The sequence below is a fragment of the Amblyomma americanum genome, chromosome 8, assembly GCF_052857255.1.
Source record: "Amblyomma americanum isolate KBUSLIRL-KWMA chromosome 8, ASM5285725v1, whole genome shotgun sequence".
NCBI lineage: Eukaryota > Metazoa > Arthropoda > Arachnida > Ixodida > Ixodidae > Amblyomma > Amblyomma americanum.
Window position 1 is genome coordinate 65782336 of NC_135504.1, and position 576716 is coordinate 66359051.

A 576716-nucleotide genomic window follows, 5' to 3' on the forward strand; every position below is an offset into this window, starting at 1 on the left:
GAGGAGGGCCGCCGAAGGGGAGCAGGGGAACGCGCTGACAAAAGGGAGAAGCTCTCAGGGCGGCGTCGCGCGCGAGTTTCGGGAGCCTCGGCCTAAACGAGGAGGAATGGCCTGATCAGACGCATGTGTCGTAAAGGGCTTCCCTCCGCTCGTTGTGGAATGTTTCTAGTTAGTCACGGCAGCTTGCTCGATGGGCCAGCGCCGGAGGCGAGCGGGCATCCGGACACCTAGGCAAGAGCGGCTAACAGGACGCATGTGTCGTAAATGGTTTCTCCCCCCTCGTTGTGGCATGTTTCTAGTTAGCCACGGCAGCTTGCTCGATGGACCAGCGCCGGAGGCGAGCGGGCATCCGGGCACCCTAGGCCAGAGCGGCTAACAGGACGCATGTGTCGTAAATGGTTTCTCCCCCCTCGTTGTGGCATGTTTCTAGTTAGCCACGGCAGCTTGCTCGATGGGCCAGCGCCGGAGGCGAGCGGGCATCCGGGCACCCTAGGCAAGAGCGGCTAACAGGACGCATGTGTCGTAAATGGTTTCTTCCCCTCGTTGTGGCATGTTTCTAGTTAGCCACGGCAGCTTGCTCGATGGGCCAGCGCCGGAGGCGAGCGGGCATCCGGGCACCCTAGGCCAGAACGGCTAACAGGACGCATATGTCGTAAATGGTTTCTCCCCCCTCGTTGTGGCATGTTTCTAGTTAGCCACGGCAGCTTGCTCGATGGGCCAGCGCCGGAGGCGAGCGGGCATCCGGGCACCCTAGGCAAGAGCGGCTAACAGGACGCATGTGTCGTAAATGGTTTCTTACCCTCGTTGTGGCATGTTTCTAGTTAGCCACGGCAGCTTGCTCGATGGGCCAGCGCCGGAGGCGAGCGGGCATCCGGGCACCCTAGGCCAGAACGGCTAACAGGACGCATATGTCGTAAATGGTTTCTCCCCCCTCGTTGTGGCATGTTTCTAGTTAGCCACGGCAGCTTGCTCGTTGCGCCAGCGCCGGAGGCGAGCGGGCATCCGGACACCCTAGGCAAGAGCGGCTAACAGGACGCATGTGTCGTAAATGGTTTCTCCGCCCTCGTTGTGGCATATTTCTAGTTAGCCACGGCAGCTTGCACGATGGGCCAGCGCCGGAGGCAAGCGGGCATCCCGGCACCCTAGAACAGAGCGGCTAACAGGACGCATATGTCGTAAATGGTTTCTCCCCCCTCGTTGTGGCATGTTTCTAGTTAGCCACGGCAGCTTGCTCGATGCACCAGCGCCGGAGGCGAGCGGGCATCCGGACAACCTAGGCAAGAGCGGCTAACAGGACGCATGTGTCGTAAATGGTTTCTCCCCCCTCGTTGTGGTATGTTTCTAGTTAGCCACGGCAGCTTGCTCGATGGGCCAGCGCCGGAGGCGAGCGGGCATCCGGACACCCTAGGCAAGAGCGGCTAGCAGGACGCATGTGTCGTAAATGGTTTCTCCCCCCTCGTTGTGGCATGTTTCTAGTTTCTAGTTAGCCACGGCAGCTTGCTCGATGGGCCAGCGCCGGAGGCGAGCGGGCATCCGGGCACCCTAGTCCAGAGCGGCTAACAGGACGCATGTGTCGTAAATGGTTTCTCCCCCCTCGTTGTGGCATGTCTCTAGTTAGCCACGGCAGCTTGCTCGATTGGCCAGCGCCGGAGGCGAGCGGGCATCCGGACACCCTAGTCCAGAGCGGCTAACAGGACGCATGTGTCGTAAATGGTTTCTCCCCCCTCGTTGTGGCATGTTTCTAGTTAGCCACGGCAGCTTGCTCGATGGGCCAGCGCCGGAGGCGAGCGGGCATCCGGGCACCCTGGGCCAGAGCGGCTAACAGGACGCATGTGTCGTAAATGGTTTCTCCCCCCTCGTTGTGGCATGTTTCTAGTTAGCCACGGCAGCTTGCTCGATGGGCCAGCGCCGGAGGCGAGCGGGCATCCGGGCACCCTAGGCCAGAGCGGCTAACAGGACGCATGTGTCGTAAATGGTTTCTCCCCCCTCGTTGTGGCATGTTTCTAGTTAGCCACGGCAACTTTCTCGATGGGCCAGCGCCGGAGGCGAGCGGGCATCCGGACACCCTAGGCCAGAGCGGCTAACAGGACGCATGTGTCGTAAATGGTTTCTCCCCCCTCGTTGTGGCATGTTTCTAGTTAGCCACGGCAACTTTCTCGATGGGCCAGCGCCGGAGGCGAGCGGGCATCCGGGCACCCTAGGCCAGAGCGGCTAACAGGACGCATGTGTCGTAAATGGTTTCTCCCCCCTCGTTGTGGCATGTTTCTAGTTAGCCACGGCAACTTTCTCGATGGGCCAGCGCCGGAGGCGAGCGGGCATCCGGACACCCTAGGCCAGAGCGGCTAACAGGACGCATGTGTCGTAAATGGTTTCTCCCCCCTCGTTGTGGCATGTTTCTAGTTAGCCACGGCAACTTTCTCGATGGGCCAGCGCCGGAGGCGAGCGGGCATCCGGACACCCTAGGCCAGAGCGGCTAACAGGACGCATGTGTCGTAAATGGTTTCTCCCCCCTCGTTGTGGCATGTTTCTAGTTAGCCACGGCAACTTTCTCGATGGGCCAGCGCCGGAGGCGAGCGGGCATCCGGGCACCCTAGGCCAGAGCGGCTAACAGGACGCATGTGTCGTAAATGGTTTCTCCCCCCTCGTTGTGGCATGTTTCTAGTTAGCCACGGCAGCTTGCTCGATGGGCCAGCGCCGGAGGCGAGCGGGCATCCGGGCACCCTAGGCCAGAGCGGCTAACAGGACGCATGTGTAGTAAATGGTTTCTCCCCCCTCGTTGTGGCATGTTTCTAGTTAGCCACGGCAACTTTCTCGATGGGCCAGCGCCGGAGGCGAGCGGGCATCCGGACACCCTAGGCCAGAGCGGCTAACAGGACGCATGTGTCGTAAATGGTTTCTCCCCCCCTCGTTGTGGCATGTTTCTAGTTAGCCACGGCAGCTTGCTCGATGGGCCAGCGCCGGAGGCGAGCGGGCATCCGGGCACCCTAGGCCAGAGCGGCTAACAGGACGCATGTGTCGTAAATGGTTTCTCCCCCCTCGTTGTGGCATGTTTCTAGTTAGCCACGGCAGCTTGCTCGATGGGCCAGCGCCGGAGGCGAGCGGGCATCCGGGCACCCTGGGCCAGAGCGGCTAACAGGACGCATGTGTCGTAAATGGTTTCTCCCCCCTCGTTGTGGCATGTTTCTAGTTAGCCACGGCAGCTTGCTCGATGGGCCAGCGCCGGAGGCGAGCGGGCATCCGGGCACCCTAGGCCAGAGCGGCTAACAGGACGCATGTGTCGTAAATGGTTTCTCCCCCCTCGTTGTGGCATGTTTCTAGTTAGCCACGGCAGCTTGCTCGATGGGCCAGCGCCGGAGGCGAGCGGGCATCCGGGCACCCTAGGCCAGAGCGGCTAACAGGACGCATGTGTCGTAAATGGTTTCTCCCCCCTCGTTGTGGCATGTTTCTAGTTAGCCACGGCAGCTTGCTCGATGGGCCAGCGCCGAGGCGAGCGGGCATCCGGGCACCCTGGGCCAGAGCGGCTAACAGGACGAATGTGTCGTAAATGGTTTCTCCCCCCTCGTTGTGGCATGTTTCTAGTTAGCCACGGCAGCTTGCTCGATGGGCAGCGCCGGAGGCGAGCGGGCATCCGGGCACCCTAGGCCAGAGCGGCTAACAGGACGCATGTGTCGTAAATGGTTTCTCCCCCCCTCGTTGTGGCATGTTTCTAGTTAGCCACGGCAGCTTGCTCGATGGGCCAGCGCCGGAGGCGAGCGGGCATCCGGGCACCCTAGGCCAGAGCGGCTAACAGGACGCATGTGTCGTAAATGGTTTCTCCCCCCTCGTTGTGGCATGTTTCTAGTTAGCCACGGCAACTTTCTCGATGGGCCAGCGCCGGAGGCGAGCGGGCATCCGGACACCCTAGGCCAGAGCGGCTAACAGGACGCATGTGTCGTAAATGGTTTCTTACCCTCGTTGTGGCATGTTTCTAGTTAGCCACGGCAGCTTGCTCGATGCACCAGCGCCGGAGGCGAGCGGGCATCCGGACAACCTAGGCAAGAGCGGCTAACAGGACGCATGTGTCGTAAATGGTTTCTCCCCCCTCGTTGTGGTATGTTTCTAGTTAGCCACGGCAGCTTGCTCGATGGGCCAGCGCCGGAGGCGAGCGGGCATCCGGACACCCTAGGCAAGAGCGGCTAGCAGGACGCATGTGTCGTAAATGGTTTCTCCCCCCTCGTTGTGGCATGTTTCTAGTTTCTAGTTAGCCACGGCAGCTTGCTCGATGGGCCAGCGCCGGAGGCGAGCGGGCATCCGGGCACCCTAGTCCAGAGCGGCTAACAGGACGCATGTGTCGTAAATGGTTTCTCCCCCCTCGTTGTGGCATGTCTCTAGTTAGCCACGGCAGCTTGCTCGATTGGCCAGCGCCGGAGGCGAGCGGGCATCCGGACACCCTAGTCCAGAGCGGCTAACAGGACGCATGTGTCGTAAATGGTTTCTCCCCCCTCGTTGTGGCATGTTTCTAGTTAGCCACGGCAGCTTGCTCGATGGGCCAGCGCCGGAGGCGAGCGGGCATCCGGGCACCCTGGGCCAGAGCGGCTAACAGGACGCATGTGTCGTAAATGGTTTCTCCCCCCTCGTTGTGGCATGTTTCTAGTTAGCCACGGCAGCTTGCTCGATGGGCCAGCGCCGGAGGCGAGCGGGCATCCGGGCACCCTAGGCCAGAGCGGCTAACAGGACGCATGTGTCGTAAATGGTTTCTCCCCCCTCGTTGTGGCATGTTTCTAGTTAGCCACGGCAACTTTCTCGATGGGCCAGCGCCGGAGGCGAGCGGGCATCCGGACACCCTAGGCCAGAGCGGCTAACAGGACGCATGTGTCGTAAATGGTTTCTCCCCCCTCGTTGTGGCATGTTTCTAGTTAGCCACGGCAACTTTCTCGATGGGCCAGCGCCGGAGGCGAGCGGGCATCCGGGCACCCTAGGCCAGAGCGGCTAACAGGACGCATGTGTCGTAAATGGTTTCTCCCCCCTCGTTGTGGCATGTTTCTAGTTAGCCACGGCAACTTTCTCGATGGGCCAGCGCCGGAGGCGAGCGGGCATCCGGACACCCTAGGCCAGAGCGGCTAACAGGACGCATGTGTCGTAAATGGTTTCTCCCCCCTCGTTGTGGCATGTTTCTAGTTAGCCACGGCAACTTTCTCGATGGGCCAGCGCCGGAGGCGAGCGGGCATCCGGACACCCTAGGCCAGAGCGGCTAACAGGACGCATGTGTCGTAAATGGTTTCTCCCCCCTCGTTGTGGCATGTTTCTAGTTAGCCACGGCAACTTTCTCGATGGGCCAGCGCCGGAGGCGAGCGGGCATCCGGGCACCCTAGGCCAGAGCGGCTAACAGGACGCATGTGTCGTAAATGGTTTCTCCCCCCTCGTTGTGGCATGTTTCTAGTTAGCCACGGCAGCTTGCTCGATGGGCCAGCGCCGGAGGCGAGCGGGCATCCGGGCACCCTAGGCCAGAGCGGCTAACAGGACGCATGTGTAGTAAATGGTTTCTCCCCCCTCGTTGTGGCATGTTTCTAGTTAGCCACGGCAACTTTCTCGATGGGCCAGCGCCGGAGGCGAGCGGGCATCCGGACACCCTAGGCCAGAGCGGCTAACAGGACGCATGTGTCGTAAATGGTTTCTCCCCCCTCGTTGTGGCATGTTTCTAGTTAGCCACGGCAGCTTGCTCGATGGGCCAGCGCCGGAGGCGAGCGGGCATCCGGGCACCCTAGGCCAGAGCGGCTAACAGGACGCATGTGTCGTAAATGGTTTCTCCCCCCTCGTTGTGGCATGTTTCTAGTTAGCCACGGCAGCTTGCTCGATGGGCCAGCGCCGGAGGCGAGCGGGCATCCGGGCACCCTGGGCCAGAGCGGCTAACAGGACGCATGTGTCGTAAATGGTTTCTCCCCCCTCGTTGTGGCATGTTTCTAGTTAGCCACGGCAGCTTGCTCGATGGGCCAGCGCCGGAGGCGAGCGGGCATCCGGGCACCCTAGGCCAGAGCGGCTAACAGGACGCATGTGTCGTAAATGGTTTCTCCCCCCTCGTTGTGGCATGTTTCTAGTTAGCCACGGCAGCTTGCTCGATGGGCCAGCGCCGGAGGCGAGCGGGCATCCGGGCACCCTAGGCCAGAGCGGCTAACAGGACGCATGTGTCGTAAATGGTTTCTCCCCCCTCGTTGTGGCATGTTTCTAGTTAGCCACGGCAGCTTGCTCGATGGGCCAGCGCCGGAGGCGAGCGGGCATCCGGGCACCCTGGGCCAGAGCGGCTAACAGGACGAATGTGTCGTAAATGGTTTCTCCCCCCTCGTTGTGGCATGTTTCTAGTTAGCCACGGCAGCTTGCTCGATGGGCCAGCGCCGGAGGCGAGCGGGCATCCGGGCACCCTAGGCCAGAGCGGCTAACAGGACGCATGTGTCGTAAATGGTTTCTCCCCCCTCGTTGTGGCATGTTTCTAGTTAGCCACGGCAGCTTGCTCGATGGGCCAGCGCCGGAGGCGAGCGGGCATCCGGGCACCCTAGGCCAGAGCGGCTAACAGGACGCATGTGTCGTAAATGGTTTCTCCCCCCTCGTTGTGGCATGTTTCTAGTTAGCCACGGCAACTTTCTCGATGGGCCAGCGCCGGAGGCGAGCGGGCATCCGGACACCCTAGGCCAGAGCGGCTAACAGGACGCATGTGTCGTAAATGGTTTCTCCCCCCTCGTTGTGGCATGTTTCTAGTTAGCCACGGCAACTTTCTCGATGGGCCAGCGCCGGAGGCGAGCGGGCATCCGGACACCCTAGGCCAGAGCGGCTAACAGGACGCATGTGTCGTAAATGGTTTCTCCCCCCTCGTTGTGGCATGTTTCTAGTTAGCCACGGCAACTTTCTCGATGGGCCAGCGCCGGAGGCGAGCGGGCATCCGGGCACCCTAGGCCAGAGCGGCTAACAGGACGCATGTGTCGTAAATGGTTTCTCCCCCCTCGTTGTGCCATGTTTCTAGTTAGCCACGGCAACTTTCTCGATGGGCCAGCGCCGGAGGCGAGCGGGCATCCGGACACCCTAGGCCAGAGCGGCTAACAGGACGCATGTGTCGTAAATGGTTTCTCCCCCCTCGTTGTGGCATGTTTCTAGTTAGCCACGGCAACTTTCTCGATGGGCCAGCGCCGGAGGCGAGCGGGCATCCGGGCACCCTAGGCCAGAGCGGCTAACAGGACGCATGTGTCGTAAATGGTTTCTCCCCCCTCGTTGTGGCATTTTTCTAGTTAGCCACGGCAGCTTGCTCGATGGGCCAGCGCCGGAGGCGAGCGGGCATCCGGGCACCCTAGGCCAGAGCGGCTAACAGGACGCATGTGTCGTAAATGGTTTCTCCCCCCTCGTTGTGGCATGTTTCTAGTTAGCGACGGCAGCTTGCTCGATGGGCCAGCGCCGGAGGCGAGCGGGCATCCGGACACCCTAGGCAAGAGCGGCTAACAGGATGCATGTGTCGTAAATGGTTTCTCCCCCCTCGTTGTGGCATTTTTCTAGTTAGCCACGGCAGCTTGCTCGATGGGCCAGCGCCGGAGGCGAGCGGGCATCCGGGCACCCTAGGCCAGAGCGGCTAACAGGACGCATGTGTCGTAAATGGTTTCTCCCCCCTCGTTGTGGCATGTTTCTAGTTAGCCACGGCAACTTTCTCGATGGGCCAGCGCCGGAGGCGAGCGGGCATCCGGACACCCTAGGCAAGAGCGGCTAACAGGACGCATGTGTCGTAAATGGTTTCTCCCCCCTCGTTGTGGCATTTTTCTAGTTAGCCACGGCAGCTTGCTCGATGGGCCAGCGCCGGAGGCGAGCGGGCATCCGGGCACCCTAGGCCAGAGCGGCTAACAGGACGCATGTGTCGTAAATGGTTTCTCCCCCCTCGTTGTGGCATGTTTCTAGTTAGCGACGGCAGCTTGCTCGATGGGCCAGCGCCGGAGGCGAGCGGGCATCCGGACACCCTAGGCAAGAGCGGCTAACAGGACGCATGTGTCGTAAATGGTTTCTCCCCCCTCGTTGTGGCATTTTTCTAGTTAGCCACGGCAGCTTGCTCGATGGGCCAGCGCCGGAGGCGAGTGGGCATCCGGGCACCCTAGGCCAGAGCGGCTAACAGGACGCATGTGTCGTAAATGGTTTCTCCCCCCTCGTTGTGGCATTTTTCTAGTTAGCCACGGCAGCTTGCTCGATGGGCCAGCGCCGGAGGCGAGCGGGCATCCGGGCACCCTAGGCCAGAGCGGCTAACAGGACGCATGTGTCGTAAATGGTTTCTCCCCCCTCGTTGTGGCATTTTTCTAGTTAGCCACGGCAGCTTGCTCGATGGGCCAGCGCCGGAGGCGAGCGGGCATCCGGGCACCCTAGGCCAGAGCGGCTAACAGGACGCATGTGTCGTAAATGGTTTCTCCCCCCTCGTTGTGGCATTTTTCTAGTTAGCCACGGCAGCTTGCTCGATGGGCCAGCGCCGGAGGCGAGCGGGCATCCGGGCACCCTAGGCCAGAGCGGCTAACAGGACGCATGTGTCGTAAATGGTTTCTCCCCCCTCGTTGTGGCATTTTTCTAGTTAGCCACGGCAGCTTGCTCGATGGGCCAGCGCCGGAGGCGAGCGGGCATCCGGGCACCCTAGGCCAGAGCGGCTAACAGGACGCATGTGTCGTAAATGGTTTCTCCCCCCTCGTTGTGGCATGTTTCTAGTTAGCGACGGCAGCTTGCTCGATGGGCCAGCGCCGGAGGCGAGCGGGCATCCGGACACCCTAGGCAAGAGCGGCTAACAGGACGCATGTGTCGTAAATGGTTTCTCCCCCCTCGTTGTGGCATTTTTCTAGTTAGCCACTAGCCACAGCAGCTTGCTCGATGGGCCAGCGCCGGAGGCGAGCGGGCATCCGGGCACCCTAGGCCAGGGCGGCTAACAGGACGCATGTGTCGTAAATGGTTTCTTCCCCCTCTCGTTGTGGCATGTTTCTAGTTAGCCACGGCAGCTTGAAGCGAGCCGCGTGTTCGATATTTTGTGCTTTTCTTTTGTGTTGCAAGGCGTGTGTTTTATATTGTGTGCTTTTTTGTGTTGTGATATGTCGCGTCCGAAATGTGGCGGAAAAGTCGCCTATTGGCTGAGGGTGTAGTTTTGGCGGGAGGACATGGAAATGGGTGCGCGCTACGGATTGCGCGGGAGGTTGGTTGGTGGCAGCCGGACAGATCGGTCGTGTGCGGCCGGTGGTGGTCCCGGGGTCGCGGAGTTGGAGACGCGAGTTCCGTGAGCGGCAGCCGAGCGGGTTGGCCGTGTGGTAGCCGACGGTGGTCCGGAGTCGCGAGAGTTTGGAGTTTTGTCTTTTTTCGTTAAAGCGGAGAGGGCGAAGTCTTTCGGCAGATGTAAATCAGTTTTGTAAATATTGTAATAAATAACTTTTTGAGGAAAGCCTTTCCCAGTGTCAACGTCAGAAGACCTGCACGCCAGTCTCAAACTGACCAGTCGCGAAGAACATCCCCCGGGTAACTCACGAGACCCGCCCTCTACCACTCCACGTCAACATCTGGATGCAACAACGTCAACAACAAGAGAGAGAGAGAGGGAAAAAATATCGTGACTCCAGGATATTGCTCTAACACCAAAGGCCAAAAGAAACGGTGTCGTAGCAGAAACAGGGAATGATGTTATCTTACAGCCAGCGCTAATTTCCCTAGGTCGCGTTATTCGCACTGTGTAATTTCATCATGGAACGAAAGCGAACTTATTGCCAGTGGCTTGTCCAGCATTGAAAATCTTATCGACCTCTTAGAAAGGCTTGCTGGAGCTGAGGCTGTGAAAGCTCTCTAGGACTTATTACAGCGAAATCTTTACTAGGCTATGTCGGCGGTTTCGTGTTATCAAAGCGTGTCCGCAGCCTTTGTGGCGAACTAGAACGAGAGAACGTCTAAAAAGTGGTTATACTCGAAGGGTGATGATGTGAGCATGCGGCGCAAAAGATTTGGTGACGATCGGATGAACAGTTAATTAATTAGAGCCAAAAATGTGCAAAACGTGGCCGTGGCAAGAGCTAAAGTGGCGCCAAATTTAAACACTGAAAATGTGCGTACCACATGACCAGAAGTATGGGTGGAGCCAACGCGCGGCGTTAAATTTGAAAGTTTGGAACGAAACCTGGCGGGAATTAGACGAATTGCACAAATTCTCAGGCAAATAGGGGTAATAGATGCAAAAAGGAGCAAATAGAGGCGACGAGTGCTGAGGAGGCGTCAATGCTTCCGCATTACTCCAATGCGGGTTACCGCAGTGATCTCGAATTTATTTCAGGAAGATGAACTGTGCAGTTACAATACATTAAACTCGGCAGCAATAAAGTAATTTGTATAAGCGTGTGTCAAGCAGAATAAATGAGGTTACGTTGGGCATGCACTGAAAGTCGTTGCCATTCTAGCCCAGCAGCAAGTTGCGGTTACGCATTACCTCAGTCGGCTCCCCTTGGCTGCGACGACCCTGGTGAACGTCTCGACGGCGGCCGACACGGGCCAGCATATGGAGAACCTGGCGGATGCGTCCGACTCGCGAAGCCTGCGGAAGAGCGCGTCGAAGCCCGTGTCCTCAAGGCGTCCGCAGTGGTCGCCCTCCAGCAGGTAGAAGTCGACCAGGTCCGCCGGCTGTGGCGGGGTTGCGGACAGGGCGACCACCAAGAGGACGTTGTTGAGCGCGGCCAGCTCGCGAAGGTGCCGCACAATCGTTCCCAGAGCGGCGTCATTTCCGGGCCGGCTGCACAGGTGAGAGTCGAACCCTCGCCAGTCCAGGTGAACGCCTGAGAAGCCGTGCTCCAGCGCCCACTCCAGCAGGTTTGCCGCGAAGTACCTGGACCACGCAAGTCCAGCACAGCACGTGCAGCATTATCCACTTCTACAAGGTGAACAAGTATGCTCCATGTGTCGGACTTTCGAACTAACCAGAGGAATGTTCCCGCGCTTTTTTCGCGCGCAATGAGGTGCTCATAACGCATGCATTCTGCGAAGCTCTGGTTTGACTTTTATCAGGCCGACCATCCTCGCATAGTCCTTGGCCAGTGATATACGTAGCTGCAAAGCGTGTATTCCTCGCTTTGCCGTCTATTTTGATGGTACGCTCGGTAACGTACTCAATATAGTCAATCTCCTTCGGATTACGAAACCGACCAGTGATGCAACCTTACCCTGAAACGCACACAGGTCCCATACAAGCAAAATAAAAAATGGAGCGGATTTAAAGAAACACTGGAATGGACCATTAGGTGTATACACTGGGGGCTGTATGGACCGCGCAAGATAATGTGTGCAAAGTTTACTTCTGTGCGTGCGAGGACTTTATATCTGTTAGGGGCACTTAATATCCCACTAGATCCATGGCAGTGTGACGCGAAATCTCGCTTCACGCTATTTCTGACGTCATCGTCCCTACGGACGTCAAGCGGCAGAATCACTAGGCACTAGTTTTGCCACTGTAAGAATGCCCGCTTTAAGCATCGCACACTTCGTAGCGTCCGTGTGAGGAACTCAAGAGTGGAGGGCTTGTAAGCGAACTGAGGCAGCTGCGTGTGCAGGTGTTGCCCATACAGAGAAATTTTCGACAATTGTCCAGAATTGCATTCATAAACAATTTCGCCTTGAAACAACGCACTTCAGCGCTTTTTCAACAGGAAGTTTTTTATGAACTCAAGTTTTTCGCATATGGTAAGATTGCACCATAATTAACAATCATATTCGCAGATCCCTCCTCGGGATAGGCATGTAGTTTTCTCCTTCTTAGTGTCAAAAATGAACCCCATTGTGTTTCTATGGCAGTGTTAGCTATTCGGTGCTATCAAGCGAGATTTTTCTATGCATGAGAAGGTGAGACCAGTCCCGTCAAATGTTCGTGACAGTATCTTGCAATATTCCACAGTTGTCTTACGATTAAGACAGGCTTCAAAGAGACCTGGCCTCGATCTGTCTTGAATACTGCGCAGCAACTCGAGAATCAGAGGAGTGGAAACACACACCGTTCCTTTTTGTGCATATGTTCCTTGAATATGATGCCCATGATGTGGTGAAAACACAGAGCAATAATGAAATCAGTGCACATTTCAGCAATGCCGCAACAACGATGCGCCATAGTTGCCGTTATCACGCAAGTTGCAATTTCTGCAAATTCTCAATGATTATTTTTGTGCGTGCTTAAAATGGAAGCGTCACGTGACTCGTGGCCCATCACCTGACGTTCCCCGCCGATTGGCGGAGGTCCGTGAACTCGCCGCGGCCGCTGACGGAGACCAGAAGGGACGACGACGCGTTCTTGCCACCGGAACCGGATGTGACGGCCGACCTGAGTTGTTCGATCAGGATGACATCGCGAGCCGTGGTCTTTATACTGGCGGTCCAGCCGTCCAGCCTCATCGGTCCGTAGATGACGTAGCGGCAGAAGGAGAACGGCACAGACGCCACGCCGAACCTGGAATCATACGAGTGTACCAAAGACTAGTCGTTAGCCGCTTCACTCACCTATAAAATTGGTTTTGGGGAAAGAAAAATGGCACAGTAACTGCCTTACTTCTAGATGGACACCTCAACCGCGCCGTGAGAGTGACTTGAGCGGGACGCTGAACATGAAAACGCTGAACGATTCACGTGACATCGGAGCTACTGAAGCCAGGAGCTTGGTTTCAACTGAAACTACCCTTTGGATGTAACACATACCAGTAGTAATAGTGTTACTCGTTGTTGAACACCTACCATTAAAACCAGCAAATGATAATAACCGTACCGCAGGTAACAATTATTAATTTTCGTGGAACAAAAGGGGCGGAATTTTCCTTTGTTACAGAACACACGCCATTCACTCGCTCACGACGGTCGGTGTGATGGCCGTACATCAGCTAAAGAAGAGGTCAGCTAGCTAGTTACCTATAGACTGTTCTCTTGTCTATAGAGAGTCTAGACTTCATAGACAGAAGTCTATGGACAGTCTATATATAGACTGTGTAAAGAAATTTTTGTTAGGGTTTTTCGGCATGTCAAGGAAGCATTGCACCAGCGTAAAAGATGAAACGTGAAGTACAGGGAAAATGCTGGCCTATTGTCGCTTTATGCCACTCCATACAATGGTACAACGGTACACTGGTACAATGTTCTATAGGCTGAGCCGACTACCGTTCAGTTCGCTTCAAGGCATAGCTTCCCACCGTGCACGTACCACGACTGGCCTCCCTGTAGCCAGGTGACGCGACTCTTGTTGTAGTAGCAGAACACTTGAAGAGCCTTTTTCGAGCCCGGCACCGCAGGTGCGGCTTCAAGGCCAGCGAGTTTAGGGGCGTACTGCTTGGCAAGGTCGAAGGTCAGGTTAGTCGGCTCCTCGGGCAGCAGGCAGCGCGGCGGAGCCCGAACCGCAGTCCGCTCGGGTGCCACGTATTGGTCGCGGAAAGGCAGAACCGCGACCATGGCGCCGCCTGAGTGCGGGCCCTCGTCGGCGCGAAGACTGCGCACCAGGAGCAGACCTCCCGGAACGACCAGTATGGCGAAGGTCGCAGAGCACACGGACCAGCAAACGAAGAACTCGCTGTGCACGGGAGGCGCGACTCGGCGGACATCGTCGCTGAATAGGTCCGAATGCGAGTCGGCCATCTTCCTCTTCTTGTTTACGCATATGGCCAGTCCCCGTTGTGGGTATGCGGCGTGTATTTTTCCATTCCGTCAACAATACAGCCTACCAGCTCCTGGTCTTGTCTCCTGGCAGGTGTGAAATCTTTTTGAGCGGCGATTTTTGTTCCAAGCTCATCACAATAGAACCTATATACAAGGTAACACACAACGCGACGGAAAATAGCAAATTATTTGCGGGGGGCGCTAATTACTTGTTCTAATAAAGGAAAGGGCCAGCAAAAGTGCTTTGAACTGAGTGGCTTAAAGAGCTATTTCCGCTCGCATTTCAGAGTGCGACCTAAAAGCCAACAGACAACCCGAGGGTAAAATGACAAATGATTTGTGTGGTGTGAGTACTGAAAAAGAAGAAAGAAACCATTAAAGGTAATTTCGAGTAAAAATAGGATACGAAGTCTAATCCATTGCGCCACAGAAGCAACAATGATGTGCGGTGTTAACTGTCCACTTAACCTTTCTCATAAATATTCTATACTCCGCTAGGTGGCGCAGCTAAGTTGGTGCGATTAGAGTTCCTGTATATGCTCCCGGAGAGAGCATGTACATGATCCATGCGGGAGCATATACAGGTACCCTAGGTGCGCGTAGGGTGCCTCGATGCACTACATCGAATCACGCCAGATGCGATGTACCGTTGACGGTTCGGAAACACGTTTGTACGCGCCATTTGTATGAGGCCAACGGCAACAACTTTTCCTCTCTTTTTTGCCAGCCAGTGTCAAGTAGGGTTTGCGGATACGTTCACGACTACATTATTGCAACTGGACGATTAACATGTTAATTGTATTCGAAATTATTCCGCATGACTAAAAATATGTACTTTTTTTCCTGTTTTAATTTAATTGATTTATTTTTAATCAATTATATATTATTATTTTTTCAATTTAAGTTTCAGTCATTTCTCTATTCTGCTCCTCCGCCTCATGCCTTTCTTTTCCTTGCAATTACCCATGCGATTCTTCTTGGCATACACCACCATAACCTTGGCCAATCCCCCCGCGTGGGTCTGTGCCATATTTACCTGAGGTCAACAGCCACCACATTCTGCTGGTCGGCCGAGCGCAGGGCATCGCAGCCAGCGCTGGGCTTGTGACCAACCACGATGACGGAACTGCATTAATAATTCCTCTCTCCTGGATTTCTGGTGAATTTTTCTCCTAGAGTGAAATGACTAGGACAGTAAGGATCGATTCAAGGGCATTTGGCGGGCACTCTCAGTGGCGAACAGCACGTTCTTGGACCCGATCTGCAAGTGATCGGACCAAGGCGCGCCGCGATTGTTAACTCCCTGGTATCGAGGCCCGACGCCTATCTCGACCCGCCGCTGTCGGTTCATGTAAACGAGGCGAGGGACTCCCACAACGCGTCTACATTTAAAAGAAACTTTCTTTTCTCACAGCGCGGCCTAGCTAGTTGCCACTCCGAGTGAGACAGCAATGGTCGAGGTCATCACGTGGGGCCGACTTTGGAGTGCCCGAATAGAGAAAGCAGAAGAGACGGCTTCAAGAGGCCTTAGCTCCCGGAAGCCAGAAACATGACTTATAACGCTACCTCCTGAGCGAGTTTTTTTTTTTTTCCTCCATGCTCTCTTATTCCAACTTCGTCTTTCAGCCCCATAACGACTGTCTGTAGAAAACTTGTACTACTCAAATGCCAATGCGATTGCTCCAGTCTTCAATTTGAAGACCACTATAGAAAAAACTTTTTTTTCCTGGGGGGGGGGGGGGGGGTGAGGGGGGGTGCCTGGATGTAACTTGCCAGGCATGTGAGAGATAAAAGTACATATACTAAAATTCTGCGCCAGGAATCTGGAGTTCGCGCTTACGCGCTGCCTCTATGCCACACATTTGACAGGAGCAGGGTAGATGAATCTTTTTTTTTTCTGTTGAAGGGAGCTAGAAAAAAAAAAGAAGCTCCGCGGGCAACGTGACCGCAACCCCCGCCACTGTTGCGGCCACACCTAGGTTGGTTTGTTTTTCTTTTCTCACAAGGTTGGACAGCCGGAAAAACCGGACTTGCCCAGGACCGCCGAGATGCTCTGAATCGGTTCGTCCGTTTAACGAAGCGATTGCTCAGAGCAGTGTTCACGCTGGTTACAGCGTACGAGCTTTGCAGTCTGAGTGCACGCCTTTGCAGGCTGAGTGTTCGACGTTGGGTTTGCCCCCGAGGGGGCGCAGCGGGGTTTGCGAAGCCTCCTCCAAGCGCACACATCGAAGGGCCGGGCGCCGGGCCGGGTGGTGGCTTGTACCCATTTTTAACCGGTGGGTGGCCGGCGGTGGGATTCGAACCAACCACCTCCCGCAGCCGAGGCGGACGCCCAGACCACTACTCCACGACTGCGGTGAATGCCGAGGCGGTTTCCATGAAGCTGGGTTATTGTTAATGAGGCGTCTGCGTCAGCTGCACACGCGTTTCACGTTGCACTTTCTCACCAATTGCCGCATGAGTTTTCACTCCTCGTTTCACGCGTCGCTTCGTGTCACGTATCCACCTAGACAGCTCCCGCGGGCTCGAGGTATCCGCGGAAGTAGTTTTCTGTCGCGTCACTAGATGGCAGCACCCGTCCAAACAAATATTGCAACTTCGTTTGGTTTGCTCGCTCGCCGTAGTGGTTACTTCCAATCGCAGAGTTGGAGCACTTCTGGAGCAACGTTTCCTGCTCTTTTCGGAGCAACTGTATTCCAAACGCAGACCTGAGGCGCGGATCGAGTCTTCCAATCGTAGACAGGGAGCGGTTGCCGAGCCGTGATTGCTCCGTGGAGCAGTCTGGACTGCTCCGCCGAAATCGGCGGATCGGACCGGAAGTTCGCATGACGTTCTTATTCAGCGGCGATAGCGGCGCCCTACATGCTCTGGCCTGCATGCTCTGGCCAGAGCAAGTGTACTCCAATCGCAATTTCAGGTCGTGCGCTCTGCGCCGGATTCAGTCGCTCTGTTACAGAGCGTGCAGACCGCTCCGGGCCTGCGATTGGAATTGACCATAGAGTATCCTACTAGTGTGTCGAGCGGAGCGCTCTCCCAATGAGAGAGGGTGGCAGTGCGCTCGATGCCTGCCAACTTTGGCCGCGAGGGGCACTGCTCGTCGTAAAGGTGCCGTCGCTACCGGACATGCCGCAGTCGCTGCAGTTGCGTTGGTCGTGCGCGGTGTGGATTATAACATTTTGGTCGCATCTGCGCTTTTTTCTGTTGTTTTGTCCGTGCTGTTCCATGGGAGGGAAAACCACAGCGAATAATTATGGTAAAATCGAAGCATCAAGGCCGGGAAAAAACATGTTTCGTGCCGCTCCGTCGGAGTGGCTACCGGTCGAATCCGAGCAAGGCTTCCATGTTCTGTGTGTCCTCGGACCCAACACGGCTTGCGGAGTGGGAGCGGCTGATCAAAAGACAGGACCGCAACTTGACTCCAGCGTGTGTTTTCTGCGAGAAACATTTTGGAGACTGCTACATCTAGAGACGGTGAACGGTGTCGTCAACGGGCTCGCCAGATAGACCGTCTCACGCCCGATGTCATGCCAGCAGTATTCGACAGCTATCCGAAATACCTTCTGCCTAAGAAGACATCGAAAAGAAAAGTGAGGAACCTGTGTGACCAACCTGTCACTAAACGGCAAATGCGCAGTGCCGGTGGACGACCGCCAAGCACGCTCGACGATGTTTCCGACGGGCCGGCAGCAACAGAGCAGCCCAGTGATGCCCGCAGCAGCAGATGGGTTGTATTGCTATTGAAGATCAGCATCCGTTGGACTCAATTTGTATTCCTGCAACCTGGACCAAAATATCTGTAGCACCTGCTGGTTCTGTAGCCTACGCACGTTATGGAGCGGAAAAAAAAAACTTTGCCGCTTTGTATATAGAAAGAATGGTAACATTTGGAAGCTTGATGCCAGAACGCAGCCTTGTGGTCGCTACAGTGTATTTTCTCGGAAAAGAACAAAGCAAGCGCGTGCTTACAACAAGTTCTGTTTTTTATCTGTTTTACTGTATTCCAGATTTGTAAGTAAGAATCAATGGTACAATTACCATTTTCTTTTGTTCCATTACAAAGGGAAGCTCAAGCTCATACACACCTGCATTAGTTGTATGAAGCAAGCTGTGATTTGCAAATAAAACACATCAGTAGTGAGACCTATTCCAACTGCTTGTGTTGATCGTCGCATGCGATCTTTGAAGACGGACCCCGTGGTGGGAAAGAGCGAGAGTGCCCTGCTTTTCTTTTACCTATATGCGACGCCATTCCGGGTTTGATGTTCTGCTCGCCATTGAGAATTAATGGGGGCCACGACTCGGTCTTTCCACCTGGACAGAGCTAGCCGAGCGCTCACTCCGCATGAAGGTGTATACGATATCCTTCGCCCGCGATGCGTGGATCGCAACTACTTGTGTTCCCCCCATTTGCCTAGGCCCGCACGTCATTCCAGTCAGCGAATCATCATTGTTTTTAGCAGAAGAATTAGAACGCCATTTAAAATTTCGTTCTCATATTTCTGGCATTAAATGGAAGATAGCATATGGCTTAAGAATTCTCATCAGAACTCGTCCTTACTTTAATCAGTCTGTACTTTTAACCTTGTATAACTCATTCATACATTCCCATCTCTCTTATTGTATAACATGCTGGGGTGACACCTACAATACTCATTTGACATCGTTACAAGTAGTTCAAAATCAAGCAGTCCGAATACTAACACACAACCCCTTCGATTTTAATGCTCAATCTTTACTCAATTCACTGCGAATTCTCTCCGTACCTCAACCTGTCCAACTTAACCTTGGTATCTTCATATACAAAGTAATTAATGAACATATTTCATTTCAATCCATCCCAAGGCCAGAGCTCACCAACACCACGAGATTTGCGATTAAGAGGAACCTAATTCTGCCTCAAATACGCACCAATTATGGGAAGCAAAAAGTTTATTTTTCATCATTCTCCTTATGGAATACCTACCGGTGGAATTAAAAAACACTAAACCTGTATGTAAATTTAAAAATGAACTAAAAGCCCCGCCGCGGTGGCTCAGTGGTTAGGGCGCTCGACTACTGATCCGGAGTTCTCGGGTTCGAACCCGACCGCGGCGGCTGCGTTTTTATGGAGGCAAACGCTAAGGCGCCTGTGGGGTGTGCGATGTCAGTGCACGTTAAAGATCCCCAAGTGGTCGAAATTATCCCGGAGCCCTCCACCATGGCACCTCTTCTTCCTTTCTTCTTTCACTCCCTCCTTTATCCCTTCCCTTACGGCGCGGTTCAGGTGTCCAACGAATATATGAGACAGATATTGCGCCATTTCCTTTCCCCCAAAAAACAATTATTATTATTAACTAAAAGCGTTAATAGTTCACAATAGCTGTTAGACAAGCTACCACATTTTAGAATTATAAGGTGTTACATCAGATGTACACCACATGCTTTTAATATGTGCACTATTTTTCCTATCGCCAATTTGCTGTTCAGTTTTTCGCTTTTTTAGTAATATTGTAATTTATAAGTAGTACTGAATAACTGTATAACTATAAACACTGTATAACTTCTATTTTCATTATTCTGCTTGGTTGTTCTATATGCCTACTCACCGCTGTATGTGTGTCGCCGCGGAAATATGTAACGGCAAGATTGTTTCATCAGCTTCTTATTACTACTGCTATGTTTGCATTTATTTTAGCATTTTGATAAGCAATATAGGAGGTCCCAGTACTGTCGCTGACTACGGGACCTCCTTCTGTATACATTTATCCAGGCTGTATTTCCTTCTTGTATAAATAAACATGATTCTGATTCTGAACGGCCCCTAGTCGAATAAAATATTTATCGGAAGTTTCCATGTAGCAATAATGAGTCCGGACCATACTCGATCGTTCAATCACAACAACGTAATGCGGCCAACGCATCACCTTTCGTTGCTTATTTCAAGTTGGGTACCTCGCTGAACATTAGGCAGTCAATATGACTTCTGCTTAAGTCCTTCCGCGGCTCACAACAAAGAATAAACGAATAAAAATTTAGCAAACTGGACCTGGTGGTACGTGTCAAGCGCTTCGGCGAGCGCTGTTTCAGTCCAGGACTTTCTCCTGGTAATGCCAGGCCGATAAGATTATCTGCAGCCATTAGTGTTTTTATGCCAAAAGTGCTCTCAAAGCGTTCAGAGACAGGCTTTCGTAGTGAAAAGCGCAGCGCACCAACGCCAGACTTGCCGCACCTACGCTGCCTCGGCAGCAAACGCGGCGTGGTGGCACCTTAGCGACTGGCAGCGCCACCACGCGGTGGCTGCAGGAAGGCATCACCGCAGCGACCACGCGAGCGCGCACCCTCGGCACACTAGCAAGTGTATTCTAGGCACTATAGCACTGGTGTGAGGAAATTGCTGCGCCATTTAGTTCCCTCAAAAACCAACAGTTAAAAATTCCTTAGGAAGTCGTCATATCCCGGCTGGTTCCCGGAACCCGGCGGTCGTTACACGGCCGTCCGTCGCTCCAGAGCACAGACCACAGCCCGATTGGATGACACGATGGCAAGACGGACGAGTTGGTGATACATACTTAAGCGTAAATAGCGCAAAAGCCGAGGACAAGGACAGAAATCTATAGAACATTTTTGGCTGCATTGTCACCGATTCAACTCTCTGAGAAAAAGGTTGCTGGAGGAGCCCTTGCAGCATCTTGGCCTTAGTTTGAGCAGCCCGCTCTTGCTATCATTTGGCGCCACCACATTTGGGTTCAGCCACAGGTCTGTTTGTACCGCTGTTCTAAATTACCTGATAGAATCTCACCGACTGCCTTGTTGAGCGTGCCAAACTTTTCATTTCTATCAATTATTACACTTTGACTTAATCATTATTATTTAATCCCTCTCTTTATTATTATTCTTATAATTTTGAAGTCGAAAGTCTCATCCCTTTTTTGTTCATGAGGAAGAATCCACCGGTGTTGCGCTCCCACGTGCTTTTCCTTTTTATTAACTGCGTTCAGGTGAATAGCCACCCGATTCTTGGCCGATCCCCCAGTGTGGGTATGTGCCATCTTTTGATACGCTAACAACAACAACAACAACAACAGAACCAGCGCTAACTCACAACTGAAGGTTTATTAACAGGAAGCAAGGAATATAAAGAGCGTAAACAAAGAAGATAACAAAGCAAACAAACGTGTAGCCACGTGGAAACGAACTTCACTGTCATGCCGGCAAACCGACGGTCTAGTAACGCGCAATCTAGTTTTTTTTTTCTTTATGTTAATTGAAAACCTCCCTAGTTAACTGCGTGGGGTGACTGTACAATACATGACTGTGATGAAAAGTAGGGATGCAAGATTTGCAGTCTCTAACATAATCGACTAGATTAGTAAGTTTATTAGCCTCGAAGGCATTAGCATGCTCAGATAGGCGCGTGTTAATACAACGACCCGTCTGGCCAATGTAGACTTCTCCGCAGGAAAAAGGAATTTTATAAACAACTCCTTCAGAGCATGGAACATACTTAGTTTTATGTTTAATTCCACAGGTATTTTGGGATTCATTTTGTTTTTCAGCCTGTCTTTCCACCATAGCCCACAACCTTTTAAGTTTTTAGGAGCTTAAAAGACAGCCCGTACCTGTTCGCCACTTTTTTCAGGTTATGCGAAAAGTGGTGCACATACGGGAGAACTGCAACCTTATTCCTTTCCTTCACTCTGTCTGACCCAGGCACAGCAGACGAAGTCTTCGGTTTTTTCGCTATCTTGCTGCAGCCCAGCATGATGGCATCATTCGGGTAACCTGCATCTCTCAATCTTTTAGCCTGTTCGTTGAAGCTCTTATTAATCAAATGGTGACAAGATTTGGACAAGGCAGAAAACAACGATGAGACAACAATTCCGGTTTTAACTGTTTTAGATTGATGTGACTTGTGGTTCAACAACGGCATGCCGGCCCTTGGCAAGTATTCCCAACAAATATGTCCCCTCTGAACTTCCAGGCTCAAATCTAAAAAATGCAGCTTGTTATCGGCCGTGACCTCTGTGCTGAATTGCACACCTCGAGCATTTCCTTTAAGCACTTTCAGAACATCAGTAATATGTCCAGAAAAGTTAGTTTTATCAACAAAGATTAAGAAGTTGTCAACGTAACGGAAAATCCGCGACACTATCACGGCCAAGTTTGCTTGAATACCCCGATCTAAAAAGATGTCACTTAAAACCGGTGCCACCCTGGAACCAATGCAAACACCCACTTATTGCGTGATAAGTTTACCTTCCCATTCAATAAATGTAGCCTTTACATAAAATGACAGTAATTCAAGGAAGCTAGCTACTGATAGGCCACAAGCCCTTATAAATTCTTCATCGTTGTCTGCTGTGGTACATTTTCTCACCGCACTCATCATTTCATTGGGAGGGAGAGAGTAAAATAAATCAACCACGTCGACACTAAACACATTACAGGACCCTGCATTATCATGCTGAAGAAATTTTACGATGCTCTCAGAGTTCCCGACTTTAAAACGATCATAATAGCCAGGGAAGCCAAATGCTTGTGTAGGTACCCGGAGACTTCATATTGCCGAGTACCCTACTCCGTCACAATCGCACGAAATGGCAGGTCTACTTTATGTGTCTTGACAGGAAAAAAGACTCTTAAACAAAGGCGTTTCGCTTTCTTCACTCCTGCTCGGAGTCGGTCGAGGTTCAGTTCTGCAATTAACGCAGGGCTGCGGTTTTTACTTGCTCCGGTTTATTCCGGATTGCAACAAAGTGCTTCTGGACAGCTAGTATCGCCTTAGCCGAGAACATTGCTTCAGGCAGGACCAAGAAACAGCCCTCCTTATCTGCTGCCAGTAGTCTCGACTGGTTCGATACTAGAAACTTAACCAACGAGTCGTACCCCTGCCTATATTTGTAATCACTTCTCCTGGTCAAAATAGCAGCACAATCATCTATACACTTCGGTCGGTAGTCATCATGCACAAGATGCGAAATTGACCGGGCGGGTGTCACCTTTTCCTCCTTAGGCAGGTGCTGCTCGACTGAGAACTTTGGACCCATTCGTAGAAGGTCCACGTGCTTCTTCGGAATTTGCGTATCCCCTAGGATGATTACTTTCCCGCTGGGCGACTATGTCTTCTTTCGTTTTGGTAGTTGGGGTCGTAAATTTCTCCACAGAAACTCCTTGTACTTATCAATCGTTGCGCTCCAGTCCCGGAAGACACGTTGGTGCCGTGGGTAGTCACCAGAAAACTCACAAGCCACCCGAAGGCGGTCTTTGAAGAATCGCCCTTGGTGCCACCATTCCGACGCAAGGATTTTGCACATACGACGGGCGTGTCCCTTGGATGGCTGTAGAAACCCGCACATCAACTGAAGAACTGGCGGACACAGGCCTACCCTCGCGTACCACGAAGCCACACGAGCATTGCACACACCCAGAGCTATTAATGAATCCAGCAGGGCCTTGTCATCCACATAGGGTTGAGGAAAAGTGAAAGTGCCCGAAGCAGAAGAAATGCAGTTCAGCACGATGGCAAGACGGGCGAGTTGGTGATACATACTTAAGCGAAAATAGCGCAAAAGACGATAGGCCAAGGAAACAAAACAAAAGAACCAGCGCTAACTCACAACTGAAGGTTTATTCACAGGAAGCAAGGAACATAAAGAGCGCAAAAACAAACAAGATAACAAAGCAGACAAACGTGTAGCTACCTGGAATTGAGGAAACGAAGTTCACTGTCATGCAGGCAAATCGACGGGCTGGGAGCGCACAATCTAGTTTTTTTCTTTATGTAGCGAGTGGTTATGGCGCTCGGCTGCCGGCCCGAAAGACGCGGGTTCGATCCCGGCCGCGGCGGGCGAATTTCGATGTAGTAGGCGAAATTCTAGAGGCCCGTGTACTGTGCGATGTCAGTGCACGTTAAAGAAACCCAGGTGGTCGAAATTTCCGGAGCCCTTCACTACGGCGTCTCTCATAGCCTGAGTTGCTTTGGGACGTTAAATCCTTATAGACTAACTAATTTCGAGAATAAGGGGGCGCTGCCCACTGTAGAAAAAACTTTTTTTTGGGGGGGCGTTTCTCGGAGCGCCTTGATGTGACTTGCCAGGAAAGTGAGATATCAAAGTATATATACTGATGTTCTGCGCTACGAAGCTAGAGTTCGCGCTGACGGGCCGTCTCTATGCCTTATATTTGACAAGAGTGGAATAGATGTTTTTTTGCCTGTTGAAAGGAGCTAAAAAAAAAAGAAGCTCCGCGGGCAACGTGACCGCAACTCCCGCCACTGTTACGGCCACAGCCAGGTTAGTTTTTCTTTTCTCACAAGGTTGGACAGCCGGAAAAACCGGACTTGCCCAGGACCACCGTGATGCTCTGAATCGGTTCGTCCGTTTAACGAAGCGATCGCTCAGAGCAGTGTTGACGCTGGTTAGAGCGTACGAGCTTTGCATGTTCAGTGCACACCTTTGCAGGCTGAGTGTTCGACGTGGGTTTGCCCCCGAAGGGGCTGCAGCGGGGTTTGCGGAGCCTCCTCCAAGCACACACATCGAAAGGCCGGGCGCCGGGCCGGGTGGTGGCTTGTACCCATTTTTAACCGGTGGGTGACCGGCGGTGGGATTCGAACCGACCACCTCCCGCAGCCGAGGCGGACGCTCAGACCACTAGGCCACGACTGCGGTAAATGACCAAGCGCTTTCCGTGGTTATTTAACTGCAATGAAGCAAGGTTATTGTTCATGACGCGTTCTGCAGCAATTGCAGACGTGTTCCACTTTCGCACAGATCACCGCATGCGTTTTCATTCGCCCATTCACACGTTCCTTCATGTCACGTAACCACCAAGACAACCCCCGCGGGCTCAAGGTATCCGCGTAGGTAGTTTTCTGTCCAGTGACTAGATGGCAGCACTTGTCCTAACAAAATTGCAAAATACCTTTGGAACCCGACCGCGGCGGCTGCGTTTTTATGGAGGAAAAACGCTAAGGCGCCCGTGTGCTGTGCGATGTCAGTGCACGTTAAAGATCCCCAGGTGGTCGAAATTAATCCGGAGTCCTCCACTACGGCACCTATTTCTTCCTTTCTTCTTTCACTCCCTCCCTTATCCCTTCCCATACGGCGCGGTTCAGGTGTCCAACGATATATGAGACAGATACTGCGCCATTTCCTTTCCCCCAAAAAACCAATTAATATTATTATTATTATTATTATTATGGTAAGGTGGCTAGAGAGGACAGGTGTGAAAACCGACCGGGGAAGCATGGGCCCGCAGCGAGCCGATGCCGTGTGGCGGCGCTGACGGCAGAGGCGTGGTAAGGCGCGCTGCCGAAATGAGCTCATCGCGTAGGCTAAATTTTTACCACTGAAGAAAAAATGAGCCCGTTTCGCTTACCGCGAGATTTCTGCGAGTGTCAAAGAATGAATCTTTACTATAAAATAAAGTTTCGTGAACTGCATTAAGGACAGTTGCCGGGCCAGTTGGTACATGATCTCACCGAAAAACAGCGCGCTTACACGGGACACGAGAAAGGAGACACGCACACACACAGCGCTGACTTACAACTGCAGGTTTTATTGCATCGCTCACAATAAATACTAGAAAGGAAAAAACAGTGGAAGGCGAGGAAGAATTCCTTCTGTCGCATCATGTCGTCATAGTTATTCAAGATATTGAATCTCTTTTCTTGTCAATGCCATCGATGGTGTGCTAACGCATGACGCGGCTTTCCTATCTATGATGAAAGCTTCATACAGCTCGCGCTTGTACTGGTGATTATATCGCCTCAAAATCTGGCTTCGTCCAACGTTAGGTGTGCAGTGACAGCCAGACACGTGTTTTGCCAGCGTGCTGCCGTATCCCGTGCAGATGTTAGTGGCGTGCTCTCGTAAACGGTCGTTTATGCAACGTCCACTTTGACCCACATAAGATGCACCGCATGACAACGGGATCTCGTAAATTACCTCCGTGTCACAGGTGGTGAACATTTGTTCATGCTTCTTACTGCACCGCGCTGGTTTTGGGGCATCTTCGTTCACCAATCTGCAAAGCAAATTGGGCTTTCTGGGTGCAGTTAGAATCAGATCGACTCCAGCTCGCCCTACTATCTTCTTCAACGAGTGGCTGATCCCGTGTAGATACGGCATAACAGCCCTCTTCTCTTTTTCATTCCCTGGCTTCTTCGGGTGGCCAGATTGGCGTAGATCTTTCAGGAGCTTGAATCCGATCCCTGAAATGAGGGCATCCGGGAAGCCCGCTTCGCGTAGAACTCGCATCATTATTTCCGTGAAATATATGCTGCTTCACAAGCGCAGTTTGCATTGCGCCGCTGGACTGAGGCGCGTATTGTGCGTGCTCATTTCGAGACGATGCCCAGGATGTGAGTGACGCCGTAGTGGAAAGTTTCGGAATGATTTAAACCACCTGGGTTTCTTTAACGTGCACTGACTCTGTGCGTTGCGCCGCTATCGAAACGCAGCCACTACGGCGAGAAGAGCACGTTGTAACACGCGCCGTAGGACCTCGCAACTGCAGTCGCATTGGCTGAAAGCGCCCCAATAATAATAATAATAATAATAATAATAATAATAATAATAATAATAATAATAATAATAATAATAATAATAATAATAATAATAATAATAATAATAATAATGCGGGGGGGAAATGGCGCAGCATCTGTCTCATATATCGTTGTACACCTGAATCGCGCCGTAAGGGAAGGGATAAAGGAGGGAGTGAAAGAAGAAAGGAAGAAAGCGGTGCCATAGTGGAGGGCTCCGCAATAATTTCGACCACCTGGGGATCTTAAACGTGCATTGACATCGCACAGCACACGGGCGCCTTAGCGTTTTGCCTCCAGTCTAGCCACCCTACCTTTGGTAGGCTCGCTCGCTGTGCCCTGGCGGCCGACTGTCACTCACCTCTTCTTGGTTGGATGTCACATTTGTATGTCTTAAAGAAAATGTCAATGATGCAACAAGGTCAATGCATCGTGTATATTGACTGTATCCGCTTAAAGCGCGCATATAAAGACATGCAGCTAACTTTTTATAACTACGTTGTAGCCCACTAGTGCTATTTATAATTAAACTTGTGTTGTGTTATGTGACCTAAAAAATCACCGCATGTTCAGCTGGAAAGTTTTTCTCTTGCAGGACTAGACCAAAATGGTCGGTAATGTCATGAAATGAGATCAAGCCGTCTCTAGAAAAATTTGAAGCAGGCGAGCCCATTGCCCGGTCGACGAAACCTCGGTCTACGTTGTGATCTGCCTCGTTCCCCGGACTATATATCCGAGTGAGTCGGGGCCCAACTATACATTCTCTCTCTCTCTCTCTCTCGCTCTCTCTCTCTCTCTCTCTCTCTCTCTCTCTCTATATATATATATATATATATATATATATATATATATATATATATATATATATATATATATATATATATATATATAGAATCACCAAAAATTGAAGAAACATAACAGGATTTAATTCACGACGTTTCGGCTGGATTTAATTCACGACGTTTCGGCTGGAGGACTGGTCCTCCAGCCGAAACGTCGTGAATTAAATCCCGTTATGTTTCTTCAATTTTCGGTGATTTTATATTATATTGACCAAATCAGCTGCCAGAAATCACTTTTGGTATATATATATATATATATATATATATATATATATATATATATATATATATATATATATATATATATATATATATATATATATATATATATATATATATATATATATATATATATAAGGGGATGGTTTGCATTCTTAATGATGCGGAGCGATGTGGCTGAAATACTACTCCTCGTAAAATTGCGAACGGCCGCTGAATGTAACTTCAGTGGGGGTACTGGCTATATCTAAAGTTATTGCCGCCTCCTCCGCAGTCTCGGAGGAAGCTGTCTCGATAGACGCGGCTGCCTACAGGTTTGGTTTGAATAACGCGCTACACACTAACAAAACGACAACTGGAACGGGGTACACAGGACAAGCTAGCGTTAGTGTGTAGCGCGTTATTGAAACCAAATGTACAACCAACTAGCCCACATTGCTGCCTTTGCTTATGCCTACAGGTTGCCGGACCCGTTCACCGCCGCGAGTGCAAACATTCGTCTGTGCTGAATTGTGCTCAGCCACGTCCACGTACACCGCATTGGTGTATTGGCCGCACTTGGCGTAAAGGGCGCGATCGAGCCCTTGCCTGGCGACGGCCTTCGTGGTGACAGGGTGCATATTCTTTAAAAAAGGGGTTTTATGAAAACAGCCGCTTTTAATATGAAAAGAGCCGGGGAGCCCTCCACTACAGCACCTAGCTAATTTCTTCCTTTCTTCTCTTATATATTCACTCCTTTGTCCCTTCCCTTACGGCGCGGTTCAGGTGTCCGCCGATGTGTGAGACAGATACTGCGCCATTTGCTTTCCCCAACAGCCAATTCAATGAAAAGAACTCGGCTACTGATCTGAAGTTCCCGTGCTCGAGCCCGACCGCGGCGGCCGCGTTTCGATGGAGGCGAAACGCAAAGGCGCGCCCGTGTGCTGTGCGACGTCAGTGCACGTTAAAGATCCCCAGGTGGTCGAAATTATTCCGGAGCCCCCCATTAAGAAGTCGAGCTCCTTCTACGGGCCGAGGAGCGCCTGCTCTCCATCCGTGATATTCTCTCGTACTACCGGAAACAACGAAGGGTGTACGCACCCTCAGCCCTATCCCTCGACACCATGGCGCAGGCCGCACACTGGCGACTACAAACTCGGACTTCTCCATACCCCATACTACTACATGCCCGATACCCAGACCATTGCCCCCCCCCCCCCCTCATGCAAACCTTTCGGCAAACCAGGAGACTTTCTACACACATGCCCCACCTTCCCTCATCCCCCATACCGACCGTGGCGGAGTCTTACTAGGATACAATTCTGACCGAAACTTCTCCCCAAGATCAGCGCCGGCTCATCTCCAGCGCCCTGAGAAGGATTGCTCTCCAGGGGATATCGATCCTTTGCTTTGTAGGTGCCTCCTCACAGTGAGGGATCATCCAAGTGCAGTGTAGGGGGGGGGGGGGGGCTTCGCTTTCACTATTTACATCATTGGCAATAAAAGTTTCCACCACCACCATCACTACGGCACCTATTTCTTCCTTTCTTCTTTCACTCCCACCTTCATCCCTTCCCTTAACGAGCGTTCAGGTGTCACCACCACCACCATGTGTCGGAAGATATGTGAGACAGATACTGCGCCAATTCCTTTCCCGAAAAACCAATTCTTCAATGAAAATTTGAGCCGCCCTAGTGTGCTTGGGAAGTTGCGTCTTCGGCTTGGAGTTCACATCTTTAATCGGAAGAGGATAGATATGAGAGGCACACCTCGTGACACAGATGAGAAGACTCGCTCGTACTACTGCGCATCCCATCGTGAGGGAAGGGAAGAAGGTGGGAGTGATAGAGGGAAAGAGGTGCCGTAGTGGAGGGTACCGGAATAATTTTGAACACATGGGGACTTTTAACGTGCACATTTAACGCGCATAGAAGCAAAGTGCAATTAGATCCAAATAGTCTCTGGAATTGCAACGTGGGCAGACGACTCTTGTGAGTTCTTTATATACTTTTATGATTTTTTCTGCTACTTGCCTCGTTACCCTGCCACATTCAACCGCCTACAGTCACCCGCTTAACAAGTGCAACTGAAGGCAGCTCGTATGCGAGCCTCCGAAGATCGAAGGCTTCAAGCCAGTACAGGTTCTTGGCAACAAAGCTGTCCCACAGGTGTATGTTGTTTGTGTCACTCATCAAGCGTCTTCTGGCAGTCTGGTGCAGTTCGCTCAACTGAGGTTTCTAAAAGCTACAGTGATCGGCTTTTATGTCAGCTTCCTTCTTTTTCTTGATGCAGTCAGCTTTTGACAGCATACACCCTGGATCTCACAACTTTACGACACTCTAAACAGAAAGGAGTAAAAAAGGAGTATGCTGTCCTAAAGTACACACCCTTCCATGAAAGCCGTGAAAGGGAGTGTGATGGAGGGTAGCTTACTCTCATATAGGCGTATTCGTGCTTAGAGTATATACTGGTTTCTGGAGAAAATTTAACCAGGCGGAATCCTAGTACACCGTCCTGTGGACTAAACAGATCACCCTGCGGAGGCCGCTTTTCGCACCTTACAGTTGTTGCTTCTCAAGCGCCTTCTTCTTTGCCTCATTATGGATGTGAGTACAAGCAAAAGTATTCATTATCTATACAATAGACCTGCAAAAGGCAGACATTGGGAAGCTAAATCACCTTGTAAAACAGCATATATACGTGAACAAGAACCTATGAGAAGTCTTTTCGGTGCAGAAATTTGGGCACTTTTGGATGTAAATTATACCAATACATTCTTGTTCTGAGTATATTTTCCCAAAGTTTCCAAAATTGCAAGAAGAAATTTGCTTTTTTTTTAAGCATTCAAAGTTTCCTGAAATTTTACATCTCTACCAGTGGCAGTAGCCAACTTCGACAGAAAATGGCTGGTGATTGGATTTATTGAATAGGTTGGACAGGGTAATGCTGCTATGGAGCCCGTGCAAATCAGCCAATGGTTCAACACAGAATATAAAAGACAGCTTCTTAGATGCCGTGAAGTTCTGCTATGATGGAGGGTGTCTTCCGCTGCAAACGATATAGGAAAGCATTTGGCTTGTTGAGAGCACATAAAAGGCCGCAGGAGGAGCTAGGTCTTATGAGAAGTTGAGCAGTCTGTGAAGATGTGGATGTCCTGAAAATACTTCTCAGCTAAGTATGTCATAGCAGCATGCAGCACCCACTACTAGCTAACCCACCTACTTCCACCCTCCATAAATTCTCCACCCACTTGAGGCTCACACAGCAGAAATCGAATTCTAAAAGGAAGAGGGAAAGCAAGCTGCTCTCCCAGGAGCCCCAACCACTCACCAGCCCAAAAGGCAGACCAAAGAAAAAAACATGAAAGAAAACGAATGCAATACGAGGAATGAGGCCTCAGTATGCGTACCCAAGAATTATGGATAAAATCACCTTAACGCTTCAGCGTTAAAGGCACTGTTGTCCAGAAAATCCGGTGTTGGTGTTGTGGCGAAAAATCACGAGCATGACTCTCGCAGGTGATGCCCAGAGAGCAACCTAGGAAAGAGGTGGGCCACCTAGGTCACATCATTTTGCAGTGTCATCACAATCTGCCAACCGGATAGTGAGCACATTGCCCACCATGGCAGTTAAATTAATGACTGATCGCTCGGGAAGAGCAACCCAAGCCACACAGGGCACACCACTAGGAGCACTTGCCATCGCTGGTGAGACACGCATCGCTTAATCGCTGCACTACTGTGCCAGGAGGGGTATGAGGACTACTGGGGATCTATGAATGTAGAAAATGACCTTCTGCATATATGGGAACTAACCCATTAAGCTATCATGTCATAGCCTTAAGCAGAGCTTAAGTGTCCCCTCTAATTTGTGGAACGGCAAACAGTTTTTGAAAGCAATTTTTTCACATATTGTAAGATTTCACTATAACAATCAATATATCCGCAGATCTCCCGTGAGCTGGATTTCATTTTTTTGCTACTAGTTTTTGAGATCGTCAAAAGCATTCCCCATTGGTTTTCTATGGTAATCATACGAGCGATGTAAAAACGAAAAGATTTTGCTATGAATAGGAGGAATAGACCATTACCTTCAATATTTTCATAACAGTACCTTACAATTTTCCAATATTCAAATTTTTCTCCAAGAATATTGGACATTAATTTTCATAGCCTAGATGAGGCGCTTCAATTTATCCAACAATATCCAACAAGACGTCGCTGCAGAGGACTGCTTCTCGGGTTACACAACCGAAAAAGGAAACATTAGGTGCTATTATGCTTTTCATTTGAATTCAATTGGAATCAATGGACTCAACAGGACAGCCAAATGGATCCATGAATCCAATTGGACAGTCCAGTTGGTTTCCCTTCCCATTGGGAAGTCCGACTGGTTTCCCTACTTCCAATTAGGCAGTCAATTTGGATCATTCAACTGGTTCCTAAGGCTCTCGTTGGATCCATTTGGAACCCTATGGGTCGTCTATTTGGTTTTCTAGGTAGAAGCCCATTATTGTAATTGTTGCATAAGTGTTATAAACATGCCCATCCAGGCTGAAAAAACAATTGGGCATTCTGAATGAATCTAATTGGAATCAAAAGACCTAATAAATCAGCCAGTTGGACTCATGAATCCAAGTGGGTAGCCGTTTCGATTGGAGTGCAGAATTTGACAATCCAATTAGGACTTCCAATACAATGATTTTCATGACTCAGATCTGCATATTGCTCTACATAAACAGTGAAATCATGAGTTTCTTGGAAAAAGTATATCAGCAACGTAATCCACCATCCCTGCAGTTGTGATTACGTACAATTTCACTCAATGAACCAGCGTCACTGGCTTCAGGAGGAGGCTACCAAGAATGGTGTATATAAGCTTGGAGAAAAAAAAAAAAGGTTATTTCAGCGTTATTTATACTGAACACTGTCACCTCTCCAGGTTTTCATAGTGTTCCTATGGTTTATGTGTTATGCATGCTTGCCTGTGGCCCACTTCGATGCTACTACAGTCGGGAGCTAGCAGTTGACTTCTTATAGGCTCCAATTGTTTCGAATTGTGTATTTGGGACCAGTTGGATCATTGGACCAGGAAAGGATGAGAGATAGGCTTTTGTCCATTGCCCTTGGCAGTGAGCTGTTCATTGTATGGGAACCCATATGCAGGCACACCCGCTTTCCCACTTGCAGGAGAGGGGCAATGTTCACACACAAATTAAGGCACACAGCATAACATTGTGCAACAAAAGCTCACATTTTATTAATGGCACCTGAATTGATCTGAAACACTGCAAACATACAGCTAGTGCAAACCCCTGTAATAATCTTTTTTTCTTAAAAATGCCCAGGCAGTGTGACCGGTTGAGCCACTTTCTGCACTAACAACACTAAAACTTGACACACACAAATAAATATATTAAAAGTACAGGATGCCAAGAGTATGCAGGTGCATGCAAAAGTAGGCAAAGTTTTACTTTGCATGCTTGCATGCACCTGAGACAGATGTAAATAAGATATATTCCTTTGATTACACAAACCACTGTAAAACATACAGCAAACTGTCTTTCCAATGACTAGCAACATGTGTGGCTGAACCACACAATGCACAAAAATAGAACAGCTAAATGTGCTTTGCAAGGTTTCCTTTGGCAGCTAGCTTACAAGATAATGGCACGACTGCAAGTTTTGGCAAGCCAATTACCGGACCAAGAAAGACAACAGAGCAGCTCCTAACACCTTGCAAACGCAAAGTTAATTCAGCTTTCTTCCTGTGCTAGTCATCGGAAGGAGAAGGAATGACAAAAAAAGCAAGTCAAATGCATCATGTGTGGTTCCGTACCCTGTCATATTTTAGCATGCACATCATGGACAAACATGACATTCATGTCCATGTTATGTCAAAAAGCTGTCAGAAATGCAGTCATGCCTAAATATAGCAGATCCGTAATAATGATTTTCGAGCAATGTGGTTTTGACCACTAACATGAGAGAAGATAAGCATTAGAGGGCACTTCTAGTCTGGGATATTTAAGAGAATGATGAATTAATGAGCAATGTGGAATTGCAACACAAAACCCAGTGACCAAGATGTGCATTTAAAACATGTTTGCGTAAGAGAGCACTGTGAATTAAAAAGAACTGTGCTGCCTAAACTCATTGACAGCAAATTGTTCCCTTAAATGAATACTACGTACAGCACCACAGTACAATGGACACAAACGTAGGAACCCAAGCAGGCTTTCAGCTCAAAATCCATGCTAAAAGGGACCCCGAAATGATGCTGATGGTCATATTCTAATGCAACGAATTTGTGAACATGATCTTTGTCAGTAATTTAAGTTTTGTGCGGACCGTTGTCATTTACAGATAGTTTTTAAAAATTACTGCTCGCAACCAATTAGAGAGACACCTCACTGCGTGCTCTTACCTACCCCTACCCCTTACACAGAGAGCAGGGAATCTGGGCGAGCCTGCTCATTGGGCTTTGCCCGAGTGACTTGGGTGGGATGGGGTGCAGTCTCAACCTGTTTCCTTTTTTTTTTTTCCTGACTCGTCGGCGCATATGAATTGAGAGAAGGAGCATCACTTCTAATCACCGATTTCTTCGGTGCTAATGAAGGCAGCTTAAAAATATTTCTGGTACAGTGATAGGCGATGGAATACTCATCGCTAGTGGATTTTTCCTAACCTCAGTAAATAGTATCATTTCATGGTCCCTTCAAACGAGACTGGACACAGCCGTGTGCTAGCAATGGATGTACAGCTGATGCATAATCTGCCACGATGATGCAGGTCCTGACCACGATACAGATCATCACACAGAGAGAGCAGACAAGTTAAAAGTTCCAATCTGCAACAGGAGCACTCGAAAAGGCTTGAAGGAAGCACATGGTTTCTGGGCATGTGTTTTTTTTTATGTACAAATGCACAGATGTACACGAAACACTGCAGTGGGCCTCGCAGCATTGTTTCCCCGCAACAACAGTGCTGCGGCGCCCACTGCAGTGTTTCCGCCCACAGCCTACAAGGTGAGACTAGTCCGGTTTATCAAACAGTTGAGCCTGCGCACCTATATGTACCACTCGAGCTATATAAGAATCCCCTCCCTAAAAATGTGCTTACAGAGATGGCTTGCTTAAGCAAGTACACACTACAACTGCAGCATGAGACATTCACACGTCACGGATGGGCTCCTGTTCATAACAAGATGACAAAACTCATTTATACCTATTCTGGCCTCGCCATAGAGAAAAAAAAAACTGGGCAAGAGGGTTGCTAACAATTAAATTCTCAACCTGGTTCTGCTTGTGTTGAGGCTTCTGTGTACCTTGGCATATAAAACAACAGTGCACTTTACGCTGCCTCAATTGTGTATTTCATGAATCACTTTTGCATATGTGAAAACATGCCAGCACAAAGTGCTCTTGTGAGAAGCAAACGCTACCAAAGACCTGTTCTGCATTCTACGAGAGGGTATATGGCACGATATCGAAAACAATTTTTTGTATCTGTCACCTATTTGAGATGTTATGAATTCGCACACAGTTTCAACACTTTCCTGCGCGCAGCAAACATGTCTGAACCAATGGTATGTCTCTGACATACGCTCCGCAAGCTGCGCAATGCTCTGAAAAAAAATGATCCCAATGTGCACGGTAGTCAGCTATGCTTTCACCTTGAGCTGCAAATGAGCTCCAATCGAAGTGAAAAACCTTTTCCCGTGATTTGAAAACTAGCATTGTGTACAATAGAGAAATGCTGGTCTTATGCCCTGCCTAGAATTCTGTCATAAAAAAAGCAGATGCTGCAAGGCCGCAATATGTTTATCTTCGTATCCACACAACCGTGCACCCCCCAAAACCCCCTCCCTATAAGAGCGCAGCGCTTTTTCAAGCTGCCTGGAGACAAGACTCGACGAGATAAGATGCATCTGCTGCAAACATATTGCACTTTTAGATGTACAATCCACCCATGATTTTTGTCATGGATCTTTATATTATATTTACCATTTTACCTTACTATATTTACAGTCACACATCTTTCATCACCTAATCTGCTATAAAGGCTTCCATATGGCCTGTGCTTTCAGCAATGTGTCCTGGGTACTATTTTGATTCTTCATGACAGTGGGAACACATCTTTCGGCGGCTGTGCTTTGGGCTTTCCTTGCATTCGGGTGCTGCACGAAAGCCCTAATCGCCGACGTTGTTGTTGTGGCTGGCGTGGTTGTTCTGCTGACTCAGCAGCCACGCATCATAGATGGCCATCTCCTTCCGCTCCTTCTCGTAGTTCCGTGTCTCGTACAGCAACCGGTTGCGTATGATCCGTTGAACGAGGTCGTGCGTTGTCAGCTTGTTCTTGCTGTCCAGGGTCTTGAACTTGCCGACACGCTTGGGCTCCTGCCGACAGAGAAGGGTGTTATGCAAGAAGTGCAAGCTCCGTGTCTGTTGGCATTTGTCTATTGACAAAAAGCTGCCCCTAGTTTTTAAAGCAAAAGCTTTATTAGCCTAGCAGCGCCGATTACGCTGTGTCTGCATGAATGACCTTGAACGGTGCAGATATGACCTTGAAGTGGCCTCAATAAAAAAAACAAGAAAATTGTGCTATAGGTGCGAATTGAACCCGGGCCTCTGGCATGCGAGACGGGGACTCCTCCACTCCACCACAACTGCTAGACTCTTCGAAGTGAACGAAGGCGAGTCTAGTGAATGTTCAGAAGTCCAAGAAATGTATCTTCGAGATCTGTACTATGGCATGCATGAATAATTTAATTAAGAGCATGAAAATTATAGATATCCCAATTAAGCGAGTAGCGAAGTATGTTTCCGGTGAATTTCTTATGTGCATGGCATGCAGTCGTAGCACCATCATGCGGCACCCCCTGAAACCCCAACAAGCAATGTATGGCGATGGTCAGCAGATGGCGCACGTCTAGTGAACGAACAGATGTCTTAGAAGCGTATATTCGAGTTATGTACTGAGGTGTTCACGAACGGGAGACATGGACGGGAATGAAGACGCAGGCGCTTTTACAAGCTTCAGTGCTGGCAGTTGTCCGGAACGCACTCAATGTTACAGGCGCTAAGCCGCTTCTAGTTGCCCAATACAGCACAGCTTTCGCTCTCTAACCAGGCTCAACAGTAGTTAAACCATGGCAAATGTTTTTCCCCCATTTAAAACCTTGCCCACAATTTTAGATTGCAGTATAATTAGGTGGCTAAATATACTCTTTCTTACAAATTTTCTGTTTCTGACAGACGACTATTTCCTAGTTGTACATCTAAGCATCCAAACAGGACAACTCTGCAAAAATGTGCTAGCTTTAAAAAACATTTCCAATGTGCACAAAAGTAGAAGGTTAACTGGAATCAGTCTCCTTTTCAGCCATAAGAACCAAAGGCATGCATGCCAAAGAAATAATTTGTTTATGTAAGTAGATCCTTCGAGAATCACAGTCTTAAAAGGAAAGAATTTTACAACAATTTTGTTGCTAATACATGCCTTGTAGTCATGTATTATTGACCACCACAGCAGGCCTAGTTTTAGTATGCTTAAGAGCACCCTTGTGCAACACATTTTCAGTTTCCCAAGCTCACAATAATGACACCCAATATATATGCACGCAGAATGATTGCACTTTTGCAGAACATGGAGGCATTGCTGTGATGTTTGGAAACACTAATGAGAGTTATACTATAGCTGCTATCGAGAACAGCCAGGATTTCTGCAGGCTGATTTCCAACTTGTTATGGCGCGCCAATGACGCACCATTTCCGGAAATTTCAACCACCCAGAATTCTTTAATGTGCACTGACATCACACAGTACATGGGCCTCTAGAATTCCGGCTCCATCAAATTCAACCGCCGCGGCGGGGATTGAACCCGCGTTTCTCGGTATAATTATTTCTAAATTTTAGGGTCCACGTAGGGCTTTCAATTTTGACTCTAATATCCGCAAAGACCACCTCTACAGATCTGCTACACAAGGATATGCCCACCGAAATATTTTAAGGGTCCCTCTAATCGCACCAGAACTTACAGCATAGGGGTCACTCCCATCCACATCTTGCATAATTGGTGTCTTTCCATGGCACACCACATGAACCTGAAAAACAAAAATTCACTCAAACTATTTCCAAGGGTGTTGGCACAATAGACTCTACAGTCAAATGCAGCTGCAGTTCTATAAACACAGTCGGAATGCGTGCAGTCAGGATCGCCTTATGCTTTGAGTGTCATAAGAATGTGACGCATTCAAGTCGAAGGAAATATCTTGGGAACGTCACTACCTTCTTGCATTGCAAAAACACTAAGTCTAAAGCTAGCACCGAAATTGAGACATGAATACGTATACACCTAAATGAACTCTTCATCCACCGTCCATGTATCCCATTTCTTAAAAAAAAACTGAACTTTTAACGATGTGAGCAAACATACACATCTGAAACAAACAGTATCAAATTAAGGTTTACCATCCCTTGCGACTTACCCGAAAATGTTCCATGAGGTCCTTTGTGACTGAATAGGGAGCTCCTATGACAACTTCATTGACGTACTGTGAAAGCAGACAAAAGACCGTGTCTTTTAATGCCAATGTTAGCCTCAACGTCAGCACTTCGCAAATTCTCAAATATACTACTAACCAAGACATTGATTTAACGCTTCTGCATGTTGAATAGTGTGCTTCCCCACATGATTTAACGCTTCTGCATGTTGAATAGTGTGCTTCCCCAGCTCGTGGCAACTGTTCTTGTTATTATAAGGTTCATGTGTGTGCACATACGACAGCCTTAATGGTAAAGCTACGGATTTGAAAAATCCAAGGATTAACTAACCTTACTAACCGAACGGGACTAGCAATCCAAAATCAGTTTGAACGCTAACTAGGCTCTCATCACTAAACTGCAACTATCAATTCTATCGCTTAATGACTAGCCAATCAATGCAGGGTTATAATTTCTTCAGAATGAACAAAATATACTGTAGCCTATCCAGTACGTGACAAGAAACAAGAAATAAACAAGGAATGGGTAGAAATGCAGTGAATGGCACACTCAATGCCTGCTCATCGCTGTCATCACAGCAATTCTCACACCATAGAAGTCCGTACATTTTCTTCGTCTACCAACGTGCACTGCATAATCTGCCCGTGGTATCAGTCCATCACAAGCTCGGACTGATGGGCTTATTGCTTAGTCACAAAATAAATACATAAAAATAAAAAGTGTTAACCTCTGACGAGGTCAACTGTCCAACTGCACAGTCAGAAAAAAGTGCATGGCTTTGCTTCATTTCCCAATGAGCTGTACTAAAGTATTGGTGCTGATATGTGGGGTTTAACATCCCACTGCTGCACATGAAATATGCCATAGTAGAGGGCTCCAGATTAATTTAAACCACCTGGGGTATTTTAACGTGCGGCGATTCCACATAGCCCGAGGGCTGTTCTGCATTTTGTCGTCACTGAAATGCATCTGTTGCGGCCAAGATTCAATCCCGTGTCCTTCCCCTAAGCAGCCAAAGACCATAGCCACTAAGCCATCTTAACAGTTTGCAATAAAAAGCGTTTTGACAAGACTGACAGAACAGCAAGCCTCTGCGACAGCTCAGACGAAATCTGTGAACAAGCCAAATGGCGCCTACATATTCATAAAGAAATCTTTGAATTAAAAAACAAAGAAACACAGAGATGAAGCTTTTGCATGCTTGCTCAGTAATGACCACTTGCTCTGACAACACGATGCAGTTTAAGATATCACAGAATTCACCTACCTTGCATGCCAAGACACTCAGGACACGCTCGTGGAGGTTCATGATGGGGTAATTGTACCCTTTGTACCTGTTCACCACCTGCGACAAAAAAAAAATTAAATGGAAGAATCAGTGTTAATTTACACTACAAGCATTAATTTCAACGTGTTATGTTAAAGTGAACAGTCCAGCCAATGAAAGATCATGGCCAAATGACTAATAATGTTTGAAAAATATACACCAATGCTTTTTTTTTAATGGAAACTCACACGGGAGCTGCAAGTAGCTGCCTTCTATTGCAGCACATTGTCTCACCATAAGGAGGAACGAATCAATTGAGGAAATAAAGAGCCTACGCATGCAGGTCTCTCAAGAAACTACTAATGATTGACATTATTGGTTTCGCAAACTCCCTTGCTGAAAGAAAAGAAGGACTTCATGAGCAAAGGAAAAAGGAGAGGAAAGGGCATGTAGACCTGCAGAATGAAAATTTAAGTCAGCTAAAACTACTCTGCTCGCTTTTACATGATGCAGAAGCTTGCCACATGCCCCAGTATTGTTTAAAATGGGACCACATGCACTGTATTTCTGGCACTTGGTGTTTACGCGGTGAAGACATGCTGAGCTTTAATTTGTTGAAAACAAGAGTGCTTGGCCAGCAGCAACTGTAGCTAGTATACTGGCATTGCTGGCAAGGTTACATGCATGCAGAAGCTGAGTGAAGAACAGTGCTTGCACATGTCTGATACAGTAGTCAATGCAGCATTACAAAGCAAACAGTCCCGACGTACCCCTGCACTACACGGTAAACGTCATCAGTCTAAGTCAGTATACATTCACCGCAAAACAACGGCCCCAATTGCGATTTTCATTCCCTGCTGTCTTGCATTAGCCACAGCCCCCTTGTTCGCACAAACTTCCTATCCCTACCTCCCTAACTGCACCACCACGTTTCCCTTTGCTTTTCGTACTTCAAGAAACTCAATTCTCTGTTCCGCTAAATGTCCTGTCTGGGTCAATTTCCACCTCTTTGGAAATGACGCTATAGGCCAATTTCACTCCTGATGCACACTGCTTTCTCTCTGTCGCTTAATGTTCAGCCATCGTTTTTCTTCCCAACATTCTCTGTGCTGTCCAGAGTCTCGTTTAAAGCTGCTTCATCACGTTCAAAGTTTCAGCCCCAAGGACGATCACCTTTCCCTTGGCTGCAAGTGTTGCTAACTGTTCATCAACACATCCAATATCTTAGAGCTCTGTGCCTCCACAAAAACCCATAGAATTAGATAATTAAAGCAGAATGCGAATGAACCATCCTGTCCAAGAAAATGCTGGGTTGGCAGAGAAAGGTTAAGTTACGCTCCTCTGTGTGCACCACAACAATGGCAACTGCACTGAGTGCAGTAAAGCATGCATATATTCTGTCAGGTATCAAAATATAAAAAGAAAAAGAGGCTCCAAGGTGTGGTACTCACGGGATCTGTGTGGAGTCCCACTATGAGATAGTCTCCTTCGGCCTTGGCTTTCTCCAAGAAGTCTAAGTAGCCCACGTCTTAGCCAAGGTCAAGGCTGCCAACGATTAGCTTGAAGCAGTAAGATTACACTGACCAAATCTATAGCTGAAACTTAATGCATGAAGGCAGCTAGCTATAGCAACTGAAACTGCGTGCCTTTGACAGCGCTACCTGAAGAGAGTGCCGACATGGCAAAATTTAAAGATTTCCAGTCCTGCTTTCTAGTCACACTCACCAATGTGACTTGAACTGAAGACACAAATGACTGACTTATATTCCAAAAGGAGACTGTGCGCTGTTTTCGATAAAATTGCCTACGCTGTACAAGTGACTGTTGTACGGACGGCTGGAGCCACAGCAAGGTGCCAACAAAGGAGCTTTTTTCTCCGAATGACAGAAACTATGCAAATCAGAACTCATTGCAAGGCTCAAACGCACTTAACAGTTAATAAGCCCAGGGTGCTTTGTGACAGTTCTGTTCCCTTAGTAACAGATCACTTCAAAGATAGAGGCACTGGAAACGCAGAAAGGATACGAAAAAGGTCGAAGGCTCCCGCAACGTAAACAATGCGGTCTGTGCTCTGCAAAAGAAGAGGCAAGAAAAGCAGTCCTGAGAACCATTTGCACAAAGGTATCAAACACAGTGAATTGAGCAAAATTTTAGCAATCAATGTAGCTATTTCCTATTTCGAGGTTTTGGTATTGCAAGGTCTAGCTATTTAGAGTAGCATTACAAGGTGCAATCTACAGCATGAACCGAGGTAGACCAACCGATTGACCACCAGGCGTGGAGAGGAGGAAAGCCTCAGCGGTACAGCTAACTATCGCCATTGGAGTCAGCATCGCCCGCAGCGGAAGAATGGAGCATTGTCAATGCGGCCGAGTGGCTACTCTGGCAATAGAGGGTTCCCCCTCAAGGGTGGAGCATGGTGCTGCGGAGCCAATCCGCGGTGCAGAAAAGTAGGGCGCTCGTATAGCTCAGGAAAGAGAAAGCCGGTGGCAGAGCGCCACTGGTTGCCTCACAGTCTCGTTTCGGACACGTCGTGGCGAGGAAAATTCGACGAAAACTTTTCATGCAGCTGTTGGCCTGCATTTGTACCGTATGTGTTGTAGCGGTCGATCTGCCAGTATCTAACAATCTGTTTGCTATGCATTCTATACAGGATAGTGAAAGTGTGGCACTGCCGCGACAACACCATCTAAGCCTGGAGTCCGTAAAATGGCCGGAAACAGGACCGAACCAGAGACCGCAAGCGGAAGAACGCAGAATATGCACGTGAGCGCAGAGATGTCTAAACGGGTCTGCGAGACACCCAACTGAGCAGTCACCTGTGAAACACCAAAACAGGCTAGCCATTAATGACAATCAGCTTTTGCTGTACTTCACTTTTTTTTTTTACCAGCAAGGGCTCCAAGTTGGGGGGTCGACTTCTACGCGGCAGCATACGTTAATTGTAGGGAACATTTTCTCAGCTAAAGTACAAAAGTGGGTAGGTCTGCCATGAATGTGAAAACACAGATATTGATGGCAATCCAGCCAGCAGAATATCTGTGCTCAATTAAAAATTTTAAAAAGCATATGTAAATGTGATTTGCTTCACACACTCCTTCAGCCTTACACAAGTGGTGATGTTTTTAGATGTAAAAGAGTTCCAGAGAAAGCTGTGCTTACCTTTGGTTCCTTGCCCTCTGCAAATTGTATGATCTTCTGTGTTGTTGGCAGAAATTGAGAGATTCCAGTCCAGGGGCTGTGCGTTGTGGAGTCCTAACAGGAGTATGAAAAAAAAAAACACAAAAGGACACCGGTCGAGACATGGACCAAACACGACAGACAACTCACAACAGCCACAGGTGAACATTGACAGGACAACCCACGCTGCTAGTGATTGAATGTTCCTTAGCACTTGAGCGCGTCACTCAGCCCTGCCCGAAATAACTGCCACCCTAAAAGTATGCACTAATCTGAACTACATGGCTTAGTTTATTGTCATGGCACCTGCAAAGCACTGACAAGCACGGCAAGATGTACATTGCCCTACTAGTTGTAGTTTCTATTTCCACTCTAAAAGGCAAGCTGCGGTCATGCGTTTCAGGATCAGTTGTAAATGCGAAATGCACAGGGCTTACTAATGTATACAACGAACTTTCATGCTCCGAAACAGCACACTTAAATATTACTGAAGTACAAAACCGGCAAAAGATCCAATAATGTCCAACACTCCTCATGTTCGCCTCCTGTGCATGTCTTCGGTTAACTACGCTTTGCTGGCTCCTTGCTCATTAGCTGTCAGCAGCATGCCTCCACGTGGCCATGTGCACCTAAGAGCAGCTGCTTCATGACTTCGTTTTCCCGCAGCTCCAAAAATACAAGCACGTGCAAAGTACACACCATCTTTCTGAAGCCAGATCATATTTCAGATCATATTTATTTTTTCTTTCCAGCAACAAGACGAACCTTCCTATAGAGGCTCCATCCGTCCGTTCAAAATGGTTAAGCTTTATCAACTAGAGCAATACTAATCGCATTATTTTTTCAAATGTTTGTTTTCTCGCAAGAGAAGCAGTGGTGGAAGCGCGGCAGCAAGTCGCTTGTGCTGTCGCAGCATTGACTTACGCTATTTCCATTGACGCAGGTCGCGGTTAGACCATCAAAACCAGAGAACTGCAGAAGTTTACGGGAGGGAGAGGCGCACGAGGGAAGCACGGTCAGGGAAACAGGGAAGAGGAAGGAGACGACGGGACACACATGCAGGGACGTGAAAGAGAAAACAAAAAGAGACAGCGACAATACAAGAAATAAGGGGAGCAATTAACTTCTGGGAAGAGGAGATCTCAGTACTGCACTTCACAAAAATCATCCACAATTTCTTTTACGCCCCCTGGGGAGTGACTGGGTACGATCTCTGCACAAGTTCACCGAGTACAGCCGCCCAATGCAGCACATGCCACGTGCACTGAACTCGATACGGAGTTACAATGGATTTGGACAAGAGTTACTCGAGACAACATGCGAGGACAACAAAATAAATGACCGAAATTAAATCAAAAGAAAGTCACGGTCATGCGGAATGAAGGAAAATCAACTGGGGAATCACGGGCGCATTTACTCCCATGTTCAAAAGAGCCATTCCCCAAATGCGTGCCCTGCTTGGGAAGAATTTTAAGAACTACAGACTTCCAATCCCAGCACATTTTAGAGAGGCTCGCTTGTCAAATGAAAACGCACCACTAAGGGGTCGTCATTTCAGCATTTTAAAATTGATACACTTCATTTGTGAAAAATATAGTCGGGGCAGTTCAGAAAGACAAAAAAATTACAGGACTGCTCTTCAGCCTGCTTAAGAGCGGAAATACAAAAGCTCGTCCTTTTCCTCTTTCTCTCTTCATTTTTCATTCTTTTCATTTGAAATTTTGCTACGATTTTATTTTCATTTCTTTTTATTGAATTATTGGTTTATTTTCTCATTTTTTAATGCTTAGTAAGCCTTCTCACGCATTTACATCGTTTTTCATTGAATCATTTACACAAAATTCACTTCACACACAGCAATTATATAAATTATTCTAATTAGGTAATTACAATTTGTCAACCAAAATTCTCCCATTTCAAGATTACTGACACACAACCTTACACAAACTTTTTCGCATCTATATAGGACGACAGGATCATGCGGACAAGACTTGTGGACACATTTTGCGGATGGCAATTAGTTATGTAAATAATTTTAATTAATTCACTAATGAAAATTCGTCAACCAAACTTTTCCCATTTCAAGATGTACTCACACACTACCTAACACAAATAAACTTTTTCACATCTATCTATATCGGACGACAGGATCGCACGAACAAAATTTGTGGACAGCAAATAATTATATAAATAATTTTAATTAATTCACTAATTAAAATTCGTCAACCAAATTTCTCCCATTTCAAGATGTATTCACACACTACCTAACACAAACTTTTTCACATCTATACAGGATGACAGGATCAGCGGAAAAAATTTGCGGCCCCTTTTATGCTAACCCAACATAACCATATAATGCTTTCGCATTAATAACGTGTCAGCCTTTGCCACTGGCGTACGTCACTTATTCACAAATAGCATGCATTGGTTCCTTCTAGAGTGAATAACAACAGCTATAAGATGGCTTTCCCATAAATAAACTGCTCCTATAGACAAGCGCCATGTTTGTAAACAAAGGTGCCACTGCGGTCGGCAACGACGAGGGGTGTAGGCAGAATGCAACACTCCTACACTGCGCCAAGCGACACTGCCTTCAAAACCCACTTGTGTATGCGAATATTTCAAAGCATGCACGTCACTTGTGGTTATAAACATTTTTGTTGATGCTCGAAGAGTAGTTGTGCACTTTTTCAGCCTGTTCGCCAGAAGAAATTAGTAGGCAGAGCTCTGCATCGGGTGCCTCTCCGCTCCTAGTTGGCGACAAGTAAAAGCGCAGCGCTACATCGGGTGAAAGCGCGAGGTATGGGGAGCAACTAATCGTCCACGACGAGAATCAGTTTTCTCCCATGACGAACCTTGTAATGTGCTCCCTGTTTTCACTGAGACGCTTCTCTCCGGAGACCTTGGAAAATAATGAACACTATAACTGCTTTGAATAAGGCAAATGCGATCCGAGAGCTCCACGAGCGCACGCATAGATGGTTTCCTCGAGCTCCAAACGAAATTTACGCTCACTCCGCAAAGCTATAAAATTTTGCTTCTTATTCTCGAATTTATTCATGTGTGCGCATTCTGCTTGATCGGAGTGGCTTCTGGCTTGGAATTTGCAGTGTTCGCTAGGTTCTGATCGACCGACAATGTGAAAATTCAAATAATTTAGGAAATAACACTGCGCGACTTTGTTGAAATCCTAGCGTCACTGGACAAAACGACACACTTGTTGAAATTCGCAAAAAATAAAACAGAAAAAATTGCCGTGCGTGCTACTACCCGAGTCCGGTGCTTCTTCAAGCGTGGCATGCTGTGAATGCTGAAGGCCACTGGTGGCAGCTTTTTGTCTTTTTTGTTTTGCGTGAAGCGATGCTCGGGACGTTGTCCAGCTGATAAGCATCTCAAAATGGCCCCCTGCGTTCAACTTACGCTCCCAAGCACACGGAATAACGCGCCTAAACTTACGGTGAGAGCTCGGCAGAATGAGAACGAGTTGCATGCGTTACTTGATTTTTGCACAGTTTACCACGCGACCTAAAAGCAACGATGCGCAATCAGACACAAACCAACTTATTAGATTTTAATGCAGAAACAAAATATAATAAACCAAGGGGCGAAACGAGCTCGGCATAATGACCCATGAGCTCGGCGGTAATAAGTAGCCGCGAACCCGATCCGTCGCCGAGCTTGTGTTGCGACTCAGCCCCTGACCGTAGCTTTCGCGCCTATCTGACTGCAATAAACTTGTGGAAACATATGCCGCTTTTTTTTGTTCTCCATTTCGGCTCAACCATCCGCACCACAATTTGTCGGCACCCCATGAATTGTGCCCAAAAACACGCAAGCGTGGCGCACCCAATGTGGAAGGTTCCGCTTTTTGCCTACACAACGAAAGTCACTGCTGACACCAGCGCCGCCGCATCTCTTTGACGTCACGGCCTGACGCTTGTCTATAGGAACTCAGGAAGAGAACCATGCATTGTAGGTCACAAAACTGAGGCTGTCTCTTGCATACCTTGCTGATGTTGCCTGCATGTTCCTTGTCCACGCCGTACTCTTTGGCGCCTCGATGGTGGTGCTGCTTGGTCATTAGAAGCATGCTGCACAGGCACACATCGAAGCACTCATAATTAACGAAAGCTAACATAACCACTGTAGCTAACTACCTAATGAAACTAGCTAGTTAATGTACCTAATAAAAGGGCGAGGCATGGTTTAGGACACATTCAGGGTGATACCGCATGATGGGGACAATTACAGCAAAGCAATGGGGGAAAACATCTGGTGAACATAATTGAAATAATCCTCAAACCTGTGAGAGCATCAGCAAGGCATGTCCTTTCTTACTGCTTTGCACCACTAACTACTTCACGTGGAACTAAAGCAGAGATACAAAGAGGCAAGTGAATTTGTGTATTTATCACTGGATAAACTAACCTCAACATTATGGAAAACAGCACAGCTAAATTTCGTAGTGCTTTAATACTATGACACATGACAGAGTGTGACTGCACTGGACAGTGCAAGACATGTTGCACATGCTCCCCCCCTGGGAAGCAAAATGAACAGCGCGAGATCAAAATTCTGGGAGGAAAAACGCAAGAGGATGCTTACCGGCCAACGAGATCTGTGGTTGAAATGCCTGCTGTCCGTTGACATTCCCTGGGAGGTTTGCGAGGCACGCCATTTTTGTAATGACAAAGCAGCACCCATTTATGGCCCCAAGCAACAACTACCTGTACAGCCATAGTCAAACATCTCTGACTAACTATGGTGCCACATGGCACAGGCTAAATACAATAAAATGTAACCAAACTCCATTTAAATGCAACCAAATGCATTGGACATCGCTAACGTATACAAAAAGAGATACAACAGCCTACATACTGAACTACCAGTACCACTATCCCGGAAGTTTATAACTACAGCAGATTATCCTTAATTCAAGCTTCAATGGGTCAGTGATAGTTGTTTGAATTACCAGAAGTTTGAATTATCAGTAGTGCACCTTAATATGATCCAAAACTAAATGCGATTTGCTTATATAAGTGTACAAATAGTATTCTGGGTCTATTTCTTTATGCAAATGCATCTAAAAGCTTTAGCACCACAGTGACATGTTTATTCAAGTCTGGCTGAAAAAAGTTATCAATAGGGACACCGCAGTGAACGGCTCCGGAAATTTCGACCACCTGTTGTTCTTTAACGCGCACAGACATTGCACATTACACACGCCTCTAGAATTTCGCCTTCAACAAAATTCAACCGCCGCGGCCAGAGATCGAACCCGTGTCTTTCGGGTCAGCAGCCAAGCAGCACCGCAGTGGCGCATGGAATTATAAAACGGAGCATTTAAAGCAACACTACGTCTACAGTGCAACAATGCATACTGTGGGGACCTGCCCTGCAGCCCCGTGTTTGCTTTCCCGCGAGGCACCGTGCAGCAGCAGCCTCACCTCGAGGAGGAACGCATTCCCTTGTCAGTTACATTAACTGGCAAGAGAGGGCGCCAGCGTTGCTGCGCGGGAGACTGCTGAAGCCCAGGCGCGGGAGAGGGGGCATGAGGCTCCTCAGGGGGGGATCGTCGGCGCGAGCGGACATGTCGCTCGTGGCTCCGCTCTTAGCCGGCGGGACGAGGAAGTTACGGGGAGACCCGCTCCCGTACTCGTCCCGTCCGGCCTTCGGAGTATCCTTTGCCCTAGCATGGGCGAACATTCGCTTGGAACGTTGCTGGTGAATGGGACGACCTTGATTCATTAGCGTGCCTTGTTGCTAGCTGGCGTTTTTGTTGCTGTAGCAATAAATGCCTGTTTGTGTCAGCCAATGTGTCGTTCCTTTATTCTCTCAGAGCAAGGCCCGCCGTGGTTGGCGTGCGCTCTGTAGTGTACGCGATCACAGGGTGGGGTCCGGGCGGCTTTGAAGCATGTCAGCCGCGATTGAGTGGGGAGAACGTGTTTATCTCCCCAAATTCAACCCCACAATACGCAGGCCGACTAATGAAGATGGCTGCAGTTAGCTCTATGAATCTCTTAGTTTTCGCATACATAGCCACTTACTTGTAACGACCACTCTCCTTGACGTAGCGATAGGTGTCTTCCCCAGAGGCGTCAAGTGTGATGTCATCTGAAATAAAATGCTTCTTGGTTCAAAGGTGAACAAAGATATGCTGGAGGTGTGCTGCTAGTGCACAAAAGGAAACATGAATTCCCTAGAAGGATCGCTTTGCAAGAAAATTACTCAAATATAGCTGAGCAATTTGACACCACTGCCCATCCGCAGGGTTGCCGTTGTAATGTCAGTTTAATTAGTTACTTTTTAACTGGAGATTACACCCGTTTTAAGGGATCGTCGAATGCAGCTTCTTTACTCTTGGCACCACAAGCTCAGCTTTGTAGCGCCCCCACTCTGGCATTCCTATACCTTTTAAGATGGGCAACACTTTTATGGAATTTCCAGCACTCTTCCAGCCCCACCACGTCCCTTATTCTTACCTCCATGAACACAAAAGTTGCACTTGTATTTGTCCAAGGTTTCTATCGTGGTGATGTAGGGAGCGCCTTCGACGACCTTCAAACAGAGGACAAACAAGGCAGAGAGAAATGTCGTTACAGCCAGAAACACATATGCAAAAAAAAAAAGAAAAACAAACACAGATGCTGTGCACCAAGAAGCAGTTTCGCGACAAGATCAATTTATCATGACAGAAATTTGGTCTACACGAAGCTGCAGTCCCATGATGCTCAACAAAGCTCATTGAGAACTACACAGAAATACTCTTGAGTGTTTCAATAAAGAAATAAACGAAGCCACTACACACCTCGTCGACCCATTTGATAGCGCGCACCATCTTGTACCGCTCCTGCTCGGTGAACACAGGTGGCCCCTTGTGTTTTTTGATCTCCTCTGAATGCGGAAAAGAGAGAACATATTCACCGATGCATCACACACAACTACTGCACCAGCAAAGCAATATGCTCACCAGCGCAGCATGCAAGATCATTTGACATGCGGTGGAGGTTTTTACCAGAAGAAAGCAATATAGGCAGTGCTTGGCAAGATTCTCTCTGTACTAGCCTTACGACCGGTTTGTCATGCTGACCCCAGCAAGCACAAAAGGGTGTTAAACAACGCCAGCTGTAGGCGGGGAAATTAAAATTCAATAAAAAGGTGCCCAGAATAAAAAGTGAAGGAAGGAGAATGATGAAAGGTGAGAAATAAAAAAATAAAACAAGATCAAGACTAATGTCCTTGTTTCATTGCACTGCCATTATTATTCTTCTACCTGCTTTTTTTTTATTCAGACAAACGTCAACACCAACATTGAAGATCATCGTCAGCCTAATAAGGTCCACTTCAAGAAAAACGCCACAAATTACTCCTGTCCTGTGCCAGCTATGGCCATCTCATCACAGCAAGCTTCCCAACCTCATCTGCCCACCTGACACTTTTCCACTCCCTGCCATGCTTGCCCTCTCCCAGAATTCAAGCAGTTACTCTGAGAGAGAGTTACCTTCCTGTAAACATCAATGTACCCTGTCAATGTCCATTTCTCATGAATTTCAGCTAGGATATCATTCATTTGCGTTTGTTCCCTGACCCGCTCTGCTCTCTTTTCATAATTCACTGCAGTGTCTCCAATTTCATTAGCCTACAAGTTTCAGCCACATAGGCATCATCAGCTACCAAACAAGTGACCCATAAGCACGACTATTCTTGAGCAGAGCACTTATATAAGTTATGGGTACCGAAAGCACACAGAAAATTAACGGCCTAGGAGGTGAACCATTACACATTAACCCCATTTTAGTGATGGCACAGTACTGCAAGCAATCAAAAACCAAACTGACTGCAGAGCTATGCAAACACGTATGCACAGCTGGTACCAGCTGGCCGAATACAACATCACAGCCTAAAAACTTTATTTGCCGACATATTTAAAAGAAAACGTATACTTTTAAACCCATTTAAAAATTTCAGTTTGCGCTGAATGCTGATAATTTTGGAGATGACAAAGCAAAAGCAGAACTGGAATATAACAGCTGTGGAAGGCATTTTGAAGCCAGTTATCAGTTGACAAGCAGGCACACTTAGATCAGGTTGCATCAACATGTCTGTATTATTTTAGTTGAAAGGCAAAGACATCCTGGACAGTAATCTCGAACATCGATAGATGTTGCACATCCATTATCACAACTGCGTCAGAATGCTCTAGACACGCACACAAGCATGTTGCGCAAATGATAACACTGGTACATTCCTCGTGCAAGTCAACGACCTTGCAGGAAATGAGCAAGAAGTGATGTAAAGGGAAGGTGATGCACAGTTTTAGGTAGACAGTTTAATAAAATTAGTGTCGCAGCAATAAATCTGACGTGCATTCAGAGAATTATTCCTACTCAACCCAAAGGCAAGGCTGTTGGGCTTTTCTTTTGACAGCCCACTGCTTACACGTTTAAGGAATATGAAAACAATGCAATATTTGCCTGTCTATTTTCATGAAATTGAATCCAGGGTCTTTGGACTACATTCACTTTGTTTCAAACGAGAAAAGTGCTAGAAAACAGGGCCATTTCTATTCCCAACACTTCCCTACCCAGTCAAAAAAAAAAAAAAAAACCATTGGGTCCAATTGAAGTTTCCAATGGGACCCATTGGACCCAAATGGTCAGCCAGTGGGACCCATTGGTCAGCCAATGGGACCCATTGGACCCATTGGGAGCCAACTGGTCAGCCAACTGGACCCATTGGGAGCCAACTGGTCAGCCAGTTGGACTGATGAATCCAACTGGACAGCCCAATTGGTTTCTTTAGTTCCGAGTGGACCATCCACTTGGTTGTGTACTTCCAGTTGGGTCCAACTGAACTTTCCAATTGGACTTATATTCCAACTGGTCAGCTCAATTGTTTTTCCTTGTTCCAACTGGACTACCAAATTGATTCCCTGCTCCCAAATGGACTGGTCCAACAGATGTCACGTTGTGATGACGGCAGTCCAGCGGGTCGGAAAGATAGCGAAAATAGCTTCCGAACGAAACTCTTTCGGCTGACTTGTGCCCACAATGAACTGATCGAATTACTTGGCGGCGACGAAAGCAACAAGTATGCTCGGCGGTCGCCGAAAAGAGTGCCCACTGTTCTCGGCCGTGCCCAATTTAAAGCTGATAGCGAACTTCTGAGATACGGCGTGCAAAGTTACCATAAGTCTGGAACAACGCAGAAAAGGCTCCGCCTCGGTGCGATCAACTGAGATAAATTTGTGTGCCAGCAGCTTTCATGAATGAAAGAACAAACATTCAGTACAAAGATTTGCGGCAATATTGAGTTTAAATTGTGAATGAACTCGGCACTGGCGAGACATAAGCATTTTCACCTGTTCTTACTAATATACAAACAGTCAATATTTCAGAAACTGGCAGCTCCATCATAGCCTCACTCCAGAGACCGCCTTATTGCAGTTCAAGCTGATCCAGTCAGCTAGTGAGCGATGTTATCCACATTTTCACATAATGCAGAGTACTGTACAAAATAGTCAAATATTAACAATTTATAAACAAAATCGCAATACTTAATTTTAAAAATGTATTAAAAATTTTGTTGCTGTTAATCACTTTCAAAAGTTTTACTCTCGGAAAATAAAATGATTCCTCAGTTTCGTATCACCACAACTGTGTTTGTGTCATGGCGCGCGCAGTCAGCGTGGTGGCGTGGTTCTTGCGCTGCAGTACAGTGCTCTAGGTGTAGTACTAGGATACCTGTGTGCGCGATGTCTTCGGGTGCGCCTGATTTTGCGTACGTCAGGTATAAAGACAATATAAGATGTGCGGTGGTGCCCGTCACGGATGTGAAGGACTTTGCACCTGAAAATGCCCAAGACTTTTGATTCGCGAATCTATCATCAGGTGAAGTGGACAGATGCCGAAGGAGAAGTAGACTTTTATCCGGCCCGCATTCTCATGCTTGGAGGTAATTACCTGCACTTTTCACTGTTAACTTTGTGTGATATGTGTGTGCCTGATGCAAATGTTAAGCATTAATTGTGAAGCTGTTATAGAGCCTACGTCCGCGATCTATGCTTGGAAGCAGAGCACGTGGTCACATCTTTGTGTGCAAAACAATTAATGAACGAACGTAGTTTGATAATGGGAATAGGTCAAATGATTGAATCTTTTTTCTGCTCGTGGAGGATGGCTGCAGCTTAGGCACTTTTTCAGCATTGATGATGTGGATAATACAAATCTTCAGGAGTATACATTTATAAAAGTGCTGTATTTGCAGCGCAGGACATTACTCCTGGAATGCAGTATATTGCATTTTGCTATTAATTTGATCGCATTGCGTAATTACGAAATAAAACATAGCAAGTTCCTGTGGTGCTTTATGAATCGCCAACAACAGAATAAAAACAAGCATTCCCATGTTGCAGTTTTCATGACGCACAAATTATTGTTTCTGTTGTGACTGCTTGTATCAAAACTCGCGCAGTTACTGCATTGAATGCTAATCCATAACTTGATTCCACAAAGAGCATCTTAGTGTGCAGCTTGATGGATTTCGTTTGTTTGTTCACACATTAAATCTTATTCCTTGTTATTTGCTTTTCGGTCTTTAGATTCTCTGCAGTAATGCATTCTGTCATGCTTCTGTTTGATTGCAGGGAGCTCGCGAAAGAAATGGAGCCTTAATTTTAGGACCTGCACTAGGACCTGCAAGAAGATTTGTGTCACGACTATTTATTTATTCATTCTTATACTTTAATAAAATGCTACAGATAATGCACTGCTTGCCTCCTGACTGTTTAATAGCCATCTGGTGCCCGATAATCGGAGCAGCCCAGTCGGTATCGGCCATAGAGTGGACCAGTTGGAGTCTACCAATTGGAAATTACCAATTGGAAATTTCCAAATGTGTTTTCGACACCATTGGAAAATTCCAATTGGAATAGTCCAATTGATTTCGGCCAATTGGTTTCGGCCAATTGGAATAGTCCAATTGGAATTTTCCAATGGTGTCGAAAACACATTTGGAAATTTCCAATTGGTAATTTCCAATGGTTTTTTTTGACTGGGTAGGCCAGTGGCATCATCAATGCCGCTATAAAAACCTTGTGAACACTTTTTTCACTAGCATTTGTTGCGGGAAAAAAAAAAGCCATTTGCTTAGCTTGACTTCTTCATAAACTGTCTTCACTAATGGAACGCAAAAATGAAAACACCATACAAGCTGTTAACGCATCACAAGCAGTCCACACAAGCATTGAATGTGTCGCCAGGTACCTAGATTTCTGTGCATCATAAACGAACGAAGCATCCAGACCACAGACAAATGGCCTAACACTGTCTTTTAGAATCTATTTTGCAGTTACAATCAACATTAACCTGTGCTAGCCACAGTTGGCAAAGCCACTATAAAGGTAAAAAAATGCACCAAAATCAGGTTGCTGAACTAAAGCGAGTCACCTAGTGCAAGAACTTTCAAGTACCTTCACTCCAATGAACAAATTTCCTGTAATTTCAAGTCCTTTTCATTCAGTGACCTGCAGTCATCATGAATTCTAGAAATTTTTGGCCCTGGTGTAATTAGCAACATTAACCAGGTTTTGCTGGTAATCTGCAAGATATCAGTTTTCGAAATGTGCGCTGAAAAGTTGCGCACAGAGTTCATTTAAAAAAGTGCACCATTTATTAATTTACTCACAAAGTGCTCTACTTTTTAATAAAATTACTTGTTGCCCCCATATCCAAAGTGACACTTAGAACGGCAATGCTGAACACAATTTGCTACGAACTATCTTTTAGCGTAGATCACCTGCAACCAGGAAAGGTGGTTCACAGGGTGAGCTAGGTACCGAAAATGTGCATGGTGCAGGTGCAATTTTTCTGGCTGGTGATTATGGCAGCACTCTTTACCCATTCTTCTAACTTCTTTGGCCTTTTTTACACGGCAGTAGCCAATTTATGTTCACGACTAAATAAAAACCTTAAAATCGAAAATTAGAGCCATTAAATGCCGAGTGCCAATCTAACCGAGCTTCGCTCACAGTCACACTTTAGAAGGTTTCAGAAGCCACTGCTGGCAAACCACTGTTGACAGAAATGTGCAAAGCTTGCATCAAAAAGATAGTACTCATGCAGCTGAAACCACTTTAATCAGAATGTGATAAAGAGAAGCCCTGCTTCTGGCATCCACTATGCTTGTAAGGATCACAAGTGACTTCACTGCAGCCCGATCCAAGAACTGCCACTTCAAAACAGACTAGATTATGCCAGCAATACCTCCTCGTAATAAATGGCAAGCATCTAACTAGCTTAAACTTCTCACCTTTCAAAGTGTCAATTAATTCTCAAAAAAGAAAAGAAAGGAAAAGACGCTATTAAGGCACCTCTAGTACTGAGCATGGAGTCGCAACCGAAAGGTCCCACAATGATCCAAGCCAGGTTTGCAAACAAGTCTGCAAGCTTAGCTGAGCTGCCTATAATACACAACCTATATTAAGCTGCACCATGAGTCGACAGAATTCCTGGCTCGCATCATCTGGCCTCTGCAAGACTTGCGTCAGACTTCAGTCCAAGAGCCTAATCAATGCTCTTGAGCGTGGCGCGCCAACAGGGTATTTTTCTCGGACGGTCAACGTCCAAAGTACAGCACGCGTAAGCGATCCTTATCTCCTAGACAACAAAGACGGTCTTGCCATAAGCACGCGTAAGCATGTACCATTGGAAGCGAGCCATGATAATGTGATAAGGCCATCCACAAAGATAAATAAATGGAGAATGATTCTCAATAATCATGCCTCATGTTGTGGAAATAAAAAGAAGAAACAGTTCAATGTGCTGGCAGCTAAGAAGTATGTGGAAGTAAAAGTTATGTATCAGATGGTGAGAACTCATACGCAGCATGGTTCCCTCACAAGCCAATGGAGCACTGAAACGAAAAGCAAGAAGACATCCAAACCAAAGAAGTGTGCCACGGACATGCCATAACTATATGTCCTGAGCCTGCTCAAAAGCTTCATGCCACCAGCAAGGTCAAAACTCCAACTGTACCTGTAGGATTAAAACCATGGTTACAAAAAAAAACAGGCATAAGCATAAAAAGAGCTGTATAGTTAACGCCATCCACAATGCTTAGCTCAGATCTAAACCAATATAAGAGGCCACATTTAGTTTTTCCTTGCATCAGTTGCAAGTTTGTCTATTGCATTGGGCCAAGAATTAGAAAGTGCATTTCTATATACAGATATCCTATTATTACCTCATACAGGAGACTCGCAATAATTCAAGCTCGAATAATTCATGCTTTCGATTAATTCAAACAACTTTCAAAATTTTGGTTGGGCGGGTAAAATTTGAACACATTTCAAAGCCGCTTTTTGTCTTACTCCAACGTGCCCGGCATGCGAAAGAGTGGCGGCCGAGGTCGGATAAGTCAGGTATGCGATGCTGCGAAAGCTGATAATTCACCGCCCCACTGCCCGCTCTCCCCCTAACCAGTTAACTCTGATATAGCCGGAAGGGGGGCCCTGTTGAGGTCCGATCGGCACCTCGGCACTCCAAGCGATTGGAGGAGTCTCATCGTCATGTAGTTTCGTTCTCTGAGTGTAGCGCAGCTATCGGCCACGCACCAGTGAGCAAAGTCCAGCCGCACCATTTCCGATACCAACTGGCGCATCGCTGGTCTTTTTAACGCGCTATCATTTGGTAGTGCCACTTTTCCAAATCCTGGCATCGGTGTTTGAAGTCTCCGAAAAAGTGGAGATGATGGAGGAAAGTGGAAGGATGAAAGCGCAGCACCCAATCAGAGTGGAGTGGAGGAGTGTGGAAGAATACTACACATCAAGCACAGCACTAACTCCTTCACACACCTATGTTGCTGCTTCACGCCAAACAGCAATGCATTTGAGTTCAAAAAATGTTTTCTTATAGCAACTGCCATTTAAAGAAATTAAGGCTAGGAAATCTCCAAACACATGCTGGCACCAATTATCAGTTGAAGCGAAAAATTCCACAATAAAGCGCAGAGAAAGTGGCCTGCATCTACTAATTATCACTAAGGTCTCAAGTTGCACAGATCCCAACTTTTATCTTTATTGCCTATGGGACGCGGTCCAAAAGCGTCAATCAGGACTCAAAATATCTGAGAACTGACATAACAGCATTTCGCAAGAGTGTGCTTGTGAAAGCGTAAGGTTCCAGCCACGATTGAAGAAGTGAAACCCAGCCAAATCGTGTCTTCCTTATCGCAAACCTTACAGCCACTGCTATCAAAGTGCACGTGCCCACAGAAATTTTTCCACTAAAAGCCCCCAAACAAGCAACATTCAGCCAGGGGTGTCCATCTTTCCTTGAATTCACAATGTACAATTTAAATATCAATGGCCTAGTTTTTCAATCTAGACAAGCTTGCCTTTTGACAAGTGTGGAGTCTCATACCAGGGCTACGTTAAAAAGAAAGCTCAATGCACTGTACTATTTCTGAATGTTCAGTGATCAAGCATATGCCGGCATCATTAATGTAAGTAATCTGAAAACCAGTCATTTTTCAACTTAACGAACTTGCCAGCATGCATACTGCTTAGCGGCACTTTATCTAGCACTCATATCTTAGATATAGCTGTGTGTTTAACCTCAGAGCGAGCACTTTATGCCATGTAAGAACAACAATTGAAAAAATAATTTCTTTGAGGGCCAGTTTATAACCCCTGTCCTGTATCCCACTGGCCTTAGTCGCGTCCCAGCATTCTCAATTATGGTTAGCGCTTGTACTGCAAGCATGAAAGAACAATGTCTTGGAAAGCCAGCAAGCACAACCAATGCGTCACAATCCAAAACTAGCAGAGTCTGGTAGCGTCAGAGACACATATTTGTCCTAAACAAGGAAAAGCGCCTGGCTGCATTGTCAGTATTAGGTTTGTTACTAGCTGCAACCCTGACCAATTTAGCTCTCTATTTAGACAATTCCGAACCATATGCCCTGCTTTTAAGCATGCAAGCGCTGTGACTCTTCAACATGTTGACCACCATGCCTCACACTACAGCTGTTACCGTAACGTTATTTAAAAGCAAAACAACACGTACTGGTACAGTGAGCAACAACGCGACACATAGATCTACAACACACATGCGGTTTTTTTTTTAAGCAAAGCACGAAAGCAGGGGGGGGGGGGGGGGTACTTTAAACAAGAACAAAAGGAAAAGAACAGTAATGTTGAATATTGCTGCACCACACTCACCATCAGTGTGCACTCCCACCACAAGGTAATCACCCATTGCCTTCGCCTGCAAGAAAGGAAAGGCAAACATCACGAGCTCTGATAACCCGTGAAGGCACCAAGTCCACAAGTCACACCACGTCAACTCAATGCTATCTTGATCGTCCCGAACCCAAAAGTAGCCCCTCTCTGACCCCTCGCAGAGCTGAGCAAGGCTGCCACGCCTCCCGCCTCCATGACAGTTTCACCAAAAAATAAGCTTTGCTCACGCTTTTCAGGCAAAATGGATGTGCTTTCTTTCCCTGCTCATAAACTGCTGTTGCTTCTTCAAAAACCAATTAACAGTCTTAATCTTTACACTTGTCATAATCAGCCGCCGCGGTGGCTGAGTGGTTATGGCATTCAGCTGCTGGCCCGAAAGATGTGGGTTCGACCTCGGTCACGGCGGTCGCATTGCGATGTAGGTGAAATGCTAGAGGCCCGTGTACTGTGCGATGTCAGAGCACATTAAAGAACCCCAGGTGGCCGAAATTTACGGAGCCCTTCACTACGGCGTTCCCCATAGCCTGAGTCGCTTTGGGATGTTAAACTCTCACAAACCACTCACCATAATCACAATCTTTCTATACGAGCTGGGATGGCTTGTGCAAGGGGAGAAATTGATAGGTGCCTGTGTGCCCAGATTTCACAACATGTTAAAGAACCTCAAGCTATTGAGAGTGATTCGGAACCCCCCACAAGGATGTCCCTCATAATCTAGAATTAGGCAACGAGACGTGAAACAACACAACTATTTTGAACAGCCAGTACAGCTGGCACAATTCAGCTAGAGTATATAATGCATTATTCACATTTGGCAAGTTCTGGAAGGCGGTGAATTTATGCACCGATGGTATCAAAAGCTGTATACTGGATATATGTTAAAACACTGGTGTTACATATATCATGTTACACCAAGAGAGATGCTGTAATTGCAGACCACTGTGCATATACAGCACTGACAAAGCACACAAAAAGAACATCCAATAAGCTCAATGTCATTGTATCATCATCATCAAAGCTGCTAGACCAAAGTAGTAGGAGTACTAGGCGGTTAATGCAGCGGTGACCAAGACGATAGTGTGCCAAATGTGTCGCAATTATCGTAATTAATTGTTGAGGACAGTCGCGTCGAGTGATGAAACATAACGCATGACAGTATGAAACGACAGACGTGGCATTGAACCTTTCCCTGTGCCCCTAAACCAATCACGAAGAGGTGTATAAATCTTTTTCATCAGCAGATTCTTTCGCAGCTGCAGTTTTGTTTGGGAAGGTGCGAGCATTTCAGAATAAAAGGGAACTGAAAATCAACAGGTCGTAAGGAGCTACGAGATATTATGTGCACACAGCATAGAAAAAAATATACAAAAAACATTTTGCAATGATTGCTGCAGCCTCAATATAAGAGGACATACTGTCACTTGCGAGAACATAGCATACATATGTTGGAGCAGTACACTTAAGTGAAGAGGATAACAAACAGGATGCTTCTGCATTTTAAAAGTTCTCTCCAGGCTCGCCTAAGAGCTTACATGCAGCAATTATGTTTGTGCACCACTTCCAGTTAACTATGCTCGCTATTTTTCAAACAGTTTATTTAATCTCATTAAAGCAAGCTCTTCTGGCAATCGTAAACTGAAGCATCACTGCATGTGTCTGAGAGCTTCCCAAACGATATACAGTGGACATAGCAACCACGTCAGTCATTTCATCCACAGCTTAGGGATATATCGGCATTTACTCCATGTCTCAATAAACGCACTGTACTTAGAAGCTAAAACAATCTGAAACAGAAGCAACACAGTCCATGAATGCACACACCAGCTGAAAAAGCTAGTGCAACAGGCAGACTGGCCAAGGTCGCATTAGGTTGCATAAAGCTCACTTCTCTTCGTTAGAAGGGCACAAATAGACAATGCTAACAAGCCCAACCGTTGCCATGGAATTGGCAACAAATCAAGGAATGTTTATTTCTTTTTGCTTAGAAACAAGGTTACAGCCTAGTCAGAGCACAGGAAGCAAAATGTGCAATAGTGAGCACGAAATGGAAGGGGAAAAAAATAGATAAGCAGTTCCACTTTGGTCAAAAAGCACTGCTCTTCTTCGTATCTTTACCAAGCTTACCAACATCAAGCTTCAAAAGCATCATCAACAATGTGATGAATGCACCTTAAATCTACTTCCTTCGAATCAGCCATGGGTAATCATGCATTTGTCGAAATTAGTGCCGATTTTAGAGCCTCCTGGCTGTTTATGAATGTAAAAGAAGTAGAACAAACATAAGAGCCAATGGAGTGGTTTATTACCACATGCACACACTATTTTAAAAAGCTAGTGCAATAGGCAAATTGCCCAAGGTTGCAATACGTTGAACAAACCTCACTCAGAACAATAAAAAGAAATCTATCCAACAGGTGTTCTGCAAAAACAAACAATGTCTGTTCAAAGCGGATTCACATATTCAGAGGCACAAATAACGAAGCAGGCATTTTTTGACAGCTACAAATACTGGTCAAGAAAGGATTTATTTAATGCAGTTGTCAATACGGACATAATTATTAGTAATTACGTAATTAATAAGCTATCCACAGACATGAGTTCTAATGCAAAATTTATTACTCATGACAGTTTTATTGAAGTACTCAATAATGCCAGCACCAAAATAAAATCCCTTCTGTTCAGTAGAGAAAAATGGTGTCATTTAACAGCTAAAAGCATAATGCAACAAGTATGGAAAAAGCATGAACACAGCACAGTGTCCACAAAATTTACCCTGCTGTATGCTCAGGATTGCATCCTGCACAGTTTAGATATACTTGTAGTCTTAATACAGCCAAAAAATGGTAGGCCCGAAATAACTACACTACAACCCAGACTAAAAAAGGCCACAAGCTACAAAAACCAAGGCGAGAATTATACAGCTCATTTTCCAAACGTTTGTAAAAACTAATTGGCTAATATTTCAACACACTAAAAATACTGAAAAAGCCAGTTTTTTCACTAGTTTCAATCAAACTTTGGTTGCACTCAGGGTGAAAATCAAGGTCACACAAATACAAAAGAGCACTAAAGTGTAATCTGCAGAGCAAGCAGAGATGAAACTGCTGTGTCTAGCTCATAAAAGTAAATTTTTTTCTATACTCTAGGCCCCTTTGTCTTTGCAGAACAAAAGACATATCTGAACCTCCCATACATAGAGAAGCCCCACGTAGACGGCGATAAGCCTCACTTCGAAACAACTTGCACGCCTCATTGCACCGACAAATGAGGAAAGCCCTGACCACACGCATATTGTCCTCTCCAGAGAGGTGCTGGAAAGAGAACTGAATATCTGGCCAAAAACCCAGCAACAGCAGCACACTCTACATTAGACTTTTTTTCGTTAGCTGTCACAACTCTGCTTGCATTCACAAAAATTCTCCTGTTTGTTTAACTTCGTGTTACCAGCCAAGCGCACGAGCTGAACGATCGTTTTGAACAAGCTAGCACACACCGCTGAAGCATAAACGGCTCACCTGTCGGAGTTGATTGGCATGCCCAAAATGCACCATGTCATAACTGGGAAGATAAAAGGCAAAAAAGTAAATGCCAACAATAAGCAGCTGTTCATGAATCGCCAGCACATAAGGAATAAAGTACAAGAGTAAATGTGTGCCACATAACATGCCTATTGTTCTTTCTCATAGGCTGTAAGCACTACCTAATGCAGCTTCTACAGAGGCGTTTAATGTGATCCCTTCTAATAATAATCTGTTCATTGTAAATCCTGCCGTTAATCACAGCACAGGTTTTAGGTGAGACAGAGTGCAGCAAAGCCTGCGGTTGCGAGCAAGTCAATGCCGAAACACACTTGTTCGTGGTAATGCAGTTGACTGCCAAATTGTACAATCATGTACAACCATGTAAATGTTTGGTATACGAGAGGTTACATTAGTAGTGAGATGCCGAAAAGAAAAATGAAAGGAGAAGACGGCCAAGATTTTTTAATTCTTTTGCGCGCCATGTAAAGGTATACAGAGCATAAGTTTCTAATCTGGACATGGCTATACGTCAGGAGTACATGGGTGTGATGGCTGTGACCAACTGGGACTGAAATTTTATCAGCAGCAGCCTTGAGTTATGATAGCTTTATCGAAAAACTAGCGTATCAACCCATACGCGCGATACGCATACATCAATGAACTTCACGGATATTGCACAATCCCAAGCGTCGGGTATCGACACCCTTATTCATATGGAGTCCGAAAGCGCTTACTTACACGCCTCGATCAGCCCCCCAGGTTACGGCATCGGCAAGCAATATGCCCCCCCACCCGTCTCGAATATCTTAACGCGCGCACGTAGTAAGGCACCAGAAATGACACGATGGACAAGTCAGCACCAGAAGTGCTAGGCTCTCCCCAATTTTATCAGCGCGATACCGCGGGGTACACGCGAACGTTTTTCTCGCTTTCTAGCGCGAGTAGACTCATGCGCATTTTTCTCTGCATCACCGCTGCCGCGTGGAAAAACACAGTCGGCCTCAACCTCAACATTCGAGGCGCACACCATACCTTCCGAGCTTGTTAAAATCTTCAACACAGCGTTCTACTATTTAAGACCGCTCAATCACTGTGGTCTATGCGAAGCAAGAACTCCAAACAAGATACTGTTCGCTTTAATCAAATAAGCGAGCCCGTTCGACCCGGGTGCGCGGAGAAGAGCAACCACGCCTCCGTCATTTTTAGAGCGCGTGCGTACTACTTACGACAGAGGATTATTTTTCGGTCCCTTTCTTTTTTTTACTCCCCCTAGTCATCCGATAGCGCGAAACCAAGCGCGCGAGACACTCACCAGCCGTCGCACCAGACTCGTACGAGGCCGTCGTTCGCCGGTTCTCCGCTCATCGTGGACGCCTCGCGCGGTTTCCCCTCGTCGCTCCTTCAGGTCGCCTCCAGTGCCGGTCAAACCTTTATAAACGCGACCTCGCCAACGACGTCGTCGTGCGGGCGAGCGCTGCCTATGCGGGCAGCGGCTGATTCCACGCCAGCGGCCCAGCGGCGGCCTTGAGACTTATCGGTGTTTACGGCAGAGGTCACGTGGGCTCAGCGGGCCAATCGCTGACCTTGGTCCAGTTTCGCACTTTTTCGCGCCACCACGGCCGGTCTTCTTTCCCATTCGCCGTCTTCGGGCTGAGAAGAGATGAAATGCGAACAAACTCGACGTAAAAAAAAAAATCTAAGTCACGTAGTCAAGCAGTCAAGTCACGACTTTTTTCGTTCGCTTCTGGGCAATCATAAAGCAGCGCTCTGGACAGTCATGCGTTATCAGCGTTTTTTTTTTTTTTTCCAGTCAGCAACAATTACCAGACACGCGTGGTCACTGCATTTATTGAAGGTTGTTTCGGCCCTTGCATTTCATTTTCAATGTTCTCGCAGGCCGATGTCACTTTTTATAGTTTTTCAACGTTAAGAAGTTGTCAACCTGCCACCAATAGAGACGGCGCCACCAGTGCGTTCCGGTAGCCAAGATGGCAGCCAACATCATGCTGGTGGCGTGAAGTTCGGCCGCAACGTGCTTCTGGGGGGAATTTTTCGGCCCTAAAGTCGGTGTAGACGCTAGCCTTCCTCTGGCTGTCAACGCTGCGCCATTCGGGCCAAGGACACCGCCCTGAGCAGTGTGACGGAACGCCGCCATCATGGGTATCCTCGAGAAAATCAGCGAAATCGAGAGAGAAATCTCTCGGACACAGAAAAACAAGGGTGCGTTTGCCACGCAGTTGCTCATCTTTGCTTGATACCGTTCTAGAGGACGTCACCTGACACTCTAGCTTGAAAGCTTGTGCGGTAAAATAAAGCGCGCTCGCGTATGTCGCCGAAGTGATGACAGCGTTTCCCTGCCAGCTGCGGTCCTAGTCGGGCAAAGAATTTCATGACTTCGATGTTAAAAACAACGACACTGTTTTGTGCGAATGGTTGAAGCCCTTTGCGTCGTCATTCATTCTGTTTCTTCGTTTCAAAAAAGCCGTTGATGTGTAGACGTACTGCCTCTCGCAAAAAAATGATTAAAAAATGTTTAGGGGCCGCATTCTTCGCTGAGAATTCTTCCCTGGTGGGTTTGGCTGACAAAGCTAGGTGTTTAACCCAAGCCCTCACCCTTCTGGGTGTTTAGATCGCTGCCTACCAGGAGTGTCAAACGTGAAAGCGTTTTGGCTTCGTCCAAAGAATTGAAGGAAGGCTTTAGCTGCTTGCGAACTTATATCTCCGAGCGCAACCGTTTTGCAGCTTTGTTATTAATTATTGTCGGTTGTCAATGCCATAAGTGGCTGTACCGACAAAAGGTTGCTGTCATTGCACGTGCACACTCTTCTCAGCATCTCTGCTATTAACAGTGCTGATAATTATGTCTCTCTTTTCGTAGCTACTGAATATCACTTGGGCTTGCTCAAGGCTAAGCTAGCAAAGTACAGAACTCAACTCTTGGAGCCCCAGGGCAAATCGAAGGAGAAGGTAAGGTAACAATCACTATCTGTAGTGAGCACTTCACCATTCGTGGCAGCATTCGCATGTTGCTGGTGTTGTCGCTGAAAATAAGCTGCCATCTTTGACCATATGAAAGGAGAGTTGTTCACTAGCACACCGGAAAAAAAAAAATACAGAAGGCATTGTTTATGTGGGATAGGTGGAGAATCTGACGCAAGGCATGCGCTGCACCACTAGTTTGATGCTGCTACCAATGCCGAAGGGAGAAAAAATGTGCTCAAAGGCAAAGCAATGCTAGCTCTGAAGGTAGGTAGTATTATTTGGTCCCCTTAGAATTGTGGGTCAAATGGGTTCCTTGGCATAGTAAAATGAAAAGCATGGTGAAGTTGTTCATTTCATTTTTATTGAAGAAATCATCGCACTTAGATGGTTAGAGGCATAATATACACAGTCGCTGAAGCCAAAACAAACCTTTGACAAAGAAGTCACAATTTAAAGAAAACACTGGACAATAGCTTTGAACATCGAATGAAAGGCTTGACATTTTGTCTTTCGTATGCACTATAATGCTTCCTGAAACTATGAACCATTTAGCCCATCTGTAAGTTTCGTTAGTGGCGTAACAGAAAAAGAAAAACAGGATAATTTTTACAACAGAAAGTTTTGAATTTCAGGGTTAAAATTAATTCTTTTGTAACATGTAGGGAGAGGTACAACTAAATGAGATGTCATTATGCACTCATTATGACAATAGAAAGCTTTAAAGCATCGCAGATCAGGTGGAACGAAACACAGGCAGGCACTGCCTTGTTCTGTGTCTTCCCTCATCTAGATGGTTTTTCCTTCCTGCTGTTGATTCCCTTCATAACCTTCGTTGGTGGTGGCTCAAATGTGCGAAATTCAGCTGAGCTGATTGTACTCTTGATGTGAAGGTGCAGCTCATTTCGCGCAGTTGCAGGTGAAGTCGTTTGAAACAGGGGCTTTACTACTTTACTTCAACCAGGCAGTTTTCAAGAGGCATTCCTTTTCATGCCTCGCGTATAAGCTCTGGAGAAAAAAAAGGTTAGTACTGCGTGAATGAGACACGACAGAACAGGAACAAACACAACAACACAGGCGCAGTTTGTTCCTGTTCTCCTGTCGTGTCTCATTCGCGAAATACTAACCTTTTTTTTCTGCAATGAACCAACTAGCCCACAAGAACGTTCTACTTCGTCAGATAAGCTCTGGGCGCAGAACTGTACACCTGCTTTCGTGGGCAGGTACAGCAGATTATCGGTGAACATAAGTGCATGGCCTCAGCCACCTTTTGTAGAAAGGGCAGCCTTTCATTTCTTTCTAAATGATGTCAATCAGTTGAGCTTTATGAATCGCGTCTCTTTTTCTTTCCAGGGTGAAGGCTTTGATGTTATGAAATCAGGCGATGCACGTGTCGCTCTCATTGGCTTTCCATCGGTTGGCAAGGTAGCGTGCGATTTACTTCATACCCACTAGAACATGGGATATGGTCCAAAACAACGCTGAAATGATGTGGGGAGTCAGCAGACTTCTTTCTTAGTGCCCTCATTTGTCGCAGTCAGTATGTCAGGGGCATGCAATATGGCCTAGTGCTGGTACTGTGCTGAAATTATGTCTTCGCCAAAAGGAGCTTTATTCAGTATTGTGCAGTAACACAGGACTGTGCTGCTGGGGCACATGCAGGCATGCAGATGTAAGATTAATTTCTGCTTTGGCTGAAAAATTGCTCTTTACACTTTATATAAATTCTACCCAGAAAAAAATTGCTCAGTTAGTTTCTTTTTGAAGTGGAGTTTTACTAGATTTGGTTCTTTTCACTGAGGAGGAAAACTGAACTGTTTACAGACTAGATGGCTATACAATGTTTTTATTTGTGCGTTAACTGTCTGCTGCTCAAATTCAGGAAGCATCTTTCTCACTAGTTGGAACAAGAGGCATGAGATGGACACAGAACGGACACAAAAGTGCCCTGTCCGTATTCATTTCCTTCTTCTAGTTCCATGAAAATGTCCTGATAACTAAAAGAAAGTGATCAGAAAGCAAAAGTTCGAATTTTTTGTTTTCTACTGTTTGTTTCTGGCTGTTCTTCCCCATGCAAGAGTACAGTTATCAGTATTATGCAAGCAAGCCGCCACAGTGGCTCAGTGGTTGTGGTGCTTCGCTGTTGACCCGAAAGATGCGGGTTCGATCCCAGCCACAGCAGTCACATTTCACTGGTAGCGAAATGCTAGACACCCGTGTACTGTGCGATGTCGGTGCTCGTTACAGAACCCCAGATGTTCGAAATTATCCGCAGCACTCCACCACGGCGTCCCTCATAGCCTGAGTTGCTTTAGGATGTTGAACCCCATAAACCAAGCCAGTCATATGCAAGCAGGCAGAGCAAAATGCTTTCTTGTGCATGACACTGAATGTAAGTCTTTGCTTTGTGGCCTGATGTGCTAATGTCTTTCTGTTTTTATTGTCCTCAGTCAACACTGCTCAACATTATGACCGACACTCACAGCGAGTCGGCATCATACGAGTTTACGACGCTCACTTGTATCCCTGGTGTCATTGAGGTGAGATTTCAAGGTTCTGAGACACGAGTGAGCTTTTTCTGTAGGCCTTCTTTTTATGTTGACATGCTTTCGTATTTCAAATGATGTGTTCATTAATATACATGGATCGCCGCGTAATATTCGCCTACGGCAGTTAAATAGTTTATAATTCAATTCCTTCTTGGCTCCATTTTGGTTTCAGTTTTACCAACCAAACAATGGCTGTGACGTGTAGTTGACCTTTAGGTAATGTGAGACAGGAAAAAGAACAGCAATATAACTGCGGATACGTCGTTTGTTGTCATTCCAGCACTTGAAGCAGGATGAGTTAAGCGTTGTAGTGAATTAAAACTATGTATCAGCGTTTATATTTCAGTTCTTTTGGGGCCTCGTGGGGCCTAAAAGTCAAATGCCTGTCACAGCTATCGTTCATTCAATGAAACCAAACAGCGTGAGAGAAGAAATTCAGTTATTAGTTATTTAGCGGTGCTTGGTGAACGTCACGTGGTGATCCACGAATATAGTAATGTCTAACGCATCGTTTGAGAGAAGAAAACATGCGACTAAAATTATGTGTCTATGATCTTTTAAGGCGCATGGGGAAAAGGCCCATTGGAACCTTGCCTGTGACCTGCTGTGATGCAGTGCTTTACGGGCAGCACTGAAACATTGCAGAATGAAACACTGAGTTTGTTCTCTAAGAAGAATGGCATAAATGTGGGATGTGACAGCCGGATGGGAGCAACATTTAACTCACCCTTTTGGCTCAATAACTGTTGCAGCAGCATCCAGCCTAGGTGCTTTGTACTGCTGGAAGTTTGTGCTTGACCTGCTTACACATAACCATATCTTTGTGGCGTTTTTTTTTTTGCAGTACAAAGGGGCTAACATACAGCTTCTTGACTTGCCCGGTATCATTGAAGGTGCTTCGCAAGGTGCGTATGTGTGTTTCTGTGTACAGTTTTCAATTGTTCTGTGTCGCAAATGTCAAGGATATGGCGAGGTGACTGGAGTACTTCGTGGCATAAGTGCTTCGTGGAATTTCTCCAGCGCGGAGTTTCTCCGGCGCGGACTTTCTCCAGCACGGAGTTTCTCTAACAGCACATACCTGTAGCAGAGAGGCATAGTGAGGGTGGGCATAATGACCGGGTTCCACTTTTGCAATGAAATACATTCCATGCGCAAAAAAGTGAAATGGCATGGATCTGCTTGTTGTTTTGTTCGGGTAAATAACAGAAAAAGATAGCTAGTGTGCACAGTGCTGAGCTGAAGAGGAAGAGATCAGATCAGCTAATCTGATTAGTCAGGAGAGATCACATTAGCTAATCTGATCTCTTCCTTTTCAGCAGAGCACTGTGCACACTAGCTATCTTTTTCTGTTATTTTTATTTGCTGTAACAAAACAGCAAGCAGATATTATTGTTTGCGTTGTCACCTTTTTTTTGTGCCTTTTTTTTCAGCGTCATTTTCTCACAGTTAGGCTCACAGCTGGGTTATTATAGCCAGGTTTTTGTCAGTTTTAGAAATTGCTAACAATGTCTTCCCCTCTTCTTCGCTGTCAGCTAAGCACTAACTTAAATTGTCCGCAATGTGGTGTCCTGGCTTCCATTGAAGCAAGTGGCTGGGCACAACCAGAGCTGAGCAGTCTTTTTGCACCGTGTAACTTGAAGAGGATTGCAAAATAGTTCAGAATATCAATAATTTGATATGTAATAAGGGCAAAATGATAAGATTATCTGTAACCTAGCAGAAAGAATGCACTGCACCCGTACTAGTGCCGCGCTGCTTAAAATGACGTGCCGCTCGCCCCCGTGCTGGCAGCGCACTGCTTGGCAGACCTTGCTAGGCCTAACCAGCTTCGCATCGAAGCCGCAGCCGGCAGCATTGGAGCTAGCTTCTGCCTATGGTAAGATTTCACTAGGAACGGAAGAATCGCTCATTACAGTTGAGGTACAGTTAGTTCTTGCAGCACCTTTGGCAGCGAAGATTGGCTTTAGTTGGATTGGTTTCATCACATGGTAGTGATGTGAAGTTGAAAATGAGTACAATATGGATCGAAGGCCACCCCCAAGCATACCCCACATTAGCACCGTCACACGGTTTCCCAACCCTAGCCCTGCCAGCGGGACATGCAGTTGATATGTTTTGGTGCGCGAAAACTGATCAGAGAGCGCAATTAGGAAAAGCGTCACTTGCAGGGGTGCAGCAGGTCATTCAATGTATCGAATGATAAGCGAAATTGGAGTTCGATGTAAAAGATATCTGTCCCATACCTTTACACAGGATTTTCAAGGAGCTAATCTGTGAGTTCGATTTAGCCAATAATTGGAAATATCAAAGTTTGACTGTAGCTGCGTGGCATGCCCATTACACTCCTGCTTTGAGCGCCAGTGTTGATCAGCTGTTTTCTTTTTTTTGGTATTGCGGGCTCCCTCCAGGCAAGGGTCGTGGCCGCCAGGTGATTGCCGTGGCCCGCACTGCTGACCTTGTTGTCATGATGCTCGATGCTGGCAAGAGTGAGGTGCACAGGTAAAGAACAGCCCCCCTCCTCTTGTGTAATTAGAGCTCGTTTTCTGACATCTTTTTTCTTAGTTTTGTTTAAGTATTTAAAATAACATTTGGCCTCTTGCGTGGCATTGTATTGAAGGAAGGGTTTCTATGCTTGCCACCTTAATCTGCATAGTGATGGTAGCAAGAAAGATTTCAAGTGGTCAGAGTTGATCCAGGCCTGTTTGCGGTGAAATCCCTTTGTAGATTTTTCCTTTTCCCTTTTGAAGTTTAGCAAAGAGACTAAAAATCCATTGTAAAGTACGCTGAAACTACCTCTGTGCTGAAACTACCTCATATATTAAGAAAAGTAACAAAAATTAATGCAGATATTTCACCTTTGTACTTCATTTGCTGTCTCGTGAGTGCCACCTTTTCATGGCGTGTTTTAGATTCTTTTGGGGATGCATGTAGTGGTGCAATTTGATTTACTGGAATTAAGTGTTTGCTGTTCGTCACCTTCATCATCATGACCATCAGCCTGACTACGCCCACTGCAGGGCAAAGGCCTCTCCCATGTCTCTCCAGTTAACCCTGTCCTTTGCAGCTGTGGCCACCCTATGCCTGCAAACTTCCTAATCTCATCCGCCCACCTAACCATCTGCTGCTCCCTGCTACGCTTGCCTTTTCTTGGAATCCACTCCGTTACTCTTTAAGGACCAGCGCTTATCTTGCCATCGCATTACATGCCCTGCCCAAGCCCATTTCTTCCTCTTGGTTTCGACTGGGATGTCATTAACACGCGTTTGTTCCCTCACCCATTCTGCCCGCTTCCGGTCTCTTAACGTTCACCTTGCAATGGTTCAATTTCCTCTGGTTTCCAGGAAGCTCTTGGAGCAGGAGTTGGAAGCTGTTGGCATCAGGCTAAACAAGCTGCCACCAAACATTTACTTCAAGGTGAGCCACATGTGTTCTGGAACGTTATAGTAAAACCTGCTATAACATTCCAATGGGCCGTCCCACCCATCAAGTTCACAGCAAAATCTGGATCGGGAATTCTTGCATAGCACCCCAAATCTTCAAATTAACGGGGCTGGGGTAGGCTGGCAGCTCGAATTATCTAATAAATTATACGTTTGAAATGATGGGACTGCAGAAATTCTTCAAATTATCTGGGATTTTGGATTTTACTGTATGCGAGGCAAAATTAAGGTTTCCTGCTCCTTAGCTGTGGTCAGGGGATGCCTTGAATTTCGGGTATTGAAAGCACAGGACCTTTCACAGTTTATCCTGCACCACATAAAATGATGTCAAAGCTATTAATGTAGTCCTCCAAAATAGTCAACAGTTCGTGTTTTTAGCCTGCCACTGTTGTTGTTGTTTTTTTACCAGCATTTCTATTCTTTGCTGTGTTCTGCTCTATTTACAATGCTTGTATGTTCAGCCATGCATTTATGTATCACATGCAGTCTCCCGATTGAAAGTTGGAAGTGTAACCAAATTATATGGCTGGTCAACTTATTGGCTGAAATGAAAAAGCTGTGACCATTAGGAAGCTGAAGTGTTTCTTTTTTATCATTATTATAATTATTATTATTATTCCCCTGTATCTGAGGCAACATTACAAGAAATCACTTAGTGCGACCCGCAAAACTATGCCGTACCACTCGTTTATGGCATTGTTGTACTGTGCAACCAGCCGGTCACTTGAATTTGCTGTTCTAGGCAGAGAGGAACAGGCATCACAGGTGCTATGCCGTGCACAGGTGTGGCTTGTGCCTTCGCTGCTGTCCTTCTTGGAAGGTTTCTTGGACATCTGCATTTGAGGTTGATGTAAATTATTAGTTCTGGGCCCTCCTTACCTTGTTTTTTCAATTTCACTTCGATCACAGTAGTCCTGTTCCCGCTGTGTCTTGTTTGCAGGAGAAGAAGGCAGGAGGCCTGAGCTTCAACTCGACCTGCAACCTGACCAAGTGTGATGAGAAGCTTGTCCAGATGGTTCTCCACGAGTACAGTGAGTAACTTGACAAACTGCTTGGCTCCTGTGTCATTGCTTTTGCTGTTAAGAACAGCAGGGAAGGAGCAAGATAGTGGTGGACTCCCGTTAATTCGAATGTGCTTAATTCGAACGACCGATTTATTTGAACTGTCATTTTGGTCCAGTCGGCATCAAAAGTATTAAAAGGGCTCTGCATATTTCGGATTGGTTTTCGATTGCCTTCATATCATTGTTGTTTTGCTAGGTGGCGTAGCAGTGTCAGGGACAAAGGCAGTAGCCTCAACACAGCTGCAGAGTTTAGTAGAAAAGAAAATTGGTTTTGAGGAAAGGAAATGACGCAGTAAATGTCACCCATATCTTGGGTGGATACGTGAACCACACCCCGTAAGGGAAGGGACAAAGGAGGGGGTGAAAGAAAGAGGTAGCAAAGCCAGTGTTTGCTACTCAGCACTGTGTTGCGTGCTGTATGTCCTGCTCACCTTCTGCCTCTCTTTTGGCTATTCCCACATGGTTCAGATGTGTGGCTGGAAGGGCTGAAGGATATGTGTTAACCCTTTCACTGCCTCTCCCTAGATAACTCGGGCGACCACATATATGCACTGCCTGCTTCTCACGAGTATACTCGTTTTGGCTTTTTAACTCTCTCCCTGCCGCTCCCGATAATACTCGCGCAAAACATAATAATGCAAGCATGTAGCGCCATCTATGGAGAGGCCTCATAAATAACACAGAACTTGTAGGATGACTTTCCAATAGGTGGAGCGCATGTTCCTTCACCCGCATCGCTTTGTAATCGCCTCGGCAGAATAGCCATGGCAAGGCAGCGTACGTCGTGCGTCCGCGGTTTGACGGACGAAGAAATTCAAAAACTGCTCATGAATTCGGACTCCGATGACAGTGACAGTGACGAAGCAGCCCGTCTAAGTGCCTTGTCGAGTGATGACAGCGATGAAGAGCCCCTTCCACAAAGAAATCCGCGTAAGAGGAGGAAATGCAACGAGCGGGATTTCTCCTGGAAGAAGAAGGAGTTCAAGCTTCAGGACCATGCTTTCGACCTATCTTCTTCAGGAATCTGCAATGACATCACAGCAGCGTCCAGTGAGCTCGAGATTTTTTAAAGCTTGTTTACGCCGGACATTGTGGAAGGGATTGTGGATCAAACTAAAATTTTCCAACGCCAAGTACATGGCGCACTCGCACCGACGGCCGGATCCCGCATACACCAGTGGAAAGATATGACTTCGTGTGAGTTTTGTGTATTTCTTGCTGTCTTAATGCTCATGGCTCATTCAAGAAAAGGTACTATTGCCCAGTATTGGTCCACGGATCCCCTCTTGAGCACACCTGCACTCTCGAAGTTGATGAGTCGCAACCGCTACTTGCTCATATTGAGGTTTCTTCATTTTTCCAATAATGAAGATCAGATCCATCGTGGCAGGCTGCACAAAGTGCGCTCTGTTCTCCTGACGCTTCGGAAAAACTTTCAAGGGGTGCTATCACCATATCAAGGTCTTTGTATTGACAAAAGCCTGCTCCTTTTCAAAGGCCGATTGGCGTTCAAACAATATATCCCATCCAAACGAAGCAGGTTAGGCCTGAAATCATTCGTGCTCTGTGATGTGAAAGCAGGCTTAGTGCTAGACATTGTGTTGTACACTGGATCCTCTACTGAGATCCACGACTCTGAGATGGGATATGGAGCATCAGTTGTCCTCACGTTACTGGACAAGTACCTGGGCAAGGGTCACGTTCTCTGGGTGGACAACTGGTACACCAGTCCCGCCCTCTTCACCTACCTTCTTGAAAAAAAGACTAATGCTTGCGGTACAGTCCGGAGGAACAGGAAGGGTATCCCACGTGAGGAGAAAAGACCAGAAGAAGGGGAAGCCAGCGAGATGTGCTACGATCAGCTTCTCTTCGTTTGCTGGAAAAGACGAACGTGAGGTGCTCATGCTGACAACGAAGCATAAGGGTGGCATGGTAGAGTCCGGGAAAGTGGACAAGAAAACGGGCGAGAGCAGAAAGATTCCCCTGTGCGTGTCCAAGTACGACTTATGCATGGGTGCTGTGGACAAGGTCGATATGGTTGTGACCGTGACCGGTACTGTCACAAGGAAGTCCATGAAGTGGTACAAGAAGTACTTCTTTCACCTCTTGAACATTACCATTCTAAACAGCCATTTACTCCAAATCACAGCATCTGGTAAAAAAAGAAGCATGGCAGACTTTCGACTTGAACTTGTCCGCCAGCTAATCGAGAAGTACCATGAGGGACACTCGAAGCCAAAGGGAGGACGCCCTTCGAAGGGTGAAGATCCAACACGGTTGATAGCGCGCCACTTCCTATCTCTAATACCCCCGACTACCGCGAAGCAGAACCCAACACGAGCCTGCCGCGTCTGTGCTAACACGCAGCATCATCCAAAGCAGCGAAGAGAGTCTCGCTATCTGTGTTCCAGCTGCGAGGTGCCGCTTTGTGTGGTACCTTGTTTTGAAGAATATCACACCAAAAAAGTTTTCTAAACACATGGACATCCTAATTAGCAGATACTCATTTTGCTAATTAGTCAAGTGTCAATTTTTTTTATTCAGTACAACTGATATCTATATGTTAATCATGAATAAAATGTTTACATGACCTTCAGAGCATCTTAATGCCTTGCTAGCATAAAATTTCCATGAAAGAAGTATGCAAAAAAAAAAAACAGCAGGGAGTATGCAGTGGTAAGAAAAAAACCCGGCAGCGAAAGGGTTAAAATGCTTCACTTTACCTCAGCACCTGTATTTTATGGAGAGACGCATTGCAACTACATGACTGTGAGTGCCATACGGTGCAGAGATCTTCAACGCGGAGGTCCTCTTCCGCGAGGACTGCACGCCAGAGGAGCTGATAGACGTGATCCTGCGCAACCGGGTATACCTGCCCTGCCTCTACGTCTACAACAAAATCGACCAGGTCTCCATTGAGGAGGTGGACCGGCTTGCCCGCCAGCCGCACAGTGTCGTCGTCAGGTGAGCCTTGTGACTTGGACTTGGTTTGGAATTAGTTCACTTAAGTGGAAGAGAGTGTTATGGTTTAGTTTTGTCTATGCAGTTAGGTCGTGACAGTTTCCTGCATTTTTTAACTTCTGCAGAAATGCACCAGTGAGTTGTAGCCCTCAACCCTGAAACAACTCGGAGCTGTGTAACTGTGAACAAAGCTGTGCTGTTCGCACATTTACAACTGTTTAAACACTATAGTGGTTAAATGTCTGCTAGCAATCTACAGTTTCTGATTTCTCACTTCCCTGACAATTCACGGTATATCCACTGCCCTAATACAACTGCACGTTCAACACATTCTCTGGACTTGCAGAATATTTGGATACAGCAGAACCAATGTTTAGACCTATGCCTGGGGACTTGCAACCACATTGCTGTGCAAGGAACATTCCCTGTAGGAATAGCTGCAGCCGGGCAGTAGTAACAGAGGAACTTAATAAACTTTGTGTGCAATCTCTGTAAGGCTTCAGGTGTGGAGCTGAGGCCCCATTAGCAAGAGTTGTTGTCGGGCTAGTTGGTTATCGTCTTGTAAAGCCATAAAGAATTGCACTCGTCCTGTCTGTGCGTCTTTCTTACTGAGCCTCCGGCACTAGGATTTTGGATTCTTCTTTGAAGTGGTGTTTCTGGCATTGCTTGTAAAATTCTGTGGCTTAGTTTTGCAGTAAAGCACTCAGTAACGCAGGCACGAGAACAGTGAAGTAAGGTACAAGACTATGACAGGGTCCAGCACGTGTGCTGCTAGCAGAATGCGCGAGAGATTGGAAATTGTTCTTTCGTTCGCTTCATCTGTTCCTTTCCTGTCCTGTCCTCGATCCGCACAGTTGCAACATGAAGCTGAACCTGGATTACTTCCTAGAAAGGCTGTGGGAGTACCTGGCTTTGATTCGGGTCTACACCAAGAAGCGTGGCTGTGAGTGTTTGTCATCATATAATAGCCCCCTTTTTTTTTAATTCATTGACACTTTCAACACAACTCAAGTACTGTAGAAAATGTGGCGGTTTGACTCCTGTTTTTTGCATTTTTTTTTCTCTAGGTCCTCCTGACTTTGACGGTGGCCTTATTCTTAGGAGGAATGCTACAGTTGAACACGTGGTAAGCGTCTTGGATGTTGCACACTGTTTCTTAACTGGACTGCTGGTCGTAGAAACAAATAACAAGGTCTGTTGGCAACAAAAGGGCTCCATTATGTTTCCTCGTATGATTCTTGCAAATGATTAGTTTGAATTTAGTGTTATTCTTTGCAAACGAAGCCTAGTAAATGAGCTCATGTTTTGTTCCTGTCTAATTCATGCCCTGTAGAGGGGCTAGTCGGGTCGCATCCGCTTGGTGCATTTTTTTCAAAATCAGTTCTGCAGCTGCGTTGCAAGTTGTTCCATTGTGCATGAAAAGCTGCATGGGTGTTGCCCACTCTATGAGGGTGGAGGTGTTCTGCGCCATTTTTTGATAATCTATCCTCTTGGTGGTGGCAGCAGGTCTGAAATATTTGGGTCTTCCTTCTCACCTCTTTTGCAGTGCCATGCAATCCACCGTAGCATTGTCCATGTCTTCAAGTATGCACTCGTCTGGGTGAGTCCCTGGCTTTGAATTTCATGACTAGCCCAGTTTTCTTTTTCTTTATTTATTTCTCTTGCTTTCTCATAGTTTCTTCTTTCTCTCATCCCTTCTTTTTTTTGTCACCTTGGTATGGTGTGACATTCTTCTGGCTCCACTGTAGCTTCTTTCAGGCTGAAGCGCATTTTCAAACACACCGTGCAAGTGAATCATTACAATTTGAAATCATTTGATTGCATCATCATTGTGCCTATTTAATGACATATTGCATAGTGCATCAGTACTCTCAGCACTTGTGTTAATGGCAGTGCACCTTGTCAAAATGCTTGAAAAGTTGATCTACCGTGGTAACTTGGTGCACCTTACTATATAAATCAAGCTAGACATTATGCGAGATTGAAGTGAAAGTAGTCTGTAGCCTCATGGGGTGCAAATGGTGTGAGCCTGCTGTAAAGTATTTAGTAGGCCTTCTAGTTTGTTCCATATACAAACTTGTCCACGATTGCATAGTTGGTGAATATTTTTTAAAGGTCGTCCGCAGATAAACTACCCCTCCCACACCCCCACTTCTGGAAGCATCCAAATTCATCCCTCCCGTATGTGTATGACTCCCAATACCAACGTAAAATCAATCAATGGTAGCCGAGTTACTGTGAGCACCTCGGCACAGATGGGAGGCAGGACAGAGAACGTCACAACATCGAACACACAAGCACCCACTTGAATGCTTACAGGGCTGTCATCATTGTGCTAAAAAAAAAAACCAACTCTCCCATTTCCTGCCCACCCGTGCACTCCTTCCCCCACCTTCCTCCAAGCTAAACTCCGCTTTCTGAGATCCCTCCCTTCTCCTGACCCGCCGCAGTGGCTCAGTGGTTAGGGCATCTCAACTACTGATCCAGAGTTCCCTGGTTCGAACCCGACGGCAGCTGCGTTTTTATGGAAGAAAAACACTAAGGCGCCCGTGTGCTGTGCGGTGTTAAAGATCCCCAGGTGGTGGAATAATATTCCGGAGCCCTCCACTACGGCACCTCTTTATTCTTTCACTCCCTCCTTTATCCCTTCCCTTCCCGCGCGGCTCAGGTGTCCAAGGATATACGAGACAGATAATGCGCATTTGCTTTCCCCAAAAACCAATTATTATTCTTGTAAACCAGCGCAACTGCTCGAAGCCAAACAGAAAGGGACAAAACGTTAAATCGTCAACAACGTTACAAGACGTCAACAATGTTAAATCCGCCTCGTGTGGTAGAAGCCCATTTGTGGCCCTTTTTTTTTTTTATAACCGGGTGATCACCGGATGCCCTGCAGATGTACCACAGGGATATGTAGGTGCGAGGCCAGAGGCCATCACACCATCACTTGGATAAGTAGGTGTGAAGCCGGAGCCATGACACCATCACTGGGATTAATGCACTAGGACCGAGCCGAGGTTAGCGAGCTTCCCCCAAGCGTGGCTCCCACCCCGAGGTGCCGAGGCTCCAACGGGGGAACACTTGTACCCTTGGGTGACCGGTGGCTGTCCGGCGGAAAGGAGTCGAACCCCCGTCCTCCCGCAGCTGTTTGGCTTCGCCCACCAGTTCATGTTGTACAATTATTATTATTATTATCCCCTGAGCCAGCTAATGCTGAGCATGCGCGTTACAAACTCGGAACAGTCCTGCAAGTTCTTTTTTTTTTTAACTGCTTTTTCAGGGGACCAGCACCAAGTACAGTCCACAGAGGGTTGGCCTACAGCACGTGGTTCATCACGAAGATGTCGTGCAGATTGTCAAAAAATGATGGAACCTCTGCTCCCTAGGAACTTTTGATGTCTGCTTGTCGATGCAATTTCACCTCAGGATTTTTCTTTCTTGTCTTTACGGCTGCATTTGTATTGTCGAGGAAGGAACACTAAAGCAGACAAGCCCAGTGCTTCCGTCTGATGGCAGTCACCAGAGGCGTTGGCCGCTGTTACAGCTTGCATGTAGCATGTGGGGGGAAGGGGGGGGGGGGGGGGGTGTACATGTCACCAGAAATCGGCCACAGCATCAATAGGGCAAGCATATGTGCAGTTGGTGACTGCGGTTTAGAAATTCATGAACATTATTTGAGGCTACCGACCAGACCAAGTACCAAGGATTTTCGATTCGGGCAAATTGCTTGCACATAGCAATGTTTATATCATACTGCAGTGGGCTAAGTATGAACAGTTTGTGCCTCACACAATGAGAGAATGTAATGTTAAGCTGAATATCTTGCAATTCTTTGCAGATAGTGATAGTAGACACAAATTGTACAGCCGTCCTTGCATATGTGATACACTGTGTGGGGAGGGAAAGGTGGAGGGAAGAGGCCTTGGCAAGGGATATCTTTGAAGCAGCAGTATGAAGGCAGATTAAGAAGATCTTTGTTATAAATAAAATATTGCAATAAAATTTGTCAATAACAGCGTGGGTCCCACATTTTTAAGCTCTTCTATGCAAATTTGGCGGTGTGGAAGAGCTTGCATTATACCAAAATGTACTGAAAAACAAATGTGTACAAATTATTGCAAGCTGTAGTACTTGAATAAAAGTAGGCAGTAGGAAAATAACCTGTTCTGCTAAAATGCCATGTAAACTGACCTTTAATTCTCCCTCTGTTGAGTTATTGCTGCCTGTGACACTAGCCTTGCTTAGGTCACTAGCTCGCACAACTGCATGAGGTTGGTGAGAGTGCCCTGACCTCCTTGGGCACACAGGGTGAAAAATTAAAAGCATGCTATAAACTGCAGGAACTAGGAACAGTTTTGCCCTGCCAAATGGGCCAAGGCAGTCCCTGTAATAGCAAGCATGAAGAAAGTGAGTAGTCATGCCTATTTTGCATACTACTTGCATTCATTTTGGGACTCTAGTCTGCTGTTGCTTGTCACTCATCAGGCATGTTCAGTATCCAATGAGAACAAAGAAGCACTGAATATATTTTCCACTATCTGTCCTGAATGGAACATGCAAAAATGAAAACTTGAAATTTAGTGAGTATGTTGTAGTAGAACACCACCTCCAGACCCTTGTGCAGTTTCAAGTGCTTTAATTGAGAAAGAATGCCAACCAAAATAAGATAACACCATTTCACAACCTACTCGCTTATTTCATAAAGTGTGACTGCAGGAGAGTTTGCGTTCAGTGACTGAACGGTTGACTGTATGAGGGCTGAAAAAGCCAAGCTGCAACTTGCCCGCAGTGGCATGTTTTCCTTTGAGTTTGTGGTGCGTTCATTGTTAGTTCAAGCCTTTCTTTGCCCTCTGCTGTGCAGTGCAGGTCACTGGAAAGCATTCTTTCCAAACGTGGTCATGCACCATTCAAAGAGAACAGAGCGAGAAATTCATAGAAGGACTGTTTTTTTTTTTTTGTCAGCAGAATGCTCACCAGTGATAAAATTGCCGTGGAAAGCTGCATGCTTTGGGAAATAATTATAGAATATAGTTTATAGTAGTGGGCCTTTGTTTTTTGGGTTTTATTTCTTGTGGAACTTGGGGGGGGGGGATAGATATCGGGGTACTGTTTTCCGGAGTTCAAATTAGTGTTGAAATTAGGTTATCCAGCAAAATATTTTCACAATTTAGGTGTCTTTGGGCTATTTTTTAAATCAGTTTTAAGTAACTATTAGCTCTCATTGTTGCTCGATACATTAAAATGTAGATTTGCTCTCATTACTTCCACAAGCACTAGGCGAAATTCTAGAGGCCCGTGTACTGTGCCATGTCGGGGCACGAACCCCAGGTGGTCGAAATTTCTGGAGCCCTTCACTACGGTGTCCCTCAAAGCTCAAGTTGCTTTGGGACGTTAAACCCCCATAAACCATAAACTCCACAAATGGCAGTCTGCACTAAAAGAGCTGAGATATTTTTTTTATTATTAGTTATTTTGTCACACATTGCCATCCTCACGTGCACAGCTTCTGTGCCTCTGTTAGACCTTCCTGCCTTTGTATATTCATTGCAAAAACTTTCAACACCACAGCAGGCGTTTGAAATGCGCAACAGCCTTGGATCAGGATGTTGTTAGCACGAATAGCACTTGATGCAGCAAACAAAGCATCCTGTTGGTGCCTGCGTTCTGGATTCTGACATCAAAGGCCTGTACTTTTCGAACTCACCCAAAAATTGAACCATGACGTGGACAAGCATTAAATGAGGTTTAAAATTACCAGCTAACTGCGGACAACGCAGTACAGAAAAGATGCAGGACGTCTTTTAGAATGCATTTTCTGGTAGAAATCTGGCTTAACCTTGGATCTAAAAATTCGACTTGGGGACCTACCAGGTGAAAATTTGTTAATGGGATTCTGCTGGTTTCTAAGTTTCATCTGGTCCCAGAAGGAAGCCTGTTGATTGAAATGGTTTCTGTAGGGCACCAACTGGTTCTTTTCTTGGATTTACTGGTGCTAGAAGGAAAGCCTTCTGGTTTTGTGCTCGGGTCTACTGGTCCCAGAAGGAAGTCTTCTGGTTTGCTGCTGGTTGAAATGGTCCCTGTAAGGAGCCTCTTCTGGTCCCTGGTCCCCTTCTGGTTCTGAAGTGGGATCTACTAGCTGGCTCCTACAGAGAGCTTTTGGTTGTTCGATTGACAACTTTTTTCTGTTGTATGTTGTAATGGTACTCCAAGTAACAAAATTTTTCACCTAAATCTGTTTGAGTTTTTCTGCTATAAATCGCAAAAATAGTGCTGAAATTTAACGAGAAAACTATGTTTATTAACTGTAACAGTTTGTATTAACGTGAATGTATGTTTCTCATTTAAGTTATATGCATTGCAGAGCTTTGTTGTTGGGCTTGTTGGCGCTTGCTACGATTAAAGCTGTGTGTTCTCACTATATAGGCAGATCTGCGTGGTTCGTTCTGCAAGGTGACACATTTTAGTGTAGGTTGCTTCTATTTTCCTGAATTTTTGCAGTGTGCTTATTGTCCTTAAGCAACTCTTTACAACATTTTGTAGCTTGCCAGAAAGGTTAGAAATACAAGGACATATTACACTGATGCTTTATCCAAATAAATTTGTTCCTGTTATATCAGCATGCAGTTACTGGTTCCAGCGGTTACTGGTCCACTGGCTACTGGTCCCAGTAGCTGATGGTCCCAGCAGCTACAGGGAATGGGCCAATAAACCAATGAACTGGGACCATAAAGAATACCATTTGGGCATTTTCACCTCGGAATTTGGTATCGCGTTTTTCCTGAAAATAGCCACCCTACTGAAGATGTACTAATTAAGCGCCGTCTCATGAAACCATTAACGGCAGGCTTGTTTCGTAACGTCGGATATTCGCATCTGCTACAAAAACAAGCCAAGAAATGTACAATATCTTTCACGGGATTACTGAGTCGTTTTAAATGACCAAAAGGACTTTGCACCCAAATTATAACAAACTGCACATCTCCAACCAAAAATGTTAACTTTAACCCAATTCGAACCTCCTTCATCAGGGGTGATTGAGGGCAGTAGCTAGCCTCTTTTAAGTATGGAGGGGAGGGGTTTTAGGCTGTTAGTCACGCTGGCGCACTGCAGGGAGGTGCTGAATGGCGACTTTTTTTCGTTGCGTTGAAGATCGAAGTTCCTGGGCATATACTGGGGGCAGGTTTCCTTTTGTGCGGTTGATATTGTTCCGGGTGGTTTGGATATGCCAGGATTCCAGAAGGAGCCTCTTGTGGTAATTTGTTTCGGTTCCGAGGATGCGGGTTCCTTCAAAGTTGATTCTATGGTCGGAGTCCTCGGAATGTTAGGCTACTAGATTGCGCTCTCTTGCGAATTTGCGGACGTCGTTCTTATGTTGCCGAATTCTTTCTTTGAAATTTTTGGTTTCGCCGATGTAGCTTGCGTCGCAGTCGGCGCATGGAATTTGGTAGACAATGCCTTGGGCTCTTAATTTCTCTCGGCGGCCGGTCTTTGGGAACAGGTAGGCAAAGCGCAACAGTGTTTGTGGGCTTGTGCGCGACCTGGAGACCCGATTTTTTCATGATTCGGGCGATGGTTTCGCTGATACCTCCGACATAAGGTAAAGTGACGTATTTTGGTGGTGGCGTTGGTCTTTGTGCGTTGATTTCTTGACGAATGTTGTGTAATAAACTGTGCAATCCTTCTTGAATCCTGGCATATCCAAACCACCCCGAACAATATCAACCGCACAAAAGGAAACCTGCCCCAGTATATGCCCAGGGACTTCGCTCTTCAACGCAACGAAAAAAAGTCGCCATTCAGCACCTCCCTGCAGTGCGCCAACGTGACTAACAGCCTAGAACCCCTCCCCCTCCCCCGCGCCTTGCGCGACTCAGCCAGTGCTGTGGCATGTTGCAAGTTGCGCGTCCGCGCCATAAGTGTCGCCACGGTCGGAACGATTGCAGCGATCCTGGTATCTGGCAGCAAACGCGGCTGGAGTCAATGACACAACGCCAAGGGTGTGACATTCCCGTAGAGCCAATGGGGACGATTTTGAAATGCGACGGTGGCGGTGCCTGGGAGTTGGCGGTAAAAACATAAATTGCTCAAAACTTTGCTCGCTATGCTTGCGCCGGTCGCTGTCGTCTGCTGCCACTGCGCTGCAGCGTTGCCCGCGGCGGCACTGGCGGCGCAGACGCGTTGTCAGCTGTCGTTCTTTTCACCTCCCCCACCCATACTTAAAAGAGGCTAGCTACTGCCCTCAGTCACCCCTGATGAAGGAGCCGAGTCGGTTTCGAAACGTTGGGTTAAAGTTAACATTTTTGGTTGGAGATGTGCAGTTTATTATAAGTCTTCAAACCCAAACAGACAGGTAAATCTGTCAAAATGTTTAGTTTTCGCCCAAATTATGCACCTTGCGCGCAGTAGCATATCGAGCTCTGCCCCGTCCCGAGCCATCACGAGAGCGTGAATATAGGGTGTATTCTATGTAACCGTACCATAACGTGGCGCCGGGGACAATTATTTTGGCGCACAATTAGATAAAGGTTGAATGCGAAAAAAAGCGCGCGCCGGAGGGTGCCATAACGAAACCAACTGACCACTATACCGCCTACCGCATCGATAGATGCAGTTTCTATTTTTTTGAGTTTTAAGTCCGTAACTAAGTGGTAGTTTCGAGTTTATTGCACAGTGTGCGCACAGAATGCGTTCTTGAGTCGGACGCCAGCTATGTTATATAATCCGCACGTTCACATGCTGACATCATGCAACATGGACATGCAAGAACCAACTTGAGAAAGCCGCATTGTGGCATGCATCAACAGACGTAAACATTGAACGCTTGAACTTCAAAAAAGTTTGCTGCGTTGTGTTCACAGCCAGCGCATGCCAGCGCTTCCAGTCACAGCAAGCAACCTAATCTAAAAACGTTGACAGCAAGGTAGCTTCCAACTTTGCATGCTTATGCTTGACTTGTTCGCTCCTGTGTTGTATCTAATGCGAAGCTTTGCAGAATAAAACATGCATGCATGCGTATTGTACTCTGCAAGTTTGGCTCTCAGCGTTCTGAAAGCGTTCTGCGCGTTTGTGTGCGCTTGTCGAGACTATTGTCGGTTTCAGACTGAACGACTGCTGAGCGGCGCACAGTTCTAGCTACAATTTACGACTAATTTTGCGCGGCCAGCGCTTGCACGGTGGGCAAGCAACAGACCGTTAACTTTTAACTGCAGTGACGCATAACCAGTGAAACTGAAAAAGCTTTCTGTGCACAGAGGTGAGCACACTTGTCAAAAGTGCTCGAGCGGTAGTCTTCAGAGCACGGAAAGCTCAATTTACCGTTTAAAGCGGTTTGTCCATGGTTGCATAAGTACACTGCTAACTCGCCGTTCTTTGCCAGTGTGCTATAGCTAGAGCTAATACCCATGCCACACACGCACAAGAAATAGCATTAATTGTTTAAGGCCTTATAAGTTTGTTAATGTTATTTTCTGAGTTGGTGATACACACCCACATTTAATGTCGCAACACGAAGGTCAGGTGACGATAACACCTGCAGCGCACTAAAAAATTTCGCCTAGATATAAATTGCTAACGAGCTCAATAACATCTGAGCATATTCATTTAAATGTAATGTCAGAATTATTGTGCAGAAAATGCTGCTGTGCTTGCTTGACAAGTCGAAAAAGTAGCCGTAAACCCGCATGTCAACACACAAGCCAAAAGTATCTGCCAAAGTGCTGGTAAAAATGGGGCCCTTCGCATCAGAAATGCTGTAGCGATGCCTCATCTAACTGAAAGTTATGAATTATGAGAGGATGCTTTGCTCGTGCGAATGAGTTGTGGAAAACTCAGTAGGTAATGAATGGTAGAAAAGCTAATGCCATTAAATTTATGCCTGTGGCACCACATTAATGCCATTAAAACATAAGGCAGTAAGCACTTAATGGCACTAAATTTGAGTGACACAGGTGGAATCATTCACCGCAGCAAAAAAATATTTCGCAAAGCAGTGAGCTTGATAGCTTGTCTTCTACCACTTTCTTGTAACAGATTTTGTGACCAGTACTGATGCCTATTTTTTCTTGATTTCTTGCATCATGTGCATCTTTTAAATACAGTATGATTCCATGATCCCTAGGGTATTGATTTAATAAATTCCTGTGTTTTGGTGTTAATTTTCAGCTATTTGACAGTTTGTCTGGTACTGTGCCACCAGACTTTCTTGAGTAGCATTTTGACGATTACGGTTAACTTCGAACAAAGTGAAGTATATAACTGTGAATTGCCCATCTAATGTTTTCCTGGTGCTTGGGCTATTTTGTTCTGTTTGATTTCGTAGGCATTGGATCCAGCATTTGCGGGATAGTAAGCTCAAAAGCTCAAGTTGCTGCAGGAAGAGCATTCTAGAGCAGCTGCTACCATCCTACATGGATGCTCGTATCCTGATTTCTGGAGTGTCTGATGATTGTGTGCCGAGTTAGGTGCATGAGAAGCCGTCTTGTTCCGTCAAGAATTGAGCCTTCTTAGATGATGAGGATTGTTTCTGTGTGTGGCAGCAGCAGACTCAGAAATTTGCTGAGAGCTGTGCTTTTTTACATTGATAGCTGTTAAGTGCTCGTTCCTGGTTTCAGCACCGTAGTGTTAGTATGTCGTAGTCGTCGGCGTAACCTATGGGTGCATTGCCATGGAAACCACTCGGATGGGTGGTTACCGTGCAAGGGGGAAGGTATGACTCAAGCGGAGAAATGTGTAATCAGTTGTGGTTACCACGCGAACTATCCGAAGTTTTAGTTGCTCTTGAGCGATGCTTGTGGTTCTTGTGTGTATTGTGTTGGATTTTCTCATTGACATATTCCATGTTAACTTTGCTGGTTGTATTAACACCTCATTTTGGGCTAGTTGGTGCATACTTGAATTAGAGAAAACCTAGCGCAAAAACATGCAACCACAAAGACAGAACAGACGAGACACAAGCGCTAGCTCACAACTGGCTTTTTATTGAAGCAGGATGCAGTTTATATACGGTGAAGCTTCAAGGGGAGAGAAGGGTGACAAGGAGGAGAAGGTGAACAAAGGGAACATCGCTTCGCAAAAAACAGGCAGGCAGCCAAAAAATCATACAAGAAAAAGAAAAGTTACATGATAACTGAATCTAAAAATTGATACTCTGAATCAAAAAGAGATAAAGAAGGGGTACTGATGCACCTACTGCCATATTTCTTGATGTAGAAAGCCTCCAGACTAACACGCGCCGTCTTATCAGTGCTCTTGCCAAGAATCGTCTCATTCAAAATCGCCTCGCACCCGTTGCAGCTCATTACGTGCGCAACCAAATGTGCGTACTTGTCTTTTAAGTCTGACAAATTTCAGGCATGGTCCCCCAAGCGCTCATTGATGCAGCGGCCAGTTTGACCAACATAAAACTTCCCACATGTTAAGGGGATAGCGTAGACCACTCCTACGGAGCACTTGATAAACGGAGTGTCGTGCTTTATCTGGCAACCCCGCTTCCTAGAGCTGGCGATTCGGGGGCACAACTTTTCCAGCTTGTTGGGAGCCAAAAAAACGACACTCACGCCATACCTGTTGGCCACTTTCCTCAAGTTGTGCGAGGTCTTGTGTAAATAAGGCACAACTAGTGGCTTTTGTGTCCTGGCACAATCTTCTCCGGACTTTCTTTGGGTTCCGTGTTTTAGTTTTTGGAGGTGGGTCTCGCAAACAGCAACCAACACAGAGCAGGGGAACCCAGTCGCCGAAAGTCGGCCCATCTGATTGTGAAAGCTGTCTTGCAACTGATGCGGGCACGATTTCTTGAGAGAAGACTCCAGGCAATGCGACGCTATAGCCCTTTTAACAATCTTGGAGTGCCTAGAGTCATAAGGCAAAAGATTTTTTTTTGCACGCGGGTAATAGCCCCAGCAAACGTGTCCTTCAAGGAATGTTAGTTTCAAATCTAAAAACTGTAAAACATTAGTGTCGGGTAGTTCATGCGTAAAAGTTAACCCAAGTTCATGTTTGTCAAAAGCATCTAAAACTTCACCTACTGTAGAGAGGTAGGTGAAGGGCGTCTGCTTTTTTAAAAGTACTAAAAAATCATCAACATATCTAAAAACCTTTAAAACCACCCCTCCCGTATAAAAAAGTTTATCTAAAGATTGATCTACCTTTGCTAAAATATATCTCAAAGGATAGGGGCCATGCAGGACCCTATGCACACACCGTTGCGCTGCAAAAAAGGCAGGTTGTCAAAATGTATATAAGTAGCACTTAGGTAAAACTGCAAAAGAGCAATAAAATTATCAACTGACAGTCCTGAAGAATTCTGGAAAGACACGTCGCCGTTTGCTTCTATGCATTCCCTTACAGCCAACAAAATCTGGTCTTGAGGTACAGAATAAAACAAATCTTGCACGTCTACTGAAAACCCAAAGCCGATGTCATCGGAAACCCGTAGGTACTCAGCGACAACTGTGGAATTTTTTGTGAGAAAGGGGTCGTCCAATTCAAGTAACTTAAGATGTTTTTGCAAAAAGCTGCTGACATTTTTTTGCCAAGAACCTTCTTCGCTGACTATAGTTCTGAAAGGGGTTTCTGGCTTGTGGGTCTTGGCTGTAAAGACTGTATTTAGGCTATTACCTTTGCTGTTTTTTATATCCTTGGCAAGAGTTTGAAGATTTAACTCTTTACAAAAGTTAATGAATTTTGTCTTAATTCTAACAGCACTTTTCTTCACCTGTACAAAGTTCTTATTGACTGCCGCACGCGCTTTCTGATTGTACATTTCGTCAGGCAAAACAACAAACCCAGTCTCTTTGTCAGCTTGAAGAAGCTTAAGGCTGTTCTGCCTAAAGAAGGAAACAACACCATTCAACAATCTCTGGCTCTGCACACATACGCGGCTTGGTGAACAGTTCCTCAAACAGTCCACGCCCTCTAGGAGGCACCGGTCTTGGTTCTCTCCATCTCTTACTTTTTGGGCCAATTTCCTGTTCGCAGCGATGAGCTCGTGTGGCTGTACACCAGGCTCCAAACTGTACTTCGGTCCTTTTTGAAGAATTCGCATTACGTTGTCAGGCACAGAGGCGTCGCCCAGGACTGTAACATTACTCTTTTTGTCATGTGCAGTCTTCCTCCCCAGGCACAACAGCAGCAGTCTCGTCTGTTCTGTCTTTGTGGTTGCATGTTTTTGCGCTAGGTTTTCTCTAATTCAAGTTTGCTGGTTGTAATTCAATTTAAATGTCCCGTGTTAATGATTGTGTTCGTGTCAGCACTGGCACTGCTTTTAATATCTGATTGTTTGATAATCTGTAGATGTTGCTTGCGCCCTGATGTTTTCTACTGTAGATTGCAGTGGACGAGATTTTTATGTTTATTGCAAATTAATGTCATCCTTCCTTCATTATCTTTGTCAGAATGACACCTCATGTAAAGGTTAAAAATGAAGTACTCATTGCAAATCATGATGCTAGTACTAACTCTGAGCTTCGAGTCAGGCAGTATTGTTCGGTTTCATGTGATTATGCATGAAAACAATACCTTCCACGAGGTTTCTCTGGAGCTACTGTAAAGGTACTTACTTTGTTGATGCAATCTGTTGCTGTTCTGGACAACCCGATACTTAAACCCTAATATGTTTTACTGAAGACATAATGCAATGCACAAAAGCAGATGCTGCTCTGGTAACTTCATTAGCACCAGTCTTGTCAGCATTACAGGGCTACTTAGATATAAACATTTATGTTACATTTGCGGTATAAGTGTAGTTTGGTTTGTGAATAAATTAGTCCTTCTGCAGCTTCTCCCAGGAGTGATCCTCAGAAAATTTTCTTCTGGACACTGAAGCACCACTTGTGCATTTAATGACAGCATGCTGTGTCGCAAGTCGTATTTACTGTCATTGTTTCTTCCCATTGTGATTGCAAACTCATTAAGGCAATCGTTGCTATCTAATCCATGTCAATGGTCAGTTTGGCTAGAGTGCCTCTGTATTTGCATGCTGTTTGCTGCATTCTGCTGGATTAAATATGATCAAATGCCCTAGCCTTCTAACGGCATCAGCACTATTCACTCCGTAATAATGCCGATCCCTACACAAGTGTGTAGGTGCGCAGCAAAAGTATTTTGCACTCTTAAGCAAAAATGTATGCAAAAATGTTGCGCTAGTCCACCTCCACTCATTTCGGAGGGTTGAGAAATAAGCCTGTCTTGTTAGTTTGGTAAAGCACCCCAAAAAGGGGCCTTTCATCGTTTCATCAAAAGAGCATACATTTTAACACTCCCAGGGTGGCGTTCAGGGTCCCCTGAATACTGCAGGAAGTGGGACGTTTACTTGTGTTTGACCATCTGAAGAAAAATGCGTGACATTTTTTTATACTAAATTTGAAGTTCCCTGTTACTTGATGTAGATAGCATCTTTAATCTGTGCTTTGGTGACATTTCATGAACCCACACGTGTCCTTGGGTTCATTCTCGCAATTAAGAATTTAAGTTTTTGGCGTTCCGATGTTAAATGTGCCGGACGACCTTAAAGAGCACTAATTGCACCAAGAAATTAAAGCTTCCGAGTTAGTGTGTTCATGGGCCAGAAAGGGATAAGAGGTGCTGTGCAGCCATCAGTTTAAAAAGGTGGGGAGTTGTTTTTATGGCTTTTTTGACTGTTTGGCTTTAAAGAGTTGCTCACAGATGTTAACTGCTAGAAACAACCAGCACTCGATAACTAATGTGTTCAGAAAAGCCCAGTTACACAGTTTAAATAAATGGTTTAAAATTGATACGTGTGCTCATAATGGTTCTGACATGTCGGCACGTCACTTATGTTCATATGTGCATGCATTAAGCCACTCCACATTTGCCAACTCCAGAGTGTGGAGGAAGGCTATTGCAGGGCAACACTTGAGAGAACGGTTTGCTTCCTAAGAAAGGGTCAAAAATGGCATATACAGTCATCCACACACTTCTAGAGTGCTCGAACAGTGCGCTCTATTGTGGATTTATAACAATTGCTGGTGCCTTGCGGGCCTGATATAGATTTTAAAGATGAGGAATTAAATGCAATCCATGGGAATGTGCATTCACGATAAGTTCTTGTTTTAGGCCTTAAGCCACTCGTGAATGATGCAAGTGAGCTTCCTCCGGTGCATTGTTCAAGCGTTCTACACAGGTTTTTAGACATCTGTACAACCTGCATCCTTCCTATTCGATTTGTGGGCAGCAGTCATCGCTCTTAAAATATGCACCATGAACCTGTCATTTTCTCTGAAAAGCTGCGAGTACAGCCACTGCAGCCAACTTGCTACTGAACTGTTTTGCTATGAGACCATTCCTCTCTCTTACCTAGTGAATTTTCGCAGTATAGTAACCATTACAGTTGCACAAAAAAACTCTTTATAACCCCTTTATGTTGCTCTTATCTGCCTACGAAGTCTGCATAAGGTGGCCAAGTTATGATCATTTAATGCACTAAGCATACAAGCACTACTGTTTATAGCATTGCAGTGTTTCTTGTGCTTATGCTGTCTTGCTCCGATTCTCTCCACAGGAAACTGAGCAAGCAAAGCCAACGAGAACAAGCTGCTCCAGAAAAAAAATTATTCAAAACAACTGCTGCCAGCCTTCACGTATCTCGAGCGCTGTGATATTGGTAGCCCCTAATATTGCTTATCTAGTAATCTCGACATCTGATATGTCTGCATGCACAAAGTGTCGTGCGTATTGTTGCACCGTGAGCACTGCCAGATCGCTGAAACATGAATGACGGGTATTGCGACATGTTCCTTGTTTACAGTCGCGTGGAGGAAAAATGAGCTGGTGTCAGTTCCCTAGCTGTTTCATCGTGGCGGCATTGGCTTTCAGGTGCCGCATTTATTTGTGTTGACACCGAGAAACGTGCAGCCACAATGTTGCCGTCACTGTCGACGTCTACAGATGTGTATCTCTTTTATCTGCACCTTAGAGCTCGGCTATAGTGAAGTTGCCGCACACACAGTCAAGCATACGGGAGGTGTGGCAGCTCATCTCTCTAGAAATTTTTTGGGTGGAGTCGCGAAATTAGTCATTAGAAAGCATGCGAAATGACCTTTTGAGCAGTATGTGTTGATTTCTCATACACTACAAATTCGGCATGCTGCTTTGTCTAAATCTGCATTTATTATGTCCTGGTGTTACACTTTGCATACAGAACACATCGGGCACAAAGCGCGAAATGCATCCTGCATTAAAAGTGCATCTATGGAAATGGTAGGAGCGGGAAATTAGTGCCTGTGCTTCTACTGCATCATCCTTGATATTCGTGATGTACCTCCTTGTGTTTTTCTGATGTGCTGCCTTGATGGTTGATAGTTGTTACACCAACTGTAATTGAATCCCATTTACTCACTGTTTTGATTCTATTTCTTTCTTTATACTTGCACTTGAATGTTGCTCATGAAAGCAGTTTTGGAAAAGCAGTAGCAATAATTTTTGTGCAGAATGCTATTAGGTACATGGAGGAGGATTTTAAACCTGCAACTTTTTAATTGCTGCCCTCCGAAACTTGTAGTCTGTGTTTTACCACAATCGCTGACAGGAAATGCCATGTGCACTGTGGGTTGTCTTTGGGCATAAAATACCTGAGTTTATGTTCAATTGTGTGTAGCATTAATGAGAATGCATGAATGGTATATGTTGCTGTGTTTATCTAGCTTGCGCTCTGATATCTTCTGTTCCTCTTTTAAGTTCCTGATAGCTGCTGGTGGCATTCTCCTATACGGAGTAAAGAAGCACTATCTTTGCATTTACACTTTTCTGTTTCTCCCAAAACATTCAAAGCTCTTGGAAATGTGTGTCCACTATCTTGTATTCACTGCAGTCAATGAGCATAACATCAACCGCTACCCAACTTCGAGTTAGGGACTGTTTCGTTTTATATGAAGATGTTTGATTAAAACCCCTTGTTCCTGTATGGCTGCCTGCTCTGTTCTTCATGACAGCTATCTTCATGACAGGAGCTAGTGTCATGCTAATGACTTGCTTAATTCTAGTTTTGAAGACTGAGTAGGTGTAACTCGAATAGCTATGTGGGCTATGTTTATAGGCTGCTGTGAATTGAGTGGCGAAGAATTTGGTCTTCCTGTGTTTATTTCCTGCAGCTATTCTTAAATGTTATATTCCAATGTGCACCATACAGGAGCTTCGCTAGACAGGAATGCAGTTAATAGTATCATAGCCATTGAAAATTATAGCTCACTACCCCTCATTTGTTCTCAAAAGGCTTTTTCTTTTGGCTCGTCAAACTTCAAAGGCCTGTGTCAAGAAGCCATTGAGGCAGCAAGAGCTTATGTCAAAGTTGGTGTTGTCACTACTACCTTTTTGTACAATATCTTACCATTTGTCTTGGTAATCATGCGTTATCTGCAGCTGAAAGGTCACTTTTATGTGCATAGAGGCTTTGAAATAGGAAAAATATTTTTTTCTAATGAGGCTCACTTTGTGGTCGACCTTTCGAATCCAACATTATTTGCCTTCCTTGTTGGCTATCTTTAAGCTTTAGCACCGAGTGAGTGGTTACTCATGGGTTCCGCCATTTTACGGAAATTTCCGTGACACATGGTGTCTGCTCTTTTACGGAAATCGCTCCGCATTTCATATTGCAGGCTCGGTCACCACACATTATGAGCATGGTACTTCTCCTGGACAGAATTTGCATGCTGGAAGCCACCACGGGACAACTCTTGGTACCATCAATAAAGAAGACCGAGTAGTGAAGGCAGAGGCAAGAAGTCACACGTGTGCAACCAGTGCAACAGGAGCTTCATGTTCAGAAGTGTACTTGGCAGGCACTTCCAAATCCACACTGACAACCGTCCATACCATTGTGACTACTGCAACAGGAGTTTTGTATGAATGGGCCACTTGGTGGAGCACATCCGTGTGCACACAGGCGAAAGGCAGTTCCAGTGCGAGCTCTGCCCCATGACTTTTGCACAACATGGAAACCTTGTGAAGCATGTGCATGTACACAGGAGTGAAAAGCCACACCAGTGTGACTTGTGCCCAAGAGGATTATTATGCACCTAAGACTTAAAGTGCTACAAAAAAGGCAAAGCACGAAGGGTGTACTGCTACATGAAATTCTAGTACCCTTTGCCAGTAAGTGTTTGTCTGTCCCTTAGCTGCCAGCTAGCTAGCTGATAAAATGTGTCCAGCTATCCTGGGCCAGGGTTTATGCATGCAGATTTTCCCGATATTAGCAAGTGCCTTATCTAAAGATGTTCACATGTTGCGAAGGTACTGTCGTGTTTAGCTGATCTTTAGCTACTTTTCATTCATTCAAAGCGTGGGCCTACTATGCTCCTAAATGTGTGAATGGGAATAAAATTATGGCACGTGTTGACACCATCACTTCCCACTTCAACAAGGCTTGCTTCCATCAGTGATGCTTAAAATTATTATAAATTCATGTGTACCACGAGTAAATCTTGGCTTTCTGCCAGCAAGTGTACTGGGGGAATAAAAGGCTGGCTTGTTCATTGAGCCAGTACATTTGAGGTGCATTTGTTTCTGTTGCACAGTTTATGAATGCTTCATGGATTAATATCTGTGCAGGTCTCTCTTTTTTTGCATAGCACCCAAGCAGAAACCCTCATGTAACATGTTAGTGTTGTGGCAGTTTTGGTGGTCGTTTCGAAAGGAGACGACAAAGTCCATCTTTGATATGACATGACATGCTTTGTTTGCAGCCTTTAATAGTTTTTCTCTTGATATCTGCAAGAAGTGTTGATAAAGACTTGCCTACACCGGTTTCTGTGTTACCATTTTTTTCTTTGTGTTATGTATAAACGACAGATATATATCTTTGTTGTGAGGTGGTGCCTCAGTATTTTCTATATTTTCTAAGGCACTGTTGTATAAATGACCCATTTTCATATTATGATTGAAGTGTTCTTTAAACAAGCCTTTCCACATTTCTCCGTGATCACAGAACTTTCCGCGATGGCCAATGTTCAGTTTGTGGCCACTGAGATAAAGATTAATGTAGTCGCTGTAATTGGTTGCAGGCTATGCCATTGCAGATGTGCTTGCAGGAACACTTACTTTAATGCATTGAAAAAATAATCAGTTTATTGTGAAGTTTTATTTTATGTCTGTATTGTGTGATGTTGGTTACATGTCAGGAGTATTAAATTTGCTGCTGGGCAGTGTTCTAATATTTTGTCTGTGATACTAGCTGTCATAGTAGCTTACAATCTGAGTTAGAATTTGAAAGCTGTGCTGTTCCTTGGCTAACCTGGTTTAGTGAACGGCTGAGATGTCTGTTGCGGATAGCTTGATGCCTTTCATCCAGAAAAAAAACGTTACGTGTCTTGTTTTAGTTGTGTGCGATAGCATTTTCTCGTGCAGCAACAGCGTGTAGGGAGTTTTCCGAGCTCAATCAATCAATCAGTTTTATTTTCATCACAAAATGATGAGGGTTGGTTCTGGCAAAAAGTGGAAACAACTTGCACTTGAAACAGCCTGATCCCCCTGTGTACATGGCTTGCAGCATGGGGGGACACGTGCACAAAAAAAAAAAAAACACTGCTAAGATTTGCGTGCGAAATAAAGTGCAAACCATTTGGCATTTAAGATGTACATTAAGCAAGGCGGTCACTAGTTCCTCATTAATGCGGAACCTCATTGCAAAACCTCATTAATGTGTTTATTAAAAAGTGTGGGAAAAACAACATATCCAGGAAAATGTACGATTCCAACCTTGCTATTTTGAATAATGTAACTTTTGAATGAGATGTAAAGGCATTTATAGGTGTTCTTACTCTATGGAAGTCCCGATCAGCATTCCTAGGCGAAAGTTCTGAGCAGTTCCTTTTATATTGCTCACTGAATTCAGTCTGCACTTGTTTTGTTCTTGGACCTTGCACAGACTTAGAGCTCAACAGGTGCTATAACTACTGCACTACATGGCTAAGAAATAAGCCCTGTTGCCTGGTTAGTTTTGGTGAAGGCTACCTCTCATTGATGTTACAAGAACACCTGGCAAAATGTTTAACTGGCATGATTTTTGCATCCCTAATTGCTCCTTGTAAAAGGCTTCTCTCGGCTGAACCGCTGGCATATTCATGCTATATTTTGAAGTGTGTGGCGGCATTTGGTGGTCCATGTTTTTTTTTTTTTTCATTTTATGCTTGAGTGCAGTGTTATGCTGAGTGTTATGCTTGAGTGGAGTACTTGCCTAATTGGATCAAAATTGTTTGAAATCTGCATCGTCTGCAGCTACAAAAGGCCAAAACTAGCTGCACATGCAGCAATGGCTCTGGTTGATCTCGCTTCCTCCTCCGGGTAAACTGCCTTTCGTCCCATGCTAAATAAGTCGTTTACCCTTCTAGAATAAGCGCGATTGCTTCAGTAGAACCATTGCTGCATATCCACCTTGTTTTGGCTAATCGCAGCCGCACGCGATGAACGTTACTAATAATTTTGATCCCATCGGGTAATTACTCCATTCAAGCATAAATAAAAAAAATTGAACACCAAATGCCACCACACGCGTCAAATTACAACATGAATATGCCAGCACTTTATCATAGAGAACCTTTTCACAAGGTGTAATTAAGGATGCAAAAATCATGTCAGTTAAAGATTTGCCCGGCTTTACATAGGTTAATGCTGGTGTGTTGTGCTAGCATTTTTTTTAAATACCTTGCCATCTCTCTTCGTAACTATGAGTTATCCGCAAAGTGAAATGTCACTTTCAAGTCCATGGAGACCTCAAATGCGGAAATTTGTTTAAAATAGGAGTTATCTTGATCTGCTGTGTCCAGCATTATTTATGCTGCATTCGCTACCTTTAGGCCATAGCACCGAGTGAGCTGTGACACACGAGATCCGCCGTTTTATGGAAGTTGTCCTGTATTTTGCATTTCAGGCCCGGTAGCCACACATTTTGAGCGTGGTACGCCTCCTGAAGGAAGCCAGCATGGGAGCCACCGCGTGACAACTCTTGGTGCCGTCACAAAGGAAGACCAAAGTGGAGGCACAGCCAAGAACTCGCATGTGTGCAGCTACTGCGGCAAGGGCTTCATGTTCAGGAGCCTACTGGTCAGGCACCTCCCCAGCCACACCGGCAACCGTCCATACTGCTGTAATTACTGCAGCAAGAGCTTTATGCAGAAGGTTCATCTTGTGCAGCACATCCGTGTGCACATAGATGACAGGCCGTTCCGGTGCCACCTTTGCCCCATGACTTTTAAGCGACATGGAACCCTCGTGAAGCATATATGTATACACTGTGGAGAAAAACGATTTCAGTGTGACCTATGCCAAAAAAAATTCATAGATGTGTACAACTTGGAGCGCCACAAAATGGCAAGGCACAAAAGGGATCCCGCTCCATGAAATTCTGGTAGCCTTTGCCAGAACGTCCTCAGGTGCCAGATAGGAGCGTTCCACCTAGCTTTATTTTGCTAGTTTTGCTGTCTAGGCTGTGTCGGAGGCTACACATACAGGATTCCCTGCAGATGTTAACAAGTTCCTTACTTTGATGACTTTTACATTTGATGAAGGTACTCCAGTGCATAGTTGTTCATATTAGGTATTATTCTTTTCATACAAAGCACAGGCCTGCTAAACTCTCAAACGTGTGAATGAAAATTAAATTATGGCACTTTAAAGGGGCTTTGAAACACCTTCTAATGAGAGCACATAGACTCGCTCACTCGCTGCATTCTCTCGTCAACATCTGAGCCAAATAACACACTTCTACTCATAGCATAGAGCCCACAATCTTGCATGAAAATTGGCATGTCCTTTCTGGTTACGTACATGCTCGCACACTCCTGTGTCGCATGCTCTTGCATAATTCTGTTCAGAGGTAAGCATAAGTTAGATTCTTTCAAGTGTTGCACAGCTTCCGTGGCCATGGCCTGTCAGCAGCGCTGCTCCGTTCACCAGAGAATTCCCGCACGTGGAGTGCCGGCCATTGAGCGTGCAAAAAGCGTCTAGAGAAGTGGGAAAGGCACAAAGACGCTGAAATTCAAATTTTGACTTCGGATAACTCAGCATCTTCAGAACACATTAAGAAGATCCCTGCTGGAGGATGTTCGTGGAGCGGTGTCCTTTAACATCTCAGGAATTCCGTACCTATATTGAGAGCCCCTTTCAGTGCCGCTTAAAGAATGCACTGTTTCTATTGCACTGTATATGAATTCGAAGATTAATATAACTGCAGCTCTAGCCGCCGCAGTGGCTGAGTGGTTATGGCGCTCGGCTGCCGGCCCAAAAGATGCGGGTTCGATCCCGGCCGCGGCGGTCGAATTTCGATGGAGGCAAAATTCTAGAGACCCGTGTACTGTGCGATGTCAGTGCACGTTAAAGAATCCGAGGTGGTCAAAATTTCCGGAGCCCTTCACTACAGCATCTCTCATAGCCTGAGTTGCTTTGGGACGTTAAACCCCTATAAACCAAACCATAACTGCAGCGCTGTTTGTTTTCTACTTAGCACAAAGGTAAAAAACTTGCTTCTGTAACATTTTCATGTCGGTGTTGTCGCAATTTTAGTGGTCATTTCGAAAAGAGCAGCAACAGTAGGAAAAGCCATAAAATTGAGTAAAAGTGACAAACATAGATGCCAGTCTCTTGTGAACTCTACTAACTGCACCGAATTAGGTGTCAAGTAAATTCTGTGCCAGCCACAATTGGTTCATCATTGGTCGGATGCTGCCGCAGTTGACATATGAAAAGAAAGGTCAGTGAGTCATGGTTCCATAAAAAGGGATGAGAATGCCAGTTTCTCGTTTGTTTTTTAACATTAGTCAGTTGTTTTTGCCATAGAAACTGTGAATTCAGGGAAGCATATTGTCACAAAGAGTTGGAAATGTCTAGAAGTGAGAAAATGTCTCATGTTGAACGCAGTTTCATTTTTCCATTTGGCGCATCAAATTTGCAACTGACTGGCAGTGACTGGTTTGCTGTGTAGTTTGCGCACAGTAAAAGTGTTGTCGCACTGCCTGCCAGCTAGGCTATGTAGTTGGCGCATTCAGTTTGTTTCTCTTCGTATGTAAGAACAGTGGCATAACAAAGCAAGCGCTTGGTGAAAGGAGAAAAGCTGGAATCTTATGGTGCCTGGGCGATGTGTGTGGACTTTGGATGGCAGACTGCATGTGCGCCAAGCTAGTTCTCATCATTACAAATGTAAGCTTGACATCTTTTTGTTTGAGTTGGTAAACCATCTTGTAAAGCATCTGTGTTCTGTTTTTTTTTTTTGGCCGCCGCAATAATTCCTTTGAAAGCTAAACCATCAAGTAAACCATCTTGGCTTTGTTGTTTTGCTGGCTGCCATGGTAATTGCTTTGAATGCTAGTAGTAGCAGTGAGCCTCAGGAGGATGTCAGGTAGCCTGGCTTTATTTTTGTTGACGTATACTTCAAGAAACCAGTCCAAAACATCAATTTGTGTCCACCGGGGGGCACAGTTTATCTTCGACCGGTGAACAAATTATTGTGGTGGGCAGAAAAAAAAACAACTGAACACAGATGTTTTACAAGATGATTTACTAAGTCATTAAAGCTGAAAGTTTCACTTCTTTCCTGTCATCTCTACCTTTTTTCCTGTGAATGTTACTTTTTTAGTGCACAACCTATCAAAAATGAACATGTACCAACAGCCCGTCAGAAAGCCTTACTAAATTTCTTTTTGCCACCCATGATGTAGTAGGGGTGTTTGCAATACTATACCCGCTGTTTGCTATATGTCCACATTATGTTGCCAAAATTTGGTTGAGGCATCTCTACAGATGCAGCTGTTCTGCCTGAAAAAAGTACCTGTCCTCTGCATGGCTCCATGCATTGAAGCATGCTTTGAAGAGTGATCTCAATGCCTGATGTGTCAGCACGTAAAGTGCGGTTCGTCAGAACCTGTCCTTTTGTGCGATCAGCCCTGCCAGCTTTGTGAAACATGAGTGATGGTTGTTCTGAAAGCTTCCTTGTCTGCAGTTGTGTGCAAGTTTACAGAGAACAGCACGCGTGTGCAGAAACCTTCGCGATCATTTGCCAGAGAAAAATGTGAGTTGGTGTCAGTTGCCACATAGAAGGGCGGTGGTTCGGCTAGTGGATAAATGACGCGAGGTTCCACAGGACTCGTGTTTTGTCCCTTCTTTGTCTTGCTTTGTGGAACGTCATGTCAGTTCCCTCCTTTGTCATGAAACCATCAACTTTCTGGTGTCGTATTTATTTGTGTTGACAAGCAGTATGGAAAGCTGAGCAAGTTAGTTACTAGTTTGGCGGGACTATTATGGTTGACAAGCACGTAACCACACCCATAGAAATGTGCCTCTTTTACCTCTACTTTAAAGCTCAGCTCTAATGAAGGCACCACAAACCCAGTCAAACATACGGGAGGTGTGGCAGGTCATCTCTCCCAAGATTTTTTGAGTGGAGTCACGAAAGTAACCATTACATGCGACAAGACATTCTGAGCAGTATGCTCTGCCTTCTCATACATAAGGAATGCAGCACAGCGCTTTGTGTAGCGCTGCATTAATTATGTTATAGTGTTACACTTAGCAAACAGAACACAAAGGTGTGGGTTATGAGGCATAAAATGCATCCTGCATTAAAAGTGCACAAACGGTATAGGTAGGAGCAGGGAATTAGTGCCTGTGGTTTCGCTGCATCATCATCCTTGATATTTCTGATGTATTGCCTTGATAGTTTCGTTGTTGTTACACCAAGTTTAATTGAGTCCATTTACTCACTGTTTTGATTCTATTTCTTTCTTTATACTTGCACTTGAAGGTTGCTCATCAAAGCAGTTGCAAGAAAGCTATAGCAATAATTTTTATGCAAAATGCTGTCAAGCACTTGGAGATAGATTTCAAACCCATATGTTTTTCAGTGGCGTCCTCCGAAACTTGTAGTTCGTATTTTATCACACTTGCTGGTAGGAAATACAATGTGTACTGTAGGTTATCTTTCGGCATAAATTACTGAAGTTGATGTTGAACAGCATAACTGACATTGCATGAATGGTATATGTCGCATTGTGTGCCTATTTTGGTTTGCACACTGGTATCTTCTGTTCCTCTTTTAGGTTCCTGTTGATAACTGGTGACATTCTTTTATAGGGAGTGAAGAAGCGCTATCTTTGAGTTCACATTTTTCTGTTTGTCTCAAAACATTGAAATCTCTTGTGTATGTCTGTATATTATCTTGTTATCACAGCAATGCATGAATGTAGCATCAACTGTTACCCAACTTCGAATTATGGCCTATTTTGTTCTGCTGCAAAGCTGTTCAAAGAAAGCAGTTTCCTCAAGGTTACCTTAGGGCTGCTTGCTGAGGATGGGAACAGATGCTATTCTAATGACTCGCTTAATTGTGGTCTTTAAGACAGTACGGTAAACTCAAATATGCCATTTTGACTATGTTTATAGGCTGCTTTAGTTTCGTTTGTGAAGGATTTGGTCTTCCTGCGTTTTTTTTCCAGCAGCTGTTCTCCAAACGTTATATTTCAATGTGCGCCATACTGGAGCTTCACTAGACAGGAACGAGTTAATAGCATCTCAGCTAGCCCATTGAAAAGCATGGCTTACATGGGTTTAGAGCTTAAGGGCTGTCATAAGTGCCCTGCTACACGGCTACAAAGCAAAACCCATTGATCATTTGCTTTTGGCAAAGACTGTACATAGTTCAAAGCTCGTGTTGTCGCTATTACCTTTTTTTACAATATTTTTCCATTTCTCTTGGTAACCGTGTTATCTGCAAGCTGAAATGTCACTCTGAAGTGTATGGAGACATTGAAATAAGAAAAATTTTGGTAACAATGTTCACTTTCTGGTCAACTTTTTGAGTCAAACATTATTTATGCTGGCACAGCTATTATATAAGATTGCCTTCATTGAGCAATCTTTAGGCCATAGCAATGAGTGAGCTGTGGCAGATGGGCTGCCCCGTTTTCCGAAAATTGTTCTGCTTTCACATTGCAGGCCTGGTCACCACACATTACGAGCATGGTGCACCTCCAGGACAAAATTTTAGTGGTGGAAGCCTTCATGCGAGTCGCCACGTGACAACTGTTGGTACCATCGAGGAAAAAGGCCATGGCACAGGCAACAAGTCGCACGTGTCCATTCATTGCGACAGGGGCTTCATGGGGAGAAGCCTACTGAACAGGTATCTCCACAGCCACAGCAGGAACCGTCTGTACCATTGCGACTACTGCAGCAAGAGCTTTGTACGAAAGGACTATCTGGTGGAGCACACCACCGTGCACACAGGCGATAGGCCGTTCCAGTGCCAGCTCTGCCCCATGACTTTTACGCGACACGGAAACCTTGCAAGGCATGTGCATCTACACAAGGGTGGAAAACCATTCCAGTGTGACTTGTGCCCAAAATCATTCAGCCAAAAGCATGGTTTAAAACGCCATAAAGAGGGGATGCATAAAGGGAACACCGCTACATGAAGTGGTGGTACCCTTTGCCGAAATGTGTTTGCTAGCTAACCTGTCCTTAAGTGCTACTTGGCAGCATGCTAGCTAGGTGACTTATAAAAAAAACTCGAGGGGACACTCGAGCTCCGTCTGAAGGGTATTATGCAGCAGCGCTAATTGGTTAATACCCATATATGTGAAAGAATGTCCGCATATGTGTGGAAGGTACCCTAGTTCTTAGCTGTTCTTTAGGCACTTTTTAGCATGCAAAGCACAGGCCTACTAAGCTCCTAAATGTGTGAATGGGAATAAAATTATGCCATGTGTAGACGGCATCACTTTCCGCTTTTGCTAGGCTTTTATCAGTGATGCTTAAAATTATTATAAATTCAGTGTGTACCACTAGTAGAACCAACAAAGGAGTAAGCCGGGCTAGTTGGTACATTCTTTTCATGGAAACAGCGCAGCAGACGGGACCAAGAAAGGAAGACACACACACGGGTGCTGGAAATTTATTGCAGCATCGTTAATATCTAAAACCCATACACATGATAAAAGCATGAAACTAGGTCACAAGATTCTTCTAATCAGCCATCGAGAAATCTGATTTCTTTTCTTTTCAGGTTAACAGAAGGAGTGCTGACGCACTTCTCCCCTCGTTGATGTATAGCATACGCCTCAAAAAGTTCGCGGTCAAGCTGGTTCTTGTAGCGTTTAAGAACCTTGGTCCTGTCCAAAGTGGCAGTGCACTTGCATGAGGTCATGTGTTCAGGCAAGTTCTTTCTTGCGCTGTCTTTTATATCTTTATTATGCTCTCTGAGCCTGTCATTCAAACAGCGCCCAGTTTGTCCTATGTATGCTATGTAGTAGAAGTCCTTGGCTTCCCGCCAACAACAGAACTGGGGGAATAAAATGCAGACTTGCTGTTCATTCAGTCAACACATTCCAAATGCACTTGTGTTTGCAACATGGTTTATAATTTTTTTTATTAATATCACTGCAGCTCTCTCTGTTTTCTTGCATAGTGCCCAAGCAAAAACCTGCTCCTCTAATATTTCCATGTTGGTGTTGTAGCAGCTTTAGTGGTCGGTTCGAAAGGAGACGATAGAAAGTCCACCCTTGATAGGACGTGGCATGTTTTTGTTTGCAACCTTTAAGATTTTGTCTCTTGATGTCTGTAAAAAGTGTTGGTAAAGACTTGCCTACACCTTTCTGTGTTGCCATTTTTTCCCTCTCTCTGTTACATGTAAGCTGCATATGTAAACTGCAAAATGTTCCCCAGTATTTGCTATCTTTTATTAAGGCACAGTTGTTTAGCTGGCACAGTTTCATATTATTACTCTAAGAACAGCAGTTGGTATTTTGGCACTGCACATTATGCTAGCCTCTCTGTGCAATTCAAATGCTATTGAAACAAGCCTTCCTGCATTTAGGTCAAGTGTTTGTCAGCAATCCGCCTTTTTCATTTTCCTGTGCTGCCACCTCGCGTACAACGCTGGAAGCTCACTGGTAGGGTACTGCGCGCCCAACCCAGCCGGACTGAGTGCCGCTGCGGAGCACGTTTTGTTGGAATCTGTCAACGATGGCGTGTCCTGGGCAGCACCTGGTACCTGGAGGATTTCTAGGGTTGACTGATGGCTTGGTGCGAAGTCCGAGGCAGGCTGTAGTGCCCACCGAAGAGCAAATTCTTCAGTATCTCCGATCATCCGGCATGCGATGCGAACACCAGCTAGCAAGGGCCGCCGCTTCAGAGATGAAGGCTACATTCGGAACATAATGTTCAATCAAATATACCCGATTAGTGAGGTTGGAGTTTTCCGCTGTATATGCCTGCCATTCATGAAAGGTGGATACTACATCGTGCACGCCGTAGTACAGAAAACGACTGGGGACAACAGTTTTCACAAGGAATCGTTGTGCTCAAGCGCTGCAGAATAGCTACACGAGCTATAAAAGCACAAGCGTACTCGTAACAAAGCAGCTCTGCTAGCATTTCACTGTATTTTCCCACAACACACCGCTGCATAGGTTAAACAAGCATGCGCATCCATAAAGACGAGCGCGAGAGGCGCACATTAATCCATTCCGGTGATACCACGCAGAGCTCTTCATCATGGATATGATTCGAACACACGCATAACGCACTTTCTTCTTCTGCCTCTTAATACATGGCACATACACACACGGGGGGATTGGCCAGGGTGTAGTGGCATAAACAAGGAAATTTCCATAGGAGATTATGACAAAATTTTAGCACCATGCGTGAATGCTCTCGTAGCTTCTTTTTGTTGCCCGCTCCATCGCGCGTTGAAAGCGGCTCACAGCACTTGCCCATTTGGCCTTCTTGCTTGAGAAAGCAAAAAGCGTCGGAACGAAGTCTGGGTGCCGCAATGACATTCGAGGTTTTCCTGCCCATGAATAAAACACTTCGTGATAGACTGCACACGCATTTAAACACAGTACCTCGTCCGTACCTGTCACAAAGTGATTCCCGCACAGTCTTGACGTGCTTGAAGGTGCCCAAGGGCGGCCATGATCGTCGAGCCGGCAAACTGCTTTTATCCACGCTTCGCGTCGAAGGCTGTCCTCTGAGTTTACTTCCCTTTACATATTGGGCATTGCTGCCGTACGCAACACATTTCGTGGGTATCGCCAAATGCGTCGCGCTGAACGCCCGACGGCTGCAGCAACACACCCCGCATAGGAAGCCGGTTTGTTTACACTTCCACGGCCGGTCTCGAGTGGAGCGAGCGACCCTTCCAATATGTTTCGCGACACCGCCGCCAGGGGATGGGCGCATGCGCAGTCGTGTCGTGAAAAAGGCGGATTGCAGAGCTTTTCATGATACCAGAGGTGTTCAGTTTGTGGCCAGCGAGATAAAGGTTGCTTTAGTTGCAGCGAGAAATAAGGCAATGTGTTGTGAGGTTTCATTTGACGCCTGTGTCATGTGTGACGCTGGTTACATGTCACGAGTATTGTATTGCACTTGCTGTTAGAAAATGCTCCGATATTTTGTCTGCGATACTTCAGTAGCTTACAATCAGTGTTAGAATTTAAAGCTGCAGTGCGCTGTCTTTGTGTAACCTGGTTCAGTGAACGGCTAAGGTCTGTCTCATTATCCTGTGTACTGTTCCTTATTCTTGCTATGTCTTCTTCACAAAACTTGACCCTAGTGGTTCAAATTACTGAGGCCTTGGTACAGACTACTTTTGACAGCGACAGGTTAAGGTGATAAGACCTTTATCATGAATAAACCGCAATAAAATTTGTCATTCACAAAATAATGGCCACATATTTTTAGTCGACTCCAAATCCGCTATGTTTCGTACAACCTTCATAGCATGGTACAAAAATGTGCATGGATCATTGTAAGTATTATTTGTGCGTGAGGCGATGGTTGGAGAAGACAGAAAATGGAGTAAAAGTGAAAGACGTGTAGGCATGCCGTCCCTTGAGAATTCCAGTAATTGCGCTCTGTCATGTGAGTCAAGTAAATTCTTCGCCAGCCCCCTAGTGTTCATATTTACGAAGCCCTTCACTATGGCGTCTCGCATAGCCTGAGTCGCCTTGGGACGTTAAACCCCCATAAACCAAACCAAGAATATGGCTCATGAGTGACTAAGATACCAACAGCCGAAGTACGAGAAGAAAGGTCAGAGAGGTCAGTGAGACACTGTTGCATAAATGCGATCAAGAATGCCAGTGTCTTGATTTTTTTACATTAGTTGCACACTTGTACCATTAAATCTATTAATCTAGGAAGATTACTATCTCAACAGGGTCTTGTAAATGCTTTTAAATAAGAAAATAAAACTCTTGGAACACTGTTTAATTTTTTTGCATTTTGCGCGTCAAATTTGCAACTGACTGGCAGTGACTGGTTTGCTGTGTAGTTTGCGCACAGTAAAAGTGTTGTTGTTGCACTGCATGCCAGCTAGGCTGTATAGTTTGCACATTCAGTTTGTTTCTCATTGTATGCAAGAACAGTGGCATAACAAAGCAAGCGCTTTGTGGAAGGAACCGAGCTGGAATCTTATGGTGCCTGGGCGATGCGATGCCATCTGCTTATATAGTGTAGCCAAGATTTAGTTGGGGCATCTCTACAGATCCAGCTAGATCTGCACAAGACATTTTACTTCCCTTCTGTGCTTGTTCTATGTCTGTACGTCTTGAAACACTGAGGAGCTTTTGGTTAGTGAAGGTTTTCTTTTGTTGCTGAAAGCATCATCGGGGGAAACGCTATTTTTTGATGCGTAATCTTTAGTCACTTTAATCTGGAATATTTTTGTGCACAAGATACATATTTTCATTGTATAGTTTCATTGTTGTTGCACCAAGTGTAATTGAATCCCATTTACTCAATGTTTTGATTCTATTTATTTATACTTGCACTTAAGGTTGCTCATGAAAGCAGTTGCAAGAAAGCTATAGCAATAATTTTTGTGCAAAATGCTGTCAAGCACTTGGAGATGGATTTCAAACCCATATGTTTTTCAGTGGCGTCCTCTGAAACTTGTAGTTCGTATTTTATCACACTCGCTGGTAGGAAATGCAATGTGTACTGTAGGTTATCTTTCAGCATAAATTACTGAAGTTGATGTTGAACAGCATAACTGACATTGCATGAATGGTATATGTCGCATTGTGTGCCTATTTTGGTTTGCACACTGGTATCTTCTGTTCCTCTTTTAGGTTCCTGTTGATAACTGGTGACATTCTTTTATAGGGAGTGAAGAAGCGCTATCTTTGAGTTCACATTTTTCTGTTTGTCTCAGAACATTGAAGCCTCTTGTGTATGTCTGTATATTATCTTGTTATCACAGCAATGCATGAATGTAGCATCAACTGTTACCCAACTTCGAATTAGGGCCTGTTTTGTTCTGCTGCAAAGCTGTTCAAAGAAAGCAGTTTCCTCAAGGTTACCTTAGGGCTGCTTGCTGAGGATGGGAACAGATGCTATTCTAATGACTCGCTTAATTGTGGTCTTTAAGACAGTAGCGTAAACTCAAATATACCATTTTGACTACATTTATAGGCTGCTTTAGTTTCGTTTGTGAAGGATTTGATCTTCCTGCATTTTTTTCCAGCAGCTGCTGCTGTGTGCACCTACGAGAGCTTCTCTAAACAGGAACACAGCGAAAAGCATTATAGCCCATTCAAAATCACAACTCGCTGCCACTCATTTGCTTTCAAAACGCTTTTCTTTGGCTCGGCAAACATTGAAGGACTCTGTCATGAAGTCATTGATGCAACAAGTACATAGGTCATGTCACTACTGCATTTTTTTACAATATCTTGCCATTTCTCTTGCTAGTCACGTGTTATCCGCAAGCTTAAGTGTAACCTTTAGGTGTATGGAGATATAACGATGTTCACCTCGTGGTTGACCTTTTGAATGAAACATTATTTGTGCTGGCATAATAGTTATATATAGGACTGCCTTCCCTGTTCGCTATCTTCAGGCCAAAGCACCGAGCGAGTTGTTACACATGTGGTCCGCTGTTTTACAGAAATTCCTCCACATTTCATATTGCAGGCCTGGTCGCCACACATTACGAGCATGGTGCACCTCCCGGACAAAATTTTCATGCTGGAAGCCAGGATGTGAGCTGCCACGTGACAACTCTTGGTGTCACCATCAAGAAAAAAGACCAGAGTGAAGACAACGTGTGCACCCATTGCAACAAGGGCTGCAAGTCCAGAAACCTGCTATTCAGGCATGTCCTCGCCTGCAGCCATTCACACTGTTGCGACTACTGCAACAGGAGTTTTGTGCGAAAGGACCACCTGGTGGAGCATATGCTTGTGCACAAAGATGAGAGGCCATTCGAGTGCCAGCTTTGCCCCATGACTTTTAAGCGACATGGAAACTTCACAAGGCATGTGCGTCTGCACAAGGGTGGAAAACCATTCCAGTGTGACTTGTGCCCAAAAGCATTCAGCCAAAAGCATAATTTAAAACGCCACAAAGAGGGGATGCATAAAGAGAATACCGCTACAAGAACTGATGGTGCCCTTTGAATAAATGTGTTTGCTAGATGCTGCTTCACAAGTATCCTCCAGCAAAAATTTTTTTAATGCGTTTTGCGGAAGCTGTATTGGCTGTGTGTGTCTATATATATATATATCTATTGCTAACGATGGACACTGCGGCTGCGACTGGGCAGAGAGGCGCATTTTGTGCAGCTCTTCTTTGACGATAGATCGAACCAGCTCCCGAAGGGTGTCAGCGGAGTCGCTGGAGGCTGGCGCAAAGTCGGCAGTTGATACGGTGTTCACGGCGCAATTGTAATACCGGGCGCGTTGTTGCAGGGTCTTTTCGACGGTAGTGGCCTCCGATAGAAACTCCGAAGTGGTGTTAGGTGGGTTTCGCACAAGCCCAGCAAACAGTTCTTTTATCCCGCGCATCAGGTGGCGCACTTTCTTGTCCTCGGCCATGTTTGGATCCGCCCTTCTGAACAGTCGTGTCATGTCCTCATAATACATTGCGACGCTCTCATTGGGTCGCTGGTTCCTTGACTGCAGCGCCGACTCAGCTCGTTCCCGACGGTCGGTGTTGACGTAGGTCGCCAGCAACTGGCTACGGAACCGTTCCCAAGAAGGAAACGTCTCGTGGTTCTCGTACCACGTCCGCGCCGAGTCGTCAAGAGCGAAGTAAACATTGTGCAGCTTCCGCTCCGCATCCCAGCCGTTGTACCTGGCAACGCGCTCGAACTGGTCAAGCCAGTCCTCCGCGTCCTCAAACACTTCGCCATGGAAGGTCGGCGGCGTTCGCGGCTGGAGGACCAGGAAATGAGCAGCTGAGTTCCCGTTGTCAGCCACAGCTGCCGCGTCTCCGTTGCTAGCCATAGGTGCCGCGTCAGTCCTGCGCGTCGCAGCTGGAGCCCTAATCCTAGGGGATAACGGACCGTACTCTGGTGACTGACCTTGGATTCGGCGGCTCGTACTGCGATGAATCGGAGTCAAATCCGTGTTCATAGAGAGCCTTCGGGGCACGTAGATGTTGGAAAGTACCCCGCACCTCCACCAAAAATGTAACGAAGACAGGACCGGCACAGATCACAGTCCCAGCGAAGTCCAGCGCACAGCAGGGAACTCACAAGATGGCTGTCCGAACCACACACACACTTCGTCTTTGTCCACCGGCACACGCACACTTCGTCTTCATCGTCGGCGCGCTCCCATGAGCACGCGCCAATATATAGCTTCCAACACGTAGGAGTGGCCGTGGTAGCTGTGCGACTGCTGAGAGAATTGGCACGGTGAAGCAATGATAGCCTTCCGCTACTGACGTAACGAGTGCTACATGATGCATTGCATGCAGATTCGGGCGAAAGCCCGGCACTGCAATTCGCAATGAGGTGTGGAAGCGGGAATTTTTAAAAACATTTTAAATTATCGGCTCGCTTTTGAGGTCCTCTACGCGGTGTGAACACTCAGTCGCCTGTACTTTACAAAATGCGAGCATCTGATAGCTTACCTGAAGCACCTTTTCCAGGGACCCTATAAGCTCTGCCTCAAGTGTATGATATAGTAGCGTTAATAGGTTAATGCCCATATATGTGGATATATGTGCCTATCATATCACATAATAGGCGGGTGCTCATGGTAGAGCACCCGCCTCGGCTACGGGAGGTTGTGGGTTCGACTCCCACTGCCGTCGGGTGCCTGCCGGTTTCTCCATATGGGTACAAGCCATTCTCCGGCCTGGTGCTCGGCTTATCAGGGTGCATGGCTTGGAAAAGGAGCCCACACCTTCAGATCTCAACACTGTGTGAGCCTAGAGCAGACACTTGTGCGGAAGGCTTCGTCTTCGTCACACCATGCGGAAGATAGTCTAGTGCTTAGCTGTTATTTAGGCATTTTAAAGTGAAAGCTTTACTACTCCCCTCCGTAGCTTCTTTGCCGTGTGTGCAAGTTTGATCTTGAACTATGCGACAGCTATGATGTCACTCGGCCGCCACCAAAGCCGAGCACTCGCCGCTGTATAGGCCATCGGCGTTCATTGTGTTCATTATGTTGGCAACGTTCTAGGCTCCGATAATTTTGAGAACAGGAAGGGTGCATAACTGGCTCCCTGGGTCAGTGGGCACCTCAGTCGTCCTTTGAGTGAGCAAGGATGTGGGCTGCATGCATTAGCACTGACAACATTGTGGTAGACACGCGGCACTGCAGCAATAGGCCGCAGTGTTCATTGGGTGACCAATCTCTCACGATCAACCATTAATTTAAATGCCACCTGCCAGGGTGGGCGCGCTGCCTATCCAGTGTGCGAAACGCACTCAACGTTACAGGCTCCAAGCCCAGTCTACTTGCCCAATACACCACAGCTTTCGCTCTCTGACCAGGTTCAGCAGTAGTTAAACGCAGCAATTTTTTTTTTTTTTCATGCAAAGCACATGTAGACCTACTGAGCTGAGAAAAACGTGGTCAAGCTCAGTGCTAGGTTGTTTAGAACATGACTATTTACTTGAGCGATGAATTTACATGGAAAATATGTTGTGCAACTGCTGCATTAACGTAGCTGATAACGTTCTCACATTTACACTGCAGTTAGCTGTAGTTTAAGGTGAGCTGGTATTTCATCTTGTAGCATGCAGTGCAAAAAACAGAACAGGCATAGGAAGATATGTGCACAGTGTGGCACTTTATCTTGCTCTGTGTGGTCCACAAAGCTTGCCCTTAGCGGTCCTGATGCATTGGCACAGGGTTGTGAACTGACAATGCCAGATTAAGGTGACAAGACCTTTGTCACAAACAAAATTCAATAAAATTTGTCATTTATAAAATAATGGCCACATTCTTTTAGTACACTCTAAATCTTGCAGTGTGGGACAGCCTTTATTTCAAGGGATTGTAGAGAGAGAGGTTCCTTGATTGAAAAAAACAAAGAATTCAACCTGCATTTAAATTTGCTGACTTGCTACTCTGCGCGGGGAAGGGATTCAGGGAGAGAAAGATGAAATGAGAGAGGTGCAGGAAATGGGATGACAGAAGGTCTCTGATTTGGCTGCACTCACTGCAGTAGTTCCGTGAAGTTCTGCGGCGGTGCCGCCAGCGTGCAGTGTCAGTTCAAGTGCAGCTTGGCAGTGGCTGCTTCCAAAACGAATGGTCAGTCGAGTGCAGGCCTGGTCGTCTGCTAGCCTTGGCGTCGCTACCAAATTAGAGCCAAATGCGTGCCGCCGACATCAACGGGTGCCAAAATCCCAGACTACGTTAAGTATTTTTCAAGCAAAGAAATCCCAAGGAAGTGTCGCCATGAACCAGCCCAGGAAATAGTCGTTTCGTAGAAAAAAAAGTGTCGTTGCATGTATACATGCAGACGATTTACGAATATACACTGAAATGCCGCCCTTGAGGCTCGACTTGGCCGCTTAGGTTTAAAATTGTGGCGCCATGAACACTCCTTCACCTCCTCCTTTCAAGAAAGAACTGACATAGTTGAATTTAGCTGCACTTCAGCTGCACTTCCACAGCTGCACTTCCACTTGGGAGAGTGCAAGTCAGCCAAGAACCCGTGCTGCATTAGTCTGGCACTTTTGCAAAACGAGGACGCAAGTGCCGCGGGCGTGTGCTGCTCTGGCAAAACGAATGCGAAATTGCTGCACCCTTTGAATTGGTGCAGAAAGTGCAGCCAAATCGAAGAGACCTAGAGTTCACTGCGTAGAGAGTGAGATTGCTCAACGGAGGGAGTATATCTTGTCTAAGAGACAATTTATATATTTAAATATATTAAATATATTTAAATAAAAAAATTGATAGTGCTTGTCTGCTGCCTATGGCAAGCTAAAGGTCCTAATACACGGTCGAGTGTTGGCCACTTGAGTGACAGATTCCATAAGATATCCATAATGTGCACGCTCCCCGGCGTGCGCATTTTGCCACTGCATGCCAGCTAAACTATATGATTTGCACATCCAATTTGTTTCTCATTATACATGAGTTCTGTGGTGTGCATCAGCGACGGGTGGAGACTTCAAGGAGGGGACTGTTTGTGGCAGGATAGTTTTCAGCGTTGGAAACCCATGCTTGTCATCTTCACTTTGTGTTAGTGTGCCTAAAGCATGGGAGCATCACTCGATGGAAGGAGTGCATTTAATAGAAGTGTGATGCATCCCAAGTCGGTAACTTATCAGTCATGAGCTCTTGAAAACCAGTCTTGGCATTGGCATACTTACAAGGGCGGGGCTTATGGTGTATGTCTCCGAGGCCTCTGTTGTGATGTCGTTGAAACTGCAAGCTCATCGATTGCAGTATCTAGCATATAACAGCGGCTTAAGCTCTTTGCTACTTCCAGAGAACCAGCAGTCTTTGGTCCTCTAGGCTTGAGCTGAACAATGAAGCCTCCCACTGCTCAAGTTTTGTGTTTGGGATTTTTGGGGCTGCCTGCATGCTTTGGCAAGCACATGTAGTGTGATACAGTGTGGGGCGTAACCCCCCTCCCCCACAGAAATGCACTTATAGCAACGTGCCCATTGTTGAGCTGGGAGTGCACGGCTCTCAACGAGTCGTTAGACCTAGCCAGCTTCTGTAGAAACCGTAACGGACTACTCTTGGAATAAGCCACTTCCAATGACAAGAAGTCTAATACTGTTATTATCAGTACAATATAAATAAAATAGTCTCCAATTAAAATTAAGGTACAGTTAGTTTTCAAAATGCCTTTGGCAGCGGCGTGAGTGCAGCACACCTGGCGAGGGCTGCTGCTAGGTTTCTGTCAAGCTGTCATCGCTGCATGACAAGCTAAGCCCTGAAAGCTGCCTTTTCCGCTTTTCCGCATGCCAGCAGTGGCGTGGCGAAAATGGATACGAGAGCGATGTTCTCTTCGTCACGCAACCAGTCTTCGCGCAGAAAGTGATCACGGGAATGGCATTATGTGCCACTTGCAGGGGTGCGACGCTGTTCAATATATCAAACATTCCAGTGAACAGGAGTTCAGTAAATTTGAACAGTGCTACACTTTTGAAAGGAGTTTGAAAAGGTGTCAAATAAAATTAAAGCACAGGAAACGTGCAGGAAAATAAATCAACTGACATTTCTGTACAAGAGCTTGACAGAAAAATATAGACAAACTTTCACACTGCATTGAACCTCGTCAAGTAAGAACAACTGAACGTTCACACACTCACTAGTCCCAATCTCAGCTTGAAGCAGTCCAAAATCGCTCCGCACGTTTTATTCTTGGTGACTATGGTCGTCTATCAAGCGTCACACTCATGAAAGAAACTATCAATAGCACCCTTGTCGATGCGCAGAAAAATTTTGCCGTCTGTGCCTTTTCTTTAAAATTTACCACACCAATCCTATTCTAAAAAATGAACTGATCATGTCAACCACATATGTATTGTCGCGCGTCGATAATCCGTGCAAAGTAGGCATATCCCACTTCTGCACTACGTCCTATCAATACTCGTTCATTCCTAAAACAGCAACAGAGTGGGATCGTCTGCCTGCCACGCTGGTGCTTAATAACAATATTGAAGTGTTCAGGAAAAACCTATGCTTGCATTATAACGCGTAGAAGTTTTGAAGAGCGGTTTATTGTAGAGCCGAAAGGGCTGGCGGCGCAGCCATTGCACAAATTGACCCAGCAGCAGCGGCACTAGAACAGACTTCCAGAGCGAGCTCTCCCACGCGCGCGGCAGCCGGTCGGATCTCTTCATCGTCGTCGATGGTGGCGCACTGTCGTCTTCTTCATTGCAGTTTCTTCTAACTCTTTAGTTTCAGAGTTTTCAGTTATATTGTTGTGTGTTCTATGTGGTTTCATGTTGTGTTCTACTCTCTTCGTTTTTAACGACAAACATTAACGAGTGTTGCCACTTATTAGCCATGTTTTCATGCGATGTTAGTACCTTTTGTTACCCCGCGTTACCGTGTGCTTTTAAGACGAGAACAATCCCCAGTTCACTGCTGTTCCTTTCTTCTTTATTTGTACTGTATCACTCCCCTCTATAATGCCCTCTGGGCCAAGAGGGTAACTGAAATAAATAACAAATCCTTTTAATTAGTTTATTTCCCTATAACTGTTGAAGACTGCAATTCCTTGCTGACATGTGTATTTCGTTCAGAAGATTTCATTGGTGTACTGGAACACCTTTTTACAAACTAAATCGTATGAATTTGTGTGTTGTATTTCGTACGTTTTATAAGCTGTTCAACACTGTACGTTTTTCATTCTTTTAACTGTATGTAGAAAGTATTTCACTCCTGCTTGGGCCAAGCCAGCAGTATATTTTAAGCAAATAGATAATATCCGGGTTGAATATATCCAGGATCGATTGTAGATCCTTGTGAGAGGTGAGGAATGGAAGCCGACACTATCCAGTCTTCAAGCCCTTCATGTTTATTATTGAAAATTTTTCCAACTCCAAGAGGTGGTGCCACTGGCTCCCATTCACATCTGCAGACCACTAAGGGTTCGATAGAGCTGGAATCAACAAAAGGGAAAAACAAAATCGTGACAGTAGCCCGAGCCTTCCTTCACAAGCTAATAGCAGAAATCTTAAAAAAAATCAATACAGGACAGTTGAAGCTGTACGACAGGCATTCACTTCTGACTAGGCATACTCGGTTCAGGAATCACCGCATGCCCTGATTTGTCCTCTATTCACATTTTCCACTGTGATTTCCTCTTGATGATGGTTTACTTATGGCCAAGTTATTTATGTACTTAAACTTATTGGAAAACTATTGACACTTCTTATTGACAATGCAAAATTTTTAACCCCTATGAACTTGTAAGCTTACAAAGTATCATGCTCCAAAAGGTTAAAGGGAGGTAAAACATGTTTGTTGCCTTACTACGGTGCCAGCCGCGAAAAAAAAAGCATGGCACCAACTCTCGGAAGCAACAATCGCATCAGCAGTCATCCCTGACGCATCACCTAAACGGCAAGTCGCCAGTGAGGCACACTGAACGAATGATTTTCCACGAACGTAACTCCAAGCACGCATGTGACAGTGCCTGAATGACTTTATCGTGGGCACTGGTGCTAACTGCTTGCTCCTTCCAATACTCCTGCGTGGTGCGTGAGCAGCCCCATCAAAAGCACGTGAAAAAAAAATTTTTGGTAATCGTCATCACCACCAGCTCAACTGTGTCCACTGCAAGACAAAGACCTCTAGACTCCAAATTATCCTGTCCAACGCCACCTGCAGACTTTTTTCTGCAAACGTCCTTACCCGACTCTCAGCCTCTCCCCTGCTGCTACATTTTTCTCCACCCTGCTCCCCAAGGGTCAATTCGTTACATTCCCTTCGCATTACATGCCATGCCCAGTGCACATTTCTTCTCGATTTCGACTAGGATATTGTGTTTGTTCCTGTAGTCGGAAAGCAGGGAGTGGTAGATGAAATGAGATAATCCCTTTCCTCTATGGTCGGGGATAGACCCCTGTGGCGCCGCTCCCTGCATTGTCACACTAGCAGGGCCATGAGAATCGGGCGTCGCCACTGGCTGGAAGGGGGTCCTTTGACAGGGAAAAGCCGATGTGTTCTTGAGTTGTATATTACTATAGTAGGATTAAAAAGTAAAGCAGGAAAAATCTATGCTGCTCTCACAACAAACCTCTCCGCACAGGTACCACTTATCTGACCACTTGCAAGGCAGACTTAAAAAAGGTATTCACAGTCCATTGGAGAACTGTAATGTCTTGAATGTGAGGTAAGCAGCTTAAGGTCAGTCAGTCGAGTGTTTTTTTTTTGCACAGCCATAAAAGCAGGCTGCAGTGCTGCAAACATGTGCAATAGGCTTCACCACTACATATGTAATGGTGGCAAGCATACCACTTTCTCTTGAAAAAAAAAAAGGGGGGGGGGGGGGGGAGAGAGAGAAAGAAGACGGTTCCTACACCAAGTGGCTTGCACTAGGCTCTTAAACAAGATGGTGAACCAGCTCGGAGTCTTGAACTGAACTTGCCCGGCTTACCTCCTCAAACTTGTGGTACTGGCGGATGTAGAAGTCACCATAGCGCCTAGCCACCTTGGTGTCTGCTATATGAATCATGTCCTGCATTTGGAGGACAGAGCCAACAGAAGTGTGTGAACCACAACTCCTTGATAAAGGAAGAAAACAAAAAACTACCGGTCTCTCATGCACGCAAGGGGATGAAAGAGGGGTTGCTTCATTACGTCGCCAGTGATGGACAAAACGTGGTGCCAATTCCTTGAAGCAACCTCTGCATCGACAGTCCTCACTGCTGCATCGCCAAAACGACGAGTCGCTGATGTGCGACGTAGTGAATGCATATATTTTCCATGAGTGTAACTCCAAGTGGGCATGTTGCAACACCTGGATGACTTACGTAATCATGGCCAACTCTGCCGCATGTACAAATTGCATAAAAAGTGCATGGAGCACGGAATGTGCGATCTAAAAACAAGGGAGCCAAGTTACGGGAATGTCATCATTGCAGTCGACTCGTGCACAAGTATGGCTATGGCCCCTAGTTCCTGCAATTCCGCAAAAAATCGCGAATATAAGTATATATTGCGCGGAATTTTATGTTAGTGGCCTTATTCTTTCGTAATGCTATTGTTACAGACATCAGTAGGAATGAGTACAATGGAAAAATGACTAGTTTGAGATGCAGACAATCACAAAATAAACATTATTACGATAACAATGTGATCTCGAACTCTTCAGGCCAACCACAGCCGGGGGGCCAAAACACCTCTCGGACGGCACACGTAGCCGGGAGGTGAGATCCCGAAGACATGCCGCGGGTCCAGCATACGTAGCATGCGCTTCAGACGCTGGCCACAAACGTGCCCGATAACATCCGCAGAACTGTGCCCACATATCCGATAGCCAGAATGGGACAGCGCTTACGCCAGCCAGCATACTGTGGGGCTGTAATATGAGTACTGCCTGTCTGAAGTTTGCTACTGCCAAATGCTAATGTTCAAAAAAAAAAAAAATTACTGTCAGTGAAAGACAAACAAGCTGTAGTTCTTTATTTTCGTTTCAAGAAATCACCATTACTTTTGTTCCATTTTGTTTAATTATAAGTTTTTTTTTTTTTTCCCCCCCTGCATAAGGGCTCCACAAACACTTTGCTGTAACAAGGCCCAAGATATGTTCACTTACTGGAGACATTTTGAGGTCTTTAAGTAAGTCGATAATAAATATTATAGCTGCGACGTTTTCCTCAATCATCACACAGCGTGCGCAAACAAAAACTTCAAAGGGCACATTTTGAAGCGAAATATTTGTAAAGACGAGTTTCATGAGAAAACATTAAGGACAACTCCACTCAATAATTGCTGTAAAATGATACTCTGCCACTTTCTGGGTAATAAAATTGAATAACAAAATTTTCCTGACATTTAGTTCCAACTTGTGATGTCGGCACCAAAAACAACGGGTTCCCAGGGCTTTGAAATGATTGGCGGTATAGCCTCTAGGATTCGTGCGAAAAATCGATGTCTGTGCAGAGTTTAATCGCAAACATATATATATATATATATTACTTCTCACATTACCTATCACTATCTTTTGCGCAAGTGTCTTTCTTTAAAAATATGTTCTTCCAGAATATGGCAACTTAGGTGTTGACACACCAAAAAAGTGCCAATATATATAGCGGGAAAAAAAAAAAAAAGCTTTAATATTAAAGCGCTCTCTTGCACTCACTCACCCTGTCAATGAAAAAGTCCACGTCTGAGCCGGACTGGAATTCGCCATCCAGGCTGCTGGAACCCTTGGTCCAGACGACATTCTTCATCTTGTGCTGTGTGCGATGATCGAGACCATGGAGCAACAAACACGAGATCGTAGCAGTGACCGGGAAGCGGAAACATGGGTGCAGAAAATGGACCGTGTCATTAGCACAGGCCTCACAACAAGACGACAATTGCTCTACTCTGCCAGGCGCGAATAGGACTGCTCATAACTGATCCACCTGCTACTTCCCCTAGTTCAAACTGTCCAGCGAGTAGCGCTGAAAATTAATAGTCGAATTACTGACCGTATTTTTTCCAGCATATAAAAAAACCAATGGGCTTGGTAAAACGACAGAAAAAGAGAAGCAACTGATTTTATGACAGTCTACTGTCCGACAAAATGATAGACTTGGAGCAACTGATCGATGTTTCCTCAGTCAACTTACTCAAGGTATGCAAAGGACAGGCTGCATGTAATTTAACACACCAGCAATCCCTTATCCCAGATGAAACTGTGAGACAACAGCAAAAGGAGGCCCTGTTCTGGCCTCACTTGCCATCATTACCCTCTCCATCAAAAAAGGTGACATGGCGATGCTGCCTCTTGTGCGTGCATTATACTGGGTTGGCCACATGTGCAGGCCACCCAGGCGCAGAGGCATGTAGTTCGAATTATGAATGGCAGAACCAATTCTCATTTGAATTAGACTAACGGGTTGTGTTTCACATAGACTCCAATAAAGTATGGATGGACCAAGTCACACAGTGTGTGAATTATCCATAAATAAGAATGAATGAAGCTTGAATTAATGAGCTTTCACTGTACGTCATCCTGCCAGACATCGCCTTAGGACCCATGTAAAAGGTTCAATGGACTGCTGTCCCACTCTACATGGTAGTCACAGCAACATCTGCTCTTGAAAGTCCCCCAACCAGGCATGACCGAATTCACACTACTTCAAAACATGTGGCTGCTTTGAGCCCTGATGCTCAAACAACAAAAGCAAGGGGCTCTGTTAGAAAGCAAAAAGCCCCATAAGGGACCCTAAGAATGCCCTCAGGGACTGCAAGCTGCCAGTAGGCCCATAACCGAGAGCCACCCCCTTGCACAGCTCAAGGGGCCCGTCACAGAGTAAACGAGGGCCACAGGCAATTTTTGAGCAGTACTACTTCTTGGATGCTGTCACTCACCTTGAAGCTTAGGAGGTGGCAGTGGAAGTTCCTCGTCTTCACCTGGGCACACACACAATGAATGAGACGGGGTGAACTTGTGGTGGTAAGATGTGACCAAACAAGAACAGACAGGCAGCATAATGGTGTTAAAAAAACTCTGCCAACAAAGATTGAAATGAAAAATCCTACAACGATGCAGCCATAAAGATCAAAACTCAGAAGAATTGTGACGGCTAAGTAGTACCAGAGCTCAAATCTGAAGACCCGTCAGCTTGCACTAATTTTGTGTCACAGGAGATACCGTATTTACTCGAATGTAACAGGACTGCGAATGTAACGTGAGGCTTAGGGACGCAAAACAAAATATGTTTAATAGACATTGTGGCGAACATGTTTACTCATCTTCCTCGCTTTCGAAGGCCGAGCTCTCGGAAACGGAGTCCTCCTTTTCGCTATCGAAGACTCCCGGTAACATCTGCCGCATCAATGTTGTTCGCTGCAGAGGGAATTCGTTCCTCTTCACGAACATTTGGGACCACCCACGAGACGCTCTGAACTTCCCATCTCCCGAGTAACGTCTCTAACTTTCCAACAGATTAGCTCGACACTGAACCCCACGAGACGGTTGCGCTGCTTGATAACAAAGTCCGCCACTTTTTTCTCCAGCTGGACGTGATGTCCGTGGCGAGGCTCACGAAATCCTTTGCAGTCGAGCTAACATTTAAAAAGCCCCTCCCGCTGCAGCCGCCATCCGCGGATGGTTGACTCGTTGAGGTCAAGTCTTCAGGCTGCCACAGAATTCTCGACCTCTTCAGCAAACAGGATCGCTTTTCTCTTAAAACGAGCATCGCACTGAGCACGACGCGCGCCACAAGAACACAATGCGACGATGCGTTGGGCACGAGGTCTCAACACAAAAAAAATTAGAGAGAACAATGCTTTGACTTTAGATGGATGAGGATTTGGCTTCCGTGGCACCCATGTTGCCAGCATAAGATTGCAAAACTGCAGAAACCGAAACCAAGCTGATTGCTTTGAAATGGCTGCACCGCAACACTGCTTTAGGCCAATCGCAAGTGCGGTATTCGATTATAACGTGAGGGAAGACTTTAAGGGGAAAAAATCCGGGAAAAAACTCGCGTTACATTAGAGTAAATACGGTAACATGCACTTCCTTATCAACTCATCACACTTTGTTTCAATGAGCTAGCTCTCTTTAACACGCGCACACTACATCACACGCACTGCTCTGTGTCCAACCACAACTGTTGGATGGATTTATTTCAATGATTTCCAAATATCATTCATTCTTTTCTAGGAGCAAAATGTGAGTGCCACCACCGAGCAGCCAGTCAGCAGCGAAACTGATGCCGTTATTTCATGTCCCTTCCATGCTGAGGAAGCTGGCACATGAAATGTAAACGTGCTGGCTCTGGCGACCTTGACAGCTGCTCTGGAATTGGCGCCTTCACAGTACAATGCATTTACCAATGCCAAATCAACAGGGGAAGAACGAAATGAAGAGACTCCACCAACAGCTGTGTGGAGCGCACTAAGTCAGCTCCTCGTTGCCAGTGACATCACCGTCATGCAACCACGAGATGATCACAAGATGTGTTACACTAATGATGGCATTCACACTACAAGGAAGCCACTAACAGCTTCGTAGTAAAAAAGAAAAAAAAAAGCCTGAGGGAGAGAGAGGCCCAGTTCCACTCACATCGCTATCCTCGAGGAAGCTTGCCAACTTGGAGACAGGCATGGTGGTGTAGAGCTTCAGGAAGCTGAGAGAAACGAAGAAAAGGTGGTTGTTGAACAATGATTCCGGATGACGAAGGACTTGAAAACTGAGCAAGACCAGGCACCGGTGCAGGCGTGAACTGCCGTAACATTATTCACAGCACGTCTGTCCCTGCGCACACTTCTAAATAACCACAGAAGGCTTGCCTCAATTTGCGACAAATAACACTTTTGGGCACTGCACCTCTTCACACATTGACGCAAAGCTTTGAAATGTTTGTTTCCTTATGCTCAAAGCCACCAGCACACGGCTTGGTCACTTTGTGTGACGCACGATGAGACCAGATTTATCTGGAATGATCACTACCACGCATGTGCAGCAACTAGTTCTACGTTGTATGAGATTATGATTCATAGATATTACTCGTGCCTTGTCTCAAAAGTTCTTTGCCAGCTTTAAACTGAGCAGGGTCAAGAACAGCAGTGACTGTGTTATTTGACAACCGCTGAGAAAGTTTGTTGCTATCACTGCCATCGAGCTGATTATGTCTTGGCGGACACAAATCAGCCAATAAAGAGTTCGTTTCAGTGCCATGTTAGTCTTCTCGTGTGTTGTTTATAACGTTGACAACACAACATGAAAATATTCTAGAAATTAACAAGGCGACTGCTCAAGGAAAGTAATCCTTTTCTTACTTTTATAGATGGTTAGTTGGTGCCCTTTTTAGTTATCCTTGTACACATAACCAGCATAACTGAGACATAACACATGGCACGTAGCTACCAGTGCCTACACTACACCCAACTAACTATAGGCCTCGCAGTTTTCAGCAACATCAGAAAGAGGCAGTGCAGATCCCTGGGCAGCCAAATGCGTTCTGTCACTTTGCTTGAAGGAACAGAAAAGAGTGCCTGAGTGCAGGGACCAGAATGCAAAGCAAAGGCATAAAAGCCCCCAGAGCTTCATCTTGTTCAACGAAGAAGGCCACTGGCTCACCTCCTGATGGTCGGTATCATAAGCTGCCCCTCAACTTCACTTAGAAAGACGTTGAGCTGCTGCTGAAGCGGCTCCTGAAATGAAACCGTAGGAATGGGAATCAGTACCTGTGTTGGTGCCAGGTGATGTGCTAATGCAAGCTAGATGTTTTACAGCTTTCAAAATCACAGATCAGGGTGCCGATCACTCCAGCCAAAGCTGTGCTTCCCACTGACTACATGACCAAGCACGGCACGTCAGCATCACCTTTGCCGTTTTGGTCACCAGCAATGGTTGAAGTTCAAAGTAATGAACACAGGCACTACATCTGATTGACCATATTGACCTCTTCCTGTTATCTTTAACAAACACATGCGATTTCTAATCTATATATCAAATGTGGCTGGTCATGAAAAATTTGAAAATGAAAATTGGTTTTTGGGGAAAGGAAATGGTGCAGTGTCTCACATCACAGTAGACACCTGAAGCCCACCCTAAGGGAAGGGATAAAGGAGGAACTGAGAGAAGAAAGGAAGAAAGAGGTGCTGTAGTGGAGGGCTCCGGAATAATTTCCACCACCTGGGGATCTCACAAGCACTGACATCTCGCAGTACACTGACACCTTTGCCGCAGCAGTCGGGTTGGAACCCTTCAAACCCGGGTACTCCAGATCACTAGCCGAGCACCCTGACCACTGAGCCACCGTGGTGCGTTGGGTCATGAAACAGACATATCGAACTCTGCAGCGCCAGGCGCTGCCCACTCGTATGTCAGGAGGCAGGCTTCACTGCGCTACACAAGGTTGGTGTGGCACGTGTCGGCGTTATCTCGCACTCTCAAACAGTGCCACAAAAGATACAGCAGCGTCGAGAGTTGGTACCTTGAGGCCAGCATGCGTTCATCCCTCTCACACCCGTCGACAGTGCCCCGAAAGCATCAACTTGGACTGTCATAACTTTGTAACTTTCGCTCTGACGTACCATTTTCCAAGTGACATGCCTGTGAAGTGGGGCAGCCACCTTAGCTGGCGATTGGCTTGCCACCGTTGCGCGCTGGCGACAAGCCTAATGTGCTTGGTTTTCTGCAGCCTCACGAATCGCAACAAGCGCCTTCGAAATGGTGCTCAAAATTCAGAAGAGATCTCCCCATTTCTCTAGTAAGCATCGCCTGAATTTCCGTCCCTTCACCGAGTAAACTGCACTGCTCTTGTGTGCGTTTTGGCGAAATTTTATATTATGAATTTCGTCTACCCTGTTCACTATAATGAGGTTCGACTGTACCACTTAGAGTACAGGCACAACTAAAAAGCATACACTGCTACCTTCGCTCAAGGCTTCATTTCAGAGCAGAGTACTTTCGTAGTAGTGCCAATGAGATAAAGGCAGAGGTGTAGCACCAAGTTGCACTGGTCCAACACCCGTCCTACTAGGCATACCACATGATACCACATTAACTTGCTTAACTGTCTATGCTCGGTGAGCAGTTAGGCAATATAAAAAGGCTACACTGCAACATTGATGCATGAAGCTTGATTTCCATGCCAGTGGTCTGTGCAGAGCTGATGGAAGGAATTAATGTGCCACAAAATGTCGCCACACTGGCACACCCCCACACACCTTAGAATGTTGGCATGCACACCCACTCGCTCACTCAAAACATCTTTATTATCTCCCCCAATGCACGTACGCACGCAGCTCACCTTGGCAAAGTTCCTCGTCTCTTTCACCTTCTCATCAAGCGTGGTGGGATCAAGAGGCGGTGGCACTGGGTTCAAGAACTTGGGGCACGCCAAGCTGAAGATCTCCGCAAAGACGCTCTTGTCCCTGCATTAGAGTTATGGACAGAGCCAATGGTAAGCCACATCCCAAAGCACAGCACAGGTGCCAGGGCTTGCATAAATGAAGTGCCACGACTGATCCCGAGTAAGCGGGGGTTATTGTGTCACCAGTTCCAGACAATGATGACAAGCTGCTTTTGCAATGAGTGCAGCCTCCTTAAGGTGGGGAGCCTGGTCTTGAAAACAAAATTTTATTAATGTCGTCATAGTTATGAAATCTTCAGGAAACATGTATTTTTGCACGCTGGTTCTAAATATGTCATTTAATTTCATGTAAAACAATTCCTTGAGCACGTATGTAAATTTTGTGCATGTATCTTGTGAAGAGCTTTGAAAAACATTTGCTGCTGGAAGCTTGCTGATATGTATGCCATTGGGTTCTCTTGATACCAAGGAATGCAATAAGGGTAAAATTGTCTTCCTGCCTATCATAGAACTTAAGTTATAGTGTTTTGAAGTTGTCGCTCCAGAAATGCGAAGAAAAGTGTGTATTTCCGCTTCTGATGTGGCAGCTTCAATACTGTATAACTCAAGTTCTATGATAGCCAGGATGATAATTTTACCCTTATTGCATTTCTGGGTATCAAGAGAACCCAATGGCATACATTTCAGCGAGTTTCCCACAGCAAATTATCTTCAAAGCTCTTCGTAAAATACTTGCATAAAAATTACGCAAGTGCCCAAGAAATTGTTTTACGCGAAATTAAATGACATATTTAGGATCAGCATGCAAAAATACATGTTTCCTGAAGATTTCATAATTATGACTACATAATAAATTTTTGTTTTCATGACCAGGCTCCCCCCTTAATCGTCTGAGGATTAAGTGTTCTACTGATCTGCATAAAGAGCCTTGAAGGAACCCCAAACTTTCTTCAGTCAAAGCTGCCATTTCTTCCTCAAGGATTCCCTAATCTCAGCATTGCCAGCAAAGGTAGGGGAGCCTTGGGCACGGTCCAGTATATGCTTGACACTTTCGATGCTGTGCCAACCATATGCTTCCATGCTGTCTCTTAATTCCTATTTTTTGGCGAGGAAAGAGAAAGAAATGATTTTAAAAGCTTATGAAATCCTGAAACGCAATATGGTGCCTCTTCTCGACTGCTGTAACAAGAACTGGGAGAAACAGGACTAGACTAGAAGGGGGTTTCAGGGCCCCTTTTCAGGATGCAAGCATGACTCTGCATTACAGCTATCAGCCACAGTCGGCAAACGATGCCCTGCTGTTGTTTCAACACTTTATCCCCTGAAGTGCCAAGTAATTTTCCAACCCGTGCTCATGCCATGCCATATTTTTTATGCCCATGTTTAGTGAGCATTTTACGCTGTGCAACAGATTCGCAACTCTCACTCACATTGGTCAGAATCTGGCAGAGGTCCCTCAACTTTAATGTCTCTGATAAAAGGTTCCTCAACTTCTATGTCTCTGAAAAAAATGCGCTAACCAACTGCACTGACTTGCTGCAGTGGCACCAACGAATCAAAGTGACGAAATGCATGGCATTCACCCGCTGTGCTGTCATGGCTACTTGGCTGTGTGTCTGTGACAAAGTACGTACCATATTTGCTAAACGTAATTTGCACACTTTTTTTCTCCAAATTAAGGCTTTAAAAAAGGGGTGTGCAGTGCACATTACACTAGTAAATATGCTATGTGTGTTCCATTTCCGCCAATAAACAGTTGTAGGTGGCATTTGTGTTTGTTGTCGGTACTGTGTGTTGTCTTCGTTGCACCATGTTTTAACCCAGAAAGCTGAAAGTGGATACATATGCTCCAGCTGTAGACATAATCACAACGAACCAGAGAGCTATGAGTGCTAGAATCAACCTCTCTGTAGAGATGGCGCGATATTTTCTAAACACAAGTTAACACAAGACTGGCAGGGGCGAGCTTTAAGTGCACAGTGAGGCGGATATGTTCCTCACCCGCGCTGCATCTTGTTCATCTGGTCGCCGTGCTTGTCCTTGAGGTGAGAGAGGATGCTCTCGTCAATGCGTTGCGGGTGCAGTGTCAGGCAGATGGCCAGCAGGGCATACATCTTGTCTGTCTGCCTGTTGATCTGCACCGAGGAGGCACAGTTAATTAAGGTGCAGAAAACCACTTCCCCAACTGCCGAATGCTACACACTGTGGTTTGCAGTGACCTTGAGAGAAGCTTTGCATTTTACCAGCGCATACTATACTGTCTATGCTACCATACAAAGGAACCAAAGCGGTGTAACGATATTGGCCTAACAGCAACCAGTCCGTTCAGCTACCCTGCTGAATGCCACCATTTATTTAGCTGGCTGCCATCGTAACACTAACTACGCCACCCATTTTGCTAGCCTGGGGGCCCTTAAAACTCGGTTCCACGGAACCTTTGGGGTGCTTTTCTGCTTCTCCAAGTGCCTGAATCCATGCAGGCCACAACTCACGCCTTGCATTTACCCAGTTCTTAGAACGGATCTCAGTGCAATTCCTCATTGCAGGCTGTTTCACCCTGCAGCCAGTACGGTCATTTTTAACTGAATTTGGGAATTTTTTGAGGGTCTGCGCATTGCATACTCCTTTCTGCCTCCATGTCGGGCAGGAAGACACAAAAGTCGTGACATGCACGGTTCCTCAGCACATTTTGAAAGCCGCTGGCGTTCCCTGAGGATAACAAAATTGAGAACACCTAAGCTAATCAAATCACTTGACACTGGAACTTTGCATCAGTTTCCATTCGACGCCAACTGACTAGTACAATCACTGGTATGTCCTCTATAACCTTCGGTGTGATTTTAAACCCTTGGTGAAATAAGCCTCTCCCCAGTCCATCAAGAACGAGCCTGTTGTGAAAGGTTTCCAGTAGCATATCCCGTGAGTCGGAGCCAATGGGATTCTGCAATGCCAGCTCAGACCAGCCACACTGAAAGAATTGAGATAAAAAACCGACCTGGTCGACCTGGTAGGTGCGTTGCTGGAAGAGGTGCTTGGTGCGCTGGATGTAGACCAGGATATTGGAGAAGGTGCGGATGGCATCTGCGTAGCGCCGCATCATCAGGTACGCAAAGCCCACATAGTAGTAGGTCGTGATCTGGCACGCCGGCACCCGCGAGTACAGGCTCTGCGACAGAGGTGGCAAACACGCAGTCGCTACTGTATATTCTGAGCTTGCTCCAAAGTCCACACGGGACACTGGGGCTATATGCACCATGAAACACGCGATGCAGCGTGCGCAACTCTCGCTCGCCATTTCAATGACAGCAGGAAATTCAGTAACTTGAGGGCTTCAGTGCTGCGAACGTGAAGCCATTTAATACTAAATTCCTGCAAAAATAACGACCGAGCCGATGTAATGTCCATTCCGCGTGATTTTCTAAACTCCTCCTTGGGCTGATCTCACAATGGCATTCTATACATGGGCCAGGTTACCAATCAGACTGCTATCATCAGGCCACAGAAAGATGGCTCGGAAGATGAGAATTCTAAACCGATCTTTCAAGCAGCTACAATTCTCTGTTTGCAGGATTACGATTCAACTAACACGAAAACCACCATATGGTCATTTTGTCTGTGCCCACCGTTAAGTGACCAAAGGGTTTCTCTCTGGTGTGAGTACAAACTCCATCGCTGTTGCCAACAGCTCTGTCGTAACTCAGTGCCGCTGCTTGCTCTGTTGACACGACCAACAGTAGAGGTGTAGTTCACGTTTCTGAAGGCGAACACAAGAAACAACAATTCTGGCCTAGGATGCCCAGTGACAAGGGCCTCAGCGTACCTTCTTGTTGAGTTCCAAGTTCTCAAGGACCTTGACGGCCTGGTAGTAGTCACCGAGCAGCGAGTGCAGGCGCAGGAGCTCCACCAGGCTGAAGTAGCCCAGCATCTTGTACAGAGGGTGCTGGCCAAACTCACCAGCCACGCTGTCCGGGTCACCTGCACACAGTGTGCCAGGAGTTGCAGTGCCAGTCCCCGTTTACACTGCATCACCGGGAGGACAGTTGTTGATGCCACCTCTCTATATGTCAATCTTGGCAACTGTGATCTGTTCACAGCGGTGATCCAGCAACAGAGAGGCTGTGTTGCCTTTCCACAACAGCGCTCCACTGGCACGTAATGATTTCCATAGGGAGAAAATAAAAAAAAATTTAAAGAAAGGACGTAGCTAAGCCTAACCGTATCCACAGACTGTTCTGCAATCAAACTTGCGCCGTAGAACGCTTCTCTCAGCTAAACTCAAACTCAAAATTTCTAACAGAAATTGTATTTGGTCGGCAGAATTGTTTTATGCTACATTCGTTTCGGGTGTGTGCCTGAATCGATAAAAAAGTTGGCTATTTGCATGTCTGCAGCGACGATGAAACAAAACAAGCCATTCTTTCAGCGACTGCCCCGGCGGCGCCATCTTGTTTGTCGGCCAGGGAGCTTTGGCAAAGGAGGGAGGGTGGGGGGTGTTTCGTGGAAGGTTTGAAGCGTTTTCGTCCACTTTATCAATGATCACAAAAAACTTAGTTTGGCCAAAACTCCACTAAACTGCAAGTCTTTCATGAAGAAGCATCTTCAAACCTCGTGGAAAACACCCCGTCCTTTGCAGACTCTCCACAGCTGACAAACGAGATGGCGCCACCGGTGCAATCGCTGAGATAACTGCTTGCTTTTTTTCGTCATCGCCGCTGCCGGTGCGAATATCCTACTTTTTTTTCCTGATCGATTCAGGCAAGTATCCCAAACAAATGTAGCATAAAACAATTCTGCCGACCAAATCCCACTTCTGTGTAAAATCTGAGCTGGAACAACTCGCCAGTTTAGCTAAAAGACGCATTCTACAGCGCGCATTTAAGTGTGGAACAGTCAATAGACTTGCCAGTGAACCTGCTCACCTCCCTGGGTGTACACTTCGAGTTGGAGGTTGATGTTCGACTTGTCGACAAGCGAGTGCAGCACGTTGAGGACACTGTGGACGTTCCAGATCTGCGGTAAATAAAACGATGGGGGGAAAAAAATGAGGATATGAAGAGCTTTTTAAGTGCACTTTGTATAGACCACTCCTCATGGATTAGAAAGCAGCAGGCACCTCTAGCGAGCCGCCGCGGTGGCTGAGTGGTTATGGCGCTCGGCTGCCGGCCCGAAACACGCGGGTTCGATCCCGGCCGCGGCGGTCAAATTTCGATGGAGGCGAAATTCTAGAGGCCCGTGTGCTGTGCGATGTCAGTGCACGTAAAAGAACCCCAGGTAGTCGAAATTTCCGGAGCCCTTCACAATCCGCCTTTTTCATTTTCCTGTGCTGCCACCTCGCGTACAACGATCGAAGCTCACTGGTAGGGTACTGCGCGCCCAGCCCGGCCGGACTGAGTGCCGCTCCGGAGCACGTTGTGTTGGAATCTCTCGACGATGGCGTGTCCTGGGCAGCACCTGGTACCTGGAGGACTTCTAGGATTGACTGATGGCTGGGTGCGAAGTCCGAGGCAGGCTGCAGTGCCCACTGAAGAGCAAATTCTTCAGTATCTCCGATCATCCGGCATGCGATGCGAACACCAGCTGAGCAAGGGCCGCCGCTTCAGAGATGAAGGCAACATTCGGAACATAATGTTCAATGCAATATCCCCGATCAGTAAGGTTGGCGTTTTCCGCTGTATATGCCTGCCATTCATGAAAGGTGGATACTACATTGTGCGCGCCGTAGTACAGAAAACGACTGGGGACAACAGTTTTCACAAGCAATCGTTGTGTTGAAGCGCTGCAGAATAGATACACGAGCTATAAAAGCACAAGCGTACTGGCAACAAAGCAGCTCTGCTAGCATTTCACTGTATTTTCCCAGAGCACACCGCTGCATAGGTTAAACAAGCATGCGCGTCCATAAAGACGAGCGCGAGAGGCGCACATTGATCCATTCCGGAGATGCCACGCAGATGTCTTCATCATGGATATGATTCGAACATACGCATAACGCACGTTCTTCTTCTTCTGCCTCTTAATACATGGCACATACTCACACGGGGGGATTGGCCAGGGTGTAGTGGCATAAACAAGGAAATTTCCGTAGGAGATAATGACAAAATTTTAGCACCATGCGTGAATGCTCTCGTAGCTACTTTTTCGTTGCCCGCTCCATCGCGCGTTGAAAGCGGCTCACAGCACTTGCCTATTCGGCCTTCTTGCTTGAGAAAGCAAAAAGCGTCGGAACGAAGTCTAAATGCCGCGGTGACATTCGAGGCCTTCCTGGCCATGAATAAAACCTTTTGTGATAGACTGCACACGCATTTAACCGCAGTGCCTCGTCCGTACCTGTCACAAAGTGATTCCCGCACACTCTTGACGTGCTTGACGGTGCTCAAGGGCGGCCACGATCGTCGAGCCGGCGAACTGCTTTTATCCACGCTTTGCGTCGAAGGCTGTCCCGGGAAGCGCTCGGAAAGCGGAAAAATCCGAGTTTGTTTCCCTTTACATATTGGGCATTGCAGCCGTATGCAACACATTTCGTAGGTATCGCGAAATGCGTCGCGCTGAACGCCCGACGGCTGCAGCGACGCACCCTGCGTAGGAAGCCGGTGTGTTTACACTTCCACGGCCGGTCTCGAGGAGAGCGCGCGACCCTTCCAATATGTTTCGCGACACCGCCGCCAGGGGATGGGCGCATGCGCAGTCGCGTCGTGAAAAAGGCGGATTGCCTCCCTCATAGCCTGAGTCGCTTTGGAACGTTAAAACCCCCATAAAACTAAAGGCACCTCTAATGAAGGCATGCATTAAACTTTTTTTTTCACGCACAAATAATAAAAATTACTGGCAACAAATACAGCCCAACAATGAAGAATCAGAACCCCATTCATGTATGAGAAAATCCTCCTAAAAGGAACATTTTCAGCAGCTTTGATCTATCTTCTATGTTTTTCCTGTTTTTTTTTTTTTGCGAAAAGTATTTGCCAATTAAAGGTGTCGACTGTGTCACTCTCAAACAGATAAAAGTTCTGCCAGGCAAAACCTCACCTTGGGGTTTGAGTTGAGAAGTGTGATCTCCTCCGGTGTCTTCTTGCTCAGGTTGCTGCGGTATTGGCTGAAGGACTGGAACTGTGTATGCAAAGATGCCAGACGTTAAAACCCATCAGAGCTGGAACCCACCCGAGTGTCTCGTTAAATGTGCCGCCTCACCTGGTAAATGAACTCGTCAATCAGTTCCCACAGCCACTGGTTTGGGAGGACCAATGCAACGGGTCCGTCAGTGCCTGTAAAACGCAACAGAAGCACAAGGTGTCAAGGCTAGCGAGTGGTCCTGGATACAGAAATGACAAGATAACGCTTAGGCCGGGGGTCCTCAAACTAGATACCTTGGAACCCTTGAGTTCATTGGAGTGCCCTTAGGGTTCCCCAAGCACTTAAGCTTCACCTTTCCTTTTATCCCACTTATGTTTGGAGACTGCACGGCAAAGTGTTTCACTACACAGCTGGTCATTATTTATTGACTCCGGACGTCCAATTTTTGGAGAAGCCACATATATGAGCTTCCTATTTTGAGTGCACATTACACAGGAAGAAATGGAAGCTAAGGCAAACAGGATTCTTTCAGCAACACTTGAAAGCTGCTGTATTCCCTGATGATAAAAGGACTGAGAACGGTTTGACTACAAGGCAGCATTTCTTCAGCGTAGTGTGAGCGCCCCGGCTACTCACGTTGCCGGAGGTGACATTCCAGTGCTTAGAGCGAGGCGACGTAAGGAGACGCAGATATCTGGTGAGGCCAGATATCAGTGTCGGCGGCGGCAATACTTCGAAGGTAAGGATTGCTGGGGTCCAATGATTAGCCACGCATTGGCCGCGACTTCTGGATTAATCCACGCCACTGCTGTACCCGCCATAGGCATGGCCCATTTCTGCAAAAGCAGCAGCGCCCCTTCTGCTCCTGTGCTATTGTCGCCATCGCACCCTCAGTAGGTTCTCATTGCCGCTCAATACGATAATTAGCTATGGACAGAGGATAATTTGGGGAGCTTTATCCACAATCTCTCCACAGCCTCGTCTAGAGACAGCAGTTTACATGCAAATCATGTGTTTGGCAGCCCTTTCCTGCGGGCACCGAGCGGCAACGGCAGTAGACAAGACGCTGACACGATGCCAAAGAAACGCTGCCTTGTGTCTGGGCCTTTAAGAACACACACAAAAAAAAGCATCCTCAATGTCGGCCACCGGGCTCGGGCAGTGGACAGTGGAACTGCCGGGCAGTGGAACTGCCAACTCGCAGCAGTGATCAGCGAGGCAGTGCGCACCACAGGTTTCTTTCCCACAAGCAGAACACCAGGCACCTACTGCAACGAGATGCCTAGAGGACTTGAATTGTGGGGTTCACTCTCCTCCAGTCTACAAGTGCAGTGTCTCACTCAAGATGGTCGCTCTCTTCCCTTGGTTTCAGCGTTCCCCTTGTCATCCTATGACTCCACAACCTAGTGATGATGATAGCTAGCACATAGGGTGCCATCTCTATGAGCAGCTCAATACACTCATGAAGTGGTGCTTTAGCACTAAAAATTCCCAGCCAACCTTGAGGCCTGACACACTGCCCCTATCACACAAGCTTTCATGGATAAACAATGTGAATGGGAAGTTTTTGGTCACAGCATAGGATATGAGTGCGGATTCTTTTAAACGGACACAGAGGAGAAATTTAGGTGTCGACAGACCATTGTGTTCGAACCACACATGCTACTTTCACTGAAAAACAGCTTTTATATGCCAGAAAAGGCCCAATAAAAGGAAACACAGGTGTTACAGCCACCGGCCCGATTTTGCAAACCAAGTTCAGTGCACAGGCGCAGCCTTGTGGGTGTGGATCTGAAAGGCTAGGCTACAGCACGAATTGATTCGAAACAGTGATCCCGAGGTCCTTTTCGGTGTAGGCGCCACAAATTTAGATCGAGCGGTGAGAAAAATTTGGAATGCAATTATTTCAGCAGTAAATTTGTATTTTTCAGCTGGATAAAGGTCAACAATAACCAGAAAGAACCACAGAATTGATTTTTGCCGAGAACAAAAATCGAACGAGTCTTCCTCGCATCATCTTCAACCCTAGAGACCCAAAGATATCTATAGCTATGCAGATTACTTACATCGGAAAGGCCAGATTAGCCTGCAAGGGGAAAAAAAACAAGAAATAAAGACAGAGACTGAAACCACTCACTCAAGATGTAGTTGAACAGGGCACAGTAGTTGTAGTACGACTCGAACCTCTCGTCAATCTTGGGAGATCCCTGCGGGCGGTGATCAGAACGGGGGGGGTCACAATACATGCCAAGCTGTTTTCAAGGTCTCAGAAGGATCACTGCTCTCGTACAACGCTGGTCAGTAAATGACACCACAGATTATAAATTAAGGGTAAAACATGCAGCAGCAGCAAAGCCCGCTGAGCAATACTTTGTCGAAGTAAGCGATTCGATAAACCAAGATGCCATGAGGGGTGTATGGCAATCTGCGAGAGATCACTGTTAAGGGGGGAAGCTGGTCTTAGAAAAAAAAATTTTATTAATGAAGCCACAATTATGAAATCTTCATGGAACATGCATTTTTGCATGCTGATTCAAAATCTGGAATTCAATTTAATGTACAACAAGTCCTCGTGCACTTATTGTAATATGTTATGTAACTTTTTGTGGAGAGCTTTAACGAAATTCTGCTGCAGGGAACTTGCTAGAACGTATGCCATCCGCTTGTCTTGACAACAAGCTATGCAATAAGGGTAAAATTATTTTCCTGCCTATCATAGAAGTTGAGTTACAGGGTTTTGAACCTGGTGCTTCACAAACGGGAATAAAAATTTGTATTCCTGTTTCTGAAGTGACAAATTCAAAATCCTGTAACTCGACTTCTATGATAGGCACGATGATAATTTTACCATTATTGCATAGCTTAATGTCAAGAGAACCCAATGGCATGCACTCTAGCATGCTCCCTGCAGCAGAATTTCTTGAAAGCTCTCCACAATAAGTTACATAACATATTGCATAAGTGCTCAAGGAATTGTTGCACATGAAATTAACTGACATATTTTGAATCAGCATGCAAAAATAAATGTTCCCTGAAGATTTCATAACTGTGACTTCATTAACAAATATTTTTTTCTAAGACCCTCTTCCCCCCTTAAAATACTATAAAAAAAACCTGATAAATTTTGTTAAAACACTGCTTTTTTTTTTTTTACTGTAAATAATGCAGTCAGCTGCATGGTTACCGCACTCATGTGTGCATTAATTTGACCACCTGTCAATCCTTTTCTTCTCCACCATATTATCCATAACCAAGCGTGTCAACCTATTATATACTGACAACTAACAAACAAGACTTCAATGAGTCATGATGAGAAGAATGTCTACCACCGGCCATTGCCTAACGCAGACTGGCTGCGCCCCACTAAACCAAATTCTGATAGTGGCCCTGATCAGGCCAGTACAGAGGCGATGAGAGGACATCCGCCCTAAATATTTCCCTTGTGCAAGTAGAAACCAAACGTCTGTCACCTTGACTAGGGGCACACTCCAATTTTATTTCTGCTTTACGATCAGATATGCTAACAAGTGAGAGGTTGAGCAATATTCTAGGCTGGCCAAAGTAAAAAAAGATACAATGATAAGGTTTTCGTGCCTTCCTGCAGAAGATAGTGTGCACACAAGCAGAAGACGACACAGAAGTGGCAAAAATTTTTGTCACATTGGAGAAAAAGCTGTCGCACTCAAATGTGGCACCCATCCAGTGAGCTTCACTATATTGCGTTTCACACATCAAGTGCAATGCCATCAATGCTCTTGTTTACGCTCCCTCCATCCACGATCAAAAAATAGTGCATTCGTTGTTGTGAGCGAAAACTAGTAAATGCTTTGCCAGCAGGCTTATTACATAATGCAGGCGGACTATACTTCTGTACCTTTCACAACATTGAACATGATGTATGCAACGGGCGTACAGACATGGCTAATTTCATTTCTTGTGTGTCAAATGCACAGCCCACGGGGTTTACACATTCCATTTTAGATTTTATTTTTTTAAAAATGCATTTTATTCCTAAGATTTTATGCTAGGAACTCATCTTCCTGAAATAATTTTAAGCCCAGTGTTCAACCCTAGATCCAGACTTTTAACGGTCTGTAATTTTTTGCGACTAGTTCTGCGGTAGAGTGGAGTTTGAAGAAAGGCATGCGCCACTCAGATTTACTATGATGATCTATGATGATTCCACACTTAAAGCGTAAAATTATGCGACTACTTTGCCACGCCCACTCAGAGCTGTGCTTCCAAAGCCCGGCTCAGGCCATGCCTTCAGACTCACCCGAGCATAGATCTGGCGGTAGTAGAGTTCCTTGTACAGAATCATGAAGATGTGATCTGCCCATTGCAAGGTGAAAAGAAAAGAAGAATTATTCAGTTTTGGTGTTGCACATGCGCGCTCTGTAGCTCAAATGCACCCGGTCTGTTATATATTTTGTGTTTCAATCAAAGTAGCTGAATATTAGTCAAAGGAACAAGAAAAAAAAAAAACAGTTCAACAGAAGATGGCTGTACACTAAACAAATGGTGAATTCCAATCACAGGCCCGGAGCGGTCTGCACGTTCTGTGACAGAGCGCATGAATCCGGCGCAGAGCGCGCGGCCTGAAATTGCGATTGGAGTACACTTGCTCTGGCCAGAGCATGCAGGCCAGAGCATGCAGGCCAGAGCATGTAGAGCGCCGCTAGCGCCGCTGAATTAGAAAGTCACGCAAACTTCCGATCGGATCCGCCGATTTCGGCGGAGCAGTCCCGACTGCTCCACGGAGCAATCTCGGCTCGGCAACCGCTCCCTATCTACGAATGGAAGACGTGATCCGTGCCTCAGATCTGCGTTTGGAATACAGTTGCTCTGAAAAGAGCAGGAAATGTTGCTCCAGAAGTGCTCCAACTCTGCGATTGGAAGTCACCAGAAGGCCACAAAGATAACTCATATGCTAGTCACTAACAAAGGTGCTGATTACAGCAGTGCATAACACAACAGGAGCGTCAGAAACAGTCAACTAAGTGCACAAGTACGAAGGGCAACACTAGGACGAAAAAAATTACCTTTTAAACGGAAAAAGACAGAGCACCGAATGAAAGCAAAGTTCTGGAACTTTGCTCAACTTGTACAATAAACAGGTATAACAAGCATATTTTTGCAAAAGTACTTCAGTAGCCTCCGACAAAGCATTATTTCTCAGGCGACTACATATCAGGGTGGTTTTCCCCAAGAGGTATGAATGGGATCAACTAGACACGTACTGGAATCACAGCTAACATTTTGCTGACATAACGGGCACACAATGTTTCACTTGCTCCAAAAAAGCTCCTTGAGACTCCCAGCAGGCAGCGTAATGTAAACTGTGCACATCCTACAGTCTGTCTCAGATGGCGAGGCCTCACAGAGTGCTGGAAATGCTCACTATGTTAACGTGCATAAAGAATACAGGAGCGAAGGAGGGGTGGAGGGAAGAGCGATATCCTCACCATCCAGGATGTGGGCCATCTCTTTGGAGTTTGGCGGTGGCATCACCTTGCTATGCTGCTCCATCAGCTTGGCAAGGCTGCAATGCGACATTTTCATCAGTCAAGAGACTGTGACACTGACCTTGGCCTCTAAGCAACGACCACCAAGCACATCTGCTACATGCAGAAAGCCCATGATGTCCAAATTAAAAAAAAAAAAAAAATCTCCAGCCTGATATCATCACTTTTAACACGTTCACTGCATCATGGGTCACCGGCAGGTTACGTCATGTATTCCTGTTGTGTGGCATGAGTACTCAATGGCGCTATGAAGCCGGGGGACAGCTCAGGTTTTTCAAACATCTGGCCAGAAACACACTTTCTAGGTTGCTACTGCCATTTGTTGTCGGCGGTTTTAAGTCGGCCTTGCCGGAGGTTCACTGCAAGGTGCGCCGCACCAAAGAAAATCAAAGGGTAGCCCACTGCTGGCCCATGATGCGAAGGGTTAGGGCGCCAAAAATCGCTGCCACAGCGAACGTGCTAATACAAGCTGAATGATTCTGAGGAAAAAACATCAGACGACTAGGCGAACATATTGCTTGCACTCTTATGCTGCTCCCGAAGAAAAAAAAAAACAGAAGGGTGCAGACTAGCAGAACCTGGCTTCACGATGAAGAACTAACATCAGTCACATCTTGCATGTCTTTTCCATTACCTTCATGAGTGAGAATGTTGGAGACAACTTGCATAAAGCTCTCCTCTTGTATGACCTTCACTTATTGCACCTTTTTAAAAGGAATGAATTAACTACTGACTGACTACTAAGCTGCAGCTACCAGTGTGCGATGCCGGCAACAAAGTTTAGGTGGACAACTCGAGCAAACCAGTTGGCAACAAGGCGGGTAAGTGAGAGAACAGTGTACCTGGAACATCGGGGCAAGTGAAATAGGAATGCAGTGACATGAAAAGAAGAGAAATCCCCCCTCAGCTGGATACTTACTTGTTCTCATAGATGCTCTGAATCTCGTACAGGTTACCCTCCTGAATTGCCTTCTTGAGGAACACGAGCGTGCTTTGCATCGCTTCTGTGAGCTTGTAGCCCGTGTTGTAACCTGTAGCACGCACATGTGGCAAGACAACAGTGAAAAAGACACAATTCAAGGGAGCGAGTGCAGCCGCAGTGTAAAGCCCGTTTCACATGCAAGCGAAAATGCCAGCGAATCCTGTCGCAGCGACGGAAAAACCTGTTTCGACCCGTCGCGGCGGCTCGACGGGGTTCCAACAAGTTGGAAATTTTCGCAGCGACAGAGCGATAGCTCCGCCCTCTGACCAATGACTGCATGGCGGAAAAGCCACGTGACAAGAAGAGGATCCGTGCGGGAAAGACGACAATGTTTGTTTGCTACACGTGCTTCCAACACCATGACAACATGTCGCGTGGACTGTTCAATGAGGTGCTGATCATCCAAGTATCCAAGCGCCCACTTCTATGGGATGTTAAAGATAACTTCTGCAATAAGTCGACCAAGGAGTCCCTTTGGGAAGAAGTGAGGGACGCAATTCGAGCAATTGACGACACCGGTAAGTGAAAGCACGCTTTGTGGCGAGCTCGAAGATTATCAGCCATATTTTTTCATTGTGCAGCCAACAAATTTTCCTCGTCACACTGGCAGGATTCTGCAGCGTGTCAAAAACTGTCTTATGTCCCCGCGCATTCCTGCGTACTGCTCGGTGTTTTTTTTTTTCGGTGCGCCGGCTATTGTGCGTAGATGAGCTGTATGAAAATTGTCGGAATCACGCAGCCGTGAGCAAATGTTTTTGGATCTTAAGACACGCTAGCTGCATCATTTTGTACCCTTCACTTCAATCGTGAAATGCACGACGTGCACGTTTTCATGTTCTCAGCTACGTTTGTAAATGCGTGAGGCGATGTTTCTCAGGCGTGAAGTTAATCCGGGCGCTGAGAGCCTAGTAAAATCGTCTCTTGCGTGTATGTAGAGAGAGCGCTCCGTCCCGCGGCACTGCCCGCTCATCATAGTCTTGTACGTAGCATTAATCTGCGGCTTCTGAACCGCACAAAATCAACTCGTGCGTGTCCGCAAAATAAATCATTCATCATGTGTGTGCCTCAGTTCAGTCATGCATGCATGCATAATCAGTAAAACTGCCTTTTAGAAGAAAAAAAAACTCGTGCTTGCGTACTGAATCGTGTGTTGTAAACATTTTCTGCAATATTCTTGTGTGCTAACAGATGAGAATTTGTACATGTTCATGCTAAACTTTGGGCCACATGTCTGCCATTCTTTCCTAATTTGCTTGTTTAACATTATGCTCTATACTGCTCCATATTTCAGTAACAGTTGAAGAGAATTGCTCGGTGGAAAAATCTAAAAGATACGTACAGGCGAAAAATTAAAGACGAAAAAGATGGGAAGAAGAGTGGGTCAGGAGCCACTGCAAAGACGGCCTGGCCACATTTAAAGCAGATGGAGTTCCTGATGGACTCCATGGAAACGAGACGGTAAGCAATGACTGATACTAATGATGAATTGAATGTGTAAGTGACAGCAATTAACAGCCTGTACATTCTACTCAGGAGCTTCTGCAACCTCGACGCAGTGAGCCACGTGCAGGTGGCCAGCGCAGCCGCCGAGACGAGCCATGCCAGCTGCAGCCCAGCATCGCCAGGCTCGAAAGAAGTAGAAGCAACGCCAAATGAATTTGAATGCATGTATAGTGTCCCAGGCCTTCCTGATGAACCAGGACCATCCTGTATGGCAGCAACTTCACCAGAGGTTCTCCCACATAGGGGAAACAAGCGACAGAAGAAAAGGCGGCAGGAAGTGGAGGCTGCTGACAGGGACATTCAGGCCGTGCGAAGTGCAATTGCAGCGCACAGGCCAATGGTTACACCGCACGTACGGACTTAAAAAATGATGTTATTACCATCAAGATAAGAAGTAGCTGATATTTAAAAAAGAAGAGTTCTTTATTTCTTAAAAAAATTTGAGTAATCGTGGCAAAATAATGCATAAACATTGTCCATGTTGATGTTTGCAAACCACCGAAACCAACTGCGAGCTCGTATTCTTTGCCAGCAACACTGAGATTCGCAGCGGCAGTAAACGCTGTGGAGCGACGCATGTGAAACGGAACCCTGCGAAAAGCATCGCTGCGCCGTGCCGCTGAGTTCGCTCAATCGCTTGCATGTGAACCGCCCTTAAGGATGAGCAGACATTCAGAAATGACAGCTGCTGAGCCATCAAAGACGGTAAAAAGGGTTGACCAAAACTGCGTACTTCACATATCAAGTTGTGGCATCACTGAGAGAGTAAAATGCCTACCATATGAAAAGAACTAGAAGGAATTTCATCTTCAAAACTGACAATAATGCTCTGCTTGTAAAACAGCCACTTTTGAACTGGCTTAACACCAGACATATTGTTTCACTCACTTCAAGAGAAACAGATGAATAGCATAACTGAGGCATTACGGACACCATCACAGAACTGGTAAAACTGGATAACTGTGTTTAAACTTTCTGCTCATGCAAGTTCTACGGAGTGTCAACTGGACTGTTGTTAAGAGAACTATGTGTGCTATGTCAGAACTTCCACTGATCTGGTGTGAGAGCGTTATTACTAAGCAGCAACAAAGATTCACGCTCTGCCACTGCTGCAGATATGCACGCAAAGTTCAGTCAATTTAGAGTGGATCTTACCAACCTCTCGCTGCAATAACACAAAAAGTATGACACATTAGCAAGGAATCACAGAGACGCAAATATGCAAGACGCCAGGCATGCTTCATGAAGAACCTCCCGCTAGTGACACGCAATTAAGTCGATACAGCAACGACAGTAGGCAGCTTACCGTGAAGATCGGCTTCATGGATCGGGTAGCCGTAGCTGTCGACGTACTGCGTCCATGAGTGAGTATGGGAAACGAAAGCCAATATTTTAGACAAAACGTCAAAAATCTCAGCCCGGTACATTCACAATGACTAGCTCATCAAACGGTATCCATGCCTCAACACGTCAAGCAGTGAATTCTAACACACGAAACATTTCTAACTTCTCGACAGCTTAGCCGGTTTGATTAATACACATCTCAGACAGCCCGAGTTTAACGAACATGTGTCCGGCTCACGAGTTGACGTGCATATACATATCTTGGACGGGAGCACGGCATATTGCTGTTTGGATGGAGTACTCATTGAGCTTACCTCGACGTCATATTCCTCTTGGTCACCCATCATTTTGAACGCGTTTGTGTGAAATCTAAATGGATGATTATGGGCTCAATTGGAAGCGAAGAAGATCACGTTCCCGAAGCTAATTGCATGAGGCGGACAAGCAACACACGACCACAGGCCTTGCGGCAAAACGCCGGAGAGGGCCGATTGAGCAGTGTTTCGTACCGAGCTCCTGAACAGGGCCAAGTGTCGGCTTAGTTCTTATTTCATAGTGCATATAAAACAATTAAATTTTATATAAATAAAAATTTTTCTAGCAATTGTTAATTTTTTATTTATGTCTGGTAGGAATTTTGCGACAATTGCCTACTACTTTAACGCCATTGTTGACGCAAACGGCGCTGCGGTAGTTTTGGCTGCCTGACGGTGTCTGCTGACCAACTGGTGCTGACGGCTTGACTATAAAGGCTGGCGGAACGGTTCGACGTATTGGCGATTTTCGTTGTGCGCGTAGAAGGAGATGTGTGCGTAACCGATTTGCCTAGTGCGGGTCAACGGCTTTTTCCGGTACGCGCACCTTCGTTCTGCCCTCCTGCAACGCTGGTTCGACGTTTGTTTCCTCGTAGAAAAATAGTGTCGAGGAGGGCACGAGCGTTAGGCTTAGCCGGACGCCGTCGTCTTCCTGTGCGTGGACCAGCGATTGCCGTAGCTGACGGCATCATGCGTTGAAAAGGCCTGCGACGGTGAGTGCTGAATTTTCGTGTTTCATTCACTCGACGAGAATTCAACTTTGTTGCCCTGCTGGTTATTTTCCTGGGACTTTTGCGATACCCGCTGTGATTTTTTGCGGCCAACTCCGCGCGACTGCTTAGGCCTAGTTGTTTGGAAGTGCGCGATAGTTGCACAAACTTGGATGCATTTTTCTCGTCTTTTGTCCGTTTACTAGACACATTCGTCTTGCTATGCTCGTAGTTAATGGGCGGTCCACTGCTGTGAACAGTTTTTGTCGGTGGCACGTTCAAAAAAAAAGACGGTAGTTTTCTCTGTCTTCCCTACGCCGCCTCCGATTTTTTTTTTTTTTGAATTGCATGGGCATTGAAGGTTCTCGCAACCTCTTGCAAAGTGCGGCCCCTTTTAGGGCGCGCCAGGGTATTTTGGGCGTGCATTCGAGGGAAAACATCGTGGGACTTTCCCAGGCCGTATTTTTTCGCCTTCCGAGATAGTCTCGCCCCCTCCTTTCGAGGATGTTTTCATAACCTTCGATTTAAAATTGTATTTTTTCGTGGGAGCAGTTCATTTCTCTCTAGCGGTTTGCTCGGAAGCTCTAATACTGCGCATCCAGTGCTAATATTGACGGATAGGCTTTCAATTTGGCCACACTTTGGGGCTGTGTTGTATATAGCAAGAAATACAGTTAACGCAACTTGAGTATAAAGTGAAGTATGGTTTTTACAGGCATATTGTTAGCGCAAAGTAAAATCCGAACACCAACTAGCCCAACAACTCACCCTGTTGAAGTATGGTTGCATGCAAATTTTAGGGATAATAATATATAATCCATCGCTCAGGCCTCTCCTCACTCTATATGTACTAGGGATCAGCAGTGCTGAATTGCTTCTGCAAGTACAGCTATAAACAATATGAAAAATAGTGCATATCGTACGTTAACAAAATAATTGACTGAAACAAGTTTTTATTCAGAGGACTGAATTAATGTCAATTTTATTGCGAACCTCTTGGAAGCTGTTGCTCTGGCTCCCGGCAGCGGCCTTACTGTGAAGTCATTTCCACACGCCGCCGCGTTAGCCATTTTGTTTGTTTACATTTATGGGATGACGGTGTGTGCGCACCACGTCGTGATCTTGAAGCGGAAAAGGTATGCACACGACGCGACCTTAGGAGGCCCGGGATACATGCGACGTTTTTTCCGACGATGTTCGCGCCGCAGAAAACGTCGTGGCGGCGCCCGGCCGGAGATGCATGGAGCGAAAAAGCGGCAGCCCGCCGCCGCGTATCTCTCAGCGCGAAAGCAATGTGACCAACAAGTGGCAAATACCATTGAGCGGAAAGCCCTTTGAGAGCAGCGACGCTGACTCCTCTGTCAGAATAACGAAATTGTTCATTTAGACACCACTGTACTGATTGCAGCAGGCGTGCATAGATATCTACAAGGTTTTGCCTGCTCGAATGCATGCGGTCGCGTACCTTTCGATCCCGCTCAGCCGTGGCTACCATCGGCTGCGATTTTCTTCGGCACCTTCGCTTCAGGGAGGAAAAGTGGTCATTTCGATCCAAGATTCTGTCGCGTTCTCCAAAAAAAGTGGCATTACATGTCTCGTGAAGCGTTTATTTTCACGATAACATTTCCGTGCAATAGACACAGCAGTGTTCGTCGGCCATGTTGGCGGCGGCGCAGGCGTCCAAAACGGAAGAGCGGGTTTTCTCCGCTGCTATTCGCTTGCTGTCGCTTCCGGTCTCGCCGGACGCCGTGCGTCAATATCTGGCGGGGCCAGATGGGCGGCGGCGGGCGTTTTTTTCGAGCCCGGGCGTCAAAAGCGCGCCGTCGGGCGAAAATCGCCCAGAAAACGCTCCATGTATCCTATGTTGAATTCCAATGGCAGATCCGGATCAAGTTTTCCTGCTCGGTTGGGAGCAATCGTATTCTAATGGCAAAATGGGAGTGCGAGTTGTCTGTTCCAATGGCAGATCGGGATCAGACGTCGATCCCGGATCGCTCCGTGGAGCAGCTATATTTGCTCCGCCGAAATCCGCAGATTTGACCGGAACCCCGCGCGACGTTTTACTTTCCCGCGGTCAATTCTTTGTGACCGCTTTTTAGACCAAAATCGTTGCCTTGTTTGAACCTCCCGCGCTTTCTGACGTCAGACGACGCGTACTCTCTAAGCCTAGCAGCTCTGTAAATAAGGAAGCAATCTGAAAATTTGGCGCGTTTCATCACTGGAATTTTGTGGTGCGGGCATCATCACACAAACCGAAAGCTTCGTGCGCCTTTTGTTTGCCGTGAACGCGAGAGACAGAGTGGCGGCAGGAACGAATCGCTGGTGAAGCGAGAGGCCGCGCTTCGAAGGGCGCCGCCATGTTGCCTGAACTTGGAGCTATTCTTGCGCTGAAGTGCCCCCGCGGGAGCGCATGCATTCCATCGGCAAAATGGGAGCGAGTGATCTCCGCCTGAACTACGCCCTCCGTTTGTGATCCGGCGGAGCACTCTCGATCTGCCATTGGAATTCAACACTAGTGTTCCTGTATATGCTCCCGCAGGGAGCAGAGTTGCGCGACTGCTTTCCTCGCGCCGCTCTTGACGCCATTCGCCAAACGGCCGTCACGTGATTCCGCAGACGTTTGTTCCATTTTTAAGTGGAAGAGCAGACTTTCCAGGCGCAACGCCGGTTCCTCGCCAGCACCAGTACCCTCTCGGCTGCCATTGTGATCGGACGCGTCCGGTGCGGTGTGTTTCCGCCTTTTCCGTGCGCTCCAGTTGTATATATTTTGATAGTGTGCAGTGCCAGCAGCCTCCAACTATGACGGGGTGCAGTGCGCCAAACTGCAAGAACCGTACCGAAAGCGGCAAAGCTTTTTACGCAGTACCGTCCGGACGGTCAGTCAGCGATTGCGCTGGCTTTTGCGTATGGGATGCGTGAAAGCAGCTCAGAAAGGAACTCGAATATGCGAGATAAGAGAATAAAAGGCACAACTTTACCGTATTTGCATGACTCGCTTAGCCACATAACCTCCATTGTCTCATACCTCCCTCCGGCGTTGCAACAATCATTTGGCTATGTGCTAGTCTGATAAAAATTACAGTTCAATATAAGTTATAAATTGTTCAGCAGGCACGCTCAAACTCCAAGCGGCAACTCATGTTTGCCATCAACAAATTATCTTCTTTTTTCCTGCAACGCTAAAAGTTCCAAATGAAAATGTGAACAAAGGTTCTGTTCCTAACCTGGCTGCACGTGACAGAGCATTTCTTATGTGCAGCCGCTGCCAGCCCGTCTGCTTATTCTGCTGCCACCTCCAACATTTTGCAGAAATGGTTTGTTTTGTGACATAAGCAATGTTTGACAAGCAATTAAACTATATGTGAAATTTTGTTCAAGTCCTAGTTTACTACACAGAAGTGGGAGGCCAGTCTCTCAGCATGACAACATGCTTTGCTTAGACTTTTTAACTATTTTATTTGTTAAGAATACCCCTAAGGTTCCACTGACAAGGATGCTAACACTGGAGGAGAGGGGAACAAAAATAGCATGAAATACTTGAAAAAGCAAAATTGGATATTCAGATAATTATTTTTCCTTGAGTGAATGCATAGAGCAGTCCAAAACAAAGATATTTCAGAATGCAGTGAAGGTACATATAATTCAAGTAGGTCAAGAGAAAACGCAATAGCGCTTAGGGAAAAACAAGCAATTAAATAACAGCACCAGCACGAGATCGCTTTTCGAGATCGTTGGAAGCTCGTATACCACAATTAAGCTGCAGTGACCTAAGGCAGGCCTCTCTAACTTTTGAAAAATAAAGAAGTACGGCACGTGATCTGTTTGGCTTGAAAAGATGACCATGGCATAAGAAAAATGCAATGGAGGGCTCGAAGTCAGAGCGACAAATGATACGTATATTTTGTGAAAGTTAAGCGCGCAAGTTTGCGATATCTGTGCCTTCGGTGGGTTAGATTTACTTGCGTGCAAAATGCATAGCTTTAGACTGCCCGCATTCGCATCTTATGCAGCGTGGTTTCACAAGCTTCGTACCACATCGGCGGTCGCAACCCTATATAATAATGTATTTCAATGTGGTTCTGCAGGGACATGCATTACCGCACTTCTCTTCATCGCACAACTCGTGCAGGTTTTTCATTTCCAAGCATTTCTGCGCCATTATTGTCCGTACTGCGATGTATCGCTGTCATTCTGCGATCTTTCTGTCATGCTGTATGATATTTTCGGAAAATCAGATTATTTTCCGATGTTTTTTTTCAACTAAGTATGATGGGCTTAGCATCGATCCCTGAGCACTGAGACAGTAAAAGTAAAAAAGGATGCCCGCAATCGAGCGCCGTTTGTAAGCATTTCAAAAAAAAAAAGCGAACTGCTCTGCAACGCCAGCCCCATCGTAATCCCAGCGCCTGTGCGCTCAAGGAGCTGCTTTCCCGCACAGCTTGGAACAAAATGGCGGACCTTCGCGCAACTCTGCTCCCTGCGGGAGCATATACGGAACACTAATGTATCCCGGCCCTTACCGCCCTCAGCGGCGGCGCGCGCTCGAAGAATGTTTGGTTGACATCCCTTTACTGTTGAATGTTTGGCTCGGCCGCTGCAACACCGTGGTCGTGCCGTATTGCTCAAAATCAGAACTGCCACGCCTTACAACAGCAATATACCCCGATCCTAATCGTCGTCGGGCTGACTCTCACGCGGAACTCGATCTAAGGTTGATGCTCCTTATCACATTTAACTGCAGTCAGACTGTACGACAGCAGCTTATAACTGTTTTTCTAGCAGTGCTACATTCTGTTTGGCGAAGTGGCTGCCTGCCTGGAATCGTGGCGCCATGTGAAGTACTGCTACTGAAGTTTTGAAGACTGTCACGGAAGCGGGCGAGCATCACGGCGCTGACCGCACCCGCTATCGATCAGTATATATTGCCAGCATGGGCAGCGGTAGCGGCACACAACGCCGCGCCGTCTGGCCGCCAATTTGAGTAACGTGACTACGACGAGAAAGCTGTCTCCGCGACCGTCTGCGAGCCATGTTTGGCGTCTGAGCACGCGCCGCCACCGCCGCTGAGGGCGCTAAGGTCGCGTCGTGCGCGTACCTTTTCCGGTTCAAGATCACGACATCGTGCGCACAGACAGTGTTACGGGATTTGTGGTTGACATTGTACTTTGCTTTGCTTTTGACGGCTAAAGTGCTGCAGTATGGCCAGAAGTAGTTAGGCTTATAATGCACAGAAATGTTCTCGCCAGCTTTTGAAACACTACGTAGCAATTTCAAACATAATTTATGCGTGCTGATTTCTTTAAATTGTACTGATCGTCACTGCCATCATTTTCGAATGACATTATTTTTTTCCGTGCAGCACCGGAAGAGACCGAATGGCATTCAATACACCGAATGACATTAAATGCCTGGGAAGTAAATATATGCTTCTCATTCTTGTGTGGGGAGTAATTAACTGTACATGAAGATTTGCTTATTTTATTACTAAGACCGGTACGCTCGTCCCTCGGGCAATTCCTACACGCGCAGGCAGTGAGGCCGGTGTAGGAGCTCCGACCTTTCAGCATGCATAAAGTGACTACAGGAGAGGGAAAATAGTAAAGATCCTGAATTTCAGTTTGGCTATAGATAACTAGGCTGCTACATAGTCAGCCTGACTACGCCCACTGCAGAGCAAAGGCCTCTTCCACGTCTCTCTAACCGTTCTTAATCTCATCCGCCCACCTAACCTTCTGCCACACCCTGTTATGTTTGCCTTCTCTTGGAATCCAACTCTGTCACCCTTAAGGAGCAGCGGTTATCTTGCCTCCACAGTAATGCCCTGCCCAAGCCCATTTCTTCCTCTATTTCGTCTAGGATGTCATTAACCCGCGTTTGTTCCCTTAGACTCTGCCCGCTTCTGGTCTTTTCTGGAAACGCATGTAAAATTTTTGCTGGAGGATATTCATGAAGTGGTGCACTTTAACATCCCACGCATACCCCAACTTTTTGAGAGCCCCTTGGATACTGTAAATGACATGTCAATGACATGTTAGTCAGTAGCCATTAGACATGCCACATGACAGAGCAAATGTAATGACGTGCATTGATGCAGCACTGCCTATTTTCATGCATAACGAACTTGAAGCACAGCAGAGACTGTGCTGATAAGTTAACAGTATGCCATGAATTATGAAATGTCTGAGTGTGCATGAATTCTGCCGGGCCGCATTGATTTGTATCAAATAAATGCTGAAGATTGGAACGACGTGCTCTATTTCAGTCTTTTTTTCTTGTCTCCACAGGACCAGTTTTCTTTTTCAGTTTGTATGTTTCGCAAAAAAAATTAATTTTATTACTCCACTAATAAAAGCAAGACTGTGAGGTCTATGGGGCTGTAAAAACTAAATGCTGCCAGAAAAAGCTAGCAAGTGCAAAATAGATAAAGGATTTGCACAGAGTGGATTTGTAAGAAATAGTTTGCACAAGTTTTGAAAGGCGGTAAGTGGATGTACTCGGAGGAAAATCTAGGAACGGACAACACCAGTACTGATCAGCGTCTGTGTTCGTGTTTGCATCTTTCTCCTCGTCTCTCTGCTTTTTCCATCGCTGTGCAGTTACTTCGTACCATTTCTAGTGCTGGCTTTGATGTAGAATGGTGGGGATCTCTCAAATACTCCACTTGTATACGTCTGCAAATTGCAGTGAGAAGTCCAAAAAGTTGTGGCCATATCTGAGGGTCCGATTGCCATTAATTATGTGATCAATGTGCAGCCTCTGTTAATGCTGGGAGTAAAGTTGGTTCCTAAGTGCTCATAAGCAATTCTGGTTTCTGAAACATTTCAAGCAGCATTGTATTAGTATGAAACATTGCCTTAGTTTGAATTGAATGTTCAAAATGTGACATTAGTTTTAAGTCATTTTTTGTTTGGGAAGGCTTTGTAAATCGTATGATGCTTCCGTGAGTTTTACAGGCTTTGGAAAAGTTGCATCCGTTTGAAGGAATGAAACGGCTTTATAGCAGACATGCAATCAAGGCTTCTTGAGTTTACAGTAATATAGTACAATGCAATTACTGAACTTGGCAAGTGCTAGGCTTCTTCCCATCTCTGTTGATAAATTTAGAGCACCCTTTTATGTTGCCTACCATTGCAAGTTATTTTTCTGCGAAGGAGTAGAGTAGACCTACTGCACATTGATGGGCTAGCGAAGTTACGTTTGGCTCCGGGTGCTACGTTTTTGCTTTGCTCGTCTACTGGTGGTTGATTAGTTTTTGCTATGGGCTGTGTTTGCTAAGAGTCTGATTTCAGCCATGGAGACCAAGACAAATCAAACTGTGCATTAACATTTTGGCACTCGCTAAACAATTTTGGGTTGTCAACATCAATCCAGGAATTTATATCAGTGCTGGATAACTTGCGTTGCCGGTTTGCCATGTAGCAATATATCTAACAGCGCAATTTTTCTTGGCCAGTAATTGCATAGAATTGGGGACCTTGTGTGGTCACTGTGGTGCTGCGCTGGTCTCGAATATTGTGTTCGGAGCACTTGCTTGCTAGCTCCTATTTGCCTAAATGAAGTTTAGGGAATCTTTCATTTTGTAGAAACGAACAGAAGTGGGAAAAGGTTGTCCTCTGGGTAGCCTCTGAAAAAGATCAGCCACATTGGACCAAGTGAGCAGTTGCCTTGTTCCTTGGCACAAAAGAGCAACTGGGGGAAGTAGTGGGAAAATGGTGATAAGAGATAGTGTGGGGTTCTGGTGGAGTGTGGTTGATTGTTGCTTAACTCGGCATCGGTCCGACATTTCCACTCTGGTTGTGAAAAGCGCGGGTGATAAAATGGCCGTGTAGTCGTGGAGTTCCTCCTTCCGTGAAAACGACATGCGTAAGACGTAAGCTAACACGGTGCACCCACGTCACATTAGTGGCCAATCCTGTTCCGGGACAGTTATAGGGTTCAGAGAGTGGCTATCAAATGTGTGCATTATGTAGAGTAAATGCCACTCAGTGCACATGCCACATAGAAGTCCTCGGAAGTGAGCCGATAATTTACAGATAATCTTCAAAAACTCCTGCTTTCGTGCCTCACAACGACCTGCCGTGCCAGGCTTTCACGAGAGACCTCTCGCAATGTCGTGCTGTGTACATGATGTCTGACTTCAGGAGTAAAGGTCTGTCATGGACTTGCCAAAAACTGCAGCAAATTGCGGTGCACAGCCAGTGAGAGACCGTGATGCCTCCCCCTTTCCACACTCCTGCATTATCTAGCTATGGTGGGAGGTGAGGGACATGGATTGGCAAGGTCACATTTGTGGGTGGGTGCGGTGCTGGTCTGTACTTTTAATCTGAAAGCATTATTGGCTTATTTTGGTAAAACGTGTCTGCAAAATTTGTCTGCACGAAAACAGCACCTCATATAGATGAACGTGGAAGTTTAATGGTGTCGGGTAATACATTAATGACTGTAATTTGCAGTGGTGAGATAGTTTAATGGTGTTGGGTAATACATTAATAACTGTAATTTGCAGTGGTGAGATTGACCAATTGAATTTTTTGAAATTAAAATAATTTAGTGCTTTAAATGTTTCCATTCAAAAGTAGCCGCTGTGGTGCCTCGGTGGTTATGGCGCTCGGCTGCTGACCCGAAAGACGCGGGTTCGATCCTGTCCGCGGCGGTCGAATTTCAATGGAGGCGAAATTCTAAGAGGCTCGTGTGCTGTGAGATGTCCGTGCAATTTAAAGAACCCCACGTTGTCGAAATTTCCTGAACCCTTCACTACGTCGTCTCTTATAGCCTGAGCTGCTTTAGGACGTTAAACCCCATAAACCGTGAACAGTTTCCGTTCAATACGTCGTTCTGTTAATGGGTTGGTGAAAAAAATACTTAGTGCGTGGTTAAATTGACGACAGACAGTAATTAATTGAATCACTTGCTATTGACATGATCATGGATAGACAAGTTGCAGTGTGAGAGATAACAAAAAACAATGATTTTGCATGACAGTGATAGATCATGCGATATGTCAGTATTCCGGCTTTTTTTTTTCCTCAGTGGACATTGTTTCAGTGCCCCTTGAAGGTAGTTATAGATTGGCTTCGTCGGGTATGAAACCTTAGTCTTGGGCATACAAATGCAGCTGAAATCAACTCGATAGAGCTCCATTGAACTTTAAATCTTATTAATATTTCATACATTAGCTTCTTGTGACCCTGGTTGAGGTTTCTTGACAGCAAGACTTATTTATGGCTGCGAAGTTTTGTTGTTGCAATTTTTTTTTTTTTGCCGTTTCTAGACGACTCGATTTGCTATCTGTGTGGATTGCATGATCGTTGGTAGTGGCTGCTGGCAGATTGTGTGGAGATCCACCAGGAAAGGTGCACTCAAGATTGCTGCTGTTAGTGAGAATGGTTTATGGCTTTCTTCCATTCTTTGGCCGCCTCTACATTTTAATGTCATGATTTTAGTAAAGATAACCTGTTTGTCATTGGGACATTGTAGAAAGTTTAAACCCACATCGCAGTATGTTTGCCGTGCCCTTAATTCTGGCAGTGTTGCTAATCGAACCACTTTATGCACGACCATGTGGAATTTTCACTTGTTTCTCTTGCAGGCAGGCGTTCTGCTGTGCTGTTGACAGCAACTCTTCCTTTCCGGTGGCTTAGAGGACAGCGGCAACAATGTCTGTACACTACAAGTTCAAAAGCAGCCTGGACTTTGACACGGTGACCTTCGATGGCCTCCACATCTCTGTGGGGGAGCTCAAGAAGAACATCCTGCAGCAGAAGAAGATTGGCAAGGCGGCCGACTTTGACCTGCAGATCACCAATGCCCAGACGAAAGAAGGTGGGCTGTCCCTTTGCGATATAGTTCGGTCCTTTTGAAATATGGGTACATCAAGCTTGGTCTTTCTTTTTGTACGTAATGGAGTGAGAGAGAATCAACTTCATTGCAAATTGAGTGAGTTCTCCCAGGCGAAGTCCTCAATCCGAGACGGTAGCGAGGATGAAGCCCCTCCGACACTATCTTCCATGCTTGCTAAACATGTGATGAGCCTCACTTTGTGTGTGGTCTGCAGTACCTCCTTTCCTGTTTGCCTTAATGCTGGCAGTCTGGTGATGAATGCGCATTTATAAAGTGGTTTCGTTTTCCAGTGTACACGACCGATGACTTCCTGATCCCCAAGAACACATCGGTCATTGTTGCCCGTGTCCCCGTCACCACAACGGGCAGGAAGAACTGGTGAGTTTGGCACCCTACCCCTCTGTGCCTGCATGGGATGTGACTGGGCAAAAGATTGATCATTAAGTGAGCAAAGTATCAATGCTCTGCTTCTCGAGTCTGCCACAAGTGCAGGATGTTCAGTGCATCCTTGAGTCTGTACATTGAAGGGAAAGCTTCCTGAAATGGTCCCTTTTGTAGTACTGTGAAAAATAAGTAATTTTTTTTTCTTGTTGCCTCAGCGATTTGAACGCAGGCCTTTTTAGAGAGCTGGTTTTAAAGCCATGGACAGACAGCAGTTTCGTGAAGCCAGGCTCAAGTTCAGTGACTAGCAGTTGGGGGCTCAGTGTCCGATGTCGGCCAGTCTGGAGCCAGAGATTTTTGGTCACAGGTGTGACTGACGCCTTGGTCAGTTGCTGCCCAGCCTCTGGGGACTTAGGGCCGAGGGTTATTTGGTCTAGTGATAAAGGCGAAGTACTGCACCAGGGTGTCCAAATCCTGCTCTTGTGAGGGAGTGCGTTGTCGGTTCTGGTTACTAAGGTCGGCCGCAGTGGTCTTGGTCCTGCAGTGGGTGCAGTCAGGCTGATGATGTGATGTCTAGAGGTTGGAGGGGCATGAGTGATGGCCAATTTAACTCGTTAAAATGCTAGTGGTCCTTCCCCGATATCATTAAAAGGGGGAGGGGTAGGCATTTCCACCAGTGGTGCTTTGCAGTCTTTCTCAAAGATGAGTTTCCTAATGTTAATAGCATTGGATTTAGGCAAATGAACTGTTTCTCTGACTTGCACATTCAACCAGCAGATAAATGGCCATAATGTAGCAAGCAATGTAGTTTCTATCTGCGTTTGGTGCATGATGCTGTGAATGGCTTGCGCAGAGTGCAAGCATCTGTTCTCTGGTTGCCATGGCATTTTACAATTTCACTCTCTTGGGACACGCGTCGGGTGACGTCCTCTCTATGGCCATAAAGTAGGGTCTTATGCTCAGAGGTCCCGACAACTGGATGTTCTCCAGTGTGTATCTCTGACTGACTGTGCTTTCTTTGTTCTTTTTTCTACCTCGCCACCCTTCCATCTGGGCAAACACATTGCTGTCTCGGCGTGATTCACCTGTGGCCGCGGTGACCCCTTCCTCTCTGTCCGGCCCCCTCCAGCAGCAGGGAGCGCAACCGTGACGGCGACCACACAGTCCCGGACGTATGTAGCCCACTCAGGGGGAAACATGAAAAAACCCCTCTACTACTACTACTCTCCAGATGATTTGTGTCCTCTCTCCTCCCTGTGTTTCTGTGTTGCGATGATGCCTAGCCTCTGCCACCGCCATCTTTGTTGCACGGGGCAAGTGCAGCAAGAGGGAGGCCCCCATGTCGACCGCCACGGAGCATTGTTTTATGCGAAGCGCCACATCCTCCTGCCTTGCTTGCAGAGGCAGTCTTGCGCACTAGGAGCAAGCAGGTTGCATTTTTTTTAGTTAGGTGACGGACAGGATGAATTGCAAGGTTTCTACATGTGCTGGCAATTTTTTGTGGCTTTGTGTGCGCCTAATGTGCACGATGGAATGATTACCTCTTACAGCGTCTTAAGGGTGCGGTGGCAGTTTCATTGCTTTGCAGACCCGCATATGCCTTAAGGATCTGATGTCTCCAACTATGACGCGTTGTAACTGAATGTCTTCGCATTGAGGAGAGCTGTGGTTCTCTGAGGCGTCGGGCGTTCCTTCAACTGCTGTTACTAAGCGGGTCTGTAGGACTGTATGGTTTCTAGTACTTTGTTTTGCAAAGTGGGTGACTTGGTTCGGTTCCTGCCTCTGACTGTATCTCCTGTGGCCAGCACTTGTACTATCGCCTTTTGGTTTTAAACCATGTTGCATTTTGGTTTTGAACCATGTTGCAGTGAGACCTGCAGGCTGTGCTGGTTGTGGCATTCTTGCTGCTTTCACGGTTAATTTTAAGTCTGGCTCATATTTGTAAGCGAAGGTGTGTATGAAACTGTTGAGCTCTATATGCATAAAATGTAATGAAACATGGTTTACATATACAGTAGAATCTCTGTGATACAAATCTCGGGGTCTCGAAAAAATTCCTATAGTCCGAAATTGTGTGTCATCAAAACGAACAAGATTCGTATGTGGAAGCATGAAAAATGCATTGACACAAATCTGTTCAAGTCTAACGGGATTTATTCACTGCTGTACAGCCACTTACCATGCATAATGCGCGATTGGCGACCACAACGTCGGCGATGTGCGGGCAGCGCCTAGTGCTCGAGGGTGCGGTCGCAGCTCGCACATTCGTTCATACTTAGAGGCGAGGGAGAGAGTTCGGAACATCCAAAATTCCGCACATCTTGGAAAATGCACTCTGGCCGGGGAATTTCGCGAATTTGTATCATCGCGAAATTCGTATCAATCGGGTTCATATCGCAGAGGTTCTACTGTACAATTGTGCTGGCGTCAGAATAAGGGTCTGTCGGTTTGTTTGAAACCCTGGTTACTTGGAAGATTTTCGCAGTGGAGTGCGTGCTGAAGGTACTGTACTGTCGGCTGTAATGAACGCCACACATTGTGTGGAACGCTGCCTAAGCTAACACGAGGTAGCCGCTCACAACAGTGTTGCACCTCGCGGCATTCCTGGGGTGTATGTGCTGGCCTTTTGTTGCACTCACTCATTACCTCTCTGAGAGTCTGTTGTAGTCAGATGGCCAAATTGGTTGGGAGGACCCCTCAAGGTAGTGATTACAGTGTAGCTGTTTCAAACATGCCTGTGAGTGTATCGCATGAGGCGTAGATATGTTCTGCAGTAGAGCACCTGTGCCTATCGCGAAAGTGATCTCGACATCCCAAACCACATTGACGGTGTATCAGTTTATCAACAGCAATTTCTTTGAAGTGTGGGGTTCTTTGGTACTGCTGGACACGCTTGTGTATTGAAAGACAGTGGCACTCCGGAAATGTTCCTGCCTCTGTGTTCCTTGTGGTTGCATTTGGTTTGCTAAATTCTTATCATCAACATGCTGCCTTTCATTCCTGGTATGGTTTAGAACTTTTTGTTGGGCTAGATGGTACATACTGTAACAAAAGAACTGTAGCGCGACCAAGACGAACACAAGAATAGAGGCACACAGGACTCGCGCTAAACTTCATCTAACTTTATTCACCGGTAGTGCAGCAAATATAAGGAAAAAACCCCGATCACGTGCAGACACCAGATCACATACACCACTATCAACAGAACCGTTCAAGATATGCCATCTCCACAGACCTATCGCTAACACAATATACGCCTCTCTTCCTTATATGAAATGCCTCCAGTAGTTCCCTTGCCCTAGTATCTTTGCTTTTGCCCAAAATTTGCGGCGGTGGCATGTTCATCAGTTTCGTCAGCGTTACAGCTCCAGAATATCCCTTGCCCAGCTGACGCATTGCGTTGACAAGACGCAGGTTGTTCTCAATAGCACTTCCAACCTTTTTCGACGATTGAAATGAATACGCATATGCGCAAGCATCACAAAGAACAGCATATGCACATGATATTCCAGGCTGCGAGCATTCTTCCGATCTGAGCTACGTCTTCTTGCATTCCGGGCAGGCCAGTTTTGCAAAAACAGATAGGATCTCCATATCAATAATCCTATTACCTTGCAGTAGAGATTCTTGCTGCGGCACTTTAATCTTTTACATATCAGACTAAAACATATAGTTTCAATAAACGCAGTTGTTTATCCCTGAGTTATCAGTTTCTGTTACCAAAACACATCAGTTTCGGTTTCGGAACTGTTCACCACCTGTTCGAAGTTAGTTATGCCTTTTAAACTAAATAAGATACGAACATGATTCTTGCTGCAAAATATTTTTGAATGTTTGGGGACTCTCTAAATCTAAAAAAGAAAAAAATGTCATTTTTACAAAAAAGAACGCCTTTTCAAAGGTGGTGACATACCTTAAGGGGAGATGCTACCCGAAGACACTTTTTTAAAATACATAAGCTAGAGCAATGAAACTCTGGCTCCTTATAGAGTTTTTTATGCTGGTTTCAAATATATACAGTCGAACCTCGTTATAACGAAGTAGCATCGGGACCGTAAATCAGTTCGTTATATCCGATATTCGTTGTAACAGTAGACATAAATATCGGCTGTGACAAATTCGTAATTTGGCTCGCGCAAATATTCTAGACACTAAAATGCATTATATACTTGGCTTTGAACCCACTACAAACGTGGTAATCCTTACCTGTCTCCTTGTGGCATTCAATCAAAATAGGCCGGAATATGGGAAGGTTGACACGACTGTTCTTGCGTCGCCGCGCACGTGAAAGTGCGTGGCGCGAAACGACTGCACCATGTGTCTGCGCATAGGCGACTTGGTGTAGAGAGAGGAACTCGAGTGAGACACAGCGGGAACCATCGCGCCTGCGTGCTCTGCCGAAGTGCGATTGGTGGCCCCGAGAGGGACCGTTGAAAAAAAAAAGCTGCCAAAGCAGCTTTGAGAGAAGACGAAGAGGAGGAGAGGGGGCGTTGGGCGAGGAGACATATGCAACGCCAGCCCGGGATCAGCCAAACAGGTTTGCATTCTTTCATTTGAAGAAAGATGTTATCTTCGTCTGGTGGCTTTTCACAGCGCTGCGCAGAATGAAGTTTTCTACATTGTCCATGCTCAAGAGGGCCTTTTCTACGTCAGCAGTTTTCGTCGTCGGGAGTTATTCCAAATATCCTTTCAGCCTCCTGGCCATGTCCGCGGCATCTGCACTGCTCATCGTTGGTTCATCCCGTTCACTCTCACCGCTGTCGCTGCTGCTGTCATCCTCGGGCAACAAAACGCGATCCACAATTTCTTGATCCGTCAGCTCGGGCGCCACGGCCAAGTTCTCATCGGCCGAAACGAAATCGTCGAATTCGACGCCTGGGACTGCCAGCCGATCCCAAGTTCTGTCCAGCTCTGCCTCGTCTTCGGGCTGCACTTCTTCTTCGTCGGCAGGCAGAACAAAACCGGCATCCGCGAAACAGTTCCTTATTGTCGACTGCCTCACCTCATTCCACGACCCGTACAACATTTCGAGTGTTGTCTTGATGTTTATTGTTGTCGATCTATGTCGATCGATGTCAAACACCAGTTGAGTCACCAAACGCTTCCTATAATTGCACTTAAGCGAACGAATAATGCCTTTGTCTAAAGGCTGCAAAGCAGAAGTTGCGTTCGGTGGCAAAAACTGCAAGCGAACTGCCTTCAGCACGATCGAAACTTTATGCGCCGAACAGTGGTCCAAAAGCAACAGGACCTTCCTGTGCTGCCTCTCCATGTCCTGGTCGAACGCTCTCAGCCAGTCCTCGAAAAGCTTGGTCGTCATCCACGCTTTTTTGTTCGACGTGTATTGAACCTGCAAATTCCGGACGCCTTTCAGGCACCTCGGATGTGCCGACTTGCCGATGACGGTGAGCAGTCTTTTGTCGGAGCCGTCCATGTTCACGGCAACGACGACAGTCACCTGGTCTTTGTTTTTCTTGCCCCCATGGCAGGTCTCGTTCTTCATCGCCAGTGACCGCTCTGGCAACAACTTGAAAAACACGCCGGTTTCGTCGACGTTGTATACGTCGCACTCGTCGTACTCCTGGAGCAGAGGACGAAAATTCTCCAGCCACGTTTGACATGTCTCCATGTCGACAGCGGACCCTTCGCCAGACAAAGTGTGGCACGCGATCTCGTGCCTATCTTTGAAACGTTGCAGCCAACCGCTGCTTGCCAACCGCTGTCATGCCCCAGTACGCAGGCCAGGCTGTGGGCCTTCCGTTGAAGAAGTGCTCCCGACACCGGCAAATTTCGCGCCCTCACATCTTTAAACCAAGAAAGCAAAGCCGCTTCCACGTCCGGGTGATGGCAAGGCCTAACTCGTTTACGGTCGGCTTTTATGGCGTCCTCGGTGTTGCCCTCAATCTTCTTTCTAGTGGCCAAAATGGTGGATAACGTACTTGGAGGAACGCCGAATTCCGAAGCAATATCCTTTTTCTTGCGGCCACTGTCCACAGCTCTCAGTATCTGCAGCTTTGTCTGGAGCGAGATCGCTTTCCTCTTCGATGCCATTTCGAGCGCTGCAACAACAAGACTGGCCGCTGTGCTGATGTCAGAACGCCGGCCTCAAAGTTGCCAATGTTGCTGCGCTTGCCTTTCTTTACCGCTGGACAAGTGGCGCCGCCTTTCGGCCCTCTGTCATGTCATGAGCTTTCAGAGTTTTCGCGCTCTGTTCACAGGTGGCGCGACCATCCAAACGCGATTTTTGTGCCAGACGGCAAAACTTTTTCAAACGATAAAAAAAAAAATTCAGCTGTGTATCGGCCTTCGATTTTCATTTTGGTTTTTGTTTTTTTTTATGCTACTTTCAAGTTCTGAGCCTCGTGTAAACCAAATATTTCTTCGTTACAGCCGATATCGCGGCGGATCTCGCGTTTTCGGTTTCGTTATAAAAGAATAAATGTCACTGAAATGAAGCATGACCAACCAAAATTCGTAATTAGTTCGCTATAACCGATAATTCGCTATATCAGTGTTCGTTATAACGAGGTTCGACTGTATTTAGTTTTATTGCAAGTTTCATAGTTTTTGTTCTGTGATATGACAGAGTGCAAAATATACGCCTTTTTGCCCCCCCCTCTTTCCATCATTAAACTTTCATAATTATGAACCACCCATGGTTCATATTCTTCCACATGCACTATAGAATGCCAAAAACTAAGTAAGAAGAGCACATAATATATCATATCCACATGAAAAATTTGTACTTGGGAAGTCTCCAGTAACCCCAACCCCTATATCTGTTTACTTGAAATATGTGACATATATATAAATAATATTGACATTTAAATAAGATAACGGTATTCCTCACACCTTAGAGAAAATGTGGGTAAAATTTCATCCAGATCCGAGCACTAGAAGTACCAAAATCAAGGTGGGCAAAGTCAAAAACGTGCCAGAAATTGCATTTTGAGAAACGAATTTGAAAGTTAGAATTAGAGTTTATTTACAAAAGGAGGCCTGAAATGTGATTAAAATTGCACAAGAAAAGAGTCAAACTGTTCCTTCAGCAGCCACTGCCACTAAAATGAGCCAGCACCATAGGTTTCTCCCTCACGGCGCTTGCACGCAGAGTCGTCGGCACGAGACTTATTTCTCAGCATGCACCGACGCGCTCTCGACTCTGCTGTCTGTTTGGCAGACATCTTTTTCTGGCGCATGCTGTCTCTTGATGAGCCTAGTCCAACTAAATCTTGAGGTGGAAGCACGCCCAGCTCTTCCAGTACACGCTCAAAACTAGAATGCCCTCTGTTGAACCAGAGAACTGCCAAAGCAGTGGCCATCTCCACCACAAACCTCGAAGCAAACCGTGTTTTAGGACAGAGAAGCCATATTTTGCTATTTAGTGACTCCGCTGCATTCTGAGTTTTGCCCTGAACACAGCGGGCCAGCAGCTTCTCATCGGTAAGCCTCTTATATATGGGAAGTATAGCTTTCCCCTGGGCTTTTGTGAGCAGGGGTGTGTGGGCTGGTGCAGCTTCACCTAAGGCTTCGGCACGCCTATGCTTGCACCAGGATGCTGGTCCATCTGGGCAATATTTATGGCTGCTCGCACCATCTGATGAGCAAGAATGAAAGTAGGAAGCCCAAATCGCCTGCTGCATTCCTTTCACACTGCCCCTGTTGCTTGTGATAGCCACCTGATAATAAGTAGTCAACCTCTGAATGGCAGGTTCCTTCAGCTTCTCCCCTCTTGGGAGTGGCTCTTTCAGCTTGCGAAGAGCAGTCCCAAGGCGCTTCGCCACATGATTGGTGCAGTCCTCTTTCTCAATGGCACCACCATAAACATTTGCTTCGACAACAGCAGCGTAGGCTTTCGAGTCACCATCACTCAGGAATTTTTTAAACTGCAATGGTGTGTCGCAGGATTGGCTCCTTCGCCATATCCGCACTGCAGCTTCAGCTTCCATCGCATGGGATGAACAATCAACATTTCGTTCGCATACAGGGCCATGAAAAGCTTGCCAAATGTCTTCATTTGGCAGGGCCTTGTGTCTGCTGCACGCTAGGCAGAAGTTGGACAGGACTTCAAAGTCCAAACAAAGTCCAGTGTCAAGGGACACAACAGTTCCAATTCCATTGTGGCTTTTATGGCCTCGTTTGTGCCATGTGCAGAAAATCGAACTAACTGCTCGTAGCCCAGCCCCACCGAGCGCGCTGCCACAACATCGACATCGACATTCACAATGACAGCGAAGGCATCGCGCGAGCTCCCGCTGTCATAGGCTCTGCTTGCCCTCGGTCCGTCGCCTGCCACACTCGAGCTGGCCTTCCCGCCTGAAGAAACTCGCCGCGATGTGTACGTCGCCGAGAGAACACTTTCGGGGCACGCACTGTTCTCGCAGCGTAGCTCAAGGTACGACGCAAGTCCTTTGCGTTTGCGGCCGATTCGCAGACGCGCATTTCCGAACGTCGGCACGTCGGACAAACCGCACCGCGCGCAAGAAGGCTCAGTGCCGTCAGGTCCGTGATAACAGACGACTCCTCATCTTGCACTCTTTCTTTGTCGTCAAAGAGTCCAATCTTCTTTTGCGATGCACTGACGTACTCCAACGCCGCGTCGAACTCGCCGGATGAAGGGGAGATGCTACTCAAAGACACTTTTTCATTAATATTTGACTTAGAGCTATGAAATTCTGGCTTTTAACTTAGTTTTTTATGCTGGTTTCAAATCTGCAACTAGTTTTATTGTAAGTTGCATAGTTTTTTTTTTATTCAGTAACAATGTGCAAAATGTATACTTTTATGCCCCCTGTTTTTGTCATACTAAACTTCCATGCTCACAGACAATCGATAGCTCATTTTGATCCATATAAACTGTAGAGTGCCAAAAACTAATTACAAAGTGCATATAGAATGTGCGAATGAAGTGAAAAATTTTCAACCTGGTAGTGTACATTTTCACGACATCACCATGTGGAAAGTAATTTTTTTTTGTAAATATGTGGTCAGTATTTACATTTGACTGAGATAACGGCACTCCTCACATCTCACAGAAAATGTGTGCAAAATTTCATTCTGATACGATCACCAGAAGTACCAAAAACAAGAAGGGCAAACTCAAAAAATTGCCCAAAATTGCATTTTGAGAAAAATGGATTTGAAGTTAAAATTACATGTTTATTTAGAAAAGAGAGCTTCAATTTCAATCAAACTTTGGCACAAAGGAAGCAAGTTGTCCCTAAAGCAGCCACTGCCACTAGAAACATCCTGCAGCATACGTCTCCCCCTCGCGGCCCTTGCGAGTGGACTCCTCGACATGCGCTTTTTTTTTTTCAGGGTGCGGCGATTTGCTCTCGCTTCCGCAGTCAGCTTCAGGGACATTTTTTCCTGCCTTGTCGTGTCTCTGGATGTGCCAAGCTCCACCAGGCCTACAGGTGGAAGCACGCCCAGTTCTTCGAGGACACGGTCAAAGCTGGTGTGCCCCCTGTTGAACCAGAGTACCGCCAAGGCAGTGGCCGTTTCCACTACATACCGAGAGGCAAATCTTGTTTTAGGGCAGAGAAGCCATATCTTGCTGTTCAAGGACTCGGAAGCATTTTGGGTCTTGCCTTGGATGCACCTGGCCAGCAACTTCTCGTCGGTTAGCCTCTTGTAGATGGGCAAGATCGCCTTTCCCTGGGCCTTGGTCAGTAGCGGTGTGTGGGCTGGTGCACGCTCACCCATCGCTTCGGCTCGCCGGTGCTTGCACCAGCATGCTGCTCCCTCAGGACAGAACTTATGGCTACTAGCCCCATCGGACGAGCATGAGTGGAAATATGAGGCCCAAATTGCTCTGTACATTCCCTGGACGCTGCCCCTGTTGCTAGTAATAGCAACCTGATAGTAGGTCTGCAGCTTCAGGATTGCAGGCTCCTTTAGTTTTTCCCCTCTTGGCAGGGGTTCCTTTAGCTTGCGGAGAGCAGTTCCGAGGCGCTTTGCCACATGGTTGGTACAATCTTCTTTTTCAATAGGGACACCACTGTAGGCATTGGCCTCTACAACTGCCGCATAGGCTTTCGAATCCCCGTCGCTTAGGCACTTCCTGAAATGCAGTGGCGTGTCGTAAGAGCGGCTTCTCTGCCATATACGCACTGCAGCTTCAGTCTCCATAGCGTTGGACGAGCAGTCAACATTCTTCTCACACACAGGGCCATGAAAAGCCTGCCAGACTTCTTCCTCTTCATCTGGCAGGACCCTGTGCCGGCTGCATGCAAGGCAGTAATTTGAAAGGACCTCGAAGTCCAAGCAAAGGCCAGTATCCAGGGAAATAACTGTCCCAATGCCATTGTGGCTTTTATGGCCGCGTTTCTGCCATGTGCCATCAAACATCACGGCAATATTATCCCCGCCGACGTCGCTCTTTGTAATGGCCCGCGATTTTTCGAGGTTCTCTGAGACTGCACTCATCGCAGCATCGTATACTTTCCTGTTGATTGCAGCGAAAGATTTATGATGCATTGGCTTATGGAGTCCAATAATTGCGGTAAAGCGTACCAGCTGGTCATATCCCATTCCTATTGAACGGGCCGCCACAGCAGCTTTGACATTGACGGCTCGCTTTCACGCGAGCTCCCGCCGTCATAGTCCCGGCTTGCGTTGTTGGAGGCGTCGCTGCACGTCACAACTCGCCGCGATGTATAGGTTGCGGAAAGAACACTTTGTGGGCACGCACAGTTCTCACAGAGTACTTCAAGGAATGAAGCGAGTCCTTTGCGCTTCGCGGCCGGCTCCCGGACTCGAAGTCCCGAACGCTGGCATGTTGGGCAAATCGCGCCGCTCACGAGAATGTTCAGCGCTGTCAAATCAATAAGGACAGATGACGCCTCATCACAGGCTCTTTCCTCACCTTGGAAATATCCAATCTTCTTTTCTGAAGCACTCACATATTCTATTGCTGCTTCGAATTCCCCGGAGGCATCTGAAACACTAGGATGATTGGCGTCGGGTCCGACGCCGCTAGGCCTAATCGCCGCGGATCGAGTTGTCGCTGGACGAGCCTTCACCTTCGACTTTCGCAGTCGTCCTCGATATTTGTGAATAGAACGGTGTTTCACAGCACGATGACTTCGCTTGCTCGATCCTGCTTCATCCATGACCGAAGATTGAGTTGGCTCACGATCGTCACACTGAAGCGTCCCTCGACGGAGCATGGACCCAGCAAGGAGGCTTCGCCACATGTACGCGCACGGCGGCCAATGGCGGGCCCCGAATCGTACCACGTGATTTAAAAACCCAGTCGCAGCGCTCGAGAAACGCGGCAAAGGCATGCTTTTTTTTATTATTTCTTGCACTGCCGAAACCCGGCAACTGTGGTGATCGGGAGAATGCGGCTTGGCTGATCTCCTCACGCGATCCGCAGCGGCGAGCAACCATGCTGTGCCGCCCGCGAGACGCTCAAAAATAGCGTACTTTCGGTCTTTTAACATCCACCTTGTGCTCTTTAATCGCAATTTTAGCCCATTTCCCGTTCAAATTCAGCTTTGATATTTATTTTCATAAAAATAGAGATACTAAATTTGACAAAACAAGCAAAAACAAAAAATCAATAATTTTCGTAAAAACCCGCGTTTTTCGACCCGCATCTCCCCTGAAACGGCGTCGCTGTCGCTAGGCCTCGCGGCCGCGGGTTCACTTGCCGTTGGGCGTCTTCACCGTCGATTTTCGTCGCCGTCCTCTAAATTTATGCTTGGATGCATGCTTCACTGGCCGGTGACTACGCCTGCTACTGCCGCCTTCATCCATAACGAATATAAATTTGGAAAATGAACGTCGTTTGGCTACGCAGCTCGGAGAGAGAATGGACCCAGCAAGTAGGCTTCGCCACACGCAAGTGCGCAGCGGCCAATGGCGATCCCTGATCCGCACCACGTGATTTAAAAACCAGTCACAGCTCTCGAAAAACTCGGCACGCGCATGCCTTTTATTATTATTTCTTGCACTCTAGCAGCGCGGGCAACCATGGTTATTGGAAGGAGGCTTGGCTGAGCTCCGCATGCGATTGCCAGTGGCGAGCGGCCGCGAGTTGTCGGCCACGAGAAAACGGCGCACTTTCGGACTTTTAACAGCCACCCTGTGCTCTTTAAACGCAATTTTGACCCAGTTAGAGTTCTAATTCAGCCTTAATTTTTATTTTCATAATAGTAGAGACAATAAACTTGACAAAACACGCGAAAACAAAAAATCGATTCTTTTCGCAAAAAACCGCGTTTTCGACCTCCATCTCCCCTTAAGGGGGGAGGCTCCTCTTAAAGAAAAAATTTTGTTTCTGCACCAAATTTAATCAAATTGCACACCCATGACTAGTTTTTCATGCTGATTCCAAAAATGTCATTGGTTTCATGATAGGATCAGTAGTTATTGAGATACACTTAATTACACCCTTCTCACTAATAAGAACAATTAAGAGAAAAAACACATTAGAAAGTTTATAAATTGCACTTGGTTGGGTTCTAGAAACAGAAATGAATACAATGTTGGAAACAGTTTTTTAATTTTACTATCATAAGTAGTTTTTAAAGACATTGAAACTCAAGGAACAAATAGTGCGTAACTTGCAATCAGAAGCTAGAGCAAATTAAAAAATTTCTGAACCTTAATTACAAATTCTACTCCCAACATTGTGTAGACTACATATATGGCTACTTGCTAAAAAAAAGAATTATGGTTCTATCTGCCATAGCTGCTGATATATGCTAGTTTGGGACATGCTACGAGTCCAAAATTTCCATTTTGAGAAAAACAGCAAAAACAAACGAAGTGGTGTTTATGGCAAAGTACTTCAAATTTATTTATATACTGGCATCAGCAGACACTTAATAACCTCCTGGAAGGTAGTCTGTCTGACCAGAGTTATTAAAATGGCGCTTTTTGAGTGAGCGCTGAAGATTTTCTCGTTCACCAAGCGCAAGCTGACGATGGAGAAGGTGTCGCCGGGTGGGGCAGTTGCGGCGTCTCCCATTGCACCGAAGAAATGCTGCCTTTCGCCCTGTTGCTGCCGCTGATGCCATCTCATGAAGTTTCTCCTGGGCTTTTTTGTCCCTTTCTTCTATCTCGGAAGGTTGCAGCATTCTGGTATCGCGACGAACACGGCCGCTGCCCGATGAGGCTTCCGCGACCGGCGGCGCCGTTAGGCCTAGCTCGGTCGGCACCTCCCGATCCGCTGGCGGAGGCATACCCACGGTGCCTGTGGTGTCCGCGGTGCTCGAGGTGACCGTGGCGCTCTTCTTGAGGTTGTTAATGAGCGAATTTTTCCTCTTTTTTTCATATCTGTTAGTCGTGCAGAACTTTGCCGCCGGCGTTGACATCGTCGCGAGATGCACCAGCGAACACACCTTGACCAAATGGCTACCGCTTGGGCTCAACAGACGCTTCCAGCAGACGACACGAGGCCCTTCAGCCAATCAGATAGCAGCTTTCAGTCACGTGCACCGACTAGCGAATAGCATCGCCCGTTGCGACTGCTTTTTGGCGGCATTTTCTCCCTCATCCAATAAGCATAAAGGAGCAGGAACTGCGCGAAATTTAAAACGAAAAGCAGCTCTTCCAAACGAGACCAAGATGGCCGCGATCGCTGCAGTGAAACGATAATAGCATGTCTCGGAAAAAGCCCCGTTATTGCGCGAAAATTTGCCAAGAGCGAGCTCGGATCGAAGTTTTATACTCCTTTTACAGCCCAAATATTGGCTCTAGAGATTAGAAAATTCACAGGGTGGTAGAGAAACAGCTGCAGATTTCGAAAATTACATTTTTGAAAAATCGGTTTTTTCGCAATTTTTTTCGCCTCTAAGGGGGGACAGGGGTCTTGAAACTTTTTTCTTTATTTTTAGACTAAATGCAATGAAAATTTGCAGTATTAATCAGTTTTTATGCTGATTTCAAATATGTAATTATTTTTCCAATATGTCAATTAGTTTTCAAGATATTATACATTTTCACTCCTTAATTTGCGAGAACAATACAAAAAAAAACCACTCATCAGAAAACAGTTTTTAGTGTGTGGCTAGATAGTGTACAGTACAAGCAATACAATATAGGAAGTACTTTTTTGATTAATCCAGTATTAGCTGTTTTAGAGCCTGCTGAAGTTCAGTGTAGGGAAGACTGCTTGACGACCAGTTTTAATTTGTGTGCACAATAAAATTAGTGAGCAGAAATTGAGAAATCTGTTCCCAACGTTGTATACTTTAATCATTCAGAAGCATGCTGCAGTAAAACTTATTGCTGTATCTGCTCTAGAAGCCAAGATATCCTCCTTGTAAACTTTGCAAACAGTAAAAAATTGTGTTTTGAGAAAACAAGGAAAAACAAACAGATGAAATTTATTGAAAAATACTGAAAAATATGTACATATTTACACTGTAAATGGACTAGTATGCTCCAGGCATGTAATCTGTCTGGCTGTTAGCTCCCAAGTGCCGTTTTTTGCAGGCCTGCTGCACATTTTCTGCGCATGCACGCTTGTTCACAGATGCAGTTCGTCGGCACCGGTCTTTCTCTGCCATGCGCTGCATATTGCACGTGCTAGGTGCTACTTTGAGCTCTCTCAGAATGCTTGCTGAGGCTCTCTCATTTCCAGCGTTAAATTTCGGTACAGCTTCAGCTACAGCTGCCTCAATGCTGAACAAAGAACCGTGGTGCTCCTTGGGGGCCAGTGCCCAGATCATTGCGTGCAGACTTTCGTTACTGTTCTGCGTCTTTCCTCTCTGGCACCTCTGAAGGAGCTTCCTGTCCGACAAGCGCTGGTAGATGGGAAGAAGAGCCTTGCTGACGTGGGGTGGAAGATTGTAGTGGTGTTTGGGTGAAGGCAGGCCTTTGGCCTCTGCTGCATTATGGCGACACCAGGAGTCTGGGCCTGTTGGGCAAAGGCTATGGTTTGATGCAAGGTCTGTTGATGTCACGTGATGATATGTCGCCATCACAGCCTTGTGCATAGCCTCTACGTCCCCTGAATGTGATTTTACTGCCCAGCCATAATATGAGGTCAGCTTTGTTATTAGATCACCAGTCAACCTGCCCTTACCACTGATTCTGTCAGGACTGTCTCTGTGTTTGGCAACCAGGTTGCGTAAAGCTGTGCCCATGCGCTTCTGCACATGGTTTACGCACTCTTCCTTGTTGATAGGAATGAAGCCATACACCTTAGCTTCTTGCAGAGCTAAGAATGTACGGCTGTCACCATCTGACAGAACAGTGGTATAGCGCAGGTTGTTTTGCTGGAGTGACCTCTGGAACAATATGAGGCCAGCCTCCACCTCCATCTCTCCAGCTTTCTTTTCTGAATTTTTTTGGCAGACATGATTTTCTTTCCATGTCAAGTAGTTCGGGTCATCCTCTTTTGGCCCTCGCTCACAAGCGGCACAGAAATTCGAAAGCACGACAAAGTCTAATACAAGGCCCGAAAAAAGTTTAATCACGGTGCCTACACAAATATGAGAAGAATGACAGCGCGTCATCCATGTCCCGTCGTACGAGACCGCGATATTGTCCGGATTTCCCAAGTTCAACTCCGCGTACAAGTCCCGAACGGAGCTCGCACACTCGGCAGTCACTTTGTTCGCAGCACGCACCGCCGATGGCGTCAGCTTCGTTTTTAAGTACTGCTGCCATGTCTTCGTGTGAAGGCCGCGATGGGATATATTCATGGCTGAGAATATATCATTGAGCGCTGTCTGCCGATTGCCGGTACTCTGCATAGCACGCGAAGCAAGAATGTTCACTGAACGGATTCACGTTTTGATCGCCGCTCACGCGCGGCGAGCTCCACACCGACGCTACGTCGCCGCACATCGCGCACACAAGAACAAGACTCGCAGCGAGTCCATATTCACGCGCGGATTTTTCAACCGCTACATCAGCACCGCATGCCTTGCACTTGACATGGTGCAGAAGCGCGTTCACCGATTCCAGGCTCACGATCACGAACCTCGTATCGTTGGATGGGGCAGCTGCGTCGTCACTCGCATGTTCGAGAAAACCAGCTTTCCGGTCCGTAGCACATACATATTTGATCTCGCATAGCTTAGCGTCGGCCTTGGTCTTTATCTCTTCGAGATCTGCGGGTGTCAGCATAGCCGTGTCGCGGCGAACGCGCCCGCTGTTCCGAACATCGGGCGGCGCATCCGGGACCAGTAGGCTTAGCTCGTTCTCGGCTGCCGCTGCCGCGGCACGGGTCGTAGCAGCAGGCACGTCGTCGCTGCTTTCTGGCACTGCAGAACGCTTCTTGCAGTTGTCCGCGATTGACTTTTTTCTTTTCTTGCCGAACTTGTGGCGCGTACAAAATTTGGCCCGTGGCTGCGACATCGTCTAGAAATTTTCGGTACGAAGTCCAACACTGATCTGACAAAATGGCGCCTCGCTTGCGCTCTGGTGCGCCTAGCAGACGAGACGGGCCGAGATCCACCAATCAGAGGAGCTGATTTTAGTCACGTGGGCTCAGCAACGAATGGAAGCGCGCGCTGTGACTCGTTTGGCGCCCCGTTTCTCGTCAACCAATGCGCAAAAAGCAGGCAACACGGCGGGAAATTGAAAACGAGAAATCGCTCTTTCAAATGAGACCAAGATGGAGTCTCTCATGGCCGCGAAACGGACGCTGCGCTTTTTTCAAAAACACCGTTTTTGCGCAACTTGATGCATGAATTCAGCTCGTTTGCTCCTTGTAAAGTGGAATTACAGAAAAAATACTGACTCAGGCAACGAATAAATTCGTAGATATGTAGAAGACGGACTGTAGATTTCGAAAATGTCATTTTCAAAAAAATTTTTTTCGCAATTTTCGTGCCCTGAAGACCCGTGTCCCCCCTTAAGTACAAGAGAACTTGGCTCTGATCGGCAAAGGCGGCATTTTCTAGCCTCACCTCGCACGTATGTGGCCCTGTAACACACCTGTGATCATTCATAAACTTGTAGGCAAGCCAGCCAGCAAAATAGACAATGTTGTTCTCTAGTATTGGAGACTGATAATCATATGGCAAAACTTCTACTGCAACTGGCAAAGATGTGGCAGCTGTACAGAGAGAAGGAGCAGACTTAGATAAACAAACTGGGAGAGTGGCTAGAAGGCTAGACATGTCTTCAGCACAGTTGCTGCTTTCCGACAGTTTGAAAAGGTTGCTAACTAAAAGGTTGCTAACTATTTCGCAAACATTGTCGGCGGCTTAGGAAGGTTTAGCATAGCACAGAGTATATTTCCTGCAGCCATTCCCTTACCAATGGACCTCAAGGCATACACTAACCTGAGGTTGGCTTCATAGAGGCCAGAAGTAGTTTTCTTCGACGTCTCAAATCATTGTGCGGCACTACACACTTCACAGTTCAAACTGTAAACGCTTGCAACACCTACCCGTTTTGTCACAATTTCGATGAGCTCAACACTTCCACCGTACTCTCTGCACACACAAATCTGTGTAATTGCGGCACAAATGCCGTCCATGTCCATTAAGGCATATTGGCTGCTGCTCTATAGCACATCCTCTTCCTGGAAGCACAGAGAAAATCTTGAAAGCTTCGATGTCGAGGAGCTGGCGCGTTCGGCGTTCGGGATCTCATTCGGTCGTGGACATCCTTTTGCTTTTTCACGATGAGCGTAGCGGTTGCCGTGAAATTGACGCCTGACGAAGGCCTTCTTTGCCCTGGGCATCTCAACTTATCAGCAACAACCAACACCGGCACAATTTACAATACTGATCGAAAGGGATAGCACTCGGACGCAGCTGCATGAAGGTTGCAGAAACGTGGAAAAAACGTGCAAAGCGTCTCAGGATTGTCTTGGCTAAAAAAGAGGAGCTGTACAATAGTTGCCAGACAATTTTTTATATGTAGCAAGTTTTGAAATCAGGTGGTGGACTTTTTGGTTCAAAAAATTGACCTTAATCCTGAAAGGGGGCGTGGCCGCTCACTACTTGGTTTCGGAAAAAGCGTTTTTCAGCCGTAAATATGGCTTTCTGAGGAAAGTGCGATCATGGAACATGTGTAGAAAGAATTGAACTTCTAAAATTACAAAAGAAAAAAAAACGATTTTTTTCTATTTTTACCTTACCCTGTGCCCTTAAGAACAATTTTAACGGCGAGCCCATATTCTCGCTCACCTTTTTCGACGCTGATATCACCGCCCCACGTTCTGCACTTAGCGAGCCTCAGCAGATAGTTTAGCGACGCCAGGCTAACGATCGTGAAGCACGCCTCATCAAGCGGTCCGTCAGCAGTGCTGCTGGCATCTCGCAAATAGCAGACTTCCGCTTCGTTGCTGGAGTTTGACGCGAGTTCTTGGAGTTTTTACTCGGTTCTGATGACCATGTTCAGCCGTCAAAGAACCACATAATCGTCCTCCGTCGGACGATAAGTCCGATTTCTGTCGCGCAATAAAGCGTAACAGTCTTAATCGGGCGCGTTTCCTGCCCCTACAAGTTTCCTTCAGCATTATACATGGGTACTTGCGAGTGCTCACAAGAACTCCCTAGTGCCGGGTTGACGAGGGAAGGGACGAGGCGCCTGGCTTGGCGGGGACCGTAAGTAGGAAAGACGACACCATCCGATGATGGCACCACGGTGCTGGTCGGTAGGGGGTAGGATCAGCCGTTGTGGTTGAGGAGGTGGAGGCCGATGCAGCGGTGGAGTTGTGGGGGGCTGTTGGTGCCGGCGGCGTGGGCGCGCCAGCGAAACCGAGCTGCAACAGCTGTCGGCATGCGCCGTGCCAAGTGAGAGGGAGGGGAGGGGGGCGGAGCGGAGAGAGTGAATCCACGTGCAGGAACCAAGATGAACGGCGTGGGCGCGCCAGCGAAACCGAGCTGCAACAGCTGTCGGCATGCGCCGTGCCAAGTGAGGGGGAGGGGAGGGGGGCGGAGCGGAGAGAGTGAATCCGCGTGCAGGAACCAAGATGAAGAACGGCGTGGGCGCGCCAGCGAAACCGAGCTGCAACAGCTGTCGGCATGCGCCGTGCCAAGTGAGGGGGAGGGGAGGGGGGCGGAGCGGAGAGAGTGAATCCGCGTGCAGGAACCAAGATGAAGAACGGCGTGGGCGCGCCAGCGAAACCGAGCTGCAACAGCTGTCGGCATGCGCCGTGAGAGGGAGGGGAGGGGGGGCGGAGCGGAGAGAGTGAATCCACGTGCAGGAACCAAGATGAACGGCGTGGGCGCGCCAGCGAAACCGAGCTGCAACAGCTGTCGGCATGCGCCGTGCCAAGTGAGGGGGAGGGGAGGGGGGCGGAGCGGAGAGAGTGAATCCGCGTGCAGGAACCAAGATGAACGGCGTGGGCGCGCCAGCGAAACCGAGCTGCAACAGCTGTCGGCATGCGCCGTGCCAAGTGAGGGGGAGGGGAGGGGAAGGGGGCGGAGCGGAGAGAGTGAATCCGCGTGCAGGAACCAGGATGAACGGCGTGGGCGCGCCAGCGAAACCGAGCTGCAACAGCTGTCGGCATGCGCCGTGCCAAGTGAGGGGGAGGGGAGGGGGGCGGAGCGGAGAGAGTGAATCCGCGTGCAGGAACCAAGATGAACGGCGTGGGCGCGCCAGCGAAACCGAGCTGCAACAGCTGTCGGCATGCGCCGTGCCAAGTGAGGGGGAGGGGAGGGGGGCGGAGCGGAGAGTGTGAATCCACGTGCAGGAACCAAGATGAAGAAGGCACGCCCTGCGAAAAGCAGCAGCGAAAGACTGACTGCAATTCGACAGAGCTAGTTCCACTCGGCCAGATCTTTCTCTCGCGTCACTCCAGGTTTTATCAAAGCGAAACCACAGCCAATTTCTTTTCACCCACTCTCGCTTTCGGCGGTGTGTCCGCGGCAGTGACGCGGGTCACATCCCGCGCCTTTTTCCTCCTTGGGCCGATTTATCGCGCAATAACATGAGTAAAAGTTTTAATCGTGCGCGTGCCTTTCACGCGGCCTTGCGGTTGTTTCGTGAAAACAAAGCGATTGTTACCGTATATACAGTAACGACGTCTTTCTGGTTCCCAATTTTTTGCTGAAAATATTTCCTTCTAGAAATAACCATGTTCTGCCGTCAAAGAACCACATAATCGTCCTCCGTCGCACGATAAGTCCGATATGAGGGCTTCTAGTCCAAGTGTTTCTACCACGGCACGCTTTCGCTGCTTTCTGTTGCGCAATAACGCGTAACAGTTATAATCGGGCACGTTTCCTGCCCCTACAAGTTTCCTTCAGCATTATACACGGGTACTTGCGTGTGGCAATGCAAAAGAAATTACCTGAGTGCACAGTGGCGATGGTGAACTCTATATTAACTCTTTCGGGACCGCCCAAAAAGAAGGCAATTCTGATACAAATTCGAAAATATTTTTTTATTCAATGACTTTTTCTGCTAGCTTGTTGTAACATATATTGTTATGCAGCTAAATGAACGCACTTTCACGACAAAAAAATTTAGATGCCTTAAAAATATACATGATATCACGAAAAAATCTCAAAATACAACTTTTCTCCATAAAAAAGAAGGAAATTCTTGAATACGGAAATAAAAAAGAGTAATAAAAATATTTCAGAATATTCAAAATGTGATACAATGCCTCTTTTCTAACTTCGAGACAAAAAAAAAGTGGGAGGCTTATGTACATTTTTTTTTTGGTGCTTTCTTGCACCACTGCTCACCGCTCAGTTCTGAGCACGGTCCCTATGCCACTCAAGAAAACAGTTGCGGGCCGCATTGAAGCACAGATGTACGCTGCATTTACTGCAGAAAACCGTAGTTTTCACCTCGGTCTTGGTCTTTTCGTAGCATAGTTTGCAATTTTTTCTCTTCTCCACTTTTTGCGGCTCGTGGAGCGGGTGTTCTGCAGAAGGCGGTGGAGGAGCACGAGCTGCCTTGGCATCTTCAAGATGGAGAAGCTGCTGCACCAGCTCTTCTCTAAAAGCTAAATGGTCAAATGAGGAGTTTCTTGTCAGCTCAGGGATTTCTGGTTGAAGTTTGCGGTATGCTTGGAACAAAAAAAAGCTGTTGACACATGCGATGTCAATGCAGTGGAAGAACAGGGTCTTCCACCAGCGGACGCTACGCATCAGAACATTATAATATCCAATCATTTGATCCGATTTGTCCACTCCCAGCATTCCGGCATTATAATCATGAATAAGCATTGGTTTTGGTACAGATATTTGGGTCCATGTACTTCCGCTTCTCTCCCTCCTTTTTGCGGCGACGCTTTTGTTGGCAGTGTGTATGGTGCTCATCATATTCACAACGCGCCGGTCTTTCCACTGAAGGTATAAAATGCTTCGGTCACGCATCCATTGAATGTCGACACGACGAGCTTTTTTTTCCCATCGTGCGTCTTTTAGCTCTGCAGGGAATCCTCGGCGATCTTTTATTGTTGTCCCACAAGCCAATGTTCGTCGGTCGAGGAGGTGAGCGAACAGGTGTGTAGAAGTATAGAAATTATCCATAAAAATTTTGTAGCCCTGATCCAAATATTTGGCACATAGCTGACAAACTACGTCGAAAGCTAACCCGTGGGGCCCTGGGTGCTCACGCTTGCCTGTGTAAACTGCAAACTGCACAGTATACCCGGTGTCGGGGTCAGCGAGGACCCACAGCTTGTAGCCCCACTTCGTTACTTTATCTTTCATATATTGCCGTATTCCCGAGCGTCCTTTCAATTTTACCATGCGCTCATCCACAGAGAGGTCTCGATGCGGCTGGAAAAGCTTCGCCGACACTTGTTTACGTGATGAATCAGCCAATAGACGAACCGAAGCTTTCCTTTTGAGAGCTGACTGACGTCGTCCAAGTCTGCGACATGCAGCATCGCAAGCAGTGCGATAAAGCGGCGCCGTGGCATAATCCGTGGCGGAAGAAGACCGCTGTACATGTTTCCCACGTTCCAGTAAAGCTTCAGCCGCGGCACTTTCACGATTCCCATGTAGATAACGAGGCCAATAAACTTGAGCATCTCACTTGGAGCCACTTCTTCCCAAGAGCCGTCGGGACGGGCATGCGTCGGCTTCTCCAAAATCTTTGTCCAGGCATATTTATTAGTATTGTCACAAATAGTCTGAATGACCTCGGCCGAGAAAAAAAGTTCAAGGCAGTAAGAAATTTTTTTTGTGCGCTTCTGAGTGCCATGCCCACATCTTCAGTCAAGTACACACCGGGTTTTCTCCTGGGCGAAAACTCGATACGTTTCTGCGCCGGCGGTAGAAGACCATTCCCGTAAGTTGTGGAAACCCTACAAAACAGAGATAAAATAGTGAGAACATGTAGCGATCACGCACACCTACTCAACAGCAAGTGGAAAGCAAAACTATGCTCACCTTCGGCTACTAGTTGACGGTCCAGGTTGTTGTGACCCAGAGTCTCTCTGAGCTGAAATCAGCTTGAAAAGTCGTCTTCTGACTCTTCGCTGCTTGATTCCTCAAAGAAATCCGTAGTAGAAGCGGCTGAATCGCGCGACTGACGTTTTTTCTTTGCGCGGCCTGATGCGAGGTTGACGCCATGGTTCTCAATCTGCGCCTCCGCCACGCCCAAGATTAAAATCTCTCCCGCGTCGCCGCCTGCCGAGAAAAAGGCAAACTACGCCAAAACCGAAAGTTTAGATACCAGACTACTCACTAGATGGCGAGATGTGTTCCAGTGAGCGGATATTTGAGCTTGAGAGCGCGCGCGATTTGATCGTGCATTTTTACACGATGGCCTATGGCGCGGTCCCGAAAGAGTTAAAAAACGAGCAGTTCAAGCACTGGTTCCTGCACATAGCACACTCGGTTTAGAGAGGGGGATTCGGGAGAGAGACAGTGGCACGCATCGTGCTAGCTCTGCCAAGGCTCGTTTTTTGGCCCCCGGAGGGACCGTGAAAAGAAAAAAAGCTGGCAAAGCAGCTTTGAGACCCGGAGTGCCTCGTGCAGTGCAGAGAGAGAGATGACGGGGGTCCTCTTCACATCGAGTAGTGCTTGGCGATGGCCTCCATCAGCCGAAGGAAAGGGTCATGGCAGCGCTGCCTCCCGTTAATGGACTGCCACCAAAGCCAGCCCAGGTAGGTCTCCGTCAGCTGCGGTGTAAGCTTTCGGCCGCTTCTGATGAGCCGGGCCTTGGCCTTCTACCATGAGCTCTCGATGCTTTGTGTGTGAGTGCCGGTAACAGGGTCAACGAAAAACTGCGAATGGTTGACTGACTTGTGAGTCAAGTTCATGTTGACTCCGTTGCTGTCGAGCAGCCCCGGAACACACTGGTTCGCCGCCCACTAGTTGCTGACGATGGTGGTCCCTGGCTAAACGTTGGCGGCGATGATGGCTCCGAGAGTCGCCGCGTTGCGCCGGTCGACCTTGAAGAGGCGCAACTCCTTGGTGGCCTCCCAAATCATTCCAAACACCCACGGTCCACCACGCCGCCGTAATTATTCTGGCGGTGTGGTGGCACGTTGTCGCCTGCCAAAAGCCGGCCGCGGTTGGCTTTGCGCTTGCCCCTCATAAGGCACTCGTCCACTTGCACCACATCGCCAGGTCCACCCATGGGGTGGCTGCTCTGACAGCTCAGCACAGCAGACCTCGCGGACGTAGATTGTCCAGTCGGTGCAGGCCTGCTTAAATATCGCTCTTTTGCATCTCTCTGGCGACCGTCATCGATATTTCCTTCGACATGCAGAAGGTGAGGTACAGCACAGCTGACCTCGGCAGCTTCACGTTTGGGCGGCCTAGGCAGTCCTTGCGGGCAAAAAAGCTCGCTGAAGCGCCTCCACTTGCTCGCAGAGCAGCACCTCCTCGTAACGCAGTGGTGCCGTGCAGTTGAGACAGTTGTTTGCGGCATCTGTTGCACCGGAACTGCGCCCGCTTCCCCTTAGATGAGACGCGGTAGAAGGTTACAACTTCCCCCACGCAGTCCGTCTTGTTGTCATTAAAACTGCCGAATGTGTTAGGCCTACTTCGACCTCTGTACTGTCGACTCGATCGTTCGGCACAGAACTTTCGTCGTTCTCGGTGCAGACAACTGGAGCAGGGGGTCTCTTGAGGTTATTAATCAAGGACGTTTTTCTCTTCTTGCCGAACTTCTGCCGCGAATGAAACTTGCACGCTGGACCAGGCATCGCTGTGCGTTCTCGCCTCGGATCAACACAAAGAAAGCGCCGCGTCTCCCCACGGCTTGACCACCAATCGGAAGGCGACCTGCTGTCATAAGCGCCCAAGCAGCCAATAGGCTCGTGAAAGGCACCTTTCTTTTTGTTATTTGCTAGGCAACCAATGGATGAAAGGAAGCAGCAGTGGCAGGAAATTGAAGACGAAAGACAGCCTTCATTTCAAACGAGACCAAGATGGCTGCGGTGCCGCGCATGATACGGGAGCTATGCGGCGCGGAACACAGCCGTTTCGGAGCCGATTTCAGCGCAAATTCGGGCGACGTAGATTATGTAAATTTACATTATGAATAAAATACTGATCTAAGAGGTGAGAAACTTGGCAGATAGGTAGATAGATGGCCGCTGATTTCGAAAATACCGAGAAAAAGACCCGTGTCCCCCCTTAATGCCGTTTGGCGATTGCCAGTGGCCAGCATCACACATGCGGCGAGGACGTTCAGTTTTGAAAGGATTCACTTTTTCAGTACCTTCGATGCGTGGTGAACTCCATGTCAACGTTGACGTTGCACACAATCTGCAGCTTGACAGCAAGGCCATATTCACATTCATCTTATTATTTTCACAACTCCAGAGCAGGGTCTGCACTTCACGAGCTCGAGCAGAGCGTTCACTGAATTCAAACACTCGCACTGCACTATGGGACTTCGTTCATGGTTAACTGCGGCGTCGTTGCTGTCAGCAAAAAGCTCCTTCAGATTTTTGCTGCCGTTGCCGAAAGCTTCTCTACCATGTCGGCTGTTAGGTCTGACTTGGATCCTGCGGTGAGGCGGTGCGCGGTTTGAAGTTTTCGTTCAACGAACTCTTCACCTTCTTGCCAAACTGATGTCGGGTGCAAAATCTTACCAACAGGTGATACTTCGCGTACTGCGCCGGTGTCAACACGATAGCGTGCATAGAATAGGAGCTGCGCGCTGCGGAAAAAGTGCTGTTTTGATGTCAATTTCTAATCAAATTCAGTCGTCATGGACGGTATAAATTGGTACTGTGTGAAAACTGATCTTAGAAGCTTGAAACTCTGCAGACTGGTTAAGAATAGGCAGCAGATTTCGAAAAAATTTTCAAAAAATGATTTTCTTGCCATTTTTTTGTTTACCTCTGAGACCAGTGTCCCCCCTTGAACCACTTGAAACTGTTGGCATTGTTGCAGATCGGAGCCATTTTAAAGCGCGTGATACGTCGAACCGCACCATTGCGCGTCATCGGTCTGGTGCAGATCAGTAGGCCTATGATTTTTTTTCTTAAGGCCCTTTGCCACTTCACATTCCTAACATAGAGAAAGGCTAACATAGAGAAAGGTATTATTAAAGAGCAGATGCTCCCTTGACTAGCTTGCCAAGCAGATGGAAGAGAAACTGGGGACAGCTTTTGATTCAAGTTTCAGGCGCTCACAACTTGTATGCTAGCATGCACTGCACCCTGCAGCAGCCTTAATGGCGCGATTTCTGTTCTGTACGGTCTCTTATCTTTGTTTCTTTTTCTGTCTAGGAGAATTAAAATATTTTGAATCAGAGTGCTCTTGACTCGTCATCAACGCAGCTGCGCCACAGCCTTTGTCACAACAGTGGCATTCCATAAGGCACCAGGTGCTCTGTGTAATGAACATTTATTTTGCTCCATATAAACACAAACAAGCCGATACAGTTGGCGTTGCTATTTAACACAACATTAAGGATGGACACTAGTCTTACACCATTGTTTTTTTGACAGATTTTAATGAAAATGAATACTTAATTTTTTTATGCTGATTTCAAATATGCACTACTAATTAGCAACCAATGTCCATTGTTTGAGGCCCAGATGGCAAAATAATAACTGTCAAAAATTAATTGCAAGGCATGGTTGGATAGCCAGAAGAGTAAATTATGAAATGTTGAGAGCAGATTTTTGATATGTGAATTATTAATCTTTTTACAGCCTTCTGAACTTCAGCATACAAGATGTGTGTAACCAAGTAACAGCAAATTAATCAAAACAAAGGTAAAATGAAAACTGCTCCCAACATTTCGTACTGCAAAAGTTTCAGCTCTGTTACTTGGTGGCCGAGATGTCGAGGCAGCAAGACTGCTAGTAGTCGACAATGTGAATTTTGAGAAAAGTGCAAAAAACGAGCAAGGGGAAGTTTAGTAAATACCGTATTTACTCGCGTAATCGTCGCACTTTTTTCCCTGTAAATCAACGCGATGTTTGGGGGTGCGATAGCTATGCGAGGAAAATTTTCAAGCAAATGTTTCGGAGTGTTAAATGCAAAGATGAATGGGTGCAAGATCAGGATTGTCAGGTCCGCAATTGTAAATATAACGAAAACATTACTTTCAAGCGTAACTTACCTTCGTTATGAAAGTACAGGGTGAACGTAAGCTCAAGCTGCTAAAGCACCTTATTTGCCGCGTGCAACCTCCCCGTCACTACTCGCGTTGCGTACGTCCTGCAGGCAATTCTACTCTTCATCAGAGTCCTTGTCGACACTGGAATCGATGGTTTCTTTATCTTCCGATGCTTCTTCGCCGTCCCACACCAGGTGGTCCTCGGTGGCATCCAGGGTGTTCGAAATTCCTGTTTTCTTGAAGCTTCTGGCCACCGTGTTCACATCAATCATCCCCCATGCCTCTGATACCGAGCTGCACAGCAGCTCCACGGACGGTCTTTTGATCTTGCCGCCCGGCATCTGAGCATGTTCACCTTCGGCCATCCATTCTGCGTACAGCCTCCGGACGTTATCTTTAAATGGCTTGTTCAAAGATACGTCAAGACGCTGTAGCATTGATGTGAGGCCGCCGGGTATAACAGCCAGGTCCGTGCTCGGGTCCTTGAACTTCGCCCGAACCGACTCTTGAAGATGGCCCCGAAAGCTATCAAGCACGAGGAGCGACGGAAAGAGAAGCGCTCCCCGGTTGCCGCCCCCACACAGTCTTCACCCAGTCCACCATAAGGTCCGCGGTCATCCACCCCTTTTCTTGGACGCGCACGTGTATACCAGGGGGGAGCTTTCCTTTCGGGAGGGTCTTCCGCTTGAAAATGACGTACGGTGGGAGCTTCCGCCGTCACGCCTAGCATGACCGTGCACCTCTGTTTTTCGGCACCTGTATTCCTGACGTGCACAGTCCGAGCGCCTGTCTGTTCGACTGTCCTGCTGCTGGGCATATCGAAATTCAGCGGTGTTGGTCTGCGTTCCCTATCTGGGAGAGCAAGAAGTTATTCTCCTGCCGGATCCTGACGTTAGTCTCGAAGTGCTTGCATGCAATGATCAAACTGTCCAACCGACTACGGCACAGTTCCCTGATGCGGCTCAAAACATAAGAGCTGTCGTTCACGCTCGGACACTCTTCGGGAGATGTGCACTTTACTGAAATGGAAATTGCAGCGCCAATATACCGTTCCAGATTACCGACGCTGTCGTCGTTTCTGTTCAGGATGCGATGAGCGTTCACCAAGCTCAGCTCCACGTCACTACAACCCATCATCACGAGAGTAGCCTCTTCTTCCCCTATCACTTGCTCAATTGTAGGCAGTCCTTTCAAGCCATTTGTATAGACAAACACTCGAGTCTTGACGTATCTTTCGCGGGTGATTGGGTATGTTCCAACTTCAGACACAAGGTACTCCACTTGATCTTTCACTCGTTCGTCCTTTTTCAAAGCGATGATTTCCACTGAAAAGATTCGCCTCACGTCCGCGTCGGCACCGCTTCCAGACAGAGTACTGCATCGCGCTACGCCAGTGCCGAGGCTTGGTGTAGTCACAGCTTAGTGGCATGCAAGGGCTAATGTCGGCGTACAAATTCCCCAACTTTGCAGCTAGTATGCTTGCAAGTTCAGCCTCGCTGGTGTCGTTGGCAATGTTCATGTCTAGACGGTCGGACTGCGTGACGCGCTTGGTGTTCTTATTGATACAGTTCATGGCTTTAAGCACTGATCTCACACACCGGCGACGAACGCGAGTCAGAACGGCCACAAACTGAGCCACACACGAAACGTACAGTTCCTTTGCACGACCGAGCTTGTCGTAGGAAATCAGTCCAGAGAGCATTTCCGTGCTCATGTCCTTCAGTAGCATTAAAGTCTCATCGGCCGGCGAGTGCTCGTGGCGAAAGTTCACGTGATTTGCAATGAAATCGCTCACCTCACCAAACAGCTTCTCGAACCTGCAGTTGAACATACACAGGGGCACATCCACCATTTCGAAGTAGTCGATTGTCAGACTGTGGCACATGTTAACTATCCTCTTCAGTCCTGAGACAACAATTCGTGAACGATTTTTGTAAAACTTGTTTATTGGACACAAATTAGTGCAAAACGAAGCAAAAAATTGTTGCGCGTTAAAAATACAAACGGAAGGTAGTTAGTTTGCTGGTACCCAAGTGGGTACTCTGGGACTTAGGGCGTATGAAACTCAAGAAAACAGTTTCTGTTTAGAAGGCAAAGAAACACATCGCATTTTCTGCACTTTACTCGCGATTTGCCACTGCAATGCGGATTCCGACACTTCATCTGGAACTTCATCTTAGTATGTTCAGGGAAGTGTCCAGTATGGTCGTAGCGCACCTCATCTGGGGGTATGGGAATCACCTTGGCTCTCTTTGGTGCAGTCGCTTCTTCACCCCTTTCTGCATTTGGATGAGACCCCCGTGAATCAGACAGGTCTGCTTTTATAGTACATTAGCTATGTTAATTTTGAAGTTCAGCAAATCTAGCCGATCCTTTTTGGGAACCATAGCATTTTCGCAGTCCCTCATGTACTGCACCCAACTATTGCAGCAAGCCAAGTCTAAGAAATGAGTGAAAACGCGCACAGTCCACTTCTTGCTGCGCACCTGGATTCGGTAGTAAGCCACATAGCGGTCCATCAGGTCGACACCGCCCATGTGTTGATTGTACTTGGCAACAATGTCAGGTTGTGCAACGTCGATTCTCTTCTTTCCTTCTTTCGACCACCTTCGACATTTTCCTTCTGGCTCAGTCCCGTAGGCAGATGACAACAAAATGACTGATTTGTTGTCCTTCCATTTGACAACACAAAGCTTGTCGTCACTGCATACTCTACAGCAGGAATCTCCACGTTTCATAGACCGGTCATTTGGCATTCGTGCTGCCTGGCCATTGGTGCGGTTAGCCATGACTGTGCCCGTGAGAAAAATGTTCTCCTTGAGCAAAACGTCAGCGAGTTTAATTGCTGTAAAGTACCTATCGGTGAAGAGAAATGTAACGTCGTTTCGATTCACGGTGTTAGTCAGTTGCTTCACAACTGCTCCTCCAAGGCCCAGTTCTTTCAAGTCTTCAACTGGAACAGTTCCTTTCCCGACATAAATTGTAAAGTCCAAAACCAAGCCATCAGTCGCTGCCAACACAAAATTCTTCAACCCAACAGGGTTTGGTTTGCTAGGGACACACTGTCGCATTGGACACCTGCCAGTAAACGGGATCATTTGCTCGTCCACGCAGAGCTCTGCAGAACGGTGAAGCTGTAGACATGCTTTTCTGAAGAACTCTATAATTGGCTTCACCAGGAAAAGCCTGTTTTCTGCTTTTTCTTTGTCTGTTACAGACAGTCTATCAGAAAAGTGTAGGTGGCTTCGAAGCTCAAAGAACCTATCACGCTGCATCGCATTCGTGATCACCTCGACACTCAGCAGTCGGGACCAGTACATGCGTACTCTTGGAATCTTCAAGACACCCATTAAAATGTGAATGCCTGCAAAGGTCTGGAGCTCCTTTGCATTTGTCTTTACGGAACAACCTCCCCTTTCTTGAACAGAATAGAGATTAGTCTGAACCGCACATTCATTCCAAAAGTCCTCTGGGAAGTACGCAGAAAAATAACTGTAAGGCGATTTTAATTCCTGTTCACCGATGTCTTCTGCTACTCCATCGAAGTTCACACTGGTGAACCTGGACAAAATAAACGGGAACAAATTTCGATCAAAATATTTTTCAATTTTATATAAATTAAGGATGCTATCTGTGGTGAATTGAATATGCCTGTTCAAAAAGTAATAAAGAAATAAATACTCTTACGTTTTAGTTTTCCACAAGCAATGTGTAGTTGATGGCTGGTCGACTTCGTCATCACTGTCGTCAGAGCTGCTGCTGCTTTTGGCGTCGGATTCGTCTGAGCCTTCTGCGGAGTTGTCGATCCACTCCGGATCATCAGTCTGACAAATCAGCATCACTCTGCTCTAAAAGAGCCTGGATTTCTTCGTCTGTAAGGTACTTGCCTGCAAATTACAATAAAGCGGCTAAGTCCCCAAGTACCAAATTGGGTACCCACATCTTAAAGTAGACGTAGCAACAATGTTTGCTGCGAAACTTGTACTAAACATGTCACAGCAAAACCCCTAGTGTGCGGTCACAGTTTTCACAGCTACAGAGTTTAAAAAGAGCGTTGCAGATCGAAGCAAGAAAACTTTACTTACCACGAGGACGAAAACGTGCGTGCGGGCTGGAGGAAGCCATCTTTGACTGCATATGGGGCAGCCTCATTCAGACACACAGCGCCATCTCTTGAACAGATTGGAAAATGCAAGGTACCCAAACGGGTAAAACGGGTCTGAACGCTAGTATTTCATTTTGGACTGCTTTGCAAGTTTGGTAACAGAGGTACCCATTTGGGTACTCATGGAATGAGGAGGCTATAGCACCTATAGTAACTGCCGAATTGGCAATCACCAGAGACTTCAGACGACGAAACTGCAGTTTCTCAGTCGCTTCAAACTTCAGCATAGTCACGTCCCGTACCTCGATAGACTTGACACTTACGCATTGACAAGCTGCCTTGAGCACGGTCATAAGATCAGTCACATCACTCTCATCCGCTTTTGTCGATAGCCACTGAGCTCTCTTCTGAGACGCCACTCCCATGCCTTTGCGCGCACTCACAGCAACGTGAGCGATGTTTGTCTTGCGAATTAGTCGGCAATCCTTCATGGACCATCTCACATCCAACAACTTTTCGTGAATCTTGGGGTCATTAATGAAGTTGGGATCGGAAACCAAGCGTTTGGCCATGTCCTGCAAGTCCTCGAGGGGGGAACACTCGCACGGAATGTCAGTGTCGTCGCACTCATCTTCCAAATCCTCCGGGTTCGTGAGCTCGTGTCGAACCTCCATCTCCGCCTTGCAAAACGCGTCGTCTAGCTCGTACAGCTCACGCACCGGTTCAACTATCATGTTGGTGCGCAACACGTGCTTCCTGACCGTGTCGTAGAACTCGTCACACTGCTCCGCGGTGCTCCTTTCATTCACTTCTTTAATGAGACTGGTTGATCTAGTCGAATCGAACAGTGCCTGCTTCACGATGTCGCTGTACCAGCGATGTCCGCAGTATGTGCTGACAATAAAGTCCCGCACACTTGCCCCGAAGCGCTTCTCTCCATCACTATCATAGATGTAGCAGGGGTTGTTCCCGATGAACACTATCTTTATCGGCTTCAGAATCTTTGTTAGACGCTCAAAGGATACCACAGGTGTAGCGACGTTGTTGGTGCTGCCGGAGCTCCTCAGTTCCAACACGTTACCCTCGGAGGTCATTTTCAAATCGTAGGAGTACATAAACATACGCATGTCTTGCACGATGTAGCATTTCTGCAACGAAAGAAAGACGGAGAGAAAACATGACTCGATACAAGATCGTCATAGGAATGCATGCAGTACCCATATTAATAATCACCATTCTCGTGCTCGCGATATGTTTTTCGGCACTGAGACCCGTACACACGCGTATCTCGTGCGATGATCGCTCGCTCACTCTCTCTCGATTACAAAGACAGTACGATTACCGGCGCGATGCTATACGCTACGTGCATGCTACTGCCGATCCTTACATTGGGCTGGATAGAATGGAAATCGCACCGTGCTTCTTCGAGTGAGGAGTGTGATGGGAAACTCACGTTATGCTTCAAGAAATCCGTACCCTCCATAGTTCGCAAGTTACACGTCTATCTGTTGTGTTTCGTAGTTGGAGCACTAGTCACTATATTTGTGACGGACGCGATGAAGTACAGCGTGGGTAGACCCAGACCACACTTTCTCTCGTTGTGCGCACCCGATGCATGTCAACGCGGCAATGAAACGGTATACACGCAGTCTCTGCACTGCACGACCGAACTTTCCAGACACTTGCTGCGCAATTTAAGACTATCGTTTCCATCGGGACACTCCTCCCTTTCTGCTTACGCCGCCGCGTTCATGATTCTCTACTTGCAAGAACGAGGACATGCGGCGTTACAATCGTTGCGGAAACTGCATAGTGGTGCGCTCGAGCATTCATTATGGCATTTGCAGACATGTGACCCGTAAAGTAACGAGTAGCTTGCAAAATGTTCATGCCCAAATTAGTCACGCTGATTGTAGACAATGTCTCCTTGGAGGAGATGTTTCCGAAGTACGTTTCAGACAAAAAGTCTATGCTCAGCGAGTCGCTGGCGATCATGTCCCCGCAGCGGCGACGAATCGTGTTCACGATGTAGTGGACAGATGTAGTCTGGGTATTTCTGCTCGTGCACCACCACGTCTCCGATGCCGTCTGCGACGAGCGGATTCTGAACAGCCTCTTGAGAAGTGTAATATTCGTTGCTGTACACTCGGCGAGACTTTGTTCTGTCTTCAAATAGTTCGCGAGTCGGGCTAGTTGGCGGTGTCTTGGCCATCCTGTGTGGAGGACTCATCTTCACAAACGACACGCACCGTCTTCCCGGCGTTCGCTGCTTCACGCTGATCTGGGGCAACACGACAAGCGGTGGGCGATCGCCGGAAGAGCTCGCACAAAACAAAATGTGCAGAGTGTTAAATTCCATCTTGCAACCGACGTTGGAGTCTGAGAACACCAGTTCCACCTTGTCCGTCTTCTCCATAAACATATGAAGAAACACATTGTTGGCGAACACATTCTTGTATTTCCTATTTACCTCGCCCTGTCCGGCGTGCAGTCGAAGCACCACGTGCAACGCCCAGTACAGTCTTTCCAGCAACATCAGTGCACACTCGTCGTCGCCGTTACACCAAAACACTAGCACGCACGTGCGTTGCTTACTGGGCACGGCGGCGTCCTTCAGTCGACCGCCGCCGTTACTGCAACTCTCTTTCTGGTCTCCTCTGCCACCCCTGTAATCCTTCACCACTACCATGGGGTCTTTCATCTGTTGCCTGCTTTCGAGCTGCGTTTGCTGATGAGCGTACATGGCGCGAAAGCTCATGTAATACGCTATGATAGAAATCCAAAAGTGTGTTACGCCATGGGTGATGGCGCGCCAGGAATATAGGGGCAGTTCAGCATCCAACATTGTAGTGAACATGTCGGGGTTGATCTCTGTAACCGAGTCGAGGTCGCGCTGGTGCGGAAATAGAGCCTGAAACTGCTCATACATCCAAGTCTCGGACTCGTCCGGTTGCTCGTACACCACCGATTCACTGCCCCCGACGGGCGACGGAAGTGTGTACGCGTCCGAGTTGCCTCCCAACAGCATGGAACCGAAATTGGCCATGTCTTGCAGTTCCACCTGAGCATTCAGTATACGATGACACAAGTACGATATGTAGGTGTTCACGCGCTTCAACAACGGTGCAAACTGCTTGGTCACGGCTTCCCAGTGCTTGCGACGAATGAGCGGGTTCGTCATGTGTTGCTTGGATAGCAAGGTCTCTTTACAAGCGTCGTAGCTGTCGGCACCGTGCACGGCAATCGCAGCAAACGTGCAACCCACTTGCTTGGTAGTCATGTTGGCGATGATCTTTTCCGTTGTAGTAGAGGGAGCGACCACGGCCGACTGCTGCTGGTCCATCATCTTGCTCGCTCGCTCGATGCTAGCGTTCACCGACGGAGCCATCCAGTTCCAGAACATGTGCATGTAAGACCTGTTATCGGCAGCAAACACACACATCTTCCGATACAGTGCCTTGAAGGTACTCGCGTACCCTTCGTCTGGCAGCATCTCCAGCAGCGGGTTCAGCCAGTGCTCTTCGCTAGAAAACGGCCCGTTGAACATGACGTGCACTGTAGCATACGTGAACTCGAACCGGCCGTTCAGTTGGTACACGTAGTGAATGTCACCCACGTTGGGATTCGCACAGTGAGCCCTGCGAGAGCGTTCGACCCGCCGACACGAGCCCTTGCGTCCGACCGGCGTGAAACAGACCACGTTGCCGGAGTCGGGATCAATACAGTGCGCAAGCACTGCCCGGTCCAGGGTCACGTACGTCGGATCGTTGACGCGTCTGTTTGGCTCGGTCGGCGAGCATTCGCACTCGATCCTCTCGCTCGCGCTTGTTGCGGGCGGCCAAGTCTCGAGCCACTTGCTGTCGTCGCTGCAGTCTCTTCAGCTGCTTCTTGTTAGAAATCCACTGCAAGCGCCGACGCTCCTTCTTGTTCATGTAGCTGAAATCGTCACGCCGAGCTCCATAACAGTCGTCGTCGTCGTCTTCTTCCTCAGAAGCACTGGCATTGCTAAAATCACCCCCAAAGTCGTCGTCTTTGTTATCCTTATTCTTCTTGCACTTGTCCTTCAGCTTGCGACGTTCTCGTTCCTTCACACGCAACTCGCTCTTCCTCTCCAACGGACTTTGCTCGTACAGACCTTGCACCAGAATTACATGCGCCAGAGTCACTCTTAGCGAGGCGGGAATGGAAGCGATACCTTCCTGAACGGCTTTGGGAATTCCTCCGGAAACAGCGTGAGGCACCACTTGATACAGACTGATGTCGCACCGTTTCGTCGCTGCTGATATCACTCGAAAGTGAAGCGCGTCGTTCATCGGTAGTGGAGGCAAGTCACCCGAGTCGTCTTCGCGACAGTACTTCTCAAACTTTCTAAACAGGCCGTCCGCTCTCTGGTGCATGGGTTCGGGAATCTTGGAGATGAAAACATTGTACTCTTGTATCAACGTGTTGTCATCAGAAAAGTTCAATTTTGAACGCCTCATCTCCATCTGCTGACGCCTGGACATGGGCTCCTTGTTGGCTGCAGTGTCGGGACGCCAACGTTTCGTTACGCGTTTCCTAATCCACTCGCCATTTTCTGCCTTGCGCTTCCTGCGCTGTTTCTTGGGCTGGGGAGCCATTGCCGACGGTTGAGGATCGCCATCGGACTGCTTATATACACAGTCCCAGTTGCATTTTACGACGTCGGTTTCCACGTCGGCCTTTTCCGGCAACGGGGCCGGCGCTGCAATCGGGACCGATGATGCATCATTGGCTTTCGACGTCGACCGTTCAGGTGCTCGCCCGAAACATTTGTAGACACCTGTGGTTTCGGAAAAAGCGTTTTTCAGCCGTAAATATGGCTTTCTGAGGAAAGTGCGATCATGGAACATGTGTAGAAAGAATTGAACTTCTAAAATTCCAAAAGAAAAAAAAACGATTTTTTTTTCTATTTTTACCTTACCCTGTGCCCTTAAGAACAATTTTAACGGCGAGCCCATATTCTCGCTCACCTTTTTCGACGCTGATATCACCGCCCCACGTTCTGCACTTAGCGAGCCTCAGCAGATAGTTTAGCGACGCCAGGCTAACGATCGTGAAGCACGCCTCATCAAGCGGTCCGTCAGCAGTGCTGCTGGCATCTCGCAAATAGCAGACTTCCGCTTCGTTGCTGGAGTTTGACGCGAGTTCTTGGAGTTTTTACTCGGTTCTGATGACGTTCTGATGACCATGTTCAGCCGTCAAAGAACCACATAATCGTCCTCCGTCGGACGATAAGTCCGATTTCTGTCGCGCAATAAAGCGTAAGTCTTAATCGCGCGCGTTTCCTGCCCCTACAAGTTTCCTTCAGCATTATACATGGGTACTTGCGAGTGCTCACAAGAACTCCCTAGTGCCGGGTTGACGAGGGAAGGGACGAGGCGCCCGGCTTGGCGGACCGTAAGTAGGAAAGACGACACCATCCGATGATGGCACCACGGTGATGGTCGGTAGGGGGTAGGATCAGCCGTTGTGGTTGAGGAGGTGGAGGCCGATGCAGCGGTGGAGTTGTGGGGGGCTGTTGGTGCCGGCGGCGTGGGCGCGCCAGCGAAACCGAGCTGCAACAGCTGTCGGCATGCGCCGTGCCAAGTGAGGGGGAGGGGAGGGGGGCGGAGCGGAGAGAGTGAATCTGCGTGCAGGAACCAAGATGAAGAACGGCGTGGGCGCGCCAGCGAAACCGAGCTGCAACAGCTGTTGGCATGCGCCGTGCCAAGTGAGGGGGAGGGGAGGGGGGCGGAGCGGAGAGTGTGAATCCACGTGCAGGAACCAAGATGAAGAAGGCACGCCCTGCGAAAAGCAGCAGCGAAAGACTGACCGCAATTCGACAGAGCTAGTTCCTGCTTATATACACAGTCCCAGTTGCATTTTACGACGTCGGTTTCCACGTCGGCCTTTTCCGGCAACGGGGCCGGCGCTGCAATCGGGACCGATGATGCATCATTGGCTTTCGACGTCGACCGTTCAGGTGCTCGCCCGAAACATTTGTAGACACCTGTGGTTTCGGCGGCGATGCAATCGGGGTCGGTGATGCAACAATGAGGAAAACCTCGACAGCACAATGGAAAATTTCATGGCTCGCATAATGGAGCAACTGAACCAAATGAAAAACGACATTCAACAAACTCAACAAAAGTTTGCCATACAGGAGCAAAGCTTTAAGAATTACGTAAAACATCAAAGCACCCAAAAAGTCATTGACGCTATAGACAAGCTATTTAACGGTCGAATGTTTGACACTGAAACCCAGAATACATCCAACTGTGACTAATCATGGTAAATGAGCGCTCCTAAAAAGGCGGAACACTCGCAGACTGCAAACACAAACATCCGAGTGCGGAGCAATGGGAGAGCCGTCTCACCAGCAGCGAGCAGAAGACAAGACGACGGGGCCTTTCAATCTACAAATTTTTTTGGAAATCAATAATTGTTTTCACTCACTCGAGCCTTTCATTCCCCAGGCGAGCGAGCCACCCGCCGCTGCCTACTAAATTTCTTCGTGCCATCACTATCATGTTTAATATCTCAAGATCTAATTATCCACATGACTGTAACTTGCATTTTTGGAATCGGTATCGAGAGTAGAACATCTTAGACACTGAGTTGGCCTCTGGGCCAAAACTTGGAAGTCCTGTGACCTTTATTACTTAATAACTGTTTACCTAATTAAGTTATGAGCAATCACATTACATTTTTTTGAACTCAGCGCAAAATGCTCAACAAGGTAGACCCTGCTTTTACACACATTAGCTAATGTATACATGCATTCTGTCATAATGGCATGCGTCTTTTATTCAGTTAGTTATATTGGACATGCGCTTGAACATCGGCACCAAGACGTGTTTGATTGTGAAGTGAACACAGCCATTTATTCATTCGCATTTACAACACCAAGAGGGGGCAACTTCAGGGATGAGTAAGGCACATCAGTTACTGCTTTACACACATTAGCTAATGTTATACAATCCATGTATTCTGTCATCGTGATGTACATGGCATCCCTTATTTGGTTATACGTGCCAAATAAGCATGTATCCACACAATATGCAGCCACGGCCCTCTTCCACCTCGCAATGTACGAACGTATCAGTCGGTACATGCATCTATCCTCCGTGACAATTCCCGGGTGCACGCACGTGCCATGGACAAAATCACATCTTTCTGTGTGAGACAACTCCCTAAACAGTCTACTATCCACTCTACTCAGAGCATTGGTCACAATGTAGGATTTGCTATCCTCCATAGTTTTAAGCGCAGCCTCCTGTTTCTGAGAAGCTAAAAATGCAATAATATCTGGATGCAATTTAATGTATCCATTTATATTATACCCTTTACTCGCACCACATAATGCTGCTCATACATGTACAAATGAACAAAATCATCTATAGGCACAATCTTGTTGTGCAGCAGTGCAATGGCTGTTGTGTATATCTGTCTATGAGAGTCATAAGACATCGTTCCATTCCTGACTAGTAACACACCTGTGTGCTCCAAATGGGGTGACAGCAAACTTGTCATTGTCATCTGTGTCGCCATCCACAAATTGCGAGTTTTCAACATTCATTGCGAGCATCTCGTGCCAGTAGCGCAGGGAAAACATTTGGGGGAAGCACCGCCTATGTCAGCAGGGCAGTTGTGCATCTCGAGGATGTCTGTCAGGTCGTCGAACATGTCTGGTGGTACGTGCCTCCACGCCGTGTCGGTCATGAACAGGGTCCTCAGTCGGTGGTTCTTGAGCAGCTGCAGGCACAGCTGTAAATATAATAACCGCACATTAGCTCACAAAATACAAACATCTGCAACTATACAAACCTGGTGGATGCTTTCCTCTCGCACGTGAGAGGTGACCTCGGTGATGTTCAGGTTCTCGGCACCATCAATGAGAGGCAACAGATGTATGACATCTTTGTGTTCTAGGGCACCAACCAGTTCCAGCGATTTTGTCTGCATGTTGTAGACGTTGACCGTTTGCAGGAATGCCCTCAAAAATGATTGCAGATACAATCCAGTCTCAACATCTCGCACAACTGGCACTATCTTGACTTGCACGGAAAACGTGCAGTAGGGCATCATCTCTATGTGCTCAATTCTGACATGTTGTATCTCTTCAACAAACATGGGCGGTGTTACCTTGGCCGAAGGGTCGTTCACCAGTGCGCTGTCCTCATTCAGCCCATGTGTCCTGGTCTCTGCACATATTGCCGTCGCCCACCCATGGATGTCCAATTCCATGCAGCTCGTCTTAAACATAGTAGCATACTGCGAATGTCTGAGGGCAGTCTCGCGTGTGAGATTTCTCGCATTAGTTGCGATCTCCTCTCGAAGTTGAGCGAACTCTGCTTCAAATGCCGCAATCTCTTGACCGTGCTGTTCCTGTGTGCACCCATGATATGTTCTTCGTCGTTAAGAAATCATTTTATCATGTCCAAAGTTGGTGCCATTGCTATGTACACACTGTGATAACGATGTTGTGATAACAGGTTGTTAAGGTTCGGGAGTTTTGCAGCATCAAGCAATTCCTTAGAGAAAAGCATTTTTACCGGTTAGCCGAGCCTGGCGAGAGGAGACGAGCCGATGAAATGGTCGGCACGGGGGGCGCCTATTTATACCCACTCTGCGCTATCACGTGCTTTCGCGGAAAGCGTCGCGCCATGTGGGCGTGTTGGAGAGATGGGAACTCTCCTCCTCCTCCGTGAAAGTGATAAGAGCGACAGCGCGCTAATGAAACATGTCACACATACAGAATGGGTGGAAATTTTTCATTTATTTATTGCATTTTATGCGATTGTAATGAGCAGCCTTACCTATTCTATGTAATAATTCATCATTATCTTCAATGTCGGTGTCTTTGTGATCTTCCGGCGTTTTGGATGACGCCTTCTTGTGTCAATTGCTTTGGATATTACTGTGTGCGTTAATACCCGTTTCTCCACTGGTGGCCTGGGTATTGTTTGGGTAGAAGCTGTCGCTGCTGCGTTTGGATCAGGGGTCATCGGTGGCTCGATTTCTACTAAATTTAAACCTTCCTTATTAAAATCGGCCAAAAACACCGAATGTGGCGTTTCTCTTATATTCTCCGCTTTCAACATCGCTTCTTGTCGTATTACAGCATCTGCGCTGGATAATGATTTCGAATTCATAAAGGACATGCACGCATAAACAAAATCGTAAACACGCTCGTTCGGAGTGCTGTCAAAGTCAATGGGCATGTAGTCGTTACTCACACTTATACAACGGGCAGGATCTCCTCTGTCCCATTCGGGTGGGACCCAAGCACCCGAATCATCGTTTTGGGCGGTCAGAGGTACTTTATAATCGTCCGAACTACCGTCCGAATATTTCATGAGTTGGGGATCCACATTACCAGCCTTTCCGTACATTTGAACGCTCGTCGTTATAAATCCGCGAGGATTTGGGATTTCGTAATCGAGGCACCCTAACAATCGAGCGTAGTTTCCTTCCGATTTCCGATACCCACCGGCAACCGCAAATACGTACGTGGCAATTCCCGTAACGATGTCTTTTATGTCGTACGCAGTCAAACTGCGGAGTTTGTACACGTCATATAAACTAGGACAGGGTCTCTTCAGTTTAAAAACTGAATACTTTTCGTCCTTCATTTTGCTGGTTTCTGTGAAAATGATCCGGCGATCTTCTATGTTATTAGTATTTGCCATAATCTTTGAATATAAACTGTAACCGGTACGTATGAGTTCGGAATCATGAGTACCGACAATATACCGCCATGTTAAATATATTAAATATCGTGTGGTAACGTATGGAAATTTCATGGTTACTTTGTTTGGTATAATATTTATCGACAAATTATTCATTTCAATGCATAATTGGTCAAATCCCTTCAAGCTCCACCCAACCAAACCTACAATCGGATTACCGTGATACATACCACGTATGTTTTCGCGTGTTTTAAATTTCAATTCGGCATCGCCTCCATGCCTGCAACCAGCATATTCGCATATCGTATTGCTCACCTTTTGTCCTTCTAATAAAGATTGATAAAATTCCTCAACAACCGGCAATGCCACGTGCTCCAACCATTCGGTAGTAACGCCTATATATCCACTTAGAATTGGGTGAGAATGTGGCAAATATGAACATCCAATAATTAACATCTCTTCTTTAACTATTTTGAGCAGTTAAAAAGTTTCCGAAAATAGCTTTTTCGGAAACCACGCTTTGTTTTTCTTGATTATTGGATTGGAGAATATCCCATATGCCTTTAGGAGCAATAGTTTCATCAACATATGACGTTGGTGGCGATGTACACACGTCTGCTTTGGTTGGATCGATGCCATGGCCAAATGGTTTATATAAATGTGCCAATGGTGTGTCATATACGACCCCGGTCAACCAATGTGTTCTTTTAACGTGTACGATGCCATTATTATCAAGGCCTATCAATACATTTCGATAAAGCGTCTCATCTGACGTCAATGCCCGAAAACCAATTTTCGATATGCTTAATGCATTGGGTGTGAACCACATTAAAGGATCCATTTTCTCTGCGATTCCTATATTATCTATAATACCCGTAAGTGCTTGTTTCGTGTTTGTGGACATAATCACACATCGACGCTTACATGTGTATGTATAGTGTTCATTTACGTTTTCATCTGTTAAAAAACTGAGATTTTTTGTATTGCGTTTGCATTAGTTTTGCAAATTCCGGAGTATCTATAGACATTCTAGCAATATTCAGATGTGAGTTGCATGATATTTTCTTTAGCACTTCCAACGCATATGCCGCAAACAAATCTTCGGGATCTGTAAAAGCATTCGCTGCTAACTTGCTACCTTGGGTACTCTTTATTGCGCTCAGTGCAAGCGTGGTAAAGTACATGTGTTCCACGCCAATGTACATGTGTTCCACGAGGGGTTGCTGGTTGACATAATTTCACCCGCCTTGGTATGATCCACCCACACTGATTGTGGTGAGGGTACTGGTTCGATTAATTCAGAATTTCCTCTGTTAGTGTATATTGAATTGAACGCGATGTATTCCGCTGTATTTGTGGCATGTGCATCAACCAATTGTTTCAGAGCGGGACCATGTTCAATGCTGATTAAAAACCACACGATATCAAGTAATGCTCGCGACCACTTAGTGTCCACGTTTCGTAAAATTTTATATATTAAGACCATTTCACTCGGATGCCCCTCTAATAAATTTGGAATTTGATTGCTCGTGGTTTATTGTAAAATTATATCAGATACAGATCCTAAATTTGTAGGTGCTTGGTCTGCTGCTTTAAATGCTCTTGAGGTATAATCGCCACCCGCGCCTTTCTTTGTAGCACCCCCAACTCCTGCTGCTCCTTGATGACAGAAATACATCGCCAATAACCGCTCCGAAAATGTAGCAACACCCGGAATATTTGATCTTTTCTAGCCTGATCGCTGGTTTTTAAATCGGCGAAGCCAACTATACCCACGGGTGTAATACCATTGTTCCATAATTGTAGATTGAATGCTATTGTATATTTTTCTTTTAATAGTTCGGTATACAATTGTTGACCTGTTGTTACACCGGTAATTTTTGTGTGATCTACCAGTAACGATTTCGGGTGATTCCATGTGAGAGTTGGGGTTGAGTATAATGTTTTAAAAGCTTCTTGTATCGCCGCCTGTATATTGGCGTGATTTCTAGTGATATATTGTGATTTGGTATTAATTATATCATTTGTCATTCGGTGCCTGTGCAAATGTACTCAAATGACGCGTTAAGGGCACAGGGTAAGCCCTATACTTCCCATGCATTTTAGGCCATGTTGAGGTACATGTTTCTCACTAACTAATAACAGTAGCCTAATAATACATATATCATTGTTTGCCAAATTTTGTGCTCTTTTTACTGAACTAGAATATTTGAAATGTGTTGAAAATTCGATTTTTAATAAAATTTTTTCCAGTAGTACACAAATCTGGCCTTCCTTTGCGCATTTCAAAATTCATAACAGAATAACTGCTCAGTGAAATTGCTTAATTCTAGTTCAGTAGTTGGCAACACTTATGTAGATGATTGCAAAAAAAAATCAGCCGTCTGTCTTGAAAGGCATTGGAAATAATGGTACCTTTGTAAGGGCGAGTCGGCAGGGCGAATCGGCCCTGCTTCGGTCCACTGAAACCCTTTTGTCTAGCCTTGCTGGCGAAAATCTTTTCCTTCTGCTTGCGCCAGTCCCGCACGCATTTTTCTGGAACTCCGAATGCGCGTGATGCGGCCCGATTTCTGTCCGTGTCTGCACGCATGATGACTTTCCTTTTAAATGCGGCATCATGAACTCGACGTATCTTCGCTGTCGGCACGTCCATGCTGGTAGATCAAACGCAGAAAACGGGTAGACTAAGCACGAGGAGGACGCTACTGCAGCTAGGCTGGCTAGGCATAGACAGCTAGGCTCAAAGTGCGTACGAGGCGGCCATTTTGAAATGCCGATAGCGATACATCGGAGATTTAGTGTCGTACTCGATTCTAACGCGCACCCAATTTTTGGACCCGATATATCGGAAAAAAGGTGCGCGTTAGATTCGAGTAAATACGGTAGTTGTGAAAGTAATGTCCACTTGCATGAATGTTAGCCCAAAGAAACAAACTTCCAACTGAAAAACGATCCCCACAGCATTGTTGGCGTCTGTTTTAGTCTGAAAATTTTAACTTTGGACTCCGCAGTCTGAAATGTTGGTTGTTAAGATGTGCGCGTTCCTGTGAGGTGTGCGTGTGATTGTTCCTCGGGGAAGTCTGAATTGTTGGAATTCGGAAAATCTGTCTGCTACTGTATTTGTCACTGCTTACGTTGAAAGATTTTTTGCTATGAAATTCGGTTTGTATCAGTATCGAGGCACTGAAAACTGGGACAGAGTCCTTTCCAGTGCTCTTTGTAGCTTTCTACTCAATGTGATGCAGGTGCTGGTTTCCTTGACACCAGTGACATATGCTGGTGAGCGCTGCCTTTGCTGGCCGCTTCGAAGATAACGGCTGGGACAGGCTTCATTTCCCTGGGCAGTATTGGGGGTCACTGTCTCCTTTGCATTGTTAGTGCAGTTGCACGCTGTTTGCTAGCTGTTTCTCGTGGGGCTCCTTCGATTGTAATTGAGGCACTCGGTCCACGTTATGGAGTTTTTAGGAAAGTAGAACTTGATTATAGCTTAATCTTTTACATTGCACAATGTCTGCACGCTGAATATTTGGGCACCTTGTGTCTTGAAACTTGAGATCTTTTTATTTTCACTGTTCCTCCTGGTCGAGGTGGCTTTCACCAGCTGGTATCTGCTTACTTCACCTAGTGTATCTTTTTGAGGAGCCAATGAAGTTCTATCATAGCTTATATGCACACACAAACAGCGATGTATGTACAACCAATTCAGTAGTCTTGCTTTGATATGGGGTCGTCTCACCGCTGCAACTTATGAACTTCAGATGCCTTCGTCCCTCATTTCTGACACACTTCCAATTTTGATGTAAAACTTCAGACTTTCGATTGAAAATAGGTCTGTTTGTGCCAAGCAGATTCCAAGATGGCATGTCCCAGCAGAAAAAAAAATGCCAATTTTTACTGGTGGCTTGTGGCTGATCAAAATTTCTTCCCCATTCGGCATGGCAAGATTTATGCTAGTTTCCAGTGAATACTAATAATTATCTGCTATGCAGGGTTTTGAATGCTACTACGTTTGACATTTCAAGAGAAACTGGATGCTTATTCTCAGTCCCAGTTTAGAATAACTTAGACGAAACGCTCATTTTACACCATTGAAGGCGACGGTTATTTCTTGAAATTTATATTAAATCAGGAATGTGTCGCTAAAGTTATTGGTTGTGTAGGCATTCTGATTTGACCTCTGGTCTTATCCTTGGTGGTGGTGGTGGTGGATAGCTGCAGTAGTAGTAGTAATACTGTAAGGTATTAGTAATGGTTTCTAAATGAGCAAGCAAAAAGCTGTATAAATTCAGCGCACTACTGTTGTTTCAAAACCTCTCAAAATGGGCGTGGCATGTTTGAAATCAAGCATCTGAACGCTGATCTGGAAAGGGTGGTGAGAGGAAGAGAGTAGAACACACCGCATTGTCTTTGTGTTCCATACAAATGCGGTACTGAGTTGGCACTCCTGTCTGTCTTGATGTGCAGCCTCTATGCAGCTACTCGATGTGATGGGCAGCACTTGCCGATGGAATCCTTTCTTTGCTTTTGCTGTGTCTAATCTGCAGGCATCGAAGGCTAACCAGAACCCTTTGGTGCTGCTGCGTTTAGAGTGATCGCTGAAAGAACTCTGCTTCAGACTGCATGATTTTCGGAACATTAGTCATGGCAGCATTTCTTGAGAAGTCTTTGAAATTTATGTCAGACTATTGACAAAAGCAATACTGGGAGCTTTCTTTACATATGCAGTGGCAGGGTTTTTCTTTCCCCTCTTGTCCCCTTGCATGTTGGTAGCATTTTGTTTGGTTATTTTGTGTTTTTACTGTAGCAGACATTTAACAGTTAAAACTGAAGGCCTTCTAAACACATTAAGAAAGTTGTTCATGCTGTATATGGGCTGGTGCCCATCAGCTTTGCGATATTGTTGCATATTGCACATATGCACTTTTTTCTCGTATACTTGTGGAAGTGTATTGTTGCTCTCAATTGCTGCCCACGGTGTTGCTGCCACGGTTTTTACTCCAATAAAGAACTGGCGTTTGCTGAACTGGTGGCCGCCTGTCACTTTTTATTCTTCTGGGGTGCTTGGCTTGGGGTACACTTGGCTGGATACGAGAAAGCAGAGGCACCAACATGTAAGAGGTTATGCCATCCTGAACCAATGCTCTGGACAAAGGGTCGATAGGGGGTTTTCATGTTGGCCCATTGTAGATGTGCATGAAAACGAGTTCAATACCCCTAGTACCTCGTTATGCTTTATCAGCTTGATTTCGCAATTGTGACTCTGTTCGTGGGGCTAGCACTGCTGGCACCCTTGCTTGGTCGTTAGATTAAACAGGGAGGACGTGACATCACGGGTATCAAACCCAAGGAGGGTACAGAGCATAAGGAGAGTTCCCATAGTTTGTACTCGCTTTAGGCCTCGTTACAGTGGTAGGCTAACAGTCTCATCTCCAAGACTGCAAGCAACTCTCAAGTTATCCATGCGGAAGCATGCAGTAACAGATGTCATGTCAAAAGTTGAGCGGGAACAATGCGTGGCTAACTGCGCCACGGGCTTGTCATACTCCGAGGCTTGTCTGGTTGTGCAAGGGTCCAAGTTCTTTGTTCAGTCACGACTTGTCCCAAGTTTAATTTGATGCTTTGCTATGAGAAAACTCGTTCGCTACGTAAAAGCTGGGCGCTCTGCTAGCACTGGTAGCACACCAGCATGTGGTGAAAGTGGATACCTTAGACGTGTAAAAACCAACAGAAAATGTCCTATAATCACGGACTCTCAGTGCTGTAATGGACATGCATGAAACTGTTTCATACAAAAATTTCATGATCGGTCAGCTTGACTTATAAGAGCTTAATCTAAGCATAACTGTCCTTTGTGTTCCTTGGCATGTTGGGGTAAAAGAAAATGGGCGGTTTGATAGTGCAGCACGTAAAGCCATGGAATACGTCATTGCAATAGGGCAGGTTCCTGTGCAGGACGAAATAGTTCGTATTAAAAGAACCCTCGGGTTATTGATGTGCTTCTGGTACTCTTTATACAATTAGCCAATATGTGTTTTAGACTTTAATGTTAGCAGCCATTACTAATTAATACCACCATGTTTGTTGCAGAATTTTGTTGGTAGAATTGCTGCTGCAAAATTAACCCGAAGCTACTACTGCAATCTTAAATGTAAATAATAGCAGTAATAACTTTTTCTTCCACTAATTAAAGCAGTACACATGTTCAGGCCTGCCATCAGCTTGTGTAATGAAATATCTTCCCACATCTAAGGGCAACTCTAGGGATTTCTTGGGGCTTTTGCATTCATGAGCAGTTTGTATTCTTAAAACAGTTTCTTCATTGTCACAGTGGTACTTGAGATAGAGTAAAGCAGTTTTTTAAAAAGCAAGAGTGGAGGCAGACTCAGCCTTGTATAATGTAGGGATGACATCAAAAACTTCATAGACCAGATTCTACTGCATGCTTTGAATGGCTAGACTAGCGGGTGTAAGCAGTTTGCTCTTGAAAATTTCTGAAATGACCAAGAACAAGCCTCGCATTTTTTCTTTGGCAGGTATGGAAGTGGGCTCCATTTATGACAGGACAGACACGTTGCAATTTTCATTTTGTGCAGGTAATGTTCAGAATTTCGATGCCATTCAGTTATGCTGAACGGAATTCGACCGAATAACTGGTCTTCTGCTGCGGTGCGCTGCGGTGCAATGTTTATAATAGCTTCCAGTTCAAATGTCATTCAGAGTCTCCAGAACAGTTGGGGAATGCACTCAATGGCTTAGGTGCTTTCGAAGCGGAGGCATGTGTGCCATCGTGCACAGTGTCTTCACGCAGTCATGAGCAAATATGTAATAAGAAATTTAAACATACATTTTATTTCCTGTGCTTTATGTAGCTGCTGACATAGTGCCTCCGGTGGTCACCTTAAATTCGTTTGCTTCAATTTTTGCCATTGACAGCTGTCAATGACAAGAACTCTTTTGATGTCGTTCATAATCTTCATAACACAAGATGTGACAAACAAGCGAACTGAATTTAAAGACAAAAATCAAATATGGGTGCAACAATGCCACTGCTATATAGTGATTGTTGGAAATTACAAGCAACTTGGAGCACTACAGAAATTCATAGAAGCCGAATGCCATTCGGAGTTTCGAATGTCATTCAACTTGAATGCCTTTCAACATGCCTGTAAAACATGGGCATTAGGTGACAGTTTTATGGCTGTGTTAACCTTTAATTTTGACGGTGCACCAGTGATTGCAATACACTAATAGTACACACACTTCCTGTAGCGCTAGGTTTTGAAAAAGCTGCTTGCTAGTGGCATTTGTTCCGGATGGCATGACAGGGTTGTACAAGGGTACACAAGTTGGGGGTGCAACAGGTTGGAGCGGTCCAATCTGTTCCTGTTGCAGAACAGAGCTGCAGGGTCTTGTTTTGGGATCCCTGTGGCCTGGCATGTGGTCTTTTGAGAGCCACGAATTTCTGTCTGAAAAAAGTCATTTATTTTCAGTGTGCTGTCAGATGCAGTGTTTAGTGCTATTTTCTTTTGGTGCCTGCATAATCGCTTGGGTGTGGGGATAATGTGGATAATACAACTACAGCCATTATGCCTAATTTGGTGACTTGGTCAAGAAGTTTCTTTCAACAAACATGTGCACTGTTGCTTTGTGTGTTATTTTTTTGTTTACTTCACTTTTAAAAGCACAGGATTTTGAGCGATAAAAAAGTAATTGTTCACTTTCGCGATGGTCTACTGTACTGTGATAAACAAGACAAGAGTGTTAATAAAGGTCAATTTTGCCACTAGTTAAACATTTCAGCACTCTTTTAAGCAGTATTATTTTTCTGCCTTTTTTCACCGACTGTTTTATACTGTTAAGTGAAATTTTTAATCTTTTGTCAGTGCTTCTTGGTTGCTTTTCTTTTGGTAGAAAAAAACTAATGCCCAGGTTTTTACTAACTGATAGAAAAAGCTTAATCCATGCAACCTGGCATGTGGTCTGGCGTTAAAATGTTGCTGAGTTTGAGACTGGTTGCAAGACATCAGTGCTCTTGTGGTCACAGCTGCTGACCTTGTATTGAAGTTAATTTTGTGGGCTGGGAGTATAATTGACTAGTTGCTGTTTATGACATTACTTATTCAGGCATGGGCGAGCGACCTTTACGTCTTCATTGTTATTATGCATTTTTAATACTCCAGCACGTATACTTATTTTGGCTTCTGTTTTTCTGTGATTATTTTTGTTCTCGATGCCATCACTTTTTTTTTTTTTGTGGTGGTAATAGCATATTTGTCTTAAGAAGTGCATAACTGCTTCCATACATTTGTTTTTGCTTACTGTATTAAGGCGTGTACTGTTCTTCAGTATGTGTAAATGTATTCACTCGTGGCTGGTGTACACTTCTTTGCATTTTTCTTGAGGTTTTGGTATGTGCTGTATTCCTTGTAAAGTTGTTTGGTTTGAAAACCTCTCTTAGTGATGCTATGCTGTCCGAGTAAACAGAGTAGCTGTTTTAATCTGTCGACAAGATTGCTGCAACATAAATGCATGTTGTGCATTTTCTTCCACTGTGTTTTGTTGTGAATGTTGATCTGCCTTTATCTTGCATCATGAGCTCTCTGATCTAGGTTTTCATGTTCTTTGCACTGCTTGGAAGTGTCTGCTTGTAGATGTCTCGGATGTCCGCAACAATGTACCGCTTACTTGCCCGCCTCTGTTCAAGACAAGCCTGCTAACAGTCCCGAAGCTCTCCGAGCTCTTTGAAAATATCAACATGTTGCTCAAGGCATGAAATGACCCCACCGAAATGTCACATCTTCGACCAACTGCGTGTGCCGTTGCGAGAGACTGTGCAAGATCGGCGACAAGTTCCAAGAAAGCCATGGTGCCAGTGTAGGAAGTCTGTGCGCGTGTGTCTTGGGGACCCTTTGGACTGCAAGGGACCGGTGTTGTGTGAAGTTTAGAATCGAATGTTCAGTGTTGATGAACGATGACTGCTCGTTCTGATGTGGTAGTTCTCGGTGTGTTGCAGCGTAAAATGCATTTGTTGTTGTGCACAGTCATTCTCCAGTTTGTGTGCCCCGACTTGCACAAACCCTGGCGCAGGAATATTTTCTAGAGGTGTCTGTTGTGCTTTGTTTTTGAAAGATTCTTGAAGCAAAGCTGAGAATTTGACAGGGAAAAGTATATGGTGCGTAGTGAAACGTTAATTTTCGAAACAAGTGGCATTGGATATCTACTGTTGTGGATTGTTGCACGTGCTAAGATGCAACCAGTTTTGGTCAGTCTCAGTCAAACCATATTTCGTTGATCTGGCATGGCCTCATTTGTGGGGTGTCTGTATCTCTGTTGATATTGCAATAGGTAATGAGGGTGAACTGAACTTTTAAGAAAACGTAGCCCACTTGTGTTCCTGCACATAGCCGAACAGAATTTGCAGGCTATTTTAATCTCTGCTGGTTGGTATGCAGAGTTATGATGTTTGTAGCGTTCCTCATTTTTGCCTATTTTCCTGAATCTCAGTGTGATGTCAACTGTGCAGCAATTGCACTTTGCTGTCCACCCTGTGATGAGTGCTGTGGTGTTTTGAAACACTGGGCGGATTTCGTAACGCATCTCCCCCAAGGGGGAGCTGTACTTTTCCGTACTGTGGTGTGCAAATAAACTCAGTTTTGTGACTTAAGTTTGCATGCAAAGGCAACCAGTGTGCTTCTTGTGACCCTGCTACACAAGCGCATCGCTTCTCGTCTTTCAACATTATCTTCTTTCATTTTCCTCCTGCATTTGCCGGCAGCTTGTTTTCACAAACAGGACTGGGCAATTATCTTCATTTTGTCAGTCAGTGTGATGAGGTGGAGCCAAGTATAGTATGTTGTAATTGGAAACTCTCACGTTTGGCATGTAGACAGATAGAGGGTCATGAACTGCGCGCTGTCAAATCTCAGTCCATGGGGGCCAAAGGGTGCTTGCAACCATGGACATGGGTCACAGTGGTGCTCGCATTACTTCACTGCAGGCTGGGTGGGAGGTGGTGGGGAGGGAATATGGTCGTTTAAATTTCTGAAGTTTTACCTTAGTGTGGACACTGATTGATGCTAGCCAGTCTATTCCACAACAGCATTTTTTTTTTTTTTCATATTCATACTGCTCCATTCACTGTCAGCCACACTGCATCAAGGGCAAAGTTATGAGCTAGTGACACATGTTGCAACACAGAAGAGGACAATGCTTTGTCCCTTCATTTCTAGGTAAAAGCTAGGGCCCTTGACTTCTAGGTAAAATCCAATTTTTCTTGAATGCTGCACCTTGAGCGACGCGTAAAAAAATTGGTTTCACCAATTTTTTTACCCACAGACTATCATCTGCAGGAGCATAGTGCCCCTTCAAAAGTTTGAATATGAATTCAATGGAGAGTGCAGCAGCTGAAAACTCATTTCAGGGGTGTTTACTGCATTGGTAATTTAACCTGTGTTACAAACCTAGTTTAGATATTCCCTTTTCTGGCTACGAAGGATCTACTTGCAGATGAAGCAACCAGGTATGAGCTGTTGAAAGCACGTTCTCGGAACGCATGTTGGGATCAATGCATTAAGCAATACCCTCACCAGCCTTTAGTGAGCTTAAGTTGGGCCTTGAAAAGTGCCGTTAAAAGAATACATAGCATGTACTACCTTAACGGACAGTGATGAGTACAGCTTGTCTGTGTGTTGTGCCACTCTGTGTCTGTTTTACAGCGATAGGGCTCGTCCAACGTAGTTTTTGTTCAGCCACCAGGTGGTGGTAAGAGTACTGCTCCACCATTTTGGTGCAGATCCACCTTTACACAGTCGCTTTGTGCATGTACACTTTTCCTTCTGGAGCTCCACAGGTTGTAAACTGTCAGCTGCTACTGCTGATGTCATGGGCGAAACTGTCCACTTTAGCTTCTGAGCTGGTTTTGCTTGGGACGAGCACTCCCCCATTGCCTTTCTTCTCCCAGTTAGACTCCCCACAGCTTTTATGCTCCAGATTATAGCCTCCTCGGTATGCGGCATGTTTTCTCCATCGGACCAGGAACGCATGCTCAAATGGCGTAGGCCAGGAGAGGTCTATTTGCAGTAACAGGATGTGCCTCGCGGAACTGGATTGCCCCTGCTTGTCTTACATGCTTTTGTGTTCAATACATTTTTGCCCACTCCCTGGAGGGCGCCACATCTTGTGAAAAAGGTGGAACTCGTCCACTGGAAGTCGGTGTCCATTAGGTGGTCAAACAGCTGTTCCAGAAATTTTTTTATTTTGAGGTGGCAGTCTCATATTTATTGAATGTTCTTGTCGTAGCTGCACTGAGTATCCCTTCAAAAAAATTTGTGCTGGTTTAGCTCTGGTTAAACCTGGAGTGACGTGATAGCTACAGCTGGCCAAGTGGAACTCTGTCACGTGACGAACCACGTAATCGGCCACGGTGCGGCGCCGCTGGCAGCTGCTCTGCACCACGAGACCAACCGCGTTACAGCATGGCGGCGCAGCCACAGGGTGGCACGCCGCCACGCTGAAGGCTCGAAATGCTACCGTAATGTAGCTATCGCTACAGTAATAAACAAGAATTAAAGCTGTAAAAATTGGGACGCTGAAGCTTTGTTTCACCTAACTGACCTCACTGCTGCTGTTAAAGGGGCTCTGAAAGGGGCTATAATAAAGTTGTGGTATGAATGGGATGTTAAGGCACCCCGCTTCAGGAATATTCTCCAGCATGATGTTTTTTTCATGTGCTTTGTAGAAGCCGAGTTATGTGTAGCCAAAATTTGAATTTCAGAGTCTTCGCGCCTTTCCCCGTTCTCTGATCACTTTTTGCACACTGGAAGGTTGGCACTTCTCCGTCTGCCCCACCTCCGGCGGCAGAGCTTCCCGACCTGCTGGAGCTACGTGGCTTATTGGCCACGGCCATCGTAGCTGCCTGTCATCTGAAAGAATCTAGCCAATAGTCGCCGGAAAGGGCTCGCCAACTTTCGCACGTGATTGTGGGTTCTCTGCTGCGTGTAGAAGATTATTATTTGGCTCGGGTGTTCTTGACAACTCAATGCAGTGATTGAGAGTTGATGTGCTCTCCTTGGAAGGTGTTTCAGAGCCCCTTAACTTCTTGCCATGCATGTCAATCAGCTAAAGTGCGAGCTGCAAGCTCGAACAGATGATTATTTGCCTGAAATGACCACCAAAAAAGCAGCTGGAGATTTTTTTCCTTCGGCAAACGGAGCGAATGCGGTTGAAAGTGACCATCCGACCTTCGTGCATGATTTGTTCAACCTTCGCAACTGTCTTATCTGATTTTCAGTGCCCCTCCCCGTTATTCATTGTGAATTTCAGTGTGACGAGCTGTAAACTCCTTACATCACTTGTGGAGGACTTTCACATCTATGCACAGCTCTCCTTACTCTTGCATCGGTTGACAATGAATGTCGATAGGTTGAGCAACTTGTGTGTTCAGAAAGAGATTAACTGCGTGAACTTCGCACCTGGCAGTAGGAGCAAGGGGGGAGCTCATTACAATCGCCGAGCCAAGGCTGTGTCGCAGCGGACTAAGTGATGACTTATTTGGGAGATGAGGAAGCAGTTTTGGCCCCATTGGTGCTTTGGAGACCTTACCTTTTGGATTACCCTCGTACAGCAATAGCATTCTTGATTCTTTTGAGTGTAACAATAGCCTAAAATCGAATGCTCTATGAAATTTTTTGGAAAAACAATTAGTGGCTACTTTTGGATTTTAAAAATGGCACCTGATATTTACCTCGATAACTTTTGATAAATTTGAAGCCCTGAATCGAAGGACCTCATTTATAACATTGAAATTATTTCTTGGTGAGGACATTCATATAAGGAATAGCTGTAGGGAAGTATGCTATGTTGCACTTAAATCTTAACAGCTTTTAGGCACATAGTGTGCACATAAATTTGCTCTTGATTTATTTATGGTTTTGAGAATTTTTTTGCACATTTTACTTGCCCAGTCCTGTCTTGTGCCTCAGCCGCACACAACATGCATGTATGTAAATTTCACTTGGATTCCTGACACTACCTTATTTTTGAGTCTGAGTGAAATTTGGAGAGCCAGTTAAGTGCTTGGTGGCTCCTTAACCCTTTCAGGCACCATTTTTTTGTTTTGATCGAAACCTAAATAGTATATTCAGGCTTCAAGGAAGAGAATTTGTTTTCCAGCATGAAAGACCGGCGGGTAAATTTTTACAGCAATGTTCAAAATTCTTGTCAAAGTGTCAGGTTTGTTAGGAATGGCAATTCTGATTTGTCAGATGGCACCCTAGGGATCGTTGAATCACTATATGGATAGAAATGGAGGACAACATGCTACATGGCTCACTGTTTTGCGAAATATTTACTGCATTCGCTATAATACGAAAAACCAACTTATTTGCGACAAGAAAGATTCTAAATTCAACTGAAAGAAGGATGAAAGGTGCTCTTGGAAAATGCTGAGAGTTTGCTGTGCACGCGATTGTGTACAAAGCACCTGAAAGGGTTAACCTTGCTGTCAGCAGTAGGCAGTGCAAAACATGCCAAGCTTTGAATTCTCAGAATTGTGTTGTTTGGGGCAAGATTATGGAAAACAAAAGGCTAAGTGGGTTTCTTCGAGTACATATCTTGTTGGAAAATAGCTCCATTGGGGCTAATTGGATGCTCTTATTTTCTCTAGTGCTAAGGGGACAGGGATAGAAAGCATATTGCAGACCTTCTGAAGCCTTTTTTCTAGTGAGCAGTGTGTCATCTCTTTATTCATTGTTTATTTTGCAGGAGTACAGATGTACTAGAATTTTTAAGTTTATATGATTTTGATGATGTGACAGGCACAATTGGCTGTACATTTTGAACATTTTTTTTATTCTCTAATATTGTGCATGGCGGAAACAAAAAAAAAAAGGTGCTTTAGCATTCTTGCTGGTGGTAGTGTGGGATGGCTGTGTCCTGGGGCCCAGAGGTAGCTCTGCATGTGGAATTTATGCCTGCCATGGGCATTTGTTCTGGCTGCTGTGGAGGAAATGAAATCCACACATCGTCAGCAGACCTGGAATGTAGAAACATCTTTTTCATCTGCATGATAAAATTATGAATCTGTAGTCAATTTGGCCCTTTAGCTTGCAGTGGTTTTGTAACATTCATGTAAAGTTTGGCCGTACAGTTTGCCATGGGGAGTAGGCATACTGTCTCTGAAATTTGTCCGAATTGGCAAAAAATTGCAGGACACTGCAGTGCTCGTAGTTCTTGCATTGTTGACCCACTGGAAGTTAAGGGGCTCCAGGAAGTGGTAGTCTCACTCAAAACACTGGAAACTATTTGAAATTGGCATTTTAACAGCATTATCAAATTGTTTAGTGTCAGTGTGGCACTGCAGATTGTTAACGTCCTGCTGTGTCCTTTGGCCTTTCTGGATAGGAACCAATTTGAACTTGCTCATACTGCTAACAGTTGTTGCATGCAACAGTAGTGGTGACCCACATATGTGCTCACAATTTTGAACTAGACACCCCTACGGGTCTGTGATCAGCCCAGTACTGTTTAGTGTTTTAATTCCTGTAGTTAGACTCAAAAAGCAGCTGTGCCTCACGCATTCTCGGAGACTTGCCTGTCTCAATGGCTGGTAAGGTGTGCAGAGGATGGAAGACAGTCTGCAGTGCCTGCACCCATTGTTTTGTTGCCTTCCTGGATGAGGTAGCCATGTTGTCAGCCAGTGCTGTGAGTGTGGTCTAACCCATGCCATCTTTTTGCCCCCCTCTCTCAAAGCAGACTAGTTCTCCTGGTCGTAATTTTGAGAAACTAACCAAGGTGAGTAACCGCGCTGCCGGGTGTCTTGCATGTCTTTTCTTTTTAGACCAAGAAGTGTTCGGTTGAAGTGGTATTTTGCTGCTTTTATGTTGGTAAGCCACAGTTTATGCACAGGTAGGCCCAATATGAGGGGGGATAATGAGCTCGCTCACAGAAATGAATTCAGCTGTTACTTCACTGAAGTTGAAAATTTCTCATGGGCATCTGTGTAGAGGGAACCATTTGTAAAATGGGGAAAAAAAAGTTTTCCAGTCATATTTATGGGGTAATCATTAGTTGAACGCAGATGTGTTCCCTTTGAATTTGAAGCAATGTGTACAAAACTGGAAAACTATGAAAAAAGCATTTCGCTTTTTTAGTTACCTTACCACCCTAGGTCGTTCTCTTATGAAAAATGTGTCTGGTGTCTTCCTGAAGGAAGCAAGGAAGTTTTTACAATAAGCTTCAACTTTGAAAGAGATGTTTTTACCCTAGTGTTTGGCGCATGATTGCCTTAGCCACGTATTGTACCACAGAACACTAGCACATTTCTTCTAGGCTAATTTCTTGCAGCTGGGTGCCTCCAGAATGCATGTGCCTGTCCGGTAAGCAGCCGTGGAGTGTGTGCAGGCTTCTGTAGCCTGTTTACTAAGGTTGGGGAGTGTAACAAGGCCTGCCTCTCTCCCATTGTCAAATACGCTGTAGCGCTTGGCATGACCAAATTTTTGCTGGCTGATGAATTTTCCATCTCTTGCCGACAGATGACCTTAGGCCACTCAAGCCTTCACATGCTGCTAGACTGCCCATCTTTGTGAAAAATAGTTGCAGACCTCAAATAATGGTTGCACTGTTTGTGGCACAGATATAACGTTGGTACTGAAATGTAGGGGTGTATCAAGACCCTTGAGTGTGATCAGAGGCTCATGATCGTGACGGTGTTCCGAGTGCTTGAGAATACCTGTTCTAGTTCCAGGCTATTCAGACTTAACCTTTTACGTCTGTGGTACTTTACATTCAATGTTAAGAAGGTAGTCTTCCGTGGTTAGTATGTTGGGAATGGTTTTCGTTCGCGTCTTAGGATGCCTCTTAGGTTTTTAAATGAGCATAAGCCTGCGTGTGTTGTCCTTGTGAGCAAGTCTAGCTGTGGCATGTGGTGTGTCAGATCTGAGCCAAGCTCCTCTATGGGCTGGTTGTGTACGGCTGCTGTTTCTGCTTTGATTTTTTTTCCGTGCTTCTTTACAGTGCGTTTTGTTCAGTATTGCCCCTGTATTGGCAGTCTTCTTCTTTAGCTTGAATTCTGATAATGGTGCAAGGGATAGAATGCAGTAGAATCTTGTTGCTCACTCTAGCTTAGGCCCTGGCATAAGATATACAGCAGTGCTTAGCTCAGGCAACTGAAGGTGCATCTTCTGGCTGACAGATAACCGGCCGTACCGCGACTGTGCGTACGACATCTACTCCACTTTTGCTTCCTGTTCCTTGTTTTGTATTCGTGGCTGAGCAGGTCCTTTCCATTTCACATCCTCCCGCCAGTTGTCGTATTCTTATGCCAGTTGGCACTTCGTTGGTGTGCTCCGTGCCGCTGACGTTAGAGAGTGCGTACAGAATGGTGAAGGTAAAGCGCTGTTCTTAGAAAAAAAAAGTGTAGCTGGCTCAGTGCATGATCTTGCGTGTTTTCCACTGTCGAAAAGGAAATCAGAAAGAAGCAAAGACTTTGCTGGTTAGCACTCTTCTGACTTAGACTGCTTGTGGGCCTCAACACGGTAATTTGGATTGCTGTTTCAAGTGTCAAAATGTGGGAGTTGCAACAAAAAGCCTTTCTTTTTCCACTGTTTTGTGCAGAGTGCACTGCTTTATACTCCCGCTTCATGCTTTGTCATCTTGATTTGAGCGCCTAATTCTTCTGTCTTCAGTGTTCAGAGTTGCAGCTGTGGTAATCACTTAGTTATGGGGCCTTGCTTGCAGGTAAGTTTACTATGAAAAGTGACCGTTAAAGTTAAAGTGTAAATGCTGGCTCAGTGCGTCGTCTTGCGTGTTTTCCGCTGTCGAAAAGGAAAACAGAAAGAAGTAAGACTATTCTAGTTAGCACTCTTCTGGCTTGGACTGCATAGACAGCCCGCCCAAAGTGCAGAGAAAATCGAATGAGCGATGATAACTTTGTATGTGGCAGAAAAAAAGTTGTAACGAGTCTAGAGGCAGTCTTTGGAAGGTTGTTCCCCACCCTGGGTTGTTCTTAGGAGAAAAGGCAGTTGTACATTTGTGATATGTTTGTTTGCAGGGTGCAGAGCAAGATTCCCTTTGTATTATTGCAAAGCGGCACTTTTTTTGTGTACCACTTCCGTCTTCGTTGGTTCTGTGCTATTAGGTATCCATTCGCGATCAGTTCCAACTTGCCCACCCCTGCACCCTGCTAGCTTAGGGGGAGGTGATTGTCTGGTTCCCTCGTTGGAAGTGGCTTTCCATGTACGGCAGTTTTTCAATAGGCAACGATTTGAGCTCATGATGTCTGTGAAATAGTGCAGTCTTTTATTGTGGGACAGTATTTCAGCAGGCAGTGATGTGCTAACGACATCGAGGACGTTGCATGGTAGGATAAAAGTCGAATGCAGCGGCTAATGCTCCACAAAGGAGGCCCTCTAGACAATACTGCCAACTGGTACCCATGACATTGTGGTTGCAATGCAAAAGAGCCTAGGCTTTAAGTGAAGGAGGCGGTCCGTTGTCACTTTGCCGTGGTGCATGGGGCCTCCTCAGCACTAGCGACTGTGCACCCTCTTCTCTAGCATCCCCCCTTCACCTTTCCACAGCCCAGCCCGAACAGTGAACAACCTGCCTAGTCTCTGCTTCATTGAAACCGTGGCATCATGGGAACCGGTTGATGGCTTTGGTTGTTTTAGGCATTCTAGACTGTATGCGGCTGTAGTGTGCTAGGTCTACAAGCTTTTACAGTGTCATGCTAGTGCTGTGCATGCACTTCAGCAAGGGTTGCATCATTCTGATTGAGCACCCTGTTGGCGGAGACTGCCATCCACGCGGGCCTTCATTCCTTTCTTTCTGCTTGCTGGCACACCAGTACGTAAATTGAGGCATGTGCTATCTCTTGCTTGTTTTTAAATTTATTGTTCTGGATGGTTTGAGGTTGGAAGCGTGCATAGTTTTCTATTTCTATCTGCCTTTGTGGGATGCACCTGTCATAATGTGTGAGCGTTGTTATAGTCAGACTGTGTTGGTGGGCTTTATGTTGGCTCAACTTGTGACTGATGACCCAAGGGTACAGAGTTATGACAGCATTGATCTCGCAAATGAGCAGTGCAGAACGGTGGAAACTTGGGCAAGTTGGTACGGAACTGATATGTTGCAGCTCATGGTGCAACGTAAGAGATTAGTGATTAATACCAAGAATGCAATGTGAATACCCCTGCTACTCAATTCCAGCTTATTTGCGAACATTCATTTAAGCATGCACTTATCGGTATTATTCATGTCAGGCTGACAGATGGGAAGTAGTGAGGGACAGGATGGTTCTAGCTTTAGTTTGTACAGATACTCACTTGATTTATGTCTGTGAGATGCAGTAGAGCGCATTTTACTGGTGGTGTGGCAGTGGTGCCTATGTGCATGTATCAAGTCGTGTACTCTGTTAATTTTATGCCAGATCTTCATTGACCTGGATCCTACACTCCCGAGGCAGTGACAAGAGATGCGAGTTAGACACATGCACTACCAGTTTTAATTCGCCATGATTAGTCACTTTTTGCTCACCTCATTGCTCCTTCCTTCTTTTTTTCTTTTTTGTGTGACTGACTGCAGACTGCAGACTTGGCCAATTCGACAGCCAGCGAGGATGACAAGATCAAGGCCATGATGTTAATGTCCTCCCAGGAGTACGACCCTTCCAAGTATGCAGTCGTCCTTGAGATATTTCCCTCTTTCCATCTTACGCAAAGTTTGGTGGCTCCTTTGCCTGCATCTGGCTTCAATTTCATGCAGGGTGCCTGTGTGCTAAGTATGTATTGTGGGAGCCATTCCGTGCTCAAGGCGCCTCAGTGTCGGGATCACTGTTGGTATAGGACTGGTAGAGAAGTTGGCCAGAGTTGGTGCAAGCCAGTAAGACTGGAACTGTCATCACAGTACAAATTCTCACTCTGTAAACCAGCCATAGTTGGTGCTGCATTACAAGGCTTTTCTTCTGTGCAATTGAAGCAAGTTGTGCGGACAAAAGCACCAGTTCTGGAGCGGAGAGCAACTTTGAAGGGAGAGAAATGTGGTTGTTGTCGATGCTTGATTGTTGTGGCTCTGTTTTGTATAGTTCTCTGGCATCTTGAAGGCTCTGATCCACTGCTGCCATTTTGTTGGGTGCAGGTACGTAAAGAGCCGTAGCATGACGGGTCCCCTGCCGCCCAACTACACCTGCTTCCGGTGTGGCAAGAGCGGCCACTGGATCAAGAACTGCCCCACCAACAATGTGAGCAGCAGCAATTGCTAGCTTTTTGCAACTGTATTGAAGTCCATGAAGTGAATTTAAACTTGTTGACATGGGGGGGTGTATTTTTCTTTTTTTTGTGGCACGAGCAGGCTCAGTTAATCATGATGCTCTGTCGAGCCATGATGTATGCGCAACTGCAGCGGATTCACGGTGTCTGAATGCAACTGTGATTTTGCTTAGTTTATGTTTAAGCATTGTGACTTGTTGGCAATAGTAATAGCATGAGAGCTTTCACTAACTCTGTGGTTATGTAGTTTAACCATGATGTCAGCAAACCGGGCGCTAGTGACCACTGTGTGAATTTCCTTTTCTGAGCATCTCTATGGAAACCTGTTGGCTTTTTCCGCAAGGCTGCATTCTGCGCTATGGTACTCCTGTGGAGCTATTGCGGTGCTGATCAGGGTGTCTCGAGAGCCACTTTGTCCTCCATCATGGGGCAGGAGACTAAAGCGCTGCATCATTGCTGCTGCATCCATTTTTGCTTGACCGTGTTGCTATTTTTCAGATTGAGGTGAAGCGGAGCACCGGCATCCCACGCAGCTTCATGGTGACTGTGGATGGTCCCGACCACAAGGGTGCACTCCTCACCAGCACGGGCGAGTTCGCCGTGCCGCTCATCGACCAGTAAGTTCAATTTTTATCAGCGGCAGTTTCCAGTCATGCAGTGCCTTCTATTTTTGGATAGTCTTTTTACTACTCGAATGTGGACTTGTCTTTCAAAGTTCGCTTCAGGCAGTTGATGCAAATTTTAAAAAATTGTATGATAATTTAGACTTGTTGGTACTGCAACTTCAAGTAAGCACTTCGCACGAAGACATGGAGAGAAAATACCCGATGAACGTAGTCCGGTGTTAATCTGGTCTTCTTTTTGTTGTTGCCATTGTGTGTACTGTTTACTTGAAAAGCCTGACGCCCAGTTGTGCAATCTGTAATCTGGTACGTTCCTAGTGGCTCGGCTTGTTGACAAGGGTAGCCAGGCTGGAGGTGGAGTAAGAGACCTAACTTTGTCGAAACTGCAGTGATGAGTTTGCGCCATCAATGGCATCCTTTTCACTAGTGTTGCACCTTCTCTGCCAGTCCAGAAGAACTGATGTGCGTTCGTGTGTGTATCTGCAGTGAGGCCTACAAGGAGGTAAAGAAGGAGAAGCCACCCTTTGTGCGGGAGCCCACACCAGAGCCTGTGCAGGAGCCTCAGTTGCCAGATGAGCTGCTCTGCATGATCTGCCACGACTTGCTACAAGATGCGGTGCTTATTCCTTGCTGTGGCAACAGCTTCTGCGACGACTGTGAGTGAAGAAGACTCATATTGAGATTTTTCTTAAATGTAACATATTGATGAGAATAATTTGAAGAAGCTGTAATGACTCTTAAACTTAATTTAAAAAAAAAGGCATTTCATGGCAAACAGTATTCCTCTCCGTTGTAGGTCGGTTGTATGGAAAATGTGCAATTGTAGATTTGTATGTCTCCTTATGTTGCCAAAAGAAGGAAACGATTTAAGTAAGTGTTACTTCGAAAAACTTTAATACAGCACACAGGAAAAAAATGAAAATTGGTTATTGGGGAAAGGAAATGGCGCAGTATCTGTCTTGCATCTCGCGGACACCTGAACCATGCCGTAAGGGAAGGGATAAAGGAGGGAGTGAAAGAGGTGCCATAGTGGAGGGCTTCGGAATGATTTGTAACACCTGGGGATCTTTAACGTGCACTGACATCGCACAGCACGTGGGTGCCTTTGCGTTTAGCCTCCATCAAAACGCAGCCGCCGCGGTCGGGTTTGAACCCGGGAACTCCGGATCAGTAGCCGAGTGCCCTAACCACTGGGCCACCGCGGCAGGTCACAAGAGCAACACACAGGCCCAGTATTGAATCCCAGCATTTGACAGATAGTAGGCTTTGCCTATTTGTGCCATAACACCCAACACCCAGTTAGTACCTTTTAATCCTTCAATTTCCAAATGCAGATTATAAAGACATTGAATGCAAGTGAATATTTACAAAAAGGACGTACCAGCTGGTTTGAAATCTTGTCAGGTGTACCTAGTTGTGCTTTGGTGCTAAGCTCTTCTGAAAGGGCTTTTCAGAATTTTTTTTGTTGTGCCCCGAGGCTCATTGCTTGTTCCGTTGCTGTTATGGCAGTTATCACTTCGCCAATCTTTCATCCCTTCAGGTGTGCGCCAGGCCCTGCTGGACTCTGAGCAGCACGAGTGCCCAGTGTGCCACGAGACTGACATTTCACCCAACAACCTCATCCCCAACCGCTTCCTGCGCACCGCGGTGCTCAACTTCAAGAACGAGACTGGATACACGCGTGTCCGACGTGGGCAGGTGCCGTCCTCCGCCGCTGTTGCACCACCCGCAGCCGCGACATCTTCCCCGCGAATCGGGGGTGCAGCGGAAGGATCTCCTACTCCTCCCCCAGTGGCACGACCTGAAGAACGGGATGCAGAGAAGCAATCACCTGCAAAGGGTGTCCCCGCGAGTGGTGACGCCGGAGATGTGGTCGACACGGCGTCGTCATTGGATGCCGTGGCAGCACCAGTGGGGTCGGATGATGCCAGCCGCAGCCCACCTGCTGTTGGGTGAGTGACTGCCTTGCCTTTGCTTCCAACTTTCAGACTGGCGTGATATTGAACTCTCTCTGCATTTCATTATCATCTTTAGATGAAAAGCATCTCTTCTGTAGTTTTTTTTTATTCTTCACTTCACCTGCTACCCTAAAGAAAGATGGGAGGGTATTTTATTAGGGGTGTGCTACTTAAAAATGTGGAAAAAATAATTACGGAATCTTTTTTAAACATGTTTTGCACATACAGCAAAGAAAATTTTGATTCTGGTCAAGCATGCATTGTGCAGTTGGAAGCGATTCTTCCACTTGGTTTTGCCATTTGCCCTGTTAAAGCTAAACCTTGATGTAATGAACCTCCATGTAACGGATTCCTCAATATTACAAAACTTCTCAATTCCCCAATGCCACCATCATTGAAGCGCATATGTTTGTGAACTCGTTTAATGAAGGCCTTGCAACATGCACAGCACTCTAATAGCAATGTGAGTGCCTTTGATCACACAAGTGTTGGCACTTTAGATGAGAGTGTGGCTTTGGGCTCATGGGGTAAACTTAACTCATTTTACAGTCGAGCCCACATATAACGGCCCCGCTTAAGACGAACTTCCGCTTATAACGAGACCTGCACTACCGCTAAAACATACATTGTTTTAGTGCCACAAAATCACGCGTATAACGAACGTCATTAAGCCCTGCTGATAGGTTACAGCAAACGGACGGTGTAAACTCTGCGCCGCACCGCGAGATAACCTGCCTCCAACCCTTTTGTGCGCCCGGCCCGCGGCATGTTTTCCCAGAGACTCATCGCAGGCCAACTGCCCGCCCCGTTTCGCGTTGCTCCCGAGCAAGCTACCCTTCTCCGCCGACGCGCCTTCCAACATCGCCCTCCTGCCCCTCCTCGTAACTCCGCGCCCCTCTCCTTACTCTCTTGCAAATCCACGCATGGCCTCCGCGATCAACCACGCCGCCGCTGGTGCCGATCGTGGAGGCCACGCTCCGTGAAGCAGGCCTTCCTTGGGAACCAATTGGTGGCTGCACTGACGCTCACGGACACCCCTCATTGGTCTCTCCGCTGGCGCTGTGCGTCTGTATCTTTAGCTTGATTGGCTTGATTGCCGCCTGTGCACGTTGCACGTCTACCCTATCGCGAGCTTTTGTCACTCTTGTTGCGGTATGGATGTCTCGATGGCTTCGTTCAAATCTTTGGCCCTGGTTGTAATTCGGGATGGCGGACGGGAACACCATGCCTATTTTCATTGTATTCAGCGGTAGAGATGATGAAAGTGGCTGGGCGGAGGTGACGGCCACTGGCGAGCGGAGCTGCTTCCGCAAGGCCGGCATCGTCGACACAATGTCTGATGCCGAGCCTGATGCTTCGAAAGATGACCAGCGCGGCGGCGATTTGTGGCAGCGCGTCGCAGACTCCAACATGGGGGGTCATGGCATTGGTTGGAATGATTTCATTTCTGTCGATGACGGCGCCGACACTGTGGAACCGTGCGTGGACGAGGGCATTGTTTCTGAAGTGCGGGATGAGGGTGAAACTTCGGAGCCAGCACCCATAAGCGTGCCTGTAGCAATAGGCTACATAGAGAGCCTCAGAAAACTTGTCTATGCCAAGGGCCTCGGCGAAGAGCACGCTTCTGCTTTAAATAAACTGGAAACCTGCCTCATTGGATCTGCGCTGCAAAAACACGTCTGTTACGGACTTTTTCGTAAAGAAAATATTTACTGTTTTGACAAGCAACTGTCTTTAAAGCTGTGGTCCACTTAGTACGAACTTCGGGATATAACGAATGGACGCCGCGTGACGCTCATGTTTGTTATAAGCGGGCTCGACTGTGTTATAGTACCCCAGTTCCTGTTATTCAAAAGCATTTTGTGCCGATGGGCATAACACTAGTAGTCATGGGTGTGGGAAAAGGTGATGTGTAGTCTTTATCTCTAGTGCTGTCACTGGGTAGGCTTGAATCAGTAGTTGGGAAGCGTCTAGCTTCTAGCTAGAGAAAAAGACATGAAGTTGCAAAAAAATTAAAATCTTTTGGCATGTACGCACAGCGCAGCTTTTGCTGATGTTAGTGCATTGCACAACATTGTGGAAATGTGTGACTGTTCAATATTTGACCACACTCCACAGCTCATCCCCTGTGAGAAAGCTTCTTGGCTCATCATGTGCATCGTCCTTGCTTTGCAGCACTCCTGGCGAAAACCCTCCGGGGACACCGCTTGCGGACGAGCACCCTGACGAGCCCGCCGCACCAAGCCTGGATGAGGCGCTGACCATGTCACCCCAGCACCGGTCAAATGACGAACACTCGCCCTTGCGGGGGCCCAATGCGGGCGGCAGCCCATCATCATTCGGCAACGGCGAGGAGAGCGTGTGCACCATCTCAACCATCACGACACGTGTGCCCTCATACGCGGGACCCATCGCGGTGAGCAGCATCTGCGGTTCGCACTCATCCAGTTTGCATGATCTTCGGCAGAACGCAGAGATGGTCATGGCTGGATTTGGTTGAATTTGTTCAGTGGCACTGTATCCAGCAGAGCTGGCATTTCTGGCTTGGAATTTTATGTGGCAGACCAGTCCTGCTTGAATAACAGGATATGTTACAATCAAACTTGTGAGCTGTGTTGCCATGACATGCGGTAGCTGCACTTGCTACAAAAAACTGATGTTCCCGTTCCCGGAAGTTTTACGACACCATCCATTGCTGTCAGTGGCTGCTGGTAACTGTAGTCACTAGCAGATTGTGTGGCTGGAAGCACCTAAATTGCTTGGTTGCACGGTTTCTACTGTTTCTGTGACCATGCCGTGTCAGTCTGCATTCATGAAGAGAAACATTTGTAGAAAATGCCCGTAAAGCCGACTAGCCAACAAGCTTAGCTGAAGTCTTTTCTTTGCTTCAAGGCGGCAGTCAGGCCATTCAGACTATGGCCATTGCAGCTTCTCCTGAAGCAACGCAGGCATGTCTAGTTGCTGTGGGTTGAAATAGAGGCGAAATACAGTAGCCCACTGAATTTTCGCACTCAAATATTTTGGACTTGCACAATATTTCAGACTTTATTGAGGAACTGTCACGCACTTTATAGGAGCCTTTATGCATTCATAACCAGTATTTCGGACTCAGTGCAGTCCAGAAGCTCGTATTTTTCAACCTAGCTGAGACACGAGCGAGCATTATTGCCACAACCAGCCGATTCTTCACCGCGATGAAAGACATAACTGAAATGGATACAGTTGTACAGGTTGGCTTCAGTAAGCTTGATGGTGACGGTGGTGATGATGATGATTTTTGGCTATGCTTTTGATATGGGCAGTCAGTGATAGTCAGTTGTTTCTGTTCCTCACTGTTGCCACTTGAGTTAATGCCATACTCATTTGAGGTGGCCAGCAAAGAAGGGCTCGTGAGCCTGCGTATACAGTCGTGTTGATGGCGGGATAGCTGCAGCATCTACTGTCCCTCGGGCGGGTGCCTCGACCAAAGGGGAGGCTAAATTTGTTTGCGGCATTGCCTGTGGCTGAATCACACACTTTGATGCCAGTTATGTGATTCTTTTTACACGATTTTTCAAGTCCCTGGCGTCCGAAAAATTGGTTGGCAGCTGTATTCATTTACTTCTGAGGGAACAGTGCTTATGTAGAAGCGGGCAAAAGGGTTCGCACAAACAAGAGCCGCAGTGGCCCTGCCGAGTGAATGTTAAAGTGGCACTTGACTTAACCTCTCGTCTCTTTTGCTCTTTACCTGTGCAGCTACCGGGACGCTCTAACCGTGACTCTCCTCTGGATCCTTCCAGGGGGCCTCCTGGACGAGGTGAGCAAACTTCCTCAGCTGCTGTGTATCTGCTGGGTGTGTTTGGCCGGTTTTCCTTAGCAGCTGTGCTGCACAAGCAACTTGTGCGGTTATTTCTCAAAGTAGTGCGTTCACCAAAGCACTGCTTGTGAAGAAAGCGGGTTGTTTTAAACCTGGACGCCACATGAGACGAACAATTGGCATGCTGGCCAAAAGGATAGTAAAACCTCGTTTATTCGACCCCCGTTAATTGCAAAATTCGGTTAATACGGACTGACGCCGGAATCCGAGCAAAGGCCCAAGCTACGGGGGTTTTATAGGTAAGCTACTGGGGTTTTATAGGGGAGGTAAATACGTTCTCCCCGCTAAAGGGGGGACACACAGCTCATTCAGGCTGAAAATTCGCAAAAAAAATCGTCACTTTTGTCATACAGTCGCCGGACTCTAAGGGCCCGAAAAATGGTCCAAATAATCGAACAGTCCGAAAAATCCGTGAAGTACAAAAAAAAATCACTTTATTGAGATGAAATTGGCTTAAAAATGTCACTAATTTTACCTCGCGTAAAATTTCTCTTGCTGGCGAAGATTTGCGCCTGTATTTGCGCCAAAGTTGTGCTTTCACTGTACACGCTAGGACAGCAAGGTCACCGCATTTAGTTGGAATACTTCCCACGCTTCTTTGACGGACCCGGCGGGTCCATGTTGTCCACAACCCGAGTATGCACCACACCGCTCGTCAAACACACACAAAGATAAGGCACTTTTCGCTCAAAGCGGCGGAACCGCCGGACGCAATCGCAAAACGGCGAACGGATGGAACTTTGTGAAACTGAGCGCCACTCGGTCGACACGGTCAGAGAAACCCAAGTGACGAAATGGCGAACGTATGAGACTTATGAGACCCGCCGCGGTGGCTCAGTGGTTAGGGCGCTCGGCTACTGATCCAGAGCACCCAGGTTGGAACACGAGCGTGGTGGGCGCGTTTCGATGGAGGCGAAATGCAAAGGTGCCCGTGTGCTGTGCGATGTCAGTGCACGTTAAAGATCCCCAGGTGGTCGAAATTATTCCGGAGCCCTCCTCTTTCTTCCTTTCTTCTCTCAGTCCCTTCTTTATCCCTTCCCGCTGAGATGTGAGATAGCTCCTGCACAATTTCCTTCCCCCAAGCATCAGTTTTCAACGTATACGGGACAAGTGATAACTGCCTGCGACAACGTCGGCAACAAAAGCAAGTTGACGGCGATGACAATCGGGCTGCCACCTCGAAGTGTAGAGATCGCAGAGACCTCTACTGGCAACATTGAGGTACCGAAAGTATGTCAAGCCAATCAAACTGCAGCGTAAATCCACCTCAATCCAAGATGGCGCCTTTTGCGCCACTGGGAAAGAATGCATGGGAATGAATGCAAGTACGTCTATGTTTTCATTCCTCTTTCCGCAAGCATTTATGTGCTACTTTGTTGTTGTAGCCCGTGACCTTCGGCCATTTGGGAGACAGTTCAGTGTACAGCCTTTTAATAAATTTCTCATAGGCAACTTAGGTTTTGTCATCGTTGCTGCTGCTGCTGCCCTATGGGCTACTTCAACCACTATCCAAATTGATCATAGTAAGCATAGCTACTCGATCTGACGACACCCTGTCAATATAGTAACGGAAACAAACCATGAGGATTATCCAGTGGCGTTTGAAACTGTACTAAAAAAACAGCGGACTTGGCTTGGCCAGCCCTGAAGTGGTGGCATCGCATCGTTAGAAGTTTCAGCGAAACTTGCTTCTGCTCAACAAATGATTATGAACTCCTGAAGATCAGTTCTTTGCACTGAGAACTGTCAAGAGTACAACTGTTGCTCATTCCTAGTCAAGGGCTTGGTAGCAGGAATCCAGCATGAATCAGCAATTTAGCATGGAATTTCTTGCCCAACACAGTGGATTGTGTGTGATATGCAGTGCACAGAGTGGATGGCTTCCTTAGTCTGCAGATCGCAGAGGAACTTCGGCTTCTGCAAGGCATCGTAACTGTGCTTTTTTTTTTGGAAGCCTGAAAGAAGCAGGAGGCCGAAGGAGCAAAGAAGCAGATGCATAAAGAGCATTGTCTTGGTTCAGGAATTCAATGTTTGACTACCAAAAAAAAAAAAGTTGGAAGCAGCAGTTCTGTGTTGGATAGCTCAACGGCTTCACTAGTAAACTGGAGGCTACTAACGACCTGACATGGGTGATAAAGACCAACAGTTTTGGGGAACGCCGTTAAAGGGAAAGCTACAGCTGAAAATCAATTTAGCTTGTGTGGTTCTGTTGGTAGAAGTTTCTTGTGCGATGAGAGGAACATTTGTGATATGTAGCAAATATTTTCATAAGCCAATATGTTCCTCCTTGAAAAAGATATTGGTGAGACCTTGAAAGTCCTTGAATATTTCGGCTCAAAGCAAGCATGACCCCTGAATGTCCATTGCCCAGGTTTTCACCAATATAGTTGTACTTTCACGCAAACGGTTCTTGGCAGTGTTTGGATCGTTTGTTTTGTTGTTGTTGTTTTCTTTTTCTTTTTTTTCATTTATGTCTGAATCTGCAAGGTATTGGCTGCAATATGATAGGGCATATAGGGCAGAGGTCCCCAGCGGCTGCAGAGCAACTGACCACGGCGGCGGTCAGACCTGTGACGCAGCGGAGGGTGCTAAGAATCTCTGGCTCCTGACAGGCCGCCATTGGAATCTGAACCTGGCAACGTTTAACGCTAGAACTTTAGCTAGTGAGGCTAGCTTAGCAGTGCTGTTTGAGGAACTAGCGGGAATTAAATGGGATGTGATAGGGCTTAGCGAAGTTAGGAGGACAGGTGAGGCGTATACAGTGCTAAAGGACGGACACATACTGTGCTATCGCGGGTTAGAGGATAGACGAGAACTATGTGTGGGATTCCTCATTAAAAAGGATATAGCTGGCAACGTAGAGGAGTTCTACAGTATTAACGAGAGGGTAGCAGCTATAGTAATTAGCCTGAATAGGAGGTACAAGCTGAAAGTGGTGCAGGCCTACGCACCCACATCCAGCCATGATGACCAGACCGTTGAAAGTTTCTATGAGGACGTAGAATCGGCAACGAATAAAGTAAAATCGCAGTACACAGTACTGATGGGCGACTTCAATGCGAAGGTGGGCAAGAAGCAGGCTGACGACCACGCGGTAGGTGACTATGGGATAGGCTCTAGAAATAGCAGGGGAGAGTTATTAGTCGAATTCGCGGATAGAAATAATTTACGGATCATGAATACCTTCTTCCGTAAACGAGGAAAACAGGAAGTGGATCTGGAAGAGCCCCAATGGTGAGATTGAAAATGAAATCGACTTCATACTATGCGCTAAACCTGGCATCATTCAGGATGTGGCCGTCCTCGGAAAGGTGCGTTGTAGCGACCACAGAATGGTAAGGTCTAGAATTAGCTTAGACTTGAAGAGGGAACGGAAGAAGCTGGTGAAGAAGAAGACCATTAACGAGTTAGCCGTAAGAGGGAAAGCACAGGAGTTTAGGATAGCGCTGCAAAACAGATATTCGGCTTTAACTGAGGAAGATGATCTTGATGTTCCATTCAATGCACGATAATCTGACATCAATAATTACGGAGTGCGCAGTAGAAGTTGGCGGTAGGACAGTTCGAAAAGATACCAGGAAGTTAATTCAGATGACGAAAGATCTGATTAAGAAGCGCCAAAACATGACGGCATCTAACCCTACCGATAGAATAGAACTAACGGAGCTATCAAAGTTAATAAATAAGCGCAAGGTAGCCGACATAAGGAAGTTTAACATGGAGAGAATCGAGCATGCTCTAAAGAACGGAGGTAGCTTAAAAGCAGTGAAGAGGAAACTAGGCATAGGTAAAAACCAGATGTATGCATTAAGAGACAAGCAGGGCAATGTCATTAGCAATATGGATAAGATAGTTACCGTAGCCGAAGAGTTCTACACAGACCTGTACAGTAGCCAATGTAATCAGAGCGTTAATGAGAAAGACAGCAGTGCACAGGAATGTGTCATCCCGCCAGTAACGAAAGATGAAGTAAAGAAAGCCTTAGAAGCAATGAAAAGGGGAAAAGCAGCTGGGGAGGATCAGGTAACAGCAGATCTGTTGAAGGATGGAGGGGACATCGTGCTAGAAAAACTAGCCACCCTGTATACGCAATGCCTTATGACCTCGACTGTACCAGAAGCTTGGAAGAATGCAAATATTATCTTAATTCATAAGAAGGGAGACGCCAAGGACTTGAAAAATTACAGGCCGATCAGCTTACTATCCGTTGCCTACAAAGTATTTACTAAGGTAATCGCTAATAGAGTCAGGGCAACACTAGACTTTAATCAACCAAATGATCAGGCAGGCTTTCGTCAAGGATATTCCACAATAGATCATATTCACACTATCAATCAGGTGATAGAGAAATGCGCAGAATATAACCAACCTCTATATATAGCTTTCATTGATTACGAGAAAGCATTCGACTCAGTGGAAACCTCAGCAGTCATACAGGCATTGCGTAATCAGGGGGTAGAAGAGCCTTATGTCAAAATACTGGAAGATATATATAGCAACTGCACAGCTACTATAGTCCTCCATAAAGTCAGCAATAAAATTCCAATAAGGAAGGGCGTCAGGCAAGGAGACACAATCTCGCCAATGCTGTTCACCGCATGTTTACAGGAGGTATTTCGAGGCCTGAATTGGGAACAGTTGGGAATAAGAATAAATGGAGAATACCTAAATAATCTGCGATTTTCTGATGACATTGCCTTGCTGAGTCACTCAGGAGGTGAACTGCGAATCATGATCATTGAGTTATACAGGCAGAGCAGATCGATGGGTCTAAAAATTAACATGCAGAAAACCAAGGTAATGTTCAACAGCCTAGCAAGGGAACAACAGCTCACAATTGGCGGCGAGAGCCTAGAAGTTGTTACGGAATACGTCTACTTAGGGCAGGTAGTGACAACTGATCCGGATCATGAGAGGGAGATAACTAGAAGGATAAGAATGGGGTGGAGCGCATATGGCAAATTCTCGCAGATCATGAGTGGCAGTTTGCCAATTTGTACAACAGCATAATCTTACCGGTACTCACCTACGGGGCAGAAACGTGGAAACTAACGGAAAGAGTTCAGCTTAAGTTAAGGACAACGCAGCGAGCCATGGAAAGAAAAATGATAGGTGTAACGTTAAGAGATCGGAAGCGGGCAGAGTGGGTGAGGGAACAAACACGGGTTAATGACATCCTAGTCGAAATCAAGAGAAAGAAATGGGCTTTGGCAGGGCATGTGATGCGAAGGCAAGATAACCGCTGGTCTTTAAGGGTAACGGAGTGGATTCCAAGAGAAGGCAAGCGGAGCAGGGGGCGGCAGAAGGTTAGGTGGGCGGATGAGATTAAGAAGTTTGCAGGCAAAGGGTGGATGCAGCTGGCAAAGGATAGGGTTAATTGGAGAGACATGGGAGAGGCCTTTGCCCTGCAGTGGGTGTAGTAAGGCTGATGATGATGATGATAGGGCAGAGGTGGAACGCCATGACATGGTGGGGGGGGGGGGGGGGGGGGGGGGGATATGTAGGATTTAGATCATTGTCATTGTGTTACAGAATAAACCTGAGCTCAGGCAGACTGGTTTTTAAAGCGAAAGCTTTACTAGGCTATGTCGGCGGGGATCGTGTCTGCAAAATGTCTGCAGCTGTTGTGGGTAGCTCAGAAGAGGCAGCGTTAAACGAGTTGTTGTAATCGGAAGAGGATGATGTGAGGTTGCTGCCCGAAAAAAAATTTGCGAAATGAGATGAATAGGTAATTAGGGTGTTCAAAAAGTGTGCGGGACCAGAGCAAAAGTGTCGCGAAATTTGAAAATGCTGGAAGTAGGCGGAGCTACAGCGTAGCGCCAAATTTGAGAAACCGGATGTGTCGACAGAGCCAAGGTGTGGTGACAAGTGTTGAAAACTCGAAATGGGCAGTCACGTGACCAGTGATAAGTGATTGATACATAACCAGGAGATGGAAAAAATGATAAATTACAGGCAGTTGAGTAATTAATGAGAAGCAAAAGGTAATGGACGCATAAATAGACTGTACGGGAATATAGGGAGTGGGCGGGAACGAAGCTTGGCGGAAAATTTGAAAACTCGAAATGGTTGCCGGGATGAAACGAGGGTATAATCAGAGTTATTCGCTAACCAGTCAATCAAGTGAACGAGAAAACAACCATGGCACCAAATATGAAAGGCGACTAGTGTCGAGGAGGTGTCAACGCTTTCGCATTCCAATGTGGGTGGCCGCAGTGATCTCTAATTTTTTGCTTTGAGGATACTGACCTTAGTCACCTTAGCAGGGACCCTGGAACGGTGGGGGAAGGATGTCGACCCAGTCTCCTATAGCTGGCACTTGGATCAGATTTCTGACAATTCACACACTTCAGTCCTAGGACTCTTTTAATGCAAAGCACAGTGGGGTTGAGCTACTTGGCTTCATAGCCAGATGTAATGCATTTCACATATTAGTAACCTAAACCAGTCATGTCCCAACAGAAGTCGACTGTCTGACCCGTGTACATGATCATGATTAGCAGAATTTAAACAAACTGTGCACAAACTTTTCTATTGCAACTGATCACTCCTCGTGCCTGAAGCTTCCCATCTACAAAGCTTCCCATATCAATTCGTTTTATATTGCCGTGAATATTTGCACCCTTTTTTCGTTCGAAATCAAAACCGCAAATGCTTCCACATTTTTCCAGATTGTTGGAGTTGCTTTTGGTTCCTTATCTCGAAGGTACCTTGCCAGCTTTAAATTGAGCGCGGCCAAGTACTGCAGCCATTCAGTCCAACAACCGCGGAGCAAGCTTGTGGCTATCGCCGCCGCCAAGTCATTCAATTCTTAGTGGGCGCGAATCAGCCCCTTAAATAGTTTCTTTTTGGAAGTTTTGTAGCAAGAGCTACATTGGCCACGAGCTCGCAGTTCGTGGCATAGCCGAGCTAAGCCACTGCCACTTTTTTTCGTTGTCTTCCTGACTGCTGGAGCGTCGTCACCACAACGTGACAATTTGCATCAACCTTTGAACTTTGAAAAATAAAATATAATAAAATATAAAATTTATTGTGTAAATGAGCATTAAAAATAAAATAAGCTCGAAGCCTTGCCCCCTTACTCAAAAAAAAAGTTCTGGGGTCGCTGCACCTTAGTGCCCATTTAGGGGGATCTTAGAACTATTTTTCTTATTTTTTGATACATGTCACCTGTGGGCATCTTGCCGATACCCACAGATGACTCGCTTCTTGGTGGAGCCGCGGAAACACGAAAGGCACGTAGTCACTGGCGTCAATTCAAAACGAAATATCACTCGTTCACAGGCATTAGCTTCTATCGCATCACTATCGGTGATCATTTCTGTGTGGATGCCTACGCGTTTGGCGTCAGCTCGAACTGCGCGTTCGTTGTTTTTGCCCCGGAATAGGAGCCAGCGACGGCACTGGCGATGTGTCGTTCACGCCGCCTGTGTCGGACGGTGGCAGCGCACCAACCGTACTTTGACCTTCGCCCTGCGGAGGATGCGTCAATTCCAGCGTCGACTCGAAGTTCGCTTTCGTTGTTTATGCTCGGGAGCAGGGCCGGCGACGGCAGTGGCGATGTGTCGTCGTTCACGGCGCGGGGGACCGCGACGCGCTTAACGTTTGTTGACGATGCGGTCGGCAACGCGGACAACCTTGACTTAGGAGGCTGCGCTGAACCAGGCTTGCGGACGGCTTCCAGTTTCCGCTACTTCGTCCCATGCTTCGAAGACTTTCTCAAAATGGCACCGCGCTTCTGGAACGGACAAGCCTAACCAATCAGAGCGCCGTTTTGATCACGTGGTTTTTTTTGTAGCCAATGAAAACGCGGTGCGCATTCTCTCTAGTTCGTTGTGGTCGTCATGGGGGAAGAAAAAAACATCTTTTTCTCCATGGTGGTTGATGTGTCCGCGAACGGAAGAACCGCCATGTTGCTTACCGGTTTAAAAGATAAGCTGGAGGCGCGAACTTTGGAAGGAGAGCAAAAAAGCGCCGGGGGAGCACGTAGTTACCGAGCGACGGCGTGGGATGATTTGACCTCGATTTCAAAGGCAACTCGTGTGCCTTCGGAAATTTAACTGGCTATTACGAAGCAGATACTGGTTATTTCTTTCAGAAAATTCGATGTCACGTGCAAAATGAGCTCGTGAATCCGAATATGACGAAATTGACAAAGCGATTTTTTTTGCGAATTTTTGGGCCGAAAGAGGGTGGCCTTAACTGCCACACCATACTGTGGCATGTTTAATTGTGGGCATTTGCCTCTGCGGTGTTGGGTGAACGTGATTTCAAAAGTCTGTTGTAGTAGTTTCAAGAACATTGTCTGCGTCCTTTACTGCAGCATTTAGAAATTAACATGATAGCTGAATAAGTATGTGAATTTGCTTTTCTTTGTTTTGTGAAATGCGTTGCATTAATATTTTGTCATGCTCACCTGTGGGCATTCTAATGATATGTATCCTTCGTGCTTTTTTTTTTTCTTGTTTTTAACTGGCTAACCAAGGTTTCTGTGTCATCGAAGATGGTTTTATCCACGCTGCCTACCACTAGCCCCACCAGCTAGTTTCTGTAAATCTCTCGTGTCCTTTTGTTTTTCATTTTGCAGTGTAATTGTGATTCAGCTGTTTGATGGTTTTTCTAGTCACTGATTGATGGCACAGCAATAACCTCATGACAGTGTTTCTCAGTCTACCAGGAAGCCTTTGGCTACCGGCAGAGGTTCCTGAGTAGTCCAAGGGGGCCGGGTTAGCAAACAGTTACAGCAAATGTGCCGATTGTGTTGTTAGTTTTGGTCTGGTGTTTGGCCTGATTACAGGTTTACTCAAAACAACGAGCGAAGATACATTGCACCAAATATCTCCAGTGGTACACATCCACCCCATGGACTTGCGTCAGAGCTCAGGAATTACGAACATTTGCTCTGAGGGTAACTCTCTGGGTCATAACTAATTTCTCAGGAATTGGGCCAAGTGCTCAGCCAAAAATGGGTGGTTGGAAAGAGCTTTGGGGCCAATGGAAATATCCGAAGTGGTTCTGAAATGCCCATGTGGCATGCAATGTCGGGGAACGTTTTAAGAACCCCAGGTGGTTGAAATTAATCTGGAGCTGTCCATTGCAGCGTCTCTCACGGCCCATTTGTAGCTTTGGGACATGAAACCCTGCAATTTTTTTTTTAAATGCTTGGTGGGCTCTCATTTGATGCGACCTGCAGACCTGTGGGAAATTCAGCAGCACTGATTCATTTTTGAGTTAAGGGGGGAAGCTGGTCTTTATTGATAATTTTTATTAATGAAGTCACAATTATGAACTTTTCAGGCAACATGTATTTTCACGTGCTGATTCCAAATATGGAATTTAATTTAATGTACAACAAGTCATTGTGGACTTGATGCAATACGTTATGTAACTTTTTGTGGAGAGCTTTAATGAAATTCTGCTGCCGGGAACTTGCTAGAATGTATGCCGTCCACTTGTCTTGACAACAAGCTATGCAATAAAAGTAAAATTATTATCCTGCCTGTCACAGAAGTTGAGTTACAGGGTTTTGAACTTCGTACTTCACAAAGGGGAAGAAAAATTTGTCTTCCTGTTTCTGAAGTGACAACTTCAATATTCTGTAACTCAACTTCTATGACAGGTAGGATGATAATTTTAGCTTTATGCATACCTTGATGTCAAGAAAAACCAATGGCATGCATTTTAGCAAGTTCCCGGCAGCAGAATTTCTTAAGGCTCTCCACAAAATGTTACATAACGTATTGCATCAAGTCCACAATGACTTGTTGTACATTAAATTAAATTCCATATTTGGAATCAGCACGTGAAAATACATGTTCCCCGAAGATTTCATAACTGTGACTTCATTAATAAAAAAATTTTTTCTAAGACCCTCTTCCCCCCTTAAGGGGGGACACTGGTCTTAAAGCTATTTTTGTTATTTTTTGACCAATCTTAATAAAAATGCATAGACTTATTCAAATTTTTATGCTGATTTCAAATATGCATTTATTTTAAGTGTAGGCCAATTATTTTTCAAGATAATTAACAATTAATGCCCATTGTTTGAGGCCCAAATAGCAAAATAATGATTTCATCTAAAATTAATTTTAAGGCATGGTTAGATAGCCAGAATAGTGAGTTATGAAATGTTGCGAGCAGATTTTTGATATGTCAATTATTACTCATTTTACAACCTTCTGAATTTCAGTATAAAAAATGTGTGTACCAAGTAATGGTAAATTAACGAAAATAATTATTTTTCTAAGGTAAAATGAAAAAATCTGCTTCCAACATTTCACACAGCATACATTAGGCTTTCCATTGCAACCGAAATTTCAGCTCTATGTGACTTGGTTGCTGAGATATCAGGGCCTCAAGACTGCTAGCAGTCAACCATATGCATTTTGAGAAAAGCCCCAAAAACAAGCAGGGGACAGTTTAATAAATATTTACAAGTGCAGTAATATATTTACAATAGGAAATGGCTAGTAGCCACCAGGAATGTAGTCCTTTTGATTGCCAGTAGTATCCAGGTGCCGCTTCTTGAGCACTCCTTGAATATTTTCCGCAATGGAATGCTTTCGAGCGCACTTTTGCTCTCGGCGCTCATCCTTCTCTCGCATTCTTTTTGCACTCATAGCATTCGTATTGAGGCCCAGTTCCTGTAATATTGCTGCAGAAGTTCTTTTGCTGCCTGCGTTGAACCGCATTACTGCCTCAGCCACGGCAGCCTCAACAGTAAACTATGATGCGTGGCGCTCTTTCGGTGCCAAGGCCCATATCAAAGAGTGTAGGCTTTCATTACTGTTTTGGGTTTTACCCCTATGGCACCGCTCTAAGAGCTTCCTATCCGACAGCCGCTCATAGACAGGGAGCAATGCTTTAGCAACATGGGGTGGAATGTTGTACCGATGCTTTGGAGCAGATTCGCCTCGGGCTGCTGCCGCATTTTGCTGGCACCAAGAGTCCAGTCCCGATGGGCAGAAGCTATGGTTTGATGCCTCATCAGTAGAGGTAATGTAGTGGTAGGTGGCCATCACAGCCTTCTGCGTAGCCTCTACATCCCCATTATGGGATTTTAAAGCCCAGGCATAATAGGAGCTTAACTTTGTTATGAGGCTGCCTGTCAGTTTGCCTTTTCCTCCAAGGTTTTCGGCACCTTTGTGTTTGGACAACGAAGTCCGCAACGCTGTTCCCATACGTTTCTGCACGTGGTTTATGCACTCTTCTTTTTTTACTTTGATGTATCCATACACATCTGCCTCTTGCACAGCTAGAAAAGCCCGACTATCACCATCCGAAAGCATTGTGGTATAGCGAAGGCCACACTTCTTCAACGACCTTTCAACAAGAATAAGGGCTGCCTCAACTACCATCTCTCCAGCCTTTTTTTCTGAGTTTTTTTGGCATAGGTGCCCAGCCCTCCAGGACTGGTATGATGGGTCACCTTCTTTTGGTCCTCGCTCGCAGCCGGCACAGAAGTTGCACAATACAACATAGTCCAGCACAAGGCCGGTAAACAGTTTGATGACGGTTCCCACACCAATGTGGGATGTGTGGCCGCGTGTCATCCAAGTGCCGTCGTATGATACTGCAATATTGCCGGGGTTCCCAAGGTCCAATTCATTATAAAGTTCTCGAACCGACCGCGCACACTCTTGTGTAACTTCTTCGGCTGCACGAGCTGCTGCAGGTGTCAACTTTTTTTTCACATAGGCTTGCCACGTTTTATTGTGGGAGACCGCGGTGCGAAACGTTCAGCGATGAAAAAATGTCATTTAGAGCTGTCTGCTGGTTGCCAGTGCTCTGCATTGCACGAGCAGCGAGCACATTCACCACAAAAGGGTTGATCTTCTGATCGCCACGTACCCGCGGCGAACTCCATGCAGACGATGCGTCTCCACAGGTCGCACATTGAAGAGAAAGTTTAACAGCAAGGCCGTATTCTCGCTCATCTTTTACGAAGCTCAAGTCATTGCCGCCACACGTTTTACACTTCACAAGTTTCAACAAACTGTTGAGCGATTCCAAACAAACGATCGTGAAGCTTGCCTCGTCGAGCAGACAGTCCGACGCGCTGCCGTCACGTAAACAACGAGACTTCCGCTCCGTTGCTGGAGTTGAGGCGAGTTCTCGCAGTTTTTGTTCAGTCTTCGTCTTATTTTGGAGCACATCTGAGGGCTCCAGCATCACTGTATCACGGCGGATGCGGGCGCTGCCGCTTACAGCTTCACGTGCTGCGGAGCGCGTTAGGCCTACCTGCGCGGCCTCGCTGACACGATCGTTCAGCGCAGGAGTTTCATCATTGTCGGGGCGCACAGCAGGGCGTCTCTTGAGGTTATCGACCAGCGACTTCTTCCTTTTCTTGCCGAATTTATGCCTTGAGTGCACCTTGCGCGCTGAACCAGGCATCGCTGCGCGTTTCTTGCACTGCACGGTCCGGCACAAAGAGTCGCGTCTCCCCGCGGCTCGGGCGCGTCAAGCAGACGCTGCCAGCCAGCTCCACCAATCGGATGACGACCTGCTGTCACGTGATCCGCGGCAGCCAATAGGATTTTGAATACTACCTTTTCTTTTTTGCTATTTTCTCGGCAACCAATGGGCGAACGGAATCCGTAGTGGCGGGAAATTGAAGGCGAAAGGCGGCTTTTTCAAATGAGACCAAGATGGCTGCGGTGCCGCGCATGAAACGGGAGCTACGCTTTGCGAAATACTGCTGTTTCGGCACCGATTTCAGCTCAAATTCGGGCGACATGGATTATATAAATTGGTATTGTGAGTAAAATACTGACCTTAGAGGCGAGAAATTTAACAGAGAGGTAGATAAATGGCTGCTGATTTCGAAAATAACATTTTCTAAAAACTGATTTTTTCGAGATTTTTCGGCCCGAAAGACCCGTGTCCCCCCTTAACTGCACGTGAGTGACATTGTGAAACACCGCCAGTGTGCTCCGCCAGTGTGGATTGCTTGCAGTAGACGAAATCAAAATTGATTTTTATCGATGGAGTTGACTCTCTCTAGCTCAGAGGGCGGTTGTAGACTTTGCTTAAAGAGCTGTTGTTGCCACGTTTGATTTGTGAATCCTGCCACAGGTGTAGGGTGGTGTGAGAGGAAGCGGTTTGCAGTCACCAGATCAGTTCAGCTTTTGGGCGCTGAGCGCATGGTCATGAGGTGGAGCCCCTGCCACAGCAAAGCCATTTTGGTAGATGTGGAAAGAAAAATACCCATGTGCTCTGTTGATGGTGGTGCATGTTGAAGAGCCCCAAGTGATTTGAAATGATCCTGGGCATTCTTCTTCGCCTCATCTACCAGAGTGCAGCTTCGGCACGTGAGAATCCAGATGTTTTTATAGAGGTCGAGTTAGCTTAGTCATCACACTTCTTAACGTATCTCCAGTGTCATTTGCTTTGCTAGCACCGAATTGTGAATTTGCCATTCAGCACTGCAGGTTCGTTTTGGCTTAAGCTGTTTAATTCCTTGAATGGATGAGCCCATCTTGAAAGCACGAGGTGGTTAGTTCAGAAACGTTGCACATTGCTTTGTCAGCTGCACTGGTGTTTTGCACTTTGGCTGACGGGACAAGTGTGCTGCTGCTGCTGGCTGGCTGGTTGCAACAGGCTCCTTGTGTCACTTGTGTCACATGAAGCTTGAGCAGTGGTGCCGTCCCTGCGTGCCTAGTTCTACCTCATGAACGTGCCATATCGCCTGTTGCTTGCTTCCAGGCTCACTCCATCGTTCCAGCCGGCACGGGGACTATGGCCATCACCGATCGCGTCACGACTACGGCCCAGGTGGCAGGTGAGGAGGCACGACTTAACCTTCGTGCTATGTAGCAGTTGGGGGAGAAAAAAATGATTGAAAAAGATGATGCCAAAAGTTTCACTTGTGTTCACCTTTGGGCATGACATGTTTTGCGTAGTTTATCAGTCTTAACTTGATGTGCGAGAGTGGTGTAGTAGCAACAGAGCCAGCACTGGGCATAGTCACCTGTTGTTATGCCTGCCCCACATGTATTTTTTTTTCGTCTTTTAAGAATGCAGAGTTTGTCTCTTGAGGCCAAGCCATGCAGCTGCGGTGCTGGTTTTGGTTTAGGCCTGGTAATCTGTGTGGTACATTGTTCATCTCTGCTGTCAGAAAAAGTGTGGACATAACTGTTTGCCACAACATGTTGTTGTGGGGCTAAAGTGAACCATTTGTTTTGCCTGTATTCATCAATCTTTTTAGGCCTTGAGCAGACTTCCACTGCACCATACTTTGTTGGGTGAAGACTAAAGCTGAGAAGGGCTTTGGTTTGCTTTTTCTGAGAAGTAGCAACCATTGCTGCTATGACAGGACTGGACACTGACACTGCGCGCCATACTCGTTTGTCATTCACTGCTCTGGCATGGGTTTGCTTTTAGTGGGTGAGCAAGGAGCGCTTTGTTGAAAGGTGGTGAAATTGAGTCTGATCGGACCGTGGTGCCCTCCAAGGATTGTTCCTTAATTTCACAATGTGGTAATCCTACTGTGCTGTGAGCCTAAACTGAAATGTGAGCAGGTAGATGTGGACATTGCCTCCTGTGCATATTTACTTGGGGATCACGGTGTTGTATCATTATGCAGCCAGCCAGCTTCTTGAGAGGGTTAAGTCCCAAAGCTTGGTGTCTCAGCCAGAGAATGTGGCACCATTCTGCATCAGCAGCGCATGGAAATACAAGGATGTGCTCTCATTAGTTTTAAGGTGCTTTCATCTCTGTTGAAACTGACCTTGGTGTCTGCCTGTTTCTTTGTTGATTGGCAGCCTCCGTTCGGCCGGTGACTACCGCTCGGGTGGCTACCCGCCGTACAGTGGCAGTGGTGCAGGGATGGGTGGGGGTGGAGCTGGGGGCAGCTACCCTCCTCCCCCCTTGCACCTGCCCCCACCGCCCCAGGGTCACCATTTGCCTCCGCCAAACCTGCCACCACCACCTTTCCCTGGCCAGGCACCACCCCCGGGTGAGTGGCTCGCATACGTTCGGGGTAAGCTTTGCTTTAAAACTTCTTAGTTCATTCACTCGATGCTTGTCTGTAATGAAATATTGCAGGGAATTAAGCAATTGGCTTCCAGTCTTCTACACTAGCATTTTGCTTCTTCTAAATTCGCTCAGTTTTCCTTTGAATCCTTTGATTTTTTCATGAAGCACTTGATACATTGTTCAGTTTCTGGCCAAGTGTGGATGCTGGCTGGTATCAATTTCACGGCTGCTACCTGTAGAATGGGGCTGTGCCCTGTCACTGTGACTTGTTTGATTATAAATCAATGTCACTGTTGAACCTATGTTTTGGCTCGTCTGGTGGTTAGCTCTGGGCACCCATTGCAATCATCGGGGGGACCTTGTGTCATTTGGAGAGAGTCTTAAGCAGCCTATCCTATCCTTCCTTCCTTCATTGCAGGTCTGGCAGGGATGAATGTAGTTCCACCGCATTTCTCCATACCCGCTGGGGCAGGCTACATTCCTCCAGCTAAGCCCTTTGGTCCTGCTGACGACTACCATGGCAGGAGGAGGTTGGTGGATCTGTCTCATCTCCGTGGTGTCGCACGGAAACATTTCCTAAATGTTTCCCGACTGACCGCTCACCGCTTTCAAAGCTTTATATCCAATACAGTCAAAACTCTATTTAACGAAACCCAATTTAACGAAGGTATCCTAATTCCCCCTCAGACGCCCATAGGGTTCAATGCTTTGACTAACCCGAAATAACGAAACCGATTCCATGATCTGTCCCAATTTAACGAACCTTTTTTCGAGAAATAAAGGTGAAAAAGTGTTAATTTTTGGTCTATTTTGTAGACAGCACCCCAAAATTTATTGATTGCGAGTCAGCGGTAACAGCGCGGAGCATCTTCATCCCGTCGCTTTTTTCAAACTGCGCGGCGCAAAACGAGTTTTAATTTTGAGTCGAGCTCACGAGATGGCGCCAGCAGTAAAAAAGTTTCGTGCCACATTTCATAGATGGCGCTGTTGCAGTTCGCGTTTTTTGTGTGTGTGTTTGTGTGTTGTGCTCTGTGTCCGCTCTTGTGCGGATTTCCCCGTGCCTTTGAACGCACGTCTTTGTCAAGCTCAGCTTGTTAGGCCTCCATCAGTCTAGCCTTGCTATCGTGAACGCGGACGTGGTGTGTGCGAGCAAGCGCGCCGCTAACCCTCCTGACTAGCAGATGGAGCACTGCAAGAAACGAAAAAGGCTTACCCTGGACGAGAGAGCGGACATAATTCGTGCTGTGACAAGTGGACAGAAGAAATGTGACGTGGCTGCATCACATGGCATTCCAGCGAGTACTCTCTCCACAATATTGAAAGGGAAAGATGACATCCTCCGCGTCACTTCGTCGGGGAATCTCTCGCGCAAAAAAACGCTGAAGACCACTCCTCAAAGCAAAATGGAAGAGGCCCTCTTCGCCTGGTTTATGGATTTGCGGGCGAAGAATAGTATTCCCGTGAGTGGAGACCTGCTCCAACAAAAAGCTCGCTCTTTCGCGTGCTTGCTGGGCGACAACGAGTTCAAGGCAAGTCCCGGCTGGCTGTCGCGCTTCAAAGAACGACACGGCATCGTCGGGAAAGTGCTTAGCGGTGAAGCGAGCAGCGTAAGCATGGCTGTAGTCGGCGTCTGGCAGTCTGAAAACGTGCCCGACATTCTGGGAAAATATGCCCCCAGCGACGTCTACAACGCCGACGAGAGCGGTCTATTCTACCAAATGCTGCCTAAAAAAACACTCGCCCTGAAGGGGCAGGCGTGCCACGGCGGCAAACACAGCAAACAAAGGCTGACTCTTTTGCTGTGCGTCAACATGGACGGCACCGACAAACGAGACCCGCTTGTCATCGGAAAGAGTGCGAGGCCGCGCTGTTTTAAAGGCACCAAAAAGCTTCCTGTGAAGTACGTTGCCAATTCAAAGGCGTGGATGTCGCGTGCCATTTTCGCTACATGGCTGAAGGAATTTGACAGCGACATGTGTCGCCAGAAAAGGAAAGTGTTGCTGTTGCTGGATAACTGCACGGCCCACTACGTTGCAGAGGTCGAGCTGACCAGCGTGGAGCTCCGCTACTTCCCCCCAAGCGCAACGTCCGTGGTTCAGCCCTTGGATCAAGGGATAATTAATAGCGTGAAGTGCGCATACAAGCGTCGAGTCGTCGACAGAGTTCTCCTCAACCTGGAGCTGAAGCGTGAGACGAAAATAGATATTTTTATGGCGGTTGAGATGGTGGCGGCGGCTTGGAGAGCATTGAGGCCGTCGATAATTGTCAACTGCTTCAGGACTGCCGGTTTCGGTACATTAGGCCCTGAAACTGCCGAAGCTGGTCCGGACTGCGCGAGCGCCGTGCACGAGGATGAAGATGCCTGGGAACACCTTCGCTCAGTGGATGAAGTGCCCACAGGCATAAGTTTCTCAGACTACGTGAACGCCGACGCAAACGCAGTCACAACGGAAGTTTTGACTGATGCTGATATGTTGCGGCTTGTAGGAAGCGTGGAGGGAGTGACGGCTGAAGACGCTGCCAACGACCCTGCAGGTGCCGAAGCTCTTGTGCCGACACCAGGTCAGGTGATGGATGCTCTCGATCTGCTGCGACATTTTGCCGGCGCACACGAGGGGACGGAAGACGCGCTGGACGCACTTCAGACCTACGAGAAATCGGTGCGGCCGTTGCTCACAAAGCGCACGCAGGCAAAGATCACCGACTTCTTTGGCGGAAAATAAATTTGTAGTCCCCTCGGGCCTTTCTTGTCGAGTAAGAATTTTTGTTGTTTCTTTTCATACGCGCTAGCGGCGCCGGTCCTGGTGTTGGCGCTACCCACTCGAAAGGAAGGTAGCGCGGGGGGTCATGACGATGACCATACGGACCCCCAAAGATTGCGCTAGTTGTATGATTACCAACTTTGGCGCCAATTTGTCATTAGCTGTGTGGCTTGCCGTCCCGTCGGCGGTATTTAGGGAAAACGCCGAACCGTCCTTTGGGTCGGTGCTACCGGCGTGAATTCGTCACGCGCGAGTGCGACGAAAAGTGAAAATGGTACGTGCTAACCGATACGACCGCGATAAGCTGGTACGGTTTATGCGGATGCAAAATGCATTATGTTCAATGGGTGCTCAGTCGGGGACTTGACTTTACTACTTTTAAAACGAAAGTACTGTTTAAGCGGGTACGTTTTAACGAGGTTTTACTGTAATCGAATGTACTGAATTATGTGCCCAAGAAATGCCTCATTCAATTTAACGAAGTTCTCGATTTAACGAAATAATTCACGGCTCCCCTCAACTTCGTTAAATCGAGTTTTAACTGTACTCACTGGGGTGTAAGTGTGGCTGTTTAAGTGTACAGATAAAAATTCTGCTTCTTGTGATCCATGAAGCCTCCACTAGGGTAGGAATTGTTCATCTGAAAAGCCAAGCCATACATGCTATCACACGTGTTCGTCTTGTTTTTTTGCTTGTTTTGTTTTTGTTTTTGCACCAGTAAGAGTTGGATTTTGATGTGAACAGCATGAAAGAGACGGTGGGTGAAAAAGACAAGGGCTTGTCCAAGGTTTTTGATTTGTGTCTGCTGTCTCTTTTGCACTGCTCTGTTCACACCTGTATGCCGTGCGATGTGAGCACATATTTAAGAACATCCAGTGGTTAAAACTTACCCAGTGCCCTCCTCTACAGCACCGCTCTTAGCCCCGAGTGCAGCTTCGAGACATAAATATCTCCTTCTTTTTTCCTACTTGCTTTTGTGCTGAGGGAGCCTTGCACCGTAATGGCACCCTGGCATGCAGTCGAGCCCACATATAATGGGCGCACTTAATACAAACTTTCGCCTATAACGAACGAGACCTGCGCGACCATCAAAATATACATTGTTTCAATGGCAAGAAATCACACGTATAACGAACGTCATTAAGTCCTGCTGATCAGTTACTAAGGACGGACGGCGTAAACCCGGCGCCGCGATGCGAGATAACCTGTCTCCGGCCCCATTGTGCGCCCGGCACGCGGTATGTTTTCGGGCCGAGCCTTATCCCAAGTGAAATGCCCGCCCTGTTTCGTGCCACTCCAAAGTGAGCTATCCTTTCGCCGCTAACGCACCTTTAAAAGATTGCCCTCTCGCACCTCCTCGCAACTCCGCTTCCCTCTCCTCACTCTTGCAAATCCGCGCGTGGCCTCCGCGATCAACCGCGCCGCCGCCGGTGCCGATCGCGGGCGGAGGCCATGCTCCGTGAAGCAGGCCTTGCGTGGGAGCCAGGAGGTGGCTGCACTGACGCTCACGGACGCCCCTCATTGGTCTCTCCGCTGGCGCTGTGCATCTGTATCTTTGGCTTGATTGCCGCCTGTGCTCGTTGCACGTCTACCCCATCGCGTGCTTTTGCCACTCTTGTCATGTCGATGTCGCGATGGCTTCGTTCAAATCGCGGGCCCTGGTTGTAATTCGGGGTGGCGGACGGGAACACCCTGCCCATTTCTATTGTACAGTAGAATCTCGTTACAACGAACTTCACGAGACCGCCGAATTTAATTCGTTATTTTGAAATATCGTAGTACTGAACAACCTTTATTTTCATGTCAGTAATGCACCACAAGAACTAAAATTACGTACCTTTGCAGCAGATTTATGTATTGGTAAGTAAATAATAAACGATAACGCTGGGCACAGTTTAACTACAATTTATTGCTTGAAGAAGTCTGTTATCTTCTTCTGGCGAGTAGACAAGCGCTGCAGGACGAACGCCTCCACATCCTCGACCTTCCTGTGCACGTCATCGGGGACATCTTTTCAGCGCCCGAGGAATGATTGGGTCTTTTCTAGAAAGACTAGGACATTCGAGCCGGAAACAATCTCTTCCTCTTCGTGCGCTGATCCAGTGTCGGCATCGTCTACATTCTTCTTGCTCATGCACTTGATTCACGATGTCTTCGGTGGTGAGCTCCGCGGATGTAGCCGCCACACTGTCGCTGTCCACATAATTCGAAAGTCGCTGTCCACGGTAGTTGCCCAGCCGCAGACGTTTTCTTGAGGGAGCGACTCTCGATGTAGTTTTATGATCTTGTCCCGATCTTTGAGCATCGTTGTATTTGTTGACTGTGTGATGTCAAGCTCCCTGCACAAGTCCACTTGCTTTTTTCCAGCATTCAGCTGCAACTGAATGTCCGCTTTTTCTTTAAGCGAAAACTGGCATCGCTTCTTTTTAACGCGGGAGCCAGGAGAACTCATTGTCAGCAAAGCTAATGCACAACACAATCACAGCGCCGATAACTTTGCAGATCCTACCGTTCGCTGTCGACGTGGTGACACTGCACTGAATAGGCTTAAGACTACGGCGCAGTATGCGACCACACGCTGGATGGATGATAATGGCCTTACCCTTTGTATCGGGCGGCAGCTTGCGCCGCCTAGTCTATATTCATTCAACGCGACACTAGCGTTGATCCCGATGCCGCTGGGGCTGTATCCGTTGCAACGGGTTCCCCAGTGCATAGCTGCTGCTTCGGATGATGATGATAAGCGTCAGCTTCAGGGATTTGGTACGAAACTTTGACGGAACTTCGCAATAACGAAGCGTCTTGCGATGATTGCAAGATTAAATTACATACGTTATTCTGAAATATTCGGTAGTTTGAAATTCGTAGTAGTGAAAGTTTTTTTACATTTAAAATATAGCATTTTGGTGGGGATTTTAAAAAAATTCGTAAATCTGAAAATTTCGTTAATCTGAGGTTCGTAGTAACGAGGTTTTACTGTATTCAGTGGTAGAGATGATGAAAGTGGCCTGGGCAGAGGTGACGGCCACTGGCGAGCGGAACTGCTTCCGCAAGGCCGGCTTCGTCGACGCAGTGTCTGATGCCAAGTCCGATGCTTCGAAAGAGGACCAGCCCGGCGGCGATTTGTGGCAGCGCGTCGTCGGCTCCGGCATGGGGGGTCATGACTGGTTGGAATGATTTTATTTCCGTCGATGACGACGCCGACACCGCGGAAGCGTGCACGGACGAGGGCATCGTTTCTGAACTGTGGGACGAGAGTGACGCGGAGGAATCAGATGAGGATGAAACTTCGGAGCCAGCACCCATAAGCGCGCCTCAGACAGCTTGGCTATGCCAAGGGCCTTGGCGATAGCACGCTTCTGCTTTAAATAAACTGGAAACCTCCCTCATTGGATCTGCGCTGCAAAAACACGTCCATCACGAACTTTTTCGCAAAGAAAAATTTTGTGTTTTGACAAGCAACTCTCTTAAACCTGTGGTCCACTTACTATGAACTTCAGGATATAACGAACAGACGCCGCGTGACGCTCATGTTCGTCATAAGCGGGCGTGACTGTATTTGCAGTTTTATGTCTGTCTTGCTCACCAAAACCAGCGCCCATATTTGGTTACAGTTGTTTTCAAATTTATTCTTTTGACTCCTACCATCGGTAATTGCTCCCTGTGACATCGTGAATGACAGCTAAGCAAACATTGTGATTCACTAGCTGCAGTATTGGGACTAGGCTGGCCAAGCGTAGGGAAGGAATGAGTTTTGTAACGGAGAAGTGTTACGCCATGAAACCCCAGGTTTTTATTACTGCAGGTGAACGCGACAAATCATTTAGAGGCTACTCTGTCAGGCATTGTTTCCGTTAAGGATTGTGTTACTCGCATTGACACCATTGAATTTCTTAGACCCAAATTGTAGGGAGTGTCAGCACAGTGCGGTGTAGGTACACTTCAGTCATTTTTTATTTGTTTGTTTGCATGTTTGTTTATTTGGCAGTCACTGTTATACAATGAATTGTAGTGTCCGGTGTATTTCATATCCTGAAAAAGGTGGCAAAATCGGGTGCCCATGGCCTGATACGATAGATTCCGGTGTGGAACTTGGTACTGTGTATAGCTGTATAGACAAGCATCATGTTTGTAAACAAAGGTGGCGCTATGGTCGGCAGCGACGCGGGTTGTAGGCAAAACGGAGCATGCCTACACTGCGCCTAGTGGCGCTGCCTTCAATACTAACTGGTGTATGCGAATGTTTTAAAGCATGCGCGTCGCTTGTGGTTAGAAACATTTTTGTTGTTGTTCGGAGAGTAGTTGTGCACTTTTTCAGCCTGTTCGCCAGACAGGATTAGTAAGCGGAGCGCTTCATCGGGTGATTTTCCGCGACAATTGTAAAAGGGCAGCGCTATACGGTGGGTGAAGCGCGAGTGTATGGGGAAGAGCTAATCGTCCACAGTTTTCAACTTATGGGCCGATAAATCATATCCGATTGCTAGTGCAAGATAGGACGACGTGATGCACGACGTGAATCACGAACCTTATGTGCTTCCTATTTTCACCGAGCCGCTTCACTCTGAAAACCTTAGAAATTAATGAACACTATAGCTGCTTTGAATAAGGCGAATGCAGTCTGAGAGCTTCACGAGCGCATGCATAGACGTTTTCCTCAAGCTCCAAACGAAATTTACACTCAGTCTGCTGAGCTATGAAATTTTGCTTCTTATTTTAGAATTTATTCATGAGTGCGCGTTCTGCTTGGTCGGAGTGGCTTTTGGCGTGAAATTTGCTGTGTTCGCCAGGTTCTGATCGACCTACCATGTCAAAATTCAAATAATTTGGGAAATAACACCGCGCGACTTTATCTAGATACTGGCGTTGTTGGACTGGTGTTGAAACACGACACACTTATTGAAATTCGCGAAAATGAAAACAGAGAAAAAACCGACGTGCGTGCTACTTCCCGATTCCGGTGCTTCTTCAAGCGCGGCACTAGTATGTTCTAGACACTATAGCAGCACGGTGTGAACGCTGAAGGCGGCTGGCTGCAGCTTTTTCTTTTTTTTTGCGCAAAGTGATGCTCGTGACGTTGTCCAGGTGATAAACACCTGAAAATGGCCCCCTGTGTTCAACTTACGATGCCAAGCACACGGAATATCGCGCCTAAACTTATGCTGATAGCACAACAGAATGAGAACGAGTTGCATGCGTTACTTGATTTTTGCACAGTTCACCACGTGACTGAACAGCAGCGATGCGAAGCCAGAGACATGAACCAGCTTATTAGATTTTGGTGCAGAAATGCAATATAATAACCCAAGGGGTGAAATGAGCTAGGCGTAATAACCCACAAGCTCGGCGGTAATAATTAGCCGTGAAGCCGATCCAATACCGAACTTAATTGTCTTGCTCCTTGGCCCCTGCCCGTCGCTTTCGCGCCGATCTGACTGCAATAAACTTGTGGAAACTTATGCCACTTCCTTTCTTCTGCATTGTGGCTCAACCAACCGCACCACAATTTGTCGGCGCGGCGTGAATTGTGCCCAAAAACGCTGTGAGCGTGGCGCACCCGATGCGGAAGGTTCCGCCTTTTGCCTACACAATGAAAGTCGCTGCTGATGCCAGCGCCACCGCATCTCTTTGACGTCACGGCCTGACGCTTGTCTATTGAAAGGTTTGCCTAAACAAGGATGTGAGTGGGTGAGAGTAACTCTGATCTCAAAAAGAAAATGTGCTGTGTTGCATTTATAAACGGTGCTCTGATAAATGTGCTGGGGCCTGTTCGTACTATGCGATGAATGCAAACAACACAACCGCTAGCAAGAAAGCCACCAAGTGCTCTATGTGTCTTCTGGCTTGTGATTGTGTTGTTTATGCTTATCACATATTAAGGTGTATTGGTAGAGTAAAAAATGACACAAAAGTGAAAGATGGATGCCCCTGCACTCTTTTCCGTGTCCTCAAACCCAACACATCAGACAGTGGCTCTTCAAGCACATGCTTCCTGCGTATGTTTGGCTAGGCACAGTACTGGGTATGTGTGCTCTCTCGTTCTGTGTCGCCGCAGTGCATGTTGCCGTCCACCCTGAGTGTGCATTGCTAACGCCCCCCCGTGCACCGCTGTCTCCTCTTTGCTGCTGCGCAGCCGGAGCCGGCGGGCGGGTGACCCCCTGGAGGAGTTTGAGAAGCACCTGCGTGACCTGCACCGCAACCGGCACCACCGCGAGCGGCGGGGGGAACGGCGCGGCCCGATCGCACTCCAAGACGCGCTCCTCCCGGTCCCGCTCGTCCTCTTACAGCCGGTCGCGCTCCAAGTCGCGCGGGGGCCGCAGCGCAGCCTCCCGCTCCTACTCACCCCGCTCACGCTACAGCGGCAGCTCACGCTCCTACTCGCCGCGCTCCAGGTCCTACTCGCCACGGTCGCGCTCCAGGTCTTACTCCCGGTCCCGTTCCCGGTCCCGGTCGCCCGTGCGCCACCGCCGGTCCCGGTCCCCTCGCAGCCCTAGCGGCGGAGGCGAGGGGCGCCGACGGGCGGGCTCCAAGAGCCCCCACGGACGGCGGTCCCGGAGCGGCAGCTACAGGTACGTGATGTTCATACCTTCCTCACGGAGTGCTAACAGTTTTTAGCCTTGGAACAGAGCAGTTGCTCTGTTCTTCGTGGTGACTGAAGAATAGCCAAGGATGCACATGGCACTACTTTCTAGGAGCCTGTTTATTGATCTTCATTTATCCAAGAATGCTGGGGCAACTCCAGGCCACTGCAGCCTCATTTATTTCATGTAGGATAAATGCAAACATGCCTGTGATATGCAATGCCAGTGCACGTTAAAGAAACCCAGGTGGTCTTAAGGGGGGAGACTGTTCTTAAAGAAAAGATTTTTGTTTCTGCACCAAATTTAATCAAATTACACACCCTTGACTAGTTTTTCGTGCTGATTCCAAAAATGTCATTGGTTGCATGATAGGCTGATTAGTTCCTGAGATACACTTAATTAATACCCTTTATAAATAAGTACAATTAAGAGAAAAAGCACATTAAAAAAGTTAATAAATTGCACTTTGTTAGGTTCTACAAACCGAAAGGGATGAAATGTTGGAAACAGTTTTTTTTATTTTACCGTCATAAGTAATGTTTAAAGACATTGAAACTCAAGGTACAAATAGTGCCTAACTTGCAATCGAGAAATAGGGCAAATTAAAATATTTCTGAACTTGAATTACAAATTCTACTCCCAACATTTTGTAGACTACACATATGGCTACTTGCTAAAAAAAGAATTATGGTTCTATCTGCCATAGCTGCTGAGATATGCTAGTTTGGGACATGCTACGGGTCCAAAATTTCCATTTTGAGAAAAACTGCAAAAACAAACGAAGTGGTGTTTATGGCAAAGTACTTCAAATTTATTTATATACTGGCATCAGCAGACACTTAATAACCTACTGGAAGGTAGTCTGTCTGACCAGAGTTATTAAAATGGCGCTTTTTGAGTGAGCGCTGAAGATTTTCTGCAGATTTGCGCTTCTGCACAGATGCTGTTTTTCTTTGATGATCTTTTTCCCGCATACGCTTGGTTGTCTGGGGGCTAGGCGTTAGGCTGAGCTCTTGCAGTATACGTGCAGCAGTTCTTTCGCTCCCTGCATTGAATTTCATCACTGCTTCAGCCACAGCAGCCTGCACTGTGAAGAGAGAGGCATGTCTTTCCTTTCTAGCAAGGGACAATATCATCGAATGCAAGCTCTCATTGTTGTTTTGCGTTTTGCCTCGTTGGCATCGTTCTAGCAGCCTCCTGTCTGAAAGCCTTTGATATACAGGCAGTAAGGCATTGCAGACATGAGGAGGTAGACTGTACCGGTGAGGTGGCATTGCCTCGCCTCTGGCCTCTGCCGCATTCTGCCGGCACCAAGAATCGGGGCCTGTTGGACAGAGCCTGTGATTTGAAGTGGAGTCGTTGGACGTCACATGATGGTAGGTGGCCATCACAGCTTTGTGCGTGGCCTCCACATCACCTATGTGGGATTTGATCGTCCACGAATAATAAGAGCTCAATTTAGCGATCAAATCTTGCGTGAGCTTGCCTCTCCCACCAGGCGATTCTCCAGCAGCACCTTTCTGTTTGGTAACCACGTTGTGCAAAGCAGTGCCCATGCGTTTCTGCACGTGGTTCACACAATCCTCCTTATGGATTTCAATATGTCCATACACTTCAGCTTCTTCCAAAGCGGGGAACGTGCGACTGTCCCCGTCAGAAAGCATTGTGGTATAACGGAGGTTGTGTTGCTGCAGGGAACGCTGAAATAAGATCAGGGCAGCCTCAACCTCCATTTCACCAGCCTTCTTGGATGTGTTTTTTTGGCAGATGTGGCTCTGCTTCCACAATGGGTACGCCAGGTCGTCTTCTTTGCGGCCCTGCTCACAGCCGGCGCAAAAATTGCTCAGAACAACAAAGTCAAGAACAAGCCCTATGAACTGTTCAATCACAGTTCCGACGCCGATGTGCGATGAATGCCCACGTGTCATCCATGAGCCGTCGAATGACACCGCGATGTTGCCCGGATTCCCGAAATTCAACTCTGTGTAAACTTCCCGAACTGATCGCGCGCAGTCGGAAGTCAACTTCTGAGCCGCACGGTCCACCGCAGGCGTCAACTTTTTCTTGACGTATTTCTGCCAAGTTTTTGAATGCAGACCGCGGTGGGAAATATTCATCACCGAAAATATGTCATTCAACGCGGCACGCTGGTTTCCCGTTGACTGCATCGCGCGCGCGGCGAGGATGTTCACCACGAACGGGCTAACTGTCTGGTCGGTCTCCACACGCGGCGAACTCCATCGAGATGAAATGTCGCCACAGTTCTCACATGTCAGGGTCAGTTTGGCGGCGAGGCCGTACTCTCTGTCGGATTTTTCAATCGTTGCTTCGCCGTTGCATACTTTGCACTTCACTGACGCGAGCATCTCGTTCACCAAACGCAAGCTGACGATGGAGAAGGTATCGCTGGGTGGGGCACTTGCGGAGTCTCCCATTCCACCGAAGAACGCTGCCTTGCGCTCTGTTGCTGCCGCTGATGCCATCTGCTGAAGTTTCTCCTGAGCTTTCTTGTCCATTTCTTCGATCTCACAAGCTTGCAGCATGCGGGTGTCATGACGAACACGACCGCTGCCCGATGAGGCTTCCGCGACCGGCGCCGCAGTTAGGCCTAGCTCGGACGGCACCTCCCGATCTGCTGGCGGAGTCGTATCCACGGCGCTTGAGGTGTCCGCAGTGCTCGAGGTGACCGTGGCGCTCTTCTTCAGGTTGTTAATAAGCGATTTTTTCCTCTTTTTTTCATATTTGTGCGTCGTGCGGAACTTTGGCGCCGACGTTGACATCGTCGCGAGATGCACCAGCGAACACACCTTGACAAGATGGCTACCGCTTGGGCTCAACAGACGCTTCAAGCAGACGACACGAGACCCTTCAGCCAATTAGATAGCAACTTTCAGTCACGTGCACCGACTAGCGAATAGCAATAAGCATAAAAGAGCAGCAACTGCGCAAAATTCAAAACGAAAAGCAGCTCTTCCAAATGAAACCAAGATGGCCGCGATCGCTGCAGTGAAACGATAATAGTATGTCGCGGAAAAAGCCCCGTTATTGCGCGAAAATCTGCCCGAGAGAGAGCTCGGATCGAAGTTTTATCCTCATTTTACAGCTCAAATATTGGCTCTGGAGATTAGAAAATTCACAGGCTGGTAGAGAAACAGCTGCAGATTTCAAAAATTCCATTTTTGAAAAATCGATTTTTTCGCGATTTTTTAGCCTTCAAGAGCCGTCTCCCCCCTTAACTTAATTCAAGTCTCTTTACTACGGCTTCTCTCATAGCCCATGCGCAGCCTCTGGAAGTTAAACCCCACATACATCTTCATTTACTCTTCGTGCTTATTTCCCTTAGGTAGCGAAGCAGCAGTCTAGGTGCATGTATACTCAGTTTCAAGCATCATGTGCAACGCTGTCAAAGCTCTTGTTTGCGCTGCCTGCACCCGCGACCAAAAAGTAGTGCGTTATTTGTGGTGACCGAAACGTAGTAAATGCTTTTCCTGTAGGCTTGCCACATGACACTTTTGTCATGATCTTGATTAAATGCAGTTTTTTTTTCCAAGCTGTCGCTTCCTCGTGCCATTGACCACTCGGGCAGAGAACGAGTGCGGAGTAACACGCCTCCCTTTATTTTCCCATCCGGACTACTTCTGTGCCTTCCACAGTGTTGCACCTGATGTATGAAACGGACTGTAGTTTTTTGGTCTTCCTTTTTGGACTCGTGGCTTGGCTTGATCCACAAACAACCGAAGCCAGCTGCAATGGAATTTATGGGGCAGTTGTTAAATTACTGTCAAGAGAATGTAGTGTAGGGTGCATGCTTATCGAGGGGTGTGAAAAATCTGTTGCCACTATTTGAGTGAACTATCTTGCAGTGTTTCAAAGTTGGTACAATCACCGCATTCCGTGAGCAGTCCCATTTTCAGATAAAATTCCTATCGCTTGAGGCCTCAATCTATGTTAGCATTGAAGATCTCAACACTTATGGGGCTCTTTTCTTGGTCTTGATGATCCTAAATTTTATTGGCCATGGTGCTCATGTAGGATGGCTTCAGTGTTTTTTGCCGTGAGCTAAGCAGATGTGATCCACTCATTTGATGGCGGAAGGTAAAATGGAATATGAAACACTATTTCCTGTTTTCTACGGTCCCATGCTCAACTTTAATGTAGTTTGCGCATTTGTTGGTGTTTCAGTTGTTAACCTTTAAGTGAATGGTTTTTGAGCATACTTTTTCTCCTGTTGCCTTTGCCTACAGGTCGCGCTCACGGTCTCCAGGGCGATCTTCACGGCGCGGTCGGCACCACTACCATGGCAACAGCCATGGGAGTGGTCGTCCGTATCGCCGCTCCCGCACGCCACGCTCTCCTCGATCCTATCACCACCACCCACTTCCGCCGCCACCTCCTCATCACATCGGTCCGCCACCTCACGGTTATCGGAGTCGTTCGCCAGCATTCCGTGGACACCGCCGTGGCTTCTACGGGGGACCACCTGGTGGCTACCCACATCATCATCCAGGCTACCCTCACCATCCCTCGGAGCATATAGTACCACCTGTGGAGTTTGATGGCCGCAGTGGGCACTACTATCCACCGCACCACCAACAGCGCGAGGGCATCAATCCTGCTTACCGTGGCTATCCCCCGGGCTATCCCCCAGATTCCCTACCTCCGCCACCGCACCGCGGAGACAGCCGCGGGAACGATCGCTTTGAGAGTGGTGGTCCATCGGGAATGCCTTCCAGGGGTTACCACGGTGACCCTGGAAACAGGAGAGAGCGGTCGAGGAGCGACTACCCTCCTCCGCCACCAGAAGCGATGTCGGAGTCGTCATCCAAGGGTAGCAGGGAGAGTCGGTCACGCGAACACCGCCGGCACCCCGAGCAGATCACTACTCCCCTCGTGGTGTCGAGGGATGGTGCAGATAGCAAAGAAAGCAGCACCCGCCTGGACTCTGAAGATGCCGTGAAGAGCCGTAAGAGGTCCAAGGAGAAAGAAGAGAAGCTTCTCCGGCACAAGCACCACCACAGGTCTAAGGAATCCAGGAAGGAAGTGAGGGAGGCGCCTTTACCAGAGGGCGCAGTCAAGGTGCCAAAGGCATCTTCCACGGCCGTACATCCGGAGGGGAGCCAGCAAGCCGTTGAAGTTAAAGCAGAAGCGTCACCTGCGCCTTCCAAAGAGACAGTCAAGGCGGTCCAGGAGCTTGTGAAAGTGGAAGGTGAGGAGCCCCTTTCCTCCGAGGGCACCACCACGGTGAAGGAGCGCAAGCACAAGCACAAGAAGAAACTGAAGCATGAGGAAGCGCTGAAGAAGATGTCGGCCAAGGTGACCGCCAGGACATCTGATGAGTCGAGCCAGCAGCCGCCTGGGGCGGATGACGAGCCGCTCAAGCGCAAGAAGAAAAAGAAGAAGCCCCGAGAAGCGAGGCTGCTAACTAAGTCGCTGTTGTTGACACCTCCAGATTTGAGCCGTGAGCAGTCAATGGTGGCCTTCCTGACTGCCGAACTGGAACAAGGGGTGCCGGATGCTGCTCGGCTGTCCAAGATCGAGGAACAGCTGGAGCTGGCTAAGAAGAAGCTGCTCGGGGACGAGAGAGAGGAAGCGAAGGTCGAGACCAGCACTGCAGAAGCGTCTGGGGAAGCGGCAGCAGCGCAGGGCAGCGTCGACGACATCTGGGACAAGACTGAGCTTGAGCCAGAACCGAAAGAGCAAAGTGCTGCTCCTAAGGAGGAAGAGAACGTGCTTCAGGTGGAGGTGCCCGAGCTTTCCAAGTGGGAGAGGGAAGAACTGGAAGGGGAGGAATCGCCACTGCCACCAAGCGAGCCAGTGGAAGAGGTCAAAGAAGCCAAGCCGTTGGTGTCGTCGGAAGTTCTCCAGCGTGCCGAGAACGTGCTCCTGCACAAGCCACGCAAGAAGGCTATGGTGGCGGCTGCAGCAGCCACTGCAGCGCTCAGCAGGCTGGGTTCAACAGAGCTCAAGAAGCTCCCTTCCAAGGTGGCACCGCCGGATGATGCACAACCGACACCTCCGGAGGAACCGTCTTCGCAGTCGAGCGTTCGGGAGGTGAAAGAAAGCTGGAAAGATTCGTCGGTGCCACTAAGACTGCGGGACCGGCTAGACGGCACGCTGCAGGTTACCATCACTTCGACCTCGGAGAAGGAGAGGCGGTCAGTAACCACATCGGACAAGGAGCAACGGGGGAGCTCTTCCGAGGGCGCCCAGCCAACCAAGAGGGTCAAGTTAGACAGGTCCAAGTTTGGAGAGAAGCACAGCCGGGCCGAAAGCCGTGAGGCGAGCGACAGCACCAGGCCGCCAAAATCAAGCAGCAGTAGCAGCAGCCGTCGAGACGACCGAGGCAGGTCAGATGACCGTGCTCCTCCCGACCACGACCGGCGACTCCCACCAGAGGATGCCAGGTCACGGCTAGACGACCGCAGGGCATTGGAGGCTGGAGGGCACAGCCGCGTGCTTCCACCCAGTGGCGGAGGAAGCAGCAGGAGTGACCGTGAGCTTGCGAGGTCTTCGCGGTCCGGAAGAGCACGGGACAAGGACATCCTGCACCGGTCAAGTGGTCGGGACGGGCACTCCGATGAGCGGCGTCGCTACAAGGACGAGCGCTACTATGCTGCCCTGCAGGAGGAGCGGGCGAGGAGGGCATATGAGGAAGCTCGCCACAAACAGATGGAAGCAGAGCTGGCACACAGCAGCAGGCGCAAGGCACAGGAGGAGTACCGCTCCCGCCATGCAGGTGACGACACCGAGCGAGTCAGGTCACACGAGCGTCGCATGGACATGCTGCGTCCGCAAGGCAAAGGTGAAGATCGTGGTGATGATCACCGCTCTCGCAGGCCAGATTGGTCCGCCGAACAGGCAGCTTCACTGCCTTCTGCCCCGCAGACATTACAGCGATCGAGGAGCAGAGAGAAGAGTGACAGGTCTCCTCACAGTCAGCGCCACCATCGTGAAAAGGTCTCGCGGTTTGCACCACCCCACCCTGTAGCTCAGACTGCTTCATCTGGCGGAGGAGGGACTAGTGGAGGTGGCCAGGAGAGTCGAGCAACGTCTTCAGCTGCCGCTGCAAAGCCCCTGGAAAAGAAGATGTCGCCAGGGCTAACGGCTGCAGAAGCAGCATTGAGGCATCGCAAGGAGTCTACGCAGGACGAGTCACGCTTTGAGCCAGACTACGATGAGATAATCGATGAGGAACCTGTCTCTGGCAGCACTGCAGACGCGGCGTTGCTAGGTGCCAAGGGTGCTGGCACCAAACGCAGAGCAGTGACAGTCACCGATGTGTCGGCTGGCAAGAGGTTGCGGCCTGCCGAGGAAGAGGTGGCCGTGTCCACTGCGAAGGCCAGTGCTAGCCCAGCTACGTCTGCAACACAGGCTGTGGCTGCTGCAGCTGTGCAGTCTGCCGCCATGCCGGCTGCCCTGGCTTCGGTTGTCTCGGCCGACGACAGCAGCTCATCGTCGGACTCTAGTGACGATGAGGTGACCTCACACAAGAAACACAAGAAGAAGCACAAGAAACACAAGAAGCACAAGCACAAGCACAAAAAGAAGAAGAAGTCCAAGAAGGCTGATAAGTCAGACTAGGGTGCCCATTGTCTCATTCTTTAGCATTCGCTCCCCCATTTCGCTCATTGTCACTTGTGTTTTTCTGCTGTTTTACTTTTGCCATTGCTTTCTCGTCACTGTCGATGCCTCTGGCAACAGGCCCCGTGTTCTTAGTACCTCGGAGAGGATGTTGTGCTTCCCGCATCCTTCACGTTATAAGCCTCCTCCGCTTTGGCAAGGGGTAACGTACCTAGGGAGGCTTCTCGGGCATTCAGGTAGTATTTGCTCATCTGATAAGCACCATAAGGACTACCGTACATCAAGTATTTGTAACAAACCTCTTTGTCAGGGATCCACTTATGAGCCTGACGCTGCATCATTCTTACTGAAACATAGTGAAACATGCGTTTCGGTATTGGAAAGATTCTCGAGAGTGTACAAGACAGTTGCGTGCTCAGAGCAGTGGCCAGTGTGACAAGTCTTAAAGGCAATAGTTTTTTGAACAGGGTGGATGAGGCTGCTCACTGCTGGGGTAGCATTTATATATAAGGTGGGTGTCGATGCCCTGTCCTGTCTCGGGTGGCTACAAGTGAGCCACTGGCAGCATAATGAAATGTAATGTTCTACCCCCACCACTACCCTTTTTTTTATGTTCACTTTTTTCTGGAACACAAAGCTTGTGGAGTCAGCAGTGATCAGGCTGCTGATGTGGATGCCACTGCTTTCTTTTATACATATATTTGAATTCAGGGCCCTGAGCCTGCATGTGATGTTTTGGCAGTGCTCTCTGTACAGCTGTCATCGAAAAAGTCAATCATGTGATTGTGTGTTTTTTTTTAGATTTGTACAGGCACACCTTGCTGATTGACCAAATAAGTGGTTTCAGTTTTATTCTGTTGCTTCTATGGAGCAGTTCGTTGCCGCTGTAGATTTGTAAATCGCTGGTTATGTGTAATCTGTAAATAGTGGTGTTGTGTACGAAATAAAAAGATATTTTGTAGGAAGATCTGTTCGGTCATTTGTGAGTGCTTTGGTTGCCACTGCCACCAAAATGCATGGCTGTACTGTCGGCTAGCACTGGTTTGGGTGTGTGCACACTGGAGCTTTATTTCAGCTTTCTGAAAGTGCATAGACAATGAGCTGTGTAGCTACAGCTGGCATGTTTTTGTGTGTATCAGCAAAGTTACCCTTCTACACACGCCTCCTGCAATCATTTTGCATACATTCGCGCACACAGTCAATTTCCCTATTGGGCATGTGATGCCTTGGCAATATGAAAGTCCAGCTCATTCACTGTGCTATATGATCCCACACCTCCTCATTCCAGCAAGAGCTAGCCAGCCTAATAAAGTTTCCAATTCGGTCTTTCGCATTACATTGGTGTATCAAGAAGACGGGCACGCCACTATGCGGCCTGACTTTTGGTTTCGTGTTGTGCTTGTCTTAGATTTCTTTGCTTACATGTGTGCAGTATAACAGGCGCTTGCAGGTGCAGCAAAAAAATGGTGCAACAGCAAAATCGGTGCAACAGCATTTCTCCCAGTTGCATAAGCATTATGACTGTCGTGAGCATTTGTCCAGCTCTTAGCTTGTAGGTTTGAAACTAAGCACAGGACACTGCCTAGCTGTGGCTGCAAGTGATCGACTGATGCTTGGTTCGTCGGTGTGTAGCTGTGGCTCATTGAACTCCGCATTAGTTATTCAACAGGAGGCGATGATACTGTGTACTAGTCTACATTGGGTGCACATACACGTAATAAGGGAGTAATTACTCGTTAGCATCCACCCAACTGCATTTATAAGCTGCCAAGGAAGGCTGTACAGCTGTCGGGAAACTTAAAGGGGGCCGACCGCTGACAAAATATGTCGAGAGATTATGGTGGAAATAGACATCTTGCCTCGTTAGGGTTGAGCGCTGCAATATGCAAGAAATAAGGAATTAATTTTTTTTTTGCTTTGAAAATCTCTGAAAACAAACTCTCATGCCACCTCGCAGCGAAACTTCCATTATTGGTGTATCCCACCACATGACCACACCTCTGTAAAGGAGCTTTTTTTTTTCTTTAAGGAATGTTCATCATGTTAATCCATTAGAGGTCCCGTTCTCGAGAAAAGCCGACATCCCTTTGTCCATCTGTCACAGAAAAGCAGGTGGCACACCTGCCACGGTGGGCAGGTGTCAGTGATATTGATTCAAACAAATTTGGTGCAATTGCCACCGTTCTACTGCGGCATCAGCTCATTGGTCGAGAGATAGCCAGCCTCCCGTTACTACCTGCTAAAATGAGCCACCCCGCAGGTGGCTTGGAGTAGCTGCATAGTGGCTACGGTGGCTGTGTGAGAAACAGCCACCCGCCAAGGCACTGGCTCATCGCTAAACTGCTGCACCACTGGGCCAGTATCTATGAAAGAGGAGTAGCAGCATCCAAGTTTTATTGTAGCTCTCGCTCTCTCCAGTTTGCCCTTCGATGAAAACCAACGTTCCCTACACCACCTACACATTGCTGATGATGTGCTTGTAGCTTTTTCGTCACCAGATGGTGCCCCAGTATATTTCTTGAAACAATAATTACGGTCCATTAAAGCATTCGTCGACGAGGCATACATCACTGCGCTGTAACAGCTTTGGCTGTCGAAACAGAAATGGGCGCTACTCTACTAAAAATAATTAGTTTGGCAGGTGAGATATATTATTTATACGAATACCCGAAGGGCCCACTGGCAACATTACATAGAGGTGGACATAAAGCAGAACACTATTCTGTCTCAAAAACACTGCAGATAGTTAATGTGGCACTCGGGTGCAAGTCAAGAAACATTATAAAGAATATGTTCTTGCAAAAATGCACTATAAACAAAAAGGAAACAGTGTTAGCGAATGAGAATTTACATTCGTTTTTCAGTACGTCACATTTGCTGACGGGAAATCTCCTTCACTGTAGCTGATCACAGTTTCCAGCATTGGGACACAAAAAAAAAAGGGGGGGGTGCATGCAATGATGAAAAAATTCTTGATAAATTTATTCGGTAGCTTTCTCACAAAATTGTGGAGTCGAGCACCTTAGACAGCAATTAAGCTTTTTGTTGCGCTGAAGGAAGCAGTGCTTAAAATCCACTGGTTGCTACCTTCAAAAAAAAAAAATTGTCCTGATGTGGGGTTTGAACCAGAGACCACCACCTGTCATGGGCAGACGATCAGGAACTAGGCTAACTGGGACGTTTTTTTTTCCCTTTATTGCATGGGAAAACTGCCTAGAAAGGAAATAATCGAACATACACGAGTATGTTCAGATCACTAAGCTGCATAATATGAGCCCAAACAAACATCGAAATTCTGGGAGGCATACATATGCATCCAAGTTCAATGAACGTGATAGGTGAGTACGGCAGTCCACCATACAGTTCTTCCAAAGACTGAATAGTCGCATCAACACAAGAGATCCCAAGGCACAACACAGTTTTTCTCAACAGGCAAAAATCTAACAATGTACGGACTGATTTTAATGTCCTTCAGAAGTATTCATTGTAATATGTCCCAGAAGAACATAGCAACACAGCACTGAATGAAGCAGTTACCAATGGTCTCTGGCGTGTTACATAGGTGACAGTTCACCGCCCGTGGCACAAACATCTCTTTAGTGTGGATTGCATACAATGATGCTGCCTTGACGTGCACCGTCAATGTATGTAATTTATAAAAAAGTATTTTCAGCAGACTCACTGCACATTCGCTTAGCTATCTTTAAAATACTAGTCAACGAACCAGAGGTAAGGCTGCTGATACAAAGGCATAGGCTGAGTCATTTACCTTCTGGAGAGGCCATATGCAAATAGTCTTGAAGGAAAGTGCACAAAGAGAAAACTGAAGTCATCAGTGAGTCCCATCATGAGCCTGTCCCTTTGGTGCAAATAGGTAAGACAAATGAGCACTCGAACACCTCATACGCACAACTACTAAAAAGGAGTGGTTTGAAGTTATGAAAAACTAAAATGTGAAAAGTTGATGCACGAATAAGTGAACAAGTCTTATTCTTCCAGACTCTAGAGTAAGAAACAGCTAGGTTGTCGTGATGTGTGGGCTCCATTGCGAGTGCCATACGGAGGTTGCGAATATTCTGTGTATTACCTGTACCTTCTTCCTCGCACAATGCAGAACTTGCAGGTCGTAGGAAAGGTTTGAAAATAATACGTTGCAGACTTCTGCCCAAGCAAACACAGAGTTCCGGACCCATCCAAGGCTGGGTTTGTCACTTCATAGACATGATTTGTGAATCCCAGTAGGCTCCACTATTGCAAACCTGATGCACAGGAACCCTTAGGTACTGAAAGGTACCACAGTACCAGCTTATGCCACCAGAATGACATGTCCTCATCCTTTGGATTTATCTAAATTAACAGCCATATCTGATACCTCACAAAACTTTTCAGTTAAACGTAAAGCCTCAAGTACATTCTTTTTGTCAGAACAAAAGAAGGCAAAATCATCAGCATAGGTTGAAATTTTAATTTCACACTGAGCCAGAAAGAAACCATGGATAGCTGCACCATTTATAATACTGATGCAAGGGCTGGGTTCAAGATTTTGGGCAAACAACAAAGCTGACAATGGACAACCTCGGTAAACAGACAATTTCAGTCGTATAGCTAGGTTTGGTTAGTACTTGGTAATTAGCACTTACAGCACACCCACTGAGCAAACCATCACCAATATTTACATGCTCCAAGACCGCAGACAAGAAAGCGTGATGAACTTTTATCAAACGCCATTTTAGGACGCGAGCGAATTGATTAATAACTCAAGTGGGAACAATATGCTACTGATGTTTGCCTTATGTTTAGAAGATTCCCCCAAGGTGAAGTAGACTTGTAATATTTGTAGTTACTCAGCAGCATCCACGCAAGCCGACCGCTTGGACATGCGGTGGTCCTGGGCTCAAACTTCGGACTAGGACAAATTTTTTTTTTCCTAACTATATATATGAAGTTACCGTGAAAACTGTATAGCTTTCCTTTGTAGCCCTACGGCTTTGCTTCGGTGGTTGCTCATCATCATCACCATCAGCCTGACTACAGCCACCACAGGGCAAAGGACTCTCCCATGTATATACAATTAACCCTGTCCTTTAATTGCCAGCTGCGCCCACTCTATGCCTGTGAACTTCTTAACCTCATCGCCCACCTAACCTTCTGGATACTAATTAGTAATTACTCCCTTTTGTTACATATCTACTCCACCTTGGGTGATTCTCCTAAACATATATTGGACTGACCTCTAAACATAAAATGTTTCTTCATTTACATTTTGATAGCTGTGCTAATCAAAGCAACTTAGATTGCCTGATCAGCTAGGTGCTTAGCACCTGCTGAACCTGGTAGAGCAAAAGCTGTGGTGTATTGGGCTAGTAGATGCGGCTTGGAGTCTGTAACGTTGAGTGTGTTCCGTATACCTTGGCAGGTGGCAATTATATTAACGGTTCATCGCTAGAGATGAACACTGTGACCTATTCTACTGCCCTCTACCGGCGAATAAAAAGGTCAAAGGTCAAGTGGTGCAACACCGTGGTGGACATATGGTAAGGCCTATAGCCACACTTGACCTCTGGCTCACTTGAAGGTCAACTGGCAACGCACGGCGAATTCTTTACTTAGCGTAGTGAATTACCCGCCTTAGTACATGGCTCAGTGGTTAGGGCGCTCGGCTACTGATTCGGAACCGCGGCGGCAGCGTTTCGATGGAGGCGAAAAACAAATTTAAAGGCGCCCTGCTGCCGTCAGTGCACGTTAAAGATCCCAAGGTGGTCGAAATTATGTCGGAGACCTCCACCACGGCACCTCTTTCTTCCTTTCTTCTTTCACTCCCTCCTTTATCACTTCCCTTACGGCGCGGTTCAGGTGTCCAACGATATACGTTGCGACACATACTGCGCCATTTCGTTTCCTCAAAAACGAATTTTTGTTTTCCTGGCGTAGCGAAGCTTTTGCTTCAAAAAGAAAGAGCGCCGTGTGCAGGGGCGCAAAATAAAACCACGGAGTCCTGCCTCGTTAACGGCTTACATATAAGGCCAGCTTAATCTGGAGGTGAATACTAACTTCTACATTCCACCCAAACTAATAATAATAATAATTGGTTTTTGGGGAGAGGAAATGACGCAGTATCTGCCTCACATATCGGCGGACACCTGAACCGCGCCGCAAGGGAAAAGATAAATTAAAGGAGGGAGTGAAATAAGAAAGGAAGAAAGAGGTGCCGTAGTGGAGGGCTCCGGAATAATTTCGACCACCTGGGGATCATTATAACGTGCACTGACATCGCACAGCACACGGGCGCCTTAGCGTTTTTCAAAATATATAGTCAGTATTTTAAATTCCACATCCCCAGCCATGGAGTTCTTTCCTTCCTCCATGTCCCCAGCAGTAAGTCCTCCTCCCCCACCCCAGAGGAGGCTTTCAGCGCGTGTGCAGTGGCTGGGCGCGGTACGCGCTGACGTTGCTGCCAACGTTGGTTGCTGCGGCGGTGCCAAGAACTTCCACGGATACGACGGCGGCACGGCAACCTCCCTCCCCTCCCCTGGTCCCCAAGAGTGATGCCCAAAGGGCCAACGTACGTCGGGACCATTTCCTCCTCCTCCCCCCCCCCCCCCCCCCCCCCCCCCCTTTCATAGCAACAACCACCACCACAACCACCGGTACGCGGTGTCCAAACGTGCGTATCGTTTCGATGTCAGCTTCTTTTCGTCTGTTTATTCCCCTTTCTACGACTCCCTTCCCCGTGGCAATGCCCGGAAGGCTGACACTCGGGCTAGCGCATCTGCGCGCTCGATCATAGCCCGGCAGGGGCACGTAGTACATACCATTAAAGTTTGAGCCTCGGCCATGATGAACAGTGGAAGTCTCAACGTTAACGTTGGTCCCACTCGCCATTGTTATGAAACCGAAACCAGATGTGGTCATACGCTTAACAAAAAATCAACCGGAGTTCTTTGCGTAGATAAGCAGTTCTTTGGTGTAGCCGATGGAAGAAACAAAATTGTGCTGAAATGTCGATCGGCGTATAACGTTCGTAAACTTCATGAATTACCATGGTTTCAGCTTGGCCCTCGCCAAGTAGTATGAGCCAACGAAAGCCAATTTCCATTCATTCTCTGTTTTGGTAGTTTTGGATTCGTTTACTGCTCCGTGCAAGCAGTGTTGGCGGTAGTTCGCGGCTACGTGTTTGGGATCCGCCTACTTGGCGCGATTGCTGCGATAGTCGGGTCGCTCTCGTTCGCATAATCCATTTCCAGTCTTCACTCGCGTCGTTCTATGACAGCGCGTCAATGCTTATCAACCCTTTTGCTTCGGCTCGGCTTGCAACGATGATTCATTGTAATGCAAGATAAGCAATCGGCAGCTGTGTCGTGGATTTCGGGTAAGTTCAGCATGCTTTCGGCCTTTGTTTTTTTGCGCGCTTCTGAGTGCACTTCACTCGTGCAAGGGTCGTCAACAATATTTGTGAAGCTGCGCTTTGAAACTGTACCGCCGTTGCGCCACTTTTCAAAACAAATTGCTTCAAAACACGAGGGCCAAGGGCTTCGCCTTCGTGTTAATTCGCTCCCCACGGACCTGCCGGCGCAAGGCAGCCTGGAAGAAACTAATTCATAATCAATGCCCCGGGGGGGAGATCGATTATAAATTTCTAGCAGCTACCTTTAAGCGCACAGTCGCTCGGGCTAAGGAAAAACATGATGAAGAGGATTATGAACATCTATCAAAACCGAATAACAGACACGCCTTGTTTCGCTTCCTGAGGTCAAGGAACAGGCTGCCACCGGCTCACAACATTCCCTCTAATGTGCTGACCCCTGTAGAGCTTGCCAGGACATTAGAAGAAATTGGCAGAGGCCTGGAACAGAAATTGGCAGAGGCCTGGAACACCGTTTACCTTGGCCAATCCCCCCCACGTGGGTATGTGCCATATTACTTGAGGAGAAGAAGAAGAAGAAGAACACCGTTTCTCGGCTGTGCTCTCCCGCCCACATAAGCTGGGGAATCATTATGATGATTTTGTTAATATCTCTGTTTATGAGCTCTCCCAAGTTATAAATCGGTTACCTCCTGCAGCTCCTGGTCCTGACCGCGTCACCAAGGCGATGATTAAAATTTTGTTTGACGAATCCCTCAATGATCTATTTGAGCTGGTGAATTACTCTATTAGAACCCCCTGGATCCCGGATGTATGGTGTGTTTCAAAAGTTATCCTGGTACTTAAAAAGCAAGACGAAGGGTTGGTCTTAGACAACATTCGACCAATTTCTTTGACATCGAATCTGGTGAAACTGGTTGAACGCGTGCTGTATGGACGAATCATGCCCATCATTACTGAAAAGGGTCTGCTTAACCCCTGTCAGATTGGTTTCAAGCCTGGATGCTCCATATGGTGTGCGCGTACTGACCTCGAAAGCCGTGTCAGACTAGCTCGCCGCCGTCGCCAATATGCTGCACTTGTAACTCTTGACATCTCGAAAGCATATGACAGTGTAGAGCACGGGTCTCTGATGCATAGACTACGGGCTCTGGGCTTGCCAAGTTATTTTATCGCATGGGTGTCAGCTTTCCTGGCTGACAGGGAATTTTATTGTTGTCAACGCGGGATTTCTACAAGGAAATTTCGTCAATCTAGAGGAGTGCCTCAAGGTGCACTTCTCTCCCCTGTTCTTTTCAATCCCTTACTCAGTTCGATTCCGACCTCTTCTGACGTGACTACATACGTGTATGCAGACAATATAGCTTTCTTTGCTGCTGCGAGTGATTTACATTCTGATTATATGGTGTTACAGTCGTATTTAAATTCACTTGACCGATGGTTATCTGAAATCCACTTGTCTTAATGTAAACAAGTGCGCTTTGTTACCTTTTCCGATTTCTCAACAGGTAAACATTTCACTGGTTCATCGTCATCACGTGATTCCTCAGGTATGTTCTCTAAAGTATCTCGGGGTAACTTATGACACCTCTCTCTCTTGGCGGTCACATATAGATCGGGTTGCTGCGAAAGGGGTTCGGGCAGTCGGTCTTCTGCGAAGGCTGAGTAGCCCACGCTGTGGTATGCGCCGACATGCTCTTCTGATGATTTACAAAATGTATATCCGGCCTATCTTGGAATTTGGCTGCGTTCTGTTTTCTGGCGCGGCTGCATATACTCTGCGCTCACTTCTGCTCTTAGAGCGTGAAGCTTTGCGCCTCTGTTTGGGTCTCCCTAAATACGTGGCAAACAATGTTTTGTATCTGGAAGCGCGGGTGCCGCCTCTTACTGCAAGGTTTCGCCTGTTGACGGTACAGACGTTTTTAAAATTTTTCGACTCGGAGCAGCATGCCTCCCATTTGATCTTCCTAGGGCAGCGAGTGGAGTTCTTGGGTGTCGGTTGGTCTCGGCTTCAAACTCCCCAAATCTGTTTCGTTGAATCCTTGCTGGGCCCACTAAATGTGCGAATACCTGAAATTGGTCCGGTGCGGTCCATCCCCTCAACTGTGACCATCATCTTAGACAATATTTACCCACGTAATGCCAAATTATTGCCTTTCTCTTTGTTAAATGGTATGTTGCAGGATTACTTGTCGACCTTCTGCACACATGTTGCTATTGCGACTGATGGCTCGGTGTGTGACGAAAAGGCAGGTGTAGGCATTTACTCCCAGACCCTTGACTGGTCTTTTTCTCTCCGCCTTCAAGATTTCACTCCTATCTATCTGGCTGAGTTTCTAGCAGTGGTTCTGGCTCTGCGCAAGGTACCCATCTCTTTATCAGCAGTAATAATAGTTACGGACTCGTTATCCTTATGCACTTCCCTGTCTGCGTGCACTGAATCTCAGCTCTTTCGAATACTAAAATTTCTGATCCCTCAACATATCACATCAATTCGATTTCTTTGGGTTCTTGGGCACAGGGTCTTCTATTAAATGAATCAGCTGATGCTCTAGCGAAGGCAGCCCTGAGTGGACTGATTGTTAACCCCCTTCCTACAGCTGCTTACATCACGGCGGCACGTTTTCGAATGTACACTGCAATAAATGAATTTGGCGCATCAGCACTTACTTCATTGGACGACTTCCAACACCTCCTGTTCCCTTGGAGAAGCACAGCATGGCGATCGCGCAAACTTGGTTTCCTTCACACGTCTTCGTTGCCGGGCGCCGCAACTAAATTTTTACCTCTACAGGCCTGGTCTGGCGGTCTCCCCATTGTGTCCATATTGTGCTGAGCCGGAAACAATAGAGCACTTTCTTCTCTTTTGTCGTCGCTACTCATCGATCCGGAGGCGACTATTAGAGGTCCCAATGCAAAATCTCAATTTGCGTCTCTCTTCTGTGGTTGTTCTGTCCCTTGGCGCTTCTATGCTTGGCCTTACCAATGGGAATGTTTGCTCTGCCACTCAAAATTATGTCCTAGAATCAAAATGTCTACCTTCATAGGCTTTCGTACTGCCCATACCATCATAAGCTTTCGTATTTGGGTAACTACTTTTTTCAATTCCTACTCTCTCTCTCTCTCTCTCAATCTTTTTTTTTTTAACTGATTCCCTTACCTAATTTTCAGTTTGTTAGGCCGCCCTAACCTCCTGCAACCTCCTCTGCTACGTAAACAGAGTTGCACAATTTTTGTTAGGTCATCCCACGCTTGCCATATGCAATCTGCAATTTAAATAGTCACCGCCTGGTTATGGCCAATCCCTCTTGTGGGTATGTGCCATTTTGTGAGGGGAACAACAACAACAAATATGTGCCCACTGCCTGTCACTCCTTCGTCAGTTGCACGTGCGGTGTTTTCCACCGATTGCTATTTTTCTTGCTCGCAACACGGGGAAGAAATGTCTGGGTGTAGCGTGCCTGCGTGCACAACCCATCCCGAAATGCCAATTTTTGCACACGCCGAAGACAGCCAGCTATGCTGTCGATGATTTGGAGATTCTGGTTGATCTTCTGACACATGGCAAGTGCGAGCTAGCTCAGCCAGACCCATCTGAAATCGAAGGCTCCGAGATACTCTTCATTTAAGAGCTGACATCTACATAATGTAGCACCCTGTTTCATATTGCCAGATCCCTCCTGAAAGGCATTATCAAAGAGATAAACAGTTGGGAGCAGTGCAAAGCTGCTCTGCTAGGTTCGACAGACAGTCAGCATTCATACCTGACAAGGCTAAAGGAATACATCCCGAACGGTGACAACCTACAACCTTTGTCTGTAAAGTTCCGAGACTGAGCTCATTAAAAAAAAAAGCATTTAACATTGAAATCACTTGTGCAGCACTCCTTCGAAACAGCCTCCCTTGCAGTCTGTACACAGCTTCCAACACTCCTTGAGGTCTTGGAAACAGTTGAAAAGTGCTTCTTTTGGCAGGGCTGTCAGCTTCTTTGTCGTGGCATCTTGAATGGCCTCCACGCTCCCCATCCAGCGATCCTTTAGGGCTCTCTTCACACGAGGAAACAGGAAAAGATTGAAAGGGGAGAGGTCAGGCGAGTATGGCGGATGAGGAAGTACAGTAAGGCTGTGGTGTGTGGCGAGAAATTTTGTCACTCTGAGAGCAGCGTGCGGCCTTGCGTTATCATAGGGAAGGCTCCATTGTCCAGATGCCCATAAGTCAGGGCGACGGCGTCGCAGTGCATCACGCATGTGTTGGAGCACACGAATTTAAAATTCCCGATTCACCGTCTGCCCTTGTGGGACGAACTCATGGTGTATGAAACCTCTGGCATCGAAAAAAAAAAACTATCAGCATCGTCTTTGTTTTGGTCTTCTGTTGCCGGACTTTTCTCGGTGCCGGGGAGCTTGTGGACTGCCGTTCGGCGCTCTGCCTCTTTGTTTGAGGATCGTATTGAAAACACCATGTTTCGTCTTCAGCAATCATGCTGTTGACGAATGCAGCATCCTTCTCTGCCTTGGAGTGCAAATCAGCGCTCACTGACGCCCACATGTCCTTCTGGTCCTGTGTGAGGGAGCGCGGCACAAGTCTGGCATTCAGCTTTCGTTTCCCCAAGTTCTCACGCAAAATTTGGTGGCATGTTGTCTTACTAATGTCGACAGCATCTGATAGCATGCGGACTGTAATGGTGCGGTATTGCTGTACGATTTTCCTGATCCGAGCCAGGTTGTTTTCATTCTGTGAGGTTGAAGGGCGCCCCTGCCTTGTGCCGTCTTCCAGCGACGTTCTCCCCGAAATGAACCTCTTGTGCCACTCTAAAGCTCGCGCCCACGATAATGTCTCATTGCCGTAAGCGTCACGAAGGAGCTCATACGTCTGTGTGGCTCTCTTGCCAAGCTTCACACAGGATTTTATGTTTACATGCTGTTTAAGGTGGACGTCAATCTCTCCACATTCACTGACAGTAGAATGCGCAGACAGCTAGTGACAACATATTTTTTCTACATATAGTGCCATCTAGCGGCTGCCACAGCAATGAACATAAATAGCTCAGGTTAGCCCGAAAAGATAGTGCTACACACCCGCCGCGGTGGCTCAGTGGTTAGGGCGCTCGATTACTGATCCGGAGTTCCCGGGTTCGAACCCGACCGCGGCGGCTGCGTTTTTATGGAGGAAAAACGCTAAGGCGCCCGTGTGCTGTGCGATGTCAGTGCACATTAAAGATCCCCAGGTGGTCGAAATTATTCCGGAGCCCTCCACTACGGCACCTCTTCTTCCTTTCTTCTTTCACTCCCTCCTTTATCCCTTCCCTTACGGCGGTTCAGGTGTCCATTCCCCAAAACCAATTATTATTATTATTATAGTGCTACACATACGCACCAACATTTGTTTTGTAGAATCATTTCTAGAGAAGAAAATAAATCAGTCTTGAAACTTTGCGGACAAAGGTTGTGCATTACCTCAGTGCTCAAGTAATGAGCATGCTAAAGTCGTGCGAGGAACTTTTCAAGGGGATCACGGAGGAGCACAGTTGTTCAAGGGGAGCACAGTTTCAATTCACTTCACTTTATTACCTTAAAGGTCCCCGGGATTGGGGTTGTTACATAAGGGGTGGGTTACATGTATAAATAAGATTTAATAAACGAAGAAAACACTTAAGGTACATAAATTATTCACTGTTAAATATAGTCGCTAAACAATTCACAAATGTTGATGGACAGGTGATTGCGGCGGTGCCGTGTGGAAGGCCGTTCCAGTCCGTGGCTGAGCGTGGAAAGAATGATGATGCAAATGTAGTAGTGCGCGTACGAGGCCAGGCAACTTGAAGGGGATGACCAATGCGGGGGGAAATGTGTGCCGGCGGATTGATGTAGGGCGGATCATTATCAGGGATCATTATCAGGGATCATTATCAGCCGTATGTTGAGGCTATTATAGGAAGCCTTTACTTTGCGAATGCATCCGTATTTTGATCTTGAATACATGCTTAACCAAGCTGAAATAAAATGTGGTTGTCTTCATTTATGGGAACTGTGGCATATCAGGGCAGCCTTTATTAAAGAGCGTTTCACGTGCTTTCTGGCTATCCTGTTGTTTTATCTGAGCTTTGATAGACCAGGAGAAGCCTCTTGGTGGTCAATGCATGCATTTCCTGGTTGTTGCTTTAGATATTGTCACATGCAGTTTCAGTCTGTGTGTCAGTGAAGGCGTGTTACAAAAGGCAGGAGTTCATCTAGCTGCATTTGGATTTTCATACTGTAAGCAGAGCTATGGAGCATTCATAGAAGCTCCATGACTGGAGACCAAGCATCTGGTAGCATTCTGAAGCGTGTCATGACAGTCGGGACAATAGCGGAATTTGCACAGAATTTCAGCTGACACAAAGCTAGTACAAAATAGCAGTGGCACAGCTGGTGATGGCAAGTGTGGATAGTCAAGAAGGCAGATGAATGCTTCCAAAGTAAACTGTTTATTGGGGAACTTATTGTGTAGAACTAGGAAACGGGGTTGCAGCAAACATTACGCAGACCTGGGCAGTCATCTGAATTACAGTGGCCACGACTCCTAGCCACTCTGTATTTAAACATGGTACAGAACTTTCCATATTGGAGGCTTAACAAGGTGATGGTTCGGGCTAGTGGGTATGCGTTATGATCCATAGCGCAGCAACAAAACAGGGGACAAACACAAACACAACACTACGGCTTTATTTGGTGCACACAGAATTTATACATGAAGTAAAGAACGATACCAGTCAGATTAGACTAGATACTTTGTGAACAAAGCTTAAAAATCACATGCAATACATTTCACTGGTTGGCATACTGCTCCGAGTCTAAAAATGCCTTATCTTTCATTGTCAGTGACAATGACGGACTGCTGACGCAGCTTTCAGGTCCAACTCTTTTGATTCCGGCAGCCTCGATAATTTCCCTTGTTCATCTATCCGCATTTCTGCCAATCACCTCGCATTCTTTAAAACCAGGCTTGCATTTATGAGCACGACAGTGCCGTGCCAAATTGCTGGAACCGCCATCCCTAACTTCCCTATGGTGCTCGCTTAACCGCTCATTAAGGCATCTGCCTGACTGCCCAATGTACGCCTTGCCGCATGAGAGCGGGACACTGTAGACTATTTCTTCAGTACACTGCACGAAAGGGCTTCTATGCCAAATCGTGCAACTATTCTGAAGCCTGCTGTTGGGACAGGTGGCCTTGCAAATGCGGGACAATTTTTCTGGTGCAGACATATACACCTTCACTCCCACTTTTTGTGCTACCTTCTTGAGGGAGTGTGACAGCTTGTGGATATATGGCACCACCACTAACTTGCTACCCCCTTCGCCATCAGTTCCAGTCTTGGCATTTTCCTGCTGATGCAAGCTCTCAGCGACCGAAACTAACAAGTGTCTTGGGAATCCTGCTGCTCGGAGGCGGTCCACCTGCTTATAAAAACTACTTTTCATCAAGCATGCGCAGGACTTGCTAACTGCATTTGAAAAGCACGTCTTCACGACCCCTCGCTTGGCCAGCCTCATATGCGCAGACGAAAAGGGTAATAGGGGCTTCTCAGCTCTGCGCTCATACTTCCAACAAACCTGCTGTCCAGTAACCAATTTTAGGTCAAGAAACCGAATAGTGCCCTCAACCGGAAGCTCATGGGTGATCTTCAGAGGGTGCAGACACTTAGAGAAGGTAGAAATAGCGGTTCCGGCTGTTACAGAAACATCTCTATGGCTCTTACGAAGGACCACTAGGTAGTCATCAACAAACCTAAACGTCCGAATGACAACAGCAACATCCAGTTTATTTTGCAGTCTCCTGTCTAGACTAGCAAGGTAGAGGTCACTGAGCGCTGGAGCAATGCACGAACCGATGCAACCTCCATCCTTTTGCAGAAATATCTCCTGATTCCAGCTAACAAAGGTTGACTTCAGATACAGAGACAATAAACTCAAGAACCCGTCAACAGACACACCTAATTCATTCTGAAAAACAACAGCACCAAAGCGATGAATGCAGTCTTCGATACATTCTAAAAGCTGCTGATGTGGCAGGGAGTAATATGGATCCTTCACATATATTGAAAAAAATTCCACATCTTGCTCTTCAAGTTCTTTTAGAAACAAAACCACTTGTTCTGAGCTTCTAATCAGAAAAGGATCATCAACGCTCAAAAGTTTGAGATGTCGTTGCAGAAATAGCCCTACCTCCTTCTGCCACGTCCCTCGTTCAGATATGAGGATACGGAACGGTGCTTCCGGCTTGTGCGTCTTCACTGAAAAAAACATCTCGAGACCGAGTTTTTCCGCCTTTTGGACTGCAAGCGCAAGCCTAGACAATTCAAGCTGTAAACATAACCTTTTTGCTTGTGCTTTTACCTTTCTCAAAGACACGCTTTGCTGCTGATTAAAAACTGAATCAACTGCCTCACGCGCCTTCTTACGGTACAAATCCCATGGAAAAACTGCGAAGCCACCTTCTTTGTCAGAAAAAAGCCGTAGTGGAAGTTTAGCACTTGTGTTTGTCCCCTGTTTTGTTCCTGCGCTATGGATCATATTGCAGGCCTGGTACTCTCTTGAGTATTATAGGACAATGGTTGAATGGTCAGAATCAATCACGAACAAACTAGTTGCTTAAGAGAACACAAGGTCAGGTAATTTATTCCATGAAGGTGGGCTGAAAATCTTGACACCACACTGGTGTAGCTAAGAAAAAGCAAAGCAGCAGTAATGGTGCAAACAGTTAATGTGACAATATCTTGCGGCAGGATATTCTTGCTTTGCAATACTACTAGCACATGAATTCAAGGCTGATACTGGGCACCTCTCATCAGATAATTGAACCTTTTCTTACTGGATGCAGCTGATGGCTTCTCTTTACTCGCGATCGCGGGTGACTTCTCTACCGACGACTTCTCTCTACTTGTATGCTTGGACTTCTCTACCGACGGCTTCTCTCTGCTTACATGCTCAGCCTTGCTTACTGATGGCTTCTCTCTACTCGCATGCTCAGTCGATTTCTTCACTGATGGCCTCTCTTTACTTGCGTGCTCGGTCGTAGCGGACTTGGATTTCTCTACCGACGGCTTCTCTCTGCTTACATGCTCAGTCTTCTTTGTGCGCTCGGTCGACTTCTCTACCGACGGCTTCTCTCTACTTGCGTGCTCGGTCGATTTCTTTACTGATGCCTTCTCTCCACTTGCTTGTTTCTCCACATGCTTCTCTTTACTCGCGTGCTCGGTCACATTGGACTTGTGTTTTCTTACCGGCGGCTTCTCTTTACTCGCATGCTCGGTCACATCGGACTTGTGGTTCTTCGATGATGACTTCTCTTTACGCGCTTGCTCGGGCGTGCTAGACTCTCCTTTACTCTCCGTTACCTGTTCCACACTCGTGGCATGCCTCTTCGCACTTCTCCGCTGTTCGTCGTCGCTCTTCTCGGCCACCAATTCAGTCAATCGCCCTTCTTCGTCGGTCGTCTGAGTAAGGGCACCGATCGTTGCGGAAACTGCATTGTGGTGCGCTCGAGCATTCAGTATGGCATTTGCAGACATGTGACCCGTAAAGTAACGAGTAGCTCGCAAAATGTTCATGCCCAAATTAGTCACACTGATTGTAGACAATGTCTCTTTGGAGGAGATGTTTCCGAAGTACGTTTCAGACAGAAAGTCCATGCTCAGCGAGTCGCTGGCGATCATGTCCCCGCAGCGGCGACGAATCGTGTTCACGATCGCGCGAGGACAGATGTAGTCTGTGTATTTCTGCTCGTGCACCACCACGTCTCCGATGCCGTCTGCGACGAGCGGATTCTGAACAGCCTCTCGAGAAGTGTAATATTCGTTGCTGTACACTCGGCGAGACTTTGTTCTGTCTTCAAATAGTTCGTGAGTCGGGCTAGTTGGCGGTGTCTTGGCCATCCTGTGTGGAGGACTCATCTTCACAAACGACACGCACCGTCTTCCCGGCGTTCGCTGCTTCACGCTGATCTGGGGCAACACGACAAGCGGTGGGCGATCGCCGGAAGAGCTCGCACAAAACAAAATGTGCAGAGTGTTAAATTCCATCTTGCAACCGACGTTGGAGTCTGAGAACACCAGTTCCACCTTGTCCGTCTTCTCCATAAACGTATGAAGAAACACATTGTTGGCGAACACATTCTTGTATTTCCTATTTACCTCGCCCTGTCCGGCGTGCAGTCGAAGCACCACGTGCAACGCCCAGTACAGTCTTTCCAGCAAAATCAGTGCACACTCGTCGTCGCCGTTACACCAAAACACTAGCACGCACGTGCGTTGCTTACTGGGCACGGCGGCGTCCTTCAGTCGACCGCCGCCGTTACTGCAACTCTCTTTCTGGTCTCCTCTGCCACCCCCGTAATCCTTCACCACTACCATGGGGTCTTTCATCTGTTGCCTGCTTTCGAGCTGCGTTTGCTGATGAGCGTACATGGCGCGAAAGCTCATGTAATACGCTATGATAGAAATCCAAAAGTGTGTTACGCCGTGGGTGATGGCGCGCCAGGAATATAGGGGCAGTTCAGCATCCAACATTGTAGTGAACATGTCGGGGTTGATCTCTGTAACCGAGTCGAGGTCGCGCTGGTGCGGAAATAGAGCCCGAAACTGCTCATACATCCAAGTCTCGGACTCGACCGGTTGCTCGTACACCACCGATTCACTGCCCCCGACGGGCGACGGAAGTGTGTACGCGTCCGAGTTGCCTCCCAACAGCATGGAACCGAAATTGGCCATGTCTTGCAGTTCCACCTGAGCATTCAGTATACGATGACACAAGTACGATATGTACGTGTTCACGCGCTTCAACAACGGTGCAAACTGCTTGGTCACGGCTTCCCAGTGCTTGCGACGAATGAGCGGGTTCGTCATGTGTTGCTTGGATAGCAAGGTCTCTTTACAAGTGTCGTAGCTGTCGGCACCGTGCACGGCAATCGCAGCAAACGTGCAACCCACTTGCTTGGTAGTCATGTTGGCGATGATCTTTTCCGTTGTAGTAGAGGGAGCGACCACGGCCGACTGCTGCTGGTCCATCATCTTGCTCGCTCGCTCGATGCTAGCGTTCACCGACGGAGCCATCCAGTTCCAGAACATGTGCATGTAAGACCTGTTATCGGCAGCTAACACACACATCTTCCGATACAGTGCCTTGAAGGTACTCACGTACCCTTCGTCTGGCAGCATCTCCAGCAGCGGGTTCAGCCAGTGCTCTTCGCTAGAAAACAGCCCGTTGAACATGGCGTGCACTGTAGCATACGTGAACTCGAACCGGCCGTTCAGTTGGTACACGTAGTGAATGTCACCCACGTTGGGATTCGCACAGTGAGCCATGCGAGAGCATTCGACCCGCCGACACGAGCCCTTGCGTCCGACCGGCGTGAAACAGACCACGCTGCCGGAGTCGGGATCGAAACAGTGCGCAAGCACTGCCCGGTCCAGAGTCACGTACGTCGGATCGTTGACGCGTCTCTGTTTGGCTCGGTCGGCGAGCATTCGCACTCGATCCTCTCGCTCGCGCTTGTTGCGGGCGGCCAAGTCTCGAGCCACTTGCTGTCGTCGCTGCAGTCTCTTCAGCTGCTTCTTGTTAGAAATCCACTGCAAGCGCTGACGCTCCTTCTTGTTCATGTAGCTGAAATCGTCACGCCGAGCTCCATAACAGTCGTTGTCATCATCTTCTTCCTCAGAAGCACTGGCACTGCTAAAATCACCCCCAAAGTCGTCGTCTTTGTTATCCTTATTCTTCTTGCACTTGTTGTTCAGCTTGCGACGTTCTCGTTCCTTCACACGCAACTCGCTCTTCCTCTCCACCCTGTCGTCGAGCACGTCGTTCGTTCCAAACAGGCGGGCGAAGTACGTGTTCAGGATTTGAAGCACTTCGATCTTATTCTCGATACCTTCGTTTCGAGCCAACAGTCTGATGTACACCATGACTAGACACTCGAAGCCACTGCACTCCGCGTACAACGGACTTTGCTCGTACAGACCTTGCACCAGAATTACATGCGCCAGAGTCACTCTTAGCGAGGCGGGAATGGAAGTGATACCTTCCTGAACGGCTTTGGGAATTCCTCCGGAAGCAGCGTGAGGCACCACTTGATACAGACTGATGTCGCACCGTTTCGTCGCTGCCAATATCACTCGAAAGTGAAGCCCGTTGCTCATCGGTAGTGGAGGCAAGTCATTTTCGGAGGTCATTTTCAAATCGTAGGAGTACATAAACATACGCATGTCTTCCACGATGTAGCATTTCTGCAACGAAAGAAAGACAGAGAGAAAACATGACTCGATACGAGATCGTCTTAGGAATGCATGCAGTACCCACATTAATAATCACCATTCTCGTGCTCGCGATATATTTTTCGCCACTGAGACCCGTACACACGCGCATCTCGTGCGATGATCGCTCACTCTCTCTCGATTACAAAGACAGTACGATTACCGGCGCGATGCTATACGCTACGTGCATGCTACTGCCGATCCTTACATTGGGCTGGATAGAATGGAAATCGCACCGTGCTTCTTCGAGTGAGGAGTGTGATGGGAAACTCACGTTATGCTTCAAGAAATCCGTACCCTCCATAGTTCGCAAGTTACACGTCTATCTGTTGTGTTTCGTAGTTGGAGCACTAGTCACTATATTTGTGACGGACGCGATCAAGTACAGCGTGGGTAGACCCAGACCACACTTTCTCTCGTTGTGCGCACCCGATGCGTGTCAACGCGGCAATGAAACGGTATACACGCAGTCTCTGCACTGCACGACCGAACTTTCCAGACACTTGCTGCGCAATTTAAGACTATCGTTTCCATCGGGACACTCCTCCCTTTCTGCTTACGCCGCCGCGTTCATGATTCTCTACTTGCAAGAACGAGGACATGCGGCGTTACACTCGTTAACAGTGGCAATATTTGCGATACAAAGCACGATTGCAGTCGCGGCAATGGGCATAGGAGCTAGTCGCGTATTTGATCACAAGCATCACGTTGGAGACGTCGCGTGTGGACTAGCATTAGGAGCAGTTATAGGCTATTTGACTTGGACATTTGTTCTACCGGAAATGAAAAAAGACGAACTTACCCCAGAAGCCTTGGGCATAGTGTCGCACTTTCCGTCTGCCTCGCCAGCACGGGTGCCTGCGACGACCGCGAAGGACGGCGCCGCCATCTTCTCTTCTTGGGGGACCGGAGTCGAATGAGCAGCCGATGTCTCAAGTCTCCTTTGGAGTTATGACGATGTGGAATCGCACGGCGCTCGTATATATATACGGAGCTGCCGCTAGACGGTGCAGTGTTAGTCTCCAGATATTCTAAGAAAGAAAAGAATGAGTCGAGATAAGAACACATGCCACGCCGCACATCTTTCAAGATAAGAACACGACGCGTCTCATCATATCAGAATACTCCAGATATTAATGAAAGGAAAGAAAGAGTCGAGATAAGAACACACATCTTGCACCCCGTTCGAGATAAGAACACTCTACGGTACTGTGCGACCGTCAGCAGAAACACTTATACACATACTCGAGATAAAAAATGCCCGCCTCACAGTCGCGACAACTGCAGCAACGGCCGCGACGGCAGCAGGGGCAGGGGCAGCTGCAGCAGCAGCAGCGGCGACAGCAGCAGCGACAGCAACTTCGACTCACGATTCGAGCGTGGCTATTCAATCTACGACATCAATTAATCCAAACGGCGGACCTCCGCTCTTACCCGCAAAGTTGAAAAGCGCGTATAAACACGTTCCAGCAACTTCGAACGGATGGAACATCGTAAACACACAGAGCCATAATACGCTTGATCAAGAAGCATTATAATTGGGCCTGGGTTACTGGTTTCCGCGCCCGATACAGGCACCCCCACAACCGCCTCCACAACCACAGCAACCGCCTTCGCCTTCCATATTCGCTAAAGGAGGCAGTTCAGACTGGGACCCATTGCTACCGCTATGTATGGCTGCGATTTGCGTCACAGAGACGCGCGTACCGATTCGCGTGCTCAAAGAGGCGTTTGTGGCCAAGCGTCCGGTCGAGAAAGTGGCCGCTTCGATCACAGACTCGTTGCTTTCGCAGCTAGTGCACAGTCCGCGGTGGCTAGACAACTACGACGCGTTAGAGATGGCTTACGGAAACGAAGTATTCGCTGCTGGAAAGCTGTTTTTGACGCTATGCAAGATGAAAGATGTGCAAGCGCAAGCAGAAACGCAGAACATAGCGCGAGACGCAGTCGTACCACCTATACTCGCTTTTCTGGTCTCTAAAAGCGGTTGCGTCTCCGTCGCGGTGTGTGACGCGTTTGTGAAGCAATTGAAAGCGAAAGACGCTGGCACGGCAAACTACGACGCGAACGTGGAAACGAAATTAATACAGAAAGTAAAGGAATTCCTCCGAGAGAACGCGATCTCTTATCTTGGCTCCCGCGACGGGGGCGCGTCTGCACGCGCGGTCGATGCGGCGCTCAAGGACAGTGGCGTACGTGCGCTGAAAGTCGACAAGGTCTGTACGCAAGAAAAGATAGATGCCGTAAAGGCGACTGCGACATTCACTTTCGGCCTTGTGGACGCTATTCTCACCGGGCCGGACGTAGAAGATACGTGGAATCGCGTAATGTATTCTCCGGCGAAATTCGCAATTCCTAGCGCCGCCGCTCTATTTCAATCGTTACACGAGGAAGACAGAGCGTTGCTCGTTTCGCACAATTTGGATGGTGAAATGACTTACGTAAATGACAACGTCAATGATTATACAAGCACCGTGCGTTTCGAAAACGCAGAAAATGCTTCCATTACCTTCACCTATGCACCCGAGGTGTCTGCTTTCAGCCTGCACGATGCGACAGATTACGCGCGACGATACTCGCGTTGGGTGGGCGATCCCATTGCTGCTGCTGTTGCTGCTGTTGCCTAATAAAATGTCTGGCTCCAGCACCACGATGGGTGCCGCTGGCGGACAGCAGCGCCACCGTCTCGCGAAGAATATGGAACCGCACGTTGCTATGTACACTATCGTTTACAGAGATCCCAACGGTACCCCAGACAACGAACACGACGACTGGTACAGTTGCATTACCGATAGAGTTCCCGCTCGGGAATTCGTGAACGTTATTAAGAATTCAGCTGCCATGGTAGACGCGGGTTCCATAAACAGGATACGAGTGCGCAAGGCTCAGAAAGCTGCGGCTGCGGCTGCTGCTGCCGCTTCAATGACGGGCAACACGCACACTTGGGGGTCGTTTCTGCGCAATTTCTTTACTGTCTTAACAAATTTCGGCCGCACCACCGCGGCGACGATGCAGCAGCAGCAGCAACAACAACAGAACCAACAGCAACTGGCTGACGAGCGCCAGTATTACTCTGGCTGCTTACCCGACGGAGGAACGAGTAGTGGTGTTGGGACAAGTGGATTGTCCGCCAACCTTCCTTGTGTATCGCATTACGACCCAACGAAAGACGTGCACGTATATATATTGTGCACCATTGACACATGCATTACGTTTCGCGTGATCAAAGATGGAAATGGAAACGAGAACGCTAGAGCGTTCGCCAACATAGTCACCCTCATTAGAGCCTTTTACGAATCGCAAGTGCTGCTCGGGGGACATCGCACGACGTTCACCCGTAGCAAGTACGACTCAGACGCAGACGACGCCTCTACCGATGGAGAATAAATACATTTATTGTTCATTGCAGTGTCTTGTATCTATCTTCTATGGAAGAAGAGCCTGTAGAGCTGCCGCTGCTACTCTTCTGTTCTTTCTGGTCACGGTCGCCGTCAGTCTGCATCTGATGCCGCTCACTGCAGTAATTCGACTCAGTCGTCGACGCCTCCACCGATGGAGAATCACTACTGCAGTGTCTTGTATCTTCTATGGAAGAGTCTGTAGAGTCTTCGTCAAATTGCAGTCTGCGTCTGACGCGCCACAGCACGGACTCTGGTACGCTTTTGGGTATGCGATTTACTCGCATCATCACAATGTCCGGTCGCGCTCGATTCGCGATGGGAGTGCATTCGATACTATGAAACGTCAAGCGCCGCCTAACTCGACGCAGCCGCTCGGGGTCGTACGGCTCGTGGACAATGCGAGGCGACGGGGGTGTGGGCATCGTTCCCAAGAGCGGGGTGCAACAAGTGAGCTCTTCCATGGCAGTCACTCGCACACACGCACGCTCTCGTCTTATATAGCAAGACCAAGACCAGATAGCAGGACTAATGTTATTTATTATCAACACTGTTATCGGTAGTGTTATCGGTAGTCTTGGTGTCTTGTTCTTCATCCTCTTCACCATCTATGGCGTCAATGGTGACCACATTTTCCTCTTTGTTGTCGTCGTCGTTTGGTTCTTGCTCAGGGGAAGAAGAATGGGCCTGCTCTTGAGTCTGCTCTTCTTTAAGATCCTCCCGATCTTGCTGGGTAGAAGAAGTGTCTTGGTCCTGTTCAATCTGTTCTTGAATCTGTTCTTCTTTAAGCCCTTCTCGGTCGGAAGAAGCATCTGGAGCCTGCTTTTCAGTTTGCTCCTCAACTTGCTCTGGAACCCGTACCTGGTCCTCTTCAGCACGCTGCCGCTCGGACGATTCTTCAACGAGTTTCTCAGTAACCTGCTGGTCCATCTTTGCCCTCTTAGGCTCTTCATCCGTTACCGGAGTAGGGGAGGCCCTCTTAATTGTGGAGGTGGTGCGACGACGGGCTTCTCAACGACTTGCCCGGAAACGGTGGCGGACTTCTCGACTCGTTCAGGAACAGCGGTGGACTTCTCAGGAACGACAGCTACTTCTTTCCTTTTCTTCTGAGCCTGTTCTTCTTGCTCTGTAGAAGGAACGGCAGTCTTTGCTGAAGATTTAGCTTCCTTAGTCCGAAATTTCTCGGTGGAAGGGGCGACTGTTTCTTGAACAACACCGGACTTATCTACCGACACCTTCTCTCTACTTGCATGCCCAGTCGACTTCTTCACTGATGGCCTCTCTTTACTTGCGTGCTCAGTCGTAGTGGACTTGGACTTCTCTACAGACGGCTTCTCTCCGCTTATATGTTCAGTCTTCCTTACTGATGGCTTCTCTTTACTCGCGATCGCGGGTGACTTCTTCACTGATGGCCTCTCTTTACTTGCGTGCTTGGTCGTAGTGGACTTGGACTTCTGTACAGACGGCTTCTCTCCGCTTATATGTTCAGTCTTCCTTACTGATGGCTTCTCTTTACTCGCGATCGCGGGTGACTTCTCTACCGACGACTTCTCTCTACTTGTATGCTTGGACTTCTCTACCGACGGCTTCTCTCTGCTTACATGCTCAGTCTTCCTTACTGATGGCTTCTCTCTACTCGCATGCTCAGTCGATTTCTTCACTGATGGCCTCTCTTTACTTGCGTGCTCGGTCGTAGCGGACTTGGATTTCTCTACCGACGGCTTCTCTCTGCTTACATGCTCAGTCTTCTTTGTGCGCTCGGTCGACTTCTCTACCGACGGCTTCTCTCTACTTGCGTGCTCGGTCGATTTCTTTACTGATGCCTTCTCTCCACTTGCTTGTTTCTCCACATGCTTCTCTTTACTCGCGTGCTCGGTCACATTGGACTTGTGTTTTCTTACCGGCGGCTTCTCTTTACTCGCATGCTCGGTCACATCGGACTTGTGGTTCTTCGATGATGACTTCTCTTTACGCGCTTGCTCGGGCGTGCTAGACTCTCCTTTACTCTCCGTTACCTGTTCCACACTCGTGGCATGCCTCTTCGCACTTCTCCGCTGTTCGTCGTCGCTCTTCTCGGCCACCAATTCAGTCAATCGCCCTTCTTCGTCGGTCGTCTGAGTAAGGGCACCGATCGTTGCGGAAACTGCATTGTGGTGCGCTCGAGCATTCAGTATGGCATTTGCAGACATGTGACCCGTAAAGTAACGAGTAGCTCGCAAAATGTTCATGCCCAAATTAGTCACGCTGATTGTAGACAATGTCTCCTTGGAGGAGATGTTTCCAAAGTACGTTTCAGACAGAAAGTCCATGCTCAGCGAGTCGCTGGCGATCATGTCCCCGCAGCGGCGACGAATCGTGTTCACGATCGCGCGAGGACAGATGTAGTCTGTGTATTTCTGCTCGTGCACCACCACGTCTCCGATGCCGTCTGCGACGAGCGGATTCTGAACAGCCTCTCGAGAAGTGTAATATTCGTTGCTGTACACTCGGCGTGACTTTGTTCTGTCTTCAAATAGTTTGTGAGTCGGGCTAGTTGGCGGTGTCTTGGCCATCCTGTGTGGAGGACTCATCTTCACAAACGACACGCACCGTCTTCCCGGCGTTCGCTGCTTCACGCAGATCTGGGGCAACACGACAAGCGGTGGGCGATCGCCGGAAGAGCTCGCACAAAACAAGAATGTGCAGAGTGTTAAATTCCATCTTGCAACCGACGTTGGAGTCTGAGAACACCAGTTCCACCTTGTCCGTCTTCTTCATAAACGTATGAAGAAACACATTGTTGGCGAACACATTCTTGTATTTCCTATTTACCTCGCCCTGTCCGGCGTGCAGTCGAAGCACCACGTGCAACGCCCAGTACAGTCTCTCCAGCAACATCAGTGCACACTCGTCGTCGCCGTTACACCAAAACACTAGCACGCACGTGCGTTGCTTACTGGGCACGGCGGCGTCCTTCAGTCGACCGCCGCCGTTACTGCAACTCTTTCTGGTCTCCTCTGCCACCCCTGTAATCCTTCACCACTACCATGGGGTCTTTCATGTGTTGCCTGCTTTCGAGCTGCGTTTGCTGATGAGCGTACATGGCGCGAAAGCTCATGTAATACGCTATGATAGAAATCCAAAAGTGTGTTACGCCATGGGTGATGGCGCGCCAGGAATATAGGGGCAGTTCAGCATCCAACATTGTAGTGAACATGTCGGGGTTGATCTCTGTAACCGAGTCGAGGTCGCGCTGGTGCGGAAATAGAGCCCGAAACTGCTCATACATCCAAGTCTCGGACTCGACCGGTTGCTCGTACACCACCGATTCACTGCCCCCGACGGGCGACGGAAGTGTGTACGCGTCCGAGTTGCCTCCCAACAGCATGGAACCGAAATTGGCCATGTCTTGCAGTTCCACCTGAGCATTCAGTATACGATGACACAAGTACGATATGTACGTGTTCACGCGCTTCAACAACGGTGCAAACTGCTTGGTCACGGCTTCCCAGTGCTTGCGACGAACGAGTGGGTTCGTCATGTGTTGCTTGGATAGCAAGGTCTCTTTACAAGCGTCGTAGCTGTCGGCACCGTGCACGGCAATCGCAGCAAACGTGCAACCCACTTGCTTGGTAGTCATGTTGGCGATGATCTTTTCCGTTGTAGTAGAGGGAGCAACCACGGCCGACTGCTGCTGGTCCATCATCTTGCTCGCTCGCTCGATGCTAGCGTTCACCGACGGAGCCATCCAGTTCCAGAACATGTGCATGTAGACCTGTTATCAGCAGCAAACACACACATCTTCCGATACAGTGCCTTGAAGGTACTCACGTACCCTTCGTCTGGCAGCATCTCCAGCAGCGGGTTCAGCCAGTGCTCTTCGCTAGAAAACAGCCCGTTGAACATGGCGTGCACTGTAGCATACGTGAACTCGAACCGGCCGTTCAGTTGGTACACGTAGTGAATGTCAGCCACGTTGGGATTCGCACAGTGAGCCATGCGAGAGCGTTCGACCCGCCGACACGAGCCCTTGCGTCCGACCGGCGTGAAACAGACCACGCTGCCGGAGTCGGGATCGAAACAGTGCGCAAGCACTGCCCGGTCCAGAGTCACGTACGTCGGATCGTTGACGCGTCTCTGTTTGGCTCGGTCGGCGAGCATTCGCACTCGATCCTCTCGCTCGCGCTTGTTGCGGGCGGCCAAGTCTCGAGCCACTTGCTGTCGTCGCTGCAGTCTCTTCAGCTGCTTCTTGTTAGAAATCCACTGCAAGCGCCGACGCTCCTTCTTGTTCATGTAGCTGAAATCGTCACGCCGAGCTCCATAACAGTTGTCGTCATCGTCTTCTTCCTCAGAAGCACTGGCACTGCTAAAATCACCCCCAAAGTCGTCGTCTTTGTTATCCTTATTCTTCTTGCACTTGTCGTTCAGCTTGCGACATTCTCGTTCCTTCACACGCAACTCGCTCTTCCTCTCCACCCTGTCGTCGAGCACGTCGTTCGTTCCAAACAGGCGGGCGAAGTACGTGTTCAGGATTTGAAGCACTTCGATCTTATTCTCGATACCTTCGTTTCGAGCCAACAGTCTGATGTACACCATGACTAGACGCTCGAAGCCACTGCACTCCGCGTACAACGGACTTTGCTCGTACAGACCTTGCACCAGAATTACATGCGCCAGAGTCACTCTTAGCGAGGCGGGAATGGAAGCGATACCTTCCTGAACGGCTTTGGGAATTCCTCCGGAAACAGCGTGAGGCACCACTTGATACAGACTGATGTCGCACCGTTTCGTCGCTGCCGATATCACTCGAAAGTGAAGCGCATCGTTCATCGGTAGTGGAGGCAAGTCACCCGAGTCGTCTTCGCGGCAGTACTTCTCAAACTTTCTAAACAGGCCATCCGCTCTCTGGTGCATAAGTTCGGGAATCTTGGAGATGAAAACATTGTACTCTTGTATGAACGTGTTGTCATCAGACAAGTCCAATTTTGAACGCCTCATCTCCATCTGCTGATGCCTGGACATGGGCTCCTTGTTGGCTGCAGTGTCGGGACGCCAACGTTTCGTTGCGCGTTTCCTAATCCACTCGCCATATTCTGCCTTGCGCTTCCTGCGCTGTTTCTTGGGCTGGGGAGCCATCGCCGATGGTTGAGGATCGCCATCGGACTGCTTATATACACAGTCCGAGTTGCATTTTACGACGTCGGTTGCCACGTCGGCCTTTTCCGGCAACGGGGCCGGCGCTGCAATCGGGACCGATGATGCATCATTGGCTTTCGACGACGACCGTTCAGGTGCTCGCCCGGAAACATTTGTAGACACCTGTGGTTTCGGCGGCGATGCAATCGGGGTCGGTGATGCAACAATGAGGAAAACCTCGACAGCACAATGGAAAATTTCATGGCTCGCATAATGGAGCAACTGAACCAAATGAAAAACGAAATTCAACAAACTCAACAAAAGTTTGCCATACAGGAGCAAAGCTTTAAGAATTACGTAAAACATCAAAGCACCCAAAAAGTCATTGACGCTATAGACAAGCTATTTAACGGTCGAATGTTTGACACTGAAACCCAGAATACATCCAACTGTGACTAATCATGGTAAATGAGCGCTCCTAAAAAGGCGGAACACTCGCAGACTGCAAACACAAACATCCGAGTGCGGAGCAATGGGAGAGCCGTCTCACCAGCAGCGAGCAGAAGACAAGACGACGGGGCCTTTCAATCTACAAATCTTTTTGGAAATCAATAAATGTTTTCACTCACTCGAGCCTTTCATTCCCCAGGCGAGCGAGCCACCCGCCGCTGCCTACTAAATTTCTTCGTGCCATCACTATCATGCTTAATATCTCAAGATCTAATTATCCACGTGATTGTAACTTGCATTTTTGGAATCGGTATCGAGAGTAGAACATCTTAGACACTGAGTTGGCCTCTGGGCCAAAACTTGGAAGTCCTGTGACCTTTATTACTTAATAACTGTTTACCTAATTAAGTTATGAGCAATCACATTACATTTTTTTGAACTCAGCGCAAAATGCGCAACAAGATAGACCCTGCTTTACACACATTAGCTAATGTATCCATGCATTCTGTCATAATGGCATGCGTCTTTTATTCAGTTAGTTATATTGGACATGTGCTTGAACATCGGCACCAAGACGTGTTTGATTGTGAAGTGAACAGAGCCATTTATTCATTCGCATTTACAACACCAAGAGGGGGCAACTTCAGGGATGAGTAAGGCACATCAAGTACTGCTTTACACACATTAGCTAATGTTATGCAATCCATGTATTCTGTCATCGTGATGTACATGGCATCCCTTATTTGGTTATAAGTGCCAAATAAGCATGTATCCACACAATATGCAGCCACGGCCCTCTTCCACCTCGCAATGTACGAACGTATCAGTCGGTACATGCATCTATCCTCCGTGACAATTCCCGGGTGCACGCACGTGCCATGGACAAAATCACATCTTTCTGTGTGAGACAACTCCCTAAACAGTCTACTATCCACTCTACTCAGAGCATTGGTCACAATGTAGGATTTGCTATCCTCCATAGTTTTAAGCGCAGCCTCCTGTTTCTGAGGAGCTAAAAATGCAATAATATCTGGATGCAATTTAAAGTATCCATTTGATATTATACCCTTTACTCGCACCACATAATGCTGCTCATACATGCACAAATGAACAAAATCATCTATAGGCACCATCTTGTTGTGCAGCAGTGCAATGGCTGTTGTGTATATCTGTCTATGATAGTCATAGACATCGTTCCATTCCTGACTAGCAACACGCCTGTGTGCTCCAAAAGGCCTCTTCCATGTCTCTCCAGTTAACCCTGTCCTTTGCCAGCTGCGCCCACCGTATGCCCGCAAACGTCTCGTCTTAATCTCATCCGCCCACCTAACTTTTCTGCTGCACCCTGCTACGTTCGCGTTCTCTTGGAATCCACACCGTTACCCTTAAGGACCAGTGGTTATCTTGCCATTCGCACTCCATGCCCTGTCTAAGCCCAGTTCTCCCTCTTGATTTCGACTAGGATGTCATGAACCTGCGTTTGTTCCCCCACCCACTCTGCTCGCTTTCGGTCTCTTAACGTTACACCTATAATTTTTCTTTCCATGGCCTGCTACGTTGTCCTTAACTTGAGCTGAGCCCTTTTTGTTAGCCTCCACGTTTCTGCCCCGTAGGTTGCCGCAGTTTCTTGAAACTTTTTTTTCTTTTTGCCTCGGTGTATTTCTACCACATGTGCAATAAAGTGTTGACTTGGGCTGGTTGGTGCACAATGGAAAGAGTGAAACAGAGCAAAGACAGGATGAGAGAAAGAAGCAGTGATGTGATTGCTGTGCCATTGATTATATTTTTACATAGGCTATACCACCGCATATTTTTTGCATTTCAGGCCATGTTGTTTGTTTTTGCATTTCAGGCCAGTTTGTTTTGTGTGTGAATAATCTGCACATTTTGAATCTTTCCTCTCTTCCAGCCGGCATGGAGTTGTCGGACTTCTCTTGCGAGTTCTGCAGTAAGAACTTTGACGAGGAGAAGGAATTCCGCTCTCACTGCAACTCAACCGAGCACCGTGCGATGCTGCGGGTGTCGGATGGCGATCGCACATGGAAGCACCGCCCGCCACCGTATGGTGTCCCATGCGAAGAGCTCTCAATCTGTCGAGAGTGAGTTGTGTGACAGTCTTTCGTTCGGGAGTTCAACATTTCGATTTTCTAGTCCTTTGTCAACAGTGCCTGCGAGAAGTGATCTGTTTATCAAAATATCCCAACTGCCATTATATCTAGCATTGCAGCGAGGGGTTAGAAACGGAGAAACATACGTAACACAGCTGCTCGTGATGAGGAAAGAAAGGAAATAAGGTTGCAGTAGTGACAAAACATAACATGATGGTATGCAGCAAAATGCCGCAGTCAGGAACAAAATTTTTAAGTTAAACAGCTCAGTAGGAAAGAGGAAATCATGTGGAGGAAATTGCAAACCGGAGTGTTTCCAAGCCCTCAACTATGCAGTAAATGACATCCAGAAGTCTTTAATCCTAGATGTACGCACTGTAATAGCATTGCAGATCTAGTCCACATGGTCTGGACCTGCCCTTTCTATAACAGCCCGAATAGAAATGTATATTCTGGGGTACCTTATTGCTCAACCACGAAGCAGAAGAACAACGCAAAGTCATCAGTCTCGCCCTGACCTTCCGCCGAGTCCCAAGGGATTCCGGACGACGGTTAGGGGAATGAATTGGGGTTTAGGCTATAGCCTTCTCCCCCGTCATTTTCGACGGGTGCAAATTAAAGTTATTTCTCTTGCTCTCTTGGATAATGTGGGTGCTAGTATCTCCTCAGGCAACCTGTTCCGTTCAGCAATAGTTTTTATAAAATACATTTTAAAAAGATCAGTTTTGCAACTGAATTCCTTAGCCTCAAATAAAAGGTCTCTCTGCAATGATATGTAATCAGGCTTCAATATAGGTATTTTGAGTTTGGTCAATACTAGTTTTTGAATTGAATATGTATATCATGAAAAAGTTTGACCGAGAGTCAAAGCTGTTCTTTACACTTGATACATTGAAATGCCTGTTGCAATTATTAGGAACAAAGTGAATGGCTAAATTCTGAACTCTAACTTTTGAATGTCAATTGCAGATTTCAGGTACCAGCTGGGGAAGCATACTGAAGTACGTTGGAAATGTTTGACTTCCACAACAGTTGTTTGTATTAGAGAAATATTTTTCGTTACGTTGAAGGAAGGCAAAAGTCATCGGGCTTTGGCCTGTCATTACCTCATCTCAAACATGAGCTTATGATGGTCTATTGTTTTGTAATAATTGGGAGTTCAAGCCATAATCCACTAAACACGAGGCGATAATGTTAAACAGCTGGTGACTTTAAACATGAAACGTAGAACCCCCTCATACTGACCAGCATGAAATAACACTCGCATGGACAGGGTGCAGTCGCACCAGCTAATTTTGGATGTACAGAAATGGCTGCACGCACACTATACTCCCAAGTCATTCTCAGTTCATTGTATATTGAAGTTTTGACTGGCCCGCTGTGAACAGTAGAGAGCTCTTGCCCATATCCAGGGAAATGTATGTATATATGAATGAACTGGGTAAAGCTTTTGTTTCTTACTGATTGCCGAAACTGTACATTTTACTGCTACAAATAGCCACAGGTGGCACGACAGTGAGCCCGCTTTCGATCTGACTTACCTAGTCACCAGGTGCATGGCCAGTGCCGGCTAGGGGATCAATGCTGCGAGGCGCACAGTGACGACGAGCTTGCCAAGTGGCGGGAGCGTCTTGAGTTCCGCAAGGCCAGGGTCAAGAAAGCTCAGGAGAAGCACCTCGAGGTTCGTTGACCTCTTTCTGTCCCCAGAATTTTTTAGGGCTCTTTGCTCCCCGACATGCTCCCTGCACATCTTTTTCCTCTTCCACCTCGCAGGCACAATTAATTTTATGTGCGATATCTGTCAACATTCTTACTGAATGAAATGCAGTGGCGAGTCGCAGCCAGGGGGCAAAAAGCGGCCAGGACCTCTGATACGTCGTGGCGCGATCATTTAGATGTGCCATGATGCTCCACCCGATGAGCATCAGTCGCGTGCTCTTATCAGTAGAGTTTACTCCTGTCTACTTTGCTCTGTGCCTGGGGCTCATATTGTAAAAAATTGTTACATCACAGTCATTGGGGCCATGAAAAATATTCTAGTTAACTGGGTTTTCGAATTAGCCAACTACAGCAAAAAAATAAAAATAAAATGAGACCCAGGCCAAAAATTTATTCGTGGGAATTTGCTAACTTTGCCTCCCAGATTTGTAGCCTTTGCTCTCACCCCCCACCACAAAAATAAAGTTGACTTCGAATGTAAGTCAATGCTCCCCTCTCGCTTCTGCAAAGCAGTAAAGGCATAACGGTGTGATCACAAGGACAGCAGTCTGAAGCCAATGGAGGTCAAAAACCGAAAAATGACGCTTCACTCTGCCTTCCACACCCGTGTGCAGCTCATCTAACTTGCAGCAAAACGAACTGCAGATGGTTCTGTAGTTTCAGAATCTGGGCACGACGCGCACACTCTGGAGATTAGGAGCAATTACTCAATGGCATCCACCCAAGCGCAGCCATGCGGATATGAAGGAAAGCTATACAGCTTTCTCAGAAACTTTATAGTTAAAGAAAAATTCGTCCTGGTCCAGGGTTCGAACCCGGGACCACCGCTTCATTGGAGCAGGCGCTCCACCAACTGAGCTAACCAGGACGCCAAGCTAATGGTAGGGCGAGAGCGAATTGATCAACAACTCGGAAGTGGGAACAGTGTTAGTCAATATTCTTGCTGTGCATAACAAGCATATCAAGCCCCTCTATCCTTTCAAAAGTAACGCCTTTATTAGATCTTGCCCCCACACCACTTAACCGAGCGCTTCCTCCTAAACCCCCCTCCTGTCACCTCGGCCTTCTCCGCGCCCTCATTCACAGACTGTGGTCAGACTGCGTGTTTTTATTTTTTTTCATGAAGGGAGCATTTCACGTGTCTTTTTAACTATTTTCTCTCTGGTGCACACCAATCGCCATTCCTGTGCCCATGCGACTTGCGTGCCCCATGTGCAAGCAGATTGCAATGCTCAAATTGAGCGTTTAGCGACAAACTGCTAGAACCTGGTTGTGATAATATGCTGCTGCGCCTTCGATTGTTGTAACTGAGGCAGCGATGGCAAAAAGCTTTGTTGTGTACCATTTGATTAAGGCACCGCAGCAAGGGGAAAAGTTTGGCTGCATTGGATTGAGCTAGCCAACCTCAACACTCCAGCAGTAGCACAGCTTAGTGAAGTGTCACTGCTTTCCATTAACTGTTCGGTTGAACCTGTCTTACCCATGGTAGTATCTCTTTCAAGGTTGCAATGTTTGCATGTGCAAGTACACCGTGTGGGATTTTTAGCGGAATTTGGTAGAGAGCTTTTTCGAGAGTGCTCGCCTTGTTTCGACAAAGCCCTGTCGCTTTGTCAAAATGCTCACGCTGGTGGCTAGCCTGTGATGTTAAAGCGACATTATTTGGTTCATGTTTCAAGCTCCACCAGAAATTAGTGCATCATATTCATAGCTGCCATTATACAAGGCTCACAATTCTGATCGTCCAGCCTTAGTGCATGCTTGCACCTATGCGTGAGAGATTAGCAATGAAATGCTACAAAGGACAACTGCTACAAAGGAACAGAGTAACGGAGTAACAGAGTTTTACAGTATTCTAATTTTGATTCCTGCAAGAACTGGTCTCCAGAAACACTCACCATTTGACTCCACCTGCAGAATCAGTTGTGACACTTAATTGCAACAAACGATGTACTGGTATAGTCATACCACATGGGCTAGCTAGTTTTCACTGGCTGCAGGTATCCTGAAAAGGCTGCTGCCTGATCTTGCAGGGCTACCAGGAGTATGCGGAGGGACTGCTACAGTGTTACTCGGAGGCCATGGACCCCGAGGCCAGGCAGAAGGTGATGACAGAGAACCTGCAGGGCCTCAAGCTGACGTGCAAGCAACAGCTGAAGCGCACAGTCACCCCAAAGGACTCCGAACTGCTCTGGCAGTTCAAGCTGCAGACGATTGTGAGTACCGATGGGGCCGTGTGAATTAGATTTACCTGTTCTGGTTTTCGATCTCATGTTTCGATGTTAGCAGTAATGATTTTGAAGCTGTGGCTTTGCGTCACAGGCTGGCACTGTTTATAAGTCGGGCTAGAAGTTGTCTTAAATTTCTGCCTACCGTGCCCATTGACCATTGTTAACCTGCCAACGATGGATGTGCACGGCAATTTCAAGCGCTTTTGCGCCATTCATGAACATGCTGTGCCATCTATCATGAAGGTAGAAAACTAGTCAGGCTTTCTCTTTAGTTTGTCTTTTTTCTATATGGAGACGATTTTTTAACTGCTTGTGAAAACGGCAGAGTCTAGATGTTGAGGATGACCACCTCTGTTTGTGTGGCATGTGCCCTGAAACGGGTAATTTCGTGATTCAGCTGTGTCCACAGTTGATTTTGTGTAAAATCTAGGGAGCAGCGACTCTGAGGATGCTGCCTCACCTTCTGACTTTAGTTCAGAAGGTGAAAAAGACCTGAGGAACCAGCCCAGAAAATCAGGTGACAGCACTTTGCTTTGGCTTTTCAGCCTTTGCTTTGGCACTTGGCTTTCTAGCCAGAAAACTGTACTAGCTAGAACTTTGATTTTTCATAACTCTTTGCCTTTAGATAGGCAGACATCTTTTATATTCTCAAGTTCCTTAAGGGTTTTTCTGTTTCTCGGTAAAAGTATGTCTGCAAATTTTGTTTTATCTATTTTGAATTTGTGAGCAAAATTTAATAATACAACATGAGACACTTCAACGAAGCTCATATTGCTAAAAAGTGTGTTAAATTGGCTTCATTTTGATATGTTGCATTAAGTTTTAAATCTGTACCCACTTACGTACCCGCATTTTTCCCACGTTAGGGAAAGCATTAATGTTTAAGGAGCCGCAATTTAGTGTTTGAAGTGCTGAGCATTGGCGTTAAACAGAGGCTCTGCTACAGGCTCTGCGACGAAACCACTAGTGAAAAGCACGAGATTTGTGGCAGCCTCTTTCGGGATGCCACACCTCTCAAGCAGGGGCTGAAGCATGGCTCCCGGAGCCCGGCAGTACGGCGTTATACTGGAGCACATAAGGGACAGTAGAAAACGACACCCCCTGCCTCATCCTAAGCTCAGCAAAGAAGAGGCGACACGCTGGCACCAGCTTTGGACAGATATTTTTCTGTGCCTATCCATTCTCGGCAAAATTCATCCCGCCACTTATGAGGATAGATGTCCACATTGCGCGGGTAGGGCTACGTTATTCCTGCCGTTACCCGGCAGTGCCTTCACACTGAAGTCCCACATTAGAGAAGTCGGAGGCGGCCTTGACTAGCACAGCCCTGGAGGACGAGCTCGCCTTTATATAACGAGCCTGTGCGGCAGCTGTCTCCGTGAGTGCCCTGCACTAAACAAAAGATGTCCAGAGCGACCCATGCTGCCCCTCATTAAGAAGTCATTCTGAATAAAGTTAATTCCTTTGCTGTTGTTGGAATTTTGAGAACGGTTTCGTTACGGTGCGTCTTCTCCTCTTGGGTGCAGACCCCACTGCAGCGCGTGGTCTTGCTCCACGATGCCTTCCGGGCCCACTTTGAGTTGAGGCGGGTGGTGAGGTCCCACTTCAAGTTCATGTTGCCAGAGGGCTGCCAGGAGTGGGTGAACAGCTCCAACCCCCCTGCCAACAGTGAGGCTGTCCTGACCTACCTCATCGAGGTGAGTGAGCGGCGGCTGGGATAGATTGGAGCAGGTGCCATGCATTCTTATGTGTATAATGACTTATGCTGGTAACTAGTCAAGGAAAATTTGTAAGCTGTACGTCTGGTTCTTCTCGTGCCGTGTTTCATGAAAAATGTTAGTTTTTAATGTAAACTACCGATTTGAAACTATACAGTCAATTCCTTTAAGGGCGGAGATGGCTTTTCGGGGCGAGAAAATCTCGAAAAGAAATCTTGTTCACAGGAATAGAATTTTTGAAATCGACAGCTGTTCTTCTGCTAGTTTGTAGATTTTCTATTCTCTAGAGGCAATATTTCAAATGTAATATGGGTAGAAAATGTAGATCCACGCTTGCTCTGGGCAGATTTTGACTCTAACTGTACTTTTGTCATGACAAGCAGTGGTCATTCTCCGCTAGTGATTGCTGCCATCTTGTTCTCATTCGACACAGCTTTTTGTTTCATTTTTGCGTCGTCGCTGCTCATTTACGCTTATTGGTTGCATAGGAAAAAGTGGATCTTTGGGTGGTTCGATTCCCCTCGAGGGGTCAGGGTGGGAACGCAGCCTGATGTGAGCTGCGGCGCCTACTGCCTTTCTTGGCGCCACCCCCCACTTCCAGCGATTTCGTGCTTGGTTTTCTCGCAGCGCTATGCAAATCGTACACATTTCCCCCCCAATCTGTCTGAATGGACTCAGTGTCAAAATTATAATGTTGAAGGGTAGCTGTGCCGGCCCTTGCAAGTGGCCTTTTGCTGTGCCATTTTAATTAGCATGTGCAGAATCATCCTTCTCACGTTTGCGGCTGTTTTTACTCAAACATTGATATGTGACGTTCTGTATTAAATGGTGTAGCGTGAGAGCAAATCGCGTGTGATATGGTGTGTTATGTGAACAGCTGCGCATGCGATGGATCACCAATCTTTGCAAATTTAAGGAATCTGGAGAAGAGGGAAGACAGGGAATAAGGTACTGGATTGCTCTACAGAACCCACTAAATTCTAAGGAACTGAAATAGGCCCCTGTCAGGCAGCATTTTTAATGCCATTTCCGACAAACGACAATAGCCTGAGTTCACATCCTTGCTTGCGTCGTCGTCACTTGACTAAAGCTGTAATGTCATTTGCAAATGTTTCCAGCGAGGATTCCCTGTGGAGAGGCTCAGCTATAAGCTCTACAGCGGTGCATTGCTGTGTGTGCTGCCGAAGCCTAAACCCATGTCTGCCTCTGTTCAGCACTGTGTGGTCTGTCTTTAGTTGCCCATGGTTGAAGTACCGCAGCAGCCGCGCTCAAAAATTGTGTTACCGAGAAGCGTGATCGTCAGCAATTTTTTTTTACACTGAATCCTATGGGAAACCAACTGAGTGGTCTGGCATTGTTCCTCTTATCCCATAATTCATCTTGACCAAGTTCATCTTCACGGGAGTCTGCTGTATTCAAATATATTCAGTTCAATTTGCTACCAATTTTTATTATTCGTATTCGCTTCACAATCAAAATTTGGGTTTTCTCACATCGTGATCTTTCTTGTTTCCAATGACCTTCATTCGGCTGGAGTGCACATGGCTCACATAGCGAAAACGAAACTTAATTGGAAAAAGCGCCGTTCTTGTATCAGACTCACTGTCCTTGTTGCATTGTAGTTTGACTGTGAGCATTGCAGTTGCGTACACCTGCATTCTTTGCAGCTGTGCTGTTCGCTGGGTTTGCAGAAAGATCAGTTGGTGTTGCACATCATGGGACATTTTGGTGTTATGCCATATTCGCATTGCCCCCATTTTTTGCCTCCATTGGTGTTGGTTCAGGTGGGCTTCCAGGCGTCCATGTACACCACCTTTGTTCAAACACTGGCCTTTGACTTTGGCGGTTACCCTGTCCTGATCCGCAACTTCAGCATCGATGTGGTGTCGCTGGACATGCTGACCAGCATTGAGCGCACCCGCCGCCTTTTCCTGACTGGCAAGGCTCGCTGGAGCGCAGCCACGGTTGACCTGGTGCCTTACACAGAGCGCGGGAGGTATGTGTGCCCCCTCCTTGAAAGTTGGCCAACTTCTCCCATTGCAGGTGGTCTGCGTTAATGGAAAAGACACAAGAGGCTTTCTACACAGATCTGTGTATTGAACCTTGCATGCCTACTGCGGGGAAAGCATTGTCGGTGTTTTCATTGAAAAATTTTTTTTTAAGGAGTAGCTTATGAGGAGAGATTTGTCTGTTGTAAATGACATTGTATGCTATACTCGAAGCTTCTGTCACCACCTGCTGGCCAAAGACAGTTTGAGAATGTGAATATTAATATGGGGTAAGATGAAGGCGGTAGAGGCACAAGTGCTAACATGTAACTGTCCTTCCTGTCAGCATTGAGCTGCATGTTTTTTTTCCTTCATGGAATCATCGATAATAATGAAAAGAACGGTTGTAGGTTAGCACCCCCTAGGGAGCGCAAGGAGCGAGGAACGTTTTCATTAACTTGTTTTATTGCATTTAGACAGCCTCCTTATGACACTGTATTCAAGCAATGAGTGACGTCTATGTCCACAGATGATTTGTGTGACGTGCAAGTCTTTACTGAGGCAGCTGTGCACGTTATAGCAGCGCCATGGAGTAGGCGGCATATGAATTAGCAAAGGGTTCTGGAATCTGTGTCAGAATAATAAGTGACACAAATCAGAGAAAGCATTCATGTCGGGCCCTCTCCACCTTATTTTCAGGCTGTGGCAGTGAGATTAAGAATTCCCTTATACCTGTTATAAGCAGTACTTGATATGAATTCAGTTGATAAGAATTTGCTAAATTTCTTGACTGGAGAGCATTTTAGGTCTTCTGAACACTCACCTTTGCCACTGTGGATTATACGAATGCACAAGCTGTGACCACACCTTCTAGCCTGCACGTCGCCTATGTCGTGAGTGCCACCCTGAGCAGTAAGTGGTGCTGCGTGAGCATAAATAAATCCCATCAGCCATAAACTGATCTGCGTAAATGTATTTCTGCTGCTACTGCATACGGATTTTGTTAGCTTTGCATGATACGATGTTTTTTGTGACTCCATAGATTCATATCCTCGAGCTTATACTGTGTAATCTTTTCACTCTTCTTGCTGAAATAAACCGCCGAAGAGCACTTTGTTTCAAGTATGTTAAGGGGGACGTGGCTTTCAGCAAAAATGTTTTGATTTCCTAATGTATTTTCATGAAATTTTTTTTTCTTATCAGAAATGATTTTGGGATTGCTCTCACAAAATATCACTGTTATGTCTCCAGAAAATTGCTTTCCGATATATATTTTTCCTCTGAGTCTTGTCAAAAGGCTGCAGAGTTAAGAAAGTATGGCAGAAGTCTGGCTCACCATTCATTGCATTCCCTCTCAGCATGCTACAGGTCAAGACATTCTTAAAAATTTTTTATTCGCGAAGCACAAATTTCGGTTTTGAATTTTTGCGAGACAGTGTCCGTTGACTTATCCCGAGTGAGCAGAAAATTTCATACAAGAAATTTAAAATTCACAAATTTTAAAAACAAAGATTTTCTTGACCTGCAATATTATCCTAGGAGTGCAAAAAAACAAATGGGGTCAAAATAGATAAAACAGTCGTGAAGAAATGTTCACCTGCAAGGTGAATATATTGGCAGTAAGCCATAACGGAGGATAGCCCCTATTGTTCATGCATTTCCCCGCAATGCAGAGCTGCCGTGGTTCAGGAAGCAGTTTTTTCTGGTTGATTTTAGCAATAAAACTTCGGAACAGCATAAAAAAAAAAAATGAGGCAACTGTTCAATATGGCAGCTGGCTGTGGCAGTGATGCCCACCCTTGTCTAAATTTGGTAGTAAACTAGAGGTTTTGGACTCCGCACAGCCTTGCTTTTGCCCCTTTTATTATGGGAAATCGAACTGTTGGCCGCACCGAGTCCAAAATTTCAGTTTCGAAATGTTCATGTTTTTATGAGGTGTGTGACGGTGCCTCAATAAAGCCCAATTTATCGTACAAGTTTGAATTATATTGGAGTTTGGAAGCTTGGTTGGCCACTGTATTTTTTTGTTCAAGTTGTCTCGGATAGCCCATTGAAGTGTAGTTTTTTCTTGTGTGTGTTTTTCATGCTAAATAACATTGTTCGTGAAGAAAGAACCTTGCATGTGCATCTTCACACTACAGAGCTTGATTCCTGAGCAGTTGTCATAAACCACATGGCCGATCCCCCAGTGTGGGTATGTGCCATCTTTTGATAGGCTAACAACAACAACATATCCTCTTGTGGAAAGGTCATTGCACCTGTTTCCTACTGGACAAGTCATTTTTGCTGGAGATATACAGTGGAGGTGCTTGCAAGGGCACCTCTTTGTTTTACATGAATTTATTTTTATTTGTTGAAACTACTCTTAACTGGGAAGTCATCCCTGCCCGTCTCTTTGAAGTGCAGCTGCGTGGTTGCTTTTGTCGCAGTGCCAAGGCTCAGAGCCTGTTGCAGCTGTACCCTATTCCTGAGCCGGAGACATTCCAGCTCACGCAGGCGGCCATTGGCGACGCACTCACACGCTACAACTACCGGGCACGCATGCACGAGCTTCTCTACATCGAAGAAATGGCACGTGCGGACATCATTGCCCAGTGAGTTAGCATGACTGCAACTTCTGCGAGCTTTTTACTAGAGGCGTGCAAATATAAAATTTTTGGTTGCGAAGTGAATATGAATAATAAAAGTTGGTTGGGAATCAAATTGAATTTTGTTGCATAGTGTTGAACAGTTTTGATCACAGTGAAATCACGATACAACGAATTTCGCAGGACCACCAATAATCGTTCGTTATATTGAAGCCGCCGTATATCGCTGTTCGTTATATTGAAATATCGTAGTAATGAAAGACTTGGGAATCAAAGCTAGTACAGTAAAAGCTCGTTACTTCAAACTCCTGAGGGACTGGAAAAAAAGTTTGAATTTTCGAATGACCCTAAAAGGACTGTCAGGAACTGCTTGCATAACAGTAAATTTATTTGTTGAAAGACTGAGCGATGGTTGCTTGATTGAAATGAAAACAGTGCGGCAGTGACTGTTTTTCGTGTTTCTGTCAATGTTTTATTGTGTGCATACTGTCGAGAGCATCGAAGCAGAGCTGCTCCAAAATCTTACGAGTCTCCTGCATGCTTTTGTGGTGCGATGCATCACACCCATCATGAACGACACCGTCACTCATGGGTAATCTCCGCCCTTGCTTGTAAATTGGACGTGGCTCTGTGAGTGTTGTGTGCTCAGTGATGCAGCTGCTCGTTTTTGACTCATAGGGGTGTGAAATTGTGTCATTGCCCAGGTACAACATCCGAGTGTCGCTTGCAGTAACGGATAGCCTGTCGAAGATGACGAACAACTCCACGGAGGCCCACTACGCTCAGGGGGGCGAACTGTTTGCGCTCCTGCGCCTCCAGGCGGAGATCACCGAGGACACACCTGTCGGCCGACTGGTGCTGCAGAACTGTCGGCTGGTCTGGCTCGCACCTCTGGTGGCGGATCTGGGTGGTAACAAGAAACCCAGGGTCAGTAGTACGCTTTTTGAGGTCGAATTTTTAATGTTGACACGTGGGTGAAGCAGTTTCACTTCTAGTGTAGCACACTGCAATAAATTTGGCTCACTCTAGGGTAGCCGTAACCAAAATGCAATCAAATAAACAACATTAGCACTGGCAGTGGTGTTGTCTGCCTTTGTGGGCTCACAGTTTGCATTTCTGTTCAGTTTGGCCCAAAGCAAATGCTTTGTGAATGAATGTGCACTTTGCCACGGAGGCTGTTGCCGCTCTAGTCATGGCGGATACTCTGTGGCGACAGCCGTGATTAGAAATAATTAGTTGGACGAGTGTCAGATGCTAGTACCAAGTTTATTGAGTTCCAGTGCCACTGCCACCTGTGTTGGCAGCAGTGTGCGTAATAACCTCGAATTGAAGGGAAAATAGATGTTTAATTCTTAGAGCACTTTATTTGTTGAGGTCTGGTCACTAACTGGTCATCCATCCCCACTCTCTTCGTTTACAATCTGATGGCACCACCATCCGAAGTGGCTCATCCAAGTAGCACCAAGTCGCACCACAATGTTATCACCTTGCTTATCATGTCACTCATACGTTGCATTATGATGTCCTGATGATGCAGTAATGAAATTGTAAAGAGGTGGAAGGAAGTTTCGCGCTTGTGGTTCATTTAAGAGGACTAAGCATTGTGCATATTTGTGTAACTTGGCTAAATGCTTTCTTCTGCATAGACTGCCTGTTGAGTGTCATAACTCATCAGGCTTCAGAGCTGGAGGGGGTAAGTGCTGAGGCAGACATTCAGGATGTGTTTGAGACAGCAAGTAATTGTAAAAAAAAAGTATGCTCCATTATGTTCAAGCAATTCTTTGCAGGGCTGTCCTCTCGAATTTAACAATCGTGTTCTCCTGTAAGAAGTGAGTGAAGGATGTGAAACAGTCATGCCATAATTTGACGTGATACTTGATGGATGCCGAGGTTACATGTTTGCCGAGACTGAAGCTGCCGAGTGAAACAATGCTTCTGATGCCCACAGAGCTCCTGAACAATGTGGCTCAAGCAGGCAGCCTTACTTTGTCATGTTGTTCTGTCTTGCAGGTGTTTGAGCTGCCCATCCAGCTGGTGAAAAGGGACTGCGTCTACATCCGGGTGACCAAGGAGTGTGTCGAAGAGCTCTATCTGCAGCCACGGAGTTTGTTTGAGGCAGAGGTGAGTTGTATTGCACTTTTCTCAAACCCTCTGCTAAGAACTGTTGTCACTCCTTTGTTAAAACACGTAGTCAATTGCTATTTTGCTACTTTATTAACTTTTATTTGTTCATGGCGGCTTTCAAGCTGTCAAGCAGTTGTGATCAGTGGATGTTCTGGTGACTGTATTGGCACAAGTAAGTGCCAAAGAAAATTATGACTTACTTTTGTTTTGACAGCGAGTCAGCACTTTTCTCTTGTTGAATTTCTAGCATTCTGTTTTTTGTGTTACGCCTGCTCTGAGGCTTTTTGTAGCAGTTTTGGACTGTCTTTGAATTGCATTTGAAGCACCTCGAAGTGTTCCCAGTGGGGTGCACATTCCTGATGTGGGGTCCTCACAACCTTCAGGACACAGTCCAGAGAGCAGTCAGGAGGACTTTAAAAAAATCACGGCCCTTACCCTCCTCACTGGCTCGGGCTGTTTTGCCATGCAGGTGCAGTTCCAGCTAGACCGGCTACCACTGTGCAAGATGCATTATGCTGTCGACAATTTGCCCATAGCAAGTCTTGTGCTTCCTGACTTGAGTATCCGTCCACCACAGTGTCCACCGTGAGTGGGGTCCACAGGGGAAGGGCATTTTTTTTTTTGTGCATTTGTCTTCAAAGCCAGTGCCTCGTTCAAACGTACAGTTTGAAATGGCCTGAAAAAGAAGGCACATGCATGTCTTATACACCTGTGTTTTATGCTGTCTCGGTCCTTATTCTTGCTGTTGTACTTGCAGTTTCACTTCATGCCATGCCATTGGCATTTGATTTGAATGACTTTCTAAGTATTTCTTACACAGCAATAGTCTACTAGAGTAGAATCTCAATAATATGAACGCGCTTGATACAAATTCGTAAAATTTCTTTGTTGGGGTGTGTCATGTACATCGTGCAGAATTTTGGATGTTCCAAACACTACCAATGATACCAGTGGATGAGCTGCGACTGCACCATCACGTGCTAAGTGTTCCCTGTAGATCACCGACACCATGATCACCGGTCGTGCAGCATGCATAGGAGCTGTGAGCAGTAGCTTGCGGCCCATATGTCGGTACCGATATTTGCATTGTACATGCCTCGAGCAGTGAGCTGTAGCCATTTGGTCGTAAATATGTCCTGTCAGCCATAAACAGATCCGCATAAATGCATTTATGATTCTTGTGCATGCTGATATTGATAAAAAAATATTTCCACAATCTGTGAGATTCATATCGTAGTGGTTGGAGGGCACCCATCAATAGCAAGTACCGTATTTACACAATTGTAAGTCGACCTGTTTTTCAAAACTTCAAAATCAGAACTTGGGTTTGACCAAATTGAAACCAAAGCATCGCACCATAAGTAAAGGCGAGACTAACGAGATATCAGGCATGCTACAGCGTGGCTGCATTTTTGCTGTGCGGCTCCGTCGCGTCGATCTTGATGCTGGCCTTGAGCAGCTGCTATGTCAACGTGCAGAACCGGCATCCCCACCCTGCGCGATGCGGCCGATGGTGGCTGTCGATAAGCAGCAAACGGGCACCAGCGCACTCCTCCACACGTGGCCGCAGATTGCGTCTGCTGATAAGCGGCGACGGCCCAATAACGCATTCACGTTCTACTCTTAATAGGCGTTGTCCAAGTTTTTTTTGTTTACTTTCAACCGCGCACTCGGCGCTCAACGGAGCGTCGATAGTTGATGGAAGGGCCGCCATTCCAATCGCAGCGGCACCCCCACTCGAAACTGCAGCGGCGCTGGGGAGTGCCGGTAGCCAGTGGAAGAGCCGATGCCACTCACGCGTAGTTTCTCTTTGGCTCTGATGCATTTGACTACTGCCGGCCGCGTTTCACAAGTTTGAAGGTAGTGCTTTGTCATTCGTCATTTGTTCTCCGGGTCCGGAAAGCAACCGGCGCTCATTCACAGCTACATTCAAGATGGCTGCCATTTTTTATGCCGAAGAAACGAACAGCCGCATGCCGGGCCACAAGTTCGACGTTCGCAATGGGTGATACAGGTGTGGCAGCTGCAGCGGGGAAAATTTTCAGCTGTTCCATGCGATGTCGTGATGTGGCTGTTTGTGAAGTGTTGGATTTCGCTGAACAACGACGTTACGACGACGTGCTGTGGGGCCGCAGCAGAGATCACGAGGGCATCACTAGTGAGGACGATGGTGCAAGTGTGGACGAGTAGTCCAGTGATTAATACATTTTCGTTTTGGAATGTGCCCACGGGCGCTTCCGCGTGCGGCAGTTGGTAGTTGCTGGCGATAAGCGGAGGTGGCAGGATAGTGCTATCGCGTTCTAATATTAAAGGGCAAGTGTAACCTCCGAGCTTTTTTTTTTTTTCTCAAAAATGTGATTTGGGGAGGTCGACTTACATTCAAGTCGACATACAGCTCTGTAAATACGGTATGCCTTGGGAATAACCAGCCACTACAGCAAACTGGTGAATGTGCTCAGCCTACTTGTGGACTTTTGGAAATTCAATAGATCTCGGCTCTAATAGCTGCACATTTGCATGATAAAACTCATGGAAAATTTTGTGTAGTGCCCAAGACCAAACGCATTGCTCGCGCTCCCGTGCTCGCCAAACATAGCACGGTGGTGTAAGCTGACCGCTAAGCGCTTTACTTGCTGTCCTAAGTGTCACTTGCCTTGTTCGATCACAACAACGGTGTTGATGACGCCTGGCGAACTCTGCAGGGAGTGGTCCATAGAATGGGACCCACAACTCAATGAGCAACAGAAACAAGCGGTGGCGGCCATCGTGGCTCCGTGCACAGTGCCCAATGTTCCACCCGTGCTGGTGGTGGGGCCCTTTGGCACGGGCAAGACTTTCACACTCGCACAGGCGCTGTTCGAGGTCATCAAGCGGGTGCCAGACTCTCGTGTGCTGGTCTGCACTCACTCCAACAGGTGAGGATAAAACACCCTTCATCCAACATGTCCAGCATTGAGAATCCAAGACAGCAGACAGCTCTGACATGCTTAATTACAGCTTCCTGTTGTGCTGGGAAGCTTTGGTGGTGGAGTGACCAAGTTCTCCGACTGAATTGGATGGTTTCAAGGTAGGAGTTAGGACCGAATGAGGGCAACAGAGGTGTTGACATGGCTGTGGGGTTAACTCTTTTTTTTTTTTTTGGTATGATGAGACAAATTTTAGCATATTGTTTGCTGGCAGATGTTGTCTTTCCCGCTATCGAAAAAAAAGTGATATACTGTATAGGCTATGTGACAAATTCTGCCCAACTGGATACAGTAGACACTCGTTGAATGTGCAGTCGTAACGAGCAAAAGATACGACCCATAGAATTAGTTTTTCTTCCAATGAGCGCATTTCTGGGTGATGCGATTACCATTTACCGTATTTACGCGCATAATTTGCGCACTTTTTATTCAGAAATTAGGGCTCGAAGAAGGGGGTGCGCAAATTACGCGCGGATTTCGCGAGCGCGACTTAAAAAACTCCACAAAGGTCATAACACGCAATATAGGTATAGTGTATGCTGCTGCGTATACGTCAGCACCTGGACCCGCACCCCACGCTGGCCACCCCCCGAAAAAAAGTTCACTCTAAATGAAAAGCCCCCCCCCCCCAATCTTGCGGGATGGCATGAAGGTGCATGCATGAAGCTGAATAAGACTAAAATAGCGTCGTCGCTTGCGGCCCAGCCAATTGTTCGGTAGTTCCGGATTCCGTAAGTTTGCTTTCGCAACTTCGTCCGGGACAGCAAGCGCGAGCGTTGACCAAACTGCTTGTCAGCGCCTTATCACGGCACGGAGCTGCGAAGCCAGCGAGAATAGCCACGTGCACACAAGTTTTCCGACACAATGATTGTCGTCTATGGGCAAAGTTGCGCACACGCGGTTATTCTCGCTGGCTTCGCCGCTCCGCGCCGTGATAAGGCGCTGACAAGCAGTTTGAAGCTTGCCGTATAGTTGTGATATCCCATCACATGACACAATCGAACAACCAAACACAAGCCGTCAGAGCCACCAAGAAAAGCGTAGCTGGCAGTCGAGTCACATGCATCAGCCAAACAAACAGCGGTGTTGGCCCTTCTATCAGCTGCCGATCCTCCCTGGAAGTGCTGCTGGCCATTCCGAGTGGCGATGCCGCTGGTGCCGCCGCGATTGTAACAGCGGCCTCTGACACCACCATGAACGCCCAGTGCACAAAAGATTCAAAAAGCGTTCCGAACAAACACGTGGAATAGCCGAATGCTACTGGGTAGAGCCATAGGGTAGAGCCCGCGTGCATGATGGTGGTCGAGCGCAGCGCGGTGCGGAAAATATGCGAGTAAAAAATGTTTTTTCGTAAAACCGGGTGATAAGTTAAGGGTGCGCAAATTATGCGAGGGTACAAATTATGCGCGTGAATACGGTAAGTATGTTCATAATTTCACAAAACTTTGAGAACACAATACATTTGATGACCAACGGAAGGTGCACCAACATACGAGTGGTTGTTTGTGGTGTTATGTGACACGATCAGTAGCAAAGCAGTAGCGATCAGTTGTTGCAACGCCTTCTTTGGGGTGCATGGATGCTAGGGGTGACATACAAGCGCGCAGGTCTTTGGGCCATATGACAGTAAGCAGCAGCTCGTTGGCAATTAGCCACCGTGACAGCTCAAGGTGGCAAAGGTTACAAAAAGGATGAGAATGAAAGCAGGGAAGAGATAGAGATCCTGGCAGCTTCTACTCTTGCCATCACATTACTCAACAACTTTTCATTGGGACACGTTGCTGTCTGGTTGGTGACGGACCTGCGCTATGACCCAGCTAGCCACGTACAAAGTTGACACAGTTTCACTGTTGTCATTGGCACGCAGTGCAGCTGACGTGTACGTTCTGGAGCATCTGGACAAGGAGGTGGCAAATCACCCTGCCCTGCGCCCACTGCTCATCCTCCATGAGTACCGGATGCCCAACCAGGTGGACCGCCGCCTGCTGCAGTACTGCCTCGAGGTGGGCCTGGAAAGGGAAACCTGAACTGGGAACGGGAAACATCAGACTTTGGATTGATTCAGCTTTGTGTGAATTACGTGTGTGCAAATATTCAAAGTTTCAGATGCAAATTGAGTATGTTTAACATTCGGTTCATATCCCCATTCGGGAATTTCCAAATGCTCGAAAATTTCGGAATACTGCCATATAAATGCGTGTAAGGGCCGGACTTTTTTTTTTTTAATTCAAGGGCTAATTTTCGGGGTGTAGCCCATGTACGGGATGTGCAAGGAAAAATTTTTTTAAGTAAAAACATATTGGTCGAGGAATGGGCGGCATTTATTCTACGTTGTGGGCGGCATTTATTCTACACTTGTGGAGTGTTCCTACTTCGCTGGAGCTGTGCTCTGGTGCACGCTCATCCCGTGAGAAATCATGCAGCATGTCTGTTGTTAACGTGTAGTTGTTGTTCTGCACTTCCATCACATAGCAGAGCAGCTTTTATTCCAGTTCGGGAAACTTGCAAACCTTGCCTCGGAAAGTGCGCTTTTTTCAGCTTGTGCTCCTCAATGCTTCTTTTTGGTTGCACCATCGTCGGGCACACTTCTCGTCCATGTCGAATTTCTCGCCTGCTAAAACCGCAATGCTCGGTGGCAGCACACAAAAGCCACAACTGCAGTGAACTGCCACGCTTCCACAACTCCCGTGCCTTTAACATACAGTGTTCTAGCACTGTACTCGACAGCTGCGAAAAGATGGAGCCAGTTTCGGCTTTTGCGCTCCACTGCTAACCTGAGGTGAGGGTGGCTGCCTGCCTGCTTATTCACCGTTCGTCCAAGCCCAGCTGCACGAAGCTTTCGGGCACCGACTGGCATGTCGCTGGTCATTTCTTGTTCAAATCTAGAACCAGTCTCGCTGTCCCAACTCCAGTCTGCGCATTCATTTACATCTGCCTTGTTCTTCCAGCATACCAAAACTGTGCACTCGGCAAAGGCATCTCATTTTGCATGACCACATTACAGGTTGCATACTGTTATGCTGTCTAATCAAGCAGTACACATTTCTGTGCTCATGATGTTTTTTTTATAGGGTGCTCAATCAGTTAGCTTTGTTTATCTCACTTGCAAAGACCATTCACTACTTTGAAGAAAATAAGGGCAACAATATTTGCCTGTTTATCTTTTTCTGAAACATTTTTGTCACATGCACAGATATTCGATATTTGAATCGCTATTCGAAGACATTTTTTCTTCACATTCATATTCGATTCATGTTTGAAAGTTTCAATCTTCACACACCCCTATTTTTAATGTAACCACAGGTTATGGATTATGCTACAGAATCTGCCAACAAGTAGTACTTATGGTTGACTGGAGAAGCCCTTGTGCAACTTTATAAAAATGTGGCGAATGGGTACATAAAGTCAGTGTGCCAAAGCATTGATCAATCATTGCGCTTTGCTTTGATAGCACATCCATTGCCAAAGCCAAATGCATGTCACATATACTGATAAAGTGCAGTAAAACTGCGTCAGTCCGACCCCTGTTATTTCGGATAAATCAGACTGTTGCCAGACACCTGCCAAACACCCGTGTAAATCTATGGGGTTGGATGCTGGTTTATTTGGATTCCCTGGGGCTGGCTTTGGTTGCCATATTTACACGATTGTAAGTCTACTCAAATGTAAGCCGACCCCCAAATCACATTTCCGAAAAATAAAAAAAAACTTCCGAGGTTGTTTAAGCTTGGCCTTGAATAGTTGAACGCGATAGCATTATCCAGCGGGCGCTGTTTATCGCCAGCCGCTATCGGCTGCCGCGCGTGGGCGTGCCCGTGGACACATTCCAAAATGAAAATGTATTAGTCACTGGACTACTCGTCCACACTTGCTCCATCGTCCTCACTAGCGCTGCCCTCGTGATCGCTGCTGCGGTCCCACAGCACGTCATTCTAACGTCATCGTCCAGCGAAATCCCGTGCTTTGCAAACAGCCACATCATGACATCGCGTGGAACAGCTGAAAATTTTCCTCGCTGCAGCTGCCACCCCTGTGTGACCCGTTGCGAACGTCGAACTTGCGGCCCGGCGTGCGGCTGTTCTTTTCTTCGGCGTAAAAAATGGCAGCCATTTTGAATGTAGCCGTGAACGAGTGCCGGTCGCTTTCTGGACCCGGAGCACAAATGATGAATGACAAAGCACTACCTTCAAACTAGTGAAACACGGCCAGCAGTAGTCAAATGCATCAGAGCCAAAGAGAAATTACGCATGAGCGGAGTCGGCTCTTCCGCTGGCTACCGACACTCCCCAGCGCCGCTGCAGTTTTGAGTGGGGGTGCCGCCACAATTGGAATGGCGGCCCTTCCATCAACTATCAACGCTCCCTTGAGCGCTGAGTGCGCATTTGAAAGTAAAAAGAAAGCTTGTTGGAAGCTTGAGCTTCCTGCACCTGTCTAATGTGTGCATAACGACAGGCATGTTGACGGGGCCGATAGACGACTCTAGCTGCATAGTTTATTTTTCAGAGCTTCGCCACCAGACAGCGAAGACAGCGGCTGCAGCCTATGCATATCAGCTAGCCGAGCTGATAGCTGCACATCATTTAGAATAACTGCCTTGTCAGTGATCTTCTTTCTCTTGTTTTTCGAAGGTATCGCGTCGTGGCAGTGCCAGGGCACGCTTGCCTTGCTTCCCTCCTCGTGGCATTTCCATTCCTCCAGCGTGCCAGAACTTCTTGCTCCTCATGTGGTGTTTACTATTTGTGCAGTGAAGCCTCCTCACATACGACAGAGCACGCGAAGAAGCAGTGGCTTATAAACCAAATAACAAATAACCAAATATAAACCAAAAAAACAAACATTCATTTCATATTTGAAATTTCGGATATTCTTACAATCCTAGGTTAAAGGCATGAAAACTTGAAAAGGGGGCTATCCTCTTTTTTTTTTTCCCTTTCCTGCAAATGTTTTGCTTTTCTTCAATGCTATAAGCACTTGAGGTCACTACATTCATGGCACTATCTTTAGAAGTAGCTATGCGAAGGAGTTTGGGTGAGTGATGTGGCTGCACTGTATTATGGCTGAAAACTTCCCCGCATCTACTGAGGATTCTTGGAGTGAGAAAATGCGCTGAACATAAGCCACACGCATTTGTACATGTCCATTTAGCGGACACTTCCAGAACACAGGTCTTGGTGTCTTCGCTGTAGAGGTGTGCGAATATTCGAAACTTCGAACAGTTTGCAAATAGCATTTGCTGATCAGTTCGGTCTGCATCGCAGTTTCACTATTTAAGCTATTCGAACCTCCTATACATTAAGAAATTATGAATTTCTATTTCATCTAGACTCGTGGCGAAACATCACGACAATTTTCAAACAGAAGTATGTTGCACGTGTCACGCGAGTTAACTTGCGCATTCCTCGTAGAATTAACAGCCAGCATGCGGCAGTGTTATTTATGCCTTGGATAAAATCCGTACACTGATGGCCATTTAGAGCCAATGCCACATGGCTGTAGCCCGCTCGCAGATTGGAAAACGCAGCATGTCACTGCATCGTGCCGGAATGCAGTCGACAGCTGGCTGTGAACCTGACTGGCGGTGATTCTCGTGTTAGATCTCTACGATAAGATACACGCACGCACGAAAGCGGCCTGGATTGTGCGGGATAGCAGAATGGACGAAGCTGCGACCCACATATGCTGCAGCGATTTTTTCATGGCAGCCGCTTTGTTCATTATCAGTTTTCGTCGCGTAGGATTCAGAAACTGTTTATATCTTAGGCTACAGAGAGGTTAAAAATAAGTGCGGGGCAGAAATGACTGGCTCGAAGCCAGCCCTGAAAACCATGTACAGTGCGCCCTTGCGTACACTGGCATCTTTTTCTTTTTTAATTAAGGGAATTCCAGTTCTGCGCGTTGACATAGCAGCTGCTCAAGGCCAGCACCAAGAGCGATGCGACGGAGCCACGCAGCAAAGATGCAACCACGCTGTAGCATGCCTGTTATCTCGTTTGTCTCGCCTTTACTTATAGTGTGATATTTTCGTTTCGATTGTAAGTCCACTCCCACTTCGAATTTTCAAATAAAAAAAAATACGTCGACTTACAATTGTGTAAATACATGTAAATAAGGTATACAGAATAAAGTTTATTACTGTTCCTACTGTATGATTCCTCCTCCTTTATTTAATGCCTGGTAGGCCTTATAGATACAGTAAAAGCTTGTCAATTTGATCCTCTTTAATTCGAAAATCCAGATAATTCGAACTGCTGGTGTGGTCCCTGCTGACGGCCATATATGTCTTAAGTTGGATGCTGCTGGTCTCACACTGGTTAATTCAAACAGGCTCATGAAGAGAGGCTGCATTCACTTATGCCTGGCACGGTGAGCAATCATCCATATGGCTCTCCACAAACCTGAGTCACATGCTGAAGAGTTGCCTGCGAACTTTTGACATATGTGCAACAGCATGCATGTCAGTTTCGGTTGCACCTTTCTCAGCTTTGCACCAGCCCGTTGCAATGGTGCCTACTGGCCACACATAAGCCAGCCCATCGCGCTCAACTGCACGTTGTTTCACAAGTTTATTGGCGCGTCGCTGGCCTTTTCTTTTTTTTTTCTCGCTCCTTTGGCACCGCTGTGCGTTTCCCTTGCATCCATCTGCGTCGTTCTCCCAGTATGCCGGAATTGCACCCTTTTCACGTGTCGTTCATTGGGTGTGAGGAAACCTCACAAGCGACTCTGCCAATTTTGAGAAGGTTCCACCGCTACCGCATTGACCCTGTGAGGACTTGTGGGAAACCCTCACTGTTTTGGAGCAGTTCTGCTTCGTCGTTCACAATGATGTGCATGCATAGAGCATCGATGCAAATGTTTGAAATAATCATTGTTGTATTTTTGTGCTGTCCTCACGTCAGGAGGTGACCATTGCCCAGTCTTTCACCAAATTAATTTACCATGATGCAAGTGGTCTTACTCTATATTTTCAGGGTCATTCAATAATTTGAACATTTTTTCCGACCCCCTGAAGTTAAAATTAATGAGTTTTACTGTACAGTTAATTATGCTGATGACGTGTGAAAACAGAACTTGTTTGAAATATCTGTTTCTTTTCATAGCTGTGTTTTGTGGAAAAGCATTTCTTTATTTTGAACTACCTGTACCGATGTTCGAAATTATTTGAAGATATTTGGTTCACACCCAGTTTTTATTATCCGTATTCACTCTGTGCCCAAAAATTTGATATTCGCACACTTCTACTTCTCGGCTCATATGGTAGACGCATAGGGTCCTCCTGCATTTGACATCAGAGGGACACCAAAACTTCTGTGTCTGGTTCAAGGAGATGGTTTCACGATTCAGCTGCAGCTGCTGCTGCAGGGTTGCACTATGTCTTCGTTGCAATATTGTGGGCTGAGGGGTGATGGTGATGATATACCCCTTGAAACAGAGAAGCCCTGACGGTGACATTTGTTTTTTCAGGTGCCCCGGGACCAGCTGTGCGAGCAGGGCCCCTGGTTTCGGCAGCCAACTGCCGAGGAAATTGAAGGGCACCGCGTGGTTGTTACCACACTCTCGTCCCTCCCAGATGCTGCTCGCCAGCGGTGTGAAGCGAGGTGCGTGGGACCTGTAGAATGGCATGCAACCGTTTGCATGCATTTGTCGGGCGCAACCTCAGTAGAATTCGCCACACCCCAGGTAGTCAGTTACTTCACTGCACATAAGGGTTGAAGCTTTTTTTTCTAAATGATTCGCAGCTGTGCATCATGGCCATGCTTTGTACAACAGATCTGAGATAAGAATGTGGATGCAGTGTTGCTGCTGTCTCCAGTTTCTGATCGTTTTGAATTGAGAATAAATATTGAGTCAGAGCTGATTCTTTTCATAAACCTAACGAAGGCATTGTGTTATAGGTCAGATGATTAGGTGAATCCTCCATGGTGGAGTAGATTTGTAATAAAAAAGTAATTACTCATTGGCATCCACCCAAGTGCAGCCATGCAGCTACAAAGAAAAGCTGTTTAGCTTTCCTTTGTAGCCGCATGGCTGCACTTGGGTGGATGCCAATGAGTAATTACTCCGCTATTGCGTTGTGTTATAACTGAGAGATATGGAATGGTGGGCATCTGTAATCAGCATTTCCTTTCATAAAGCAAAAGGGACAGACAATTTGGCTACCAAAAACAGATAGCAAAGCTGTGCTTGTATTTGACAAGAATTATTATTGCATATCCCCTCTGTTGGGTCTGTCCGGCCATCATTGTTGCCTTGGGAAACGGACTGTGTTCACGTGTTGCACAGCTCGTACTGGCTCGGATCACACAATGTATGCAGCAGCAATATACAGTAATTACTTAATTCTTATGCGCACCTGAATTTCAGGGTTAATAATAATAATAATAATTGCCTTTTGGGGAAAGGAAATGACGCAGTATCTGCCTCACATATCGTTGGACACCTAAAGGTGCCCGTAAGGGAAGGGTAAAGGAGGGAGTGAAAGAAGAAAAGAAGAAAGAGGTGCGGTAGTCCGGAATAATTTTGACCACCTGGGGATCTTTAACGTGTGCTGTGCAATTGACATTGCACAGCACACGGGTGCCTTAGCGTCAGGGTTGTGAAAATTGAAAAAAGCACAATTTGTTCTGAAGCCTAAAACATTTATTTCTCCTTCCGCTTTACTCCTTGTCACTTTCTTGATGGTTCTTCTTTGCCGTCTTTGCATCAAGTGCAACTCAAAGCAAGGGATGCGTAACAGCGAATTACAAGGCCAACAATTGGTGGGAAGCGGAGATCAGCAACGATAACACAGTGCACGCTCCACACCTTCCACACTGAGTTGTATCCCGGCTGACTAGCTTTATTACAAACTGAATTGCCAACGGACTTGTAGTTTGGATTCAGGCTCAACACACTCTACAGGAAATAGTCACTACCGGAAGTTTTCTCTTGCTTCTTGCCACTCGTTCGGAAAAGAAGACATTACCACGAGTGAGCTAGATAAATAATGCACAGTTTGATACAATTTTTACAATTTTTTTTACACATAGAGTTCCGTGCATCCTGGCGGGAGCAGGCACTGGGACCGGGCATGTACGACCTGTGGTGTGGCCCCACAATTTCAGAGGGTCTTTTTTTTTTGGGGGGGGGGGGGGGGGGGGGGGGGGGGGGAGAGGAAAAAAAAATTGAGACTATTACGATAGTCGGTAACGCGAAGCTTGAGCGCAGCTCACCTTCTGCTACCACTGGCAGGTGGTGTGTTACGCTGGTAGCCACCCTCCGGGATATCGCCGTGTTGGCCACCGTCCGGTTTTTTATTCCTCCGCTCTCGCCGTGACAGGTGGCAATTTGCACTGCTACTACCTGCCATGGTTGTCAGGTGACATGTTACGCCGACAGCGCCAATAATGACGACTACAACGCGGGTTCTACAAATGGACACCTATGAGCGGCGCTCTAAAAAAAGCAGGGTTATGCATGGCAATATCCTAGCCTGGCTTAACATCTCTGATGCCATTCACGCCAGCTGCCCGTGCAGAAAAGCTAAAGAGGCGTATTGCAGCGGTAATGATGCTCGCACTGTTTGTAGCACGGCATTTTGAGGCATTTTGAGGCTAGACTTTCATGAAAAAAAAAAAACTGCGTGCTAGATGCTGGTAAATCCGGTATCCGATACTTTATGAATTAAATTTAACGAGGCTTTACTGCAAGTACTGTCAGGCCTGAATGAAATGCTCTTCAGTATACAGCGAGTGTTCATTTACAGCCGGTTTATGAACACATACCTAGGTTGACCCATGTCCCAGAAATGTGAATCAGGCTAGTTGTACACTGCAGCTGAAAGTACACAGGTAAAATATTTTTTGTTCACAGGTGCTGTCCGAATTTCATTTCATCCTGACTATACGTACTGCATGACCTTCCTGTTGTCCTTGCCATATTCAGGAAATTTTTCATGGCTGTATTTCATGCAATTTCAAAGTAATCCTTTAGCTCTCTCTCTCTCTCAAACACAAACACACACACACACTGTATTTACTTGGTCAAATGTTTAGGGGAAGCCCCCAAGGTGGAGTAAAATATGTAATAAGGGAGCAATTACTTCCTTATTACAGTACTTACTCGTGTAACTTACGCACTTTTTTTTCCCTAAAATTAAGGCTTCAAAAAGGGGTGTGCACAGTGTGCGGAAATTTCGCGAACACGTCCGAAAAGCTCCACAAAGGTCATAACACGCAATGCATCAACATATTGCCGCGTATAAGTCAACCCCGCAACTCGCGCCCCTCTCTGGCCGAAGCTTCCTTCTCATTGCTACAAAGTTTAAGTGAGACTTGTAAGACCTGTGTCCCATTCTCCTAGTACTGTCGAAGACCCTCACTGCTGCCCTGCCTCAACTGCTTTGTTTCTTTGTGTGCCCAGGCTCCTTTACACATATATTCATCGATGAGGCCGCACAGGTGATGGAGGCCGAGTGCATCCTGCCACTGGCCCTGGCTGACGAGAACACCCGCGTTGTGCTTGCTGGCGACTGCATGCAGGTGATCATTGTGCCCACTGGGTCATTCATGGGAGCAGTTGTTTACTGTATTTCTAGATGAAGTAGGACTTTGATATTTTTATCAGAAAAGGTGAATGGGTAAACTTGTCAAAAAGGTGATTTTTAGAAAACAGACTTTTTGCGATTTTTTTGCATTTCAAGACCTGTGTCCCCCTTAATATTTTGTTTTGGGTGCACGGGACTCTCAGACAAGCGGTAACATTTGGCATGTTTTTAGCTGATAAAGATCAATGGGTGAAGTTTGGAAGAAACTGAAAGCCATTGTGCTTACTGACAGCAGTGCTCAGGGAGTTGACGAAACACAGCTCTCCACAAGGATCCAGAGATCTCGAGAATTTCATGCACATCTCTATAGACCCTGCTCAAAGTGTGCAAACAGGCAGATGGATGGCAGCACTGTTAGCTGTGGAGTGCAGTGCACGTTGTCAAACTTTCTTCTTCTCTACAGCTGAACCCGGAGGTGTTCTCGGTGTACACACGAGAGCGCAGGCTTCATGTATCACTGCTGGAGCGGCTGCACGGCACGTTCTCGGCGCGTCCATGGCAAGGTGGGCTGGCACCCCTGCCAGGTGGTGCTCGAGGACAACTACCGCTCTCACGAGGCGCTGGTGCGCTTCATCTCGGAGTGCTTTTATGAGGGCCGCCTGCGTGCCATGGGCAGCCCAGGCCCACACCAGCTGCTGAAACCACTGAGCTTCTTCGCAGTACGCGGCACCGACAAGCTGTGCGACGGGAGCACTTCGTACGTCAACGAGATGGAGGTGGGCATCAGTGGTTTCTAGACCAGGTTTGGCCTATTTGTTGCTGTAGCCCCAACACTAGCTCTTGCCTCCGTCTACAGTGAACTAGAAGTGTGCAGTAGTGGAAAAAGTGGTGGTCCTTGCATGAAACATGTTGTGTAGTACTAACTTCAAAGAGAATATGTGCTGTCAGTTCCCGAAAACTCTCTGAACTAGTTAGCGAGTAAAGCGTGGCGAATGATTTTCAGAAAAGTTGACATCAATTTTTGGGGGAAGGGGGGGTTCATTATGTTCGAAAAAATTTGCCCGCGGTTACGCTTCTCAGTAATGAAATCTTTGAATGCAGCTGCTGTGGTGCTCGAACCGTAGGCGACTGCCTATGGAACGTGCCATGTCGTATGAAGGCAGCTGTGTGTTTCGACTTGGGCAGCACGCACAATGTTCTGCTGCCGATTAGCTCACCCCGAGCGAACGGCCTGTGCACTTATGGCCTGTGCACTTATAGTGGTTAAAAAACGCACGCGATATAGTCAAGTGCGGCAAAACCGCCTACGCAGTGCCGCCACTTCCCCGTGCTTCGTGCTGCTGTGCTTCGTTTGTGCTGGCGTGCTACGAGCGCATGTCATTTCCTTCCCTTTTCTAGTCCTCACTGCACTTCTACTTGGCTTTCCTTTCTCAGCGACCCGCGCCCCCTTCTTTCTACCTTCATAGTCAGCTTTACTTTTTCCGTGCGTGCCGTGCGCTTTGCCTCACGGCGCCAAGGTCCTCAAGAGGTTGGCTTCTCCTCATAGCTTCCAAACATGGTGGCGAAGCCACGTCAAAAAAAGCGATATATATATATATATATAAATATATATAGCAGAGAAGGCAAATGAAGTGAGGAGCTCGTTTGACAAACATATTAAAGAAGCCAACAGTCACCGAAACGAAGGTGCGTAGGGGAATGTTTCTATTTTTTTTTATATCTAGTGCCAATCAATTAGTTTTTAAAGAAGATTACTTATAAAGCAGCAGAAAAAACAACCATGCCGCTGGTGGGATCCGAACCCACGACCTCCGAATATCGCGTCCGGTGCTCTTACCAACTGAGCTACGGCGACGGCTCTCCAATCTGCTGCTTTCGTGGGTATTAATGTTTTGTTTTGCGTGTAAGCGAACCTTGAGAGTGTTCACCAGCGCCACCCTCGTCCATAGCGGTGGACGTAGCACGTCCTGTAATACCGCAAGAAGTGACGTAGAACATCATCTAATGGCGAGGGCGGAAACTGTGCGAGAGCCTATATATATATATATATATATATATATATATATATATATATATATATATATATATATATATATATATATATATATATATATATATATATATATATATATATATATATATATATATATATTCCTCGCAATCCCAGAATTTGCGCGTGCCACAATGTTATCATTCCGCGGGAAGTACATCAGCACGGTCAGACGCTCTTTACTATGGCCGTTTCTTCGAAAAAATTTTTTTACAATAACAGAAAAAAAAAATGTACTGTTGTCTATGGAAGGCGAAATGGGACTGCAGCCTCACCTTACTATATCCGAGTTTTTACTATAACCGAGTTTACTATAGCGGGGTTCTGCTGTTGTAAAGTGTTCGATATTCGATTCAAGCCGATATTCGAAATCTCGAAGTATTCATCCCGAGCGAATAACGTTTCTGGAACTCTTGCTTCGTATTCCGGGATCGCAATGCGGCATGCGCGCAACCAAAGCCCTGACTCCACACTGCGTGCCTGCTCTCCCGCATGTAAGCCGGAGCCGGTCTACGCTTGCCTCGGCAACATACGCGAGCAGGCGGAATCTCGGCACCCAGATCTGTACCTGGCAGGTGTCTGCGACTGCACTACCCACAATGCACACGCACCCTAACTGGCACGGCGGCGTGCATCAGTGCAGAAATATAGCGTAGCGCGATCAGCTTCCGTGTGCCACTAGTCTCGATGGGACAGGCGTGCAAACAGCTGGCCAGCGCCTTGTAGCTTCATCAGGGCGGTCTGTGCATGTGCAGTGGCTCCCCACGGAATCGGATTGTCATAGCGGCTGCGTTGTGCTGGGTTTCTGTAATCGGAGGACGCAAGACTTCATTGACTTCCGTGGAACGAGTCTGAGTTGACTGCTGGTGCCGCAGCCGCTCTTCTCCGCATGAAATTCGTGAATCAAGTGCAGTGTCGCAAGCACGAGATGAAGCCAGCATGACGCACATTGTGATGGGTGCCCCTTTCCAACGTCTGACGCGGAGTGGTGCTGGGTGCGTGGTGTGTACACCCAGCAGGTGTTTATGAAGTCGTCGCTTAAAAGCAAAAGCTGCGCAACGACGCAATCACAATGAAGACCAGCAGTCGGGGGTCTTATAAACGGGTCTGACACCCCACAAATGTGTCGGCTCCGCATGTAGGTGAACTCTTTCAATTTCCAATGGCCATTTTTTGCAGGACGTTGACACAGCTTCAATGCACTCTCTTTTTTCATGCGTTAAAAAAAATACACAATTTTGAAAATGCCTGTCGCACTGTTCAATCTTTTTTGTGCGGCACAAGTATTTGAAATATTCGCTTCGAAATTATTTGAAGAAAAAGACTATTTCATTTGAATTCACATCGAACCAAGAAACCACTATTCGCACATGCCTAGTTTTGTGGTTTTCAGTTGACAAATCCTAGAGCAAATTCGGTTTTACGCATGAAAACTTTAGCCTCAGCAACTAGCTCTTCCATCGTAAATACTATGTCATTATGTGATAGCTGTCTGATTTTTGGACTTCAATAATTCGGACCTGCACGATATTTTGGAGTTCGTTGAGGAACCGTCACGCGGCTCGTAGGAGCGTGTACCGATATTACAGACCCTTTGTAGACAAAATGTTCAGTGCTGTGGAGTTAGTCTTTCAATTGAAAGTTCCCGTTTTGTACCAAACATAGACGCGAGTGAGCATCGTTGTCACAACCAACTGGCTCTGCGCTGCTGTTAAAAGCGCCACCTTGGATTTAAACGGAGCCTGTCGGACGAAACAGAACACGAGAAGCGGAAAAGTTCGCTATTTTTCATGCCAGTTTGGTTTGGTTTGGTTTGGTTTTTTGTGGTTTAGCATCCCAAAGCGACTCAGTCTATGAGGGACACCTTAGTGGCGGGCTTCGGATAATTTCGACCACCTGGAGGTCTTTAACGTGCACTGACATCGCACAGTACACGGGCCTGTAGAATTTCGCCTTCATCGAAATTCAACTGCCGCAGCCAGGATTGAACCCACGTCTTTCAGGTCAGCGGCTGAGCACAATGCGTTACCACTGAGCCACCACAGTGGTTTTGCCGCGGTCGCTCAGTGGTTATGGCGCTCGGCTGCTGACCCGAAAGACGCGGGTTCAATCCTGGCCGTGGCAGTTGAATTTCGATGAAGGCGAAATTCTACAGGCCCGTGTACTGTGCGATGTCAGTGCACGTTAAAGACCTCCAGGTGGTGGAAATCTCCGGAGCCCCTCACTACGGCGTCCCTCATAGCCCGAGTTGCTTTGGGACGTTAAACCCCCATAAACCAAACCAAACCAAACCACAGTGGTTTTCAAGCCAATTTCTTGCAATAAAGTGATTTTTTCCAAGTTCATGGCTTTGTTGGACTGTTCAATCGATTACTTGGACCATTTTTCGGGTACTGCCAAGTCCAAAAGATCGGTTGGCAAAAGTTGTGGCTTTAGACTATGTACGATCTGTGCAAAGCCCATCAGTGCTTATGTTGGCATTGGAGCCGCGGCCAGTTATACCATTTGCAGGTTACCTCAGGGGGGGGTTTCCAGTGTGCTTCTTTCCCTGCTTAATGTTCTCCTGAAATTTTTTACCAGGTGGTCGAGGTGTGTAAAGTGGTCAAGCAGCTGGTAGACGAGTGGCCTGGAACCTGGGGTGCCTGTGACCCATCCACCATTGCAGTTCTGACCCCTTACTCTGACCAGGTGAGCGTCGTAATGCTGTGAGGTGGCCAGCAAAGGCGTTGTTTGTACTAGTGTGCTACCAGCAGCCCTGGTATTCAGTGCCACCAGGGTGATTCAAGAAATGGCCGTTTTCTTAATTTCAGGTGCAGTGCATTCGTAAGCAGCTGAGAAAGCTCGAACTCTCCCGTGTTCGAGTTGAGAGCGTTCTCGATGTTCAAGGTATGCGTGTGTTTTTTGGACTTCGGTGCGAGGCATTTTTGTAGTGTTTGCATAGTTGATATACTAAACGTGGATTGACTTGGCCGTGTGATGATAGATGAATAAGGCCCCTTAGTTTCCTGAAATTCTATGAAAAATTGCGGATTTAAGCATTTTTGCGGAATTGCATGTTGGCAGTTTCGTTCTCTTATGCTAGAGTTGTGGACATTAGTGGGAACGACAGTCTGATGAAAAAATTTCTGTTGTACCATATTTGGAGGAATACAGTCAATCCTCGTAATAGCGAATAGGTAAAAAATCGTAAAATGGTTCGAGAATAGCCAGAATTCTTTATAAAAAAAAATTCAGCAAGAATTTGTACAGGAGCAGCATAAACTAGTCAGTGAAAAGACCTGTGATGAGAAAATTCTGCCCATTTGGGAATTCCCCACACGACTTTCCAGAGACTCTACTGATGTTTCATCATTTTCTAGGTATATTTACATTCACCATTGTTGAAATGTTGTCTGCTGAGTCTTACGAAAGTGAAAATATTAAAAAAAAACTATTTGTGCTACTTTCCAAGACCTGCACTGTTTCAGCAACATTGTTTTGAATGGCTCGTTGTGCTGAATGAAGACGAATATCTACCTAGTTCGTTTACTTCTCGAGGTCTGAGACGTCCCAACTAGCTGAAAACAGCGTTCATGAAGGAAAAATACTGGCAGCGGAGCTTGCCGACACATCATCACCATTCTCTGCACTCTATCGACCCACAGCTGAGATCAAGACTGTCACCCAGACTTCCTCGTCATCTGGAAGCTCTTTATCATTGGCTTCGTCTAAATGCTGAGTTTACTACTGCCTTACAGTTCCGTATAGGTCAAGCGAACAGTCTGTGTTGCGACACCTGCGGCTTAGTAGAAACAGCGGAGTATATTTTATTAGAATGGCCAGTGTGTGCTGAGGAGGGCGCATACTGTTATGAACATCTTATGGAATCACTCATGCAAGTGCCTCTAACACTCGACTGTGCATTAGGACCCTTAGCCTGCCATAAACCGCAGAGGCATGCTATGAACTCTTTATTTGATTATTTAAGTGACATTGGTCTCCTAAACAAGCTGTAATCCCTCCTTTCAGCACTCTCACTGTGCTTTCTCTATGTGGTGAACATTGCCATCCCATTTCCTACACCTCTCCCGCAATCTTTTCCCCACGCAGAGCAGCAAGTCAGTGGATTTAAACGCCGGCTGAATTCTCTTTTTTTCAATTGAAGAACTTTTCTCTCTCTCTCACTGGCAGCAGCTGTTTTATTTTTTTTTTTTTTTATGAAGAGGTACTCAACACATAGTTCAAGTGACTGGGATCTGATAGCGGTCTCCCTGCTTACAACTTACGATCGCACTTTCTGAACATGGAATATCGTGTCTAAACTTCTCATCTTCAGAGCACAGCAGAACACGAACGAGTTGCAGGCATTGATTCTTGCACCGTTCTTTGTGCGACTGAGGAGTAATTATGCCAATTAAGAGCTGCCAAAGAATTGATCAGGTATCCAGAAATGAACTGCTAGCTGCAAAGCCGATACATTGCCGGAGAAATCCACTTGTCCTTCTTAACAGCTGCTGTCGATCACTGCCACCCCATTTTGTACTCGAGAAATTTGTGGAAACGTGTGCCACTTCCCTTCTTGTGCGTTTTAGCACAACTGACTGCATTATAAGTCATGAGCATAGTGCGAAGGATGTTGACAAACACACAGACGTGCTGGACTGAATGCAGACAGTCCTGCCTTATGCCTACACAGCAAAACTCACTGCTGGTGCCAGTGCCGCTGTGTGTGGGACACTACACCGTGATGATTCTTTAGAGAGCAAGAATTGAATGCGTTTGTTTAAAATATTTAGGAACAGTTCAATATAGGCAGTAATTCTTAATATCCATGCTCATTATATCAATGTGTAACTGTATAACATGAGGGTGGAGTTTGAGTACTCAGGAGAACCTTAACAGAAATGTTATCATGGTTATAATGCAATCTCAAACTGTTTAGGACAACCATAGCTGAGGGCCCCTCAAAAAACGCAGATGGCACGCTAAAGTACGGAAGCAGCGGGGAGGTACGTCAATGTTATTTAAGAGCAACACTTCAGATGCACGCACTACAATCGAGCAAAGCCAAGCCTTCAGTACACCATAACGTACGCAGCCTCCCATGCAGCAGCAGGCACTGTCACCGCTATGCCCCCACTACTCTGGGGAAAATAGATAACTTGACCTTTGGGTAACTGAAGCATTTCTTGTGGTCCCTTGAAGTCCAAATTAATAAGGTTTTACTACCCGTCATATTATTTTTAGTTGCCAGTTGTGTCAGTTCAGAGGATTCATCGCTCATTTTGAATGAATACATTACACACTGCATAATTTTGTGCTGTCTAATCATGCAGTATACATTTTTGTGCACGTTGTTATTTATTTTTGTATGGCACTTAGTCTGTTTAGTCACCTTCAGTTTTGTTTGCAAAGCCCATACACATTCCAAAAAAAAAAAACAAAAGAAAAGTGAGAACTTATTTTCTGGTTTATAAATTTTTTTTTCTATTTTTTTTTTCATTCTGGGTAGGCGTTTGATATCGGATTCAATATTCGAAGGCATTTTTTTTCTTCATATTTGTATTTGAACACAGCAATATTCGCACACCCGTAATAAATTGTGATGAAGTCCTGGACATCTGTTACTGGTGCGAGAATACAGTGGAAACATTGATAGATCAGTGTGACTGTGCAGTGCTTGGGGCAGGAGTGGAACGGTCGAGGTGGCTGTGTTTTGCAGGCAAGCAGTTCCGGGCAGTGTTTCTGAGCACGGTTCGGACGCGTGCCACCTGCCTGCACCTGGAGCAGACCACCTTCAAGGCGGCGCTCAACTTTGGCTTCCTCTCGGATGCCAAACTGCTCAACACGGCCATCACACGTGCCCAGTCACTGGTTGCCGTAGTTGGGGACCCTGTATCGCTCTGCTCGGTCGGCGCATGCCGGTGAGTGTTTTTGAAACCGATGTACATGTTGAATTTTGCTGTACTGTAGTTCTAGGGCATTGAAATTCTGTTGGTGTCACACGTAGCTTTAACAGCTGTATGAACACTTCTCGAAGTCTGGCACATGCCAATGGAATTGCGGATTTGTGAGCATGCACTGTGGAGCTCATGAGCTCTGCCGCATAGCCTTGACAATTAGGTACCATATATTGCTGCATATATGTTTTTTTTTTAAACAGAAACAGCCATCTGAAAGTGTTGGGGTTGACTTATAGACATCCTGCATGTTTGCAAACAAGTGGGGTGATTCTGCGATCGCTAGCGGGCTTGTAGAGGTCTTGAGTGCAGGTTTTGGAGGCTTGTCGGCACGTTTTTTGGTGCTTTGAGCTCAATAATTCCGTTCGAATTGAACGAGCTCGTGTTAACAACCGACATACGGTGTATTCCAGGAAAATACTTAGGCACTGTGTATTGCGTGTGTGATTGGGTTGATTTCTGTGCAATACATTAAATAAATTCACTGGTCTGTGACAGTCTGTACTCGCCAGCATGACCTTACTTCAGGAAAATAGGAAAAACACTGGCATCATCTCGGTCAAGCAGCTGTGCTCCTGCCATCTGCTGACACACCTACCGCTCAGTACATTGTCAGCTAGCACTGCTCTTAATTAGGCTTCATCCTCGAAATCTTGCTACAGTGTTTTACTCGACAGTTTTTGTTACTTTACCCTTGTAATGCATTGGTTGACGAGCAACGCAAGTGAATGAAAGATGCAGTGTCTCGGGGCAAAAAATACTACTCACCTCCAAACTACGTGCCGTGGATGCAACTACACGTGCTTACACTTGTTTCTGCATGATATATGATATCCTTTGCCTGCCACTGTCATGCAATGGCAAAAACAAGGACCAAAGGACACTGCAGTTGGAACAATTTCGGACCACAGCTACTTTCTTACAAACAATTAAGTTTGCGATCATGCAACACTTCAAAAAAGAATTTGACACACCATGTAAGGGAAAGAGCTAAACATGCTTACGTTGCTTTCCACACTCAATAATGTCTGCTATTGTAACCATACTAGCGTCGCCATACAAGAATGACTCAATATATCAGGTTTCTCTGTATGTAAACCAATTACGTCTGTCATATTAAGACATAGTGCCAAGTGAATGTTAAATGTTGTGAATGTGGCCTTATATGTTTCCGTAACTTCCACACATGTTAAAGTTACGCTACGCTATCAACAGAAGAAAGCATTGGTCGCGAGTGAGATGGCTGGCGCCCCATCCACAGCAAAACGGCTCCAGGCGATAATTATTTGCGCAGGTAAACCTGATTTTTTTTTTCCGCTCCATTTTAAGCATACTATGCTAATGTATTGGTAAACAAGCGTAACTGCGTCCCCGCTATGCAATCTTTGCATTTATAGCCAGTGACAGCTTCGAGGCACAGCTAATTTCCCCTTTTCTGCTGCTATGTGCATCCCACAGTGATGCAGCTGCTCAATACACACTGCTTCTGCAGCACGCTGGGCACGATGCAGCAGCACAGTCCTGCCAGTAGCTCCGGCAGGCTCGGTCAGGTAGAACCTGTCTTGTCTGCTGTACAAAAGTTGCTACTGATATCAGTGCCACTGCATCTTTGTGACATCGCGGCGTGAAGGAGATGTATACGTAGAGCCGACCTCTGTGCAGGGTCTAAGGGAGTTATGGCCACGGGTAGTACACTCTTGGTGCTGGTTCCTGTTTCTGGCAAGACATATGGAACTCCATCTATTAAAAAAAAAATAGAAATTGTTAATTTGTTTAAAAATCGGTTTTGCTATGAAAATTCAAATTGTGCGCTGCTTACCTGGTTCCCACTGGCGATTACTTTCCTTGACAAGCGATAGGCATCGCAAGAGAAAACTTCGGCTACCCCCGGTAACCCTTGGGGCATGTAACATGTCAGAATCCGAAACTATAGTATTGCTGTAAGTTCCATTTGCAGGTAGTCGGCCAGCCTCACGCATGTGTAGAAGGCAGGACGGGATGCTGTTACATTGCCTTTGATCTCCTTTTGCCTTGACTGCTGGGCTTGCAAATGCATCGTTACTAGGCTTGTGCTAATATTCATTTATTTCGAATATTTCGTTGACTAGTGAAGTATTCAATATTTGATTTGATATGAGTGATATTATTCGAAGCCTAGAAGTAATAGCCTCAAGTGAATGGTGTTTCCGGAATGTTTGGCCGTTTTCGATTTGATGTACTCAGCAACTCACAACTCATCTGGACTCACTCCGACTCACGACTCATCCAGGGTCAGCCACTTGTTACGACTCGCACCTCGCTTCGACTTACAACTCATCTGGGCTCACTCACTCGTTTCGACTCAAGACACACATGGGCTCACTGATGCACTCAAGTGGCACGCCACCAAGCCGACTGGTCACTCAACAGAGCACCCCTGCCCCCTGCACAGGGACATGGTGGGACTCCGACAAAGCTTCCGACACATTCCCACGCAGCTCATTACCGCACCCGCACCTATGTAAAATAGCAGAGGGGAAGGGACGAAACACAGTCAACCTCGCTTCTGCAGAATACTCTTTTTCGCTTGTCCGCAGACTTCACTATGCTGCCTCGCCTTCAAGCGCCCTTGGTCGCGGCAGAAAATCGTTCCTTCCCTTTGCTGTCCGTAGACAAAGAGGCAAAAAAAAAAAATCTAAGCACACACCGTTGTTGTGAAAAGACACACCATAACCTGAGCCTGAGCCCCGACTCACTCATGACTTAGGTCATGACCTTAATGTGAGTTTGGACTCACTCACGACTCAGGTCATGATCTGAATGTGAGTCCGAACTCACTCATGACTCAGACCATGATGTGAATGTGAGTCTGGACACACTCAGCACTCGGACCATGATTTGAATGTGAGTTCGGACTCACTCACGATTCGGATCATTATCTGATGCGAGTCCAGACTCACTCACGGCTCAGATCATGTCCTGGATGCGAGCCCGGACTCACTCACGACTCAGTTCATGATCTGAATGTGAACCTGAGTGAGTCGACTCATGAGTGAGTTCACTCACCGATGTACGGGCCATGTGCTGGCTCTCACTGCTCCCTGTGTGCATACAGCACTAGCAGTTGCGGAGTTTGTGATGTGCAGGCCATGGCTCACACCTTAGTATCATCTGTAGCGGCACAGGAAAGATGTTGGGAACATTTGAAGGTCTGCACATTGTACACAGTGTAATCTGGCTGGGGATTTCACAAATTTGTATCATCTCGAAATTCATGGTATCAATAATAATAATAATTGGTTTTTTTGGGGGGAAAGGAAATGGCGCAGTATCTGTCTCATATATCGTTGGACACCTGAACCGTGCTGTAAGGGAAGGGTAAAGGAGGGAATGAAAGAAGAAAGGAAGAGAGAGGTGTTTTCGACCACCTGGGGATCTTTAACGCGCGCTGACATCGCACAGCACACGGGCGCCTTAGCGTTTTTCCTCCATAAAAACGCAGCCGCCGCAATCGGGTTCCAACCCGGGAACTCCGGATCAGTAGTTGAGCGCCCTAACTCATGGTATAAAGAAAATTCAAACAGCGCTAGACAACAGGGCCAGAAACAGGAGGAGCGCTGTGTTTGCCTCCTCCTCTTTCTGGTCCTGTTGTCTAGCGCTGTTTGAATTTTCTTGATACCATGGAATACCAACTCGCCCAATCTGCCGTCCTCCTAGCGAAATTCATATCAAGCGGACTCATATCATCAAGATTCTACTGTAGCAGGAATTGTAAAGTAGCAGATGATTGCATTACAGAGTTTATGGCAGCGCAGTTTGAAGTCATCATTAGACTGTTTTTGAGTGCATTTCTGGAGGAAAATTAGACCACTCATATCTTTTGATGGTATTGGGCAGTTCCAATCATTTTAGCATTTAGGGAAGTATGAATGGGGGAACATGGTGGTTTTCTGATGCATGGCACCATTAGTATTCATTCTTTTCTGCAGTAAAATCAAAGGAAAAGTGTCCTTTTTGGGACTGGCCATGACTGATGTGTATTGCAGACTTGACAAATGTTTAATGCGGAGTTTTTGCTGATGATCTGTAGAATCTCAGAGATACAAATCTTTGGGATTACAGTAAAATATTGACATCACCCGGAATTTGTACCATCAAAAATGAGATGAGCAAAACCTGTGTGATGAAAGAGCAAACGAGTCCATGAAAATCTATAATGCCCGTGCATAACTGCTGAGTGCTTCCAGTGCATATACTGCATGTCTGGTGATTGCAGTGTTAGCAGTGGTGGGGGCCATGCCGTTTGCATTTGCAGTCACAGCTCCCACATTTGCATGGTCCATAAGGGGCATGGGAGGCTGTTCGCAACACTTGAGTTGTGCACAATGGATTTTGGCCAGGGATTCTTACCAATTCATATTATACCAAAATTCATACCAGCTATTGTAGACAATGTCATACCAGCTATGTTCGTGTCATTGAGGTTCTACTATAATAATGCAGATACAATGTTGGCATGTTGGCGAGGCAACCTCTGCAAAATGCTCTCTCCCGTGCAGGACCGTGTGGGAAAAGTTCATCAGGACGTGCGCTGATTGCAGCAGCCTCTACAACATGGACTGGGATGACATCAAGTGCCAGCTGGATGGCTTACAGCAACAGATGTCTTCTCAGGTGCCGAGGCAGCCGCACGCTGAGCCAGTGACGCCTGTCAAGCCAAAGAAGCAGCCACAGTCACACACTCAGCAAGGCAGCAGACAGCAGAGCCATGCCAGGGATGAAGAATCAAAGCAAAATGGGCCTTTGCTTGCCGTCAACCCTGGACCGAGCCCTTCCCTGAATGATTGGAGGAGACCTCCAGTGCACCCCGCAGGGGCTCAAGTTGCAAGCAGCCTCGGTGAGATGGATGCCAAATTCCTCAGCATGATGCTCAGTGACGGTGACAGTAGTGGCTGGACAGCCATCAGTGCGAAGAAACTGGCTGAACGGAAGTTTTCCAGCGGCTGGGATACCCAGTAACATGACCATCGCAGACAAGTTGGGCACTCCTTTGCAGCCTCCGAGCCAATTCACGAGCTGACCTTCTTGGCAGGGAAGGCAGGCAGCGAAAGATTAGCCGCATGTCATTGGCATTGTGAGCAAGGCTGCCCTGCAAGCTTGGCAGATGCTGTAGCAAGCGAGGTCCCAGACCAGCAGGGTGGAACTGGGTATCTGAAACCGCCCTGTCAAACGGCAGGTGTTTTACAGCACCCTGGCGAGCCCGCCGCTCCAAGCCTGGAGGAAGCACTGAACATGTCACCCCAACACCAGTCCAATGGCCAACACTTGGCTTTGCAGCGGCCCAGTGTGAGCGACAGCCCATTATTATCCAGCAATGGCGAGGAGAGCGTGTGGACCATCGTGACCATCACGACGTGTGTGCTTTCATACGCGAGACCCGTTGGGTGAGCGCAGAGATATAAGTGCCTTAAAAAAAAACCTTTGAAAATTGGGAAAAAAATTTTAGCTCTTTTATTACCCAGAAGGAAAAAAATCTGCTAAATTTTTAGACTGCGTTTCCTATATAGTTCAGTGTATATAGGTCACACAGTATACACAGTAAACAGTATATACCGTATTTACTCGAATTTAGGCCGGCCTCAATTCTAGGCCGACCCCCGAAATTGCCAAACTCATAAAATGAAAAAAGTTTGCTCGAATGTAAGCCGAATGAAAAAAGGCATTGACTAGGACTAGAACATGCATTTCATTAAGCTTGCAACGCTCATTGTAGCATGTCGAATTCTCACTCTTCGTCTTCGTCAACATCGCTGGCTTCTTTGTCGCTGGCTTCCTCCCACAGCGCACTGTCTTCACTTCCGTCCAGTGCGTTCGAGACGCTGCACTTGCGGAAGACCCGCACAATCAGTTCGGCTGGAATTTCCTCCCATGCCACGGCAACCCACTTCGCCACTTGGCTAAGCGAAGCACGCTTGATGTGCCCGGTCAGTGTGAGCTGGTGGTCTTGAAGCATTAGCCAGTCGTTGTAGTGCTCCCGCAGCCTATCCTTAAAGGGCTTGTTGATTGCAACGTCGAGCGGCTTGTCATTCCTGCAGGTATCACCACAATGTCCGTACCGCCTTTCGAAACCACTGACTTTACGGCATCTGTCAAGTGGCCCGTAGGTGTCGAAAACTAAGAGTGACTCTTTGAACAACAGGGCCCCAGCACGACAATGCCAAACGGTCTTCACCCAGTCTTCGACTAGGGCACCACTCATCCATCCATTCTCTTGTGCGCGCACAACGACGATTTTGAGGAAAACCTTTCCGGATGGAAGCGTTTCCTGCTTAAAAATGGGGTAGGGTGGCAGTTTTCGCCCATCGGCCATGCAACATAACATCACAGTGAGACGTTGGTTCTTATACCCAGCAGTTCTTACTTTCACCTGTTTTTCCCCTTCTCATTGACTGTGTACACCACAGGAATGTTGAAATACACTGGGGTCTGATCGGCGTTACCGATTTGGCCCAGACTGTACTGCTTCTCCAGCCGGTTCTTGATCACAAAGCGCAGCAATGCCACAGCTTCTCCTCAAAATCAGGTGGTAGGTTTTTTGCATACGGAAGTCCGCCGTCATAGGCTGAACACGAAACTCTTCATGAAACGCGTGACCCAGCCCCTGCTGGCTTTAAATTGGGTCCGTAGGACGCCTCTAACGTTAGCGACCTCCCTCGCCTTTGCCTGTATTATTGACGGGCATCGCACCTTCCCTTTGCTTCCTGATAAAGTTGGCGACATCGTTTTCCACCTCGTGGGGTCGTCCGCACCTGGGTCCAGTGAAGGCCATTCGCTTTGCAGCGCAATTGAAGAGCTCATTTCGCTGCTTCCGCCACCGGCGCACATTCTCCTCGTCCACGCGGAAGTCGCGCTGGGTTTGAAGGTTTGAAGTGCTCCCCGCCGCCAGAATTACTTTCCACTTAAAAGCCGCGGTGTAATGGCATCGCTTGGTGGGCCCCTTTGCGCCGCGAAAACGGGTGTTTCTCGAAGTCACGTGGCAACGAACACAAGCAAGTACGGGACGGCGAGACCTTTGTTCACAATGTTCGAACAAGCCAGTGGCAACAAGCAAAATGGAGCCTGCAAACCTGCAAGCTGCAAGGACCTGCAAGCTGTAGCTGTGAGATGGCGTTATGTGTCTAGCGGTTGTGGGCAAACCGCATCCTCGAATCTAAGCCGACCCCCGACTTTTGTAAATGATTTTTTTAAAGAAGTACGGCCTAGATTCGAGTAAATACGGTAGTTGACATTGCCTCATCCTGTGTCCCTAGCTCTCCTATAGCTTTTCAGAAGACCAAATCAGATGCTCTGTTGGTGTCTTCGGGTTTTCCTGCTGGAACCTTTCAGTGTAGAACATACCGATGCAATGCAATGTTTGAACGGCTTGTTCAGCACCACATCCAGTGGTTGAAGAATAGGTGTCAGTCCGCCCGGGATGGTAACCAAATCTCATCCAGTGTCCACTACCGCTTTTTTTTACATGGTCAATGATGAGTGGCCACAGCAGGAGTCCAGGAGAAGCATGCTGTTGGGCTTTAGCAATGCACACAAACTCATGCACCACAAGAGACACATACGATGACTGTTTTGTCATTAAAAAAGTCCTTTTCATTCACCACCATGATAAGGAATGGCATGCAGTAGTGCACGCAAAGATCTTGCTTCTTTGTTGTCTACATCTCCTTACACGCTTTTCTGACACATCAAACATCTGCCTTGCTGCGACGTTGTTTTCCGATTTGGTGTAGAGAACGACTTGCCACTTGAAAGCTGTGCTGTATTGTTGCCGAGGGTGCGGTGGCATCTTGGCTTCCATTAGGTAGCAACACAAACCATGCACACCAACGTTAGCAGTCGTCACCTCAGCAAAGTGAAGCAGAAATGACGAAAAGGCAAGCGGAAATGTGCGGAAATGCATCTGGGCACATGTGACTGGTCACGGGATTTAACTCCCTGCAGTGTTGCCAGCGATGTCACTTTTTCTTTTTTCTGTGGAAAGCTTATGGTTCGTCAATGAGGCGCTTGTGTCGTATGATTTTCTTCTTCTATTCTGATTTCTATCGTAACTGTTTCTATCTGCAGAACGTATCTCAATATGCATTCTTCTTTCTTTAAACAGACCTACTTTCACACCACGTCTGACAACTGTTACTGGATTATGCTTGCACAGGCTGTGGTACTACCTGCGGCTCAGGAGAAACTCCTTTGACCCCACACATAGGTCGACTCTGATTATATGTTGACCCCCCCAATTTTGGAAGGTCATTTTTCAGAAAATATGTCTATAACTTGCACATAGTATAGTAAAACCTCGTTGGTACGTTTTTTTAATTGCGGGGGAAAAATATTTTCCGGGAATACGTATGATCCAAACCGCCTGATTTTGAGAAGTATAACTGTTGAATTAGGTAAAAAGACAGTTATTGACAATTTCACTTTATAAAAATGTCGATTGGCATTTCTTGACACAAGAGCTGAACATGTCCTATTCCACTGCTCGCTGAATTCAGTCCGTGTTCGCACTGTCTTTAGTGCGGAAGGAAATTCGTAACGCATCCGGTCCGCCGACGGCGGTGACGAAAGTAACCAAAATCTCTTCGTTGTCATTTTCGGATGCTTCGCCCCTTTGCACCCACATACTATGGGAAAGCCACCGTGGCGGCTGATTGTTGCAGTGTTTCTGCTTTTTAAGTTGTGTTTCCCAGACCCAGCCTATTCGTATATAAGCACATAGCTGTAGTTCTTAGAAGCTTCACCTCCGTTTCCTTATGTACCGCGAAGAAATCTCAGCGTTTTTCTTCTTTATATCGCGTCCCCACAGAAACGGTCGTCGTGAATGCTAGCGCGCCGTTATTTATTTTTTTTTGTTGTTGTTGGTTTTAGTGGTGGTGGTGCTTCGCCTCGTTGCATCGAGGCACTGCAGAGAAGCCACCACGGCGGGTGACTGCCGCAAAAATTATGTCGCGTGGCCTCTCGTTCGGCCCACTTATATGTTTGGACTTGTATGGTACGTTGCTCAATAAACATATTATACGACCATAATTTGTCGAGATTTTAAACGTAGTATCCGGGAAATGGTATTTTCCGGGAATGTATTAACCAGGACAAATATAGTGTAACTCTTTGGGACATTTTTAATGTCCGCGATTTTAAGCGTATGGACTGGAAAATCATATGAATCGGGAACGTATCAATGAGGTTTTACTGTATTATGAAATATGTCTCACCATTTTTTTTCCTGAAAGGCTTTGCAGCATCTTTGTTTTGGTGCAAAAATAGTATTCTTTTCTTATTTCCGCCCCGCTGCAGTGGCTCAGTGGTTAGGGTGCTCGACTACTGAACCCGAGGATGTGGGTTCAGTTCCACCCGTGGCGGCCATGTTTCGATGGAGGCAAAGCGCACCCATGTGCTGTGCAATGTCAGCACAAGTTATAAGAACCCCTAGTGGTTGAAATTAATCCGGACCAGTCTTCTATGGTGTCCATTATAGCTCATGTCGCTTTGGGATGTTAAACCTCATGTACAATACTTATGGTAGACAACTGCGTGGTGGACAGCGTGGACTTTGAAGGGAAGAAATGGGATAAAAATTCAGGAGGGCATTTTGTTGACCTAAAGTGCGGTGAGGCGAAAGCCTTTAGCGCGGTGTTGCTGCTTGTGTCACTGATGTGTGGTTAAGATGTTCATTAAGTACACAATTATTTGTGAATCTTGCATGCTGGAGACACTGGAGGGCATTTGGGAGGCGTCCGTCTCATTTGACACCTTTCCGCAAACACTCTCCAGCGTCCTAGACAAGGAGAACTACATATGCGTTGGCAGGAAGTAGCGTAGTCATTAGCATGCTCGGCTGCGGAACGGAAGGAGGTTGGTTCAAATCCCACCGTGCACAAAAACTTTTCTTCTTATCGAGTTGATGGATGTAACGGACGCCGGACAGATCCATGGCCGCAAGTATGAGCCATTAAAGACTTTCGCCTTAATACAAGCTCTGAAGTCTGTGTGCGAGATCCCTTGCATTTACCAACTTGCTCAGCTTTCTTTTGCTAACCATATATCGTACCTTTACTTATTTCTGATTTGGAAAATAAATGTGCTTGATGAAACTGCGTGTTGGGTTTCGTGTTTTTCTGAAAGAAAAAAAAAACGAGAAAAATAATTTTTCCTGAGGTTTTTGCATCTCCAGGTGGCGCTTTGATGGAGGTGAAACGCAAGGTGCCTGTGTACTGTGTGATGTCAGTGTTCGTTAAAGAAAACCAGGTGGTTGAAATTAGTCCGGAGCCATCCACTATGGTGTCCACTATAGCCCATGTCATTTTGGGACGTTAAACCTTACATACCATACGTTAACTCATTTCCTAGTTACGATATAAATGTACCTGACGAAGTTGTGCATTCTCATTTTTTTCCCCAACCTTTCAAAATTTCCTAAACTTTACTTCTCTAGGTGAGCGGCACTTGGGGTTCTCACTTATCCGCTTGTGTGATCGTTGCTGTACTGCTAGTTGCTTTTGGTTGTATTACCAGATTGAACTGCATCCAGCAAAGCTACCATTTCTGGCTTGAATTTTCTGCAGCAGGCCAGCACGGATAAGCCAAGATAAAACCTCTGGACTTTGTTGCCATTACATGCTGTAAATGCACTGGCTACAACAATCTGATTCCCATCCATAGGTTTTACCGCACAATCAAATGCCGGCAGTGGCTGCTGTTAACCATAGTCTCCAGCGGGCAGCGTGGCTAGAAGCACCCAAATTGCTTGGTTGCAGGCTTTCCACTCTTAAAATTTCTGTAACCACAGCATGTCTGTGTATATTCACGAAGAGAAACACTTCTAGAAAATGCCTGTAAAACTGTCGTCACTAGGGCATTCAGGGCGCTTAGCTGGTTTTTTCTGTAAAGGTACACAACTATTGAAATTTTCAGATATGAATCGAATGCAGATAAGAAGCAAAAATGTCTTCGAATATTTAATCAAATATCTCTACAGCATGTAAAAAAAATTTTAAGAGAAAGATAGCCTAAAATGTTTTCCTTAATTTTTTTTTAAATAGTGCATGGTCTTTGCAACCGAAAAAAGTTGGCAAACTATCGATGGGTCAATCTGGTGGTGATGCATAAGGTTCATTCGTTATCATTGCATCGGACTACTCGTTGAATTTGTTTATTTTCCTTTTAGTTTTTCTCTGTTGACATGACACACACATTCTCATTTGAGATCGACATTTATTACAAACTTTACTCTTTGCTGCTACCTGCTTCTGACACACTTGTTCCCTATATAGCGGCACTTGCCACTCATAGGAGGCGCCTCTTCAATCTTGCACTCATATCGGCATCATCCACCTTAAATCTACTCGGAAGCACTGTGCACTGTGATCCCTTTTTATCCACCACACAACCGACACATCGTGACACGCTGCCTTTCATGTGGCACCCCTCCCCGTCCCCACTTTCCTCCTCCCATCTGCATACATCTCCCCCCTTCACTTCCTCCACTTTCCCCCTTTCCACTATGGCAGCGTCAATCGACGGACGGTGTTTGCAGTGATGGGCCCTCTAATGCTCACGCATGAATAGACAAACCTACATCTGACAGCACCAAAAAAACATAACATGAACTGAAATGTATACTGCTTGATTAGACAGCATAACAGTATATGCAGCCTGTAACGTGTGATGCAGTTGACACGACTGGGAACTAAAAATTACATGATCAGTAGTAAAACCTAATCAATGCGGACTTGAGGAACAGGATGAAATCCGAATTATATCCGAAGGTTTAGTTATAAAGTGCCCCCCCCCCCCCCCCCCCACCAATGAAGAAAAAAAGCTGTAATTGCGAAAATGTGATGAAGCCTTGCTTCATCACTCAAACAGCGAAAAACCTGGGACGGGTGCTTAGTTTTGGCGTGCTGCTAGGAGCACAGAGAGGATGTGAGCAAGGGGAACGCTCATTGATGCTGGGAGAGCGAGGCTGCATGCTTCCGAGAAGAAAAAGAAATGACCTGCGCTGCGCCAGTTGCCGTTTAAGGCGGCGTGCTGCTGTATTCAGACGGCTGGCGAATGTGTGGCCGATATCCGCTGTTGCCACGCAGGCTGGCGGCGAAGCACAGAAACCGAAACTACGCAGGCAGGTTATCTTTTGGCCTAGCGACAAGGGCCCTCCTGTCGTCGTCATCACTGCCGATACACACACTTAAGAGGTGCACGGGTTACAATGTACCATGCAGTAGGTGGCATTTTTACACAGTCGCTTGTGCTGCCAGTAACACTGGACCAATGAGCCAGTGGCAGCATAATGGACGTAGTGTTTAACCCCCACCCCTCCTTTTTTTTTATGTTTGCTTTTTCTGAAACGTGAGGATTGTGGAGTCAGCAGTGATCAGGCTGCTGATGTGAATGCCACTGCTTCCTTTTATACATATATTTGAATCCAGGGCCCTGAGCCTGCATGTGATGTGTTTTGGCAGTGCTCTCTGTACAGCTGTCATCGCAGTAGTCAACCATGTGATTGTGTGTGTTTTTGAGATTTGTACAGGCGCACCTTGCTGACTGACCAAATGAGTGGTTACGGTTTGTTTTTGTTGCTTTTATGGAGCAGTTTGTCGCCGCTGTTGATTTGTAAATTTCTGGTTATGTGTAATCTGTGTGTTGTTGTGTACCAAATAAAACAATTTTTTCTACAAATATCTGTTTCTACGTTTCCTGTGAATATTTTGATTGATACTTCCACCAAAAATGCATGGCTGATTGCCGGCTAGGATGGATCTTGGTGTGTGGACATTGCAGCTTTACTTTAGCTTTCTTCAACTGCATACATATGACAATGAGCTGCATAGCTACTGCTGGCAAGTCTTTTTAGCAGCAAAGCTCACGTTCTTCACTCACCTCCTGCAATCATTCTGCAGTAAATTCCCTTTAAGACAAGCTTGAAGGGACCAGAAAATTTGTCTATAATCGGAAGTTCGTCCTAACAGAAGTGCTCCTGAAAAAATTGTGGACATATGCCAGGTGTGTCGATATATGTGTTACACGAAAACATTGAATAAAATGGTCTTTCATAGGATAATTGCGAATAGAGCATGTATTGCACGTATATGAAGTGAGCTGAAGGCTACGGGCATAAAACAATCTCGCCATCCTGCTAAAAAATGGCATTTGTCTAGTTATCTTTTTATACCATCTTTTTTTTTTCTCGCTGTCTCACAGCGGCTGCTAGTTTTGTGTGCTTTTCTGATTTTTGCTTTCCATCCCGTTTTGAGCGCTTCGAAGGTGCACAGCACAGTAGTCTTGCATCTCTTTGATCTCGCTGCTGCAGCAGCATATATATGTTAGCAACTCCATCAGCAGGCAGACCACATGCCTAGCTGGTCATTTCTACACCACGATAATGCAACATGCATTATGCAATGCAACATGCATTCAGTTGAAAATGTGGCCCCGGAGTTTTTCAACCTGAACTGAGCAAGCGGGTGCACTTTGTGCATTTTCAGTTTATATAATTTTTTACATGTATACATGTAGCCCTATGGCAGACCAACCAAATGGTCGCACATTGATCTTATCTGACAGTTTGTTTTAACTGAGTTTGTCTTGGTAGTGCTTCCCTGCAGTACCCATGATTCGGTCACTGGGCTATGTCTCCTAGCGTGCATCCCCTCTTTGACGAGATGGGCAATTGAATAAAGTCTCCAACAATTCTTTTTCTCACATTGCTTTTGTGTAACAGAAAGACAAGCTCATAAGTTGAACTGCGCTGCATTTTAGTTGGTGTTGTGGTCGTTTTTTACTTACTGGCTCTCTGTGTGCAATTTAAACTGGCACCAGCAGGGAAATTGTGTGCACATGCTTCAGTTGCATTTCTGCAGTGAAACAATACAACAGCATTTCTTCCAGTTGCATATATTACGAATGGTGCTGACACATTTCGAACCTGTAGCTTGTAGTTCTGTGAGAAAACACTGCATCGATCGAGCGATGCATGGTGTAGAATTCAACACCTCAACTCAACTGATGCGTGGTTTGTCTTATATGTGAGGGGGCGAGATATATATCTACAGTCAATGCGCTTATAAACTTGTGATATTTAATGTAGTAATCACTCTTGAGCAGCCACCCAAGTATAGCCATAGGGTTACAAAGGGGAGCTATGCAGCTTTCGCAGAAATTTTGTTCTGGTATATGTGGTTCGAATCTGGCACTGCCTGGCCGGGGCAGATGCTCAACTAAGCTAATAACTTGAAGTGGGAATTGGTGTTAGTTCGATGTTTATAGGGTAATCCCTCAAGGGGCAAAGATTTGTAAGAAGAGAATATTATATAAGTTATAACTTATATAATATTCTCTTGTCATTTCCAGCCAGAAAAGTTTCCAACTGGAATTTGATGTTTTCCAGCTAGAGAAGTTTCCAGCTGGAATTTGATGTTTTCCAGCTGGAAAATGGCATTTCCAGCTGGAATTTTTCCAGCTGGAAAAGTTCTAGCTGGAAATTCTTGTTTTCCAGCTGGAAAATTCTATTTCCAGCTGGAATTTTTGCAGCTGGAACTTTTCCAGCTAGAAATTCTGGTTTTCCAGCTGGAAAATGGTATTTCCAGCTGGAAAAGTGCATTTCCAGCTGGAAATGGAAATTATATTTTCATCTGGGTATATACTCGTTAGCATCCACCTAAGTGCCACAAGAGCTTAGTTGGAAGAGTGGCGGCCCAGGCCGGCGGTAAATGGTCCTGGGTTCAATTGGACCAGATGGGATTTTTCTCAACTACAAAGTTTTTATGCGAGATGCATAGCTTTCCTTTAAAGTGACTGCTCTTGGCTGGATGCTAATGAGTAACCAAACTTGTATTGCAAATATCTTGAGGAATTCCCCTAAACATTATGGACTTGGAAACTAAAACTTATTTTTGGAGCCGCGCTAGCAACGTAACGTTGCGTGATCACGTGTTATATTTTCTGTTCAGCTGTCACCTCTTCTAAAAACAAAATTGCGACGCGTGCAGCGCAGCAATAAAATCATGGAATAGGTCTGAAATTAAAAAAAAAATAAACGCGTGTGTCACAGGTAGCAGAATTGAGGGTTTTTCACGGTATCTAATTACATTCGTCATTTTAATAAGAGAAGGAACAAACTTTATTGGCGCCTTTCGATTACGGTCGTCGCGCGTCTTGCCAGACGAGAACTGATATTCTCCCGATATTTTCCTCGGAAGAAAGGCACAAGAAAGTGGCCAGCGTAATAATATATTTCGTGCTAGAAAAGGTTTAGGTGCCGGACACCAAACGTAGTACAAAATATTTGAACCTCGAACGTTCGGAACAGTCCCGCTGGCTCCTGTTATGAAACCGAAACCAGATGCTGCGGTCACGAGCTGAACAATAACTGAAGAATAACTGCAAGAAAAGTGCACTGTAAAGTCGGTGTGCAACGTCTCTAAACTTCAGAAGTTGCGATGGTTTTAGTGGATCTAGCTTAGCTACGCTTCGCTTCGCCACTTCGCTGGCTTTGCCGCATTCGTAAGGCAATGCGAGCCAACGAAAGCCAGTTCCCGTTCACTGTTGTGGTCGTTAATTGTTCCGTTCGCGGCAGCCGGGCAGTTAGTTCGCAGCTTCAAGCTCGTGGAAGTTGGCAACTGGTGGCTCTGCCGGTTAGCGCGATTGCTGCTTCAGTTGGGTCGTTCCTTGGCGTCCGTTGCCCCGTATTCACTCGCGTCCGTTTACGTTAGCGCGTCAATACTTGTCAACACTTCGCTTCGGTTCCGTTCGCAACAGTGATTCATCGTAATGCAAGATAAGCCGTCGGCAGCTGTGTCGGTGTCCTGTGGCATTGTCAAGGCATTGTTGTAGGGTCCACTGCTTTGCTTTGGCTGGCTTTCAGGTAAGTTATTTGAGCATGCTTTCGGCCTTTGTTTTCGTTTTGCGCTTAACTTGTCGAGAGGTCGTTAACGTTCTTTGTCAAACTTCGTTTTGAAACTGTCCCGCAGTTACGCGACTTTTCAAAGCAAATCGAGTCGACGCACAGGGGTTACTATTCGCGTTCTTGGTTAGCGCTGCGTCTGGGGACTTGTTTGTTAGTCCTTGCTTTGACGCTGTCATCGGACGCGATGGGCGCGTAGGCGCGCGCGGTAGCCGTTCGTATTGCAAGCAGCAGGGCCGAGTGCAAACGGAAATCGTTGCGTCAGTTCAGCGACGCGCGACCAGTATAGTTCCCGTTTCGGTGCACCCTGCGCTATAGTAGCGTGTTTTGGTTATCGGTCCCACTTTGGAACCACGTGGTAACGTCGGATGTCAAGGGTTGATTTGATGAGAAACGCTGCAAGGCGGACTGGATAGGTGTTTCGATTTTCGTTTTGAGAAATTAACAGCGGAGTGCCGTTTAGTATTCCTGAAAAAAAAAAAAAAGTTAATTCACTCGCTGTTTGCGAAATCTGCAGTATTCAACACAAACCGCGGCTTGAAGCGAATTGCGGCTTTAGATTGTAGCTCCTTATGCAACCTGTTGCCACTTTACGTAAGTGACATTGCTATGCATGGATAATATACAGTGCTACTGCCGCCGCCGTGCAGCCATTGTTTATTTCGCTTTGTGAAGCCTTCGATAAGTGGGGCATCGTTCTGCATACTGACATGGCCTGTGGCAGGCCATTCACCCGGCACCAAAGATAGCCATAATAAACTGCACAGGATGCAAAACGAATTCGTTTCGCTGGTGTTGTTAATGTGTTAAAATCGAGACTGCGCGCACGCGTCGCCTCGGTCATTGTTGTATGCATCTATTGTTTTTCCGCTGTTCTTATTCTTTTGTGTATCTTTGACAGGAATGCATTTTCTCGCATTCGTCCTATATTCAGTGTTTTAGGAGCATAGCCAAGGCACGGCTATGGAGCGCACCCCAGCAGCTGTGACCACTCGACAACTCTAGATCAGCAAGGCCACAAGCATGAGTTGGGGTAAGTGCTTGAATTTTTTAAAGGCGCGAGAATACCTTTTTGATCTGAATGCTGTCAAGCAAATTCTCCTTTTGTGATAGAGAAGGAAGGTGTTTGCCGCTTGTTGTGAGGTCTATTTTGGTCATTCAGTGACGGTGGACTTGTTTGATAAATATCTTTGTCAGTATGTATTCTACTGGGAGAGTTTCTGGGCTGAAATTCTCCTGACTCTACTCTGACCGGCTACCTAGGGCGGCATTAGAATTTTTCTGTGCTTTTCGTGGTCCTGATTCTGCAGGGAGAAGTTCTAGACTAACCCGGCTCTCGCCAGTGTTCGGCTACAGCTTGGGAATAGTCTCTTATTTCTTGCGACCCTTACCTCGAGTACTGAAAGCGGGAGAAATGAATGATAGCTTGTGCCAAATGTGACAAAAAAAAAAAATCAGCTAAACTCCGTAGTGGTGCACATGTCGCGTGAGAGTTGAAGTCTCGAGCTCGCTAACCGAACCTGCTAATGGTGTGCGTTGTGTGTTGTACTTGTTTAGTCTTTTTACGCTTTGCTATTTTTTTTCAGTAAGCTTCTCGTAAGCTGCACATTTATGTTCATGGCACTGAAATTCCACACCACGATTGTTGGGTGCTATTTGGCTTGCATGAAGACGGTCTCAAAAGATTGGTTAAACGTCCCCGTTTGCAGGTGCTTGCAACCCGGGCAGCAGTCAAATTTCTGTTGGTAAAAATTTGTAGCTGCAGTGAGGCACAAAAATGTAGATCAGGAGTGCTCTCTTTTCTGAAAGACAGTTGCGAGAGTACCCGAGTCAGCTTTCATGGCAAATTGTCGTGTGGTTTTGTGTAGGCAACCAGAGACGAGTGCCAGGAGGGTTTCAGCATGGAAATTCACCTGTCTGCCAACACAGTAGGCAGTGCCTTCTTATCATGTGGGGCAGTGTCCCAAAAAATTTACGTGTAACGTCGTTTAGCCTGTACTTGGTCTTTTGAATCTTTCCTGTTGTGCTGCTTTCACAGCGTGCCTATTGCTTGAGCATCATCATTCACTTTTTTTTTTATGCTATTGAGTTACCACATCTGCTATATACCATATTTTCACGCTTATAACCCTCCCCTGCATATAACCTGCACCCCTAATTTCAACATTTGAGTGTATGAAGTACAACTAGGTACCTTCTTAACAGTTTTAATAATGATAATTTTGTTGTCGAAGGAAGCTAATTTCGAGAAGCTTCGTGCAACGCTGATTTTATCTTATTAAATTATCATTACCTTGCAATCTTAAGATTTTTTTTCACTGCTGTTAATGAAGCCATGTTCTCTAACATCCAAGCTGTTGCTCACTATGCACTTACTGGCGCTTTTGTGTACCATATAAGCTGGCGTTTCCTTCCAAGCATCAGTGATGTGTTGGCAAAGTGATGTGATGTCTGGGCTTGGGACGCATCCAGTTGATGTGAGGACGTAAAGGTTGTCACCCTTTGGTTTAGCATACAACCCTTCGCTATCCACTCGTTGGCATGACATGCGTCGATGACAATTTAGACCCGCGACACAGTATGGGACACCTCATGTCTCCAAGAACATGACCCCCCTCCTAAAAATGTTTGGGGCAGGTTATATGAGAGAAAATACAGTATGTGGGCGCAGTTGATCAAAGTCACCCATTGAGATTACTAGGAAGCCTTCACTTCACAGGTAGATCCTTAATTTGATCTGTAAAACTTGCGAACTTGCCTCACCATGCAGAGATAAAATGTGGTTGTCCTCGGTTATCTATGACCTGTGGCTGATGGGGAAGCCTTTATCAGCGAGCAGTCCACATGCTTTCTGGTTATCTAGTTCTATCTGAGCTTTGATAGACTAGGAGAGGCAGTGGACAGTCCATGCATTTCTTGTTTGTCCTGTTGCTGTAGGTATTACTTGATATCATTGCATGCCATTCCAATCTGCACCAGTGAAGCAGTATTACAAAAGATAGGAGTTCATCTGCATTTTGGTTTCTGTAAGATAAGCAGCATAAAGCTTCATGATTAGGAATGTACACAGAATTGTGGCTAGAATTGTGGAACTCTTCTGCACCAATGAACAGTGCCAGCGCTGACACAAAACTAGTATAAAATAGCAATGGGAGAGGTGGTGATTGCAGATGTGGACAATCAAGAAGGCAGATGTTTGCTTCCAAAGTAAACAGTTTATTGGGTGGACTTATGCTGTGAAAGATAGAAACGTGGTAGTAGCAATAGCATTATGCAGACTTTGCAGTCAACTGGATTAAAATGACCATGGACGGCTCCTAGCCACTCTGTATTTAAACATGGTGCAGAACTTCCCAGATTACCGGTCTAGTACTGCCTTGAGTATTATAGGGCAATGTTCGCATGCTCAGAATCATGCACAAACAAACTAGTTTCTTAAGAGAACTTAAGATCAGATAGCTTGTTCCCTGTAAGAGGGCTGAAGACCATGACACTGCGCACCTGTTCGAAGCTGATGCTGGGCACCTATCTTCAGATACTTGACCCTTGACTGGTCACACTTCCAAGCTGTTATACTTCGACTTCATGCAAAATTCCTCCAAGTCGGCTTTTTCAAGCAATGAGAACAACATGGTTGACCACCCACTTAAAACAATCATAATGAGAAAGTGTGCTGTTTTTTATTTTGATCTTTCAATTATGTGTTACATACTTAATGCCCATGCCCATGGAATTTTTCTGTATCCTTCATAACAGAACATCTGATGGCTTGTTGAATGTGCTACGGGTTGGATTTCTTAGTGTTCAGTTTTGTTTTCATTGAGGTTTTGTGCGCTTTGTGGTGGTGCAGTTATCCAGCTATTCACGCAGTTCATTTGAGATCCGGAGCATCCGAAGGTGCTCAAAATGAGCTGAGCACAGTGTCTGGTGCCTGCTAGGGGCCATCTATGCAGCAGGCGTGAACCTGTGTTACCTGTGCATTGAAAAGTGAAACAAGGGAGGCAACTCAAGTTTCTCATAGAAAAGTGAGGGTTCAAGCAAGTTTCTCATGGCACGGACCATAGCCTATGCACAGTTATGGGGATGGCTGTCCGAACCAGCTGCGCGTTGCTATCAGACGCTGACCTGCATGTCTCTGGTAATTTCTTTTTCGCTGTCTCTTCGTTTCGAAGCCAGTGTGTGGTCTCCTCATATGTGTGCACATTGTTCTGTCAGCGTGCCGATATCGCACGCTCGTCATGGCCTGTTCACCGTGCGATACTTCCTCACGAGGCTTGACGCCATTTTCACTTTTTTTTCGGCAGTTTCTATTCTTAATAAGTTTATCTTTGGGGGTACATTTGATAACTTGGCCTTCGGTTAATTAGGTCATATCTTGCGGTTTCTTGAAGTGTGAATTAATGCGCCTTTACTTCCAATCGTACTTCCTTCTGTTGCCATTATGTGTCAGTTCATGGGTTTGTTTTGTCGCTCATTTTGCATGACCATATTGCGAAAATTGCATACTGTAGTGCTATCAATTCAAGCAGCATGTATTTCTGTGCATGTAGCTTTTTTTGCATGGTGACGGGTCACAGTTTTGTTTTTGTTTTTCGATTGGAAAGGCTGTTTGCTATTCTTAAAAAAAAAAAAACAGCATTTGCTTATCTTTTTCTGAATTTTTTTTTCATGTTTAACATATATTCATTCAGTTCGATATTTGAAGTTCTTTTTTTTTTTTCATATTCGAAAACTTTAGCATTTTCACACCCCTACTAATATGTTATTACTTGCATTTAAGTGACAGTTGCGAGTCGATACTGTGTGTGCTTATCGTCTTGCATCTCATCCCCAGTGTTTTCCAGTCTGCAGTTTAGCCTGACATTTTGTTCCCGTTGACCTTTTCTCTTGTTGAATTGTTTCCTTATCTAATCGGCGACGTTGGTCTGATGTATTGCTTTCTGCTGCGTGAAGGCACCAGCTGCACATCATCTGCGTGCACAAAATGAGGCAGTTCTGACATCTCTTGGTGCAGCTGCGCATGTTGCTGGCTTCAGAATCAATCCAAGGTCTTTACACTTTATGTATTTATTTATTTTTCTTCTGATGGATGAATTTTCGGGGATGTATGACATTTGCTGGTCCTTCTTCAGATACAAGCACTGAGTAGCTACTGATCTCATGTTCATTGCTTTGGAAGCATTTTTGTATGTGTTTCTCTTTCCTAAATTTTTCTCAGCAAAGTTCCCACTCATTACATAAGAACTCCATAGCTAAGCAGGGCTTGTTGGTAGTATTGGCCCATAATTGAAAGTTACATTATACTACTTTCACACATACTTGACAAGAACAGAGTTGGAGTATCGAAGTGGTTTGTGTGTGTGTGTTCCTTGAGGTTGCCTTTGTTGTGTGTGTGTGCCTCCAAGGTTGCATTTGTTTATTCTATTCTTGGAGTATTTTTGATGAGATGTCAACATTTCATATCAGCGTTTGTAGTTTCCATGGTTGGCAGAAACATGCTTTCTCAGAAAGAAAAAAAAGAGAGGGAGATAGAGAGGAAAGTACTTAAAAGCAGTCTTTGAGTGCTTATTGTTGCTGAAGTTTTTGAGTGGATTAAAAAGCATGGATCCCTGATGTGTAGGCTCAGCGAAAGTTACACATTATGGTTTTGCTTACTTTGAAATTTTGAAGTTTCCAGAAATATTATCCTCAGCAGGTTAGTACTTGTAATTTCTTCTGATTACATGCAAAAAATATTGGAACTGAAATAGAGTAGGAGCAAGAAATGCAGTATTTCCAAGTTTAGATGGAAATTCCAGGAAATATTTTTATTCATTCAAGTTATGAAATGCGCCATTGTTTATATTTTTACATAGACTGCACCACCGTGGAATAATCTAAATGTGCATTATTTCTTACTTCTTTTTTTTTTTCCCCTGCAAATGCCTAATTTTTGAGTAGTGGTCTGTTTGGTTGATTTATTTAGTTTCCACTTGAGGACATGAAGTTCTAGAAATTAGCCTTCTCTCTCTCTTTTTTTTTGTGAATACTATGGACCTTTCAAATTTGTCTTCTCTCTTCCAGCCGACACGGAGTCGTCGGACTTCTCCTGCGAGTTCTGCGGGAAGAACTTTGACCAGGAGAAGGAATTCCGCGAGCACTGCAACTCGGCCGAACACCGTGCGGTGCTGGTGTCAGATGGCGGTCGCACATGGAAGCACCGCCCGCCACCACGTGGTGTGCCATGCAGAGAGCTCTCAATCTGTCAAAAGTGAGTTATGCAACAACCTTTAGCCTAGGAGGTCTACTTTTTGTTTTTCTACTCCTTTGTCATCTGTGCCTGTGAAGTGAATAGGCTTGGGCGTGTCGGTAGTGCATTGTAACTAAAGAAGCGTCGTCGTCTTTTTATTCCTGGGCTATGTTTCTTTATTTCAGTGCCTGCAAGAAGTGATCTGTTTATCATAATACCCACGGCGTCATTATATGGTATTACAGTGATGGAGGTAGAAAATGAGAAACATACAACTGCACGTGACAAAAAAAAAAAAGAAATAATGTTGCGGTAGTGACAGAACATGCCATGGTACGCAAAAGACGTAGTGTGGAAGAAAATTTGTGGCATAATGTGGATACCATTTCCTCAGACAGCCTGTTCCATTCAAAATAGTTTTTTTGTTTTGAAAGGAAGACATTTAAAAAAGTTTTGTTTTGGATCTGAATTGCTCAGCCTCAAATGTACAGTCCCTCTGCAGTGACACATAAGCTGGCGGCAGTATAAATTAAGTTCGGTTAATTCTAGTTTTTGGATATGGAATATATATCATGAAATTCTTGACAGAGGACTCTCCTTCATCTTTGGAGTGTGTCCCAGCCCAAGCTGTTCTTTACAGCTGATACACTAAGTACATGTCATAAATATTAAAAACAAAGTGGGCATTCTGATTTGAATTTTGAGCATAGATCTCACAAACTATGTAAGCATACTGAAGTATGGTTCCTTTGCGTTAAAAGGAAAACGGTTTGCGTTAACGCTCAAGGAAGCCCGAAACATGACAAGCTTTCTTTGGCCCATCATTTCCTCATGGCAAACTTGAGGTGATGATGGGCCTTAGTATAGTAATGCAGTAGAAATCTCCCGCTGCATTTCTCATGGGACTGCAGAAAAAAAAAGAAAAGAAAACATAGTTGCTTGGAAAAAATGTTTGCTGTTTGTCTCCCTCCCTCCGCCTGTGAAAGGAAGGAAGCAGGGGCAGAGGGGGAGAAGTGTGGGCATGTGCACGTGCTCGTACGCTGTTTTCGGGGCAGGCACTTTAATCCTACACACTCGCCATCTGTTGAACCTAGAAATTGTGCAAACAAGGACGACACAAGCATGCCCCAGAGCCAACCAGCAGCCAACGCAGCACCCGGGGACGTCATAGGAAGGTTCTACTGTAAGTGGGATTCGGGCCATAATGCACCAAACATGAGGCGATGATGTTAAACCCTGCGTACTGACCAGCATGAAACAGGGCTCGCATGGGAAGAACGCAGTTGCACCGATTGCATTGGATGCCAAAGGATTGTGTGTAGTTTCATCAGATTCCCAAATGATGCTCAGTTCAGAACATGTGTAAATTTTTGCTGGCCTGGTGCGAACAGCAGAGAGCTTTTTCCCATATCTAGGGAAACATATAGACTCACGATAATTCAAACACGTATAATTTTTATTTTTGCTTAATTCAAACAAATTTCAACATTTCGTTTGGCCGGGTATGTTTTCAGTATAGTTTAAAGCCGCTAAATTCGTGTCGTGATTGCTCTTAACTTTCTTAATTTCAAATTTTTTGTCTTACTTTGCTGCTCCCGGCACATGGAAAAGTGGCGGCCAAGGTTACATACGTCAGGGTTACGGTGCCATGTGAGGAGTGAATTCAGCCCGTCCTGCCAGTTAACTCGTACTCGGCCGTGTCAAAGTCTAGCTGGCACCCCATGCGATCGGAGGTGCCTCGTTGGCGCATAGTTTCGTTTTCTGAGGTTCGTGCCAGCTCACGATAGTGGCCTGGTATGCAGCGACGAGCCAAGACCAGCTGCACGCCATTTTGGTCTCTGGCTCATTGCTGGTCTTAATTCATTTTGAAAGGGGTCTCGCCATTCAGGCTCAAAGGTGCGTTTCGCTCACTTCTGTCTGCGTGGCTCTTACTGTGTGCCGAAAATGAGCGGTCATCACAAGCTGCTCATTTTTTTCTGTGGTGAAGCCATCCGTACATGGTCACCGCCGCTTGTGAGGAGGCTACACCGTTACTGTGTCACACCTGTGAAGGAGGCCGTGGAAGGCCTTACTGTATTGGGAGTAGTTCTGCTTTGATGATCCCGATAGTTGACATTCAGTACTTCATGACGGAATTGCAAAAAATCGTCATTCCCACTCGGTTTTCACTCAAAACTAGATGACCATTACTTATTTTTTCATCAATTAAATTTGCTTTGGTGCGAAACGGATGTGTTTTAAAAAGTTTGTTTTGCAGTGTTCCGACAATTTCACCTTTGGGTAATTTGGCCGTTATTTCCACTCCCTTGAGGTCCCAATTAGTATTGTGATTTTAATCGGTTGGAAAACAGCGTTAGCGTAGATAAATTTTTTCAACTGCGCGGGCAGTTGGAGATTTCTGGTGGAGTTAACTTATCATTGCCTTCCACCGATATTTTATGTTTTAGTTTGTAGCAATGTTTGCACAGAGAATAAAGGTTCAGAACATCTTTTTGCATTCATAGACATTTCCATAAAGCAAACAACATTTAGTCTTGGATCATATTAAAGGGATAATTCAGACAGAAAAACCTCTGGCCCCTTTAAGTTTGAATTAGTGATGGTCTACTGTATGTGAATGAATTATATAAAGGTTTCGTTTCTTTGTTGTAGAAATTGTACATTTTGCTGCCTCAAAAAGCCACAGGTGGCATGACAGCAAGCCTGCTTTTGATCTGACTCAGTCACCAGGTGTATGGCCAGTGCCGGCTGGGCGACCAGTGCTGCGAGGCCCACAGTGAGGACGAGCTTGCCGAATGGCGGGAGCGCCTTGAGTACCGCCAGGCCAGGGTCAAGAAAGCCCAGAAGGAGCACCTCGAGGTTTGTTGGCCCCCTTTCCGGCCTCATTCTTCTTCTTTCAGTGCATTCCCATCCTGGGAAAACGTTCTGATTTGTGATGTGAGTGGTATAGTGGATTGGTGGAAAGGGAGAAGGAAAAGGATGGAGGACTCGTGGCAGGCTGTCCACTAGTTTACGCACGCTAGTACAGTGCCTGCTGGGTCACTGGTTAAGACTTGATAGGAGTGTAGGCTCAATTGTGACTCTGTGCATTCGGTGCACCCCATTAATGTGGTGCTGATGTCACGTGATTGGCATTTCCTTGGTCTCTTCCCCTCCGCTTTGCCTCACTCGCCTTCCTGCCACCGTGTGCACCTTTTTTTTCCTCTTGCCGCCCTCCACACAGACAGGATTAGGTTGCCACGCCATCTGTCGACATTGCAGCTAAGTGAAATGCAGTGATGAATTGTGGCGGACACGCAGATGCGTTCTGTCCTGGCCTTATTTTTCCTCCGAGAAGTATTGTCTTGTTGATACAATTCTTAACACGGTTTAACTCTTTCGCTACCACGGAAATATGGACGATTTGACTTGTACTGAAAGAAATGTTTTTTTTTCATAAGAAGTAGCAAACCCAGCACATATTGCAACACGTGAAATCGTAGCTTATTAGTTGCACTTCTGAATGAAACAGTGAGCGGAGTCGTGTGTGCAAAAGTACTTAAGCATTTATTAGTCAAATGTGGCAAAAACACTGAAAAAGTATATAAAAAAAAACAAAAATTACAAGCTGCACTAAGCGCGAACTTGATTAGAGGAAAACTGGAATATACAAACTCTTTCTCAAGTTTATAGCTGTCATTCCTCCAAGTTTTTGAGCTCTAAGGACAAATTATTGCACTTTCTACGGCCGGTCAAGTCAGCGGTATTGACTGTCGTGCCACTGTGAAAGGGAATCTGTGAAGATGTGAATCGGAGGTAGACTTGACAGGTGCTGCACATAACGTTTGATCTTTGTTCATGTGTGGGTCTCTTATAGCAGAGCTTGCAACCCCTTTTCTTTTTTTTTATTCGGTTGGTGGCTAATGGATTGTATGGGAGGATTGGGGGCATGGACTTCTACCTCATCCATACTCTAACATTTGTTGAGTGAGCTGCTTCCTGAAAGCCAGCTGACCAAGAACGTCAAGAAGTAGAGAGGTCGAGCAAATCTCCGAACGCCGCTCCGCAGCAATACGCCGACATGTACACCCCGGCTGTCGTCTCGGTTGAAAAAACGTGATGCAACCTTGAGCATTTGGCTAACTGTCTTGGCCATATGTTGTGAAGGTCGTGAAGCACAAAAATAAACCACTGTCATCAGTTACAAACTGCATGCTCCGCAGAAAACACAGAACGAATGAAAACAAAACTTAGTGTGAATACACACCGACGTTCCAGGCCCCTGAGACGAAGTATTGCTGTTAGAACTGAAATCCGACGTTTGTACATTGTTGTGTGACTTATCACGGCTGCTTTCATGGCAAAAACCGGAACTGAAAGCGGCCGAAGCGCTCAGCGTTGGATTTCGATCTCGAGGAGCGCGCGGCGACGCAGACGCCATGTTCACCGGCCTACGCTGCTGGGGCCGTTCAAAGTTTCATTTTTCATGGCGCCCCCTCATGTCGAAACACTGAAACCAAAACCACAATCAAAAGACCAGTTGTTGAGCACACAATCTAGATGGCGCAGCATGTTCGCAAGCGCAAAATGAATTTTTCGGTGGCTTTTTCAAAACGTTGGTCATATGCGCCCGGTGACCTATGGCACGGTAGCGAAAAAGTTGACCTGTTACCCCCAAAATTTAGTGTCGGCATTGTGAGTGAAAAATCACGGGCATGGCTCTGGCAGGCGGTCCCCAAAGAGCAACCTAGGAGGCTAAAGGGCCACCTAGGTTACGTAACCTTGCAGCATCCTCACAACCTGCCCACCGGATAGTGAGCAAACTTCCCAACGTGGCAGGTGACACCTGCCATTGCAGGGCGGTGGTGCATCGCTTAACAGCTGCACCACTGCACCAGGAGAGGTATCAGGACTCCCAGGGATGTGTGAATGTAGAGTAGATAGTGACCTTCCGCATATATGGGAATTAACTCGCTACGCTATCGTGTCATACCCTTAAGGCAGAGCTTATGTGTCCCCTCCAATTTTTTCTTAATTTTCAACTTTTTGTGTTCGTTGATATTTCTGCAATATTCACACCAAGTACTTGTGTTGAAATAGGTGTCTTCAGAAAGCACATCATTTTCATGCGTTTTGCATTTTTTACACCTCGCATATTGCTGGGAAATATTCTGCCTCATACCAATTATGAACAGTAATTTTTTTTCATAGTAATGAAGGAGTTAACCAGCGGAGATAGCTATAACACTCAACTGCATCGAAAATTGTGGTGGTGTGCTTGCACCATATGTGCTAGTTTCCACTGGCTGCAGGTGTCTTGAAAAAGGTGGCCGTGGCTCAACTCAGCTGAGCCAGCATATACAAAGCGAAATCTCTGTTAAGCATAGAGTTGGACACGGTTGAGCTTTGGTTCATCTTTATTGTTTCAAGACTTCAGCGAGAGCAAATCACGCGCCACAAAAGCGAGCCTCCAGAGCGGTGGTCGGCTCAGTGGCGGACGTGACAGCCAAGCGCAAGAGCGTGTCACGTGACACATCACGTGCCACATCCGGCGAGGAGGAGCGGCCGAGCAGCAGCCAGTGCAGCGGCGGATGTGATTGCCCAGCGCGCAGCTGTGGCAATGAAGGAAGATGAAAATTGAGGCACCTGCCATTTGTGATTTTGCACATGCGGCGCACCTCCCGTTAGAGGTCAAATCCAAGAGCCAGATGACCTTCAGCTCATTATGGGAGAAGTAGAGCTTTTCACTTTAAAACTGCTGTCTCATCTTGCAGGGATACCAGGAGTATGCAGAGGAACTCCTGCGGTATTTCACGGAGGCCAAGGATCCCGAGGCGAGGCAGAAGGTGATGACGGAGAACCTGCCTGGCCTCAAGCTGACGTGCAAGCAACAGCTGAAGCGCACGGTCACGGCAAAGGACACTAGACTTAATTGGGAATTTGAGCTGCACACGATTGTGAGTACCGATGAGGCTATGTTGAGTTGCGTCCACCTGTCCTGGTTTTCGACCTCATGTTTGGACGTTAGTAGTCGCAGCTTTGAAGCTGTGACTTTGCATCACATGCTGGCACTGTTTAGTGGCAGTGTTTAGTGACAGTGTTTAGGAGAACCACAGTTTAGTGTTTGGAGTTGTGGGGATTGCCTTTGATCACAAGCTCTCTGACAGGTGGGGATAGGTGAACTGCAGCAATGCCGCTCATTCTTTTTGCCACGCTTTCTGTGGATACCATTGAGAGGTGTACACTAGTGCCTCTGTAATATTTCACCTGGTGCCCGGTGTGATGAGTAAAGGATTGGAGAATCTTCCTGCGTGTAAGCTAGCACCGCGAAACTGCTATTAAAAAGCACAAGATTTATGGCAGCCTCTTTCTGGGTGCTTTTAACTCTGGTCAGAGTTGTGAGGGAGGTTTCGTCACGATGTGTTCTGTCCTCTTGGGCGCAGACCCCGTTGGAGCGCCTGGTGTTGCTCCACGATGCCTTCCGGGCCCACTTTGAGCTGAAGCGGGTGGTGAGGTCCCACTTCAAGTTCGTGCTGCAGGAGGGCTGCCAGGAGTGGGTGAACAGCCTCCAGCCTCCAGGCAAGAAGGAGGTCCTAACCTATGTCATAGAGGTGAGTGAGCGGCGGCTGGGATGGGTGAAGAGAAGATGGGGGAGCGCAGGTTTGTGAAGAACTGCAAACCTGGTGCAGACATCGTTCCTTTACCTACTAGGAGGAGGAGTGGTGACTCAAGCTTAGAATTGGTTCTTTTCTTTCCTTTTTTCTAGGAAAGTGAGGGCTGCTGGTTTCGTGCTAATACGCTAACAATTGAATGGCAAGTACCGTCACAGCTGGAGTTGCTGTACTTTGTTGAGGTACATTAGGCGGGGTAGAAGTGCACTGTAATGAAGTGTGAACCAGGTCATCAGCCTGCTAATTTGGTCCATTCTATGCAAATGTATGTTGCAGCCGAATCTGTAGCAGAGGTGTGTGAATATTGCCGCGAATATTTGCAGTGTTTCTTCGTTTTTCAAATCTGCCACCACACCACCTTATCGCTTTCTTTGCATCTCGGCGACTGCATCCCAGCGACGCCGCGTACGACCAGAAGTTGTCCATGTAGTCCGTCTGAATCCGTATTATGCGCGCTAAAAGCCGCTGCATTTCCATGCTCTATTTTCGCAAGATCCGTTTTTTTCTGTTACTAGTCGCATTATTTGTTTTAATGCATCGCGTCGATGCTTCTTTGAGAGGGGAGTAATGCCGCGAATATTTGCAGTGTTTGTTCTTTTTTCAAATCTGTCGCCACACGAATTTATAGCTTTGTTTGCGACGCAAGACGCGACTAGATTTATCTCGATTGATTGCAGCCAGGCAGAGCTGATTCTACGTTGTTCCGGAATGTTCTAGTAACTTTGCACGCTTTATCTTGAAAGTTCGCTATCACCTTTAAATTGAGCAGCGGCGGGCATTCTGTTCGACGACTGCCGAGCACGCTTGTCGTTTCGCCGCCGCCGAGTGATTCAGTCTATTTTGGGTGCAAGTCAGCCCAATAAACAGTTTTCTTTTAGAAGACCCTTTCGTCCGTCTTCATCGCTGCTTCGACTGTCGTCACCACTACGTGACAATATCAACTTTTCGTTTCCGAATCGCATACAAATACAATAAAACTCAGTCAGTTCGGACTTCAAGGGACCGGGAAAAATGTCCCGAAGTATTCGAAGGTCTGAATTAACGAATGGTCCCTCAAACTTTCCAGAAAACCGTTCGCATCGTAGGAAATTTATTTGGTGAAAACTACGGCAGCGGTCATCTGCTTTTGAGGTGAAAACTACGTGGCAATAACGATTTTTTTGAGCGTTAGTTGGATTGCTGCATGCACACTATCGGGATTGTTAACGCTCTACTACTGCTCAAGGGTAAAGGCTTCTGCGGTCTCCTTCATGGTGCGTCGCATGTTAAAGAGACGTCACGGCACAAACTGCGAGCATCGCGTGACGTGCACGCAGCTCCGCCTTTCTAGAAAGACAATCTCTTCCTCTTCGTGCGCTGATCCAGTGTCGGCATCGTCTACATTCTTCTTGCTCATGCACTTGATTCACGATGTCTTCGGTGGTGAGCTCCGCGGATGTAGCCGCCACGCTGTCGCTGTCCACATAATTCGAAAGTCGCTGTCCACGGTAGTTGCCCAGCTGCAGACGTTTTCTTGAGGGAGCGACTCTCGATGTAGTTTTATGATCTTGTCCCGATCTTTGAGCATCGTTGTATTTGTTGACTGTGTGATGTCAAGCTCCCTGCACAAGTCCACTTGCTTTTTTCCAGCATTCAGCTGCAACTGAATGTCCGCTTTTTCTTTAAGCGAAAACTGGCATCGCTTCTTTTTAACGCGGGAGCCAGGAGAACTCATTGTCAGCAAAGCTAATGCACAACACAATCACAGCGCCGATAACTTTGCAGATCCTACCGTTCGCTGTCGACGTGGTGACACTGCGCTGAATGGACTTAAGACTACGGCGCAGTATGCGACCACACGCTGGATGGATGATAATGGCCTTACCCTTTGTATCGGGCGGCAGCTTGCGCCGCCTAGCATATATTCATTCAACGCGACACTAGCGTTGATGCCGATGCCGCTGGGGCTGTGTCCGTTGCAACGGGTTCCCCAGCGCATAGCTGCTGCTTCGGATGATCATGATAGGTGTCAGCTTCAGGGATTTGGTACGAAACTTTGACGGAACTTCACAATAACGAAGCGTCTTGAGATGATTGCAAGATTAAATTACATACGTTATTCTGAAATATTCGGTAACTTGAAATTCGTAGTAGTGAAAGTTTTTACATTTAAAATATAGGCATTTTGGCGGGGATTTTAAAAAAATTCGTAAATCTGAAAATTTCGTTAATCTGATGTTCGTAGTAACGAGGCTTTACTGTAAACCATAAACTATCAAGTTGGTAGCCAGTTGTCAACTGCATTGTGGCACGACGCAGTGACACGCTGCATGGCGCTACTCTGTTTTCTGACCTTCAGACGCCCGTGCCGCGGTGGCTAGGGATGGCTGCCAGCGCATAAATTTTATGCAAGGCCTAGCATTCCTGCAAGCTTGCAGTAGGCTATGAAGAAAGAGCAAGTTAACGCATGTGACAGGTGTAAGGTTCTGGCATTTGGAAAGGCCACCATGTTTCGCCGTGAGGTTGGATAACAATAATCTTGTGTAATTTCTGTATGTTGAGGAGGTTCGAATAGTGAAAGTGCAGTGCGATTCGAATAATAAATACTATTCGCAAGCTCTTCGAAGTTACATATCTGCAGATACCTAATTTGCAGTAAAATAAGTTGTCAGGGGCAAAGATGGGAAGGTTAGCCAAAAAAGTCAGATTATATGTTATATCCGAATATCTGTTGAAACCTGATAAACTGTAACGAGACCACACTGTAGACCCAACAGTGAACAAATTTAGTTGGCAGGTGGCGTTGTTGTGTCAAACTTGATGTCCTTGTTGCACTGCAGCCTTGGTGTCACATACATCCTCATCATCATCATCATCATCATCATCATCATCATCATCATCATCCTTACTACACCCACCGCAGGGCAAAGGCCTCTCCCATGTCTCTCCAATTAACCCTATCCTTTGCTAGCTGCATCCACCCTTTGCCTGCAAACTTCTTAATCTCATTCGCCCACCTAACCTTCTGCCGCCCCCTGCTCCGCTTACTTCTTTCTCTTGGAATCCACTCCGCTACCCTTAAGGACCAGCGGTTATCTTGCCTTCGCAGTACATGCCCTGCCCAAGCACACTTCTTTCTCTTGATTTCTACTAGGATGTCATTAAACCGTGTTTGTTCCCTCACCCACTCTGCCCGCTTCCGATCACTTAACGTAACACCTATCATTTTTCTTTCCATGGCTGGCTGCGTTGTCCTTAACTTAAGCTGAACTCTTTTCGTTAGTTTCCACGTTTCTGCCCCGTAGGTGAGTACCGGTAAGATTATGCTGTTGTACACTTTCCTCTTGAGGGAAATTGGTAAACTGCCACTCATGATCTGCGAGAGTTTGCCGTATGCGCTCCACCCCATTCTTATCCTTCTAGTTACCTCCCTCTCATGATCTGGATCAGCTGTCACTACCTGCCCTAAGTAGACGTATTCCGTCACAATTTCTAGGCTCTCGCTGCCAATTGTGAACTGTTGTTCCCTTGCTAGGCTGTTGAACATTACCTTGGTTTTCTGCATGTTAATTTTTAGGCCCATCGATCTGCTCTGCCTGTCTAACTCATTGATCATGATTTGCAGTTCACCTCCTGAGTGACTCAGCAAGGCAATGTCATCAGCAAATCGCAGATTATTTAGGTATTCTCCATTTATTCTTATTCCCAACTGTTCCCAATTCAGGCCTCGAAATACCTCCTGTAAACATGCGGTGAACAGCATTGGCGAGATCGTGTCTCCTTGCCTGACGCCCTTCCTTATTGGAATTTTATTGCTGACTTTATGGAGGACTATAGTAGCTGTGCAGTTGCTATATATATCTTCCAGTATTTTGACATAAGGCTATTCTACCCCCTGATTACGCAATGGCTGTATGACTGCTGAGGTTTCCACTGAGTCGAATGCTTTCTCGTAATCAATGAAAGCTATATATAGAGGTTGGTTATTTTCTGCGCATTTCTCTATCACCTGATTGATAGTGTGAATATGATCTATTGTGGAATATCCTTTACGAAAGCCTGCCTGATCATTTGGTTGATTAAAGTCTAACGTTGCCCTGACTCTATTAGCGATTACCTTAGTAAATACTTTGTAGGCAACGGATAGTAAGCTGATCGGCCTGTAAGTTTTCAAGTCCTTGGCGTCTCCCTTCTTATGAATTAAGATAATATTTGCATTCTTCCAAGCTTCTGGTACAGTCGAGGTCATAAGGCATTGCGTATACAGGGTGGCTAGTTTTTCTAGCACGATGTCCCCTCCATCCTTCAACAGATCTGCTGTTACCTGATCCTCCCCAGCTGCTTTTCCCCTTTTCATTGCTTCTAAGGCTTTCTTTACTTCATCTTTCGTTACTGGCGGGATGACGCATAGCTGTGCACTGCTGTCTTTCTCATTAACGCTCTGATTACATTGGCTACTGTACAGGTCTCTGTAGAACTCTTCGGCTACGTTAACTATCTTATCCATATTGCTAATGACATTACCCTGCTTGTCTCTTAATGCATACATCTGGTTTTTACCTATGCCTAGTTTCCTCTTCACTGCTTTTAAGCTACCTCCGTTCTTTAGAGCATGCTCGATTCTCTCCATATTAAACTTTCTTATGTCGGCTGCCTTGCGCTTATTTATTAACTTTGATAGCTCAGTTAGTTCTATTCTATCGGTAGGGTTAGATGCCCTCATGCTTTGACGCTTCTCAATCAGATCTTTCGTTACCTGAGATAGCTTCCCGGTATCCTTTCGAACTGTCCTACCGCCTACTTCTACTGCGCACTCCGTAATTATTGATGTCAGATTATCGTGCATTGAATGAACATCAAGATCATCTTCCTCAGTTAAAGCCGAATATCTGTTTTGCAGCGCTATCCTAAACTCCTGTGCTTTCCCTCTTACGGCTAACTCGTTAATGGTCTTCTTCTTCACTAGCTTCTTCCGTACCCTCTTCAAGTCTAAGCTAATTCTAGACCTTACCATTCTGTGGTCGCTGCAACGCACCTTCCCGAGGACGGCCACATCCTGAATGATGCCAGGTTTAGCGCATAGTATGAAGTCGATTTCATTTTTAATCTCACCATTGGGGTTCTTCCGGGTCCACTTCCTGTTTTCTCGTTTGCGGAAGAAGGTATTCATGATCCGTAAATTATTTCTATCTGCGAATTCGACTAATAACTCTCCCCTGCTATTTCTAGAGCCTATCCCATAGTCACCTACCGCGTGGTCGTCAGCCTGCTTCTTGCCCACCTTCGCATTGAAGTCGCCCATCAGTACAGTGTACTGCGATTTTAATTTATTCATTGCCGATTCTACGTCCTCATAGAAACTTTCAACGGTCTGGTCATCATGGCTGGATGTGGGTGCGTAGGCCTGCACCACTTTCAGCTTGTACCTCCTATTCAGGCTAATTACTATAGCTGCTACCCTCTCGTTAATACTGTAGAACTCCTCTACGTTGCCAGCTATATCCTTATTAATGAGGAATCCCACACCTAGTTCTCGTCTATCCCCTAATCCGCGATAGCACAGTATGTGTCCGTTCTTTAGTACTGTATATGCCTCATCTGTCCTCCTAACTTCGCTAAGCCCTATCACATCCCATTTAATTCCCGTTAGTTCCTCAAACAGCTCCTTTGGTGTTGCACATCATGGGATGTTTTGGTGTCTCGTGATATTTGCGTTGTCCCAGATGTTTGCCTTTGTTGTCTATGCTGCAGGTGGGCTTCCAGGCGTCCATGTACGCCACGTTTGTCCAAACGTTGGTCTTTGATTTCGGTGGCCATCCCGTCCTGATCCGCAACTTCAGCGTCGACATGGTGCCGCCGGACATGCTAAGCAGCATTGAGCGCACTCGTCACCTAGTCCTGACGGGGAAGGCCCGCTGGAGTCCTGCCACGGTCGACCTGGTGCCCTACACGGAGCGCAGGAGGTGTGTGCTTCCTCCTCGTCAAGTCCATCTTCTCCCATTGTAAATGGTTTGGGTTAGCGAGGAAAACACAGAAGTCCTTTTATTCTTATCTCTGTGTACTGAAACTTACCCTCATAAGATATGGAGGAAGCTTTGTGCGCAGTTAGCAGCATTGTATCTCCAAACTTTTGTCTCCACCTCTTGGCAAAAGGCTTTTCTAGGATGTGAATACTCGCACAGGTAAGGAGAGATACAGAAGAGACTCCATGAATGCTAACAGCTTTTTTGTCAGCATTGTGCTACGTGTTTTTTCATTCTTCATGGCATTACCAATGAAGGAGTATAGACACCTAACTTTTGGATGCGTGTTTTCTTCTTTATATTCAGGTGTAAGGCATTATATACATGGATTACCACCTGGTATTCTCCTACGACCGCTAAATAATTTATAATCGCATTTCTTTCTCAAGCCATTTTGGTTTCTGTTTCAGCAGCCAAATGAGGACTGTGACGTCATCGTGTGCTTACAGGTCACGTGAGACATGAAAAAACTGCAATATAATCGCTGCTTTCACATTCGTTGTCATTGCAGCTCTTGCGGAAGGCTGGCTTCAGCACTGTAATGAATTAAAACGATGTAGCAGAGATTAATTGGACGTTTTTCCATGCCTCACGTAATACAAAAGCACTCTTTGACATCTGTCACATATAATAGGGAGTCTAAAATAAAATTATGAAGGCAAGTGGTGTGAAGAAGACGAAGAGGTTGGCGATAAGGATGATGTGGATTAACCGAAGACTAAAGAAGATGAAGAAGCATTCGGTGAGGTGGAGAGAGATGATTGGTGGAGAGAAGGAGAAGACAACGACAAGGCTTACGTGGACTAAGGCCAAGGCAAAGGGCGAGGGAGAGCGAGGCACGGGGGGCAAAGAACAGAGAAGCAGAGGCTCCGGCGGGTCAGGGACACATCGGCTGGAAGAGAGCGACGCCGGCCACTGCTCCGGTGATCTCGCGTTCTACGGCTTCGCATCATGTACTTCCTGCCGTTCCTGAATCCGTTCCGAGGAGTTAACTGAGGACGTTACCACCTGCTACGGCCAGGGGTGTCTCCAGCGCTGTTGCCACCCATCCGGGTGGTGCCCCCAACGCCAACAACACCAGCATCACCTCCACGGGCGCTTGGACCGGGAGCTTATACGACGCCAGCCCAAGCACGTTGAACGGCGCCTCGACGCCGGCTGCTGGATCCATACAACGTCGCAGCCGCACCAAACCAACCGTGAGCATGAACGCCGGCAACTAACAGTAGAACGCTAATAGTAGATGCTGGTAGCAGTGTTCCCGGGTTGTGTGTATATTTATTCTTTGTGTTTTGTGTTAGTTTGTTAGTTTTATTGCTGGTGTGTGTGTCATGTAGGGTGTATTAAATGTGCGTCTGTGTGGGTACACCTGTCGCCTAGTCCATTCTTTCGGTCCGAGTGTTCTCCGGGGAGATCTGTGACAATGTCACAGCCATCGTTCAGCTGTTGAAACTGAAACGGCTCGAGAAAGAAATGCGATTATAAATTATTTAGCGGTCATAGGCTGATACTACATGGTGATTCATGCATAGTAGTGTCTTCTACATCATTATAGAGAAGAAAAAATGCCTCCAAAATTGGGTGTCTATACTCCTTTAAGCGAGGGGTCCGAGGTACCATTCTTTGGCCAGCATTGGCCATTTTTTGCATTGTTTGCGCAATCGCTATAGTCCTCCCATTTATGATATAAAGGCAAGTTTTAGCTCATTAGAAAGATAAATGGATTTTTGTTTCATCAGTATGCATTTAATAACTGTTGGTACGAGTAGAGCGAGCAAAAGAAGTAGTACGTAAAGCAATATTTTTGTTAAACTTGGCTGCTTGCGTGTAGTGTTTAGGAAAAATTGCTGCACCAATAAGATGGTTGCTTCTGCAGCTTTTAAATGAAATGTTAATCTTGATACAGACTTAGTAGTTGTTGGCTCCAATGGATAGTTATTTAGAACCAGTGTTCTAAAATTTAAAAGACCAAAAGTGACAAAAATCAGCCATGTTAGAGGCTTAATAGCTTCCTGTCTAATCGGCAAAACATATCCATATATGGCATATTCGTGGCAGGGGCATATTTCGTTAAGTACGCAAAATTTCTGAGCTGCACTTAGTAGTAGTTCTTTAGTTTTCATCGTTCAGAGTTAACCATGGTTGTGAAACCGCGACCCACAGAGGTCTGATACTGTGTGGCCGCATAAACAATGCGATTGTTCACCTAGGCTTGCGTGCCCTCTAATTTGTTGGTTCTTTATTGGCCACCTTTCTGGGAATTAAACTCGGTGCCTTAACTCGTGTGGCAACGAGGCACAAAAGCTGCAAAGCCTAGATGTGCCGATCCATTCATTGGTTGTGTTTTAACTCAAGACGACACATTCCACAACTGTGGAGAGTCGGATGTTTGTGGCAGCTATGCTCACTTGCGTGTATGTTAGGCCTTGAGGTGGAATTATCGAACTCCACAGAGTGTTGCTGGCATCCATTTTAGGTCGAAAAATCTAACTCTTGAACTGCACCAAGTCTGAAATATCGGTTGTGAATGCGTACACGTTCCAGTGGGGTGCGTGACGGTGTCTCAATACAGTCTGAAATATTGTGCAAGGCCGAATTACTGCAGTCTGAGAAATCGGTCGGCTACTGTATTTGCCTCAGATAGCGCAATCAAGTGGGGTTCTTTCTTTCGTGTCTGTGTGTGCATGCTAAATAACACTGTTTGTAAATAAAAGAACCTTGCTGCTGGACGAGCCATTTCTGCGGAAGACATGCGGTGGAAGTGCTGGCAGGGGCAGCTCTTTATTCTACATGAAGTTATTTTTCTTTGTTGAAGCTACCGTTTAACTGAGGAGGTTGTCCCTGCCTGTCTCTTGAAGTGCAGCTGCGTGGTTGCTTTTGTCGCAGTGCCAAGGCTCAGAGCCTGTTGCAGCTGTACCCTGTTCCAGAGCTGGAGACGTTCCAGCTCACACAGGCTGTCATTGGCGACACGTTGACCCGCGACAACTATCGAGCACGGATGCACGAACTTCTCTACATAGAAGAGATGGCACGCACAGACATTATTGCCCAGTAAGTTGGTCCGGCTGTGCCTTCTGCGAGCTTTTATTACAATGACTGCTTGTGGGACTCCTTGTCTGTCATTATTGTAGTAGGTCAGAACTGGAAACCCGTGTGTTCACCTAGTGTGTGTTCACTTAGCGTGTGTTCATCTATAGAGAGGCAGGTTGAAGGGGTGACTTTTTCTATCACTTTGGCATGGTGAGACAAACTAGAGTTGACTTCAGACATTCTTTTTACAATGATGGCTTCTTTACTGGGCCCCTATTTGCTTGCCTTTTTGCTTCGATAATACAACTGAGCAAACTTATTGTTTGCTGCACTGTCTGTCCTTGTCTTAGCCCATGCGAATGTCTAAGTGTTAGCTGTGGTGCGAGGAGGGGTTACGTATTTTTTAGGGGTGTGCGAATATTCGAAATTTCGAATACGAATCAAATATGTTTGACATTCGATTCGTATTCGTATTGGACAATTTGATACAGTCGAAACCCACAGTAATGAAATCTCCGGGGACAGCACAAAAATTCGCTTTCGCGAGAATTTCGTTGCCGCGAAAATGAGACAGAAAAGATAGAAAACAGCCCGCAAAAAGAAAATTTATTGCCAAAAGTCGGTTAGCTTGGTTTGCCAAGCCTTGCCTTTCAGCAACTTCATGGTTCTACTTTCACATCGTCGGCGTCGTGTGCGCCTAAAAACGATCGGATTGTGTCGAAGGCATCCAACACATTCCTCAGGCTTACCTGCTCTTCATGTTTTGGACCTTGGTCCTCGGTGTCGTCGGTTTCGCACACGCTGCTGCTGATAGCATCATCGGTCATTTCTTCATGAACAACTACGTCGTCATCAGTGCGAATGAAATGATCGACACTGAGGCCATCTGGAACAACGTAATTGTCGATGGCACAAATCGCACCCCATGCGTTGGCCAACGATTGCGGCCCTGCGCTGACAGCACAGTCATTGTGAAGTGAATCTTCATGCATGCCTTCATTTGGTCACTCTGAATCCGAGTCGCGCGCGTGATGTCTGCTGGGTGGGGGTGAAGTCCGCATGCTTGAAGCAGTGCTCAATCACAGCCGGAGGCGTCGCAACTCATGCAGCAGCCAACATCTCAAGAGCCATGAACAAGGCCACGTCAGTGGGACGCTTGAGATGGAGATTAAGTATGAGACGCTGAATTAGCCTCTCTTTGTAGGCGCACTTCACGCTTCGTATGACGCCTTGGTCGAGCGGCTGCACAACAGAAGGGCACCCAGGCGGGAAGAAAAACAAGCGCGCGTTTGTGAGCTCCATATCAACGTGATGGGTGGTACAGCTGTCTAAATAAAGGCTCACCGACCTGCCTGCCTTCCTCATGTCGGCATTGAAGGCCTCAAGCCAGCTGGAAAATATTGAACGGGTCATCCAAGACTTCCAGGTTGAGGTGTACTGGGCAGGCAGCGTCCCCTTGAAGCGGCGGGGCCTTTTTTTCCGGCCAATGACAAGAAGCGGCTGTTTGTCAGTGCCGTCCATATTAGAGCACAACAATACTGTCACGCGCTGCTTGCTGTGCTTCCCACCGTGTCATTTTTGACCTTTCAGGTCCAGGGTCTTCGAAGGCAGCATTTGATAAAATAAACTCGTTTCGTCTGCATTGTAGACGTCTGTGGGTTCGTATTGCTCCAGGATTTCTTAGGCAGTCAGCTGCCACGTCGACGTTACCACTGGGTCCACTCCTTCTGCTTCGACCGAAATCGCTTTGGCCACAGTATCGTGATGGGCTTTAAAGCGGCTCAGCCAGCCAGCGCTTGCTCTGAATTTTTCATACCCGAGCATGCAGGCAAAGCCCAGAGGCAGTTTGTGCGCTGTTCACAAAACCAGGCAAAGACCGCCTTGTCGACGTCCGGGAACGCTATAGCCGTCACTGTTTTGTGCTGTGCTCAAGCAGCATTCTCAAGCGCACTGAGAATCGCTGCCTTACTTTTCAAAATTGTAGACAGGGCTGCACGCAGTCCCGTACTCGTCGGCGATATCCATTTTTCCCTGCCTTTTTCTACTTGGGCATGATGGCGGCCTTCTCTTGCAGCGACAAAAATCTTCATTTTTTGGCTGGCGGAGACATCTTTTGAAACACAAACGTGCCGACTGCAGCTCACACACACACGCACACACCACTGCACACAACAAACGCGCATGCACCGCTTGGCAGGCCTTAAAGTGCAGCACCGATGATCAGTCTAGTGTTGCCCCCTGATGGTGTTGCTGCGAGGCTGTCTCCCCTGAACATAGCCTCCAAGATCACTCTCCCGCGTTTTGGAGGCTATGCCCTGAGCGTGTCTAGGCGTGGCCTCCACAAGCACTGCCCCGCAGAATCGATCACAGAGGGCACGTGCTGCGCTAGTATGGTGGCTAGCGCCGGCTAGAGGTGGCTAAAGTCGCCCCGGCTTCAAAGTTGCCAGGCGCCAACACCATCGCTGCAGCCACGCAAGCGCGCTGTGGCAGTTTACTCAATTTGAGCGCTTTTTTGACGCTGTTATTCATAAAATAGGAGACAGTATGCGGACCGGCGTTGCAGCAAATTTCGTTGTCGTGGGATCGCGGTACGAAATGTTTTGTTACCGAGAGGTGCGAAATACATTGGCCCCTATGCGCATTTGCCGTGGATCCGGAAATATTTCGTTGCAGCGAGAATTTCGTATTCACGAGATTTCGTTATTGCGGGTTTCGACTGTATTCGAGAATTTCCGAATATTTGAAAATTCCCGAATACTCGCCAGCTTTCGTATACTGTGCTGACTTTCATAAATTCGACCGTGGAAAAACCACAATATCTGGGCAAATTAGCCGATGATTCCAGGAAATATTCCAGGAAAGCAATACAGACGTCCTATTCCCTTCCTTCTCCATCATTTATCACGCGGACCGATTGCATTCTGACGCCACTAGGCTTGACCTCGTGAGAATTTCCGCAAATGGGCTTTCCCACATATCACAAGTGCTGCGAACAAGATGGCCGACGGCCCGTATCGAACAATCATAACGCGAAATCGCGCTTTTTTTTTTTATCCTACCGTAATACCTTACATATTTAATGCCCACATCCGAAGAATACGTCCTGTCGCCTTCATAACTGTCCGAGCGTGACCTCTGCCTCCCGTTTTGTAAACTACGCTATGCGGCAAAGCCTACTTGCGGAATGTCGCGGGAGCCTCCTGAAGGGGCGCGTCTAGTTGCCACAATAGGGCAAACGATCCTGGAAAAACCTCGCCTATTGCATGGTGCATTGTAACTCGTGCACGTCTCTAGTGGGCAAAACGGCAGGCGTGACAACGATCGGAAGGCCCCTGTCGCTAAGTAAAAAAAAATAGACTGGCCGCGTAGTTCCGGTTTCTGACCTTCGCCGCTGCCCCGCGGCAACACCAACTGTCGGCCAGCGCATTGACCGGTAGTCCAATCCCAGCTCCGCGTGACTTTCGGGCGCCGACTGGCGCGTTGCAGGTGATTTCTTTTTCCTTTTTAGAAACCGTCTCGCTGTTCCGACGCCAGTGTGTGTTACCCGGCCTCTTGCTTCATTTGTGTTGTTCTTCCAGCACATTAGAGCGGGCGGCTCGTCACGGGCTTGCAGGTGTTACCGCGATGAAGCTGCCTCATAAGGCCTTATTGCATCTTCGCATTTGGCAGGGTTAACTTAACAAACAGAGGCCTCCGCATGAACCGAGCATTTCTTCCTGTTCTTTGAACTCCATATGGATGAGGTTTTACTAGTCATCATGTTAATTTTTGTTGCCAGTTTTGTCAGTTTATGGATTTTGTTTTGCATGATCTCCTTATAGTTTTGATACTGTTATGCTGTCTAATTAAGTAGTATACATTTCTGTGCACATCATGTTCTTTTATACGGTACTGAGGCAGTATAGTTTTGTTTATTTTAGTTGCAAAGACCATACACTATTTTGAAAAAAAATAAGGGCAACAACGTTTGCTTGTTTATCATTTTCTGAAATTCTTTTTTTGTACTGTTCGATATTCGATTCGATATTCGAAGCCATTTTTTCCTCATATTCGTATTCGGTTTGTATTAGAAAATTTCAGTATTCGCACACCCCTAGTATTTTCGCTGCCGATTTGTAGCTCGTTGAATCACTTTGGGGTCTGAAGGTCCTGCTTGCCCTATAGCATTTCAGTGTAGAGGATGTTTTATAGCATTCTGGTTTAAACTGCTGCGCTTTTCTTTACCGCTCGGGCGATGGGCTGATGGTGGAAGCACATTGCCACTGATGGCGGCTACACAGAAAAACAACATGCTCCAGAAAAGAGAGCACTGAAATGAGGTTTACTTGAGTTTAGCATCTTTAAAGGGTCGAAATAAAAGCTGACAAAAGGTGACAGGGTTGAAATAAATCTGACACTGATCTGCGAGTGTTGTTTCGTGAGTGTTGTGTGCCCAGTCATGTATCTGCCTGTCTTTAACCCGTAGAAATGCGGAATGGCGTCATTGCCCAGGTACAACATCCGGGTGTCGCTTGAAGTGACGGACAGCCTGTCGAAAATGACGGCCAATGCCACGGAGGCCCACTACGCCCAGGGGGGCGAACTGTTTGCACGCCTGCGCCTCGAGGCGGAGATCACCGAGGACACACCCGCGGGCCGACTGGTGCTGCAGAACTGCCAGCTGGTCTGGCTCGCACCTCTGGTGGCAGATCTGGGAACCAAAGAGAACAAGAAACCTAGGGTCAGTAGTAAGCTGTGCGAGGACCCATTTTCGGTTTCGGGCACATGTGAGTGGACTAGTTTCACTTCATGTGCAGCATGCCACAATAGATGTGGCTCACTATAGGTAGCAGTACGCCGTGATGATGATGCAATGCAGTAGACGCTCGATCATACGAATCTCATGGGGTCACTAAAAATATTCACATCATCCAAAACAAACAGAATTGATGCGGAGAATTTTATGGAAATCTGTTTTCAGCTCATAACATTTACCCTACGGCCATGCGCCACCGCTAACTCGCAACGTTGCTGCTGTGTCTGGTCACATGTTGCCGCTCACTGCTTGTAGTGCACACTGTGTGACCGGCGACCATGGCATCAGCGATGAACGGGCGGCAAGTACTTGGCGCTTGAGGGTGTGGCCGTGGCTCATGCATTCATATCATCCACATTGGGAGGGAGGTCATAACAACTGAATTTCTGTCCTTTGCACACAGTGCACTCTGTCCAGGCCATTTTACGAATTCGTATCATCCTGAAATTGATATCAACCAGGATCGTACCAATGAGATTCTACTGTAGTGACATTCTAAGGAGCTGGTGTTGTCTGTCGCACAGCCTGCCTGTCGGGCGTCATTAACTCGCCAGGCTTCAAAGCTGGAGGGAACAGGGGAGTAGGGAGACATTCAGGATGTCTCGGACAGTTGCAGGCAGTTCTCTGCAGGGCTGTCCTCTCGAATTTTACAGTCATGTGTCCTCCTGTAAGTGGTGAGAGAAGGATGTGAAGCCATCATGCTGTAACTTGACATGATACTTGATGGGTGCTAAGGTTACGTGTTTGCATAGACGGAAGCTGCTGAGTGGAACACTGCTTCTGATGCCCACGGAGCGCGTGAAAAGTGGGACTCGGGCAGGCAGCCCTACCTTTTTTGTTGTGCTCTGTCTGGCAGGTGTTTGAGCTGCCCATCCAGCTGGCGAAAAAGAACTGCGTCTACATCCGGCTGACCAAGGAGTGTGTCGAAGAATTCCAGCTGCAGCCACGAAGTTCGTTTGAGGCAGAGGCGAGTTTTATTGTACTTGTCTCAAACACTCTGCTTGGAACATTGCCACCTGTGTGCCCAAGCATGCTGTCAGCTCCTGCTTTTTTATTTTATTCATTTAAGTTTTAGCTGTTCATGTTAGCTTTGAAGCTGTCAAGCAGTCGTGATCAGTGGATGTTCTAGTGACTGCATTGGCGCAAAAGCATGTCTGGAACATCACAAGTTGGTGCCAAACCAAAGAAAATTACGGCATGCTTTTGTTCCAGCAGCCAGTCGGCAGTTTTCTTTGGTTGAATGTTTGCCGTTTTTTTTTTGCTTTGCCCGCTTGATGTGGGGCTTTTTGTGGGAGTCTTGGACTGCCTTTGAATTGTATTAGAAAGTGCCTGAATGTTCTCAGTGAGCCGAAACATTGTTAACAGGGTGCTTTCACAGCCCTCGCAACAGTCAGGATGCATGAAACATTGATGACCTTAGCCTCCCCGCTAGCTCGTGCTCTTTTGCCATGCAGGTCCAGTTCCTACTAGACCGGCTACCAATGTGCGAGATGCACTATGCTGTCGACAAGTTGCCTATGGCGAGTCTCGTGTTTCCTGACTTGAGCATCCTTCCTCCACAGTGTCCGCCGTGAGTAAGATCACAGGGGAAGGTGGTCTTTTTTTTTAATGCAATAGCAAAAAAATTCTCATCAGGAAGAAACTGGTGTCAAACCTCCTTGAAATGTTCATGGGTCATTTGATTTCCCAGTTCGTACGCTCAAAATCTCGGGCATTAAATATGTTCCAGAGAGTTGCACTATATATTTCCCGGTTAATACATTCCCGGAAAACACGATTTCTCGGCTACTACGTTTAAAATTTCGACAAATTGTGGTCGTATAGTACGTTTATTGACCAATCGCACATGTGCAAACATACAAGTGGGCCGAACGAGAGGGCACGCGACGTTTTTTTTTTTTTTTTTTGTGGCAGTCACCCTTCGTGGTGGGTTCTCTGCAGTGCCTCGATGCAACGAGGCGAAGCACTATTACCATCACCACCAAGAACAAAAAAAAAATAAAAACGACGCGCTAGCATTTGCAACGGGTGTTTCTGCCAAGACGCGATAGGAAGAGAAATAACGCTGTTTCTTCGCGGTGCATAAGGGAAAGGCTGCTACAATCGGCCGCTGCGGTGGCTTTCCCACAGTACTTGGGAGCAAAGGGGGCAAAGCATCCGAAAATGACGAGGAAGAGATTTGTTAATTTAGTCACTGCCGTCGACGGACTGGATGCGTTACGAATTTCCTGCCGCGCTAAAGATATTGCGAAACGCGGACTGAATTCAGCGAACTCTGGAATAAGATCTGTTCAGCTCCTGTGCCAAGAAATGCCAATCGACATTTTCTAAAGTGAAATTGTCAAGAAATGTGTTTTTACGCACAACAGTTACATTTCTCAAAATCAGGCGCTTTGGATCGTACGTTTTCCCCAATAATGCGTTTTTTTTCCGCAATTGAAAAAAGCGTGTCAATGAGGTTTTACTCATGTCCTCGGTCATAAAATTTGCCATTGGCTGGAGGGAAATATCATCACCAGACCAGATAATTTTTATTGGCTGGAAGGAAGTGACGCCACTCCTGGCAAGTGCATCAACAGTTTCCTCTGCTGTTGCATTGCCAACACATTAGGTAACATATTCACTGTAATCTGAGAAATTTTAAGGAAAAATTTTACGGAAAAATGCCGGTCCCGTGCAAGGGCAGCACCCCGTAAAAAAAAAACTGTGACCCTTATGCGAATATATGTGGCGTTAGCTTCAAGGAATCTCGGAATCTAACTGTTGCGACAATCGGAGAAAATCGAAAAAAATTCTCTAGGCCTAATTGCCGACTTCTGCGGGCTCAAATTTCGCAAAGAGGTGTCATTTGGTGGTCGGTCTAGTTTTATATGAAGTTTGGGGGGCATACTTGCCTGATTCGGTCTAAATTAATCAGAAATCTTCATCCTCTGCGACGACGGCGAACCAAAACTGCAAGCTTTCGCAGAAATGGTGCCAATAGCGCCATCACGCACCCTCCAGGCGAATGACGGTGCGGAAAAATGCATGAGAAAAATGCAAGGTTCAAGGAGCAGGCAGCTGTGTGCAAACATCGTTTTCTGCATTTAGTTTTGTTAAAATATTTGAGAAAGCACTTTTAAGACCAGCCACGCAACCGCTTTCTCCCCGTTGCGTTTCGCTGCAGCCTCAACGGTAAAACGCTCGTTCCTGCAGCTAACTAAAGGTCCTAAATTGCATGTGACAGCTGCAGTTCAGGATCATCTCTAACCGTGGTTAAACTGCTTAACCGTAGTCAAGTGTAGACGCTGTTTGGTGCATTTGTGACAAGGGTATTGAGAGCTCGCTACAGAAACTTGCGTAACATAATACACAAGTGCACAAAGACTTGCTTTGCATGAAATAAATTTTATGTTTGAAATCAGTGCACTAAAATACGTACAGTGGAACCTCGTTCATACGTTTTTCACCGGACCGGGGAAAAAAAACGCAACAGCCGGGAAAACGCAACAGTGAGGAAAGCTCCGAAAATGAATCAAAATGTGCAGTTTCAACTGTAGACAGTTTATTTCCACAGAGTGCGCTTAGGACTTAAAAAAGTCCAGAATGGTGGCTTGCCGTTTTTGCCACGAGCCTGCTTTGCTTTCGGGCCGAAGAGCGCGGCATTCCCCTCTATCTCAGCGCGCTTCGAGATGATGCTGTTAAGCGTCGAGGGTGGGAGACCAAGGCCCTTGGCAATGTCGACTCTCTTCCGCGCTGGCTGCCTGTCGACTGCATTTAATGCGTCCAGCTTTTCCTCAAAGGAAAGTGCCTTCCGCTCGCGCGACGCCGTCTAAGCACAAGTTTGACGTTCAGGAGGCTTAATGCACAATGACGATAGCATGATAGAAGAGGAGTCGACCCGTTCAACAACCATGCGGCGGCCGTAAAAGTGAGAGCATTTTTCACGAATGGCCACCTAGTGGCGGCCTCTCGAACTGGCGTGCGGCTTCTTGCAGCCAGTTCCATAGCCAAGCCCGGCCAAAACTCTCCAAAAGTCAGAATGGCGGTTGCAGCGCGTTGCCTACTTCAGCCCAGGCGTGTTCGGGGTGCTAAGTTGCAACGTATCATGCGGGAACGTTTTCACAGCTACTACGTAACAACGGGGTTCCTTATACATTGGATCCTATGGAAGCTATGCCGGGACCGGATGAAAACGACGTAGCAGCCGGCAAAATGCAGCAGTGAGGAACGTAACAGCGGGGTTCTACTGTATTCCCCGTAGATTTCAAAGTTGTGGCCTCATTAACAAAAATTTCACATCTAAGACGCCTTTCCCCACTTAATCTTTGAACGGTACTTCCCTGGTAAGAAGAAAAGACAGTTGCAGGAAATTTTTCTCCTCTCACCCCTTTCCCCCCGTGCAGGGTAGCCAACCGGCTAGCTATTTGGCTGGTTAACCTCCCTGCCTTTCCTCCTCCTCCTCCTCCTCTGGTACATTAAGGAATGGAGTTCCTTCTGGATTGCGTGATACATTGGTTGCTCTGAAGCACTGATGCTAGGTAGTGGCACTTTGTAGCCCCACTGGAGGTTTTAATTATTCGGTTGACAAGCAGTTAGTATAGACAAGCGTCATGTTTGTAAACAAAGGTGGTGCCGCGGTCGGCAGCGACGCGGGTTGTAGGCGAAACGCAGTATGCCTACTTTGCGCCAAGCAACGCTGCCTTCAAAACCAACTAGTGTATGCGAATATTTCAAAAGCGTGTGTGTCGCTTGCGGCTATGAACATTTTTGTTGATGCTCGGAGAGTAGTTCTGCACTTTTTCAGCCCGTTTGCCAGAAGGAATTGGCAGGCGGAGCGCTGCATCAGGTGATTCTCCGCTCCTGGTTGGCGACAACTAAAAGCGCAGCGCTACGGCGGGTGAAAGCGTGAGGTATTGGGAGGAACTAATCGTCCACAGTTCTCAACTTATGGTCCGATAAAGCATATCCGATTCCTAGTGCAAGATAGGACGACGTGATGCACGACGCGAATCAGCTTTCTCACACGACGAACCGTGTGATGTGCTTCCTAGCTACTTTCACCAAGCTGCTTCACTCCGCAGACCTTGGAAATTAATGAACACTATAGTTGCTTTGAATAAGGGAAATGCGATCCGAGAGCTCCATGAGCGCATGCGTAGACATTTTCCTCGAGCTCCAAACGAAATTTACGTTCACTCTGCTAAGCTGTAAAATTTTGCTTCTTATTTTAGAATTTATTAATGTGTGCACATTCTGCTTGATCGGAGTGGCATTTTTGGCGTGGAATTTTCTGTGTTCGCCAGGTTCTGATCGACCTACATTGTGAAAATTCAAATAATTTGGGAAATAACACTGCGCGACTTTGTCGAGATACTAGTGTCATTGGACCGGTGTTGAAACAACGCACTGTTGAAATTTGTGAAAATGAAATCAGAGAAAAAAACCGTCGTGCGTGCTACTACCCGAGTCTGCATCTGAAAATGGCCCCACGCGTTCAACTTACGATCCCAAGCACACGGAATATCGCGCCTAAACTTATGCTGAGAGCACGACAGAATGAGAACCAGTTGCAGGCGTTACTTGATTTCTGCCCTGTTCACCACGCGATTGAGCAGCAACGATGCGAAGTAAGAGACACAAACCAAGTTATTAGATTTGAATGCAGAAACGAAATACAGTAGCCCAAGCAGCGAAACGATCTCGGCGTAATAACCCATGAGCTCGGCGGTAATGATTAGCCGTGAAGCCGATCTGTCGTGCCGAACTTGTCTTGCTCCTCGGCCCCTGCCCGTCGCTTTCGCACCTATCTGACTGCAATAAACTTGTGGAAACTTGTGCCATTTCCTTTCTTCTGCATTGTGGCTCAGCCAACCGGACCACAATTTCTCGGCACGCCATAAATTGTGCGCACAAACACGAAAGCTTGGCACACCCAATGCGGAAGGTCCCGCTTTTTGCCTACACAGCGAAAGTCACTGCTGACGCCAGCGCCGCCGCATCTCTTTGATGTCACGGCCTGACGATTATCTATATGTAGTGTGGCCATTGAAAATATTAGTTTTGCAAGAGCTGCGAGTTCTTTCACTGCCTGGCAGAAAGTTTAAAGAAACATACTGTTGGTCAGACGTGGTGCCAGACCCTGTCAGGTTGTAGCTGGTCAAGGGTGCTGTGTTTGTACACAAAATCTCCTTCTCCTTTGCTGCCCTCGTTGTTGTATTTGCATATGACCAAGACAGTGGTGCTTGGCGACCGCTGCAGGGATTGGTTCATGGGCTGGGACCCGCGGCTCAATGAGCAGCAGAAGCGAGCGGTGGCAGCCATCGTGGCTCCGCGCACGGTGCCCAACGTGCCACCTGTGCTGGTGGTGGGGCCCTTTGGCACGGGCAAGACCTTCACACTCGCACAGGCACTGCTCGAGGTCATCAAGCGGCAGCCAGACTCCCGCGTGCTGGTCTGCACTCACTCCAACAGGTGAGGGGGAGGGAAAAAACACCCTTCATTCAACCAGCCAGGCATTGAGAATCCAAGACAGCTTCCTGGTTGTGCCGGGAAAGCTGTGATGGTGGAATGAGCGAGCTCTCCCACTAAATTGGACGGTTTTAAGATGGGGGTTTCTAACTGGATGCGGGCACAGAGATGTTGACATGGCAGTGGTGTAACGTTGTTGTCTTTATGGGTGCGAAAAGGGATGACAAAAATTTCACCATGTTGCTTGCTGGCAGTTTTTGTCCTGGCGAGTAGCTGCCTGGTTGACACGGTTGCTTTGCACGTACCATCGTGGGCAACACGAGGGGGAACGAAGCTTGAGCATTCATTTGTTGCTTACTGCTCTGTTATGTGTGACAAGCACAGTTTTTCCTCCTTTCTAATTAGTCTTACTCTTGTTTGTTCTCAAATTTGGAAGAGAAATGGCCAGAAATTTCGCAGTTTCGTGCAAAAAGCTTCCCTCTTGTATTGCTCATGACTGTACATTCATAATTTCACGAAATTTTGGTCACGTGGTAAATTTAATGTGGTGACGTGTGACAGGAGCAGCTGTAGCGCGGCAGCGATAACTGTTGCAATGGTTTCTTTGCAGTTCATGTGTGCAAGGGTTAACATACGAGTGGGCCGATCTTTGGCGCATGTGACATTTAGCAGGTGTTCAATGGCAGTTGGCAAGCATGGGAGCTTACTGTGGCGCGCAGTGGCAGAGCATTGGAAAGAAGAGACCCCGGCTACTTTTGCTCTTGCCGTCACCTTCTTGCCATTTTTGAGGTGCCTGTTCAAGTTTAGAGTGATGGGATTTGATGGCACAGGCTCCTTTCTCTGGATAGCCGAGCACCAAGCCTGGGGGATAACCTTGTACCCATCTGAAGAAACCGGTGGATAGCCAGCTAGCAGTGCGAGTCAAACCCACTCCATCCTGAAGGCAAGGTGTGGGCTCTAATTTGAGGCCGTGGCTGCAGTAAAAAAAAGGGTCTCAATGGACTTTACCGCACAAAACGGATTTTGGTCATTTGCCACGGATAAATTTTTCATCGAGGGAGGGTGAGGCGACCAAAGGCGTTTTTTCAAACATTTCACCTCATAAGTTTCTTCTGTGCTAAGGATGGCGCAGATACAGGTAGATATCTATTGCCACTAGAAAAGTCACTGTTCAGCACTGCTGCTGACCCGTCATTGCTGGTTGGATGCTGACTGATCTCTTGCCATGACCTGTGTGAAAACTGCACCAGTGGACAGTCTTAACTGTTGTCTTTGGCATGCAGTGCAGCTGACCTGTACGTCCTGGAGCATCTGGACAAGGAGGTAGCAAACCAGCCCGCCCTGCGCCCGCTGCGCATCCTTTACGAGTACCGGATGCCCAACCGGGTGGACCGCCGCCTCCTGCAGTACTGCCTAGAGGTAGGCCTGAAAAGGGAAACCTGAATTTGGAACGAGAGAAGTCAGACTTTCGATCGCTTCATCTGTCTTCTAATGTTGTGTGGTTAATCGCTGGGTGTGGATAATGATACAGAATCTGTCAGCAGGCAGTACATCTGTGAACAAGCAGACCAGCTGCCCTCGTTAGGGGTCAGGAAGAGGGCAGAGGACAAGCACGGGTTAACGACGTCCTATTCTAAATCAGGACAGAAGAAATGGGCTTGGGCAGGGCACGTAATGCGAAGTCAAGATAACCGCTGGTCCTTAAGGGTAACGTAGTGGATTCCAAGAGAAGGCAAGCATAGCCGGGGGCGGCAGAAAGTTAAAGTGCCCGGATTAGATAAAGAAATTTGTGGGGATAGGGTGGCCCCAGCTGGCAAAGGAAAGGGTTAACTGGAGAGACTTGGGAGGGGCTTCGCCCTGCAGTGGGCATAATAAGGCTGATGAGGATGATAACAAAGTATCGTGTTCTATTCACAGAGACAACTCGCACCAAAAACCGAACTTTTGTTAGCTAGAAAACCTCAGTGGCTGATTTTGCATGTAAAATGCGTACATTGGCACCGATTTTTAGGCACTGATCTTGGAGGTTACGGTACATCGCCATTCTCCACAATCAATGGCAAACAGTCTTCATTGGCAAGGACATTACGAGTACGGTTTGACTGCCGGGAAGATTTTTAAATCGACTTTTTTCTCTGGTAAATGCATCCCTTGCTGCTGGACAGGTGTCAACACAGCCGGAAAGAGCCAGGGAATAGATTTTTACTGAGAACAGTAATTGCGTGGAGACTTCCTCAGTGGCTTTTTCAAACGGATTTCGGCGCAGACCAGGCTTTGATTTCAGCTCAACTAACGCAGTCCAAGACGACGGTGGCATGTGCCATTTCTTGTATCAGGAGACTGTGCTGAGCATATGCGACGCATATCTCTGGACATGCCCACTTGGTAGGTGCTTCCAGAACACTGACACCCGATGTTTTCTGTGTGATTGCGGCGGGCACCTAGGGTCCTCCTGCCTCTGCATCAGAGAAAAACCTAAGCTGCTATGTATGGCTTGAGGAAATGGCTTCGCCTCTCTTGATTCAGTGTCTTGGGTTCAGTGTGGTGGGCAGAGGGGTGATGGTGATGAGGTACCCCTTGAAACGGAGAAGCCCTGACGGTGACATTTGTGTCTGCAGGTGCCCCGGGACCAGCTGTCCGAGCAGGGCCCCTGGTTTCGGCAGCCAACTGCCGAGGAAATTGAAGGTCACCGGGTGGTCGTTACCACACTCTCGTCCTCCCAGATGCTGCTCGCCAGCGGTGTGAAGCGAGGTGCGTGGGACCTGTAGAATGGCATGCGACTGGTTACACAGCAGAATCTTGGTGATACGAATCTCATGGGGTTGTGAAAAAAATTCGTATCGCCCAAAATTTTATGTCATCCAAAAGAACAAAATTCATATATAGAAGCATAGAAAATGCATGCACTCAGATCTGTTTAAGGCTGAGGAGATTTATTCACGGCCGTGTGGCCACACTAGCGATTGCGATTTTGGCAATGTGAGGGCCACGCACCGCCACTCATTGCTCACGGTGTGTACTGCACGATTAGCGATGGTGATTTCGGCGATGTGAGGGCCGGGTACTGCCGCTCACTGCTTGGGGTGCGTACCGCATGATTTGCGATCGCGAATTGCGGCGATGTGAGGGCCGCGCACCACCGTTCACTGCTTGCAGTGCACATCGTACGACTAGTGATCGCAACGTTGGCGATATGCGGGTATGACAGCGAGGTCTGTGTTCTCTTGGGCGAGCGCAGCCTTCACGTTGTCGGCAGGGGTGTGCGAATACAGTAGCCGACGGGTAATTCGGACTTGTAGGATATTTCGGATCTCGATGAGGCACCGTCAGTCTCCCCATAGAACCAGATACATATTCACGACGGATATTTCGTACTTAAAAAGTTCGAAAGTTCGATTTTTTGGTCTAATTTCAGTTGCCTGCGGGCCAAAGTCGGCCATCTTATCGGCTTTTCGGCGGCACCATCTTGGATTGAGGTGGATTTATGCTGCAGTTGGCTTGGCTTGACACACTTTCGGTACCTCATTGTTGCCAGTAGAGGTCCCTGCGATCTCTGACACTTCGAGGTGGCAGCCGGATTGTCATCGCCGCCAACTTGCTTTTATCGCCGACATTGTCGCGGGCAGTTATCACTTGTCCCATATGTTGAAAATTGGTTGTTGGGAAGGAAATTGTGCTGGAGCTATCTGACATCTCGGTAGGAAAGGATATAGGAGGGACTGAGAGAAGAAAGGAAAAAAAGAGGTCCCGTAGTGGAGGGCTCCGGAATAATTTCGACTGCCTGAGGATCTTTAAGGTGCACTGACATCACAAAGCACATGGGCGCCTTCGCGTTTCGCCTCCATCGAAACGCGCCCACCGCGGTCGGGTTCCAACCCGGGTACTCCGGATCAGTAGCCGAGCACCCTAACCACTGAGTCACCGCGGCGGGTCTCATACGTTCGCCATTCGCCGTTTCATCATTTGGGTTTCTCTGACTGCGTTGACCGAGTGGCGCTCAGTCTTCACGAAGTTAGATCTGTTCGCCGTTTTGTGATTGCGTCCGACGGTACTGCCGCTTGGAAAGAAAAGTGCCTTATCTTTGCGTGTGTTTAACGAGCGGTGTGGTGCACACTCGGGTTGTGGACAACATGGCCCCGCCGGGTCCGTCAAAGAGGCGCGGGAAGTATTCCAACTAAATGTCGTGACCTTGCTGTCTAGCGTGTACAGTGAAAGCATAACCTTGGCGCAAATACAAGGGCAAATTGTCGCCAGAGAAATTTTCCGCAAGGTAAAACCAGTGACATCTCTAAGGGGGGACACGGCTCTTTTGCACCGAAAATCGGCCCAAGAATCAGATTTTCAATCTTTTAATTTTCGTGTTCCTCGCGCCATTCGGCATCTGTATGCAAATTTTCATCATTATACCCCACGTGGACAAACGACACCCTTTAAACTGTGGACAAACGACACCCAATTTCGATCGCCCAGCGCATCAAAACTACGCGCTCTACCGCGGCTATTTTGGTCTCGTTCGAAAGCGCGGGCTTTCGGCTTATTTTTTCTTTCGAGCAGCAACCCTGTACATGCCGCCTTTGCCAAGAAAACGAAAGAAAAATAAATAGTGCTGCACGCTGCTATTGGCCGGTTTAGGCACGTGATCAAAATGGCGTCGTCCGGTTGGTTCCGGGAAGCTAGCCATGGGAAGCGGACGCCCGTCGACGCCATTTTGTCTTTCTGCCGACCACGCTAGTGCAATGCGAGAACCATGCCAGGAGGCACGAAGAAGTACCGCTCTGTGCACAAGTTCGGCCGAAAGCGTGCAAAAGGAAAGAAACGTGTTAATGACGCGACATTGTTGCATACTGCGCAACAAGCAAGCGCCAGTGCTACGGGATTGCGCGACGATCACGTTGCGGGCAGCGACACTTCTCCGTGTCCGCTGGATAACGGCGGTGTTCTTCTTGCCGATTGTAGTCGTGTATGAATTGACACCACGCCTGTCACTAACAGTGACATAACTCAAGTGAGTGCTCGTGAGCAGTCTACACTTGATCGACTGGAATCGACGCCGGCGACGGCAAGAAAGACCGCGCTGTTCGCCGATGCAAGTGGTGCGTCCGCAGGATCAGATGCAGACGGAACAGCCTCCTATGCAATAATTGACCGCAGCATTGCGAACGTCCTCTTGGATGCCGTGCGGTGCAAAATGTGTCGCGGATGCATGAGGTTGATTACCGGCGACCAGAGCTATGGTCTCGCCGTGAAACTGATCGTGCTATGTGACAACTGTGGTGGGATTGCGGCCGAGTGGAACTCGCGGAGGGTTGACGGTGAGAAAAAGTGCAATCCTTTCGAGCTCAATATTCTTGCTAGTCGAGCAATGCTGTCGACCGGTAACGCCCAGACAGCAATGAACGATATCTTTTCGGCGATGGGATTGTCGCGGCATGGCATGCACAACAAGACGTTTCAACGGCACTTGAAAAACACACTGCAGCCTGGTGCTACTCGAGCAGCCGCGGCAGCTATGGCACAGGCCACGCAGGCAGTGGCGAAGGTATATGACGACTTGTGTTTTGGGCACAGGGGGAACATTGCCGTGTGTTACGACGGCACATGGATGATGCGTGGGCACTCGTCACATATAGGCGTCGGTGCCGTAGTGGAACTCTTCACTGGTTATGTGTTCGATTATGTGGTGCTGTCAAACTTTTGTCTGGGCTGCGAAACTGGCCCAAATCCGAACACTGACGGCTATGAACTCTGGAGATCGCGCCACGAGTGCCAAAAGAACACCAACTGCAAGGCTGGCCAAATGGAGGTAGAGGCAGGCAAAATTCTATTTGAGAGGTCTCTACAGCGCCACAACATGTGCTGATGGCCGACATATTACCACATCACGTCTACTGATGACTGCCCCAGTCACACTTTGTGTCCCACTGGTGAGCAGTCTTGGTGCCGCCACAACGCTGCAAAAGCAAAAGAGGAGCCCAAACCGAAGCATAAGTATAGTCTGCCAAGCGATGTGGCTGAAGCTCTTTTGCCCGTGTACAGTCGCATATCAGAGAAGAGCCTGCTGCAGAGGTGCATTCGGGAGAAGACCCAGAATTCAAACGAGAGCTTCCACTCGATCATCTGGACCTTGATCCACAAAGAGTGGCATTCGTCACTGTTTGCTGTAAAAGCAGCCACAGCAGAAGCTGTGCTGCGCTTCAATGCCGGCTGCAAGCATACAGCAACAGCAATTCTGCAAGAATGCAACGCGAACATGCCAGCAACTGTCTCCAGGAGAGCTGAAGAAAAGGACTTGCGCCGTAACACGCGTTCTGCGAAGAAGCGGGCAGCTTCGCTTGGCTTTGCTAAAGCAGAAAAAAAGAAGCACCGCGACAGCATGCAGCCTGACTATGCTCCTGGTGCATTTTGAAAGCATGCGAAGGTCTTTGGGGTTTTCTTTCCTGATTAAATATGCTGTGAGGCTTGAGTGCTTCTCACAATCCCCCAATTTTGGTGGTGGTGCATTTTCGAAAGATTAATATCTCCGGTCCTGTTCTTGCTATTGTTATAATTTTTTTTTTTGCTAGAAAGGGAACCTAGTGAGTCACATGACACCAAGGTAAATGCAAAGACCACAAGAAAAAATTTACTGAGGTTATCTGTCTTGGGTACCCAAATGGACCTTTCCTTTCAAAAGTTTCCTATTGCATAACTTAGGCTGAAATTGGCATAAGCCATTAATTTTTGCTTTAGTTCACTTTCCACTAGTTTCTGATCATGTTGACATATCAATCATTGATGTAATTTACAAGTAGATACTGTGAGATGTTTTTTCTCGTTTTCTCAAAACTGCAATTTTCAGGGTTCTGCAATTTTGGAGGAACGATATCTCTTAAACTATTTGTGCTATAGCTTTCATTCTTGTTCTGTTAGAAAGAAAAACTCTTGGACAGTGCATTAAGACTAAAGTATGTTTAGTTATTATGCAGCAACATTTACAAAATTAATTATCAATCTTGGGTGCCAAGTTGGGCTTTTTGTCACAAAAGTTTGACTAGGTGTAACTTTGGTTGAAATTCTTCTAGCACATTAATTCTTCTCTTGTTGCACTCTATGATCCTTTTAGATAGGTCGCTCTGGCAGGTCTATTCTCATCATGCCATAGAGTGTTTAGTAATTAGCTCACCTCCAAATGAGCAACATGAATTAGGTGAAATTTTGAAAACTATTTCATCTCCAAGAAAACTGATCAGATATTTGAAATCAGCATGCAAAAATATGCAGATGGTGCAAGTTTCAACCATATCCACCCATAAATAAGGAAAAGTTTTAAGAGGGGATTCCCCCCTTAAGCCGATTTCATCTCAATAAAGTGATTTTTTTGTACTTCACAGATTTTTCGGACTGTTCGATAATTTGGACCATTTTTCGGGTTCCTTCGAGTCCGAAAAATCGGTCGGCTACTGTATTGAAATCTTCAAATACGAATCGAATATGAATATGAAGAAAAAATGACTTCGAATATCGAATCGAATATCTGTTCAGTACAAAAAAAATTTCAGAAAATGTTGAGCAAGCAAACACTGTGACCCTTGTTTTTTTTTCAAAATAGTGTGTGGTCTTTGCAACTAAAGTAAACAAAACTAGACTGCCTCAGTACAGTATAAAAGAACATGATGTGCACAGAAATGTATACTACTTGATTAGACAGCATAACAGTATCAAAACTATAAGGAGATCATGCAAAACAAAATCCATAAACTGACAAGACTGGCAACAAAAAATAACATGATGACTAGTAAAACCTCATCCATTTGTAGTTCAAAGAACATTAAGAAATGCTCGGTTCATCTGAAGGCCTCTGTTTATAAAATTGCCCCCCCCCCCCCGAAAAAAAAAATGCTGCCGAAAATGCTGAAGATGCAGTAAGGCCTCATGAGGCGGCTCCATTGCGCTAACACCAGTAAGCCCGTGACGAGCCACCCGTTTAGGAGTGCTGCAAGAACACCAGAAATGCAAGGAAGGGGCCAGGGAACTCACGCTGGCGTCGAAGCGGCGAGGGGGTTTCTAAAAATGAAAAAGAAATAAGCCGCACTGAGCTGGGATTGGACTATCGGCGAATGCGCGGGCCGACATTTGAAGTTGCCGCGGGGCAGCGGTGAAGCTCAGGAACCGAAACTACGCAGCCAGGCTATTTTTTTTTGCCCTAGTGACAAAGGCCTTCGGATTGTTGCCATGCCTGCCGTTACGCCCGCTAAAGAGGTGTGCAGGTTACAATGCACCATGCAATGGGCGGGATTTTAACAGTATCACTTGCCCTATTGTGACTACTCGACGCGCCCCTTCAGGAGGCTCCCGCGACATTCCGCAAGTAGGCTTTCCCGCATAGCGTAGTTTACAAAACGGAATGCCTGAAGTCACGCTCGGAGAGTTCTGAAGGCGACAGGATGCATTATTCGGATGTGGGCATTAAATATGTAACGTATTACCGAGGGATTTTAAAAAAGCTCCATTTCACGTTGCGAGTACTCGAAGCGGGCCGTCGGCCATCTTGTTCGCTGCACGGGGGATATGTGGGAAAGCCCACTTGGGGAAGTTCTCACGAGGTGAAGCCTTGCGGCGCCGGGGTGCGGTCGGTCCGCGTGATAAACGGCGGAGAAGGAAACAGATAGGATTTCTGTATTGTTTTCCTGGAATTTTTAACCCGATCATGGGCTAAATTGCCCAGATATTGTGGTTCTGCCACGGTTGAATTTATGAAAGTATGTGCAGTATACGATCGCTGGCGAGTATTTGGGAATTTTTGAATATTCGGGAATTCATGAATATCAATTTTCGAATACGAATACGAATCGAATATCAAACATATTCGATTTGTGTACGAAATTTCGAATATTTGCACACGCCTAGTTGTCAGTCAAGTGCCCACGGTAAGAGTCGACGACAAGGAGCGAGTTCTTTGTCAAAAGCACTCCTGGACGCTGTCGCCACACAATCTTAACCCACTTTTCCACCATCGCACCCCTCATCCACCTGTTCTCATTTGCCCGCACAATGACATTTCTTGGGAAAGTTTGTCGAGCAGGCAGTGTCTTCCTTATCATATCATATAATATCATATAAGGAGGGAGTTTATGTCCATCAGCTGCACAGCACAGCATCACAGTTGTGCACTGCTTCTCGTAGCCCGCACAGCGCACCTTCACCTCCTTGGCACCCTTTTCATTCACGGTGTACACCACTGGCATATCAAAATACACAGCTGTCTGGTCGGTGTTGCCGATTTGCCCAAGGTTGTAGCCTGCCGCTTCTCTCTTTTGCAGCATATAGCGCTGAAAAGCTATCAGCTTTTCTTTGAAATCACTTGCCAGCTTCTGGGTGATTGAAGTGCGACGTCGGAGGCTGAAGCCGAAGCGCTTCATGAATTTCTGAAGCCAGCCCCGGCCGGCTTTGAAATCCTTTGGCGTTAGGCCTCGCTCCCTTGAAAGTTCCCTAGCTTTTGCTTGGAGCACTTTGTTGTCACTGGAAAGGCAGCTGCTCTATGTGTCCGAACAAAGTCGGCCAAAACTGTCTCCACTTCGTGGTGACAAACTTTCTTTGGTCCGCTAAATGCCATCCTCGTTGCGGCGCACGCAAAAAGCTGCTGTCGCCCCCTCCAACGACGGACGTTTTTCTTGTCAACGCCGAAGTCCCGTCTGGCTTGAAGGTTCGACGATGCCTCTGTGGCTATCACAACTTTTTGCTTGAAAGCGGCACTGTAGTGGCATCTCCCGTTTGGTGCCATCGCGATAACATCACGCCGCACACCGATACAGCCGACACGACACATGTCAAAATGGCAACCTCGCTTGTGTAAAGGTTGGCTACTGGCATCACTAGTAGTGGCTGCGATACTGACTAGATTGCGCTAGCTATGCATCATATTTAGCAGTTTCAATGAAAAACTGGTGCGTTATTTAAAATCCTCGAATCTAAGCCGACCCTAGAGTTTGGAATGTGATTATTTGAAAAAATCTATCGGCCATGGATTCTAATAAATATGGTAAGTGCCGCACCCAAACATTCTATGACCCATGTGAGAATAGCCTTTGAAATGCACGCACCGTGGTCTCGACGATCACCTCCTGCTGCGAGAAATGGTGCGCTTGATCGCGGTAGCCACATACGCGCCCAGGAGCTTCCAGGTTCCGCCCACGGATGGTGCCTTAGGCTGGGGGTTATCATCATCATCATTGTCAACTTTTCCCTCCGCCATGAGCTCCTGCTATCAATACCAGCATCAGTATCACCAGCTCCAGGTTTTTGGGGTTGTCAAAGGCACGGGAGTTATGGTAGCGTTAGTTCACCGTAGTTGTGGCTTTTGTGTGCTGCTGCCGAGCATTGCAATTTTAGCACGATGGGCAAGCACCTCAATAGCTGCACGGCTGGGAGTTTGCTCTCGAACACAGGAAGCGTGCTGCAGGCAGGAAATTCGACGTAGCCGAGAAGTGCGGCCCGTGATGGTGCAACCAGGATGCATTGACGAACACAAGCTGCAAAAAGTGCGCTTTCCAAGCCAAGCCGTGCTAGTTTCTCAAACTGGAAGAAGAGCTGCTCTGCTCTGGTGGAAGTGTAGAACAAAGGCCACGCGTTGACAACGGACGTGCTGCATGATTTCTCGTGGGATGAGCGTGCACCAGAGCGCAGCACCAGCTCGGAGTCTGAAGACTCCGCGATGGACGACTGAACGCAGACTAAATGCCACTCATTCCCTGATTGGTGTGTTTTCACTTAATTTTTTTTTTCGCACATTATGTTTATGGGCCGCACCCCGAAAATTAGTCCTCGAATCTAGAAAAAAAATGTGTGGCCCTTACACGCGTTTATACAGTACTTTGGCCAGGAAATTTCACAACTTTATATCATCACAAAATTTGCATCAGCCGTGATTGCACCATTGAGATTCTACTCTAATGCCTTGGAATTTCAGGTCTCTACACTGACTAATTAAAAATCAAACTCCCTGAGAAGATCCATTCTTAATGCATCACAGCGTACCCTTCCATGGGCCCTTGTAAAAGACATGATGACAAGAAATCGGGCGACCTTCACCACCACGCTGCCAGTCTCCTGGTGTTGAGTGTAAAGTGAATTCTAACTTCCGGTTTATTGAACTGATGCCTTGGTCTCGTCAGCATCATTTGAAAAAGGCTCCCCTTGATGTGAGTGCCAGTCTATGTGTACCCATTTTCTCTCCTCTGAGTTTGCTTTACCGAATTGACTGTGTGGTGCACTCATAGATGATCTCCTCTCTTCTTGGAAAAGGACGATGGTCAACTTTAGTGATGCAGAGTGCTCTAGATCTTCAGGGTCGGGCAGTATGGGTACTTACGAGCAGGCAGTGTTGGGTCCTGAGCTTTCTTCTCATAAAAAAAATGATGTACTTGTAAGGCCTGTGTTGGTACTGTTAGTACTGTTGGAGACCCTCACTGCTGCCCTGCCTCAACCGCTTTGTTTTTTTGTGTGCCCAGGCTCCTTCACACACATATTCATCGATGAGGCGGCACAGGCGATGGAGACCGAGTGCATCTTGCCACTGGCCCTGGCCGATGAGAACACCCGCATTGTGCTTGCTGGCGACTACATGCAGGTAACTGTTGGGGCCACTTGGTCATTCATGGGAGCAGTTGTTTACGTTTCGTTTTGTCCTGAGTGCACTGGGACTCTCAGACAAGCAGTGACATTTTCTGTGTTCTTGGTTGATAAAGATCATTGGGTGAAGTTTGGAACAAACAGAAAGCACCTGTGCTTTCTGGCATCATTGTCCATGGTGGTGATGAAACCACAGTTCTCCACCAAGACCTGGAGATGTCGAGGATTTTCTGCACATTTCTGTGGATCCTGTTGCAAGTGTGTTAACAGGCAGATAGACAGCAACACTGTGTTAGCCGTGGAGTGCAGCGCATGCAGTCAACCCTTCTTTGTTTCTGCAGCTGAACCCGGAGGTGTTCTCGGTGTACACGCGGGAGCGCCGCCTTCACGTGTCACTGCTGGAGCGGCTGCACGGTGCGTTCTCACGTGCCCACGGGGACAAGGTGGGCTGGCACCCCTGCCAGGTGGTGCTCGAGGACAACTACCGCTCTCACGAGGCACTGGTGCGCTTCACCTCGGAGTGCTTCTATGGGGGCCACCTGCGCGCTGTAGGCAGCCCTGGCCCACATCACCTATTGGAACCGCTGAGCTTCTTTGCAGCCCGCGGTGAGGACGAGCTGTGCGATGGGAGCACCTCGTACATCAACGAGATGGAGGTGGGCATCAGTGGTTTCCAGATCGGGGTTGAGGTCTGGCCTTTTTGTTGCTGTGGTCCCAGCACCAGCTCTTGCCTTCATCTGTCATTGCTACGTGTCGTACAGCACCGGCTACGACTCCGATTTGTGGGGTTTGCACCATGAGCTAATAGCTTGGGTGTTCTTTTCACGCTGCGAATTGCACTATTTTCCCCAAAAAGTGGTTTTCACTAGCTTCCCAAGCACTCGCATGAATCCAGGCTCTTCCACCCGTTACTACCGGTGTCTTTCTTTTCTTACGCAGTGCTTTGTTTGACTTGAACCAGAGTAAACCAACCTGGCATGCTGACTCATGTGTACATTTTGTGTGGTCTTGCGCTGTAAGCATGTCACAGATTTTGGTTGAATTGGGCTTTTTTTTTCGTGCACTGTTGGTGCAGGCATGCAGTGTTATGAGCCAGCAGCAGCTATGAAGTGACATACGCCTTCCAGCTCAAATGTATATTTCTCTCGTTTCTGTCCACTTGGTCCTTTCAGCCGCAAATGTCCACTCACCCCGGGCTGCTTGCTGCTCGTGTGATGAGCCCTCCTTACATGGACGCCATCGCTTTTGAGGCGGTTCCACTGCTACAGCGTCACACCTGTCATGGAGGCTGTGGAAAGTCTTGCTGTTTTGCAATAGTTCTGCTTTGATATACACGACAGTTGACATGCAGTACAGTAATATGGAATTGTGAAAAATTGTTATTGCCGTGCAGTTTTCACTCGAAAAAAGACAACCACTGTCGTTTTTTGTTGTTTTTTCGGAGCGAAACGTTCGAAAAAATTTTTTTGTAGCCATTTACTGATTCAACCTTCGGATAATTCGGGCGTTTTTTTCTAGTCCCTTGAGGTTCCAAGTTAACAAATTACCAGATACAGTAGAACCCCGCTGATATGTTTTCCTGGCTGTTACGTCGTTTTTGTCCGGTCCCGGCATAGTTCCCATGGGATCCAATTTATCGGGAACCCCGCTGTTGCGTTGTAGCTGTGAAAACGTTCCCGCATGATGCGTCGCAGCTGGGCAACGTGCGCCAACCGCCATTTTGAAAGGTCTTGGCCAGGCTTGGCTATGGAACTGGCTGCAAGACCATGGCCTCTGAAATCACCCCTGCATGCACGCGGGGGTAATCTCGGAGGCCATGAGAAACCGCACGCGAGTTGGAGAGACCGCCACTAGACGGCCACTGCCTCGTGAACGTCGTAAGGAGAACGTCTTGTAACTGCAACACCTCCAACACCGCGAGCGACTTGCCATGCTTTGATGGCATTGTGCAAGCGGAAGGCGCTTTCCCTTGAGGAAAGGCTGGATGTACTAAACGCAGTTGACAGGCAGCCAGCACGAAAAAGAGTCGACATTGCCAAGGACCTTGGTCTGCCACCCTCGACGCTTAACAGCATCGTCTCGAAGCGTGCCGGGATAGAAGGGAATGCTGCGCTCTTCGGCTCGAAAGCTAAGCAGGAAAGTGCAAACTGCCACGGAAGCTGAAGAGTCAGAAGCAGCCTCTCGTGATCAAGAGCTAACTGAGGCTTTGAATGTGCTGGGTGCCACGGGAGTCACATATGATGACTACGTCGCCGTGGATGCTGCTGTTGTGATGTCGGAGTGCCAAAGTATCGCCGAGATAGTTGCGAACTCTGTCACGAGAGAAGTCGCTGACTGTGATGATGACGAGGAGCACGAGCCACATGATTCCGGGGAGTTTTGCAGATCCGAGCTTTGGAGAAGCCGTTGCGGCTCTGGACCTCCTCTGCAGGTATGTCGCACGTCAAATCGACGCTGACAGCAATGCGGCTTTCCAGGCTATCGAAAAATGCTTAGTGCTTTCCAGTGAACGAAAGAAACGGCACTCCACCATTCTCGATTTTTTAAAGTCTTAAGCTTACTTTGTGGAAATAAATTTTTTCAAGTCAGGGCTGCACTGTTTTCAATAATTTTTGGAGCTTCCTCACTGTGGCGTTTTCCCGGCTGTTACATTTTTTTTGTTTCTGGCCCGGTGAAAAACGTATGAAGGGGGTTCCACTGTAAACACATGAAAGGACCGTGCGCCCATGTACGTGCCGCACCCTGTTTTCCCAAACGAAATATTAAAAAAGATGGCTGTGGTTTAGCTCTGGTTAAATCTGGAGTCACGCGATAGCTACATCTGGATTCACCCCCCCCCCCCCCCCCCACCCCCCCCACTTGCTTTCGCCGGCACAGCTGCTCTGCACCATACAACCGACCACGTGACCAGCCAAGGCGCCGCCACAGAGCTCAAGAGCAGCCACGCAGCTCAAGGGCTGCCACGCAGCTCAGGGGGTGCCACGCTGAAGACTCGAAAATGCTAGCGTAATGTAGCTATCGCTATAAAAAAAGATCTGTGCAAGGGCCGCACCCAAACTTTCCAGGACCCATGCAGGAATAGCCTTCGAAATGCGCACCCCATTTCCTCAGTGATCGGCTCCGGCTGGGAGCAGTGGTGCACTTGATCACGGTGGCCAATCACGCGCACAGGAGAGCTTCCAGGTGCTGCCCATGGATGGTGCCCAAGGCCAGGGTCATCATCATCGTCAACTTTTTTCCTCCGCTCCCATATCGCTATCATATCGGCATCCGCTATCCATATCGGCATCAATATCACTAGCTCCAGATTTTTTTGTGGCTGCCAAAGGCACGTTAGTTGCAGTAACATGTTGGCGGTGTTCACCGTAGTTGTGGCCGCCAAGCGTTGCAGTTTTAGCACGATGGCAAACACCTTAATAGCTGCACAGCTGGGAGTTTGCTCTCGAACGCAGCAAGAGTGTGGCGGGCAGGAAATTCGCATGGCCGAGGAGTGCGTCCAGCAATGGTGCAACCAAAAGGATGCATTGAGGAACACAAGCTGCAAAAAGCGCGCTTTCCGAGGCAAGCCATGCAAGTTTCCCAAACTGGAAGAATAGCTGCTTTGCTATGTGATGGAAGTGCGGAACAACGGCTGTGTGTTGATAACGGACATGCTGTGCAAGTTCTTGTGGGATGAACCAGAGCCTAGCACCAGCTGACTCTGCAAGTGACGATTGAAAGGGGAATAAATTCCACTCATTCCCTGATCGGTGTGTTTTCACCAATCACGGAATTTTGTACATCTGTGTAAAAATTTACCCGCTGGTCTTCGCTTTGCAAAACTAACATTCCCTTTCATCACGCGTCCTGTTCGTCTTTCATGCGTCCTGTTCGTCCTGGCTGTTTCGTTGGTATTAAATTTAACGCTGTTCTTATCTTTCTTTTAGAGAATGTGCCCTTTCTTGAGTCCTGAATATACTGTTTTCGCAGAAAATGATTGTTTTTGATGAAAGCAAAAAATTGCGCTCCTGAAAGGGTTAACTAGAACTTATTCACTGCATGTTTCTAGTGGGGTTGGGCAGTTAGATTTTCGCCCTGTAGTATGTGTATTTGTCTCAGTGACTTTGCCATTGAGTTATTGTATGAAAAAACTGAATGAATACCGTATTTACACGACTGCAAGTTGATCTATTTTTCGAAATTTTAAAATGCGAAGTGGGGAGGGGGGGGGGGGGGTCGACTTACAATTGAAATGAAAACATGGCACTATAAGTAAAGGCGAGACGGACAAGATATCGGGCATGCTACAGCGTGGTTGCATTGTTGCTGCGCGGCTCCGTTGCATCACTCCTGGTGCTTGCCTCGGGCAGCTGCTATGTCAACGTGCAGAACTTGCATCCCCTCTCCGTGCGGGCGTTGGCCGATGGCGGCTATCGATAAGCACCAAACTGGCACCCCACACGTGGCTGCTGATTGAAGTTTCTGATAAGCGCGGCGGCCCAATAACGCAATCGCTTTCTGCGGGAAGCTCAAGCTAAAAACAAATTTTCTTCAAATGTGCACTCTGCACTCAAGGGAGCGTTGATAGTTGATGGAAGGGCCGCTGTTCCAATCAAGGTGGCACCCCCACTCGGAACAGCTGCGGTGTCAGGGAGTGCCGGTAGCCGACAGAAGAACCGATGCCATTCACGAGTAGCATGGAGGACGCATAGTTTCTCTTTGGCTCTGACGCATTTGTCTACTGCCGGCCGGATAAGCACCAAACTGGCACCCCACACGTGGCTGCTGATTGAAGTTTCTGATAAGCGCGGCGGCCCAATAACGCAATCGCTTTCTGCGGGAAGCTCAAGCTAAAAACAAGTTTTCTTCAAATGCGCACTCGGCACTCAAGGGAGCGTTGATAGTTGATGGAAGGGCCGCTGTTCCAATCAAGGTGGCACCCCCACTCGGAACAGCTGCGGTGTCAGGGAGTGTCGGTAGCCGACAGAAGAACCGATGCCATTCACGAGTAGCATGGAGGACGCATAGTTTCTCTTTGGCTCTGACGCATTTGTCTACTGCCGGCCGTGTTTCACAAGTTTTTAATGTAGTGCTTCGTCAATCATCATTTGTGCTCCAGGTCTGGCAAGCGGCCGGCGCTCGTTCAAGGCTAGATTCAAGATGCCTGCCATTCTTTACGCCGAAAAAACGAACAGCTGCATGCCGGGCCGCAAGTTCGACGTTCGCAACGTGTGATGCAGGTGTGGCAGCTGCAGCGGGGAAAATTTTCACCTGTTCCACGCGATGTCGTGATGTGGCTGTTTGTAAAGTGTGGGATTTCGCTGCATGACGACGTTAGAATGACGTGCTGTGGGACCACAGCAACGATCACGACGGCAGTGCTAGTGAGGACGATGGCTCAAGTGTGGACGAGTAGTCCAGTGACTGATACATTTTCGTTTTGGAATGTGGCCACGGGCACACCCGCGCGCGGCATTGAATAGTTGAACGCGATAGCATTATCCAACGGCCGCTGTTTATCGCCAGCCGCTGGATAATGCTATCGCGTTCAACTATTCAAGGCCAAGCTTAAACAACCTCGAAGTTTTTTTCGTAAATATGATTTGGGGGGGTCGACTTACAATCGTGTAAATACAGTAATTAATCCATAGGCAGGGACAAAGGTGATAATAAACAAGTCAGTCCAAATTAACCAAACCATCATCTCATGTCCTGAAAACAGACCAAAAAGGTCTTCTTGGGCAAGTTTGAGGTTGTGCTGAGACCGGACAACCGGTCTAGGTGAGGACTTGTTAAGGATCAGTAGAGGACATCCTCAGGATGATGCAATGTCCTGAAAATGAAAACTGGTTTTTGAGGAAAGGAAATGGAGGAGTATCTGTCTGGGGATACCTGAAGGAACTGCCATAAGGGAAGGGGTAAAAGAGGGAGTGAAAGAAGAAAGGAAGAAAGGGGTGCCATAGTGGAGGGCTCCAGAATAATTTCGACCACGTGGAGATTTTTAATGTGCACTGACATTGCACAGCACACGGACGCCTTAGGGTTTTGCCTCCATTTAAACGCAGCTGCCGCGGTCGGGTTCGAACCCGGGGTTCCGAATCAGTAGGCGAGCACCCTAACCACTGAGCTCGCCGCGGTGGCAACGTCCTCAGAAATTCGTTATCAGGCTGTTTCAAGAGTGTAGTTTGTCCGGGTTGTGAAACCAGTGTGTAAACTTTTTTTCAACCCGTAACCAGTTGGAGGCTGCTGGTCGAGTAGATATTAGTGCCTTTCACCCATGTTTTATGTTATGCTCATCCTTTTAGCTACGTTTGCAATGAGAAATAGTTGCAAAATACTATTTGTATGCATAGATATCCATAAAGCAAATCAATCACATGTAGTCTGAGATGATTTAAGCCACATTCCTGGTAATTCAGATTTATGGTATTTCAAACAAAAAGAAATCCATGAGTCTGCTGTATTTAGTGATCATGTGATGACGTACTGGTCCTCTCCTGTGTGTTCTGCTCTTGTCCTCGTTCGTCGTGCCGTTTTCATTACATCTTACAGCTTTAAAGGCAGTGCTGTAAATGTGCAGTTTAACAGCGCACTTCTTGCTTTCTGGGCTGTTGCTGTTAATGGGCAACTGGTAAAATTTTTCTTAGCACAAACGTGGCTGAGTACTGATGCATGGTTCTTTAAGGGGGGGGCTCTATGTGAACTTCCTTGAGAGTAGATGGCAGTGCCATCTGTGTTGCATATCACGACTGGAAACACTTGTCTCCACTTGCTCGCTGAACCGTTCCTCGATTCCATGATTCTATAGCCTCTGATTCCATTGCATGGGCAGCCACCTGCATGTGGTTCTGCGGTCATTTTGTATGTAAACAAGCTGTGGTGTTAGTGCAGTGGATGTGCTTGCCGATCTTGTGACTATGTTGGTGGGTTCATGGTTTTTAGTTGACAAATCTTGCGAGAAATTGTTCTATCGATAAGAGCTTCAACCTGAGCTAGCTGTTCCAGTGTGCATAGTATCTCATTATAGTGCCTTTATTAGACTGTGTGTGGCCTGTGTAAAGTTCATCAGTGTTCATGTTGGTACTAGACCTACCGCCAGTTGAACCACTTGCGGGTTACGTCAGTGGGTCTGGAATGTTCCTGCCCTTGTTTTTTTGTTGTCGTTTATTGCCAGGTGGCGGAAGTATGTGAAGTGGTCAAGCAGCTGGTAGACAAGTGGTCTGGAACCTGGGGTGCCTGTGACCCATCCACCATTGCAGTTCTGACCCCTTACTATGACCAGGTGAGCACTGCAATGCTGTGAGGCAGCTAGCAGTGGTGTCGGTTATAGTAAGCCGTCAACTGATTGCCTTTTATCCTGGTAGTGCGAACAGGGGGATTCCAGAGCTGTCCATTTTCATTATTTCAGGTGCAATGCATTCGGATGCAGCTGAGGAAGCTCAGACTCTCTCGTGTTCGAGTTGAAAGCGTTCCCAATGTTCAAGGTATGTGTGTGCTTCCATGGCTTCATTACAAGGCGTTTTAGGAGTGTCTGTGTAGTTGAGAGAAATGTGTATTTACTTGGCCGTGTGGTGATGATGGATTCGGCCTGTTTACCAGTAGTGCAATTGCACCCATGGAGCTCTGTGGTAATACCATATACACTCCTGTCAGGACCATTCCTTGGAAAGGGTGGCTCAGTGGTTGTGGCGCTCGGCTGCTGACTCGATAGACGTGGGTGCGTTCCCGGCCACAGTGGTCACATTTCGATGGAAGGAAAATGCTAGAAGACCATGTACTGTGCTACATCAGTGCACGTTAAAAAAACCCCAGATGGTCGAAATTATCCGGAGCCCTCCACTGCGCCATCCCTCATAGCCCAAGTCACTTTGGAACATTGAACCTCATAAACCATAAACCTACCTTTGCAGCTGGTAATTTGAAAAAGAGGGATGTTAGCCAAAACAGTTCTTTCATGTTTGTGCATTTTGCCTCCATGTTACGTTCCGCTGGGAGCTAGTAGTCTATAATTGCTTGCGACACTTGGTACGGCCACGGATGCATCATCCACCACACCGGACTGCACTAAGGAACCATGACCACAGGGTGCCTCAGCACTGCTAACTCGCCTCGTGCTCTCAGCGTTCCCACCAGAAAGTACAAAATGCTATGCTGTGCAAAAGCTAAAATGGGGCGCGCACTCCTTAGTGGTGTTTTCTTCTGGCTCCGTAGTAACGCACCGTACAGCTGGTGTCACTAGGCCTGGCGAGCTTCGCATCAATGCCGCAGAGAAGGTGATTTCATTCTAGTCGCAGTTTATCATAAAATGTCTTGCCTTGTTTCTAGCTTTTCATCACACGATAACTTGCACTAAAATCAACGTACAATTGGTTCCTGTGATACCTTCAACAGTGATGTGTGCGGAAAAATAGGCCAGGCAAGGCCACCTCACACTGATGACTACTGGTCGCTTGCATAGAATGCTGCTCCCGAACCGTCCGCCAAGCCGACATTACTGTCAATTGAGCTCTGGATCTTTGGAGGATTAGTAACTTAGGATCATGTGATGTTTGCGAGTTAAGGGATCTAGCAACCTGTTTTTCTCTCGGTGGTAATTTGCGCCGGTGTTGGGGGTCGGTCTTGTTAGCCATACTTTCAGTGCAATAGAGAGTGTCTGAGTTAGGGCAGAAGTGGAACGTGAGGGCTGAGGTGGGAGTGTTTTGCAGGCAAGCAGTTCCGAGCAGTGGTTCTGAGCACGGTCCGGACGCGTGTCACCTGCCTACCCATGGAGCAGACTGCCTTCAAGGCAGCACTCAACTTTGGGTTCCTCTCGGATGCCAAACTGCTCAACACGGCCATCACACGTGCCCAGTCACTGGTTGCCGTAGTTGGGGACCCCGTGTCGCTCTGCTCGGTCGGCGCATGCCGGTGAGTGTTGTAAAAACGTGTACTATAATGTCATGATTCCTAAACCGATTCCATTCCATTTTTTAATTTCCTGCCCTTCGCCATTATCTGAAGTGACGCCGCACCCCACGTCCGCTCTTAGTTATTGGCTGAAGCCTAGGGCGTGTCATCGCTTCAGCCAATGGAGTAGAGGGGGAAATTAAAAAATGGCATCGATTTGGGAAGGAATTGTTGTATTGTACAGACTCGTATGCGCAAGCTGAATTTTGCTGACCTGAACTTCTAGGACCACGAAGGTCTGTTTGCATAAAGTGTAGTTTGCCCTAAAAAGAGCCTTTTAAATGTTGTAGTCTTTGGGCAACCACGCTGCTGGCCACACCCTTGAACCCATGAAACACAGGAGGAGTGAGAGCGGCCCTTTAAAATTCTCTCCGTCAGCCGGCCTTGCTTTGCAGTGCTCCTTATCGGCAGCCGTCTACCATGTGTTCGAGTACGTGCGAGCCTGTCGTGCTGGCCTTGGGTGAAGTCAGCCCGGCTGGCCCGGCGCTTACGTGGGTTATGAGACGTCATCCTCCATGCTTTCTTTGTTCACGTTTGTGAGTCATGCAGTTGTTCTGCTCTCCCGACTCCGGCTGCGCTTGCGTTGCTGCGCACTTGCTTTCTGGTGCTTCATCCTGCAAGATGACGAAGCAGCGGCAAGCCCTGCTGCTTTCCGACTGACTAGAGGTCAATTGCCGTGTTGAGCGTGGCGAAAAAAGTTTGAAGTTGCAGCGCATTTCCAGATTCCATGGAGTATGCTAAATACCATCTTGAAAAAAAAAAAAAACCTCAGCTATCAGAGACAACTCACTAGAACGCCCGAATGCTGATGGCCGTCTCCTTGTGCCTGTCAAAACATGACTAAAGGCACAATTCGGAACTGCTTCCCTTATGCTTGTGGTGTTTGACGGTGCTGAGGTTGATAGTGCGGTGGAAGGCCCAGTGCGCACAGTGCAGGATGACAATGACGTTTCCATGCTGTGGGAAGAACTCGCCCATGTTCCAGACACTTTGCCAGCAGAAGTTTCCTTCGAGGATTTTTGGTGGTTGACAATGACGTAGCTGTGACAGTGAGCCCTTTGGAGTCTGAAATTGCTTCCAGTGTGCTGAATTCTGGTGCCACCGTGTAGCCGCTGCCAGAAGATGATCGCCTTCGCCTGACGCTTCACGAAGCCCTTTCTGCCACCAATGTGCTGCGACCATACTGCTCGGGAATACAGGGAAGGGGATCATACTTCGTTGATATGATGTCGCATGTCGAAAATGTGATTCTCATCGATGGAGCTAAACGCAGTGTTCAGGTTAAAATCACTGCCTACTTGAAATAGGTGTGTATTTCTCTCCAATAATTTACTTTTGGAGTAGATTATTGTTGGGGAGTAGCATACTTTCCATTTCAACAGCACATTTTCGCTGTGCTGTTCACAGCCTCATATATAATGAATTGGTTTGTGAAATTTACTGAATTTCATTGTAAGTGGGTTCGAGCATGACAAATAATTCCATGTATGGAATGAATCCCATTGAATTGCGCTGTTTGTTGTAACTGATTTTGGCTATTTAGTTACAGAGTGCAGAAGTAATGCACAACCCCCTTGAGGCATCTAGACCGTGCTGTTTCTCGTCACTTTTTGTGCACAGGTGTTTTTTTGTCTGTGTGTGTGCTGTATAGTTTGCCCCATGGTCCGCCGATCAAAACAAAGAAATATTCTTGCATCACTTTTCGAGCAGTGCGTTGATGTCAGCATCGTTGCCAGGTCAACGCTGCACATATCGTGGTACGTGGTTCCAGTCCAACAGTCTTCACAGGATGAAGAATTCTATATGATAGTTGCCATAAAAGAAATAGCAGAAAATGAAAAGTACGGGATGGTTACATAACAACAGAGTGTATAATAGTGCAGTTTAATGTCGTATTTAGACTGTTCATCAGTGCATTTTCTGGGGAAAATTTTCACTCGTATCGACGCTATTATGCAGTTCCAGTCATTTAGCATTTAGGAAAATAGGAATGGGGGCACATAGGGGTTTTCTGATGCATGGCACCAGTAGCATTCGCTCTTGTTAAAGAGTAAAATAAAAAAAAAAGCTGTGCAGTTGAACCTCGATGTAACAAACCTCAGTTTAACGGCGTTCGCGAAGCAACGCATTTTTTAAATTTTCCAATCTCTGCCCATTGAAAATCATGTATTTTTTTACCCATTTAACAAGGTCATTTTATGCTGCACTTCCGATTTAACGCAGTCCTCGCGCATTGCACGCACATACCAGGAGCCTCCTTGACAAGCAGACAAACATGATAACTTTAGCAGGGACAGACAATAATCGTGTACATATCTATCGTGCCATCTATCGTGTACATATGAAACCTGCAGCGGGCACATTCCTCGTGTGCTAGCTGGAGTGCTTTGGAAGCTCCGGAACGCGTCACGTCTTGACGTCACAGGCCTGTTGAAACGGGAAAGCTCCAACCGGAAGTAGGCTTATGAATAGCACTCGTCCGTTCGCCACTCACGTTCCTTCGACCAGTTCGTTTGATTGTCTCGCTGTGCACAGACGTTCTTTTCCTGTTTACGATGAGCGGTGCACTTCGGAAGAGAAAGTTTTTGAGCCTTGATGTGAAGGCCAAAATTGTCACTGAAGTGATGAGCGGCGAAAAAAAGAAGGGTGTTGCAGAAATGTATGGAATTTTATTGAGCTCGCTTTCAACGATTTTGAAGTGGAAAGATGGCATCATGAGTACTGTGTGTGCTGGTGGCTCAGGCCAACAAAGAAAAACTCCGAAGGAAGCTGCTTACGTTGACGGTTCTTGGATATGTGTGCAAAAAACATGCAGTTGAACAGGGCCATTTCTCAGCAGAAAACACTCAATCTTGCTTGTATGCTTGGGTGCAACAATTTTAAGGCCAGACAACAGGTTGCTGCAACGATTCAAGGAACGGCATGATATTGTAGGGAAGATGGCCGGTGGCGAGTGTGCTGAAGTGAACACAATTGGAGCAGGAGACTGGCTTGTCATTTTGGAATGTTACGACGGCACCAACTAATATAATGCCGACGAGACTGCATTTTTCTGCCGGCTGTTGCCAAGGAAGACGTTGGCTTTGAAAAATGAAACGTGCCATGGTAGCAAACACGGTAAGCAGCGTATGACTGTTTGTTCTGTGTAAACATAGATGGCAGTGATAAACTTGTGCCATTTGTAATGTGAACGAGTGAGAAGCAAGGTTGCTTCAATGGAAAGAGGAACATGGCAGTGAAACATATGCGTCAAACACAAAGGTGTGGATGATGTGGGATTTGTTTAGCAACTGGCTGAAGGACCTGGATGCCGAAATGTGCAAGGCGGAACAAAACCTCTGCCTCCTTTTGGATAATTGCTCGGCTCACCATGTTCGGGACTGTGCACTCTTCAACGTTGAGCTCGAGTACTTACCGGCAAAATGCACCTCCCTGATTCAACCACTTGACCAGGGAATTATAAATAGTGTCAAGTGCGCATACCGCAAGCCAGTTATTGAAAGGTTTCCGCTGAACATCGAGCAACGAAGAAAGACAAAACTGGCATGTTCGTGGTCTTGGAGATGGTTTTGCGGTCCCGGTAGTCAGCAAAGAGGGAGGTCATGGCCAACTGCTTCAGGAGAGCAGGATTCAAAGAAGGCATTTGTTTGAATGAAGAAATGGAGTGGGAAGACGAAAGCATGGGATCCACCACAGATGTCGCTGGCTCGTGGCAGTTGCTCTGCGATCGGCGCGGTGCTCCCAGTGACTTGACGCTCGAGGAATTTGTCTTCGTTGATGCTTGTGCTGTGACAGCTGAAGAGCTGGACACAAAAATCCAGAGTGTCACAGACACAGGAATGGAGGGTGACGACTCGGACCAAGAAATACAGGTGGCAAGCAGCACAGCCACACCAAAACAAGTCATGGATGCGCTGGATCCCCTACACACTTAGGCGGGTGCACACTCACATGAGCAGGCCTTGGTAGCCCTGTCAACCTACGAGCGCCTTATAACCCCGACACTTATTAAAAAGCATCAAAGTAAGCTGACGGAGTTCTTCGCTACCACATGAATCGGGTAGGATTGCTCTACACAAAGTTGAAATAAATATTTTATTGTTCATGAATCAGCATTGCAATTGCATTACTGAGCATGGTATCACCTGATGGTGGCTGCGAGCGATAAGTGCTCTAGTGGTAGGTAAGTGGCCTCGCTATTCGTGGATTCACTGAGGTAATACTGGTTCAGGTTTTCTTCAAAAGAAGGTTCAAGTTTATAGATTAGGAGTGTGCATAAATTTTTTTTATGACACAAATTGCCATGCTATTGTAAAAAGAAGTGTTGACAAACCATGAGAATGATAGTTAAGGCAACATCTAGTGGCAGCTATGAGTATTAGTTGCTCTCTACCGGGCGCACATGGGGAAAATTATGTTTACGCCAGTTTGCCGTCAGACATTGCACCTCTGATACACAAAAGGTCAGCTGGGGCTCTTAATAGTGCTATTACCGTATAAACGCATGTAAGGGCCGCTCCTTTTTTCCCAGATTCGGGGGTGCAAATTTCGGGGTGCGGCCCATACACGCAATTTTCGAAAAAAATTGTTTTTTTTTTTTTCCAAGTGAAAGCAAACCATTCTGGAATGCGCGGCACTTATTTACCGTTCAGGCATCACTCACGGAGTCTTCAAGACTCCGAGCTGGTGCTGTGTTCAGGTAAATGTTCAGCCCACAGAAAGTTGTCTTCGGTCCCGTCTAAACTGTTTGAAATTCCGGTCACTTTGAAACTCCAGGTTACAATGTCGGTCGACACGGAATTCCACGCGGACAAAATCCATCCAAGCACAGTCGCGAGCGGTGCCCTCTTAAGCCGCCCTGTCGGCGTCTCGTCGTGATTGCCATTGGCCATCCATTCCGAATACTGCCCTCGAAATTCAACCTTAAAAGGCCGATTGACGCTTACATCCAGGGGTTGCAGTATGCCGGTAAGGCCGCCCGGTATCACGGCCATGTCTGTGCGGATAGCGCGCAGGCGTTCCTTAACCCTACCCGTCAAGTGACCGCGGAAGCTGTCCAAGACAAGGAGCGATCGTCGGGCCAGCACGGCGCCTAAGCGCTTCTCCCAAACGCTTTTTACCCAGTCAAGCACAAGCTCATCGTCCATCCAGCCCTTTTCTTGGGCGCAAACTACAATTCCCTAGGGGAAAACGCGTTTAGGAATCGTTTTTCTTTTCAGGATGACATAGGGGGGCAGCTTCCGCCCGTCCGCGGTGACGCACAGCATAACGGTACACCGTTGGCGCTCCGCGCCGGTTGTCCGCACAAAAACACTCTTTTCCTTTCAGTTCAACTGTGCAGCTCTCGGGACAGTCGAACCACACGGGGGGCGTTCGCTATCTGCAAAAATATATAGTTGTGCTCACGACGCAGACCGATGACATACTTCTGAAAGCTGAGCACCTTGTCGGTGTAGTCGGGGGGGCAGCCCCTGGCACAGCGTGGTCCTTCACCGAAATGATAGGCCCTTCCTCTTCAGAAATCTTCGTACCCAGCCGGCACTAGCCTTGAAGTCCTCGTGCGGTATGCTTTTAGCACGCGCCAAGGCTTGTGCCCTTACGCGCAGCATGTCCGTTGTCAACGCATAGCCGTTGTTCCGCACTTCCATTGAATAGCATAGCAGCTCTTCTTCTAGCTCAGGAAATTTGCATGGCTTGCCTCGGAAAGTGCGCTTTTTGGAGCTGGTATTCTTCAACGCATCCCTTTGTCCGCACCACCGTCGGACACACTTCTCGTCCACGTCAACTTTTCTGCCCGCGGCACGCTTGCCGTGTTCGAGAGCGAACTCCACTACTTTCAGTTTAAAGCCCGCCGTGTAGCTGTTGAGGTGCTTGCCCATCGTGCAACAGTGACAATGCTCGGAGGCAGTCCATAAAAAAGCGAAGAACGACAGCGCACGAGAGCAACAACTATGCCGAGCGACCACGCTAACACAACCACCAAAAAACGCATGCTTTGACAGCCAGAACAGAACAAAGTTAGACCTGGCGATACCGATGCCGATACGGATAGCGGAAGTACAGTAGCAGAAGCTCGCGGCAGAAGAAAAGATGATGATGATGGCCCGCGGCCTTGGGCGCCAACCATGGGCGGCACCTCGAAGCTCCTGTGCGCATGTATTTCGAAGGCTATTCTTGCGTGTTTCCTGGAAAGTTTGGGTGCGGCCCTTACACGGATTTTTTTTTTTTTTTTCAAATATTTCCTTTGGGAACACGGGGTGCGGTCCTTACACGGGTGCGGCCCTTACATGCGTTTATATGGTAATTCCAGAGCTTATTTGCTTAATTTCCTGATTGTATTCAGAGCCTGCGTCTTTATTTGGACTGCTGAAACATAGGAACATTAGCTTAACAAAACTCCCAATTTAACGAAGTTTTGGCTGCAAGCAGGACTTTGTTATATCGAGGTTCACTTGTAGTCTCTTTGGGACTGCTCATGACTAGTGTGGAGTCCAGACATGGTATGTTTAGTGGTGAGTTTGTACTGATGACCGAACGGTATCCAGTATAATCTCATTCATACGACTATCTTGGGGGTGCAGAAAATATTCATATCACCCAAAATTTGTATCATCAAAAGTGAGCAAACTTTGTGTGCTGAAGCACAGCGAATACGTTCACAAGAATTTAGTTACAGCAGTGCACCAGTGCTCAGTGCTTCCAGCGTGTTCTGTGCAACTGGCAATCACATTGTTAGCAGTGGTGCGGGCCACTCTGTTCGAGTGTGCAGTCGCAATTTCTACGTTCGTATCATCAGTATGGGCACGGGAGAGTGCTCAAAGCACTTGTACGCAATGCATTTCGGCCAGAGATTTTTACAAATTCGTATTGTAGAAATTTATTTCAGCTATACTCGTATCATCAAGGTTCTACTGTAATGCTGTAGATATAGTGTTGGCATGTTAGTGAGGCAGCCTGTACAAAATGCTTTCTCCTGCCCAGGACCCTGTGGGAAAAGTTCATCAGGACTTGTGCTGAACGTGGCAGCCTCTACAACATGCACTGGGACGACATCAAGTACCAGCTAGACGGCTTCGAGCTGAAGAAGGAGTACGGGCTCAATCCCCATGCGCAGAGCTTCTGGCCCAAGCATTCGTTCTTGGACAGGCTGCCTGGGGCCATGACCAATCCGCAGCCACAGCCACGGCTACCTGTTCCACCTGGGTACAACAGCCTTCCGCCGACCATTCCCTTCTGGAACATGCCACCCCCACCGCCATACTACACGCCACTTGTGGACCAACGTTTCTGTGGCCCATGGCCCAGGATGCCGGGGTTCCCACCTACCCAGTTGCACCCAAACCCACATAATGTTTCCTGGGCTCAGGGCGTGCCACTGGGGCCATACCCCTTTGGTCAGAGACCCAATGGTCCAAGGTTTCAGCCGAGCGTGCAGCAGCAGCAACAGCGCTTGCTGATGCAGCCACCGCCGTTTCGGCATCCTCCGCCACAACAGCAGCACTTTCAGATGCATCAGCAGCCATATTTCCAGCAACCTCCGCAGGTGCAACAAATGCACCAGCCACAGACACATGTGTATCAGCAGCAGCAGGTGTACTCTCAGAAGTCCAAGCAGCCGCAGGCTGAGCCAGCATCGTCTGCCAAGCCAAAGACACAGCCGCGCACTCAGCAAGGCAGCAGACAGCAGAGCAATACCAGGGTGGAAGAGCTGAAGCAGAACGGGTTTTTACTTAGCGTCAACCCTGGACGGAGTCCTTCCCTGAATGATTTGAACAGAGCTCCGGGCCGCCCCGTAGGTGCACAAGGTGCAAGCAGCCTCGGTGCGATGGATGCCCAGTTTCACAACATGATGCTCAGCGACGACGACAACAATGGCTGGACACTCATTGGTGGGAAGAAACCGGCGGCGAACGGAAGTGCGCCCGTAGCCAGCTCGATGCCAAGGAAACTGACTGTGGCAGACAAGTTGTCTGCTCCTGTGCAACCTCCGAGCCGACCTGCCAGCCGGCCTTCCAGTCAGCAGGGAAGACAGCCGGCGAAAGATCACCCGCATGCCATTAGCACGATGAGCAAGGCTGCTGCACAAGCTTGGCAGGTGCCGCAGCAAGCGAGGTCCCATACCAGCAAGGCGGAAACAGGCCCCCAAGTACGCCCCGTCAAACAGCAGGTGTTTCGTAACTCTGCCATGCGGCAAGGGGCGCCAGGTCGTGCAGAACCACATTTGAGTGCCAAGGCCCAGCCAAAGCCTGAGCAAAGGCCGACGGTCGCATATGTGGCAGCGGTGTCGGAGCCGGTGGCCTGGGGGAACGAGCCTGTGGTCGGGGCACAAGACGAAGCAGGAGAATGGGGGGCCCCATCGCGCCACACGATAAGCGACGTCAAGTTTGGCACAGATCTCTACACATACCTGAGAGACGACAAGGAGTCTGAGCAGCTGACGAATGCTCTCAAGGCAGGCTTCGCGCACGCAGCACGACAAGAGGCATCGTCTGCTCCCGAGCAGACGATGACGGGTGGCTCCGTGTGGGGTCCCATTGGCACCAAGCCACCCGATAGGCGCAAGCAGTTGTACAGCGATGCTTTGCGCAATGGCCACGTTAATGGCTTTGTGAAGCATAACAAAGGCCAACACGAGGGATGAAGCGCTTGTAAATGTTTACGCCAGTGGCTGTCGACACCGTTTTAAGGCATGGCCAAACTATGGTCCAGGCTTTCAGAATGAGGAATGGAGTACTGCAAGTTCCTGTGCACTTGTATGGGTTATGCTACTTCTGTATTGTCGCCAGGTCTTGGCTATAAGCATTAAGCAGTCTTGTGGTCTCATGTCGTCCCTAATAGTTTGCTCTTTTTTTTTTGTGCTAATCATTTTTTTTTTCACATTACGAGTTTTTTAAACTGTGATTTCTTTGTCATGCGTTTTGTATGACGATAGGCGAATTTTTTATTTGTGTATTGCCAATTTTTTTGTTGGATCAACAAGCCCTTGTTTGTCCGTAGTACACGTTCACTTGTTCGTGCTGCTCTTGTATGTCTAGTTATGTTGCATGTAGACCCCCCTACCCTCTTTAGTTGCCGCTGTTTGGTAGTGTCAACCCTTTATAAGACAGAGGGTTGTGAGCAGCAAAATATTTCTTGAGGCAGAATTGACGATCCACAGTGCAATATCGCTTTGTTTCACACTACATTCACACTGCATTTGTCGTAGTGCAAATTTCAATGTTTGTGTGAGAACTAAGCCACCATGAGTTTTGAATAATAATCGAGCACAGACTGCAAACAGATGACTTCAGTACAAATGACCTGACCCCTCTCTCTCACATGTTGTGCAATGAGCTATTCACCATTTCCCCTCTCACATCCCCCAGTCTGGTGGTTCTTCAGTCCTCATTTGTGTGTGGTGAGGGCCTATTATGTTTCTTTTAGCTGCTGCCGGATGATCATGTTGAGGCTTATCTAGGAACAAGCGGCTATATGGAAGGAACTACCTTGTTCGAAATTTGTGTTCTCTCTCGAAAGTACTTGTGTGTTATCCCTTCTTCGTTGATATTATTCATAGAGCGCCTGCTAGTGTTGGCTCGATACTTGCCTTCAGGTATTGGAAACTTTGGTAAGCAAGAGAAGCCTGTGGTTATTATGAGTGCGTGGACTGGCATTATTCGACAGTCCTATTTCAGTTGAAAGTTTCTTTAAATGTGCGTTTAATATACATGTCTTTGTTTTTCTACATGCGACACGGTCATTCGTAATTGGCTCGGATGAAGGCTGCAGAGTGGAAAGCTTTATTCATCTTTTTCTGCATCTTTGCATATGCATCGGTAACAGCTCCTTGAATTGTGGCACGAAGAAACTGCCCAATTCATAGCTGTCGTGAGTGGTAAATCCTCATTTTGGCTTAGGATTCCTGCGCAGCTTGTTGTCCAGGAGTCACGAGACTGGCTATCATGGCTTTAAGCCAAAGCGGAGGACAAGTTATCTGGAGCGTGTACTATTGTCATCATATTCGCACTCGCTTTCGTGTGGTGTGGAGTGCTCTCATGTACTGCCTCTCTTGTTCTTGTGCTGCACTTGGTGCGGCTTACTGGCATTTCCACTGCGCATTGCAGCTCAGTGCTATGCTCATTATGACATCGAATGACATTGATTCATGTATTCCAGCCCTCTTTTTTTTATTTCAAGCGGTGTCATTGCCAAGTGAGACAAGTGTCATTTGGTACAGCGTACTCCATCAAGGCATGATTTGTTGGATGGAACTTTAAGTTACAGTTGGTTCATTGTCACAAAAATGGTTCTGTAAAAAAGGCGAGGGTGTTGCCTTATATGCGGAGGATCCTTGTGAGGTGAAGGCTTAATCTGATTGATGCGAGTAGTAATTGCTGTTATAAATTTCATTGGAACGGTGGGAGTTAATCACTGTTTGTATGAACCATGACATTGCATCTAATTTGAATGTTGCGTTTATGTTCTCTGTGATGTGTACCATGCCGTGTGTGGTGAGAATGATTTTGAGATTTTACTTCAAGAGATGACTGAACGCATTCCATTTTGAACTCATTGTTAAGTGTCACCGCTGGCAGATCTCTCTTATATTATGTATTGCGTTAGTCTTCTGGCATGGGATTTTGAAGTGAATGTATCCACTGTGCCCCCAGGTATCACTAAGCAGAATTGCTCTTTCTGTGGTGATTTCTGTTTTACCGGCGCAGAAAAGTGAAGTAGGCTCTAAAGTTTAGATCGAGCAAATTTGCTTTCAGTGATAAATTCCTGAATTGGTTGATGGTAAATAAAAGTCACTTTTAGGTGCTGTCTTTTAAAATCTATGCTTTGTTGTACATACTGATGTGCTGAGGTGTATGTGAATGTATTTCTGGAAGATCTCTGTTTCGTTCTTTCTTGTACCACTAGAAAGTGCGACCCATTTTTTCAAGGTGGTCTCTGCTACAGTTCGTCATGATGGGCTTCAGGACTTCGCTGCCACTGATCCAGGAAATTTATTTTGGTGTTGTTGCTTTGAAGTGTGCAGTTCATTTTTTCATTACCTAGAATGTGCTATGGATTAATGCAAACAAGATTTTTTTGTTTTTGGTGCTACAGACATCAAGGAACAAATTCTCATCTTAAAATATATAACCATATCTTCAAATTGCGCAATTGCTTGCTTTAATGTTAGAGTATATGCTTTGATGGTTTAGTATGTATTGTATAATTCTTTTTTGCTAGTTGCTTGGACAAGCAAGTGCTGTCCACCTGCAAAAAACTGCTTTCGCTCAATATTTCGTTCTTTTGCAATGCTGAACTGCCAGCAGTTCATTTTCCTCTCGAATAATCGCAACAGGTCTGTGTATTGCAACACTAAAAAGACAGATTAGCGTGTTTTTGTAGCGGGATATTTTATTCATGCAGTAGTGGACATTTTTTTTTTAAATGACGGGGCTATGTCCAGCAACTGCATACATTTGTGATTGAAAAACGCCGTTGGAGATTTACACCTTGTTCCGAAATTTATTGAAATGCACTACGGTGTGTCAGCTTTGCTTTTGTACAATGGTCCGTCCTTGGGTGTCTCTTGTAAAATATGTAATAGTATATGTGCACTCAGCACTGTAAATGTGATGTGTGGTAACTTGTATGGTATGCATTACCCCGAAACTCCACAATCGAGGCATCAGCATGCGATTAGATGTCTCAAATCCTGCTGTCGTAATACTTTGCATTTGAACTCAAACTATGCCAATCTCTTCACTAAATGTTCTGGAGGTGTTGTTTTGAATTAGCTAAGTGGTGGGTGAGAATTTTGTGTAACAGTACGAGAAGCAAACCTAAAGGAATCCAGCCCGCTGTATTGTAAAGCATGTTTGCATCTGAACGAAATGTGGTGCATGTAGCTGCCACAGCTCTGCAGGAGGATTATGGGATAGTGTGTAGTGTTTTGTCCTGAGATGGAGCGGGCCTACTCATGAATAGTCATTGTGATAACTGTAGGTTCTGACGCATGGTATGCACGCTTGTTCAAGAGACCATTAGTGGGGTTAGTACTGAATGCCTGTAAGTTGCAGTTCTGTGTAATTGGTGTGGCGACTGTACAGAGTGTACTTGTGGAAAAAGTGGTTAGGGCTGGTGATAGGTAAAAGTGCGCGAGTAACCGACACACATTTTCTACTGAAATGTCCGTATTGCTGGTTTTTGTAGTTCTGGCTATCGGCAGCACTGGCACCTGTTGCTCTGTGGGCTTAAAGCAAACAAAACTTGCAGAGTGACAGCATCTGCCTTTGTGTTGCTACCCAAAATAAGTTCTTGCTGAAAAGCTCAAATTTCGCGATTTAAAACTCTATACGTTAGTGCACCCAATGTTCTCAATATAAACTAGTCATGAGCGTTCAATGCTTTTTAAGGGTGTGCTTTGTACAGAAGGTGCTGTGTTTGAGACAATCTTCCATCTGGTTGTAACCTTTATTCAGAGGCTTAGGTGAACATCAGGAACAAGGCTTCAGGGAGCACTTAGGCTGTCACTCCACAAGTGTGCTTGTTGATGGCGCTTTGCAGTGTGACAGTGTTGTTTGGCATCTGTCAGCCATTGGTGACCGACAGAAATAACACTAAACCTTCAAAGTTGAGCACCATTTTATCCCATTCCATTGAACTTTCACAAAGTTGTCGATCCGAAGTCAGCACCTTGCTCTGGCCTGCTGTTCAGACATGAAAGCAAGTGTGTTTCATCTTTACCTTTGTGTGTGTGACACACACGGTCATACCCATCATGAGACCTGCGAGGCCAATCCCTCATGTTTTATTCTGGCAATTAACTCTGTGGCAGGGTGGTGTACTCCTCCACAATATTTCAGGAGCTCAATGAATGAATGAATAAAGATTGATGTTTATTCTCAGCCAGTGCCATTTTTTCTTCCTCTGTGCCATTCTTTTTTCTACTTTAGTAACATTACTGCCAGAACAGTATTTCGACCATCAGGGCTGTGCACCTGGCGTTCAGCATCGAATAGGACTTAAAAAGTCCAAATATTACTACAGTGAAAGTTCCTGCACAGCGTAGTTGCAGCAACTAACTTGGCTACTGTAAGCACTTGATGATAACCTGGAGTTGGTCTGGTTAGTGATAAACATGCAAAAAACCGCGGTTTTTTGCCACATTTACCTGCAAGCAGTCTCGCAGTGTGTGTTGCCTAAGCTATATAGTTCACATAAGTGTCTTTAACTGGCTGTGGTACATGTGCTAAGGTACTTAGTCGAGTCTTGTGTAAATACATAAAATTTTATTTCGTTTGCTATGAAATCAGAGATACAACAGCAGAAAATGTACTGTGGCTTGACTTTGGTTCATAACAAAATTCAGACAACTTTGTCATTTGTGGTTCATTCTTGACTACAGTGATGCAACAGTGAAATGCAAGAGACCATCCCTGAGGGCAATGCGAATTGTACAGATTACTGATGAGGTCTGAACGGCATATTGAACGTTGTACACACTGAATGAAGCCAAGCCTGTTCAACACGTGATGAAAATGGCAAAAAGCGCAGGTGGACACTCGCACATCAATGAGATAAAAAAACTACGACCCACAAAAAAAGGTACAGCGTAATGCACATACCTGAATGCATAGCACAGCCCTCGTGTTCTAGCAAGTTTAGTGCATAGCTCCAAGCAGCCAAACTACACAAATTCACTGATAAACGGGCATTGTCCAGCATGTTTTGTACTGGCTTTCAGCCAGTTGCTAAACACGGTTGAACGCATATTAAAGCAATCCGACTAAACAACCGGGCTAAGTCTGTGCCTAAATACACGTGGTTACGGGAACCTTTTATTGAGAGTTATCATGTGGACATACATTATTTCATGCATCCCAAGTTTCTGAAAAACAAATGAAATAAACGGAAAGAATACTGGCATTCGTCCAGTGCAACAAAAATTGTGGCGGCATTTATGGTGAATATGAATCTCATTTGCTCTCATCTTCACAAGGTACACCTGGACACTAAAGTTTCTGAACCACAGGTGTTGCAGGAAAACTACCGCCCACCCCCAAACTGATGTGCGTAACCTAAATTGGTGTGCGTAAACGGCAGTGAGGCCTGGCTTACAAGGAAATTGTTTTTTGCGATGCCTGTCGTCCAAACCTATTTCTCTCCAAGCGTACATATTGTGGTCCTTCTGTACTAGCTATCTCTGCTGGTTCCAGCACCATAGTGGGCATGACTAGACACAGCTTGGTAGCGTCGGTGCAAATGGCTCGCCCAAACAGTTGCACGATATGGCAGAAGGAAACCCACGAAGGCCTAGCCTGACTCAAATGTCAAATTAAACATAGCGGCATACGGCGTTGCCATGGAAGATGCATTGCTATATGCATGTAGTGACTACAGTCTGTTTATTCACCTAAAATAAGCATGGTGCTTGCATCCCTAGTAGAGGCCATGGCATGTGCCAGAATGCCACTAGAAGCTCTACAGTGTTGTGGCTTGTTTGCTGCCACTACTACCGGAATGCCTAAAAAAGGCAAGCATATCAACTAGATCGCACTGCTGCTAGCTCAGCTTAAGAATGGACTAAACTGCTCTATACTTCCATTTTAACTTAAAAAGGCGGCTGTTACACAACCAATGCTTTGCAAATTTTGGGGAAGGTGAATTGGGAATTTTACCCGACCATGCTGCTGGCATATGAATGCATGCCAATGGGAACATAAAACAATATCGCACCGTGACTGTGACGAGAATCAACAATGACTGACGGGAATGACCAACCACTTTAAAGGGTGATTCTCCTTAAATTCACTCAGGACTTAGAGTTCCAAATTGGGCCACAATGCACTTACCAACACAAGTTCCATGCTATTGTTTCAGTTGCAGTATGGTGATAACTTTGCTGATTCATTCAGTAGGCTGCACTTTACTACTGCATTTTACGTTAATCTACTTCAATTCAGAACATCCCGCTTCCTTCAGCTGTTTCGCCTATCAGTAGTAGTGCAGTTGAGTTGCAATGAGTTACAGCTTTTTCGCACCTAAGTACATATGCATTGGAGATCACAGACACTTTCTACTCTCAAATATGCATGACGACGGTTTAGACCAGTGGTCTGGCAGTCATGAACTAGATATTGGTTAATGCAAACGAGAATGTTCATCAGTGTGCAGTTCCAACAAATGCTACCGGACAGCCTAGACTGGTAATGATGCAAATGTGGCCGGGTGTACCTAGTTTAGTTCTTCCATGGAAATAGGTCCACGTGGACCCTAGTAATTTTAGGAAAGCAATACCTTGAAATGGATGGAAAAACGGTTACGCATACAAATGGTGAGCTTGAGTAATTCGGTATATGTCCTGAGGTGAAGCAATACCTCGGCATGCACAGCTGGGATAACTAAGACAGGACTGCTGCCTTTTGGTCTGTGTGGCATACAGTTAACTAGTACAGAAGGACTACATGTCCTACACGGTTACATCAGTAGTTTGTGCTGCCACATCTGGTATCTGTTAAAGGAAACTTTATGTGGGTGAAAATTCACTACACTTGGAGTAAGGAAACGTTTTGGTCTATCAGTGCCTGGTTACCAGTGCCAGTGATCTGTATTTACACTTCCACAGTATCAAAGAGAATTGATAGTTTGGAGGAACAAAGCAGAAGTGACCTACTTCGGTCACAGCTGCCTGTGCGACTACTTGTTCTGCGGTTGTTCTGTGGTTAAAAGGTAAAAAAACACTCATTCACGCCAAATGTTTGTGTATGAAAACATTAAATTAAAGATCAGGCAACAAAAAATGGACACACGCACGCGCACACACACGTACGCACACACACTCACACAAAAACTTGCAGTAGTTCAAAATAGATCTTTCAGGTTGAGTTTCACACATCGCCAAGTGCGAAAATGAGCACACATTTCGGAAGCTGTGGCGTTAGCTTCCTTGTCACAACACATCACTTTAAAACAACTAGCAAAATGTCAACAATACCTTGCCATCACAGCATGCTTAAAACTGCACCAGATACACTGTCAATGAGAAGGCTTTGTGAAGATCGGACAAGGTCACAGCACCACGGGAATAATCCTCATAGGTTAACTCTGGAAGGTGCTCGCCACTGAAGTGAAACCCACAGCTGAATTGTTTCTGCAGGCGAAATTTCCGCAGTTCAGCTACAGAGTTCACAACCGATGATGGAGCAACGAGATACTTCCAGGTGCTCTGATTTTCTCCGAGGTAATGCATCAGATGTTGCCCATCGAGACTTCTGCCCATCATGTCGACAATTTCAACCACGGCACTGTCCTGTTTCACTGCCAACAAGTGTCGGGGTGGCATGTATGTGTGGGCAAACATGACCGTTGCGTTTTCATTATCTTGTGAGTGCAAGGCGATACGATGCTGGAGACGCAGCAAACAGGGAACCAAGCCACCTTGGTGGAAGAAGCCGAAGAACAGCAAACAGGCGATGTTTGCGACAGTCCAAACAGCAGCGAGTCTCGTCGAGAAGTAACGCTGAGCCAGAAGAACCACGGGGACCAACAAGGGCACCAGAAAACGTGGTTCCTGGTGCTTGAAGAACGACAGGGTGCATATTGCCAGCAACACTGTGCAACCAACAAGAGTGTCCATTGTTTTTGAGACAGGGAGAGTTTCGGGGCCTCCCAGCCGTGAAATTGACGACATGTTACTGTACAGGATCTTGGCAGAGGCCCAGAGAGCGATGACTCCGAGGACATTGTACAGAAGTGGGACGTTGAGAACGAGATGCAGGTAGTAGGGATGGCTTCCGTGAGACTCAAGGTTTTTCACATTGAGATTGTAGCGAATGAAGTTGAGGGGTGTGACAACAAGTTGCAGTGAAGCAGGGTCCTCCAGAATCCTTCTGGAAAAAGCTTCGGGATGAAAGTAGCACGTGTCGGCAATGACAAGGGGTGCAGCAAACACGAGACACAGTGAGGCAAGCTTAGACACACGCTTCACAAGTTGTAGCGCTATCAAGGCATTACTGCGGCGTTTCTTGGTTTTAACAACGCAGGCAACTCTGCTGAACAGCCAGAAGATAACGGCTGGCAGGGCGAAGCACACGAAACTGGGCCGGTTGAATGTTCCAAGGCACAGAAGCGCGGCGATTATGGCGTAACTTCGCGACACCTTCACTTGGCTGTCCTTGAGTTTGAGTTGGTCACCTTGGACGACGTTTTTGACACACACCAACAGCAGCGCCAGCAGCCAGGATTCAACGGAGTTGCTGAATGTCCTTGTGTAAAACACTAGTGCCACGTAGGAGCTGGCGAACAACCCGAGACTCTTGATGCGCCTTGAAGGTGCTGAAAGATGGTATACTGCGTAATCACAGGCAAACGACGCGAGGCAAGCGAACAGCCTTGGAACCACTAGGAGCATGTAAGGCGAGGGAACAGTCCCAGGGGCTCCAATGAGGTACCATATGCACTTCAGAACACACAGAGGTAAACCAGCAGTCATGTAGATGACTGCTGCACTGCGGATGGGGTGCAGACTGGTAAACTCCCATGTTCGATGAACCTTGATCCCAAACAAGTCGCCTGCGAACAAAAACGACCTCTTTGAAAACTCTGACAAATACAAAAGTGTTGAGCAGCAGCCCGGATGAAGCAAGAAAAACAATGTCTTCTACGCTTACTGTCACTTTTGACGCCAACAAAACGACAATGCGGTAAAGTGTAGGGGAAGCTACCCGACTCTCTCACAGAAGAAAGCATTCGATCGAAAAAGCGATAGCTCGCAGTCTGTGTCATTATAGTGTCAGTACTTAGTCATCACTGTAGCAAGTGATCAAAGTACTGAAGCTTTAAATGCTAGGCAAATAACACAAAACTTGACACAAAAGCGTTTATTTACCTGCGACGACTTCGGTGCTCTGGAAGAACTCGTCGGGGTGTATGTAGCTAGTTTGCGGTGCAAAGACCAGCGTAATTCGTAGCAAGGCAAGAACGATCCACACAGCACCGACCTGGTGGTAAACGTGAGCTACAAGCGACGTCCCCATTTTTCCGAACAGTGATCGACTTATCGGGCATTGGGCGTCATCTTTTTGAGCGCAAAGCGTCCACCCGCGCTGCGTCGCAGAAGGGCTGAAACGCAAAACACCCGCGAGAGGCGCGTATATCAGAGCACTTCGTCCACATAATATCAAAATAATGTAGCTTGAAACGTAAAAAATAATTTAATAATTAAAACATAAACAGTCAAATAGAATCAAATTAAAAGAAAAATCTCGAACTAAAACAATCACTCTAATTTGTTAGGCACGGTGGCACTAGTGGCGCTCGCCATTATCGTGATTCAAAGTTGCTAATAAGATCTATCTGTCTATTGGATAACGGCGCCATATTTGAATTTTTTTCAAATCCAGTCAAGGCATGCGGCTGCCCCCGCCGGCTTTTTCTTACCTAATTGTAGTTGGCTGCAGACGTCAAGTAGTTATCCTCAAATGGAAAATTGCACATACCCACTTCGGTCAGCCAACTCACGTCTTTGAGAAGAGAGTCTAAAGCGGGTTTCGAGTGCCATTCGGGTGGCCTATGGATGGTATTTAGAAATTCAACCAGGCCGTTACTACTCTGTCTGCTGCGCAAAGCGGCGCATAAACTATGGCAGAAAGCCAACCCTAGCACCACGAAGACGCGGCGCTGATTCAGACCGGCAGGTGTGACAGATGGAGAATGGTTGTGAATGCTGAGAAATGTTTGTCACGCAGAGATCGCGAGGAAGAGACAATTCCTCCACCCAACATGACAACTATAACGCAGGTGCTTTAATCTGAACGAAGTGTCTGAAGACACGTCCGATGGACCAAGTTCATTCTCATTAATAGTGCGGTGGACGTCATTGTAGGTCCATGGCTAAATTCACGTCCAACGTATGCGCTTCATGCTGCCCGTTATAGTGAACTAGAACTATAGGTATTCTAGTTCACTATACTGCCAGTACATGCCGTGAAGCATTTTATGACGTCGTGTTCCTCCGGTTGATATCATTCAAAAGTGCGACACATTTATGGCAAAGTCTGCGTCAACTTCAGCATCGCTAGTGTATAGATGCGGATTGTTCATGGTCGTAGCGCTGCCGCGTTCAGCCTGGTAAATCTCTGGTAACCGTTTAAAGGGGCCCTGAAACACATTTTCAGTGCATTGTTTTGCCTGTTGGTTGCATAGAATGAGTAATATTGATACTATTAGCATCGGTCGTACCGCGTATAATGTGGTTTTTAATATTTTAATTAGCTCACAAAAACAAATTCATGGCGCTGACGGTGTCACCCATGGAGGAAGGAAAACTTTTTTTCTTCCTCCATGGTGTCACCATACAGTGGCGGTTTTTAGCAGCGGATATGACATCACTAAGAGCGAGCTTGATGATGGAACAATGAGTAAATATGCTGCAAATTGCGTAAATAACTACAAATACGTTTTGTCAAGTTTTTGTGTTTTATATTACATTAACAAAACCAACTTGTATGCCCTAGATAAAAGCACTGTAAATCAAGTAAAACAAAAACACGCCACCAGAAGCACTGGCTACTTTTTGCATCGAAGGACTTTGCGCCTCTCTGTACACATCCTACGACCTAGCACTAAACACTTATGGCTACTCTCTATGTATCTGAGAGCGGCTTTGCGGAATCGATTCGATCGAGCCATTGGACTCTATAAGCGGTTGTTTCGTTCCCAAGGAAGGATGCGTTCGTTTCGCATTTAGCAGGCAGTGCGCATCGTCAGCTTGTGGAGGTTCACCGGGCTGCGGCGCCAGATGGCGCCACGTTCCCGTCAACAGCGCGCGCTCCTTGCTCACCGTGACCAACCAGCGCGCTAGGAGCGACGGAGATGGTAGGCGGTAAGCAGTAGCAGTACGCGCTATGCTAAATGTGTCTGATATCTTGCGCAGGCTGTCACACCATCGCTGTATCTCGCACTCGAGTTCGGATCCATAAGTAAGAGAACGTCACTGATCAGTGTTCCCTTCTGCGCCGTCGACGTGATAATAATAATAATAATTGGTTTTTGGGGAAAGGAAATGGCGCAGTATCTGTCTCATATATCGCTGGACACCTGAACCGCGCCGTAAGGGAAGGGATAAAGGAGGGAGTGAAAGAAGAAAGGAAGAAGAGGTGCCGTAGTGGAGGGCTCTGGAATAATTTCGACCACCTGGGGATCTTTAACGTGCACTGACATCGCACAGCACACGGGCGCCTTAGCGTTTTTCCTCCATAAAAACGCAGCCGCCGCGGTCGGGTTCGAACCCGAGAACTCCGGATCAGTACGGTGAAGCATCGCTATGCCAGCTAGGCGTTCACATGATTGTAACCATGCAAACGGCGCTGCCAGCCTTGGCATGAACGAGTTACAGAGATCAGGCAACCATGGAGGGCAAACTTCTGCCACGTTCTCAGATAGGCTGTTTTGATTGGTCGCACTAAGTGTCGTCATTGGGAAAGTGAAATGGGAATGGGAATCTGCGCGAAAATCGAGTTGAGGGCAGCATTTTGTTTGCTTGTATGTTGAAATTTCTTCATTGAATAACTCCCGTTCCTATGCATCGATTCTCGTAATTCTTTTTGAGTCAGCATCTGTGTGACATAAAGAATCCATCTGACGCGTAACCGGCATCCGTTCAAGCGGTGTTTCGCAGCCCCTTTAAAATCCTCCTGGACATCACAGACCCTGCTTCTGCACTGCCCCTTCTGCCCCACTTCTGCTACAGAGGCGACGTTACCTCACTTTATGCTAACTTGTCCCGGACTTCGGAAGGTACGCCAGTGACACCTGGGCAGTCATGGTTACCACCTCAGCCGACCACCAGACACTCAAACATGCACCCATGGGCCCCAATACCGGGCCATGTTGGCATTCATAACCGACACCGGCCTGCACATGTGCGTATAATCATCTTGTGCCGAAGGGCATATTTGCGTAATAAAAAAAATGTCTAGAAGTAAAACAGCATACTTCAAATGGGCACATTTAGTCCTCCATGAGATAAAGAACTTTTGATTTGTGCTAGACGAGGACCCGCCACACTTATGGTGAATTCCAACCGCAGGCCTGGAGCGGTCTGCAGGCTCTGCGACAGAGCGCCTGAATCCGGCGCAGAGCGCGCGTCCTGAAATCGCGATTGGAGCACACTTTCTCTGGATAGAGCATGTAGGTATATAGCGCTCGCGAACTGCTGAAGTAGGGTGCCTCAATGCCAGCGCCGGGGTGGAGACAACTTCAGCAGCGCCGCCGTATATTGAATCACACGGGATAAGCGGCGCTGTTCATGCTCTCGGCGCGCTTCAAAGTGCTTTAACTTGAACGGCCTTTTGCAGTGAGAGCTACACTGGGCTACCAGTCGAGCATTTCGCGGTACATGCGAGAGGCCAGTTGTGATTCAATATGGCGGCGTCGCTTAAGTTGTCTCCACCCGGCGCTGGCATCGAGGCACCCTATGCTGAGGAAGTACCCGTCAGTCCTTGCGCTTGCTAGCGCTTTTCGCGCGATTCACTTTTGAGTCCATAGCGGCGGGCGAAGCTGATCGTCTGCTACGGAGCGCGGAGAGGAGCCGGCTCGGCGGACGAGACAAGCCGCCGGAAATGGAGGGCGCCGCTGAAAAAGAACGTCACGCAAACTTCCGGTCGACTCCGATGATTTCGGCGGAGCAGTCCCGACTGCTCCACGGAGCAATCTCGGCTCGGCAACCGTTCCCTGTCTACGATTGGAAGACGCGATCCGTGGCTCAGATCTGCGTTTGGAATACAGTTGCTCTGAAAAGAGCAGAAACGTTGCTCCCGAAGTGCTCCAACTCTGCGTTTGGAAGTCACCATTAAAGTTTCACGTTTGGTTCCAATCGTCCATGAGGGTCGTGGAGTGGTACATGGACACATCCATCGCCTACAGCAACGATGGCCTCCACTGATGCGTTTGACGCAGTCGCCAGCAGATATGCGGCAGCAATTGTCTACTACCCGCCATTAGCCGATACTCTCAGCTTCATTAGTGGCGCTTTCAAAAAACCCTCTCATATCCTCCAGCCAAACACCTCGGCATTCTTCACGCTATCCAATCTTTTCTTTCCCTTCCACTTTCGTTTGCCTACGCAGTCTATATGCTCCCTTAGGTGGCCCTCAGAGCTTTTCACTATCGAAACCTGCCCTCAGACCTCCACACAACCATAGAAGACGCACTCAAGCAAATGCAACCTGCAACCCTTCGGTGCATTCCTGGCCCTATAGGGATAACTGGTAGTGAGACATACCCAACAAATCTGGACAAAAGCATTTTTGAGCGGGAAACAGTCTATGAACGCGATTTTTTCATATAATGTAAGATTTCTGTATAACAATAAATATATCCTCCGACGACCCGACGGAAGTCGAATTTGTTGTTTTACTATTAGCTTTTTTCGTACCGTCAAAAGCGCTCGTCAGTGGTTTTTTATGGCAGTCTTAACATCCCGATTCGATCGATAGAAACATGTTCGAAGAAAGACTGTGTTACACATCACACGAATGAACCATTATCATCAATATTTCCACAACAATATTGCTTACAATTGCCCGATATTCAAAAATTCTGCCCTCTATGTTGCACATGTACCACATCAGCTTGCCCTCAGAATTTCTCACTGGACACCTGTGATGCCAACGCCAAACTCACCGACTGTAGTCGAGGGGGTGGTCATCAAGATGCCCCTGAAGCTACACTATCCACGCACGCGATCTCATTCAACTAAACTTACTCTGTCGCGCCCATCTCTCCCGATCCGAGAAAATCGGGTATACCACAGAATTACATTCCAATAGCTCCAAACATCCGATAGGATAAGCGATACTAGCTTATGAAGAAGCCCCGTTGTCCTAACCGTTTTCCTCGAACGCCGACAACATCGAACACTGTCTTCTCTATTACCCTGTCGCCCTCACCTCTCACCAATCCAGTAGTCCTCCCCCTTCCTGAAGGAATAAGAATGGATCAGTAGAAACTCGCTTATATATAGCCTTCGGAATTTGCTTTTATGCCTGAAATGCTTTTAGCATGGGGCCAGAACGCAGTCGTTGGAGCCAGAACGAAGAAAGAACACGGATGAGAACCTAAACGAACTTTGGCGAAAATTTCAATTCATCCCCTGGTGAATACGTGCTGCGTTGCTGCTGGAGCAGCCCATGCGTCAACGGCGCCTTCGGGGTCCCGTGGCGGTCGAAACCATCGCGCAGCGCGAAGCAGCAAGCAAGGCGACAGCGCCGCGTCAGTTAATTGCCGTCCTTGCATAATGTAGAACACAGGAGCCGTCGCGCCCTTCACCAAAACGGCGAGTAACCAGGTCTGATTTGGTGCTTTCTGACATGGTGGTCAGCAGAGGCGGTGCTGGCTGCGCCTGGCTGAGCTGAAATTCTTAGCGTTCTGTGTGGCACGTGCTGTCAATTCCCTCTTCTTCGACGCCTGACGAGCGCTGGTCGAACGGGTCGCCATACATGAAAACCCGCAAAGAAATCCGGGCACGCTGTTGCTCGTGAAAAAAGGTAAGGAACATTTACGGAACGAGCCGAATGCCCACCTGCCGACTCCTCGTTAGACAAAATTCAGGTAGCAACATGGCGTCTCCTGCAAACAAACTCACATCCTGGCCCGGTTGCTTCCAGTCATTACTATCCGGGGAAGTACAGTGATAGGTGTAAGTCATGCAATGACAGGGCTGATCCCAACCATATGATATGGGGGTGCCCTGACAGTCGCAGTATTAGGAAGCTAGAACGATGGAGAGCACTATACAGCTCTGACGCAGCGACTCATCTACGGATCGTCTGTGTGGCTGAAGAGGCCGCCGGAATTCAAAGCAGGAGGGCTAAAGACCTCCCTGCATTTGCTGGGCATTAAAGTTATTGCATCCATCCATCGGGCAACTTTGGATGGATACATTAATGGGATGCCTCGCCACACGTGGAAATATTCCTTCGCCACCAGCGAATGTATACACAGAGGCGAGGATAACAAACAAAAAAAAACAAAAAAAAAACGCGGGCCTCAGAAATGCAATATGTCTTTTGAAGTAACTAAAGAGCGCAGGGAGTTCTCACGGCAAGACAGCTGGCAAATATTGGCCTCGAAGAGGAACATGGCGAAGCGCGCATGAAGAATCGTTAAAATGGTATGGAGTAAAACGAGACTCTCACCTGTTGTTGCATCCGTTTTTTAAACTAACAGTAACTGGTTGAATCTAAAATAGTTCATCATGTTCACGAAAGCAATTTCATAAGATGGTTGTTCACCACCATACATTCAAGCGCAGGCGCTAACGTTAAGGACTCGTTTGCCCGTCTAGTATAAGTAAGAAAGAACTACCGTCTAATCTCCTCAAATTTTATTGCTTACGTATATAAAGCAAGAAATAACAGAACCGAAACAAAGATACCATATATGTTATCCTAATAAGTTACTAATAACTCAGTAACATCCCTTAATGTGCAGCCACACGTATACGAAGGAAAACTATACCGCATTAAAGGAAACTTTGCAGCTCAAGAAACATTCGTACAGCTACGGGAATCGAACGCAGGACCATTCCTTGTCAGGGGCAGCCGTTCTACCAAATAAGCGGACGAGGACAGCTTGCAGACGGTATACGGTAAGAACGAATTCAATAACCCGAAGTGGGAACGTTGGTAGTCTAGGGTTCAGGGGAATCCCCAAGGTTCAGTAAATTTGCTATAAGGGAGTGATAACCCATTAGTTATTTCTCTCTCATTACAAATACACGCCACATTGAGGGATTCCCGTAAGCATTGAAATGGATTAGGTTATATACACGCATATTGACTGATACATCATATAGGTCCAACTTCAAACTTCACCAACCCAGAGACGAAAAACTTGGAATGTCGTGCAGGTCGATTAATAAAAGCCGCTTGCCGCGAACGTATAATTTACGCAAGCGGCAAAGCGCTCCACAAAAGCGAGCTGCGGTGGCACCAAGGAGTTCTCAGTTCGGCAGTTGGCGCGAGAGAAGGAGGCAAAGAGTGAACGCTTCTTTTTTGTAAAGCGTTAGACAGACACCCACCCCCAGCGTCTACAGCATCGTGAATGCCGTACTTTGACGGAAATGACCCTCTCAGTGTACACACAAAGATAAGCGGTGGTACTGAACTCGGAGAGAGAGCACACTCAGGGCTTTCCACAATGTATTACGCAATTTTGTGCGCCATCGAACTCGTATGCTTTGGCACAACTTTTTTGATGAGTCGGTGAAAAAAAAGAAGCCAAATCACCTCAATGGTGCCGAGAACGGCAGCCAGAATTCTGGAGGCACAAATTGTCGCGCGGATGAGCGACAGCGAACATTTTCGCCTTTACAACAAGGCCTCTAATGCGTACTGTGAATCCGGAGATAGCAAAAATGGAGCACCATGCTCTTATTCCCATCAGCCTTATAAGCGAACATTTCGCGCTGTTTTGTTGAAAAACGGCGCGTGAAACCTTCGCGATTGTAACACGGTGGTAGCAACTTCCGAAGTTCGTGAACGCTCTAATTCGGCCAGACAGGAGTCGCGGTTCGCACTGCTTGTGTTCCGAAAATACAAGCCAGGGTTCACAAACACCTTTTATGTATCCAAGGCACATGCGTTTTTGCCCTCGGAGTGTGCTTAGGCTAAGAGTGATTTACTCTTCGGGGGGTGTTTTTTGTTCTGGATGACACGCCGAAAGATGATGATGGGTAGCCGGTTAGTACCTAAGTTGCTGAAATGTGTGTTATTGTGTTTGACGACTTCTATTTAGCTTCCTTAAGTGTCAGTTCCTTCCTTCATGCATGTTCATTGCGAGGCTGGCAGGTTGAAAAATGTCCGCATGTGTGTTTTACACTCCTTCGCCCGCTGCACACTACTTCGGTCCAGTGCATGGTTTCGCGATGTGCTCGACTCAGTTGGCTGTGTTTTTGTTTAAGCGGTACTCTAATGCGTTGTTGAGAACTAATTGATTATGACTGATAACGTAGATGCTGAAGTCGACAGTAAAGTCGATCGGATCAGATCGGATCGGATTAGTAGACTCGACTAATTTCACAACCTTTTCCGGAGAGACGTTTCTAGGCATTTCGAGACGTTTAGGGGCGGGTTGTTGCAAACGCTGTATCGTCCAACGACTACTAAGGCAACGTCAGGAACCAAGGCGCGAAAGGCGGGCTCACATTGTCGCCGGTGAGCCCGTGCCCCACCCTACAATAGGAAAGTAGCTCGAGAGCGATTGCTCTCGCACAAGGGAATCTACAATGCTCCAGTTTCGAACAAGGAAAATTTTCGCTCTTTATTTTAAGCCTTAGATTACTAACCGAAAAAACTTTGTTAATAGGTCTTGAATCCCGCGTTACCGCTTCAAAATTTCGTTTCCTTTCATAAATTTCTCCTAACCTTAAGACATCCGTATTTTTAGGCGCTGGCAATCATCAAATCTTCTCGTCATATAGCAGAGTACGATTCTTTTAACGTAATAAGAGACTGTTGCTTCAATTTGAGGATAGCCCAGAGCGACGGATTAAAGAATGCAGCTGCTTCTAGAACCCGCGTTCGAGAAACAGCCACTTTCGAAGCCGCGTTGTAGGAATGTAAATTACCTGCTCACATATTTAGAGCGAACGAGGCACGATTGCATCTGCCTCTGACAAAGGCTGCGCTCTCAATGACAAAACGTCGTTTAGATGAACCGCAGTTTGCACCTAAGCCGGATACAACTTTAAAACATATGATTTGCTTAATAGCCCCCAGATTCCCGGGTTCCTTCGGTAATCAATGACAGCAGTGAACACAGCCGACATTTTGTATCTGACTGCCACAAAGAACTTTGGGGCTTCATATTTACTGCGCCCTAAGTTTCTTTTCTTATAATTAGCTTTTAGTATATTTAACGAGGAAAGGTCTAACGATGAAGCATTTCCTAGTGACTCAAGACATCAGCGCAGAAACGAACGCAGACGGAGGTTCAGTGCCGACTTAAAATATAAACTATACTGCAGTCATCTGACACGGTGCTACCAGGAGAAACAGCGTAATATCCCGAGAATGAATGCCAGGGTGGCCTAATATTAATGGTCGTTGGTAGTTCATTGGCAATGCGGTACCAATTAAGTGCTTTCAATACTACTGAGATTTGAACGAAGACCAAGTTTATCTTGTGGCGGCATCACACCAGAAGTGGACTTTGACCGGAGGTTGGTTGGCGTATACGTTATATCAGCGATCCTCGAATACGGTTAAAGAGAAGACTTACAGGAAAAGAGAACGTAGCAGCGTACAGCAGGTTTTCTGCCGATGGTACGAGTCGAGGAAATTTCAGGGATAGTGTGGCACGACCGGTCACGAGATTGGCCTTGTTGGAGGAGAATGAGAAAGGGCTTTCTCCATTGTTGATTCGCCCATCCCAGTGATGACAGCCGATGTGATAGCTCACGATACCAGAAATTAGGCACACGTGGAAGATGAGGGGAGGATTTGAAATCGGGGTTGGGGAAGACATCCGCCGCGGTGGCTCAGTGGTTAGGGAGCTCTACTACTGATCCGGAGTTCCCGGGTTCGAACCCGACCGCGACGGCTGCGTTTTTATGGAGGAAAAACGCTAAGGCGGCCGTGTGCTGTGCGATGTCAGTGCACGTTAAAGAACCCCAGGTGGTCGAAATTGTTCCGGAGCTCTCGACTACGGCACCTCTTTCTTTCTTCATTCTTTCACTCCCTCCTTTATCCCCTCCCTTACGGCGCGGTTCAGGTGTCCAACGATATGTGAGACAGATACTGCGCCATTTCCTTTCCCCAAAAACCAATTATTGTTATTGGGAGAGAGATCACCCCTGTCCCAGGTGTAATTCATTTGACAATTAAAAACTTTGAGAAAAGTATGGTGCAAATGGTAGCCTCCACATTAGCCTCTTCCAAGAGTGAGCCATCGTCTAGAGGCATTAAAACGCGAGAAACATACTTTGTCACACAAGTAATTCAGATCAGCGCCATATGGTGTTTTTGTTTAACTTTTTTATTCACACTGCGGGCACACTGTTAAGACTGAATACATTTACCCAGACTCTTACAGCAAATGTTTCGTGCATTGCTCCGAGAAACAACGCAAACCTTTGCTTCAGGTGAACACACCTCGCAGTCGCGACATTTCACGAAGTGCACACTAAGTAGTATATCATGTCCACATTAAACCTGCAAAGCACCACAAAGCAGCAGATATTAATGCACATTAGAACACACGAGAAAAAAACCTTTAATGAGTTCAGTGTGATATTACCGTGGGCAGTGCACAACCTGATTTTGTGATAATGCTTCTTTAATTTTTGGTTGCCCTGTGTGCTGCTAAACAACAATATCACTCGGAATTTGTGTCGCTTCTCACTGAATTTTTTTTTTCGCGCGAATGGTAATATACATGAAGTACGTATATCAAGAGCTAATTTGGACAGAAAAAGGATGAGAACTGATGGGCTCATTATGAAATACATATGAATAAAGGCAGCATTCAGCGAAACCAATAGCACAAGGTAAAGTTCCCATCTTTTTCCTACTTTGTCGTATAGAGCAATATCAAATTAGTTCTGTATATATCTTATCTCTGAAAAATAACTTTTTACAAGCTAGAAGAAAGAACAACCACATGCCGCTGGTGGAATCCAATTCGAACCCAAGACCTCGGACATTTTGGGTTAAGATTCAACAGGTGGCATGTGGTTGTTTAACCTGCTGCTATAGTCGAGCTGTAAACCGCGGTCCAGCACGAGTCCAAGACGAGCTAGTTATTGCAATCCTGGAGACTCCTACGAGCACCTGCACACGCCCGCGGAACGAAATGCACTGCAATGGCTATTCCATCTTCATCGTTCCGAGTAGTGGGGATGTTTAACTTTTTCATTCACAATACCAATCGAGGCGGGAAACAGCCTTGCTTCACGACGGAATGCCTACGCTGTGCGGATGTCCTGTGTTAGGCAACAAACGACAGGCGATGTGCGCACTGAGGCTGTAGCGTTCGGCACCCATCCAGGCGTGCAGACCACTGCTGCGGTAGCCTGTGACTTACAGCGCGCGTATTTGCTCTTGCTCTGCTTGCTCCTGACCGCATTTCTCCATTTTGTATTTCACTTTTACGTCCTCCCTTTTTGCGATGCAGGGTGGCGAAAGTGAACTCCCTTCGGGTTAACTACCCCACCTTTCCTTTCCATCTCTCTCTTTACGTCCATGTTTATTTCTTCTTTTAAAAAGCTTTCCTTGCTTCCAGACTAGAAATGCTCTTAAAGACTTAAGTTCAGCAGGGTTTCAGATATTGCCGGCATCACTGACTGACTCTATAAAGACATCTCTAGGAACTTGAAGAAAGCTCGTGAAGTGAGCTTCACAAACTTGCACGTGGTGCTGCAAGGGTACACAAGTTTTTTAAACAGTGGAACAACCTTCAGACTGCGCCAGCGCTACGCTTAGGTGATGTGTACTGCTCAAGCTAAGGTCCACCTAGAGCTATATTTTGTGAAATTCTTAATGCTGAGGTATAAGATACATCGTGTTTTTTTTCTTCAAATTTGACATTAATGATGATGAAGCGCATTGTTTCGTGCCCGGAAAATGATGTAGATGCTTTTCTTTCTGTTTTGAAATTTATTTTTCTGAGCAATTTGATGAGGAAACTCATTTTGTTGTTGCCACTTTAATGATCTCTTTTTTAATGAGCTGCTGTCAATAAGGCATTGAAGTCCTCTGTATATTAAATGCGATCGTGAGAATTTGGGACAGCGGCAATGTTGTTTACATAACCGAGGAAAAAAAATGATACGAATTTTGAATTCTGTAAATATGACATTTATATCGATGTTAGAATATTCATTTCCGCTACCAGATACCAGCAACTCAAACAGCTCAATAAAACCTGCTGCGAGACGCGGTGATTATCAGATCTTGATAACCTCCCCACTGATAGGCCATGACGCGAAAGATGGAATTATTTTAGGATGCCCAGAAAACGTTAGGTCTGTAGCTTTGGTTTTCTTTGATAAATTTCCTGAATTTTATTATAAATATTGTCTTATTAATTGATTTGCGCTTTTTAAAACCGGATTTACTTACCCTTAAAATCCATTGTGAATTAAAAACTCGCAGCAGTCGTTCTAAATAACGTATTCTATGCTTGTTGATATCGCTGGTAGGATTAATATAGCTATTTTTTTAAAGAAAAGTGATACCACTTCGTCTCCTGGTAGGAGTTGCTGTCCCGAAAGACGCGGGTTCGATCCTGGCCGTGCCGGTCGCATTTCGATGGAGGCGAAATTCTAGAGGCCCGTGCACTGAGCGATGTCCGTGAATGATAAAGAACCCCAGGTGATCGAAATGATCCGGAACCTTCCATAACGGCGTCCGTCATAGCGTGAGTCGCATCAGGACGCTGACTCCTTTAAAACAAAACACAACTATAGAAAGGGCATATTTCAGCTTCCTGCGAAATATACTTAAAGCGAGTAAAATGTTTACAGTAAAGCTAGTTTTACGGTTGTTAAACGTGGTATATTTTCAATTCATTATTGGTTCATTTATCCAATTCTGAAACAACAACTGCAACAACGAGATTTCAGTGTCAAATGTGGAGTACTCGCAATTATCCGTCTTCTTAACATCATAGAACTTTGGCGCCTTTTGTTGTATTCAGTTTGAAACTAGTAGCGATAACCACCTGCTACCACCAAGCAGCTCCAACAGAAACACCGCTAAAGAAACAGCCAAAAACGACCAGAAGGCCACAAAGAAAACGTTCAACTGCGCAGCTTCATTCAGAACATCGGCACTTCTTTCATCGTATTCATCGTGACCACACTTTTGAAGGTCTTGGTTTGTTGCTGTTAGCAGTGAGGTTTCAACTATTCTCCGTAGAAACTCGCTGTATCCGCGCAAAAGGGGATAATTCTTGCGAACAGGCGTCACAAGCCAACTCGTGCTTAAATGCTCCCTCGACTGCACAAGCCCACGTCCCCATCTGAGCACAAAGCGCTTCGGCCACACTTGTGCGAAGCATACATGGCCCTCCTGCCGAGCGCATGTGTAGCAGCGACGCACATCGTAGACCGGCAAATGATCATTTCCTTTTCTTTCTAGAAGCACTAAGCGAAGCTTTGCGTAAAACTTGTTTGTGGTGATTCGCTGCAGAAGCATGAGGTGTGGGAACGTGCCCCTCATGATGCATGGGGTCACCCTTCGGTTGTCTAGCGCGTCCTCCAGTTCTTGGATGGTGTCGATAACGTCAGGGCATGTCTGTAGACTGAGCCTTGAGACGAGCTCACCCCGGAAGTAACTTGAAAGAGGAAGCATCGCCATCATCCATACGCCAATAACAATTCCTCTCGCCAATACCGAGCGTCGGTTCCGTGGAATCGGGAGCGAAGTTGCGTAAAAGGAGGCAAGATGCAGCATCACAGCGTCACCGACTGTGGTCGCTAGCCCTTCATTGGTTTCCTTCAGTTGAGCGACTGCTGCAACTGCAGAGGCAGAAAGCATCGCTGCTATAAGGAGAAATAGCCCCACCTTAGATTTCACCAGGATACCGAAGAAAGAGACCGGGTGAGGAGGGCTGCTTTTGACGTAGAACGTTTCCTGCGCGGTTAGGACTGCAGCTGGAAGCGCCACCCTGAGCGCTAACCTGTGGCTCGCAACGAGCATATATGCCGAAATATCGTAATAGCTTTTTAAAAGATCGGCCGCATAAATCTCCTGGTCGTTGTGCAAGCTTCGCAGCACTGTGACATTGTATGCGCCTAGAGCATTCAACAGGAATTCCCAATTCCAAAAGTTTGAACAGGGACCTGTGGCTTCCCGCTGAAGGCATCCGACGCGGACGACACTGTCCCTGAGTTCGCTTTGCCTTTCCGACCGGGCATCGTTGACCTGCGAACGGCCGCTGCAGCCCCTCGAGAAGAGAGAGACGTAAGGATTTCCGCTTGGTGCCAGGGTTCCGTTCTTATAGGCGGCTCCTTTTTGTATCCCTAGATGGCCGCAGGTGAAATTTCTCCTTTTCGATTGCAATACGAAATGATTAAACGTCTTTCTTGTCTCGGTGCTCTCGGTGATAACTAGCCAATCAACTAAGTAGATTGACTGCGGGAAACTCAGAGTTTGTTCAAGACATGCTGAGTCATTTTGGCCGAGGCTTTGATATAGGACGTTTGTCTTGGTGCTCCTGCGCCTGTTCCGATTCACATATCGAAGGAAGTGGTCGCTGGGCAGTTTCCATAGAGTAACAGGCCATGGCAGATAGCTAAGCAACAAACGGTCTTCGGGCTCCCAGTGTCCATTGCATGTTACCAGCGCAGCGTGGTCATGCCTCGCGATGTGCGACTCAAGCGCACGTAGAATGTGCGCCCTTTTTTCGTCATGTCCAAGAAATCCTTCAACTAAAGCTTGACTTTGCATAAAGACTCGACAAAATACATAAAGAAACAAGATTTGAGCCTTTCTCTCCATTATCACACCGCCACCATGTAAGTTCGAAGAGTGTTTCTCATTAAGCAAACAAGGTTTCTTCTGAAATATGTGCAGTCGTATATCGAATTGCTAATCGGCGGTTATCAGAGGCAACATTATGCTAAGGAAATATAATGCTGCTGTTTTTTTTAGAATTTATGGTGGTCAACTTTACGACGCGTATTTAATTGGGGATTGTTATTAGCTGCTTTTGCCTCACGTTATTAATGCAGCACCGTGTTTAGGTCATCAACAATAAAAGCGTCCACTCAAAAGCTTCTGACGGACTCGTATTGTTGAGGTTAAAACGCGGGACTCACTTCGCGTTCTCAAGGCAGCAAAAGTGACGACTTGTCATTAATAATCGTAGTGGTTTTACAGTGACCCGCTGTATGTTTCAAAGCGTCAAATCTGTAGTCCTTTAAACCGCGTTGTGACGCAACACCGTTCAGTGCTTTAACACCCGGAGATCGTTCTTAATTATTTTTCTTAATCATTGTCTTGAAACCTTTACAGGCACGTTGAGTACTGTCTTGCCTTTCGTCTTCTGGCAAAAGGTGTTGCCTGAAGAGTTCCGGATCAAGGCTCAAGCGTCGACTCGTGTGACGTAGTGCCGAGTATCGTCTCGCAGACAAGTTTTCTTCGGTACGTAGCTTAAGCAGTGGATGTACACTTGCTTAGAACATGCTGCATTCCGCCAGAAGGAAAATGTTGAGATGAGGTACGCTGCTCTGAGTCGTGGACTTGTGGACGTCAGTCCTCACAACATGAGCGATATGAAATGTTATGAGGAATGAATTTTCTTCCGTGCTGGGTGTGCAAAGATTCCCCCCCCCCCCCAGGCAATCCCATTACGCGTCCAAATCGACCCAGCAGTAAGCGTGCGTTATCGACCTCTGGTCCCTCAGTACCACGTGAAGGATGGCACATTTCGAGGGGCCACGTACACAAACGTGTAATGTTCAAAGCAGCGTTTGAAACATTTGTTTGCTGCATTTGAGGCAAAGGAAAACTTAAATTGAGAAACAGGAGGCGTCTTCAGTGACGTCAGCTAAGGTGACGAAAGGCGTTGAGGAAATAACTGATCAATACGCGTTCACACAGACCACCAAAATTGCCAGAACATCCAGTATACTTCGTTCCTTTCGCCTACCCCGAACGTGGAGATTCTTGATGAACAGAATTAGTTTCGAGTCTCGTGCGTTGCAGCTGATGTTGAGGGTGATATGACAAAAAAAAGAGGAAAGACAACTTCAGTGCGCAGAACATAACCTTAAAACAGTTTTCCATTATAGAAAGTGAAATTATGCTGCTGGCCTTTTCTTTCCCTTGAGCTCCTTCACATCGTAATCGACGGAGTTAAGGAGGTCAGTACTAATGTACTTTACTTGACGAACCACGGTCGCTGGAAAATAATCAGAAGAGAGCCATTTCTGTATATATCGATTACTACATTGTCCTTGTACTCGGTATTAGTGCGGACGGGATAAAAAGAGAAATTGTCCCGTTCTTTTGTAAAAGAACTTGTAAAACATGTGCCTCGTTGCTTTTCCTACACTCTAAGAAAAAAGGGTGTGAGAAGGGGGTAAAAAAGACTTTTACACCCTTTAGAGGACCATAGGAGTAACTTTGCACCCGTCAATAGCATGCTCCTGATCACTTACCCCCTTTTAGAAAACTTACTCTCTACTTACCCTCCCTACCAGTGTTGATAACTGCGCGTCCGTTCCCGCCCCTAAAACAGCGGGAAGATTAGTTTGCTCGTATGTCACGACGGGGCGCTCGTAGAGCATTTTGTGTAGGGTGCCTGGACGCCCGCTCACCTCCGCACCATACCTCCGCTTTCAGGGTGAGGACGCGCTTTGTACCACCCCGCGCCGCCGTTCCCCCCTCGCCGCGGCATGTTTCCCACTCGCAGGTCGCGTACTGCGCGCTATGCGTATGGCGACTTCAATAATGCGACTTAACTGGAAATAGCACACAATTGTTTCACTAGTGGCAGTAGCGTTTTAGCACTTTTGAGTGTATTTTATGCATGTTGCACTCGCTCCGACTACATGACAATCGACAAGATATGACGGATTGCTGTGTTTCTTTAATGGCTGCATTGAAAATCGACGGCAGTTATTTGTTCTTCTTTGATAGTGATAAAATAGACTATATTAGGGTCACCAAATTCCATTAAATTATGCGGCTTTTGTTGTTTTGAACGTACGGACTTTTCGCAAAGCCCCGAGTTTCTCGTTTATACAAGCAACGCGGAGGATGACCTGCCAAATGTAATACTTTTGCGTAGTTAACACCCACTTTTCCAGATTTATCTGAAGTGCATTTGTCTTATTACTGCACTGTATGTGAAAAGTATTCCACGTAACAATGTCAAGTTTCTCTTCCAAGTGGTCCGTCGTAGCACTGCTCTGGAGTGAATTCAAACTGAGGACGCGTCTCAAACCAAATGACCATATCTTCTTAACTGCTTCTCTTAGCGGCTTGTACCGCAACAAAATAATTCAGATGGTTGCGTTTCCCTTTGGATGGTGTTGACTACAAGTAGACTGATGATGTGATGCGACGACGTCTTCGTAATTCGAAGCGACTAAGTCGCTTTATTCGAGGGAAATTTAACTAAACAATTTTTTTTTCATTCCAAAACACGAAGAAAAATCATTCAAATCGACTGATTCACAAAGACACTTCCCAAATCAGCTTCTGATAAGTACTTATTTTGAATACCGTTGTCCCCGCCAGGCTACACTAACAAAGAGAAGCCGACGCAACACAGGCCGCCTTACTCGCTTCCGCGGAGCCGTCTGCTCCAGTTGCTAAAAGACGCTGGCTTACTGCCGAACTCGATTAGTCGTCGGGCAGGGCTGTAGATGGGTCTGGGCTAGTAGGAAAACCACGTTTGAGGTAAAGCGCGCAGGAAGACGCTGGCTAGTGAACATGACTGACAAGCTCTCATCCCCACTGCATCGAAAGCTGAGGGGAAAAAAAGAGTAATCTATACGACGTTGTGTCCCAGAAACAAGTGTGACGAATTTTGCTGATGTGGCTGCATGGCGGAAATGAAAAGAGCCTTTTTCTCCAGTTGTAGATTCTTTTTAAGCGATACGAAAAGGAACGCAAATAAACCATTACTGGAGAAAAATCCGCCTTTTGTTGGCGTCACGCAGCCACGACTTCTTTGCTTACTGACGCACAGAAGATAGGTTTGGCGCCAGGATATTCGCAGTGAGCTGATGCAAAGAAGTAGAGAGAGGGGAGGGTTATAATGCCTTCGTGACATTAAGATAAGACATGATAGACTGAACAAAACGCTGCGACGAGAATATGCGGAAAATATTTGCTTGCTAACAAAACGTCTGGAAAAGATCCGTGTAGTGTGTATAAATAGTATTTAGAATTTTATCGTTTAACGAACGTATTTGCTCTTCAAAACTTATGCTGCCACCTATGGCGCGAAGACGCTGCGGTGGAGAGTAGTCGCGCTTGCGCCTCGAAGGCATTCCAAAATTTCGAATGTCTCCGCGGAGCTCCGTCGACTCAAATGTCATGTGAACCGAATGCCGTTAAAAGACGTCGTGTAGCAGCGCAGCTATGGCAGTCGAGTCGAATGACATTCGTTTGGAAGGCATTCGAGGCATTCGAAACGCCCGTGTAGCACAGGTATAACCCGCGCAGAAGGCTTCTACTCGAAGCGTGGCACATTCAATAGACACGAAAGAATGTTAATCGCTCCCTGGGGACACGCACCGCCAGCGCGACTGAAGCGGGGTCCTGTTTACAGCAATGGAAGGATCGCGAGGCTCTCGATGACTCTTTTCGTCACAGTTTGAAGCTCTTTCAGGTTCCACGAACTTCGCGGTTTAAGTTGTCCTTTCAATGCCCCCAAACCCTTCTCTCCCCGGCTTGAAATCCTCTCCGTCTGCTCGAGAGCCGAAGCAAGCCAGCACCAAGAACATGGAGATGCATACCCCTTTTCGACGCCTGTTCTGGCGTATGCCTTTACACTCTATTTCCAAATCTGGCGGCGAGCGTCGTGCTTCAGATTCTCTCCTCCGTTTCTCCCCTCACCTGTTGGACGAAGAATACAGTGGAGGGCGACTGGGTGACTCATCTGCCCTCGCGCTAACTCTTTCAGTCAGCAGAGTAGGAAGTGAAAACGCGGTAATTGAACAATGGTTTTTGGCTGGAAAATATCTCCTGTAAGTCAGCATTCCTGCAGTTTTGCGAGTTGTCCATTGTACTCCTGGACAGCTTTTTGTGGCTCTGCAGCCAAGGCTAGGCAGGAAAAAGAACAAAACGGGCCAAATTTCTGTTCCCAGAACTGGTCGCAATGTTCGTTGGCGCCCTCACCCCTATCTCTTTCCTACTATCCCCTCACCTCTTTCGTTTCACTTCTTCAAACTACCTGCTATCCTTTATTTCCGCTACCCCAGCTCAGGTGCCACCGATTAGTGATGGCAGATGCCGGGGTGAGCAAACATCTTTTACCTTCCTTTTGTTATCTTAAATAAATAATCACTTACATACAACTGGTCGCCACGATGAAGGACTTCTCACAATCTTTACACATTTTCCAGAGAAAACACATTTGGAACAGCAGTTTTCAGTGACACCGAAAATCTCCCAGAAAAGACGAGCGATAAAGATGGGGCGAATAAAGAACGAACGAATATTCAAAGCACTCTATCGCTAAAGAATAGCACAGGAGGGAAAGAGACGCGGACGCGCAGCTCGGGAGCCATGCTAACCCCTCTTGTTCATCAGAGCCTTTTAGTTTCACCCCCCATACCCGCTACGTGCTCTCCACTCTCCGTGCGATTACCTTGCTGTCCGTGCACTGTGCTGACTCCCTGCTCATGAGAACGTATTTCTCCTTCGCTGAGACGATCATTTTGGTCAATACAGGCATGTACAAGTCGAGCACTGTGGAATGCTAAAGTAGTCATGGTTTTCAGCTGTGAGAGATGTCCCTACTATGCGTCAAGCTACGCGAGCGTAGCGAACCACATAGGGAAGGTTCACTCTCAAGAGCCGAACTTTAAAGTAGTGTGCGGGATAGAAGGTTGTCCTAACGTCTACGGCTCCTACAAGTCATACCGTCAGCACCTCAACAGAAAGCACTCTGAATTTATCAAGACCGCCGAAGTTTACAAGCCATGCAGCGGCAGTGACAACGTAGCATCGGATACCGGCGTGGACGAAGGCCCATCACCTCACTCCATCGAGACCACGTCCGACGAGACTCGGCGAGCAAATGGAAATCCACCTACTGACGACAGCCCTGAATATGAGCTCGACGAAGTTAAGCGCCATTTGATGCTCTTTTTTTTGAAGACGACAGAGACGCGCTGTTTGCCACGGAGTGTTGCGCATGACATATTTGATGATATTAAGGTGTTTGTGCAACTTCTGTTATCTGCAGTTCTGCGGCGCACTTTGAAGGCCGGGCAGAACGGCCGCACTAGTCTGTGTGATGAAGTGGAAACTTTGGGAGTTGACATTGTCGATTTTCTGTGGGCTGACCTTCAAAGTGATCATGCCGTTCAGGCATACGTGCAGAAAAGGCTGTATTATGTTCAGCTAGAGGAAGTTAAACTTTCAGGAGAAACTGACCCGAGAGTCTGTGGTGTGTGCTTTTATGTACCCTTGGAACGTTCCCTTAAAGCTCTGCTGACGTCTCATGAAGTAGTTGAAGCAGTTTTGCATCAGGCAAGAATTGATTCCAGCCAAAAGCTTCGGGATTTTTCTGACGGCGCTTTTGTTAAAGAGCACGCTTTACTCATAGAAGGCTCAGCGAAATCAGTACTTCTGTTATTGTATACTGACGAATTCGAAATCTGCAATCCTCTCGGCTCGGCTGCCGGATTGCACAAAATATTGTCAGTGTATTTTTCGATCCTGAATCTCCACCCAAAATACAGGAGCAAATTGAGCTCTATTCACCTGCTGCTCCTTGCCAAATACACCGATGTGCGAAGATTTGGCATATGTCAAGTAATCGCTCCGCTAGTGAATGACATAAAGCGTCTTTACGAGGAGGGCTTAACATTTCTTTTCAACAGTTCCGAGATTGCACTCCGTGTTTTTGTAGTTGGTTTTACCGGAGACAACCTGTCACTGCATAAGATAGGGGGGGTTCCGCGCATCTTTTGCAAACGGCAGGGTCTGCCGATTTTGCCTTGCTCACAAAAAGAAGTTGAACACACTACTGTCGGAAGCAGATGTAACTGTGCGAACAGCAGCTGCACACAGCAGCCACCTCACGGCTGTAACGCTTGACAGAGACAATGCGGAACTGTATGGCGTTAATGAGGAGTCTTCCCTCCTGAAAATCCCTGACTTCGACGTCACACAACAGTTGCTTCCCGACTGTATGCACGATATTCTGGAGGGAGGAATAGGATTCGTGGTTAAACATGTGCTCCAGGGCTTATTGTCTTCTGGTGTGCTAAAGACCGAGCAGTTGAAGAACATTTGTAACTATAGTTTCCAACAAAATGATAAGAGAAATCGCCCAGTAGCAATGAGCATTTCTCGGAAGGGCATCGTGCTCAAAGGCACAGCAAGCCAGAAACAGTGCTTATTCCGTTTACTGCCGCAGTTTTTCGCCGACATAGTGCCAGAAGGTGACCCTGACTGGGAGATATATCTTCAGTTCCGGGAGATAGTTAATATAGTCTTAGCAGAAGAAATTCCTGAAGATTGCTGCAGTTATTTGGAGGTCCAAATTTTTTATTTTTTAAAGAATTTTGGAACCAGATATCCAAATGTGCATATCATTCCCAAGATTCACTACTTAATCCATTACCCAAGATTCATTTCATTGTTCGGTCCTCCACGCCGGTACTGGAGCATGCGGTTTGAAGCAAAGCATGCTTACTTCAAGACTATCGGCACGCGCAGCAGGAACTTCAGGAACATCTGTCGTACTTTGTGCGAAAGGCATCAGCTGCGAGCATGCTACGAACAGTCAGCTATGGTCGTCAGTGACAGTTTGAGCACTTCTCATGCGTCCTTGGTCAAGCCAGCAGATGTACCAGAGTTCGTGCGCATTGAACTTGGCATCACAGATCAGGAAGTGAAAATGTTCTCTGTGGCAAATGCCAGCGTCGACGCTTGCTCGTACAGGTGTTCAGATGTTCTACACATAGGCTGGGAAAATGAAGCTCCTGTCTTTGCTGAAGTGAAAAAGTTGCTGATTTTTCGAAATTGCCTTTTTCTTTGCTTGGAGAAATTTCATACAAAAGGATTTTCACGTCATCGTCAAAGCTATGGTGTGTCGCCGTCTGGAACAGACTTGCTTTTGCGTCCAGGACAAGAACTAGACAATCATGCGTTGGACATGTACGAGTACAGTCAGGGGTTTGAAGTTATCCCGCATTACGAACTTTTTGACTGATGTGGTAATGCTAGCGCAAGTCAGTGTGGATACTAGATCATGTGCAAACAATGCATGAAATAGACGTTGTGAAACTGTTTTATGTTTTATATCTATGTTCTTGCTAATTACATGTTGCTCCGCGAGGATGACGTCAAGTGCAGTTGCCGCTAGGATGTATTGACATAAATGTATATATGATTTGATTGAGCAAATTTCAATGCGTCCATATAAGCGCACATATCTCTGTGTGTCTCACATCCTGTGGTCCATTAGACCATCTCTTCATACATCTTTTTTCGAATATATGTATGTGTGCTTAAGTCTTCGTGTCTGAGAGTAAACAAGTACCTGCATTTTTAATACATTTGGCTTGATTCGCTGTCCTGAGATTTGCTTTCTTTTGACATCTGTCACATTCTCTTGGACGTTAATTAATCGCGCTTAGAAGACTACGTAAAGTATGGAAGAACTGATGATACGTATCAAAGTTGTACGTAACGCGTTACATGTAATTGATTACTTGTAAGCAGTTGCATTTTCGTGTTACTTTGGAATGTGCTTTCTTCGTACCGAAGCGGTGTCCTTGTGGTAGAGCATCAGCCTAACATTCGGGGGGTACTGGGTTTGATCCGCAGTGCCACCGGGTACCCGCCTGTTTTTTGATGGCTACAAGATTTTCCCCGGCCTTGTGCTCGGCTCTTATAGGGTGAGATGCTTGGGAAAAGGGTCTTGGGCCAAACCGCTGTCTTGACGGATCAGAGATAAGGCGGATCAGAGCTAAGTTCCGCCGTCCAGCAACCCTAAATCCGGCTCGTGCGGTAGAAGCCCAACTTGTGTGCATCGATTGCTTCTTTCAAACGATGTTTCAGGTAATTCAGTTACTTTTTCTGCAGTTCATCACACGTAATCAGCAATTTTTTTTTCAAAAATTAGTTGTAACCAACGGTGCAGCTTTCCTGACGGCACTGGTGCTAGGGGACGTGTTTTCTTTGTGATCGAGTGACAACGAACCGGCTGCAGAGAAGCATTGCGCACGATCATGTCCGGACCACATCCGGGTTACCACCGCCGTCGACGGGAGTTCTCCACCCGAGAATATCATGTGACCGCCCTGTACACCCCCCCCCCCCCCCTTACACCCAACACCGGCGCAAGGTGTTCATATGTTAACTTATAGTACGGCTTTTCCGTGTAGCGCATGAATTGAGGGCGTGTTCAGTGCAGCAGCTGACCGCTTCACAAGGAAACATCGGAAGGTTATCGACCGCAGCTTCGACAAACAACTCCTCTCGGAAATTAACAGCGTAGGACAAATTATCAAGCAGGCCGCTGTAGTTCACTCCAGTCTCAGTAAATTTGTGTTACGTGCAAACTACAAGGGCCCTTCCTGGAAGTACGCGCCCAGCGTCGGCGCTCTTGGGGTACGCCGAACGGGCGTCGAAAAGAGGCATGCATCTCCATTTTCGTGGCGCAGGCTCTCTTCCCCTCTCGAGCCGACGGAGAAAATTTCAAGCCGTGAAGAGAAGGGGTTGGGGGGCGATGAAAGGACAGCTTAAACCGCGAAGAAAAGTGTGTGTGTGTGGGGGGGGGGGGGGGGGGGGGGGGCTGGGCCTGAAAAGCTTAAAGCCATGAAGAAAAGAGCCACCGAGAGCCCCGAGAGCTCCTATTGTTGTAAACCAGACCCCGCTTTCGACGCGTACGCGAGCGCCCGTGCGCTGGCGCCGATATCTAGCATGGTCAGATGAGGTTTGCTGGCGTCTCCTGCAGTGCGCATGCAGAGACCGATTCTGGCGTACGCCAAGAGCGCCAATGCTGAGCGCGTACGCCCAGGAAGGGCCCTTTGAGTTGGCCCTTTATGGTAATATAAATGTCGGGAAGAAAGTGACGCAACAGTAGTCGATTACCTTTCTGTAATTGCCAAGTTACTTTCCTGGGACTGTACTTCACCACGATAATCAGTTTCATTTCAGATGGAGTCATTTTAAATGTAATCGGTTGCTTATTTTCTATAACGTGTGCAAATCTAATATTTAATGGAGCTATGTCACCTTTTAGTTTTCTTTCTAGCAGTAGTAAAAGCAATTGAGGTACACGTAAGAAGCGGCAGAAACACAATCCGAGAACATGCCTTGTCCCTACAGGTGCGTGACTAGCTCATTTTCTAATTTATGTGCAATATCTCCGAAAACTTATGTTAAAGCACTCTTGAACCACCTTCATGGTGGTGCAAGCGTGCAAGGTGGTGCCATGTTAGGGACGACAAGCGCAGAGCATGTGTACATTTCTAATATTGCCTACTTCTCACTATTTTTAGCACTCAGCAAGTAAAAAAAAACAGGCGATTTTTACAAATTCATCTGTCTTTCCTCATTTTGTCTGTTTTAAGGGTACGTAAAACGTTAGAGGTGAGTAAATACCAAGAAAGCATACACGGGCAATGTTACTAGAACCAGCAACATCGGTTCGGAGAAGGAAACGGAGAGAATAAAGAATCGGCTTGCACAAGGTCCGAAGGGTGAGAGGAGGTGAAGAGAGGGTGCAGGGGACACGTGGGTTTGCTCCTTCGTCCTTCCGCCAGACAACCGCGTCGTCTGCTAGCGCGACCGCCATTTTCTTGCATACGCTGGTCGCAAGGTGCGCGTTTGCTGCGTGACGCGCCTGGAATGAGGTGCCCCCCCCCCTGCAGTGAGAGCTTGAATTGGACTTTACCGTTGATAATCATTCCTTTTCTAGTTTAGATGAAAAGTAAGAGTAAAGAGTCGGTGATGCAGTAGATATTTCGAGACGATTAGCGAGAGTATAGTGGATATCTTTCTTTGTTTTGCAATAGGCCATCACGGCGGGCAACTGCTCGCCGTCGTTGTCATGCCGGCGCCATGAACTTGCTATCATTGCGCTTACGTGTGATATAGCGGAAAGAAAGTGAAGTACGCCAAATGAACAGCTGCCTATTCAAGTTCGAACGCATGGCATGCTTACGTCCACTTACACTATTATGCAATGGCGGAAAACTGTGTCATGCATACACTATGCAATCAAAACACAGACTTAGGCGCAAGCAAGAACAATGATTTAATACCCTAATGCACAAATACAATGTCTTCAAAACGATTACGAACGACGATTCACTGCAAGCATAATGCAGCTTATGATTCTGCCGCTTAAATTGGTCTCATGCTTTTGTGCATGTAGACGAAAAGTTCGCACTGATTACAGCGTCTGATTACACAGATTACAGGAGACTAACACCAGCACAAGTTTTGCTTCCATGACCACCAGCACGTGTGGCTGGGGACTGACGCAGATGGATGCGCAGCCGCAGTTTTGTGTAGGTGGCTATCAGCATTTTGCCTATTGCTTCCTTGTGATCTGCGCATGGCCGGTCTACCTTCGAAAAGTATTCTGTAAGCAATTTCATCGGGGACTTCATCGTGTGTATATTGATTGTACACCACGCGGCAGCGCCTGTAAAGTATTCCTCCTAGTTCTTGAGAGTGCGGATCACTTCACTGCTCGGATAAATCAAGTTCCGTCCATCACTCACACACTCCTTGAGAATTGTCAAAAGAGGCATATTCATTGCTTGCTGTTCCCATGAGAGCATCCTTGAAGAATGCCGCCTTCCGTGTCTAGCGTGGGAGTCGGCGGGACGGTGGGAGCGGAATGCAAGAAAATGGCGGCGGCACCTCCCGAGAACCGGTTTTGGCATCTACGACCCCTTCCAAGAGTGGCACCACCCTCAGTGGGGAGAGGGCGCGCATCGAGGCACCTGGCAGAAGCCAAGCACATTCCCCCCATGTAGCCACAAGAGAGCACTGACTGGTACTGGCAGCTATGCTTTGCACTTCGCGTCTCTGGACGATGCGTCATACTATCTGCTGTCAGATTCTGTATCTGTGGTGCGCAGTCGCCGAGCGAATAACGCGTTTTGATAGCCTGCCACAGGCTAACATAGGTCGCAATGACGCCATCAATCTTGGTAAGTACTTTCAAACGTTTATCTGCTCGTATTTGGTAGTAGGGCGGGGTGAAAAATTACTTATGCTCACGTACACCCGTCGTCAAACTTTAATAGCACTTTTAGTAAAATGATTCAATTTTGTCATCGTCTTCCCATGCATTAGAATAGATCATCATCATCATCAGCCTGACTACGTCCACTGCAGGGCAAAGGCATCTCCCCTGTCTCTTTCCTTTGCCAGCTGTGCCCACCGTACGCAGACTAATTTTCACGGTGAAAATTGCGCAGTGCACCCTTATATCTCCAGCAGTAAGTTTTGAACGCAAAACGATTAGATGTTTAATTTCGACAGAGTTGCCTTTCATAAACTCTTTACGGCGGGTGTACGTTGCAAAATGCATGCAACCTCCAGCATGAGCGCAGCTAATATTGACTTTGTGCTTCAAATGGTGAGTCCTACTTTCTTTTCGGAACCCTGATGATTGTTCGGAATAGTTTAAATGTAAATTAATTGAACTGTAGTGCAGGCCTCTTTTTGTGAGGCCTAAATTCATTTGGTGCCTTTGTTCCAGATGAAGCTGAGATACGCGCGCAGGATTATTTTCACTTTTGATGCAAAAATACGGCGTATTTCCCCCCCCCCCCCCCCCCCCCCCGTACTCTAGCATTCCCTCCAAGCCCTAAGGGCTTGCTTCAGCTTCACCCGCAAACAATTTTCTATCGCCGTTTCACGTCACTAAGTCCTCATGACAGTTGGCAACTTGCAAAATTTGCCCCTGGCTTAGAAGATATTTTCCAACAAAGACGACATTTTTCGCAGTCTGCGTTTTCACTTACTTCCCCCTGCCCACAAAATGCAAAATGCGTCAGTCGGTCACCAGATGCAATAAGGGACTTCTCCCACCTTCATTTTCTAAAAAGAATGCGGGACTGCTGTCTGTATACGAGAGCTTTCAGTCGGAAAATATCCTGCTGCAGAAGCTAACATATACTTTTGCAAGTTGTTGCAGAAAGAAACTCACGAATCAGTGCGCATGCGATTTTGTTGCACGCAGGCGGTGAGATGTGGAGTTGAACCTTTTATATGGACAACTTGCAAAATTGCAAGAAAGCTGACTTACGGGAAGTTGTTTTCTAACCAAAAACCCTTGTTCACAGACCACGTTTTCAAAGTTGAGAGAAAACTGACGCCAACCAATATTTTTATTTTTGCCCAACGTTTCTGGACCTACTCGGTCCCTTCTTCAGGGGTGACTATATAAAAAAAAACTGTGCCAGCCGCAGCAGCGGGTTGCTGCCTTCGCTCTCCCTTTGTTAGCACGTGGCACAGTCCACTAACGTACGCGGAGGGGAGCGTTCTTGGAGTCCTATTCATCGCCTCTTTTGTGAGCCGGATGTGCCATGACTCAACATGTCGCCTCTTGAACATGTTTGGTTCCATGGTGCAAGACGCTCACCTTCTCGAAGGCTATCCGGTGGTCGGAGTGGTCGGCGAGGGGGTTGGATTCTGAATTCATTAGTCGGATGGTTGGCGTCAGTTTTCTCTTAACTATCTCAAGAACCCGACCAGGCGGACCATAGATGTTTTAGTTCAAACCGCGTTTTCACTTCCTGCTCTGCTGAATGAAAGAGTTAGCGCGAGGGGAGATGAGTCAGTCGCCCTCCATTGTATTCTTTTTCCAAAATGTGAGGGGGACTGCCCCCTAGTGTGGGAGAACCTGAAGTCGATGCTTATCACCATCTTTGTAGATATAAACGGAAGTCGTCGAAAGGTTATAGACATTTTTAGCATAATTGAGACGTATACCGGTTTACCCGACCCCTCCTGCGCACGCGCAGTGGCATTGTTGGAATTAGGGGGAACCACTGCGCGTGCGCAGGAGGGGTCGGGTAAACCGGTGTGTTCCCGGTATGCTAAAGGCGTCTAATAATACATTCCTTGACGAGTACCTGTCTAGCCCGCTCCTCAAGTTCGCAGCCCTGCTCTATTTGTCCTTCCAACAACTTCCCTCTCAAACAGATAAAGGGACATCTCCCCTCCCTATTCGAAGAAGAATGTCAGATTTCCGTCTGTGATTGAGGGTTTTCGGTTGGAAAATTGTAGAGGGTGCTTGATATTACGCAAGTTGTATTTTGCTTGTGCCAAAAGCATTACTGCTCATCAGCTGAACAATGTTTATTTCAGCTTGTTTTTGTTAGTAAAAATGTTCCAGGGTCATAGTATGCCCTTTTGAATCAAAGCCAGAAAAACACTGTAGATAAAGAACTAGGCCATTTCGAAGTGGGAGCTGCGCCCAACTTCCACTGCATTTCAGATATGTTTGGTTCTATGGAAGTTTGCCATCCCAAAGCGACTCAGGCTATGACGGATGCCGTAGTGAAGAGCTCCGGATAATTTCGACCACCTGCGGGTCTTCCACGTGCACCGACATCGCACAGTACATGGGTCTCTAGCATTTCACCTCCATGGAAAATTCGGCCGCCGCGGCCGGGATAAAACCCGCGTTTTTCGGGTCAGCAGCCGAGCACCATAACCACTGAGCCACTGCGATGATTTGGTGTCCAAAGGGGGTTCATTTTTTTTTGTTTATTACGCCTTACAGTATGCTCGATTCGAAAACGCCACACATACACCTTCACGCTTTTGGCCAAAACTGCCGAAGCTTAAATTTTGATTTCATAAATGAAACAGATCATTTGCAGAAATCTGTAAATCAGCTTCTCCGCAAGGCTTGTTTTCCAACCAAACGGTCTCGTTTCCAGACGACGCTCTCGCATTGTTTGAGGAAAAGAAAATAGTCAAGTTCCCCCTTCTGAGTAAACTCAGGAATGTCTCCAGTTTACTTCAAGGTCAACCTTCTGTAGCACTGCAGTAGAGGCTAGGCAGGAACTAGAAGAAACTGGGCCTTTGTTCCTGTGCCAGCAGTATTGAGCTACCTCATACTACACTTTCTTAAAACTTCCTGCTGAACAACACCCTCGCGCTAACTTCCCTTTACCCCACTACACCCGTGGTCAGAACAAGGAACAACCTACTCCCCACAGCACTATGACAAAATACGGTCTCCCTCCTTTTCCTTCCTAGACTGCGGCAGGCAGATTGCGACCATCCGCAGTTTTCATTCGCTCGAAGAATGAGAGTGTGTCGTTTGGGCTGGAGATCTTTTGGTTGGAAAACAAGTCTTACAGAGAGGATGACTGACAGGTTTCCGCTAATGGTGAATTCATGCGTTAAATGTGTGCACTGTCCGTCATGTTTCAACGATCTTTTTTTTTCACACAGGTTCACTTGGAGCATGGATGCCATCATGGCGTTGGCCGAAGACTGCTGTGTTATGTTGCAATTTTAAATTCATTAAAAAAATAAACCCTGTCGTGCGCACTGATGTTCTATCACTGGCGTGCAGAAGTGCACACTGAAGTGCTGCGCGGCACGCCACAGATTATCGCACTAACACTAACATAACCAGGAATGTGGGAGAGAAAAACATCTCTGAACTGCCGGCCATCGAGGTGGTTATGCCTTTTCGGCAAGCAGCTTCGTTCTACAGGTGTATGATAATGCTAAGTTTAGTTGCAATGTGAGTTATACATTGCAGTAGATGCACCATTAGCGCGCACCTACAAAGTGAAGTGGTTCCCTTAACAGGCCCAGAAACGACCTTGCTTTTAACAACAATGGGTGCCTCGCATCACAGTGAACGTGCCTGTGCGTCTCTTTCGAGAATATGTAACAATACACTGTAATAAGGGTTTAGTACATTCCTCTGGACGGTAACGTTACCCTTCTGCAAGAGTCGTAAAGATACATATAAAAGAGCAAAATATACACGCTTGCGGAGCAGCGTTATGCCCTCTCATGCGGTGCAAATTTGCACCTTAGAAGCGTTGTAATAAGCTCGTTAGATAAATTTAACTACAGTCCTTGGAAGGGTAAGTTTACGCTTAAGGTTACCCTTCCAAAAGAGACGTAAGGATGCACCTAAAAGAGCAAAACATGCACACTTGCAGAGCAATGTTATGCCCATTGACACGGTGCAAAGTTGTACCTTAGAAGCGTTGTAATAAACTCATTAGGTAGGTTTTGACTATAGCCCTTGCGAGGGTAAGTTTACGCTTAAGGTTACCCTTCCTAACACGGCGTAAAGGTGCACCTAAAAGAGCAAAACCATATGCTTTCGCCGAGCAATGTTACACCCATTGATAAGGTGCAAAGTTGTACTCTAGCAGTGTTGTAGTAAGCTCATTAGATAGGCTTAACCATAACCCTTGCAAGGATAAGTTTACGCTCTGAGATTGAGCATAAGCTTATTCCGAGTGGGTGCAAATATGCACCAGAAAATAAAACGTATGTTTGCACCTTCATGGCCTAAGCGTTACTCTTTCTGAGGAAGGGTAACGTTAGTCACCAAAGGCGTATACTTACACTTGACCAAACGGAGTAACATTACCCCGATAACAGCCTAAACATTACTCCGTACGCACTTACTCCCCCGACGAAGGAGTAACTTTGCACCCAAAGGGGGTCGCCACAGCGTCAGTGGATTTACCCCCTTAAAGGAGTAAGACCACTCCTTTTTTTCTTAGAGTGTAGGGAGCGCTTACTGACACCGGCTAAAGCAGTCGTTTGCACGCAACTTCATGGCTTATAATCATAGCGCTTATTCCGCAATACAAAAACCACAAGCATAAAATTTCTGGCTTTCTTTCTCAGTTTCTTGGAAAAATACTTCGCTTAAGATTTGTTTTTAAAAAATCTACATTCTGACGAGAAAACTCGCTTTGCTTCACAGGAAGTTTTGTTCATTTAAAAGAAAGAGACAATCGAAGTTACTTATCCCTCGAAAGAGTTTGGAGCTAACCGTTTTTCCACATGTCAAGGAATACGTCCTCATATATCGGAGTTTTGCAAGCCAATCTGTCCATATTGTTTCACCAGGACACTATCTGTCGCCATATGTGCGTTTCAATACTCATTCATTTGGATGCGTCCAATCTAGACTCTTAAAGATGAATAAAAAAATGTTCAGCTCACATTAGCAGAGGTTGTTGCGCAATTATATATATATATATATATATATATATATATATATATATATATATATATATATATATATATATATATATATGCACATATATATATACATGAAGGAAGCCAACAGTCACCGAAACCAAGGTGCACTGGGGAATTACTTTTTTTAAATTTATAGTGCGGATTAGTGGGAGAAAAATACTTCAATTAAGCTTTGATTTAAAGAATATTTATAAAGCAGCAGAAAAAACAACCATTTTGCCGGTGGGATCCGAACCCACGACCTCCGAATATCGCGTCCGGTGCTCTTACCAACTGAGCTACGGCGACGGCTGTCCAATCTGCTGCTCTCGTGGGCATTTATGTTTATTGGATGTAAGCGAACCTTTAGAGTGTTCACCAGCGCCACCCTCATCCATAGCGGCGGACGTAGCACGTCCTGTATTACCGCGAGTGTGACGTGGAACGTCATCTAACGGCGAGGGCGGACACTGTGCTAGAGCCCTCTTATGCTACCTATGGCATCAAGACTGCCAGAACCGAGACCCTAGTTAAGCTATTAGCAGACAAGTTAAGGGAAATGAGGGGCTCGTTTGACAAATACATGAAGGAAGCCAACAGTCACCGAAACCAAGGTGCACTGGGGAATGTCTTTTTTAAAATTTATAGTGCGGATTAGTGGGAGAAAAATACTTCAATTCAGCTTTGATTTAAAGAATATTTATAAAGCAGCAGAAAAACAACCATGCCGCCGATGGGATCCGAACCCACGACCTCCGAATATCGCGTCCGGTGCTCTTACCAACTGAGCTACGGCGACGACTGTCCAATCTGCTGCTCTCGTGGGTATTTATGTTTATTGCATGTAAGCGAACCTTGAGAGTGTTCACCAGCGCCACCCTCATCCATAGCGGCGGACGTAGCACGTCCTGTATTACCGCGAGTGTGACGTGGAACGTCATCTAACGGCGAGGGCGGACACTGTGCTAGAGCCCTCTTATGCTACCTATGGCATCAAGACTGCCAGAACCGAGACCCTCGTTAAGCTATTAGCAGACAAGTTAAGGGAAATGAGGGGCTCGTTTGACAAATACATGAAGGAAGCCAACAGTCACCGAAACCAAGGTGCACTGGGGAATGTCTTTTTTTAATTTATAGTGCGGATTAGTGGGAGAAAAATACTTCAATTAAGCTTTGATTTAAAGAATATTTATAAAGCAGCAGAAAAAAACAACCATGCCGCCGGTGGGATCCGAACCCACGACCTCCGAATATCGCGTCCGGTGCTCTTACCAACTGAGCTACGGCGACGGCTGTCCAATCTGCTGCTCTCGTGGGTATTTATGTGAACACTCTGAAGGTTCGCTTACATGCAATAAACATAAATACCCACGAGAGCAGCAGATTGGACAGCCGTCGCCGTAGCTCAGTTGGTAAGAACACCGGACGCGATATTCGGAGGTCGTGGGTGCGGATCCCACCGGCGGCATGGTTGTTTTTTCTGCTGCTTTATAAATATTCTTTAAATCAAAGCTTAATTGAAGTATTTTTCTCCCACTAATCCGCACTATAAATTAAAAAAAAGACATTCCCCAGTGCACCTTGGTTTCGGTGACTGTTGGCTTCCTTCATGTATTTGTCAAACGAGCCCCTCATTTCCCTTAACTTGTCTGCTATATATATATATATATATATATATATATATATATATATATATATATATATATATATATATATATATATATATATATATATATATATATATATATATATATACACGACTGAAACCTTTTTTAATCCAACGTTAAAACTGCAAACCGCATAGGAATCTCTTGTTGCCACCTTGAAAACTTGCATATTTACTTCTAGGCCTGATCGCCGCACGTTTACTAGTGTTGCATTGTTGTTGACAGCGCTTAAAAGCAGGGACAGAAGACAGAAAACGTGGAAGACGACGTCACAGGCGCTGAACATAACCGCCGGTGACGTCGCCTTCCATGTTTTCTGTCTTCTGTCAGTGGTTTTAAGCGCTGTCAACAGCAATGGATAAGCGCCAACAAGCCCGACAACTTGTCCTATTCACGTGTTCTAGGCTTTTTTTCGAACTATAAAGCTATTGCCCCACCTGAGACTAATTTGTTTTGGTTGGTAGATGTTCCAAGCTTCCTTTCCTGCACTCCAAAACTCACATGTCTTACCTCTTGTTGAAATTCCCATCAACACGTATTCAGTGGTGTGAAGTAGTTAACTGTGAAATTATTAGCCCGATTATGTCATTTCTTTTTCCCAGCACTTAATTCCTGTCAGGAACAAAGTAACGTCCAAAAGCAGACGTCTCTCTAGTTAACTGGCACCTCCTGCGCTACGGAGCATAGCGAGTTAAGACAGCACAGTGGAAAAATAGCGCTGACAGTGGAAAGCTGTCAATATCTATCTTCAAGAAATGCAGTTTTCATGAATCACACACACTGCTTCTACAAAATGCCAAACTAGATACTATGTACACATGAGCAATTATTTTGCAGCTTCAGTTTTTTCCTTGCACAAGAATGACAGCCCAAATATTGATAAGACATGGTATCTGCTCGGACCTAATACTCGCGTCACATGACAGAAACATGCAAAACCTCCAACGGAATACAGATTACATAGTGATACATTCAAGTTGTGTTTTTGTAGCGTGAGCTACACTGGCCGAGGTTGAGCAGTTTCGCGTGGCTCCTGGAGAGCCATGCTGCGCATGCGCGAGGAGCAGTGACGTCACACGGCGCACAGCTGGTGCGCCAGAGCCGCCTCCGCCGTGCGCGCCTCGCCGGTCTGCGCATTCCAGAGGAGTGACGACATAGCCGCGGCAGACGCACTGGCGCCAGCGCGTGCCCAGTTGTGCGCCTCCGTTGCGCAGTAGCCAAGTCTGACGCTGCGCCGGAGCAGCTTGATAGCGCCTCTCATTTTGTGCGCATGCGCAGAGGTATCAGTGGGGGTATACATATAGCGGGGCGTTTGCCAGTGTGGTATAACCGCGGAGGAGGGAGAAATTGCCGCTCAGGGGCAATTGATGCACAACGTGTCAGCGTAGCTCACGCTACGTATATCCTGGCATAGCCGAGCTAAGCCACTGCTAAGTTTTTTTGCGCTTGTGACCCGATACTTGAATTGCTGCCTTTTTAAACGGTAAACCATATGTGATATTACACATCTGTGTCGCACTTGACAAGGTACTTCGAAAAATCTTAACATTGCCATAATGTGAGATCCACCGTCCTCCTTTTTACACCAGGCAAAATCGCTGCGTGTGTCATGTTTCATCTTTTGTGGGATTTCGATCTCATGTGAACGCGACTATTGTATGGAATCGAACTGTAGCCGGGACTATGTATTAGATGAAACAAATTAACTACGGGCTAGTGAGTACACACAAGGAATGATGCTCTTTGCAAATACTCCTCAACGACGAGCCTGTTCGTGATGCTTCATTCCCCATGAAAAGAGACCGTTAGAGCTCGAGCGAGAGACAAGTACTCAGGACTTAGCGCCCTTATCGCAGTTTTTCCCCCTCCGAATACAAGGTTGGCCGACATGGACTGGCTGTAGCTTGAGGTCTTAGAGGGACAACTCTCACGCACAACAAACGTATCGCGTGGGGGGGGGGGGGGGTCATAGTTGTGTTCTTGATGACTTTCTAGCGCCTGACCAACTTATGGTATTTTGTTAATCTTGGTGCAAAGGAAGGCACACAAGCCGCCGCGGTGGCTGAGTGGTTACGGCGCTCGGCTGCTGGCCCGAAAGACGCGGGTTCGATCCCGACCGCGGCGGTCGAATTTCGATGGAGGCGAAATTCCAGAGGTCCGTGTACTGTGCGACGTCAGTGCACGTTAAAGAACCCCAGGTGGTCGAAATTTCCGGAGGCCTTCACTACGGCGTCTCTCATAGCCTGAGTCGCTTTGGGACGTTAAACTTTATAAACCAAACCAAAGGAAGGCACACAAGCCGCGCCTGTCTTTAATTCCGGCTTGCCATATGACGCTCCATTTCAATCGCACGCCAAGCTTCTCGTGCCGTCTTCTTTTCTTCGCGTTCCAGGCGCCAATCTTTAAAGGCGCTCTGAAACGCCTTCCGAGGAGAGCACATTAACTCACTTAATCACTGCACTTGTTGCCATGAAAACCAGAGCCAAATAATACTCTTCTACACGCAGCAGACGACCCACAATCACGCGTCAAAGTTGGCGAGCCCTTCCCTACGACATTTTTATGCTCCCGCCCTCCTCCGTCGCCCGCATCTGCGTAGACAAGGTGAGAGGTGGCCATTGGTTAGATTCTTTCTGACGTCAGGCAGCTACCGTGGCCACGGCCAATAAGCCGCTTAGCTCCTGCGGGTCGGGAAGCTCCGCTCCCAGAGAGGGAGGGGGGGGGGGGGTTCGCCGAAGGAGCGCCTACCTTCCAGCGTGCAAAAAGTGACGAGAGGAGAAGGAAATGCGCGAAGACGCTGACATTCAAATTTTAACTACAGATAACTCAGCTTATTCAAAGCGCATTAAAAAAATCCTTGCTGGACACTATTCGTGAAGCGGCGTGCTTAAATATCCCAGGCATGCCGCAACTTTATTGAGCCCCCTTCACGGCCCCTTTCACATACAGCGGCACCTGAGATGACGACTTCTAGCGGATATAGGCGCTGAACCGGAAGAACTAGTTCTGATACTTGCAGTAGGCGTATCTTGCATGCGCGTACTATCCCGGACCTGCTTTTGATGGGCTCCGCGATAACACCAGTGCTCGAAAACAGTTTTGGCGCATTGCCCTCGTGAACAATAACTGCCTCTCTGGTATGGAGGTAGTGAGCGCTGTGCTATTTGCGAGCATGTAAACTTCGAAGAATACGAGATGCACATGGTGCCACCTTTTCTAAATATTAGCCTTGACCCGTTGCCTGTCAAACCACATATTTAGAAGCCACTTTTTTTTCGGCTCATCGCAACTTTCTGGCGGTGACAGGTACGATATCCTATCCAGAAATTGGATGAAGTAAACATGCATCGGTCAATAGGATTGGAGTAGAATGTGATTCCGCTTCAATTAGTAACAGCTTCTCTTTCAGATATTAAATTACTCGGCTGCTGCATATCAAAATACCCATTCTAAAAACAGCGCAAACAAGACAAGGACAGCGGAAGGAAACGACAACACAGCGCTCGTGTTGTCGTTTCCTTCCGTCGTCTTGTTTGCGCTGTTTTTGGAACGAGTACCGAACAAATCGCCCAGGCTTCTACTTTGGCATCAAAATACCCTTTCTCCACTCATTTCCGCTGACACATAGTGACAATTCCTATTAGTCGTTCCCAAGAACCTCCCCACCAGGGAGCTCTCTCGGATAGACTTCCACATTATAATACGACTCTCGCAGCAGGCTTGCACATGCCGCTCTTTATAGAACTGTTTAGAGCTGCTAAGTCCCGTGATACGCTTTTATAAGTCGCAGCGTTGTCATAATATTCAACTTGGGGGGTTCCGAGTTTGGCACAGAATCTCCTCAATGCAGTGAGAACAGACTCAGCGGTAAGATAAAGGAGAAGCTGAAGATGGGTGTCTCTCACAGCGGCAAAAGTGAAAAAAAAACCATTTACATTTTCCCGTCAAACTGCCTTTCGCGAAAATGGCTCCGGTGAAGTCCACAGCTGGCATTACAAAAGGACGACTGTTCTGAATTCGGCCACTTGGAAGGGAAGCTGTTGGATCTGCAGCGGCTTGCCGAACCCGCGGATATATCATGCAGTTTGCCAGGACGCACTAATACGCTGATGGGCTCGCACCACGCAAAACGTTGTTCGAAGTTAAGTGAGCCTGTCGGTGACCCTCTCAGTGGCAAAAATTGCTGTGGGCGAGCAGCACCAAAAGGCGCGTCGAGAGGTGGTCTCCAGGTAGCAAGACAGGCGCATTCTCGCTGCACGTCATTGCAGCATCCTGGAGCCCAGTCCGTACCCAGACCACACCGTCGCCATCGATGAAAAGGTGGAGGTCTCGTATTTGAAGGTGAATGCATTTCTGGGCTCATGACTGGCGTGACAGGAAGCTGTGGACGGAAGTTCTGGACAGAACCTGTGGAGAGAACATGTCCGCGCGAGCTGATTGAAAATAATCAAAAGAAAACGATTGCGTAGGTGGCAATTGATCCCGTGCCTCCAGCGTGCGAGACGGAAAGCTGCCACTTCGCTAGGACGGTTCTTTATTATTTTTATTATTATTATTATTATTATTATTATTATTATTATTATTATTATTATTATTATTATTATTATTATTATTATTATTATTATTATTATTATAATATTTCATGTAAATAGCGGCGAAAAGGAAAATCTGAGCATGCTTATGCCAGGAGACACCAGGCTGTCTAGTACAAGCCCAGCATACCCCTCACGTCCCCACCTTTCCAAACATCAAAAGTCTCGGACGCACACACATGCATGTAGATAGGAAAACCAGATAAGCGGCTTTTCCTGGGCAGCATATACTCCCGGCTCCAAGCGCACGTCTCACGAAATGTAGATTTCGACGACTGCGGTGATTCGGCGTGGCGGCCCATCATACGGTTCTTCCAGATTATATATATATATATATATATATATATATATATATATATATATATATATATATATATATATATATATATATATATATATATATATATATATATAATAGTCTCACTTTTTCTTCACAGAGAAGAAACGGATACTGTAGGGTGTGACCTCAATGTCATTCGTAAGTACCCGCTGTAATATGTCCTGGAAGAACATAGCATCCTTGCATAAAATAAAACAATGGTCAATGCTCTCTGGCGCATTCCACAGGAGGCAATTCACAGTACATGGCACAGACAGCTCGTTTGCATGAAGCTATGCCTTCACAGGCAGCGTCAATGTGTGGAGTTTAAAGAATCGGAGTGCTTTGAGTCTGCACTCCGAAAGTCTCGTGTGCATGATATGCAAGATATTTTTGATAATCAATTGGCTAGGCTTCAGGCAGCCGGTTTCCCTGACTCGGTTGTTGTCGCTGTTGCAGAAGCGCTATTGAAGAAGTTGAAGCCCAGAACTCGGAAGGAGGCAATAACCCCTCCGCAGGCTAAAGTAAAGCCTGAAGTGATGCCCTACGTGCACAGATTATCCCATGGCTTCAAAAAGGTGGAAAACCGGCACAATGTACCGTTGGTCTTTTCAGCCCCTCGGAAGCTAGGCCAGTTGGCCCGACGCATCACAGGTGAAAACCAAAAACCTGGGTGTAATAAGAGGCACGGGAACCGCTTTGCGGAATGCGCCACAGACGATGTGCACGAAATCCCCTTGACGTGTGGCAGGTCGTACATAGGGCAAACGGGGCGCTGCGTCAACGACCGCCTTAGGGAACACGCAAGAGACCTAAGGAATAGGGAAGGTGCTAACCTTGTCGAGCACTGCGCAACTTGCAAGGATTGCACACCGATGTTTTTGAGAGTAAGGATTCTGAGCAGAATCAAATGAAAAACAACCCGAGAAACGATAGAGGCCTACTATATTAAAAAAAGCTGGGTCAGGATGTGTCAGCGATACCTCAGCCTTTTGTATAATGCAGAAAAGGCGTTCCTTTCAAAGTCTTTGCGATAAAGATGTGATGAGATTATGTTTTCCTATTTTTTCCTTTTTGGTTGTTTTACGGTGTGCGCTTACGCTGGTCTAAGAGTATTTAAGCTGTGTGTGTGCGTCTCTGATTAAACGGTTGTCAGTCAGCGCTGTGTTCGTCCTTCTTCTTTTCCGTCTTCTTTTCTTTGGCTATGTGCCGTTGCGGTCGAATACTATGAACGTGAATCAAGATTACCAACTAGCCCAAGAACGGACTCTATTAAAGAATGTTTTCGCGGCAGAAGAAATGCACATTCTCCTAACACGTTTTAAAACAATGGTGTCAAGGAACTCAAGAAATGGTTGCCGAAACAACATTACAAGAAAAAAATACTCTGTAAGTACCTCAGTCATCTGCCTTCTGGAAAGGCTATACAGGTAGTCTAATGAAAAGCGCGCAGTGTGGAAATTCAAGGTGTCCGCAACTTCCTGAAGGAATCCCTATAAAGGCCCCTCACGAGTGTGACCAGTCGTTGCGAATAGGAGAGGCAAATAAGCACTAAGACGCCTAATAAGCACAGATGCTAAAAAATGGTAAAAAAAGATGCTGAAAAACGCGAAAAAAGCTGATGCACGAATAACAGAGCAAGGCCTATTCAACCAGACTCTAGAGAAGGAAACAGATGTCATGACGCATAGTTCCCATTGGTAGCGCCATACGAAGGTAGCAAATATTCTGTGCGCACGCATCACGCGCACTTTCTTCCTCGCACAGTGGAGAATCTGAAGCAAATAGGAAAGTTTTGCAAATAAAATGTCGCAGACTTGATTCCGAGCAAACACCGACAGATACCTACCCATCCAAGCCTGGGTTTTTCACCCCATGGAGATTATACGGCACCGGATTAGACGGCACCTTCTTCATGGCACAACGCTCAATCATCATGCATGTACTTCCAGGTTGTGATAATCTCTGTCCTGGGTAGCCTGCCGCCTGCTGACCTTTTCTGATTCGCCTTGCCGCCTTCCAAGGAACCGGCTGCCTTGCTGGGTGGGCTATCAGCGAACTGCAGCCTCCCATCAAGCCCGCAGCAACCGCTTCCGCCAAGACTGGTCAAACCGCTCGCTTTCGGCTGGCAACTGGGAACAGCATCGGCTCGCCTTTCCCGCCCCCTTATAAGCGCGCGCACCTCGATGCCCCTTCGGGTCACGGCACCGCCTTCGTGGCTCAATGCTCAACCATCATGTACTTCCAGGTTGTGCTAGTCGCTGTCCTGGGTAGCCTGCCGCCTGCTGACCTTTTCTGATTCGCCTTGCCGCCTTCCGAGGAACCGGCTGCCTTGCTGGGTGGGCTATCAGCGAACTGCAGCCTCCCATCAAGCCCGCAGCAACCGCTTCCGCCAAGACTGATCAAACCGCTCGCTTTCGGCTGGCAACTGGGAACAGCATCGGCTCGCCTTTCCCGCCCCCTTATAAGCGCGCGCACCTCGATGCCCCTTCGGGTCACGGCACCGCCTTCGTGGCTCAATGCTCAACCATCATGTACTTCCAGGTTGTGCTAGTCGCTGTCCTGGGTAGCCTGCCGCCTGCTGACCTTTTCTGATTCGCCTTGCCGCCTTCCGAGGAACCGGCTGCCTTGCTGGGTGGGCTATCAGCGAACTGCAGCCTCCCATCAAACCCGCAGCAACCGCTTCCGCCAAGACTGATCAAACCGCTCGCTTTCGGCTGGCAACTGGGAACAGCATCGGCTCGCCTTTCCCGCCCCCTTATAAGCGCGCGCACCTCGATGCCCCTTCGGGTCACGGCACCGCCTTCGTGGCTCAATGCTCAACCATCATGTACTTCCAGGTTGTGCTAGTCGCTGTCCTGGGTAGCCTGCCGCCTGCTGACCTTTTCTGATTTGCCTTGCCGCCTTCCGAGGAACCGGCTGCCTTGCTGGATGGGCTATCAGCGAACTGCAGCCTCCCATCAAGCCCGCAGCAACCGCTTTCGCCAAGACTGATCAAACCGCTCGCTTTCGGCTGGCAACTGGGAACAGCATCGGCTCGCCTTTCCCGCCCCCTTATAAGCGCGCGCACCTCGATGCCCCTTCGGGTCACGGCACCGCCTTCGTGGCTCAATGCTCAACCATCATGTACTTCCAGGTTTTGCTAATCGCTGTCCTGGGTAGTCTGCCGCCTGCGGACCTTTTCTGATTCGCCTTACCGCCTTCCGAGGAACCGGCTGCCTTGCTGGATGGGCTATCAGCGAACTGCAGCCTCCCATCAAGCCCGCAGCAACCGCTTCCACCAAGACTGATCAAACCGCTCGCTTTCGGCTGGCAACTGGGAACAGCATCGGCTCGCCTTTCCCGCCCCCTTATAAGCGCGCGCACCTCGATGCCCCTTCGGGTCACGGCACCGCCTTCGTGGCTCAATGCTCAACCATCATGTACTTCCAGGTTTTGCTAATCGCTGTCCTGGGTAGTCTGCCGCCTGCTGACCTTTTCTGATTCGCCTTGCCGCCTTCCGAGGAACCGGCTGCCTTGCTGGATGGGCTATCAGCGAACTGCAGCCTCCCATCAAGCCCGCAGCAACCGCTTCCGCCAAGACTGGTCAAACCGCTCGCTTTCGGCTGGCAACTGGGAACAGCATCGGCTCGCCTTTCCCGCCCCCTTATAAGCGCGCGCACCTCGATGCCCCTTCGGGTCACGGCACCGCCTTCGTGGCTCAATGCTCAACCATCATGTACTTCCAGGTTTTGCTAATCGCTGTCCTGGGTAGTCTGCCGCCTGCTGACCTTTTCTGATTCGCCTTGCCGCCTTCCGAGGAACCGGCTGCCTTGCTGGATGAGCTCTCAGCGAACTGAAGCCTCCCATCAAGCCCGCAGCAACCGCTTCCACCAAGACTGATCAAACCGCTCGCTTTCGGCTGGCAACTGGGAACAGCATCGGCTCGCCTTTCCCGCCCCCTTATAAGCGCGCGCACCTCGATGCCCCTTCGGGTCACGGCACCGCCTTCGTGGCTCAATGCTCAACCATCATGTACTTCCAGGTTTTGCTAATCGCTGTCCTGGGTAGTCTGCCGCCTGCTGACCTTTTCTGATTCGCCTTGCCGCCTTCCGAGGAACCGGCTGCCTTGCTGGATGGGCTATCAGCGAACTGCAGCCTCCCATCAAGCCCGCAGCAACCGCTTCCGCCAAGACTGGTCAAACCGCTCGCTTTCGGCTGGCAACTGGGAACAGCATCGGCTCGCCTTTCCCGCCCCCTTATAAGCGCGCGCACCTCGATGCCCCTTCGGGTCACGGCACCGCCTTCGTGGCTCAATGCTCAACCATCATGTACTTCCAGGTTTTGCTAATCGCTGTCCTGGGTAGTCTGCCGCCTGCTGACCTTTTCTGATTCGCCTTGCCGCCTTCCGAGGAACCGGCTGCCTTGCTGGATGGGCTATCAGCGAACTGCAGCCTCCCATCAAGCCCGCAGCAACCGCTTCCACCAAGACTGATCAAACCGCTCGCTTTCGGCTGGCAACTGGGAACAGCATCGGCTCGCCTTTCCCGCCCCCTTATAAGCGCGCGCACCTCGATGCCCCTTCGGGTCACGGCACCGCCTTCGTGGCTCAATGCTCAACCATGTACTTCCAGGTTGTGCTAGTCGCTGTCCTGGGTAGCCTGCCGCCTGCTGACCTTTTCTGATTCGCCTTGCCGCCTTCCGAGGAACCGGCTGCCTTGCTGGATGAGCTCTCAGCGAACTGAAGCCTCCCATCAAGCCCGCAGCAACCGCTTCCACCAAGACTGGTCAAACCGCTCGCTTTCGGCTGGCAACTGGGAACAGCATCGGTTCGCCTTTCCCGCCCCCTTATAAGCGCGCGCACCTCGATGCCCCTTCGGGGCACCGCCTTCGTGGCTCAATGCTCAACCATCATGTACTTCCAGGTTGTGCTAATCGCTGTCCTGGGTAGCCTTCCGCCTGCTGACCTTTTCTGATCCGCCTTGCCGCCTTCCGAGGAACCGGCTGCTTTGCTGGATCAGCTATCAGCGAACTGCAGGCTCCCATCAAGTCCGCAGCAACCGCTCCCGCCATGACTGGCCGAACCGCTCGCTTTCGGCTGGCAACTGGGAACAGCATCGGCTCACATTTTCCGCCCCCTTATAAGCGCGCGCACCTCGATGCCTCTTCGGGTCACGGCACCGTCCTCGTGGCTCAACGCTCAACAATCATGTACTTCAATGTTAGTTATAATTGTGCACAATGTTATCGGGACGACGACGTTTGTCTTGCGGTGTCGAGGCCCCCGCATTCTTTAAAGCGCTTCTGTGCTGTACTGGCGCACCTTTGGCGTCTCTTGCTACTTGGCGGCGACATTGAAGCTAATCCCATACCTAGAGGCGCGAATGTCCGGACCCCGTAGAGTATCTTTTACGGGTCCAATTGGACTTATTTTTGGAAATGTGGTGGAGCTAGAGTATGAACGATGCTTCACTCCCGCCACCGGTTGGCCCGGTATTGCACTGACTCCGGGATCAGCCTTGTCTTTAGCGCGTCTTTACTGTCCTGTCTTTCCATACCATCTTTCAACTCTCCTACTATCTGCACGTGGTAGCGATTGTGGCTCGTCTTGAGCCAGTGAGCAGGCCTGTGCACTTTCCTTTTCTTTCTTCCTGGCAACAACAGTCAGTCAGTCAGTCAGTCAGTCAGTCAGTCAGTCGGTCGGTCGGTCGGTCGGTCGGTCGGTCGGTCGGTCGGTCGGTCGGTCGGTCGGTCGGTCGGTCGGTCGGTCAGTCAGTCAGTCAGTCAGTCAGTCAGTCAGTCAGTCAGTCAGTCGGTCAGTCAGTCGGTCAGTCAGTCAGTCAGTCAGTCAGTCAGTCAGTCAGTCAGTCAGTCAGTCAGTCGGTCAGTCGGTCAGTCGGTCAGTCAGTCGGTCAGTCAGTCAGTCAGTCAGTCAGTCAGTCAGTCAGTCAGTCAGTCAGTCAGTCAGTCAGTCAGTCAGTCCCATACGTATGACCAAGGCTCAGGAAAATTAACTTGGCTATCAGGCTGAGGTAGTTGCGCGTCTAGACGCTGGACATACTAATATCCTCGAAGCTGTTAACGAAGTTCTAAGCATTCATATTACGCTTAAAGGGACCCAGAAAGGCGGTCTCAATAAAGGTGCGATATGTCTGAGATGTTAAAAGACGACGGTTGATAACCCCCAGCAACAATTATTTTATTGCGTTTTGTGGAAGCTGAGTTATATGCAGACAAAGTTTAAACTTCCACGTCTTCGCGCCTTTCCCTCTCTCGCACGCCAAAACGGGGGCGCTCCTCCGCCGGCCCCACTCCCCTACCTCCGCCGGCTGCGGCGCGCGCGGAATGGCCGCGGCCGCGGTAGCGCGTGACGTCTGAAAGAGTTTGGCGCTATGAACCAATGATAACCCCCAGTTGCTGACGCCATTTGCAAGACGTGACGTCATCTGCCAGGTTTTCGTGCGAAAGCCCGGCACCGCGCTTCGCCGCGAGGTGCGAAAGCGGGAATTTTTAAAAAATGTATTGTAAATTTCCCGCTCGCTTTTGAGGTCTCGTATGCGGCATGGACGCCCGGTGGCCTGTACTCTACATAGTGCAAGCATTTTAAAGCCAAGTTCAAACACCTCTTTCTGTGGCCCTTTAAAAGTGACTTGGAAGTCCTAAGCAAGCGCGTCCAGGAGCTTGAGTCATTGGTCGAACCGCTGCCAAACGTCTTAGCCGCCGTGAATGTTGATCAACGAATTTGTAAAATGCAGGACAAAATTAACGACCTTGAAAACCGCGCTCGAAGGTCAAATGTATTCCCCTTTGGTATCTAGGATGCTGACTCTGAAAACTGCGGAACGTCTCGTTAGCGACTTTTGTACTGAGAAGCTTGGTGTCATTGCTTCTTCCATCGCCTGAGCTCATCGGATGGGTCGCTTTCAGTCTGAAAAATGCCGTCCTATAATTGCCAAATTTTATAACGACAAGAATGTAGAGCCAGTGATGAGCATGGGCTTCAAGCTAAAAAAAAAGTTTCAGCATTTCGCGGGACTATTCTGAGGCCGTCTTTGACAGATGTCTCAAGCTTTTGCAGTTTGGTAAGACGATTAAAAAAGAAGGCGACCATGCGCGTCCGGTTCGCAGAAAGGCTTTTCATCAATGATGATATTGCTACGGACGCTGGGAGGACGACGAAGTGGTTGGTAACGAAGACGACGCTGAGGTTTGCGCTTGTGTGCTGAGAGTCGACTCCAAGCCATCGGTTCCTTGCGTAGCAGGTTACCTCTGCTCTTTCTACTGCTGCTTCTAGCCGCCACGTATCATTTGGTGGAGGTTGCTAAATTCGATCCCCGACCTCAAGCTGGCTCTCCGTCGTGGCCGCCGTCTCGCCAACATGTCTACCGAGTCCGAGCCATCTCCCTCTCCGTCAACACCGCCAGCGGTCGTCGTCGCCCACCACCGCGAACCGGGCACGTTCTGCGGCACAGACGACGTTGATGTGGACGACTGGCTGGCCCTTTACGAACGCGTCAGCACGCACAACAGGTGGGATCCAACGCTGATGCTCGCTAATGTGATATTTTACCTGACCGGCACCGCGAGAGTGTGGTTCGAAACCCACGAAGATGACTTGACCTCATGGGACATATCTAAGCAGAAGCTCCGCGACCTCTTCGGTAAACCCATCGGCCGCCAGCTCGCCGCCAAGAGGGCACTCGCGTCCCGCGCCCAAACTTCCTCCGAGCCATACATAGCCTACATACAAGACGTCCTCGCCTTGTGCCGTAAAGTTGATAAAGACATGTCCGAAGCAGATCGAGTTGGTCACATACTGAAAGGCATTGCCGACGATGCCTTTAATCTGCTTCTATGCAAAGTCTGTTCCACGGTCGCTTCTGTTCTTGAGGTGTGCCGCCGTTTCGAGCAAGCCAAACACCGGCAGATTTCTCACCGTTTTGACCGGCTGCCGAACACTGCTGCTAGCTCCTCCTGTGAAGATCTGCCAACATTGCGGCAGCCTTCCGACCCGGCTAACTTAACCCGTATCGTGCGCCGCGAACTGGAGGCGATGACGCCCGCTGTTTCTTCCTTGCCACTGCCGGACAACACCTTGGCCCTCATCCAAGCAGTCGTTCGCCAGGAGGTTGCGAACTTGGCCGTCCCTTCTCCTCGCGTCGTGGACAACGCTCATGCCAGCCCGGACCCTCCAGTGATCGCAGCTGCCACTTACAGTCGCAGCTTCTCGCCTCGGTACCGATATCGCAATCCTGCCGAATGGCGTACCTCTGATGACAGGCCGATCTGTTTTACCTGCTCTCGCGTCGGACACATCTCCCGTCACTGCCGCAGCCGTTGGTCCCCGCCACCTCGCCCCTACTCCTTCGTCGACCGCCGCAACGACTACGGCCCGCACCGCTTCACACCACGACCCGATCCGCTCCCTGACGAGCCCGCTCCGCACGCTCGTGGGTCCTGCCGCTCACCTTCCCCATTAGGCCGCCGCTCCCGTTCCCCTCCCACACGCCGCAGCCCTTCTCCTTCGACCTCCCGCCATTTCTCGGAAAACTAGCCGATGCAGCCCCCGGAGGTGACGCTGCATCATTGACCCGGCCTGAAAATCCTCTCTTGACCCCCGCTGCCCAACGTAATCTCTTGAATGTTCTCGTGGATGGTGTCCCGGTCCTTGCCCTCATTGATACTGGCGCCCAAGTGTCTGTCCTGAGCTCTTCTTTGCGCCGCCGTCTGAAGAAAGTTTTACCGCCTGCCGCCACGTCCACGGTTCGCGTCGCCGATGGCAGCCCCGCTGCCGTGATTGGAATGTGCACTGCGAGAGTCAGCATTGCCGGGCGTCATATACCCGTTCTGTTCACCGTCCTGACCCGGTGCCCTCAGGACATAATCCTTGGCCTTGACTTTTTAACCGCCCATTCAGCTCTTATTGACTGTTCCTCAGGCTTTCTTCGATTGCATCTGCCCCTGTGCAATGACGGCTCCACCAGCTCACCTCGCCTTCAATCCACCGAGTTTGCTCGTCTCCCGCCACAAACTGCTGTCTACATCCCTCTGTCGCCTTCTCCTCCCGTCCCTGATGGAGACTACGTCGCCTGCCCTATCACCGCTGTGATTCTGAATCGTAATGTCCTCTTTCCCCACACCATTGTCCACATCACCAACAACTGCACCTGCCTCCCTGTCCTCAACTTCAGCCTGTCCCCTCAGGTACTTCCGACCGGCATTTCCCTTGCTGATCTGTCCCCATTGACCGATTGCACAGTTTCTGTCCTGGCTCCTGACCCAACGACTGCCGTCTTCAATGTCCCTACATCGCAACCCTCCCGTGAGGACTCTATTTCCCGGATGATCGCGGCCGATCTGCCCTCTGCTGATTCTACAGCTCTTCACAGCCTTTTGTCCTCCTACAGTGATATTTTTGACTTTGGGGACCGTCCCTTGGGTCAAACCTCTGTTGTCGCCCACCACATTGACACCGGCGAAGTCCGCCCTATTCACGGACGGCCCTATAGGGTCTCCCTCGCAGAGCGCCGTGTTATTCAGGCAGAGGTGGACAAGATGCTGGCCCGCAACATCATCGAGCCTTCGAGTAGCCCTTGGGCGTCCCCTGTCGTGCTTGTTAAAAAGAAAGATCAAACCTGGCGATTCTGCGTCGATTACCGCCATCTGAATGCCGTCACAAAGAAAGACGTCTACCCTTTGCCCCGAATTGACGACGCTCTCGACTGTTTGCACGGCGCCAGTTACTTTTCCTCCATCGATCTTCGCTCAGGGTACTGGCAGATCGCTGTCGATGAACGGCATCGGGAGAAAACCGCCTTTGTCACCCCGGACGGCCTGTACCAATTTAAAGTAATGCCTTTCGGCCTGTGCAATGCCCCTGCGACCTTCGAGCGCATGATGGACTCCCTCCTGCGCGGTTTTAAGTGGACGACATGCCTCTGCTACTTAGATGACGTGATTGTTTTTTCGTCCACATTCCAAAGCCACCCGCATCGCCTTTCAGCCATCCTTGCCGTCTTCCGCCGCGCTGGTCTTCAGCTGAACTCGAAGAAATGTACCTTCGGCCGCCGTCAGCTCAAGGTCCTTGGCCACTTGGTCGATTCTGCTGGGATCCAACCCGACCCCGACAAAGTCCGCGCCGTGCGTTCATTTCCTACTCCGCGCTCCTCCGGTGATGTGCGCAGCTTTCTCGGCCTATGTTCCTATTTCCGCCGGTTCATCCAGAAGTTTGCGGAAATAGCCCGACCTCTTACCTCGCTCCTCAAGAAGGACATCCCGTTCTCTTGGGGACCCCCCCAAGCTGACGCCTTCAGAGCCCTTATCAGTGCCCTCACTGCACCTGTGTTGGCGCACTTTGATCCTTTAGCCCCTACGGAACTTCGGACCGATGCGAGCGGCCATGGCATTGGTGCCCTACTTGCTCAGCGGCAACGCAACAAGCTTCGCGTTATTGCGTACGCCAGCCGTCTCCTTTCTGTGTCAGAGCGCAACTATCCTATCACCGAGCGGGAATGCCTCGCTCTGGTTTGGGCTATTGCAAAATTCCGCCCTTACTTGTTTGGGCACCCTTTCTCTTTTATCACGGATCACCACGCCTTCGCTGGCTTTCTTCGCTCAAAGACCCTACTGGCCGGCTGGGGTGCTGGGCTCTTCGCCTTCAAGAGTACACATTTTGTGTCGTCCACAAGTCCGGCCGCTTGCACCAGGACGCGGATTGCTTGTCCCGTTACACTGTCGATCCGCCTTCCTCCAACGAATGCGAGGCTGACGCCTGCGTCTTATCCATCTCTGCCTTCCGCAACATTGCGCAAGAACAGCGCTTGGATTCGTCGCTACGTTCCCTCACCGACCGCCTCACTGCCAACCGCTGTGATGCGTCCCTCGCCCCGTTTGTGCTCCATGAGAACGTCCTCTACCGGCGCAATATGCGGCCTGACGGCGCTGACCTCTTGCTCGTGGTCCCTCAACACCTGCGCAGCAGCGTCCTTGAACAGCTTCATGACGTTCCCACGGCCGGTCATCTTGGAGTCTCCCGCACCTACGACAGCGTGCGCCGCCGCTTCTTTTGGCCCGGTCTATACCGTTCTGTCCGCCGTTATGTGGCCGCTTGCGAACTGTGCCAACGGCGGAAGACGCCCTCGGTTCTCCCTCCCGGGCACCTTCAGCCGATTCCCATCCCCGTAGACCCGTTTTCCCGTGTCGGCCTTGACCTGCTCGGCCCTTTTCCGGTGTCTGTTATGGGAAACAAGTGGATCGCGGTCGCGACGGACTACTCCACGCGCTACGCTATTACTCGAGCGATCCCAACCAGCTGCGCAACTGATGTCGCTGACTTTCTCCTGCACGACGTCATACTCCACCACGGTGCTCCCCGTCACCTGCTCACCGATCGCGGTCGCTGCTTCCTTTCCAAAGTGGTCGCCGAACTCCTCCGCTCCTGCTCCGTCCGTCATCAATTCGCCACGGCCTACCATCCGCAGACGAACGGCCTCACTGAACGTCTGAACCGTACCCTCACCTACATGATTTCCATGTACGTCTCCGACCATCACCGCGACTGGGATATTAGCCTCCCATTTGTTACATTCGCCTACAATTCTACGCGTCACGATACAGCCGGTTTCTCCCCTTTTTACCTTCTCTTTGGCCGCGATCCTTTGCTGCCCTTCGACAGTGTACTGCCCGCCACCGCCTCCACGAGTCCTTACGCTCGGGGCGCCATCGCTCGCGCCGACGCTGCCCGTCTTTTCGCCCGCCAGCGGCTGTCGGCCTCCCAAGTCGATCAGAAACGACGTCATGACTGTCGCCGTCGTGAAGTCACCTACTCTCCTGGCTCCCTTGTGTTACTCTGGATCCCTTCCCGCCGTGTGGGCCTTTGTGAAAAACTGCTCCCCCGATATACAGGCCCTTATCGGGTCGTACGTCCGGTGACCGCGGTGACGTACGAGATCACCCCGCTACATCCGCCATCTCCGGCCGCTGCACCCCGCACCGACATCGTCCATGTGTCCCGCCTCAAACCTTGCAACTCGCCGTCTAGCTGGCCTGTGTAGTGCGCACCGGGACGGTACTTTTGCCGCGAGGGGGGGTCATGCTACGGACGCTGGGAGGACGACGAAGTGGTTGGTAACGAAGACGACGCTGAGGTGCGCGCTTGTGTGCTGAGAGTCGACTCCAAGCCATCGGTTCCTTGCGTAGCAGGTTACCTCTGCTCTTTCTACTGCTGCTTCTAGCCGCTACGTATCAATATGTACGAGTGGGACACTGCAGACTAATCATGGTGTATGCGTCTCACGACGCAGTGAGCAATATCATCGCTCACACCGTCATTCGCTTGCAGTTGTCTGCATTCTTCGTCATGCCAACGTTCGTCTGCAGCTGTGAATAATGTTTGCTTTCTGTACACCAACATCCGAAGTGTCTTGCCGAAGAGCGTTGCACTTTCATCACACATTGATTCATGCTCCGCATCACTGGCAGCTCTTACCGAAACGTGGCTTACTGATACCGTTCATTTCAGTACAGGGGTAGTTCTTCATTTTTTTAGGTGTGATAGGAACTCTCGTAGAGGAGGCAGGGTCCGTCTCCCTATCAGGAAAGAGTTTATGGTTGTACCAGTCGCTTTTAATTCATTTCTCGAGTGTGTGTTAGTCTCAGTGTGGCGCGGGGAACTGAATTAAAAGTTGGTGTTTTTTATTGTCCCCAGGACCTAGTAGCTGGCTTGTCAGAAGAAGATTCTCTAATTCTGAGTGAGGTGCGTACGCGTTTTCCTAAAAGTAAGTTGATTATCCTCGTCGATTTTAACTTCCCAAACATTAACTGGCTCTCATTAGCCGTCCCTCCTAGTGACACTGAGGAGGCCTTTCTACACTCCTGTCTTGGTTTTAATGGGGTTTAACGTCCTAAAGCGACTTAGGCTATGAGGGACGCCGTAGTGAAGGGCTCCGGGAATTTCGACCACCTGGGGTTCTTTAACGTGCACTGATATCGCACAGTGCACGGGCCTCTAGAATTTTGTCTCCATTGAAATTCGACCGCCGCGGCCGGGATCGAACCCGCGTCTTTCGGGCCAGCAGCAGAGTGCCATAGCCACTCAGCCACCGCGGCGTCTCCACTGCTGTCTTGATTTTCCATTAACGCAGCTCGTTCATCTGCCTACGCGATTCACTACTATAGTACTGCTAACATTTTGGACCTTGTATTGACAACCAATCCAGACATCTGCTCCGACTCAAAGCATCTGGACGGACTTTCTGACCACGCCATTATAACCGGCAGTTTTTCTTGCTCTTTTGAAGAAAAGAGGATAAACAAATACGATGCTACGACAAAGGCGACTATGTAACTATTAGTAACAAACTGCAGCTTTTTTCTGTGGAGTTCCTGGATGATTATCTCGTTCTGTCGAAGATAACTGGACACTTTTCAAAGATACCCTCACTAATCTTATAAATACCTTTATTGCAGTAGTTTAAATCAAAGAGAATAAATCTGCACCTTGGTTTAATAATCAGCTTCGTCGACTGAATAACAAAAAAAGAAGCGCCATTACAGACAAGCTGTCAGATTTTCTAAGCGCATGGACAAAGTACAAGGAATGCGACAAGCTCTACCAAACGCCCCTCAAGTCAACCAGACGCCACTTTTTCAACAAGTACTTATCTAGCATATAACCCTCACAGATTCTTTAAAGTGATAAATGCAATCCTGATATAATTGTTACTGATAATGATGTGATCCTAGGTACTGAAACCCAGTGTGCCCAGCTATTTACGACGCTCTGTTCATTATTCACTAACGAGAACGTCTCGTCAGCGCCCGGTTTCAATTATCTTCCTAACATATAAATGTCCAAAATATTACACAGTTATCAATTATTATTAATTGGTTTTTGTGGAAAGAAAATGGCACAGTATCTGTCTCATATATAGGCGGACACCTGAACCGCGCCGTGAGGGAAGGGATAGGGAGGGAGTGAAAGAAGAAAGAGGCGCCGTGTAGTGGAGGGCTCCGGAATAATTTCGACAACCTGGGGATCTTTAACGTGCACTGACATCGCACTGCACACGGGCGCCTTAGCGTTTTTCCTCCATAAAAACGCAGCCGCCGAGGTCGGGTTCGATCCCGGGTACTCCGGATCAGTAGTCGAGCGCCCTAACCACTGAGCCACCGCGGCGGGTCAATTTTTACGACTTGTAAAGTTCCGTAAGATTCGTGTTAGTGGTGGCAACCCACTCCAGAGGGCAGTAGTGTGTGGTCGACAGAAAGAAATTTGTCTGGTAAACAATGTATCAGTCTAGAAAGGACGCAAATAACCCACGATATTTTATAGATTGACAGTTTTATACACAGTCAAAGTGATATATTTTCCTACCAGTTCTGACCAACATGACTTCAATAATAAGATACTTAAAAGCACATCGCACTACATTACTTCAATAATCATTCTCATCTGGTCTCATACCTCATGGCTGGCGTGTTGCTGAAGTAATACCCATTTTCAAACAGGTAATTGTTCATCTCCGCTTAATTATCGCCCTATTTCACTAACAAATGCTATCTGCAAACTTCTTGAACACGTCATTCATAGTCAAATTTTTCAGTACCTGGAAAACAATCTTATTTTTCAAATACCAGCACGGTTTTCGCAAGGGCTTCTTTTGTGATACATAAGTTGCCGGATTCGATCATGATTTGCATTCATCCATCGACACTGACAGTCAAATTGATGTCATTTTCGTCATTTTTCCAAAGCATTTGAGCGTGCTCCTCATTCATAGGCTTATGCTCAAACTAACTCAGTTGAATATTCACCCCGCTGCTATAGCTTGGATTGCGGACTTTCTCAAAGCTAGACTTCCGTTTAACTCCATTAACAAATTAAACTCCACTTATTATAAAGTCACTCTGGAATACCACAGAGGAGCGTTATTGGTTCCGTACTCTCTTTAATATATATTGCCACAGTACGAATACAACTAGTGGCGCCGTACCGCGGCCGAACTGTTTTAGCTGGGACTTGCAATGCCTTGCGCATTCGAGGGGCTAGAAGATTGTCATCTTCCTCGCTCGAGCTCCGTGCTGCCTTGCACTCCCAGCACGTATAATTAAACCTGGATTGTGTGCTTCAACCGTTTACCGGTGACATATTTGGTGGAGGTGCTGGGTTGAGTCCCATGTACTCTGACTGCGAGGGCACTCTTGACACCTGTTCTCCACGCGTGGACTCAACACCCGTCCACAAGGCAAGCCGACGTCTGCGATGCCTGCAACCGGAGTTAGGCCAACTGACAGCGCCGGTAAGGGCCATGACATCCACCGCGGCTAGCCAGACAACGCAGCATTCCGGGAATGCCTTGCCATTCGTCCTTCACGCACATCGGTCGCCGCTACCGTTCCACGTGGACAGGTTCGAGGACGTCGAAAACTGGTTGGCCAGCTTTGACCGAGTGGCGGGTTTCAATGAGTGGGATGGCGAGCGCAAGCTGCGCATTGTCTACTTTGCGCTGCAGGACTCGGCCAAAACGTGGTTTGAGAACTACGAGGCTTCCTTTACCACCTGGGGGGCTTTTCGTCGAGAGCTGCTAGCGACATTTACCAGCAGCGAAAGAAAAGAGAAGGCTGAAATCGCCCTGCGCTCGTGATCATAGCAGCCGAACGAGAGCGTCGCGATGTTCATCGAAGACATGACGCGAATGTTCAATCGGGCCGACCCTGCTATGCCCGAAGCCAAGAAGGTACGCCACTTAACGCGCGGCGTAAAAGAGCAGCTGTTTGCCGGACTGCACAGTGACCCGCCTAGAACAGTGTCGGACTTTACCAAGGAGGCAAGGAGTATCGATCGCTCTCTGCAGGAACGGGGCACGCACTACGGACATCAAGCTACTGTAGCAGCCGCTTCCCAGTACACGCCTACGTCCTGCCCACCGAGGAGCTTCGGGAGCTTGTAAGAAGCCTTGCGCGCGAGGAACTGGCGGAACTTCGCTTTGAAGCTCCACAGGCCAGTGTCGCTGCCGTAACGGACGTGGCCCATGAAGAAATCCGACGAGTTTTGCAGCCACCCCCAGCTCCACACCCGGCGCCCTCCATTATGACGTACAGCGACGCACTACGATGTCCTGGGCCAGCGATGCGAACCTTTTCCCCCGTCGCTCCTGTGCCATCTCTGCAGTACCCAATCGCAGCAGTACCCTCGGTGCCGCAGGAGTCCAGGCCCCCATGAACAAAGAGCACGTGTGGTGTACGCCAAGCAATCGACCCCTCTGTTACCACTGCGGGTAGCCTGGCCGGCCACATCCTCCGCCACTGCCTCTACCGCAGAATAGGTTTATTGGGGGTTTTCACCTGACGCACCATGGCTGCGCTACGCAGAACGACCATGGGATATCGAACAGTACTTGGCTGATAACGTGCAATCTTCGACCTCGCAGCGACGCCAGTCCCGATCGCCATCCCCAAGGCGGTTCTCTTCGCCCGGCCGCCCGTCATCCTCTGGTCAGTTCAGAGGTACGTCCCCACGTCGGGAAAACTGAAGACGGCGTCCTCCGGGGGTAAGACCGCCTCTACTGGACCGAGTGAAGAGCCTCCACCCGACGGTTCACCGCGACGCTCCAACCGACGACGACCTTACCCGACGACCTCGACGACACGCTGCGACCGGCTGGTTTCCGCCGAAATTCCGGTATCCGCCGACAACCACGAGGTTTACCGCACTCGTGGGTACCGGTTAAAAAGGTAAAGAAACAGAGAGAGCTGTGTGGAGAACAGGGATTCTGACGAAATCAGCACTGGGAACATACAGGATTTTTAAACAGGAAATTGCCAAAGAAAATATCTATGATAATTGTAGGGGAAGCTCTTTGCTGTTTGAGGCCAGGACGGGAGTTTTGCGGACTAAGACATATAGAATCAGGTACCACGAGATAGACACGTTGTGCGTTGCGTGCGGAGAGGAGGAAACGGCTGAACACTTGATACTTTTCTGTAAAGGGCTTCACCCTACAGTGGAAAGCAGCGGGGCTGATTTACCCAAGGCATTGGGGTTTAAGGACAGTGAAGGGAAAGTAGATTTTAAGCGGGTAGAGGTAACCAAGCGAAGGTTATCTGATTGGTGACTAAAATCAAGACAAGAGTAAAATTTCATAAGTCCTGGCTAGGTGGCTTGAGCCACCGCCCGATTTAAAGGGTTCAGCCGTATCCATCCATCCATCCATCCATCCATCCATCCATCCATCCATCCATCCATCCATCCATCCATCCATCCATCCATCCATCCATCCATCCATCCATCCATCCATCCATCCATCCATCCATCCATCCATCCATCCATCCATCCATCCATCCATCCATCCATCCATCCATCCATCCATCCATCCATCCATCCATCCATCCATCCATCCATCCATCCATCCATCCATCCATCCATCCATCCATCCATCCATCCATCCATCCATCCATCCATCCATCCATCCATCCATCCATCCATCCATCCATCCATCCATCCATCCATCCATCCATCCATCCATCCATCCATCCATCCATCCATCCATCCATCCATCCATCCATCCATCCATCCATCCATCCATCCATCCATCCATCCATCCATCCATCCATCCATCCATCCATCCATCCATCCATCCATCCATCCATCCATCCATCCATCCATCCATCCATCCATCCATCCATCCATCCATCCATCCATCCATCCATCCATCCATCCATCCATCCATCCATCCATCCATCCATCCATCCATCCATCCATCCATCCATCACTGGTAGTTCTCGCATTCCCACAACTTATTTCCTAAATAACGAATCTGTCGAACTTACAAGTACCTCGGAGTTCACCTACAATCGGGCTTAACATGGCTTAACCACATTAATCTAATGGTGACTTCCAATCGCAGAGCTGGAGCACTTCTGGAGCAACGTTTCCTGCTTTTTTCGGAGCAACTGTATTCCAAACGCAGATCTGAGACACGCATCGAGTCTTCCAATCGTAGGCAGGGAGCGGTTGCCGAGCCGAGATTGCTCCGTGGAGCAGTCGGGACTGCTCCGCCGAAATCGGCGGATCCGACCGGAAGTTTGCGTGACGTTCTTATTCAGCGGCGATAGCGGCACCCTACATGCTCTGGCTGCATGCTCTGGCCAGAGCAAGTGTACTCCAATCGCAATTTCAGGTCGCGCGCTCTGCGCCGGATTCAGGCGCTCTGTCACAGAGCGTGCAGACCGCTCCGGGCCTGCGATTGGAATTCACCATAACTTTAGCATCAGCCAACCGCTCCCTCGGCCTACTAAAGCACAACCTCAGACTGGCTCCCCCGCACCTGAAAAAACTCGCGTTCATCACACTCATTCGTCCGAAGATTGAATATGCGTCAGCACTCTGGGATCCTGTTGAAGCCTATCTCATAGCTAACATTGAGTCCTAGCAGAACCGTGCTGCGCGTTTTATTTTTTCGGAATACTCACGTACTACCAGTGTTAAAGAATCGCGCCGTGTTAGGAGACTTGTTTTACTGCCGTAAGCTATCACGACTAGCACTTTTCCATAAACTCTATCACCGTCCTTCGCTTCACCACAATTTTTCCAATCACCATCAGCCTTCTTTCCGCGGCTCGACCATCTGCGCAAAGTTAAACGCATCGCGTGTCGTTCATCTGCATTTGCGAAGTCATTCATACCACGCACTATCATAGAATGTAACAATTTACCAGCGATCATAGCCATTGAATCTAACGCCTCCACATTGCTTGCTCTCATCCGCAGCGACTTCGGCATTTCAAATGTTTGAAATGTTGAAATTTTTTAATATTTTATTTTTTTCAGTTGCTGTACTTTTGCTATTACCTCTGTTCTTTTCGTGCCTAATACGTACACTCTAGTGTATTCATTTACACTATGCCTCATATTTTTCTTCAAACCTATAACTTGTATTATATTGTTTTTTTTATCGCCTGCTTTTTTATTTACTCTCTGGTGCTTATTTATTTTTTCCACGTTATACCTTGCCTGTTTATTGTTCCTTTGCTTGTAATTGATGTTCCTTGTACATGTTTTTATACTGACTCCCACCACCTCCTCCCCTTGTAATACCTTCGAAGGAGGCCTTTAGGGGTATGCTGAAGAAAGAAATAAATAAATAGATCCCAGTAGGCTCCACTGTTGCGAATTTGTTGCAGAGGAATCCCAAGGTAGTGAGCGGCACCGCAGTCCCAGCTTATGCCACCAAAATGACTTAGCCTTGCACCTCTGTGACCTAAATAAAATCCTTGGATTTGTATACATTAAGAGCCGCACCTAATACCTCACAACATCGTGCATTCAAATGTAATGCGTCAAGTACATTCTTTTCGCCGAAACAAAAGAAGGCGCCTTTCAAAGGCGTGATTCTTGGTGAGGCTTCAATAGCCAATTAAGTTCTTTGTTTTGTGTTTTAATAAGTGCAATTTCTACAAAACTCATAGATCACCGCATGACCATGTGTCCTTCAAGCAAGTAGATACAGCATGTTGGAAGATTTAATCTGAGAGCAGACAGCTAATCTACTTCCACAGCTTCCGTCGAGAATAGAGTATGCGCCGACTGTACCTCCCTATCTGAAGAGACACCATGCAGTGATCACTGAAGAATATGGGCCGCACGCAGTAACTAAAAACGCTCGCTAACGTGTCTTCTGAAACGTAAATCCTGTCAAGCCGAGCACTAGAGGGGCACAGGAAATGAGTGAAATGGATGCTATGCCCCTTATCTTGCCCAACATCCACCGGGTTGTATTCGCATGCCAAGTAGGTAAGTAAAGCAGCACTAGGGTCATAACGCTTACTTAACGCTGCTCGGTCTTCATCCTAAAAAAACACGATTTAAATCACCCCACAGTATAATTTTGCATTCGGTGCATCAATTGTCAGCTAATTACAGAAAAAAATACCTGCCACGCAGCTATACACGGGGGTAAACAAAAATAATTCGCTAGGGTACACTCGAAATTGTGAGGTCACAGCAGATAAATCGCCCGTCGTCATCTATAAAATACGTCATGGCAGTAATCCCCAGTGTGTTGGCCAGGAATAGCATGCATCCACCTGATAAGCCTTTCGAGTGACTAACGATAACATCGAATTCTGAAAAAAAAGGCTCCAGAGAAGCTTCAGTCTCCTCATCAGAGGACAGCTTGGTGTCCTGGATGGCTGCCACACTCACACCTCAATTGTTTAAAAGATGCCATAACTGATGTTGCCTTCGACGATTACGCAAACCCCTAATGTTAAGGGTATCGACCTGAAATGCCTGCAAATCGGCAGTTTGTAGGGCAAACATCGCCCTGCGTTTTGAGATTGCCTTCCCAATGCCACCCTACCGGGTGACTTTTGATCATCGCCACCGAAACACACCTCATCTGCAGGACGCTTCAAAGGTGCGCTGCTGTCGATCGCCTCTACCGAGACAGCCAAGGCTTCGGCCAATGAAGCCGAACGGCCCACATCGCTCGCAACCACGCTGAGAGCCGGCGGAGAACCAAGCACACTATAGGCTGACACATCAGTCGGCATACTGCTGCACTCCGGCGACGAATGGGCATCACTGGCGAAGCAGGCATGTCGCATCATCACTGGCTGTAGCGCCTCCACTGACTCTATAGAAGGGGTGTCCAGCTGTCGTGATGATTGGGTGATAGACGGCTCCTGAGCAGTAAGCACAGGACTCAAAGTACCAGGCTCAGGCAGACCTGGGCCCTTTGGCTTTGGGTATGGAGGCGGGGTTCCCAGTTGGTTCGTACTTGCAGGCTGTCCCTCTCTATTATTTGCTACAGAAGCCTTTGGTCCCCCTTCTGCTGAGAACTCATGACTCAGTTCACCCGACGCTTCCACAACATCCGGCACATCCATAATGCCCTCTGACACCACCTCATCTTCATGTTTCAGTCCATTTACCCTGTAAACTGTAAACATAGCTCATGGCACAGTGTGCCCAAAGCGTCGACATTGGGTGCACCGAGGCGTACGACACTGACGCCATACATGGCCCACCCAGCTACAACGAAGACACAGCAGATGCCTATCTGGGATCACAACTAAAGCTTGTACCCCGAAAAAGTTGACCGTGTGAGGACATGTACTTGCTGACACTACGTCCTTGAGCGTGAGCGAGATTTCACTGTCTGCTGTTTTCATGTGCTCAATTCTGGGGCACCGCCAATTCTGACGCTCGATAGATTTACAGGGACTTAAGTCCTGACAGGGACTTCAGCGTTACCAAAGAGGGAGGAATTAAAAAAAAGACACACAACACACAAAAACCGACAGATGGGCGGAAAGAAGAAAGAGAAAAGAAACAGCAAAGAACATAGAAGAGAAATCTAGCGGCTATTTGCAATCTGTATGCGAAGATACAAGTTTACACAAACAAGGACTAACACGGAAATATGAACATACTACGCGCAAATCCCGAGCAGAGTTTGAAGCTCGAGAATTGACTGTGAAAATAATACACACAAGTACCGCTTTGCCAAAAGTAAGCGAGCAACAGGTTTTTGCTGCTCAACCGTGTAACGGAACCTTTATGGTGCCTCTAAAGACCGTGATCGAAGACAAGGGTTCACCTTACCTTACACAGATTCACAAATTATGGGCTGACATAATTGATTCGCTACATGATTAAGAAACAAACCACCGTCGCCCGGTTACTTTTGGCAAAGACGGTCCATGCTCAGCCACATCGATGGCGGAGTGTCCTATCACAGTTACACGTGATGGCTCACCGTCGGAAAGTGACGACTTACTCGAAGCAATCAATGTTTAGGTGACTGCCCTACTCATGAGCCCCAAATGCTCCAACCGCTTCTTACTAACATCAACCGGCGGATGCTTTCACAGTACCTTCGTTTCCTCTGAAGCGTAGAGACTCCGTGTTAGTGACTGTGCATGTGGCGACATCTGGAGGAATACTGCCACACTGTAGCGAATAACACTCGATTGCTTATTTAGATTTACCGTAGACGCAAATGATAATATTCAGCATATTTATCTTGGCAGCGGCGCCAGCGCATAACCCAGTGCCGAGTCGCGGGTCCCAACGATTAGTCTGGAACATTCGACGACTGCTATATAACAGCCGACGCGCTTAACCGCGGATCAGATTTTCGACGATTGCCGACCGTGCTCGCCGCTACCGTTGTGCTGTAAGTGTAGCCTCTTTTGTGGGCACAGGTTCGCCCAATAAAAGTTAGTTTTGTCTTTCACAGTATTGCTACTGTGTTCTTCAACGCCACCACCACGTGACAGTATGAACACAGTTCAATTCAATGTCCATAGGAAATTGTCGAAATACAGTAGATAGGGCGTCGTTCGGTGGACGGTAGGAACTGTAAAGACTTTATATGAACGTGATTCTTTGGACGACGGTGGCGAGCTCAATCGCAGGACGTAGATTTATTCTCGCAAGGGCTACTTTTAAGTCTGTCTGATGAGCTTACTACAACGCTCCTAAGGTGCAACTTTGTACCTGATCAATGGGCGTAACATTGCTCTGCAAGAGCATATGGTTTTGCTTTTTTTAGGTCACTTTTACGTCGCTTTAGAAAGAATAACGTAAGCGTAAGCATATACTCGCAGGGGCTATAGGAAAACTTACCTAATGAGCTTGTTACAACGCCTTTAAAGTGAAACTTTGCACCGTGTCGGTGGGTATAACATTGCTCTGCAAGTGTGTGTGTTTTGCTCTTTTAGGTGCATCCTTACGTCTCTTTTTGAAGGCTAACGTTACCGTCCAGAGGAATGTATGCATATTACAGCGGATTATTGCAAGTAAGACACGGGCACGCTCGCTGTGATAGTACCCACCAATTGTTATTTAGGTAAGGCCGTTTTTCGGCCTGTTAAGGAAACCACTTCGCTTTGTAGGTGCGCGGTAATGGTGCGTATACTACAATGTATGACAAAGATGGCAACCAAACACAGCAATATAATGCACCTACAGAGCAAAGTTGCTTGCTTAAAAGGCATGACAACCACCTCACTGACGTGCAGTTCACAGACGTTTTTCTCTCCCACATTCCTGGTTGTGTTCGTGTCAGTGCGATAAGTTGGTGGCGTGCCGTGCAGCACTTCAGAGTGCAGTACTGCACTCCAGTGATAGTACACCAGTACACCCGACATGGTTTATTTCCTATTGAATTTAAAATGGCAGCATAACTGAGCAGGCTTCTGTCAACGTGATGATGGCATCCAGGCTCCGAGCGAACGTGTGTGACAAAAAAAATCGTTGAAACACGGCAGGCAGTACACAACACATAAACCATAATTATGAGTTCAAAATTTAAGCTGCGGCAATTTGGTCTCAACCGATAAGGTGTATGTGTGGTGTTTTCCAAGCGAGCATACTTTACAGGCCAATAAGTAAATAATAGAATGAACAATGCAAGCTCTGGAGACCAAATCATTGTAGAATCGTTTATGCTACTGATTGAAGAACATGCATGCCTCACCAGCTAGACCAAACTAGAACGTTCCTACATTTGGTGTCTAGTACACATATCCCACATGCAGTGCAAGTAGAGCTCAGGCCCAACTTTGTAAATGGCCTTGTTGTCTTTTTTTTAATTACGGCGTTCGTGCGGCGTTTATTCAAAGAGGCCTGATTTCGCAGCTGAAATCAGCAATCGTCGCATCATGTCAATTAAAGCTTCGAATCTTTTCGTCTTACTAGAAACAGTCGATAAGGCAAAAAGCTCTAAGCACCTGAATTCCGTTTTCAGCATAGAGTGCTAAGCTTAATCTTTTTACTTGACGTATTTGCCACACATTAGAAATCGACCATCATATACTTTCTTCCCCGCCCCTCTATGAAGACGGCGCGCGCATTGAGGTACTCCACACAAAATGCTCCATGAGCGCCACGTCGTGACATGCGAGCAAACTAATCATCCCGCTGTTTTAGGCGCGGGGAATGACGCGCAGTTCTCAACACTGGTAAAGAGCGTAAGTAGGGTGTAAGTTTTCTAAAAAGAGGGTACGGGATCAGGACCGTGCTTTTAGCGGGTGCAAAGTTATTCCTAGAGTCCTCTAAAGGGTGTAAAAGTCCATGCTATGCGCTTTTTACCCCTTCCTCACAACGTTTTTTTCTTAGAGTGTGTTGTACATTACACGGCGATCACAATAAATAAGTTGTGTCGCGCTGGCTTAAGATAGTGTAGCTGCGTACTTCAAGCATTCTCTAGTACGACGTCCAAAGCACCCATAAAGGCGTGAAGAAAACAATATATCTGTATTGTAATAGCAACTTGTGCAAATTACATACGACACCAATCTTCAGAATTCTATGAAGAGCCTGAATTATTTGAAGACAATCAGATGAAGAATTTATTTCAAAAAATATATTGTAGAGTCAACGTGGAGATTACTGCAAAATAGAAATGTACAATTTTTTACGCTGCTCTCTTCGCCTTCTCACGCCCATTTTCTGTTTGTAGAGTAGCCAACTGCCAGGCGACAACCTCGGGATCGGAAGAGATATATTGCTCTCTTGTCCATACCGCCGTTTAGCAGGCGCTGGACTCTCCCTCTGTGCATCCATGTCAAACGTTGTGATACAGACGCCCATTACATCTCCGCCTTTTATGCGCAATGCTACGCATGCGACGACGCGAGGTTCGGGTGGCAGAGCGCGGTTCGGATGGAGTGGACGCGCGGCAGCGGCGAAGCGCACGCCGCACCTTGCTCCTCTCCGGTTGCCATGGTAACGGCGCATGCGCACAACTGGCCTCTACCAGCCACCGCGAAATCATCGACTGGTAGCGCAGTGTAGCTCTCGCAACAAAAATAAAATTTCTAATTTTAATGCCTGATTTGTTCAATATAATCAAATATTAAGGAGTTGGTTTCGTTTACTTTTGCGATTGGCCAGTGGAGTAATGCAAGACCCAGCGGACCGTGGCCCAATGCTAACAACTGCTGCTTTTTTAAAGTTGTACCCTAATATAGCAGTGTGCGCCGGTCCTTTGTTTTATCATGTAGCTTTTGGTGTTGCTTTTTAAATACTTTTGCTGTTATTTATTATATACGCCTCAGAGACCTTAGAATGTCTCCCCAGTGGTGTCTCAATTCGAAGCCTGCATTATGTTTTCATTGTACTATTTTGCATGTCTGCAACATTGTGCTGAAGTGGACATGCATACATGGCAGAGCTATATACTAGGACACATATTTCTGCTCGTATCCCAAGGTCCAGCGCTAATTGCTCAGCAAACGGTGCACATATGTATTGGCTGCCGGCCTGCATACCCGCTGATTACATACATTATATACAGGGTGCGGTCCTGCGCTACGGTGGCCTGTGAGCGTTTTTGACAATGTTTGCGTGATCTCTATGATTCTCCGGCTAGTGCTAGAAAAGAAAGTTCTAACCCATCGGAAAGAGCAATGTATAGACTTTTCAATGACCTGCGTTACTAATACCAGTTACTGTCGATACGAATTGAGTGGACAAAATATGGAGTGCCTAAAAAGTTATTTTGGTTAGACTTCAGGCTCGTACCACTCCTGGCGCCGTGTTGCAGCGGCAATGCGATACGTCACGGCCCCTACCGGCTGCTGCTTCAAACGCACCGTTGCTAAAATCGACTAAAGACAGTCAATAGTCTTCTTATATACTTTATTGCTTTCCTATAGACATTTCCTTTTGTCCATTCGTGGTCTACAAACTGTCTATGTACAAAGGTCTACTAAAATTGTATGGCGATAAATCTGAAGCCTATAGACTGTCTATACGGCTTATATTGCCTGTAGACTAGTCTATAGAATTTGTCTACATAATGTATATACAGTTTATGGACAAAAGTCTCTGGACATTCTACACACTGTGTAAAGAAATTTTGTAAGGGCAGACCGTCGTTCACTGCCTGTCTCATCACTTACAGTCTAAACACGAATGCACCTCTGTGGGAGTGAAGGAGTAAGCTGTCCTCTAGCGTACTCCCTGTCATAGGACGGCTTACTGCCTTGTTGCTACTTACTCTTTAGGATGGTGCCAAGGATGACGATCAGGCAGGCAGTGAACGACAATCTTCTTTGCTATATTTCTTTGCTCAAGCGTCAGCTGCTGACCAGCAGCCGACACTGTATTTATGCGCATGCTTTCCTGCCCATCGTTCCAGTGAGTGACACCTGTATTTACCCCTGCAGCTCGCTAACGTCTTAATGTTTATCGAAAGCAGACTGACCATCAAAGAGTGGTAGGGCTTTAACGTAGTTACACCGAGTATCTAGACGGGCGAAGCACGTGATCATTCCTAAATTGGAGCGATTACTTAAGCTCCGCCTTAAGAGTATGGCGCGATAGCTTTAGTGGGTTAATGCCCATATATGCAAAAACTGGTAATGCGTCACTGCACAGGCAGCTGGCTCTTTTGTAGCGATAGCTACATTACGGTAGCATTTCGAGCCTTCAGCGTGGCGGCGCCGCCACCCTGTGGCTACGCCGCATGGATGATGGGTGGACGAATAAGGCTGAAGCCTTTAAATCGGGCGGTGGCTCGAGCCACCTAACCATTACTTAGGAAATTTTACTCTTGTCTTGATTTTAGCCACGAGTCAGATAACTTGGTTACTTCTACCCGCTTAAAATCTACTTTTCCTTCACTGTCCTTAAACACCAATGTTTTGGGTAAGTCAGCCCCGCTGCTTTCCACTGTAGGGTGAAGCCTTTTACATGTAAGTATCAAGTGTTCGGAAGTTTCCTCCTCCTCTCCGCACGCAACGCACAAATGTCTATCTTGTGGTACCTGACCCTATATGTCTTCGTCCGCAAAACTCCCGTCCTGGCCTCAAACAACAAGGAGCTTCCCCTACAATTAACACAGATATTTTCTTTGGCAATTTCCTGCTTACAAATCATGTATGTTCCCAGTGCCGGTTTCGTCAGCATCCCTCATTTCCAGAGAGCTCACTCTGTTTCTTTAACCTTTTTCCTTAACCGATAATAGCTGATTTGCCCCCCAACTGCTGTACAGATATTTTCTTGTCAATTTTCTACTTCGCTTTCTCCATTTCGTGTCAACATTCCTTATGTACAGGTATGTGAAAACTTTCCTATCCCACTGCTTTTCCCCTATTTTTCTCATTCGCTCCTCAAATGCTATCTTACTGCTAGTTTCTCTGCTCTCGAACAACGCCCATCCCATATCACCCTGTACCCCCTGATTTGGTGTATTGCCATGTGCTCCCAAAGCTAACCTCCCTGCTCCCCGTTGCCTAATTTCCAGCCTTGCTTGAACATCTGGCCTCATACACAGGACCGCATTCCCGAAGGTCAGGCTAGGGACCATCACCCCTTTCCAGATCCCTCTTACCACCTCATACCTATTGTAATTCCACAGTGCCCTATTTTTCATGACAGCTGCATTCCTACTAGCTTTATTCATTACATATTTTTCATGCTCTGTCAGATACTCAACACTGTTATTTATCCACACCCCAAGATACTTGTACTCATTCACTACTTTTAGCACGAACTCCTGTATTCTATGCTCGCCGCCCTCTTCATTAAATATCATGACTGCAGATTTTTCCTTACTATACTTGAAGCCTAATCTATCTCCCTCTGTAATGCATATGTCTAACAACTTCTGCAGGGGACAGATGACATCCTTGCCTAAGCCCCTCTGTATCTCTACAGGACCTGGTACATTTTTCCCCCATTTTATGAGCACTCTCTTACCTTTATACATGTTTTTTAAAAGATTAATTATTCCATCTTCCACATCCAATGTGCCCAGTATGTCCCACAAATACTCTTGAATAACCTTATCGGAGGCTCACTTAATATCCAGAAATGCTAGCCATAGGGGCCTGTGTTCCTTTTCAGCAATCTCTATACACTGCGTCAAGGAAAACAGATTGTCCTCCAACCTCCTTTGCTTCTGGAAGCCATTTTGTAGTTCCCCTAGCACCCTCTCGTTTTCCACCCAAGCCTGCAGTCGGTCCTTTATAAGCTGCATCACCTGAAAACTGTAAAGGCTCGCTTGTTTGTTTTTTTTTGCACTACCGCTAAGATTAACTAAGTTGCACACGTCAAGCGATCTAGATGAGGAGCAGTTCCAATCAATCAATCAATCAATCAATCAATCAATCAATCAATCAATCAATCAGTTAATCAAACAAACAATCAATCAATCAATCAATCTTATATTTCACCGTGAAATACATATGTGCATAGAATTATAAGTTTACAGGAGGAGGTGCCGAAGTACACTGTATATAAAAACCAAGAGACCTCCTATGAATATATATATATATATATATATATATATATATATATATATATATATATATATATATATATATATATATATATATATATATATATATATATATATATATATATATATATATATATATATATATATATATATATATATAGTGGTCGACTTACAAGACAATTAAATAACACAGAAACATACAGCTGTTCAAAATAGCAAATTTATAATACAGTTCTAACGAGAAAAGGACAAGAGTAAATTTTCTAAACACACAAACAACGTCAAATGGAAATAAACCTATAGAAGAAATGCATGGTTATAAATTACTGAAAAACTAACGAAATAGTACAAACGAGGAAAATAAAAAGCCAGAAAATAGGCACTAGTCAAAGGAATGAAACCGAATGGAAAGTAAGCATTTAATGAGTGGTGAATGAATGCAGATTATGGCACAATTCGATTCTGAATGGCAACGAAATCCATACACAGATGCCTGAAATGTATGCAGTTTGATTTCCATAATTAGTCTTCATCTTAGAGAATATCAGATTACATTGTTCAGCTAATCTAGTGTTATTATTGTACAGATTTAAAGACTCCAATCTTCTAAGAGCGATATTATAATTACGCTCGAGCTATAAAGGTAATTGATTCCTACCTACGAAGAAGCCGTAACGATAATGGGAGATTGTTTAGAGATCAATATAAATTAAGAACAAATACACGGTAATGGCTGAAGGTGCTTGATACCGAGCGCTTTATTTTAAAAGTGGTGAATGCAGAAAGATGAGTGCTATATGTGTTGCCCTACTATGACCTACAATACATGAAGTGGCTATGTATGAAGAAAAATACAACATATGCAGGGTAGGTATGTCAATGTAATTCCGGGCTTTAATTATCACATGGATACAAAAAGCTGCTTTAGACTTCATGAGTTTGGTATGATGATTAAACTTTGTTCGTTGTTCGAGCCACCAGTTTTTGTGAGCGATTTTTTTTTCTCTTTAGCCAAAGCGTTCTATTGTTTCATAGTTTTGTACAGGTCATTGAAAAAGACTGCCACTCAATGCTTCAACTTCACTGCGTAGTCTATCAGCGTCCTTGGCAAGTTCCGCCTTCGTTGGCATTTTAAGCACATAGCAATATAAACAACAAATGACACAGTAGTAAAGGAATAAGTTTAAAAGAAGGCAAATGATTATAAAAGCAAAGAAGTCAAGGAGGAACTCAGAAAAGAAAGAGAAAAACTAAAGAAACAGAAGTCATTTTGTGTCCACTAAGGATTTTTAGAATGTACTGCTGTGTGCTTGAAGCCATGCTGTACAAACCAATCAGCCCAAAAGTGAGGGACATGGGCATCTTTTCAGTAAATATATATTAGTGTGATAGTTGGTTTCCTATTTATTGCAATGTATGAGGAGATGAAAGTCTGTTCCTAGGAAAAGGCCCACATAAGATATCTTGAAGGCAGTAAGTAGGCTGAGCTTCTGTCCTGATATTTACTTGCTAAAAATTGCTTCCTTGGAGAGGTGATTTTGATACCACATCTAACATAGTTAATTCATCATCATCATAATCATTATCAGCCTGACTACACCCACTGCAGGGCAAAGGCCTCTCCCATGTCTCTCCAATTAACCCGGTGCTTTGCCAGCTGCGCCCATTCTATGCCTGCGAACTTTTTAATCTCATCCGCTCACCTAACCTCTTGCCCCCTCCTGCTACGCTTGCCGTCTCTTCGAACCCACTCTGTTACCCCCAAGGACAAGCGGTTGTCTTGCCTTCACATCACACGCCCTGCCCAAGCCCATTTCTTCCTCTTGATTTCGAGTAGGATGTCATTAACCCGCGTTTGTTCCCTCACCCACTCTTCCCGCTTGCGGTCTCTTAACGTTACACATATCATTATCCTTTCCCTGGCTCGCTGCGTTGTCCTTAACTTAGGCTGAACCCTTTTCGTTAGCCTGCACGTCTCTACCCCGTAGGTGAGTACCGGCAAGATACAGCTGTTGTACACTTTACTCTTGAGGGATATTCATAAACCGTTATTCATGATCTGAGAGAACCTGCCATATGCGCTCCACTCCATTCTTATCCTTGTAGTTATTTCCCTCTCATGATCCGGATCAGCTGTCACTACCTGCCCTAAGGAGACGTATTCCTTTGCCACTTCCAGCACCTCGCTTCGAATTGTGAACTGCTGTTCCCTTGTTAGGATGTTGAACATTACTTAAGTTTTCTGCATGTTAAATTTTAGACCCACCGTTTTGCTCTGCCCGTCTACATCATTGATCATGCTTTGCAATTCATCTCGTGAGTGACTCAACCAGGCAATGTCATCAGCGAATCGCAGATTATTTAGGTATTCTCCATTGACTCTTATCCCCAACTGTTCCCAATTCAGGCCTCGGAATACCCCCTTTAAACAGGCGGTGAATAGCATTGGCGAGACCGTATCTCCTTGCCTGATGCCCTTCCTTATTGGAATTTTATTGCTGACTTTATGGAGGACTATGGTAGCTGTGCTGTTGCGATAAAAATCTTCCAGTATTTTTGCATAAGGCTCCTCAACACCCCGATTCCGCAATGCCTGCATGACAGCTGAGGTTTCCACCAATAGAATGTAAATTACGCGTTATGTTCTCAAATCAACCGTGCTGGTTTTTAGTACCGGTAGTTAGTGCCTGTGTGCTTCCCCTGTAGTCCACGTACCCTTATATATGGTACAATCATTCGAGAAAATACCATCAAGTGCAAGCATTCACTACCCTTACCGGGTGCAAAAAGTTGTGCGGGTGAAATAAAGTGATTATTTAACTGTGCAAATTGTGTTCGGCATTTCTTATTTCTTTCATGCTTGACTACAACACTAAGAGTGCTGTGTGCAGGATATCTTTGTCATGCCACATGAGACATTTGAACACAACACAACATTATATGAATTTTCGGTACACTTTACATACTAAGAAAACCTTGCGAGTTGTTTTTAAAGGATAAATGAAGACTATACCTGCTTTTCCAGTGCGCAATAAAAAGACATCAGCGCTTGCATGGTGTGTATTTCACTTTGGTCGTTCTAGTTGAGCATTTTATGGTATAATTTCCACGAACTGCAATTAGTGTTACATTGTTTTTAGAACTAATTCCAAACAGTGCCGTAAGCTTCTACCGTTATTACATATCCTACAATAGAGGTTCCATGAAGTGCTTCTACAGCGTTATAAGGATGCTAGTTCTAATAATGTCATACATTTTTGTTAGAAACCTTTTGCAACAGTCGGTATGTCGATTGTATGAAGCACAAAGAATGTATGAACACAGTTCAATTCAATGTCCATAGGAAATAGTCGAAAGACAGTAGATAGGGCGTCGTTCGGTGGACGGTAGGAACTGTAAAGACTTTATATGAACATGATTCTTTTGGACGACGGTGGCCAGCCGTGGGAAGACTGTCAATAGGTTTTTACTAAGAAGTATAGAGCTAAATACATGCACTAAACAATTCTTTAATGGGGTATATTAACATTTGTCTATATACATTTTACAGTGTTCTAAAGAAAAGATTCTGCAATAGTCTGTATGGTTGAGAAAAGAAATTTAAGAAAAGAACGCTAACCAAAAAATGAAAATAGAAACAGGCCGTTTCAGAAACTACTCGGTTCCTTCATCAAATGTGACTCAGATTGAGTTGGCAGCAGACAGCGGATGTCAAACAAATGAACAGGGATCGAAGCGTGGTGGCGGAACACTGCGAGGCATGTGACCAGAAGATTGACTTCCCGTTCTCTGGGAGCCCTTCCCCCCGCTTACATCCGTGGTCTGCGGCCAGTGACCCGAAGACTAAAAAAACGAGGGCTTAAAAAGGTAAGCTACAACTCGCCCGCAGTCACATCTGATAAAGGGACTGAGCAAGTTCCGAAACGTCGTGATATTTTACTCATTTTTTGTTTGGCGTTCTTTTCTAACTAAAACTGAAGTTGCGAAAATGTCTAAACTGGTTCACGCCTGCGCAAACTACACAAGTACATAGGGCACATGACGAGCACGGCGACCGCGACCACAACCAGACAAATGCCACCACCTACGATAGTCGCTGCTCGTGAGTAGGAGCCAAACACATGGAAGACCTCCTCGCCGAGCGCTTGGCAGCTGTCACTGTCCATCTTGTTCTGTGTCATCTCCCCCATGCCGCGTCCGACGTGAAAATAGCGCGCATCGGCTTTTGAATCAAACTTCACACAGCTGCACTCCCCCCGGGTAGCGTATTCGGCGCATCGCGAGACCTCCTCCCGCGTGGGGTAGTTCCAAGGCTCGGGAGCTTGGTGGAACCGGCAGTCGTAGGAGGCGTTCCCGATGACACCGCCAGAGTAACGCTGACACCCGTTCCACACTTCGGGGTAGTCCTTGAACAGTGCGTAGCGATACAGGAGTATGCAGTCACCGCTGTCAGTTCGCACGCCGTAGCTGGACACTGTCAGGAAGGTGGCGCACTGGCGCTCGTCACGAATGAGAGACAGCTGGTCGTCGTAGAGCGATTCGTAGGTCTGCGGACATTTGTAGAAGCCGACGGGGCCGCGAATTAGCACTCGGTCGTAGTCAGTCGGCGCCACAAAATACGTCGTGCCGTTGCGGTCGCTAACCCTGTAACACGAAAAGTCGATCGTCTGCTTGCTGTTCACACAGAACGTGTAGCTATAGTTTCGTCCGATACGCAAAGCCAAGACGTCTGTTTTCGCTAAGAGCTCGTAACGTCCCTCCTGTACAATTACGAAGTTGTACGGATGACGGCACTCCGAGAGCGGCAACTTCTCGGCGTTGCTAAACATGGCCTTAGGGTCCGGAGTTTCGCCGAGTTCAGTTTCCGAGGAGTTGGCGCCGGTGTGTACAAGCGCGGCACAGATGGAAGTGTTGCGGACCGAGTAGATGCCGAACTTAGCCGGAAATGCATTGGTTCCCGCCGGAAGTAGCAATAGCATAGAGGCCAATGAGAGGACAGGTGAAAGCACGGCTCGAGGGCTCATTTTCGGGTTGGGCGAAGAACTCCACCAGGGTCCCCTTGTACTCCGTGGACCGCGTGCACCAGGCCTTGCCGGACGACAGAACTGTAAAGAGGACCGAAAAAGGAGGAGATGCAGGACGTAACCGTGCCATGTGCATGGGGGCTGCATTAGCGCTATTACGCGACCGACCGAGGCGCCAGTTGGCGGTGGTCTGTTAACTGTAGAGTTGATGTTTGCTATGGACCTCCTCCATGTTTGTAAACAAACGAGGTGGCGCTGCAGTCGCTAGCGAGCTCGTGGTAGGCAAAAGGTCGGGGAGTGGCGTCGCGGATAGGTGTTGAGCGCGGGTTTTCAAGGCTTGTAGGCGCGTTTCCAGTTTCTGCGAATCATAGCAATGGTCGATGCTTCCAACTTGGTAATTTGTTGAAGTACACGAGCTCGCGTTGGCCACGTGCGGCCTATAAAGAGAAATAGTTTGCCACTGTATTGTATATATGTTTAGTAGTAAACATGTAGAAAGCGTTCCTGCCGTTTATTTATGCGCTAGGCATTGAATAAAACAAGTTTTGACACACTGCACTAGCCGGAATGATTTTACTTCGGGACAATAGTGAGGGGAAGTGCTGGCCTTGTTTCGTCGGAGCAGACATGCGCTCATCGTCTGCTGACATACCTACGTGTCGCGCTGTGCGAAAACTGGTGACAGCGTCGTGTCCCTGATCTCCTGTCTCGCTTAGCGCTGTTTTTAGCCGCATGACCACACACCAGCCAGGCCGACTTGTCCTCTTGTTAAGCTGGTCGATTTGGTGAAAAGTTTTGATTTCTAGAATTATTTTCTTTCCTAGCCCTGAAGTCTAGTTTCGTGACGAAAAATTATAGCAAAATATTGAGTACAAATTTATAAATTACGCTTTTTAGAAGTGTGGTCGTCAAAAATTGTGAGGTAATTTCTTTGATTTCAGTGCCGCATTTCTTTGACCAAAGCGAAAGCGAAGATTCCATAAACGAGGGAATAAACTTTAAGGTTCGTTTTGTGACCTCTCACATTTTCTGCGACTGGATCACTCACCTTCTTAATTCGCATGAAAATCAAATGATTCCATTTGTCGCAAACTATTCCTGAGACGTTGAGGAGCATAATAAATCTCTCGATTTTTTTTCCCTGCACGTGCAGTACTGTGTTATTTCTTGTAAGAAACGTTTTCATGTAACTATGCATGCATAAGTACTGATCATATAGAAAAAGAACTAATCGCGTCATCGTATAGAACAAGGCTTTATGTACATGCTGGCATGAAAAAACTGCGCACTATCTAGTCAATTATTTGAGACCTTGGGGGGACTTGACGACGGTGTTAATTATAATTACCCAGAACTGCACCAGGTATAGCTATAAATAAAAGGAATTGCTGAAACTAGCGTAGGAATTTCATATTTGCACCAAGTTTAGTTACATATCGCATGCATGAATAACGAAAACACTTTTCATTGCCGCGTCCCCTCTCAATCTCGCCACGTGTCTGTTAGTAGCACGCCTGCGGCTGCTTCGTTCCAAACAAGCTTCGCGATCATGTACTACCTCATGAAACTTGACACATGCATGATGCAATGAAAAAGCATATGGCGTTTAGCACACTTAAGGTACGCTATTCTAAGCACACCAACGCGACCGCGCAAGATTGACACAACTTACCAGACTTCTTTCTACTCGAATGAAATAATTACGTCGTCATATCAAGAAACAGTTTCAAGTAAATATTAAATGACATAAAACGCGCCATTAAAACGTGCTGTGCTATTAACAAAAAAACGCATTCCTTGGGGGCGAGTGAACCTGTCGGCGCCCCGTGCACTCCGGCTCAAGGTGATAAGTACGTGTGCAGCTGCATATGTCTTTTTTTTTTCCTTGAGCAATTATCAGCCCACTATCCTGAAGTTCAGGTGAATGAACGCAGTAACTTGCATGCTATTAAGTGCATTGAGTGTCAGTGCCTATCGACTCCCAGACTTCGCGCTTTACTACCGTGGCCCATGCCTGTTAGCCAGTTTCCGAATGCGGCATTTATGCGCGAGAAACCTATCGAGGCTAAATTAATATTTTTATGCTACTACGCGGATCCAGCAGTGACGCAGCTGGTCAATACATGCTGTTTCTGCAGTGCACAGGCTTGAAGCAGCCGCCGGTAGCTGCGGCAGCTGCGGTAGGCACGGGCAAGCGGAACCTGTTTTGCCTACCATGCGAAAGTCGCTGCTAACATCAGCGCCACCGCATCTTCGTGACGTCGCGGGGTGAAGGAGGTCCATAGAGTTGGTGTTTGCTGTCTGTAGCGCGAGATAACGCGATAAAAGGACAGGTGCTGTACAGAGAAAGGTTGAGACTCGCGTCGGAAAAAAAAACAGAGGGAGATGATGAGGGCGTATAGACAGTAAAAAATAAAATAAAAAAACAGCTTGAACTGTTCTTAAGTGTGGTTAAGCTGTTTTAGGGGGGGGGGGGGGGTAGTGAAAGCGAGCGGCCTGAATTTTCCAGAAGCAAATTTATTTCCAATTACGTAAGGCGCTTACCGCTGGCATAAGATACCGAACCATGAGGAGGAAAGTTCGAGCCACTTCCGTCCCAGCTATTTGGAGAAACCTTTGCTGACGCCGTTATTCCGCCCTCGCCTGCTAGGAGCGTCACTGAGGGAGGAATTGGCGCTAGCGTCTCTAATACGTGGTCAACGGGGAGTATAGCAGCTTTCACAGCTTTGACTGCAGTACCACATCAGCCACGGGTCGCCGTGACGGCTTCACAATATCCTGAACGCGTACTGCTACGTGTGCAGTTCCTCGGACATAGCCGTGGCAGTTTTTAGTGCTGAAGTATGACACTAGGTGAAGCTAGAACACTGAGAACCGCGAAACTGCATGAACAATGCTAAATACCAGACAGAACCGTTCATTTGCGCATGAACAAAAAATGGTAGCCACATCATTGAAATGTCTGGCCAACCGACCGTTAATGCAGGACGGCGTGTTCGGGACCGAGTCTGTACTTCATATCACCTTCCGAAGTCAGCTGGCACCTGATCATTTCAACGCACACTCGTTAGTGGCACAGTGATCGACAACCACCGAAAGACAGACGGTGGCGCAAATGAGTTGATAGGACCTCCTTTAAAATAAAAACCTTTTTAAAGACTATTTTAGGGTGCTTGCGAAATAAATGCCACGTACATGCTCTCTTAGCCTTCCCTACAGCTTCAATGCGTACCGAGTGTACATGAGGTGTCCAACGTTTACGGGGCATTCCAGTGGCTATTAAAATTATAATTGTTTTTTTTTGGGAAAGGAAATGGCACAGTATCTGTCTCACATATCGACGGACAACTGAACCGCGCCGTAAAGGGACAAAGGAGGGAGTGAAAGATGAAAGGAAGAAAGAGCTGCCGTAGTGGAGGGCTCCAGAATAATTTCGACAGCCTGGGGAACTTTAAAGTGCACTTACATTGCACGCGCTCGCTCTCTAAAACGCAGGCTGAAAATGAAAATTGCTTTTTGGGGAAAGGAAATGGCGCAGTATCTGTCTCACATATCGGCTGAACCACGGCGTAAGGTAACGGATAAAGGAGGGAGTGAAAGAAGAAAGGAAGAATTAGAGGTGCCGTAGTGGAGGGCTCTGGTATAATTTCTACCACCTGGGGGGTGTTTAACGTGCATTGACATCGCACAGCACACGGGCGCCTTGTCGTTTCGCCTCCACCAAAACGCAGCCCCTGCGTTGGGCATGTGTCTATTTTAGGTTAATTAGATCCTTCGAAGATCAGCCAAAGCTCATCGATCAGGTTCGCGAAGCAGCTCGGGCTACTGGAGTTGTGTAATGAGGACCTCACCCATCTTATCATGATGCAACTCTCAAGACCTGTTCCTCAAAAAAGTTTATTATCTATCGCTACGGAAAGACGACCTTTTCTCAACATTATTCTTTAGTTCTCTCAATGGTATGTTTCGTAACTGGCAATATCGAAGAATTCTGGGTCAGACGAAATGTGAAGTCGAAAACGAAACATCCCACGGCGTACTTTTATGTTTTTGGCCTCACTCATTACTTTCTATCGTCTCAGCTGAAAGCGGATGCGCTCTCACGCGTACCGCGACGCACCATGAGGCACATTAGAGACGACACCAATTACACGATCGCACCGTAAAGCGCACGCAAGCGGGCCTGTAATTATGTCTGGAAGGAAGAAAAAAAGCAAAAGAAGAGAGAAACATCAGGCGAGAATTGGACCTGACGTACACCGCGACTGGCCTGCCTGACCTCGAAAAGCGGATGAGATAGGGTAAGCTATAGGTTGCGAAGGCTTGTCGTCGGGACGTTTGAGAAACTGAAATGGAGAGAGCACGACGGAGGACACATGCGCGGCAAACTCGTTTTCATGGGGCAGCCTCGCGGCCTCCGTTCCACAAAAGATGCACGGCAAAGTCCGGAGTGCAGCAAATTTGACTGAACGACGTAAACCCTGATTGACTTGAGCAGTGAGCAGCATGTGGAAGCAACCCGCTCCGCGCATTTTGCGATATCGTCGAATCATTTATGCTTCGCGAGTAGACGGACAGCTCTGGGGTTATGGCCTGGCCTAAAATTCCCTCGGTGAAGCTTGGTTATCGAGACAGTGGACAGTTACGACTTCTTCAACACCATCGACCAGCAACATCATCGGCTGAATTCCCCAGTTTGGTATCACCACCCTAATCCGTTAATTCGGTGTCGTCAGCCTAATCCTTGTTTGGTACCGTCCGCCTAATCCCTCATTTTGTTATCAACCTAATCCTTCAGTTTGGTACCATCAGCTTAATCCTTGTTTTGTACCATCAGTCTAATCGCTCAGCTTGGTATCATCAGCCTAGTCCCTCGGCTTGGTATTATCAGCCTAATCCCTGTTTTTTAACATCAGTCTAATCCCTCAGCTTGCTATCATCAGCCTAATTCCTATTTGGTACCATCAGCCCAATCCATCAGCTTGGTATCATCAGCCTAATCGCTGTTTGGTACCATCAGCCTAATCGCTCAGCTTGGTATCACCAGCCTATTTGTACGCTATTTGGTACGTACCATCAGCCTATCTCTCATTCTGGTATCATCACCTAATTGGGCAGTTCGGTATCATCACCCTAATCCCTCAGTTTAGAACGACGCTCGGCGTGGTGACGCTCACTGACCGTCGCTGTGTCGATACCGTGAGAAAAAACCTGAACTGCAGCCGAAGTGTCGTCCAAGCTTATCGTTCGGCAATGACGGCTCGTAGTGGTGTCTGCCGTGCCCAAACGTACCTTGCGGTTGGTAAGCAGGCGTACGCGATGCACGCAGCCCACTCCGACTAAAGTGGCTAAGATGTGTCCTTCCTCGAACCGCCAGGTAAAGTAAGGAGTTTCAAAAAGGTAGCCGCAGCGACCAAGCCGTAAGGGAAAGGGAAGGAAACGAGGAAAGAGGTAGATGGTGCGCGTTGCCTGGTGTTGCTTGGCTGGGTGGCAATCTCACGCGCCCGGCTCGCGGGGGCAGCGACGCTGCCTTCGAAACCAGATCACGTTTGCGAATACTTCAACTTACGCACGGTATGCACGTCGCTTGTGGATACTTCCGCGCTTTTTAAACTTGTTCGCCAGATGAATTACAACGCGGAGAGCTGCATTGGCGCCCTTCTCCGCTCCAAGTTGGCAGCAACAAACAGCACTGCAATTGCGGGAAACTTTGCTGGCTCATCAAATGAAACCGAGCAAGAGCGTGGTATTGCAGAGAAGGCAATCGTCTGCAGTTTATTTCTGCCTCGATGTTGTTTTGGAGATAAGATTGAACCAACCGTATACAAGGACACTTGTCTGGTGCGGGGACAAACCCACATTATACCTAGGACCCTTCTTCCCTGCGTTTTATTTTTTTCGTGGATTCGGGAGATTAAAATCGGGTGATATCTTTCCGGCTACAATAATGGCGCAAATTTGGCTATTCTGCAAGCAGTTCCATAATTCGGGTTTTATCGGGTCATGCATTTCAGCCGAAGTGAATTTATTATAAGTGGTCATTTTCATGTGGGGCATAAAGTTGTGTACTTCAGGCACATAGTTTAGCAAACAACATATATCGAGCTGGCAGGTTGCGAGAAAGTTTTTTTACCAAGAACAGACACTTCTTTTTTTTTCTCATTTTTGCAGTCATTTTGCCCGCGTACATAACCATCTCCCGCGAACCACTCCCGCGTCCGCGCAAAACCTGCCCACTTTTGTACACTGCGACAAAATGAATTCAACGTCGCAGTGATCCTCTAGAACATAAAAGAGCTTTAAAGCAGGGCGTCAGTAGCGTAGTACATGATACAGCGATGCGAATATGATTGGTCAGCATCCGTGTTTTAAATTCTCCCTTTCAGAACGTACTGTTCAAACTTGTTCTCAAATTAAACACCACCTCAAATAAAAAGCACTAAAATGAGCTTAAAGCCACCATAGGACTGAAAACACACTCTGGAATACTCACAAGAAGTCGTTAAATTTTGCGTGGTCTCTTCAGCTTTGTGGACAGCAAATCAAAGTTACGTATAGAAAGCTTATTTTCGCCTAGACACCTGGTTTAACCCGATTAAAAAAAAATAAACCTGTTCAGAGTGCAACTCGATTTTACCCGAAATCGAAGGGCCCTAATTATACCATACAGTTAACGTGCGACTGACAATGTAATAATGTAGTTACAGCACTGAACTGATGAAGAAGGTTCCTCTAGTTGGCGTTAATTGTATAGTTGTGACACGCTAACTAGGGCGAAGATGGCACGAAGAGGATGACACGCAATCTGCAGCGTTGAGGAAGTGCCTTAGCTGTCATCGAATGACTTGCGGCTGGAGTGAGATTCCCATTTGAAAAACACAGAGGGTTGGATGAGGTAAAGCACAAATGCTGCCAAAAATAATACAGAACTTGCTTGTTTCTTTTTTCGAGCTGCCGTGATAAACTACATGTTATGCCAGGCAGGGTGCAGCCATCTAGCCTGCCGTTCACGGCTGAGACAAAAAATTAGAAGGAACACTTCAGCTCCGGCTGACGGGTATGACGCAATAGTTAACGGGTTAATGCCCATATACGCATAATTAGTGATTATCTACTTAACATTAATATATTCCTGGGAATCCTCATACCCTTCCTGGCGCAGTGGTGCAGCGGTTAAGTGCTGGAAACCAGTTTGCCCTTCCCGAGAGGCCGGTGAATAATTCAACTGCCTCATGCCACGGTAAACAGTTTGCTTACTATCCAGTGGGATGTTTGTGATAGCGCCACAAGATCACGTGACCTACGTGGCCCACCTGCCTTCTAGGTTGCTCTCTTGGGAACATCGGCCAGAGTCATGCCCGTACAATATCGCTCACAACTCCCGCCGCCTACGCTGACACTGTATTTTCTGGTTGACGAGGCTTTTAACGCTATCTCGTTAAAACTGCGTTGAAAACTTTTGTTTTCGTGTGTTCCTAACTGTTTACCCTTAGGGACGTAAGAGAGAAGCACTGAAGATGTGGCAGGCAGGACAGCTGAAATCGGCTCTGCTTCTGTATGAGCGACTCGGTCATGGTGTAGATGGTGGCTGGGCCTCCCCTTGACATGCAGTGGGCGAGCCCGATTGCCTGGTGTCAACAGAGCCCGGCGATTCACTTCACGAGTGGTTGCATATAGCAGTCAGTGCCAGCCAATGGCGAGGTCCTGTCGACAACTATCCAATGGTCGGGTTGCTTTCCACAGAACCTGGTAAGCCGCGGGTATATCTGAGTGGCCAATGACAGAGGTCACACGCGCCCCGGAAATTCTCTTCCGTGCCACGAAAAACCTCGAATTGCCAGCTTTTGAAACAGCTGCCCTAGAAGAGGTGGGCTTACGAACAGGCTGATGGCTTTGGGTGCAAAAATGTCTCTTCAAAACCAAAGCCAAGGATGAAACCGTAGCCCCACCTGGTCACACCCATGCCACTCCGCGTGCGCAGCCGGATTTTGGTAACCCGGTATACGTCTCCGCTAATATGTCTCCGGTATGCTAAACCTCTCTATCGATATTCTTTCTCGGCCAGACTTCGGAAAAGGTTCATGGCCTATGGATGCAGGTCTGTGCGTAGGTGTGTGTTTCCGGGGAGTTGAGAAGGGGGTGTGGGGGTATAGCGGCGAGCGGCGCCGTCTAGAGATATCTTCTTCCACGAAACGCTTCAACATCGTGGTGACGGCGTGGTCCCTGTTCGTCTTGCGCTTTGCCTGCTGGCATCGACTCACAACGGCGCATTTGATCCAGATTATTCGCGGCCGATTTGTGCGTCGATATTTTACGCTACTGACGTGTGTCACATTGCGTTAATTAAAAAGCAACAAAATGCGTCTTTTCAATGCCGGTATGCTATTGGTGAGAAAGTTGCGGTTGACAAGAATAAACTTGCTCCCAAGTGCAGGTGTGAAAATAATTAGTACTTGAACTGATGCACGCGCTAATACATATATACGCATGTCAAATGTGCGCTGAGCCCTACCGCTACACTGCAACAAAGTTTTTATCTTTATATACGTGTACCTTCTGTAGCACATTTAAAACAAGACCTTCATGAAAATATAACTTGGGGCACACCGGAGTGCTAGCTCGCAGTTCACCTAGTGCGTTTGTTTACGTAAAATCTTTAAGCACGATGTGCACGTACAACTTTTGCAGAACACAACAGCTTTCCAAGCCCTGTGTGGGACGTCTTGGGATAGCCCTGCTGAGCCAGTTTGTTCTATTTGTCTCATGCATCTCATCACATGCAAGGCGCATGCAACGTAGCTTATTTTCCCCCTAGTTCTAAGCTGAGGTACCTGTTTTGTGCTGGCTCTAGCCTGATGAGTGTGCTGAACATCTCTGGAAAGTCTTCGCGCTGGCATTGCATTGGATGATCCATGTCCAACATTCTGGGACTAAAATTTCGAATATTTATTGGTTGGTTTGGTTTATGGTGGTTTAACGTCCCAAGGCGACGTTAAAAAGCGAAAAGTGAAGGGCTTTGAAAATTTCGACCACCTGGAGATCTTCAACGTGCATTGACATCGCGCAGTACACGGGCCTCTAGAATTTCGCCTGGATCAAAATTCAACCGCCACGGCCGGCATCGAGCCCGCGTCTTTCGGGTGAGCAGCCGAGTGCCATAACCACTGAGCCACCGCGGCGGTCCGAATTTCGAATATTGAGAAATCGTAAGATACTCGTGAAAATATTGAAGGTAATGATCTATTCCTCTTACGTGTAACAAAATCTTTCTTTTAACGATTTTGTATCGATCGCATCAAAGAGTTAAGTCTGCGATTGAAACCAATGGGAAGCGCTTTTGACGATAGGAAAAACGCTAATAGCAAAACAAAAATGCAAAGCTGCCGTTGGGTGGTCTGCGGATGTATTGATTGTTATACTGACTTCTATCATTATGTAAAAACATTGCCTTCATAAACTGTTTTCCGCTCAAAATTGCTTTTGTCGAGAACGGTCGGGTGTGATATCTTCAGTGGTAAAACTAATGTATTAACACTACAAATACATTTTGGTCGAGAACATTAATTGAGGCACTCTCGACCAACATAAGCAGTCACTGAACACATTTGTAATGTACTGTTAGACTGACAGTATGTCACAAAACACTGGTACCTCACATTCAAAGGAGAACTTATCTTTCAAGTAAAAAACAGCTAAGTGTGAATCTTAATTGCAGGCTGTCATCTACAGATATTCCAGTCCTACAGCAAAGTGTGTTCATAAGAGTGACCTGCACACATTACATAATTTTAGAACAAAAATATCTATAGCTACCATCTGCAAGTAGGATGCCTTGGTGCTAACGCAGCTTAAAAATCTGGCCCATATATGTATCATGAAGAGAGGGTAAAAATAAGCACAGAAGCTAAATACGCAGTGTGCAATCATGCTATGAAACCAAATGATAGTACAGAGTGAAAGATAAGTACTAGAAAAATAGTGCCAGAAAGCGCATGTACAAATACGCATTACACTATATAAATCAAGGCCGAATTGGGGAGGGGGGGGCACATCGCACTCTCTGACAATAAATCTTGCTCCCGCCTGTTACACACGACGCCCTGCTAGTAGTACAAGATAGAATCCAAGCCCATGTACACACAGAACAGAAACCAGAGATCACTGTGGTAATATATGCACAAGAGTACAGACATCATCAAAGCCATAAAGTGCACCTTCCAGGTTGCGTTCACCTTAATTGCTTAAAATGCTGCGCTAGAGTTTTAAAGGCAAATACTTCTTAACTGGCTGCTGCGGCACAGAGGCTGTAGCATGCAGCTGCTTAATGTGAGTCGACAGTGTTATCCCTGCTGTAGAATCCACATTTCAATGGGGCCAAAATGCAAAAATATCCATGTGCTGAGCGACCGTGTTAAATACCCTAGAAGGGGACACCAATCTGAGACAGCTGTTCAGTGAGGCATCTCTTGCAGCTACAACACAGCTTCAGGGCATGAACTCCACACAAAAAAGACTAATCCTTAATATCAGGTTGCACATCTGCGCATAGATCAATTCATGGTTGATCACATTAAGCCCATGGTAGAGAGAGGGCTGTTAGATGGGTTTTTGACAAAACAAAGTGAATAAAGGAGGGCGGAGCATCAGAGTGCTTGCGAGCGCTTCGACAAGAGGACTTGTCTTAGCCCAAATGAAGACAAGTCCTCTTGTCGACTCATTGGCAACAAACCTGAGGCCCTTTCCGCCCTCGTTCATTTTGTGATGAGCACCATGAATAAGTCATGTCATGCTGGATGAAAAGAATGTACCAGTGTTCTTCAAGCATTCTCTAATACAATATGCAAAGCACCCGTGAAAATATACGAAGAAAACAATATATTTGTAATGTAACAGCAGCATGTGCAAATTACATAGGATACCCATCCTCACATTTCTAAGACGAGCCTGAGTAATTTGAACACAGTCAGACGAAGAACTTATCTAAAAAAAAGTGTGGAATCAATGTGGAGATTTCTGCAAAATGGAAATGCACAATTTTTTAACAGAGTGAAAATTTTCGATAGACAATTGCTATCCAGTTTTTACTATCGTTCATATACTCCTTGAGCGGCCTCTATCGCGGTTCCTATCCATCATTGGCGACTTACTATCTAGCACGAGCAAAGCAGGGCATTATACGAGGTATGAACACGTATTTGCATCGCCATGTTGGGTAGTGCACTATCAGCGCACAGATTTCGTACTAATAGCCTTCTTATTACTGCGCCTAATGACACAGTTTGTACATGCAAGTCTGCACTTAAGTTCGATATGTCATCTGGTCTATCACCAAAAGCGTAAGGCCTGCACCACGTGTAAGTCGGGGTAGATGCAACGGTGCAAAGGGTTGCCAGTGTCGGGCCACTTCTTTCGACGGAGCTTATTTTTGAAGAAAGCACGTTTCCCTTCGGCGTAAGCGGAGGAATCGGCGAAATGGTAAGTTGAGAAGCCGAAAACTTGTGTACGCAACTTGCAGCGCGAAACACAACTGGATTATGACACTCCACTGCCAAGTCGCGGCCGTCTCAAAAGCACGCTGACAACGGAACGACGCACTGCACATTAAGAAGTTTCGCTTTCACGTGACATGCCCAGAGGTGGGCAGCCTCATGAGGTTTCGACCTCATGAGGTCGATTTCAACCTCGAAATAACCTCAACCTCTCGTCGTGAGGTGAGGTTGAAGTGAGGTCGCCGACGGCTCGAAATTTTGTGAGTGAGGTCAGCACATCAGACCTCAAAGTCACGCGTGAGTTTGAAGTTGACCGAAGTCGTCATTCAGTTAGGTCGTAAACTTGACCTCTATACTTTTTGCAGTTGCCACGTCTTACTCAAACGAGTGCCGCTTCCGAAGCGGAGCTGCAGCGCATCATTGCAACATTCATGCAATTACGCTTGGTGGGAGGATTCATAGCGCACAGAATACACAGGACACAACACAAGCGCTTGTGTTGTGTCCTGTGTATTCTGTGCGCTATGAATCCTCATGCTGATTACCCACTAGCCCGAACCCTGACCCTTCTACGCTTGGTGTTCGGTTTTCCGTGTTTAGACAACCGGATGCCACATTCCGCTCTTTGCTTTTGGTGCTGCGCCGTAATGTGCGTTCAGTCCGAGCCTACGCGAAAACTGATCTTCCCGGAAGGACTGCTGCTGTCAGCACGCCGCTCTCTGTTGTTTCATAGTTTTGTACAGGTCATTGAAAAAGACTGCTATGAAATGCTTCAACTTCACTGCGCAGTCTATTAGCGTCCATGGCAGGTTCCGCCTTCGTTGGCATCATTAAGCACATAGCAATATAGGAAGCAAATGGCACCGTAGTAAAGGAATAAGTTTAAAAGAAGTCAAATGATTATTAAAGCAAGGAAGTCACTAAATTAGCAAGGAAGTCAGGAAATTAGAAAAGAAAGAGAAAACTAAAATAAAAGTCACTTTGTGTCCACTAAGGATTTTTAGAATGTACTGCTTTGTGCTTGAAGCCATGCTGTACAAACCAATGAGCGCAAAAGAGAGGTTATGGGCATCTTATCAGTAAATATATATTAGTGTGATGGTTGGTTTCCTATTTATTGCAATGTATGCGGAGATAAAAAGCTGTTCCTAGGAAAAGGCCCACACAAGATATCTTGAAGGTAGTAAGTAGGCTGAGATTGTGTGCTGCTATTTACTTCTTAAAAATTACTTCCTTCGAGAGGTGATTTTGATCCCAGATCTAACATAGTTAATTCATCATCATCATCATAATCATCATCAGCCTGAATACACCCACTGCAGGGCAAAGGCCTCTCCTATGTCTATCCAATTAACCAGGTGCTTTGCCAGCTGCGGCCGACTCTATGCCTGCGAACTTCTTAATCTCATCCGCCCACCTAACCTTCTGCCGCCACCTGCTACGCTTGCCGTCTCTTGGAACCCACTCCGTTACCCCCAAGGACAAGCGGTTGTTATGCCTTCGCATCACACGCCCTGCCCAAGCCCATTTCTTCCTCTTGATTTCGACTAGGATGTCATTAACCCGCGTTTGTTCCCTCCCCCACTCTGCCCGCTTCCGGTCTCTTAACGTTACACGTATCATTTTTCTTTCCATGGCTCGCTGCGTTGTCCTTAACTTAAGCTGAACCCGTTTCGTTAGCCTGTACGTTTCTACCCCGTAGGTGAGTACCGGCAAGATACAGCTGTTGTACACTTTTCTCTTGAGGGATATTCATAAACCGTTATTCATGATCTTAGAGAACTTGCCATATGCGCTCCACCCCATTCTTATCCTTCTAGTTATCTCCCTCTCTTAATCCGGATGGATCAGCTGTCACTACCTGCCCGAAGTAGACGTATTCCTTTACTACTTCCAGCACCTCGCTTCCAATTGTGAACGGCTGTTCCCTTGTTGGGATGTTGAACATTTCTTTGGTGTTATGCATGTTAATTTTTAGACCCACCTTATTGCTCTGCCGGTCTAAATCATTGATCATGCTTTGCGATTCATCTCGTGAGTGACTTAACAGTGCAATGTCATCAGCGAATCGCAGATTATTTAGGTATTCTCTATTAACTATTATCCCCAACTGTTCCCAATTCAGGCCTCGGAATACCTCCCGTTAACAGGCAGTGAATAGCATTGGCGAGATCGTATCTCCTTGCCTGATGCCCTTCCTTATTGGAATTCTATTGCTGGCTTTATTGAGGACTATGGTAGCTGTGCAGTTGCTATATAAATTTTCCAGTATTTTTGCATAAGGCTCTTCAACAGCCGGATTCTGCAATGCCCTTATGACAGCTGAGGTTTCCACTAATAGAATGTAAATTACGTGTATGTTCTCAAATCAACTGTGCTTCCCTGTAGTCCGCGTACCATTATATATGGTACAATCGTTCGAGGAAATGCCATCAAGTGCAAGCATCCACTACCCTTGCCGGGTGCAAAAGTTGTACGGGCGAAATAAAGTGATTATTTAACTGTGCAAATTGTGTTCGGCATTTCTTATTTCTTTCATGCTTGACTACAACACTAATAGTGCTGTTTGCAGGATATTTTTTGTCATACCACATAAGACGTTTAAACACAACACAACATTATATGATCTTTCGGTACACTTTACAGCCCAAGAAAACCTTGCGAGTTGTTTTTAAAGGAAAAATGAAGACTATACCTGATTTTCTAGTGCGCACTAACAAGACATCAGCGCTTGTATGGTGTGTATTTCACTTTTGCCGTTCTAGTTGAGCATTTTATAGTATAATTTCCACGAACTGCAATTAGTGTTACATTGTTTTTAGAACTAATTCGAAACAGTGCCGTAAGCTTCGACCGTTCTTATTACATATCGTACAATACAGGTTCCATGAAGTGCTTCTACAGCGTTATAAGAATTCTGTTTCATATTTCATACATTGTTGTTAGAAACCCTCTGCAACAGTCGGTAGGTAGATTGTATGGAGTACAAAGAATGTATGAACACAGTTCAATTCAATGCCCATAAGAAATGGTCGAAAGACAGTAGATAGGGCGTCGTTCGGTGGACGGTAGGAACTGTAAAAGCTTTATATGAACATGATTCTTTTGGATGACTGACTGTGGCCAACCGTCGGAAGAGTGTCAATAGGTTTTTACTAAGAAGTATAGAACTAGCCGCTGCGGTGGCTGAGTGGTTATGGCGCTCGCCTGCCGGCCCGAAAGACGCGGGTTCGATCCCGGCCGCGGCGGTCGAATTTAGATCGAGGCGAGATTCTTAGAAGCCCGTGTGCTGTGCGATGTCAATGCAGGTTAAAGAACCCCAGGTGGTCGAAATTTCCGGAGCCTTTCACTACGGCGTCCCTCATAGCCTCAGTCGCTTTGGGACGTTAAACCCCGATAAACCAAACCAGAAGTATAGAACTAAATATATGCACTCAAGAATTTCTTAATGGGTTCTATTAACATCTGTCTATATACATTTTACAGCGTCCGAAAGAAAACATTCTGCAAAGGTGTCTGGTTGGGAAAGGAAATTTAATAAAAAGCCACCAACCAAAAAGTGAAAATAGAAACAGGCCATTTTAGAAACTACTCGGTTCCTTTATTAGGCGTGGGACCGAGTGAGTTGGCAGCACAAAGCGGATGTCAAACAAATGAACAGGGATCGAATCGCGGTGGCGCAACACCGCGAGACATGTGACCACAAGATTGATTTCCCGTTCTCTGGGAGCTCTTCCCCCCTCTTCATACGTGGTCTACGGTCAGTGACCCGAAGACTACAAAAAACGAGGGCTTAAAAAGGCAAGCTGCAACTCGCCCGCAGTCACATCAGATGAAGGGACGGAGGAAGTTCCGAAACGTCGTGCTATTTTATTCATCTTTTTGTTTGGCGTTCTTTTCTAACTTAAATTTTATAGTGCGTTGCTAAAATGTCTATAAGGAACTGGTTCGCGCCTGCACAAACTACACAAGTACATACGGCACATGACGCGCACTGCCACCGCGACCACAGCCAGAAGAATGCCACAACCTCCGATAGTCGCTGCTCGTGAGTAGGAGCCAACGGTGACGAAGCCTTCCACGCCGAGCGCTTGGCAGCTGTCCCTGTCGATCTTGTTCTGTGTCATCTCCCCCATGCCGTGTCCAGCGTAAAAATAGCGCGAATCGGCTTCTGAATCGAACTTCACCGAGCTGCACTCCACCCGGATGGCGTATTCGGCGCATCGCGAGACCTCCTCCCGCGTCGGGTAGTTCCAAGGCTCGGCAGCTGCGCGGAATCGGCAGTCGTAGGAGGCGTTCCCGTTGACACCGACAGAGTAACGCTGACACCCGTTCCACACTTCGGGGTAGTCCTTGAACAGTGCGTAGCGGTACAGGAGTACGCAGTCGCCGGTGTCAGTTCGCACGCCGTAGCTGGACACTGTCAGGAAGGTGGCGCACTGGCGCTCGTCACGAATCAAAGACAGCTGGTCGTCGTAGAGCGATTCGTAGGTCTGCGGACATTTGTAGAAGCCGACGGGGCCGCGAATGAGCACTCGGTCGTAGTCGGTCGGCGCCACAAAGTACGTCACGCCGTTCCGGTCGCTAACCCTGTAACACGAAAAGTCGATCGTCTGCTTGCTGTTCACACAGAACGTGTAGCTATAGTTTCGTCCGATAAACGAAGCCAAGACGTCTGTTTTCGACAGGAGCGCGTAACGTCCTTCCTGGACAATTACGAAGTCGTGCGGGTGACGGCACTTTGACAGCGGCAGCTTCTCGGCGTTGCCAAAGATATCCTTAGAGTTCGGAGTTTCGCCGAGTTCAGTTTCCGAGGAGTTGGCGCCGGTGTGTACCACCGCGGCGCAGATAGAATTGTTGCGGACCGAGTACATGCCGAACTTAGCCGGAAATGCATTGGTGCCAACCGGAAGTAGCAATAGCATAGAGGCCAATGAGAGGACAGGTGAAAGCATGGCTGGAGGGCTCATTTTCGGGTTGGGCGAAGAATTACACCAGGGTCCCCTTGTACTCCGCGTACCGCGTGCACCAGGCCTTGCCGGACGACAGTACTGCAAAGAGGACCAAAAAAGGAGGAGATGCAAGACGTAACTGTGCCATGTGCATGGGGGCTGCACTAGCGCTATTACGCGACCGACCGAGGCGCCAATTGGCGGTGGTCTGTTAACTGCAGAAACAAGTTAGGGTAGTTGGTGTTTGCTGTCTGTAGTGCGAGATAACGCTAAAACCCGAAGGACAGGTCGGCCGATCTGCTGTACAGAGAAGGGATGAGACTCCCGAGCTTCTGGGAAAAACTAGAGAGAGGTGATGGGGGCATATAGACCGTAAATGATAAAAGAAAACCAGCTTGAGCTGTTATTGACTGTGGTTAAGCTGCTGTCAGGGGTGTTTAGTTAAAGCTAGTGGCCTGAATTTTCGGGAAGTAAATTTATTTCCAATTAATTATGTAAGCCGCTGACCGCAGGCATCATAAGATATCGAACCAGGGGGAGGAAAGCGCGAGCCACTTCCGGCCCAGCTATTTTGAGAAACCTTAGCTGAAGCCGTTATTCCGTCCTCGCCTGCTAGGAGCGTAACCGAAGGAGGAATTGGCGCTACCGTCGGTAATCCGTGGTCAGCGGGGGTATAGGAGCTTTCACAGCTGTGACTGCAGTACCACATCAGCCACGGGTCGCCCTACCGGCTTCATCAAATCCCCAACGCGTACTGCTACGTGTGCAATTACTCGGACATAGCCGTGGCAGTTTTGAGTGCTGAAGTCTTACACTAGGTGTTGGTGGCATGAAGCTAGAACACTGTATGTAAACCGCGATACTGCATGAACAATGACAAAATGTCCGGCAGTACCGTTCATTTGCTTATGAACAAAATATGGTAGCCACATCTTTGAAATGTCCGGCCAACCGACCGTTAATGCAGGACGACGCGTTCGGGACCGAGACTGTACTTCATATCACCTTCCGAAGTCAGCTGGCGCCTGATTATTTCAACGCACACTCGTTAGTGGCAAAGTGATCGACAACCACCGAAAGACAGACGGTGGCGCAAAGGAGTTGAGATTACCTCCCTTAAAAAAACATTTTTAAAGACTATTTTAGGGTTGTTGTCAAATAAATGCCGCGTGCAGGCTGTCTTAGCTTTTCCTACAGCTTCAATGCGTACCGAGTGTACATGAGGTGCCCAACGATTACGGGGCATTTCAGGGGCTGAAGAAAGCCATTTTCGTGCTAGTTGTGAGCAACACCTGCTGTGTGTTCGCGCTCTAAATTAATGAATGAATTTTAAATTCAATTTGTTTTGGGGGAAAGGAAATTGCATAGTATCTGTCACATATCGGCGGACACCTGATCCGCGCCTTAAGGGAACTGGGATAAAGGAGGGAACGAAAGAAGAAAGAGGTGACGTAGTGGAGGGCTCCGGAATAATTTCGACCACGTGGGGACCTTTAACGTGCACTGACATCGCTCGCTCTCTGAACCGCAGGTTAGATGTTTCGAATTTATGTTAATTAGGTCCTTGGAAGATCAGCCAAAGCTCGTCGACCAGGTTCGTGAAGCAGCTCGGGCCACTGGAGTTGCGTATTGAGGACCTCAGCCATCTGATCGTCAAGAATTCTCCAGACCTTTTTCTCAATGAAGTTAATTATCTATCTCTACGGGAAGTAGACCTTTTCTCAATATTATTATTTATCTTTCTCTATGGGACGTTCCGTAGCTGTCAATATCGACGAACTCAGCATCAGACGTGATGCTAAGTCTATAACGAAACATCCCACAGCGGGACTTTTGTCTTTGGTTGTGTTTCACGCGTACCGCGATGCACCATGAGGCGTCTTGGAGACGACAGCAACGTCACGATCACATCGTGAAGCGCACGCAAGCGCCCCTGTAATTACGTCGGAGAGGGGAAAAAAAAGCGGGAAGCAAACAGAAACATCTGGCGGGAACCGGACCTGACGTAGTCCACGACTCGCCTGCCTGACCTCGAAATGCGGAGGAGAAAGGCCTTTCGGCCAGACGGTTGAGAGAGAAACTGAAATGGAGAGAGCACGACGAAGGTCACATGCGCGGCAAACTCGTTTGATTGCATGCGGAGGCTGTAACATAGCTAAAAAAAAAATCTCGCGCCGCGTGTTCCGTAAAAGATGCCTGACAAAGTGCGGAGTGTAGCAAATTTGACCGAACGACGTAAACCCTGATTGACTTGACGAGTGAGCAGCATGTGGAAGCAACTCGTTCCACGCGTTCTGCGATATAGTCGACTCATTCGTGCTTCGCTAGTAGACGGGCAGCTCTGGAGTTATGACCTGTCCTAAAATTTCATCCTCGGTAAAGCTTGGTTATCGAGAGAGTGGAGAGTTACTTCTCCGACACCACCGACCAGCAACATCATCAGCCCAATTCCTCAGTTTGGTATCGTCAGCCTAATTCCGCAATTTCGTACCATCAGCCTAATCCCTGAGTTTGATATCATCAGCCTGATCCCTCAGTTTGGTATCATCAGCCTAATCCCTGTTTGCTGCCATCAGCCTATCTCTCAATTTGGTAACAACCTAACCCTTCAACCTGGTACCATAAGCCTAATCCCTGAGTTCGGTATCATCAGCCTAGGCCCTGAGTTTGGTAGCTTGGTACCAATCCCTCAACTTGGTATCATCATCCTCATCCCTGTTTGGTACTATCGGCCTAATCGCTCAGCTTGGTATCATCAACCTAATTCCTGTTTGGTACCATCAGCCTAATCGCTCAGCTTAGTATCATGAGCCTAATCCCTGTTTGGTTTCATAAACCTAATCCCTCGGCTTGGTATCATCAGACTAATCCCTGTTTGGTACCATCAGCTTAATCGCTCAGCTTGGTATCATCAGCCTAATTCCTGTTTGGTACCATCAGCCTAATCGCTCAGCTTGGTATCATCAGCCTAATTCCTGTTTCGTACCATTAGCCTAATCGCTCAGCTTGTATCATCAGCCTAATCCCTGTTTGGTGCCATAGGCCTTATCGCTAAGCTTGGTATCATCAGCCTAATTCCTGTTTGGTACCATCAGCCTAATCGCTCAGCTTAGTATCATGAGCCTAATATCTGTTTGGTACCATAGCCTAATCCCTCGGCTTGGTATCATCAGCCTAATCCCTGTGTGATACCATCAGCTTAATCGCTCAGTTTGGTATCATGAGCCTAATCCCTGTTTGGTACCATCAGCCTAATCGCTCAGCTTGGTATCATCAGCCTACTTGTACGCTATTTGGTACGTACCATCAGCCTATCTCTCATTCTGGTATCATCACCTAATTGGGCAGTTCGGTATCATCACCGTAATCCCTCAGTTTAGTACGACGCTCGGCGTGCTGACGCTCACTGACCGTCGCTGTGTCGATACCGTGAGAAGAAACCTGAACTGCAGCCCAAGTGTCGTTCAAGCTCACCGTTCGTCAATGACGGCTCGTAGTGGTGTCTGCCGTGCCCAAACGTACCTTGCGGTTGGTAAGCAGGTGCACGCGATGCACGCAGTCCTGCCGGAGGTTGTCGAAGGATCCGCGGATCGTCTTGAGGATCCCCGACGCGCACTCCGAGCAGGGCGGCTATCATGCGTCCTTCCTTGAACCGCCGGATGAAGTAATGAGTTTCACAGAGGTAGAAACGCCGACCACGCCGTAAGGGAAAGGGAAAGAAACGAGGAAAGAGGTAGACGGTGCGCGTTGCGTGGTGTTTCTTGAGTGGGCGACAATCGCACGCGCCCGGCTGTACGGTTTCGTCACAAGGAAAGCGCCATGTTTGTAAACAAAGGCGGCGCTTGGGTCGGCAGCGACGCTGCCTTCGAAACCAGTTCGCATATGAGAATACTTCATAGTATGCGCGGTATGCACGTCGCTTGTGGTTGAAATATGTTTTGTTATGACTGAAGAGTACCGCGCTTTTTAAGCTTGTTCGCCAGATGGAATTGCCAGGCGGAGAGCTGCATTGCCTCCCTTCTCCGCTCCTAGTTGTCAGCAAGTAACAGCGCGGCAACGGCGAGCGACTGGGTTGCCTCATGAAATGAAACCGATCAATAGCGTGGTATGAAGAGAAGGTAATCGTCTGCAGTTTACTTCTGCTTCGATGCTGGTGTGGAGAGAAGTTTGAACCATCCGTTTGCAAGGACATCTTTCTGGTGCGGGGACAAACCCACATTATATCTAGGGCACTTCTTTTCCGCAATTTATTTTGTCCGGAATTCGGGCTATAAAAATCGGGTGATATCGTTCCAGCTAGAATTAGGGTGCTAATCCGGTTATTCTGCAAGGAGTTGCATGTCCTATCGGATCATACATTTGAGCCGGAGAAAATTTATTATAAGTAGTCATTTTTACGCGGCACATAAAATTGTATTCTTCTCGCGCATAATTTCGCAAACAACACGTATCGAGCTGGCAGGTTGCGCTGAAAATTTTTCATCAAAAAATACACATTTCTTTTTGTTCTCTCGTTGTTGTTATTTTTCCCGCGTACACAACCATCTTCTGCGCAGCCTACCCGCGTCCGCGCAAAACCTGCCCACTTTTGTACGCTGCGACAAAATTAATTCAATGTCACAGTGATCCTTTACAATATAAAAGAAGTTTGAAGCAGGATATCGTCAGCGTAGTACTTGGCACATCCATGCCAATAAGAATGGTCGGCACACGTGTTTTCGATTCTAGCTTACTGTTTAAACTTGGCTTCAAATTAAACACCACCTCAATTAGAAAGCGCCAAAATGAGCTTAAATTCACCATTGGACTGAAAGCACACCTTTAGAATAAGCACCAGACATCTGTTAAATTTAGTGTGGTGTCTTCAGCTTTGTGGACAGCAAATCAAAGCTACGTATAAAAGCCTATTTTCTGGTGGAAATCGGGTTTAACCCAAATTTTAAAAAATCTGTTCGGGCCGCAACTCGATTTTGCCCGAAAACGAAGGGCCCTAATTATACCACACAGTTAGCGTGCGGCTGACAACGTATTAGTGTAGTTACAACAGTCCAGACCGCCACAAGGGAACAGCGGGATGCAGCGCTGTCCAGCTTTGACTCCTGCAAGACCAGCTCTGGCTGGTTGACCGGGCCTGCGCAGCGCGGCTGCTGCCGCAGAGGCCCCACCTGCAAGGCCCTCCAACATGATTCCCAAAGAAACAAATAAAGTTTTCATTCATTCATTCATTCATTCATTCATTCAAACAACCGACCGACCGACCGATCAATGAATGAATTTCTCGGCTGGGTATACCATATCAGATTGCTATAGTGTAAGAAGTTGGACGACACCATGTACGTCGCAAAGCAGATTTAATCGGGCACTTTCACACGGCAAACCTTGTGATGCGCTTCCTGTTTTCTCCTAACCGCTTCACTCTAGAAAGCATGGAAAATTACTGGACACTTAAGTCGTATAGTTACTTCGAATAAAGTAAATACGATCTCTTCGTTCTTTGCAACTTTGCCGAATGCATGGACGGTCTTAAATGCATTCTTCTGCTCCATAAAACTGACGTGGTTTTATACGGAGCATAGAGATTGTTCTTTTTCGCATTGGATGACCAATGTGGCAAACGGTAAGGTACGTCGACCTGGCACCTTACAACGGTAAAGCATGAAGCCATGCACACACAGAAAGGCAACTACTAAGGCAATTGCATATTCTCTTGCCTTTCGCTATTGTTCTGCGCTCAAATTATAAGGGGCGGAACATCTGGTAGAGGCACTCGGGATTTTGTTCTCATCGCTATCGATATTAACGGGACAGAAATACACGGGTCACAATGGGCTCCGTGCGTTTTCACCCTTTCCATTGTCCGGACAGCGAGTTTCCATATTAACGAGGCGTAAATAGGCAGAAAAAGTTTGTTCCCCAGAAAAACTGTCCATAATTCGAGTAGTCCATATTAAAGGGGGGCGTATTAACTGGTCACGACTGTATGACCACCTGCAGACCGTGGGAACGCGGACCACCCGTTGTGGGCGGGACAAACATGGTATCAACCTCATCCTCGAGCCCAACACGTGGCGGGGGCGTGTTCCATCTGGGGATTTCAGGGCAGGAAAACTTTGCTACGAAAACTCGGCATCGAGTACGGCCGAATGAATGAATGAATGAATGAATGAATGAATGAATGAATGAATGAATGAATGAATGAAAAACTTTATTGTATAAGGGTTATTTCTCGCAGCGTAGGTGGAGCCCTCAGTCCAGGGCCCCAGCGGCCTTTGCAGTCTTGCGAGCCCTGTCGATCAGCTTGAGCTGCTCTTCAGGCTTCGAGCTGGACAGCGCAGCCTCCCACTGCTCCGGTGTAGGTGTGTTGTTTATCGGCGCTGCCTGCATTTTCTGACAGGCCCATGTAACGTGGTAAAGCGTTGCGTGTTCACCGCATAGCGGGCATTTGTTTTCATAAGTGGATGGATAGATTTTGCTGAGTAAACTCAGATTGGGGTATGTATTAGTCTGTAGTTGTCTCCAGGCAACCGACTGCTGTTTACTAAGGTCTTTGTGGGGAGGCGGGTAGGTCCTCCGGAGGGCTCGTTGGTGTTCTAAGATGGCTCCATACCGTCTAGTGACCGCGTCCAGTTCCCCTTCGGTGCGCGCCTCCCGGTTGGCGTATGCTCGGGCATTGGCGTCCGCACATTGGTTCCCTTTGACAGCCTCATGGCCTGGTGTCCACGTGATGAAGCATCTCGTAAAAGTGATTGTCCTCGCCTTGAGTATGTGAATGGCTGCAGTGGATATGCGTCCACTGCTGTATCTTCTGCACGCCTCTTGCGAGTCTGTAATGATGTGTGCATGGGGCTCGTCACTCTTCTGGGTGATGGCGAGTGCAATTGCTGCTTCCTCAGCCTCGAGTATGTTGTTGGTTTTTATCGAAGCGCAGTTGATTTCCCTGAGCTGGTGATCCACCACGCTGGCTACCGAGCCATATCGGTGTCTGTATGTTGTTGCGTCAACATATAATACGTCTTTTGCCCCGGCGAAGCTTCTTTCATGGAATTCAGATCTTGCCTTTCTTCTCGCCTTATGTATATCTGGATGCATGTTTTTTGGAATCGGACTGATCTCAATGATCCTCCTGATTTCATTTGGAACGCTCGCTGTGCTATTGATTTCTTTCAAAGCGTCCCTCATGCCCAGCAACCGCAGCGTGTTTCTGCCTGTTGCGGACAGCATCAGTCTTGTTTTCTGCGCGATAAGGTGGGCCTCGATATGTTCTTGTACTGTGTTGTTTATGCCCAGTTTAAGGAATTTCTTTGTCGAAGTGCTGACCGGCAGTCCGAGAGCGCATTTGTATGCTTTTCTAAGAATTGCCTCCAACTGCTCCTTTTCTTGCTCGAGCGGTGTTTGGTAGGGGACGCCGTATAAGATCCTACTGACCACGAGGGCCTGTACTAGCCTACATGTGTCTTCCTCCTTCATACCTATTCTTCTGTTGGAAATTCTTGCAATCATCCTGGTGATCTGTGCTGTGGTATTTGCTAGCTGTCTGATCGTGTGATCAATACGACGGTTGCTTTGGACCCACATGCCGAGGATCCAAACTTTCGATACTTCTGGAACCTTCGTTTCCCCTATGTAGATATCTATGGAGTTTTGCAGATCATACCCTTGTCTGTAGACTCTGAGCACCTCGGATTTTTCAGGGGAGCATGCAAGTCCACAGTGTCGGGCGTATGCGTTGACCGTGTCTGCCGCTCGCTGAAGACGCTCTTGTTTTTCGCCTAAGCATCCCCTTGTCACCCAGATTGTGATCTCATCTGCGTAGATGGCATGCCTGATTCCTTCAATTTCTTCGAGCGCCCTTGCTAAACCAATCATTGCAATATTAAAAAGCATAGGTGATAGCACAGAGCCTTGTGGTGTTCCTTTTTCTGGGGTGTTGAAGGTGTCAGTCCTGATGCCTCCTATTCCAATGGTAGCGGTTCGGTTAGTCAGAAAGGCTTTCACATAGTTGAATATTCTCTGCCCACAACCCAGTTTGCTGAGCCCCTCCAGCACAGCCCTGTGACTGACGTTGTCGAAGGCCGCTTGAAGATCGAGAGCGAGCAAGATGTTTTCTCCATAATTTGGAACGGAAGCAAGTACCTCCTCCTTGATCTGCAGGAGAACGTCCTGTGTCGATAGGTATTTTCGAAATCCAAACATAGTGTGCGGCATGAGTTCGTTGTCCTCAAGGTGGGTCTGCAACCTGTGATGCACAACTCTCTCGTACACTTTTCCCAAGCATGATGTTAAGGAAATGGGTCTAAGATTGTCCAGGTTTGGAGTCTTTCCGGACTTCGGAATCATTACTATTTCCGCATGTCTCCAGTCGTCCGGGAGGGTCCCCTGTTCCTAGTGTTTATTGATGAACTCCGTGAATCTTTTGATTGAATTGTCATCCAGATTCCTTATCATGGCATTGGCATGCCATCCCTCCCTGGTGTTGTGTTCTTTGTGGCGGACATCACAGCGTGTCTGACTTCTTCTATGGTAAGGGGTTCGTCCAGAGCGGGATTCGTTTCGCCCGTGTATGCCAAGCTGCTGTCGGCGTATGTTGCATTGCCGATGTAGCGCTGCTTGATGTTCTGTAGCATTTCCTCGTCAGTGCCTTGGAACTGGTGCGCGATCCTTTGGGTCGTCTTACGGGTTTCGGATTTTGTGGTGGTTGAGTCTATGAGAGCCCTTAGCAAGGCCCATGTCTTGGCCCAACCTAGAGTCCCCTGAAGTTCGTTGCACTTTTGGTTCCAGTCGCGCCTCGAGAGCTCCGTCGCATATTCTTCAGCTTGTCTGGTGACCTCAGCGATCTTACGCTTGAGCCGCCTATTATGCTTTTGCCCTTTCCACCTTTTTAGTAGGCCCCGTCTGGCGTCCCAAAGGTGTAAGAGATGTTTGTCCGCCTCGGGTGTGTTGGTAGTGAGGGCGACCTTTCGGGTTAATTTTCGCCAGTCTGTCTTGATTCTTGCGACCCAGCCTTCTATGTCGGTGATCTCAGCGTCTTCATGCTGTGCCCTGGATTTCCTATAGGCTTCCCAGTTTGTCAGTCTAGCCTGGCCATGTTATCGCCTGATCGGGAGGGTTTCTATATGGATGCGCAGGATGCAGTGGTCACTGCCTAGAGTTTCGCCGTCGTTTTCTCATCTTGCGTGCCTTACCCCTTTGACAAATGATAAGTCTGGGCACGAATCTCGGTTGATGCTGTTCCCCACTCGCGTGGGTTGGGTGTGGTCAGTGATGAGGGTGAGCCTTCTACGATCAGCTTCCCTGGCTAGATCCCTGCCTTTCGGTAGCAGGTAGCTGAAATTGGCTTTCCTCTGGCTTGGCGGGCTGTACACGTTAAGTAGGAAGGTGCTTTCTTGGCTTCTCTTTTGGGTAATGATTTCTATAAGGACGTGGTCAATGTCCGTTCCGTCGATGTCGTGTCTGATTGCGGTGACTGCTTTTGCAACCAGCGTGGCGACCTTGCTTTGCCCCTGCCCCTCGTAGACGGAGTACCCTGCGAGAGTGAGTGAGCAGCCGGTTTCCTGTAGGGCGATTATGTCTGGCGGAGAGGTGCAATTTGTGATGTGTTGTTTAAGAAGACCCTGCTTTCGGCGGATCCCACGGCAGTTCCACTGCCATATTTCAAGGGTTTCCAACTTGACCGAGCGTTTACGGTTGCTCGCCATACTGGGATGGCCTGTTATAGGGTTTTCCTCTGGATTTCATGGCTGTGAATTGTACTAGACGCTCTCTATCCTTGCGCGTCTCGTCTTGGATGTTGGAGATGAGGTTGCTAAGATTTGCCAGTGCATTGTTAACAGCAACCATGGCAGTTGTAAATTCCTGGCGCCCTATAGTTGTCGCCTGAGCTTCGTCTGTTTGCGGGTTAGTGCTGTTCTGCCTTGTTCTTTGGGCCTTTAGTTCGTCTATCAGATCGTTTAGTTTCTGACTCAGCTCGGCGTTTTCTGCCCTGAGCGTCTGAATTATTTGTCTTAGCTCTTGAACGTCCTCGTTAGCTTCCCCATTAGCGTTGTTACCTATCACTGTTTTCTGTGTGTTTGTGTTTTTTGGAGCAGTGGGAGAGGTGGGGAAAAGATGCTCTTTCCAGCTCACCCTGGTTGCTTCCTCCTTTTTTGGTGCGGTCTTCTTCTGCTCCTGCTTCTTTTTGGTTTCTGGATCCTCCCGGGTCCTGGACGCCGATCTCGACTTTGATCCTGATCTCGATGCCGATCTGGACTTGGATCTCGAACTGGAGTCCTCGCTGAACCAGCGTTTCCGGGCCCGGCCGCGTCCGCCGTTGTCTCCGCCGCCTGGTTCCTCTTTTTTTCTCGTCCGTGGTCTCGGTTTCCTGAGGCGTTCCTTGCACTCCTTTGCCCCCGTAGGATGCGCTTCCGTGCATAGCACACACCTGGGCTCGCAGGAGTGTCCGTCCTCGATCACTGGCTCGGTGCATTTAGAGCAGACGACAACGTCAGGTGTCGGGCATACGTCCGCCCTATGTCCGGCCTTTAAGCATGTATAACACACTTGCCGCGATGATCGATAGAGGTAGCAACGTATCTCGCCGCCGTAGTAATAGACGTAGCGCGGAACGATCTTTCCCTCGAAGGTAATGACCGCGCTTTGGGATTTGCCAAGCATTCTTGCATAAAGTATTTTGACTCCTTGGGTACGTACCCGGAGATGCGATAGTAGTTCAGTTGGCGTGGTCCCGGCGTCCACTCCATGAATGACACCTTTGCACGAATTGTCCGGCGCGGCCATGTAAGCTGTCACTGCATAGTTCTTTGCAGCAAAGCGTAGACTTGAAATACACTGCACAGCACTGGCAGTCTCCATGCTTGGCGTGCTGAGTATAGCGATGTTGGATCCGTTGTGCAGCCGTATAAGGAAGCTGCCTTCGTTGCAGATGTCTGGTTTTCCGCATGCTTTGGTTATAGCCCGGGCCATCTGATGCGTGCTCAGTTCGCTGATGTTGAGTCCATTCTTCGGTCTAAGGATGACTTTGAAGTCGTTTTTTGGCAAAGGAGGTAGCTTCTCTCGCCGAACGGGATTCCACTTGAGTTTGGGTTGGCTCAGCGCTGAATTGTCCGCCGCGTCTGTCCCGGCCTCTGGAACGGCAATCAGTCTCGAGTTCTGGTATTTGGCAGTGAACCGTCCCCCGTTGTCGATTGTTCTCTTCTGCGAGAGGTCCGTAGCGTTGTCGGTAGCGTGGTCGGTAGCGTTGTCGGTAGCGTTGTTGGTAGCGTTGTCGTCGCTGTGAAGATTCTCTTCGAGCGGTGTCGTGGCTCCAGCCGACGCCGCCGCGTCAGCGTCCGCCATCCTCACGGGTGCGGCGTGAGCTGTAGCAGCGTTCCTTCGGGCCGCCGGCCCGACGCCGCCTAGGCTTAGTGCGGCGTTCTCTGCCTTGGATTTTCCGACGGGCAGAAAATGGCGAAATCTGTACTCACGGATGTAAAGCGGGTATCCGCGGATTCCGCTTGATCAGTAGAAAGCGATGGAGTACTCCATTTTCTACTGCGTTGATGTTTGCCGGGTGTAAGGAGGCGTCGAGGCAGGAGCACTTGCGAAGGGCGTTCTCTCCGTCTGGCCCCCTAGCGGCCGAGTAGCTCTCTCTTAGTGAGACTCCAGTGTTCTAAGACGTTCTCTTTTTCTGAGAGGCCCTCTCAGTTGGTGTTTACTTGTACATAGCGTAAATGCTTGTATTTACGTTATGTAAATACAAGACTGCGACCCAGACTACGACTTTGCTCGTCCCTTCTCAGGCCCCACCACGGATATCTGAATCGCAACAACCTGCAGCCGAGGATTTCATGATTGCACATCCCATGAAGAAACGTGCGGGGTATGGTGCTTTAATGGGCCGCTGGAGGCGCTGGCATTGAGGCACGCATGAGGTGCATTCCGGGGAACATTCACACTTGCGAGTCGCGGGCGTCTAGTGACCGATTTTGGTGAATTAGTTACGATTCCAGAGAACTCGTGTCCAACTCTCTTGGATAAAAAATTTGAAAATCGGAAAACTGAAAGATACTGGTACGTAAATTTCGATGGTAATAGTACATTCTTCCGATATGTACCAAAATATTTCTTTTATAGCATTTCCATCGCTCGCATCTAGCAGATAAAGGTGCGCTAAAGAGGATTCTGAGTTTGCCTTTTTACCGCGGGAACTTCAGGAGCGCTAGCCGAACTTGCTACGAACAATTCTATGTATTGTACACGAAATCAAGAAATGTGGAAAGTTGATGTATGCCGCACAAATTACAGGAAACAAATATTGAAATGTCGTCTGTCAGCTATCCTGAACGAACGGTCCGGTGAAGATAACTGAGATGTGTTCAACAAATCGTTCAGATATCTACGCAGTACGTTTCTATAAACTAGGAAATGTACCTGGCAATATAGTGAGTTGCTTTGTTTTGTTTGTGAAATAAGCACAGTTACATTGATGTGTGTTATTTTGTTCTCGTTTTTTCTTCACCTCACTTCCTTGCCGTTCATTTTTCATTCTTAGCCACTTCTGTACACTACATTTTTTCGTGATCAGGAAACCACAATTTTGTTTGCCTTTAGTTATCTGCATTTTTCGTTTCTTTTTTACGCCTTTCCGGCTTGTGGGCACCTGCGTTTTCTGCTAATTCACGGCCTGTATTCCATACATTGTGCGCTTTCCACTGTATGCCTTGTAAGAGGCACGGACCTCGTCAAGCCACCTTTGGCGTTTTGTCCGTGCCCCTAAGCATCTCAGAATCTTTGAATAAACCGATTTGATGATTTGATTTGAACTCCATCTGCACGCTCCAAGCAATCTCACAAACTTCGAATGGTTGTCCTGTGCGACCGATTTCCCTATTAAATCATATTACACGTCCCGTCTCCCGCCTTTTTTTTTTTAACTCACCTCCAAGAGTAGGAGGAGTCAACCAAAGCGTGGAGTGCATTTCAGCCAGTCTCGTGGCGGCTTGCCGCTCTGCCATCGGCGGAGTGGTACGTGAAGCAAAGATTCCAGGCATATTTTTATTTCCGTTGGCCTAATTTGCGGCAAGGTTTTCTGCGACTGAAGCTATTTACTCAGGTAAACCTAAAAACAAAATAAAAGCGACAGCAAAGCCGCCACGCGACTGACTGAATGGCACTCCACGCGTTGGGTGATTCCTCCTTAAAAAAAAAAAGCGGGAACCGAGACGTTTAAATCGTTTTAAAATAGAGAAATCGGCCGATCAGGACAATAATTCGGAATTTCTAAGAATGCTTGGAGCGTGCAGATCGACTTCCCGTGAGCTCAGAATGCTCTTTAGTGCACATTTAAGACTTCCATAGAAAAGCAATGGAAACGCTTTTGACGATAGCAACAACTTTAATAGCAAAACAATGCAAGGCTGCCGACGGGAGGACTGCGGCATATTCATCATCATAATCATCATCATCAGTGACTTTATTTCCACAGTGTGGGGCCAACACCCCTGCTATAGACGGCAGCCAGGATCTCTTCGGCGCTGGCGGCGTATTCGGCCAGAGGGATGATTCTTTGTTGGAGTCGGAGCTGAGTACGCAGGTCTCCCACTGGTCCTTAGACTTTATTGATAGTGCCCCAGGGGGAGTCCGGGGGCATTCCCATATTACATGGTCGAGCGTGGCCCTAGCTTTGCATGTTTTACATTTTTTTCTGAGAATTGTTCATATGGCGCTCCACATAGCCTGACTGGGGAATTTGTTTGTTTGTGGAATATCGAATGTTATAGTGAAAACGTTTTTGCCCAGAATTGTTGGGCATAAGGAAAGATGGTAACTAGCGTGGTAGCTGCATGGCGAACTATGCGATGCCGCTATGTACAGCATGACGAACTCTGGTACTGCACTAAGGCACTATGGTACTGCACTATGGTACTATGGAACTGCTCTGTGGTGCTGCACTATGGTACGGCGCTATGCTACTGCAACTATGGTACTGCACAGCGAACTATGTGATGCCGCTATGTACTGCACTATGGTACTATGGTACTGCACTATGGTACTATGGAGCTACACTGTGGTAGTGCACTATGGTACGGCGCTATGGTACTGCAACTATGGTACTGCACAACGAACTATATGAAGCCGCTCGAAAGAGCACTGACATATGGGGTATTGTGGCCTTTCAGAACACGTGTGGTATTTCAGCTGAGCGTTTTAGAGTTACATACTTGTTAGGTGAATTCAGCCATCATCAATTAAAAAAAAGATTTTACGTGAAAAAAAAAACAGCGGCATTTGCACTGTTTATTTGCGTTTTGCTCGATATATGTGTAGCGAGAGCTGACCGCGCGCTGTCAGAATGTCAGGAGCGACCGTGTAGTGAAATTTTTAGGCATGTTGACGACTTCCTGTAGTCCTTTCACAACTAACGGAACTTAACATAACATTCTTTTTGCTGTCAACATATTCTCGGAGTTTTTCTCCGCTTCCTACTCCTTGGAATTTAGATATGAACTTCAACAACAAAATTCCATTTTTTAGATTTATCATTGTTTCTACACATGACAAGCTGCATTTGTCGAGCATATATGTCACTTTGAGTCAAGGAACTTTTGTAGTTTCACTCTTCACATTGCAAACTTTTCAAACGTGGATTTTTTTTTTGTATTCTAGAGCCGCCCGTCTTGAAGGGGCTCTGAAAGGGGCTCTTAATAAAGGTGCGGTACTCCTCGGATGTTAAACGACACCGCTTCACGAATATCCTCTATCAAGAATTTTCGTAATGCGTTTTGTTGAAGCTGAATTACCTACCTGTAGTAGGCAAAATTTGAATGTCAACGTCTTCACGGCTTTACCTCTCCTCTCGTCATTTTCTGCCCCACCTCCTGGGCAGAGCTCGAGGCAGGTAATCGGCCATGCGTCTTCAAACAATACCTGGAGATTTTTATACAAGGAGCATCGAATATTATCATTTGAATCAATGCTTAATTACAAATTATGTGTATTGGTAAATATTATTACTAATACTAACACTCCTCTACCACTAATTTTTTTTCTTATTACCGTACCGTTACACAAGACATGCCTTAAATGGAAATTTCAATTTGCCTGCCTGTCGCAATATATGCCGGGAACGCTTAGTTCTATTTTTCGGCGCAAAAGTCTGGAATACAGTGCCTATTAATGCGAAGCTTTCAAATAACTTTAAGCTGTGCTGTAAGTTTTTCTTTATTAACAACCTCCACCTTTTTTTAACGGTATTGTTAAACTTTATGAACTTTTCTTTCTTGTTCCGTATCACTCTGCTTTTTTTAAAGTGTTACTTCAAGTGTGCATTTTGTTCCAAACCATTGTTTATTAGTGTTTGTGTTTATTTCTTCTATTTTTTAAACTTTTGTTCATTACGACTGTCTGGTGTATTTTATATTATTTTGTACTGGACCGTTTCAGTAGCCGCACGGCTATCGGTTCAAATATTTTTTATGTAATGCCTTTTAACTTGACAAAAAATTTTTTTTTTACTTTGAACTGCCAGAGCTACGCGGCTTAATGGCCGCGGCCATGGTAGCCGCCTGACGTCAGAAAGAATCTAACCAATAGTCACCTCTCTACTTGTATACGCAGGTGCGAGTGACAGAGGAGGGTGCCAGCACAAAAAAGTCGTCGGAAAGGGCTCGCCAACTTTCGCGCGTGATTGTGGGTTCTGTGCTGCGTGTAGAACTGTATTATTTGGCCAAGCTTTCATGACAACACAATGCAGTGATTGAGCTATTTGATGCGCTCTCCTCGGAAGGTGTTTCAGAGCCCATCTAAATCCTGTTCCCACAGAGATTAATCGAGTTTTGACCTCCAAATAGAACTTCTCAAGGATGCTGATTTTGCAGTGTGGGTGCTCGCAGCAGTAGCAGAATGCCTGCTTAAAAAACAATTCTTAGAGAAGAGAGGAAACCCATTGTCACCGCTGTCATCAAAGAAAGGCAGAAAAAATTGGCGGGACCACTTAAGTGCCGCCTTAAAGGTATGATGTGATAGGGTAATGGGCAAATTATCATGTATGCAAAAGGTCACCCTATATACTTTACATTCATAGATCTCTGGCAGTCCGGTTACTGCTCCTGGCGCAGTGGTGCAGCGGTTAAGCGATGCACCACTGCCGTGCAGGATGGCAGGTGCTGCCACCGGTGGGCCTTGTTGAGGCACAAGTTGCTCTTCCCGAGCTACCAGTCATTAATTTAACTGTCACCTTCCAGGGTGGGCAGTTTGCTCACGGTCCGGTGGGCAGGTTGCGATGACGCCGCAAGGTCACATGACCTAGGTGGCCCACTTACACACTAGGTTGCTCTCTGGGCACCACCTGCGAGAGTCGTGCTCGTGATCTTTCGCTCACAACGCCGACAACAGATTTTATGGACAACGGGGCCTTTAACGCTGCCACGTTAACACTGACAGACGATTACGACGGTCGGTAATGCGAAATTTGAATGCCGCTCAGAAGGGTGGCTAGCAGAGTAACACGCCACCTGACAACCGTGGCAGGTAGTAGCAGAGCGAAAAGCCTCCTGCCACGTCAAAAGCGGAGGAATGGACAACCGGAAGGTGACTCCCACAGGAAGATCCGGGAAGGTGGATAACAGCGTGACACGGCACCTGGCAGGTGGCGTGTTACCTGGCGTGTCACCTGGCAGGTCACATACCACCTGACAGGAGGCATGTCACGTCGACGACTACGATGCGGGATCCACGGATGGGCGTCTAAGAGTTGCACTTTAAAAGAGACTGGATGTGTTGACATAAGTTCGTTGAGTGCGTAGCGGGCGTGCTATGTGAAGCCCCTCTGAGATATCTGTATGTTTATACAAAGTTTCAATCAGGAAGGGAGTGAAACAAGTTTCGTCCTACGAAACGGAACGACCACAGAAATGCCCAATACACAAGAGTTTATTTGCACTATATACATTACTGCAACGAATTCGCTGCCATCAGCATGCGGCTTCCCGTCCGGGCATCTCCGATCCCTGTCTTCTGCGCAGGCGAGAGACGCAATGTTGTGAAAATGGTTTATTTTGCCCATCATACCCTTTAGTTAAACATACCATGCCTCACCGCATTCAAAAAGTACGAGGTAGCGGATGAGATCTGTTCTTTAGTGCAGCAATGTCCAACGCGTACATTGTTCATTGGGTCTTCGCGACTTGGACCCAGCAAATCCACGTTATGTTGCCGTGAATGGGGCAGTGGTGAAATGGAAGTGAAAACGTTGGAGGACCCCTACGCTGAGCTTATGAGTGTTGTGTTGGGTTTTATGGCACATAGGCGGCTAAGGGTAGACCTTATGAGTTGAGGCGATAGCGTACGCCATTTGGTGCGTCATCTGATGCTGATGCGACTGTTTAGAATTTTTTCAATTAATTAACTGATCACATAGACACTCTAAATTTTGTTAATTAGCATCATCAAGAATTGGTTTTTTATTCTCAACATTTTGACGCCTTTGAACCCCGCTTTCTCCTAATTTTTCATTTATTTAAATAAATTAATTACAACGTTTACAATAATTCATCATCACGTATCTGTCGTAAACCAATGAATCATCACTCAATAGAACCGCAAATTACCACGACACTATTTTTTTCTTACGCTGCCCACGATTATTTTCGACCCAAAGCGGTGACTATTACTACGCCGACGGCTTTTTGACCACACGAGCTGTATACGCTGTCGCGTAAGAACGTTCACTCAAGGCGCGTTTATGCGGTTTTGGAGTGCTTAAAAAATGCAACACTCACGCATCAACCTCATAGAGTTGGCCATTCTTGCGTGCACTGGTAAAGCGCCTAGCGCAAACAGCGCTACGTCATTCTTCTAGTTCCATTTAGGCACTGTTGGGATGGGTGTAGCTTCGCGGTGCCTTCTCGGAAACGTTGGTACGACAGAGACTTGTATGTCGCGCGTTTCACCGCGAACACTACACAGCTTCAATTTCGACGCCAGTGCGGGTCAAGGGACGCCGCACCCACCACAACCCTCAGACGTCGCGTAGGCGCCCGTACGGGATGCCCGACGCCGGAGTCGAAAACAGGCTATGCATTTGTCCCAGCACCACACCACCACTCGCCGCGTTGCTCGCATGCGCTGGTGTGGCAAAGACCGTGGTGCTGCTACCGCTGCCGCTACTCGGCGGAGGTGGAGAATAGGGATGTAGCTCCGGCGGGGAGGGCACGCTGGAGCATTCTACAGCTGAAGGCGGCGCCTGTTCAATGCTCCACAAAGCACAGCACATACGACACATGAGGCGCAGGACCATCGCGAACACCACCACAGCAACGCTACCTCCGCCGACAGCCGCCGCTGTTTTTCTGTAGTGACTGCCGCCTCGCCAGCTGGCCGAAGAGCTGAAGACCAAGTCAGCGCTGAACGGCTGGCAGCGTTTCCTATCCATCTTGTTCTGTGTCATCTCCCCCATGCCGCGTCCGGCGTAAAAATAGCGCGCGTCGGCTTTTGAATCAAACTTCACACAGCTGCACTCCACCCGGGGAGCGTATTCGGCGCATTGCGAGACCTCCTCCCGCGTGGGGTAGTTCCAAGGCTCGGGAGCTGCGCGGAACCGGCAGTCGAAGGAGGCGTTCCCGATGACACCGCCAGAGTAACGCTGACACCCGTTCCACACTTCGGGGTAGTCCTTGAACAGTGCGTAGCGATACAGGAGTATGCAGTCACCGCTGTCAGTTCGCACGCCGTAGCTGGACACTGTCAGGAAGGTGGCGCACTGGCGCCTGTCACGAATCAGAGGCAGTTGTTGGTCGTAGATGGCTTCGTATGTCTGCGGACATTTGTAGAAGCTGACGGGGCCGCGAATGAGCACTCGGTCGTAGTCGGTCGGCGCCACAAAGTACGTCACACCGTTCCGGCCACTAACCCTGTAACACGAAAAGTCGATCGTCTGCTCGCTGTTCACACAGAACGTGTAGCTATAGTTTCGTCCGATAAACGATGCCAGGACGTCTGTGTTCGACAAGAGTGCGTATCGTCCACGCTGGACGATGACGAAGTCGTGCGGATGGCGACACGACGACAGCGGCAGCTTCTCGGCGTTGCCAAACATGGCCTTAGAGTCCGGAGTTTTGCCGAGTTCAGTTTCCGAGGAGTTGGCGCCGGCGTGTACCAGAGCGGCGCAGATGGAAGTGCTGCGGACCCAGTATAAGCCGAGCTTAGCCGCATCTGAGCCGCTTATGGTTGCATTTGTGCTCGGCGGAAGCAGCAGTAGCATAGAGGCCAACGACAGGACAGGTGAAAGCATGGCTCGAGGGCTCATTTTCGGGTTGGGCGATAAATTCCACCAGGGTCCCCTTGTACTTCGTGGACCGCGTGCACCAGGCCTTGCCGGATGACCAGACTGTACAGAGGAGAGAAAAAGAAGATGCATGACGTAATAGTACCACGTGCAGGATGGTTGCATTAGCGGTGTTAGGCAACCGAGCAATGCGGGGTGGTAATTTCGTGTCCAACCTTCTTGGAGAAAAGTTTTGAATATTGAAAAACTGTAAGGTACCGGTATAGAAATGTTGAAGGTAATTGTGGATTCTTCCGATATGTAGCAAAATCTTTGTTTTATATTGTTTCTATCGCTCGCATCGAGAACTAAAGACTGCCACAGAAAACCAATGGGGAACGCTTTTGACGATTGCAAAAACGTTAATAGCAAAACAAAAATTCAAGTCTGCAGACGGGAGATCTGCGGATATATTGACTGTGGTGGCACCCCACGGCGGATGAGGCCTCACCCTAAGAAAAGCTCGATCGCAGCGCCACTAGTTCGCGCATGCGCCACACCAGCTTCTTCACGAGCGGAGCTGCGACACCACGACTGGTGAAACTCACCTTGGTCGAAGAATGTCCTTAATGGCGAAGTTTACGTCAGGCGAGATGTGCAGTCAGGAGCGCAACCTCCCACTGGCCTTCGTTTGTCGTTGACCTCGCCCGTTTCCTTCTATATCACCGCGCGAGGGGGCGCACCGCCTCGGCTGAAAGCAGCACGCGCGTTACCGCGCCAGCGTCTTACATGTGGCTCTCGGTCGAGACGATAGGTTAAGATAAATAAAAAGTGCGCGGAAGCCCAGCCGTAAATGCGCCGGCGGGAAGAAAGAAAAAGAAGAAAGAAGCCATGGAGAGGCGCGGATGCGGTTTGCCCGGATCTGACGTAGAGCAAACGTCTTGCCTGCTTAAAACGGAGGAGGGAATATTGGAGGAAGGCAAGGACTTGCTCTGTGGAGAGAAGGAACTGTAGTTTGCGAAGATGCTTTACTCGAACGGGTGTGGAAAACCGGCTCGGAGAGAATACGGCAGAGAAATGCGTGCGACCCTTTACAAGTAACGTTTGTGACCGCCGCTCGGGGTCGCGGCCTTGAAATCTTCAAAATGGGCCGGAAAACTGTCTCGAAAACTTTTGTATCCGCTTGTGTGCCTCGTTTTGTATGAAGTCCCGAAGTTTACTTTTTGAAATTGACAGGCAGGTACTCTTAAAAAAAATTTTCGTGAATCGCGGCGGCTAGGTATTGCGTGGAAACATTCGAACAATGGGCGTTTTTCTCCGTTACGTTTTTCTGCCTTGATTCTCACCTTTAGTAGTAGATTAATTCACGTCTGTTTTATCTATTTTGGCCCGTGTTTGATTCACTGCACTTGTAGAATTATCTAAGGTGCAGGTGAAGGCAGTCTTTGTTTTGCAAATTTAAAAATTCTAAATTTATTGCATGAAGTTTTTTTTTCTCACCTCAGATAGGTCAGCGAACGCTGCGTAGCAAAGAATTCAAAGCAAAATATGCGCCCCGCGGAAAAAAAAAATCTAAGCATGTGTTGGCGTACGGCACACCTACAGGAAAGCAATATTCTCTAATCATCCTTCCGGTATATTTTTCAAACTTTAAAGCTTTTTCACAGGGTTCAGAGGAGAAATATGCAAGAAACCAATTATCAGGAGATATGTGACTGGAATTTTGTGGGAGTAGTCATAAAGTTATTTATAATATTAAGACATTTCAGGCAAATACACACAGTCGCCAAACGTGTTGATGAACGCCCACGATAGGATCCCCTATTGACGAGTGAACAGCACGTGGAGGGACTCGTTCAACGTGTCGCGCGAAATGGTCGGTTCACTCGTGATGGTCGGTTCACTCGAAATGGTCGGTTCACTCGGTTCACGCCCCACAGAGCGTGCGATGCTTTTGAGGGAGCACTGTTAGGTTAGGCGCCGGCGGGTGGTTTCCCCCTTCCTCAGAGAGCAGCCGTTGCAAACTAAATATCATAACCCCAGTGCGGGGAGTCGCAAGGGGCCAGGACAAGGTCGGCGCCTAGCGCCCATTGGAGGCTGGCCGGGGCTTTGGGGCCAACGAATTGTGATTCCTTGAACGGCGCGGTTGCACGGTGTAGCAGGCGGCGTCGAGGTCTCCCACGGTTGCAAGGGCCAAGTTATGTATTTATTTTTTGCCACAAAAAACAAATTTGTGCTCGAGGGCGGTCGCGTTTAAAGTCGGCGGCTTGAAACCAAAGCCGGCGCACGACGCTTCAACGGCTTCCGCTATATCCAACGGGTTCACTGGATCTGGCTCTCTCGCCAACTTGCATGCACCTTCAGATATGTACTGTGAATGGATTAAAATAGCCGAGCTCGAAGAGAACAGCTCCGCCCAACTGCCGCAGTTATTGAATATAACGCGCACCTCGCCGCGGAGCCAAATCAGTCTGGCCGGGCCGGCGGCGGCTGGCGCACTCGGCGCGAAATAGATACATGCTCCAATCTCCCCGCCAGTGCGGTCAGAGTGTGCCGAAGCCGCCGAACGCGTCGGCGGTCAAGCGCAGTTGGAGTATAGAGGGTCTCGCTTTGACCGACGTAACTTCGCTGTGCAGGGCACACGCGCGCGCGCCTCGCCGCGGCATAAACGCGCCTTAAAAGAGCATGCGCTCAACCGCTAACCAACGTATTCAGGGGCGGCATCCATGGGAGCCACCGAAACCCCCCGCCCACTCACTGAATAAACGAAAGGAAGTTCGGTGCCGAGGTTCGGAATCGAACCAGGGCCTTCGGCGTTAGAGGCGGAAGCGCTACCGCTCCGCCACGACAGCTCAAGTTGCAGTCGTCAATAAAGGCGCATCTAGTGAATGCACTCTTCTGATGCAGAAATCTCCGCGCTTTCGCTAGGTATATCCTGACCTAACAGAGCTAGGCTATCAGCAATTTTTCTTAACTGCCTTGTGCCTTGTCTCCCGTCCCTAATAAACGATTTCCGTTAAGTAGTTTGAAGTTGACTGGCACAGCCGGGAATGTTTCGCCGGGCAAGCGTGCGAATACACAAGTGCTGCCTTGTACGATCATCGACCATCGTGCCATCATAGCTTTTCATCGATCGTGGCGATCATCTGACAAGCTTTAACAGGCTCCTTCAAAGATTTCCAGTGAAACAGCGCAACGGCACAAGGCCAGAGGACAAGAAAGGACGATACACAGCGCTGACTAACAACAGAATGTTTATTCAGTGAGCCATGCTTATAAAGGCGCCAGAGACACTGAAAAAACAAAAAAACACACACAGAACCGTGGCAGATATACCTCCAACCAGGCGCGTATTTGATAACACAAGGCTAACACGTGTGCAAAAATTCATGTTCTTTCTGCAAGATAGCGACAGAAGGGGTGCTTACGCACCTCTGACCCAGCTTCAAGATCTCAGACGCTTCGATAACTTCTCTAGTCAGCTGATCTTTGTGTCTATCAACAATTCTGCTTTTGTCATACAGAGGCTGGCACGAACAATCATGACAGTGAACACCAATGTGGCGGGCAGCGTTCTTGACATCATTTTTGTGCTCCCTCAGCCTATCGTTCAAACAACGACCAGTTTGTCCGACATATGAACCACCACAACTCAAAGGAATCGAATAAACCAGATTCTCTACGCACTTCACAAATTTTACCTCATGCTTTTTTGTGCAGATGGGTTCACCTTCATTTGACTTTTTGGGGCCATTTACACGCGCGCACAGACTTCTCAATTTCACAGGAGCTGAAAACACAACATCTACTCCGGCTCTCTTACCTATTCTTTTCAAATTATGCTATACAACATGAATGTAGGGTATCACAGACACATTTTTTCTTCTGGTACTATGGTCGACAGCGGCGGAAAGTTTTAACTTTTTCAGCATCCCCTCCGCTACGGCTGCTAAGACGTTGAGGGGGTATCCTGCAGTAACGAGCCTCTGAACCTGATAATAAAAACTATTGGCAGTCCTGTGGGTGCAAGATTTTTTCATGGCTTTACTGAAGCAAGACGCTATAATGCCCCTTTTTACGAGCTTCGAATGAGAGGAACTGTACGGAAGCAACGGCTTTTTGCTCCTAGGTTCAAAAGACCAGCACATATGTGCAACAGTGAAGTACAGGGTCAAGTCAAGAAATTTTATGCAGTCATCAACAGGTACTTCGCGTGTCACTTCAAGAGGCGCGAGGACTTCAGAAAAAACTGAAAGAGTGGCATTAACTTCTTGATCAAAATTCTCCGTATCGGATTTTATCAGAATCAGGTAGCCATCTACAAAACGGAAAACTTTTTCAGCATTTGAGCTAATGAGACGATTTTCAAGGGTCCTGTCTAGCATGGCTAAGTAAAAATCGCTGAGCAATGGAGCAATGCACGCTCCTATGCATATTCCTTTCTTTTGAATAAAAACACGCCCACCAAATTCAGCGTAAGTGGACTCAAGGTATGTTTGTAAGAGGGCCAAGAAGTTTTGTACGGAGATGCCGGAGGCATTCTGAAAAGCAACAGCTCCGTACCTGTCAAATACTTCATTCATGCACTCTAGAAGTTCTTCATGTGGGATAGAATAATACAAGTCTTTGACGTCAATTGAGAAGGCACGCAGCCGTTTGTCCTGGTTATTCTTCAAAAAGTCAATTACATCGTCCGATTTTTTCACCTGATAAGGGTCGTCAATAGTTAAGAGAGCTAAGTTCTTTTGTAAAAACTTTTCCAAACACTTTTGCCACGCGCCATTCTCCGAAATAATTACACGTAAAGGCATACCTAATTTATGAGTTTTTGCTGTAAAAAACATGCTCAGGCTCATTTTTTTGCACTTATCTATCGAGGAGCACAGGGCTTCTAAATTGAGCTTCTTGCACAATTTTTTTGCCTTCGTTTTGGCTTTTACAAGGCAGGCAGTACCGCGCTCATTAAAAACCGAGTGAACCGCATCCCTCGCTTTTTGATTAAAACAATCCTTGGGGAATACCGCAAAACCCCCTTCCTTATCCGCGGTTAACAAAACCAAAGAATGATTCCGAAGGTAACTGACAGTCTTGGTAATCGGGAGGTTTTTTGGTCGAGGCCTTGGCCGCAACACCACGTCCACCCCGTCCGAAAGGCATCTGCTAGCCTCCGGTTCCTTTGCTTGTCGGGAAACCCGTCTTACCATTGCCAGTTGCTCGGAAGGCTTCATCTTTGGCTCAACCGCGACCTTTGGGCCAAGACGTAGGACGCGCTGCACGTCCTCCTGAAGAGGAACACCTTCTGGGTTATGGACTTCGTTGAGCGTCACTGTCGGTTTCTTGGGAAGGCACACCAGATGTAGCGAAAGCTGCTGTTGCCACAAGAACTCTGTTGTGCTGCTGATGAGGCGACTAACACCATGCCACTGGGTCTTCCAACTACCTGGCGGGTTGGAACATTGCAGAAGCAGCATCAGGTGGTCCTTGCAAAGCCTCACTTGTCGTTGCCATTCTGCTCTCAGGAACTTGTACATTCTTATACCATGGCTAACAGAAGGCAGAAAGCTCCCAAACAGTGCCAGCACTTTAGCAGGGAGAAGACGCTTTCGAATGCAAAAACCTAGCATTCGTGATTTGCACGACGCATTGGCGATGACAGGAATGAAACGTGACGGTTCATAGAGACAAGACGAGGAAATAGAGCCCCTTGAACGAGAAACGAAACTGTACAACAATAACTGATGGGCACGTTGGTCTGACATGATTTCCAGTGAAACAGCGCAACGGCACAAGGCCAGAGGACAAGAAAGGACGATGCACAGCGCTGACTAACAACCGAATGTTTATTCAGTGAGCCATGCTTATAAAGGCGCCAGGGACACTGAAAAAACAGAAAAAAACACACACAGAACCGTGACAGATATCCCTCCAACCAGGCACGTATTTGATAACACAAGGCTAACACGTGTGCAAAAATGAAGGTGAACCCATCTGCACAAAAAAGCATGAGGTAAAATTTGTGAAGTGCGTAGAGAATCTGGTTTATTCGATCCCATTGAGTTGTGGTGGTTCATATGTTGGACAAACTGGTCGTTGTTTGAACGATAGGCTGAGGGAGCACAAAAATGATGTCAAGAACGCTGCCCGCCACATTGGTGTTCACTGTCGTGATTGTACGTGCCAGCCTCTGTATGACAAAAGCAGAATTGTTGATAGACACAAAGATCAGCTGACTAGAGAAGTTATCGAAGCGTCTGAGATCTTGAAGCTGGGTCAGAGGTGCGTAAGCACCCCTTCTGTCGCTATCTTGCAGAAAGAACATGAATTTTTGCACACGTGTTAGCCTTGTGTTATCAAATACGTGCCTGGTTGGAGGGATATCTGTCACGGTTCTGTGTGTTTTTTCTGTTTTTTCAGTGTCCCTGGCGCCTTTATAAACATGGCTCACTGAATAAACATTCTGTTGTTAGTCAGCGCTGTGTATTGTCCTTTCTTTTCCTCTGGCCTTGTGCCGTTGCGCTGTTTCACTGGAAATCATGTCAGACCAACGTGCCCATCAGTTATTGTCCTTCAAAGGTTAACTAGCACTTGTAGCGGCACTTGGAGTTCCTCTGCTTTGGCTCAACCGCGACCTTTGGGCCAAGACGTAGGACGCGCTGCACGTCCTCCTGAAGAGGAACACCTTCTGGGTTATGGACTTCGTTGAGCGTCACTGTCGGTTTCTTGGGAAGGCACCCTAGCAGTAGCGAAAGCTGCTGTTGCCACAAGAACTCTGTTGTGCTGCTGATGAGGCGACTAACACCATGCCACTGGGTCTTCCAACTACCTGGCGGGTTGGAACATTGCAGAAGCAGCATCAGGTGGTCCTTGCAAAGCCTCACTTGTCGTTGCCATTCTGCTCTCAGGAACTTGTACATTCTTATACCATGGCTAACAGAGGGCAGAAAGCTCCCAAACAGTGCCAGCACTTCAGCAGGGAGAAGACGCTTTCGAATGCAAAAACCTAGCATTCGTGATTTGCACGACGCGTTGGCGATGACAGGAATGAAACGTGACGGTTCATAGAGACAAGACGAGGAAATAGAGCCCCTTGTACGAGAAACGAAACTGTAGAACAATAACTGATGGGCACGTTGGTCTGACATGATTTCCAGTGAAACAGCGCAACGGCACAAGGCCAGAGGACAAGAAAGGACGATGCACAGCGCTGACTAACAACCGAATGTTTATTCAGTGAGCCATGCTTATAAAGGCGCCAGGGACACTGAAAAAACAGAAAAAAACACACACAGAACCGTGACAGATATCCCTGCAACCAGGCACGTATTTGATAACACAAGGCTAACACGTGTGCAAAAATGAAGGTGAACCCATCTGCACAAAAAAGCATGAGGTAAAATTTGTGAAGTGCGTAGAGAATCTGGTTTATTCGATCACATTGAGTTGTGGTGGTTCATATGTTGGACAAACTGGTCGTTGTTTGAAAGATAGGCTGAGGGAGCACAAAAATGATGTCAAGAACGCTGCCCGCCACATTGGTGTTCACTGTCGTGATTGTACGTGCCAGCCTCTGTATGACAAAAGCAGAATTGTTGATAGACACAAAGATCAGCTGACTAGAGAAGTTATCGAAGCGTCTGAGATCTTGAAGCTGGGTCAGAGGTGCGTAAGCACCCCTTCTGTCGCTATCTTGCAGAAAGAACATGAATTTTTGCACACGTGTTAGCCTTGTGTTATCAAATACGTGCCTGGTTGGAGGGATATCTGTCACGGTTCTGTGTGTTTTTTCTGTTTTTTCAGTGTCCCTGGCGCCTTTATAAACATGGCTCACTGAATAAACATTCTGTTGTTAGTCAGCGCTGTGTATTGTCCTTTCTTTTCCTCTGGCCTTGTGCCGTTGCGCTGTTTCACTGGAAATCATGTCAGACCAACGTGCCCATCAGTTATTGTCCTTCAAAGGTTAACTAGCACTTGTAGCGGCACTTGGAGTTCCTCTGCTGTTCGGCGCTTGTAAATCGAAGCGCGTCAAAAACAAAACCACGGGGCACGCAAAGCTCATAGACGCGAAGCGCCATAAATAATCGAAACTCTCCTGGCCGCCTGTGGCGCCGCCAAACATCCGTTTTCTTTGCTTCCAACATTCAGGTTGTCTTTTGCCTGCCTTACTTGTGTGATAAAAGTGCACTATTGGTTTTAAAACAAAACTTGCTTCAATATTGATCTGCGCAACCTACCTTTGTCAGCCTCAGATATTCGCGTAACCAAGTGGGATGGAAAATTCCTCCAAGGTGGCGTCTCTTGTCCTATGGCGTCACCACGCTTGTACTTGCGAGATTGGCCGGTGGTGGCGATACCTCTATTTTGGTTCTTGCTATTTTCTACCTTACAAGAGCTTTATTTTCAGTGAGAGCGGCGTTTTTGTGATCAAGAGCTGGTATTCTATCGATACAAGCCAACTTCAATTTCTCCTCTAAGAGGAGCGCCGGTTTTGTTGACCACGGCCGGGCTCGAGTAGCGGCGGCGGCGCGGGCGGTACTAGTTCCCGTCCTGACAAGCAGATGGCGCCACTGGGCTGGGCGTTTCGTTGCGAGTCCATTCGCATACGCTGAACTAAAAATGGGAATGTGCCTGCGTTTACGTACTGAAGCGTGTGTACGGTTATGGTACACAGACATATCGATTTATGCTCTTTTCTAACCACATCTGTGTACGCCGAGAGCGGTGTCGTGGCGGCCGGGAAGTGTGTGCAAAAGCGAGAAACAGCAGCGGCGCGGCGGTTCCGCCTCGGCCGGGCGTCAATAGATGTGAACAGGTCCTCGTTTTCCCGGCTAGCGAATCCGCTTCGCTCACTGAATTTTTGGACAAGTATGAACGCGCCAAGGCAGAAAGAAAGGACGTGCGTCGCAACAACCGCGTCGTCTGAAGCGGTGACGACGATTTAGCAGCAGATACCCCCGATGGCAAGGAGCCCTCGCTACAGCTAGAGCTCCCAGATCCCAGCCCCGTAAGGCCAGGAAGCCACCCCCACCATGCTCTTCAGAATGTACTTCGGGACATTTATAGAGTAGACAGTGAGAGTTACCTTTTGCTTCCTCATTTTACGTTTAGGAGGCGTGATCATCAAATGAAAATATCGAAATTAGTTGCTGGGCCAATGCTTTTTATTTTACATTTTTTACATACACCATCAGCGAATGGAAGGAACTACCACGAAAAATTACTGAACACCAGAGTGAAATGCTGTTCCGGCCTGGGTTGTCGGATGGCCCCGCCGTTGTGGCTCAATGGTTAGGCACTCGGCTGCTGATCCAGAGTTCCCGGGTTCGAACCCGACCGCGGCGGCTGTGTTTCGCTGGAGGCGAAACGCTAAGGCGCCCGTGTGCTGTGTTATGTCAGTGCACGGTAAAGATCCCCGTGTGGTCGAAATTATTCCGAAGCCATGCACAACGGCACTTCTTTCTTTCTTTTTCACTTCCTCCTTTACAGCGCGGTTCGGGTATCCGCCGTCAAAAACAAATTCTGTTATGCCTCCCTAAGGGAAAGAAAATATCTAGGCCTCTCAAAATAGCCTTAAACAGCCAACCAATAGAGCTTGTGACTTCTGTAAAAACACTGGGCGTTATCTTTTCTCACAACCTAACTTGGAATGCGCACATAGAACACATTTGTTCGAAAGTTTCCTCAGCTCTAGGTATACTTGGTCGCTTTAGACATATTTTTCCAGTAAGGGTAAAGATGTTGCTCTACAACGCGTTAGTACTAAGTCATATCCAATACTGCAGCTTGGTTTGGGGAACAACAGGGGTAACAAATCTTCATAGACTGCATTTGCTGCAGAAAAAAGCCGTCCGATCCATAGCAAATGTGCCATTCCTTTTCCCCACAAGAAATATCTTTATAAAGTATGATATCCTTCCAATCTTCGCGTTATACTTTTACAGGCTTCTATTATGCTATAAATACTCTTCACAACAACGTGACAATCCCTTTATTGTACTTGGACAACTTAGAGAAAATAACAGCTGCCGTAACACTAGATACAAAGAAACTTGGATCACTCCAACACCAAGAACTTACTCTATGAACCAGTCCTTAAGTTACAACCTTCCCCTCTTGCTAAACAAACTAATCCATGACAATTTTGATATTACCAGAAATTCAAAACACAATATCCGTGACTACTGCCGAGACAATTTCAATCTGTGAAAGAAGCAGACATGATTTTTTTTGTATATTTTAGTGATGTAAAACATTTGCTTTGAGTACATGTGTGTATTGCGACTTTCGTTTTGCATGTGTGTTCGAGCTTCGCGTAAATGTGGATCTGCATCGGATACCCATGACATTACTAATTGATGTAAATGATGTGACCCTCGTCTTCCTTCTGTACTGCCACTGTCTCAAGGAGTCGGGACCTTCAGTCAAGCTGTTACCACAGCTTTTAGTCCCGGCTCCTCCTTTGTAAGAAAGGAAAATAAACTTGAACTTGAACTTGAAAGATACGGCGCCGTTTACTTTCCCCCAAATTGAATTTTGATTTTTTTGTTCTTTGTTCTAATTTTTTCTTTGTAATGCATTATATTTTTCTTGTCTTCCTTGCCTTACTTCGGTCTCATGCAAACAATATGTATTCTTTCCCCACCCCCGCAATAACCCTTTGTGTGCTGCAGGCTTTGGCAATAAATAAATAAACAAATAAATCAATCAATCAGAGCAGGGGTAGTGACGGCGTTGGCATAATGGCTGACATGAGGTCAGTGGCGTCAGTAGGAGGAAATGACACCGGTGCGGTGCCCCTCGCGTTAGAACGATATATCGTGATGCCATACGCGAAATATTTCTGCAAAACAGCACTTCGAAAACCTTCTGGACGGAAATAACGCCAATTGAAGATGCATTTACAAAAGCGAAAATACATTGGGTAGGATACTGACCCAACCAACTTAAAGGGGACTCTAAACACTATTCAACAAAGTTACTTTATGTGTTAAACGACGCAGCTTCACGAATATCATCCTGTACGAATCTTATAGTGCGTTTGGTAGAAGGGGAGTTATAGGCAGTCAAAATTTCAATTTCTGGGCCTTCGCGTGTTCCTCTCTTCGCATTCTACACGATCAAATGCCTGCGCTCCGGTGTTGGCGCCACCACCGCCGGGATGCCGACGTGCGCAGGAATCCTCTGGGAGCAGGAGCTAACTGAATCGCCGGCGGAACGCCGCTGACTGGCCTAGGCCACGGCAGCTGTGTGGGTCCTGAAAAAAAGCCTGCCCGATTGCCATCATTAAAACTATAATACATTTACCTATAAATACGTGCACTGAAGATACGGAGGAAGGCGAAAGTTCAAAAAGGTGCTGGAAAGGGCGTGCCATCCTTCGAGCCCGATTTTGCGTTTTCTGCCACATACAGAAGCATGTAATCTGGTTCAGATATCCATGACAACGCAGTGTTAATGATAAAATGGGTTTATATACTCCACTAAAACCATGTTGAGGGACCCTTTAAGAGAGTCTGTGGCATCTTTACAGGTTTTCCAGTAAACCCGTGCCTATTGCCGCTCAAACACTGCATATATGTTGGGTGGAGACTTAGAAAATAATTAAAAAACATTATCCGGAAGCCCTCCGCTACGGCACCTCTTTCTTCTTTCACTCCCTCCTTTATCACTTTCTTTACGGCGCGGTTCAGGTGTCAGCCGATATGTGAGACAGATACTGCGCCATTTGCTTTCCACAGAAACCAATTTTTCACTTTGAGGTCTTCCTTTGTTCTTTCAGTCCCTCCTTTATCCCTTCCCTTACGGCGCGGTTCAGGTGTCCAAAGAAAACAATTATTATTATAAACTTTGAGGTACTGTTACGGAAACATTGAAGGTAAGGGTCTACTTTTCCGATGTGTAGCAAAATCATATAGTTTTTCCTTCACTCGCAAGGAGCAGTTAAGACTGCCATAAAAAACGTTAATAGAAAAAAAAAACTCAAGCGTGCTGACGGGAAATCTGCGGATATTTTGATCGTTATACTGAAATCTTACAATATACGAAATAACTGCGTTCTTACACCGATGAAAAATGTTTTTGTCCAGAATTATTGGGTATGAACAGCAAGCGCATCTCAAAAGAAATCCACCTTTCATCTTCATCTCTTTCCTCAACGTCATAAACATTTTCGGTTATGCTTTTTTCCTAGAATTAATTAAATTAAGCCTACACTATTAAAGATCAGTCATTCCTTCCTCCAAATTATGTATAATCACGTATTGATAATATATTTAAGGTATGGATTGTGCACTGCAGAAGGGGCCTTTGCATTAACTCTTTCAGCCGTCGTACTGCTAGTGACTGGAATTACCACTGTTCCTCCATCGTTAGCATCGTTGTTGCCAACAATTTCAAGCAAGTCGTCACCAGTTTTATATTCTCCTCCTCTCTGCAGTGGCTCCGGACCCTGAGAGAACAGAAAATAAATAAATAAATTAATAAAATAAATAAATACATAAATAAAATGGGCTGGCTGTTCACGAAATATTATGAAAAACCGCAGTTTTTTTTTCTAGGTGGACACAATCGCCACGTACTGGAAAGCGCGATTGAGGTTTCTACTGACCCAGGGAGCCAGTTAGGCGCGTCCTCAGCTTCTTCCCAGTCAATGCCAATGTACGCCGGCGACCTATGCTTCCGTGCCTGTTTCTGCAGCAATGTTGTCAACGGCAGCGCGTACTGCTCTAGTGACGTGTTTCTGTCACAGCGTTGTCCACGCCAACGCATTAGTGCACATCTCTCAGTCACTACCGACACATAGCTAAAAGCACGAATATAAGTTTCATAGGAGTATTAGTTGATTAAGAAGACGATGTACGATGCACAGAGCGAGAGTTTGTTGCCGTTTAACGCATCTCGAACCCATCGACAGAACGCATCTCGAACCCATCTCGAGGCCAGGTCGTTCTCAGCTACCCAGGCTACGTGGCTCAGCTACCCAGGCTGCGGGGCAGTGGCTAAGTACCTGGCGGTGTTGCGTTAGCTTGCTAAATTTCTCCTTCTTTTTGTCTGTGCCTGTTTGCTCCTGTTCTGGGGTGATTGGGTGCGGGACGAGAGCTTAATGTCGACTTCTTCTCCTGGCCAGGGGTTTTCCCCTTGGTCGGCATCTCTTCCTAAAGACCAGCTCCCACTTGATCTCTTTTTCCGCAGCGGTGTTTCAAGCATTCCAGTCGCATTAGTGCCTTCCGATGGAGGCGCTATCCGACTGAACAACCCGGAGGCAGTGCAGGCAGCCCTTCAGTTTACATCGAAGCACTTTATGCACATTACCGATGTCCGGCAGTTCGGCAGGGGTGGTGTTTTGTGCCGGTCGTCGGATAAAGACTGTATTGAAGATCTTCTAAAGTGCACGACCTTCGCCAGCCACCCGGTGAGCGCATTCATTCCGCCTCATCTAGCATGTTCCAAGGGCTTGGTCCGAGGGGTCGACTCTCGATTGAGCCCTGCGGAAACGCTTGAGAACCTCTCGCCTGCGGGAGTGATTGCTGTCCATCGATGCAGCAGGCTGGTTGACGGAGTAAAAATTCCTACGGAGTCCGTCATTGCCACATTTGCAGGAATATTTTGCCCGTCAGAGATTAAGGTGTGGCCATTGGTTTTTCGAGTAGATGCCTTTAACTCTCGGCCCCTTCAGTGTCAAAACTGCTGGCGATTTGGCCACAGCGGCAAAGCCTGCAAATCGGCCTTACGCTGCTGTGCCTGTGGGGAACTTCATTGCAGAGAGGAATGTCCTGAACAGCAAGAGAAGTGTTGTTTGTGTAGCAGTGCTCATCCTGCTGATTCGCCTGACTGTCCTGCACGAGCACAAGAAGTTCAGGTGCTCGAGCTTATAGACAAGCGCAGATGCACGCGGAGAGAGGCTTTTGCCGCAGTCAAGGAGAGAGCCTCAGCCTACTCTAGTGTGGCCGCCAAATGCCCACCCATAATGGATTCTAGTTTGTCCCAAGCTATTACAGCGGCAGTTGAGAAAGCTGTGACAAATGCAATGGATCGCATTATGGAAACCGTGTCCACGTGCATTTCGCAGGTCATAGCTGCTCAGATTACCAATCTTCTGCAGGCGTCCACCACTCCGCTCTTGTCTTCTTTGGCTTCGGAAGCTACTCCTCCTTCTGTAGTAATCGATTCCGCTCCACAGGGCCAAAAACAATGTGAGCAACAAAAGACCTCTCAGGCCTCTCCTTCGAATAGCGTTATGGACGCATCCTCTATGGATTGTATTGATATGGAGTCTGATCTCCGCGCCCAGAAACGAAGTGGGTCTCCTCTGAATATTGCAGGTCCATCTTGCCCCCAGTCAAAGACAAAGAAAAGTAACGCAAGTAAAAACGCTAAGACCAGTATTCTAGAAAAGGCAGTCGCGACTGCGGCACTTCCGCCAAGATAGGGTTCTTAAGTGTACTCCAGTGGAATTGTCGATCAATATTCTCAGCTTCAATAGATTTAAATTGCCTATGCAATCAGCTTCTACCAGATTTAGTTGCTTTACAGGAAACATGGCTAACTCCAAATTTCAATTATCATCTCAAGGATTACCATCCGTTCCGGCTTGACCGGTCATCACGAGGGGGAGGGTTGTTAGTGCTCATACCTACAAAGTTTTGCCGCAGGGCATGCATTTCTTTTCAATATGCGGACAATGAATGTGAAATCCTTGCGGTTGACCTCAGTGTCCCAGGTCAACAGCCCTTTACGGTAGCGAATGCATATTTCCCGTCTGGTGTGCGTGACACTCGGCCCCTTGACTCTCTCATGTCTAGTAGCCGATCTCAGGTTCTATTACTTGGCGACTTCAATTCGCACCATGTGACTTGGGGGTTTAAAACAGACAGCTTTGGTTCTAGGCTATTTGATTATGCTTCTGGCAACAACTTGATCTGCAACAATTCCGGATTGCCTACGTTTGTTCGCAGTCAATGCCGCTCTGCCTTGGATTTAACTTTTTCCTCCCCAGGAGTCTCCGTTATGTCTTGGGCGCCTGTTGACTGTGCAACAAACAGTGATCATCTACCGATTAGTTTCAAGTTTGCGTGTAAATTAACTCTTCCTGAGCGACATCAGCGCACGTTAATAAATTACAGTTGCTTTAAAGACACTCTAAAATCAGCCCTCCAAATCACTTCAGACACTCGCGCTCAGATAAGTGCCGAAAGCAAGGCTGCACATCTATGTTCAGTACTGGACCATGCAAGGCAAAAGGCTGAATTTTTGGATAAGAGAACAAAGGGTGCAATCGCGAACAATTGGTGGAATGCTGAATGCACGCGTGCATATAGACGACGGAAAGCAGCTTGGAAGAAACTTCTCATCAATCAATGCCCAAAAAATTGGCTGGATTATAAGTATGTTGCAGCAACTTTTAAGCGCACTGTCGCCCGTGCAAAGGAGGAGTATAATACAAATCATTATGATTTCCTTTCCCAATCAGGAAGTAAACGAGCTTTGTTTAATTTCATGAGGCGCAACAAGGTATTCCTCCGACTGCCAACATTGAATCCCTCGTTCAGTCCCCTGCTCACATCGCAAAGGCCTTAGAAGATATTGCGTGTGGCCTAGAGCTTCGCTTTATATCTGCTTTACCTTCTCCTACTATATTCACATGCACCTCAAGTGATTTCACTGAGGTCTCTATGCCTGAGCTGTCGCAAATTGTTCTGCGCTTATCCCCAGCGGCTCCTGGCCCCGATGAGGTCACTTCATCTATGATCAAAATTTTGTTCAATGAATCTCCTGCAGACCTGTTGGCTCTAATTAACCATTCTATTAAAGGTCCTTGGATACCGCATGAGTGGCGTCTTGCTGAAATAGTTCCATTGCTTAAAAAGCAAGGGGAGGGCTTAACTTTAGACAATATACGCCCTATTTCGTTAACATCGAACCTAGTGAAATTGGTGGAAAGGGTCCTTCTCAGCCGTGTCATGTCATTCATTTCAGAAAATGCTGTATTGAATCCATGTCAAATTGGTTTCAGGCCGGGTTGTTCAATTTGATGTGCTCATACTGACCTTGAGAGTCGTATTAAATTAGCTCGCAATAGAAAACAGTTTGCTGCGCTTGTCACCTTGGACGTCAGTAAAGCATACGACAGCGTGGAGCACTCGACTCTATTACTAAGATTGCAGGAACTCAACTTCCCAAGCTATTTTGTAGCCTGGAGGTCTGTTTTTCTAGAAAGTAGAGAATTTTACTGCTGCCAAAATGGTGTTTCCTCAAGGAGATTTCCACAGACAAGAGGTGTTCCGCAAGGATCAGTTCTCTCACCTGTTCTTTTTAACATTTTTCTAAGCTCAATTCCATGCATTCAAAATGTGAAAACTTATGTGTACGCCGACGATATTGCATTTTTTGCATCAGCAGGTGACATTCACACTCTTTATCGAACCCTGCAAAATTACCTCAATGTTCTTGACAACTGGCTAGGAAGAAGTCATCTGTCCCTTAATGTGAAGAAATGCGCATTGTTAGTATTTCCAGTTTCTGTTCCTGTAAACATCTGCCTGGTCTATAGAAATAACATAATACCTCAAGTTCAGACGGTGAAGTATCTCGGTGTAATATACGACTCTACTCTCTCCTGGCGGCCACACATTGAGCAAGTTTCTGCAAAACGAGTTCGGGCCATTGGCATCCTGCGCAGGCTTTGTAGTGCTAGGTCAGGCATGAGAAGGCATACGCTTCTGATGGTTTATAAAATGTACGTCCGCCCAATTTTGGAGTTCGGGTGTGTTTTATTCTCAGGAGCTCCTGCCTATAAACTTCGCCCTCTTGTGATTTTGGAGCGTGAGGCGTTTGCGCCTTTGTCTGGGGCTTCCAAAATATGTCGCCAATGCTGTTCTGTACCTTGAGGCGCGAATGCCTTCGTTATCAGCTAGGTTTCGCCTTGTAACAGTTCAAACATTTTTAAAATTGTGCGACTCACCTCTTCACGCTTCCAGTATAATGTTTCTTAGTCAACCTTCTGCCTTTTTTAGTGCTGCCTGGTCTCGATTTCATACCATGCAGATATGTTACGTGCAGTCCTTCCTTGATCGCATAAATATTCATTTCACTGATGTCCGCCAAATATATAACAACTCCTCATCTGTCCAGATTGAATTCGATGACATTTTCCCATCGAATGCAAAGCTGCAGCCCTTCCCTCTTCTTCAGAGTCTATTGCAGGACCACCTAAGGTCCTTTCCTTCTCATGTTCTTATTGCTACCGATGCCTCGCAGGATCGCGAAAAGGCAGGTGTGGGAATTTTTTCACCTTCACTGGATTGGTCTTTTTCTCTCCGTCTTCCTGACTTCACTCCAATTTTTCTGGCTGAATTATTAGCAATAATCTTAGCCTTACAAAAATTAGAATCTACCGTTTACCAGGTCGTGGTTATGTCAGACTCTCTGTCCATTTGCTCTTCCTTATCCTCACCCACTGACTCTCGGCCATTACGCCTCTTTTAAGTTCCTGATTCCGCTGCATCTAAATTCGGTAAGGTTGCTTTGGGTACCAGGTCACATGGGCTTTCACTTAAAGGAGGTTGCAGATTCCTTAGCAAGAGCCTCTCTCAGCGGCCCAATTGTTGCTGTCCTACCATCGTGTGCATATACAGCTGCGGTGAGGTTTCGCAGCTACACAATATTTCAGGAATTTGCTGCCTCGGCTCTTACATCATCTCCCGAATATCAGCATCTTCTGCATCCTTGGAGTAGCAAAGACTGGCGCTCACATTATGATACATCGTTCTGGCGCACGAAAAACACGGACGAAGGAAGAACAGACACACAATCGCCGGACATCAACTGAAGTTTATTCACAGAAACCAGACCTATATGTACACATGTGACCACCAGGTAACTGATATCGAAAGCACAAAATCGGGAAAACCAAAAGGCAATCAACCAGAGCCACAGGTTCCATATCGCACACGTGCCTTCATGCAACTCGCCCACAATTTCTGTGCCTAGCTGACACGATCAACACCGTTAGCCTTCAGATAATCTAGTTCCTTTCTTCTAAGCACAATAGAGGGAGTACTGACGCAGTGATCTTTATCATTGGCAATACAGAGGGCTTCAAAAATTTCCCGGCTTTTCTGAGTCCTGAACTTTCTTAACACACTTGTTTCTTCCAAAAACGCCTTGCATGCTGGCTTATACGAACAACGGCGAATGTGGTCAGCTAAATGACCTCCGCCACTAATCGAAGTTACTGTCCTGCGATGCTCTAGCAAGCGCTCGTTGATACAGCGCCCGGTTTGTCCAATGTAGCGTTTGCCACAGGCAAGAGGGATGTTATACACCACGCCAACCTTGCAGTCGACGAGGGCTTTGGTGTGCCTAATTTTGCAGGCAGACCTCTTTTTGGGTTCGTTTACTAGGCGGCACAGGCGTCCCAGCTTCTCCGGAGCTGAAAACACTACACGGACGCCGCACTTGTCCCCGACCTTCTTGAGGCGGTGCGAGACCTTGTGCCAGTAAGGCACAACGACAGGTCGCTGTTGCGGGCGTGTGTTATCCACCTGCCTGTGCCGTCCACCAGATTTTACTTCGCTAATCTGGCTTTCGACCACTGAGGCCACGATTTCTCTCTGGAAACCTGCCTTCTCCAGACGCCTTAGTTGGGCATGGACACTCTCCCGGACTCGATGCTCACACGACTTGGCTAGAGCAGAGCGGATGCAGTTTTTTGCAATAGCTCTCTTCACGAGCTTAGAATGAGCCGATTTGTAGTTAATAATTTGTTTTCTCGACCGTGGCTTGTACTGCCAGCACACGCGCGTTTCCTCAAAAATAAAGCACACATCTAGATACTGGATGTGCCCTTCCTGCGGCAGTTCGTGCGTGAACTTCATGCCAAAGGCGTTGCAAACAAAAATGTCAATAATGTCGTCCACGACAATACCCCTATCCCAAGCCTCAGTCGCGTTCATTACTACAAGGTAGTCGTCTACTTATCTAAAAACTTTCAGCACGCTGGCGTTGTAAAGGGACGCCTGAATGCGCTTGTCAAGGGTGGATAAAAATATATCGCTTAAAAGCGGTGCTAGGCAAGAGCCTATGCACACTCCTTCTTTTTGGATGAGGCAACGATCATTGAAGGTGACAATGGTGGATGAAAGATAAAATCTTAAAAGCTCTAGAAAATTGTCGGTAGATAACCCTGTCATATTCTGAAAAGCCACAGGCCCGGCGTCTTCAATGAAAGTTCTGACCGCGCAAAACAGCTCGGGATGAGGTATTGAGTAGAATAATTCTTCAACATCAATTGAAAAGGCAATGTATCATAATGCGACTGTGAACCAACTAGCCCAGCTGTCTACGCTTAGCGATATACTGGCACTCACGCTGACTAGAGGTCTCTTTCACGCGCTTGCGTTGCCGGGTTCCCCTTCTAAATTTCTACCTTCACAGATCTGGCCTGGCAGCTTCCCCACTGTGCCCTTTTTGTGCCGAACCTGAGACAATGGATCACTTCCTGCTGTTCTGCCGCCGCTTTTCTCATTTGAGGAAGCGTCTTTTGCAAATTCCATTTCATCAACTGGGCTTGCCTGTGTCTTCCGCGGTTGTTCTTTCCATTGGCGCTTCGTTGCTTGGACGAAGCGACAGGAGTGTGCGCTCTGCTGTGCAAAATTTTCTTCAAGAAACGCAGCGACTCCCATTCTAATTTCTTTTTCCCGATCTCAGCCAGTAAGACATTGCAACATTACAGGCATTGTGTACTATTATGCACATTAAGCAATTGTCCCGTCTTCGATCTCCAAGTTAACTGGACCCCTTTCCTTCGCTCTTCCAATCTATCAGACTACATACTATTTCCACTGCTTTTCCCGTCAAAAATTTCCTGTATCCAGTAATTAACCGCCTGTGTCTTGGCGACTCCCCCGTAGTGGGTATGTGCCAGCAACGTCTGAGGCCTTCCTTCCTTCCTTCCGTTTAACAGGAGGGTTTGCATGTGCCATGTCACGAAGGCAAAAACAACAACAGGATGCGTGACCGGATGCGGCGATAGCATGATGCTCTCGCCCAGTGGCCAGTGAAGCTGATCTGTTCGCGCCGCTGCGGTTTCGAATCCCAGTCGAGGATATTTATCTGATTTATGTTAACTGATTCACGAGATTGGCGTCGGCCAATTCTCATGACCTTGCTAATGTGACAATGCAGGGAGCGGCGTGACAATGCATGGAGGGGACTACCCCCCCCCCCCCCCATGGAAGGAGGGGAACATCCCATTTTATCCGCGCCACAATGCAGAGAAGAGACTATCCCCGATCAACAAAGGAAAGGACTATCACCTTTCACCGGCGTGACAGTGCACAGACGGGACTATCCCCGACCATGTAAGTAGAGGACTATTCTTGTTTGTCGGCTACTCCCTGCATTGTGGCATTCGCAGGGTCACGAGAATTGGCCAACGCCATTGGCTGAAATGGAGTCCTTTGACACGGAAAAAGCGCTCCGTTCTTGTGTTTTATCTGGTTATATAACATTCTGTTCTCTAGCCACTAGGTCATTCTCTTTCTGTATTACGGCACAGATGACGTCACGTAGTGACCGGAAAGGAACCCAGAAGCACCTGTCCCGTATTCCCCGTCTTCCTCTACGCCGGCACTCCCGAATTACTTGCAGAAGAGAGGTAACACAACTGAATGTCAACAACACCACAAAAAGCGACTGCCACCCATATAATCCTCAAAAATGAGTATTCCAGCACTCTGTTATGGAGCAGTTGGTAACACAGCAGCAGTGAAGCCCAGCAAGCAGGCCGGACACACCTGCTCGCGCAGCCAGTCAGTCCGGATAGCTTGACCTCTCGTTTTCTGGAAAGGTCACAAAAGGAACACCGTAGAGTAAAACTAGAGAGGATTTTTAATGATTGATGTTGTTTTGTTTCCTTTCGTGGTAATCCTCTGTGCCCTCTCCTGGTCGCTGGTCTCGAGTCATTCAGGAACAAAATTTCTGGCACGCAAGGAGAACCACAGGTATGATGGGCTTTTGCTCATCACACGTTTCATTACGAGCAGTTTTTCACTCGCGTTCTGAAGATAGTGGCTAGTGGAACCAAAGATGCCGCGTCACAAGCTTCAGACGGGGAGAAAGCGTTCATGCTGGATGACAGAATCTGAGACTGTTCGAACAGAGGAAGGACGCGTAAGCGCCTTCGAAAACAGGTGGCAGTGCCGGCGTGACCTCACAGCGCCTGCGTCATATTTCGGCTGCGCGGGTGCTGGTACTGTGGATGTCGGGAGGCACCGGTCGTTATGCTGCTCACCTGCGCGTCGGAGGAGGGCCTGGGGCGACAGTGTGAGGAACTCTGACGCGTCGTCCCGTTGCAGGCGATGCTGGTTCACAGCTGCTAAGACTACCCCTGTCCACAAGATAAATGACTCCAATGGCGATCCCGATTACCGTGACACAGATGACAATCCCTCCGGCCAACACATATGGATTAAAGTAGCTGCCTGCAGACTTTCCGGACGGAGACGAGGAACCGTAGTCATCGGTGCTGGGCTGGAGGCACCGTTCTCTGTCGAACTTGTTCTGCGTCATCTCCCCCTTACCGCGTCCGGCGTAAAAGTAGCGGGTGTCAGCCTCCGAATCAAACTTCACCGAGCTGCACTCTACCGGGCGCACGCGGTCAGCGCAGTAGGAGACCTCATCCTGCGTCGGGTAGTTCCAAGGTTCAGTATGTGGGACGAACTTGCAGTCGTAGAAGGCGTTCTCGGAGTCGGCTTCTGCGTAGCGCTGACACCCGTTCCACACTTCGGGGTAGTCCTTGAACAGTGCGTAGCGGTACAGGTGTACACAGTCGCCGCTGTCAGTTCGCACGCCGTAGCTGGACACTGTCAGGAAGGTGGCGCATGCGGTCTCGTTCTCAATCAGAGATAGCGAGGCGTCTCCGAGCACTTCGAATGCCTGCGGACACGAGTGAAAGCTGACGGGCCCGCGAAAGAACACTTGCTTGTAGTCGGTCGGTGCCACAAAGTACGTTTCGCCATTCTGATCGCGCAGTCTGTAACAGGACAAGTTGAACGACGCGTGGTTGGCGTTCACGCACAACGTTACGGTATAGTTTCGTTCATGGAATCGCGTCCCGTCGATCGCGTTCCACAACAGCTTGTAGCGTCCCTCGTCTACGAAGATGATGTCTTGCGGGCGACCGCATTTCGACAGCGGCAGTTGCTGGGCGTTCTCAAACAACAGCCCCGAATCCGGCGTTGCATTGGACACAGCTTTGAAGAATCTGGCGCTGGTGTTTTCTAGTGCGGCGCAGATGGAAGACCCACGGATTGAGTACAGGCCGAACGGAGCCAGAACTGAATCACTGCTGGCTGTGTTGGCGTCTGTCCGAGGAAGTAGTAGCATAGCGACCACCAACAGGACCGTCGAGTGCATGGCTCGAGGAGATGTTTTCGCGTTGGAGAACACCGACGGGTTTCCCTTGAGCACCGTGGACTCAGTGCAGCAGGCCTGGCCGGATGCTGGTGCTGCAAAAACGGGTAGACAAAACATGGCGCAGTCGGACCGCGGGAAGGAATTGTTGCATGTATATCACTGCATTGCGGGCATTCTGAGGCCCAAGCCCGTGCTCCGGATCGGGCAGAGCCCTAGACTCACATCCCAAGGCTCACATCCCATCCAGGCTTGCGGCTTCAAGCCCGGGCCCGACCCGGGTTCGCTATATTATCATTTTACTGAGCCCGGGCCCATCCCACCAAGCTCGAGATGAGGTCTAGCCTTGCCAGGACCAGGGCCGTTCTCGGAGTAGCTCAAGAGGTGAATTGTTGACTGATTGCAAGTAATCCCCAGCTACACGAGTAAAGAAGCGGCCAGCAAAGGCGGTCATATCGCAGTAAGAATAGAAAACATTGTTTTGGTAAATATAAAAATTAGAGTGTATGACGCGGGATCACGCGCTTGTCTTTTTAAACAGCGGTCTTTTCTGAGTATAGCCTCGAACTTGGGACAGCCAAATGAAAAGGGCTGTATAAAGGCGCAATATACTTTGCGTGATGTCTATATCTTTAATCGGCCTTTTTTTTTACTGCCCGTGGTGTCTAAATATTAAAATTCGCGGAAGCCGCAGCAGTGACAGTTCTATCTTTTTTTCAGCGAGCACGATTTGGGATGTTGAATCACGGCCCCACTTGCTGTGTTTCTATGCAGACGAACAGTAATAAAAACGCCTTTTTTATTCCGTAGTATGCGTTTGAAGACCCCACGTGCCTAAACCAGTATGCAATTCTCCAGTGACGTCTCTCGTAGTGTACAGACGTGCGTTCTTGGGAGGCGAAGACATACAGTCAGAGAATGTCTTGGAACCGACGGCTGCCCGTCGAGAAATCGAATGAAGGCCCTCCTCCAGCTTTCCTTATGAGACTTCAAATGGCCAGTCGTCAGCGGTAACACAAAACCGGGCAGATGCGAAGCGCCCTCTGGCAGATCTGACGGCGTGTGCTGCTGATAGGTGTAACAGCCAAGTCAGTGGTGCCGTGCACTTTCGGTAGGCGAGAGCATTCGTGCAAATGAGCGCTGAGTGAGGTGGTGTAATAACGTTAAAGCCGCAGTAGTTCAGCCCGATCAATATCGGGAAGATTTTGCCTTCGTGACTCTTTACCGATGCGTTTAGGGAATGGCCGACCAAAAAAAACTAGAAGAATGAGAATGGGGTGGAGGACGTTTAGCAGACTCTCAGATCACGAATGGCAGTTTACCAGGATCCCTTCCTAAAGAGAAAATTGCTGGCGGTTTAGCATCGCTAAGCACGAAATGTTGCGCGAAAGCAGGTTTTTGAAGTGGACACCAAAGCCGCGTACCTGAAAGCGCATTTCCTTTCCTGGTATGGCTTTCGCACATATGGATCTTGATAAAGACTTCGACGGGCAGTGCACATCGCGATAGTGTGCTGTGTTGCAGTTTAACACGAGGGGAGATCTGCTGCGGCGGTAGCATAGTGCTCTCGCGCAATGGCCCGCGAAGCTTGGTTGTTCTCGCCGCCGCGGGTTCGCAAGATTTATTTTATTTCTCCAGATTGGCCAAGGTCACTTTCATTCAACGTCTCCTTTATTTCTAGCTCTTACCTGTATCACGTGACAGGCTTCAGCGATAAATCAGCTCTTGCAGCTTTGGTCGGGAAAGAGAGCTTTAAAATATTAGCATTACTTGTAACTTTTCTCGAGGGAAGAGAGGCGCGAAAAATAAGTAAATAAGAGCTAAGTAACTCGCTTTCCTCAACACCGTGGCCCTGCTTCGTCCACGTTGCTGCTAGAGCACCCGAAGTCTACTACACCCTACAAAAATGAATGAAAGACCATGCGAAGCCTTCTACGTTACGGCACCGAGCCGGGCCCAGGCCCGCGACTTCAAGGCCGGGCCCGACCCATGCCCATGACTCCGAGCCTTGGCCCGGCCATGGCCCGGCCAAGGCTTGGCGAAACAGCACATTTTCAGTCCCGGCCCGACCCAGTGCAGTGCTCTATTTTCATGAACAAGGCTGCAAACTTAGGTATTAGTGGGGCGGCCTGGTAACTGAGGAAGAAAGTTCCTCTAGTTGATGTCAGTTGTATAGGTGCGACACGCTAACTAGGGCGAAGAACAGATGGCATGCAATCTGCAGCGTTGAGGAAGTGCCTTAGCTGTCATGGAATGACTTGCGGCTGGAGTGAGATTCCCGTTTGAGAAATATGGAGGGTTGCATGAGGGAGAGCCCTAATACAGCCAGAAATAATACAGAACTTGCTTGTTTTTTTTTTGAACTTCGGTGATAAACTACATGTTATGCCAGGCGGGGTGCAGCCATCTAGCCTTCCGTTCACGCCAGAGACAAAACATTGGAAGGAACACTTCAGCCCCGGCTTAACGGTATGGCGCAATAGCTACCGGGTTATTGCCCATATACGCAGAATTAGTAGTACTCTACTTAACATTAATATATCCCTGGGAATCCTCATGCCCTTCCTGGCGCAGTGGTGCAGCGGTTAAGTGCTGGAAGCCAAGTTGCTCTTCCCGAGAGGCCGGTGATTAATTTAACTGCCTCCTGCCACGGTAAACAGTTTGCTTACTACCCAGTGGGAAGTTTGTGATGGCGCCGCAAGATCACGCGACCTACGTGGCCCACCTACCTTCTAGGTTGCTCTCTTGGGAACATCTGCCAGAGCCATGCCCGTACTATTTCGCTCCCAACTCCGGCCGCCTACGCCAACACTGTATTTTATGGTGGACGAGGCCTTTAACGCTATCGCGTTAAAACTGATATTAAAACTTTTGTTTTCGTGTGTTCTGTTAACCCTCAGAGACTTAAGACAGAAGCACTGAAGATGTGGCAGGCAGGACAACTGATTTCGCCTCTGCTTCTATATGAGTGTATGTCATTAATGTTTGCTCAAAATGTCTTGAAGGGCCTATGAGAGGGGATCTTAATAAAGGTTCGATATTCCTGGGATGTTCAAGGACGCCGCTTCACGAATATCCTTCAGCAAGAATTTTTATAATGCGTTTTGTATAGTTATCTGTAGTCCAAATTTGAATGTAAGCGTCTTCGCGGTTTTCCCTCTCCTCTCGTCGCATTTTGCACGTTCAAAGGTCGGCGCTCTTCTGGCGGCCCCACCACCGGCGCGCGCGGAATTGCCACGGGGGCGGAGTTTCCTGACCCGCAGTAGCGACGCGGCTTACTGGCCGCGGCCATGGTAGCTGGGTAACGTCTGTGCGAATCTAACCAATAGCCATCTCTGAACAGAATTACGCAGGAGGGAGCGACCATAAAAGCTATCGGAAAGTACATGGCAACTTTTGCGAGCGATTGTAGGTTCTCTGCTACATGTGGAAGTGTATGTTATTTGGGTGAGGCTTTAATGACGACATAATGTAGTGATCGAGCGAGTTTATGTGCTCTCCTTTTCATGCACACACATGAGTTAATGACACCGTAGTCGAATTCAAGAGAAAGAAATGGGCTTGGGCTGCAGGGCACGCAATGCGAAGGCAATATAACTGCTGGTCATTAAACGTAGCGGAGTGGATTCCAAGAGAAGGCAGGAGTAGCAGGGGGCGGCAGAAAGTTAGGTGGGCATATGAGATTAAGAAGTTTGCAGGCAAAGGGTGGATGCAGATGGCAAATTATGGGGTTAATTGGAGAGACATGGGAGAGGATTCGCCCGGCAGTGGGCGTAGACAGGTTGCTGCTGATGATGATGAGGAAACGTGCATCAGTGCATCAGCTCACGCCAATGCCTAACCTCTCCAACTACTACGCGGACGACATTACCCTGTGGACCACCACGGGCAATGTCGGCGCTATGGAAGACAAACTCAAGGCTGGAGCGAACACGGTAGCCATGGATGCTGCCTCTATAGGCCTCGCATGCTTTGCCGCCAAATTCGAGCTCTTGCTTCTTCACCCTGGTCCCACCCATCCGAAAGGTTCCCCCAATCGCACCCTCTGCGTCACAATCGACGTCCTCCCAGTACCTGAACCACAGAAAGTGCGCATCCTGGGCATGATCCTTCAAAGAAATGGCCTCACCAGGAACACCATCTCCAAACTCACCAACACCACCCACCAAACCATGCGCCTGATCCGAATAATAGCAAACAGGTTTTGAGGCATTCACGAGCAGGATCTCAGGCGCCTAGTGCAGGCCTTCGTAATCAGCCAAATGGTACGTATAACACCCCTTCTATTTCGACCTATCGCGGCCTGAAGAGAAGAAAGTAGATGCTGTCATACGGCAGGCTGATAAAACCGCTCTAAAATTTCCCCGGCATACCTTTATCGCCAGACTCGTTCTCATGGGGTACACAAGACACTACAAGAGGTGACCGAAGCCCATCGCAAGGCTCAACTCTAACGGCTCTCTGTCACACCCAGAGGCCAACACATCCTAGCCTAGCTGGGTCTCCAGCCCACCAGCTCTCTCTCGGACACCGGCCTCCTCCAAGCCATCCTTAAAGACCGGCTCATTAAGCACCCCTTCCCTAAAAACATGCACGTTGTCCTCTCCCAGGCTAGGCGAGAAGCTCGCGCAACATCTGTACAAAAACATCACAGCGGTGCGGCATATGAAGTCGCGGTAGAGTACACTGGCCGCGATGCGTGTGCACTCAGCGTTGTCCCTAACCAACTCCGCAACCTAGCCTCAGGCACCGTAAGGGCCAACACCTCCGTAGAACGTAGAAGGGGAGGAGGCTGCCATTGGACACTGCAGTAGCCATCGATCGCCTCTTCGACTACCAAACTCATCCTGAGTGACTCCAAAACGGCTACCCGAAACTACTACACACAGCCTCATGCAAAATTCTCGACTATTCCCCACCCCGATCAATCCAACTAGTTTGAGTACCGGCCCACGCGGCCAATGCCGGCAGTGAAGCTGCCCACTCCTTAACTCGAGCGTCCGTCAACCGGGCAAGGCACACCATTGATCCGGGCTGCTCCCGAGGGCACCTGCTCCCATACAACGAAATCAACCTCCACTTCAGGGAGCAAAGGTTCCGGTATCCCCCACCACACAGATTCCTCACCAAACTAGAACAGGACACCTGGAGGTAGCTTCAGGCCCGCGCGTTCATCCGCTCAGCCTTCCTTGCCATCATTCATCCGTGCCAGAGTACAATCCGGAGTGTACCCTACGCGGCTCCCCCATAGCCGACTTGTCGAGCATCCTCTATATTTGTGCTGAATTCCAACCCCCTTCCTTTGGCAACTCACGAAGCGAGAAAGTTGGTGCTGTTTCATAATTTTGCAATAGCGCAACACAACAGGGACAAGAGCGAGAAGTGACAAAAAGACAGCGCCGTCTTTGCGTAACTTCTCACTCTCGTCCTCGCTGTGTGGCGCTGTTGGAAAATTATGAAGCCGCGCCAACTTGCCCAAACTTCCGTTCTTCTAGAGTTGGGAGATAGTTGAGTACAGCTTCATCCGGACGAACAGAAGCGGCTAGTGGACTGGGCCATGCAAGTCGCCGAACGCCACAGGCCACCGGCCACTACTCGCGACCACGAGCCAACCCAACAGTAAGATATGGTAAGGTACCGGCGCCACACTGCTGCTGGAGAACACGCTCGAGGCGAAAAGAAGAAGACGAGAAGCGGAAGTTAAACATGGCGTATAGTGCGTGCACGGGAGAGAACCGGAAGAACGCGGTCGGGGAAGGACGTGGATGCTATCTGCTGGCTCCCCGAGTTACCAGGCTTGGGCCTCAGCCTGCAGATATCGTCCACGTCCGTCGCCGACTGCGTTCTTCCTGTTCTCTCCCATGCACGAACTATACGTCACCTTTAACTTCCGCTTCTCGGGGAAGGGCGTGGATGATATCTGCTGGCTCCCCGAGTTACCAGGCTTTGGCCTCAGCCTGCAGATATCGTCCACGTCCGTCGCCGACTGCGCTCTTCCTGTTCTCTCCCGTGCACGCACTATACGTCACCTTTAACTTCCGCTTCTCGGGGAAGGGCGTGGATGATATCTGCTGGCTCCCCGAGTTACCAGGCTTTGGCCTCAGCCTGCAGATATCGTCCACGTCCGTCGCCGACTGCGCTCTTCCTGTTCTCTCCCGTGCACGCACTATACGCCACGTTTAACTTCCGCTTCTCGGGGAAAGGCGTGGATGATATCTACTGGCTCCCCGAGTTACCAGGCTTGGGCCTCAGCCTGCAGATATCGTCCACGTCCGTCGCCGACTGCGTTCTTCCTGTTCTCTTTCATGCACGCACTATACGTCACCTTTAACTTCCGCTTCTCAGGGAAGGGCGTGGATGATATATGCTGGCTCCCCGAGTTACCAGGCTTGGGCCTCAGCCTGCAGATATCGTCCACGTCCGTCGCCGACTGCGTTCTTCCTGTTCTCTCCCATGCACGAACTATACGTCACCTTTAACTTCCGCTTCTCGGGGAAGGGCGTGGATGATATCTGCTGGCTCCCCGAGTTACCAGGTTTTGGCCTCAGCCTGCAGATATCGTCCACGTCCGTCGCCGACTGCGCTCTTCCTGTTCTCTCCCGTGCACGCACTATACGCCACGTTTAACTTCCGCTTCTCGGGGAAAGGCGTGGATGATATCTACTGGCTCCCCGAGTTACCAGGCTTGGGCCTCAGCCTGCAGATATCGTCCACGTCCGTCGCCGACTGCGTTCTTCCTGTTCTCTTTCATGCACGCACTATACGTCACCTTTAACTTCCGCTTCTCGGGGAAGGGCGTGGATGATATATGCTGGCTCCCCGAGTTACCAGGCTTGGGCCTCAGCCTGCAGATATCGTACACGTCCGTCGCCGACTGCGTTCTTCCTGTTCTCTTTCATGCACGCACTATACGTCACCTTTAACTTCCGCTTCTCGGGGAAGGGCGTGGATGATATATGCTGGCTCCCCGAGTTACCAGGCTTGGGCCTCAGCCTGCAGATATCGTCCACGTCCGTCGCCGACTGCGTTCTTCCTGTTCTCTCCCGTGCACGCAATATACGTCACATTTAACTTCCGCTTCTCGGGGAAGGGCGTGGATGATATCTGCTGGCTCCCCGAGTTACCAGGCTTGGGCCTCAGCCTGCAGATATCGTCCATGTCCGTCGCCGACTGCGTTCTTCCTGTTCGCTCCCATGCACGCACTATACGCCACGTTTAACTTCCGCTTCTCGGGGAAGGGCGTGGATGATATATGCTGGCTCCCCGAGTTACCAGGCTTGGGCCTCAGCCTGCAGATATCGTCCACGTCCGTCGCCGACTGCGTTCTTCCGGTTCTCTCCCGTGCACGCACTACACGTCACCTTTAACTTCCGCTTCTCGTCTTCTTCCTTCGTCCCGAGCGTCTTCTCCAGCCGCAGTGTGGCGCCGGTACCTTACAGATATACAGATAAGGCCCCTTACTAATAAATGTTTTACCACCACCACCACCCCCACACTGCCGATCGTCAGCGGATGCTGCGGAATGCACTCGCATACGTGAATTGATACCTCAAGAGCTGCTAAATCGAGCCGGCCACACAACTTGATACTGTGGTGATGCATCAAAGTCATACATTCTTATGGCCCAGAAGGGGAATTAGGGGAAGTTTATCGTCAAGTGAGTTATGCAAGTCAAATGATTTAGTCAGAGCAGCTTAAAACACAAAGAAAAAAAAACGGTTCACAGCTACATCGAGGGTCACGTAACGTACACCATCGGCAAGCCGCAGGAAACGAAGGCCAGAGCCATCGACCGGATGCAGAGCATGACTGCAAAGGCGCGCTTTCCGCCTTTGATTAGAAAAGGAGGACAAAGCCATCGATAGGATGCGCGGCAGGCTTACGCTTCGTGCCCTGGATAAGCTATGCACTCCGATCGAACCTTTGCGCAGGGTCTTTCGAAAGAGCAACGGTGTACCAGGTGTTTGGCCTAAGAGGTTCTGGAATTTTTTGAATATAGGCTTTTTGAGCTAGAAGAGAGCTGTCTTCAGCACAACACTGCTCGAATTATAGAGCATCGGAGTACAGCTATTACGAGCTAACTAGCGGGCTGGTGAATTAATACTGGATGGTTAACTTTTTAACAATCGATGTTAGTCTCCTTATTTATTAACTGGCGTGTAGCCCGCCGTAATTGTTAGGAATATCAGATTTTAGAATTTCAACGGAGTGGCCATCGACGCTGTCGCCCGACACATTTTTGAAAAAGGAAACCAGCGCAAAAGACGAAGACACAGGAACAAGGAACACAGGACAACGCTGAACTATCGACTGTATTTATTTGAGAAACGATCACATTTATACCCTTCAATTATCAACCAAGCTTGCGCACACATGACAGATTAACAAGACAAGGTAAATAGCAACATCACATACAACCGCGTGAGTTCATAAATCTAGTTTCTTTATCAAATAGACTAACCGTCGTGTCACTTCCACATATATGTCTTTGATTAACGATATGGTATGCCTCTAGAATTTCACGTTGGCTCTTAGTTTTACCGCGTCCAAAAATCGTAGTCTTCTTGAAGAGCGGAATGCATTTGTGCTTTCTGCAATGTTTTGGCAAATTCGCCCCGTCATCTGTGGAAAGCAATCTTTCACGTTCTCTGAGCCGGTTGTTAAGACAGCGGCCAGTCTGCCCGATGTACACATTTCCGCAGGATAAAGGTAAGCAGCACACTACCTGGGTGGCACAGGTGACATATTTGAATTTGTGCTTAATCGTGCACTGTGAAGTTGTACTTTTCCTATCGTCAATCCTTCTGCACAAACTGGCCAGTTTTCGCGGGGCTGAAAAGACTACATCGACACCGTGCCTACTTGCGACCTTCTTTATATTGTGTGAAAGTGCGTGCAAGTAAGGCATCACTTCACACTTGCTTTTGTCCTTCCTTCCGTCAACTTAGGTTTGGCTTTCATTTTTTTGAGAAGCTTTTCAGAGACACCGTTCATAACCTGCGTAGGAAAGCCTGCTTCTATCAGTCTTTTCTGTTGTTGCAGGATGGAAGCAGCTTTTCTCCAGCGCGTTACTGAGGCATAAGGTTGCAATAGCCCTCTTGGTAAGTTTGGAGTGGCAGGAGCTGTAAGGGAGTAAGATTTTCTTAGTTCGTGGGGCATAGGCCCAGCAAAGGTGGTTATTGCACTTAAAGGTTAAAACAAGGTCTAAAAGTCTAATACGGTTGTCGTCCGGTAACTCATGGGTAAACGTCAATGAACTAGAGCACGAAATAAAGCGATCTAAAACTCTAGCCACCACATCCTGCAGATTGTCATTAGGTAAAACTTTCAAAAGTACTAAAAATCATCAACATAGCGGAACACCTTTGCCACATGGTTCATGTCCAATTTTTCTTTCAGTAAGGAGTCAAACTTAGACAGGTAGATGTGGGTTAAGATTGGCGCCACACAACACCCAATACAAACTCCTTTTTTCTGGACGTACACTCCACCATTAAACTCAATCATTGTAGAGGACAGGTAGGTCGTGAGAAGTTCTAAAAAACCTTCAACTGAGCAACCACAGCAGTTCTGGAACCGAACCGTGCCGGATTCTTCTATTAGGTCGCGGACTGCCTGCAGCATCTGTTCATGGGGCACTGAGTAGTACAGCTCCTTGATGTCTATGGACACACCTGCATTGGCTCCGTGATCACCTCCCTTGAGCGCCGCTGTCAAATCCTGGGAACTCCCGACATAGAATAGGTCAAGGGGCTCCAGAGTGGAAAGCTTGGATTTAAGGAACTGTCCGATCACTTTTTGCCAAGATCCTCGTTCTGTGATTACAGTCCTCAGCGGGCAATCAATTTTGTGGGTTTTAGCAGTGAAAAAGACGTGCAGTCTATCACCTTTGCACGCATTCACGGCTTTTTCAAGCCTGTCAAAGTTGAGAACGTGGAGAAGCTTCAGGACATCAGATTTGGCTCTTGTCGGTCTTTTCTTGGACTTCATGAAATTTTTGTTGATCGCATCCAAAGCTTTTTCATTGAAGGCATCTTTTGATAAAACAACGAAGCTTCCTTCCTTGTCGGACTGAAGTAAAGTCAAACCTTCAGCCCGAAAGTGGTCCACAATAGACTGCAAATTGTTTTTTTTCGGTCCTTCTTTCTTGTTATTGTGCGTGGCCCTCAGAAGGCAATCAACTCCTTCGGAGATGCATCTTGTCCTCTCCTGCGATGGTGCTTTGTCAGCGATGTGGCGTATGGTGTCTAAGAGCTCATGGCCAGCCACACGTGGTTCTATGCAGTACTTCGGTCCTTTTCGGAGAATTTGGTCATAGGCACGTGGAATTATCTTTCCTTGTAAGTATGTGACAGCGCTGTTATGCATTGGAGGCCTGTTCCTTCACGGTAGATGCGGCCGTACTTGATTCCACCACCATTCTGTGACTTGGGCGGCTAATTGTTGGTGTTCCTGCAGGCGTTTGAGGTTCATCTGCCCACTATTTCTGCATGTGCAGCATAACACCATCCAGTCTTGTAAAAGACGAACCTGTCTCCAATACTCCGATTTTAAAATTCTGCAAATACGTTTCCAATGTCCGATTGACGGCTCTACCAAACCAAACAGGCCTGCTACCTCTGGAGGGGGGCAGTCATTTTTCAAACGGTAGGTCATTTCACGTGCTTTGCACGTAACGAAGGCGATGGCACTTACGCAAGTGGTGGCTTCATCGCTGGAGGGTTGCACATGAAGAAAGTTGACCATGCAACAAGAAACATGATTTAGTAGAGTGGAGAGCTGGGCGAGTCGGTACATGATTGAAGAAGGAAACCAGCGCAAACGACGAAGACACAGGAACAAGGAACAAAGGACAACGCTGGACTATCGACTGTATTTATTTGAGAAACGATCACATTTATACCCTTCAGTTATCAACCAAGCTTGCGCACACATGACAGATTAACAAGACAAGGTAAATAGCAACATCACATACAACCGCGTTTGTTCATAAATCTAATTTCTTTATCAAATAGACTAACCGTCGTGTCACTTACACATATATGTCTTTGATTAACGATATGGTATGCCTCTAGAATTTCACGTTGGCTCTTAGTTTTACCGCGTCCAAAAATTTTTGCAATTTGAACGAGTTACATGCATTAGAGAGGTTGCCTGCAAGCTTCTTGAAAGCGCGTGCACTTTGGCGCGATGTTAGTAAAATTTTTTCGGCCACATGCATTTTCGAAATTCTAAAAATCTTATATCGAGATAACTTATGCTGGGCTACACGCTTGCCAGTAAATAAGTAGACTAACAGTAGATATAAAGTTAACTATTCACCATAAGTTCACCAGCCTACTAGTTAGCACGTCTTAGCGGTATTCTGATGCGCTGCACCGCCAATGGCAAAAAAGCCACGTCGAGCCCAAAAACCCCATTTTTAAAAATTGCAGAACATTTTAGGTGAAACACACGGTATGTTGCCATAAGGGAAGGTATTCACGCCTGCGCATACCCCGCCTGCATAGACCACTGTGGATGCCCGAGGTTAACGGGCACGGGATGTTGTCCCGTTTTATGCACGGAAAAAAGCAAGTGGTTGGCGCTGCAGCCGTTGATGTTTCGATCATGACACGGACTTAAGCCGTACCAAACAGGGAGGAATAACACACACACACACACACACACACACACACACACACACACACACACACACACACACACACACACACACACACACACACACACACACACACACACACACACACACACACACACACACACACACACACACACACACACACACACACACACACACACACACACACACACACACACACACACACACACACACACACACACACACACACACACACACACACACACACACACACACACACACACACACACACACACACACACACACACACACACACACACACACACACACACACACACACACACACACACACACACACACACACACACACACACACACACACACACACACACACACACACACACACACACACACACACACACACACACACACACACACACACACACACACACACACACACACACACACACACACACACACACACACACACACACACACACACACACACACACACACACACACACACACACACACACACACACACACACACACACACACACACACACACACACACACACACACACACACACACACACACACACACACACACACACACACACACACACACACACACACACACACACACACACACACACACACACACACACACACACACACACACACACACACACACACACACACACACACACACACACACGCGCGCACGCACGCACGCACGCACGCACGCACGCACACACACGAGACAGATGGGCTGAAGGAATGAAGATAAAAGATCAGCAGAGAACATATAAGAGAAATGTGGCTATTTACAACTTATATGCGAAGATACATGTTTACGCAAAGTCTCACACGTAAATATGCACATACTACGCGCGAGTCCCTTCCAGAGTTTGAAGCTCGAGAATTCACTGAGAAAATAATACACACAAGTACCCCTTTTCCTAAAGTAAGCGAGCAACAGGTTTTTGGTTCTCAGCCGTATAATGGAGACTTTATGGCGGCTCTAAAGACCGCGAGGACAAGGGTTCAGCTTACCTTACACAAATTGAGAACTTATGTGCTGATATATCTGATTCGCTACGTGACAAACCACCGTTGCCTGGTTACTTTTGCCGGTTGTCCTATCGCAGTTACACGTGATGGCTCACCGTCGGAAAGTGACGACTTACTCGAAGCAATAAGTGTTTAGGTGTCTGCCCTACTCATGAGCCCCAAATGCTAAAACCGCTTCTAACTAACATCTACTGGCGGATGCTTTCACACTAGCTTCGTTGCTTGTGAAGCATGGAGACTCGGGGTTAGAGACTGTGCATGTGGCGACATCTGGATGAATACTGCCACACTGTAGCGAAGAATACTCGATTGCTTCTTTAGATATGCCGTACACGTGAGTGATAAAGTTTGGCAAATCTATTTTTGTAGCTGCGCCTTCTAAGGCATGTCATACGGCGCGGGAGTGCATAACCCAGCGGCGAATCGTGAAGGTGATCAGCGCGCAAGACATAATCCCCGATGGACGAGTAAACAGCGTATGCACAGCGAGTCCTTCTGCTCGGCTGGCCAGATCGTTTATTAACTTGTGTTTCGACGCGTACGAACGTGGCGCTGAGGAGTCAGGCAGGCCCTGGCCCGTGCATATCAACCATGCCAGTGCGGCATGCTCCATCAAGAGTATGGGCAGCAACGAGTACCCCGCTCCCGACCAGCGATGTCAACCGATTCCAATTCGGCACGACGATCTTCCCGAGTCGGTTCCGTCAAGCGAGCCAGTCGCATCGTTCCAGCGCATCGTGCGTAGCTTGCGGGAGCAGTGCAGAAAACATTAAACACCTTCTGGTAGACTAATTCGATACGTCCAGATGTCAAATAGGACGCAGCGAGCCTTCCAGTAAAGTGTTGGGGATAGGCCGGCCTTGGTCAAATTGCGCTAAACACGAGGCACAAAGGAAGGACACATAGGACAGGAAGAGCGCGTCTAGAACAGGTTGCGCTCACCCTCTTCTATGTGTCCTTCCTTTGTGTGTCGTGTTTCCTAGCGCAATTTTACCATGGCTTCTGCAGACGATCACCAACCAGCCCGACTACAACTCTCGCTTGGGGATAGTCAGAGCAAGAGGAGAATATAGCAAATGTAGCAGAAAGCTCAGAAATGCAGAAGAATGCAGAAATAACAGGACCCGTTCAAGAAATAAAGTAATATAGCTTAGAACATGAAAAATAGGATTGCATTGATGAAAAAAATAAAAAGATTAGGATGCAAAGTAAAAAACGCAGGAAAAAATACAAAATGCATAGAACAGCCAAATAAATTTACAAGGCAAGGTGGCTACCACCCCGATTCACAGGGGATGGCTGTAGTTCCCTCTCTATTTCTATGTGACAGTGCTGCTAGTGACACCCGGCAGGTTAACTTTAGTTTGCAGGGACTTCAAGTGCTCCGTCAAGGCAACACCACCTAGAATGCAGAAGTGCTGATCAAGCTCACCGTTCGGCAATGGCTGCTGACAGTCCTGTTTGGCGTGCCCTGACACACACCTGCAGCAGTTTGGGGACCTTATGTTCACAACGGGCGCTGGCCTGCCGGAGGTCGTCAAATGATCCGCGGCATTGGGGATCCCTGGAATATATTCCAACCAGGGAACGTACGAAAAGTGCAGGAGCTCTAGACTAGATAAAACGCGCGCCGTCCTACATGGAGCGGAAACCCCCGCCTTGCCGTAACGGAAGGAAAAAAGGATTGGAAAGAGAAGAAAATGCTGTAAAGAGAGCGCGCTTCACATGGCGGGGTTGCTCGGAGACAGATAACGCGTGCTCTCGGCTCAGCTGTGTCGCAACACGCAACTCTAGGCCCGTACGTGTTGCGGACAAGCGCATCGGAACCCCGAGGACTGAAGGCGGCGGCACTCCTTTTCCGCTTTCTGGAGAACCGCCTTTGCAGAAAATATGGGTACAATTTTTTATAGCCGGCCGTTGCTCTGCGTTCTGAACACGGGGCTGACTAACCTGGCGGCGATGACTTTTCAGAGGACGTGTTTCAACTTCTATATTCACAAGCAGATTTTTTTTTGTTTTTCCGTGGGTGGCGCGAAGACCGACACTTCTCAGGAGTGAAAATCAGCCCGGGGCCGTATACCATAGGGTGTCCATTTTGAAATGGTCCTTTAACGTCCATCTGGTCCTCTGTGAATGGTCACTCAGATACACCAACGACTATCGTGCATCTGCGCAAAGCGACCCGGCCATTGTGTAGATGGTGGCCGGGCCTAGATCTATTCATGCTTGATCACATTAAGCCCATGGTATAGAGAGAGGGGTGGTATATGGGTTTTTGACAACTCAAAGTGAAGAAAGGAGGGCGGAGCCACGGGGTGCTTGCGAGTGTTTCGACAAGAGGACTTGTCTTAGCCCAAATGAAGACGTCTTCTTGTGGAAACAGTGGCAACAACCCTGAGGCCATTTCCTCCCTCGGTCATTTTGTGATGAGCACCATGAATAAGTGATGCCATGCTGGATGAAAAGAATGTATCAGTGCTCTTCAAGCATTCTCTAGCACAATATGCGAAGCACCCATGCAAATATATAAAGAAAACAATATATCTGCGATGTAACAGCACCATGTGCAAATTACACAGGTTTCTCATCTTCTGATTTCTAGGACGAACCTGAGTGACTTCAACACAGTCAGGCGAAGAACTTATTTGGAAAAAAAAATTAGTGCGGAATCAACGTGGAGATTTCTCCAAAATACAAATGTACAATTCTTTAACTGAGTGAGTATTTTCTATAGACAATTGCTATTCAGTTTTTACTATCTTGCGTATACTCCTTGAGCGGCTTTTAACGCGGCACCTATCCATCATTGGCCAGTTAATATCAAGCACAAGCAAAGCAGGGTATTATACGTGATATGATACACGTATTTGCATCGCCATGTTGTGTAGTGCACTATCAGCACACAGATTTAGTACTAACAGCCTTCTCAGTACAGCGCTCAACGACACAGTTTGTACATGCAAGTCTGCAATTCAGTTCGATATGTCATCTGGCCTCTCACCAAGAGCATAAGGATTGCACCACCTATAAGTTGGAGAAGATGCGACGGTGCAAAGGTGCACGTTGCAGGCCCACAGTTTTCGGCGGAGCTCATTTATGATGACTTCGCGCTAGTAACACATGCGCACGTTTCGCTTGACGTAAGCAGATGATTCGATGAAATGTTTGAGACGGGAAATATTAGTGCTAAAGTAGAAATCACAAGTAAGATGGACGCAGGAGAAGCGCCTACTCGTGTTTGTCTACCTTGTTGTGATCGGAGGCCCTGACAGCGGGAACAGACGAGCCCGGCAGGCGCCACCGAACTGTTTGACCAAAGGTGCTGTCGTACTGAGAAGAGGATTAGGAACGGCTCCTGGCGACGGCGAGCTGTGACGAAAGGCTTTTAATCCCTTCATCCGGAGTATGGAATGCGCCGAACTGCGCCCTCACGTGGACCGGCAGAAAGACCCGAACAAAGGCGCCGGACCCTCCCCGCTCGCTTGCACCTGCGCGGCCAGACAAAGCGGGGGCGGACACGGCTGATTCATCTTACCCTCTGGAATTCACCGGGACCGTCAGGACGCATCTTTCCCACGGAGGGGATCACCGCCTACAAAGCCAACGACCTTATGCACCGGGTCAACCCGTCGGAAACCGCATTCCAGGACCTCAAGGCGCCAGGATTCCTTATCGCCTGTGCACGTGTTTGTGAGGGCGGTGTGGTCACGGGGTTAGGGCGGAGACTATGAAGAGTGTGTCTGCCCATTGGACGCTTGACCAGCCACCGGATTCCCTAGCTAGGTGCCTAGGGAATATCCACTGTATTTGAGCCGCAATTTGGCGGGTTTCACAACACTTCATCTTTGACTTTTGGTCTGCCTGCTTCTGTGGTAAATATGTAAATAAACCTTCAAGTTTACTAACCCTCTTGAAGGCTTCCCTCCGTCGTCTGCAGAGTTCCTCGTTATGCGGTGAAGACCTCGGTCTCGATATCCAAGCATATCAACTGGTTGGTAGCGGTGGGATGGTCTGCGCCTGCTCCTGACTCTGGTATGGTAAGTGCGCCGTCTTTCTCTTGGAGCATTGCCAGGTTTTACAACTTTGTAAAATTGTTAGCCTAGGTAATCGAAGGTTGGTATAAGAGGCAGCCGGGGTTCCTCTGATCACGTGAGTAGAGACTTGCTGTTGCTTAAATAGTCATGGACTGGAAGAAGCTGCGCATACCAAACCTAGTTCTCGTATGCGGGGAATTGGGCATTGATTGTGGGTCGATCCGTAGAAAATCTGAATTGATTAGGGCAATTGAGGATTTCGGTGCGGACGCGGAGATAGTAGAATGTTGGGAGCTAATTAAGGAGGAGTTGGAGAAGGAAAGGGAAAAAAAAGCGAGAGGATGAACAAAAGAAGCGAGAGGATGAAAAAGAAAGGAAGAGCGAAGAGCACGAAAGAAAGCGCGAAGAGCAGGAAAGGGAGCACGAAAGGAAGCGCGAAGAGCAGGAAAGGGAGCTCGAAAGGAAGCGCGAAAAGCACGAGAGGAAGCGCGAAAAGCATGAAAGAGAGATCGAGAAAAAACGGCTCGATCTACAGATAGCTCAGGCTGCACAGGCAGAACGCACTAGGCTAGAGGTGCCGAATACAGTGGCAAGCCAGGCAGCATCAAAAATAAAAATAAAGGACCTCTTGCAACCGTACAAACTTGGAGAGGACATAGGGTTCTTTCTCGTGAACTTTGAGCGGGCATGTGAAAGTTGCGAGTTCCCGACCGAGTCTTGGCCGCAGAAACTCCTGACCATTCTTCCATGTGAGGCGGCCCAAGTAATCGCTCGTCTGGCAAAAGAATAGGCGGCAGACTATACTAAATTAAAAGCAGCACTCCTAAAATAGTATCGCCTGTCCGCAGAGGCATTTCGGCGCCGCTTCAGGTAAGCGAGAGAACAGCCGAACCAGTCATTTCCGGATTTTGCGTATAACTTTAAGGCAGACCTGAAGGAATGGCTAAAGGGAGAACAGGCTTACGGAACTCACGATGAAGTGATATAGGTGATCTGCCTATAGCAGTTTTTTGGCTCTTTGAGGGAAGAAATGCGCGTGTGGGTGCAGGACAGGCCGGGAAATAAAACCCTAGAAAGTGCAGCACAGCTGGCCGAAGAGTTCCATGCCAAGCGCGTAGCAGAGGGTGCGCGTGCCCCTGTAAGCCCCAAAGTAGAAAAAAAAATTTCCACGGATCCAGACAGGAGGAGCAGCAAGCCGCAACTTGGAGCGGAACGAGGGCCACAAAGCAGAGTCAAGCAACTCCACAAAGGGGGCGACCGAAAAAGAGAGGGATTAGGCTTTTGAAGCCAGAGTGAAAGCAGTGTGTTTCCGTTGTCACGAGCCCGGTCACTTCGCCAACGCTTGCAGGAAGCAGGAAATCGTTCTCTCCTTGGTGGAGGCGGGCGATGAGAACATGCACCTGCTAGAGCCATACCTGAAAGACATGCAGGTTAATAGAAAACCGTAGCGGGTTCTGAGGGACTCCGCGGCCATCATGGACGTAATCCACCCCACGTACGTGAACGCAGCTGATTTTACTGGGGAATGTGCATGGATTAGGCAGGTGGCCGAAGAGAATAGCGCATGCTTGCCGATCGCATGAGTTAGAATAGAGGGCCCGTTTGGCGTTCTGGAAACGGAGGCAGCGGTATCACGGAATCTGCCGGAAAAATTTCCGTACCTCTTTTCAAATCGGTCGGAGCAGATGCTCCAGGTAGAGGGTCGTAGTTTCGGCGATCGAACCGTCCAGGCGCTCACTCGTGCGAAGGCTCGCGAGATTGCAGCTGAAGTAAATCGTAGGAAGAACGAAGGCTCTCCCACGACGGGTCAGGCAGGGGCAAACCCAGGAGGCGATGCTACTGAGACGAGCGGAGAGGCTCGCGGCAGGAACAGATGCGACGCCGAGTGCAAGGAACCAGTCTCTGAGCCGCAGGGCGACTCAGTGGGGGTCGGGTCAAATGTCGTGCAGCCACGCTTGGAACCCTTTTTGGATCTCGCCAAAGTCGATAGAGACATGATTGCAGCCGAGCAGGCGGCGGACGTTACACTTCGAGATTTATCGAGCCGGACAAGTGAAGAAAGTGTAGCAACGAAAAATATTACGATCCGTAACCGTTCCGGGGTGTTGTATCGACATTACAAGGACTCAAAGGGGGTCCAGTTTGATCAGCTCGTGGTGCCGCAGAAATACCGCGCAGGCATCCTTAAATTGTGCCATGGTGGGGATTGGTCTTGCCACCTTGGAGTGAAGAAAACTAAAGTTAGGCTTCTACAGGAGTTTTATTGGCCTGGCTGCTTCAGGGATGTCGAGGAGTTTGTAAAGTCCTGCGACACCGGTCAGCGTGTCGGAAAGCCAGGGGATTTAAGGAAGGCTCCGATGAAGCTAGTGCCCGTGATTAGCGAACCCTTCCGTCGTTTGGCGGTGGACGTAGTCGGTCCTCTACCAGTGACTCAGTCGGGCTACCGCTACCGAAAAGGGCTGGAAAACGGGAATGCCGACGGTCTCAGTCGTAGCTTTCCTGCATAATCTGGCGTAAAATGCCCTAATGCTCGAGAAAACCTACCGTCCATCATTTTTGTTTTTTGTTTTTTTCTTGCTTCTCCGTACCTACCTCATTGCTGAAAAAAATAGTTTCTTTCCAAATTTCAGACGCATGTCTTTTGCGAAAAAAGGAAAAACAAAAAGAGGAACTACTTTTGGCTCAGCAGACTTCCGGGCGTGAGCTGTTGGCGAGGGTTCAGTCATCCAAAATTTGCAGCCATATTGCTCCGTTTTAAAGACCTGGCAATGTTCTGAGGCTGGCCGCGTACGGCCTAGCCGAATGTAGGGGCTGAGCTCCGATCTGATCGCTAATGCTCCGTTGAGGACCCTTTCCAGCTGTGCAGGTCAAGTGGGCTGACTACTACGAGGCCGACTGGGACTACTCTGACGCCCATTCGTGGTGCACCGACCAGCTGCAACCACTTCGTGGCGTCTTCTTGGCGGCGGACGGATTGTTGTGATCGGAGGCCCCGACAGCGGGAACAGACGAGCCCGGCAGGCGCCATCGAACTGTTTGACCAAAGGTGCTGCCGTCCTGAGAAGAGGATTAGGAACGGCTCCTGGCGACGGCGAGCTGTGACGAAAGGCCTCTAAACCCTTCATCCGGTGTATGGAATGCGGTGTTTCTCCCGAACTGCGCCCTCACGTGGACCGGCAGAAAGACCCGAACAAAGGCGCCGGACCCTCCCCACTCGCTTGCACCTACGCGGCCAGACAAAGCGGGGGCGGACACGGCTGATTCATCTTACCCTCTGGAATTCACCGGGACCGTGAGGACGCATCTTTCCCACGGAGGGGATCACCGCCTACAAAGCCAACGACCTTATGCACCGGGTCAACCCGTCGGAAACCGCATTCCAGGACCTCAAGGCGCCAGGATTCCTTATCGCCTGTGCACGTGTTTGTGAGGGCGGTGTGGTCACGGGGTTAGGGCGGAGACTATGAAGAGCGTGTCTGCCCATTGGACGCTTGACCAGCCACCGCATTCCCTATCTAGGTGCCTAGGGAATATCCACTGTATTTAAGCCGCAACTAGGCGGGTTTCACGGCATTTCATCTCTGACTTTTGGTCTCCCTGCTTCTGTGGTAAATATGTAAATAAACCTTCAAGTTTACTAACCCTCCTGAAGATCCCTCCATCGTCTCAAGAGTTCATCGTCATGCGGTGAAGACCTCGGTCCCGATATCCAAGCATATCAACCTTTAGCGTTATTACTTTCACTCTCAAACGGTGTGCACCATATAGCCCCAAATTGACGTTCTTTTAAACCATCGATCACCATCATCATCAGCCTAACTACACCCACTGCAGGGCAATGGCCTCCTCCATATCTCTCCAATTAGCCCTGTACTTTGTCAGCTGCGCCCACCCTATGCCTGCGAACTTCTTATCTCATCCGCCCACCTAACCTTCTGCCGCAACCTGGTACGCTTGCCTTCTCATGAAATCCACTCCGTTACCCTCAAGGCCCAGCGGTTGTCTTGCCTTCGCATCACATGCCCTGCCAAAGCCCATTTATTCCTCTTGATTTCGACTAGGATATCATTAACCCGCGTTTGTTCCCTCACCCACTCCGCCCGCTTCCGGTTTCTTAACGTTACACCTAGCATTTTTCTTTCCATGGCTCGCTGCGTTGTCATCAACTTAAGCTGAACCCGTTTCGTTAGCCTCACGTTTCCGCCCCTTAGGTGAGAACCGGTAAGTTACAGCTGTTGTACGCTTCTCTCTTGATCAAGGGGTATTGGTAAGCTGCCATTCATGATCTGAGAGAACGTGTCATACGCGCTCCACCCCATTTTTATCCTTCTAGTTATTTCAATCCAGAGATCCGGATCAGCTGTCACTACCTGCCCTAAGTAGATCATTCTTTTATCCCTTCCAACCCCTCGCTGCCAATTGTGGACTGCTGCTCAATTGCTAGACTTGAACATTACTTCGGCTTTCTGCGTGTTAATTTTTGTACCAATCGTTCTCCTCTGTGGGCGGATGTATCGTTTTCCGCTCGCTCTCAGCGCAGGCGCGACCGTGCTACGCTTAGTATTTCGTACACCACCTATTTTCTGTTGTTACCACTCACCAATGGTAACCGTAGCGCTGGGCCAATGTGCGGAGAACAGAGAGCATATTTTTCGTGGTTTTATTGACACATATGTCTTTCACGTTACTTTGAGTCTAAAAGAGCGATTTCTTAAAATACACTTTACTATATCTTTGTTACAGCATTTCCTACAATATAGACCATATGTGCTGGCGCATTAGAAGTGTTAAGTTTAACTCAAACATTTTCAGTGCACCATTTCGCGCATTATTCGCATAATACATGTGCGAGCATTCCGCGCACGCTGTTCAATTAATGCAGAAGGATAATTCTGTGCACAGTGAGTGCCCGCAATCTAGTGCATCGACGATGTACCTTACAATCTGAGATAATTGCAAACGATTATTTAGTATTTATGCTAATAGTTAAAGCAAACTACAATCACGCAATGGCCTTCACTGTCCGTGCTAATATATTCGACGCCAATAGAATTCAGTCAACATACAGCTGCATAATCGGTTTCCACGATGTGCCGACTCTTCTGCGGACCATGCCCGATGAATGCCTCATCAACAACAGTGACTAAATCATTGTTCATGATCTACAGCCCCGAAATGAGTGGTGGCTCCAGAGAAAGCGAGCGCAGGTAGCGGTTCCCGTCGTATCCGTGCGGGTCTCGCTGCATTGTTCGCAATTTCGAGGGTGACGAGCACAAAACCAGATATGAGCGTAGCTCTAGAAGAACCGACATAACACATAACATAACAGGACACGACATGACATAACAGACATAACATTACATAACGTAACACGACATAACATAACCGAACCGACATAACAGGCGACAGCGCCCGACATAACACGACATAGTACGCAAAGGATGCACGGCGGTTGCAACGGCCGCGCGGGTCAGGTTTGCGAGGCGGCTTCGCAAGATGTAATGTTATGGCCTCTCTTTAGTTCTCTTCTTCATCCATGGTTCAGCCGCGTCGTTCGTGCTTGAAAAATCTCCAACCAACCGTTATCCGCTTCCCGCTGCTCTCCGCTCACGGCTGCCGATAAGCAGAGCAGGCTATCACGCTGTACACTAAAAGGTGAAGCTTAAGTGTCTTTCAAGTTTTTTTCTGGGCTTCTTGAATCCCGTCCTACTTTCTCGGATTATTTTAACTAAGAGATCTTGGATGGTTTCATAATGCATGGATGGAGGGCTGAACCCTTTAAATGAGGCGGTGACTCACGCCATCTAGCCATGACTCGTGAAATTTCACTCTTCTCTTGATTTTAGAGGCAATTCAGATAACCTTGGCTTGGTTATTTCTGCCCGCTTAAAATTTATTTTTTCTTCACTGTCCTTACACGCCAATGCTTTGAATAAATCAGCCCCGCAGTTTCCAAAGGCTGAAGCCTTTTACAGAAAAATATCAAGTGTTCAGCCGTTTCCTCCTCCTCTCTACATGAACAACTTAACATGTCTATCTCATGGTACCTGACTCGGTATGTTATAGACCGCAATACTACTGTCTTGACCTCGAACAACAAAGAGCTTCCCCTAGAATTATCGCAGGTATTTTACTTGGCAGTTTCTTGCTAAACATTCTGTATGTTCCCAGTGCCAATTTAGTCAGCATCTTTGTTTTTCCCAGAGCCCTCTCTGTTTTTTTGCCCTTTCTCTTAACCGAAAATTCATGATTTGCCCCCCATCTGCTGGCCAGACATTTTCATGCCAGTTTTCTAGTTCGCTTTTACCAGTTTGTGTTTCCAAGCCCACTGCTTTTCCCCCACTTCTTGCAGTCTCTCCTCAAAGTCAATCTAATTGCTAGCTCCTTTGCTTTCGAATGATACCCATCCCATATCACTCCATACCTCCTGGATGGTGTATTGCCTTGCGGTCCCAAAGCAAATATACCTACACCGTGTTGTTTGATTTGTAACTTTGCTCGAACCTCTGGTCTCATGCATAGCACCACATTGCCGAAAGTCAGTCTAGGAACCATCACCACTTTACAGATCCCTTTTTACCGCTTCTTACCTACTGTAGTACCAGAATGCCCTATTTTCCAAGACAGCTGCATTCCTACTACCGTTTGTCCTTACATATTTTTCATGCCCCGTCAGATACTCAGTCCTGTTACTTATCCTTATGCGCGTGTGCATGACTTGCACTACGTCACATCTCCCCTCTCTCTCTCTTTTTTTTTTAATCGTCGAATCAAGTAGAGTTTCAGAACTCAGGCGCCGGGTATCTTCGTGGTGGTTGGCGCTTCCGTTCACTCCTGCGGAGTTGTGTAGATTCGGATGTCCCTGTAGTGTCTGGGACTCCCACAGCTGGCAGCGGCGCGGGAGTCTTGTGGTCTGGAGACGAGGGAGGAGGAGCCGGATTGAGGTGTTCTCTTGTGCGCTGAAACTGTTGACCCTCTTCCGTTTTGACGATGTAGGCACGAGGAGTCTCAGCCCGCTGTACGACCGTGACAGGGGACCATGATCTTGAGGGCACATTGTACATAGTTGCGGTCGAGCCAGTGCGAAGCTCTGGAAGAGGCCGTGTACCTCTGTTGTAGAAGCAGCGTTGCTTGCTCCTGATGTCTTCTAGCCTTCGTCGCACGGTCTTGGGTGGCACTGTTTGTGGCTGTAGGTGGCTAGTTGGCACAGGAAGCAGCGTTCTTGTCTGTCGGCCCATGAGCCTCTGCACAGGGGACTTCAGAGAAGAGTCCCGAGGTGAATTTCGACACTCAAGCAATGCGGCACAAAACTCAGTGCTACCGAAACGGAACCGCCTTAACAGCTTCTTAGCTTCCTGTACTGCTCTTTCTGCCATTCCATTCGAGCGGGGATAGTACGGACTAGACCGGACGTGTTGCAGGCCAATCTTATCGGCGTAATCCTTGAACTGTTGGCTACTGAAGGGTGGTCCGTTGTCTGTGCAAAGTCGCCTTGGGAAGCCATGTGTTGCGAAGATGTCATTGCATGCTGCAATAACCTTGTTGGCTGACGGCGCTTGCACAAGCCTGATTTCAAAAAAGAAAGAGTAGAAGTCAACAACGACTAAGTACTCGGCACCGTTGTGATGACAAATATCAGCTCCTACTGACTCCCAGGGCAGAGTTGGTATCTCGTGACTTAACAGCGGTAGTCGCGCATTTCTTGATTTGTACTTTTGGCATGTTTGACAGCGTTGAGCGACTTCCTCAATATCGCTGTTTATACTTGGCCAGAAGACAACGGTTCGGGCGCGTGCCTTCATTTTTTCTGCTCCTGTGTGCGCGGCATGAAGAGAAGCCAGTACCTCACTGCGCAGTCTGGCAGGAATGATAAGGCGATTGCTCCGGAACACAAGGCCGGAATCAGTATGCAGCTCGTCGCGGAAGCTCCAGTAGCTGCGTAGCTCGGTAGGGACGTCAGCCTTGTCAATGGGCCACGCTGTGCTTGCATACTGGCGAAGTTTCACCATGCTTGGGTCACGGTCCGTCTCCCGCAGAACTTGCTCCAGGCGCCTGTCTGAAGCTTGAAGACAAGCGATAGTGTTAACGTGGAAATGCGCGCAATGTTCTACGAGCTGTGCTTTATTAGGAAAACGTGATAACGCGTCAGCGATGAACAGTTGTTTTCCCGGAGTATACTTGACGTTTATATGGTATTTTTGTAGGTTTAGACGCATACGCTGCAGGCGGAGAGGGCACTGGCATAATGGCTTCTTGAAAATCATTTCGAGCGGCTTGTGATCAGATTCCACAATGACTTCTGGCTGCCCGAAAATGTAGTCCTTGAATTTTTCACAGGCGTGGACGATTGCTAGCATCTCTTTCTCTATCTGCGCGTACCTTTGCTGTGCTTCTGTCAGCGAGCGAGATGAGTAAGCTAAGGGGTGTCCATCCTGCATTATCACAGCGCCAATTCCGTTTTGGCTGGCGTCTACAGATAGGGTGATTGGTTTGCCCTTCTGGTAATATGCCAATATGGGAGCCGTTGCTAGTGCTTCGCGCAGTGCTTCAAAGCTTTTTTGATGTCTGTCTTCCCAAACCCATGCAGCATTCTTTTTTAAAAGTTCTCGGAGCGATGCTGTGAGCGTTGACATATTAGGAATGAAGCGGGAAACGAAGTTCACCATACCCAAGAATGTCTGTAGCTCTTTCCGGTTGCAAGGGGCCTGCACGTGGAAAATATCTTCCAGTCTCCCTGGATCCAGGCTCAACCCGTCGCGCGTCAACACGTGGCCTAGGTACTTGACGGATTCCTGCAAGAAGTTACACTTTGTTTTGTTCAATTTCAAGTTGTGCTCCTGACATCTTGTCAGCACATTGACAAGATTTGCGTCATGCTCTTCTTTAGTGCGACCCCAGACTAGAATGTCGTCCATTACGACTGCTGTGCCAGTGAGACCTTCTAATACTTTGTGCATGGCGCGCTGAAATATTTCGGGAGCCGAAGAAATGCCGAAAGGCATACGTAGGAACCTGTAACGACCGTACGGAGTGCTCATTGTGCAAATTCTGGAGCTTTCCTCATCCAGTTTTATCTGCCAAAATCCCGTAGCGGCATCCAAAGTCGAAAAGTATTGTGCTCCACACAGAGACGGTGCAATGTCTTCTAGCGTTGGCATAGGATAATGTTCCCTCAGCAGCGCTTTGTTCAAATCAGATGGATCGAGACATATGCGTACCTTGTCGTTCTTTATGACGGTAACCATGTGGCTGGACCACTCGGTTGGCTCGGTCACCTTGGAAACTACTCCGGCTGCTTCCATGCGGTCCAGTTCCGCTTTTACTCTGTCCTCGAGTGCGAACGGAATCCGGCGTGCTGCTTTGACCACTCCTTGGGAACCTGGCTTGAGCTTCAAGTGGTAGACGACACCCTTGAGCTCGCCTAATCCGGAGAAGACGTCTTCATACGGCTTGACTACGTCATACAGCTCTTGGTGCTCCAGTGAAGAAATTCGGCGAATCAAGCCTAGCTTCTCGGCAACTGAGCCGCTAAGAGTCACGGGTATGTCGTCTTCCATTACGAAGAATGTCGTTTCAAATGTTCCCTCGGGTCCGGTCACATGAAGGTGACTACGTTTCGTTGCTTTTTTCTGAAAGCCAAAAAATGTGTTCAGCACGACAGCGCAGTTTTCGGGTTGCTTTTGAGTTATCTTCTGCAGCTGGCTGCGTGATATGACCGAGCAATTGGCTCCTGTATCAAGCTTGCAGGCAACGGGCGTTTCTTCTATTTTCACGATTGCAGTCCAGCGGTCGTCTTTCTTGCTGCTTGGCGATAAAGTTTGCAACCAGAAATTATCTGCCTGTCCGTCTGAATTCGCTTCCAGTGACGCCACTTTTTGCTCTTTCACGCAGAGGTTAGCGCTCTTCGTTTTGCACGCAGCTGCAAAATGATTTCTTTTGCCACATTTTAAGCACGTGCGTCCCTTTGCAGGGCATGTTTCACTGTTGTGAACACGAGCACATTTGTTACAGCGACTTTTCATTTGGAGGACCGCATTGACGTCCACTTCACAGTTCTTGCTGGAGTGTATTTCTTCACTTTGCTCTTTGCCGTGTTCCCGAGCTCGACACATTTCAACAGTTTTGGCCAAGGAAGCATTTTCAGAAAGAAGCGTTTCTTGAAGCTTCTTGTCTCTCATTCCCAGAATGATTCTGCTTCTTAGCATGCGTTCTTCCAGCTCACCGAATTCACAGCTTTTTGCTAGTACACGCAGCTCCGTTAACCAATCGTTAAAATGTTCGTCTTCCTTCTGGTCACGCTTTCCAAATCGAAACTCGTGATAAGCTAGGTTTAGTGCTGGTTTGTAGAACGCTTCAAACTTTCGCTTCAGTACAGCAATGTCGCTTTTATCCTCTCCAGCATCAAATACGAAAGTGCTGTACGTTTTGCGTGCGTCTTCTCCAATACTGATGAGAAAAGTGGCTGCCTGTACCTCTTTCGGTTGTTGGTCCAGGTAGGTTGCAGTTGAGAAGAGCTCGAACTCTTGCTTCCATGCTTCCCAGCTATGCCAGACATCTCCCGTTGTATCCAGGGCCTTCGGTGGTGGCAGCAGCGAAGTGACGGGGGCGGCAGGCTGGGCGCGGTGCTGCTTGGCGTCTGTCATGGCTCTGGTCCGATGAAATTACCCGGGCCTCCCGGATTGCCGTGCTTCTGCCGTCGGTTACGTTGCCCGGTTGCGTTGCGCGATCGCTAACCGGCCACTTCTGACACCATGTGGACACGACGAAGCATGGTGCATGAATGACGCTTTATTGAAGAAGGCGAGCGGTTATATAGGCAAGCGGTTAGATAACAGAAATGGGGGCTGCTTCTGTCCGGCTAGGCGCGTGTGCATGACTTGCACTACGTCACAACCCCAAGATACTTGTACTTATCCACTACCTCTAGCATGATCTCCTGTATCCTATGCTCACCACGTACCCTCATCATTAAACGTTATGACTGCATACCTTTCCTTACTGAACTTGAAACCTGATCTATCTCTCTCTGTACCACCAACCTCTGCAAATATTCTCTGTTGTCAGCCATTAGCACGATATCATTCGCGTAGATTAGCACTGGTAATTGCTGCCCAATCCAATCTCCTTGCTTGAAGAAAGAAGGGTTGAATCTTAGTTCGCTACTGTCTAGTTTGGTCTCTAACCCTCGTTGGTACAATATGAACAACAAATATGACAGAGGACACCCTGGCCTAAACCGCCACCGTATCTCTATAGGCTCTGATGCATTTTTCCTATTTTATAGGCGCTCTGCTACCTTTATAGACATCTTTTAAAAGATTAATTACTCCATCTTCCACATACAATGTGCCCAGTATCTCCCACAAATCATCTTAAATAACGCTGCCGTAGGCTCCCTTGATATCCAGAAATGCTAGCCATACGGGCCTGTGTTCCTTCTCAGGAATCTCGATACACTGCATCAATGACAACAGGTTGTCCTCTAACCTCCTTTGTTTCCGGAACCCATTTTGTAGCTCCCCTAGCTCCCCTTCGGTCTCCACTCATGCCTGCAGTCTCATTTATAATCTGCATCACCACCTTGTAAACCACTGACGTCGCTGTTATGCGACGGTAGTTGTTTGTGTCAGCTTTGTTCCCCTTTCCTTTATATATCATGTTCATCCTGCTTAGTCGCCATCCATCGGGGGCTTTCCCAACCATTATCATTTTACTGCCTACATCTCTTAAAGGTTGCTTAGATTTTGGTCCTAGCTTCTTTATTAACATAATCGGAATACCCTACAAGGAACCTTCTTCTTTGCCCTTTCCCACTCTCTTTGTCTTTGGCCCACAGCACCGCCACACGGCTAAAGCACTGCCTCGAAGCATGCGGCATCAACTGTGAGAGAGACCGGCGGTGCCGTCATGCCAGCTGGGCCGACAGCTGTATTCTTGAGGAAAAGGGCGATTAAAGAAGGAAAGTGCAGAAACAGAGCGGCGCGATATGCAGCGTTCTTCGGCGTTTAAGACCACACGCATTGGGCTCTGCGGTGCCACTGCCACAACGCTGCTCATTTCTCTCTGTTTTTTCCCGCCTCGTTTCCCGCCCGGCGCGGTTCGGGTACCCACCGTGAAGTGAGGCAGGCACAGAGTCTTTTCGTTTCCAAGAAAACAAAACAAAAGAACACAAACAAAACTGTATGTAAATGCTTGCCTATCACGAGACGCCTGGCGCGGGCGAGCACGTCGCAGCCTTCTCAGTTAACACGCTGACTCAAGAGACAGAACAGCGGCATCGCTTTCATGCGTGCTCTCTCCACTTTATTGCCATTTGCAACAGAAACAACTGCAGTAAATGTGCATGTAGCGTTGCCGTTACTCTGTGACCCGAACACATGGCGTACCAACGTGGTAACGATGACCTTTTACATGACGTGGTTCTAACAAGTACAGTGACGACCTCTATTAGTATAAAAATGAAACAGTGCATTCCTGCAACGTTTTCATGATAAGGCCACTTAGAAAAAATACCAAATTATTGTCATTAAACATATTTCAGGTCTCAATGAAGAAGCGTCGTCAATGCTGCGTCTCATTTTGTGGAAACATTCTTAGCAGTGCCCTCAATGGCACTGCCGAAGGTTATCAGCACAGAGAAAGAAAAAACTGAAAAAAGGAATCGTCACGTGACAATTTTTAAGCGTATTCGCCAAAAAAAAGGGCAAAAAAATTCGGTAGAGACACTCATGACTGCTTGCATGCGGCAATGCGAAATCGATTGTGTGGCGCGCAGCAGACAGCACTCTCCCCTTTTCATTTTCTCTCTCTGCAGGCACATGTACGCGCAGTACGATACTCTCTGCCATGACCAACACCGGTGGTCGCCTTCTACCATCTCTCCTCGTTAGTTATGATTCTGCATCTGGCTGCTTTGCTAGACGGACGCAGAAATGGCTCGCTCCGAGCGAGGTGCCGCAATGGATTCCGTTGACAGGGATGAATCGGTTTCTGGACCACCTCGTGGTTATCGCTTTCTGCTACCGATGCTGCCCTCTGACGTAGGTAGGCGGTTCTGTGTTTTCTTGCACGGTGATACCTCCAAGCGTCCGTATCGAATAGAGTACTTTCGTCAACCATTAGAAGACGCCGGCGTCCTTAAGGATATCAGCGGCATTGCTGCTTACCAGATGAGACACCTCTGGCTCGTGAGGCTCCTAACCAGGAGGCGAAGGACGCTGTGTTTGCGGCCGGAGGCATGAGTGTGAAAGGCGACTACTGTGCTATTATTCACACCTGTCGAAATGAGGGCAAGTTCGAGATTCACTGGTTGCCATTTCGGCTACCCAGTGAGACCCTTCGGAAGGCTCAGAGCGAGTTTGGAGAAGCGATGGAAATTTGGCACGGGGAATGGAACGTTCCAGGATTTGGATAAGAGAAGTCGACAACACGTGTCGCTAGCATGACGCTTCAAGAGGGGGTCACGGCGGGGGAGCTACCGCATCTTTTTAAGTTCCACGGGGGCTCTGTTCTTGTGGTTGTGCCCGGTAGGGCACCTGTTTGTCTCCGGTGTCGCAGACGCGGTCATATCCGCTGCGACTGCCAGACGCTTCGCTGCACTAAGTGCCGCGCCTGTGGTCATGTCCGTGAGGACTTCTTACGCACGTACGCCAATGAAACATGGGCGGCCTCAAAAGGTTGTGACGATAAAGAGGACATCATGGACATCGAGGAAGCCGAAACGACGGCCCCTGATGACCGTTGTAAGAGCGCGTCTGTTGAACAAGGAAGCGTCTGTGACGGAAACATGAAAACATCGAGCTCTCTCACGCCGAAAGAGCAAGGTGACGTGAGCAACACGACGGAAACGCCGCCGGTGAGCAATCAAGCGTCTGCAATGAATGCCGAAGCGGAGCCAGTCCAGGAGGACAGGGCATCACAAGGTGACACCTTCGGCCTCGCTAAGCGTGCCAAGACGATGTGGCCACCTCCTTCACGACCTTCCACCGATGTCAGGTTGCAACGCCTCGAGCGTCAGTGGCTCCGAGCCACCGGGGCCAAGGAGAAGTACTTGCCTGAGTCTCGGTCTTCGTCCGCGTTTTCTGTACGCAGCGCAAGGGGCACAGATTAATCGCCCCTTCTTATGGGGTAAGGAGCACGCCTGGTAAGCCACCTGTATCTTGTTCGTGCTCTGGATTCTCAGCATGTCTTGTCTTCTGTCAAATTTCAAATGCAGGACGTTAAACGTGCGTGGACCAGCAGCTAGGCGTAAACAATGCCAGCTAAGGCGTCTGTTGTATGAGAAAGGCCTTGACATACTTGCAGCACAAGAAACAAAGATAGAGAGTGAGAGCGCGACAGACGCTATGGTTGCGCAGTTCAGGTCGCCTTTTAACGTGCGTGCTAGTCATGCACTGGGAACATCAGCGGGTTGTGCACTGTTAATTAAGAACTGTCTTGGTATCGAGGAACAAGCAGCGGTGTGTTGCACGAGGGGCAGGTTTGTGCCCTGTGATCTGTTGTACGAGGAGCAAAATTTGAGAGTTATCAGTGTGTATGCTCCTACAAAACCGCGTGAACGTCTTTTGTTCTTCCAAGAACTGTGTGCGTACATCGAATGCAATAGACGTATTCTTTTGGGGGATTTCAATTGTTCTCAGTGCAGATGACCGGTCAGGCTCAGCGGTTACCGGAAGCGAAAGTGCTGTTTTCTTGAAAGAAAACATTGAAAAGTACTCACTTCAAGACGCAACCGAGTTTGCAAAGTGAGGAATGAGATGCCATTATACGCATTTCCAAGGGCGTATTCATGCTAGGCTAGATAGACCTTACGTTTCCCTTGAGCTAGCGGCGATGTGCGATAACTACTTCGTCGAACTGGTTACATTTAGCGATCACTGTTGCGTCATATTCATCATGAGGAAGAACCTGACAACTCAAGCGAAATTCAGCTGGGACTTATGGAAGCTCAATGCAAAATTAATAAAGGACCATACGTTTCTTTTAGAAACAAAGAACGTGTTAGAAAAAGTTTGGCTGAGTTATGAGAAAAGTTGAACGGAAGAACCTAAAACAGGTCTTGAAAGAATTCATTCTAGAGGAAAATAGAGCCCCGGGACTATACACTGATCTTATCAGCGAAGTTAAAGCCAAGCTTGAGGTTATCGATGTGACCAGGTTTCAGGGAGCTGCAATCCGGGTACGAGCGGACCTGATTGCTGGCTGGCAGATGATATGCCCAGTAGGCGGAATTTGACGACCGATAAAAGATACGCTAGAAGGAAATATACCGTAAAAATTGAAAACAAAGGTACTCTGACGGACGATCCAAAAGTGATGAGGGAGGCTTTCAGCAAGTATTACCGTGATTTGTTCGCTTCCAAATCGGCGGATGTACAGGCTTTCAGGCTGAATTTTAAAATCTATTATCCCAACTGCCCAGTGAACACACCGACATCCTGTCTGCCGACTTATCAACAGCGGAATCGGAATAGGCTATTGATGAGCTTCACTTGGGGAAATCGCCAGGTCCTGATGGGATAACAGCGGAATTTTTTAAGGCGTTCAAACGCGAAACTGCTTTCATTTTACAACGCGTTTATGAAGAGTCATTCAGAATGGGTCGTTTTCTCGTGCGCATACAGCACTTAAACCGAAAACTGACAATCCTGCTAAGCTTAAGGAAGTTACTGGTTATCGGCCTATACCGCTTAGTAATGTTGATTAAAAAATTCTTATGAAAGTACTAGCCAAACGTTTACAGTAAGTTATACACATCTTGGTTGGCCCCCACTAGACGTGTGGAATTCAAGGGCGGATCATCTTCACGAATGTTTATGTCACTCGAAGTATACTGGAATGCTGTGACACTGACTTTAGGCGAGTCGAAATGTTGCAGATTGATTTAGAGAAGGCGTCTGACCGTGTATGTCCTGACATTCTTTTTAAAATCCTCTAACGTGTCTGTGTTCGGGAAGTAATTTTAAAAGGGGTTAAAATGGCTTATAGTAACTGTACCACGAATCTGGCGGTTAACCGAGAGCTCACAGAAAGAATTGCCGTGAGAGCATCTGTGCGGCAACACTGCCCATTGTCACCGCTACTTTTCTCTCTGTACCTAAGCACTTTGCTGGAATGTAATAAATAACAGCTCTCATCATGGTTTTGAACTAGAAGCATGTGAAATTAAAATACTGGCATATGCCGATGATGTGTCAATTTTTTTGTAGCGATCACAGCAGCATAGAACACTCCATGTCAGTTGTTCGCAGGTTTTGTGATGTAACCAATAGCGTTGTTAATTTGGACAAATGTGCGGGCTTTTGGCATGAGAACTGGACATCAGCGCCTTTGTTTCATGCAAGTGTAAAATGGTCACATGTCCCTTCCAAGTACATAGATGTTCCTTTTGACAAGTATCGAGATAACGATGACTTTTGGAAGAAAAATACAAAAACTGTCCATGCGTACACAGAAATGGTCGTGAAAGGAGCTATCTTTATTCGCGCGCTCAAATATATGTAGTGTATACCTGGCTTCATAACTGCGCTATTTGTGGCAGGTACTTTCGTGCTGTCGACTTAACATTGAAAAGTTTCATCGTCTCTTCGTCATTTTTGTTTGGCAGTCCTCATGGGAGAGGACTAAACGTGACAATTTATTGCTGCGTTTGTGAAAAGGGGGTCTTTCTATGCCACACATGTACCTGAGGCAGGTGGTGTCAATATTTATGTTTCGCCGAGATCAACGCGACCCTTTCATGCAGAATTTTATTCAAGTGAGGCTTTCTTCAGCTTTGCCAAACTATGTTATTTCCACTGTAGACGGGATGCGATACAGTGCAAGTATATTTTTGAAAGAAGTGGTCATTGCTTTCCGGTTTCTAAATGCTCGGTTCACTTTGGAATACCTTTCAAATGTCACGCGCAAGAAATTGCTTAAAGATATGCTTGATTGTGTCTTCCCTGAGCCAATATATCGATCTCTGTATAGCGGAGGCCAAGGAGGAAATGTTTTAAAAAGAGTAAGGAAAATGGTGGTGCCAGCGGGTGTGAAGACGTTTTTCAAATTGCACACTGGTACGTTGCCAGTTAAAACATGGTTAGAGGAGAAGGGATTGTTTTTACCATGGGGTGCTGGTTGCTTGTTGTGTCACAAACCAGAGTCAATAGAACGCTGCGTCTTTATTCACTGCTGCGATGCGCTGCTCTTTTGGGGCGTGCTCCAGCGTACAATAAAGAAAGGCTTACCCTTGGCGCAGTATGGGATACGATTCCTGGACGTTGAGCCGGATCTTTATAAATACGATGTACTTTTCTTTCTCGGCCTGTACAGCATTTGGCGAAGCAGGATGGCTGTACAACATTGCGGTGAAGATGCGCGATCTGTCCGAGATTACTTTAAAAAAACATATTTAAGCTGCGTGAAGTGTACAAGTAGCGATGTTTTGGAGATGAAGTTATCGAGTGTGTTCTTTAAACAGTTTTGATTTTCTCACTTGAGGGAAACGTATGTACGCTCTTGATGTTCGAGAATGTAGCGCAGGACATGATTGTGATTTATTGTAAGCTGACGAAATAGGCAATAAAGAAAAAAAAAACTCCTCGTTAGTGTAGTGGCCAGTCTCCCGCCTGTCACGCGGGAAACCAGGGCTCGATTCCCCGATGGGGAGATTTTATTTTTTGCTCCATGCAGCAATTTTCATGCGGAGTGCATTTCTCTGCCATAGCCAACACCGGTGGCTGCCATCTCCCATTTCTCCTCTTTGGTATAATGGCCAGTATCCCCGCCTGTCACGTGGGAGGCCGGGGTTCGATTCCCCGACGGAGAGAATTCCTTCTTTTTCTCTATATGCAGGCACATTTACGCGCAGTACGCTTCTCTGCGATGACCAACACCGGTGGCTGCTTCCTTTCATATCTCCTCGTTAGTATTGTGCCCAGTATCCCCGCCTGTCACGCGGGAGACTGGGGTTCGATTCCCCGACGGGGAGCATTCCTTCTTTTTCTCTATATGCAGGCACATTTACGCGCAGTACGCTTCTCTGCGATGACCAACACCGGTGGCTGCTTCCTTTAATATCTCCTCGTTAGTATTGTGCCCAGTATCCCGCCTGTCACGCGGGAGACTGGGGTTCGATTCCCCGACGGGGAGCATTCCTTCTTTTTCTCTATATGCAGGCACATTTACGCGCAGTACGCTTCTCTGCGATGACCAACACCGGCGGCTGCTTCCTTTCATCTCTCCTCGTTAGTATTGTGCCCAGTATCCCCGCCTGTCACGCGGGAGACTGGGGTTCGATTCCCCGACGGGGAGCATTCCTTCTTTTTCTCTATATGCAGGCACATTTACGCGCAGTACGCTTATCTGCGATGACCAACACCGGCGGCTGCTTCCTTTCATCTCTCCTCGTTAGTATTGTGCCCAGTATCCCCGCCTGTCACGCGGGAGACTGGGGTTCGATTCCCCGACGGGGAGCATTCCTTCTTTTTCTCTATATGCAGGCACATTTACGCGCAGTACGCTTCTCTGCGATGACCAACACCGGTGGCTGCTTCCTTTCATATCTCCTCGTTAGTATTGTGCCCAGTATCCCCGCCTGTAACGCGGGAGACTGGGGTTCGATTCCCCGACGGGGAGCATTCCTTCTTTTTCTCTATATGCAGGCACATTTACGCGCAGTACGCTTCTCTGCGATGACCAACACCGGTGGCTGCTTCCTTTAATATCTCCTCGTTAGTATTGTGCCCAGTATCCCGCCTGTCACGCGGGAGACTGGGGTTCGATTCCCCGACGGGGAGCATTCCTTCTTTTTCTCTATATGCAGGCACATTTACGCGCAGTACGCTTCTCTGCGATGACCAACACCGGCGGCTGCTTCCTTTCATCTCTCCTCGTTAGTATTGTGCCCAGTATCCCCGCCTGTCACGCGGGAGACTGGGGTTCGATTCCCCGACGGGGAGCATTCCTTCTTTTTCTCTATATGCAGGCACATTTACGCGCAGTACGCTTATCTGCGATGACCAACACCGGCGGCTGCTTCCTTTCATCTCTCCTCGTTAGTATTGTGCCCAGTATCCCCGCCTGTCACGCGGGAGACTGGGGTTCGATTCCCCGACGGGGAGCATTCCTTCTTTTTCTCTATATGCAGGCACATTTACGCGCAGTACGCTTCTCTGCGATGACCAACACCGGTGGCTGCTTCCTTTCATCTCTCCTCGTTAGTATTGTGCCCAGTATCCCGCCTGTCACGCGGGAGACTGGGGTTCGATTCCCCGACGGGGAGCATTCCTTCTTTTTCTCTATATGCAGGCACATTTACGCGCAGTACGCTTCTCTGCGATGACCAACACCGGTGGCTGCTTCCTTTCATCTCTCCTCGTTAGTATTGTGCCCAGTATCCCGCCTGTCACGCGGGAGACTGGGGTTCGATTCCCCGACGGGGAGCATTCCTTCTTTTTCTCTATATGCAGGCACATTTACGCGCAGTACGCTTCTCTGCGATGACCAACACCGGCGGCTGCTTCCTTTCATCTCTCCTCGTTAGTATTGTGCCCAGTATCCCGCCTGTCACGCGGGAGACTGGGGTTCGATTCCCCGACGGGGAGCATTCCTTCTTTTTCTCTATATGCAGGCACATTTACGCGCAGTACGCTTCTCTGCGATGACCAACACCGGTGGCTGCTTCCTTTCATATCTCCTCGTTAGTATTGTGCCCAGTATCCCCGCCTGTCACGCGGGAGACTGGGGTTCGATTCCCCGACGGGGAGCATTCCTTCTTTTTCTCTATATGCAGGCACATTTACGCGCAGTACGCTTCTCTGCGATGACCAACACCGGTGGCTGCTTCCTTTAATATCTCCTCGTTAGTATTGTGCCCAGTATCCCGCCTGTCACGCGGGAAACTGGGGTTCGATTCCCCGACGGGGAGCATTCCTTCTTTTTCTCTATATGCAGGCACATTTACGCGCAGTACGCTTCTCTGCGATGACCAACACCGGCGGCTGCTTCCTTTCATCTCTCCTCGTTAGTATTGTGCCCAGTATCCCCGCCTGTCACGCGGGAGACTGGGGTTCGATTCCCCGACGGGGAGCATTCCTTCTTTTTCTCTATATGCAGGCACATTTACGCGCAGTACGCTTATCTGCGATGACCAACACCGGCGGCTGCTTCCTTTCATCTCTCCTCGTTAGTATTGTGCCCAGTATCCCCGCCTGTCACGCGGGAGACTGGGGTTCGATTCCCCGACGGGGAGCATTCCTTCTTTTTCTCTATATGCAGGCACATTTACGCGCAGTACGCTTCTCTGCGATGACCAACACCGGTGGCTGCTTCCTTTCATATCTCCTCGTTAGTATTGTGCCCAGTATCCCCGCCTGTCACGCGGGAGACTGGGGTTCGATTCCCCGACGGGGAGCATTCCTTCTTTTTCTCTATATGCAGGCACATTTACGCGCAGTACGCTTCTCTGCGATGACCAACACCGGTGGCTGCTTCCTTTAATATCTCCTCGTTAGTATTGTGCCCAGTATCCCCGCCTGTCACGCGGGAGACTGGGGTTCGATTCCCCGACGGGGAGCATTCCTTCTTTTTCTCTATATGCAGGCACATTTACGCGCAGTACGCTTATCTGCGATGACCAACACCGGCGGCTGCTTCCTTTCATCTCTCCTCGTTAGTATTGTGCCCAGTATCCCCGCCTGTCACGCGGGAGACTGGGGTTCGATTCCCCGACGGGGAGCATTCCTTCTTTTTCTCTATATGCAGGCACATTTACGCGCAGTACGCTTCTCTGCGATGACCAACACCGGTGGCTGCTTCCTTTCATCTCTCCTCGTTAGTATTGTGCCCAGTATCCCGCCTGTCACGCGGGAGACTGGGGTTCGATTCCCCGACGGGGAGCATTCCTTCTTTTTCTCTATATGCAGGCACATTTACGCGCAGTACGCTTCTCTGCGATGACCAACACCGGTGGCTGCTTCCTTTCATCTCTCCTCGTTAGTATTGTGCCCAGTATCCCGCCTGTCACGCGGGAGACTGGGGTTCGATTCCCCGACGGGGAGCATTCCTTCTTTTTCTCTATATGCAGGCACATTTACGCGCAGTACGCTTCTCTGCGATGACCAACACCGGCGGCTGCTTCCTTTCATCTCTCCTCGTTAGTATTGTGCCCAGTATCCCGCCTGTCACGCGGGAGACTGGGGTTCGATTCCCCGACGGGGAGCATTCCTTCTTTTTCTCTATATGCAGGCACATTTACGCGCAGTACGCTTCTCTGCGATGACCAACACCGGCGGCTGCTTCCTTTCATCTCTCCTCGTTAGTATTGTGCCCAGTATCCCCGCCTGTCACGCGGGAGACTGGGGTTCGATTCCCCGACGGGGAGCATTCCTTCTTTTTCTCTATATGCAGGCACATTTACGCGCAGTACGCTTCTCTGCGATGACCAACACCGGCGGCTGCTTCCTTTCATCTCTCCTCGTTAGTATTGTGCCCAGTATCCCGCCTGTCACGCGGGAGACTGGGGTTCGATTCCCCGACGGGGAGCATTCCTTCTTTTTCTCTATATGCAGGCACATTTACGCGCAGTACGCTTCTCTACGATGACCAACACCGGCGGCTGCTTCCTTTCATCTCTCCTCGTTAGTATTGTGCCCAGTATCCCCGCCTGTCACGCGGGAGACTGGGGTTCGATTCCCCGACGGGGAGCATTCCTTCTTTTTCTCTATATGCAGGCACATTTACGCGCAGTACGCTTCTCTGCGATGACCAACACCGGCGGCTGCTTCCTTTCATCTCTCCTCGTTAGTATTGTGCCCAGTATCCCCGCCTGTCACGCGGGAGACTGGGGTTCGATTCCCCGACGGGGAGCATTCCTTCTTTTTCTCTATATGCAGGCACATTTACGCGCAGTACGCTTCTCTGCGATGACCAACACCGGCGGCTGCTTCCTTTCATCTCTCCTCGTTAGTATTGTGCCCAGTATCCCGCCTGTCACGCGGGAGACTGGGGTTCGATTCCCCGACGGGGAGCATTCCTTCTTTTTCTCTATATGCAGGCACATTTACGCGCAGTACGCTTCTCTGCGATGACCAACACCGGCGGCTGCTTCCTTTCATCTCTCCTCGTTAGTATTGTGCCTAGTATCCCGCCTGTCACGCGGGAGACTGGGGTTCGATTCCCCGACGGGGAGCATTCCTTCTTTTTCTCTATATGCAGGCACATTTACGCGCAGTACGCTTCTCTGCGATGACCAACACCGGCGGCTGCTTCCTTTCATCTCTCCTCGTTAGTATTGTGCCCAGTATCCCGCCTGTCACGCGGGAGACTGGGGTTCGATTCCCCGACGGGGAGCATTCCTTCTTTTTCTCTATATGCAGGCACATTTACGCGCAGTACGCTTCTCTGCGATGACCAACACCGGCGGCTGCTTCCTTTCATCTCTCCTCGTTAGTATTGTGCCCAGTATCCCGCCTGTCACGCGGGAGACTGGGGTTCGATTCCCCGACGGGGAGCATTCCTTCTTTTTCTCTATATGCAGGCACATTTACGCGCAGTACGCTTCTCTGCGATGACCAACACCGGCGGCTGCTTCCTTTCATCTCTCCTCGTTAGTATTGTGCCCAGTATCCCGCCTGTCACGCGGGAGACTGGGGTTCGATTCCCCGACGGGGAGCATTCCTTCTTTTTCTCTATATGCAGGCACATTTACGCGCAGTACGCTTCTCTGCGATGACCAACACCGGCGGCTGCTTCCTTTCATCTCTCCTCGTTAGTATTGTGCCCAGTATCCCGCCTGTCACGCGGGTGACTGGGGTTCGATTCCCCGACGGGGAGCATTCCTTCTTTTTCTCTATATGCAGGCACATTTACGCGCAGTACGCTTCTCTACGATGACCAACACCGGCGGCTGCTTCCTTTCATCTCTCCTCGTTAGTATTGTGCCCAGTATCCCCGCCTGTCACGCGGGAGACTGGGGTTCGATTCCCCGACGGGGAGCATTCCTTCTTTTTCTCTATATGCAGGCACATTTACGCGCAGTACGCTTCTCTGCGATGACCAACACCGGTGGCTGCTTCCTTTAATATCTCCTCGTTAGTATTGTGCCCAGTATCCCGCCTGTCACGCGGGAGACTGGGGTTCGATTCCCCGACGGGGAGCATTCCTTCTTTTTCTCTATATGCAGGCACATTTACGCGCAGTACGCTTCTCTGCGATGACCAACACCGGTGGCTGCTTCCTTTAATATCTCCTCGTTAGTATTGTGCCCAGTATCCCGCCTGTCACGCGGGAGACTGGGGTTCGATTCCCCGACGGGGAGCATTCCTTCTTTTTCTCTATATGCAGGCACATTTACGCGCAGTACGCTTCTCTGCGATGACCAACACCGGCGGCTGCTTCCTTTCATCTCTCCTCGTTAGTATTGTGCCCAGTATCCCCGCCTGTCACGCGGGAGACTGGGGTTCGATTCCCCGACGGGGAGCATTCCTTCTTTTTCTCTATATGCAGGCACATTTACGCGCAGTACGCTTCTCTGCGATGACCAACACCGGTGGCTGCTTCCTTTCATATCTCCTCGTTAGTATTGTGCCCAGTATCCCCGCCTGTCACGCGGGAGACTGGGGTTCGATTCCCCGACGGGGAGCATTCCTTCTTTTTCTCTATATGCAGGCACATTTACGCGCAGTACGCTTCTCTGCGATGACCAACACCGGTGGCTGCTTCCTTTAATATCTCCTCGTTAGTATTGTGCCCAGTATCCCGCCTGTCACGCGGGAGACTGGGGTTCGATTCCCCGACGGGGAGCATTCCTTCTTTTTCTCTATATGCAGGCACATTTACGCGCAGTACGCTTCTCTGCGATGACCAACACCGGCGGCTGCTTCCTTTCATCTCTCCTCGTTAGTATTGTGCCCAGTATCCCCGCCTGTCACGCGGGAGACTGGGGTTCGATTCCACGACGGGGAGCATTCCTTCTTTTTCTCTATATGCAGGCACATTTACGCGCAGTACGCTTATCTGCGATGACCAACACCGGCGGCTGCTTCCTTTCATCTCTCCTCGTTAGTATTGTGCCCAGTATCCCCGCCTGTCACGCGGGAGACTGGGGTTCGATTCCCCGACGGGGAGCATTCCTTCTTTTTCTCTATATGCAGGCACATTTACGCGCAGTACGCTTCTCTGCGATGACCAACACCGGTGGCTGCTTCCTTTCATCTCTCCTCGTTAGTATTGTGCCCAGTATCCCGCCTGTCACGCGGGAGACTGGGGTTCGATTCCCCGACGGGGAGCATTCCTTCTTTTTCTCTATATGCAGGCACATTTACGCGCAGTACGCTTCTCTGCGATGACCAACACCGGTGGCTGCTTCCTTTCATCTCTCCTCGTTAGTATTGTGCCCAGTATCCCGCCTGTCACGCGGGAGACTGGGGTTCGATTCCCCGACGGGGAGCATTCCTTCTTTTTCTCTATATGCAGGCACATTTACGCGCAGTACGCTTCTCTGCGATGACCAACACCGGCGGCTGCTTCCTTTCATCTCTCCTCGTTAGTATTGTGCCCAGTATCCCGCCTGTCACGCGGGAGACTGGGGTTCGATTCCCCGACGGGGAGCATTCCTTCTTTTTCTCTATATGCAGGCACATTTACGCGCAGTATGCTTCTCTGCGATGACCAACACCGGCGGCTGCTTCCTTTCATCTCTCCTCGTTAGTATTGTGCCCAGTATCCCCGCCTGTCACGCGGGAGACTGGGGTTCGATTCCCCGACGGGGAGCATTCCTTCTTTTTCTCTATATGCAGGCACATTTACGCGCAGTACGCTTCTCTGCGATGCCCAACACCGGCGGCTGCTTCCTTTCATCTCTCCTCGTTAGTATTGTGCCCAGTATCCCGCCTGTCACGCGGGAGACTGGGGTTCGATTCCCCGACGGGGAGCATTCCTTCTTTTTCTCTATATGCAGGCACATTTACGCGCAGTACGCTTCTCTACGATGACCAACACCGGCGGCTGCTTCCTTTCATCTCTCCTCGTTAGTATTGTGCCCAGTATCCCGCCTGTCACGCGGGAGACTGGGGTTCGATTCCCCGACGGGGAGCATTCCTTCTTTTTCTCTATATGCAGGCACATTTACGCGCAGTACGCTTCTCTGCGATGACCAACACCGGCGGCTGCTTCCTTTCATCTCTCCTCGTTAGTATTGTGCCCAGTATCCCGCCTGTCACGCGGGAGACTGGGGTTCGATTCCCCGACGGGGAGCATTCCTTCTTTTTCTCTATATGCAGGCACATTTACGCGCAGTACGCTTCTCTGCGATGACCAACACCGGCGGCTGCTTCCTTTCATCTCTCCTCGTTAGTATTGTGCCCAGTATCCCCGCCTGTCACGCGGGAGACTGGGGTTCGATTCCCCGACGGGGAGCATTCCTTCTTTTTCTCAATATGCAGGCACATTTACGCGCAGTACGCTTCTCTACGATGACCAACACCGGTGGCTGCTTCCTTTCATCTCTCCTCGTTAGTATTGTGCCCAGTATCCCGCCTGTCACGCGGGAGACTGGGGTTCGATTCCCCGACGGGGAGCATTCCTTCTTTTTCTCTATATGCAGGCACATTTACGCGCAGTACGCTTCTCTGCGATGACCAACACCGGCGGCTGCTTCCTTTCATCTCTCCTCGTTAGTATTGTGCCCAGTATCCCGCCTGTCACGCGGGAGACTGGGGTTCGATTCCCCGACGGGGAGCATTCCTTCTTTTTCTCTATATGCAGGCACATTTACGCGCAGTACGCTTCTCTGCGATGACCAACACCGGCGGCTGCTTCCTTTCATCTCTCCTCGTTAGTATTGTGCCCAGTATCCCCGCCTGTCACGCGGGAGACTGGGGTTCGATTCCCCGACGGGGAGCATTCCTTCTTTTTCTCTATATGCAGGCACATTTACGCGCAGTACGCTTCTCTGCGATGACCAACACCGGTGGCTGCTTCCTTTAATATCTCCTCGTTAGTATTGTGCCCAGTATCCCGCCTGTCACGCGGGAGACTGGGGTTCGATTCCCCGACGGGGAGCATTCCTTCTTTTTCTCTATATGCAGGCACATTTACGCGCAGTACGCTTCTCTGCGATGACCAACACCGGCGGCTGCTTCCTTTCATCTCTCCTCGTTAGTATTGTGCCCAGTATCCCCGCCTGTCACGCGGGAGACTGGGGTTCGATTCCCCGACGGGGAGCATTCCTTCTTTTTCTCTATATGCAGGCACATTTACGCGCAGTACGCTTATCTGCGATGACCAACACCGGCGGCTGCTTCCTTTCATCTCTCCTCGTTAGTATTGTGCCCAGTATCCCCGCCTGTCACGCGGGAGACTGGGGTTCGATTCCCCGACGGGGAGCATTCCTTCTTTTTCTCTATATGCAGGCACATTTACGCGCAGTACGCTTCTCTGCGATGACCAACACCGGTGGCTGCTTCCTTTCATCTCTCCTCGTTAGTATTGTGCCCAGTATCCCGCCTGTCACGCGGGAGACTGGGGTTCGATTCCCCGACGGGGAGCATTCCTTCTTTTTCTCTATATGCAGGCACATTTACGCGCAGTACGCTTCTCTGCGATGACCAACACCGGTGGCTGCTTCCTTTCATCTCTCCTCGTTAGTATTGTGCCCAGTATCCCGCCTGTCACGCGGGAGACTGGGGTTCGATTCCCCGACGGGGAGCATTCCTTCTTTTTCTCTATATGCAGGCACATTTACGCGCAGTACGCTTCTCTGCGATGACCAACACCGGCGGCTGCTTCCTTTCATCTCTCCTCGTTAGTATTGTGCCCAGTATCCCGCCTGTCACGCGGGAGACTGGGGTTCGATTCCCCGACGGGGAGCATTCCTTCTTTTTCTCTATATGCAGGCACATTTACGCGCAGTACGCTTCTCTGCGATGACCAACACCGGTGGCTGCTTCCTTTAATATCTCCTCGTTAGTATTGTGCCCAGTATCCCGCCTGTCACGCGGGAGACTGGGGTTCGATTCCCCGACGGGGAGCATTCCTTCTTTTTCTCTATATGCAGGCACATTTACGCGCAGTACGCTTCTCTGCGATGACCAACACCGGCGGCTGCTTCCTTTCATCTCTCCTCGTTAGTATTGTGCCCAGTATCCCCGCCTGTCACGCGGGAGACTGGGGTTCGATTCCCCGACGGGGAGCATTCCTTCTTTTTCTCTATATGCAGGCACATTTACGCGCAGTACGCTTATCTGCGATGACCAACACCGGCGGCTGCTTCCTTTCATCTCTCCTCGTTAGTATTGTGCCCAGTATCCCCGCCTGTCACGCGGGAGACTGGGGTTCGATTCCCCGACGGGGAGCATTCCTTCTTTTTCTCTATATGCAGGCACATTTACGCGCAGTACGCTTCTCTGCGATGACCAACACCGGTGGCTGCTTCCTTTCATCTCTCCTCGTTAGTATTGTGCCCAGTATCCCGCCTGTCACGCGGGAGACTGGGGTGCGATTCCCCGACGGGGAGCATTCCTTCTTTTTCTCTATATGCAGGCACATTTACGCGCAGTACGCTTCTCTGCGATGACCAACACCGGTGGCTGCTTCCTTTCATCTCTCCTCGTTAGTATTGTGCCCAGTATCCCGCCTGTCACGCGGGAGACTGGGGTTCGATTCCCCGACGGGGAGCATTCCTTCTTTTTCTCTATATGCAGGCACATTTACGCGCAGTACGCTTCTCTGCGATGACCAACACCGGCGGCTGCTTCCTTTCATCTCTCCTCGTTAGTATTGTGCCCAGTATCCCGCCTGTCACGCGGGAGACTGGGGTTCGATTCCCCGACGGGGAGCATTCCTTCTTTTTCTCTATATGCAGGCACATTTACGCGCAGTACGCTTCTCTGCGATGACCAACACCGGCGGCTGCTTCCTTTCATCTCTCCTCGTTAGTATTGTGCCCAGTATCCCCGCCTGTCACGCGGGAGACTGGGGTTCGATTCCCCGACGGGGAGCATTCCTTCTTTTTCTCTATATGCAGGCACATTTACGCGCAGTACGCTTCTCTGCGATGACCAACACCGGCGGCTGCTTCCTTTCATCTCTCCTCGTTAGTATTGTGCCCAGTATCCCGCCCGTCACGCGGGAGACTGGGGTTCGATTCCCCGACGGGGAGCATTCCTTCTTTTTCTCTATATGCAGGCACATTTACGCGCAGTACGCTTCTCTACGATGACCAACACCGGCGGCTGCTTCCTTTCATCTCTCCTCGTTAGTATTGTGCCCAGTATCCCGCCTGTCACGCGGGAGACTGGGGTTCGATTCCCCGACGGGGAGCATTCCTTCTTTTTCTCTATATGCAGGCACATTTACGCGCAGTACGCTTCTCTGCGATGACCAACACCGGCGGCTGCTTCCTTTCATCTCTCCTCGTTAGTATTGTGCCCAGTATCCCGCCTGTCACGCGGGAGACTGGGGTTCGATTCCCCGACGGGGAGCATTCCTTCTTTTTCTCTATATGCAGGCACATTTACGCGCAGTACGCTTCTCTGCGATGACCAACACCGGCGGCTGCTTCCTTTCATCTCTCCTCGTTAGTATTGTGCCCAGTATCCCCGCCTGTCACGCGGGAGACTGGGGTTCGATTCCCCGACGGGGAGCATTCCTTCTTTTTCTCTATATGCAGGCACATTTACGCGCAGTACGCTTCTCTACGATGACCAACACCGGTGGCTGCTTCCTTTCATCTCTCCTCGTTAGTATTGTGCCCAGTATCCCGCCTGTCACGCGGGAGACTGGGGTTCGATTCCCCGACGGGGAGCATTCCTTCTTTTTCTCTATATGCAGGCACATTTACGCGCAGTACGCTTCTCTGCGATGACCAACACCGGCGGCTGCTTCCTTTCATCTCTCCTCGTTAGTATTGTGCCCAGTATCCCGCCTGTCACGCGGGAGACTGGGGTTCGATTCCCCGACGGGGAGCATTCCTTCTTTTTCTCTATATGCAGGCACATTTACGCGCAGTACGCTTCTCTGCGATGACCAACACCGGCGGCTGCTTCCTTTCATCTCTCCTCGTTAGTATTGTGCCCAGTATCCCCGCCTGTCACGCGGGAGACTGGGGTTCGATTCCCCGACGGGGAGCATTCCTTCTTTTTCTATATATGCAGGCACATTTACGCGCAGTACGCTTCTCTGCGATGACCAACACCGGCGGCTGCTTCCTTTCATCTCTCCTCGTTAGTATTGTGCCCAGTATCCCCGCCTGTCACGCGGGAGACTGGGGTTCGATTCCCCGACGGGGAGCATTCCTTCTTTTTCTCTATATGCAGGCACATTTACGCGCAGTACGCTTCTCTGCGATGACCAACACCGGCGGCTGCTTCCTTTCATCTCTCCTCGTTAGTATTGTGCCCAGTATCCCGCCTGTCACGCGGGAGACTGGGGTTCGATTCCCCGACGGGGAGCATTCCTTCTTTTTCTCTATATGCAGGCACATTTACGCGCAGTACGCTTCTCTGCGATGACCAACACCGGCGGCTGCTTCCTTTCATCTCTCCTCGTTAGTATTGTGCCCAGTATCCCCGCCTGTCACGCGGGAGACTGGGGTTCGATTCCCCGACGGGGAGCATTCCTTCTTTTTCTCTATATGCAGGCACATTTACGCGCAGTACGCTTATCTGCGATGACCAACACCGGCGGCTGCTTCCTTTCATCTCTCCTCGTTAGTATTGTGCCCAGTATCCCCGCCTGTCACGCGGGAGACTGGGGTTCGATTCCCCGACGGGGAGCATTCCTTCTTTTTCTCTATATGCAGGCACATTTACGCGCAGTACGCTTCTCTACGATGACCAACACCGGCGGCTGCTTCCTTTCATCTCTCCTCGTTAGTATTGTGCCCAGTATCCCCGCCTGTCACGCGGGAGACTGGGGTTCGATTCCCCGACCGGGAGCATTCCTTCTTTTTCTCTATATGCAGGCACATTTACGCGCAGTACGCTTCTCTGCGATGACCAACACCGGCGGCTGCTTCCTTTCATCTCTCCTCGTTAGTATTGTGCCCAGTATCCCCGCCTGTCACGCGGGAGACTGGGGTTCGATTCCCCGACGGGGAGCATTCCTTCTTTTTCTCTATATGCAGGCACATTTACGCGCAGTACGCTTCTCTGCGATGACCAACACCGGCGGCTGCTTCCTTTCATCTCTCCTCGTTAGTATTGTGCCCAGTATCCCCGCCTGTCACGCGGGAGACTGGGGTTCGATTCCCCGACGGGGAGCATTCCTTCTTTTTCTCTATATGCAGGCACATTTACGCGCAGTACGCTTCTCTGCGATGACCAACACCGGCGGCTGCTTCCTTTCATCTCTCCTCGTTAGTATTGTGCCCAGTATCCCCGCCTGTCACGCGGGAGACTGGGGTTCGATTCCCCGACGGGGAGCATTCCTTCTTTTTCTCTATATGCAGGCACATTTACGCGCAGTACGCTTCTCTGCGATGACCAACACCGGTGGCTGCTTCCTTTAATATCTCCTCGTTAGTATTGTGCCCAGTATCCCGCCTGTCACGCGGGAGACTGGGGTTCGATTCCCCGACGGGGAGCATTCCTTCTTTTTCTCTATATGCAGGCACATTTACGCGCAGTACGCTTCTCTGCGATGACCAACACCGGCGGCTGCTTCCTTTCATCTCTCCTCGTTAGTATTGTGCCCAGTATCCCCGCCTGTCACGCGGGAGACTGGGGTTCGATTCCCCGACGGGGAGCATTCCTTCTTTTTCTCTATATGCAGGCACATTTACGCGCAGTACGCTTCTCTGCGATGACCAACACCGGTGGCTGCTTCCTTTCATCTCTCCTCGTGAGTATTGTGCCCAGTATCCCCGCCTGTCACGCGGGAGACTGGGGTTCGATTCCCCGACGGAGAGCATTCCTTCTTTTGCTCTATGTGCAGGCACATTTACGCGCAGTACGCTTCTCTGCGATGACCAACACCGGTGGCTGCTTCCTTTCATCTCTCCTCGTTAGTATTGTGCCCAGTATCCCCGCCTGTCACGCGGGAGACTGGGGTTCGATTCCCCGACGGAGAGCATTCCTTCTTTTTATCTATATGCTGGCACATTTACGCGCAGTACGCTTCTCTGCGATGACCAACACCGGTGGCTGCTTCCTTTCATCTCTCCTCGTTAGTATTGTGCCCAGTATCCCCGCCTGTCACGCGGGAGACTGGGGTTCGATTCCCCGACGGGGAGCATTCCTTCTTTTTATCTATATGCAGGCACATTTACGCGCAGTACGCTTCTCTGCGATGACCAACACCGGTGGCTGCTTCCTTTCATCTCTCCTCGTTAGTATTGTGCCCAGTATCCCCGCCTGTCACGCGGGAGACTGGGGTTCGATTCCCCGACGGGGAGCATTCCTTCTTTTTCTCTATATGCAGGCACATTTACGCGCAGTACGCTTCTCTGCGATGACCAACACCGGTGGCTGCTTCCTTTCATCTCTCCTCGTTAGTATTGTGCCCAGTATCCCCGCCTGTCACGCGGGAGACTGGGGTTCGATTCCCCGACGGGGAGCATTCCTTCTTTTTCTCTATATGCAGGCACATTTACGCGCAGTACGCTTCTCTGCGATGACCAACACCGGTGGCTGCTTCCTTTCATCTCTCCTCGTTAGTATTGTGCCCAGTATCCCCGCCTGTCACGCGGGAGACTGGGGTTCGATTCTCCGACGGGGAGCATTCCTTCTTTTTATCTATATGCAGGCACATTTACGCGCAGTACGCTTCTCTGCGATGACCAACACCGGTGGCTGCTTCCTTTCATCTCTCCTCGTTAGATTGTGCCCAGTATCCCCGCCTGTCCCGCGGGAGACTGGGGTTCGATTCCCCGGCGGGGAGCATTCCTTCTTTTTCTCTATATGCAGGCACATTTACGCGCAGTACGCTTCTCTGCGATGACCAACACCGGTGGCTGCTTCCTCC

At 47.5% G+C, this 576716-nt stretch overlaps 14 protein-coding genes, 2 long non-coding RNA genes and 2 pseudogenes across 24 annotated transcripts; 8 read left to right on the forward strand and 10 right to left on the reverse strand.

Annotated features, from left to right (window-relative positions):
* Window positions 1-32424: 32424 nt before the first annotated feature.
* Window positions 32425-62442, reverse strand: Pect (phosphoethanolamine cytidylyltransferase). 2 transcript variants are annotated; one of them, XM_077635033.1, is made up of 16 exons: window positions 62222-62442; window positions 60904-60946; window positions 57368-57413; window positions 48956-49041; window positions 48630-48705; window positions 48195-48261; window positions 46753-46800; window positions 46154-46238; window positions 43072-43119; window positions 42130-42222; window positions 40993-41038; window positions 40419-40495; window positions 38968-39045; window positions 37685-37750; window positions 37235-37300; window positions 32425-35593 (listed from the first exon to the last, which is right to left on the reverse strand). In XM_077635033.1, exons 1-16 carry the CDS (start codon window positions 62272-62274, stop codon window positions 35387-35389), a joined length of 1185 nt encoding a protein of 394 aa, XP_077491159.1. In that variant the 5' UTR covers window positions 62275-62442; the 3' UTR covers window positions 32425-35386. The 2 variants fall into 2 exon arrangements, with proteins under 2 accessions (XP_077491159.1, XP_077491160.1); XM_077635034.1 differs by lacking the exon at window positions 43072-43119 and having other exon boundaries at window positions 62222-62429.
* Window positions 51841-52914, forward strand: LOC144100392 (uncharacterized). Its single transcript, XR_013307640.1, has 2 exons — window positions 51841-52101; window positions 52793-52914. It is a non-coding gene; the product is annotated as an uncharacterized LOC144100392 (long non-coding RNA).
* A 429-nt stretch (window positions 62443-62871) lies between the features above and the next one.
* On the forward strand, window positions 62872-77917 carry LOC144101817 (developmentally-regulated GTP-binding protein 2). Its single transcript, XM_077635035.1, has 13 exons — window positions 62872-63129; window positions 63788-63876; window positions 65242-65313; window positions 66339-66428; window positions 67282-67342; window positions 68846-68936; window positions 69779-69851; window positions 70818-70908; window positions 73731-73905; window positions 74757-74845; window positions 74970-75028; window positions 75449-75502; window positions 77183-77917. Exons 1-13 carry the CDS (start codon window positions 63066-63068, stop codon window positions 77267-77269), a joined length of 1095 nt encoding a protein of 364 aa, XP_077491161.1. The 5' UTR covers window positions 62872-63065; the 3' UTR covers window positions 77270-77917.
* A 4769-nt stretch (window positions 77918-82686) lies between these two features.
* LOC144101820 (zinc finger and BTB domain-containing protein 41-like) lies at window positions 82687-106416 on the forward strand. Of its 6 annotated transcripts, XM_077635037.1 has the most exons (7): window positions 82687-82822; window positions 89420-89521; window positions 91512-92007; window positions 94781-97044; window positions 99835-100021; window positions 100904-101052; window positions 105817-106416. In XM_077635037.1, exons 6-7 carry the CDS (start codon window positions 101043-101045, stop codon window positions 106299-106301), a joined length of 495 nt encoding a protein of 164 aa, XP_077491163.1. In that variant the 5' UTR covers window positions 82687-82822; window positions 89420-89521; window positions 91512-92007; window positions 94781-97044; window positions 99835-100021; window positions 100904-101042; the 3' UTR covers window positions 106302-106416. The 6 variants fall into 6 exon arrangements, with proteins under 6 accessions (XP_077491163.1, XP_077491166.1, XP_077491165.1 ...); XM_077635040.1 differs by lacking the exons at window positions 82687-82822; window positions 89420-89521; window positions 100904-101052 and having other exon boundaries at window positions 91814-92007; window positions 94781-94953; window positions 105817-105944; XM_077635039.1 differs by lacking the exons at window positions 82687-82822; window positions 89420-89521; window positions 105817-106416 and having other exon boundaries at window positions 91814-92007; window positions 94781-94953; window positions 100904-101039.
* A 6186-nt stretch (window positions 106417-112602) lies between these two features.
* eIF3l (eukaryotic translation initiation factor 3 subunit l) lies at window positions 112603-138521 on the reverse strand. Its single transcript, XM_077635036.1, has 19 exons — window positions 138334-138521; window positions 137982-138027; window positions 135110-135221; window positions 134131-134207; window positions 132942-132997; window positions 130803-130872; window positions 128783-128856; window positions 128621-128701; window positions 126514-126604; window positions 125415-125569; window positions 124590-124760; window positions 123596-123729; window positions 121532-121655; window positions 119854-119927; window positions 118837-118900; window positions 117135-117176; window positions 115919-116011; window positions 114208-114288; window positions 112603-112707 (listed from the first exon to the last, which is right to left on the reverse strand). The coding sequence occupies exons 1-19, from the start codon at window positions 138364-138366 to the stop codon at window positions 112675-112677; spliced, it is 1611 nt and encodes a 536-aa protein (XP_077491162.1). The 5' UTR covers window positions 138367-138521; the 3' UTR covers window positions 112603-112674.
* Window positions 138522-138746: 225 nt separating this feature from the next.
* Window positions 138747-248030, forward strand: snama (something that sticks like glue). The gene is given in 18 exon segments (XM_077635043.1): window positions 138747-139046; window positions 148633-148865; window positions 149174-149261; window positions 150394-150436; window positions 204228-204266; window positions 208056-208144; window positions 208608-208710; window positions 209237-209355; window positions 209848-210017; window positions 210902-211313; window positions 213495-213735; window positions 215055-215115; window positions 228880-228955; window positions 229938-230131; window positions 230570-230681; window positions 239044-239137; window positions 239139-239479; window positions 243736-248030. Coding segments are annotated over 17 exon segments (5685 nt in total). The 5' UTR covers window positions 138747-139046; window positions 148633-148699; the 3' UTR covers window positions 247073-248030.
* On the reverse strand, window positions 163523-167272 carry LOC144101822 (uncharacterized; annotated as a pseudogene). Its single transcript, XR_013308070.1, has one exon. The product of XR_013308070.1 is annotated as an uncharacterized LOC144101822 (transcript).
* LOC144101824 (uncharacterized) lies at window positions 172017-173161 on the reverse strand (annotated as a pseudogene).
* Window positions 248031-254194: 6164 nt separating the features above from the next.
* On the forward strand, window positions 254195-316782 carry LOC144101828 (putative helicase with zinc finger domain). Its single transcript, XM_077635047.1, is given in 22 exon segments — window positions 254195-254441; window positions 255944-255985; window positions 277597-277786; window positions 279341-279476; window positions 281545-281727; window positions 283269-283439; window positions 285245-285456; window positions 287878-288042; window positions 288741-288963; window positions 290047-290157; window positions 290630-290745; window positions 292863-293075; window positions 294994-295129; window positions 300588-300686; window positions 300688-300721; window positions 303525-303643; window positions 304112-304215; window positions 304217-304424; window positions 308279-308386; window positions 308509-308584; window positions 311400-311601; window positions 316176-316782. Coding segments are annotated over 22 exon segments (3348 nt in total). The 5' UTR covers window positions 254195-254401; the 3' UTR covers window positions 316636-316782.
* LOC144101825 (uncharacterized) lies at window positions 261122-268855 on the reverse strand. Its single transcript, XM_077635044.1, has 2 exons — window positions 267527-268855; window positions 261122-266697 (listed from the first exon to the last, which is right to left on the reverse strand). Exons 1-2 carry the CDS (start codon window positions 267611-267613, stop codon window positions 263239-263241), a joined length of 3546 nt encoding a protein of 1181 aa, XP_077491170.1. The 5' UTR covers window positions 267614-268855; the 3' UTR covers window positions 261122-263238.
* LOC144101826 (uncharacterized) lies at window positions 261122-272692 on the reverse strand. The gene is made up of 2 exons (XM_077635045.1): window positions 270984-272692; window positions 261122-263297 (listed from the first exon to the last, which is right to left on the reverse strand). Exon 1 carries the CDS (start codon window positions 272690-272692, stop codon window positions 271079-271081), a length of 1614 nt encoding a protein of 537 aa, XP_077491171.1. The 3' UTR covers window positions 261122-263297; window positions 270984-271078.
* On the forward strand, window positions 266611-267518 carry LOC144101528 (phospholipid phosphatase 3-like; the record flags this gene model as incomplete). The annotated part of the gene is made up of 1 exon (XM_077634697.1): window positions 266611-267518. A coding segment is annotated over exon 1 (792 nt), but the record flags the coding sequence as incomplete, so codon positions are not given.
* Window positions 316783-327202: 10420 nt separating the features above from the next.
* On the forward strand, window positions 327203-394137 carry LOC144101827 (putative helicase with zinc finger domain). The gene is made up of 20 exons (XM_077635046.1): window positions 327203-327529; window positions 328503-328601; window positions 333632-333818; window positions 336521-336656; window positions 339551-339733; window positions 340220-340387; window positions 346178-346389; window positions 349336-349500; window positions 353971-354199; window positions 355131-355241; window positions 355729-355844; window positions 360515-360727; window positions 362008-362143; window positions 363343-363475; window positions 372211-372329; window positions 372673-372987; window positions 379485-379592; window positions 379719-379794; window positions 381016-381217; window positions 388238-394137. Exons 2-20 carry the CDS (start codon window positions 328592-328594, stop codon window positions 389895-389897), a joined length of 4479 nt encoding a protein of 1492 aa, XP_077491172.1. The 5' UTR covers window positions 327203-327529; window positions 328503-328591; the 3' UTR covers window positions 389898-394137.
* PIG-Z (phosphatidylinositol glycan anchor biosynthesis class Z) lies at window positions 394136-399355 on the reverse strand. Its single transcript, XM_077635048.1, has 2 exons — window positions 399120-399355; window positions 394136-398803 (listed from the first exon to the last, which is right to left on the reverse strand). The coding sequence occupies exons 1-2, from the start codon at window positions 399265-399267 to the stop codon at window positions 397245-397247; spliced, it is 1707 nt and encodes a 568-aa protein (XP_077491174.1). The 5' UTR covers window positions 399268-399355; the 3' UTR covers window positions 394136-397244.
* Window positions 399356-424306: 24951 nt separating this feature from the next.
* LOC144100393 (uncharacterized) lies at window positions 424307-428458 on the forward strand. The gene is made up of 2 exons (XR_013307642.1): window positions 424307-424945; window positions 428368-428458. It is a non-coding gene; the product is annotated as an uncharacterized LOC144100393 (long non-coding RNA).
* Window positions 428459-465154: 36696 nt separating this feature from the next.
* On the reverse strand, window positions 465155-490431 carry LOC144101832 (uncharacterized). The gene is made up of 2 exons (XM_077635050.1): window positions 489938-490431; window positions 465155-470055 (listed from the first exon to the last, which is right to left on the reverse strand). The coding sequence occupies exon 2, from the start codon at window positions 469972-469974 to the stop codon at window positions 468943-468945; it is 1032 nt and encodes a 343-aa protein (XP_077491176.1). The 5' UTR covers window positions 469975-470055; window positions 489938-490431; the 3' UTR covers window positions 465155-468942.
* LOC144101831 (uncharacterized) lies at window positions 484977-490029 on the reverse strand. The gene is made up of 2 exons (XM_077635049.1): window positions 489890-490029; window positions 484977-486514 (listed from the first exon to the last, which is right to left on the reverse strand). The coding sequence occupies exon 2, from the start codon at window positions 486431-486433 to the stop codon at window positions 485375-485377; it is 1059 nt and encodes a 352-aa protein (XP_077491175.1). The 5' UTR covers window positions 486434-486514; window positions 489890-490029; the 3' UTR covers window positions 484977-485374.
* A 12878-nt stretch (window positions 490432-503309) lies between the features above and the next one.
* Window positions 503310-506451, reverse strand: LOC144100395 (uncharacterized). 2 transcript variants are annotated; one of them, XM_077633355.1, is made up of 2 exons: window positions 506261-506451; window positions 503310-505775 (listed from the first exon to the last, which is right to left on the reverse strand). In XM_077633355.1, the coding sequence occupies exon 2, from the start codon at window positions 505692-505694 to the stop codon at window positions 504408-504410; it is 1287 nt and encodes a 428-aa protein (XP_077489481.1). In that variant the 5' UTR covers window positions 505695-505775; window positions 506261-506451; the 3' UTR covers window positions 503310-504407. The 2 variants fall into 2 exon arrangements, with proteins under 2 accessions (XP_077489481.1, XP_077489482.1); XM_077633356.1 differs by lacking the exon at window positions 506261-506451 and adding an exon at window positions 506164-506237.
* Between the last annotated feature and the right edge of the window lie 70265 nt (window positions 506452-576716).

Coding starts and splice junctions, on each gene's coding strand:
- Pect (XM_077635033.1), bottom strand. CDS start 62,274: ATGAGCGGAGAACCGGCGAACGACGGCCTCGTACGAGTCTGGTGCGAC. Junction 48,262..48,629: donor CAACTTTTGTGTTCATGGAG/GTAAGAATAAGG, acceptor ATTTTATTTCAG/ATGACATCACACTTGACGCC. Junction 37,751..38,967: donor TGAGTGTCTTGGCATGCAAG/GTAGGTGAATTC, acceptor CTGCTTTCACAG/TACGTCAATGAAGTTGTCAT.
- LOC144101817 (XM_077635035.1), top strand. CDS start 63,066: ATGGGTATCCTCGAGAAAATCAGCGAAATCGAGAGAGAAATCTCTCGG. Junction 66,429..67,281: donor GTATCCCTGGTGTCATTGAG/GTGAGATTTCAA, acceptor TTTTTTTTGCAG/TACAAAGGGGCTAACATACA. Junction 74,846..74,969: donor CTACACCAAGAAGCGTGGCT/GTGAGTGTTTGT, acceptor TTTTTTCTCTAG/GTCCTCCTGACTTTGACGGT.
- eIF3l (XM_077635036.1), bottom strand. CDS start 138,366: ATGATGGGTGACCAAGAGGAATATGACGTCGAG. Junction 125,570..126,513: donor CGAAGTGTACACCCAGGGAG/GTGAGCAGGTTC, acceptor CACTGTGTGCAG/GTGACCCGGACAGCGTGGCT. Junction 124,761..125,414: donor ACTTGGAACTCAACAAGAAG/GTACGCTGAGGC, acceptor CCTCTGTCGCAG/AGCCTGTACTCGCGGGTGCC.
- LOC144101825 (XM_077635044.1), bottom strand. CDS start 267,613: ATGGCGGCGCCGTCCTTCGCGGTCGTCGCAGGCACCCGTGCTGGCGAG. Junction 266,698..267,526: donor CTATGCCCAAGGCTTCTGGG/GTAAGTTCGTCT, acceptor CTTTCGTTGCAG/AAATGCTACATCGTGGAAGA.
- LOC144101826 (XM_077635045.1), bottom strand. CDS start 272,692: ATGAGTCCTCCACACAGGATGGCCAAGACACCGCCAACTAGCCCGACT.
- LOC144101827 (XM_077635046.1), top strand. Junction 355,242..355,728: donor GAAGTTCGTTTGAGGCAGAG/GCGAGTTTTATT, acceptor TTTGCCATGCAG/GTCCAGTTCCTACTAGACCG. Junction 372,988..379,484: donor CGTACATCAACGAGATGGAG/GTGGGCATCAGT, acceptor GTTTATTGCCAG/GTGGCGGAAGTATGTGAAGT.
- PIG-Z (XM_077635048.1), bottom strand. CDS start 399,267: ATGGGGACGTCGCTTGTAGCTCACGTTTACCACCAGGTCGGTGCTGTG. Junction 398,804..399,119: donor GAGCACCGAAGTCGTCGCAG/GTAAATAAACGC, acceptor TTTTGTTCGCAG/GCGACTTGTTTGGGATCAAG.
- LOC144101832 (XM_077635050.1), bottom strand. CDS start 469,974: ATGAGCCCTCGAGCCGTGCTTTCACCTGTCCTCTCATTGGCCTCTATG.
- LOC144101831 (XM_077635049.1), bottom strand. CDS start 486,433: ATGAGCCCTCCAGCCATGCTTTCACCTGTCCTCTCATTGGCCTCTATG.
- LOC144100395 (XM_077633355.1), bottom strand. CDS start 505,694: ATGAGCCCTCGAGCCATGCTTTCACCTGTCCTGTCGTTGGCCTCTATG.